General features: G+C 40.3%; 11 protein-coding genes, 2 long non-coding RNA genes, 2 other non-coding genes and 1 pseudogene across 30 annotated transcripts; 7 read left to right on the top strand and 9 right to left on the bottom strand.

Annotated features, from left to right (window-relative positions):
* Window positions 1-5742: 5742 nt before the first annotated feature.
* Window positions 5743-16015, top strand: Taf13 (TATA-box binding protein associated factor 13). The gene is made up of 4 exons (XM_090334325.1): window positions 5743-5827; window positions 6739-6817; window positions 12767-12864; window positions 14793-16015. The coding sequence occupies exons 1-4, from the start codon at window positions 5801-5803 to the stop codon at window positions 14961-14963; spliced, it is 375 nt and encodes a 124-aa protein (XP_090190451.1). The 5' UTR covers window positions 5743-5800; the 3' UTR covers window positions 14964-16015.
* Window positions 16016-24458: 8443 nt separating this feature from the next.
* On the top strand, window positions 24459-80909 carry Wdr47 (WD repeat domain 47). Of its 3 annotated transcripts, none has more exons than XM_090334329.1 (16): window positions 24459-24743; window positions 29452-29539; window positions 35001-35167; window positions 38774-38857; window positions 43243-43327; window positions 45193-45995; window positions 51645-51768; window positions 53527-53705; window positions 58361-58621; window positions 64415-64490; window positions 67994-68151; window positions 73299-73468; window positions 74351-74521; window positions 75022-75153; window positions 78764-78982; window positions 80038-80909. In XM_090334329.1, the coding sequence occupies exons 3-16, from the start codon at window positions 35010-35012 to the stop codon at window positions 80178-80180; spliced, it is 2763 nt and encodes a 920-aa protein (XP_090190455.1). In that variant the 5' UTR covers window positions 24459-24743; window positions 29452-29539; window positions 35001-35009; the 3' UTR covers window positions 80181-80909. The 3 variants fall into 3 exon arrangements, with proteins under 3 accessions (XP_090190455.1, XP_090190453.1, XP_090190454.1); XM_090334327.1 differs by having other exon boundaries at window positions 51642-51768; XM_090334328.1 differs by lacking the exon at window positions 29452-29539 and having other exon boundaries at window positions 51642-51768.
* A 9640-nt stretch (window positions 80910-90549) lies between these two features.
* Window positions 90550-115787, top strand: Clcc1 (chloride channel CLIC like 1). Its single transcript, XM_090334324.1, has 12 exons — window positions 90550-90775; window positions 96541-96678; window positions 97565-97666; window positions 98360-98467; window positions 100299-100520; window positions 100848-100988; window positions 102329-102422; window positions 105239-105336; window positions 106211-106357; window positions 111249-111590; window positions 113639-113909; window positions 115512-115787. Exons 2-11 carry the CDS (start codon window positions 96550-96552, stop codon window positions 113864-113866), a joined length of 1611 nt encoding a protein of 536 aa, XP_090190450.1. The 5' UTR covers window positions 90550-90775; window positions 96541-96549; the 3' UTR covers window positions 113867-113909; window positions 115512-115787.
* On the bottom strand, window positions 96964-97071 carry LOC150061438 (small nucleolar RNA U13). Its single transcript, XR_016536077.1, has one exon. It is a non-coding gene; the product is annotated as a small nucleolar RNA U13 (small nucleolar RNA).
* Window positions 115788-116724: 937 nt separating the features above from the next.
* On the bottom strand, window positions 116725-155144 carry Gpsm2 (G protein signaling modulator 2). Of its 4 annotated transcripts, none has more exons than XM_090334320.1 (15): window positions 154934-155019; window positions 141421-141722; window positions 135312-135533; window positions 134821-134956; window positions 133146-133288; window positions 132408-132531; window positions 132188-132303; window positions 130899-131054; window positions 129811-129919; window positions 128417-128546; window positions 126375-126445; window positions 123646-123822; window positions 121488-121644; window positions 120317-120534; window positions 116725-117391 (listed from the first exon to the last, which is right to left on the bottom strand). In XM_090334320.1, the coding sequence occupies exons 2-15, from the start codon at window positions 141474-141476 to the stop codon at window positions 117167-117169; spliced, it is 2040 nt and encodes a 679-aa protein (XP_090190446.1). In that variant the 5' UTR covers window positions 141477-141722; window positions 154934-155019; the 3' UTR covers window positions 116725-117166. The 4 variants fall into 4 exon arrangements, with proteins under 4 accessions (XP_090190446.1, XP_090190448.1, XP_090190447.1 ...); XM_090334322.1 differs by having other exon boundaries at window positions 120317-120501; XM_090334321.1 differs by lacking the exon at window positions 154934-155019 and adding an exon at window positions 154131-154220.
* On the top strand, window positions 140928-141035 carry LOC150061436 (U6 spliceosomal RNA). Its single transcript, XR_016536086.1, has one exon. It is a non-coding gene; the product is annotated as a U6 spliceosomal RNA (small nuclear RNA).
* A 10463-nt stretch (window positions 155145-165607) lies between the features above and the next one.
* Window positions 165608-167338, bottom strand: LOC150061434 (uncharacterized). Its single transcript, XR_016535916.1, has 3 exons — window positions 167046-167338; window positions 166632-166710; window positions 165608-165738 (listed from the first exon to the last, which is right to left on the bottom strand). It is a non-coding gene; the product is annotated as an uncharacterized LOC150061434 (long non-coding RNA).
* Window positions 167339-167401: 63 nt separating this feature from the next.
* Aknad1 (AKNA domain containing 1) lies at window positions 167402-204928 on the top strand. 7 transcript variants are annotated; one of them, XM_090334312.1, is made up of 9 exons: window positions 167402-167508; window positions 171722-172828; window positions 175856-175918; window positions 179983-180107; window positions 195502-195593; window positions 197984-198082; window positions 201562-201634; window positions 203590-203719; window positions 204428-204928. In XM_090334312.1, the coding sequence occupies exons 2-9, from the start codon at window positions 171806-171808 to the stop codon at window positions 204557-204559; spliced, it is 1737 nt and encodes a 578-aa protein (XP_090190438.1). In that variant the 5' UTR covers window positions 167402-167508; window positions 171722-171805; the 3' UTR covers window positions 204560-204928. The 7 variants fall into 7 exon arrangements, with proteins under 7 accessions (XP_090190438.1, XP_090190443.1, XP_090190442.1 ...); XM_090334317.1 differs by lacking the exon at window positions 204428-204928 and adding an exon at window positions 204165-204326; XM_090334313.1 differs by having other exon boundaries at window positions 167410-167508; window positions 171727-172828.
* On the bottom strand, window positions 172697-199222 carry LOC150061433 (uncharacterized). 2 transcript variants are annotated; one of them, XR_016535917.1, is made up of 6 exons: window positions 198841-199222; window positions 197577-197811; window positions 196170-196361; window positions 179126-179213; window positions 174976-175057; window positions 172697-172955 (listed from the first exon to the last, which is right to left on the bottom strand). It is a non-coding gene; the product is annotated as an uncharacterized LOC150061433 (long non-coding RNA). The 2 variants fall into 2 exon arrangements; XR_016535918.1 differs by lacking the exons at window positions 196170-196361; window positions 197577-197811; window positions 198841-199222 and adding an exon at window positions 192689-192997.
* Stxbp3 (syntaxin binding protein 3) lies at window positions 204227-273541 on the bottom strand. Of its 2 annotated transcripts, XM_090334311.1 has the most exons (20): window positions 273393-273541; window positions 262280-262329; window positions 260290-260371; window positions 254347-254423; window positions 251474-251552; window positions 250686-250786; window positions 247088-247242; window positions 244014-244104; window positions 240301-240425; window positions 237591-237686; window positions 237412-237469; window positions 227117-227182; window positions 226437-226517; window positions 222653-222791; window positions 222131-222237; window positions 219683-219775; window positions 214880-214965; window positions 212158-212309; window positions 210335-210447; window positions 204227-204291 (listed from the first exon to the last, which is right to left on the bottom strand). In XM_090334311.1, the coding sequence occupies exons 1-19, from the start codon at window positions 273439-273441 to the stop codon at window positions 210353-210355; spliced, it is 1782 nt and encodes a 593-aa protein (XP_090190437.1). In that variant the 5' UTR covers window positions 273442-273541; the 3' UTR covers window positions 204227-204291; window positions 210335-210352. The 2 variants fall into 2 exon arrangements, with proteins under 2 accessions (XP_090190437.1, XP_090190436.1); XM_090334310.1 differs by lacking the exon at window positions 204227-204291 and having other exon boundaries at window positions 209742-210447.
* A 3877-nt stretch (window positions 273542-277418) lies between these two features.
* On the bottom strand, window positions 277419-311110 carry Fndc7 (fibronectin type III domain containing 7). The gene is made up of 12 exons (XM_090334308.1): window positions 311048-311110; window positions 310276-310294; window positions 305380-305634; window positions 303137-303397; window positions 300079-300336; window positions 295939-296193; window positions 293964-294221; window positions 292503-292757; window positions 289154-289408; window positions 286160-286420; window positions 283327-283356; window positions 277419-277481 (listed from the first exon to the last, which is right to left on the bottom strand). The coding sequence occupies exons 1-12, from the start codon at window positions 311108-311110 to the stop codon at window positions 277450-277452; spliced, it is 2202 nt and encodes a 733-aa protein (XP_090190434.1). The 3' UTR covers window positions 277419-277449.
* A 6669-nt stretch (window positions 311111-317779) lies between these two features.
* Window positions 317780-327264, bottom strand: Prpf38b (pre-mRNA processing factor 38B). The gene is made up of 6 exons (XM_090334307.1): window positions 326934-327264; window positions 323751-323819; window positions 323128-323279; window positions 322985-323045; window positions 320481-320704; window positions 317780-319791 (listed from the first exon to the last, which is right to left on the bottom strand). Exons 1-6 carry the CDS (start codon window positions 327225-327227, stop codon window positions 318939-318941), a joined length of 1653 nt encoding a protein of 550 aa, XP_090190433.1. The 5' UTR covers window positions 327228-327264; the 3' UTR covers window positions 317780-318938.
* Window positions 327265-346292: 19028 nt separating this feature from the next.
* Henmt1 (HEN methyltransferase 1) lies at window positions 346293-361630 on the top strand. 3 transcript variants are annotated; one of them, XM_090334304.1, is made up of 8 exons: window positions 346293-346372; window positions 346855-346959; window positions 348510-348638; window positions 350646-350758; window positions 351582-351716; window positions 356054-356233; window positions 357439-357616; window positions 360908-361630. In XM_090334304.1, exons 2-8 carry the CDS (start codon window positions 346933-346935, stop codon window positions 361334-361336), a joined length of 1191 nt encoding a protein of 396 aa, XP_090190430.1. In that variant the 5' UTR covers window positions 346293-346372; window positions 346855-346932; the 3' UTR covers window positions 361337-361630. The 3 variants fall into 3 exon arrangements, with proteins under 3 accessions (XP_090190430.1, XP_090190432.1, XP_090190431.1); XM_090334305.1 differs by lacking the exon at window positions 346293-346372 and adding an exon at window positions 346390-346735; XM_090334306.1 differs by lacking the exon at window positions 356054-356233.
* Window positions 361631-372281: 10651 nt separating this feature from the next.
* On the bottom strand, window positions 372282-420527 carry Eeig2 (EEIG family member 2). The gene is made up of 11 exons (XM_090333957.1): window positions 420231-420527; window positions 398692-398812; window positions 396999-397028; window positions 389668-389784; window positions 387006-387052; window positions 383374-383477; window positions 377864-377959; window positions 377544-377733; window positions 377315-377442; window positions 375944-376013; window positions 372282-372360 (listed from the first exon to the last, which is right to left on the bottom strand). The coding sequence occupies exons 1-11, from the start codon at window positions 420365-420367 to the stop codon at window positions 372282-372284; spliced, it is 1119 nt and encodes a 372-aa protein (XP_090190083.1). The 5' UTR covers window positions 420368-420527.
* An 8450-nt stretch (window positions 420528-428977) lies between these two features.
* On the bottom strand, window positions 428978-429593 carry LOC150061426 (proteasome subunit alpha type-6 pseudogene; annotated as a pseudogene).
* A 14833-nt stretch (window positions 429594-444426) lies between these two features.
* Window positions 444427-484420, top strand: LOC150061425 (mitochondrial adenyl nucleotide antiporter SLC25A24-like). The gene is made up of 10 exons (XM_090333687.1): window positions 444427-444660; window positions 449540-449666; window positions 454349-454436; window positions 459415-459526; window positions 462108-462266; window positions 468889-469041; window positions 476493-476600; window positions 480952-481119; window positions 482721-482871; window positions 484248-484420. The coding sequence occupies exons 1-10, from the start codon at window positions 444478-444480 to the stop codon at window positions 484418-484420; spliced, it is 1422 nt and encodes a 473-aa protein (XP_090189813.1). The 5' UTR covers window positions 444427-444477.
* The last annotated feature ends 7812 nt before the right edge of the window (window positions 484421-492232 follow it).

Below are 492232 nucleotides of genomic sequence, written 5' to 3'. Positions count from 1 at the left end.
TTTCTTTTTTTTTTTTTTTTTGCCATTCCTGGGGCTTGAACTCAGGGCCTGGGCACTGTCCTTGAGCTGTCTCAAGACTAGCACTCTACCCTTTAACTACAGCACCACTTCTGGCTTTTTCTGTGTCTGAGGTATGGAGGAATTGAACTCAGGATTTTTGCATGCTAGGCAAGCACTCTTCCACTAGGCCATACTCTTGGCCCACACAATTTTGACAAGGTAACACAACATCAACCTAGGCTGGTCTCCAGTGGCTTATGCCTGTAATCTTAGCTACTCAAGAGACTGACGTCTGAGGATAACATTCAAAGCCAGCTGGGGCAGGAAAGTACAAGTGACTCATCTCCAGTGAACCAACAAAAATCTGGAAGTGAAGCTGTGGCTCAAGTGGTAGAGCAGTAACCTTCAGTGAAAAAGTTCAGGGACAGTGCCAGCCTCCCCCTTTCCTCCCCCTCCTCCCCCCAAAAAGACATCATCAACCTAATGATGAGAGTAGGGTGGAGGAGACACTGGTACAGATTCGACTCTGTAAACTGAAATCTTTAATTATATACATCTTGTTCTGTTTTATTAGGATTTGGCTGAAAGTGCTACACTGAGTCCTGGGAAATTGAAATTGCCAAATTACCAGTCTACAATGGTAAGGCAGGACGTTAGGAACTCAGCTCATATCTACTGCCCTCTGCTGACTGTGGACTGCTTGGTTACTTAGAAGTTGCCTGAGCTGCTTCTAGAGGATGAGTCAACCCAAAAGGTCTGATGCAGGACAGACTATGAAAAAATATACTTAAATGCAGAAGCAAACAAAATAGAAATAGATGTGTGAGGAAAAATCTAAGGTAGACCAGACAACCATTCAGATTATATATGCATGTACATTGACACAGACAAATCCCTCTCCTCTGAAAAGAATTATTTAGAAGCACTGAACACCAAAACAGCCATTCAGGAGCTAAGGCAAGAGTCTTGTGAGTTCAAGGCCAGAAGTTTAAGGCTAGCTTGGGCTACATAGCAGATTCTTTCTCAAAAAAAAGAAAGAAAGGATAAAGGATACAAATTCATGATGTCTAGGACTGTTGTAAACTATTATCTGTTTAATTTTTCTTCCCCTAATGCTAGGGATCAATCCCAGAGCCTTGCACATGCTAAATAAGCACTGTACCACCATCCCAAAACCAACTGTCATCAGGGACACAACAGTGTTTTCACCATTGCTGACAACCGAGTTTCCAGTTCTTTCAAATTCCAAATCATTCTAATAAGTTCCTAAACAAATTAATGCTTACCACTGAAACACAAAGGTGATCTCTATCTCAAGAAATTCTGAGAGAGAGAAAGAGAGACACTGGAGCTTGAGCGACATCTGTATGCTCACTCTGCTTTTTCAGCTTGCCATCAGTGCTCTACCACTTAAACCATGCCTCCAGACCAGCTTTTTTTTTGTTCAGTCCTGTGGCTTGAACTGAGGGCCAGGTTGGTGTCTCTGAGCTTTTTCACTCAGAGCTAGTGCTCTACTACTTCGAGCCACAGTGACACTTCTAGTTTTCCAATGGTTAACTGGAGATAAGAATCTCATGGACCTTCACATGTCTAGGCTGGTGCCCAACTGCCATCCTCAGATCTTGGCCTCTTGAGTAGTTAAGAGTACAGGTGTGAGCCATCAGTGAGCTTCCAGTCCAGCTTTCTTGCTGAGTAATTAGAGATGAAGTTTCCCATAATTTTCTATTTAGGTTGGCTTTCAACTGTGATTCTCAGATTTCAACCTCCTGAGTAGCTAGGATTATAAGCACAAGCCACTAACTCCCAGTTTCTTTTTCTTGAATATTGTATAAATAGTTCTCTTTATTCTCATTCTACTTAAATGCCAGTTTGGGCTTGAGCACAGGGCCTGAGCACTGTTCTTGGACTTTCTCAAGAGCTAGAGCTCTACCACTTGAGCCTCAGCACCACTTCTTTTTTCTATGTATGTGGTATTGACGAATCAAACCCGGGTCTTCATGCATGCTAGGCAAGCACTCTACCACTAGGCCAAACTCTTGGCCCAATTAAGGTGTTTCTTAAGACATACCATTTTTTCTCATTATTACTCTATTGGTGACTAATTCTCTGTGGTTTCATTTGTCATCTTAATGAAATTTATAATTTAATCTCCTACCCAAAGAAAAAACAAAATTCTATAACTTAAAAAAATGTTCAGGGGCCAGGAGTTTGGCCTAGTGGTAGAGTGCTTGCCTAGCATGCATGAAGACCCAGGTTCAATTCCTCGGTACCCCACATACATAGCAAAAAGCCGGAAGTGGTGCTAAGGCTCAAGTGGTAGACCTCTAGCCTTGAGAAAGCCCAAGGACAGTGCTCAAGCCCTGAGCCCAAGCCCAGGACTGGCAAAAAAAAATGTTCAGCCAGGTGGGGTGGCTCATGCCTGTAATCCTAGCTACTCAGGAGGCTGAGATCTGAGGATCAAGGTTCAAAGCCAGCCTGGCACAAAAGGACCTGAGACTCTTATCTCCAATTAACCTCTAGAAAATGGGAAGTGGGACTTGGATCAAGGGTAGGGCAGTAGCCTTGAGCTGAAGATCTCAGGGACAGTGCTCAGGCCGAGTTCAAGCCCCGAGACACACAAAACAAAACAAAACCAAAGTTCAGTGAGCTGGGCACGGTGGCTCACGCCTGTAATCCTAGCTACTCAGGAGGCTGAAATCTGAGGATAGCAGTTCAAAGCCAGTCTGGGTACTAAACACAGTGAGACTTGGAAGTGGTGCTGGGGCTCAAGTGGTAGAGTTCTAGCCTTGACCTGAAGACGTCAGGGACAGTGCCCAGGCCAGAGTTCAAGCCCCATGACTGACCAAAAAAAAAAAAAAAGACCATGAAACTCTTATCTCCAATTAACCACTAGATAACTGGTGCTGTGGTTCCAGGGGTAGGGTGGTAGCCTTGAGCTGAAGAGCTCAAGGACAGCACCCAGGCCCATAGTTCAAGCCCCACGACTGACCAAAAAAAAAAAAAGTTCATGGAATGAATTTTTTTTGTATGTATTTGGCTTTGAACCTAGCACCTAGGTACTCTCTGCTAGCTTTTACACTCAAGACTGACCCTCTACCACTTGAGCTCCACATCCTGCTTTTGCTGGTTAATTGGATGTCTTTCCTTTTGGGGCTGGCTATGAGCCATGATCCTCAGATCTCAGTCTCCTGAGTAGCTAGGATTATAGGCATAAGCCACTGGCACCTGGAAATAAAATTTAAAATACAGGTACTTAAAATATGTATACTTTTATTCTCTGTAAAATAGTAGCTTTTTTCTAGGAATTTTGTGTGTGTATATCGGTCATGGGTCTTGAACTCTGGGCCTGGCATTGTCTCTGAACCCCTCAGAGCTCAAAGCTATCACCCTACCTCTTGAGCTTTACTTCCAGTTTTCTGGTGGTTAATTGGATTTTAGTGCCCAGGCTGGCTTTGAACCATGATCCTCAGATCTCAGCCTCCTGAGTAGCTAGGATTACAGGAGTGAGCCAGCACATCCTGCTTGTAGAACTTTTTTTTTTTTTTTGGAATAAGTGGTATTGTTTACAATACCTAACACAAACTACTACTCCATCAATGTAAGCTATTGATGATGAGGGTTATTATTGACTTATCTCTTTTTTTTGGGGGGGAGGTAATTTATTGGAGATAAGTCTCATGACTTTCCTGCCCAGTCTGGCTTCACATCTCAATCCTCAGATCTCAGTCTCTTGAGTAGCTAAGATTACAGGACAGGCATAAGCCATCAGCTCCCTGATTAGAACCTTTTTTTTTTTTTTTTTTTTGAGGGAGGAGAGTTGAAGACTAGGAATTGGACTGGGTACCAGATGCTCTTGCTTATTGAGTAGTGCTCTAACAACTGTGCCACGTCTCTGACACCAGAACATTTCTTAAAATGAGGAAATAAAATGAGAGGCTCATAGAAAGATGGGTGAGATCCTGGATCCTGTCACTACATAGATTTCAAAGGTAAGTGTGCCTTACTACAAAACTTCCTTTGGCTTGTTATCACATTGCCTCAAATTTCTATGTTTTTCACTCTTTATTTGGTTATCAACACTTAATTTCTATCCCTGTGAATAGTCACAGAACCTCCCATCCCTCCATCCCCTGCAGGCATTTCTCACAGCAGGCCAAAACTTTTGGAGCCCAACTTTGTGGAACAGAGCCCCACTGAGCTAGGGGCTCACAATTCAGACAATCCTTCTAGAGTTCATTTCAGCCTACAGTGGCGATTTGGGAAATTTTGTTGCCAAACGCCTGTCAGTCAAGAACAGTGACTTATTTGTTAGGGTGGTTGCAGTCATTGTGGTGAACACTGATTAAGTCTCAAACCATGACTGGCATTCTGGTTGACCAAAGAATAAGTTCAGTCCTGAAGGCACAGCTATCAACAGTAGCCTCATTTGAATTACAATGTATTTGAAAAGGGATGTCAAACAGGCATTAATTTATGCTGCAAATATTTGTTCCAGGGACTTCTAAGCCTCAGGAATGTGCTAAACTTATTCTTTGAGAGCTCAAGTTGAATCGGAGACTATTTTAAGTTCAAGATTGAGTAGAAAAAGATAATGTATATAGGTACTATACACATGAGGAAACATGAATAGGCACATTAAATTGAAACACTCATTCAACTACTTAAGGAGAATACTATTAAAGGGAGAGAGAAATACTCAGAGAATAATGGTAGAAAGTGAGGTTTATCAAAGAAAAATGAAAAGGAAATGTTGGAACCCTTTCAGCCAGCTTAGAACTGCCATCCTCTGGCTGGGGGCCAGTGATTTATGCCTGTAATCTTATGCAGGAAGCTGAGATTGAAGCTAGCCAGGAAGGGAAAAATCTGTGAGGTGCTAATCTCTAACTAACCACAAAAAAGGTGCAACTGGGGCTGTGGCTTGTGCTAGCCTTGTCCAAAGAAGCTCAGGGACAGCACCCAGGCCCTGAGTTCAAGTCCCACAACAACAACAACCAAAAAAAAAAACAACAAAAACCCCCAAGAATTTAAAAAAAAAAAAGCAACTTTAAGGTGACAACCAAATACATGCCACCTATCCTATTATTTTTCTTTCTCATTTTAATTAAGGGAAAAAAAAGTTTGTGCTGGCATTGTGGCTTGAATTCAGGGCCTTGGGCACTTTCCCTGTTTATTCTTTCCTTTGTCTTTTTGTTTTGGCCTTGAGCAAAAAAGAAAAAAAAAATCACAGCTCCAGTTCCATCTCTGTTTTTTTTTTCTTTTTTTTTTTTTTTTTTTGCCAGTCCTGGGCTAAAGCTCAGGGCCTGAGCACTGTCCTTGGACTTTCTCAAGGCTAGAGCTCTACCACTTGAGCCTCAGCACCACTTCTGGCTTTTTTCTATGTATGTGGTACCGAGGAATCGAACCCGGGTCTTCGTGCATGCTAGGCAAGCACTTTAACCACTAGGCCAAACTCCTGGCCCCATCTCTGTTTTTTTGAAGGTTAAAAGAAAATGATAGTTTTCACAGACTTTTCTGCCGGGGCTAGCCTCCAACTTTGATCTTCAGATTTCAGCCTCCTGAGTAGGATTACAGGTGTGAGCCACCAGCTAGGAGATTCCTTCTTTCTCATTGCAGAGTTTTGGTTAGGAGAGAACGCAGCACATCTGCGCAGACGTCGGCACAACCCCGCCCGCTTTATGTCATTGGCTAGTAGGCTCTGACCGGACCCGCCCACCACCGGAAATGACGTAAAGGAAGTAGTAGGGCCAGCTGGGGCCGAGCCGGCGCGGTTCTGCATCTTGGCGCTCGGCTGGCTCCCGGAATGGCAGACGAGGAGGAGGACCCGACCGTGAGTGACAGCCTATATCCTCAGCCCTGTTTTCTTCGCTCACTTGGGACTAAGAATCCAGTCTCCACCGGGTTTCTTGGGTGAATTCAGGAGCGTTCGGGGGGGGGGGGGTTCCCCTTCCCGTCAGGTGTGTGGTGGTAGCTCCGCGGTCCTGCCGGGAGTGGAGAGCGGGAAGTTGGCTCCTCTGCCCTGGGATTTGGTCGGCACTAGTCACACCTCCTTTGAGATGCCCAAGTATTGACGCAACTAAACTCGCATTGAAGGGTGTGCAAAGCGATGGTAATTCAGAAACCGGGAATCAAAGTCTCATTTCTCTCTGAGGCAGTTACTGAACTTTGCAAACTCGGTGTTTTCGACATGAAATAGGATTCGTACTTGCTTAAAAGTTTTTAGTACTGTATAAGCAGGAGCCAAGTAAAGTAACTGCTTTACTTCCTGCAGGGAGTATACTTTCAGTATCATCTCTTTAAGAGTAATATTGTCCAAACCTTCAGTATCATCTCTTAAGAGTAAGATTGTCAAAATAGGACACCTTCGTTTGTTAATCTAAAATCATCTGGACTAACTACAGTCTCTTAAGACTCCTTCATTGCTAAGACTCATTATTTGCTGCTTGCCTTAGACTTTTTTTTTTGCCAGTTCTGGGGCTTGAACGCAGGCACTATTGCCCAAGGCTAGCACTCTGCCACTTAAGCCACAGCGCCACTTCTGGCTTTTTTGGTCTATGTGGTTCCCGGTAATAGAACCCAGGGCTTCATGCGTGCTAGGCGAGCGCTCTACAATTAGGCCAAACTCCCGGCCTTGACTTTAGACTTTCTAGACTGTTACCAGTGTTGAAATTGTGTGTGTGTGTGTTGGGGGGAGGTGCAATGAAATCATTTAATGTTTTTTATATATTTTTAAATTTCTAGTTTGAGGAGGAAAATGAAGAAATTGGAGGAGGTGCAGAAGGTGGACAGGGTAAAAGAAAGAGGCTTTTTTCAAAAGAATGTAAGTTGTATTTGACAGTGATTCATGGATGGTGAAAACTTTCGAGGTTATTCTTTCAGTGTTGCTTTATTGTTTGAATCTGTCTCCCTGTGGGAACAGTATTCTCAAAGCTTGCCTATAAAATTATTTAACTTTTGAATCGTATAGTAATAACTAAAAACTGTATATGTATGTATATTCATTTGTTAATGTTGAAATATGAGCAGTGTTTTACTTCAGGGTATTACAACATACTTAGTTTTCATGTTTTATCTTTGCAGAATAGAAGGAGAGGGCACTCCCTTTAGACTGCAAAGGACAGATAGTGATAGATCCTGGAAGGAGTGCTGAGGGTAGGAACTAAGTTGGGGGTTTGGACTAAGACAAAGGGCAGGAAAGAAATGCATTACAATCTCAATGCTATGGATTATTCTGTTATGGCACTGTAATGCATTTATTGGTCCTCTTCCTACTCCTTGATGTACAGATTAGATCCTTTCTGACATGAGCAAGAAGAGCTGCTGCTTTCAAACCCCTGAAATGGACTGTGAGAATTTACTTTTCTAAGTTCTGAGTCATTGAAATATAGCTACAACTGAGAGTTGAGAGAGATACAACAGCACAGATTTAAAAGCACCCAGTTCTTTTTACCGTAGATCAGACTTGAGCAGTTGTTCTCAAATACTTTTGAATCAGAGTATGTATGTATATTTTAATCACTCAAATCCTTTCATATATTTCCTATGTGTTTTTCTAGTGTCTTATGCTTGCTAGGCAAGCCCTCTATATGAGCTATACCCAAACCCTTTTTCCCATCTATCTCTGTATGTGTTTTTATTTCTTATTATGTAGACATATGAAGGAGTTTCCTACCTCAGAGGATCCCAGGGTGATAGTTGCATAGTTGGTTATTAGCAAAGATGTTTTATTCTGCTTTTATTAGTTCTTTGTGGTGGGAAGAATTTGAAACGTTTATCTTCTCAGTCCTATGAAAATATTCATATCTGTTTTTTTGTTTATTTTGTGTGTGGGGGGGGATCATGAGGCTTAAACTAGGCCTGGGCACTGTCCATGAACTCTTCAACTCAAGGCTACTGCCCTACCCTTGAGCCAAGCCCCACTTCAAGTTTTCTAGAGGTTAATTGTAGATAAGAGTCTCAAGTCCTTTTGTGCCTGGGCTGGCTTTGAACCTTTATCCTCAGGTCTCAGTCTCCTGAGTAGCTGGGATTACAGGCATGAGCCACTGCGCTGTCTCTATTTTTAAACAGGGTCTTATTGTGTAGCTCAGCTTGGTCTTGAGCGTTCATGTCTAGTCTCAGCCTCCCAAGTTCTGAGATTATAAACCTCAGCAATTATGTCTGTGCAATATGTAGAATCTTCATATATCTTATTGATCGGAATTTTTGTCCTAAACTGTCTTAAATGTTTTTTTTTTGTTGTTGTTGTTGTTAATGTAACACAGTTTCAGAGAATTCACTGGTATTATTTGTGCCTTTATTGACCTTTTAACCAAATATAGATTACTTCCAAATACTTTCTGTGTAAGTTTCTCTTTTTAAGTGAAATGTGTTTTTCTACTAGTGAATTCTTCCATCGAATGTTAATGACATACCTTCAAAACTTAGAATGGAAAATTCAAAGTCAGACTTATCAGTAATATATAGTGGTATTGTTATGCCCAAGTCTCGGGACGACCACCAAGAGACCACCGAGAGTCAGACGTTCTGAAATGCAAAAGCAAGGTTTATTGCAGGTTATGAGCCAGGCAAGGAACTTGTCCACTCATACCCCAAAGCAGTGACACAGTGAGGTGGAGGGGGGGGAGGGAGAAGTCAGGGTTTACACCCATCAGGTGGTCGAGTGAGATAAGATAGGAATTAGGGAGCTTCCCAGGCTGGTGGAAACTGAGGGGAAGGTCTCATGCCGGCTAGGTCTCATTCAACTGTCAAAGAGTAGTTTTATGGTTTGGGAAACAAATGCTATATGTGCAGTCTAATTTTGACACAAAATAGGTTGGTTCCTGGAGCTTATGGACACCTGTGTGAACAATGGCTGACTAGGGTTCAGAAGTTCCTGTTTGTGCAGCCTCTGGGCCCTTGGTGATTTTTCGAATCAGAGTTTTCTTTATATTCTGCTTACTAATGGGGAATAATTTTGGGTCTGGGGGTAGTTATTTTTCATCTCTACACCCTGAACAGCTTACATAAACAACAAGATGGTTGCAGCCTCAGAATGGGGGCCCTTTTTTAGCTCTTCAGTATCATATATCTTCAACATGTCACCTCTTGATGTAATAATCCGTAACCCCCATCTTACCACAAGAGTGTCAATCAAAACCAAATTAAGGAGATAATTAACCGTTATTCTTCAAAAATAAGAATTTGAGGGGCCGGGAGTTTGGCCTAGTGGTTAAAGTGCTTGCCTAGCATGCATGAAGACCCGGGTTCGATTCCTCGGTACCACATACATAGCAAAAAGCCGAAAGTGGTGCTGAGGCTCAAGTGGTAGAGCTCTAGCCTTGAGAAAGTCCAAGGACAGTGCTCAGGCCCTGAGCTCAAGCCCAGGACTGGCAAAAAAAAAAAAAAAAATAAGAATTTGAAAGACAGGAAAAAGCTGAGGAATTGTTACAGATTGACAGAGAAAACTAAAGAGGCATAACTAAGTGGAATAGAATTTGTTGGGTGTGCCACCAAGACTAACTTTACAATTTATCCTTTTTTTTTTTCTTTTTCCTGCCAGTCCTGGCACTTGAACTCCAGGCCTGAGCACCATTCTTGAGCACTCTGCCACTTGAGCCACACAGCTTCACCCAGGGCATCATGCATGCCAGGCAAGCACTCTACCACTAGGCTATCCTCCTGGCTTTTTTTGTGTGTGTGTGTGGGGGGGAGGAGTTGAATTCTGGGCCTGGGGGTTGTCGCTGAGCTCTTCAGCTCAAGACTACTGTATTGCCCTACCCCTTCAGCCACAGCCCCACTTCCCATTTTCTAGTGATTAATTGGAGGTAAGAGTGTTATGGGCTTTAGTGCCCAAGCTGGCTTTGAATTGAGATCCAAAGATGTCAGCCTCCTGAATACATAGGATTACAGGCGTGAGCCACTGCACTCATTGTTTTTTTTTTTATTGTAATTAATAAAAGGGTTACATGATATTTGCCAGATAGAAGGTGCATTAATTCACATACATTGATACCCTTTCACTGCACTCATTTTTTTTTATTTATTTTAATAAAAGGCAATTAGGGAGCTGGGAGTTTGGCCTAGTGGTAGAGCGCTTGCCTAGCATGCACAAAGACCTGGGTTCGATTCCTTGGTACTACATACATAGAAAAAAGCCGCAAATGGTGCTGAGGCTCATATGGTAGAGCTCTAGCCTTGAGAAAGTCCAAGGACAGTGCTCAGGCCCTGAGCTGAAGCCTAGGACTGGCAATAAATAAATAAATAAAAGGCAAATAGGGCTGGGAGTTTGGCCTAGTGGTAGAGTGCTTGCCTAGCATGCACGAAGACTCAGGTTCGATTCCTCGGTTCTACATACATAGAAAAAAGATGGAAATGGTGCCGAGGCTCAAGTGGTAGAACTGTAGCCTTGAGAAAGTCCAAGGACAGTGTTCAGGCCCTAAGCTTACGCCCAAGACAGGCAAAAAATAAATAAAATAATAAATGGCAAGTAAAGGCAGAATAAAGGCAGATGCAGTGTCTCACTGCCAACTACTCAGGAGGCAGAGATCAGAGATTCAGGTTTGAGGCTTGCCCTAGCCAAAGGTTAGCAAAAACCTCATTTCAACAAGTTGAGCATAGTGAATGTCCTGTGATCCCAGTCTTGGAGAAGCATAGGTTTGAGGTTTGTAGTCTGAGGCTGGTCTCCGTGCTAAAAACTAAAGATTCTGTCTAAAAGTATAAAGAACCATGGATAGTGGTGCTGTGGCTCAAAGTTGTAGAGTGCTATCCTTGAGCTGAAGAGCTCAGGGATAGTGCTCAGGTCGAGTTCAAGCTCCATGACCAAAAAAGTGGGGAAGGTCAAGAACTATGGGTATTATTCCTAGCGTGAGGTACAGAATTCAAACCTCAGTACTGCCTTTCCCACATACCAAAATGTCCCCCAAAATAAAAAGCTGATGACTGGCAGTGGTGGTTCACACCTGTAATCCTATCTTCTCAGGAACTGAGATCTGAGGATAGAGATTCCAGCCACGGTAGGAAAGTTTATGAGAGTCTTATCTCCAATTAATCGCCAGAAAATTGGAAGCAGAACTGTGTCTCAAAAGTGGTAGAGCACTAGCCTTGAGCAAAAACGCTAAGGCATAGCATCCTGGCCCTGAGTTCAAACCCCATAACTTCAAAACAAAACTGAGTACAGTGGTATCTGTAATCCCAGCAAATGAGAGGCTAAAGCACAAGGTTTACAGTTCAAGACCAGCTTGGTTTATATAGTGGGACACTGTCTCCCCTTCACACCTTTGGAAAAAAAAGAAGTTCTATCACTTACATACCCTTTTGAGAATCTAATAGTTGTAATTCTTCCCAGGAGAATGCACATATACATATATAATATCATTAATTTCAAGGGAGACTCAAGGACTTAGAAACTATAGACTAATGGGATATATAGTTCATATCCACATGGATCACATCTGGTCTAAACTAATTGTAATACTGTTGTGGTTTCCATCAGCTGGATTCAAATTAAGGTTTCATCTTACTAGCTTTGTGACCTTGGCTAACCACTTAGAACCTCAGTGTTCTCATCTGTAGGATGGGGATAGGAATCATATCTACTTCACTGGATTAAATGAGTTATATTTGGGGGCCCTTTAATCCCCAGCAATAGAGTCACCAGTACTCAATGACCTGAGCTAGGAGTCAGTTCAATAGCAGTGCAGCAGCTACTCTCCACCTTTGGTCTGATAGAGAGCGACCCCGACCTTCAGTGGTGCTGAGCTGTTAAAGGTAAACATCACACGCAGGCAGTAGTCACCTTACAGTCAATAACCACAAGGGTGAAACCGCATACAGGTGGTTGTAACCACTCACAGGTGGTCAAGCAGGTTAAACATTTTAACAAAACAAAAACAATTTGGCAGCTAAGCCTGCCAGGTTATTACAGCAAAGATTCTTTCTCTGTTCTGAGACTTTTTTTTTCTCTTTTGCCTGTTCTTTGGTTCCTTCAGCTAAAGCCTGAAAGTGCTTTTTTAGAAAATGAAATGGTGGGCTGGGAGCATGGCCTAGTAGTAGAGTGCTTGCCTAGCATGCATGAAGCCCCGGGTTCAATTCTTCGGTACCATATACACAGAAAAAGCCAGAAGTGGTGCTGTGACTCAAGTGATAGAATGCTAGTCTTGAGGAATGCCCAAGGACAGTGCTCAGCGCTTGAGTCCCAAGCCCCAGGACTGGCAAAAAAAAGGTGGAGAAAAGAAAATGAAATGTCCAGATTACTGTAAGTAAGCCCTCTATCTTTTGATTACTCTAATTCATCCTGAAAGGGGATAATTGGAACACTTTCTCCTCTCATAATGTCAGAGAAGACTCTTCCTGCATTTTATTTCCAGTATCCCATTATCATAGGCACACACTAGATTCAGTTGTTGAAAGGCAAAAATATTTGTAGGCTTGTTTCTGCCATATGTTTTCCGACTTAATGGTATCTGAGAGCTGCTAAGGTGTGGACAGTAGAGATTAGGAAAATAATATTCATGCTTGGGCTTATTAGCTGGGCCAGGGAATTTTGTTTTAGGTTAAGTGATATGATGGATCTTAAAACTGTTTTATTAAACCTTTTAACACCCAAATCCTTGCCGGGAGACACAAATACAATGTAAATGTGTGTAAACTAATATTGTAAGATCGGACCAGGAAGGTCCCTGTACAAGTCTGCAAATCAATATAAGTTACTTGATTGAGCTCTAGTTGACACAGAAAAAAGTATTGGTAAAATTGTTAAATCTTGTCCAGTAAACAAAGTGTTCTTTTATAGTACGTTGTATGATGTATGGATTTGGAGATGACCAGAATCCTTATACTGAATCAGTGGACATTCTTGAAGACCTTGTCATAGAATTCATCACTGAAATGGTAAGACAGTTTTGTAACTATTACAGTTATTATTACTGTTTCGGTTTTAATTTATATTTTGTTGGTGCTGGGGTTTGAACTGAGGGACTTATCTTGCTAGAAAAGCATTTTTTTTTTTACTAGTAAGCTAACTCCTCCAGCTCATTAGTGGTCTTTTGTTTATTCAAAGATTTTATTAACACTGATTTTTATATCATATTTCAAATGTCATATTTAACAAACATGTATTCAAGAAGGGAAATTATATTATTAGTGGCCTTTTTATTTTTGTTTGCTTGCTCACTCTGACACTCCCTTCCCCCTCCTCTCCTCCCTCCCCTCTCTCCCCTCCCCTCCTCTTCCCACCTCTCCCCCTTCCCTTTTTCTTTCTTTTTTTTTTTTGTCAGTCCTGGGCTTCACCTCAGGGCCTGAGCACTGTCCTTGGACTTTCTCAAGGCTAGAGCTCTACCACTTGAGCTTCAGCACCACTTCCAGCCTTTTTCTATGTATGTGGTACTGAGGAATCGAACCCAGGTCTTCGTGCATGTAAGGCAAGCACTCTACCACTAGGCCAAACTCCCAGCCTTCCCTTCCTTTTTTCTTTCCTTCCCTCCCTTTTTTTTCCCTCCCTCCCTCCCTCCCTCCCTCCCTTCCTTCCTTCCTTCCTTCCTTTCCTACTAAAAGAAAGCATAGTGTCTGGGCAGAATGGGGTATTATATATTTGTTATCTCAGAGACAAGGAAGCACAAATAGGATGTTCAGGCTGGCCCAGGCATAAGGAAATACCTTATAACTGGGCCAAGTGAAGACTATCTATCTCTTATATATAATGTATATTTGTTTGGGGTTATAGCTAGCTTAGAGCATATCTTTAAGCTGTGGGGGCTCTGGGTTTTATTCCCAGCACACATTTAAAAACAAATGTGGTACTTGCCTCTAGGCAAGGCAGCTCACACCTGTCAATACCAGCACTCCCAACACCGGACAGGTGGAGGCATAGCATCCTGAGTTTAAGGCCAACATTCTGCCTCACATATATTAAACAGTCTGGGTGTGGTGTCTTATGCCTGTAATCCCAGCCACTCAGAAGGATGAGGTGGGGGGATGGTGAATTGGGGGATTTCCCAGGCTGTACAACTGAGATTCTTAGAAACAATACAAAAAAAAAAAAAAAGAAAGGGAATGACCATTCAATTTTATTTTTTTTTATTTTTTATTTTATTTATTTATTTATTTTGGGGGGCCAGTTCTGGGCTTGAGCTCAGGGCCTGAGCACTGTCCTTGGACTTTCTCAAGGCTACAGCTCTACCACTTGAGCCTCAGCATCACTTCCGGCTTTTTTCTATGTATGTGGTACTGAGGAATTGAACCTGGGTCTTCATGCATGCTAGGCAAGCACTCTACCACTATGCCAAACTCCCAGCCCTATATTTACTTACTTACTTATTTATTGCCAGTCCTGGGCTTCAGCTCAGGGCCTGAGCACTGTCCTTGGATTTTCTCAAGGCTAGAGCTCTACCTCTTGAGCCACAGCACCACTTTCAGCTTTTTTCTATGTATGTGGTGCCAAGGAATCGAACCCAGGTCTTCATGCATGTTAGGCAAGCACTCTACCACTAACTAGGCCAAACTCCCAGCCCTCAATTATATTTTTTTAGTGTCCTTAATACTAAACATACTAAAGAGAAGTACTAATTACCTAGCAGAATGTGGACCTATAACACTAGTAAAAAGATATTTCACAAATTAATAGCTAAAATTAGGGAAGCTAAGCAGTATAGATTAAAACAGTACTTTTTTTTTTTTTATCTCATATCTCATGCTGGCCCTCTCAGAACTTCCTGCTTAGCCTCAGCCTCTTTGAATGAAGGAATTACAGGTGTGTACTATAGATCCAGTCAAAAAATACTTGATATTAACATTTTTAATTTAATTTTCTCTCATAATAGACCCACAAAGCAATGTCCATTGGAAGACAAGGTCGAGTTCAAGTTGAAGATATTGTCTTCTTGATTCGAAAAGATCCAAGAAAATTTGCTAGAGTTAAAGATTTACTTACTATGAATGAAGAACTGAAAAGAGCTAGAAAAGCATTTGATGAAGCAAACTATGGATCTTGACACCTTTTGTACTTTCTGAAATTTCACTGTCTTCTGTGGAAACCCCAAGTAATGACTGTATTTTCTGCAGTGATGTCCTGATATCTAAGCATGTAAGTGAAAGATGGACAAAATCAGCCTTTATTTTCATGTCCTCAATTTTAGAATAATATTTGAGTCTTTAATTTCTTGCCTTTATGTGAATGTACTTGAATTCCTTATTAGCTCTTATCGACTATTTGTAAGTTAAAAGTGTTGTAAATTATGTAAATATTTATGTGTTAGGCCACTATGAGCTATAGTTATAGCTTCTAATATGTGAAAATGAGATGTCCTTTTTTGACTCTTAAAGCTAAGACAGTGTTTCATGTTTTCTGAAGTTTTTAGACAACAGTGGTCTGAGGTTACTAAAAATAGTGAATTGGTTTTTTCTTTTATTAAAGATGATGACATGGGAAAACAACTCATTTGGGGAGGATGTTTATGTGTTTTAAAAGATAATTTGTTTTAATATTCTTTTCTAAAGATAATGAGTTTTTTTAAATTGCAGATCATGTTTTTGTTTTGAAAGGCTTTTTTAAATTTAAAATCTTTTTGAACTTACACCATTAACTTCTGGGAGATCTCATTTTCCCAGATCAGATTAAAGCTTCTAAAAATAAATGGTTTCAGCAGTAAGAATGTCAGGGCTTAAAAATCTGATGACAGGATAAGTATTTGGGGTAGTGTTTTATTAATTCTTGTAAGTACATGTTTGATGTGGAAATGTCTTCTTGATTAGAACCACATGTAGCTGCAAACCACTTTTATAGTTCTGGATATACATGCCTTTTGAATACAGCTTATTGGATTAAGTTATTGTATTTAGCTTAAAATAAGGATTAAAGTTGCATTTAAAGAGATCACTGAATGTTATTTTTTGTGTAGCAACTTTTGTGGCAATTGTAAACATTATTTAAAAGCCAGTACTTTGTGGGCCTTGGCTCAAGGGTAGGGTGGTAGCCTTGAGCTGAAGAGCTCAGGGACAGTGCCCAGGCCGAGTTTAAGTCCCATGACCCACAAAAAAAACAAAACAACAATACTTTGGAAAATTTTACTTTTTTTTATTGATGTAAGGAATAAAGTTTGAAAAATTAAATCAATGAATGCTTGAATTTTTTTTTTGCCAGTCCTGGGTCTTGAACTCAGAACCTGGGCGCTGTCTTTGGACACATTTTATTCAAGGCCAGCCAGCACCCTGCCACTTGAGCCACAGCACTACTTCCAGCTTTTTCTGAATAGGTGGTACCCAGGAATTGAACCCAGGACATCATGCATGCTAGGCAAGGACTCTACCACTAGGTCATGCTCCTGGCCCCGAATGTTTGAATTTGTGATCTTTTTTTGGGGGAAGGTGGGGGACGTGGGGGGCAGTCCTGGGGCTTGATCTCAGGGTTTGGGCACTGTCTTTGAGCTTTTCTTTTGCTAAAGGCTAGCACTCTACCACCTGAGCCACAGTGCCACTTCTGGCTTTTTCTGTTTATGTGATACTAAGGAATCAAACCCAAGGCTTCATGTATGCTAGGCAAGCATCTACCACTAAGTCACATTCCTAGCCCCTTGAATTTGTGATTTAAAACAACAGAGCTAGGCATGGTTGCTCATGTTTGTTATCCTAGCTGCTCAGAAGGCTGAGATCTTAGGAGTAAGGTTCAAAGCCAGCCCTGGCACAAAAGAACCTGAGACTTATCTCCAATTAATCTCTAGAAAAACAGGAAGTGGGGCTTGGCCCAAGGGTAGGGCAATAGCTTTGAGCTGAAGAGCTCAGGGACTAGCGCCCAGGCTGATTTCAAGCGCCATGATGCACCAAAAAAACAATTCCTGCTAAGATAGATATGTCCTTTACTGGTAATATGACAATTCTAGCTAATCCTGCTAAATTTTTTTTTCTGTCTTTTTCTTTGTGCTAATACAGTGCCTTGCATCTCATTTGGCTGTTTTGTTCATAACTGATTCTATCATCTCTAGTTGGCTGTTTGTCTCATTAACTGGAAATATAGTCTCAGAGTTTTTTTGCTTAGGCTGGCTTCAAACCATGTCAGTGCCACCCTACTCCCCCTTCCCAACCTCCCCTCCCCACCCAGGGTGTGTGTGGGGGAAGCTAAGATTCAGTGTTTAAGTTACCAGTGCCTGTTGTTTTCCATGTTTATATGAGATAGAAAACTGGAGTTGATAAATGAGATTTAATGTTTAGTGGGTTGATCTGTTTAGTACTAGGATGGGTGCCAGTAGCTCATGCCTGTAATACTATCTGCTCAGGAGGTTAAGATCTAAGGATAGTGGCTGGAATCCAGTCCAAGAAGGAAGACTTTTACTTCCAGTTAACCACCAAAGAGCTGTTAGTAGAGCTGTGGTTCAAGTAGTACAGCAAAAAAGCTAAGGGATAGCACCGAGGCCCTAAGTTCAAGGCCCGGTATAACACCCACCTCTTTCCAAAAAAGTGAAAACCTACACCCATCTAAGAATTAATAAAAATATCTGTATATTACTAATTTTGCTGTTCAGGTCCTCTATTCTAAAGAAGGAACAGGTAATAATCAGCATTAAGGGAAGTATCCAGGTTCTGTTATTTTACATTTGCCGTTTGCAGAGAGGCATTATATGTACAGTGGCTTGACTCAGTCATTTTGAGTATATTAATCTTTTTCTGCCCTGAAGTTTTTCACAGGATTGAATATTAAGGTTTTCTATTTTAGTTTGTAAGTGACAACATAAAATTTGCATGAGCAGGAAAGGAATTTATTGGTTCATCTAGCTGAAACATGAGAAAAAAGGGACAGAGCTGACTTTTAGAGTTGACTGGTTCTAAGTACTTAAGAAGAATGAAGGCTCCCATTTTTTTATCCTAATAGTTTAGTCTCAGGGTGGCCAGCAGTTTTAGAGTGCCACCCTTGAAACTCCAGATTAAGGGAGCTGTTGCACTTTCTACCCAGAAAATTCTAACCCAGGGTTAGTTTCTTGCCTTTAGTTATTTTAATTGGGCCAAGGAAGATATGTACTCTAGCCTGACATCAGGCCTCATCTCTAATAAGGGCTTAAGCTAGATCTTGGTTTTAACATAAAGGGGAAAGAAGCTGCACAAACAAAACTAGCATGCACTGGCAGGCTTTTTATTTATTTTATTTTAGCAGTAGTAGGCCTCACAGCTTGTTAGGCAGGTTCTATTGCTTGAGCCACACCTCTAGCCCCTTTTACTCTTGCTATTTTTGAGATAGGATCTTGCTATTTTGCTCTTGCCAGCCTAAGCTGTGATCCTATTTATACTTCCTGCCATAGCTGATATGATAGATGTGTCACACCATGCTTAGCTTTTTCTCTGTGTGTATGTATGAGTACTGGGGCTTGAACTCAGGGCCTTACACTCTTTCAGGACTTTTCTGCTTAAGGCTGGCACTCTGCGTTTCTGGTTTTTTGGTGGATGAATGGAGATAAACTTCACAGACTCCCCCCTGCTTGGGTTGATTTTGAACCTCAATCCTCACATTACAGCTTCCTGAGTAGCTAGGATTACAGGCATGAGCCACAGGAACATGACCATTTACTTGTTTTATTCTTCTCCTAAGGGCTTTGTTTCTTGGCTCATGGTTCCTTCTTCAGTCTTTAAAGCTAGCAGTGTTTGTCTCCCTGACCCTTCTTGTATTCCCCTTTCTGAAGTCAGCCTGTATGTATTTCTTTTATTTCATAATAGTTCCTTCTGCAGTTTGTTTGAAGTAAACCATTCTCTTTTAAGAATATTATACCTTCAAAGCTGGGTGCCTTGAGCCACAGCCCCATTTCCTGTTTTCTAGTGGTTAACTGGAGATAAGAGTTTCACTGACTTTAGTGCGGGGCTGGCTTTGAATTGAGATCCTCAGATCTCAGCCTCCTGAGTAGCTAGGATTATAGGCATGAGCCACTGTGTCTGGCTAAAATGGATTTTTTTTTTTTTTTTGTCAGTTCTGGGCTTGAGCTCAGGGCCTAAGCACTGTCCTTGGGCTTTCTCAAGGCTAATGGTCTGCCACTTGAGCCATAGCACCACTTCTGGCTTATGTAGTACCAAGGAACTAAACCTAGGTCTTTGTGCATGCTAGGCAAGCACTCTACCACTAGGTCAAACTCCCAGCCCTAAAATAGCATTTTTGCAAGTATTTTAAACGTGTAAATTATCCATTTTGAGTTCTGACATTCCTTTCATCGTATAGCAAGTCCTACTAAATGGTCTCAAACTTACTACTAGAAACTTACTAGCCTTACCCTAAAACATTTATGTGAAAGTATGATGCTTAATGTGTTTTACTTATTAAGAATTTATATTTAGTTTCTTTTTTGTGAGTTTAATTTCCATGATCTGTATAGCTGGGTGCCAGCAGCTCACAACAGTGAGCTAGCTACGCAGGAGGCTGGGATCCAAGTATAATAGTTAGAATCCAGACCAGAAATAAAAGTCCATGAGACTCTTATCTCCCATTTACCAGCAAATTTTTGGAAATGGACTTATTGCTCAAGTGGTAGAACCTTAGCCTTGAACAACAACAACAACTTCTGGGACAGTACCTAGGCCCTGAGTTCCAGCCCCAGAACTGGTGCTTGCATGCACATGCTTGTACATGCAAGCACGCACACACATATACCATACATAGACCAAAAATACTTCATTTCATCGACTCGATTAAAATAGGATAATTTCCTTTTTCTTTGTATATATGTGTGTGTGTGTGTGTGTGTGTGCGTGTGTGTGCGTGTGTGTGTGCGCGCGCGCGCGCGCGCTAGTACTAGAACTTGAACTTGGGTCTTTGTACTCTCATTTAGCTTTTTTGTTCAAAGCTAGTGTTTTACCACTTGAACCACACTTCTAGCTTTTTGCTGGTTAACTAGATATGAGTCAGATTTGTCTGCCCGGGTTGACTTCAAACCATAATCCTCCCCCCTCCCCCCCCAGTCCTGCTGTTTGAACTGAGGGCCTGGGCATTGTCCTTCGGGACTTTTTGCTTAAGACTAATGCTCTGCCACTTGAACTATAGCACTACTTCTGGCTTTTTCTGAGTATGTGGTACCGAGGAATTGAGCCCAGGGCTTTGTGCATGCTAGGCAAGCACTCTACCACTACACTACATTCCCAGCCCAACCATAATCCTCTTTTTCCAAAATATTTTATTTTTATCTTAAAAATACATGGGATATTTATTTTTATTTTATTTTTTTTATTAATCATGGGGCTTGAATTCAATGCTGTTAAGTCCACCTAGAAGACTCCTTCCCTTGGCTCTTTTCCCCTACACCCTGGAAATCCTGCCCCCCTCATCCCCCAGCACCTGTAACCCTGGCAACTGGCATGCCTGAGGGCAGTGGGAAGTCCCCCAGTCTGAGGTATTTCCCCATCCTCTGAGATCACATCCACTTCTGCTGTGGCCACACCCCTCCCCCTATATAATCTCTCACTTCCCAACATAAGTTCTCTTGCTCCACTAGACTCCATCTTGGGTGGCTTGAGGCCTGCTCTTTCCCTCACACAATAAACCCTCTTCTGGGACCAGGAGTTTGGCCTAGTTGTAGAGTGTTTCCCTAGCATGCACAAAGACCCAGCTTTGATTCCTCTGTACCACTTATATAGAAAGAGCCCGAAGTGGTGCTGTGGCTCAAGTGGTAGAGCTTTAGCCTTGAGAAGTCCAAAGACAGTGCTCAGGCTCTGAGTTCAAGCCAGGACTGGCAAAAAAAACAAACACCCTCTTCTGAACTGCATGTTGTTTCCTTTTGGCAGACCTAACAAGTACCTATACACTGTCTCTACACTTTTGCTTCAGGCTAGTGCTCTTCCATTTTGAGTCACAGCAACACTTCCAGTTTTCTAGTGGTTAATCAGAGATGAGTATTAAGGACTTTCCTGCCTGGGCTGGCTTTGAACTGTGAATCTCAGATCTCAGTCTCCTGAGTAGTTAAGATTACCAGCATGAGCCACCAGTGCCCTGCTGAGATATTCATTTACTATAAATAAAAATATTCCCTTAATGTTGAAAAATGTATATGTATTTTTTTTACCAGTCCTGGGCCTTGAACTCAGGGCCTGAGTACTGTCCTTGGGCTTTCACAAGGTTAGAGCTCTACCACTTGAGCCACAGCACCACTTCCATCTTTTTTCTATGTATGTAGTACGGCAGAATTGAACCCGGGTCTTCGTGCATACTAGGCAAGCACTCTACCACTAGGCCAAATTCACAGCCCATGTATATGTATTTTTATCAATATATAATTTAAGTTTCTGTATAAGAGCATTTGTAGATCCAGATAATTGCATCTCCATAGTCCTTGAATCTGTTTAAGTAGCAGCAGCATCGATACTTTATTCTCCCAAAGCTAGGACAGTACTGGCTCTGAAGCACAAAACTCTTTGATGTATGTATGTTTAAGAAATAAGAATGGGGACCCCTCTGGGGCTGGGAGTTTGTGCCTAGCATGCACAAAGACCCGGGTTCAATTCATCAGTACCACATACATAGAAAAAGTTGGAAGGGGTGCTGTGGCTCAAGTCCAGACCACTAGCTTTGAGAAAGCCCAAGGACAGTGCTCGCCCCAAGTTCAAGCAGAAAAGAAAAGCCAGAAGTGGTGCTGTGGCTCAAGTGGTAGAGCACTAGCCTTGAGGAAAAAGTCCAAGGACAGTGCTCAGGCCCTGAGTTCAAGCCGCAGGACTGGCAAAAAATAAGAATGGAGCTTTTAAAACAAATTCCTTTATCCCCACTGACATCTCCTGAACTCCTGAATTATGATTTCCTAGCTTGATTGATTTGAAGCCCCTTTGTACAGCGACAAAGATAATAAATATATTAAAAGAGTTTCCTCGCTTGAGTTTGGAAATACTTTCTAATACTTGGAGAATACCTAATTGTTGTATTCTCCTTTGTAAAAAATAAATTCTAGCAAGGTGCTGGTGACTTACGCCTTTAATCCTAGCTACTCAGGAGGCTGGTGTAAAGAAACTTGATGCAGTTCAGAAGAGGGTTTATTGTACAAAAACATAAGAAGGATATCAATGTGTGAAAAGTACTGTACTTACTATCTGCTGAATGTAACTGTAACCCCTTTATACATTACCTCAATCATAAAAAATAAAATTAAAAAAAAAAAGAAAGAAGAGAGTTTATTTTGTGAGGGAAAGAGTAGACCTGCCTCCCAAAATGGGGTTGGTCTGAGCAAGAGAGTTTATGGTGGGAAGTGAGAGATTATATAGGGAGAGGGGTACATCCACAGTGGAAGTGAATGTGATCTCAGCGGATGGGGAAATACCTCAGACTGGGAGACCTCCCATTGCCCCCAAGCATGCCAGTTGCCAGGGTTATGGGTGCTGGGGGGCGGGGGCTTTCCAGGGCGCCAGGGCAGAGAGCCAAGGGAAAAAGTCATTTCTTCCTGGCTACCTAACAGCTAACATCTGGGGATCACAATTTGAAGCCAGATAGAACACCAGGTCACTGTTATCTCTAACCAAGCATCCCAAAAGCAAGAAGTGAAGCTCTGGTGCAAATAGTGGAGTGCTACCCTTGAGCAAAAAAAGCTCAGCGATAACTCCCTGGCCCTGAGTTCAACCCCCCAGACCCACACAGACACACAAAATTACACCTGAGAGTCATTTTCAAAGTGGTCCACTGTGGAAGGGAAGCTGTGGCTCAATGGTTCTACCCTTGAACAAAAGAAGCACAGGGACATCTTCCCTGGCCCCAGGACTAGCATAAAAAAAAAAAAAAAAAAAAAACAAAAGGGGCCACTTAGCCCATAGGCATTTAAGTCAGAAGACAACATGAATCATTCTATATCCTGTTAGAACTTGCATTTGGAAGCGATACTCAGCCTGGTTTCTGACCCAGTGTAGGCATTCCGTAAGTGTTTGGCAAGTGATTGAGGCAGTGCCTCTGGATTTAAGGGCAGCTCTTCATCTAAGAAAGCCTTGTCTTTTTTGAACAATTCACTGCTATATTGCAGCAACTGGAATGTTTTCACTCTTCACAAGAAGAGCTAATCTTTATCAGTGTGGCTGAGTATAGCAGGAAAGGTAATACTTTGGGTTAACAGCTATTAAAGTTGTGATACTTTGGATTAACAGCTATTAAGGTTGTGGTATAAAATTTGATGTTATATAGACAGTGAAAAAGTGTAAAAGTGATTCCAGTGAAAAGTGATACAAAGTACCAGATATTTTGTGTGTATGTGTGCTAGTCCTGGGCTTGAACTCAGGGATCCTATCATATGTTTTTGTTTTCAGTTGTGGGCTTGAGCTCTGGGCCTGTGCACTGTCTCTGAGGTCTTTTGCTCCAGGCTAGTGCTCTACCACTTTGAGTCAGAGCTCCCCTTCTGGTGTTGACTCATGGACTTTTCCTGCTCTGGCTGCCTTCTAAGGACATCCTCAGATCTTAGCCTCCTGAGTAGTTAGGAGGACAGGCATTAACCATTGGCACCCAGCGCAGTTCAACTTTGGTGTGTTTCCTCTGAAATTAACAATTCTTTTTCTTAACACTTTTCCCTCGATTTATGGCTTTTTCTATTGGGTAGATTTGTTTCCAGAAATGGTTTATTCTTTTTACCAAGCTGTTACCATTTCTCACTTTTGGGAGGCTCAGCTGCCTGTGGACTTTTGTGTGGATGAGCTTCTTTCAGATTGAGGTATCTTATACTGTGGAAATGTTTAACTCCATTGAGCATCACATATATTGGTGGAATACATTCATCTTTGGGGGATGAAGAATGAGCTCACAACCAACAAGCAAAAAAAGGAAACATGTGAGCCAGACACTGGTGGCTCATGTCTGTGATTTAGCTCCTCAGGATGCTGAGATCTGAGGATCACGGTTCAAAGCCAGCCCGGGCAGGAAAGTTTATGAGACTCTAACCTCCAATGAACCACCAGAAAACTGGAAGTGGTGCTGTGGCTCAAAGTTGGTAGAGCAAAAGAGCTCAAGGACGGCACTCAGATTCTGAATTCAAGCCCTGTAAGGGGGAGTGGGGGGAGGAGGAACACGTGAGTCACTGAGTGGCTGCAAGCCTCCACAAAAGAGTAACCAGGAAAGGGGCAGACAAGCTACTGGAGTGTTCTAGCGCTTGGAAAGGTAAGAGAAGTGGAAGAAGGCAAGAGACTTCACTTGCCTTATTAATCCCCAGGAGCAGTACTGAGTCAATTCTGATGTGTAAACTATTTTTCCATTGGGCCAGATTAGAGCCCACATGCCTCCAGTCTGCCTTTCCCGGATGCCTGCCAGTCACACAATTGCCAAGCCCACTTTCCCCTCGGAATCTTATTTGCTTTCCAGGCTGGTTTAGCCCCGCCCTGCGTATGCCCCGCCCCTCTCAAGCCCCGCCTTCTCTCTCTTCCTCCCCTCCATCCCTGCCTCCGCCCTGAACCCAGGCTCGCCCAGCAGACTCTCCCTTCGGCGCAGGCACCTGCCTAGTCGCCCTGCACGGCGGGGTCCTGAGGCGCCTCGGAGAAGCACAGCGATTGGCTGCAGCTGGTGGCTGGAGCTCGGCCCCAGCGCGCTTGACAACCGCAGTGTGCCTAGAGGCTGAGCCGAGCAGTCGCCAGTCGCTGGCCGGGGCGGGGCGGGGCAGGGCGGGCCGGACGGAGAAGGACGGGCTGACGAACGGATGGACTGACGCGCGGGCGACTGGAAAAAGGACCTACACCAACCCAAGGCCGCAGCCCTCGCGCTCTCACCTCAGCCGGCTGCTTCCGGAGCCTGGCCGCTGGCCCACTGGGCCGCGTTCTCAGCCGCCGCCACCAGTCCGGGTTCGCCTCGGAGCCTTCAGGTGAGGGCGGCTCCGGGCAGCGGGGGCGGGCAGCCGCACACCGCGGGTTGCCATGGTCACCCGTCGCCACCTGTCACCTCCTGACAGGGCTGGGACCCGGCGGCCCTCGAGGGCGGCGTTCGCAGCCGGGGAGACCGACTTTGGGTGGTGATCGGGAGGCGGTGGGTGGGCGATGCCTGAGCTGCGTTGGACCTCACCTGTCCGCCGGAAGGACCGGAGGGGGCTCACTGCTCTGCGTCTTGGTTGCTGGCCTTCCTGCGGGACTGTGCACGGACAGGAGCGGACAGGGCTGCGCTCGCGTCTGTTTCTGGGCACGCCTTGGCTAGAAAGGAGGGAGCTGCCAGACCGAGGACTGGGGCGGGGGGGGGGGGGGAGGCGACAGCCCCGCGGGCCGGGTTTGTCCTTTCTGACGTCAGTGGTCAAGGGAGCTGGCCTTTGTGGGGGGGAGGGTAGGTGGGGTGGGAGACAGGCAGAAATTGGGTTTGGAATGCGAGGGGCGCCAGCGGCGTGAGACGCTGGAGGTTGTAGAGCTCCTAGGGTTAAGTCACTTCCCTACATTGGGGAGAAAAAGACTGGTGAAGCCTCTGGTAAAGGAGCAGGGTAGGGGGGGGTCAGGGTAGTCGGGAGCCACCTTTGATCAGATTGTTGTTATTCTCCACCCAGACAAGCAGTTTTTAAATGCGCAGGGTGTCTGAAGGGAGCTGGTTGTTTTTTTTTTTTTTTTTTTTTGGCAACTTGGTTCTGTGCGTAATGAAAGGAGAAGTCTTTGTTCCACCCAGATTCATAGGTTGTGATCTTAACACTTGATTTTCTTCCCTTCGTTGTAGAGTTCATAGAATGCTTCAAAAAGTTAAAACATGGAAATTAACATGTAGATTTTTAAAATGCTGTGATTTTTTTCATGATAAATCTAATATTTTTTTTCTCTAATGTTGGCATGGGTTGCATTGACATTTTACTAGAAAGGAGAAATGCCTAAGAGCACATTTTCCTTTATATGGCACATTCCCAGAGTCATAAGGTAGAAAGAAAATATAATGAATCATTTTATCTTACATTTTTGGGGGGAGTGTAGATTGCTTCCAACAGTAAAGAAAATTCACAGGGATGGGAAAGACAAGTAAGCAATGACCAGTTATTGTAAGATAAATAAAATCCTGAACCCTTGAATTTGAATGTCATATATGGTGTGTGTGTGTGTGTGTGGTGAGAATATTTTAATTTGAGTGTATCCACCATCCTTCGACTTCCTTGTTCTTTTCTCCCTTCTTACAAAAACTAGTACTATGAATGTATCATAAGAGAACAGGAATTAAAATTAACCTATATTTTTAGTTATACAATTGTATTCATTGTTCTTTTTCTATTGATGAATGACTTACTGAATGAACACTATATGATATGCCTAGTATGAACTGCAGTTTGAAAAATACTTCCAAATCATTATTAAAACACAATTTTTTAAGCAAATCACTAAACTGGAAATCAGATTACCTAGTTTAAACTTCTCTTTGCTATAGATTACAATCTTGGAAGAGCTACTTACCTAACCATTGACTCTGGTTTCTCATTCTGTATAATGGAGATAATGCCTGCTATTGTTTTTATCTGGGAATGAACTATAGAATTAAATAAAAGAATGCATTTCAAAGAACTTTGGAAAAATAGTAAGGCATGTATTGATTACCTTTTAATAGAGGATTGACAAGGATAACTAAATTTTCTGCATCATCTATTTAACATTTCTAGATCCTGGACTTACCTTACTTTTTTTTTTTTTTTTTTTTTTGCCAATCCCGGGCTGGAGCTTAGGGCCTGAACACTGTCCTTGGGACTTTCTCAAGGCTAGAGCTCTACCACTTGAGCCTCAGCGCCACTTCTGGCTTTTTTCTATGTATGTGGTACCCAGGAATTGAACCCCGGTCTTCGTGCATGCTAGGCAAACACTCTACCACTAGGCCAAACTCCTGCCCCTTACTTTATTTTTACTTTTCCCTCCCTCCCTCCCTCCCTCCCTCCCTCCCTCTCTCCCTCTCTTCCTTCCTTCCTTCCTTCCTTCTTTCCAGGCCTGGGCTTAAACTCAGTTCTTGGGTACTGTTCCTGAGCTTTCTTTTACTCAAGGCTTAGCACTCTACCACACAATTCCTCAGCACCACCTAGGCCTTTTCTGTTTATGTGGTACTGAGAAATTGAACCCAAGGCTTCATGCATGCTAGGCAAGCACTCTACTACTAAGCCACTTTCCCAGCACTTTAAAGGGCTAATGGGAACTTTGCGGTGCATCCTCACTTTTTGGCAGAGTTCTTTATTACTATGGTGAGGTGGACAAAAGTGTTTCCTTTCCATATGTGGGTCAGTACTGCTTTCTTGTAAATAAGGCCGTAGCCAATAACTGACTTGAACTATATTTGGTGTTAAATAATCCTCACTATGGGTCATGGCTTCCTGGCGAGTGAAGAAATAACTTTATCCTATCTGACTTACGCTTTTCAAGTTCACATATTTGTACCATTAGAAATATGCTGCAGTTATACTAAGATTAAGCCTGTGGTCACATAACATGGTACACGTTTATGGAGTTGTTATCAATTTTTTTATAATTTAAAAATTTATTATTATAGAGATGATACGCAGAAGGGTTACATTTACATGTAGTAGGTAATAAGTACATTTCCTTTCACATTCTCTCCATTGCTCTTCAGTATAGTTCTGTGGTTTTAAGGAATGTTTCCTCTATTCCTAGTTTCTCCAAAGCTTTTAACATGAATGGATATTGTATTATGTCAAAGGCTTTTTTTTGCATCTATCTAGATGATCATGTGGTTCTTGTCCCTGGTGAATTAATTAATTAATTAATTAATTTACTGGCCAGTCCTGGGCCTTGAACTCAGGGCCTGGGCACTGTCATTAGACTTTCTCAAGGCTAGAGCTCTACCACCTGAGCCACAGCACCATTTCTGGATTTTCTATATATGTGGTATGGAGGAATTGAACCCAGGTCTTCGTGCATGCTAGGCAAGCATTCTACCACTAGGCCAAACTCCCAGTCAATTTTATTTGGATAGAAAAATAGTATTTTCATATTAGAACACAAAAGGAAGATACAGAAAAGCCTTGGTGCTGGTGGTTTGTGCCTATAACTCTACTCCAGAGGCTGAAATTTGACGTCGTAGTTTGAAGCCAGCCTAGGCAGAAAACTCCTTTCTCATATCCAATTAATCATCAAAAGCTGGAAGTGGAGATGTGGTTCAAGTGGTAGAATGTCAGCCTTGAGTTACAATGCTCAAGGACAGTGCCCAGGCCCTGGGTTTAAGCCCCCCCAGTACTAGCACCCATACCATGCACATGTACATGTGCTGACACACACACAAGATATAAAAGGCAAAAATCACATTAATTTTGGAGGTAAAATTAAGATACTTCAGCTGGGAGCAGTGACTCATGCCTGTAATCCTAGCTACTCAGGAGGCTAAGATCTGAGGAACAAGGTTTAAAGCCAGCCTGAGTACTAATATGTCTGTGAGACTCATCTCCAATTAATCACCAGAAAACTGGAGGTGACACTGTGGCTCAAGTGGTAGGCTTCATATGCCTTCTTTTTTGCCTTTTCTTTTTCAGTTTAAAGTTTTTGGTTTTTGGAAGTGGATCTCTGATGTAAGTGGTAGAAGGGTTAACCTTGAGTGAAAAAGCTAAGTGATAGCACCCAGGCTCTGAGTTTAAACCCTAGCACCAGCACAAAAATAAAATGAAATAAAATTTTTTGTTGGTCATGGGACTTGAACTCTGGGCCTGGGCACTGTCCCTGAGCTCTTCAGCTCAAGGCTACGGCCCTACTCCTAGGTTTGGGTATTGTCCCTAAGCTCTTTAGCGCATGTCTACTGTCCTACCCCTTTAGCTTCAGCACGCCACTTTGGATTTTCTAGTGTTTAATAGGAGATAAGAGTCTCATGGAATTTAGTGCCTGGACTGGCTTTGAACCATGATCCTCAGATTTCATCCTCCTGAGTAGCTAGGATTACAGGCGTGAGCCACTATGTTGGGCCGTTATATTTTAAAATAATTGGACTAAGTAGTTTTCCAATATTTCTTTGACATAGGGGCTTGAACTCAGGGCCTTGCTTAGTTTGCTTGCTCATGGCTGGCACTTTACTACTTAGGCTATGCATGCTTCCAGTGTATCCTTTCAACACATTGTCTTTACCAAGACCTAGAGTCTGAAGGTAGGAAATTTATTGAGCACCAGTCACATGCTTGCCATTCAACTAGGAGCTCTATTTTATATGTCAACATTCTATTTTCCCACATTTTTAATTGACATGTCTAGCATGTACATGGTGTGCCTTGATCAGACTCACCTTTCTATTACTTTCATTTCCCCTTTCTCCTCCCAAATCAGTTTCAACAAGCTTTACTGTTCCACTTTTTCACATATGTACATGAAATATTTTGACCATATTCACCTTCGTTCCCCTCTACTTGTCCTTAATATCCTTTTTTATAGAAAGCTAGTTCTATATGATAAAAAGGACATATAACTTTGATACTACATATACATGACCCATTTAATTCAAATCATGTTAGTTTTTTGTGTAGTCAAGAAATGTTTTATGATTCTGTTGATTCATTGCAAAATTTCTGAGAAATTTTTAGAGCATCAAAGTGAACTTAGAGCCTTAATACTAATTTTCTGTTTAATTCTTTGAGACAGGACCTTAAACTATAGCTTAGCTGACCTGGATTCTATACAGTCCAAACTGGTCTCCAAATCGCTATCCTGCCTCAGGTTAGCAATATAGGTATGTACCACCATGTTCTGTTGGTTTAACATTTTTTTTTTACAATTGTGTTTGTTTATTTTTTCATTTATTTTTGTAATTAATAGAAGGTTTACATTATATTCACCAAATAGAAGATGCATTACTTCACATACATTGATACCCTTTCTCATGTCATGGTCCCCATTTCCCTCCCCCCACACCGCACATGTTCTTTTCCCCCCTTACCTATCCAATTTCAAATATCAAATCAAGCATATATATAATATATCGGATAACAAGGTGAAATACTGTAACAATATGAGATAACCAAGGGACAGCAAAAGAGATGAGAGATAACATAGTATATTAAGGACAACAATCACTCATTATATGGCTTTTGTTTCTATATCCTGGTAATCCTTTCATTTAACATCATACTATATGCGCTTATGTATCTAGGTTTTGTTCTATTGTAAACCTCTGCTAGAAGAGCCCAAGGTTTTTACTGATTATGACAAATGAGGGAAACCATTGAGCCTATGTTCCTTTGAGTCTGGCTTACTTCACTTAATATGATTTTTTTCTAAGTCTTTCCATTTGGTTACAAATGGGACGATGTTGTTCTTTCTGACAACAGCATAGAATTCCATTGTGTATAAATACCACATCTTGTTGATCCATTCATCAACTGAGGGGCACCTGGGTTGGTTCCATATCTTTACTATGGTAAATAGTGCTGCAATGAACATCGTTGTGCTAGTGGATTTAGTATAACTTGTTTATGAACGATTGGGTAAATGCCAAGTAGTGGAATTGATGGGTCATAGGGGAGTTCTATGTTTAGTCTTTTGAGGAACTGCCACACTGCTTTCCATAGTGGTTGAACGAGTTTGCACTCCCACCAACAGTGTAGTAATGATCCCTCCTGGCCACATCCCCCAGCATGGGTTGTTATTAGATTTCTTGATCCTGGCCATTCTAACTGGAGTGAGGCAGAATCTTAGAGTTGTTTTGATTTCTTTTATGGCCAGAAATGTTGGGCATTTCTTCATGTGTCTATAGTCCATTCTATTTCTTCTTCAGAGAAGACACTCTTTAAGTCTTTGGCCCATCTTTTAATGGGATGTTTGTTTCTTTATGTGGTCCTAGCCATAGATCACTGGGACTGGTTACTATATCTTTTTTTTCCCCCTCAAATCAGTTGCTTTCCCACATGAACCACAGTACTACTTCCAGTTTTTTCTGTTTATATAGTACTGAGAAATTAAATCCATAAATGCTATGCAAACAATCTACCACTAAGCCACAGTTCAGGACCTACTTCTGGCTTGGAGTTGGAGATTAGAGCTCATAGAATTTCCTGCCAAGGTGGATTTGGAATCACCATTCTCAGATTTCATGATTTGTAGGATTATACATCAGCCACCAATGCCTAGCTCATTTTACTAAATTTTTTTTTGGCAGTACTGGAGTTTGTACTCAGGGACTGAGCACTGTCCTTGGGCTTTTTACTCAAGGCTAGCAATCTAACACTTGACCCACACTGGTTTAACATTTTTAAAACAATATTTTGAAACTTGGAAGTAGAATTAGGTTGTTTTTCTTTTCCACATTGAGAAAAGTGCTGGGAAGTAAACAAAACAGAACACTATTTTATAAATAATGATGTAAAACAACTTTAGGTTTGTTCATTATAAATACTGTCATTATGGAAAGTACTAATTGTGAACCAAACCAGATTATACACACTTGGGAGTATTGTCTTCTATTTGATTCCTTTAAGAAAGAGAATCAAGCCGGGAGTTTGGCATAGTGGTAGAATGCTTGCCTAACATGCACAAAGACCGGGGTTCGATTCCTTGGTACCACATATACATAGAAAAAGCTAGAAATGGTGCTGTGGCTCAAGTGGTAGAGCTCTAGTCTTGAGAAAGCCCAAGGACAATGCTTAGCCTCTAAGTCTAAGGCCCAGGACTGGCCAAAAAAAAAAAAAAAGGATTCACAGGCTGGGCCCTGTTGGCTCACGCCTGTAATCTTAGCTACTCAGAAAGCTGAGATATAAGGATCTCAGAGCCAACCCAGGCAGGAAAGTCTGTAAGACACCTCCAATAAATTATTCAAAAGAAGCCGGAAGTGGAGCTGTGGCTTAGGTGTTAGAGCACTAGCCTTGAGCAAAAAGAACTTCAGGGACAGCGCCCAGGTCCTGAGTTTACCAGGTCCTGAGTTACAAATATTCAGAGGATGTCAAGGATGTAAGGGGATATGGAAGCTGCATTTTGTGAAGAGTGTTTTTTTTTGGGGGGGAGGCCCCCTTAAATAGTATTCATAATATCAAGAATATTCCTTTTTGGCCGGATGCAGTGGCTCATGCTTGTAATCCTAGCCACTCAAGATGTTGAGATCTGAGGATTATGGTTCAAAGCCAGCCTGGGTACTACAAGCCATGAGACTCTTTTCTCCAATTAATCTTTAGAAAACGGAGAAATGGGGTTGTGGCTCAAGGATAGGGCAGTAGCCTTGAGTTGAAGAGCTCAGAGACAATGCCTAGCCCCAAGGGTAGGGCAGTAGCCTTGAGCTGAAGAGGTCAGGGACAGTGCCCAGGCCCAGAGTTCAAGCCCCATGACCCACCAAAAAAACCAAAAAATGTTCTTTTTTTTCTTTTTAATTTTATTGTCATAGTGATGTACAAAGGGGTTGCATTTATATACGTAAGGTAATGAAGGAATATTCTTGTATGACAAAAATAACAGTTAATCTTGATGTTGAAATTCTGCTGTACTTGGAGTCTTGACACAACATAGAACCTTTGAGCTAAGGCTGGTGGCTCATGCTTACTATTTAGGATGCTGAAATCTAAGGATCAAGTTTCAAAGCGAGCCTGGGCAGGAAAGTTTTGTGAGACTCTTATCTCCAATTAACCAGCAGAAAGCCAGCAATGGAGCTGTGATTTAAATGATACAGTTCTAGCTTTAAACAGAAAAGGTAAGGTACATTGTCCTAGCTTAGGTTCAAGCCCTAGTTCCAGGATGAAGAATTGAACCCAGGTATTCGTGCATGCTAGGAAAGTACTCTACCATAGATCAAACTCCCGGCCCAGAGCTAGACAATTTTTTTTTTTTTTTGGCTCAGGGCCTGAGCACTGTCCCTGGATTTTCTCAAGGCTAGGGCTCTACCACTTGAGCCGCAGCACCACTTCTGGCTCTTTGCTACATATGTGGTACCGAAGACTAGAACCTGGGTCTTCATGCATGCTAGGCAAGCACTCTACCACTAGGCCAAACTCCTGGCCCGAGAGCTAGACATATTTTTTTTTGCCAGTCCTGGGCTTGAGCTCAGGGCCTGAGCACTGTCCTTGGACTTTCTCAAGGCTAGAGCTCTACCACTTGAGCCTCAGCACCACTTCCGGCTTTTTTCTATGTATATGGTACCGAGGAATCGAACCTGGGCCTTCGTGCCTGCTAGGCAAGCACTCTACCACTAGGCCAAACTCCCGGCCCCAAAGAGCTAGACATTTTTAAATAGATCTTTCACTTTAAAATTAACTGTATTTATACAAAAAGTATTTATTTAAACTTGTCCATTAAAGTCTACTTTCTGGCCAGGCATAGTGACATGCATCTGTAACTCTAGTACTCTGGAAGCTGAAGCAGGAAGGTGAAAAGTTCCAGGCCAGCTTGGGTTACAGTGAAATTCTGTCTCAAAGAAAAATAGAAAGTCTCCCTTTGTTCACCTTCCCTTCCTGGATCCATGTCCTTCATCACAATCCCATTCCTCTGTTCAGAGTTACCCACACTGAACTGTTCGATGTTCATCCGCCTAGATTTTGTGTATTTAATTTTTTTTTTGTACCAGTCTTGAGGCTTGAACTCAGGGCCTGAGTGTTGCCCTTGAGTTTTTTGTTTCCACCTCAAAGCTAACTCTCTACCACTTGAACCACACCTCTTTTGTTTTTTGTTTTTAGTGGCCAATTAAAGAGTCTCATAGATGTTTGTGCCCAGAATGGCTTTGACCTGGGTTCTTCAGATCTCAGCCTTCTGAGTAGCTAGGATTACAGGTGTAAAGGTGTGAATCACTGCAGCTGGCATTAAATAGCTGCATTATTATTATTATTATTATTTTATTGTTTGCTTCTGGGGCTTGAACAGTAGACCTGGGTGCTGTCCCTGAGCTTCAGCTTGGTTTTTTGGTGGTTAATTGGAGATGTGTTTCATGAACTTGTGTGGCGGGACTGGGTTTGAACCACGATCCTCAGATCTCAGCCTCTAGAGTAGCTAGGATTATAAGCATGAACCACTAGTGCCTGCCTATAGCTGCATTACTTTATGATGGCTTCCTCTTCTTAAGTTGTATAGCTTTGTATCACTGCATTTGTATATATTATTTGAGTTATCCATTTAACTGCTGTGAGTGGCAAGCTAGTTTATTTTGAGTATTTACTAAAAGCAAATCATTTGTTTCATTTTGTTTAGTTTTTATTTTTTGTTTTCTGAGACAATATCTCACTATGAAGCACAAGGGGCATAGAACTTACTATACAGTCTAGGTACCCTAGGTCTCCTTCAGCATTTTGAGAGCTAAGGTAACAGGTGTGTACCACCATGCCTAGCACAAATCCTCAAGGAACATTTTTGCCTACATATGTTATGTACATTTGCACATATTTTTCCAGACTTAGTTTTAGAAGTAAAATTGAACTTGATGAGTCAAAGGGGATAGTGTTCTATCACTATCACTTTGAGCTATAGCATCACTTTAGGTTTTCTAGTGGTTAATTGGAGATAAAACCTCTGAGGATTGAGGTTCAAAGCCAGCCTAGGCTGGAAAGTCCTGTGAAACTGTTATCTCCAATTAGTCAGCAGAAAACTGGAAGTGGTGCTAGCTTAGCTCAATAGAGCTCAGGGATGCGGCCTAGATCCTGAGTTCAAACTCCATGACCAACAATAAATTTTTATTTTTTATTTATTATTTATTTATTTATTTATTTTTGCCAGTCCTGGGCTTGAGCTCAGGGCCTGAGCACTGTCCTTGGACTTTCTCAAGGCTAGAGCTCTACCACTTGAGCCTCAGCACCACTTCCGGCTTTTTTCTATATATGTGGTACCGAGGAATCGAACCCGGGTCTTCATGCATGCTAGGCAAGCACTTTAACCACTAGGCCAAACTCCCAGCCCCAACAATAAATTTTTAAAAATTCTCTTTCTCTTTTTTCTTTATTTTATTTCTTTGTTTATTACAAAGCTATTAAGTGCTTACTGAATAAATGTTTTAGAGAATCCCTCTGACAATGTATGTATAACATTGCCAAATGACTTGAGTTCCCCCAGCACACTAGGACCCCACACATGCCAGGCAAGTATGACTTTGTTTTGATAAGTCAGTTTCACTTCATACTACCCTCATCAAACATTCCCAAGGAACCTGTGTAGTTTTTATGCAATAAAACTTAAATATAAAACAACAGGACTAACCTTTTTTTTTTTTCATTCTGTTTAATACTTAGGCCATCAATATGACCGCTGAAGAAACAGTGAACGTAAAAGAGGTTGAAATCATTAAGCTAATTTTGGATTTCTTGAATTCAAAGAAACTTCACATTAGTATGCTGGCTCTTGAGAAGGAAAGTGGAGTCATAAATGGTCTATTTTCAGATGATATGCTTTTCCTGAGGTATGATTTCATTATTACTCTGTTTATAGCTCTTTCAAAAATGTTGAGTATTAATATTACATATATATTTAAAATACAACTTTGTAATAATGAAAGACTATGTAGTATTTGTGTGTGTGTATGTGTGTGTGTGTGTGTGTGTGTGTGTGTGATGGGGCTTGTACTCAGCCTGGGCACTGTCCCTAAGCTCTTCAGCTCAAGACTATTGTCTTACCCCTGTTCCTGGGCATTGTCCCTGAGCTCCTCAACTCAAGGCTACCGCCCTACCCTTGAGCCAAGCCCCCTGAGTTTTCTAGAAGTTAATTGGAGATAAGAGTCTCAGGTCCTTTTGTGCCTGGGCTGGCTTTGAACCTTGATCCTCAGATCTCAGTCTTCTGAGTAGCTAGGATTACAGGCATGAGCCACCCCATCCAGCTTCTAAGTAGTATTTTTTTTAATGTTTTTTGTAATGGAACATTTTTTAAATACTGTGATATTGTCAGAGAATATTTTCAGTAGTAAAACCAGAGGTCTTAAACAAAAATCACAACTCTATTGTTCATGGTATCAACAAACAATATACTTAAGAAATTAGACACTCAACAAAGGTAAAGGAAATATTTCTAACATGTTATTTTGTGGGGCCATAGACATGAAACATTTAATCATTACTGAAAATATGGTAAAGGAAAAAAAATCATACCACTAATAAGAAACACTTGCAATTCCAGTACATATAGTAAAAAGTAATAGCAATTTTGTTGCATTTGTAACTTCAGAGTCGTGTTTTATCCATTAATATCATAAGGATCCTCTCTGATTACAAATTTAAAATTTCAACTTAATTTTTAATGGTTCTATTTTAGATAACTATTTGCAGTTTTCTTAAATGCTCACTGAGTAGCTTTTTTCACTGAGTAGCTTTTATACATGAGACTTTTTCTATATTTTGGGTTATTTCCTTAGGAAAGGAGTCTTAGAGTTGGAACTGCAAAGCAAAGGGAATTGAAATATTTGCCAAAATGGAAAAGTAAATATATCTCAATTTGAATTGGATGGAAAAAGAAACCCCAAGTTTTCAGGCAGAAATATATTCTATTTTTATGTAATAGCACACAGGCGTTCTTAGCAAAAAGTGCATATTCTTGGGCAAAATGAATTTTCTGTACAAAAAAATAAAGCCTTATCATTAGAGAGGTTTATTTACATTTTCATTTCTGTCTCTCATGCTGTGATCATGAGATCTTGGGGTCCTACTGTGTGATGTAACTAGTACAAGGCTGTGTTCTTTTGGCTCTGTTTCAAGTACTGATATTTCTGGAATTTTGTACTAGTTTTTAGTATCTGCAGGATTCTATAGGTTTGTAATGAAATTTAACTGATGTTGAAGGTGAAATGAACAGAATTAACAATGAATAGAATTACCCAGATAATAAGTATCTTAAAAGTCTGGTCTTTGAAATTGTGTCTTCCTGTTTTTTTTATTAAGGAATTTATTAAGATTGATTTTCATATTTCAAATGTCATGTCCTGTTGCTTTTTTAATAATTAAAAATATTCCTTTATAAGCAGAATCAAATGTCAATTTTATGTTAAGACTCCTGCCTATCCTTCTGTTTCTGTATTTTACTGTTACAAAGTATCCAAAAATAGGGAAATTGTTACTGTACAAGAAGAAAAGTTATTTGTAACTTTTGGAAACATTCTGTAATGTTTCCACTTAAAGTAAGTTGAAAATTGTTCCTATTTCTTGTTCTTTCCTCTGATTTCTGCTCCTTCTTGTTTTGACTTTGGTTTTGGTTTTAGGGTATTGTGTGTGAGTATGTGCAGGTGCTCGCACATGTCAGTACTGGGGCCTTGCATTGCACTCTAACTTAACTTTTTTGTTGTTGTTGGTCAGCCACAGGGCTTGAACTCAGGGTCTGGGTACTGTCCTGGTACTGGCACTCAAAATGCTTTGCCACTTTGAGCCACAGTTGCACTTCTGATTTTCTGGTGGTTAATTGGAGCTAAAAGTCTCATGGACTTTCCTACACTGGCTGGCTTTGAGCCATGATCCTCAGATCTCAGCTAGGATTATAGGCATGAGCCAACCAGCATCCTGTGTCACTTAACCTTTATACCTGTGAGCTATTATTTGAGCCACACTTCCAGTTCTGGCTTTTTTTTTTTTTGCTGGTAAATTGGAATAAATGTAACATGGCTCAGAACCGAGATCTTCTAATCTCAACTTCTTGAGTAGCTAGGATTATAGGCATGGGCCACCAATATTCTACTTTTGGTTTTATTTGAGGCAGCGTCTCACTGTGTATTCCAGACTGTCCGAACACAGTATCTAGCTTAGGCTGGCCTAGAACTCACAGTTCTTCTGCCTTAACCTCCAAGTGCTAGTATTATAGGCATATCTCTGGCTCTTTCCTCTTTTCCTTGTTTTGGCTGTATTTGTTCTTATTTATCTTTGCTCTATTTCTTAGCATATAAACTTTAATCTCAGATTCCTCAAACTGTTAGAATGCTTTTAGAGCAAGACTTCTGAGCATTGGCTTTTTTTTTTTTGGGGCCATGGGGCTTGAATTTGGTCTGGCTGTTGTCCCTGAGTTCTTCAGCCCAAGGCTACCACTCTATCCTTGAGGCAAGCCCCACTTCTCATTTTCTTGAGACAAGAGTCTCAGGTCCTTTTGTGCCCAGGCTGGCTTTGAACCTTTATCCTCAGATCTCAGCCTCCTGAGTAGCTAGGATTACAGGCATGAGCCACTGCGCCAAGCTAGCATTGGCAATTTTTGAGAATAAATATTTGCTGTCCATGTGAGTATCCTCTACATAGTGAGGGATTTATCAGAGTCCTTGCCTCTACTCACTAGGTGCCAGTAGTACCCCAACTTGTAACGATCAGAATTTACCAGAAAGGGTAGAATCACCTCTGCCTGGCGCTGGTGACTCATGCCTGTAATCCTGGCTACTCAGGAGGCTGAGATCTAAGGATCATGGTTCTAAGCCAGCCCGGGCACAAAAATCCATGAGACTCTTTATCTCCAATTAACCACCAGAAAACTGGAAGTGGCACTATGGCTGAACATGGTAGATTACTAGCCTTGAGCTGAAGAGCTCAGGGGCAGCACCGAGGCCCAGAGTTTAAGCCCCATGACCAACAAAACAAGAGAAAAAAACAAACAAACAAACAAACAAGAAAACAGATGCTGTTGGTAGTTCAGTAGTTCAGGCCTATAATCATAGCTATTCAGAAGACTGAGATTTGGAAGATCAAGGTTTGAGGCAGAAAAATCTAATTAATTAGCAAAAATATTGGGTAGGAGGTGTGCCCCAAATAGTAGCATATCAGCCATGAGTAAAAAGGCTGAACAAGAACTTAAGACGTGAGTTCAAGTTTTGGTATTGGCACCAAAAAGAAAGAGTACTAGCATTAAAGATGAATAGGGAAATGAAGAAACTTCTTTGTATAAAGTATAAAATTCTTATAGAGATCAAATTTATATCTGTGCTAACATGAGGAGTGACTTTAGAATCAAATTTTCATGAATATTTTGTCACTTGTATTATGAAAACAGTTTTGTTTTATTGTTTGTTAGAATATCCTAAATTTGATAAATATTGTGGATTTTTCTTTAGGCAACTAATCCTAGATGGTCAATGGGATGAAGTTCTTCAGTTCATTCAGCCTCTAGAATGTATGGAAAAGTTCGACAAAAAAAGGTAAGATTTTATTCAGTTTTATTGCTTTGTCATTGTTAGAAATATAGCAAAAAAAAAACCTAAAAATTTAAAACAATACTCATTTTTTCCTAAAACAGTATACCCTTTCTCATGGTTTTTGTACCCATTTCCCTCCCCCCCCCAGGTTTCATTTTATTGTATGTGTTTTATTAGCTATTTGCTGCTATAACAATAGTTAAGAAAGAATGACTGAAGATTCATTAAGTTTTCCTTTCAACCTTTCAGGAACACTTCTCAAATGTGCTTTTTTTTTCTTTGTGGGTTATGGGGCTTGAATTCTAGGCCTGGGTACTGTCCCTGAGTTCTTCAGCTGGCTTTGAACCCTGATGCTCAGATCTCAGCCTCCTGAATAGCTAGGATTACAGGCCATGAGCCACTTGATGTCCTTAAAAACCACATTAAAATCTAGGTGTGGTGGCTCAGGCCTGTAATCCCAGCTATTTAGGAGGCTGAGATCTGAGGATTGAGGTTCAAAGCCAGCACAGGCACTAAAGTCCCTAAAACTCTTATCTGCAGTTAACCACCAGAAAACTGGAAGTGGTGCTGTGCCTCAAGGAATAGGGTGATAGACTTGAGCTGAAGAGCCCAGACCCAGAGTTCAAGCCCCAGACTGATGACAAAAAAGAAAGTTTTTTATTCTTAGACAAATTAAGTAAGCCAGTTTCCCTTCCTTTCCCTTTCCCTGAAAAATCTCAGTTAAAAAGTTGTAAGACTAGTGGGACACTGGTAGCTCACATCTCCAATCCTAGCTACTCTGGAGGCTGGATCTAAGGATTGCAGTTCAAAGCCAGCTCAGGTATCAAAGTCCATGAGACTCTTATCTCCAATTAGCCACCAGAAAACTAGAAGTGGTGCTGTGGCTCAATGCGGTAGAGCACTAGCCTTGAGCTCAAGAGCTTGGGGACAGCACTCAGGCATTCAAGCCTGACCCCCAAAAAAGAAAGAAAAAAGTAACACTGAAACCAGGTGCTGGTGGCTTATGCCTGTAGTCTTAGGAGGCTGAGACCTAGAAGATCGTGATTTGAAGTTAGCCTACGCAGAAAAATCCATGAGGCTCTGTTTCCAATTTACCTGCAGAAAGCACGTTTGAAGGTGTGATTAAAGTGGTGGAGCCCCAGCCAAGCAGCAGGTCTAATGAACATAAGGCTGTGAGTTTAAGTCTGTAGTTATCTTGAGAACTTTTTGGAAGTATTTTTCATTTTCTTTACCTTTTCTGCTCTGTTTTTATCAGGTCATACTAAATGTTAAAGAGGGGAATGGGTTAGTTCAAATAGTGCTTGTATAATAAGTATAAGCCTCTGACTTTAGGGCTCAGTAGCATATTGAAAATAAAATATATAAAAACACATTAACTGGTTGTCAGTGGCTCATGCCTGTAATCCTTGGTATTCAGGAGGCTGAGATGTGAGACATTCAAAGCCAGCCTGGACAGAAAATTTTGTGAGACTTTTTATCTTCAATTAGTTACCAAAAAAGCTGGATTGGGAATTGTAGCTAAAGTGGTAGAACACTAGCCTTGAGCAAAAGATCGGGTGCTGGTGGCTCACATCTGTAATCCTAGCTACTCAGGAGGCTGAGATCTGAGGATTACAGCTCAGAGCTGGGGGACTGAAGTTCCTGAGACTCTTACCTCGAACTAACAGCCAAAAAACCAGAAGTGGCACTGTGGCTCAAGTGGTAGAGCACTAGGCTTGAGCTGAAGAGCTTAGGGACAGCACCCAGGCCAAGTTCAAGCCCTATAAAAAAAAAAAAAAAAAAAAAAAAAAAAAAAAAAAAAGAGCTCAGCCCCCAAACCTGGAACCAAAAAACAGAAAAAAAAACATTAAGAAACAAAAATCAAGTATGATTGTGCCTGCCTTCCTCTTTTGAGTAATTTGAATAGCTGAGATTTTAAGTGTGCATCACCATACCTGGCTAAACCCTGAATTTTTTTTTGCAGATTTAATATTGGATTTAAAATTTTTTCTTTGTGAGTGTTAAAATGGGATTGCTTTCAACTAAAATAATTTTGCCTATGACTTCAGTATGATAAGCTTAGGAAAATATTTCAAGAGTTCCCCCCCCCCCCTCTCTCTCTCTCTCTCTCTCTCTCTCTCTCGTCGGGATAATATATAGAGGGGTTACAGTGACATTCGCCAGGTAGTAGGTGCATTACTTCTCACACATTGATACCCCTTCTCTGGTTTTTGTCCCCATTTCCCTCCCCTACCCTCCCAATCATCTTATTTTCCCCCCTCCCTTTCCTATTTCAAACAAACAAATAAATGTACATACAATATACCAGGTAACAAAGTCAGATACAGTAACAATATGAGATTAACCATAAAGGCAAAAAAAGAGAAGAGAAATAACATAGTACATTAAGAACAACAATCACACAAGATAAAGCTCTTGTTTTCATATCCTAGAGATCCTTTCATTTAGTCTCATCCTGTATGACCTTATGTACCTAGGTTTTGAGATACTGTAATCCTCTGCTAGGAGAGTAGTAGATGTTTACTAATTATTACAGATGAGGAAAACCATGGAGCCTATGTTCCTTTGGGTCTGGCTTACTTAATACGATTTTTTTCCAAGTCTTTCCATTTCCTTACAAATGAGGAAATGTCATTCTTTCTGATGGCAGCATAGATTTCCATTGTGTATAAGTACTATATCTTCATAATCCAATCATCTACTGAGGAGAATTTGGGTTGGTTCCATATCTTTACTATGATAAATAATGCTGCAATGAACATCATTGTGCTAGTGGATTTAGTATGTTCTTGTTTCTGGACATTTGGGTAAATGTCAAGGAGTGGAATTGCTGGGTCATAGGAGAGATCTATGTTTAGTCTTTTGAGGAATTGTGATACTACTTTCCATAGTGGTTGAACAAGTTTACACTCCCACCAACAGTGTAGTAGTGATCCCTCCTGGCCACATTCCCATCAGCATCTGTTGTTATTAAATTTCTTGATAATGTCTATTCTAATGTCTAGAGTGAGGTGGAATCTCAAAGTTGTTTTATGGCCAGAGATGTCAAGCAATTCTTCATGTGTCTGTAGGCCATTCTTATTTCCTCTTCAGAGAAGTCTCTCTTTAAGTCTTTAGCCCACCTTTTAATGGGATGGTTGTTTCTTTGAAGATTTGTTTTGGAGAGATTCAATTTTTTTTTTACCTATACATATATTTTAGATATGTGGCCCTTGTCTGTTATATGGCTAGTGAAGATCTCCCACTCTGTGGGCTTTCTATTTAACTTTCTAGCTTTGTCCTTTGCCACACAGAAGCTTTGCAGTTTAATTCAGTCCCATTTGTCTAAACTTTGTTTAATTTGTTGTGTTTCTGGGTCTTTATTAAGAAAGTTTCAACCTGTGCCACAGAGACCTAGTGTATCTTTTTGTTGCTGGTCATGTATTTTTTTTTTGTCAGTAGTGAGGCTTGAACTCTGGGCTTGGGCACTGAGCTCTTCATCTCAAGGCTACCACCCTACCCCTTGAGCTACAGTGCACTTCTGGGTTTTGGTGGTTAATTAGAAATAAGAGTCTCACAGATTTTAGTGCCCAGGCTGGCCTTGAACCACAGATCTCAGCCCCCTGAGTAGCTAGGATCACAGTCATGAGCCACTGCACCCAGCTTGAAGAGTTTTCTGAAAGCAGTTTAATAGGAATTTACAAGTTGACTTATCAGTATTAAAAAATTATTATTTTTGCCAGTCCTGAGTCTCAAACTTAGGGCCTGAGTGCTTTCCTTGGGCTTTCTCAAGGCTAGCATTCTACCACTTAAGCATTCTACCACTTTATGGCTTTTTCTGTGTATGTGGTATTGAGCAGTCGAACCCAGGGCTTCATGCATGCTAGGCAAGCACTCTACCACTTGGCCATGCTCCTGGCCCCCAAAATTAATTTTTTAAAGTTTATTTTAAAAGAAAAAAGCCAGAGGTGGTGCTGTGGCTCAAGTGGCTAGCTCTAGCCTTGAACAAAAAGTGACTTAAGGACAGTGCCCCCGCCCTGAGATTAAGCTCCAGCACTGGCAAAGACAAAAAAAATTAGTTCTCTAAAACAAACCTGGCCAAATTGGTGATGTAGCTCAGTATTTGAATATTACCTAATATGTGTAAGTCCTAGATGTGATCCTTAGCTCTGGCCTGTCTTGCTTAGAAACTTAAGTTCTTTACTAGTTTTGGCATTGTTGTCATTTCAGCATTTCAATTTTATCTATACTTGGAGAGTAGGCCTCACTATAGCATAGATAGGCCATGCATTCATGATCCTCTTATTTCACCCTCCTAAGTTTTGTGTTCATTGTTATGCATGCTATGCCTGTCATTAGTTATTTAGTTCTTAATCCTTTTAATGATTCGTTTTTAATTTTTTGCACAGGTTTCGTTATATTATCCTGAAGCAGAAGTTTTTAGAAGCTTTATGTGTTAACAATGCAATGTCAGCAGAAGATGAGCCCCAGCATGTAAGATTTTTATTCCTGAAGGTTTGCGCCATAGTCTTGTTTTCAGTCATAAGTATTTGATTTGCTAACACAAAAGATTACTATGAGTTTTCCAATTTTTTATGCACCGGGATGGCACAAGATCTGCTGTTTTGCAGATGTACTCCTTTCAGTCTCTAGTGCTTCTAAACTTACTCTATGATTTAAGCCAAGATGATGTGTGGATAGTTAGCTAATTGAAGAAGTATATGCTCTCCGTTTAAGGTAAGTGAGGTGACGTGGTGAGTCATCACTGTTTCTTTTATTCTAGGAATGGGTTGGGTAGGTTTGCCTCCTTTTCTCTGTATTTTCAGTATTTTTTTGGTCTAGCGGTAGTTTTTGAGGAAATCATTGAATGTATGTTATTCTTGTTATTTTCTGGTGCCAGTTCTTGGGTTTGAATTCAGGGCATGGGGGCCATCCCTGAGTTTTTTTGCTCAGGACTAGCATTCTACAACTTAAGCCACAGCACCACTTTTGGCTTTTGGTGGTTAGTTAAAGGAAGAAGTCTTATGGACTTTCCTGCCTAAGTTGCCTTTGAACTATGATCCTCGAGCTCAGTCTCCTGAATAGCTAGGATTACTGGCTTTAAACACTGACATCTGGTTATACTGTTAAATCTGTTGTAAATGTTCCCTGTTCTTGATTTCCATGCAAATTTGTTCTAAGGCAAGTTGGGACTAAGAAAATGTCTTTTTTCCATTTCAATAAGCCAAATACTAACTTTTATTAGCAACCAAATATTGGTGTGGTTCAATTCTACTTTTAGAATACTTAATTTTTTCTATTCCTTAAAAAAAAAAAAATCGCGACTGGGAGTTTGGCCTAGTGGTAGAGTGTTTGCCTAGCGTTTATAAAGACCCGGGTTTGAATCCTTGGGTACATAGAAAAAAGCCAGAAGTGGTGCTGTGGCTCAAGTGGTAGAGTTCTAGCCTTGAGAAAGTCCAAGGATAGTGCTCAGGCCCTGAGCTTAAGGCCCAGGACTGGCAAAAAAAAAAAAAAGTTACTATTTAAGAATCATAAAAAATATTTTTTAAAAATCATACCTTTGAAGTCAGACACCTAAGTATGGACCCAGGAGCCAGAGGCCAGAGGAACAGGGTTTGAAGCCAGCCTGGGTAAAAAAAAAAGTCTATGCAATTCTGTTTCCAAATAACCAGTAAAATGCTGAACTGGAGGCATAGATCGAGTGATAGAGTGACCACCGAAAGCAAGAAAGCTAAAGAGGCTCTGACTTGGAAGGAAGGAAGAAAGGAAGGGACACAAAGAGAAAGAGAGAGAGAATTCATACATTTGAGCCAGCCATGGTAGTGCATGGCTATATTTCCAATATCCAGGAGGGTGAGATAGGAGGAGTTTGACTCCAGCCTGAGCTCCATAGTAAGATGCTGTATCAAAAAGTAAAATTATTGGGGCCGGGAGTTTGGCCTACTGGTAAGAGTGCTTGCCTAACATGCACGAAGATCTGGGTTCGATTCCTTGGTACCATATACATAGAAAAAGCTGAGGTGCTGTGGCTCCTTGAGAAAGCCCAAGGACAGTGTACGCTCTGAGTTCAAGCCCTAGAACTGGCAAAAATAAATATAAAATTATATATTTGAAACCTGAATTGTACACTATTTAGTAGATGAAAGTGTATTTTGTAATATAAAATCCTAATTAACCAAATATTCTATATGTGGAAATACTTTGATTCCTGACTTATAACTATTATATATTCTGTAAATTAGTGTATTCAGTAGTATCAGAATTGATCCTTTATACGGTCAGCTTCCACACTTACTTTTTATTGTGATCATTTACAATTTTTCTTATTATGGTCACCATTTATGGTTTTGTTTTTACAGTTGGAATTTACCATGCAAGAAGCTGTGCAGTGTTTACATGCTCTAGAAGAATACTGCCCTTCTAAAGATGACTACAGCAAGCTCTGTTTGCTCTTGACTTTACCTCGTCTGACCAATCATGCTGAATTTAAGGACTGGAATCCCAGCACTGCACGAGTTCACTGTTTTGAAGAGGCTTGTGTCATGGTTGCAGAATTTATCCCTGCTGACAGGAAACTAAGTGAGGCTGGTTTTAAAGCAAGTAACAATCGTTTATTTCAGCTTGTAATGAAGGGCCTGCTTTATGAATGCTGTGTTGAATTTTGTCAGAGCAAAGCAACTGGAGAAGAGATTACAGAAAGTGAAGTACTTCTTGGCATTGACCTTTTATGTGGAAATGGGTGTGATGATTTGGATCTGAGTTTATTATCATGGCTTCAGAACCTCCCTTCTTCTGTCTTCTCTTGTGCTTTTGAACAGAAAATGCTTAATATTCATGTTGACAAACTTCTGAAACCTACAAAAGCTGCATATGCTGATCTTTTGACTCCTCTGATCAGTAAACTCTCTCCCTATCCATCATCCCCCATGAGAAGGCCTCAATCAGCTGATGCCTATATGACCCGGTCTCTGAATCCTGCTTTAGATGGCCTCACTTGTGGACTAACCAGTCATGATAAGAGAATCTCAGACCTTGGAAACAAAACTTCTCCTATGTCACACTCCTTTGCCAACTTCCATTATCCAGGAGTACAGAACCTTAGTAGAAGTCTAATGCTTGAAAATACAGAATGTCACAGTATTTATGAAGAATCTCCTGAGCGGTAGGCATTTGCTCATAAAAATTGAGAAATCACTGTATGCGTGAGACAACCTGATTGTAACATATGTATGTGTATGTTTGTATGTGCATGCACTCATATATGTGTATATACACATATATGTGTATGTTCTCTGTTGAAGTTCCTTCAAGCTCCAGGAAGTATTTTAAAATTTAGATAATTAAAATTATGAAGACTATTTTTTCCAGTCCTGGGGTTTGAACTAAATTCCTCATGCTTCCTAGTCAGGCATTCTACCACTTGAACCATGTCCTCCCTCTCTGCAGGACTATTTCTTTTTTGGGGGGCGGGGGATAAGGGGTAAGGATATTTCTTCTTTTTTTTTTTTGTTGGCCGTGGGCCACAGCCCCACTTTGTAGTGCCTGGGCTGGCTTTGAACTGTTATCCTCAGATCTCAGCTTTCTGAGTAGCTAGGATTATAGGCATGAGCCACCACACCTGTCGAGAAAAAATTTTTTAGCCCCAGCCATTCCCCTCCCCCCATTTTTTAATCTATATTATTCTTTCTCTGTTATAAAGACAATAGATAATAAGGCCAGGAGTTTGACGTAGTGGTAAGAGTGCTTACCTAGCATGCACGAAGACCTGGGTTTGATTCCTTGGTACCACATACATAGAAAAAGCTGGGAGTGGTGAAGTGGCTCAAGTAGCAGAGTGCTAGCCTTGAGAAAAGTCCAAGGTCAGTGCTCAAGCCCTGAGTTCAAGCCCCATGACTAGCAAAATAAATGAATGAATGAATAAAAAAAAATAAAGACAATTGATGTGCTATGAAAAAAAATCTGGAAAAAAAAATATCCAGCAACAAATAGCTGGAAGTGTATGTAGTTCAAGTGGTAAAATGTGATTGGCAAGTGCAAGGCCCTGACTTCAAATCCTAGAACTAAAAACACAAACAGAAAACAGTACTACCAACAAAGAAAAAAAAAGACAATCATACTGATAAATTCATACATGTTTTTCTATAGTGATCAAGAAGTTTTGGGAATATTAATCCCCTTGATTCCAAATGTTTCCTCCATGTAATACGGTGTTCACTTGCAGAATGAAGTATTGTGCATATTGTGCAATTGGTACTTAGTAAATGCAGATTTCTTCCTTTTAGAGTTCCTATCCTTGGAAAGGGCAGTGTACCAAAAGCCCTAGACACATGCTTACCTAGAAACTTTCTATTTATCCTGCTCTGATGTTACCACCCAAACATGGAGACAGTAAGTCTCAAATAGTTTCACTCATTTTTCATGAGTTGACTATTTCATGTGGTCTTTTCCTGAGTATTCTTCCATCAGTAAGAATTTATCAAAGCAAGCCCTCTCTATTCATAGACTGAATTATTCATCTAGGTATGTTATACCTCATTTCATAACTAAGAGAGTAGTAGAAAGAATGTGATCATATAGATTCTTCAATTGTTGATTCAGTTCCTTGTTTTACAAGTGATTTTCTCAACCTTAGTTCCAGTTTCCTAATTCTCTACTCTTGACTTCTTTTCTAGCATTAAAACAAAAAACAAAACACCTTTTGTTTTAGCTGGGTGCTAGTGGCTTATGCTTGCACTCATGAGGCCAATATCTGAGGATTGAGGTTCAAAACCAACCTGGGCAGGAAAGTCTATGAGATTGTTATTTCCACCAGAAAACCAGAAGTGGAGCTGTGGCTCAAAGTAGTAGAGCACTAACCTGGAGCAAAAAAAGCTCAGGGACAATGCCCAGGCCTGGAGTTTCAGCCCCACAACTGACAAAAACAAAACAAAACAAAACAAAAACACACTTTTTTTTTTGCCAGTCCTGGGGCTTGAACTCAGGGCCTGGGAAGTCCCTGAGCTTCTTTTGCTCAAAGATGACACTCTTATCACTTGAGACGCAGCACCACTTCTGGCCTTTTCTGGTTTTTCTTTTTTGTGTTGTTGGGTTTTTTTTGGCTAGGTCATGGGGCTTAAACTTTGGACCTGGGCGCTGCCCCTGAGCTGTTTGGCTCAAGGCTACCACCCTACCCCTGGGCCTGGGCATTGTCCCTGAGCTCTTCAGCTGGAGGCTACTGCCCTACCCTTGAGCCAAGCCCCACTTCCTGTTTTTTCTGGAGATTAATTGGCTTGGCCTTTTCTGTTCATGTGGTACTGAAGAATGGAACACAGGGCCTCATGCATGCTATGCAAGCACTCTACCACCAAGCCACATTTCCAGCCCATTTTTTTTTTAATGGTCCCTGCCAAATGCCAGGCCCTATGCTTGGCACAAGGGCTGTGGTGATAAGTGAGGCAGATGAATTTCCTCTGTTTATGGAGCTTTGGTTTACTTGAGGAGACAGACTAAAAAGATAAACAGCTATATAAAATAATGGTAATTATGCTAAATGTATTGAAGGAAATCAAGAATTTGAAGCTGAGTAGAGAGGGTGGAGCTGGTGGAGAAGAAGCAGGTGTCCTGGAGCATCCTCTTGGAGGAAGTGCTCCTCTAGGTGTACCTTTGGGGATAGTGGCTCTGTAGCTGAAACAGAGTGGAGGGAGTGAAGAATGCAGATTTCATTGTAAGTATAGGAACTATTTTAAGTGGAGAATGGCATTAAATTTGTGTTTCAATAACTTTTACTAATATTTACATGATGTTCTCTGTGGCAGGTTCTGTTCTAAATACTTTTTTTTTTGGTCATGAGACTTGAACTCTGGGTCTAGGTGTTGTCTGTTCTACATACTTTAAAAAAAAAACAAAACTTTTTTTTTTTTGGCCAGTTCTGGGGTTTGAACTCAGAGTCCGAACACTGTGCTTGGGTATTCTCAAGGCTAGTGCTCTTAAGCCACACCACCACTTCTGGTTTTTTCTGTGTATGTAGTATCAAGGAATTGAACCTAGGGCTTCATGCTTGCCAGGCACTCTTACCACTAGTCAACACTCCCGGCCCCCTTTTAAAAACTTTTTAAAAAATGATTTTCATGCTGGGCACTGGTAGCTAGCTCATGCCTGTAAGCCTGTAATCATCAGGAACTACATAGCAAGACCTTGCCTCCAAAATGAACAACTAGCTGGGTGTCGGTGGCTCACGCCTATAATTCTAGCTGCTCAGGAGGCAGAGAACAGAGGATTACCATTTGAAGGCAGCCTGGGAAGAAAAGTCCCATGAGACTCTTACCAGCAATGAACCATCAGAAAACTGGAAGTGACACTGTGGTTCAAAGTGGTAGAGCACTAAGCTGTATTTGCTATGCAGTTTTAAGAGACTAGTTGCTTGTTTTTAGTTTGTCTTTTCTCCATGAAATGGTGATTGGAGCATATTTCACAGATAATGGTGCCAATTAAATGATATACTGAATATAAATTTTCTATAGATATCACAAAATTAAATGCTACTCTATGAAGGTCCATTTATTCTTTACCTTCATACAAATAATGTAACTTTTTTTTTTGGTTGATTGTAGGGCTGTGCCATACAACTTTGAGCCACAACTCAATTTCTTTTTTTTTTTTTCCTTCTGGTGGTTATTTGGAGATTATGGACTTTCATAGACAGGTTATCTTCAAATCACAATCCTGATTTTTAGTCTCTTGAGTAGCTATAATTACAGGTGTGCGCCACGGGCTCTTGGCTAATGTAACTTTTTGTTGTTGTTGCCCGTCCTGGGGCTTGAACTCAGGGCCTGAGCACTGTTCTTGAGCTTTATGAAGGCTAGCACTCTACCACTTGAACTATAGTACCACTTCTGGCTTTTTTTATGTATTTGTTACCAAGGAATCAAACCCAGAGCTTTGTGCATGGTAGGTAGGCAGTCTACCACTAGGACATGCTCCCAGCCCCTAATGTAACTCTTAATAATAAGAATTCTTGAGAGTTAATAACTCCTGGAAATTCTAATTTATTGTCATAAAAGGGGGTTTCCCAAGCTGACACTATGGCACATACCTGTAAGCACAGCTACGTGGGAAATGGAAGTAGAATTGTGAATTTGATGTCACTCAAGCAAACCTAAGATCCTACCCAATAAATAGCTAAAGCAAATAAGAGTATGACTCAGATGGTAAGGCATTTGTATAGGAAGTATGAAGCATAGGTCAAACTTTAGTACTGCCAAACCATTAAAAAAAAACTAGAGGGTTAAAGGCATGGCTCTTATGATCATTAGAAATTTACATCACAGTCTGATAGTAAAATCTCTTCAGAGAGTATCTAGATGTGTATGTATGCATTTTGCAGGTACTCGGGAATATAGTAGGTTATTCTTTCTCAGAGGTTTTGCTCTAGGCTATCACTCTACCATTTGAGCCACATCTACACGTCTGGCTTTTTTGGTTGTTAATTGGACATAAGAGTTTTAGGCTGACTTCAAATTGCAATCCTCAGACCCTCAGCCTCCTCAGTAGGAAGGGTTAGAGGCGTGGCCACCAGTGCCTACCAGAATGTAGTGTTTTTGAAGATGCCTGTCTATCTGTTTCCTGAACCTTAGACCTTTATCTTGATACGTCTTATATACTTTTGCCTAAAGAGGCCATTAAAAGGTCAATACATAATCAGTTTTTTTTTAACCAGTCCTCAGCTTGGACTCAGGGCCTGACCACTGTGCTTGGGCTTTCTCAAGGCTAGAGCTCTACCACTTGAGCCACAGCACCACTTCTGGCTTTTTTCTATGTGGTATTGAGGAATCAAACCCAGGTCTTCGTGCATACTAGGCAAGCACTCTACCACTAGGCCAAACTCCCAGCCATAATCAGTTTTTTGTTTTTTTTTTTTCTTTACTGGCTCTGTATAAACAATTCTTGCCTCCAGTTTGGTTCTGAAGCAACCTTCTAGAGAGTAGCAGCTCTAGCTGACAGTTCCTGTTGCAGCTGGTTCTACTGGCTGAGTACACCAGGTTTGGAGAGTGAACAAAAAAGAGAACTACTGTTAAAATCCTCGTTTAGCCAGGCACAGTGGCTCACACCTGTAATCCTACCTACTCAGGAGGCTGAGATCTGAGGATTGTAGTTCAAAGCCATCCCAGGCACTAAAGTCCATGAAACCCATATCTCTAGTTAACCACTAGAAAACAGGAAATGTTGATGTGGCCTTGAGCTGAAGAGCTCAGGGACAGCACCCAGGACCAGAGTTCAAGCCCCATGACCAGGAAAAAAAAATCCTTCTTTAGTTGTTGTTCACATCAATTAGTTATACAGACCAGTTTTATATATCTTGTCTCTTCTGTCATTTTACTCCCCTCCCTCCTTCCCAAATCAATCTCAGTAAGCTTATTGTTCCATATTTGTCCTCTTTTCATCCTCTCTGTTCAACTTTTTCACTCCTTTTAGCAACCCTGACAGGATCTGTTTTATATTCTTGTCATTTCCTCTGTGTGTGTGTGTGTGTGTGTGTGTGTGTGTGTGTGTGTGTGTGAGAGAGAGAGAGAGAGAGAGAGAGAGAGAGAGAGAACATGTGTGTATGTTCTAATTGTTCAAAGAGGTTTCACTGTCGAAATCCCCCAATTTAATGTGACCTTGTAAAGAAATACACACTACTAAAGATGATCTGGGCTTAAAAAAAAGTCAGTTGTGTTTACTTGGTAAGCACTTAGGATAAATACTTTTTTAGACTCAAAAATTCTCTGAGTAAAATATATTTTCCTTCATTCTCCCTGCTTTTTTTTTGGGGGGGGCCCCTGCTTGGAAGAAGTGATACACCTGTTGAGGTACAGCGGCCTATTAGCAGTGAAATCTCGAGCCAGAGTTCAGTTTCTGAAAAAGAGCCTGCAAATGGAGCACAGAATCCAGGACCACCTAAGCAAGAAAAAAATGAGGTATATTTACTACTGTTTGCTGTCTTTTAGAGTTCTTTCTTTTGGCAAAAAAATAGTAGTTGTGTGTATAGTGACATAGAGGAATTTTCTGTTATTTGGGAGTAGGAAAGAATATCTCCACCTTCTTGTTGTCTCATTTCTTCTCCCCAAAGATTATATGATATATAATGTATACACCATGTATATTGTGCTGTAAGTGTTTTAATACTTGGACTGGGAATGTAGTATGCCTAGCACACACAGGACTCTTGGCTGAAAAATAATTCTTTTTGAACCCTTCCAAAAAAGAGAGAAGTGGAAGCTGGGCACCAGTGGCTCATTCCTGTAATCTTAGTTACTCAGGAGTTGGAGATCTGAGGATCATGCTTTGAAACTAGCCCTGGCCAGGAGTGTCCATGGCTACCTCCAATTAACCACCAAAAAGCAGAAGTGGAACTGTATCTCAAGTAGTAGAGCACTAACATGCAGCAAAAAAGCTCAGGGACAGCCGGGAGTTTGGCCTAGAGGTTAAAGTGCTTGCCTAGCATGCATGAAGACCCGGGTTCGATTCCTCGGCACCACATACATAGAAAAACGCCGGAAGTGGTGCTGAGGCTCAAGTGGTAGAGCTCTAGCCTTGAGAAAGTCCAAGGACAGTGCTCAGGCCCTGAGCTCAAGCCCAGGACTGGCAAAAAAAAAAGCTCAAGGACAGTGCCTATTCTCTGAGTTCAAGACCCAGGACCAGAACCAAAAACAAACAAACAAAAAAACAGCAATACTTCTTAACTTATTCTATAAGGGTAAATATCATCATTTTAACAGTCAGATGAAGGAACATATCAGAAAACTATAGGGTAATAGCCTTATGAATATAGAAGCAAAAAATATCTCTTCAACAAAATATTAGCAACTATTATATAGTTGCTAATATATATTATATATTACAGGCTCATGCCTGTAATCCTAGCTACTCAAGAGGCTGAGATCTGAGGATCGAGGTTCAAAGCCAGCTCAAGCACTAAAGAAGGTGAAACTCTTATCACCACTAGAAAACTGGAAGTAGGGATGTGGGCTGTGGCTCAAGGGTAGAAAGAGCTCAGGGACAGTGTCCAGGCTGAGTTCAAGCCCTATGATCCACACACACAAAAATACATTAAATATATAGAATGGATCACTAGCTGGGCCCGGACCAAGGCCTAGTGGTAGAATGCTTGCCTAGCATGTACAAAGAATTCCTTGGTGCCACATATATAGAAAAAGCTAGAGCCAGGCGAGGTGGCTTATAGCTACTCAGGAGGTTGAGATTTTAGGATTAAGGTTCAAAGCCAGCCTGGCATAAAAGGACCTGAGACTCTTATCTGCAACTAACCTCTAGAAAAAAAATGGGAAGTGGGGCTTGGCTCAAAGATAGGGTGGTAGCCTTGAGCTGAAAAGCTCAGGACAATGACCAGGCCTAGAGATAGAGTGGTAGCCTTGACCTGAAGAGCTCAGGGACAGCACCCAGGCCGAGTTCAAGCCCCATGACCCACAAAGAAGATAAAGTAAAAGCCAGAAATGGTGCTGTGGCTCAAGTGGTAGAGCACTAGCCCTGAGAAAGCCCAAGCACAGTGCACAGGCCCTGAGCTCAAGCTCAGGACTGGCAAAAAAAAAAAAAAAAGTATATTGTTTGGTAGCTGTTAAGCGTATCTAGCTGTCATCTTTTATGTAGCATTTCTAGAAACTGCTGTTATGTATTCAATAATAGTTTTTTTCTCAAATATATTTTTCTAATATTTTTAGCTTCGAGATTCCACTGAGCAATTTCAGGAATATTACAGGCAGAGATTACGCTATCAGCAACACTTGGAACAGAAGGAGCAGCAGCGGCAAATCTACCAGCAGATGTTGCTTGAAGGAGGTGTGAATCAGGAGGATGGTCCTGACCAGCAGCAGAATCTTACTGAACAGTTCCTTAACAGGTTGGTCTTCTAGTCACTTTTTAAAATATAAGGACATTTATGAGTAAATGCATCTTGATCAATGTCACCCCTTCCTTCATTCTCCACTTTCCTCAAGTTATGCAATTTAATTTGTATAGAATGTATATTGAATATAATGACTGCATTTGCTCACCCCATGTCATTAAATAATCTGTGAAAATATTAGATAATAACACCACAATATTTTTGCTGGTTAAAAATCTTTGGGGCCTAGGAGTTTGGCCTAGTGGTAGAGTGTTTGCCTAGCATGCACAAAGACCCAGGTTTGATTCCTCGGTACCACATACATAAAAAAAGCTGGAAGTGGTGTGTGGCTCAAGTGGTAGAGCTCTAGCCTTGAGAAAGTCCAAGGATAGTGCTCAGGCCCTGAGCTCAAGCCCAGGACTGGCAAAAAAAAATATTGGCCTAACAGTAGAGTGCTTATGTGAAACCCTGGGTTCGCTGGGAATGGTAGAGCACTAGCCTTGAGAAAGCTTACAGACAGTGCCCAGGTTCTGAGTTTAAGCCTCAGGACTGGCAAAAAAAAAAAAAAAATCTTTGAGGTTAGCCAGGTGCTGATGTCTCACACCTGTAATCCTAGCTACTCAGGAGGCTGAGATCTGAGGATAACAGGGCAAAGCCAGCCTGGGCAGGAAAGTCCATGAGACTCTTATCTCCAGTTAACCACCAGAAAACTGGAAGTGATACTGTGGCTCAAAGTGGTTAAGCACTAGTGTTCAGCAAAAATGCTCAGGGACAGTGCCCATGCCCTGAGTTGAAGCCTCATGAGCAACAACAACAAAAAAAATTCTTGAAGTTTTGAAGATTTTTCTTCCTAGGCTGGCTTTGAACTACAGTCCTCAGATCTCAACCTCTTGAGTAGCTAGGATTATGGTTGTGAGCCACTGCCAGTTAGCAGAATATATGAATGTATCTAAATGAGCAAGGAGTGGTGGAAGATTAAGTGAGTTAATACCAGTAAAAACAATTAATTTCTGGCTCAAAAGAAGCCTCCATGGAGTTGGTTTCATGATGATGATTAGGCAACTTCAGTGACTCTTTCTCTTTACTTGGACCAGTAATACTGGAGACCATCTGCTTGACATTCTGAGTGTTGTGTAAGTCAGGGAGCCTGAAATTGATCCTATCTTCACACAAGGACTATTCTTAGTGATGATCTCAATCTAAGTAGGCCTCTGAACGTTCAATTTGGGGCTTGTTTTCTTACCACCTCTGATCAAGCCTGTAGCTTCTCAGTTGATTGTAATTGCCTCTTCTGGTTTTCAGATGCCTTCTTTGCACCTCTAAAAGGAATAGTTACAATTTGGCTTTCTCACAAATTTGTTTTTTATTGATAGAAGTGACCTAGCATTACGATAAAGTAGAAAGGTCTGGAAACTTTAACAATAAGTTAAATTATTCAAGAAGGTCTATTCTTATTTTTTTTATAAAGCGGAAGTTATCAAATAATTTAAGTTCAGTTTAGTGTATATTGTTAAACTATCCTATTCAATTTCTTTGACAATTAGTTTGAAATTACATTAAAGGGAAAGCATGTTATAGAAATCCATATAAGAATCAGACCTGTATTGTGAATGTGTGTTTATCCTATTTTTGTAAATTAGTTCCATATAAATCCTCTTAACCTTTCATTGTTTCTAATTCTTGAATGCAATATCTTTTTTCAGTGTTGTGAATTGATCCCAGAGTCAAGAACTGAATTACTAAGCTATTTCTTCAACCTCTAATCTATTAAAAAAATTTTTTTTGTCAATGCTGGAGGGCTTGACTCAGGGTCTGGGCACTTTCCTCAAGCTTTCTCAAGGCTAGCCCTCTACCACTTGAGCCACAGCACCACTTCTGGCTTTTTCTGTGTATGTGGTACCAAGGAATCAAACTCAGGGCTTTGTGAATGCTAGGCAAGCACTCTACTACTAATCCACATTTTTATTCAATTCTATGTGTGTGTGTGTGTACATGTGTACGTGTGTACACTAAGGTTTGAAATCAGGGTCTTGGTATTATACCGTAGATTTTTCACTCAAAGCTGGTGTTCTAACACCTGAGCCACCCCTCCACTTCTACCTTTTTTTGGTTAATTTGATGTGAGTCTCATGAACTTTCCTGCCTACATTGGCTTTTAAGTGTGATCCTCAGCTCTTAGCCTCCTGAGTAGCTAGGACTATAGGCATGAGCCATTAGGACCTAGCCACTTTCAACTTTTTGATGTTTGTTTGATTGATTGATTGATTGATTGATTTTTCCAGTCCTGGGCTTGAGCTCAGGGCCTGAGCACTGCCCTTGGGTTTTCTCAAGGCTAGAGCTCCATCACTTGAGCACCATTTCCAGCTTTTTCTGTTATGTGGTACCAATGAATCGAACCTGGGTCTTTGTGCATGCTAGGCAAGCCCTCTACCACGAGGCTAAACTCCCATCCCCCTTTTGCTGTTTAATTGAGATAATAATTTCTGAGATCCTTAGATCTCAACATCCTGAGTAGCTCTGATTACAGGCATGAGCCAGTGGTGCCCGGCATCTAGACTCTTAGTTTTGTGTGCTTGACTAAAATTAAGGAATGGAGATGGAATTTATAAATTAAAGAGAAATTAAAAATTATAAGTTAATAAAAGAGAAGGGAGATGGAATTTGTAAATTAAAATTACTTTTTCCCTTTAATGTTCTCCGATATCATCTTTGCAAATCATTATTTGCAATTTATCCTTTTTCTTTCTTCCTTCTAAGAGGTAATGTGCTATATAATAGATCTTTTTTTCATTTATTTTTTCATATATTTTTATTGTAATTAATAGAAGGGTTACATGATATTTGCCATATAGATGGTGCATTAATTCCCATTATATAATAGATCTTACTGAATAAAAAAACTATTGCATTATAGAACTGTTTTTTAAAGGCAAGGTTAGACTTCTGGGTTCAAACAATCCTTCAACTACCGAAGTGCTGGGACTACAGTTACATGCCACTCCATAGAGTACAAGATAGATAGAATATTTATTAATAGTGTTGTACCATAACTTTATACTTCCTGATTTTTCAAATTAATACTGTAATTGCTATTACTGACTTGGTACTTACTATAGGCATATTCTGCCCTTGCCCTATCTGATTTAAGAGGGGCTAATGGTGTATTTGTATTTTAAAGACATTCTACACTTAACATTTCCTGCATTTATTTGACCTCAGGTCCCCCTTTTTATTTTTTATTCTTATTTTTTGCTTTTAAATGATTGGCTTTGTTCTTAGAGCCAACTTGAACAGGTTATCACTATCTCCATCAATTCAAACTACCTTAGGGGTTTATATATTTTTTTATTAGATGCATCAAAACTCATATTGAAGAGTGAGGTCTAAGTTTCTGAAAGTATTTGTTCACAAGCTAAGCGAAAAGATAGAAAAGTGCTTCCCCGTTTTTAATGGATTAACTTCATTAGTTCTGCTGCTGTCTTAGCTTACAAATATTGCAATTTATTTTACTATTTCTCATTTTTTTACTTTTTTATTTTTGGTGGGTTGTGGGGCTTGAACTAGGCCTGGGTACTGTCCCTGGGCTCTTCCGCTCAAGGCTACCATCCTACCCTTGAGCCAAGCCCCACTTCCCTTTTTCTAGAGGTTAATTGGAGAGAAGAGTCTCAGGTCCTTTTGTGCCAGGCTGGCTTTGAACCTTGAGCCTCAGATCTCAACCTCCTGAGTAGCTAGGATTACAGGTGTGAGCCACTGCCCGGCTTATTTCTCATTTATTTACTTACTTTTATGTGCTAATCCTGGGGCTTGAACTCAGGGTATGGATGCTGTCCTTTTTGCTCAAGACAAGCATTTTACCTCTTGAACCAAGCTACAGCTACACTTCTGGCTTTTTTGGTGGTTGGTTAGAGATAAGAATATCACTGGCTTTCCTACTTGGGCTGGCTTTAAACCATGATCTTCATATCTCAGCCTCCTGAGTAGCTAGAATTACAGGCATGAGTTATCAGCACCTGGTTCAAATTAAGTTTTACATTGAAAATTAAGCCAAAGTTATAGTGGAGTTTTTCTGCCTTTGTGCATTTTTTTCTGCTTTTATGATAAACATTGCTTCTTTTTGTTTTGTTTTGTTTTTTGGACCAGTCCTGGGGCTTGAACTCAGGGTCTGGATACTGTCCCTGAGCTTCTTTTGCTCAAGGCTAGCACTCTAGCACTTGAGCCACAGCACTATTTCTGCCTTTCTGTTTATGTGGTACTGAGGAATTGGAGCCAGGGCTTCATGCATGCTAGGCAAGCACTCTGCCACTATGCCACGTTGCTTTTTTGTGGCAGAGTCTCATTATGTATCCCTCCTGGCCTTAAATTTACTATGCAGGCCAGGTTAGCCTCAAATTTATGGTTGTTTTAGCTTCCCAGTACTAGGATTACAGTCATGTGCCAGCATACTGGCAAAGGTGCTTTTATTCCTGTCTCCTTTACTGTGTTGTACTTGCTGGGGGATGGGGGTGGGGGATCTTCTTTTGGTATCTTGGTTGTATGTTCGGTTATATCTTGGTTTTTAACATTAGCTTTGCCAGATATTATATGTGCATATATGTATTAAACTTTAATCTTCAATGTATTATGAATGTAATAATTTTTTTATTTTCCACTATTTGTGTTTTATTTGGTAGGTCCATTCAGAAGCTTGGTGAACTAAATATTGGAATGGATAGCCTTGGTAATGAGGTGTCGGTGCCCAACCAGCAATGTAACGGGAACAAAAGCAATGGATCAAATAATTCTTCTGTGACTAGTTTTGCCACTCCACCCCAAGACTCCAGTCAGAGATTAGCACATGATGCTTCAAATATTCATACAAGTACTCCTCGTAATCCTGGATCAACAAATCACATACCCTTTCTTGAGGAATCGCCTCCTTGTGGAAGCCAAATGTAAGTGCTGGATTTTATAAAACCTGGAACTATTGCCAGGCTTGGTGACTTAAGCCTGTAATCCTAGCTGTTCAGGAGACTGAGATCCGAGAATCATGGTTCAAAGTCAGCCCAGGCACTAAAAAGTCTGTGAGACTCTTATCTCTAATTAATCACTAGAAAACCAGAAGTGGCACTGTGGCTCAAGGGGTAGGGCTGTAGCCTTAAGCTAAAGAGCTCAGGGACAACATCCAAGCCCAGAGTCCAAGTCCCATGACCCCACTCCCCCCCAAAAAACAAAAAACAATAACAAAAAAACCCTGTAACTATTAATTTACCACTGTGAATATTAACATAGGGAGTTAAACTTCTCAGATGGGTGCCAGTGGCTCATACCTGTATTCCTAGCTACTCAAGATCTGAAGATTCCTAGCTAATGAGATCTGAAGATTGTAGTTCAAAACAGGTGTAGTCAGGGTAGTCTGTGAGACTCTTATCTCCACTGAACTACTAAAAAAGCTGGAAGTGGAGCAAAGAAAAATGAACTTTTGTTTGGAGCACAGTATATCAAAGTTTTTATTGCTCATTACTTCAATTTTTTTCTAATTTTTCTTTTTTTTTTCTTTTTGCTCATCCCAGAGATTGAACTCAGGGCCTGAGTGCTGTCCTTGGGCTTTCTCAAGGCTAGAGCTCTACTACTTGAGCCACAGCACCATTTTCCACTTTTTCTATGTATGTGGTATAGAAGAATCTAATCTCAGTCTTTGTGCATGCTAGGCAAGCACTCTACCACTAGGTTAAACTCCCAGCCCTCTGTATTCTGTTCTATCAATTTCTGATTGTCTTTACAGTATTCATTTATTTGTTTATTTAGAGAAAGAGTCTTACTTAGCCTAAGTTGGCCTTAAACTTTCTATGTAGCCCAGACTGGCCTCAAACTTGTTTCTCCTGTCCCCACTATCCAAACACTGGGATTGCAAATAGTCTTTATTTTCCTTCTCCCCCTACCTCTCTTTCTTTTTGCTTATACACTACCAAGGCAGTTTTTGTGTGTATGTGTGTTGTTTTTAAACAAGTCATTGTGCAGATCTTCAGTTTTAGCATTTATCTTTTTTTTTTGTCCTTGACATCTTTTGGTAAATAATATTAAAACTCACACTCTTCAGGGCACCAATAGGTGGTATACATCATGCTAGAATGATTATTGGGAGATAACATTGGTAGCTCTTAAAACTCTAGCAAGTTGAGACTTTGCATATTTATGTTCTCACTGGTCAAAAATTTTATCTTGGTCTCAATAATAAACAAGTGTCAGTTTATTCAATCTGAATAATTAGGATTGAGCCGGGAGCGTGTCCTAGTGGTAAAGTGCTTGCCTAGCATGCATGAAGCTCTGGGTTTGATTCCTTGGTACCACATATATAGAAAAAAACTGGAAGTGGTGATGTGGATCAAGTGGTAGAGCTCTTTCCTTGAGAAAACTCAAGGATAGTGCTCAGACTCTGAGTTCAAGCCCAGGACTGGCAAAAATAAAAAAAGGAATAATTAAGGATTTTCTTTTCTAGTCTTAACATAACTTCAGAGTGGCTTCTAAAAATGTATAACTTTTGGCCCTTAGGTTTTTATAGAAATTAGTCTTGTAACTAATCCAGACTCTACTTTTACATCAGAACATAGCTACCTAATATTTATTTATTATTATTTTAATACTTGGTTTAATTACTCACCAAACTTGAACTGAAATTTTATATTTAAAGCTTGGTCTATGTAATATCCATACTTGAGTTTAGAAGACAAATGGTGGATGTACACTTGTAATCCCCGCGCTAAATCACAGGAAGGAGGATTGAGAGTCTGAAGTCAGCCTTAGATACAACTGAAACCTTGTCTCAAATTCTGCACCCCAAACTCAAAAGTTTCGAGATGTGGTCCAAGTGGTAGAGTACCTACCTAATAAGCAAATCCCAGTATTGCCAAATAAAGCGAGTTTTAAAAGGCAATAATTCTTTAAGGCTTAAAAGAAATGGAGGAAAAGTGGGATACAATGGCAGAGTAGAGGCTTTCTTCATCAGACCCTGTAAATGAGAAGAGCCCAAGGAACAAAGGAGAGACTGAATTTGTTTGGAAGAGCAAAATTTAGGAGAACTGCTGAGAACTGCCAATGAGGAATAAGAAGACTAAAAAATATGGCAAAACTGAAAGAGTACAGGATTAGGAAGGAGTTTGTTGCTCCAGCCCATCTCCCCTTTAGGGATGAGAAGCCAAAGCCTTTACCACAAGGTAAGCCAGGAGTCTACCAGGACAGAATGGACAGAATGGCAGGCCTAACTGTGGGACATATCCAGGCCTCCTGCAAGCCTTGAGCCCTGCAGGAACTTGATGGGTTACAACTGACCCAGTGGGACAGATCTGTATCAGATAAGACAGCCTTTAGGGAGGTGCCTGCCTGGTGGGGAGAGGGCTTCCTGTTTGAGACTGAATTGCTGGGAAATTAATATTAGCTATGGGCAAGTATCCAGTCAGGATGTAAGACTGAGCCACTTCCCACACTTGAAACTATTGCAGCCCAAAAAATTCAGAATCACCCACCCAGAGCATTCAGGTGGAAGAATCCTCCCAGAAGTAAACATAGAAGGGCAGAGGTTTGCCTTAGGGAAGAGTTCAAGCTCATATTCTGAGCCCCCTCCACTTGTAAAGAAGAACCAGCCTCTAGAGAGCTTTTGCCTTCGGGAAAATCCTGTTAGTGGATAGGGAAGCACAGGAAAAAATCACCCAAGAACGCTGTATAAAGAAGCTGCCAGAGAAATAGGAGCTGCTGGAAATAGCTAGTCAATCTAGCAGTGTGTTTGTTTGTGTGTGCACGTGCATGTGTGTGTGCGCCTGCATACGTGTGCATGTACACATGCATGTGCACGTACCCATATTGGTCTTGGAACTTGTACTAGGATCCTGGCACTGTCCCTGAACTTCTGTGCTAAAGGCTACTGCTCAACTGTTTGAGCCATAACTCTACTTCTGGCTTTTTGCTGGTTAACTGGAAGTAAGAGTATTATGGACTTCACTACCCAAGCTGGCTTTGAACTGGGATTCTCAGATTTCAGCTTTGTGAGTAGCTAGGATTGCAGGCATGAGCCACCAGGGCTGGCTTCTTGCTGTTTTTACTTGACTATAGTCAGACAGGCTTTAACAATAAGAGCTATACCAGGGAATTAAAACAATTGCAACCTAGGAAACTGAACCACCTCCTGACAGTATTTAAGTGGAGGAATTTTGTCAGAGGTGGGTAAGAGCAGTAGAGGTTTTGCATGGAGAGCTGAGAGCTTGAAGTACAAAGTTGGGGAGAAAAAACACCCAGCCTCCATCATAGTTCTCTATGTTGTCATTCTTGACAACAGTGGGAATTCCATCAGATCACTTTGTTTAGTTGTTTGTCCAGAGGTAGACATAAAATGGAGAGGTTCTGACATAGACAAGCTGAGAGCATATGATGGGAGTTCAGGAAACAGCGAGGGGCTCAGGGGTTGGTAGCCCCATCCTGTCTAATGCAGGTATCAGCAGTACCAGATGCTAAGGAACCTTAGCCTTCTCTGGCTTGAGCAAGACCTATGCCTAAAGATCGTTACAGAAACAGGACCAAGCTATGGCTGGTGGAGTACTCAGCAGCTTCCAAGAATTTCCTGATGGCTGCTAGCAGGGCTGAGAGTTCAGGCAGAAATCAGTTATTTGTCTCCCCTTCTATTAGTCACTTTAGAGAAACATCCTAACTATTTCCCAAGGAGGCAGAAATAGTGGGTCCTGGGCAGCAAGTGGGAGCTTAACTGGCCCACTGCTTCCAAGATGGAAACAGTACACATAGTGGATAACTGACCCTTCACTAGCCCCATGCCAATTCACATACAATATCAACCTAAACACAGGAAATACAAGAGATCTCAGCTCATTCTCCCCTGAGTGGTAGAGGGACCCATACCTGGTGCCTGAAGCAGGTAGGCAAAAGTATAGCCACTAGGCTGTACTCTAGTCCAACAGGAAGAAATATAGTGCAACTTTCCTACTATATAGCCCTAACTAGTGGTGTGACCACTTCCACTGCAAGACTACAAGTGATTAAATGTCCAACAATGAATTTACTTCAAATGCATAAACCTCAATGCAGGAACGCAGGAAAAAAGGAACTGTGACACTCCTAAATATCGACAATTCCACTGTAACAAACACTAAGGATAATGAAGAAGAAAGCCCAAGGCACTCGAAAGCATGATTATAAGATGATCAAAGAATAAAAGAGGGCATGTATAAGAAGCTGAACACACATACACACACACACTCACACCAAAACAAACAACCAAACCCCAAGAGAACAACCCTTGTGGAAAGCCTTCCCAGTAGAAGGGATCAAATTGAAAGCAGTTTCTGGAATTGAGGACAGTGCTAGAATAGTCAAATAGGAAACAAGAGTCTCGCCAGAAACCTTGAAGCCAAGAGGCGTGGAATGACATATTTGAAGCACTAAAAGTAAACATCTGCCAACCTAGATTAATCAAGGAGAAAACCAAGCACTGCAAAAACAACAGATGGTAGGAATATCTTCCAATATGTCTTTCAATCATAACTGAATGTTTATGGTGTCAGTGCTCCAATCAAAAGATATTGAAGCTGGTTACCAGTGGCTCACACCAACATCTGGCTACTGTGAATAGTGCTACAATGAATGTGGATGTGCTAGTGCCTCTACTGCATCCTGACATACATTCCTGTGGGTGTGACACCCAAGATTGTATGGTGGTTCTGTTTTGAGGTTTTGAGAAACCTCCATACTAAGTTCTATAGTGGTTACACTGGCTTAAATTCCCACCAAGACTGTATAAAGATTCTTTCCCTATAAAGTCCCCATAGCATTTGTTGGTGTTTGTATTATGTGTGTGCAATGTCCATAACATTATTTTAAAAAAACTCAGAGAAAAGCACTTGCTCTTATTTTCAGGATTCATTATTTCCTTTTATATCTCTAAAAATAATAATTACATTTGTATAGCTTTGTTCCTTGAATTACCTATCCTCTTCTGAGTTTCTTGTTTTAGCTTTTGTCTAGGCGGCCTTTTTAGTCTTTGGCTGTTTATAGTTAGAGAGGTATAAATCTATCAGTCATCTCTATTTTACCTATCTGCATTGATTTGTCTGTGTGTGATCTCATAAATAAGTGATTAAGTAGAAATAAGTTTTATTAAGGAACTCTAAACTGTTTCAGCTAGTTTGTTTCTCAGGCTGGATAATTTTCCTAAGGGCAGTTTCTAGGCTATTGCCTAGGACTTGGAAACTAAGCAAAGGAAGGGTACTTGACACGTGTGGACTACTGGGAAGCCTTTCCATTTTGGCTTTTCACCCCTTTACAATTCTTCATAGAATCACTGAATCTAAAACCACTTAATAAATGTCTCCACAAAGTATCTTGTATGTATGCATGTGTGTACCTGCCCAGTATTGGAGTTTGAATTCTTGGCTTTAAAAAAAAAAATCACAGCTTCCTCTCTACTACTTGATCCATACCTCCACTTATGGCCTTTTGCTGCTTAATTGGAGATATGTCTCACGGCTTGACTACCCAGGTTGGCTTTGATTTGTGATTCTCAGATCTCCGTTCTCACCTTCTGAATAGCTAGGAGTATAGGTGTGAGCTCCATCAGCATCAGGTTCAAAGTTAAAGGTTCTTTAAATGGGGGCCATTGAGGATCCATTGCTAAAGGAATAGTTAAAGACTGAAGGGTTATATTTTGATATTCAGAGTAAACTTTATTTGAATTTCTATTCTCACAGCTCCTCAGAACATTCAGTCATTAAGTCATCTCTTGGAGATTCTTCAGGGAGTCTATCAAGGTCAAGAGGGGAAGAGGTAATGTTTCAGAGAAAGATTTTTCATTTATATTTGCAATGAGTCTGTGGAATTCACAGTTCAAAGAAGCCATTTTTAGAAATGATCATTATCGTTAATGTTTATTTGGTAGTTGAATGCTCCATGGACTGAATAGAGATTAAGTAGAATTGTCTTAGAAAATACATTTGAGAGTTGGAATTCATACTAATGGCCCTGTAGTGACCTTGAATTGGGACTCCATGCTATCCTCGGAACAACTGATTAACCATAATCTATGGCTAGTTTGGTCAGATGATACTGCTGTCTCCATTGTGCCTCTTACCCATAGGCTTATTCTATGCTTTGAAATCAGATATCTTATCCTAACTCATTTCTTCTAGTTCAGAATTTATCTCCATTAAAAAAGTATATTGTGGGGCCAGGAGTTTGGCCTAGTGATAGAGTGTTTGCTTAGCATGCATGAAGACCCAGGTTCGATTCCTCAGTACCACATACCTAGAAAAAACTGGAAGTGGTGCTATGGCTCAAGTGGTAGAGCTCTAGCCTTGAGAAAGCCCAAGGACAATGTTTAGGCCTTGAGTTCAAGCCCTAGGCAAAAAAAAGAAAAGATATGTTGTGGGGCCAGGAGTTTGGCCTATTAGTAGAGTGCTTACCTAGCATGGACAAAGACCCAGGTTCAATTCCTCAGTACCACATACATAGAAAAGTTAGAAGTGGTGCTGTAGCTCAAGTGGTAGAGCACTAGCCTTGAGAAAAGCCCAAAGACAGTGCTCAGGCACTGAGTTCAGTCCCAAGACTGGCAAAAAAAAATGTTAGGGCTGAGTATGTGGCCTAATGGTAGAGTGCTTGCCTAAGCATGCATGAAGCCCTAGATGTGATTCCTCATTGCACCACATAAACAGAAAAGGCTGGAAGTGGCATTGTAGCTCAAGTGGTAGAGTGCTATTCTTGACCACAAGAAGCTCAAGGACAGTATCCAGGCTCTTGAGTTCAAGCCCCAGAACTGGCCAAAAAAAAAATGGAGCCGGAGTTTGGCCTAGTGGAACAGTGTTTGCCTAACATACATAAAGACCTGGGTTTGATTCCTCGGTACCACATACATAGAAAAAGCTGGAAGTGGTGCTGTGGCTCAGGTGGTAGAGCACTAGCCTTGAGAAAGCCCAAGGACACTGCTCAGCCCCTGAGTTCAAGCCCCCAGGACTTGCAGAAAAAAAAAGTGTTAGCTGGGCTCAGTGCTGATACTTACAATTCTCCTTACTCAGGAGGCTGAGATTTGAAGACTGAGATTCAAAGTGATCCTGGACAGTAAAGTCTCTGATACTCTTATCTCCAATTAACTTCCAGAAAGCTACAAGTAGAGCTGTAGATTAAGTGATAGAGCACTGTTGAGTGAAAAAGCTAAGGGACAGCACCCAGGCCCCGACTTCAAGTCTCAGTACTACCCTCCCCCCCACCGAATATTGTTTTCTGATGCATATAGCTATCACACAGGTAACGTAAGTTAATAACTTCATTTTCATAAGTATATAGGAATATTTATCTGTGTACAAAGAAATATAATTCCAGTATTTCTGATTCCTTTGATTTTTTTGACCTTTTAAAAAATCTTTTATATATTAATGGGAAATTAATATTGTATTTTTCTAGCCAAATGAATTTACATGCGTAACAACATTGTTATTCAAGCATAGTGTGATACAGGTTTTGCCCCTGACTAGTGATGATATATTGCCCGGGAACATAAAAGCTAAGGTGGCAAGAGTCATCATCATTGGTCCTAGAGCCCCCCCTTCTCTTTCTCTCTCTCTCTCTCTCTCTCTCTCTCTCTCTCTCTCTCTCTCTCTCTCTCTCTCTCTCTCTCTCTCTCTTCTCTCTCTCTCTCTATTTTTTTTGGTCAGGGTAATGTATATAGGGGTTATAGTTACATTTGTCAGGTAGTATTTGAACATTGATACTCCTTCTCATGTTTTTTTTTGTCACTTTCCCTCCCTGCTAGCCCCTCCTCTAGAGCTCTCTTTTACACTACAACCAGAGCTGATGTGATTTTTCTTGAAGTACATATTTGGAATTCATATATCCAGAAGATAGAATTTGGTTGTGTCTGTTGCTGACAATTTGTCTGAAGATCTTTGTTCTTAGATCTAGTCACTTCTGTGGCTCACATATCATGTTTGAATAATAGTGTGATTTCAGATGACACCAATATCAAGAGTTTCCAAAGTTTATATATAGAAGTACCTCAATTTGCCTCTTTAGAAGATTGATATGGACAAATAGACTGACAGATTAAAATGAACTTCAAACCAAAAAGTTCTAATTAAAACAGTTTTTATAGTTTTAAAAGGGCATTTACAATTTCATTTTGAAATACTGAAATATTCACTTCTGCAGATAATAGTGAGCTTTTAAAAAATGTTTAAATGAGCTGACGAGGTGGCTCATGCCTGAAATCCTAGCTACAGGGGACTTGAGATCTGAGGATCAAGGTTCAAAGCCAGCCTGGGCACAAAAGGACCTGAGACTCTTATCTCCAATTAACCTCTAGAAAAGGAGAAGTGGGTCTTGTCTCAAGGTAGGGCGGTATCCTTGAACTGAAGAGCTCTGGGACAGTGCCCAGGCTGAGTTCAAGCCCCATGACCCACCAAAAAAAAATTAATGAATTAAATAATAATCATTTGTACTTTCATCCATCCTTTCTCTCTTTCTTCCTCCCTTTCATTTATTTACTTACTTATTGTCACCCATGGGGCTTGAACTCAGGGCTTGGATACTGTCCCTGAATTCTTTTTGCTCAAAGCTAGTATTCTACCACTTTGAGCCACAGCATCACTTCTGTTTTCAGGTGGTTATTTGGAGATTAAAGTCTCATGGACTTTGCTGATCCAGCTGGTTTTGAACTGTGATAATCAGATCTCAGCCTCCTAAGTAGCTAGGATTACAGACATGACCCACTATTTCCCCAGCTTTTTAAAAAAATGTTAATAATTGTATTTTATTGTCAGGGTAATGTATAGAGGGGTTACAATTACATTTGTCAGATAGTGTTACTTCTTGAACATTGATACCCCTTCCTTTTTTTAAATTTATTTTTTTGAGAATGAGGCTTACTGTGTTCCCCAGGCTAGCCTAGTCTAGTATAGAGCTGATCTTCTGACTTAGCTTCCCAAATAATTACCCAGATACTTGCTTCTTTGAAAAACACAAATGATTGATCTATCATTTTTGCTGAAATTTCAGTACCCATGAGTTCCCCTTCCTTGATATTTAAAGATAACCTAGAAATACATGCTTAATCATGTGTTTTATTTTACTGTAAAAATTCCAGTGTTTATTAATTATTTGACTTTCATTTATCAATGCTTAAGCATAAAGTAGAAACATTGGGGTTAATTTGGATTTGTCATTTAGAAGATTATTGGTCGATCAAACAGGAATAATACATGAGTTGATCAAAGAGGAATAGTTCAGATGAATTTAAAATTAGATAAGGATGAATTCTTCTAATTTTATTCTTTCCATAGGATGACAAGTCAAAAAAGCAATTTGTTTGTATTAACACTCTGGAAGATACACAAGCAGTTAGAGCAGTGGCTTTTCATCCAAGTGGTAGTTTATATGCTGTTGGTTCCAATTCAAAAACTCTGAGAGTATGTGCCTATCCAGAAGTAATTGATGCAAGGTAAGAATATCTAGCTTGTATCGTCATATTTGCCTTATTCTTTTCTTTTTTTAATTTTTTTTGCCAGCCTTGGGCTTGAACTCAGGGCCTGAGCACTGTCCTTGGATACTTTTTGTTCAAGGCTCGCACTCTGCAACTTGAACCATAGTGCCACTTCCAGCTTTTCCTGTGGAAGTGGTTCCTGGGAATCAAACCCAGGGCTTCGTGCATGGTAGGTGAGCAGGCTACCACTAGACCACGCTCCCAGCCCTTGCCTTATTTTAAAATTGCCTTGGGCTGGGAGCATATAGCCCAGTGGTAGAGTTCTTGCCTAGCATGCATGAAGCCCTGGGCTCAATTCTTCCATACTACATACATAGAAAAAGCCAGAAATGGCGCTATGGCTCAAGTGGCAGAGCACTAGCTTTGAGCAAAAAGTGCCCAAGGACAGTGCCTAGGCCTTGAGTTCAAGCCCCAGAACTGCCCCCCCCCAAAAAAATTGCCTGTATTGGTGTCTTTTTTCAGAATTGCCAATGTTTCAGCTTTTTCTTAATTTTATTAAGCTTTATTTTTGAGAGAAAAATAATATACTTAAGTCTTCATTAATTTTGTGATTATTTCTCAGTGAATTATTTTTATTAGGAAATTGTACATCACTAGTGCAATCTTCCTTATTTTTACAAATTTTGTATTTTTTATCTGAAGTTATTACAATCCAATTAAATTATGCAAGATAAAAGCAGTGGTGGCCCAGGCCTGGTGGGTGCGGTGGCTCACTCCTGTAATCCTAGCTACTCAGGAGGCTGAGATTTGAGGACCAAGGTTCAAAACCAGCCAGGACAGAAAAGGACCTGAGACTCTTATCTCCAATTAACCTCTACAAAATGGGAAGTGGAGCTTGGCTCAAGGGTCGGTGGTGGTCTTGAGTTGAAGAGCTTAGGGACAACGCCCAGGCCCAGGGTAGGGTGGTACCCTTGAACTGAAGAGGTCAGGGACAGCACCCAGGCTGTTCAAGCCCCATGACCCACAGAACAAAAACAAAACAAAAAAAAAACAGTGGTAGTCCAGTGGTAGAGTGCTTGCCTAGCATGCACCACGACCTGGATTTGATTCCTCAGTACACATACATAGAAAAAGGCAGAAGTATTGCTGTGGCTCAAGTGGTAGAGCACTAGCCTTGAGAAAGCCCAAGGACTGTTCAGGCCCTGAGTTTATGCTCCAGGAGTGGCAAAAAACCCAAACAAACAAACAAAAATGACCACCACCACCACCAACAAAACAAGTGTGTAGCCTAGTAGTAGATTGCTTGCCTAGCATGCACAAAGCCCTAGGTTTGATTCTTTGGTATCACATATACAGAAAAAGCCAGCAGTGATGGTCTGGCTCAAGTGGTAGAGTGCTAACCTTAAGAAAGCTTAAGGACAGTACCCAGACGCTGAGTTCGAACCATAGGACTAGGGGAAAACAAACAAACAAACACAGGACTGGGATTGTAGCTTAGTGGTAGAGTGCTTGCCTAGCATGCAGGAAGAGCCAGGTTGGATTCCTCTATACCACATACACAGAAAAAGCCAGAAATAGTGTTGTGGCTCAAGTGCTAGAGTGCTAGCCTTGAGAGAAAAGAAGCTCAGGGACAGTGCTCAGGCCCTGAGTTCAAGTACTGTAACTGGCAAAAGGAAACAAAAAACAATAAGGCTGATTACAAGCTAAGGAAATATGCATTCTTAATAATAGGTTTAGAAGAGTTAAGGTTACAAAATTACTATTTGTCAGCTGGGCACTGGTGGCTCATGCCTGTAATCCTAGGTACTCAGGAGGCTGAGATCTGAGGATGGCAGTTCAATGCCAACCAAGGCATGGAAGTCCATGAAGCTCTTATCTCCAGTTAACCACCAGAAAACTGGAAGTGGAGCTGTGGCTCAAGTGGTTGAGCAGTATCCTTGATAAGAGCTCAGGGACAGTGCCCAGGCTCCAGAGTTCAAGCCCCACAAGCGACCAAAAAAAAAAATTACTATTTTTCCACCTAAACTGACAAAAAAATAAAAATTATTTGAGTAACCTAACAATGACTTTACTCTCTTGTTTGATCTGTAGTGGAATTTAAAATGAGGCATATGTATCTCAAGACATTAAAATTAATGTATTTGTAGCTCAATGGGGAAGCACTTCCTAGCGTGCACATGACACTGGATCACTGGTTTTGATCCCCAACCCAGCACGACAGAAAAAAATATAAAAAGGTGAATAGCCCAGATGTATCCTCACAGAAATCTGGATTCTGAATTAATTACAATAAAAATACATGAAAAAAAAGAAGAAATCTGGATTTTGATTAGGTAGACTTTCTGTCAATTTACTCAAATGTTTGCTGTCAAAATAAACTGACACAGCTAGGGATGTGACTCCAGTGGTGATGTCCTTGCCTAGCAAATACAAGGCCCCAAGTTCTAATTCCAATACTGAAAATTAAAAAACAAAAACAGCAAAAAAAATGCATTCTAGAAATTATGAACTATTTGTGATTAGGGAAATAATGGTCATGAAAGGAATAATTTTTGTACCAGTATACAAACTCCCACAAATAAAACAAGATATACCTTTAAAAGTTTTCATTATTAAAAGTATCACATGTAATTGCATTATTTTTCTCTGAGTCCAGGACACAAACTAAGTATCTAAGACTTGCTTTTAGTCATTGGCTAGCACTCTACCACGTGAGCCGCACTTCCAATACCATGTAATAGCATGTTTTAGACATTTAATTTTTTATTATTAAGTAGTTATAAGTACAGTGAATCTTAATCAGTGTCATCCCTTTCATCATTCTTCCCTCATTCCTACCCTCAAGTCACATAGTTCAGTCTTTACATAATGTACATTGAATATAAGACTGTGTTTGCTCACCCTTCCCCTCTCATTCATGTGTTCCCTTCCACATGGTCTTCCTCTAAAATGTGTCTCTGCTTCTTGGTATACATTTTGTTAAACAGTCATTAGTTGTTTTGATTCCTCCCCTACGTATACCATTCTTTAGTCAGTTTGTTTAGGTATATATGATAAAACCCTATATATGTTATTATGTAAGTTTGTATTTTAGATCTAGAATCCACATGAGAGAAAATATATGCTGTTTGTATTTTAGACTTTTTTTTTTTACAATTTTTAAGACGTATTATAACCCTAGTTTAAGAAGAGTATGCCTATCATTTATTTTATTTTTTGGCTGTGTCTCTGAATCAATAATTTGATAGTACTAAGGTTTGAACCTCAGGGCCTTGTGCTTGCTACATAGGCACTCCACTACTCAGACAAGGCCCTTGGACACCAGTAGTTTTGACTTGTGAATGTGGCTAACATCTAAAGAATAGGGAAATGAATAATATAGCCCATTTTAGGCTATAGTATTTTAATGTGTTGTTATATAGCTTATTGGTGCTCATTATATAATTAGAAATACATAAAAGACAGGATTCTAGATCATGGGGTAGAAAATAGTAGTCATTATAAAGGCAGAGCTAAAGATAAATTTATTTAGCAAATATATTGGGAAATCTATTTTATCATATTATGAATTTATTAAAGGATCCATTCATCCATTTGAAAATTTCTTCTAGTCATGAAAATTCCTAAGCACACAAAAGTAGAGAGACGAATATACTGAAAAGCATTGTCAAGATTTTTGTCACATTTGCTTCATTTATCCTTTTTGTTTGCTAAAAGAATTTTAAGATAAATCCTAGATATCATCTTTTACCTGTTTTCCTTCAGGATAAATCTCCAGAAATGACTAATTTTTATTTACTAAACCTAATTAAAATCTTTACTGTATGATAGTCTGCATTTTGAAATGCAGGTAAATGTTATTTTTATACTAAGCCAACATTTGACTGTTATTAAATGTCAAATTTATTGTAGTAAGCCTTAGAGGATAAATGTACAGGTGAGGGATCTAGCTCCTGATCTCTGGTTTTACCACCTCTTATCCATACTCCATATTCAGCCAGAACTATACCTACTGTCTCTCCTCTTGCTCGGAAAAATTCTCCCTAGCCAAAACGTTATACTGCACTGTAATGACCTTATATCTGCTTACTACACACGAGTGGTCCTGACAGTATCTAATCTATTAGATCTTAAACTCTGGAAAGAGATCATTGTCATTATTATTCATTTTTCACCTTCCCCTCATCTCTGGCACATTGCTCATATTGTTTGTTTAATGAATGGATTGAATTTTTCTAACTTGGAATCATTATTAGCTTTATTTTTCTGTTTTATTTCTGGGTTTCAAAAAAATTCAGAAATTAGAGAACTGAGTTTTTTAAAAGTCATATTCCTATGTAATATGAAATGAGAGAATAGTAGGAAAATGGCTTATAATTTTATACTTTCATTTATAAATATATTTTATATTTATTTTCTTTTATGATTTTTGAAAACTATTTTTTTCAAGCTTAATAGTGTTTTTTCCATTTATAAAAGGCCATTGTATGGGGCTGGGAATTTGGCCTAGTGATAGAGTGCTTGCCTAGCATGCAGGATACCCAGGTTCAATTCTTCCATACCACATACATAGGAAAAGCTGGAAATAGACCTGTGGCTCAAGTGCTAGCCTTGAGAAAGCCCAAAGATAGTGCCCAGGCACTGAGTTCTAGCCCTGGAACTGGCAACAAAAGAAAAAGAGAAAGGCCAATGTATCAACTGGGGCAAAGTTATGATTATCGTTATAGAAAAAGCAGCAGACAAATGGTATACAGTACAGAAAAACAAGTTCTTCAGAGGTAGTGGATTATGCTCTTGTCAAGTATTCTTGGCTTTTGTTATTACTTGCAGAACTATGAAATTCAGGGTTTAGTAAATTCTGGAAACATTCTTTCAGTGAGCTTGGTCATCATAAAGAATATCTGTAAATTTGATATCAAAAGAAGAGATGGAGTGAAGTGGAAGGTTGAAACAGAGACTCCTATTGAGTTGAGTTCAGCCTTACACTAGAAGTTCCTCCTGTGTGTTCAGCCTGGACATGGTCAAGACAGGACATGCTCTAATGAAAACTATTAATGACCTGCTGTCTGACATTTTCTTTTTGCTTACTCCCTTAAAGACAACCAAAATATAGAAACTGCATATTAACAAATGCTTAAAATGTCTATGTAATTTTGTTCTTTCAGTACACACGACGCTCCTAAACAGCCAGTGGTACGTTTTAAAAGGAATAAACATCACAAAGGATCCATTTACTGTGTGGCTTGGAGTCCTTGTGGACAGTTACTAGCAACAGGATCAAATGACAAATATGTCAAAGTGCTACCCTTCAATGCAGAGAACTGTAATGCAACAGGTAGGGCCCAAGTATGTAAGCAGTAGCCGTCTTGCCAGGATGTACTTTACATATACCCAGTGTTGTATCTGTCTGTTATGTTATCTTCAAAGAGATCTACAAATGTGATCTTAAAAAAATGTTTTATGTTCATCGAGGCATTACTCTTTTTGGTAAATTTTTACATGTGGCTAGATGATTTAGAAAATTATTAACAGAAAAATTGTTTGTTTGTATTTTTTGTGAGTCATGGGGCTTGAACTCTGGGCCTGGGCACTGTCCCTGAGCTCTTCAGCTCAAGGTTAATGCCCCCTTGAGCCACAGCCCTATTTCCCCTTTTCTGGTGATTAATTGGAGATAAGAGTCTCATGGTCTTTAGTGCCCAGGCTGACTTTGAACCATGATCCTCAGATCTCAGCCTTCTGAGTTGCTAGAATTATAGTTTTCAAGGATTGTGAGGGACATAACTAAGTGCTAGGGCTTTCTCTTCCTTAATTAATATACATAAGTCTCTGGGTTTAATCCCCAGCTCCATGAACATGCACACACAGACACATGCACACACACACATACACACACACGCATACGCACATATGCCCCTTTTATATAAGTGCCAGAATTAGATTAGCAGATATTTTTCTAGAGAGTATCTATCCTGTTTTTCTTGGTAATTTTTTTTTAGGGATGGTTATAACTGAATCAGCATTTTGATTTCTTGAAGTTCCATATTCAATAAAGATTCAAAAGATTAAATAAAAATTCAAAAAAATGATTATATAGTGTCAATCCTGAAGTGAATATACTACTGCTCTGTTATTGGCAGTTTTGAGACAGTTTACCAATCATGTCATCACAGTGAAGTTGAGCAGCATCTTTTTTTAAAAATTCTTATTGCTGTTTCAGGACCAGATCTGGAATTTAGTATGCACGATGGGACAATTAGAGACCTGGCATTTATGGAAGGTCCAGAAAGTGGTGGAGCTATTTTAATAAGTGCTGGAGCAGGGGACTGTAACATTTATACAACAGATTGTCAAAGAGGACAGGGCCTCCATGCTCTGAGTGGACATACTGGTGAGTGCCATCAGTCTCCAGCCCTGCTTTTGCCTCTTTGTTCAACTTGTGCTTGTTTTCCTCTCTTCATTCTCATTAATGAGATGTGTGTGTGTGTGTGTGTGTGTGTGTGTGTGTGTCTGTAAAATCAAAGTTGATGTTTTTTAATGTAGAGAATTTTTATTCCAAAGCCTTAAATTGCAAAGTATGGATATCAGCAGAGTAATAACATATATCAGTGTTAATTGATAAATATCTTCCTCAAAGGCTGTTATTATCATGTGATTCCTTAATTCTCATCACAAACGATGTTGGAGTTTTGAGCCCATATTATGCATGAAGGAAGTGAGGCTGAGAGACTAAAAGGACAAAGCATCATAGCCAATCTGTCCAATGCATGTAGGGAACCTCTGTCACCGAATATATCTGATTAACCTGACCACCACTTGCCCAGGAATACTTAGCTATGGAAATACTGTGCAAGGCCCTTTTCCCACAGCAATAACTCTGATCTTTTACAGGACACATTTTAGCACTTTACACCTGGAGTGGCTGGATGATTGCATCTGGTTCTCAAGATAAGACTGTTAGGTTCTGGGATCTGAGAGTTCCAAGCTGTGTTCGTGTTGTCGGCACAACATTTCATGGAACTGGTAGGTTCTCTCTTAATTGAAATCAAGTTATCTGAGAAAGAACTTTATAAATTACAGTAGCCTAATTTATTTTGTCTGCAGTGTAAAAAAAATAGAAGTCATGAATAAATGCTTTGTATTTTATTGATTACTTTTGTTTCTTTCAAAATGCTTTTGTTTGCTACTATAATTATAAAAATAATAATTGAGCTTAGGAAATAAAAGCTCATGGACAAGACTAAGTATTGTGTTCCAAATTATTTTGTTAGCAGGGTAACTTTAGAGCATAAACCTTTAAAAATACTCTTTTTAATGGGCCCATGCGCAGTGGCTTACAGTTTATTCTAGCTGCTCAGGAAATAGATTAGGAGGATCATGGTTGGAGGTCAGCCCAGACAAGAAGTTAGCCCCCATAATAGACAGATCGGGGTGTGGTGGTTCACACCTGCACAAGAGCGTGGGTAGGAAGAGCACCTGCATCTCAACTGCACAAGAGCATGGATAGGACGTTTCCAGTCCCAGACTTGTCCCAGGCAAAAGCATAAGACCAGGTCTGAATAATAGAAGGGGAAAAGGGCCAAGGGTGCTGATCACGGCATGCCTGTTTGGCAAGCATGAGTACTTCAGTTTAAACCCTGTTACCAACTAAAAATAAAAACAGAAGAAAACTGTAGGGGCCGGGAGTTTGGTCTAGTGGTAGAGTGCTTGCCTAGCATGCACGAAGACCCGGGTTCGATTCCTTGGTACCACATACATAGCAAAAAGCTGGAAGTGGTGCTGAGGCTCAAGTGGTAGAGTGCTAGCCTTGAGAAAGTTCAAGGACCAGTGCTCAAGCCCTGAGCCCAAGCCCAGGACTGGCAAAAAAAAAGAAACCTGTATTGTTCTTGGAATTAGGTCCTGTCCCTAAAATTCAATTTCACTTTTATTTCTCAGAGCAATTTTTAGCTTTGATAGTTGTTTTCATTTAATGTTTGTTTCCATATTTCTAAATAACAATTATATTTTCTATTATTTACTGACTTATTTACCATGTAGTAAGATTTTTGTCACTTTTCTGATTATTATTATTATTTTCCATAGGAGGGATTGAACTTTTGGGCCTTATGCTTTCTAGGCAGGTACTCTATTCAACCATCAACCCTTTTCCCCTACCCTACCTCCAGCCCAGCTTTCACTATAATTCAGGAATCATATCTATTTTATTTCCCTGAATCATTACAGTTCTTTCTATATAGTACCATACCAAGGGAGAAGTGACTTAATAATCACTTTCTGAAAAATTAATCTGGGTTTTTGTTGGCATTATCAACTTTGTATATTTTGGACTAAACTTCATATTTCTTCTATCAGTCAACTGTTATAATTTTCTTTAATTTTAATGATGTTCTATTTTCTTATATCAGTAGATAACTATTGTGCAATCAAGCAAGATTATTTGATATCTAGGACTCTTGAAAATTTTCTCCATGTCAGTGCTGGTGGCTCATTCCTATAATCCTAGCTACTCAGAAGGCTGAGAACTGAGGATTACAGTTTGAATCCAGCCCAGGCAGAAAAGTCCATGAGACTCTTATCTCCAATGAACTACTCAGATGGAAGTGGTACTAAGGCTCAAGTAGAAGAGGCTCAGAGTGATAGCACCTAGGCCCTGCACTCAAACCCCACAACCAGCACCACCACCACCACCACCCTGACAAAATCCCCCTTACTCAAGCATTTAGTTGCAATATTCTTGTTCTTCCCCTACCCTGAAATTAGTCCTTGTTCAAGCCTTTATTCTTTGATTATTCTATTTCATCCTCCAATGGTTTGTCTTATTTTACAATCTTTCTATTTTCAGTTAGTGTAGCTTACTGAAAATACTTTTTGTATCATGTAATTATCTCTTTCTCTCCGTTTTTTTTTGTTGTTGTTTGGTTTTTTTGCCAGTCCTGGGGCCTGAACTTAGGGCCTGAGCACTGTCCTTGGGCTTTCTCAAGGATAGAGCTCTACCACTTCAGCCACAGGATCACATCTGGCTTTTTCTATGTATGTAGTGCTGTGTAATTGAACCCGGGTCTTCATGCATGCTAGGAAGCACTTTACCACTAGGCCAAACTCCCAGCCCTGGGATCCTATAATTCTCTTGCTTAAAAGTCCACAATGATTTTTCACTATCTCCAGAAACAGTTTGAAGCCCTGTAGTGCTTAAGGTCTTGCTTTCCTTCCCCACGCCCCCCATACTGAGGATTAAACTCAGTCTTGAGTCTGCAGGGCAGGCCCTCTACTACTTAAGCCAGGACTTTTCCAGATAAGGTTTTGCTTTATGCCTCAGCCAGCCTGGGCTGCACTCCTCTTAGTTGGTGCTTATCCATGTCACTGGGAATGACAGGTGAGTGGTACTGCAACAAGCCATCAGTTGAGATGGAGTCTCTCAAACTTTTCTTATTGGGGCTGGACTCAAATCTCTGTCCTCTGATCTGTGCTTCCCAGTTCCTTAGGTTTTCTATATTTTTCTTCTAAACATACTCTCATGTATTCTGTTCATCGTAGTGCTCATGTGCGTTCTCTCTCTCTCTCTCTCTCTCTCTCTCTCTCTCTCTCTCTCTCTCTCTCTCTCTCTCTCTCTCTCTCTCTCTCTTTCTCTCTCTCTCTCTTTCCTCCCTCTTTCTCCCTCTTCTCTCCCTCTCCCCCCTGTGGCTCATGGGGCTTGGGACTTGAACTCTGGGCCTGGGCGCAGACTCTGAGCTACCACCCCACCCCTTGAGCCACAGCCCCACTTCCAGTTTTCTAGTAGTTAATTGGAGATAAGAGTCTCATGGTCTTTAGTACCTGGGCTAGCTTTGAACAGTGATTCTCAGATCTCAGCCTCCTGAGTAGCTAGAAAATGGGAAGTGGGGCTTAGTGTCTCTTCAGCTCAGAGACAATGCCCAGGTCTAGTTCAAGACCCATGACCCACCAAAAAAAATTATACTACGGGGCCAGGAGCGTAGCCTAGTAGTAGAGTGCTCGCCTAGCATCCACGAAGCCCTAGATTCAATTTCTTGGTTTCACATACTCAGAAAAAGCCAGAAGTGGAGCTGTGGCTTGAGTGGTAGAGTGCTAGCCTTGAGCAAAAGTGTCCAAGGACAGTGCCAGGCCTTGAGTTCAAGCCCCATGACTGGAAAAAAAAATTATAAAATTCAAGCTTTTTAAATTATAAAAGTTTTAAGAAATTATTAAATTTATTAAAATTTAAATTTTAAATGTCCTAAAATATAATTTGTTAGTGAATTTTCTTGTTCCTCCAACTAGCAGTGAAGATGGGGGTATTTCTAGATGTTCACCTGACAGTGAGCACCCTGGATTAGAGAAGACCCACTTTCTTAATGTGGCTTGTCAATTGTAACACTGATAATGCTGTTCTAATGGATTCTTTCAAATGACAAAATCAGAATTTCATTCCTTACAGAATCTTGCTTCAGCCCTTGTCCTCCCAAAAATACTAGTGTTTATTGCTTGGCTACTAATTTGGGATTTTTTTTTTCCCTTTAATACTGAAGAGTATTACTAAGCTATATTAAAGCAGTGGTGTGTGACTCAGTGAAATATAATTAGCCATGGTGCAGATGAGGTATATTGATTTTCTGTGTTTAAACTTTGGTTCCCACAGGCAGTGCAGTGGCATCAGTAGCTGTAGATCCCAGTGGCCGGCTTTTAGCTACTGGTCAAGAAGACTCTAGCTGCATGTTGTATGACATAAGAGGAGGAAGAATGGTTCAGAGTTACCACCCTCATTCCAGTGATGTCCGTTCTGTTCGCTTTTCCCCTGGAGCTCACTACTTGCTAACAGGCTCTTACGATATGAAAATAAAGGTGACAGACCTACAAGGTGATTGAGATTGACCTTTCTCTCTCTGGTTTTAGTCTCTCCTGTTTTGAGTTTTTCCCCCCTTTTTTGTGAATCTGCTGTAATTGACTCTCTGGCATTTTCAAATACTAATTTTATTAAACAGAACATTTAAACAGCATGAAGATTTCTTGTAGCAAATTATTAAGTAAGCAGTGAATTTTTATATTTATTGTTGAATAGTTTTATCCACTATGGTAAATTATTATGAGATAAATAATGTATTTATGCAAACTTACTATCTTTTAAAAGAATTCTAGGGTTTGGGGATTTAGCTCAGTGGAAGAGCTTGCCTGTCAAGTACAAGACCTTGAGTTAGGTCTTCAGCTCTTCCCTTCCCCCAAAAGAAATGGAAAGAAAGAAAGACAGAAAAAGGGTGGGGGGGAGGGAGGAAGGAAGGAAGAAAGAAAGAAAAAAAAATCTCATTTTACTATAGATTACTTTTAGTGCATGAGGGAGTGAAGAGATGGAATCAGTGACACTTCCTAGGTTTCTGGGCAACCAAATGGTGCCATAAGTTGAGAGAGGAAAATGGATAGGAGGAAGAATTCTTAGATGCCAACCAAGAAGTTAGCTTTAGCCAAGTTAAATTTAGAATGAAAAGTTCTTGGATACTAATCTGAAGTTTAGGTGAGAAGTCAAGGTTGGAAAATGGGTATGAGTCCTAAGTATGTAAATGACCAAGGAAATTTCGTAGGAAGTGAGGTAGTATAGGAACAGATAAAATCTGCTAGCTAACAGCTAGAATTCCACAAACTTTTACATTAGAAAGAGAAGAAAAGCCAGCAAAGGGGACCAGAGCAATCAAGTGGAGGAGCTTCCCAGAGAAAGTAGCAGCTATGTTAAATGTTAGTATGTAAGTCACCAAATTCTACTAGCATGATTTATCTCTATTTAAACCTTCTATTTAAAAAACAGCAGCAATTATTTAAAAACTTATATTTAAAAAGCAGCAGCAAGCCTATAAAATGTAGGTAAGTGATTATTTTGTCTTAAAAATGAACATCTTTTTTTTTTTTTTTTTTTTTTTAATTTAGGGGACCTCACTAAGCAGCTGCCTATCATGGTCGTGGGGGAGCACAAGGACAAAGTGATTCAGTGCAGGTGGCATACCCAGGACCTCTCCTTCCTGTCGTCCTCTGCAGACAGAACTGTAACCCTCTGGACTTACAGTGGCTAGTGTATCGTCTGCGTTAATCTGTGCACTGGAAGCTCAGAGACTTAAGACTACTGAATTGGAAAAACTCCATATCTGAAGAACTCAGCCTGTACCAGATTGGTTTAGCACGAGGAACCCCTTTATTCCCTCCCCTGTGTCCTGTTGATAGGAGGTATTGGGTGGTGGTGGTCCGCAGTGCTTTCTGTCTTGTGTGTGAGCTTGCGCTGCACTCACTGCTATGTGTAGTCTCCTTGCCAAAGTCTGCAGAAGAGTTCTTACATTGTTGTGCACGCCAAGTCAAGGTGGATAATGTGCTTACGGTTTTTTTGTTAAATGCATTCCTCAGTCTCAAATAAGTTTTATATACACATTGAAACTGAATTTTACTTTAAATGTATTATTACATATAATGCCACCACGTTCTACCTAGGGACTCAGAAGCTACTTTGCTCTTCTCACCATCCCATATTGTATTACTTTTCTTCTAGTGACCAGAATTTTGCATCTCCCAGAATTTACATGGTTATTTTCACTTAAGGATCATTATGGAGTTTAAAGATGAATGGGAAATCACTTCTTAGTTCATTATGTGGTATTGGTTTAAAAAAAATTCTCAAACCCAGGGTTATGGTTATTTATGCTGTCACATAATTTTGTTTCAGGCTAAAGGTTCATGTGTTTGCTTCAGAAACTTGTTCATTTCAATATCTTGAATGCAACAAGATACCTCCTTCAAAAACAGCACAGAGCAGCAGTATGTTATGTGATATTTGATGGAGCAATTATTTACTGGCTAGCATTTTCCTGTTAAAATTTAAAAACGTTGCCATAGACCATAGCGTGGCTTGAAATGCTTTGTCTGCATGATCATTTAAAATGGGAAATTTGAACTTTGCACTCCAAAAACTTACTTGGATTTTTTTCTGATACTGTTTTGTGTAATGCAAAATAATGATTTTATTTCTATGGCATTGTAGAGCCTAACATTTATGTATCTTTATTTTCATATTGTACAGTAATTTTAAGTTATTAAATAGGCTATTTTATTTATTTCAACTGCAGTTGTATTGGTACTAATTATTGAATTGTCTGTGCACTGTATGTAGCAAGCATTTTTAATCTATTGTACACATGTGGAAAGGGTACTAGAAGTGTAACTGTGCTTTTATTTCAATAAAGATCTCTTGACACCTCAACTTTATCTGTTTCTCAGAGTCTGTGGATTTCCAGTGCCACTTTCCAGTTTACTGGAAGTGGGACCAATGAAAGAACTCCATGATTATTTTTGTATATGTGTGCCAGTACTGGAGCTTGAACTCTGGGCCTAGGAACTATCCCTGAGCTACCACCCCACCCCTTGAGCCTCAGGGCCACTTCTGGTTTTCTAGTGGTTAATTAAAGGTAAGAGTTTCATGGACTTCAGTGCCTGGTCTGGCTTTGGACCTCGATTCTCAGATCTCAGCCTCCTGAATAGCTAGGATTACAGGATGAGCCACTGGCACTCAGCCATAATTGGTTTTTTAACCCTTGATAAAGTCATTACTTATATATCTTCTTTCTGTCTTTGCTTTTGTAGTGTTTGAGATTGAACCCAGAGTACCTGGCATATTCTAGACAAATGCTCTACTACTATGCAATATCCCCAGCCTTGTATTGTGATTTTGTTTTAATTAATAAAACACCTGGCAAGTGCTGGGGGTACAACTCAGTGGTAAAGTGCTTGGCTAGCATGTGGAAGGCCTTGGGTTTGATCCCTCCCACCCCTACTGTTGAAGGAATGCATAAATTCTAACTCAGATACCAAGTGTGTCAGATTAATACTTCCATATAAAATCTAGTTAAATCTTGGGTATTCATTAGGTACATAGTTTTTCCCTTTCAGGCAGCAGAAACAACTTCTGCTAAAAATAAAATAAAATAGGCCCCCGTCTTAAGTTTATTTCATACTTAATTTTATACATTTTAACTACTACTTCAGGTTTGTGTGAAATTTAAAACTAGGAAGATGGAATCAATTTTAAATTTCATTTTTGACAAAAGTAATGCAAGAATAATGATACTGCTCTGTTTTTTCCCAACTCAAATTTCTATTTTTTTTTCTTGAATTCGAAATGATTCTGTCTAAACCAAGTGAAATGACTTCTTTGTTTCCCTTTCAGGGAATCAAAACATTCAAAGAATCCAGAGCTCCATGGTATGTGTTTAGGATGGTATTTGAGACAGGTAGGTGAATTTGAGCACTAAAGTTAGTTGTTTCCTTTTACCTTGGATTTCTCCCAGTCTGATGGGAAGTCTGTGAGAGGAAGTTGTGAGTGATCCAGCACCCTACTGTGTTCAGTCTTCAGTACTGTGAAGCCTAAGAGGGGCCTCCAGTGTTAGCAAAGCCCAGAGTGTGTCAGGGCTTGCTCTTGTAGCAAATTCTCTTAGGGAGAGTGCCTCCTAGGTGGGGCCCTTCCATGGGTGCCACAACCCTTATCTTGTTCTCCACACATTCCAGGAACTGTTGCTTTATAGATCTTGTAAGCTGCTTTTCCTAAGGAGAATGTTCTCAGGATTATTGTAAAGAATATTACCAAGGATTCAGATAAAAGGGACTTAAATCTTCCCTGGGCATGCTATTTCCAGGAACTCTGCAGAAATTCCGGGAATTTCAGTTCCTCCTTTTTCTTCTCCAGATCCTTCCTTCAGCACATTAAGTCTATATTTGTTTTGTTTTGTTTTTGGGTTTGTGGGTCACAGGGCTTGAACTGAGATCCTTGGATCTCAGTCTCAAGTAGCTAGGATTACACATGTGAGCTACCAGAGCCTAGCGTCTTATTGTCATTTTCAATAAATCCATCTTTTTTTTTTCTTTGTGCAGGTCCTGGGGTTGAACTCAGTCTTAGTGCTGTCCCTGAGCTGCTTTTGCTCAAGGTTGGTGTTCTAGCACTTGAGCCGCAGCTCCGCTTGTGGCTTTTTGGTAACTAATTGATGCTAAGAATCTCACAGACTTTCAGGCCAGGGGTGGCTTTAAACTGCAGTCTTCGGATCTGTCTCTTTAGTAGTTAGGATTACAGGCATGAGCCACTGGTACCCAGCATCATGTACATGTACCCATGTACATTTCCTTTTAGTTTTACAAATATATACTACATTATCTATAGTCATCCTACTGTATAATAGAACATCAGAACTTCTCTCTCCTCTTCTCTCTTCTCTCTCTTTTCTCTTTTGTCTTATCCCTTCTCTCTTCTCTCGTGCAATACTAAGGTTTGAACTCAGGTCCTGGGCACTGTCCCTTAACTTATTTTTTGCTGTATGCCAGAACTCTACCATTTGAGCCACAGTTCCACTTCTGTTGGTTTTCTGGTTAATTGGAGATTAGTCTTATGTGCTTTCTCTCTGAGCTGGTCTTTGAACCAGGATCCTCAGATCTTGGCCTCCTGAGTAGCTAATGTGAGTTGCTGACACCTAGCTAGAACCTGGGGCAATTTGTTAATATATATACCAAATATACCAAATAATTTTTGAGTATGAAGTGATCATTGAGCTGAGGGTATGATTCAGTGGTAGAACTGGGTTTGATCCCTAGGATTGTTAAAACGTAAATGAATTTCCTTCCTTCCTTCTTTCCTTCTTTCCTTCCTTCCTTCCTTCCTTCCTTCCTTCCTTCCTTCCTTCCTTCCTTCCTTCCTTCCTTCCTTTCTTTTTGCTGGGTGGTTGTGGCTCAAGCCTATAATTCTAGCTACTCAGGAGGCTGAGATAAGAGAATTTTGATTTGAAGCCAATTTGGATTGGAAAGTCCAGGAGTCACTTACCTCTAGTTGAGCATACACAAACATACACACACACACACACACACACACACACACACACACAGAAGGTGTGTGTAGGGGTGGAGCCTGGAGTGGAGCAGAGCAGTGGTTTAAGTGATAGAGTGCTAGCTTTGAGCAAAAAAGAAATTGAAACTGTTCACTTTTACCACTACCAGGTAGAAAACACATAAGGTTTTCTGAGGTATGCAATAATGGGATTCATTTACTGCAGTGCATTAGATACAACTACCAGAAATTGCTTTATTTATTTCAATAAATTTTTTATACATAAGCATATTTTCTCTGCCTCTACTTCTTCTGAATGAGATTGAGTAGATTCTTTGAAGTTCACACAAAAGAGAAAATGATAGAACTAAAGTTAAACTGTAAATCTTCCTGGAATAGATTAAGGAGTTAATAGATTAACTCTTCCCATCTTTTCTCAGGTGCAAGCTTCATTATTTTCAATTTTTATTTTATTATTTATTTATTTATTTTTGTGGGTCATGGGGCTTGAACTCAGCCTGGGTGCTGTCCCTGAACTCTTCAGCTCAAGGCTACTGCCCTACCCCTGGCCCTGGGCATTGTCCTTGAGCTCTTCAGCTCAAGGCTACCGCTCTACCCTTGGGTCAAGCCTCACTTCCCGTTTTTTTTTTCCTAGGGGTTAATTGGAGATAAGACTCTCACATTCTCTTGTTCTCTTGTGTCCAGGCTGGCTTTGAACCTTGACCCTCAGATCTCAGCTTCCTGAGTAGCTAGGATTACAGGCCTGAGCCACCGCACCTAGCTTCAATTTTTATTTTTTTAAAAGATTTATTCAGGGGCCGGGAGCCTGGCCTAGTGCATGAAGCCCTGGGTTTGATTCCTTGGTACCACATACACAAAAAACCAGACGTGGTGCTGTGGCTTGAGTGGTAGAGCTCTAGCCTTGAAGAAAAAATTATTCAGAAGTGTCAGAAGTGGACCTATGGTTCAAGTGGTAGAGTGCTAATCTTTACCAAGAAAGCTCAGTGACAGCACTCAGGTCCTGAGTTCAACCACTAGGACTAGCACAAAGAAAAAAAAGAAAAAAGATGTATTTACTGAAAATGGCAATAAGAATCTAGGCCCTGGTAGCTCACACGTATTATCCTAGCTACTTGATACTGAGATCCAAGGATCTCAGTTCAAAGCCAGCTCTGGGAAAGAAAGCCCACAAGACTCTTATTGTCAATTAAGTATCAAAAAAAGAAAAAGCCAGAAGTGAATCTATGGTTTAAATGGTAGAGTGCTAGCCTTGAGCATAAAAGCTCAAGGACAGTGCCTAGACTGGGGGTTTAAGCTCCAAGACTGTCAAAAATGAAAAAGAAAAAAAATAAGTCAGAAAGACATAATCCATTGAGTGAAAAGGACACTCTTGACGTTGGAGAAAAAAATATTTACAAATTCTACTTGGTTAGGGGTTGATATTCAGAGTATATAGAGAAATCCTAAAATAACAGAAAAATAACAACCCTGACTTAAAATAAGGAAAGAACTTGGATAAATATTTTTCTAGTGAAGGTATATAAATGATTGTTAAGCATATGAAAAGATGCTCAGCTAGGCTTGGACACATACTTGTATTCCTAGCTATTGGGGGAAGCCCAGGAGTTTGAAGACAGTCTGGGCCACATTAGTAAGACCAAATCTTTGAAGGAAAAAAAATCCTAAACTTTGCTACTAGTAGATAATTTGCCATCTAAACCACTTCTACCAAAAAAAGTGAAAGAAATGTCAGACAGGATATGATGACATTGGACCCTCATTTCCAAGGATACACTTAGAAGAATTGAAAATGAAATGAACAGGTATCTGTGTTGTATACACTTGTGTTCATAGCAAAATCTTTTCTCTTCCACTAGCTGAAGGGAAAAAGAAATGCAAGTGTCTGGCTCTGTGAATGACATGGTAGCCTGTGATGGTTTATCTTAGCTGTCAACTTGAGTGAACTGAGGATGCTTATAAAACTGGTCTCATGCTTCTGGGTGTGTCTTGTGTTTCCAAAGATGATTGGTGAATAGACCAGTGATTAAATCTGAGTGGAGAAGCACTGCCACTGGATGAAGGATTAGGCTTTCCTAACACTTTCCAGGATTCCATACAAAATCCTAGAAAACTTAAGATCCATAGCAAAAAGAATGTCACAGTATCTTTAAAAAAGTGGATTCTCAAGGTCCAAGTATTCTGCAAGTATTTTAGTATAACAGGATAAAGTTAACAAAGAAAGGAAGGAAGGAAGGAAGGAAGAGATTGGGAATATGGCTTAGTGGTAGAATGCTTGCCTAGTATGCATGAAGTCCTGAATTCCATTCCTCAGTAGCACATAAATAGAATAAGCCAGAAGGGGAACTGTAGCAGTGAAGTGCTAGCCTTGAGCAAAAAGAGGCTCAAGGCCCAGGTTCGGAGTTCATTGAGCCCCAGGACCTCAAATGTGTGTGTGTGTGTGTGTGTGTGTGTGTGTGTGTGTGTGGAGAGAGAGAGAGAGAGAGAGAGAGAGAGAGAGAGAGAGAGAGAGAGAGAGAGAGAGAGAGAGAGAGAGAGAGAGAGAAAGAGAAAGATTTTCTACTTGGGGATGTTTGCAGTGACGTTTTTTTAGAGTAAAGGACTCAAAATGATGATTTTTTTTTTTGTTAGTTCATGGGGCTTGAACTCTGAGCCTGCATGCTGTCCCTGATATTTTCTGCTCAAGGCTAGTGCTTTACTACTTGAGCCACAACACCACTTCCAGGTTTTCTGGAGATAAGAATTTCATGGGCTGGCTTTGAACAGAGATTCTCAGATCTCAGCTTCCTGAGTAGCTAGGATTACATGCGTGAGCCACCAGTGCCTGGCTTCAAAATGATTAATTTTATCAGTGGTTTTTATACTTTTGGAACTGGGAGAATATACCTGTCATGTCATTGCCTAGCAAAAGATGCTGCTGCTTTATTATCTAAAAACATGGAGGTTGGGCTGGGAGTTTGACTTAGTGGTACAGTGCTTACCTAGTTTGCACAAAGACCAGGGTTCAATTCCTCAGTACCACATACATAGAAAGAAACAGAAATGGTCTGTGGCTCAAGTGGTAAAGTGGAAAGCCTGAGGATAGTGTTCAGGCCCTGAGTTCAAGCCCAGAACTGGCCAAAACAAAAAAAAAGTCAAAACAAAAAAACAGGGAGGGGAGGTGTGATATAGGCTTTCATGAGCAGGCAAAGTAATTCACCAATAGGCAGGTAATATTATGCAACATAATTTATTGATTTAACACAGCAGAGCTAACACAGTTACTATATTCTAGTCCTAGCTTGCCTAATTCTGTTCTGTCTATCCAGCACACCCACTGGACTCACCTCTCTGATATCTCTTAATTCCCAAGTTGATCAGTTATTGGGCGCAGCTCCTAGTCCTGTCACATGTGAGCTCCAGGGCCACATGAAGAGTCTTGGTCCTCTCCAGCAAGGAGCCGCTCCTGCAGGCCAAAGATCTTCCAATCACAGTCTTGGTTAAGGCCAGCAGAAGTGCTGCTCCTCATTTTGGGTCCTTTGCTGATATCAGTCCTTGGCTGCTCCTCTCTGGCCCAAACTCCTTCTCGCTTGATTCAGATTGGTTAGAGCCCAGAGAAGTCACTTTTGGATTGGTTGTGCCCAGGGGTGCGTTGGTGTCTTACTCTCTCTCCTATGGCCACATGTCTGGACTCAGCCATTTATGATTATTCTATCCTGTGTGCTTGGGTGCTCGACGGTTTCCTTTGTTACTGCCATATACCCTATTCTAGTGTCTTTATCTCTTTTTTTTTTCTTTTTTCTTTTTTTTTTTTTTGCCAGTTCTGGGCTTGAGCTCAGGGCCTGAGTGCTGTCCTTGGACTTTCTCAAGGCTAGAGCTCTACCACTTGAGCCTCAGCACCACTTTCGGCTTTTTTTGTATATATGAGGTACCAAGGAATCGAACCCGGGTCTTTGTGCATGCTAGGCAAGCACTTAAACCACTAGGCCAAACCCCCGGCCCGTGTCTTTATCTCTATGGCCACCTGCCTTTAGATATAAGTTGGTATTGACAATATACTTCTTTAAGCTGTACATGAATTCATCCCCCTGTTTTCCATTCTAATCATATTCATTCTAGTATTTTCACATCATGTTGTTTATGTTATTATTTTCACATAATTATCCCCTGTTTTACCCTCACATCTTTTTTTTTTTTTTTTTTTTTTTTTTGCCTGTCCTGGGCTTGAGCCTGAGCACAAGGCCTTGGACTTTCTCAAGGCTAGAGCTCTACCACTTGAGTCTCAGCACCACTTCCAGATTTTCTATGTAAGTGGTACCGAGGAATTGAACCCTTGTCTTTGTGCATGCTAGACAAGCACTCTACCACTAGGCCAAACCCCCAGCCCCTACTTTCACACATCTTTATGCTCATAACATAGGCCTACTGAAAACATAGAAGCAATAGGTGAGTTTTAGGCTTTTCTTTTTTCTTTTTAAATTATTGTTATTTTGCAGTCCTGATCTTGAACTCAGGGCCTGGCCACTGTCTTTGAGCTTTCTCAGGGCTAGCACTCTACCCTTATGTCACAGCACCGTTTCTGGCCTCTTCTATGAATGTGGTAACAAGAAATCTAACCCATGGATTTGTGCATGCTAGGCAAGCATTCTACCACTAGGCCACATTTGGGACCCCTTAGGCTTTTCTTTTACAACACAGGTACATGTATCTGTTTTCTCCCCCCCCCCTTCTCCCCTACTCCCCTCCTTTCAAACAGACTTGTAGCATTTTAACATCTTGGAGGAGAAAGATTCAGATAGTGCTCTTTGTGTCTCCTAATTTTGCTAACATCTAAAAGTAGGTGGTAGGAAGCTGATTGCTTTTTAAAAATGTTTTTATGTTTTCAGCTTCAGGGTTGTAATGTCTGAGTCTGGGCCTTTTAATATTTATTCATTTTAATTTTTCTGTCTCCACATCTGTCCTGCCTTAGAAAATCACTTGGAATGAGGGAGAGACAACACTTGATTTGGAGTCCAGATAGAAAAACAAACAAACAAAAAAACCCAGAAGTTTCTAGCCACAAATTGATTCTTCTTGAGAACGTTTTTCCATCCTAATGGACTGCGTACTCCAAAATGGTTCAGCATTTGAATTTGCTGACTTGTTGCAGTGACTTTCCAGGGGATTTTAGTGCCCTCAGTAAATCCCAAGGCCCAGTAAATCCCTTCTTAATTATCTATACATTGTTGGTTCTGTTCCTCTGAAGAGCTATGAATAATATTACCCAGCTGCTTAGGATACTAAGATCTGAGGATGGCCATTCGAAGCCAGCTGGGGCAGGAAAGTCCATGAGACTCCATCTCCAATTAACCAGCAAAAAGCCAGGAGTGATTCAAGCAGTAGAGCACCAGCTTTGAGTAAAAAAAGCTAAGAGACAACTCCTTGCTCAGAGGTAGACACACATACACACCATTTCCAAGAATTCTATGGTATATATTCTCATTTGCCCGCCCCAACACAGGACCATTATCCCTTATTTGAAAAATTACGCTCACAATAGATTTACGGATTTATTGCAAATGTTCTCTATCAGAACTTACAAAACAAATAATTAGAAAACACACTTTAAGGGCCGGGAGCCTAGTGGTAGATTGCTCGCCTAGCATGCACGAAGCCCTGGGTTTGATTCCTCAGTACCCACATACTCAAAAAAAAAAAAAAAAGCGAGACGTGGTCCTGTGGCTCAAGTGGAGAGCGCTAGCCTTGAGCAAAAAAAGTATCCTAGGACAAGAGTGCTCAGACCTGAGTTCGAGCCCCAGAACTGGCAAAAAAAAAAAAGAAAAAAAAACCTTTTTTTTGGTGGGTCATGAGGCTTGAACTTGGCCTGGGCGCTGTCCCCGAGCTCTTCAGCTCAAGGCCATCTCGCTGCCCTTGATCCAAGCCCCACTTCCCGTTTTCTAGCGGTTAATTGGAGATAAGTCTCAAGTCCTTTTCTGCCCTGGCTGGCTTTGAACCCTGGTCCTCAGATCTCAGCCTCCTGAGTAGTTAGGATTCCAGGCGTGAGCCACCGAGCCCGGCTGAAAACACGCTTGGGCTCTGCCCCCGAGCTGCTTTTGCTCAAGGATGGCACTCTTCCATTAACAGCGCCACTTCCGGTGTTTTCTGTGTATGTTGTACTGAGGAATCGAACCCAGGGCTCCACCACGACACCACAATCCTAGCGCCTTTCTATCCGTTCAATACGGTTGGGTTCCATAGATAAAGTGATCTGTAAAGTGGATTCGGGACTAGCCGAGCCCAGGCCTCAAACACGACCTGGGAGGTCGGCCCCCTCCCTGTAGCGTGGCCAATCAGCGGCGAGCGCGGGAAGGGCGCACAGCCGCAGACCGAGCGAGTCGATGGGAAGACGCGGCCGAGCTAAGGTAGCGCGCGCCCGCCACCTTCTGACGCCCGTGCGGCCGGTGTCTTCCGGTGGAGGCCGGCTGGACCCTCGCTCAAGACTGCGCGCCTGCTCCAGTGTCTGCGCAGCTGGAGGGGCTCCGGACTGGGTGGGGTGAGTCCGGGGAAAGCGGGGAGGCCGCAGGCGTTTCCGGGCGGGGCGGTCACTCGAGGCCGCGGCTGGCCCAGGCCTACGCCGGCCGATGCGGGACCGCGCTGGTCGGGGGAACGGCTGTGGCCGGCGCCGAGCGCGACCCCAGCGGATGAGGGAATTGGTTAAGTTTCGGTTATCTGGAATCCTTCAGGCTTTGCAGCCAGTTCTGCCTGTCACGTCTCTCGGGTCGGTTTTAATGAATCTCTCAAAACGCCCAACCGAATTGGACCGTGAAAAGTTAAGACACGGTACGCCTGCGCGCCGGGACTGGACTGCGTGGGGACACGGGGCGGCGGCCCTGGGCGGTCCCGGACTCGCTTGACCCTCGTCGGGGGCAGACGCGTGCACCGCAAGCTCGACAGTCAGGCCTCCCGGGGCCTGCGCGCGCACGCGGGAAGGGAATTGCAAGCCTCCAGCTTCTGGATGGACACAGAATTGGAGTCTGTTGGGCCTAATTCCCTCTGCTTTTTGCCATTGCACGTGTGCGTGCGTGTGGGTCGGGCCTCATTGTGCTTTTTGCCGTTGCACGTCCGTGCGTGTGAATGGGATGAAATCAAAACACTTTTTTGCGGATTTCCGCTCAGTGGCTGTATCTGGTAGTCCTTCAGTATCTCTTGCTCCGATCCACCGCCCCCTCCCCTCCCCCCCCGCCCCCCCCCCTGCCTTGTGGCTCTCCCCGCCGGCTCGGTAGAGGTGTAAGGTGTATCCAGCAGTTTCTTCCCCCTGCCCGACGTCCCTAAGGGCAAATTTTAGGGCCACTAGTACTTTGCCCTGACCACTTACAAGCCCGTGGCTTTGGCCATATTACTGCTTTTTTCTAATTTCCAAAGTGAAGACCTGTGTCTAGGAGTTTTTGTGTGGATTAAATGAACGTGTGTATCAAATAACAAAACATTAGTTACTAAAGTGTAAGGCAAATCAGGCACTGTTGGTTCAGAAGGCAGCTTAGGCTGGAAAGTATGTGAGACGTGTTTCCAAAAAAACACCCAAAAGCTAGAAGTAGAGCCTTGACTCAGGTTGTAGAGCACCATCTTTGAACAAACATCTAAGGGACAGCACCCAGGCCTAAGTTCAAGACTGATACTGAGGCAAGGTTTGCCATAGTTCCCTTGAACTATGATTTTCCTGTCTTCGCTTCTCCAGTGCTGGGATTACAGTGTGTGCCCATTACATCTGATTTATAATGGTTACACTAACCCCAAAGTGATCATTGCGTTATGGGTACATCTGTGGCCTTGTCATTAGGAGATTTAGTGGAAATACAGGATCTTAACATTTACCTTATTTTGATATTGGAATCAGCATTTTTGTTTTTCCTGAGATATGGTTTCACTGTACAGCACCTTATGGCCTCCGGCACTTCTGTCTCAGCTTCCCAAGTGCTGGGATTACAGGTGTGTTTTATCATGTTTGTTTTCTTTGTTGTTTTAATTAATTAAATTTTTTTTTTTTTTTGCCAGTCTTTGGGCATGAACTCAGGGCCTGAGCACTGTCCTTGGGCATTCTCAAGGCTAGAGCTCTACCACTGGAGCCATAGCACCATTTCCAGCTTTTTTCCATGTATGTGGTACCCAGGAATGGAACCCAAGTCTTTGTGCATGCTAGGCAAGCACTCTACCACTAGGCCAAACTCCCGGCCCCATGTTGTTTTAATTTTTTTTTAAATTACCTTTAGCTATACAAAAGGTTTCAACTGAACATGTCTGTTTATATGTATGATGCATCTTGAGTAGTGTTACCACTTCTGTTGTTCCATCTGTCCCAGCCCCACTAATTTCCCCAAGTTTCTTGGTTCCATTTTCATAGTATGTACATTGTACTGTGGCTGTATTTGCCCCTCCTATTTTTAATCTACCCTCATCCCCTAAAGCTACACTCCCCTTAGGCAAAGCATGTTTCAGCAGTATTTATTTGTGCCAGTACTTGAACGCAGGGCCCTGCATTCACTTGACTTGTTTTGCTCAAGGCTTTATGAGTTTTTGGTGGTTATTTGGAGATAAGAGTCTCACAGACTTCCTTGCCTGACCAAGAACCCAAGGTCTCAGATTCCTGAGTTGCTAGGATTACAGGTGTGAGCCAATGTCCCCTGAATTGGCTTTACATTTTTAAACACAAAACTTTAAAAACTCAGTAATTAGTTGAATTTATTAGTAATTTGATCAGTTCCGACTTTAATCTTTATTTTGTTTCATGGTTCCTTTTCTTGTTGCCGTCAGAGTTTATTTTCCCCCTGTTGTGGTTTTAGCTTAGGGTCTCATGCTTGCTTAAGGCTGGTAAGCCTCCAGCCCTGCTTTATGCTGGTTAGAGATGGGAGCTATCAAACTTTTTTGCCCAAGTTTTGATCATCAAAGCTTCCAGAGTTTCTAGAATTACAGGTTTAAGCCTGGCTTCAGACTTATAGAAGCATGGATTGGAGACACTTTTTGTCTTTCGAACCTGAAGAAATGGATCAGTTTCCTAGGGCTGTCATAAAGTACTAGGTAGCTTAAACAACATATTTTCTTACCATTCTGATGGCTAGAAGCTGGGGCATTATCCCTGAGCTCTTCAGCTCAAGGCTACTGCCCTACCCCTGGACCCCTGTCAGTGGTCTGTGACTTTGTATTGTCTATCTCTGACTGGCTGTTGTTCAGATTTCTTTATGCATCTTGTGATTTACTTCCTTAAAGATCCTAAGCCTGGGATGGTGGTTTATGCCCTGTAATCCCAGAACTTGGGAGGTTGTGGCGGAACAGTGAGTTTGAGACCTTCCTGGCTAAGTAGCCAGTCACATTCACAGACACCCCATCTCTAAATGTAGTCACATTCTAATGTACTAGGAATTAAGACTTCAGCACATGAATTTTGGGGTGGGAAGGAGGTAACATTTAGCCTACAACAATATAATAGTCTTGTGCTCATTAAAAAACTTCTTGTCAGGCTCTGATGGCTCACATATGTAATCATTCAGGAAGCTGAGATCTAATGATTCTAACTGCAAGCCAGCCTGACAGAAAAGTCTGACTTCTTTCTCCAAGAAAACCCAGAGAGGAGCTGTGGCTTAAGTGATAAAACAGCTAGCCTTGTATGAAAAGCCCAGTGAGATCTTTGGTGCCTTGAGTTAAAGCCCCAGTAAAAGAAAAACCGCTTGTTAATATATGAACTATAGGAGCCAGGAGTTTGGCTTAGTGGTAGAGTGCTTGTCTAGCATGCACGAAGACCCAGGTTCAATTCCTTGGTACCACATATATAGAAAAAAAGCCAGAAGTGGTGCTGTGACTCAAGTGGTAGAGCTCTGGCCTTGAGAAAGTCCAAGGACAGTGCTTAGGCCCTGAGTTCAAGCCCCAGGAATGGCAAAAAGAAAAAAGAAATATAGCAGATCTATAGAAAAATATATAAAATATAAATGTGTACACTTCGTAGTACATTGTTAAAAAGTGAAAATCCTTGTGTTCTAGAAATGAAACAATGCATTATCCTGGAGCCATATAGTACCTTTCCCTTTGTCCCATCCGTGATCTCAGAAGTTTTGCTTATTAAGTGTGATGCTTGCAGTAGAAATGTGGTCTGATAAAGTAGCTTCCATTACTCTTGTTTTTTGAGGGGGTTTGATGGGTTCTCAGTCCTGGGGTTTGAACTCAGGGCCTAGTCACTGTCCCTAAGCTTTTTTTAAATTGTGGGTCCTGGGTCTTGAACTCAGGACCTGAACACTGTCCTTGGGCTTTCTCAAGGCTAGAGCTCTACCACTTGAGCCCTAGCACCATTTCTAGCTTTTTTCTATGTATGTGGTAGCGAGGAATGGAAACCTGGTCCTCATGCACACTGAGCAAGCACTCAACCACTAGGCCAAACTCGAACCCCTCCCTAAGTTTTTTTTGCAGAAAGAACTCTATCACTTGAGCCCCATTGTTTTGTTTTTCATGGTTAATTGGAGATTGAGAGTCTCAAATACTTCCTGCCCTGACTGCCTTCAAGCCACAATCTTCAAATATGAACCTCCTGAGTAGCTAGGATGACAGGCATGAGCTACTGGCACCTGGCTGCTTTCATGCCTCTTAAGAGTACATTAGAGTTAAGCTTTGTCAGCTCAGCCTACCTCTTTATCTTTGTCCCTCACCATATGCACTCCTAAGTTTACAATTTCTTTTTGCCAGTACTGGGTTTGAACTTGGGGATTTGTACTTGAGTCTTCTTGCATGGCTGGTACTTTACCACTTGAGCCACGCCTTGCTGCTTACTATGTATGTGGTACTGAGGAACCGAACCCAGGTCTTCATGCATGCTAGGCAAACACTCTACCACTAGACCAAACTCCTGGCCCCCTGGACTGTTTTTTTTCTTGAAAATATTGAGGGTTGAACTCAAAGCCTTGTGCTTAGGCCTCTACAACTTGAGCCATATTCCCAGCCCTTTTTGCTTTAGTTATTTTTAGAATAGGGTCTTACCTTTATGCCTGGGTCAGTGTTCGTAAGTCCTCCAGCTTCCTTCATAGCTGGGTTGACAGGTGAGTGCCACCACACCCAGCTTTTACTGGCTGAGATAGTGTCTTATGAACTTTTTTGCTCCTGCTGGCCTTGACATGTGACCTACTTGATCTCTTTCTCCTGCTGTTTGGATTACAGACTTTAAGTCTGTCTAGGCATTTCATATAGCTAGAATCATTTAATAATGTGGTCTTATGTGATACATGGTACATAATGGTTTCATATATCATAACAATTTCAAGGTCCATTTATGTATGGCATGATACAGGCACTTTTGTTCTCTTTTTATGCTTGTCTATTGTATGGCTGTAGGATATTTACCTGTTCATCAGTAGATGGACTTCAAGCTATTTCTGCCTCTAGGCTTTTTTTTTTTTTGGTGGGTCTTGAATTTGGCCTGGGTGCTGTCCCTGAGCTCTTCAGCTCAAGGCTACCACCCTATCCTTGAGCCAAGCCTCACTTCCAGTTTTCTAGTGCCTCTAGGCTATTTTGTACAAGTTTTTTGTGGTGACATATATTTTGGTTTTTCTTGGGTATATAATTAGGAGTGGAATGATAGGGCCATATGGAAAACATTTATTTTCCTATCTCAATAAGAATATTGTGTTATATATGGGTGTGTGTGTGTGTGTTTGTGTGTATGTGTGTATGTGTATGAGCATGAGCACTGTCCTTGGGCTTTCTCAAGGCTAGAGCTCTACCACTTGAGACTCAGTACCATTTCCGCTTTTTTCTATGTATGTGGTACTGAGGAATTGAACCTGGGTCTTTGTGCATGCTAGGCAAGCATTCTACCACTAGGCCAAACTCTGGGCCCCTAAATGTATATTTTTGTACGTGAATACTGTTTTGCTCTTTGTCTTTCATGTACAGTTACTACTACTCAATGCTTTGTTTTGTTTTTTGCTTTTGTGTGTGAGTCATAGGGCTTGAATTCCACCTGGGCACTGTCCTTAGCTTTTTTGCTCAAGGCTAGTACTCTACCACTTTGAGCCACAGCATCACTTCTGGTTTTCAGGTTAATTGGAGGTGAGGGTCTCACCTCCAATTGGACTGGCTTCCAACGACTATCCTTAGATCTTAGCCTCCTGAATAGCTAGGTATGTTTGTATGTATGTATGTATGTATGTATGTATGTATGTATGTATGTATTGTGGATCATGGGGCTTGAACTCGGCCTGGGCGGTGGCCCTTAGTTCTTCAGCTCAAGGCTACTGTCCTATCCTTGGGCCTGCAAGTTGTCCAGTTGTCCATAAGCTCTTCAGCTCAAGGCTACGGACCCTGCCCTTGACACAAGCCCCACTTCACATTTTCTAGAGGTTAATTGGAGGTAAGCTTGTGCCCTGGCTGGCTTTGAACCTTGATCCTCAGATCTCAGCCTTCTGAGTAGTTAGGATTACAGGCTTGAGCCACCAGGCTTGAGTAGCTAGGTTTTTAGATGTGAGTCAGCAGTGTCTACCTAGAAGGTGTTATCTTAATGATCTAGAAGTAGTTTTATTATGAAACAATTTGTTTTAAACATTGTATTTGAATGTATCACTTATGTTTAGCTTCACAGGATGCTGTGTTTTTTGCTCCTTTGTGAATGTCTATTTCTGGTGGCTGGTTATGCTCATGATGATGAGTGGATTGACCCCACAGACATGCTTAATTATGATGCTGCTTCAGGAACAATGAGAAAATCTCAGGTATTTACTTACAGAATGTACCTAGTGTTTTTTGTGGGTATGTGTAAGATGTTTCAATCCTGTGAAGAAATGTTCTACCTTTGTTATTGTTTCCCAGAGTTTGTGGGTGTGTATAGAAATGATTAACAGTCATGCAGAATAACTTCCTGACATTCTCAAATGTAAAACGTTTCAAATCCAAATAATTATTTCTGTTTTATTTATTTAATTTTTTTGCTGACTGGGTAGTTTTATTATGTTTTAATTTAAATGTAAAGTCGGTCAGAGTAAGCTAATTTTTTTTCACATTATATGGTTAAAGTGCCCATGTTGTTGTAACAAGGTTTAGCGGGAGGCACATGTCATGTAAGCCTGTGAGAACCTAGTTGTCATGGTTATGAACCGGAAAAGGATAGTGCTAATTTGAGACCTGTGTGTGTACATTTGAGACCTGTGTGTGTGGTTCAATTCAAGTATGTAACAAGCGAAGCCTTATAAAATATAAAATTTAAAATTTTAGTCTATTCACCAAAGACAAACTATGAAGAAATGAGATCTTAAAAGAATCGGGTAATAAAATGTTTTTGGTCTGATTTCTTCTGCATTATATCTTTCAAAAATATGTTGTAACGTATCACTTTATCCCTGTTTATTGCTGATAATGTATCATTTGTTATTATATTTGATCCATTTGACAGATCTTTGTAGTTTTTGGTTGATATGGATAAGGCTGTGATAGATGTTTTTAAATTTTATTTTTACTATATCTGAGTAATTGTACAAAGTGGTTTTAGTTTAACAAATCAGTTTGTAAGTACAATCCATCTTGATCAGTGTTAACTCATCATTCTCCCCAAAATGTAATAACATTTACATTAAAAAGTAATAAAAATCTATTTTGTTTTAGGTGAAGTATGATATATCTGAAAGAAAGGATGTCAGTTCTGACTTATCAAATGCTGATGAATTGTCTAAATGTTATCTCAGACTCGATTCTTTAACTCACAAGGTTAGAGGGTTTTTAATTCCTAAATTGTAAATCCTTTTGTTTTACTACCATTGCTTTGTGAACTTTTTGCCCAGGTTGACCTTGAACCACAATCCTCCAAGACTCTGCTTTTTCAGTAGTTAGGTGTGAGAGCTACTGTATCCAGCCAGAAATGCCTTTTTTTTTTTTTTTTTTGGTTAGTTGCAGGGCTTAAACTCAGAGCTGAGATGCTGTCCCAGAGTCTTTTTGTGCTCCAGGCTCGCCCTCTACCACTTGAGCCACAGCACCACTTCTGGTTTTTGAGTGGTTAGTTGGAGATAAGAGTCTCCTGAACTTTCTTGGCTAGACTGGGTTTGAATCATGATCCTCACATTTCAGCTGCCTGAGTAGCTAGGATTATAGGTGTTAGCCACTGGCACTGAGTTCTTTTGTTTTTTCCATGCTGGCACTGGACTTGAACTCAAGTCTGGGGACTGTCTCTTAGCTTTTTCACTCAAGGCACTTTACCACCTGAACCACAGCTTTATGTCACATGGTTTTGGTGGTTAATTGAAGATAAAAAATTTCAAGGACTTTGTTACTGGCTGGTTTTGAACCATGGTCCTCAGATCTGAGCCTCCTGAGTAGCTAGGATTATAGATGTGAGCTCCAAGCTAGAATTCTTACATTAAATTTGGATGCTAACTAATGTTGGGAACTTATTGTATTTTACAGATTGATGAATGTGAAAAGAAAAAGAGGGAAGACTATGAAAGTCAAAGCAATCCTGTTTTTAGGAGATACTTAAATAAAATTTTAATTGAAGCTGGAAAGCTTGGACTTGTGAGTATTGATGTTATTAAATCCATAGTGAGTATTTTTTCTTTTTTTCCAGTCCTCGGACTTGAACTCAGGGCCTGAGTGTTATCTTTGGGCCTTCTCAAGGCTAGAGCTCTACCACTTGAGCCACAGCACCATTTCTGGCTTTTGCTATGTATGTGGTTGTAAGGAATCAAACCCATACATTCTACCACAAGGCCAGACTCTTGGCCTGAGTATTTCCATTGTTAATATCAGATAATAAAAAGATGTGATTAAGGATTGCTATGCTTTAGGAGAATACCTACATTGTTCTTTCCCAAAAGCAGTTTCTTCAAAAGGAAAGGTGCCAGCCTGCTTTGCTGTGGATTGTAGCAGACCACTCTTTCTTACTCCTTGAAGATTAGGTTAGTCATGCCTGTGGTACTGAGCCATCAACAGAGGTGAGAAGAAGTAGAGTGTTAATCCCGTCCTGACTTCTCTACCATTTCCATACTTTCTTTGTATGTAGCACTAGGTGTGTGTGTGTCATTGTGTCAGTCCTGGGGCTTGAACTCACAGAATGGAAGCTGTCCCTTAGATTTTTGAAGAGCATATGTTAAGCATACAGACTTTCCTCCATAGTACATATATTACCAGGAGTGGCTAGGGTTAGGAGCCAAATCTTAGGGAAGGAGTTAGATAAATGATAATACCACCAACAGGATTGCAGGATTACAAGCTTATGCCATCACATTTGGCTTGTAAACTTTCTGATTTAAGTCTTAGAGCTGTGTATGGAGTGGAACAGAACCTAGACACGGAAAAAAATGGTGGGTGCTAGCCCATACTTAGGGTAGAGATTGAGGCTGAGAATGCTGCTGAGAGGCACGCTGGAACTTTCAGTCCTCAGCACCATAAGCTGAGAGGAGCATTTGGAAATAATTCATCCCCAACTGAAAAATTTAAAAAAAGCCAATGATGACATTATTATGCTTTCTGATGATTTGTTATGTTTTTATATTGGTTCTTTAAATTTATAATAGCTATTCTTTATAATTTGAACTTCTTTTCATATTAGACTATCTGAAAATTTTGCAATGACAAATCACAAACTGAGTCATAAAATTTAGATTTGCAGTCATTATTTGCAGATTCCATATTGGTGAACTTACCTATTCACTAAATTTATTTTTTTACTTCAAAATTAATAGCCAAGGTAACTTTGTGGTTCATCCTGGGCATGTGCATAGCAGCAGGAAGTTGGAATGTGCCAATACCCTTTTCCTAGTGGAACAAGGCAGCGACACTCGGCTTTCTTGTTTCTGTATTAGTACTGCTCACCATTGTGTTTTTCTACTGGATTTAGTGTAGTCGATTTCCTGCTGTATTTAGTGTGCTTTGTTTGGAGGGGAGTATATAGTTGAAATGCTATCTAGTGTTCTAGATGTAAGAAGTCTGTTGGTATGCCTTAGAGAAGATAAATACATTAGCTAAGCTCCATCAGACATGTCTCGTGGCTATGGTTTAATGGTGATAAATCAACAGTATACGTTAAATAAGATGTTACATACATATGCACACAAAAAAGTATTAAGAGCAACATGTAGCAAGAATCAGATACATATTGGAAAAATTTACTATCTCTTTTGTACAGAGTGGTATAATTTTCTTTTTTTCTTTTTTGGTGCCTATTTTGGGGCTTGAACTCTGAAGTGTGTGAAATACTGAAATAGTACTTATTTCTTGTTTTAATTTTGCTATATTGGGGGATCAAACTATATACTTAGTTCCAAACTGGCTTTTAATCTTCATTGAGTATTACAATAATAAAATTCTCCTTTCTTTTGTTTGGCTTTTGGTAAATCTAATTCAGCCTGATGAAAACAATGGTGATATGCATTATGATGCTGAAATTATCCTTAGAAGACAAACTTTACTAGAAATACAGAAGTTTCTCAGTGGAGAGGAATGGAAATCAGGAGCCTTGGATGATGCACTGAGTGATATTTTAATAAATTTTAAGTTTCATGATTTTGAAGCATGGAAGTGGCGATTTGAAGATTACTTTGGAGTGGATCCATATGACGTGTTAATGGTAAGATGGGATGATTTTTTATAATGGTTTTTAGATATTTTTGGTTTTCACATAGGTCCATTAGATAGGTGTATATATTATTTTATTATGCATACATGTAAAGTATAATGATCTATACACAATTCACCTTCCTTGGTTTATTTTTTTTAAACACAATGCTTTCAAAACACTGCCATAAGAGCGCATGTCTAGTCATTTCAGTGATGAACAGACTGTGAAGTCATACAAGTGATTTTGTGTGTTTGAGTCCTGTTGTTGGGCTGGTAGCTGGGATTTTCTGGTGGGGAGGCTGGCTTGCCAGTGGCTTGACTCTGCTTCTGTTTTAAGGTCCTTCTGTGTCTGCTCTGCATCATTGTGTTGGTAACAACTGAGCTATGGACATACGTTCACTGGTATACCCAACTGAGCCGTTTGTTTTTCATGAGTGTTCTCTTCAGTTTTGGATGGAATTGGATATATTTATATAAGGTATTCCATAAGTGGACTTTAAAATGGATATAAGATTTAAAAAAATTAAAATTTCAAGTTTACAATAAACCCTGTAATCCATATAGAGTGATCTTGCCTTGTGGGTGGAATGGAAGGCAGCAGTTGGCATTTGTCAGCCATATGTGTGGTGAGGGGAAAATGTAGTCTTCATTTTTGCAGCTCAGTTACAGTGGAAAAGCATTTGGACAATTGAGTGTGCATAGGGTAAATGGAGACATTGAACACTTTGAGTCCTACAAAGACTTCAACGTCAGACCCACACTTTGAAACTACTGCAAGAGAGAGTAGGGGAAGCATTAGCACTTACAGATGTAGGTAGAAACTTCTAGAATAAAGTTCTAAGGGCACAATAGATAGGAGGGAGATTTGACAAGTGAGACTACATCCAAATAAAAAGTTTCTACACAGCTAAGGATGTAGTTACTAAACTGGAAAGACAGCCAACAAACTGGGAAAAGATCTTTATCAGCATTATGTCAGACAAAGACTTAATATCCAATGTATATACAAGGAGCTGAAAAAACTGCCCCCTTCCAAACCTAATAAAGAAATCACTAAATGGGCAAGTGCCAGAGGCTCACGAGCATCTGTAATCTTAGCTATTTAGGAGGCAACATCTGAGAATCATGATTTGAAGCCATGGAGCCCAGGCTGGCTTTTATCTCCAGGCAACTACCCAAAGCCAGAAGAGATGCTGTGGTTCAAGTTATAGAACCCTAGTTGTAAGCAAAAAAACTCAGGGACAGTGTCTAGCTCTGAATTTAAGCCCTAGGACCAACATACCAAAAAAATGTGTTTTAGTTTTTATTTTTTGTTTTTATCAGGCATGGGGCTTAAATTCGGGGCCCGGATCCTGTCCCTGAGCTCTTTTTTCTTTTTTTTTTTTTTTTAAGAATTTATTAACATTGATTTTTACATCATATTTCAAATAACGTATTTAATAAACAAGTAAACTGAGCTCTTTTTGCTTAGGGTTAGCTCTCTACCATTTTGAGCCATAGCTCGACTTCTGGTTTCTGAGTAGTTAATTGAAGATTAGAGCCTTTTTTTTTTTTAATTCAAAACTTTTTTTTAGTTGTAATTAATAAAAGGTTTACAGTGTATTCACCAGATGAAGATTGATTAGAGTCTTATAAGGACTTTTCTGCCTGGGCTAACTTTAGACTGTGATCCTTATATCTCAGGTGTAAGCCACTTGCACCTAGCCAAAGAGAAGTATTCTTTTCTGTTGAAAATCACTAAAAAACCTGATTTGGATGAATGAATGAAGGTTTTTTGGATGTAGCAGTCTTTCACAGTTCCCTTTTTATATTGATCAGGTAGCTTTTGCACAGCACCAGGCTGAAGTTGCCAAGATGGAGCCAGTGAACAATATGTGTGCTGAGAAGATAGATTGGATTGGAAATCTCTGGGGTAAGGTGTTTGTTTCATTTGTTCCTGTTTTGAATAGAATTTCTGAAAATGAGACAAAATAGTAGTCACAAAGAAAATGATGAAATGCCAGAGATTACATCTATGACTGAATCTTGAGAGAACATGTAGCCAGGAAGCTAGTAATCCTAGCTGCTTGTGAGGCTAAGGTGGAAGGACCACAAATTAGAGATTAGACTGGGGGACTTGATGTCTGCAAATAAAAGGGACTAGGGGTGAAGCTCAGTGATAGAACACTTGTCTCCCATATATGGGTCCCTGGGTTTGATCCCCTATGCTGCAAACCTTAGAAAAAAACAAACACACAAAAAAACTTTTAAGATCTAACAAAAGAAACTAAAATCATGCAGTAGGATATTTAGACTTTAAAACCAGTAACTTGGGGCTCACATAAAGTCACGAGAAGGAATAGCTATCATGCCTGTGCTGGCTCTTATGTCAAACCTCCATTGAATTGAAGGCCCTATGCTCCCTTCTGTTTACCTGGCTCTTAGCATTTTGTAGGTCTCTCCAAACAGAAGTTCACTAATTGAATGAATATGTAGCTACACTAATAGTCATCATCTCCTTATATTGACTTATGAAATCTTGCATTGTATCTTTAGGGTCTTTTTTTTTTTTTCTAGTCCTGGGCTTGAACCTGAGCCTCAGCACCACTTTCATCTTTTTTCTAAGTATGTGGTACTGAGGAATCGAACCCAGGTCTTCATGCATGCTAGGCAAGCACTCTACCACTAGGCCAAACTCCCAGCCCTTTGTCTTTAGGTTTTTTAATAAAGGAAAATACTTTTAAAAAATTCTAATGTTGGGGCCGGGAGTTTGGCCTAGTGGTTAAAGTGCTTGCCTGGCATGCATGAAGACCTGGGTTCGATTCCTCGGTACCACATACATAGAAAAAAGCCGGAAGTGGTGCTGAGGCTCAAGTGGTAGAGCTCTAGTCTTGAGAAAAGTCCAAGGACAGTGCTCAGGCCCTGAGCTCAAGCCCAGGACTGGCAAAAAAAAAATATTCTAATGTTGACCATGTAAGTTGTCTGTATTTATGTCTACTGACTGCACTGGAAATGACTTAATGTTCCAAAACACCTTATCAATACTAGTCCATAGTCACTGGCAAAAAAATGCCCAAGTAGCTCCTACAAGTAGATTCCAAGATTGATGTATTTTTAAGACTTGTGAGAATGAAACCAGTTCAGCTCCGCCTCTTGGCTATTTCTTGTACAGCTTAGCTTACATTAGACTGGCTTAGAAAAATTAGGGTGCGTGCTTTATTTCCTTTAAAAACTGCTCAAATTGATATTTTCTTGAGATAATAGTAGATTGCTAGGTAGTTGTTAGAACTAAGGTGGAGCCCTGAACCTTTTCCCCACATCCCCCTGGAAGTATCCGCAAAGCTACGGTAAAGTGCAGCATCAGCCCACACCCACCACCTCACTCACGCTCCCCCATTTTCACTTATGTCCGTTTGTGCATTAAAAAAAATGGCTTTCCAGGCACTGTGGCTCACGCCTGTAATCCTAGCTAGGCAGGAGGCTGAGATCTGAGATTCAAGGTTTAAAGCCAGCCCGGGCACAAAAAGACCTGAGACTCTTACCTCCAATTAACTTCTAGAAAATGTGAAGTGGGGCTTGGCTCAAGGATAGGGCTGTAGCCTTTAGCTGAAGAGTTCAGGGACAGTGCCAAGGCTGAGTTCAAGCCCCATGACCCACAAAAAAAATTAAAAAAAAAAACCAAAAACGGCTTGTGCCATGGCACTGCTGGCTCACACATATGATCCTACCAATAGGAGGCTGAGATCTAAGGATTATGGTTGGAAGCCAGTCTGGGCAAGAAACTCCAAGAGGCTCTTAGCTCCAATTAACTACAAGAAGAGCTACAAGTGGAGGTGTAGCTGTGGATGTGGTGGTAGAGTGTTAGCTTTAAGCAAAAAATAACAATACCCAGAGTCCAGGCCCTGAGTTCAAGCCCCAGGACTGACAGGTACCAAAACAACAACAAAAACCCACAAAACTGATCATTGGCTTTTTTATAAATCTTTATAAAGTATTCCATTTTTCATAAGAGTTGTAAGATTTGAATAGATTTTTTTTTTTTTTTTTTTTGCCAGTCCTGGGCTTGAGCTCAGGGCCTGAGCACTGTCCTTGGACTTTCTCAAGGCTAGAGCTCTACCACTTGAGCCTCAGCACCACTTCTGGCTTTTTTCTATGTATGTGGTACCGAGGAATCGAACCCGGGTCTTCATGCATGCTAGGCAAGCACTTTAACCACTAGGCCAAACTCCCGGCTGAATAGATTTTTTTAAATCATGAGTTTAGACATAAAATATTAAAAATCAATTTTTAAAACATCATTACAAGGGTCTATTTAAAATTTTAAAAAAGTGGGCCAGGAGTCTGGCTAGTGGTAGAGTACTTGCCTAGCATGCACAAAGACCTGCGTTCGATGCTGCAGTACCACACACATAGAAAAAGCTGGAAATGATGCTGTGGCTCAAATGGTAGATCTCTAGCCTTGAAAAAGCCCAAAGACAATGCTCAGGCCCTGAGTTCAAGCCCCAGGACTGGCAAAAAGAAAAAAAAAAGGGAAATGATACTGTGGCTCAAGTTAGCCTTGAGCTGAAGAGGTCAGGGACAGTGCCCAGGCCCAGAGTTCAAGCCCCATGACTGACAAAACACACACACAAATAAAACAAGTTAAAATTGACTAATGGGTGGGTAAGGAGGGTCAAAATGTTTTATTTAGAAATGACAACTTTTTAATTTTTAAAAATGATTCTGTGTCTTGTTTGTTTCTTTAAATAGAAATGCTTAGAAGTTCAGTGACCTTTAAGGATGACACATGCAAAAAATACTATGAGCTCCTAATAGTCAACCCCATTTGGTTGGTTCCACCAACAAAGGTATAGAATATATTTTCTAAATATTACACAAAGCATGTCAAGGGGCTGGGAGTGTGGTCTAGTGGTAGAGTGCTTATTTAGCATTCATGAAGCCCTGGGTTCGATTCCTTGGTACCACATACACAGCCAGAAGTGGTGTTGTGGCTCATGAGGTTGAGGGTTAGCCTTGAGAAAGTCCAAGGACAGTTCAAGCCTAGGACTAGCCAAAAAAAACCCAAAAAAACAAAAAAAAAAACAAAGCATGTCAGAAATCCCTTGCATTTAGCCAGCAGTGGCTCATGCCTGTAATCCTAACTATTCTGGAGGCTGAGATCTGAGGATCACTGTCCAACGCCAGCCTAGGCACAAAAGGACCTGAGAATCTTAACTCCAGTTAACCTCTGGAAAATGGGAAGTGAGGCTTGGCTCAAGGGTAGCCTTGAGCTGAAGAGCTTAGGGATAGCATCCAGGCCAAGTTCAAGCCTCATAACCCCCCCCCCCAAAAAAAAAATCCCTTTCATTTATAGAAGACTGTTTGAATTTTTGGAGTCTTGCTAATGATAAGCCTTTGCATCAAAGAAAGTACTTTCATCACTGATTTTCACACTTAATAGTGGGGGTTTGGTGGTATATGGCTGTCATCCCAGCATTTGGGAAGGCCTCAGGGGGAGCAGGATCTTGAGTTTGAGACTAGCCTCCACCCTGTTAAAATAACTTGGGATGTATCACAGTGTTCGTTTGCTTGGCCTAGCATCACTTTAAAGAAATTTTAATTTAAAGAAATGTTAATTGCTATAATATAACTTTAGCCTTAGTACACAGTGAATTTTGGCTTATTCTGTTTGTCTCAGTACTTCGAGGGAAAACCTAAGTTGCTTTTTATCTTTTGTTTTAGGCACTGGCAGTTACATTTACCAACTTTGTAACAGAGCCCTTAAAGCACATTGGAGAAGGAACTGGTGAATTTATTAAAGCACTCATGAAAGAGATACCAGTATTACTGCAAATTCCAGTGCTGATAATTTTAGCACTGGCTGTCCTGGTTAGTATCTAAGAATTATAATATTTAACAATAATACAGGAGTGAAGGCAAGTCTAGAATTTTTACGTTTTTTTATGTTTTTTTGATATTGTAAATCTGGTCAGGTCATGCTTGCTGTTCTGTTTAGTTAAGCCAGGATCTGGCTGTGCAGCCTAGGCTAGCCCTAAACCTGTTAACTGCCTGTCTCTACCTCCCAGGTGCAAGAATTAATTACAGGCATGTGTCACCACACCCAACTTGTCATGCTTAATGGTACAAGAAAGTGATTTTCTAAATGAAATTATCATAAAAGTGGTTCTAATCTAAAAGTGGTTCTAGATAATAGGAATTTTTCAGGGCCTGAGCACTGTCCTCGGGCTTTCTCAAGGCTATAGCCTTACCACTTGCCTCAGCACCACTTCCAGCTTTTTTCTCTGTATGTGGTACTGAGGAATTGAACCCAGGTCCTTGTGCATGCTAGGCAAGTGCTCTACCACTAGGCCAAACTCCTAGCCTGTAAGGTCTGCCGAAAGGAAACTCCATGCAGTTCAGAAGAAGAGGGTTTATTGCGTGAGGAAAGAGCAGACTCCTGCCACCCAAGATGGAGTAGGATGAGTAAGAGAGCAGGAAGTGAGAGATTATATAGGGGGAGGAGTATAGCCACAGCGGAAGTGGATGTGATCTCAGAGGATGGGGAAATACCTCAGACTGGGGGACTTCCCACTGCCCCCAGGCATGCCAGTTGCCAGGGTTACAGGTGCTGGACAGGGATTTCTAGGGTGCAGTGGGAGAGAGCCAAGGGAAGAAGTCATTTCTTCCAGTCGGACCTAACATTCCAGCCTTCTGATAGTTATAAAGGGGCGCCGACTCTTTCTGGCTACTTCCTGCTGACAAGGAGAAGGAGCAGTAACAGTTCCATGGTAGTGAACGTGCATATGTGTCCTTGGATGAAATTCAAAAGAAGTCTTAAGACGCAGGGGTCTCATCTTCTTCAGGGATGTGAGACACCTTGGAGTCATAGAAGGGGCAAGAGCAGGAACACTGTCACTCGTGACAGAAGAAACCACTGTGGCTGTCTATTGAGCTAAACTGCAGTGGGAGCGGTGAGCAGGACCTGATGAGGGCCTGTCCACTTAGGATGTAAACCAGGCAGATTAAGGGTCTTGAGAAAGACCCAGCTACCCATGTCCTCACTAACTCTTCCCCTACCTCCTCACTGACCACCCCCCATCCTCACAGACTTCTTATTACAATGGGGTCTTATCAGTCTCACCCAAGCCTTGACACCCACTTGGGGTGTCTTTTCTGCTCTTTAGATGTTCTTCTACTCAGGGACTCCATAAAGCCAAAACGGCCAGACACGATTGCAATAAAAGATGAGGATGGGGGGTGGTCTGTGAGGAGGCAGGGGAAGAGTTAGTGAGGACATGGGTGGGGAGGGCCCAGTTGGTGAGGACACCAGGGAGGGGTGGAGTCACTGAACATGGTGCAGAGTCAGGACGTCCTTGGGTAGAGTCAATAAGGATGTAGAGTGGGAAGTAGAGTGTGGGGAGGGGAGGGGGGAATCCAATCTCACCAGAACAGATTGGGGGGTGGGGGGTACAGGGTAGGGGGCTTTAAACTAGACACAAGGAAAGAACCCTAGGCAGGGGTGGGTTAAAGGAGACAAAAAGGCCTGCAGGCCAGGTATAGTCAGGAAACATTGTAGCGAATGCAAGCCAGCAATGGGAATGGCAGACAGGAGTGGAGTTTCCTTTCTCTGGTGGGAAGAGGGGGCGTGCAGAAGGTAGATTGACCCTGGAGAAACAGAGGGGATCCAGGGACTCCTGACCCTCTCCCCCATCCGAGTCATAGCACCAAATGTAAGGTCTGCTGAAAGGAAACTCCACATAGTTCAGAAGAAGAGGGTTTATTGCATGAAGAAAGAGCAACCTCCTGCCACCCAAGATGGAGTCTAGTGGAGCAAGAGGGCTTAGGGCGGAAGTGAGAGATTATATAGGGGGAGGGTTGTGGCCACAGTGGAAGTGGATGTGATCTCAGAGGATAGGGAAATACCTCAGTGGGGACCTCCCACTGCCCCCAGGCATGCCAGTTGCCACGGTTACAGGTGCTGGGTGGGGATTTCCAAGGTGTGGTAGGAGAGAGCCAAGGGAAGAAGTCATTTCTTCTAGGTGGACCTAACCCAGCCCAATATTTTTATTATTATTATTATTTTTTTTTTTTTTTGCCAGTCCTGGGCCTTGAAGTCAGGGTCTGGGCACTGTCCTTGGCCTTTCTCAAGGCTATGGCTCTACCACTTGAACCACAGTACCATTTCTGGTTTTTTTCTATGTATATGGTACCAAGGAATCAAACCCTGGACCCCCGTGCATGCTAGGCAAGCACTCTACCACTAGGCTAAACTCCCGGCCCCGATGATAGGAATGTTTTAGAAGAAACTTTTTTAATTTACATTTTAAAGTTGGTAAATTAGAACACAGGAAATGGGTTCATTACTTTCTCAAACACTTTGAAAAAAAAATAGGCCTTATTTCAGTTTGAGTTACAACATCACTGAGAAAGGAAGAGTATTGGGATAAACATAGAATGAGAATGTGGAAGGGAAGGGTACCCAGGACCGTATGGGGAAATCCAGAGGCATTCCTTAAAGTGTTCACTGCTGGGTGCCAGTGTTTCACACCTATCATCTTCGCCGTTCAGGAGATTGAGATCTGAGGATAGTGTTTCAAAGCCAGCCTAGGAAGGAAAATCTGAGACTATTTCTAATTAACCATCAGAAAGCTGGAAGTGGAGCTGTGACTCTAGTGGAAGAGCGCTAGTCTAGAGCACAAAAGCTCAAGGACAGTGTCCAGGCCCTGAGTTAAAGCCCCAAAACCTGCACAAAAAAAATATTGTGGGGGCCGGGAGTTTGGCCTAGTGGTTAAAGTGCTTGCCTAGCATGCATGAAGACCCGGGTTCGATTCCTCGGTACCACATACATAGAAAAAAGCCAGAAGTGGTGCTGAGGCTCAAGTGGTAGAGCTCTAGCCTTGAGAAAGTCCAAGGACAGTGCTCAGGCCCTGAGCTCAAGCCCAGGACTGGCAAAAAAAAAAAAAAAAAAAATATATATATATATATATATATATATATATATTGTTCATATTCATCCATGGTTTGTTCAGTGTTTTTGTTGTTGATTTTTACCTGTTAATCAAAATTAATTTGCCATATCAAGAACTCAGATATGCTATGGGAAATTTTCTTAAAGATATAAAATTTAAGCCAGGTGTGGTAGCTCACATCTGTAATCCTCACTACTCAGGAGGCTGAGATCTGAGGATCAAGGTTCAAAGCCAGCCCAGGCACAAAAGGACCTGAGACTTTTTTTTTTTGCCAGTCCTGCGCTTGAGCTCAGGGCCTGAGCACTGTCCTTGGACTTTCTCAAGGCTAGAGCTCTACCACTTGAGCTTTAGCACCACTCTGGCTTTTTTTTTTTTTTTTTTCCCGGTCTTTGTGCATGCGAGGCAAGCACTCTACCACTAGGCCAAACTTCCAGCCCTAGGACCTGAGACTTTTATCTCTAGTTAACCTGTACAAAAAAGGGAAGTGGGGCTTGGCTCAAGGGTAGGAAGGTAGCCTTGAGCTGAAGAGCTCAGAGACAGTGCCTAGGCCAAGTTCAAGCCTCATGACCTGCAAAACAGAGAAAAAAAAGGGAGAGAGAGATAAAATTTAGGGCCAGGAGCATAGCCTAGTAGTATTGTGCTTACCTAGCATGCATGAGCCCTGGGTTCAATTCCTCAGTACCACATACACAGAAAAAAGCCAGAAATGGTTCTGTGGTTCAAGTGGTAGAGCACTAGCTTTGAACAAAATGTGACCAAGGACACTGTCCAAGCCCTGAGTTCCAGCCCCAGGACTGGCCACCCCTCTCGCCCACACATACACACACATAACTCATAATGCTTTATTCATTTAGAGATTATACTTTTTTTTGCTTTTTGTGTTTTGGTGTGTGCTTTCAGGATTCAATGATTTATAAGTATGTGTTTCTTATATGATGTTAAATAATAGTTTACTCTCTAAATCTGAAACTTGGAACAAAATTTATTCCTATTTGTGTTTTGACATTAAGTCGTACTATGTTGTCTCAGTTAATCTTAAATTTTGAACTCAAGCCATCCTCAGTTTTGCCTCCCAAGGCACCATCCTGCCTATCTTCATTATTTCTTGTTGTTTCATTTGATCCCTGAGGAGAGTTAAAACTGATTTGTTGCTTCTGTCTTGAAGTAGTACTTACTATAGTTCTATTACATTTTTATTGTTTTAATCTTAGGATGCCTTTGCCACCTTAAAAATGGAAGACTACAGTGAGCTCTTATGAGATCCATGTATGCCTATTTATCACGTGAAGAATTTAAAGTGAGAAGCTGCTTGGTGGCTCACACCTGTAATCCTAGCTACTCAGGAGACTGAGATCTGAGGATCTCAGTACGAAGCCAGCTCAGGCACCAAGGACCTTGAGACTCTGATCTCCAATTAATCACTAGAAAAGGGGAAGTAGGGCTGTAGCTCACAGGCAGGGGCTGAAGAGCTCAGGGGACAGCGTCCAGGCTCAGAGTTCAAACTCCATGACCCACAAAAAAAAAAAGAGAAAGAAATAGGCAGTCTTTGTCAGATGAAGTTTCAACTTGAAGTCAGGCATCCTGGGTTACATTTGGAGTGCTGCTGCCAGTCTTTTCCCATAGAATGTGAAAATCTGTTGAATTTTAGGTGTAGCTTAAGCCAAGTTTATGTGTTGAAAAAATCTGTAGAATATTTGCATAATGACACACATGCACACATCCAAATAATTTGTCTATACTCATTAAAGATAGATTGTATGTGAATTAGAAGTCACCCATTAAGTCTTCCATCAAATGTATTTTCCTTTCAGAGTTTCTGTTATGGTGCCGGAAAATCTGTTGGCATGCTGCGGTATTTCAGGGGTCCTGAGCGAGAGTGGCCCCAGGCACTGCCACCAGCTGGCGGACAACGACAGAAGGAAATTGATTATAGAATCCGAGGTGGAGCAGGTGATGCAGATTTCTATTACAGGGGTCCACCTGGCTCCATTGAGCAAGGTCCTTATGACAGAATGCATGAGTATAGAGGAGATGCTTTGAGACAGAGAGATGGTGATTTGAGATTTCAGAGTGGCACCAAGAGCCCTGAAGTGCTCCGGGCATGTGATTTACCAGACACTGAGGCACGAGCGCACCCCGAGATAGTACCCAGTGTAAGTTGGCAACTGTTTATTTTACTGTCCATTTGTTGTAGGCCTAAATCCTTCTTAACTACCATGTTTATTCTTTTACCGTTCAGTGATATGCATGTCATAGCTATCCCTTTTTTGGTTTAGTACAGCTTCCTTAGAAGAAATAAAATTAGATTCAATTTATATGTTAGGTACTTTGTTACAACAGAGGGTGTTCCATATAAATTTCATAGTAAGCTAGAGAGCATGGTTGTCATTTCTGCGTTTGAAGAGCTCATCCCTCCCTCACACAGGAAGGAGCGACAATACAGCTCTAAAGACCCAGTATGGACAAAAAGGGGAAAAAGACTCAGAAACCCTGCTTTCCCTGTCTATTTATAGAATTCCTGTAATAGAAAAGCCTTTGCTAGGGCCGGGAGTTTGGCCTAGTGGTTAAAGTGCTTGCCTAGCATGCTCGAAGACCCGGGTTCGATTCCTTGGTACCACATACTTAGAAAAAGCCAGAAGTGGTGCTGAGGCTCAAGTGGTAGAGCTCTAGCCTTGAGAAAAGTCCAAGGACAGTGCTCAGGCCCTGAACTCAATCCCCAGGGCTGGCAAAAAAAAAAAAAAAAAAGAAAGAAAAGCCTTTGCTATTATAGGTGGGAGTTTTTCAGTACTACTTATTATTTAAAGGAATTACTATTGAGAAAGGAATTAGTATTGTCATTTGTCAAGTAAACCTCTTTTGGTGGGGTTGGGGTAGGGTTTTGAACTCAGAGCCCTCAGCTCCAAAGTAAATGTTGAGAAAATCATAGAAGGTTGAGAAATTATAAAATCTCTTGCCATGAAGTTTCTTATAGAAATCAATAGTAATAGATATGTAAATATACATTCATGTATGCAGTGTGTCCAGAAAATCTGAGTATGTTCCTTTCTTTCATAATTACTACCTCATTATTTCCTGACTCAGCTTGAGGGGAAAACCACTTGCTGCCATAGTGGTCCTTGACCTGCCCTGCCCTGCATCCATCCCTCTCCATGCTCTCTCTCATCTGCTCCCTCTCCACTCACCCTCCACCACCACAAGGCTCCCTTCAGTTAGAGCTATTGTACTTGTGTACTGGTTGGAAGGTTGGTGACTTGTCCACATTTCCTCAGGCCTTTCCTCGTGCTTCTCAGATAATAACCTTCATTTAGACTGCTAACTGACCCCACTACCCTACCTTACTCCAGCACTTAGCTTTTGCTTTTTTTTTTCCTTTGCCAGTCCTGGGCTTGAGCTCAGGGCATAAGCACTGTCCTTGGGCTTTCTCAAGGCTAGAGCTCTACCGCTTGAGCTTTAGCACCACTTCTGGCTTTTTTCTATGTATGTGGTACCAAGGAATCGAACCCGGGTCTTTGTGCATGCTAGGCAAGCACTCTACCACTAGGCCAAACTCCCAGCCCGCTTTCTGATTTTTGGCATAGCCTATTTTTTTAATTTAATTTTTTTTGCCAGTCATGGTGCTTGAACTCTGAGTTGGGCTCTGTCCCTCAGCTCTTCAGCTCAAGGCTACCACCCTACCCCTTGAGCCACAGCACCACTTCCTGTTTTCTGGTGGTTAATTGGAGATAAGTCTTATGGACTTTCATGCCCAAGCTGGCTTTGAACCACCAACCTCAGATCTCAGCCTCCTGAGTAGGTAGGATTACAGGCGTGAGCCACTAGCGCCTGGCTTCTGCATCGCTCTTAATTGAAATAATCTTTTATGTTCTAATGTATTTACTGATTCTCTTTCCAAATGAAGTTTAAATTCTAGTGAGGTTTGTGTTCATGTTGCATCTTCAGTACTTAGGCCTTGATACATTTTCAGTAAGTATTCATTGAGGAATTGTTCCCATCAGGCAAGAAGAGTTAGCAGCACTGCTAACCAGTGCACATGGCACTTAAGTGTCCTCAATCCTTCATATACAATTGGGTGAGGTTTAACATTTGTAATCCAGCACTGGAGCCAGGATGTAAATAAACATGGTAAGAACTGAATGGTTATGTTTCATTGCCAAACCTTTACATTATGTTAATAGTAAAAATATACTTCTATACTTTATAGCATGAATCACCTACTTTGGATACAAAACCTAAAGAGATTAGTGGAAGCACTCTGTCACAACATAGCCAGTCTGCTAAGACTGTCTCTGGCCAGGAGGCATTGAGGCCTTTGGAAGATATACCTGAAGAAAAGGAAAAGACACAGCTGAAGACTGAAGCTGAGGAGAGCCCACACAGCCCGGCAGGAACTATGTGTGGGAAGGATCCCACTGCCAACCCCTGTGGCTAGAGGAACAGACATGGGCCCATCTCTGAAGCCGCCTTTGAATTTTGTAAAGTATACTATATTCATGCTTCCCAGTGGCATTTTATATACTTCAAAGGTGCCAACTTAATCACTAATAATTTCACTGACAATCAGAAGTAACATACACACACGTTTACTTTTTTTTTTTTTTTTTTTATGGGTCATGGGGCTTGAACAAAGCCTGGGCACTATCCCTGAGCTCTTCAGCTCAAGGCTACCTTCCTACCCTGAGCCAAGCCTCACTTCCTGTTTTCTAGAGGTTAATCGGAGATAAGAGCCTCAGGTCCTTTTGTGCCCTGGGCTGGCTTTGAACCTTGATCTTCAGATTTCAACCTCCTGAGTAACTAGGATTACAGGTGTGAGCCACCGCACCTGGCGTAAAATTTACATTTTGAAATTGTTATGTCAGTATAATTTTAGATAAAGTCATGGAATTGGAGTTAATTGGAGAAACTTTACTGTTATAAGCATTGATAGGAACCAGCCAACTGTAATGGTATTGCTTGATGGAAATCCTGTAAGATACACTTTAATTAGAATAAGTTGTTCTACATTAAATTCAGAGTGCTTCCAATGGAATAGATAATCAGGAACCATTTTTAAAGGAGCTAAGTTCATCTCTGTGTGCAGTATAACTCTTAGCACAGATGCAGAGTACACATTACCAGCATCAGTCCAGCTGACAGCTGTTTGTCAGTTTGTATGTGGGCAGGCCTCCAGTACATGAATCTGACTGCCTCAGCGTATCTTTTACTCTATGCTGGAGGAGTTTATAGAACCTTAATTTTCTATCAGTTAACTTTGAGAACGACTTTACTCTTTCCCCACTACATGAAGTCATAGTCTTTATTAATATTGCTTAGAATTCTAGCAGTGGACACTGTTAGATATTATGATAGCTTGCAGTGAACCATATTGTCTTGGCTGTCTGAAGTTCTAATTATTAGAGGTTTTTTGTTTTGTTTTGTTTTGCCAGTCCTGGGCCTTGAACTCAGGGCCTGAGCACTATCCTTGTGCTTTTTCAAGGCTAGAGCTCTACTGCTTGAGCCACAGCATTACTTCCATCTTTTCTCTATGTATGTGGTACCAAGGAATCGAACCCAGGTATTTGTGCATGCGAGTCAAACACTCTACCACTAGGCCACACCCCTGGCCCCGAGATTTTCATGTGAAGGAAAACGCTGATATAAAAACAATATTTTCTTAACCACAGATTAAGGATTTTACAAAGCACTTTATTTTTCAAGTCTCTTTAAAAAAGCAATTTGTTAATTTGCACATGACCTTCAATATCAGAAAAGATTTTATCATTTGTAATACAGCAGGCATGTAATAAATTAATGAAAGGATGAATGCAGCTTAGCATAGATTTGTTAGCATTTCCACATATAAAGTAATTGTCTCTGCAGACTGGTGTCTCCTGTTCACCAATGATAGATTGTGTGTTCTCAAAGTGGGAATTGTGCTTTGAATTGTGATCTGATTCATAAAAGAAGTGAAGTTATAGACTATATAATACAGGAGTAATACTGCAATAGAGTGCTCCGAGTGCTCAGTTACAGTACTGCTTGTACTCCTGATTCTTTAAACACATTTTAAACTTCGTTTTTGTATTCTTTTATTACAGATACCATTTGGGAATCTACTTTGACAGCTAGCAAGGCAATATGCTACTGTTATTGAATGAGTACAACAATTAAGGGAAGACTTTAAGCAAATTGAACAAACATATCGAGACCAGTTTATTGCCCACAGAGATAAGACTTTTGACTAGCCAGTGTTTGTCACTCAAATTTAATGCTTATGTAACATAGCTGTTTCTAAGAAAATTTTTTCTGTTAAATGTTTACAGGGTGTAAGAACCACTGTATAAAAAAATAAACACTTATTTTTTACATAGCTACATGGTATATACTGTGTTTACTTATTTACCTTGCTATATAGTATATACTGTGTTGTCTTATATAGCTATCATTTGGTGTAATATTGTAGTTGCTTAGGGAGATTTTTGTTGTGGCTTGGTCTCAGAGCCTGGATGCTGTTCCTTGCACTGTTTATTCAAGGTTAGGACTCTACCACTTCCAGCCACAGTACTACTTCTGATTTTTCAGTCGTTAATTGGAGATAAGAGTCTCAGGGGCCTCGTTTGCCTGGCTGTCTTTGAGCCATGACTCTCAGATCTGTTTCCTGAGTAGCTAGGATGACAGGGTTGAGTTGCCCATGCACAGCTGTTTTTTGTTGTTGTTGTTGTAGTTTTGTGTTTTTTAATGTACTGGGAGTTGACTTAAACCCCAAGCTTTGACTTGCTAGGCAACTGCTATACTGCTTAAGCTATGCCCCTAGTCCTTGAAAACGAGTTTCTTATAAGACCCTTAGACCCTTACACCCATAGCATCATAAAAATGGTGGTATCTAGGGCACTGCATTTTATATACTTGAAACAGGTAATCAGAATTTAACCTGCTGCTTCTGACATTTCTATGTGATTTTAAAGCTAAGACATTTTCTTTCACCTCTTCATATAATTCTAGGCCTGTAACTTGACATTTTAGAGAAGTTAGTCCTCTGTAGCATTGGCAGTGTGGGTACTGGTGTTCTGCCATTTAGCCTTAAACCCATCCTCCACCACTTCTCCCAACTCAGTCACTTCTCTTGCTCACTCTGTTTTTTCCTCTTAGGAACCCTTGTAGACGTCCTTCAGTCTATAGGATGAGGACAAGCTGTAATGGTAGCCGAGGTCCTAAACCTGGAGCTTCCCATGCTTCATTTTTGTGAGTTTTCATTTTATATGGTTTGGGTTTTCTGGCGATTATGTAATGGAAGACACTAACAGGCAAAAATATGCTAAAACAAGAATAGTTTATTTTATACTGGCCTTGGCCTAAAAATATATTGAAAATAGATTTTCTTAGAGAAACATCTAGAACTTTTTTTTTTACATTGGCTAAATACATTATTTTCACTAAATTGTAATATCCATGGTTAAGTTTTAAAAATGCCATTTCAATAGAAATTTACAAAAACTACCTCAGCAAGAGGATTAAATTCTAGTCTAGGGTTAGATTCCTATTTTGCCAGAACTGGTAAAGAGTGATGGGTGGTGAAGAGCTGACTCAAGCAGGACCCCCTCCACCCTGAAACCTGCATGGAGGCCAAGCATTTCCATCCTAAACATACGGTGTGCTATATGGTCTCCTCTTCAGGAAAATTCAACCTACTTTTTCCTATAGTGTTCTGAAAGGAAAAAAAGTCTAAAATTATCCACAGCATCCAGGATGCTGCTTATTTTGCTGGATTTTTAAATTCCAACACAGCATTGCTTTGTAAAAGGCCCTTTAGTCCAAATTCAGTGTCCCCATTTCGATCTCTTTGTAGAAGAACTCTCTGTTCATCCATTCTTTTTGCCTGAGAGCGTAAAATGAGGCTAAAAAAGTCTTCGTCTGGTACCGTTGGCCCCTTTGTGGCAGTAGGGGGTGGTGCACATCTTTGATCGTCTAATCTGGAGCCCTAAAATTTTGAGAAAGATTAATGTGGCGTATAGAATCAAAATAAGGCATCATGAACTAATATAAACATAGTTTTTATATAGCTTAATAAGAAATAATCTTACAATATAATTGACCGAATCTTTATAAATCTGTTGTATACAAAAGCTTTGGTCGGCCCCCAGTGGTGGTGTACTTCTGTCCGCAATCTCAGTATTTGGGAGAATGAACTCAGCGTAACACCGCTAAGCCAGTTCTCCTGCCTTTGTGTATCTATGCGTTGCTCTTAGGGACAGTGCTCAGGCTGCAAGTTTGCTCAACGCTAACAGCTCCACTTCTGACTTTTGGGGTGGGGGGTGGGGAGCTGGCAGGGAAGGAATGGTAACTGGAAAGTCTCAGACTTTTCTCAGGCTGCCATTGAATCATGATCCTCAGATCTCAGGATTTACAGGTGTGAGCCACCAGTGCCTGGCTTCCAGCCTGTTTTCTACTTGCTTTCGAGATAGCAACTTGCTTCTCACCACAGCTTTCCTGCTGTTGCTGGGATCACAGGCTGGAGCCATGTCCTTGGAGATGGAGTCTTACAGGCTTTTCTAGCATCCAGAGCCTTCCTGTCTCAGCCTCACATGGAGAATGGTATGGTGTTAGGTGTGCACAGATGTTGGTAAGTTTTCTGCCTTGGGAGGTTAAGATCATGGTCGAGGCTAGCCTAGTAACTACCATGGCCACCAAGTGCCATCAGTGCCTGGCTTGTCAGTGTATGGTGTCCAGCAGGAGCAGCGCTGGCGCTGGCTGTTTTTTTTTTAAAGTTTTTGTCAGTCAGTCATTACTTGCAGTGTATGTTTTAAAGTGCCGTTATTGAGAGCTCAATGTCATGTGTCTTCAACTACTGGTTTCTTCCTACATCTCATTGTCTTGGCAAAATATCAATCATACGTGTGCATCTGTGCTCATTTTAAACCCAGGCCTTATATATGACAGGCAGACATTACCACTTGAGCCATAAGCCTTTTTTGCTCTGTTTCTAAGACAGGATCTCCTGTTTCTGTTTGGAACAGGCCTTGGATCATAATCATACTTTGTGTTTCTTGTAACTGGGATTACAGGTATGTGCTACCATATCTAGCTTATTTTCTGGGTATTAAGGCACAAGCCACTCCTTCCTGCCCAAAAGAGAACTGTACTGATCAATCTCTCTTCGACTTACCATGAACTTAAGGTAGCTTCCATTTTCCCCTTCACAATTTAGTTTTGGTTTTTCAGAGTCAATTTTTTTTCTATTTTCTTTTTCATCAAGCTTACAATGCCAATTTGGCTAATGACCCCAGTCTTTACTCATTGCTTCTGCCTCCAAGTCTGTTTTCACCTACCCCAAACTAACTCTCCAGCTGTGACACTGACCATATTCCTTAACCTATAGACAATACATGCTTATGTATTTTCACCTAAAGGAAGGTAAAATTCAACTTATCTTTCCCCATACTGGGGCTTGAACTCGGCTGTATATAGTCTCGCTTCGTTTTTTTGCTCAAGGTTCGTGTTCTGGTAGTTGAACCCCATCTCCAGTTAATCAACAGTGCTGGAGAGGGAGTACTTATTGGATTTGTCTGGAGGCTTCATGTTGGCTTCAAGCCATGACTCTCAGAATTCAGTAACTAGGATTACAGGTGTGAGCCACCAGTATGTGGCTAATGGGGCACAGGCAAGAAAGAGCAATTCTTTGACCCAACCTACAATCAAATACTGCTTTTAGAATTACTAATTTCCATGGTGCCAGATCCAGGATTTAGTCATACCTTTTGAGCACTCTTTAATACACTTCCTCACTTAGCTTAACCTTTGCATATACTGCTTTCTTCCAACTCTGGCTGTTGCTGGCTCATCTTCCCCTTCATCTTCCCCTACTTAACCTAGTAGGTTTTGGTTTAGTGTTAGACTTCTTATCTCTTGAGCAGGTAAAATTTCTTGCCAGGACCTTAATTACCAGCCATAAGCTGATTCCCACCAATTTTTTATCTGTCTACCTCAACTGTTCCATTTCACTATCTTCACTTCAAAACTATTTAACAAAAAGCTCTTTTCTCCTCTAGTATTCTCCATCACTGCTCATCCTCGGTCATTTAAACCAGAATGACTAAAATATGGCTTATCTTCCTTCTAGTTGAACAGATCTTATCAAAAGAGTTAAAACTCCAAAATAGACCCTACTTACCACAACTAGCACCATCTTAGTCCCTCTTGCTGGTTTCTGTACCCTCCTACTCTGTGTTCTTCCATCAATATCTAGGATAATCTTTCAGAACTCTCCATCCTCATTTGATACTACTGCCCTCTCCCCTATTTATTCTACACCTGTCAATTGGCCACCTTGACATTCCTTAATCCTCTAAACTATATCTGAGAGGGCAGACCTCCCATTTCTGCATGGAATGCTCTTTCCCTCCATACTCACGTGGCTGAAAACCTCATTCAAGTCTGTTCAAATGGCAATCTTGTCTAAAGCACATTTTTAGCTTTCTTCATAGTTAAAAAGACACCTATCTTTCAGCTTAATGCATGCTTGAAAATTACTCACCTAGTCACTGTTCCTCCCACTAAAAAGCAAGAACACCCTTGAGACCTATGACAGCATCTGGAACCCAACTGGTGTTCAACAATTCTTTGGATCACCAGCAAGGAATGGCTGCCTGAATTCTCTAAGAATTATAGGCCGGTGATTCACATTGTAATCAAGTTACTCAGGAGAGTGAGATCTAAGTATTGAGAAAGCCAGCCCAGGCAGAAGCCTCTGGCACTCTTTAACCAGCAAAAGGCCAGAAGGGGACATGTGACTCAAGTGGAAGAGCTCTAACTTGAGCCAAGCAAGAGTTCAAGCCCTAGTAACAATCAACATGAGGAAAAACCTAGAATTAAAGTCATACACAGAATGAAAAGAATAAAGGCATACTTGACACTTGATAAGGATGTCAAAGAAGTCTTCATCAGGTTCTTTGTTGTCATTAGTTACTAGGTGGTCCAGCACTGACTGGTTGTTATTTTTTGTCAGATGAAGCCCTGGCAGGTTACTGAAACTGGCCCTCTGGTCATCTAGACGGCGGCTCTGTGAGCTGGCAAGAAGATCCAAAAAGTCGTCTGTGTTGGGAGATACCACAGAAACAGATGGCACTGTGAATAGGACAACAAAATCCAAAATATTACTAAATGGTTAAGTTACCTGTCCCACCCTCCAGAGGAGCCCTGTCTGATGAATGCCTATGGCTTCTATGGACAAGGAGGGTGGAGTGAACTCACAGAACTTCAGATGGTCTATGGACAGTTACATAGACCCTTCCATATTCTCCTTTATCTTATACTCACCAACATGAAACTAAGGTACAATGCTGGATTTCAGAAGTAAACCATTTTAATTTTGAAAGCACTTAAGATTAGCTACGTGTTAGTCTATGGTAGAAGTCATCTATTAGTAGTTAAAATAGGAAAACTTAAGTAACCTAAGACTTAAGCAGACCTTAGCTTTAGCCACAGCTTCATGTGTCTAGGTTTTCCTTTTTATTCTAGATATAACAACATATCATATACAATGAACTCTTTAGACAAGGTCATACTATATAGTCCAGATAGGTCTCTAATTTGTGAGCCTCCTACTTCAGCCTCTGTAGTGTTAGGCTTATGATTATTGCCACTCTACCAAGTTTTTTTTTCTTTCTTTGGAGTTGGGCAAAGAAAGTATGAAAGAACTGGTGGAAGACACTGGGAAGAAAAACAATATACTGACGGGAAATGAAAAAGACGATGTTTAAACTGTACAAATACCACTATTTCAGCAGAACATGCATTCAGGGACAATTACTATATCTCCCGAGATGAAAATGAAATTCTCAGAAATAATCAGAATATTAAGCCAGAGCTGGTGGCTCATACTTGTAATCCTAGCCGAGCATCATGGTTCAAAGCATCATGGTTCAAAGCCAGCTTGGGCAGGAAACTTCAGGTGTCTAATTAGAGGTAAGAGGAACTCAAGTGGCAGAATGCTAGTTAGAGCCCAAGCTCTGAGCTCCAGTACACACACACATATTAAAGACAACTATGAAGTTACAGGAGAAGCAATGATGGCTTACTTTTCAACATTTTGGGGGGTGTGGAAGAAGCTGCGGTTGAAACCGGATGGCAGTTATTTTCCTGTAAGCAGCACCTCTGATCATCCATCCGATTGCTCTGAAATCTGCTTAACAGGTCAAAGAATCCTTCATCCCCAATAGTGTCTGCACTGATTTTCTAAAATATTAATGAGAAAATCTAGCACTTATTCTATTAAGTTAATAACATACAGTGCACTCAGAAATGAGTAATAGTCACAAAACTGATGTTTAATTTTCAAAAACAATACAAATGACAAATTGGTAACAAAATGTTATTTTAACCTAACCAACAAAATGCATTTCTTTTTTAGTCCTGGGGCTTGAAATCAGGGCCTTGGTGCTGTCCCTGAGCTTTCCTGCTCAAGGCTCACACTCTACCATTTACAGCTACAGCTTCCCCTCTGGTTTTCTGGTTGTTAATTGGAGATAAGAGTCCACAGACTTTTCTGCCCTGGCTGACTTTCTCAGATCTTTCTGAGAAGCTACGATTACAGGTATGGCCATTCCCCCGCCCCCCCCATACGTATTAGTACAAAGTGGTTTCCGTTCAACATGTCAGTTTATAAATATAAAGTAACTAGAAATCTCAAGATGCATTAACTAATTCTTGTATTTCTAAGGCTAAATGGGACTCAAGTCTCAAGAGAATTACAGATACTGAGCTGTGCAAATAAGATTAATGCATAATGATGGGCTATTCTGAGAAATGCACCACTGGACAGTCTCACTGTGTGCGTGTTAGTATACTTTCCCAAACCTGAGTGGTGCAGAGCCTACTACTATACTGGATATACTGTCATATGCAAGTCATCACATTACACTGTACAGGTCACTATACAACCAGTGGCTGCATTAACAATGCACACTGGACTCAGTTCAGTTCTAACATTCTACAAGAACTGAATTTAAGTAAACTAACTGTAAACTAAGCTAAATGGGAAAGAAAGTATATTTTCCTAGCATACTAATTTTCAACAGTGTGTGTTGAAAATCATATTTAGGATCATACTGAAGGAATCCTGTTCATTCTAGGGAGCTCCTCTGAGGCTTTAAAATTTTATTTAAATTTTTGTGGGTCGTGGGACTTGAACTCTGGATCTGGGCATTGTCTCTGAGCTCTTCAGCTCAAGGCTTGAGCCACAATGCCACTTCCAGTTTTCTGGAGATGAGTCTCACAGACTTTAGTGCCTAGGCTGGCTCTGAACTGTGATCCTCACATCTCAGCTTCCTGAGTAGCTAAGATTACAGGTGTGAGCCATCATGCTTGGCTTATCTCTGAGGTCCTTTTTATGAAAGGTTTGAAGATACTGGAAATAGAAGCTTCAAATGAGTGAAAGAAGACTAGTCAAAAAGGCTTATTTGGAACTAAATATATGCAGTTTACTACAAGTCATTTTTTAAACATTTATCAAGTATTAGAGGCAAATGTATATAAAATGTTGTGGATTTAAGAGTGGAATAACTAGAGAAAATTTCACAGCATGTACTTGTGTTGTTTTAGAAATAAGTAGGCATTTGCAGGTGAGAGATGTTTGATCCTGCCCAATGGGCAATTCCAAATATTTCTAGAATTCAGGGGAAAGTGAACTGTAGATACTACATAAAGAAGACCCAAGACTAGCACCAAAAAAGAAAAAAAAATATTTTTTTTGTCTTTTACGGTGAATTAGCTTAACTGGGAAACACTCTGGTAAAAGGGTGGCCTCTTCTGGAAAAAAAAATGGTGATTTGAAATACAAATAAATACCAAAATAATGAACTGAGCTGTGAAGAAGATAGAAAATACAGGGACGCTAGGTGCTAGTGACTCACGCCTGTGTAATCCTAGCTACTCAGGAGATCTGAGGATCACGGTTCAAAGCCAGCAGGAAAGTCTGTGAGACTCTTATCTCCAACAAACTACTCAGAAAAGGCTGGGTGCTATGTGTGCCTTAAGTGGTAGAATGCTAACCTTGAGCACAAAGAAACTCAAGGACAGTGCCCAGGCCCTGAGTACAAACCCCAGGACTGGCAAGCAAAGAAAATACAGGGAAATACAATCTTGAACAGCAGAGTTATAATTAGTGTCTAATTAAAATTATCAAAAATTTAATATAAAAATTGGATAGGTACTCAATATTCAAAAACATAGACATACCCTTTGAGAATTCAGAATTCGATGGTTGACAGAATTACTGGGATCTTGGAGAACTTTAGTGGATGAACTGGTTTTGTACTTTTTCCCCTTTAGTCTGTTGACAAAGAGTAGCTTTGCAGAAGGTTTGGCAATAAGAGGTTTTTGTTTAGCAAGAATCTCGCTGTTCCAGTTCGGTACCTACAAAATTATAAATAAAAATATCCCAAATCTTTCCGATTTCATATAATATTAACCTGACATTTATACATTGAATATTGGGATGGGAATAGAATTCTAGATCTCTTAATTTTTTTTGTTGGTCATGGAGCTTGAATTCTAGGCCTGGGCACTGTCTGAGCTCTTTAGCTGAAGGCTAGCACTTTACCACTTGAGCCACAGCGCCACTTCCACTTTTCTGATGGTTAATTGGAGATAAGAGTCGTACAGGCTTTCCTGCCCCACCTGGCTTTGAACTGTTATCCTCAGCCTCCTGAGGATACATTTTTCAATGTATTTCACGTCAAGATCTGTAGTGTAGATTTCTCATCAACATATGCCATCATAAAATAGAGGCTTTTTTCTTTTGTCAAATGTGTTTTAATAATAGATTTCTTGCTTATTCCTAAGCGTCCTGTTTTGAATTTCACTGTTTTTACCTTCACTATAAAACTTTACATGGACTTATTTTCCTGTTACATTGGAATTGTAGTATTCTCTGGTTTTCAGTGTTAACCCTGCCCAAAATGGTGGCTTTTATGAACCTAAGATTAAAAACAGTTGCCAAAACCCAATATGCAAAAACCATATGTATTCAGTAGTAAATCTCAGTGTAAAGTGCTTGCTTAGATTGCATGAGGCTGTGCATTCAATTCCTCACTACAGCAAGACAAAGCAAAAATAAAGACAGAAGAACCTACACTGTTTTCACTAATAGTTAAGTTCTCAATAGGCAAACTCCGTTTGTACAGGACCACATCTGACTTAGCTGGGGATCGTGGCAGGAAGACTGCAAATGCAAGACCACCAAGGGCAACAGAGCAAGCACCTGTCTCCACAACAACACAATTCAAATATAGAGGGCAGGGAGTTTGGCCTAGAGAGAGAGTGCTTGCCTAGCATGCACGAAGACCTGAGTTGGATTCCTTGGTACCACATACTTAGAAAAAGCCAGGAGTGGTGCTGAGGCTCAAGTGGTAGAGCTCTAGCCTTGAGAAAAATCCAAGGACAGTGCTCAGACCCCTGGGCTCAAGCCCAGGACTGGCAAAAAAAAAGAAACTAGGGCTGGGAGTTTGGCCTAGTGGTAGAGTGCTTGCCTAGCATGCACGAAGACCCGGGTTCAATTCCTCGGTACCAAATACATAGAAAAAAAAAAAGCTGGAAGTGGTGCTGTGGCTCAGGGTAGAGCTCTAGCCTTGAGGAAAGCCCAAGGACAGTCCTCAGACCCTGAGCTCAAGCCCAGAACTGGCAAAAAAAAAAAAAAAAAACCCAAACAAAACAAAACAAAAAAACCCCTAAAGAATAGACTTGGCTTTACCTACATGGCAGAGGAATGAATGCAGAGGAAAACTGTGCAGTATATATAATAGTTCTGCAGTTTAACAGTCTTAAGTGAAGCCTGAAGGTCTATGTGCTGCTATGTTAATCATCAAAAATTTTGGCAAGGCATATTTTTACATACATAAAATTCATACAGTCAAATACACAAAGAGATGGAGTTGGAAGTCACATGATAACGTGCCAATCAGATTGTAGAACATTTCTCTTTTTGTGTGGGTCACGTGGCTTGAACTTGGCCTGGCTACCACCCTACCCCTGGACTTGGGTGTTGCCCCTGAGCTCTTCAGCTCAAGGCTACCTCCCTACCTTTGAGCCAAGCCCCACTTCCCATTTTCTAGAGGTTAAATGGAGAGAAGAGTCTCAGATCCTTTTGTGTCTGGGCTGGCTTTGAACCTTGATCCTCAGATCTCAGCCTCCTGACTAATTAGGATTACAGGTGTGAGCCATTGAGCCTGGCCTAGTATAGAACATTTCTATCAAACCAAAAAAGTCCTTTCTGAGCTGTGCTCAGAGGTGTACATACAGATGTACATTTTTTGTTTTTGCCAGTCCTGGGCTTGAGCTCAGAGCCTGAGCGCTGTCCTTGGACTTTCTCAAGGCTAAGAGTTCTACCACTTGAGCCTCAGTACCACTTCTGGCTTTTTCTATGTATGTGGTACCGAGGATTCGAATCCTAGTCTTTGTGCATGCTAGGCAAGCACTTTATCACTGGGCCAAACTCCCGGCCCCAGTTCATGAAATTTAAAACACAAAAATAGCCAACCTTAGCTAATAAAAAAAATAGTGCCAGGTACCACATCAGTAACAGAACTTTGCATTTTTCTGTTTCTTTATCTTTTTCTTTTTATTAATGGAGTGTGCTGGATGTCTAATTTTGTTTAGATGGCTGCAGAACCTGGAAAAGCTGTTGCTGCTATCGATGCATAACATACTGCTATTATTGATCTTTTTATATAAATATATATACACATATAATTTGAATTTTTGGAAACTAGCTGGAAAAAAATATCCCAGTTTACCGTGTTGAATTGGCATTGTGCAGAAATTAATAAGCCATTTTGGTCTAGAAACGTTAAACTTAATTTTTTTTAAATTTGTACAGGGGAAAACACTGTATTAAATATGTTAAGTCTTATCTACGTGGGTTTGATTACAGAAACTAATATTCTCTAAATAATAAAAAAATAGCCAACCTTTTCTGGTGTTAATTTCATAAGTTCCATATTTTCCATGCTGTGTCGTCGTCCCAGCTTGGGGCGTGCACCTTTGTTTAAAAAAAATTTTCAGATAAACCACGGAGCCTCTTAGAACACCTCTAGCATCTCTACGCTATTTGTTCTAAACCTTTGTAAAAGGAAAATGTTCAAACATCCTTTTTTTTTTTTGGCCAGTCCTGGGCTTGAGATCAGGGACTGAGCTCTGTCCTTGGGATTTCTCAAGGCTAGAGCTCTACCACTCGAGCCTCAGCACCACTTTCCAGCTTTTTCCTATGTATGTGGTGCCGAGGAATTGAACCCAGGTCTTTGTGCATGCTAGGCAGGCACTCTACTACTAGGCCAAACTCCCGGCCCCCAAACATACTATTTTTTAAAGAACAATTAGTTTTCACACCAACTACACAAAAATACACATTCCCTGTAATATGCTTTGATGTGAGGAAGTTACATTTGGATTAGAAACTAACCATAGGTTACAAACATTACCCCTTAATTTAGAAAAGACGTTTTATAATAACTGGTTTTATACCATCTACATAAGCTCCAAAATCCCCCAAACTATAGAGTGGTTTAAGGAAAAAAATCTTAAAGCCTACAATTTTAAGAACAAAAATAAAATTCGTAGTACTGTTATTCCTTTCTAAGTTATACTTTTCCATTTTAAGAGTTCATAGCTATTTAAGAAAAAGGCTAGGAAGTGGTATTGTGGCTCAAGAGGTAGAGCAGTAGCCTTGAGCCGAAGAGCTTAGGGACAACACCCAGGCTGAGTTCAAGCCCCACTACTGACAAAAAAAACAACCAACCAACCAAAAACGCTCAGCTTTTTCAAGCATGCTTTTACACACTAATTACAAAGAATTCCTAAAACTATTCAGTCTTTGAAATTAAGTGGTATTTTTTTTAACATAGTGTACAACAGGGCACCTGTGGTTCGAGTATAATCCCAGCTATGCCAGAGGCTGAGATGGGCAGATCATGGAGCAAAGCCAGCCTGGACACAAAAGACTGAGATTCTTATCTCCAACTAAGTGGTAGAATGCTTGCCTTGAGCATAAAAAGGTCAGACAGGACTGGCATTTAGGCACAGGCACAATACAAGGGAATATCTGATACTTAACATCTAGTTTAAAAATAAGATGTCAGTGCAGACCTCCCTTTTGTAACTGCCTTTATAAATTCACTCTTACTCTGCTTTTTTTTTTTTTTTTTTTTTTTAGTGTTAACAGTGGAACCTTGGTCTGGCACATGCTATAGAGTTATCTACTGAGCTATAATCTCATGACGTGTATATTAATACAGCATTATTTGCAAATGTTTTGAAACATAGTGATATCAGATTATATTCTGCAGCTTGCTTTTTCTGGGGAACCTGATGTGTGTGAGATTCAGATAACTTGACACCTGTAGTTTAGGTTAATTCATCTGTGTTACCCATCCTAGTGACATTCAGACTTTTTTGGTGTACATGAATTAGCATTTCTTCTCATTTGGGCACCAGGAGTACATCACTGGGGTAGAAGTGCTAGTTATACAGGGGCCCATCTTTAACTTGCCCAGAATATTGCCAGACTCAGTTCTTCAGAGGATACAGCTGTCTTGCGCATACTGCACGTGTTTCTAATTGCTCCACATCATCTCAACTCTGGCATTTGCCCATCTTACAGTTTTCCATTAAAACCATTGTGGTTTATATTATATATTCTATTTGAATTTCTGAATATGGGAACAAAAAGCATTTTTTTTTTCCAGCCATGGGACTTGAGCTCTGGGCCTGGGCACTGTCCCAGAGCTCTTCAGCTCAAGGCTACCACCCTTTGAGCCACAGGGCCACTTCCAGTTTTCTGGTGGTTAATTGGAGATAAGAGTCTTTTGGACTTTAGTGCCCAACTGGCTTTGAACCACAATACTCAAATCTCATTCTCCTGAGTAGCTAGTATTACAGGCGTGAGCCATCACATCCAGCTTTAGTGTAAATCTTGAGATTAAAGAAATTGAGTTTTAAAAGACCAGTTACTTACCATGTAAACTGTTATCAACCTCGATATTTTCAGACATTATAGAATTATTTGTACTGTAGCTCAAGCCAAGAACCATCTGAAGATCCGAGAGATTCAGTCGAGCTGTTAGTTCACCACTCTTATCCCCCACCTACAACCACAAGTACTTATATTTACATTGTATTTAAGGATAAAGGTTCACTGAAAATGCTGTTATCCTAAAACTGGAAGAAAATGCAGAGAAATGAAAATAGGTATATTAAAATTACAAAACTATGAATGAATGAGATGGATTATTTCCTTAATAAGGCTTGTTTTTGTTTTTTATTTTTGAATTGAGGCATGACTCAAGTGGTAGAGCATTTACCTAGCAAAGCATGAGGCCCTGAGTTCAATTTCCCGTACCACAAAGTAAAATATGCTTATTTTTTCCTGCACAGTATAATTTAACTCTAAAGTTTTCCTGTTTTGTTTTGTTTTGGTTTTTTGCCAGTCCTGGCTTGAACTCAGGGCCTGAGCACTGTCCTTGGACTTGTTCAAGGCTAGAGCTCTACCACTTGAGCCTTAGCACCACTTCCGACTTTTTTCTATGTATGTGGTACCGAGGAATAGAACCCCGGCCTTTGTATATGCTAGGCAAGCACTCTACCACTAGGCCAAACTCCCGGCCCCTTCCTGCTGATTTTTTTGCCTGGGTAATCTACCTACTGGTAAAAGTTGAAGCCACTCACTATTACAAAAGAGTTATGAATACAGAAAAAAAATGTGTAGTTTCTAAAATATCACAATAACATAGCTATTTATATTTAATAAATTTTTTGGTTCTCTATTAGATTGCTTCTTTTCTCTGGGATTTAAAAATATGAACAAAATTTCCCTAAAATATATCTATATTATTAGTTAACATTTACTAAACCAGCACTAGACATTATGGCAGAAACATAAAACCTCTAATTACAGTAAAAAATTTTCAAGGCACGGAGTATTCTCATTTTATACATGAGAGAAATGAGACATGCTGGAAGCCCTGAGTCCAATCCCCAGTACTCCAAAAGAAAAAAAGTAGAGGGAAAAAGGAGAAAATTTCTGAGTTCAACTATCCAGCAAGTGGCAGAAATATAAGAGGAACAGTCTTTGCTCTGAATACCCGGCTATGTCTCTATAGACGAGAGCATAGTTTAGTAATGTCTTCCCATTCACTCATGCCTTGTCCTACCTTTCTGTCTTTATGTCAAGGCAACACCAGCATACTTTTGGCCCTGTATCACAAAACATGTTGTGAATGCCAAGAGAACGATATATAATCAAATTTAATACTCAGTCATATTGAACAACCTGGAGAAATAATAGCATTCTTCTCAATCAGTCACTGGTAAATGACAGTAGCACAGATAGTGAGCTTTTCTGTTTCTTACCTCTCTTGAAATTTCCAAGTGCTTTTCAGCAAAGTGCATTGCTTGGTCATGATTTCCCAGAGCTGTGTAAGCGTTTCCCAAGCTCCAACATGCTCTTCCTTCACCAATTCTAAAACATAGTTCAAAGCTAACATGTAGTTATCTGAAAAGAGGGTTGAGTATAGCATGAAAACAGTGTAGGAATAATTAACTGTATAAGCTGTACTTTGGATTTGCATAAAGCACTTATTATAATACGAGAGATATGAGAATACCTAGATAATCCTAAATTCAGAGTGCTTGCCTAGCATGCACTAAAACCAGGGTTTGATTCCTTGGTACAACATACATAGAAAAAAGCTGGAAGTGGTGCTGTGGCTCAAGTGGCAGAGCTCTAGCCTTGAGAAAGCCCAAGGACAGTGCTCAGGCCCTGAGTTCAAGCACCAGGGCTGGCAAAAAAAAAAAAAATGAAAAGGTTCTTTTAAATAGGCAACACATTATAAAGACAATAACAGGTCTATTTTGACTGCCTCAGTCTGTTTTCCTAATGGTTTCACCAAGTATCCACTTAGTGTATGTTTAAATACAGGGAGGGAATGCCATTCTACTGCCTTGAGGTTGGCACACTTCATTTTAAACAAGCCTACTGACTAAAAAGTTCTTCCAGAAGACCTGAAAAATTCTTTTGCTCTCCAAAGCAAAAGCCAGAGACCAAAAAGCCAGCACAGATTTTTTTGTGTGTGTGTGGATCATGGAACTTGAACTTGGCCTAGGCGCTGTCCCTGAGCTCTGCAGCTCAAGGCTACCACCCTACCTTTGAGCCAAGCCCCACTTCCTGTTTTCTAGGGGTTAATTGGAGATAAGAGTCTCAGGTCTTTTTGTGCCCAGGCTAGCTGTAAACCTGAACCTCAGATCTCAGCCTCCTAAGTAGCTAGGATTACAGGCATGAGCCACTGTTGACTAAAAAACTGATTGTTAACACTGTATAGCTTTTCTTAAACCAAAACAAAAGGATCTGCACATACCCTTAAGCCTCCAAAGAAAAAGTCCTTAAGGTAGAGGCATCTGTATTTTACCTGAACTGTATGGTAAAAGAATGTAGAACTTACCTATCTTTAAGCTCTTGAGCAATTGCTAAGTGCTTCAGATGATAATCGATGGCCTTCTCGTAATCCTGAAGTAAGGTGTATGTGTTTCCAAGGCTGTAACAAGCCTGTGCTTCCACAGCCCTGTCTTTAAGCTGCCGAGCTAATAGTAGCGTCTTCCTAAAAAAGGAAATTAATTCTCATATAACTATCACTTTTAGTTTTAGCTATAACTTACAGAAGTCTTTGCATTCAGTAACTTCAATAACCCTTTCCTATAAATTCTGCCAAACAGTAAAATTATTTCATATTACTTATAACAGAACTTACTATGTTAATATGATAGATCTTATCAAACTATCTTCCACTTTTTTTTTTCTTTTTTTTTGCCAGTCCTGGGGCTTGAACTTAGGACCTGGGAACCCCCCTTGAGTTTTCTTAAAGCTAGTGCTCTATCCTTGAGCCACAACATCACTTCTGGCTTTTGCTGTGTATGTGGTACCGAGGAATCAAACCCAGTGCTTTGTCCATGCTAGGCAAGCAGTCTACCACTAGGCCACATTCCTGTCCCTTCTCATTTGTTCTAACATTGTCCTCATAAACATTTCTGAGGCCTTTGGAACTGCCTCTTAGGTCCTGGGACATAATCCTTTCTGCACTCCACTGCTCTCTCATTGTACAGTTTATTTACAAATGGAACCAAATTCAGTTACTAAAATAGGTGTGCCAAGCTTCTGTTCTGTATCCTGAAGAGTACATGTCTCTTACATCTGCCATCTTGTGTAGCCTACAATTACCGCAATGAGCTCCAAATATTTCTACTATTTTTAGAACATATGCAGATCTCTCAGGTTCTAGCTGGCTTATTGGAGGAAAAGCTTTGTTACTTGTGTTTCTTTAGTCAAAAAGCTACCAATCACTTCTTTTTGTTTGTTTTTTTTTTTTTGCTAGTCATGGGGACTGAACTCAGAGCCTGAGCACTGTCCTTGGGCTTTCTCAAGACTAGAACTCTACCACCTGGGCCACAGCACCACTTCCAGCATTTTTTTATGTATGTGGTACTGAGGAATCAAACCCAGGTCTTCATGAATGCTAGGCAAGCAGTCTTACCACTAGGCCAAATTCCCGGCCCCCAATCACTTAATTCTTAATTCATTCTTTCACTTAATCCTAATATATAACCTTCAAATGAAGGTATTTAAATCTTCTGTTATAGATGCTTAGAATATGAGGGTCCCACTATTGGTACCCACAATTTAATAGAATTGCATAATTTCTTATTTTACATTTATCTATAAATATAAGGGACTAACTTGTAGTATTCAGAAGCAGTTTCAAATTCACCAAGAAATATATATGCATTTCCAAGGTTACTATATGCTCTTCTTTCAGCCGCCTTATCTCCAAATTCTTTTGCAATAAGCAGACGCTGAAACAGACAATTTTTAGATATAGCAATCATAAAAATGAATCATCTAATTACTGTGGAGAACTATGAAGAAGAAATGCTCTGGCTCCATGGGCTCTGCATACCTGCTCATGAGCTATCACTGCATCCCTGAAGTTGCCAAGGAGGTAATGTGTGTTACCAAGATTTCCAAAGGCTCGCCCCTGTGCTGCGCGGTCACCCAAAGCAGTTACTAATGATAGGTTCTCCCTAAATGATAACAAAGAGCAGTGAGTTAATGAAGTTCAGAAAGTATTCTTTTTTAAGTTGATTTTTTTAAACTTGTGCTAGGTATTAAACCTACTGTACCCTCTCTATACTAGGCAAGCACTCTACCACTGGGTCATGCCCCTCGCCCTAATCCAATTCTTGTTTATCAGAAAAATAATTGATAGCCATAATGTGCAACATTTTAAGGACACATCTGTGATGTATCTTTATAGAAACACTTTATAGAAATGTTCATGCAGGTTTTTGTTAGAGTCAAAGATAGTTGATCCTGAAACTCCTGTAACTGAGCTCTATGAAATTCTTGTTTATGCCACTAAGGGGCAGTGGTCTGCAGTTTAAATGAAAATAGGACTGTCAGTACAACACTGTAATAGACAGTATATAAGCAACTGATGGGTCCATATGAAAACTCAGGGCCTTGTACTTGTAAGGCTAGTGCCGAACCACCTGGAGCTAGACACCCCCCCCCCCAGGTAGGGCTTGTTAATTTGTCATTTTGTAAAAAAACCTTTGCCAAACTTAAAAACTTAGTGCTAGGTGAAGCATGTAGAATGGGGTACAGGTGGGTGTGGGGCTGCATCAGCTCTACTCACTCATAAAAATCCACTGCAGCCTGAAGAGCGTTTCTCACTTCTTCTGGAAATTCTCCCACATCTTGGGGACCAGGGTAGCCGAAACTTTTCCCTTTGGCATGATACACATTTCCAAGATTGTAAAGTGCTCTTGCTTCTCCTACCTAGATAAAAATAACCAGGTTTACATTTTGAAACCAGCAAAGCCAAATATTTATACTACTTCCCATGTGTACTTGTAATATTCTTGACATCAGGAAATTTTTTCAATATTTTTGTATTCAAATACACATAGATATAGCATAACAACCATAGTTTTTATATAATAAGCATAACAACAGGTAATTATGTAATAAGTATAACAACGCATTTTTATGTAATAAATATATCATTGGCTGGAAGTTTGGCCTAGTGGTAAAGTGCTTGCCTAGCATGCACAAAGACCCAGGTTCGATTTCTTGGTACCTCATACATAGAAAAAAGCTGGAAGTGATGCTGAGGCTCAGGTGGTAGAGCTCTAACCTTGAGAAAATCCAAGGACAGTGCTCAGGCCCTGGGCTCAAGCCCAGGACTGGCCTCCCAAAAAGAAAGGTATTTAATCATGGAGGAGATACAAGATATAGTAATTCTTAGGTAGTACATGATTTTTAAATACTGTCAACATCCTTGCCTGTATTTTTGCTGATTTGAGTTTCTTGTTCAGTAATGAAATAAAAGTTAATATACCAAGTAAAGACAGAGGTACTTCTGTATTATAGGCATATCTGATGGACACGTGGAAGGTGTGGCTTTTGGTTTCTAGCTAGGAAAGAAATTTAATGGCCATACAGAATCAAACACATGATTGCTCGCCTTTTATTTTTCTCTATCTTGTTAACTAAGCTTTCTCTTTTACTTTCTGTTTGTCTGTGAACATGTACCTGTTTATTTTTATTGTACAGGTCATGTATAAAGGGGTTACAGTTATATAAGTAATGAGTACATTTCTTGTCAACAGTGTTACCCACTACCTCGTTTCTACTTTCCTTCCCCCCACTCCCAAGTTGTGAAGTTCACTTCCAACACTGTGTCTAGTGAGTGTCCCTGTCACATTGGTTTACCCCTTGTCCCACTGTTTCTGTGGTTTTTCTCCATTTTCCAAATCAAATACCTTATATACAAGACAAAGGGTACTGAAATTACAAACCGTGAAACATATTCTTTTTTAACCTACAGAAAATGCACTTTTTTTTTTTTTTTTTTTGCCAGTCCTGGGCTTGAGCTCAGGGCCTAAGCACTGTCCTTGGACTTTCTCAAGGCTAGAGCTCTCCACTTGAGCCTCAGCACCACTTCTGGCTTTTTTTCTATGTATGTGGTACCAAGGAATTGAACCCGGGACTTTGTGCGTGCTAGGCAAGCACTCTTGCCACTAGGCCAAGCTCCCGGCCCCAGAAAATGCACTTTTTTTTTTTTTTGCCAGTCCTGGGCTTAAGCTCAGGCCTGAGCACTGTCCTTGGATTTTTTTCAAGGCTAGAGCTCTACCACTTGAGCCTCAGCACCACTTCTGGCTTTTTCTAAGTATGTGGTACCAAGGAATCGAACCCGGGTCTTCGTGCATGCTAGGCAAGCACTCTACCACTAGGCCAAACTCCCGGCCCCGAAAATGCACTTTTAAAAGGCAACTTCAACATTGAAGTCACTGAGCCTCCTTTATTACCTTGTCATTAAGCCCTCTGGAAATATCTAGATGTCGTTGACAGCAAACTATAGCTTCATCAAAATTCCCAAGAACTTTTAAGGTGTTTCCCAGATTCCCACTAGCTTTGGCTTCCCCCAACTGGTCTCCAATAGTCCTGGGGTAGGGGAGGGAAGAAAAGCAAGTGATGTTAAACCATAAATGACACTAAAACATAAAGCAGCCAGAATACGGAGTTACTAGAGGACATATTTAATACAGACTCATTTAGCCTTCAAGCTTACTTTAAAACTGTGAAACAAGATTCTGTCTTTGAATTAATTTTCATGCATTTAATTAAACTCAAGGGCATTTTACTACTTTTCAACTAAACTGTGTTTAGTGGAAAGATTAGTTTTTAAAAGCAGTACTACTAAATTAGAACTCATTAAATATGTTGTTTTTTTATATATAATTAAATGGATTTAAATAAGAGTTAGTTTAGGGAAAGAATATTAAAAGGCTTAAATTACCTTGCAAGGGTTAAATCATGATGGTGATATTCTAATGCTTTGGCATAATCATGCAAATAGAAATAAGCATTGCCTAGCTGGCTGTAAATAGCACTAAGCGTTTTTAGGTCTTCAGTTCCAACTTGAACTGCAGCTTCAAAAAATGACACACCGGCACGGCAGTCTCCGGATTTACACAGACGCTCCCCTTCCAAGGCCAGCTCTAGGCAAGAAGCTTCCATTCTACAAAATGACATAGGATACACACTTACAATATTATCTCTACATCAGTGCTTTATACATTATTTACGTGTGTGGCTACTGTTGCTCAGACCAATGCCGCTAATTGAAATATACATAAAGCAGTTCTTTGTAGTTAAGAGCTAATTTGCATATTGAAATCTCAGCATCAGAAATCTGCTGTGAGAGCTAAATACCTTCACGTGGAGCTCATTCACGGATCCATGTAGAACTTGCTTTAAACGAGTGAGGACTTAAAGCAATGCTTTTTAGATAAGTGAGTTGTGGCAGCTGTAAGGGCTTCCAAGACTGCCTGAGAAGGTGAGATCCTATGACCACAACAGTCTCTAAGCAAGTGACCTATTCAATAATTCTCCATCCCTGCCCTCTACCCAAGCATCTGGCATCTGCCTCTGTCACTCACACACAACATTCTCTCCTTCCTTTTCTAACTGCACACAACCATGTGTAGACTAAAAAATAGCTTGATTCAGAAAGCATACTTCATAGAAAACTAATGCCAAGAAACTTTGTTAGAAAGCAGCATCTTAAAGGTTCTAGAAAGCCAGGCACTGGTGGCTCATGTCTGTAATCCTAGCTAGCTACTCAGGAGGCTGGGCTCTTAATGATCATAGCTTGAAGCCAGCTGAGGCAGGAAAGTCTATGAGATTCTTATCACCAATAAACTACTCAGAAAAAAGTCAAAAGTGGTGCTGTGGCTCAAGTGGTAGAGCACTATTATTAAGTAAAAGAAGCACAGGGTAGTGCCCAGGCTCAGAGTTCAAGCCCCAGGATTAGCAAAAACAACAACAAACCTAGAAATTCTAATTCTTGAATTGAAAAACAAAAGTCACTGTAAAAATATCTGGAGAAGGCTAGGAATGTGACCTAGTGGTAGAAGGCTCGCCTACATGCACGAAGCCCTGGATTCAATTCCTAAGTACCATATACACAGAAAAAAAAAAAAAAGTTGAAAATGATGCTGTGGCTCAAGTGGTAGAGCGCTAACATTGAGAAAGCCAAAATACAGTGCTCACCATATCCTGAGTTCGAGCCCCAGGGGTAGCCAATATATATATGTATATATATTTATCTGGAGGAAAACCACTGAACTAATATATTCAGCCCCAATCCTAGACTTTAGAAGATGTCTTTCACCAAGGCAAAATGTTTCTTTAGCCTCTACATGGCTCTACCATGTCTATGTCCTACTTTGTGTATGTGTGTGTATGTTGCTGTCTCTGAGCTTTTTTTTTTTTGCTTAAGGTCCACTCTCTACCACTTAAGCCACAGTTCTACTAGCTGTTTGGTGACTAATTGGAGATAAGAATCTTACAGACCTCCCTGCTTGGGCTGGCTTCAAAATCATGATCCTCAGCTCTGAGTCTCCTGAGTAGCTACAATTACAAGTGTGAAACCACCGGTAATGGAGGGACTCTTGCTCCCTCCCCCATACCTACCCATCATGATCGTTAGAACTCTGCCTCCTGATTAGGATTATAGGTGTGAGCCCAACAGCACCCGGCTTATGAGCAAACTTAAATTTCTAGAATATCACTCAATTACTCTTAGTAGAATCAGCTTTGGGTTACAGTAATGGAGCAGTGGTTATTAATGCTGGCTACACAAGAGCAGAATGTGAAAGGATCACTTTTTAAAACTCCCAGAAGGCAGTCTAGCTATGTATAGTTTTGGGTTTGTTTTGTTTTGCCAGTCCTGGGCTTGGGCTCAGGGCCTCAAGGCTAGGGCTCTACCACTTGAGCCACAGCACCACTTCTGGCTTTTTGCTATGTATGTGGTACCGAGGAACCGAACCCGGGTCTTCGTGCATGCTAGGCAAGCACTCTACCACTGGGCCAAACTCCCGGCCCTAGCTATCTATAGTTTTAAAAAGCCTTTTAGAACATACAAGTCGGAGTTGAGTCACTACTTTAGGAGAAAATGTGAATTAAACTATCATATACTTACTATCATAATAAATTATGCTGTGTGTATCTAGTAGCATGTCACTTAGCAGGTGCCGTTTTTGTTGTTTAGAACAGATAAAGACTGGCTCACACCTGCAATCCTAGCTACTCAGGCTGAGATCTGAGAGTCATGATTTGAAGCCAGCCTGGGAAAGAAAATCTGTAAGACTCTTTAATCAGCAAAAATCCAGACATGGAGCTGTGACTCAAGTGGTAGATTGCCACCTTGATAACGCTAAAGAAAAATGAAGAGTGCCTAGGCTCTGTGTTCAAGCACCTGTACTCCAGCCCTTTCTTGCATCACATAGAGATAGGGCCTCGTTTTTTTTAGGACAGGCCCACACCTGAATCACAACCCACTATTTTATGCTTCCTAATAGATAATCCAGACTCATGCCAATCCACTGAGACCTTTTTTTGGGTGGGGGAGGGAGGCTGGGCTGACCTAGAACTGGAATCTTCCTGCTCTCAGCCTCTCACATAGCTGGGATGAAGGACATGTGCACCACTCTACCCAGAACTTGGTTGAGAAGGGATCTCATCATGTATGCCTGGATTGGCCTCAAATGGTGATCCTCTGGATCTCAGCCTCCCCAGTATCTAGGATTACAGGTATAAGCCACTGGTACCCTTATGTAATTGACAGCAAACTAAGAACCTTGCTAGCTAAACATGGTCCTCTGTGACCACGTGGGGGGGGGTGGGGAAAGGAACTACTATAGAAAAATTGTTTCTAAAAAGAAGTGACTATAAGCTGGACACGGTGGCTTACGCCTGTAATCTTAAGTACTCAGGAGGCTGAGATCTGAAGATCGCCGTTCAAAGCCAGCCTGGGCACTAAACTCTGTGACTCTTATCTCCAGTTAATCATTAGAAAATTGGAATGGCACTGTGGCTGCAGGGGTAGGGACAGCACCCAGGCCCTAGCTGATTGTAATAAAGCCCCAAACTCTTTAGGTCACTGTTAATTCTGAGAAATATTATGGTGACATTTTATTAGAAAAGTCAATACTCTGGCAAAATTCCCAACATCTCAGTCAAATGCATGTATTTGCAAAATAGGGCAAGTTAATTATTTAAAAGATCGGTAACAGAGAAAGTAATTTCATGTCCTTTCTACTGTGAAAGAATAAAATGACTTCATCTATTTATCAGTTAGGATAAAAACAAAGAACATACCCAGATGTAAAAAAAACAAACCAGGAAAACACCTCTACTGAAATACGTTCTTCGGTTTCTTCTATACTTCCAAATGGCTTACATAGTTTTATAACCAAATAAATTGTATTTTAAATAATGACAAACATTACTATCCTAGACTAAAATTTTTGTTTGGGGGTGGGTCCTGAAGCTTGAACCTGAGCTCAAGCCTGAGCAATGTCCCTTAGTTTCTTTGTTCAAGGTCTGCCACTTTACTTCCAGCTTTTTGGGGTTAGTTGGAGGTAAGAGTCTCGTGGACTCCCTGGCTGGTTCTAAACTAGTCTTTAGATCTGTCTTCTGAGTAGCTCAGATCACAGACAAGAATCATCGATGCCCAGCAAAATATTTTCATTTTTGCTCTAAACAGATCAAACATTTAAGGTATAATTTTCTGTGTGAATCTATTATTTCAATTTCCCAAAAACATTTTTTTCACTAGATTTTAACTTCAGTCTTTATCCCTTAAACTTTAGTTCTCTTAAACTTTTGTATTCACACTACATCAGTGAAAACAAAACAGGATTAAAGCCTTGGTGATAATAATACCAATTATGTCAAAATCTTCCTCCTCAAAAGGCTTACTTGCTGTTTCAAAATAAATGATGGCTTCACCCTATCTTCTCTCACCATTGTGGAAACTTCTCTCATAAACCCTAGGTCCACCTTCTGCATTGGGTGAAGATCTCTTATCACCAGGCCTACCTTCAATCAACTTTCATTCAACCTAACTTACCAGCTGACCTGTTTTTATTTTGTAAAAAGAAAAGTAGCACAAAGATGATCTAGATTTAAATTTTATATAGTACCTTAGTTTCTAAAGTGATTTTAACATGCACCAAATTTTAATTCTCAAAATAACTCTTTGAGACAAGTATTATAAAAGGGGAAATCAATGTTCAGAATAGCTTTAAGGTCAGGGGATTGTAAAGGAGAGGTAAATATTTACCTCTAAATCCAATACTCTACCACTCCATGTTACCTTGAACTACTCTTCAGGAAAGAATATTAACAATACTAGCAAAATGAAAAGGCCTCAATACTACAACTGTATCACTTTACAACTGAACTGCAGTAGTCTCATTTTTATGATACAAGAGTACTGAAATACCTAGTAATCATAGTAACAAGTATAAGCAAGGGCAGGTCCCAAAGAAATACAAAACCAGAAAAATTAGTATAAGGATTACAATGTATCCATCTTTCAATCTCAGCAACTACCAATGTATATGATACTATCTGCATTTTTTGGTCATGGGGCTTGAACTCTGCCAGGGTGCTGTCCCTGAGATCTTGAGTCAATCCCTACTTCCCATTTCTAGAGGTTAACTGGAGATAGGAATCTCAGGGGGCTGGCAATTTGGCCTAGTGGTAGAGTGCTTGCCTAGCATGCACAAAGCCCTGGGTTTGATTCCTCAGGACCACATACATAGGGAAAAAAAAAAAAAAAAGCAGGCTCATGCCTGTAATCCCAGCTACTCAGGAGCCTGAGATCTGAGGATCAAGACTCAAAGCCAGCCCGGGCACAAAAGAAACTGAGACTCTTATCTCCAATTAACCACTAGAAAATGGGAAGCAGGACTTGGCTCAAGGGTAGGGTGGTAGCCTTCAGCTGAAGAGCTCAGGAACAGCTCCCAGGCCAGAATTCAAGCCCCATGACCACCATTCCCCCACTCCATCCTCCCCAAAAGTCTCAGGTTCTTTTGTGCCCACGCTGGCTTTGAACCTTGATCCTCGGACCTCAGCCTCCTGAGTAGCTAGGATAACAGGCGTGAGCCACCACCTGGCTTATCTGCGTGTTTTATCTTTCCTCTAAGCCAGTCCCGGGGCTTGAACTCAGGGCCTGAGCATTGTCCTTGGACTTTGTCAAGGCTAGAGCTCTACCACTTGAACCATAATACCCTTTCCAGCTTTTTTTTCTATGTATGTGGTACCGAAGAATTTAACCTAGGTCTTCGTGCATGTTAGGCAAGCACTCTACCACTAGCCCAAACTCCTGGCCCAATTTGTGATTTTTTTAAAGAACCTATCCATTCAATCCCAACTTTATTTAATACTCATTTCTTTAAAAGTATATTCACAAAAGAATAACATTTACAACTGTAACATAACAATCAGGTCCTTCAACAACTAACAGCAACAGAAATCCATCTTTTACTTTTAAGGATCTGAGATATATTTCATTTTATACAAAGCATTGTATAAAAAGCTACAAAATATATAAAAAGCTACAATTCTCGCTTCGGCAGCACATATACTAAAATTTGGAACAATATAGAGAAGATTAGCATGGCCCCTGCGCAAGAATGACATGCAAATTCGTGAAGCATTCCATATTTTTTTATTTGAAGTCAGATAGGGAAGGGGGAAAAACAAGATGAGGGGCAGGGGTGGGAGAAGGGAAATGGGGACCAAGACATGAGAAAGGGTATCAGTGTTTGTGAAGTAATGCACCTTCTATCTGGTGAATATAATGTAAGCCTTCTATTAATTACAATAAAATATATGAAAAAAAAGCTACAAAGTATATAAAGTAACTATTCAAAAACTTTCAGAAAACATTAATATACCAAACAACATAATTGTTCTTTACTGCTTTCCTACAAAACCAGGAAAAAAAAATGCTTACAGAAAGTACTAAACTATACCTGGAATATTTTGAATGTTTTTCAAATTCATGTATATGTGAGGATTAAAAATCATCACTAGGAAAGCAATAGTCTTACCTGTAACGAACATGAAAAGAATGGTCTTCCCTCATGCTTATCAAATTTTCCTCCATGAAGTCATATTATAAGGTGAGTAAAATGTAAAATTATTTTGTGCCAATCCAGTTCTTTACAATGCAGAATTGTTTGCAGGGCACTGTCCGGTTAGTATATTAATGAGGTGGTGTTAATACAATCCTAAGCTCCTGCTTCTTCTTTATTAATAATGAAAGGAGGTCAATGTCAGACAGCTTAAAGGTTCAAAATGTGTTCCAAATCCTTGCATCTCTGGCCCTTTCAGCAGCACTTCGGCAACATTTCTGCAAAAGGAATACAAGATGCTTTGCTTCAAGTCCTTTTCAAAGAATAACCTACAGTAACCCTGTGCTGTACATAATCACACAGCTAAGTCCACAGATTGCTGGCCGGTCAGTCACTGCAGAAAACAGCAGAGGGCTTAACTGTCATGGTGCAGATTCTAAATGAGGACATGACTTTAAGAGACTGGTTAGACAACTGTCCTTTAATTTTTAAAATTGATATAAATGATCTTATGTAATATTTTCTAGTATAAGCAATCAAAATAGAAAAGTATGTATTACACCAGCATTTTAAAACAAAATTACAAGCTGAGTGCTGGTGGCTCATGCCTGTAATCCTAGCTCCTCAGGAGGCTGAGGACGGAGGACTGTGGTAGGGGGCCAGCCCACGCAGAAAAGCCTGGAGACTATCTCCAATAAACGACTCAGAAAATGTTGGAACTGGAGGTGTGGCTCAAGTCATCGAGTGCTAGCCTTGAACACAAGAGGCTCAGGGACAGCACCCAGGCCCTAAGTTCAAGCCCCAGAACTGCTCCCCCGCAAAAAAATTATAAGAAATTCAGAAAATACTATAGAGTACATTTGATTCAAAGTGCTTTATATGTATGTATGTACCAAAATGAAATCTTTTTTTATAACTAATCTACACTAGTAATTGATTAATCTACACTAGTAATTGATTAAAAACCCTATCATTTTGAACTCTTAAAAACTGCTATTAATAGGGTTTAGAAATGACTCAAGGTTTAGAGTGCTAGCTCAAGCACAAGGCCTTGAGTTCAAGCCCCAGTACCATCAGAAAAAATAATACTATTAGCAAATCACATGCAAATCCAGCAATATTTTATTTACATCTAAAAAGAATGACACAACAAATATTTAATACTACCCAGTATAAGATAAAGTGCGCTCCCACTGCCTCTGAACTCTCCTGAGCATCTCAACCTAGCCGTCACTTCCCTTTCATCTCTGGTGATTTCTGTTCATCGCTTCCTTGCTTTTCCTCGTAACTTTACCTATGTTACCTATGTAACATTAGTTTTGGATGGTTTTGTATAACATCATGTTTTTGAGATGAGTTAAGTAGTTAGAGAGGTTAATAAGAAACAGCAGTAATGAGGGAGAGAGAAGAAAAGACTGGTCTTGGGAACACTGACAAAGCTTACTAGAGGAAATGAAGATTTCCTGTTAATGACTAGTTGGCATGTAAGAAACAAAATATAATATGTGCTATTTCCTCTCCTGTCCAACATGGGAAACAATAACTGAAAGATGAAAGATGTAAGATAAGTCATATAGGTCACATCTGTCATTCCAACAAATCTCTCTTACTTTTGTTCAGAATATACCTCTCTTCCCTTTAAAAAAGATAGTAATACTAAAGAGAACTAGTGTAGCTATTCAGAACAATAGTTTCAAAGTACATGCAGATTAGACAGTCATAAACTGGTAACCAAACACATCCATTATCCACTATGAGGTTTAGCATGCTATTTATGAAATGGACACAAGAAAAGGCATTAGAATCTAAAATTAAACTACATTCAGTGTAACCATTTTCTTATCTATGAGATAACAAAATTCCAATTTTATTAATAGTTCCAGTGTGTCAATTTTTACCTATTAAAATGTAAACATTTAAAATATTTACATGTATTTCTTTACATGTTTAACAAATTAACAAATGTAGATAAGTAAAAGTCATAAAATACCTTACTTGATGAAAACTCCTTAGAGCAAGTGGTGCTGTGGCTCAAGTGGTAGAGCGTTAGTCTTGAGCTGAAGAACTCAGGGACAATATGCCTAGGACCAGAGTTCAAGCCTCACAACCAACCAACCCCCCCCCCCCAAAAAAAAAACCCAAAAAACTGCATACAGGGCTACTTTTAAAATAATTAAATCAAGGAAGGAAGCAGGGAGAACACTGCTTACTGTTTATTAAAGACAATTAAAATGATTTTATTCTCTAAAACATCCAAGACTCACTCTTTAATTATAATCCCTGTAATAAGTAGGGTTTTACACACCTACCCACCTGCCTCCACACACACATACACACCAAACCCAGAGCCTCACACATGCTAGACAAGCGTTCTGTCAGTGAGCTATTTCCCCAGCCCAGCAGCAGTTTGTATCTTATTCATGGAAAAAGCAAGCAATTCTTGACTCATGATTCATGTTGCTACATGATTTGTTGCATGAACTGTCGCAACACTTACGTTGTACATTAGTTAACAATACTGTATATTTATACTACATATTCAATACTACATGTGCATATGCATACATACATTTCAGTACATGTGCATATATAAACATTAATAAATTATATTCAGATACATATATCCAGATATCTAGTTTATAGATACCATAAATACAGGTATCTAGTTTATAGATATATTATAGATGTTTATATATATATATCAATAGTTAAGTATGCAAAAATTATAAATGTTAGGTAAGAAAATTTAATAACTGAACGAGGAATTGGAACTGGAAATTTTATGTTTAAAGAATATTGAGGGGCCGGGAGTTTGGCCTAGTGGTTAAAGTGCTTGCCTAGCATGCATGAAAACCCGGGTTCGATTCCTCGGTACCACATACGTAGAAAAAAGCCGGAAGTGGTGCTGAGGCTCAAGTGGTAGAGCTCAAGCCTTGAGAAAGTCCAAGGACAGTGCTCAGGCCCTGAGCTCAAGCCCAGGACTGGCAAAAAAAAAAAAAAGAAAAAGAAAAAGAATATTGAGGGGGCCAGGAACATAGCATAGTGGTAGAGTGCTCACCTAACATGCATGAAGCCCTGGGTTCAATTCCTCAGTACCACATATACAGAAAAACTAGTAGTGCTGTGGCTCAAGAAGTAGAGCTCTAACCTTGACCAAAATGAGTCCAAGGTCAGAGCTCAGGCCCTGAGCTCAAGCCCCAGGTCTGGAAAAAAAAAAAAAAAACTACACACACACACACATACACACAGAAAGAGAGGGAGAGAAAGAGGTATGAATCAGGCTTTAACCTTAAACCACTGTTAAAAACTAACAACTGGGGGCTTGGAGTTTGGCCTAGTGATAGAGTGCTTGCCTAGCATACACAAAGAACCAGGTTCGATTCCTTGGAATCAGAAGTGGTACTGAGGCTCAAGTGGTAGAGCTCTGGCCTGGAGAAAGTCCAAGGACAATGCTCAGGCCCTGAGCTCAAGCCCAGGACTGGAAAAAAAAACAAAACAACAACAAAAAAAACCGTACAATTAATACTTTGCATGCAGTATATTCACAGTACCACAGAAACAGAAAAAGCTGGAAATGGAGCTGTGGCTCAAGTAGTAGAGTGTTTACCTTGAGCAAAAAGAGACTCAGACAGTGCCTGGGCCCAGAGTTCAAATTTCTAGGCATGTAATAAAATTAATTAATTATTTATTTATGGCCCTGCTCTACTTCACTGACAGAAAGTTTGCAAACTATGTGATAGGGGAAATGGAACATAGTTATAGTCATTACCTTTCGTACTTCTTTGAACTTGTCTAAAGTACCTGATCCTAAATAATTTAAATGACATTTATTTTTTTTATTTGCTTCTTTTTCATCCACGGATCTACAGAAACTGATGACAGCCATCACAGTAAATATACTGTACTTCCCTTGGTTTCAAGTTAGGTCATCTGAAGTCTAGAAACTTTACATATGCTTAAATCATTTATTCAAATTCTCCAAATCCCTTTTAATTGTAATGTTTTGCATTAGATATAATAGCCCTTTACCAATATGAGCAAGGACAAATGAGGAAGAACAAAGGTAACATTTAAAACAAAGTTCTGTTGTGTTATAATTCAGAGTACAGGTAATAGTAACACGTGCATATCATAATAATTGTGGAGGAAATAAGGTAGGACACCAAAACATCTACTTCCCCAATAAATTCAACTCCCTCAGGTGATCTAAATGTGGATGATAACCTCAATGGAAACTTTTTTCTTTTAGTGGTGCTAGGATTGAACCAGGGCCTCACACATGCATAGTAAGCGCTCTGTTGAGCAATACCTCAGGTCCTTTTCTACCTAAAAGTTTATTTTGAAAAACAGCATGAAAACAAGATGGCACATCTAAAGACAACTACAGCAAAATTAAGAATAAAACTGTAAAGGGTAGGAAATTAGTACAGGGAAATGGAAAGAATATATGAAAACAAAAATAGGCACCAAGCCCTGGAGAGATAACCTGAGCTGGATTTTTACTGGATTAAGTGTTGAGAAAGCAAAAGGTTGGAGAAAGCAAAAGGTTAGAAAAATCATTCTGACAAGATGTCAGAATGTCCCCTAAACAAGGATAATCAAGACAAAGACCAGCTGGACACATGCTGTAATGAGGCCAAGAGTATTTGAAAGACAATAAAAAAAACTCTTTGCCCACTGCCACGTGGGCAAAGGACCAGAGACCTTGCAAAACTCCCACATTTATATATGGGTAAAACAGGAACAACAATATTTGCATTAGATTACAAATTATATTGTAGAGAAAAAAATATGAACCACTTATATCCAACTTGTTAAAAGTGTTCACAAAAATAGTTGAAAAATCAAGATAGCAATCTAGAGATATTTTTAAAAAACCCTAATAAATTGGGGAAATATTTGGAAGGCAAAAATATAATTTAATGACTGATGTTCCTGGGTTTTTATGTATCTTTAAAAGAAAAAAATTTAAAGTTATCAATGAAATCTAAATGTAAATGGAGGAAGTCATTGGCAAAATAAAGAGACATTCCATTCAAAGGAAAAATTTTAGGCAATACATAAAGTCCTAGAATCCTAATTCAACATAAATCTCTAAACCAGTGATATTATAAAACTGCTAAATAATACTATGAATTAAAGAGGAATTTAAGACTCCATGTATGTCTCTAATAATACTGACCATGATTTTAGAATTAACTAGTTTCATGTATGCTAAATATACATTTCTTAACACAATCGCAAATTAACAAAGTAAACCTGATCATATGCTGTTCTCCACCACTCATGGAGGAATGAGAATTTACTACAGATCAAGCTATAAAACTAGATTTGCCAGAGATTATGCTGTAAAAACTATCAATAAAGTTCCCCTAAAACAAAGACATAAAGTCTGTACTACAGCTAAGTTCACTTCCGAATGTAATGTACTCTTTAAAGTTTACCAACCATCAGTGCTTGTGAGATTTTTAGAACAAATTAGTGTAGAACATAAATGTAACAAGTACATTCTTTTGAACAGATAAAAACTTCATGGCTGTGGGCAAGATTCAGTGGCTAGAAAGTGAAAGGGTTCAGATTTGATCTTTAGCACTGAAAAACAAACCAATAAATAAAAAGTTTAAACTTCTATCAATGAGCTAAATAGGATGTTAAAAGGACATATTACGGAGGCTGGGAGTTTGGCCTAGTGGTAGAGTGCTTGCCTAGCATGCATGAAGACCCGGGTTCAATTCCTCGTACCACATACATAGAAAAAAAAGCCGGAAATGGTGCTGAGGCTCAAGTGGTAGAGCTCTAACCTTGAGAAAGTCCAAGGACAGTGCTCAGGCCCTGAGCTCAACCCCAGGACTGGCCAAAAAAAAAAAAAAGGACATATTACGTACAAGAGCCATGACTCAATATTTGTGTACCCAATGCTATGGACATGGTATTGGAAATATAAACACAACTATATAGACATAAAAATGTATGACTATAGACATGTTTTATTATATAGATTAACATGTATCTATGACATACAAACCCTCAGCCTAATTTTAATTATGTTCTAAAATCTAAGTGCCAGTGATTGTATATAGAGATTCCCTTCTTGAATACTTGTTAAACATGTCATTTGAAATGATGTAAAAATCAATGTTAATAAATTCTTTAATAAAAAAGGACAGATTACAATAAAACTTATAGATTCCAAATAAAACTAAAGGCATTCTGCCAGACAGAGCCCCCAGTTATATCTAAATTCTTTTTTTTTTTTTTTTTTTCAGTGAAGTTTGAGCTGAAGTCTTGGCACTTGCTGGGCAGGCACTCTTCTGCTGAGCCACACCTCCCACCCTCTTTTGTACCTTTTTTTTTTTTTTTTTTTTTTTTTCCAGTCCTGGGCTTGAGCTCAGGGCCTGAGCACTATCCTTGGACTTTCTCAAGGCTAGAGCTCTAGCACTTGAGTTTCAGGCACCACTTCTGGCTTTTTTTTCTGTTTGCGGTACCAAGGAATTGAACCTGGGTTTTTGTGCATGCTAGGCAAGCTCTCTACCACTAGGCCAAACTCCCGGCCCTGCACTGGCTATTTTGAGACAGGGTCTTTCTGCCTGTCCAAGTACACACCCCGAGCATGATCCTTTCTCACTTTTTCCCACAGATGAAATAACAGCTGTGTGCCACTGCACACACAGCTTCTGCTGTTTCACTGTTGTCTTGTAGAAATCTTCTGCGCAGGTTGAAACTATGATCTTCCCAATCTCAGCCTCTCATGTAGTCAGATGACACACATGTATGCTTGTGTCTAGCTGTTAGTTAAGAAGGCATAATTAATTTTCAAACTCTGACTTTGGGGAGGAAAATGCCCTAGAGCCAAGGCACTTTGAAGACCAAGGAATGACTAAAATTTCTTTCTTATTGAGAAACATTTATTGTGTGTGTGTAATTTTATCCCCAATCAGGTAAAGTTAAAAAGGTACTCTGCTCCCTGGATAGCCTAAATACTAATGAAACCTATACTGAAATTTCAAAGTAAATAAATATAGAAATAGATTTGGATATTGCAATACTTCATTTTAGCATTGCTATTAACTATGAGAAAAGGCCTATTTCCATAGGGATTTTGGAAATGTCTGCAGTCAGTGTGGTTTCCAGCAATCTCAATACAAGCACTGGGGATATGATTAGTACACAAATAGTTGTTAGTATCTTAAGAGTTTAGCAGCCCGTAACAAATCAGAAGTTGAATAAGAAAGGGCTGTCTGGGATGGATAAAACTGGAAGGGACACAATATTAAGTATTGCACAATTTAAGTCTGAATTATGACTGTGACTAATCATTAAAACTGCTGTCTTTGCTGGATTTTGCTGGATGTTGTTGGCTCATACCTATAATCCTAACTACTCAGGTGGCTGAAATCGGAGGGTCAAGGTTCAAAGCCAGCCCCAGGCTTGAAGGAACGTCCATGAGACTCATATCTCCAGTTAACTGCCAGAAATTCTAGAAGTAGAGCTGTGGCTTAAGAGCAAGAGCCTTGAGTGAAAAAGTTCCCCAGAACTGGCACAAACAAAAAATCCTCCATCTTCTGACTATACTTCTTAGTGATAATAATTTAACACAAGATGGAGTGGTTGCTTTAAATTTTCAAAGTGTTTGAATTTCTACATTGTCAAAGTACTGAATTAAATATTAGACATGGATAGGATTATGGAAGGAACACAAAGGTGTAATGCCTCTGTGCCTCTAACTATATAAGATTTGTTGGGCCGGGAGTTTGGCCTAGTGGTTAAAGTGTTTGCCTAGCATGCATGAAGACCCGGGTTCGATTCCTCGGTACCACATACATAGAAAAAAGCCAGAAGTGGTGCTGAGGCTCAAGTGGTAGAGCTCTAGCCTTGAGAAAGTCCAAGGATAGTGCTCAGGCCCTGAGCTCAAGCCCAGGACTGGCAAAAAAAAAAAAAAAAAAAAAAAAGATTTGTTGAACTCCAGGAGGAAGGAATCAGATTATTTAGTAGCTGGAGAATGTAGCACACGGATGGAGCACTTACCTAGTGTGCATAAGGCCCTGGGTTTGATCTTCACAATGGAGATAAAAAATAGTATAAATATGTTCAATTGAAGAAAAGTCTTATCTTAGCTACATACTAGGCTATCAAGGTAAGGTTCAGCAATAGAGTTCCTGCCAAGCTGGAGGCTTTGAGTTCAAACCTCAGTACCGTCAAAACAAAATGAAACAAAAAAATCCAATATTTTTCTCCTTATTACTTGGTATAATTTCTCATCAAACTTTACTCCAGAGTTTAAAAAATACTAATTTTTGGGTCGAGAGTTTGGCCTAGTGGTAGAGTGCTTGCTTAGCATGCACAAAGACCCAGGTTCAATTCCTTGGTACCACATACATAGAAAAAGCTGGAAATGGGAGCTGTGGCTCAAGTGGTAGAGCTCTAACCTTGAGAAAGCCCAAGGACAGTGCTCAGGCCCTGAGTTCAAGGCTCAAGACTGGCAAAAACAAAAACAAAAAAAACCTACTAATTTTCCCTCCTACAGAGCTACTTTAAATAGGTATTATCTTTTTAATCCATTAAATTACCCTTTGAAGGAGTTTTAGAAATATGCATATAAACTAGCCAAATTTGATTAGCACATAAAAATGAATAAATTAAAGTGAAAAAAATCCAGGTTACATAGATAAAGTAACTTTTTTTTGTTGTTCATGGGGCTTGAACTCTGAGCCTGGACACTGTCCCTGAGCTCTTTTGCTCTACGACGTTGAGCTACCACACCACTTCCAGTTATTTGGTGATAAGAGTCTTTCAGACTTTCGTGCCCAGGCTGGCTTTGAACTAGATCCTCAGATCTAGTTCCTCTTGAATAGCTGGGATTATAGGTGCGAGTCACTGGCGCCTAGCTAAAGTAACTTCCTTAAAAGATATTTTAGGTGGGCCGGGAGTTTGGGTTGGTGGTAGAGTGCTTGCCTAGCATGTACAAAGACTCAGGTTCGATTCCTCGGTACCATATATATAGAAAAAAGCTGGAAGTAGTGCTGTGGCTCAAGTGGTAGAGCTCTAGCTTTGAGAAAAAGTCCAAGGACAGTGCTCAGACTCTTCAGTTCAAGCCCCAGGACTGGCAAAAAAAAAAAAAAAAAATTCTAAGGCTAAAATGGTAGAATACTTGTCTAGCAAATGATAAGGCCCCGTGTTTAAAATCTGGTACTGCGATAAAAAATGTCTAACATTGACTGATTAACTAATTAAGTGTTGGTACTGGGGTTTGAACTCAGGATGTGGGCACTATCCCCAAGCTTTTTGCTCATGGCCAGCGCTCTACCACTTGAGCCACAGCACCAGTTTGGGGACCTCTGTTTTTGTTGGTTAACTGGAGATAAAGAGTTCACCTGCTCTAGCTGGCTTCAGACTGAGATTCTTAGATCTCAGCCTTCTGAGTAGCTACCAGTGCCCAACTGTATTCTAAGTTTTTTAATGAACCATAATTATTTATACATTTAGTTCTTTCCAAATCATTGTTCAGGTTACAAAGCACAAGAAAGAAGAAGAAAATGTTTGTAATCTGAAAGTACCAAAGGTTCAAACTATGCTAAATTTCTTTTAAAAAATTGTAAAACAATTTGTCATTGTCTTTCCCTATCTTAATCTTTGTGTGTATGTGTTGTTGTTGTTGTTGTTTGCCAGTCCTGGGCTTGGGCTCAGGGCTTGAGCACTGTTCTTGGACTTTCTCAAGGCTAGAGCTCTACCACTTGAGCCTTAGCACCACTTCCAGCTTTTTGCTATGTATGTGGTACCGAGGAATCGAACCCGGGTCTTTGTGCGTGCTAGGCAAGCACTCTACCACTAGGCCAAACTCCCGCCCCTGTTGTTGTTTTTTTAAAGAATTTATTAACATTGATTTTTACATCATATTTCAAATGACATGATTAACAAATGAGTGTTCAAGAAGGGAATCTCTATATACAATCGCTGGCACTTAGTTTTTAGAACATAATCAAAATTAGGCTAAGGGTTTATATATCATAGATACATATTTATGAAATAAAACATCTATAGAGTCATAGGTTTTTACGTCTATGTAGTTGTGTTTATATTTCCAATACCATGTCCATAGCATTGGGTATGCAAATATTGAGTCCTTGCTCTTGTACCGTTTGGATCTAATAGCCACATATTAAGGATACCATGCGCCTTTTGTTCTTTTGTTGTTGTTTTTTAAAGCCAGACTTGATGTTGTGGCTAGGTAAGGCACTAGCCTTGAGTACAAAAGCTCTGGGACAGTACCCAGGTCCTGATTTCAAGCCTCAGGACCTGCACAAAAATAAATACATGAGGCTGGGAATGTGGCTTACTGGTAAAGGTAGAGTGCTTGCCTAGCAAGCATGAAGAAGCCCTGGGTTCAATTTCTCAATACCACATAAACAGAAAAAGCTGGAAGTGGTGCTGTGGCTTAAGTGGTAGACTGCTAGCCTTTTGAGCAAAAGAAGCTCAGGGACAGTATCCAGGCCCTGAGTTCAAGACCCATGACTAGCTAACTAAATAAATTTTAAATATAACTTTAAAAAATCATTTATCTTTTTAGAGTCTATACAAGTTATTGGACACTTATATGTCCCAGTGCCAGAACAAAATAATATAATGAGATCAGGACCTAAAAAGACAGAAGCAAAGAAAGCTGTATCATATTTTGAAGGATGGCAGATCTTACTCGGCAAATGGAAGAAAAGCATTCTGTTTAAAATAACTGGCTCAAGCTGGAGTGAGATGAGAATGTGGTATCCCAGGATAAGCACCCAGTTAAGAGTGCAAGAGATGTGTGAGAAGGTAGAACAGTACCAAATGACTTGCAGTCATTGAAGTATGTATTTGACATAGCATTGATACAAAAAGGAACCTTGGGTTGTTTTTTGTTTGTTTGTTTTTTTAAACAAAGAAATGGCAAAGTTGGATCTGTGCTAGGAAGATAAATTGGTAGCATCATATAGGGCAGAAAGAGGAGACAAGAGAGAAAGATAGGGCAGAAAGAGGAGACAGGAGAGAAAGATACTGCTGAACTACTGAACAGGAAACCTTCCCTTATCACACAACACCAAATACATAATGGATGTCCAATCCAACAAATGTCTTTGTTATCTTACCTGGGAAGAAAATAGGAACCCCGTAGGAAGCAGAAAAGCACTCTGTAATACTAGATTAAGAGTGTACCTGGCCGGGAGTTTGGGCTAGTGGTAGAGTGCTTGCCTAGCATGCACAAAGACCCAGGTTCGATTCCTGGGTACCACATACATAGAAAAAAACTGGAAGTGGTGCTGTGAAGTTCTAGCCTTCAGAAAACCCAGGGACAGTGCTCAGGCCCTGAGTTCAAGTTCTGGAACTGGCAGAAAAAAAAATGTAGGTCAATGGTATGGAACAGCACTTGCTTGGTATGGGCAAGATGGGCATGACCCTATGTTGATCAAGGGGATTCTAAATCAATGGGAAAACCTGACTTCAATGTTCTCTGTCTCCATGAAAAGGAGCGCATCCATATTTATGCAAGAAACTCAGAAAAGTTTTATTCTTAATTTATAAATGTTTTTAGAAAGATGATTAAGAGGATACTGAAAATATGCAACTCAGATGGCAATGATGGCAAGACACTGGTTCTGAAAGGATAGAAATGTCTCTTCAAAGCTCACAACAGAACAGCATCTACAGCAATCTTAGAGTAGAATGCCCTACAAGTGTGATCCAGAGACAAGGGGCCTTTTAATAGCTAAACAGAAGCCCTCAGCATGTACTGTGGGATCAGACCACAGTTTGAATCCCAACAGTATGACTTACTCATAACATAACCTTAGCTAAAATCTCAAATTGGTGTGGGTGAAAGTTGTAATAAACATATAATTTATAAAGCACCTAACTCAGTGCTTGGCTTTGGTACATAACAACATGCTCAAAAAAAGAATTAAGTAACAATGTAAATGATTGCTATTTTTGTAAGTTGTTATAGAGTACCTATTAAGTATTCAATTTTTTTAGGATTCCAAAGAGCTATAAAAATTTAAGGTAAATCTTAGAAATACTTTGTGCTTAAAAAGGGCCATTTTAGGTGGGTGCCCAAGGCTCCTACATTTAATACTAGTTACTTGGGAGGCTGAGATCTCAGAATTGTGACCTGAAACCAGCCTGGGCAGACAAATCCACGGGATTCCTAACTCCAGTCAACTACAGCAAAAGGCCAGAAGTGGAAGAATGGTTCAAGGGGTAAAGCACCAATCAGCCTTGAGCAAAAAAACTAGGTGAGAACAGGAAACCCTAATCCCCAGCACTGGCACCCCCCCCCAAAAAAAAAATTAAGCCGTTTGTGCCTCATGCCTGCAATCTCAGCTACTCACTCAGGAGGTTAGGACAGAAGGATTTCGAGTTCAGGAGCACTTAGGGCCACTCAGGGAGACGTTGTCATAAAATAAAAATAGCCGAGGATGGAGCCGAGCAGTAAAGCTGTTGCCTACCTCTATGCATGGCCTTGGGTTCAATCCCCAGTTTTAAGGGGGAGGGAACCCCAAAACGTTTAAACCACTGTATGTTATCATTATCATTAGCCTTGTGCCAAGCCTTGGGGTTTACATGAAACTGTATTTGGAGCACCGCATGTCTGACTGAATCAAGGAAGGAAACAACCAGACTGCTCATCCTCGCAGGGGACTGTAGGGGCTGCGCACCTACAACTAAATCCTGCAACTTTTCACTTCCTCCGCCGCCAACACCGCCGTCCAGAGCTGCTCTCGCGTGGCGGCGACACCCACACGGAGGTGTGTGTGGGGGGGGTCTAAGCAGAAGCCGCACCGAGGGTCGCGCTGGCGGCCGGCCCGCCCCCCCCGCGGCCGGGCCCCGTCCCGCCCCCCGGCACCCCACGCGAGCCGGCCGGGGAAAGCCAAGCCGCCCGAGTTCCTTCCCGGCGCGGTTAAGTTATGCACGAGACACTCACGGCCTGCACCCCGGCCCGCGCTCTCGGGGGGTTAGAGAGGCGGCCCCCTCTCCCCGGGAAGGGCTACGGGGGGAGTCCAGGGAATGCGGGAAAGGACCTTGGCACTCGTCCCCGCTCGCTGTACACTTTATATGTGACAAGCGACTGCCGGTATCAGTTTGCCAATGGGAGAGCGACAGGTGGGTGACTCCAAAGGTCGCGAGTCCGAAAGCGACACGGGGCAAAGGCAGCGGCCGGCGGCCCGGCCTCGCAGGTGCAGGTGCGGGCGCCGCCCCGCTCCGCCCGCCTCCCGCGGGGGCCGCGCTCCCCGCCGGCCGGCGGCTACCCGGGACGTCGCCCAACTCCGAACCCTCACTCGCCCGTAACACTTCCCCGGCCCTCCACGGGACGACCCGCTCGCTCCCCACCCCGGCTGCGGGGCTCCGGGACCCCACGGTGCTCAGGCTCCCGCCGGAACAAAGGAGGTGTCCCGACACCTCGGACTCCGGAGCCGCGGGCGCCCCGCGGCGCCTCAGTCGGGCGTCGGGCCGAACTCACCTTCCGCCGGCCGGCGAGTGCGGGGTGCGCGGCGAGGCTCCAGGAGCAGCCGCCTTCGGCTGCAGACGCGGGGTCGAGTCGCCTCCTCCCCCGGGCGAGTCCGCTCTCTGCCGGCGCCGCGCCAAGCAGGGGCACCGCGGGAGGCCGAGGCGCGCCCCCTGCGCCCGCCTCTGGCTGGTCACGTGGGCCAGAGCGTTGAACTCCCCTCGCCTCTTCAGAGCGTCCGTCTGTCACTCAAGGGGTCCCTCAGCGCCGCCGGCCCTCGGGCGCCTGCGCTCTTTTGCGCGTGCGCTGGGCCCCCGGCGCTCCCATTCAAACTGACAACGCCCCGCGTCTTTCGGACCAGCCAATGGCGGGAGAGGGGCGGGGCGACGCTAGAAGAGCGGGGCGAAGGGGCGGAACGACTCTGGGCCCGAAGGGGTTGCTTGTTCCCTTGCCAGTTCCCCAACCCGCCCCCGCCTGGCTGCCCCTGGATCCAATAGGAGGCCAATAAAGCCTCTTCCTAGTAGGAAAGTTTATGAAATGAGTAACTCCTGTGGTGGTGGTTGTTTTTTTGACGGGGGTGAGGGGGAGGAAGGCTTGGTGAGCTTCTGCCCCTGGTTGTCCCCAACCACCAAATTGAAGGGGTGTGTGTGCGCGCGCGCGTTTTATCCTTGCACTGCAAAGCTCCACGGTAAACATCGTCCTGAGTTCAGACGGGGTCTAGCCTGCACCCCCCGGGGAAGGTGGGAACCCCTATCCTGTGCCTCCCTCTGGCAGATGTGGGATGTTGGAGAAAAAGAGGCCTCTGTGAAAGGAACAAGGGCCCGTGTGAAAGTCTGAACAAGGCAGCCTCAGTTCCTGGGGCTGTGTCACAATCCTGGCGTTTCCAGCTGTTGGAAAAGCAAACTGCTTTGATCGCGGGCTCGCTGGTTCCCAGGAAAATGGAGCTTTGGTTTTGGTCAGTTTCCACAGCCACATTCCAAAGAGAATAAACTTCGTTTCTCTTTGCTTCTGTACGTATGAAATTCACCAAAAATAGCTCTCGGTGTCTTCAATAACCGAGACTAGAGTATCCTTAGTAAAAAGAACTCGAACTTAGGTCACTTTTGAAATATTTCTGCAATGAAATGAAAAAGTGTGACTGAACTCGGGTTCATATCTCTCTGAATGATTGCCATAACCACTGATTCAAGCACCATTTCTCCTTAAGAACGTGGTTTGGCAAATTGTTTGAAGGAACAGTATTGGCACCGACTGGACCTTCCTGAGTTTCAAATCTGCCACTTAAAGGATTGACCTTGAATAACTACAGCATCCTCGTTAAACCTTCATTTCTTCACCTGTAAAACATAGATAATAACTAATAAGGTTTGTGATGATGCTACCGTGAGGGCAGGCTCATGAAATGGTTAACATAACTCCTGACACATAGAAACTACTGACTGACACATGGTACCTATTATCAACCACCTTTAATATCAGATTCTTATAAATAACTGAATTAGCTGGCTGTAGTATTTCAGAGGTTGGTATTACACTTCCTTCATACTAATAAATTCTTTGTAGGTATGGATATTATAAGCCACAAGAAAATTACAGTATATTATATTCAGCATATCCAAGTGTGATCATTATTTCCTTCTTGCATTTCTTCTTTTTTTTTTGCCAGTCTTGGGCTTGGGCTCAGGGCCTGAGCACTGTCCTTGGACTTTCTCAAGGCTAGAGCTCTAGCTCTTGAGCCTCAGCACCACTTCCAGCTTTTTTTCTATGTATGTGGTACCGAGGAATCCAACCCGGGTCTTCGTGCATGCCAGGCAAGCACTTTAACCACTAGGCCAAACTCCCAGCCCCGCATTTCTTCTCTTAAAATGCAACTTTGATATTACTTCTGTCATCCTAGTAGTTCAGGTTATCTTTTAAACTTAAGGTGTTTTCTATCACTTGAACCACACCTCTACCTTTAGCTTTTTGCCAGTTAAAAGTCAGATTTGTCTGTTCCAATTGGTTTCAAACCGGGATCCTCAGTAGATACTGGTCTCTCAAGTAGCTAGAGATTTGCTGGTGTGAGCCACTAGTACCTGGCTTAATTTTCAACAAACATAAATCAGAACATCACTTTTCCTACTTGAACATCTTTCATGGCTTCTCACTTGACCCAAAATACAATCTCAACCAGGTGCCAACAACTCACACCTGAAATCTTAGCTACCCAGAAGGCTGAGACCTGAAGGTCACAGTTCAAAGCCAGCCCAGGCAGGCAGGAAAGTTCATGAGACTCTTACCTGTGGTTAAGTGATAGAGCACTAGCCTCCAGAAAAAGAAAAAAAAAAAATGAAGCCCAAGGACAGTGCCCAGGACTGGCAAACAAACAAAAAGCCCTTACCCCCTTACCCTGCAAAGCAGGCAAAGCCCCTAAGCACAGCCCACCCCTCCTGCTGCCTATTGTTCCCCTCCCCTCAGAAAACCTGGAGCATTCTTCTGGCCCTAGGAGTAAATCAAACCTCAGGTTCTCTCAGGACCTCCTTCCTGGCAGTTGCTCTTCCTTGGGATTTCCTCCAAGCTTTTTGTAACTGGTTTCTTTCCATACCTCACTTTCCAGCTTATTCATTAATTTCAGCTGTGTTTACAGAATTTCTATTTTATGTCAGGAATTGTTTTAGGGATGGGGAACACACTTGTGAGCAAAACACAGACAGCCACTTTTCTCAATGAGCTTGGTAAAAATAAATAACTGTAATCAGTACTAGCAAAGAGATAAAAGGAAGGTAGTGTAAAAATGAGAACCATTTTAGATTGAGCATCAAGGTCTGAGAAAGTAAGTAGGGGAAGTTTTGATCCTTCTCACAAAACATACTGGGCAAAGGAAAAAGCTAAGGCAAATCCCCACAAAGATAAGCTTTTCTGCATGTGCCAGACCTAGGGTTTTAACTTAGGGTTTGGGCACTATCCATTAACTTTTATGCTCAAGGATACCACTTGAGCTACAGCTCCACTTCTGGGTTTTTGGTGGCTGATTAGAAGTGAGAGTCTTGCAAACTTTCTTGCCTGGGCTAGCTTGGAACTTTGATTTCCAGATCTCCGTCTTCTGAGTACCTAGGATTACATAAGATTTCTTCCCAGAAGTGTGCATAAGAAGAAAGCTCGGAGTTACCTTTAATGTACAATGGATATGAAAATGTGTTCTCTGAGAGTTGTTTTTAAACTAATGGGTGTGATCATACTGGAGCAAATAAGGTAGCTTGGTACTGGATTGGTGGTATCCCTAACCAAGGTAAAACCAAATCACCTCTCCAGAATCCTAACCTGGCCACAGAGAAATATTTACACAGAAGCAGTGCCAAAATACACGAACTCACAATCAAATCACTATTCATGCAAAGAAGGGTCAACTGAGAAAAAAGCAAAAACAGACCCATAAAGTCTCTTAAATGAATTATGTAAGAACAAAAGACTGAAAAAGAAAAGAATAATAAAAAGACCAACCAGGTTTTACAACAGAATCCAAGATCTAGTTGTGGTGGCTCAGTCTTCAGAAGGCAGGAGCAGCAAGCATTAGAAGCCAGCCTGGCTACACAGTGAGACCCTGGCTCCAAAACTATGAGGGGTTGAGGGGGGAGATAATTTAGTAAAACACCAAGACAAAGAAAGGCTTCACAAGTTCAAGTTAAAGGTCAAGCAACAGGTTTAACAGTAAAAGACATTGTTGAAGACTCTGAACTAAAAGGAGGAACTGAACTGACATTTTCATGTGAAAAACAAACTCATGGTTCACACTTGTCATCCCAAGTGACATGGGAAACCAAGACAGGAAAACTGAGATGCCAGTCCAACCTGGGGAAAAGATGTCTTCTCCATGAAGAGAAGCTGGACATGGTAGCTGGGATCATAGTCCCAGGAACCGCAAAAATTGAGAAGCAGGGGGAATCACAGCTTAGGTACACAACCCAGGAGGGGAAGCAAGACTCTCTCCTAAAAACAACCAGTGAAAAGCCGGGCTACAGGTGTGGCTCAGCAGTACACAGGTGTGCCAGCTTGGCAGTTAGAAAAGAGCTAAAAGAGCTGGGTATGGTGGCTGTAATCTTAGCTACTCAGAAGCTGAGATCTGAGGATGGAGGTTCAAAGCCAGCCTGGGCATGAAAGTCTGTAAGACTCTTATCTCCAATTAACCACCAGAAAACTGGAAGTGGCGCTGTGGCTCAAGGGGTAGGGCAGTAGCCTTGAGCTGAAGAGCTCAGGGACAACGCCCAGGCCCAGAGTTCAAGTCTTCCATGATCGACAGAAAGAAAGAGAGAGAGAGACAGAGAGAGAGACACAGACAGACAGACAGACAGACAGACAGACAGACAGACAGACAGAGAGAAGGATGGGGAGGGGAGGGAATGGGAGAGGGGAGGGAATGAGGCACGGCCTAGTGAAAGAAAGTTATGTCATTGGGATGTACCCTTTAAAAGTATATTAGAACACTGATCTTTGGCTGTCAGTTTCACTTCCAGATAGCCAGGAGGTAGATAGCCTGCCTCACGGTGTACTGCCCTCATGGTGTATGATACCTTCACAGGCTGAGACCATGGACTCAAACCTCTAAAACTGTGGGCCAAAATAAACCTTTCTTCGTCTAAGTTGATGATCTCAGGTACATTGTTACAATGATGGAAAGCTGACTAACCCAACCCCTAATACCTAAACGTCATCCACACAGCTAGTATATTTCAGAGCCAATCTGATTCACAGGTTTCTAACCTCTTGCAAAGGGAAATGATAAATGGAGACAAATATAACTTACAAAGAGTTAATACTAAATATTTGAATTTAAAAGAGCTGGTAAACAATGAGACCAATGGGAGTGGGAGGGATTGCTCTCTCACTCAAGAGAAAGACTAAGAACAAAGATAAGCACAGGACAGTAGAAGTTCAAGTGGTTGCAATGGGCCTGTGTAGGAACTTCAGCTTCACTAGTATTGAAATACTGAAAAACAAAACAGTGAGGCAGCAAGTGGGCTGGAGGCTTCCAGGCAGCAAGCAGCCAAGTGCTCTTAATTCACATGCTCTTAATTCCACTTGCAAGTTAAGTCATGCAGTGTAATTTCTTTACTACACCACCTATTGCTCAGATCACTTAGGATGCATTAGTAGCCAGGAAGCATGATACTCTTATGACTTACTCCCCCACCCCCGCCCCCTGCATCTAGCTTCTGAGAGTCAGTTTGCTTTTAGGATAACATGCTTGCTTACTCAGACTAAAGCTAATGCTTGGGTTTTATGATGCTATTATCATTCTTAATTATGGGATTGCAAATGTGCCCAGAGGTTCCTTTGGATGGGCATATGAATCTAAATTATGATCCTGTGGAATTCTTTCTACCTTAATGGCTAGACTCCACCTTAGAGTTGTCAGAGATGCTTCCCAAATGATTATCTTTTCAATCAATATGACCACAGTAGAACCCTGGTCTTAGAGACAAAAAGAATAAAATAACATTTTAGAGGTGTCTACCAAGAAACTAGATGTAATCCTAGAGATTTTTTTTTCCAGGTCCTGGGGCTTGAACTCTGGACCTGGATGCTGTCCTTGAACTTCTTTTGCTCAAGGCAAGAACTCTACCACTTGAGCCACAGCACCACTTCTGGATTTTTGAGCAGTTTTTTAGGGATAAGAGTCTGAGTTTCTTGCCTGGGCTGGCTTCAAATCACAACCCTCAGATATGAGCCTCCTGGGTATGTAAGATTACAAGTATGAGCCCCCAGTGCCCAGTTGATGCTGCCCTTTTTGTTTGTAGGTTCTATATCTTTGGGTTCATCAAATGTAGAAGTATCAGGGAGAAAAGTTATGCTTATACCATCCTAATCTCTAAGCAATACAGTATAACAAATACAGGTATATTACATTTACATTAGATAGTATAAGTAATCCAGAAATGATTTAAGTATAGGGAAAACTATATGTAGGTTATGTACAAGACTACAGTATTTTAGATAAGAGCTCAGTAGAGTTTGTTAAGTAGAGTTGGAGTTTAGGTTCTGGACTCTACCTCCTGTGGATATTGATTGAAGACTTTAATAGCATGCTAGAGGGATTGTGAAGAAAGGTAGATCTTTTAAGAATATTTTGGTAGCTAGGCATGGGTGGCATACACCTGTAATCTCAGCTACTCAAGAAATTGAGATCTGAAGGTCTCAGTTTGAAGCTAGCTGGGGCAGCCAAATTTGGGAGATTATTTCCAATTAACCAGTAAAAGCCAGAAATAGAGGCATGGTTCAAGTAGTAAAATGCCAGCCTTGAGTGAAAAAGTCGTGAGAACACAAGTCCTGGAGTTCAAGCTCCAATACTAGTACACACACACAAAATAAAATATTTAACAATACTATGAGAGTGCCTACCTTCATTCACTGCCTCTACTGACATCCCTTATCACAGGCAATAAAATGGTTTTGGTCCACTGATACTCTTTCAACTACTCAGAAGCCAGGTGTATTTGCTCATGCCTTTTGTCTTAGCTACTCAAAAGGCAAAGGCTAGGCAGATCACACAGTTCTAGGCCAACTGGGGTAAAAAAAAGTTTATGATACCTCTTCTGAACCAATACTTGGCCCCAATGGCACATGTCTGTCATCCAGGTATGCAGGTTGCTAAGATCAGGGGGATCTCAATTCTAGGTCAGTCCAGGCAAAAAGTTGAGACTCCATCTCAGTGGAAGAGGCTGGGTCATATGATACATACCTGTTATCCCAGCTGTGGCAAGAAGCTTAAAATAGGTAGATACAATCTGTGCATGGACCTGGACAGAAAGTAAAGTTCCCTTTCAAAATAACTAGTGCAGGAAGGGAGTAGAGGGATGACTCAGAAGTACAGCATCTGCCTACCAAGTGTGAGACACAGTTCAAATCCCACTATTGCAAAAACAAACCATCAACCCTAAAAGTGGTACAGGGTCTCCTATTATTCAGTTATATCTGAAGGCTTTCAGTCCAGCTTTCTCAAATTTCTCCCCTTTGATGCTCTGTCTTAAGGAAAATAAACAGATTTTTAATTTGTGGAGTACCTACCATATTAGACACCGAGCAAGAAACTTTCTCTGTCATGTAATGTGAACATCACACTGTCTCCACTGTGAATGAGGAAATTGAAGCTCACATTTCTAGATAATGTAGGTCCTCAATAAGACATATAAACAACTCAGTGTGTCTACCTTGCAAATTTCCATTTTTCTCAAGCATCCAAATGGATCTTGAGACTCTTATTGCCAATAAACTACTCAAAAGAGCTTGAAGTGGCACTGTGGGCTCAAGATATGCAAACCCAGTAATTTGTTTTCCTCCTACTAGTTCTGAAGCTTGAACCCAGGGGCCTGGGTGGTGCCCCTGAGCTTTTGTGCCCAAAGCTCTGCCACTTGAGCCACAGCTCCACATCAGCTTTTTTGGTAGTTGATTGGCATTAAGAGTCTCACAGGCTTTCCTGCCCAGTCTGGCTTTGACCTGCAATCCTCAGATTTCAGCCTTTGAGTAGCAATGATTACAGGCATGAGTAACTGGTGCTTGGCCCAGTTAATATTTTAAAAAAATTTTTGCCAGTCCTGGGCCTTGAACTCAGGGCCTGAGCACTGTCCTTGGGCTTTCTCAAGGCTAGCACTTTACCACTTGAGCCACAGCACCATTTCCAGCTTTTTTCTATGTATGTGGTACTGAGGAATTGAACCTGGGTCTTTGTGCTTGCTAGGCAAGCACTCTACCACCAGGCCAAACTCCCAGCCCCTTAGTTAATATTTAAATAGCATTTATCAGCTGTTACATGCCAGACACTGTTCTATACCTTATACATGCATTAGAGATGTTTATTAATATTTTTTCCTAGCACTGGTGCTTGGAGTCAGAGCCTTGTGCCCTCACTTGACTTTCTCTGCTCAAAGCAGATGCGCTACCACTTGAGTCACAGCTTCACTTGCCAGCATTTTGGTGGTTAATTGGAGAGAAGAGTCTCATGGGCTTTTCTGCCCAGACTGGCTTTAAACCAAAGCCTGATGAGTGGCTAGGATTACAGGGAGCCAAAGGGAACTTGGTTAAGCATCTGGATTTAAACTCAGGGCCTCCTGCTCACAGCTGGTTGTCTACCACCTGAACCACCACTGCAGCCCAGATTTTTGCTAGTTAATTGGAGATGAAGTGTCAGACTTTTCTGCCTGGGCTAGCTTCAAAAATTGTAATGTTGGGGCTGAGAATTTGGCCTAGCGGTACTTTCCTAACATACAGAAAGACCTGGGTTCAATTCCTTGGTTACCAGATACAGAGACAAAGCCAGAAGTGGTGCTGTGGCTCGAGTGGTAGAATTCTAGTGGCAGAGTTCTAGGACAGTGCTCAGGCCCTGAGTTCAAGCTAGGACTCGCAAAACAAAAACAAAAACAAAACAAAACAACAACAAAAACCAAACTGTAGTGTTCTAGATCTCAGCTTCCTGTGTAGCTAAGTTCCTTAACTATTTTTGTTATTTTCTTCTGATTACAGGATATCAGCTCCATCATATATATTTAAAATAATAAATGAGGGCCGGGAGTTTGGCTTAGTGGTAGAGTGCTTGCCTAGCATGCACGAAGACCCAGATTTGATTGAAAGACCCAGATTTGATTCCTCGGTACCACATACATAGAAAAAAGCCAGAAGTGGTGCTGAGGCCCATGTGGTAGAGCTCTAGCCTTGAGAAAGTCCAAAGACAGTGCTCAGACCCTGAGCTCAAGCCCAGGACTGGCAATAAATAAATAAATAAATAAATAATGAATGAAAATCCCATGAGGAAACAGAATTTACCTTAAACCTTGATAAAATTTACCTTATTTTAGGAATTCATCCTCTTGGTTTTGCTCTCTAATGAGAAGACAGACTTTTCTAATCAAAAGTATAATTTTGGGGTGGGAGGAGGGAAATGGGGACCAAGACATGAGAAAGGGTACCAATGTTTGTGAAGTAATGCACCTTTATCTGGTGAATATAATGTAACCCTTCTATTAATTACCTTAAAATATGAAAAAAGTATAATTTTAAAAGATTTTGAAGCCTATAATTGGGTATCAAAGTACTATGTAGCTGACATTTCATTCAATTTAAAAAAACATATTGCCATGTTCTTCCTTTAGACTGGAGGAGAAGGTAGGGGGAAAAGACATGTCTTTAAATAAAGGGCATGGGATTTTCCTAAAACTTTCTGGCTCTTTTTAGAATTTCTAGACTGCAATTAACAAACTAAACCTAGAAAATTTAGGGAAGGACAAAGAAATTTGAGTGGCACTATCTACCCAGCTAGCTAGCTAAGTGTACACATATATGTGCATATACATGTATCTTTAAACCAGTGTGTTTTGAATTCTATCAGGAGATTTATTTTCAGCAAACTGGCAAAGCCTCAATGTTTCCACAACACAACAAAGGTCCAGGGTTTATGCTACAAATTGGAAAATCTATGAAGACCATAGGTCCTCATCAATGAGAAAATTAGATAAAAAAGCTGGTGCCACAATAACTCAAGCCTGTAATCCTAGCTACTCAGGAGGTTGAGATCTGAGGATCAAGGTTCAAAGCCAGCCTGGGCACAAAAGGACCTTAGACTCTTACCTCCAATTAACCTCTAGAAAATGGGAAGTGGGGCTTGGCTCAAGGGTAAGGCGGTAGTCTTGAGCTGAGGAGCTCAGGAACAACACCCAGACCCAGGGGTAGAGCCGCAGCCTGGAACTAAAGAGTTCAGGGACAGTGCCCCAGTTCAAGCCCCATGATCCACAAAAAAATAGATAACAAGTCAGGCCTTGGGGGCTGGGAGTTTGGCCTAGTGGTAGAGTGCTTGCCTAGCAGGTACAAAGATCCAAATTTGATTTCTCAGTACCACATACATAGAAAAAGCCAGAAGTGTTGTTGTGGCTCAAGTGGTAGAGCTCTAGTCTTAAGTCAAAGGACAGTGCTCAGCTCAGGCCCTCAGTTCAAGCCCCAGGACTGGAAAAAAGAAAGTATGGCCTGGGCTGGAGGAATGGCTCAAGTGGTAGAACCCTGCTTAGCAAACATGAGGTTCAAATTTCAGCCATGAAATAAAATAAAGCTAAAACTAAAAAGGCAGAATTCACCAAAGAAAGACAGGTCTCTTCAAATTCTGGTTTGCTCAGTTTCAAAGACTGTTTTCCCTCTTGACTTTTAAAATAGTTTCAGGATAAACCACTCATAACAGCTGGTCATGAAACTCGTGGGCACTCTATGAGGGACCACATCTCTGAGCTGACTTTAAATAACAGATCCAGCTGGCTCTCCAGGGAGTACTGGGCTGATCATCACACCCTCACAGTCTCCCTTCTGTCACTCCACAATGACGAGATAAAGCCAGCCTGCCACACTGAATGGGATATGGTTACAATGAGAGACCTGCCATTCGTGGGCAGCCCACATTTCTGTGATGAAGTTAGCTGGTAGAATTACCAGAATGTAATCAAATACAGTGTGTGCTCGGGGCCAGCATCATGTTACCTTTAAAAATATTTTAATCTAGAAACACCACACATAAAATTCATAAACACCTAGGTGTGGTCTGGGATACACTATTCTAAGCCAGCTCTTATCTTTTGTAGTTTACAGAAATCCAGAACTAGAAATAGAAAGTAAAATTCAAGACTCACACCAAGTATTTTTTTGAATATTAAGACACACACACACACACAAAGGCAAAAATGGAGATCACATCAGAAGTTCTTTATGATTCTGTGATGGCATTTCTTACTTAAAAAGGACCCTGGAGATCACAGCATGGTTTTGAAGCTCTGGTTTTGGTCCATTATTCAATTATAGTCAACTTCCAGGTACTGAAAAAGAGAAAGAGAAAAAAGATGGTTTGAAGTGAAAGGGTTGGTTTACACATGTGTGTCTCAAGGCCCTTCACCTTGGTCATCCCGTGTTGTCAGGACTTCAAGATGTATCTGTTGTTCTTCCATTGTGTCACATCTAGGTGTTGACTGTCATATTGCATTAGCTGAAGACATAGAGCTCTGTACAGATCAAAGTTACAGTGGATCGTGTCCTGAAAGCTCACAGCAGCAAACTAGTCATATTCTAATATAGGGGACCAAGGGGAATTTGGATTATCAAATCCCTGCCTCTAATAGTCAGGACCTGAGCATCCTTTAGCTTTTATTTTGCTTTAAGGTTCATGCATGCCAGGGAAACACTCTACCATAAAGCCACATTCCCAGTGCCCCCTCCACCTTGCCTTTTTTGATAGTTAATTGGAGATAAGAGTCTATGGACTTTCCTGCCTGGACTGGCTTTGAATCATAATCCTCAGATTGCAGTCTCCTCAGTAACTAGGATTATAGGCATGAGCTTTATAGCAGTCAATTATTATTATTTTTTTTGCCAGTCCTGGGCTTGAGCTCAGGGCCTGAGCACTGTCCTTGGACTTTCTCAAGGCTAGAGCTCTACCACTTGAGCCTCAGCACCACTTCCAGCTTTTTTCTGTACGTGGTACCGAGGAATCGAACCCGGGTCTTCATGCATGCTAGGCAAGCACTTTAACCACTAGGCCAAACTCCCGGCCCTATAGCAGTCAATTATTATTGTGGCATTGCTCTCTTAAGTGGGGATTGAGGGCCACAAGGGGAAGGTAACAGCTACCTGAGGGGAAGGAGGCAGGGAAGAATAAGCAGAGACAAAATACTTGCTTCTTTTTTCACATCTGGGTCATAGATATCTTGTTTACCTGGCTAGTGAGGTCTAAAAGCAGAGGGTCCTGGGCATGGGTGTCTGATCTTCATTTTCGTACGATGTTACAAACAGTCCTTCAATGTGTAAAATGGTATGATCACTAAACAGGGTTAGCAGATAATGGAAATCTCACTTATCAGCTGAGCACTGGTGAGACTGAGATCTGAACATCACAGTTTAAAAAAGCCTGCGCAGGAAAGTCTCTGAGACTGTTGTCTCCAATTAATCACCAAAAAGTCAGAAATGGAGCTATGGCTCAAGTGGTAGAGCACTAGTCTTGAGGGGAAAAAACATTAAAGGACAGTGCCCAGGCTCTCAGTTCAAGCCTCAATACTGGTACAAAAAGACAAAGACAAAAAAAAAGAAAAGAAAAGAAAAAAGGAAAGGAAAGGAAAGAAACATCACCCACCAGACATAAAAATGAGTTGCTGACCATTTCTGGCCTCTAACCACTACACGGTTTGTTTCCCCATCTAAAGACAGCCTTAGTTGATTTCCATATGATTCTAGTGATCCTACACCATGGTTTTCTTATTTTAATCAAGCAAGTTAGTTAGCTTAGTTCAGCATCTCGTCACCAAATTTCAACTTCATAACCAAGTAAATCACACAGGGAAGAGCCGTCAGCATGGTGAACAGCTTGTTTCTCATGTCTGCCCAGGGTCTGGGCTGAGTGTTCTCACAGGCCCCAGGGATGTGCCATTCTCACCTCTCATTTGCTCAGTGCAGTGACTATGAGCTATGCTGAACACATAATGCTCAGCCCTGCTGTGTAAGCAGTCATGGCCCACACAGGTTCCAATTCCACAGAAAGGTTCTGTTGGGTTCTGACCAAAATCTCTTTGGAGGCACCTTTAGATTCTAAGACCCAGGTGAGTTGTTGAGCTAGGAAGATATTTTACTCTGTCCACCTTCCTGTAAGGGACACATTATGATGCTAAGGGTATAGATTGTCTTCTTCTAGAAAAGTCTTGGTTAATATACAAGAATATAGAGTTGGGCAGGTGTGTGTGTGGAGAGAGAGAGAGAGAGAGAGAGAGGGGGGGGGGAGGGAGGGAGAGAGGGAAGGAGGGAGGGAGAGAGAGAGAGGGAGGGAGGGAGAAAGAGAAAGGGAGAGAGAGAGAGAGAGAGAGAGAAAGAGAGGGAAAGAGGTGATAGCAATTAAAATAACAAGCTGGGGCTGTGCGCATAACAAGCTGGGGCTATGTGGGCACGCAGGCACACACACACACACACACACACACACACACACACACACACACACACACACACACAACAAGCTATTTTTCTGTGATGATGAAAGGATTCGTTAGGTTTCTAGCTTATCTTAGTGGAATCCCTATCGTGTATTTTTCATGTCATAGCAAAAAATCAACTTTATCAGTTTAAATGAGATGCTATTTTTAGGAAATTCCACTCCCTCTTCTCCTTAATGAGAAGGGCTTCGAGCTCAGCAATGAACTCTCTGAGGCACAGAGGGCATGAGAGTGACTTTGGGCTTAGCTGGAGTCCTTAATACTCGCCCAATACTGAGTTGTCTTCTTTTTACTATAGACATTTAAAATAGTTATTTTTGGCCACAAAAATCAGTCAAAAATTATTCAGTGGGCTGGGAGTTTGGCCTAGTAGTAGAGTGCTTGCCTAGCACTTGGTATCACATACATAGAAAAGGCAGGAAGTGGTGCTGTGGCTCAAGTGGTAGAGCTCTAGCCTTGAGAAAGTGCAAGGACAGTTCTCAGGCCCTGCGTTCAAGCCCCCGGACTGACAAAAAAGTTATTCAGTGATATTTTTCATCTTCAAATAACATTCATTTTAAAATCTGAGTTAAAAATAATTTTAAGGTGCCTTTCACAGAGTATGTCTTACAAACGTAATTGCTTTCCTTTCCCTTTAAATATCGTCACAGTTAAGGAATGCTCAGCCTTCTGTCTTTGGCCATTCTTCAATCTCTAACAGAGATTGTTGTTTGGTTGTTCTTGCTTTTAGTTTTCATTTGAAAACTATTTCAGGGCTAGGAGTTTGTCCTAGTGGTAGAGGGCTTGCCTAGCATGCATGAAGATCTGGGTTCAATTCCCTAGTACCACATACATAGAAAAAAGTCAGAAGTGGTGCTGGGCCTGAAATGGTAGAGCTCTAGCCTTGAGAAAACCCAAGGACAGTGCTCAGGCCCTGAGCCAAGCCTAGGACTAGCAAAAAAACAAAACAAAACAAGAAACACAAACTTCTATTTCAAGGGCTGGAAATGTGGTCTAGTGGTAAAGTGTTTGCCTAGCATGCATGAAGCCCTAGGTTCAATTTCTCAGTACCACATAAACAGAAAAAGCCAGAAGTGGTGCTGTGGCTGTGATGTGCTAGCTTTGAGAAAAAGAAGCTCAGAGACAGTGCCTAGGCCCTGAGTTCAAGCCCCAAGACTTGCAGAGAAAACCAACCAACCCCCCCCCCAAAAAAAAAGGCAAAACAAAACAACAATAAACACCCAAACTTCTATTTCTTGAGGCTAGGCACTGGTGGCATATTCTTGTAATTCTTAGCTACTCAAGAAACATATCTGAGGATTGCTGTTCAAAGCCAGTCCAGGCAGAAAAGTCTTTGAGACTCTTTAGTTAATTAGCAAAAAGTTGGAAGTGAAAATGTGGCCAAGTGAGACTATGAGGCTGTGAGTTCAAGGCCCAATTCCAACACACACACACACCCTGGGGAAAATCCTATTTATTGACTTCTCACTGTAGGCCAAACTAAGGGCCTTTACATACACTTTCCCATATCATCCTCTTGCAGTTGTGTAATTATTCCTCTTCAGCTCAAGGCTAGTGCTCTACTACTTGAGCCACAGGGCCATTTCTAGTTTTCTGTGGTTAAGTAGAGGTAAGAGTCTCATGGACTTTAGGGCCAGGGCTGGCTTTGAACCACAATTCTCAGATCTCAGCCTCCTGAGTAGCTAGGATTACAGGCATGATCCACCAGTGCCCAGCGTATAATTTTCTTTTAGAAAACTGGGACACAAAAAAAAGTTAAAATCAGGCAGAGTGTTGCTTGGAGTCCCATCTACTCCAGAGACTGGAGCAGATATCACTTGAGTTCAGGAGTTGAAGAGGCCAGACTGGGCTATTTAGTGAACCAAAAGGAAGGAAGGAAGGAAGGAAGAAAAGAAAGAAAGAAAGAAAGAAAGACCCTAAAGCCAAATAACATGCAGTTAAGAAGCAGAAAAGCTGGAATTGAAACTCTAGTCTCTCAGTGTTTACTTTCCCACAGTGCCTTTGGCTTTCCTGGAAATGAAACATTTTTCCCTTGATCTTTGACTTGGGTTGGAATAGCCTATAATTCTGTTTACAGAGATGTGCCTCTCTCATTTTATAGTAAACATTAACCTCTATATATGATTTCAAACAATTCTGTGGTGAAATCTTTCTCACCCACTCTCCAAGCAGTATTTTGGGTTTTCCAACACTGTCATAAATCTATAAACTAAGATTTTTGTGTAATGATCTCCCAGATGCCTTTAACACATTTAGTTTGCCCTCTTTTGTTTTCCTTGTACAATTCAGCTCCCTTATATCAAACACAGTATTTTAGCCTTTGAGATTAACTAATAAATCACAAGCTCACAGACTCCTTAAATTTTAGATAAAGAAGAACCTCAAAGATCTGTTTAGCCAACTCATCATCGGCTGGGCAGAAAGCCCTAGCCAGTGGTTGTGGTCACTCTGGGCTACTAAACCTCACATCTTGGGTCTGTGTTCCAGAGAGACAGACCTTAATCACCCCATCTAAAACTTGAGTTGCCCCGAAAGTTCACAAATCAAGAAGAGATATCCTTTAAATTGTTGCCACAAATTTTATTTTCCTTTTGTGTGTGTGTGTGTGTGTGTGTGTGTGTGTGTGTGTGTGTGTGTGTGTGTGTGTGTGTGGTGAGAGGGGGGTGAGGAGAGTAGGGTGAGTACTGGGGACTTGAACTGAGGGCCTTGTGTTTATTCAGCCTGCTTGTTCGTGGCATGTCTCCAGGCCAGTGTTTTGCTCCCCATACCCTAGATAAGAGTATCATGGACTTTTCTGTCCAGGCTTGACTTCAAATGTCAATCTTCCTGATCTTATAGCCTCCTGATTAGCTAGGATCACAGGTGTGTGCCACTGGTTCCTTGGCTTTAAATTTGCTTTAACCTAAAGAAAAGAGACTCATTCAAATGGCAGCTGGCTGTTCTCTGACCATTTTCAGGGGTGTCTAAAAGATACTGCTGCTGGACTGAGGCTGCTTAGGGAAGGAGGCCTTGGTGACCAGACTCCTGTCTGGACCCCAGTAGAACAGAGATGTTGGGCTGCAGGCTAGCTTTCACATGTTCAAAAGGTCTATTTATGTTCCCTGGTTCAGTACTTCTCTGTCCTCCTCATATCTACAAGGAAATCAGAGGTAGGGGCCAGGAATGTGGGGAAATACAGATGACAAATAGCACTGTGGGGGTGAGGGTAGCTGGTAATATGGAGTGAGAGGAAATTGAGGCAAGGTTAGTCAGGTATAAAGAGCATAAGGTCAATGACCACAAAGCTGACACCTGTAATCCTAGCTATTTAGGAGGCTGAGATCTGATGAGTTAGGTTCAAAACCAGCCCATGCAGGAAAGGCCATGAGACTCTTACCTCCAATTAGCCACTTAAAAACTGGAAGTGGAGGCTTGGCTCAAAGTGGTTTCCTTGACCCAAAAGAGATCAGGACAGTGCCCAGGCCCTGAATTCAAGCCCCATGACTGAAAAAAGGAAGGTAGAAGTGTACAAGGAATCCCTGGAGAGTTGAAGGTTTATTACACTAGCAGGCCCAGAGAAGCTCCGGCTCTAAAGTCTGAGCCCCAAATGACAAGAGTACCATCCTTTTATTGGGTAGAGCTCAGGTGTTTTGAATTTTGTTTTACCACAGCAGTTACTGTTTCTTGAAAATTACCTGCAAACTGGTTCTGACAACATCAGAATGTTCTAGTTCTGGTGATGGAAGTTTTTCTTATCAGTAGAGTACCAGATTTGGGCAAGAAAGAAAACAGGCCATTTTACACATTATTCTAACATGTTTAACAAGAAAGCTCTTCTCATTCTTCTCAGGACAGATCACACAATGAACACCATCAATAAAAACCAGAAGATCAGTTGTGACAATTAACAACCCCACAACCAGGTCACAGAAGAATGGAGACAATGAGCTTCACAATCATGGATGACACTGATTTTTCAGAAGATACAACTTGCCAGCAACAGGAGGATTTGCCCTATGACGGGGACCTGCCCCAAATGAAAATATGCAATGACTATCATTTTACCTTCAAGAATGACATCCTCGGAGCCTCAGGTCAGCTTATTCTGACAGGACCAGACCCTCAGGACAAGCCTACACAAAATAAGACCTTCCAAAATTCAGCTGTGGATATGGCTTGGGATAAAATCACAAAATATGCAATCTATAAAAATTATAATAAGGAGAAACCATCCACCATGGCTCTTTGTGTTCCAGCTAGTAAGGCTGATATTGCCAAGGCACACATTTCTAGTATTTTACATCATCGTCTTTCTAAAGAACTAATCTTAAGAGGCAAAGGTAATGATTGTGAAACTCTTCCCGAGACCACGAATACTAACAGTGTTGATGAAGCAGCTGTTGTTAAAAATATAATTTCACACTATGTTAAGAAATCTTGCCACAAAGAACAAACCTCAGAATTCACTGGCCCACCCAAGCCCGAAAAGGATGGTGCAAACAGCAAGAAGCCAAGTTCCTCTCTAACCATGACAACAGAAACGACGTCGGGTTTAGAGGAGCCAGGTGCTGTTCGAGGTGGTGCCTATCAAGAAAATCCACACTTCCTAACTAAAAACAAGGTGCCAAGTGACAAAGAAAAATATTCCCGATGGCAGGTACCCCGGAAACAGCTGACTGAAAAAGCAAATTCAAGCAATGGGTTTAAAGATAGCCAAGGTCAAATTCATCACCAACACTTGAATTTCTCTGCGATTGTTCCCAAAGTGAAAATCTCTAAAAGTAACACAATGGAGAAGCCATGTTCAATAGCTAAACAAGCTAGCTTTTCTCCTACATTGAGAATGAAACCAATGGCTTTCCAAGAAATTTTAGGAGACATGTCTAAGTCAAATTTTGATTCTAAACAACATCCAGAGAAGAAAAAGAAAAAAACGGAACCTTTCCAAGAACTGCAGGTAAATGAAAATAGTGTCCTTTAAATGTTTAGTTGGTGGGTTTGAGAGGGTAGTTCTTGTTTCTTGGTTTTCTTTTGGGAGCAACTCAGGCTGGTGACTCGAACTCTCAGAAACTCAGAAGCTGGATCTAGAAAAACACATGAAACAAAGTGCCATTTTCCCAAGCTGGAATTTGGGTCTCTCACTATTTTCTCAAATATCATCTATGTTTCAGCTTCTCCCTTGGAAGTCAGACTCAGCTACTTGGCTGGTCCTGAGAAGTTCAGGACCTGAACTCCTTCTTTGCCTGGAACTTTCCATCTCAATGTTCCTTTGGATTCTTCCATTTCCTTTGGGTCACCTAACTTCCGATGCATCAAGTCATCATCTTTCCCATCCTCACTTCTTCCCTACTTCTGTCTTAGTATTTCTTTCAGCCTCATGATCTGGGGGTGTCTGCTGTCTTTTTCCTTCTTCTAGACTGGCAGACACTGGGGAATGGCAAACTTGTTTACATTTTCCATTGTCTGGCATCCTCCTCCTGCCCCCAAGGACCTCAGTGTTGTGATAACATAATTCAAACTCACTGTATGAGGGATCATTTAGTATCAGATTTTCTACTCTCTCTTATCCCATATGCTCAATGCCACATGCAGAGGCAAAGAATCTCTTTGGCTGAGTTTCAATACTAAGGTAAATTCATCTTAATAATCAAAGTAAATGTCTTAATTCTTTGACACTTTGACAGGTCTATATGGTCTCCTTTTTTTTTAACTATTTTTTTTTACCAGTCCTGGGCTTGAGCTCAGAGCCTGAGCACTGCCCTTGGACTTTCTCAAGGCTAGATCTCTATCACTTGAGCCTCAGCATCACTTCTGGATTTTTTTCTATGTATGTGATACCGAGGAATTGAACCCCAGTCTTCGTGCATTCTAGGCAAGCACTCTACCACTAAGCTAAACTCCCGGCCCCTATATGGTTTCCTTTTACCTTTTTTGTGGTATTGGGGTTTGCATTCTGGATCTTAACACTTGTAGGCAGGTACAAAGGTACTCTACCATTTGAGCCATAATCCCAGCCTGTTTTGCTGTGTGTGTGTGTGTGTGTGTGTGTGTGTGTGTGTGTGTGTGTGTGTGTGTGTGGAGAGAGAGAGAGAGAGAGAGAGAGAGAGAGAGAGAGAGAGAGAGAGAGAGAGACAGACAGAGAGAGACAGAGAGAGAGACAGAGAGAGACAGAGACAGAGAGAGACAGAGGAGAGAGACAGAGAGAGAGAGGAGAGCCCTGTTTTGGTTCCCCTCTCTTTCTGGTGAATACTGGCGAATTCAAACATTAACCGTACTACCACCACATAAACACCTGAAAACAGCAGTTTATCTGGCCATAGCTTGGTTGTTTCTTCTCTGAGTCTTGGAGACATGTATGTTTCCTTGGTGTTGGGAAGCCTCTGGATTCACTGTTTTGTCTGCCTAAGAATACTGGTGGTCTGCCCAGTTGTTGGTACCCTGTGGATAGTGGAGCAGAATGGATTCCTAGCTCATCTTTCTCTGAAAATGGGTGTTTGAGTCAGGTATCTAAATGACTGTGTGTGTGTGTGTGTGTGTGTGTGTGTGTGTGTGTGTGTGTGTGTGTGTGTGTGTGTGTATGTGTGTGCATGTACTCACACTGGTGCTTAATTGGAGGTAAGGATCTTATAGACTTTCTTAGAAAGGATCCTCAGATCTCATCCTCCTGAGTAGTTAGAATTACAGGCATGAGCCACCAGTGCCTACCTTCAAAGCCAGCCCAGGCAGGAAAGTTCATGAGGCACTTATCCCTTGTTAACCAGGAAAAGGCCAGAAGTAGAGCTGTGGCTCAAGTGGTAGATCACCAGTCTTGGGTGACAAAAGTTAAGGGATAACACCCTGGCTCTAAGTTAACCCCCTGTATTGGCACAAAGCCAAAAAGAACAGTGGGGTTTTTTTTTCTCTCCTGGAATTGTGCTTGTAGACTAGTCTTAAGAGAATTGCTGAAGAGTATTCCACATGCTAGAGTCAAACACAATAAAAAATGGCAGCTAATATCTATCAGACTCATTACTTGCTAGATATTATGGTGAATCTTTAACATTTAATTCTCATACCAACCCTATTCTACTGCCAAAACATTTGAGACTTATATGATGGAGTTACCTTGGTTACTCAGCAAAAAAGCCTCAGAATGGAATTCAACCTCAGTCTCCTGGTCCAGGCTTTTGCGATAGTATTGAGTTGCCTGCATAAGGGTCAGAGCAAAAAAAAAAAGCCATTCTGAATACTAGTGTTGTCCATCTATCTCCACAGTAACATTTTCTTATTCTTTGTGCAGATGGAGTCTGCAAAGCACATCCAACAACAACACACAGGTATCAGTGCCTTAAAATTTCTGTATTTAAATAGGCCTTTTTTTTGTTTTCTGTGTGCTGATCCTAGAGCTTGAACTCAGGGCCTGGGCACTGTCCCAGAGTTTTCTTTTTTCCCCCTCAGGGCTATTTAGCATTCTATCACTTGAACCATAGCTCTATATCCAGCTTTTTGCTGGTTAATTAGAGCTGAGAGTCAAATGGACTTTCCTCCCTGGGCTGGCTTTGATTTGTGATCCTGAGATCTCAGCGTCCTGAGTAGTTAGGATCGCAGGCAAGAGTTACTAGCACCTGCCTTCAATAGGCATTTTAAAAACAACAACACTAAAAAACATGTAGCAAATGGTGGTGACTTCTGTGTCTAGTACTTAATAAAATTATGATACATTAAAATGAATCTTAGCCTAAGCTTACTCTCTCTTATATACAGGAATAGAAATGGAGACAAACCTTTTGAAGTTGGCATCAGCCTCTCAGAAAGGGCCTTCTTCAAATTCTCACATCTTTCTAAAGATATCCCAAGGGACACAGATGTGCCAGAGGTTAAAAGAACAGACTGAACAACTGACCACTAAGGCAATATTTTGAAAGCTTGTTATAAATATTGGAAGTAACCAAATTCAAACACAAATGACCAAATTGCTAATAAAATATTGCATTTTTTATGGCAGGTACAAGAATTTTCCAAAAGAATCAAACAGGAGTCTCTCTGTCATGTACAAGACAGGAGGATGGTAATGAATCCAATTCACTTTTTAAAAATACTATTTGGCAACTTGACATAGGCAAATATGAATTACTTTACAAAGCAATGTCATCTCTTCAATGGTGGGAATGAAAAGAGATGTTTGGCTAAAAGTTAAGCCATCTTCATTTCGAGATGTATGAATCTTTTTTTTCTCAAGGCATCTATTACATACGTCACCAGTAGTCAATAATAATAAACTAGTAATAAAAAATCTGGACTCATAGTATGTTCTAGAGTTGAACATGCATATAGGCAATTACAAAAGCAAAGCTAGGTGGCTCATACCTGTAATCCTAGCTACTTAGGAGGCTAAGCTCTAAGGAGTGTGGTTTGAAGCCAGCCTGGGCAGGAATATCTATATTACTCCTATCTTCAATAAACTACTAAAAAGCTGGAAGTGGAGGTGTGGCTCAAATGGTAGACCACTAACCTTAAGCACAAAAGCCCAGGGACAGCAGCTAGGCCCTGAGTTCAGGCCCCGGGACCAGCATACACACACACACACACACACACACACACACACACACACACACACACACACACACACACACACACACACACACACACACACAGAGCAAACCTATTGGTAACTGATCGGTTCTGTTGGACTTAGGTTATAAAAACTGGTAGTATCTGACATCTCAGTGTTGTAGACTTTGAGCCTTGGTAAAAGTTAAAGCAATGCTTTTCAGATTTAAAATATTTTACTTTCAATTCTTGCTTATTTACTGCATTTATTCAAATAAGTAATTTGTGTTTTGATGGCGGTCGTATTGTGAGTCCAGGGTGGTAGGCAATGGAGGTGGAGCATTGGGAAGGCCCACAAATGGGTTGAAGGTGGGAGATAGAGTTTGTACATGGTCTCAGCAATGAGGCCGCTGGCCAGAAGTTCTGCTGCAGGTCTGGTCCAGGTTCAGTCAGGCTATGCTACAAAATCCCAAAGTGTGAACAAAACTCAGAGGAACCCTTTCAGACATCAATGATTAAACCATGCATGCAGAAGACATGTTTTAAATCAGGCATGTTTTAAATGTTCAAGTTTTTCCCAAGGTCTAGCAATTTGGAGTTGGAAGAAACTTGGCCTATTCCAGTGTTTTTAGTCTATTAGAAACAACAGATTGATGAACTGATCAATAAATGACCACTTAAGTAACACTGGAGATGGCGCTCACAGTGGGCCATGAGAGGTGCACCCTCACCTTTCAGGGAAATGATTTCTCATGTGGACGTTACAATTGGAATGGGGTGAACTTGGCAGAGGAGGGGGCACAAGAGTCCTCTAAAAGAAAGGAAACAGATGCAATGACACACGGGAAAGAAAGTGCTGCAACATGAGGATCTATGTAGCCCTGTGAATTCTTGGGTGGAGCTCAGAGTACTTGTGGTAAAGTGGAAGAGCAGAAACTAGCTAGGAGTCAAAGACCACACCTGGAATGCCTCTAAGCCATGCTAAGGAGCTTGGATTTTTTTATTTGAGTTTGAACAATGGGATAAGAATGCAGTTACTGGGCTGGGAGTTTGGCCTAGTGGTAGAGTGCTTGCCTAGCATGCATGAAGACCCGGGTTCGATTCCTTGGTACCACATGCATAGAAAAAAGCTGGAAGTGGTGCTGAGGCTCAAGTGGTAGAGCTCTAGCCTTGAGAAAGTCCAAGGACAGTGCTCAGGCCCTGAGCTCAAGCCCAGGACCGACAAAAAAAAAAAAAGAATGCAGTTACCAGTTACTTAGGAATCTATAATTCAGGACAAGTTACAAGGGCCTGAACCAGGGCTGGCAGTAAGGATGGAGGGGAGGGAGCAACAGATTGAAAGGGAGGATGAATAATGGAAGAGGGGAAGCTTGGATAACCAAGACCAACTGAAATATCTAGCTCAAGAGGTGTGAAAAGCAGGCAGGAGACAAGGTGTCAAGTACAATTGGAGACTCTTGATTTCAAGGCTCCAGTGGGACATCCAAGTAGAAAAGTCCAGTGTGTAGTTAAAGCAATGGATCTAGACCTCATAGGGGTTTGGATCAATAATACAGATTTATCCAAGGATAAAGTCATAGGCAATAAATAATAACTAGAGAGCAGGCGGGGGGGGGGGAAGAGGCTCACAAGGGAGACTGAAGAGGAAAAACCTACAGGGTCAGGAGCAGACCTGAAGGAACCTAGCTGTTGACATCAAGAAAAAGGAAGGCTTCGGCTGGGAGTTTGGCCTAGTGGTTAAAGTGTTTGCCTAGCATGCATGAAGACCCGGGTTCGATTCTTCAGTACCACATACATAGAAAAAAGCCGGAAGTGGTGCTGAGGCTCAAGTGGTAGAGCTCTAGCCTTGAGAAAGTCCAAGGACAGTGCTCAGGCCCTGAGCCTAAGCCCAGGACTGGCAAAAAAAAAAAAAAAAAAAAAAAAGAAAAAGGAAGGCTTCAAGAAAGGGAGAAATGGGCTATGCTATCAAATGTTCAAGAAAGGAAAGTGCATAAGACACATATTTTCTTTGGCTACCAAGAGGGCATAACGCTCCTTGCTTGACAAACCTGGTGTCAGCATGTGAAAGCCAATTGTAGGAGATAAGGAATAAATGATAGGCATCAAAGGGTATCAGAAAATGATGACTTGGGGAACTGGCTGAACATAGAACGAAAAGGTCCAGAAAGCAGAACTGTTTCAAGGTCTTTAGGGGCCTCAGTTCCGGAGTTTCCTCCTTATGGTAGAGGGTAACCAGGGATTCCTACTGGGACTGAGATAGTAAATGGCCTGTGGTCTGAGAGTTCCAGACCCATTTGGTTCAGGGATCAGAGACAGGAGCTTAAAGGAAGTAGCTGCAGCTGGAGGGGTAGCTAGCCAGCTCAGTGGCTCTTGGCAGGAGGACATAACCAATCCATGATGGCATAGAAAGCAGGGAATTGAAGAAATAAAGACTTTTATCTTGTCCTTCTCCAACTCCTCTCTCCTGTCACTTCTTTTTTATTATTATTAATTTTATTGTCAAGGTGATACACAGAGGGGTTACAGTTATGTGCACATCTCTTGTCGAACACTGTTATTCCCTCCCTTGTTTTTTTCCACTTTCCCTCTCCCTAACCCCCCTCATTTCCAACATATTGCATTGATTCACCCTTTGTCCTTTGTCTCACCATTTTCTTGTTCCCCTTCCCTTCCCCAATTCAGATAAACATGTATATAAGACACATGGCACCAAAATCAAACATACCTATCACTGTCTTCTATTGGCTGCAAACAACTGAAGCCAGGACAGATGGAAGCCTGTTGATGTGTCTGAGTCACTGTTACCTTCCTGGCTGGGGTACAGAGAAACATAGAAGATGAATATGGGAAGAAAATGGAAAACATCTACCAGACTTACCATTTTTATATCCAGAAAGTTTCCAAACTTGAATTCATATTCTCTTTCTCTCTCTCTTTCTCTCTCTTTTTCTCTCTCTCCCTCTCTCTTTTTCTCTCTCTCCCTCTCTCTTTTTCTCTCTCTCCCTCTCTCTTTTTCTCCTCTCTCTCTCTCTTTTTCTCCTCTCTCTCTCTCTCTCTCTCCTCTCTCTCTCCTCTCCTCTCCTCTCCTCTCCTCTCCTCTCCTCTTCTTCTCTCTCTCTCTCTCTCTCTCTCTCTCTCTCTCTCTCTCTCTCTCTCTCTCTCTCTCTCTCTCTCTCTCCCTCCCTCCCTCCCTCCCAATACTGGGGCTTGAACTCAGGGCCTTGTACTCAAAATTTCCCTTTTTAGCCACAAGACTGTCACTCTACCACTTTATTCACACTTCCATTTTCTAGCCTTTTGCTGGATAGAGTTAAAAATTGCAGTTTTTCCTGCCAGGACTGGCTTTCAAATAGAAATCCTCAAATCTCAGCCTCCTGAATAGCTAAGATTACAGGCATGTGCTACCAGAGCTCAGTAAATACACAAGATTACAACAGGTCCATTTAGGAAGGTCAGGGAGGGGCCTCTAGAAACAGCACTGCAGGAGCTGGTGGGCATAGTGTTGAGAATTACCACATTTTGGGGACAGTGACTACACACGCAGGCTTACTTGTGAACGACTCCTCTTACTTTGTGCCACAGGACCTGCAGGGCCATCATGAAGTGCTGGATCAGGACTTCCTGGCTACCAAGAAGAAGCATCTGACCTTGCAGCAACAAATCCTTGAATGCGAATCCTCAGCTATGGGTGACTTCAATCCGGAAAGGTTAGCTTTAAACCACCTGTGCAAGGTGGTTGGGCCAAAGGCCACCTACATGTAGGGTGGAAGTAGCTTGCTGGCTTAGCTTTTGAAAACTTACTTTTGAGACTGTCACTAGTGACAAAGGTGTCACCTGATACCACAGTGGTATGGAATACTTGCTGGGTGGGTGGTTCCATGTTGGGAATAGTGCCTCGTGAGACAAGTGCTATGTCACCTTTTGTTAGGGGTGGGGAGTGAATGGCAGTATTGAGATTTGAACTCAGGGCCTCATGCTTGTCAGGTAGGCTCTTTACCATTGAGCAATACCTCCAGCTCTGGTTGTTGTTTTTTCCCGGTTATTTTGTAATAGAGTCTTGCTTTCTGCCTGAGTTGTCTGTGAACTGTAATCCTCCTGATGTCAGCCTCCCAGAAAGCTAAGCATAACAGATATAAGCTATGGGGACCCACCTTTGTGCTATTGTTTTGCATTTTCTTGCATGTTATTTTCATTGGTTCTGAGACCCAGATGAACACAAGAAAATCCTAGGAAAAGCTGGGTGTGGTGGCTCCTGCCTGTAATCCTAACTACTCAGGAGGCTGAGATCTGAGAATCAAGGTTCAAAACCAGTCTGGGCACAAAAGAACCTGAGACTCTTATCTCTAATTAACCTCTAGAAAATGGGAAGTGGGGCTTGGCTCAAGGGTAGGGTGGTAGCCTTGAGCTGAAGAACTCAAGTATGGTGCCCAGGCTGAGTTCAAGCCCCATGACTCATCAAAAAAATCCTAGGAAAGCTGGGAGACTTCTGTTTTTGTTTTTTGTTTTTCTAGTCCTGGGGCTTGAACTCAAGGTCTGGGCACTGTCTTTGGACACTTTTTGCTAAAGGCTAGTGCTCTGCCACTTGAGCCACAGCACCACTTCTGGCTTTTTCTATGTATGTGGTACTGAGGAACTGAACCCAGGGCTTCATGCATGCTAGGCAAGCACTCTACCACAAGGCTAGCCTCCTGATCTGGGACTTCTTTTCTCTCCTCCCCTCCGTTCTGTTTTTCCCAATAATGTTTTACTGTTTCTCTCTCTGCCTTGTGTTCTTTCCTGTTCCACCCCCCACTTGCCTTCTCATCCACTGACATTTTGGAAGGGCAGTAGGCAGAAATACATTGTAGAACTGATTGTGCCAGGGTAAGCGACCCACAAATCCCGATAAAGAAAAATGGTAAACAAAGCTTGAAGTTAATTGATTTCGGAGCCAGATGCTGCTGGTTCATACCTGTAATTCTAGCTATTCAGGAGGCTGAGATCTGAGGATTAAGGTTTGAAGCCTGCTCAGACAGGGAAGTCCAAGAGACTCTTATTTCCAATTAATCTACAAAAAAACCCCAAAACTAGAAGTATGTGACTCAACTGGTAGATCACTAGCCTTGAGAGGGAAAGCCAAGCAAAAGTGAAATCTAGAGTTAAGGTCCCAGTACAAAAAAATACATACAAAATAATTCATAAATTTATTTATATTAGAAATTTGGCTTCATTATCATTTTAATGGAATTTTATGAAATCATTCTCTTTTCTCTCCACTCCAAATAATTTTAAGAAACATTCCAGAACTCTAGGCTAAATTTTCACTTAATTTCCCAAATTAAACAAATCCATTCAGTAGGATTTATAAAATCCAACTCTTTCTATTCATAGCATTTTAACATAGACTCATTCCTGATGCCAAAGTATTTTAGTGACTTATATTTCAGGATTAGTATTCTGAGGCATTTTTTCCTGAGATACAAGTCTACTTATTGAAAATGAATAGAACTTCTGTGGACCTTTATTTCCATATTGAGTAATTAAACATCTGTGAAGGAATTTTACTGTTGATTTTTTCCCTAGAAGACTTATTTCTACCCCTGGGGGGAAAAGATGTCCATATGCTTCTGCTATTTTTCAAAATTAATGGAGTAAGTATTTTATCTTCCAAGGAACCTCTTGTTTTTAGCAGTCATGTTTAAGACAGGCGTCTGTGCACATGGAGACCAAAGTTATGCAGTGCTTATTTATATCCTAGTTACAACCACACTGGGCCTGGCATGAGTATAAATCAAAAGGGTTTTAACTGCCCTTATATCCCATATACGGGAGAAGCTTTCAACACTGGGAAAGGGAGGGGCCGGCATCTCCCACAGTTCACTGAAGGCCAACTCAGGACAAGGAGGCTGATAAGGTCAAGACGGACCCTCTTATTCTTCCTGCATTAATAAGTCAGTGGCTGTAATATCATAGACCCTACAAACCTTCAGGGTCTTAAAGTTTCAAGAAATGTCTAAGTGCTTAGTCCAAAGGTGAATGTAGATATTTTTCTATAAAGGCAAGAAGTCTGCATATTCTTAGAGCCATCATTTGCTTCCCTAAACTTCTCTGCTGGCTGCTGCTGGATTACACTTGTAATCCTAGCTCCTCTAGAAATTTGAGTGTCCTAGTTCTGAGGTTCAAAGTCAGCCCAGGCAGGAAAGTCTATGAGACACTTACCTACAATTAAGTACCAAAAAGCCAGAAGTGGATATACACATTCACTTCAAGTGGTAGAGTGTCAGCCTTGAGGGAAAAAAGCTAAAGTACAGTACACAGGCCCTGAGCTCAGCCCCAGTACATGAACATATACACATACATGTTATATATAAAATATTTGCTTAGAACTCATTCTCACTAGCATATCAGTCCTTGTCAGAATGAAATCCAAATGTGATTATTTTGGAAAGTAACCAGAAGCTGAATAATTTAGTCAAGGAAAGGAGTTCTATTTCCATCTATCCATTCTTCCTGATATCCTCAGTGTATTGTCAAAATGTCTTGGGCTGAGAATGTGGCTTATTGGCAAGGTGCTTGCCTAGACCTGAGTTCGATACCTCAGTACCACATAAACAGACAAGCCCAGAAGTGGTGCTATGGCTCAAGTGGTAGAGTGCTAGCTTTGAGCAAAAGCACCTCAGGGACAATGCCCAGGCCCCAAGTTCAAGCGCCAGGATAGGAAAAATAGTCTCAAAAATATTTTTTTCTTTTTTTGTCAGTCCTGGGCTTGAGCTCAGGCCTGAGCACTGCCCTTGGGCTTTCTCAAGGCTAGAGATCTACCACTTGAGCTTCAGCACCACTTCCAGCTTTTTTCTATGTATGTGGTACCAAGGAATCAACCCCAGGTTTCATACTTGCTAGGCAAGCTCTCTACCACTAGGCCAAACTCCTGGCCCCCAAAATGGTTTTCCTTTATCTCCCAATAGTCATGTTTGACCTCCTTTTTTCTTCCTTTACTCACCCCTTTTCTACCATGTCCTTGAATTTTCCTTTTGACTATCTGCAGATTATGCTCAATCATTTCAGTTTTTCTTTTTCATATCAACACCAGGGCTTGAACTTAGGGCTTTGAACTCTCACTTGGCTTGCTTATTCATTGCCTATGTTGTACTACTTGAGGCACTCCTTCAGTCCAGCCTTTTGCTTGCTAAATGGAGACAAAGTATTATAGATTTTTCTTTCTAGGATGGTCTCAAACCATGACCTTCTAGATCTTAGCCTCTTGAGTAGCAGAAAAATCTTCTTAAAGTGCTGGTAGAATTCATTTATGCCCCTAGTTGGGAGGGGGAGCGTAGATTTTTCAAATATCTTTTCCATTTTTTTGCTTGTATTTTCCCACTTTTTTATGAGAAAATGTTAATCATTTGGGAGAGGGCTAATGGAAGAGGGTAGATAAATGAAAAGGTAACATGAAACAATGATAGCAAGAATAGTCAATGTACATATGTAATAAAGGAAGAAGGAGATGCGAAACATGAAATGAGTCTGAGGGAGGGAGCACATGGGATATGGAAAATAGTTTTGAATTTTGATCTTCAGATTTAGCCTCTTGAATTGTTAAGATTATAGGTATAAAACATAGTTGCATCCAACACCTTTCTCATTCTTAATCACATTCTAAGTTCACAATTTCCAGTGCTTTATTTTATATATTTTGCCCCAAAATACATGATTTAATTTGTTAATTAAATTCTTTTCAATTTTCTGATTATTTTTTTTGGCCAATCCTGGGTTTTGAACTCAGGGCCTAAGCACTGTCCTTGGGCTTTCTCAAAGCTAGTGCTCTATCACTTGAGCCACAGCACCACTTCTGGCTTTTTCTATGTATGTGGTACTGAGGAATCGAATCCTATTTTCTAGTGGTTAATTGAAGATAAGAGTTTCATGATCTTTAGTGCCTCAATCTTCAGATCTCAGCCTCCTTTGTAGCTAGGATTACAGACGTGAGCCACCACACCCGGCATCACAAGTTTTCTTTAGAGTACTGCTTTAAGTGAATTATGTGGATTTTCATATACTGATTTCCATTTCCTACTTAACTCAAAGTTGTTTAGACAAGTGTTGGATAAACTGTACACACACACACACACACACACACACACACACACACACACCCCTTCATAAGAGGAATGTGGGCTTGGCTTAAGTGTTACAGCACCTGCTTAACAAGCATAAGATGATGTGTCCAAATACCAGTACCATCAAAAAGCAAACAATCCTCCTAAACCTAAACAGTTAATCATAACTAGCTTGTTAGTTTAAGTGTTAGTAGATTATTCACATATCCTATGTTCTCTGGGTTTTAAATATAACTAAAAATTATTTTCATGGAATTATGTCTCTTCAAATTATAAGGGGTCCCCTAATTACCAGAAAAGTATCCGATAAGCAAAGTATTATTATTCCCTGATATAGCAGAGACATTAGCTATTAAAAAAGAAAAAAGAAGTGATTTATCAAATGATATATAGTTAATTGGCAGCAAATGAAGATTGGAATCCAGGATTTAGGAATGAAACTATAAACAGGCTGCTAGTCAGGGCAGGTATACATTTCCCTTCCTGTCAGAAGGCAGACTACAGCAATAATAGCAATGTCGTGGCCAGCCTCTCTATATTTACTCAGAAGTAGAGGAAACTGATGGACACAAATACACTTTGACTGTTCCCTCTTGCTAGAGATTTTCCAAACACCCTCAATGCCTGGCTTCCATATCCTCTTCACTCTCCAATGGGGTAATAACCCAACCCCCAGCCTCATTTTGTGCCAGGAAAAATGGTCTGTGTGCATGCATATACTCCTAATTCGTGGATTCACGGAATTCTATTTTAATAGTTCATGGAATCTTTCCAAAGTCCTTGAATCATAATATTTAAAATTGAATCAGCTTTTAATAATTGAAAGGTATTTTGCATGTTGGCTTTTGAAACATCATATTAGTTTAGTCACAATGCAGCTGAAGTTTCAAGGAAGAGCTGCTACTGATGAATAATAAAACTGATGGATGGTGCTTAGAAAAAATGTTTTTCTTCTTCATAGTTTTGTAGTTCTTTTTTCTAAATAAAGAAGTGTGTGCTCAGTGATGTAATTATTTCCTCTGAGTCCACTTTCGAATTTTCCATCTTGGGTTAAATTCTTTAGATTGTCTACATATAAAGGAAGGATTGGAAATGCCAGTCAATTGCTATGGTCTTTCTATATTGCTTGTGTTTGTGGTCTGAACATTCAGAATATTTCAGACTAAATTAAAATTCTGAGAAATTAAGTCATTTAAACAACTGCCTTAAATTGACACTAGTTGTATACAGCATTTAAAGATGGAGCCTAGAGTTGATTTCCAAAAACATGTATAAGATTTTTGTAAGAGCTAAGTACAAGATATGATTAGCTAGCACCAATGGTTTAAGCCTGTAATCCTAGTTATTCTGAACTCTAAGGTCTGAGGATCATGATTCAAAGTCAGTCTGGGCACACATATCTGAGAGATGCATATCTACAACTAACCAGCAAATGCTTGAAGTAGGGTGTAGCTCAAATGGTAGAGCACCCATCTTGAGTGAGAAAGCATCCTGGCCCTGAGTTCAAGATCCACCACACACACACACACACACACACACACACACACACACACACACACACACACACACACAGATTATAAACATTAGTTCTTCCAAAGAAGCATGCTTGGTACCTAGCAAAAAAACATGTTGGTACCTGGCAAAATCTGAGTCAATAAGGCCCAACCTCAGAGGTAGGTCATTTCCCTGCCCATGATACCCAGTCCCCTCAACTGCAGCCTTGAGTTCCCTCAACACTGGGTTTCATTTATTTTATGCCTTGGAACTCATCTTTGCATGTGGAACAGTTGTCTGAATGCCAAGAATGAATGGAGTGTAGGCTCACTTCAGGAAACTTGGGGCTGCCCTGGGTTGGACAGCCAATCTCAGGGTGTGGCTCACAGTATGTAAGGTTTGCAGTGCTCAGCGCTGTGAAGCCTGAACCTGAATTACCTTCAAGGGGGTGTAGGGGGCCTGATGAGTCAGCCTGCCATCTGCCTAGTGGCTTCCTCAGGTCTGGATTTGTTCTTCATTTGTTCTCAAGTTCACAGCATCTGTTGGGAAATGCTTATGTGTAAGGCTTTGGCCAGTTCTCAGATAGGTGAAAGAATTCTTTATTCACCAAAAGGCAGAGTGGCAAAGGTATATTCACTTTTTACGAGAGGAAAGGGGAAGTGTCATCCTGGGTGGGGTTAGAGTTGTGTTTATGAACATTTAAGAAGAAGGAATGTACTGCTAATGTTTTGTAGTTTTAGTTCGGTAGCTGTTGTAGGAAGCTGCTGTGGAGGGGGAGTCAGTTTCTGATGTTTTTGCCAAGGTGGTTGTTAGTTGGCAATGTTAGTTTGGAATATGCTGTCAAGGTGGGAGATAGAAAAGCTTCTGAAATACAAAATGAAGTAGAAAAGCATGTGTAATACAAAATGAAGTAGTCTTCCAGACAGAATGGAATCTTGCAAAATGAAATGAAGCTAACTTGAGTTGGGGCCTTCCAAAAAAAAATTCTGTAACTTTGCAATGAATACACATGAAGAGAGAGTCTACAGCTAGTAACTCTCATTAGGTATTCATTTGCTCATTCATATAGAAATTACTGCTGTTTTGCTAGGCACCTTTCTGTTGTGTTGGAAATAAGAAATAAGCAAAGAAGACAAAGCATCTGCCTCATTTCTATAAGGGAGATACATTAATACAGTTGAAATATGAGTAGATTTGGTGGTAGATGCCTACAGGCATCTTGGAAGGCTGAAGCAAGTGGATTGAGTTTGAGAACAGTCTGTGCTGTCTCATTAAACAAAGAAGTAAAAACAAAAATATGATTGTGGCTGGGTGAGATGGCTCATGCCTGTAATCCTAGGTACTCAGTAGGCTGAGATCTGAGGATCGTGATTCAAAGCCAGCCTAGGTACTAAAGTCCCTGTGACTCTTATCTCCAATTAATAACTAGAAAACTGGAATTGGCACTGTGACTCAAGGGGTAGGGGAGTAGCCTTGAGCTGATGAGCTCTGGGACAGCACCCATGCCTAGAGTTCAAGCCCCAGGATCAGGAAAACACACACATGCGCGCGTGCACACGCATGCATGCACACACGTACACACACACACACACACACACACACACACACGATTGTAGAATGTTAAAAGTGCTATGCAAATCGGCCTCAGTGGTTCACGTCTGTGATCATGGCAGATAGAGAACTGTGGACAAAAATAAAAGGCCCTACTTGAAAAATAACTAAAGTAAAAAAGAGTTGGGAGCAAGGTTCAAGTGGCAGAGCACCTGTTTGGCAAGCTCAAGGCCTGAGATCAAAATTTAATATCACTAAAAAACAAAACAAAAAACAACAACTCCCTCCTCCCCACCCAACACAACTAGGTGGCAGGGCTCACACCTGTAATCCAAGTTATTCAGGAGGCTGAGAACTGGGGATCTCAGTCTGAAGCCCACTCAAGCAGGAAAGTCTATGAGACTCATATTCTCAACGAGTGGCTCAAGTGGCAGAATGTCACCCTTAAGTAAAAAAGCCAAGAGAAAGTACAAAGCCTTAAATTCAAGCCCCACTACTGGCACAAAATTTTTAAAAAAGGAAGTGCTATGCTGGAAGCACAAGCAGATTACCTGGATTCAAATGCTGGCCCTGTCACATACCAGCTCGGTGATCTTGGAAAAGCTATACAACCAATTTGTGCCTTTGCTCTCTCTATGTAAAATGGGGATACTCATGCCGCTAGCATGTTATTATGGCACTTAAAGGAGTTAGTATATGTAAAGGGGTTACTACAGGGCCTGGCTCACTGCAAGTATATTGTTAGATGTTACGCTAATTAAGTAATGAGACAGGACCAAAGTAGGTGTGGGAGGGCCACATTGCTAAGGGAGGGATAGTCAGAGGTGACATTTAACTTGTGTCCTGTGTGGCGACACTGAAGCTGCAGCTAAGAAAAGGGCCTGGGAAAGGGACTCCAGGCAGTGTCTTTGGGGAGACTAGGAGGGTGATCTGATCCTAAGTGATGGCCTCAGGCATCACTTAGTGACAACCAACTGTGTATTACCCCATATAATCAAGGGTGATCTCTCCAACCCGAGGCCGGCAAGAGGGCAGTGGGAGCCCTCTTCCCACCAGGTCTAGAGCTCACATGATATCCACTCACCGTCACACCTCAGGCTGTGCCCACCCATGCTCCCAGGAGGGCCCTATTCCTCAGGCTTCTTTATCAAATCATTGAGAAATCAGGCAATCTTTCCCAAATAACTTCCAGATAGGTCAAGATCCGATTCTAAAATGCAAAATGAAATAAAAATTTAATGCCACTTACCTAAGTAGACATGCATTTATCTAGTAGTAGCCAGGTCAAATGGCTACCAACCTGCATTCAGATTCCAGGGTACTATATCCTGTGATCCAGCCTGACTCCCCGTCTGTGTGTTCTGTTGGCTCTTTAATTATGGCCAGAGTTGATGCATGTGACTCTAGAATTCGCATCATCAAGATCATGTGGCTCTTTTTTTTAATGGTGCTGGGCCTCCTACATGCTGGGTAAGTTTCTACCACTGAACTACAGACCCAGCCTTAGGCTCTTAATACTAATTGGCAGCCTAGCATTAGTACCACCAATGGCTGCTCCTGTTTCTAAAACTTCTCACTGTTCAGGCTCTTAGACACTAGTTGGGGTGACTGAACACAGACCAAGGCCATTCTAACACACATCACATCAATCAGTCACCTATCTACCTATATATCTATAGCTTCAGGTAATGCCATCTGACATGCAAACTTTTGCCTTTTGCTGATTTTTCCTTAAAATAAAATCCCAGCATTATAGTTTGTAGTTTGTATGCACTGAACACCTGAAAGGAGAACCAGTTTGTTTACAAGCCTCTATGTAGAAATCTCAGGTCTTGAGCCAGGAGTATAGCCTAGTGGTAGAGTGTTCGCCTCGCATGCATAAAACCCTGGATTCGATTCCTTGGTACCATATACTCAGAAAAAGCCGGAAATGGTGCTATGGCCAAGTGGCAGAGCAACAGCCTTGAGCAAAAAGTGTCCTGAGTTCAAGCCCCAGGACTGGCAAAAAAAAAAATCTCAGGTCTTCATCTGGAGCTCAGGGCTGGATATTATCCACACTTCACTCCCCCATCATTGCTAAGTTGGCAAGTGAAACCTGAAATCTCATTGCTTTTAATTTGTGAAATTCAATTTAGTTTCATATGTTTCTGGGCCATGTGTACCTCATCTTTAACAACATCAACATTTTAACTTAGGTTTGCAAAAGTAAAACTTTAAGACAAATGGGAAAGTGGAAAGAGCAAATAATCTTCACTATTGAAATTATGATTTATCTAGCTTTCCAACAAATGCCCAAAGAAAAGGCAGAGCTGGAGAAAAGAATACAAGTATATGAGTCTCTGGCTAAAGGTTCAGCCACTTGCCCACTGTGAGATCTTGCCAAGTTGCTTACATTCTCTGAGCCTCAGTTTATAAAATGGAGACTCACCAGGATGCTTGGGAGTAATAGAAGAACATTGCCTGGTATGTAAAGATGGAGCTTACTGGAGTTGTTTCTACCAATAAAAAGCCCAGCACTAGTGACTTGAGTCTGTAATCTTATCTACTCTGAAGGCTGAGATCTGAGGATTGAAGTTTGAAGCCAGCCTAGGGAATGAAAACCCTCGAGACTCTTATCTCCAATTAACTACCCCAAAAGCCAGAAGAAGAGCTGTAGCTCAAGTGGTAGAGCACTAGCCATGAGTAAAAAAGCTCAGAAATAGTGAGCAGTCAAGCCCAGAGCTGACATGTATGTGTACTGCACACACACACACACACACACACACACACACACACACACACACACACACACACACACTCACTTTCTGAAACATGCTGGGTGCCAATAGCTAATCAGGATGCTGAGGTTTGGTGATCCTGGCTTGACACCAGCCTGGGCAGAAATATCTGAGAGACACCGCCCATTAACTAGCAAGAAGCTAAGTAGCAGAGCCAAAAAATGCTTAGCAAGCATTTAAGCTAAGTCCTGAATTCAAGCCCCAGTACTAATGTATGCATAACTGTGTGTGCTCATATCTGCATGCCCACTCCTATACACACACCATGGCCTACTAAAAGACCAATAGGCAAAGGAAATGAGCTAAAGTCTTGAGAAGGAAATAAGCTAAAGTCTTGAGAAGGAAATATACTCAGTAAAATAAGGGAAATAGTTATCACTTTGAAATAATAAAAGATTGTGACAACTTGCTAACCCCTATCCTGCTCGCAAATGAAAAAAAATTTTTTTCAGACTTTCATTTCTAATATCAAGAAAGGAACAGCCAAACCCAGACATCCACATTGATGGTGTAACCTGTGAAACTTTTGTGGAAAGCAATTTGACAAAATACATCATCATCACACAAACATGTGGGAAACCTTTAGCGCAGGCATTTCCTGGGGAAGTAATTCAGAATGTGGAAAAAGCTCGGTGTTGGATGATATTTAGCACTGAGCATTGTTTATAGTGGCAGGGAAGATACATTCATTTTCTATTTACATAAAAGCTAAGACTAGAGTGGAAATGTATGGTGGCTGCTGTCTTCCCTTTTGGGATTGTTTGATATTAAAAAATGGAACATATAATCAATTATCTAGGGCTCTATGCAGTCTCCAGACCCCTGTGTGTGTGTGTGTGTGTGTGTGTGTGTGTGTTTCTGCTCCTGGGGGGCTTGAACTCAGGGTTTGGGCTTTGTCCATACGCTTTTGTATATTCTTCCTCCCTTCCTCCTTTCTTCCTTCCCTCTTTCCACCCCTCTCTCCTCCACACACCCCCTCTCTTCTTTCTCTCCTTCCTTTCTGTCTTGTGGTACTTAATTGAAGGTAAGAGTCTCATAGGTTTTTCTGCCCAGGCTGGCTTCAGTTATCATCAGATCTTAGCCTCCTCAGTAGCTACAATTAGGGGCGTGAGCCACCATTGACCAACCTCCCAAACCCTGTTTCAATTCACCATTCAATACATTTCTTTCAAAAATTTTTAGGGCTCTACTAATCAGTGACATTTTGAAACAATTTAAAAAGGGTTGGGGCTGGAGCTTGGTGGAAAGGCCCTTGTCTAACTTGTTCAACACCCTGGGTTTATTTCCCCACCACTGTTCATCTTGTCTGAAACAAAGGAGGAAGGGGAAGGAAAGCTCTCTTATGTGTATCCCAGATTGTAAACTTTGGAGGAAGAAAGAAACCTGACCAGAAGCGATCTTTCAGTGGATCAGCCTATAAGAGACCCAGACACCTTCCCTGCCCACTGGGAGACATGAGAACTAAGCACAAGCTCTTTCTCTTCCTCTGTTCCACGCTGGGCTTCTACTTTCTCATCTATGAGACACAGGGTGAATGTCTGGATCCTGAAATAAGACATTGTCTGAGCTGGGCTGGACTTGGCTTGGCTGTGCATCTGAGCTGTTCACTCCAGCCACTTGCTCCTTGCATTGAGGGCTACTTGCAGCCACAGTCCCAGGACAGAAGGGAAGTCCTGGGATAGCTCAGCAAGATTAGGCAACAGCTAACTGGAGCCTCTGGTCAAATATAGAGGCAGGAAGCCCAGCCTCCCTCCCAGCATCCAAATCCCATGGCATGGTTCTTTACCTAGAGTGCACTGAGTTTTGAACTCAGAACCTTGAGCTCTCTACCACTCTACCACTTGAGCTCAGCTCCACTTCTGGCCTTTTGGTGGTTAACTGGAGAGGAGAGTGTCAAAAACTTCCCTGCATGGGTTGGCTTCAAGCTTCAATCCTCAGACCTTAGCCTGCTGAGTAGCTTGATTTACAGCATGAACCACCAGCTCCCTGCTCTTGAATCACATTTTAAATCTCCCCAGGTGATTCTCTGAGCACCTCTAGAAGACAATGACAGCACTCAAGGTGACCCTGCATGCCAGATGGACATCTGTCAGTTGGGGTTCCTCTGCACCACTATCTGCCTGCTACCACTGTCACTGTCACTGCTGTCTCTATGGCTCTATGGCAGCTTTCAGCCGCATCCTGAAAGTTCACTAAAAACAGGAGAAAGGGATGACTCCTCATTCCTAAGCAAGGCATCTTCCCAGCACTAACTTGCCGTAAAGCATGTAAAATCCCAAGGAGAAATCCTTAATGTTTTTGAAATACCCACTGGTACAACTTGTGGCCAGCGTGGCTTCAGTCCTCCATAGCAGAACTTAGCTAGTTTACCTTGAAAGGTCAAGAGTCAAGGAGGGAAGTCCTGCAACGCCTATTTAAGTAGATAATAAACTCTAATGGAGGCAGAGGACAAGGTCTTGAAAGACTGGTTTCCTGTGAGGAAGCACTCCACTGTGGGACTGGGCACTTAATCAGGGCTGTTTTATTGACCTTCCGCCCCCTAAAAAAAAAAAAAAGACACAGTGTGAAGCTTGTGCTAAAAATTACATGTGTCATTTGGAACTTCACTTCAAACTCTCATGTCTGTCTTCAGCTTCAAGCCTGCCTCTAAGTACAAGAACATTGGTGCTACTTACTCACCCAGCCAAGCTTACAATTTTTATTTGTTGAATTCAAGTATGCAGTTTAGATGTTTTAATAGGTCTTATTAAGTTGAATGAAATAATTTTGCCATTTCAAATAATATTTTTTTTCCAGTCCTGGGCTTGAGCTCAGGGCCTGAGCACTGTCCTTGGGCTCCCCTAGAGTTCTACCACTTGAGCCACAGCACCATTTTCAGCTTTTTCTGTGTATGTGGTGCCCAGGAATCGAACTCGGGTCTTTGTGAATGCTAGGCAAGCACTCTACCACCAGACCAAACTCCCAGCCACCTGAAATAATATTATTAAATACTCTTGGTTCTAATTGTTTTTCTTTCAAGATCCTTATGTAGGCTTTACAGAAGTCCAGAAGTACTAAGACTGTGTGTGTGGAGGCGGAAGGGGGGTGGTTCTGGGGTCTGAATAAAATGAGAATTTACATTCTCACCTGGCTGGCACTCTACCAATTAAGCCATGTCCTACAACAGCTTCTGGACTGTTAGTTTAGAGATGGAGTCTAGTGGACTTTTCTGCCCAGGCTGATGCTCAGATCTCAGTCTTCTGAGTAGCTGGATTATAGGCATGAACCACTAGTATCCATCTTAAATGAAACAAAAGCACATGTTTAAAATGAAACTTAATCTACTTCAGGGAAGTGGTTAGATTCGTTTATGACTTAGGAATTGAAATTTGGTAACCTACACAATCCAGAATAATTACTAATGTGATAAGAATAGATATATTTCTGAGTGGATAGGTTCTCTATAAAGTTTGCTGAAGTATAAACTGTAAATTATTTATGGAAATGTAAATGGGAAAAATGAAAAATATATATTCCTTTAAGTAACTTCTGAGGCAAAACTTTAAACTTAAGAGCATGCTTAAGTTATTTGTTGAAAATCTACCTTCCTCTAGTTTCCCTGGGCTGTTATGTCTGTCCAGAAGATTTGAGTGCACAGAGAAGATTAAGAGCAGCAGAAAAAACAATAGTCACATGTTGGACTGTATGAACTTGAGGGCAATCCAAGTTTTCTACTTTGGAGAGCAGATGTTCAAATACCCCAGAGGCTAAGGGTGGAGACAAGAGAATGAGGTGTGAGAAAATATGACTCAGGAGGGAAAAGGCTTGGCTTCCTAGCCCCATCCTCCCTGAAGAAGGATTCCTTTTCCACCAGCTGGCCACGCCTAGCAGGCCATGCACACATTTGTTCAGCCATGCAAGCTCCTGTCCAGCCCTGAGCAATCTCATTCATGCCCTGCTTGCCTGGACATACAACCATACACACTAAGAATGTTTATCTTTATAATATTAATGTATTTCAGGGGCTGACCAAGAGATTTATTAAGAGGACTTAATTCTTGAAGAATTCTTGATTAGAATTCTTTTGGAGGTACTAGAATCTCTGGAGTAGGAAGGTTGAAATCTGATAAATGGTCACTGTAGTTGCTTCTTTCTGATGCCCCCTGGTGGCCACAACTAAAATTAATTCCACATGTTCCCAACAGACTTGAGTCCCCATGGGGCCCTGACAAAACCCACTTTGCTGGAATTCTTGGGATATATTCAGCTGGTACCTACAGAGCCAAAACCATTGAACCCACTACATAGCAAACTTCTTTCCAGGATAAGAACTGATTTTAACAGCTGGACACTGTCATCCTCGCTACTCAGGAGGCTGAGATCTGAGGATGGCCATCTGAAGCCAGCCTGGGCAGAGAAGTCTTGTAAGACTCTTTTCTCCACTAAACTACCAAAAAAGTCAGAAGTAAAGCTGTGGCTCAAGTGGTAGGGTACTAGCCTTGAGCAAAAGAAGATCAGGGACAGAACCAGAGCCTTGAGTTCAAGCACTAGGACTGGCATACAAAAACAAAACAAAACAAAAAAATGGATTTTAAGATGGAATTGTGTGTGTGCATTTTATGTGTGCACATGATGATTATGGTGGAATCAAACATTTATTTTTAATAATCTGTAAACATAGTTTTATGTGTGGATCCATTTTCTTACAGGAAGTTCTCAAACAGGAGGACAGAGGTGCAGAGATGATGTCTGTGATAAGGATGTTAGACCATGCTTACATTGTTTCAGTACTGGATATAAGAATTTGATTACTGATACTTTCCCAATATTATGGGTTTTTTAGGGGGGAGTCCATAATGCAGTTTAAATTCAGGGCATCCCACTTGCTAGGCAGTCAGTACTCTGCCACTTGCGTCATATTCCCAGTCCTGTTTGGCTTCAATTATTTTTCAGATAGGTCCTGGTGTTTTGCCCGGGGCTGGCCTCAGACTATAATCCTCCTATCTATGCGCTCTACGTATCTGGATTGCACTTTGAAAATCACCATGCCAAGCTTGTTTTGTTGAGAATAGGAGCTTACTTTTTGTTTACTCTGTCATTGAGCTCTGATGTTCCCAATCTTTGTCTTCTGAATAAGTGGGATTACAGGAGTAAGCCACTGTACCTGGACTTAGAGGATCTTATTCATCTTTTTCTTTTTTTAGACAGCAAAACATGGAGAGAAAAAATGACAGAAAGAACTGTAGAAAGTGTTCAGTCATTCACAAAAAGGCACTGAACCAAGATGTGATTCCTGGTAAGTTATAGAGTTAAGGCTATGGGCACTCAAGTCTTCAAGGTTCCTTTCTGGGACCTATACCAGGGTGTGGAATGTTTTATTTATTTTTCCAAAATATAAGGAATAATAAACTAGATTTAAATAGGATGCGGGTAAGTAGTGCCACTATCTGTCGCTGGAACCTCAAACTCATGGACTCAGTTATGAGGCATCCTTAATCGATCCAGCAAGAGCAGTGATCCCCAGGTGTGGTTAGAGCCATGTGAGGGTTGGTGCTGGCTTGTCTATATACATTTCTTAGAAGCAAAGGAAGTTAGAACTGGGATGACACCCAGAGGGCATGGAATTCAGTGATGTCTCTCATAAGATCTTTCCTCCAAAGCCAGTTAAAATCAAAAGTATGAAGACTGTTGACATAATAAGTATCACTTAATTCCTATTTATATCCCCCTGTTAGGTAGAAATCATCATCTGCATTATATAGTCCAGGAAATGAAGCTCAGGAGACATTACTCAGTTTACAAAGGTCAAAGAGCTAGCTGCTTGTTCATTTATTACTTCAGAAAAAGTATTCCCAAACATTTCTTATCTCACCATTTCTGTGGGCCAGGAATTTCAGAGCAATGTAGCTAGGTGGTGCAGGTGAGTCTCTCCTGGGGCTGCACTCACCAGGGCTGGCTCATCTGAGGTCTTGAACTGCTTCTAAGGTGGGTTGCTCACATGGCCATTGGCAGAAGACTCAGCCCCTTGTCATGTAAGCTTCTCCATTAGGTTGCTTGCCTGTCCCTATGATAGGCCAGCCAAAGCAAGTGAGCCACAAACAGAAGAAATACCAAGATGGGAGTTTTATGGTATTTATGGCCCAGTTTGGGATGTTTCACTCAAAACTACTTCTTTCTTAGGAGCAATTCCACACTGAAAGGATTTTTTTCTTTGTTTCTGTGGCGCTGTGGATGGAACCTATGGCATTGTCTTTGCTATGTTGGTATATTAAAATATATCCCTTTCTCAGGCTCCTTTATTGTGTTTTGTTTATTCGTGCATGTACTGGGCTTGAAGTCAGGGCCTAGATGCTGGCTGTTAGCTTTTTAACTCAAAGCTGGCACTCTACTATCTAAGCAACAGCATTTCATGGGTTCGGCAGTTGTGGCTCATATTTGTAATCCTAGATACTCAGAAGACTAGAAATCTGGGGGGCGGGAGTGTAGCCTTAGAGTGCTTGCTTAGCAGGCACGAAGCACTAGATTCAGTACCACAAACAAAGAAAAAGCTGGAAGGAGTGCTGTGGCTCAAGTGGTAGAGCACTGTTCTTGAGCTTTCTCAGGCCCAGGCCCTGAGCTGAAGCCCAAAGATTGGCAAAAAAAAAAAAAAAGGCTTGAAGCCAACCCAGGCAGGAAGGTCTATGAGGCTCTTATCTGCAATTAACCACCAAAGATTGGAAAATCCTTGAACACAAATGCTCAGGGACATCACCCAGGCCCTGAGTTTAATCCTCCAGGACTGGCACATACACAAAAATGTCTCATGAGCTTTTCTGCTTGGGCTGGCTTTGAACTGCAGTCTTCAGATCTCAGCTTCCTGAGTAGCTAGGATTATAGGCATGGGCCACCAGTGCCTGGCATTTCTCAGATTCTCATATGAGCTTATGAATGTCTATAAAGAAGAAAACTATCCAGTTTCCTGGACAACAAATCATAGCTGTTGGTCTTAGCAAGGTCTGAGATAAAGAATATGGAGGCTAGGAGGGGATAACAATGTTTGACAAGAAATGTACTCATTACCTTACTATAACTCCTCTGACATAACCCTTACAATAAAATTAAATTTAAAAAATTAAATAAAATTTTAAAATGGAGGCTATCAGGACAACTCTGGAAAAGCAACTACAGATGGAAGAATTTCTGATAATTCAATGGGCAAATTCCCACAGAGCCCCCATTTACTTGGCAATCTTTACCATGCATCAATATGTGCCAGGTACATATCAGAGCTGTTACTTACCAAGATACCTCAGTTGTCAGAAAGGGATTCCAGATGGCAGCTATGCTTGCAAGCTTCCTTTGGTAACACAGTTAACACTTTGATGCTTAATGTATACATTTGCATGTTAGAATGATAGCTCTCCACTCCAGGCTTTATGACTCAACTCTGGAGACTCATTCTTCCTTTGTATAACTTGGACTCTTCAGTTTCTGGTACAAGACCACCCAGCTTCTGTTCTGGTTCTGGCACTAGACTGCAGAGTAACAAATGTGAGGACTGTGGGACTAAGATTTTTAGTTCCCCAAGAATCTGCAGTAAAGAATTACCAAAAAGTGAGACTGACTTGGCGGCTCCAGAAGGTGTAAGTGGAGAAATCTATAGTGCCCAGCCAAGAAACTACATTCTTATTCGTTTTTTATATTTAGAATTTCATTATAGATATAACACTCTAAGACAGAATCAGAATGGAAGAGGCGCCTTTATCCAGTCCTGCTCTTTGGATCAAGATAAAATTTCTTCACCTCGTAAGTACATCTACATAATCAACACCATGGAGAGACCATGACATTTGCTCTCCTGTCTGCTGCTTAGGTCTCTGCTGCACTCACCTGATACCTCCAAATCCATGTAACACATGGATGGCAAGAGGCTGAGTGGAGGCTGGGAAACGGGGAATACCAGTGGTAAAGGACTATGAAAGTTATTAAGTGCTATACCAGTGTCAAGTCGTAACAAATCATAAGTACTTACTAAACAAATGACTGACTGGATAATCACCACTACTACTATAATATGCTGAGTAGCCTGGCTAAAGCCTAAAGTAGATGTCTACACAGGCACACAGGCACACACACAGGCACAGCCTGTAGTGAAGTTGATTATGTTTATATTCCTTAGACATCATATTGTTAATTTCCAAAGCACACTTGTGCTGTCTTTGAAAAAAGTTAAAAATATGACATTTATTTATGAAGATGATTTGACTCCTTCCTCCTCAGGAGTTGCCAATTGAAAGAAACTTACACCCAGGTAAGTAGAGTTTGAGGCCCAATGTAGTAAGTACTAAAGCAAGATCCAACTATGCTACAGGAATATGGAGGAGGGACAGGAATACAGATTCTCCCAGGCACTCTTAGCTAGGCTACATAGTTTTCATCCCTTTAGAACTCTTCTCTTCCCTTCCTCCCTCCAGCCCTCCCTTTCTCCCTCCCTCTTCCTTCCCCCCCTCATATTACTTGTCTTTTGCAACTGCCAATGACCAAGACTAAGGAATGTCACTTACCTTCCTGGGCCTCAGGTGTGTCTCTCCTACTTATGCCAGCAGCCAAATCCTCCAATCAGATCACTTCTCAAATGACAGCCACTGGATCTGGAAGCTGCAGGGCAGATTTCAATCCTATCTTGTTGTCTTTTGACCTGTTCTTCCAACATATTCCAGTATATTGGAGATTTACAACCCAATCACTCAGATGTCACCTTGAACTTCCTTAGTTGACACAGTGACTAGGAGGGCAGAGGTCACAGGGAGACAGCATTTCTTCAATGTTGAATAAGAAACTTCGGCAGTTGGAGCTGACAGGAAATTGAGGAGCCCCACCCGGAATCATAGTTTGTTTGATGCTAACCATCTGCAGACAGAATTGGAATGGAATCCCATGATTCTGTGCTCCCTTTTGAGTTTCCAAAGAAAGAAGACTGAGCTCATTATTCATCCTGAACCATGGTTAGGTGGTCAGGATATCTAAATCTGGACATTCTAGCTTCCATTCCACTGTCCATACCTGTTTTGTCCAGTGAGACCCTGTAAGGCAAGTGACCCCTGGCCACTAGACCACTAGTTAAGACATAGACCTGGGGTGGAGAAATGATGGGAAAGAATGAAAAGGAAGGGAAAAGGGGGTCTTTCCTTTCCTTTGGCCATTGACTTGTCCTCTCCCTTCCTTTCCTTGGCTTTCATTTTCTGGTCTTTCCCACTATATTTTCATACTTTGTTTAGTTTCTTTTCTGAAATTGTCTTAACACAAGTATTGGTATCTGACTTCTAGAGTCCTTGCTACTAAAGTTGGAGAGAATATTAGAAATCCACTTGGGTCCAATCTCTTAGAAGTTATTCTTCCATTTGTCAGATGCATTAGTTGAACCCACAGAAGTTAGGCAACATGCCAAGTCACAGTGGACATGCAGAGAATCTAAATTCCTAGTTTCTTTTTTTCTTTTCTTAGGTCTGTTGTGGGGCTTGAACTCTGGGCCTGGGTGCTGTCCCTGAGCACCTCAGCTCAAGGTTAGTACTCTACCACTTAAGTCACAGCACCATGTCCTTTTTTTTTTTTTGGCCAGTTCTGAGGCTTGAACTCAGGGTTTGGTCAATGTCTTCGGACACTTTTTTGCTCAAGGTTAACACTCTGTCACTTGAGCCACAGCACCACTTCTGGCTTTTTTCTGTGTGTGGTACTGAGGAATAGAACCAAGGGCTTCATGCATGTGAGGCAAGCACTTTACCACTAGGCTGTGCTCCTGGCCCCCACATCCAGTTTTCTGATTGTTAATTGGAGATAAGAGTTTCATACTTCTGGGGCCGGAAGTTTGGCCTAGTGGTTAAAGTGCTTGCCTAGCATGCATGAAGACCCGGGTTCGATTCCTTGGTACCACATACATAGAAAAAAGCCAGAAGTGGTGCTGAGGCTCAAGTGGTAGAGCTCTAGCCTTGAGAAAATCCAAGGACAGTGCTCAGGCCCTGAGCTCAAGCCCAGGACTGGCAAAAAAAAAAAAAAAAAAAGAGTTTCATACTTCTGTGCTGGGGCTGGCTTTTGCACTGTGATCCTCAGATCTCAGCTTCCTGAGTAGCTAGGGTTATATGCGTGAGCCACTGGCACTCAATCTTAGTAGCTAATAAAACTCCTCTTAAAGATTGAGTTTTCAACCAGGCACCACTGGCCACACGTATAATTGTAGTTACTCAGAAGGATGAGATCTGAGGTTTAAAGTTTGTGAGATTCTTACCTCCAAAAAGCTGGAAGAGGCTCAGTGGCAAGGTAAAGTACTAGTTTTGAACGTAAAAAGCTAAGGGAGAGAATCTAAGCTCTGAGTTCAAGCCCTAGGAATGGCACACGTATGTGTACACACATGCAAGTTGAATTTTGTTGAGTCCTCGTGGCTTATGAGTGAAACTCAAGCTACTCAGGAGGATGATATTTGGAAGATCTCACTTCAAAGCCAGTCTAGGCATCTCAAATTAACCAGCAAAATGCTGGCCTGGAAATGTGGCTCAAATGGTAGTGTTCCCAGAAACTGGTGGTTTATGCCTTCAATCCTAGCTGCTCAGAAGGAGGAGATCAGTCCAGGCAAGGAATGCCATGAGATTCTTATCGCCAAGTAACCATCAGAAAACAGAAAGTAGAGCTGTGGCTCAAAGTGGTACAGTGCTAGCCTTGAGCATAAAAGCTTAGAGACAGTGCCCAGGCCCCAAGTTCAAGCTCAAAGACCTACAACAACAACAAACCCACATGGTAGAGAGCTAGTTACAAGCAAGAAAGCTGAGAGAATGAATCCCCAAGTTCAAGCCACTTTATCAATGAAAGCATAAATAGGGGCTAGGAGTTTGGCTTAGTGGTAGAGTGCTTGTCTAAGCATGCATGAAGGCCAGGGTTCGATTCCTCGGTACCACATACATGTAAAAAGCCAGAAATGGTGCTGTGACTCAAGTTGTAGAGTGCTAGCCTTGAGGAAAAAGCTAAAGGACAGTACTCAGGCCCTGAATTCAAGCCCCAGGACTGGCAAAAAAAAAGCATAAATAAAAGTTAAATTGTTTTCCATAAATTTAGACTTGAAAAAAATTCCTTAATTTCTATCTTCCCTAACTTTCCTATTTACATATTTACTAAAGATATTTTCAAAATCTTTCATTCTTGCTGAAGTCAAAATGACACATTACTTACCATTAAGAGATGATTTTTTTGATAGTCTTGAATTTAATCATAGCTGACATTTTTTTCATCTTGTTCAGAACCGAAATGGATCCGTTCTCAGAGAGTGGATTCAAAATTCATTCAAAATGAATGTGAGGTCACACCAGGAAAGTAAGTATCATTTTATGATGACCAATAATAAAATCCACTATGACTGGTCAGATACATACATTATTATAAATATGTAACCAACATTTCTTGGTCATCTTATGATTATAAATAGTAGGGCCAGGATTCACATGTAAGCCTGTTTAGTGCTGAAGACAGAATATTGTGTTGAGGATACAAGGACAAAGTCAACTACTGTCTTCATGTTTACTGCTTTGAAAAAGGATCTGGATCATCTTTTTAGCAGTTGTGGGGCTTGAACTCAGGGCTTGGCACTGTCCCTGAGCTCTTTAGCTCAAAGTAATCTGCCACTTTGAACCACAGCACTACTTCTGGTTTTCTGGTGGTTAACTGGAGGTAAGTCTCAGAGAATTTCTTACTTTGAACTGCAGTCATCAGCTCAGCCTTCTGAGTAGCTAGGATTATGGGCATGAGACACCAGTGCCTAGCTGGTTCATCTTTTAAGTGCCAAGAAGGGCTTCTAATTTAGGGGTTCATGTAAGCTGAGCTCCGAAGGGTAAGTATGAATGGATTAGCAGGTATGGATAGGAGTGAAGAACACAACACATCTGAGGCTCTCTGAAGGGGGAAGGCTCTTGGAAGTCCAGAAATAGTGTGAAGCTGGACAAGATGAGGGAAGTCCAGATGGGCAGAGCCATCAGAGTTTGTCAGATACAGGGAGGACTTCAGACTTGAGAACAAGGAACTTTTAAAATAAAGGTGTATGTGTGTATGTTGTGTGTTAAAATATCACTGTACATACTGACAGAGCAGAACTGAATGAAGAGCCAAAGTTGAAGATCAGTTAAGAGACTAAAAAAATAACAGATGGGATAAAGGCTTCTTATCCAAGAGTGGTAGAGATAGAAGTCTGTGTATTTAAGAGCTATTGAAGGTAAGAGGCAGTAGAGTAAGCTAACTGTATTCCCTACCATAGGGTGGAGACTTCCTGAGTTTATATCTTGGCTATGTCTTTGGAAGGCGTGTCTGTTTTCTCATAGGTAAAATGAGAATAATAATTCATTGAGGTCTGAATCAATACATAAATAGCCCTGAGAATAGTATCTGGCTCATAAAAGGTACTCACCTAGGGATGGCTGTTATTAATACTGTTCAATATGGTGGCTGATAGGCTGCAAGGAAAAAGGACCCTGAAGCCCTTTGCACCACACTGCCATCCCCTGCCTAAGATGTTCATTAGGGATGCAGATGGCCTCTCACTTGGAGGATAGACAGCACATTACCTCAGCTACAGAAGCAACTCAGGTTACTGTGGAAGGGACAACAGGATGACAGGAGGTGGAGGCCACAAAGTATTTGATATGAGAGATTCTAGAGATGATACTGCTCACAAGCAGATGCATCAAAGTAAGTTAGCAGGGGGATGATATGAGGGCCCCGTCATGGGACCATGTACCACACAGGGTTATGAAGTACGATTCCTAGCAGGGTCCTTTACCCATACTTAGAGCAATACTGTGAACCTCGCCTCAAAACCGTGATGGTCGGGTACCTCATTGATGCCATGCAGACCATGCCTTAGAGGCAGTCATAATGACAGCATAGCATTCTGGGCAGGTATGTGCTGCTGACATAAACATGTACTTCTTTTATTCTTCTGGTCTCCTTGCTACATAAGATCACTGGCGCTAGGATGAAATCAACCCAAGGTGCTTGCAAGTGGTAGTTTTGTTTGTTTGTTTTGTAAGTAGTAGAATAGAAAGTTGGCTGAGAAAAGAATAAAAAGTGAATTAAAAACTCTTTGGAGTTTTGCCATCCAATTCCAAAATTAAAAAAAGAGATCCGTTCTGTGGGGCTCATTTTCTGAGGCTCAGCTGTGGTCTCTGAGAGCTATGAAAGGCAGGGACATGGGGCTTCCTCCATCCCCACAGCCTGGTCTGTTCCAAACAGATATGTGTGACACTTTATACAAGTACCAATGTGCTTTTGCCTTTCAGAAAAGATCTGAAGACCTTTACGGCCTACAGCTCAGACCCTGTACCACCCTCCATTCATCTCCACTCCTGCAGAGCCTCTAGAAGCCAAGCCTTATGTGACCTTAAAAATACTGAAGAAACAAATCCTAAGGTGAGGACTTAAGAGAAACAAAAAAATCCTAGAATCCTTGTAGTTTAAAAGTTTGGTCTTAAGAGAAAACTGGGTTTCAGAAACTACTCTGCTAAAACAATGTGTTCAGCACTAACCCAAAGCACATGGTCTTAGCCGCCACATGGTTTGTATTATTCCTCAACTTGGCTCCAAAGGAAATTTCTGGGAGAAAGTATTTTGTGGGTGGTACGATAGCTACAGGATTCCCTTGGCCTGGGTTTGTGGTTTGGATTCTGTTCTACTGACACTATGGTTAGGGCTGCCATCTGGTTTCTATTTCCAAACCAGAAAAAGCAATTCCCTGGTTACTTTCAAGTATTCCCAAACCCACACACGCACTGTATCCCTTGGTGTCCTCTCAGTGGTTATAGCCTCCAAGTCCCTTTGAAGCTCCCTAAGAACATCTTTTTTTCTTTCTCTGCAGCAGGGAAACAGTTCAACAGGTTGATGACCTCACCCTCTGATTCACGCTCAGCAGTCACGTGTTGATCTTTTCTCCTTTCCCCTGACAAATATATTCCATCTCAGACTGGTTTCCTAGGAAACAAACACTGAAAAACAGAAATAAACTGTGTGGAAAACAGAATGCTTCAAAAATTCCCTCTTGCAATGTTTAATAATGACAGAATCCAATTATCAGAAACATTAAGTTTAGATAACTAAAATATGTGGACTTTTCTTCTGTAGATGTTAAACTCGGCTTTGGATCATGCCCTAAAGACAGCCACCAGTTTGAAAAAAACTACTGATCAAATGATTAAAGATATTGCAGAAGATCTTGTCAAAGCACAGACATGGAGGAATCGATTGAAATTCTAGTTCAAGATAATCAAAAGGACAAAACCCCTAAAAAGCAGCACAGAAAACTTTATCTCCTTTCCCAAAGAATTTGACTTATTACTTACAGAAAAAATTTTTTTTCTAAAAATCTCACAACACTCATAATGGGTAACAAAGTACTTATGAAAAGGGGCCTTTGATTTTAAAATTAAAAGCAACTACATATTTATATTAAATCTGTGTTATTCCCTAACTCATGGCTTTCAAGTACCCTTCAAAGCCCCAGAGGGCTTTTCCTTCTTTTTTCTTTTCTTCCTAAGACCTCTTTTTTAAAAATTTTCTGCAGCATAGAATAGTTCATAATAAAATGAACTAAAACAAACTATCATTTAAAGTTTGAAAAAACTGTTGTCAGTGAAGATGGGGTGAAACAAATACTATTCCTTCACAATACCCTGTTTCTGCAGCAGAGAATAGTTCATAATAAAATGAACTAAAACTATCATTTAAAGTTTGAAAAAACTGTTGTCAGTGAAGATGGGGTGAAACAAATACTATTCCTTCACAATACCCTGTTTTTTGGAAGGTAATATGATTAACATGGATGTTTCTTGACTTATTGATCAGTACATACTGATAAATCCAGAGTAACCTGAAAATAACTCAAGTTTTAAAAAAAAGCATATGAAGACATCTAATCCACTGAACATCACTGCTTAGCAACACACCCCCCCCCTAAATACTATAGAGTATCTGTTTTACTTTGTGATTGTGTAGCTGACTGGGAGATGCCACCAACCAGAATCTAGGGAGTATACTGTTTTGCATCTCACTAGTACAGGAAAACGTAAGTTAAATTTGAAATACAGACTCTACTGAATGTATACTGATTCAAAGTCTAACCACTGCTAAGGGACTGTTTTGCCAAATTCTAAAAATTCCAAAAGCACTAATCATCTGGCCTGCAATGCCACTGCTAAGAACTTACAGACAATTCACACAATATGCCAACACTGGATCCCTGACAGAAGCATCTTCAGTGCTGGTGGCTCATGACTGTAATCCTAGCTACCCAGGAGGCTGAGATCTGAGGATCAAGGTTCAAAGCCAGCCTGAGCACAAAAGTCCTTTAGACTTTTATCTCCAATTAACCACCAGAAAACCAGAAGTGGTGCTGCGTGACTGAAGTGGTAGGTGCTAGCCTTGAGCTGAAGAGCTCAGGCCCAGAGTTCAAGCCCTATGACACCCTCCCCACCCCTCCCCCCCCACAATCTGCAGACGTTTAGTAAAAAAAAGCTATAACTCTAGCCACTGAAAAGAAGCAGTGAAAAAAATCAAGATGCCTGACAACATTTCTAGCATGATCTAATTTGTGCATGCTTTTACAGGTTTACATATTCTCCAGAAAAATTCACAACCACCTTAAGCAACCTCTAAAAAATGGAGTTCTGAGAGGAATAATTTTTTACTTTTGTTTATTGTACTGTGTGAAATTCCTGTCGTATGCTTATTACATTATTTGTTTAAAGATCTTTGTTGGTCAAGTTTAGCGCGGTGGCTCATGCCTGTAATCCTACCTACTCAGGAGGCTGAGATTTGAGTATTGCAGTTCAAAGCCAGCCCAGGCACTAAAGTCTGTGGCTCATCTCCAATTAACCACTAGAAAACTGGAAGTGGGGTGCTGTGGCTCCAGGGCTAGGGTGGTGGTCTTGCACTGAAGAGCTCAGGGACAATGCCCAGGCCCAGAGATAGGGCAGTAGTAGCCTTGAGCTGAAGAGCTCAGGGACAACACCCATGCTCAGAGTTCAAGCCCCATGACTTATCCCTTCCCCTCCCCGCCAAAAAAAGATTGGTCAAGAATACACAAATCTATCAGTTGTAGATTAATAAAATCTTAGAAAATAATTGCTGGAAACTGCATACCAGATATCAAGTTCTAATATTCTCCATAGAATTGCCAGAGCAAACTCTTGATTTGGTTCTTTAGAGAAAGAATATAGACTTTCCCCTCTTGAGGACTTCTAACTCCACATACTCTAAACATTCAAAAAGGTTTCTCAACCCCCAGAGTTTAGCCTGGAGGAGACTCTCCTGCCAACCAAGACAGCTGCTGTTTGTCTAGCTGGCTGGGGAATGTGCTATATTTAACTTTGGGGCTTAGAAAGTGGTTTAGGGCACATTGGAAGAGATAATGCAAAGACCAACATTAAGGTAATCCTAATTTTGTGGCTGAATTTGCTTTTTAGATTGTGGCACTAAAGGAAGCCAGGGAAGACATATGACAAGATTCTAAGAACAGGATCTCAAATTGTGTGTTCTGTTGAATAAAATTCTGGGGAAGTCTTTTTTTTTTTTTTTAAACTGAACTCTGGCACTAGACTCCAACAGACAAATACAAACCAGAGCGGAACCTCTCTTGCCAAGTGCTATGTAGTTTAAATGACCTTTAAATGTCTCCCCTACTCCAATCCAGAAGATTCAGTACCCTGTCAGAAGAGGCCTGTCAACCTGAGCTATCATAAGGAAGTCCCTTCTGCTTTGACCTTTGTAAGGAAAGTAACTTTGAAATAACTTACAGGGTTTCAGATAATTAACTATGTACGCTTAGCATTTATGCTCTATAATTCAACCATCTTTTTCTTTACTAAAATGATAAAAAATAATTTGAGATTTTCAGAATAAATTGTAATACAATCTGATTAAAAAGTAGAATACATTAAAAATGACTTACAGGGTTTTTATGTTGGTTTTTGTTATTGTTTTTATTATTTTATTTCTAAAAGTTTTTCTTGTGATAGGAAGCAAACCAAAACTTTATATGCTTTCTTTAGTAATATTTAGATGTTGCTGCTCTTAGAAAACTGCACAGCAAGTTACTTCCTATGAAGTTTATGGTAGCTGTCAAATAAGCTCCATATAGCCAAATATATCTGTTCTTTAATTTCTATCTTTATATACCATGTTTACCTTTAATTTATATGGGTATCTTACATAATAGAATAGTCTAATTTCCATAAAGTTATAATCCTCATGTAAATTCTGGACTTACTACAGGAACAGGCACATGATTACAGGTCACAGAAAGATAGTTGGACACATCTTTTATAAAAATGTTAAATGGGCTGGGTGCAGTGTCTCACACCTGTAATCCTAGCTACTCAGAAGGCTGAGATCTGAGGATCAAGGTTCAAAGCCAGCCCAGGCACAAAAGGACCTGAAACTCTTATCTCTAATCTCTCAAAAATGGGACTTGGCTCAAGGGTAGGGTTGTAGCCTTGAGCTAAAGAGCTGAAGGACAGTGCCAAGGCCTATAAGCCCCACGGCCCACCAAAAAAAAAAAGAGTCAAATGGGCTGAGAATGTGGCTTAGTGGTAGAGTGCTTGTTTAGCATGCATGAAGCTCTGGGTTCCATTCCTCAGTACTACATACACAGAAAAAGCTGGAAGTGGCGCTGTTGCTCAGGTGGTAGAGTGCTAGCCTTGAGCAAAAGAAACAATGTCCAGGCCCTTGAGATCAAGCCCCTGGACTGGCAAAAACCAAAAACCAAACCAAACAAAACAAAAAACAAGCAAAGGAGCAGAAACTAGATACCTAAGGTTATCATAATCTGTGATGCAAAAGACAGGAGCTAGTGCTGCTGTGGCCACAGAATTGTTTCACAGGGAGAAACAAGATGATGAGACATTAAAACCTCGAGTATGATCGCTACAAACAATTCCTTCCTGTCTCTATTGGCAAAGCTAGAGAAGATGGCCTCTGCCAGCTTTTTACTTTCCAAATCTTAGCCAATTGCATAAGGGATTCTAAAGGGCTCAGAACCTTACTCTTTTCTAGTTTTTAATCTCCTGTGGTATGCAGGAGTGGAGGCATGGTACACAATACTAAGTGAAAATATGTAACATGTATTCTTTTTCTTTTTTTTTTTTTTTTTGGCCAATCTTGGGCTTCAGCTTAGGACCTGAGCACTGTCCTTGGGCTTTCTTAAAGCTAGAGCTCTACCACTTGAGCCACAGCACCACTTCTGGCTTTTCTGTTTATGTGGTACCAAGGAATCGAACTTAGGGCTTTGTGCATGCTAGGCAAGTTCTGTACTACTATACTAGGCCAACTCCCAGCCTCTGTCCTTGGGCTTTCTCAAGGCTAGAGCTCTAACACCTGAGCCACAGCACCACATCTGGCTTTTTTATGTGTATGGTAACTGAGGAATCGAACCCAGGTCTTTGTGCAAACATTCTACCACTAGGCCAAACTCCTGGCCCTTAATATATATTCTTACTATAAAATTGGTGTAGATAGGTAAGTTATTCAAAAAAAAAACTGTTCTAGAAGAAACCCAAATCTTCTGCATACACAGAAGATATTTCTAAATATAAAATAAAATTCTGAAACCAAATAAAAATGATACCTCTTTTGACATAAGTAACAGGGCAACAGATGTGGCTCAGTTATTAGCATGCATGAGGCCCTGGGTTCAATTCACACACACACACACACACACGGCAAAACATTTAGATGGAATCATGGCTCAAGCGGTAGAGCATGAGCCAAGCAAATGTGAGACCTTGAGTTAATACCTCCAAAATCAACAAAAAATTATTTAGGCATGGCTTATGCCAATGATCCTAGCTACTCAGGAGATAAAATCTGGAGCATCACAGTTTAAAACCAGCCTGGGCAGAAAAGTCCAAGAGATTCCATTTTCAAAATAAGCAGCAAAATGTTGTGCTGTAGATGAGAGTCAAGGAGTAGAGAGCCATCTAAGAGAGCAAGTCAATCAAATGTGAGACCCCTCCCTCCTGAAAAAAAAAGCAATGATATTTTCCAAGATTTTAATTACACAAATCCTTAGATAAGCTGATATTACTAGGAAACTGCATTATAGAATGAGTATAAGTCTACCAAGGTATATAATCAAATATTACAACATTACTTGTAAAAGCAAAATGGAGTGATATATAAAATTATGGTCCATGAAATGACAGAATGAGGACAAGTCAAGTAAAAAAAGATATGAAATAGGAGGTTACTTTGGTATAACATGAACATACTTGCAGACATATTCTTATTGTCTTAATTTTATACAAATATATTCTTTTTGAAAAAGTAATCAGAGTTACCTTGGTGAAAGTACTGGGATATTTTTTTCTTCTTTGCAATTCTAATTTAGAACTTTAAAATTTCCCAACTTTCCCCTCCCACAAGGAAAAAAAAAACTCAGACAAATTTTCCATGTGTTTATTTTCTCTTAGAATGCTCACGATTTTGTTTTGTAATTTAAATATACATAATTTCAAAATCACATAAAATTGTGTTCTAAACCTTAGAAGCATCTGGTAAAGTGGTATACACTGTGAAATCATCTTATTAATAATTGGAATTACTTTACACATAAAAGAAATTATATATTTGAGTTAAAAGAAAAAACTACTTATAGGAAATAATTCTATCATACATATTTACAGTTTTTACTTTTATAACCTATTCATTTAATATTGTTCTTTAAAAAAACTATTTACTTTGACAACTAAGTATATAATGGGTAATTAGTACACATAGGCATAGTTGTGAAAAATTACCCATAATTCTAATACATTCTGCCTCAAAGAAGAAAACCTTTAGAAATTGTTTAGAAAGCATCTTAATATGTCTTATCATCTATAAAGCAGCAATATTTAAATTATTAGAAATGATAAATCCAATGAAACAATCTCTTAAGAAATATACTTGAAAAGCTATTTCATAAAATATTTACATTGTTTAAATTACATGATAGCAGTATTTCATATTCTATTTTAGTTGAGCATTAATAAACACCTCTAAAGTAGAAAAACGCTACTCATCCTTAATAAAAGAGACTTTATCCTTGGGTTTATTCAGCATCTTTATGTCATCCAACAGCTTTTTGGGTGTTAAAATATGTGTTGAACCTGGTAGGAAAAAAAGACAGCTTTTCAGAGCCAGCAATTATTTTTTATTGGCTCAATCTACTATTTTGTCCTTTATATATACAAAATGTTTACACCATTTTAACAAAGTTTCTATAAGATACCTTGCCTATACAATTTCGATCTTCCCTTGTCACTGAACAGGCTCAGTAACTTTTCAGAAACACTTCCCATTTCTCATGTTTCATCTACTTTGGGTTATATACTAAAGGACAAAATGGAATGTTCTCTATTTTCAAATCAGAACTATACTGGTTTTTCATCCAATAACAAAACTTCTAAGCAACGCTGTGAATCAAGGCTTCTCATGTAAATCCTGCGCTTCCCTGGGTCAGTAGAATTTACCTATCAGTGGTTTTGAAACTGAAATTTGTTTTGTGGTACCAGAATTTAAACTCAGGACTTCACACTTGCTTGGACTGCTTGCTAGGCAGGTGCTCAATCACTTGAACTCCAACATTGCTTTTTGGTAATTATTTTGGGATAGAATGTAGCAAATTTTCTGCCTTGGGTGGTCTTGAACTACTCTCCTGAGTAGTTAGGCTTTACAGGCAAGAGTCACTGGCACCTGGCAGACTGCAATTCTTAAACTCAGTTCTACATGGCTCTCACCAATGTAAGATCCATGCCCATAAAAATTTAAAATATTTAAACAGGAATGTATTTATGAGTCTAAAATTACTTAATGATTACTGCAAACAAAATTAAATAAGGTTATTTTCCCCAAATCAAATAGTATTTAAAACAAAAATGCATCAAAAGACTAATAAAGGAAATTAACTTCAGCGAATCAGATAAAACTTTTTTTTTTTTAAGGTAGTGTGGGTTTTAACTGAGGTATTTACACTTGCAAAGCAAGGATTCTACCAGTTGAGACATGTCCATGCCCCTTCTGCCTCTTTTATTTTTGAGTTGCTTTACACATTGGGTTTAGCTTTTTCTCTCAGGTCGGCCTAGGACATGCTCTTTCTATCTACAGTTTCCCATGTGTGTGGGACCACAAATGTGTACCACTCAGTTTTTTCTGCTGAGGCTGCCTTTTAAACCAAAATCATCCCAATCTCTGCCCCTTGAATATCTGGGATTATACTGAACAGAGCAGATAAAACACATTATGGTTAAAATAATTCTTTTTGCATTTAGTTTTAGCTATATGACACAAGATGAAATTTTACATGGAAGTTTTTGCACTTAGAATTTTTTTGCATGTGCCAGTACTCTTGTTTAGCTCTCTTGTTTACTAGCACAAGGCTGGTACTTGACCATTAAAGCCATACCTAATTCTAGCTTTTTGCTGATAAATTGGAGGTATAAGCCTCATGGTTTTGTTTATCCTAGATAGCTGCAAAGTTAATTACATGTCAGCATCCTGAACGGCCACGATTACAAGTGTGAACAACCAGTACCCAGTTTAGAATTCATTTTTAAAAAAATAGAAAAAGAATCCTAGCTACTCAGGAGGCTGAGATTTGAGGATTGCAGTTCAAAGCCTGCCCAGGCATGAAAGTTCATGAGACTTTTACCTCCAATTAACTAACAGAATACTGGAAGTGGTGCGGTGGCTCAAGTGGTAGCGCAACAGCCCAGTGAGCTAAAGAGTTCAGTGACAGTGCCCAGGCCCAGAGTTAAAGCCCCATGACCAACCAAAAAAAAAAAAAAAAGGGAAAATGAATGGATGGATGGATGGATTACCAATAATAACTTCACAGGATTTATGTGCCTGAGAAACTTCATAAGCACAACGCATTTCAGAGTATGTAATTCCTCCAATTACAAAAATAATAAGTTTTGACCCATTTTTCCGGTCTAGTTCTAGATAATTAGTTCTGGGTTTCTGGCGAGCACTAAAAAGAAAGAAAACAAACATGTTAAAAACATTTCCATCAAGACTTAGAAAAAATAATATTAAGTGAAGTAAGCCAGACTCAAAGGAATATATGCCCAATAGTCTCCCTCATTTGTCATAATCAGCAGAAACCTTGGGCTCTCCTAGCAGAGATTTACAATAGAACAAAATCTAGAGACATTAGACCAAACAGTATGACACTAAATGTAAGGACCTCCAGGATAAGGAAACAAAAGCCATATAATGAATGACTGTTGTTCTTAATGTACTATGCCATCTCTTTTGCCATCCCTTGGTTATCTCATATTGTTACAATATCTCATCTTGTTATCTGATATATTTTATATGTGCTTAATTGGTTATTTGAAATTGGATAGGGAAGGGGGAAATCAAGATAAGCGGGGGGAGGGTGGGAGGGAAATGGGGACCATGTCATGAGAAAGAATATCAATGTTTGTGAAGATATGCACCTTTTATCTGGTGAATATATGTAACCCTTCTATTCATCACAATAAAAAAAACATTTCCATCATGTTTACAAGATCTTTGTGAAGAAATTTTTATTTTGTTTTGTAATCTTGGGATCTGAACTCAGGGACTCATACTTGCTAGACAGGTGTGAGTCCTCCACTACTTCTCTAGCCCCCCTTGTGTGTGTGTGTGTGTGTGTGTGTGTGTGTGTGTGTGTGTGTGTGTGTGTGTGTGTGTGTGTGTGTGTGTGTGTGTGTGTGTGTGTGTGTGTGTGTGTGTGTGTGTTTGAGATAAGGTCTTACTTACTTTATCCCCAGATCAGCATGCCCTATGATTCTATTTGTGCTTCCCCACATTCTTCGTTTGACAAGTTTGTGCTACTGTGTCCAACTAATATGATTGAAATAAGTCTTAAGAACTTTTTTCTGTCAGTTGTGAACACTCAAGCTTGAACTCTTGGCCTGGGTATTGTCCTTGAGCTCTTTAGCTCAAGGCTTCTGCTTTACCACTTCAGCCATAACACCACTTTCTTTCTTTTTAATTTGCCTGGGAAGGTCTCAGACCATAATCTTTCCCATAGCAACTCTTTTATAAAGCCTAATTCAACCAAACTTAATTAGTTATGTTTAGTTTCAAAAATGATTTGAACATATAGACTTAGGTAGGACAGCCTCATTTTAAGTTTATAATTTTAATGAATCACTCATATTAAAAGATTTATCTTAAAAAACAAAAGTCACTTATAGTCTACCTCAGCATTTTCACCTATAAAGTAGAGCTAACATTCTTATTCATTTTACATGAAGACAATATACCTAAAAAGTCTGATTCACTGAAAAACAATTTTTTTTTCTGGATCCGGGTGGCTCATGCCTATAATCGAAGCTACTCTGGAGGCTGTGATTTGAAGAATGCAGTTTGAAGCTAGCCCAGGCAGGAAAGTCCATGAGACTCTTATCTCCAATTTACCACCAGAAAATCAGAAGTAGTGCTGTGGTTCACAGTGGTACAGTGTTAGCCTTGAGTTAGAAAACTCAGAAACAGTGCCCAGGCCCTGAGTTCAAGACCTAGAACTGACAAAAAACAAAAACAAAACCAAAGTCTCCAAAGATTTCATTATGAATTGTGTGTGTGTGTGTGTGTGTGTGTGTGTGTATGTGCTAGTATTGGGGGTTGAGCTCAAGGCCTAGGCATGTCTCTGAGCTTCTTTTGCTCAAGGCTGGCACTCTGCCTCTTGAGCCACAGTGCCACTTTCAGCCTTTTCTGTTTAGGTGGCACTGAAGAATGGAACCTAGGGCTTCATGCATGCTAGGCAAGGACTCTACCACCAAGCCACGTTCCCTGCCCCCCGCCCCTTTTATGTTGTTTTTTAATCAGACAGTGAAGTGATAGTGGCTCAGTAATCCTAGCTACTCAGGAGATCTGAGGACTAGGGTTTGAAGCCAGACCAGACAGAAAAGCCCATGAGACTCTTATTTCCAATTAACTACCAAAAAAGCTAGAAGTGGAATTTTGGCTCAAGTGGTAGAGCATTTGAGCAAAAAAGCTCAGGCACAGTGCCCAGGCCTTGAGTTTAAGCCCCAATACTGATACATACACACACAAAAATTCCATAATGAAATCTTTGGTATTAGAGGCATGGCTCAGTTGGTAGAGTACTAGCCAATAAGGGCAAATTTCAGTGTCAGGTACTGAATTTGAGTCCATGTCTTGGACATTAAAAAAAAAAAAAAGAATGGCACTGAGACTGTAAGCATTTGAAGATATAAAGGGGATGAGAACAGATACTAATCTGGAGCTGATAAATATTGGGATACCCCTTGCAGAAAATTATGATGGTAGCTTGGCTGGATCTGGTTCTAAGTAAGGACACATGCATATTTGATAGCCTAACGTTTTCATCCCAACTAATGTGGGCATTGCATCATTCTGAAATTTAATAGGGAAATCTTGGGTGTAAGGATATGCTTGACTGTGCTAAATGAACTGCTAGACTACTTGCATGCGAGAACATGTGCAGTACCTGTGTACCATTTCTAGTTATTAGTTTGTAGTGTCATACTGAAAATTTCACTGACTTTCATGTATAGGTTTTACCTTACAGCTCCAGAACCATTCCATACTGCTGGATACTGGGAACAATATGGCCATTCTTTTAAATCTAACCTATTATCAATGGCATCCTAGGGAAGAAAGAGAGTTAACACCATCAAGAAAATGCTGTAAGATCAGGACTTGGTTTTTTGCCTTGCATGAAGGCCAAACTTGTATTTACAACTAATAAATATTAAGGGCATATACTTAACATAAGAAGATCTCTTTGCTTATCCTGGGGCTTGAACTCAGGGCCTGAGCACTGTCCTTGGGCTTTCTCAAGGCTAGAGGTCTGCCACTTGAGCCACAACACCACTTCCAGCTTTTCCTATGTGCTACCGAGGAATTAAACCTGGATCTTTGTGCATTGCTAGGTAAGCACTCTACCACTAGGCCAAACTCCTGGCCCCTGATCTCTTTCTTTGAGCTCTACATACTCTGCTTTAAAAAATAATATCATCATTTATGTATTAAACTAATATTGTTTTTGCAGATGAAACTTTTTATTTGGAAGGTCCTGCATTGGTAGGAGGACCTTTTAGCCCTAGAGTATTAGGAGTTCCTGACTATCATTCCAATCCTTATACACCTTGAAGGCTTTTTCCTTCATAGTAGTGGCTCTAAAATCTGAGGTACATACCTGGCCTAGAGATTCTCAAGCCAATCCATGAATGTGGGCATTTTGATTTTTAAAAAAAGCTTTATAGGCGGTGGCTCACGCCTGTAATCCTAGTTGCTCAGGAGGCTGAGATTTGAGGATCAAGGTTCAAAGCCAGCCGGGCACAAACCCAGGCCAAGATCAAGCCCCATGACCCACAAAACAAACAAACAAAAAAACCTTTTCCTGGCCGGGAGTTTGGCCTAGTGGTTAAAGTGCTTGCCTGGCATGCACGAAGACCCGGGTTCGATTCCTCGGTACCACATACATAGCAAAAAGCCGGAAGTGGTGCTGAGGCTCAAGTGGTAGAGCTCTAGCCTTGAGAAAGTCCAAGGACAGCGCTCAGGCCCTGAGCTCAAGCCCAGGACTGGCAAAAAACAAAAAACAAAAAACCTTTTCCTATCTGAGTGCTACATTTTATGATATACTTGGTGTACAAATATACCACATAATATTTTATTAGTGTGGTAATCTATAATATGTCAACATAGGTTTATGATGTATTTTTCATAATTCGATGATTGCCACAGCTTAGAGATCTCTACATGACAAAATAAATAGTACTGAAAACTGGCCACAAATCTGAGCATGGTGGCTGTAGTTCTAGCACTGAAGAGGCTGACGGTAGATTTTGAGTTCTAGGACTTTATAGCAAGACTCTATCAAAATTAAATCAAAACCCAAAACATAAAACACAAAAATAGTGGGTACAATGAGTGAGCACAAAGTAACGAAAGAAGGCCAGGAGTTTGGCCTACTTGTAGAGTGCTTGCCTACCATGCATGAAGACCCAGGTTTGATTCCTCGGTACCATATACATAGAAAAAAGCCAGATGTGGTGCTGAAGCTCAAGTGTAGAGCTCTGGCCTTGAGAAAGTCCAAGGACAGTGCTCAGGGCCTGAGCTCAAGCCCAGGACTGGCAAAAAAAAAAAAAAAAAAAAAGGAATGAAAGAATATTTCAATAAGACTGTAAGAAAGGAACAAACCAGGATGGGAATGTGATGTGGCTTAGTGGTAGAGTGCTTGCTTAGCATATATGAAGCCCTGCGTTTGGTTCCTCAGTACCACATAAACAGAAAAGGCCAGAAGTGGCTCTAGGGATCAAGTGGTAGAGTGCTATCCTTGAGCAAAAAGAAGCTCAAGAACAGTGGTTAAGCCTTGAGGTAAAGTACCTGGACTGGCAAAAAAAAAAAAAGAAAAAAAAGAAAAAATCTAAACACCTAAGATAGTTGATCGCCTGAATTTAACATATAAATTATTGTTAAAAGACAAGAATGTTGCCAGGAACTGGTGGCTCATGACCATAATCTTAGCTACTCAGGAGGCTGAGATCTGAGGATTGTGGTTCAAAGCCAGCCCAGGCATGAAAGTTGAAAGTCTGTGAGACTCTTATTTCCTATTAACCACCAGAAAGCCTGAAAGTGGGAAGTGGCGCTGTGGGTCAAGGGGTAGGGCAGTATCCTTGAGCTGAAGAGCTCAGGGACAGAGGCCAGGGCCAGTTTATGTCCCATGATGGATAGACAAAAAAAAAAAAGTTAACTAAAAAAAGGTTAAACTAAAAAAAAGTTTTTTGGTTTTTTTTTTTTTAGTTTAAAGGAATTACTTAGCTCTGCATAATCACTGCAGGAAAGGGGGAAAACTGTTACATGAAATAAAATGTAAATTCTTTAGATTTCATTTTTTGTATGTGTACCAGTACTGGGACTTGAACTCAGGTCTTGAGCTCTTGCTTGACTTTTTTCACTTAAGGCTGACATTCTACTACTTGAGCCACACTTCCAATTCTGAAATTCTTTAAATTATTCATAAACATTTACGTATGTGCAAATGACATTAACTAAGCAAAACAGGAAAATCATAACAACACATTGGATTAAATTAGCATCCAAAGGAAAGTAGAAATTGGGTTTAAAACAGGAATAAACAAGGGTATGAGCAACTTTTAAATTAGCTTATTTCATAATTTCATATAAATACTACTTTTTTTTTTTTTTTTTTGCCAGTCCTGGGCTTGAGCTCAGGACCTGAGCACTGTCCTTGGACTTTCTCAAGGCTAGAGCTCTACCACTTGAGCTTCAGCACCACTTCCGGCTTTTTTTTTTTCTTCTATGTATGTGGTACCGAGGAATCGAACCTAGGTATTCATGCATGCTAGGCAAGCACTTTAACCACTAGGCCAAACTCCCGGCCTGAATACTACTTTCTTAAATTCTTTATGGCATAGAATTTAATCCAGAATCACATGATTACATGTTATATTTTGTTTTGTTTTAATTTTGGCAGTATATAGGAGTTTGAACTCAAGGCACTGAACTTGTTAGGGAGGTACATTATCACTTAAGCCAGGTTTCCATACTATTTTAAAAAGCAAACAGTACTAAAGCATCATTTATCAATTGTATCTAATAGCCAACTCTAGTGAAATTTACACTTTAATCACAATACTTATCTCAGAAAATGAGTATTTCTAATAGTGGCATATGTATGAATGTTATTTTGTTAAACTTTCATTCAAATAATCTAACATTCTATGTAGTTAAAACAATAGCAAAGTCTTTATGTAAACTAATTCACACTATATAGTTATTTGAAACAATAGCACATTTTCTTAATAAGCTCATACCTGTAACCCTATCTACCAAGGAAGCTATAATATTAGGATCACTGTTCAAAGACAGCCTGGGCAGTAAAGTCTATGAAAGTCATCTCCCATTAACCAGGAAAAAGACAGAAGTTGAGCAGTGGTCCAAGTTGTAGAGCACTAGCTTTGTACAAAAAAATTCAAAGAACTGCCTAGAGGAAAAGCTCCAGGACTGGTACCACCCTGCCCCCTTGCAAAAAAAGTGTATGTGTACTTGTATTTGATTAATTAGCTTATTTATGTAAAGAGAGCCTATGGTGAATAAAGATTAATAGAATATATAAAGAGCTCAGAAAATTAAATACAAAAAACCAACTAATAAATCAACAAATGAATAAAACAGTTTTCAAAAATTCCAAATGTCAGCTGGGAGTTTGGCCTAGGGGTAGAGTGCCTGCCTAGCATGCACGAAGACCCAGGTTCAATTCCTCAGTACTACATATATAGAAAAAAGCTGGAAATGATGCTGAGGCTCAAGTGGTAGAGCTCTAGCTTTGAGAAAATCCAAGGACAGTGCTCAGGCCCTGAGCTCATGCCCAGGACTGGCAAAAAAAAAAATACAAATGTCTAACAAACACATGATAGAAAAGAAAGTCAAAACAACATTGAGATTCTACTTCATCCGTGTCAGAATGGCTATCAGAAAACAGACAACAAATGTTAGTGAGAATGCAACAGATGTGAAGCTGTTAGTAGGAATGAAAAATAGTATAGTATGGAAAACAACACTAGGAAAGATTTTAAAAAAAGAACCAAATTGTATAAAAAAATAACAAACCCCTAGCATATGATTTTGCCATACCACAATGCTAGCTATACCTGAAGGAACTTGAGGTCAGCAAATGAATGAAACTGTAACTCATTAGGCTAGGTGGAATAAGCCAGACTCAGAAAGAAAAATAGTGCATATTATTTTTCATTTGTGGAATCTAGATCCAAAAATACAAGGAATATATGACCTTAAGTGGAGGACTATTTGAGGAAAACAGGTAAGTGGAAGAAAGGAAGGAGATAAGGTGGAGACAGGTAAGAGTGAAAGTCCATTATATGTTATGTATGAAAAAGTCATATTGAAACTCTCTCTCTCTCTTTTTTTTTTGCTAGTCCTGGGGATTGAACTCAGGACAGGAGCACTGTCCTTGGGCTTTCTCAAGGCTTGAGCTCTACCACTTGAGCCACAGTACCACTTCTGGCTTTTTCCATCTATCTGGTACCGAGGAATCAAACCCAGGTCTTTGTGCATGCTAGGCAAGCACTCCACCAGTAGGTCAAACTCCCAGCCCTGAAACTCTCAATTTTGAGCAATAAAAAATTGTATATTTTTCAAAAGACTGTACCATAAGTCTCCTCTCTTCCTCTGATCCTTGATAGAGTCTTTTCTGAGAATCCTCTAGCACTGCAGAAAATACCTGCCCATTAGACATGTTCAGAATGACAAGGAAATATATAAAGAGAAAGAAATACTGTAGTAAGGACATCCATATATAAAGAGAAAGATGATTTTTACCTCCATAATATCTTTGATAAAAGGTGTCCATCGAGAAAGCTGAAAAGTTTCTTCTGCAGATCGATCTTTTCTTAATGGTTTGCCTTGTTGAGACTAATATAAAGGAACAAATTAAAAAACAATAATATAGGACTGCCCTGGGCTTGAGCTCAGGGCCTGAGCACTGTCCTTGGACTTTCTCAAGGCTAGAGCTCTACCACTTGAGCCTCAGCACCACTTCCGGCTTTTTTCTATGTATTTGGTACCAAGGATTCGAACCCGGGTCCTGATGCATGCTAGGCAAGCACTTTAACCACTAGGCCAAACTCCCGGCCCAACATTCTGTTTCTTAACAAAAATATTCAATTTACCATCAAATATTATATTTGACTTAAAATAGTATGGCAGTGCCTGCTTAAAAACAACTAAACTAGCCATGTTTAGACAAATAAAAATATAATGTTTAGTGAGAAGGAGTGAGATTCTGAATAGAATTCTTTTAATTTTGACTTTGAGATTTTCTGGTTCTTTTTTTAGTGTTAGAAATTAAAACAAAGTGTTACACTTACCAAACAAGTGCTTTACCACTAAGCTCTACTCCTAGCTTTGAGTCTACCTTTTTTTAAAAAAAATTTATACCATTTATTTAGTTAATTCTGTTTTTCATTGTTTTTTAAATTTAATTTTATTGACAGGGTGATATACAGAGGGATTACAGTTACACATATAAGGTAGTGAGTATGCTTTTTACAAGTAACTAAAATCAAGTGATGCTTACATGCTAATTTAGATTAACACTTTGTGACTTTTTTTGCTTTTTTTAATTATTTATTAACATTGATTTTTACATCATATTTCAAATGACGTGTTTAACAAACAAGTATTCAAGAAGGGAATCTATATAATCATTGGCACTTAGTTTTTAGAACATAATCAAAATTAGGCTAAGGGTTTGTATATCATAGATACATATTAATCTATGTAATAAAACATTATGTCTATAGAGTCACAGGTTTTTTTTTTTTTTTTTTTTTTTTTTTTTTGCCAGTCCTGGGCTTGAGCTCAGGGCCTGAGCACTGTCCTTGAACTTTCTCAAGGCTAGAGCTCTACCACTTGAGCCTCAGCACCACTTCCGGCTTTTTTCTATATATGTGGTATCAAGGAATCGAACCCGGGTCTTCGTGCATGCTAGGCAAGCACTTTAACCACTAGGCCAAACTCCCAGCCCAGTCACAGGTTTTTATGTCTATGTAGTTGTGTTTATATTTCCCATACCATGTCCATAGCATTAGGTATGCAAATACTGAGTCCTCGTTCTTGTACTGTTGGGATCTAATGGCCATATATTAAGGATACCATGTGTGAGAGAATATAATTATTTTTCTGCACTATATTAAATGTTAAAATGTTTAATTAAAATATGACAAATTATTACTATAAACAAATCATAAATAAAAAGGCGTAAATAACAAACTGGGACAATAAACACAAATTCACTAGAAAAATACACTCATCCAAATTGTATATGGAAAAGCGAAGAAACTATTTTAATTTTCTTAATAAAATCTACCAAGAAATGCAAACAAGAGTTTTTTTCTTAAAAAAAAAATAAAATCTACAGTGTAAAAAAAAAAAAAGGAAAAAGAACTGGATACCAGTAGCTCATTCCTATAATCCTAGCTACTTAAGAGGCTGATATCTGAGGATGACAGTTCAAAGCCAGCCCAGGCAAGAAAGTCTGTGAGACTCTTATCTCTCCAATTAACAACCTAAAAGCTAGAAGTAAAGCTGTGATGCTGTGGCTGGAGTGGCAAAAGCTTAGGGGTAGCACCAAGGCTCTGGGTTCAAACCCCAGTACTGGCATGTCCATACAAAATCCGTGGTGTGAATGTGCACAAGGATTCCTTGTGGCATTGGTGGCTTACACCTATAATCCTAGTTACACAAGAGGCTGAGATTTGAAGATTACAGTTTGAAGCCAGCCCCGGGAGGAAAGTCTGTGAGACTTTTTTTTTTGGCCAGTCCTAGGGTAGAACTCAGGGCCTATGCATTGTTCCTGAGCATCTCTGTGTTCAAGGCCAGTAATCTACCACTTGAGCCACTTCTGGCTGTTTCTGTGTATGTGGAACTAAGAAATTGAACTCAGAGCTTTGTGCATGCTAGGCAAGCACTCTACCATTAGGCCACACTCTGGGCCCTGCATGAGACTTTTACCTCCAATTAACCACCAGCAAAGAGAAAAAAAAGCCAGAAATGAGTGTGGCTTAAATGGTAGAGTTAACACTGAGCAAAAACCCGAGGGACAGTACTCTGGTCCAAGTTTAAGCTCCAGACTTCCCCCCCTTTCTTCCCCCAACTATGCACACACTCACATGTGCGCATGCACGCACGCGTGCGCGCGCACACATACACACACACACACGCACACACGCACACACAAGAACATGTAATTCAGTGTAACATTCTTACCTGGGGAACGATGGGAACACCAAGATAACTCCAGTTACGAATCATGTCACTATCACTTTCTATCTTTACATGCTGGATCAGTCTGTCCAAATTTTCTTCTGTAGTTCCTTATATAAGTAAAAATTTAAATGCACAGTCACATAATTGCTACTGCAACTAATTCTACTTATGTGAAAAACGAATTTTGCTTTTAAAAAAGTGAACAGTCAAATTATATCCCCTTTGGTTCTCTCTTAATTTCGTGTTTTCCACATATTTACTTTAGCCAATTTTAGCCACTATCCTTTGAGTTTTCTAGGATTGTCTAATGATCAGTAGTAGACTACTTGTTAAAACGTGATTTTAGCTGGGCACTGATAGAGCTCAAGCCTGTAATCCTAGATACACAGGAGACTGAGATCTGAGAAATGAAGTTTGAAGCCAGCCTAGGGGTAGTGCCCAGGCACTGAGTTCAAGCTCCAAAACTGTCAAAAAAAAAAGTCATTTTAGAGCACACATTCTTGAAAACAAAATCTTCATTACCATTAATACTGAAGATATAAAGTAGGATTGCTCTTATTTTATCACAATTATCATGATTTTTGTTGAGGAGAACTGGAAGGAGTACTCGCATAGCATCTTTCACCTTCTGTCCTTCTGCATCAGTTCCAAGTGCCAAATCCTTAATAAAAATAAAAATAAAATACAACCAGTGGGTTACAATAAAAACTCATTGTTTTGTTAGATGTAGCAATTAACTCATCAATTTTTGTTGTTATTGTTGTTGGTTGTGGGGCCTGGCCTCTGGACCTGGGTGCTGTCCCTGACCTCTTCAGCTCAAGACTAGCCCTCTACCACTTGAGCCACAGCACCACTTCTGTTTTCTGGTGGTTAATTGGAGATAACCAGCCTCCTGAGTAGCTAGATTACAGGGACGAGCCACTGTGGAGACTCCTAGCTAGTGGTGCAGGAGCCCTGCCTCTTGCCACCTCTTGCCACACACTCAGTGTTGCATTCAATCAGGAGCCAGAGGGCGCCTGGCCCCTCCCACCTGTAGTAGGAGTTCCCGGATACTCCAGGCAGTGGGGCGTGTCTCAGGACACCATTGGCTAATGGTCGCATTCAGGGAGGTCCCTATTTGCTGACGTGTCAGCCACCACTCCATCTGTATTTCGCGAGTGCGTTTTCTAAAATAAAGTTAGATCTGCACCGAGAGTCTGGTCTCTGGAGTCTGTGTTCTTGGGATTATTCGTGGGCTCCATCACCATCTTACCCCCTCCTAGATATCGGAGAAGGACCCCAACAAGCCACAAGCACCTAGCTAACTCATCAAATTTTAATGTAATATTGATAACATTTCACTGAAAAATGTAACTATTCCTTATAAGCAATTCATAGAACAAAATGCTAAAGGTCAAAAAGTAAAGCAGATAAGGAAGTCATTAATCTAAACTTAGCAATCCAGCATAAATAGTATAGCTACTGAAATGGAATTAGGGGCCAAGAGTTTAGCCTACTTGTAGAGTGCCTGTTTAGCAAGTACAAAGACATGGGTTTGATTCCTAAGTACCACATACATAGAAAAAGCCAGAAATGGTGCTGTGGCTCAACTGGTAGAGCTCTCTCTTTGAGAATGCCCAAGGACAGTGCTCAGGCCCTGAGCTCAAGCCCCAGAACTGGCAAAAAAAAAAAAAAGAAATGGGGTCAACCTGAATTAAGAGGCATTGTGATGCAAAATATCAGATTTGAAATACATACTGTGAAAAAAGACAAATGTAAATATCTCACTAAAAATTTTCATGTTGAGTATGCAGTAAAATGTTTTTTAACATATCTGGTTAAGTCAAATATGTTATTAAATTGCAGTTTTTACTTTTGTAACATGGCTGCCAGAATACTTAACACATACAACTTGCCTTTTTCCCTCTGTGTTGGTCTTGGGGCTTGGATGCAAGGCCTGGGTAGTGTAGTTGAGTTTCTTGTACTCAAGCCTAGCACTCTACCACTTGAGCCATAGCTATACCTCTGGCTTTCTTTTTTCTTCTCTTCTCCTCTCCTCTCCTCTCTTCTCTTCTCCTCTCCTCTCCTCTTCCTCTCTCTCCTCTCTCTCTCTCTCTCTCTCTCTCTCTCTCTCTCTCTCTCTCTCTCTCTCTCCCTCCCTCCCTCCCTCCCTCCCTCCCTCCCTCTCTTCCCCCCCCCTCTCTCTTTCTCTCTCTCCACCCCCACCCCCCCTTTGGCAGTTTAGTGGAGATAAGAGTTTCACAGAATTTCCTGCCTGCACTGACTATGAACCATGATCTCAGCCTTCTGAGTACCTAGGATTACAGGCATAAGGGACCAGCACCTGGCTGCTTCCTATTTCTGTTAGGATGAAGCATAATACAAGAAGCTATTTTTTTGCATGATGGTACCAAGTTTGAATTCAGGGCTTCTCAGACCTTTTGCTTCAATTATTTTTTTGGATAGAGCATGGTATTTTTGTGAGGCTGGTCTGGGATGGATCTTCCAACAGCACAGGAGGTAATAAGGGACCATGGATGTGAAAGAAGCGTGGGGAGGGTCTCACTAACTTTTGCCCAGGCCAGCCTCAAACCACTGTCCTTCTTTTTCTTCCAGCTTACACTCAGGGAATACACTCTTGCTTGGCTTTTTCTTTACTCACATTATATGTATATGCCACCACACCAAATACTACAAAAAGGTTCATAAAAGTAAGTAACATGTACCCTTAGCAGGATGTAACAGTCAATGATGTATCCCCTAACGAAGTCCTGTCAACAATGCTCCAAAACTTAATTCACTCCATTAAACAAATAATGGGTAACCATATGATTAGGAAAGACTGCTTACTAGATACCATATACTTACTTATCATTGTTTCTTATTATTCCTTTTTATTAATTATTATTTTTCTACTTATTATTTATTTATTTAGTTAGTTTTTGTGGATCATGGGGCTTGAACTCAGCCTGGGCACTGTACCCGAGCTCTTCAGCTCAAGGCTACAGTTCTACCCTTGAGCCAAGCCCCACTTCCCATTTTTTTAGAGGTCAATTGGAGATTAAGAGTCTCAGGTCCTTTTGTGCCCAAGCTGGCTTCCCACCGTGATCCTCAGATCACAGCCTCCTGAGTAGCTAGGATTACAGGCATGAGCCACTGCACGGCAAACTTATTACTCTTGATGGGCTAGAGTTTAGAACTAGAGTGTTTCCAAAGACATAAAGGCTTTGCCCCAAACAGTGCTATTGGGAAGTGGTAGAAACTTAAAAGTGGAGACTACGGGTAGGTCTTAAGGTCATCCAGGGTGTGCTCTTACAGAGGACAGTAGTACTCTGCTTGTTATTTCTCTACCCTTTTGTTTGTGGAGTTAAGCAGCTTTGTCTGTAAGACAACCTCACCATGATGCACAGCCTCACCACTGGCCTTAAAAAAAGCTATAAGGGGGCCAGGAGTTTGGCCTAGTGGTAGAGTGCTTGCCTAGCATGCATGAAGACCGGGGTTTGATTCCTCAGTACCACATACATAGAAAAAAGCCAGAAGTGGTGCTGAGGCTCAAGTGGTAGAGCTCTAGCCTTGAGAAAGTCCAAGTACAGTGCTCAGACCCTAAGCTCAAGCCAAGGACTGGCCAAAAAAAAAAAAAAAAGTTATGAGGACAGGTACAGTGGCTCAGTGGCTCCCACCTGTTCATGCCTATAATCCTAGCTACTCAGGAGGCTGAGATCTGAGAATCAAGGTTCACAGCCAGCCCAGGCACAAAAGGACCTGATATTCTTATCTCCAATTAACCTCTAGAAAATGAGAAGTGGGGCTTCGCTCAAGGGTACGGTGGTAGCCTTGAGCTGAAGAGCTCAGGGACAGTTCCCAGGCCTAGGGGTAAGGTGGTAACCTTAAGGTAAAGAGCTCTGGGACAGCACTCAGGCCAAGTTCAAGCCCCATGACGACCCCCCCCCCCCGAAAAAAAGAAATGAGGGCAGCTGACCACACCTGAACCCTCAACATCTGTGAGCCTCTAATGTACTTAGCATGCATAATGTCCTGGATTTTATTCACAGCACCCAAACCCAAAACAACAAAACTGTGAGTCAAAAATAACCTTTTTGTCTTTATAAGCTGATAATCTCACATATTTGTTATAGCAACAGAAAGCTGACTAACATAGTAGGAACTTGCATCTTAAATACTTCCTAGGTGGGACCCCTTTTAATTGGCATTTTCTTTCTTTCTTAATTTATTCATTTGTGAAATTAGTACTAAATTTAGCAAATAAAACTTACATTTTAAGTCGCAAAGTTCATACAAACATAGGCATTTCTGACTCTACACATACCTGTTCAGTTTTACAGAGTTTTTCAATATTAAGCTTGAACTTATTCATGCAATCTTCTGCTAAGTTAAGGTGGACAACTTGCTGGAAAACAGAAGAGTGGATTATTCACAGCATTTCCATTATTTTTGAGATAGGCCTGAAGGAATGTGTGGGTGTAAGTGAAAAAGAATAACATGTAAGTAAAAAAAATCAAGGAAGTCAGAAGTATGACAGTGGATAATCAACAGATAGCAAGTGCTAAATTGTGTTGTTTGTGAGTAGTGGAAATGAAGTAAAGAAAATAAATGAAATCTTGATAGCCAATAGCAACTAGGGTACAACATTACAAAAATATGAAGACTACTATGATAATGATTCATAAGAAGGCCTATGAGTAAAAAATACATACATATACTATATATACACAATCCTACCATTTACATGCTGTTAATCTATTACTAATATATTATTAAATCTACTAATATGTTTTAATTGTAAGAACCATGAGAATAATAACCACTGACTAGTCGGTCAATCTTAAGCTGAATTTTCCTATTTAGTTAGTAAATACTTAAACTATTCAAAGCTGTTCAAAACAAAGATTAAATAGTTTAAGATGGAATAAGTATAAATGATAAATATAGAACTAGAGAGATCAACTGACTAAAAAGAATAAGGTATCAATATATACAATAGTTTACCTTAGTAATTTGCTTACGAAAATGGGGCATCTTTTTCATCAGTTGGGTAAGAGCACTAAGTGATGTCTAGAGAAAAAGAAAAATATTCTTAAGCAAATCTCTGATTTAATTATTCTATATTACAACTTTTCCATCATGGGGTTTTAAATATTGTCAAAGCTATTTATTTATGAAACATTTAGAAAAATTTTAAAGAAAATTTCAGATGCTTCTAATTTCAATCAGAGTAAAGTAGATGATATTAAAATGACTCTGTCTCAGAAAAAAAGGTAGACAAATAAAACAACAGCTTTCAGAAAATGGATTAAAAAAAATGGAGTGAAAGAAAGCATGAAAGTGATCCTTGAATTCACCCTCCCTTCTCTATGGGAATGTTTTCCATACTGCAAGTAAGCACAGTTAAAATAGAAAACAATTACCTCTGTGCAAAGTAAAAGAAGAAGGAGGAGGAGAAGGAGGAAAAACAAAAACCAAAGTTTGAGGCTGCTGAAGTAGGGTTTGGTAAACAAAGGAGCTAGAGAGAAAGTCACCAGCTAGACATAACCCAAACATGCATTGGGTGGTTGCCATTAGACCTCTATTTTGAATGTGTATAGGGTACAGCTCTCAAACATCTACTTGAAAACAACTACCAGACATAACTACAGAAATGCTACCAGTCTTGAAGTAGAGCATTAATACCCAGATAGTCAATCTCAGTAGGCCTTAGGACTAAACAAGTAAAAACTTTCACCATAACATTTCCTCCTAACAGGAAGTTTTAAAAGAATCAAGGCCAAGTGTGGTGGTTCATGCCTGTAATCCTAGCTACTCAGGAGGCTGAGATCTGAGGATTAAGGTTCAAAGCCAGCATAGGCACAAACGGAACTGAGACTCTTATCTCCAATTAACTTCTAGAAAAATGGAAGTGGGGTTTAGCTCAAGGATAGGGTGGTAGCCTTGAGCTGAAGAGCTCAGAGACAGCACCCAAGCCAACTCCAAGTTCACGCCCCAAGACCCACACACATACACACAAAAATTAACAGAAAGGTTTTAAATAAGACAGTGGTTAATACTCTGATAAAATATTTAGTAAGTTCCTGAGCCGGGAGTTTGGCCTAGTGGTAAAGTGCTTGTCTAGCATGCACGAAGACCTGGGTTCGATTCCTTGGTACCACATACTTAGAAAAAGCCAGAAGTGGTGCTCTGGCTCACGTGGTAGAGTTCTAGCCTTGAGCAAAATCCAAGGACAGTCTTCAGGCCCTGAGCTTAAGCCTAGGACTGGAAAAAAAAAATATTTAGTAAGTTTCTGAGGATCATGTTTGCCAGCCAGGATTTCTAAATGATGAGATAAAGGAATGGACCCTGAAGCATCATAGAGAATTACTTTGATCATAAGGCCGTTAACATGATGATAAACTAATATACGAGGACTCTGGCATAATGAAAACTTCTAAGAACTTCTGAGAAAGGATGTCCTGGTACCCATTCCTAGCCAGGGTGCAGTCCTAAGAGGGCAGCTGATGAAGGGCAGGAGGGCCGGGCACTGGTGGCTCACATCTGTAATCCTAGCTATTATACAGGAGTCTGAGATCTGAGGGCTGCAGTTCAAAGCCAGCCCAGGCAGAGACTTCTATCTCTGATTAACCAGCAAAAAGCTAAAAGTGGAAGTGTTGCTCAAATGGTAGAGAGCCAGCCATAAGTGAGAGTGAGAGGTACCAAAAAAAATTTAAAAAATTGAGCTGTTTAAAAAAAAAACAAGGAGGGACAATTGGGTAAATGCCAAGTAATGGATTGCTGGGTCACAGGGGAGTTCTAATGTCTTTGTTTTTTTTTTTTTTTTTTTTTTTTTTTTGCCAGTCCTGGGCTTGAGCTCAGGGCCTGAGCACTGTCCTTGGACTTTCTCAAGGCTAGAGCTCTACCACTTGAGCCTCAGCACCACTTCCGGCTTTTTTCTATGTATGTGGTACCGAGGAATCAAACCCGGGTCTTCATGCATGCTAGGCAAGCACTTTAACCACTAGGCCAAACTCCCGGCCTCTAATGTCTTTTGAGGAACTGCCATACTGCTTTCCATAGTGGTTGAACGAGTTTGCACTCCCACCAATAGTGTGGTAGTGATCCCTCCTGGCCACATCCCCACCAGCATCTGTTATTAAATTTCTTGATAATGGCTATTCTAACTAGAGTTAAGTGGAATCTCAAAGTTGTTTTATGGCCAGGGATGTAGAGCATTTCTTCATGTGTCTAAGGCCATTCTTAATTCTTCTTCAGAGAAGACTCTCTTAAGTCTTTGGCCCATCTTTTAATGGGATGGTTGTTTCTTTGGAAATTAGTTGTGGAGTGATTCAATTTTTGAGCTGTTGATATATTTTAGAAATGAGGCCTTTGTCTGTTGTATGGTTAGTGAAGATCTTCTCCTACTCTGTAGGCTTTCTAGTTAATTTGCTAGCTATGTCCTCTACCATACAGAAGCTCTGCAGTTTAATGCAGTTCCACTTATCCAGATTTGCTCTGATTTGTTGTGTTTCTGGGTCCTTATTAAGAAAATTTTGACCTGTGCCAAGGAGACATACTGTATCTCCTATTCCTTCTTTTTTTTCTTTTTTTTAATATTTATTTATTTTTTTATTGTAATTAGTAAAAGGGTTACATGATATTTGCCAGATAGAAGGTGCATTAATTCACATACATTGATACCCTTTCACATGTCTTGGTACCCTCCTATTCCTTCTTGTAAAGTTTTCAGTGTATCTGCTTTTACCTCCGTGTCTTTGATTCATTTGGAGTTAATCCTGGTACAGGGTGACAAAGAAGTATCCAACTTTAGTTTTCTGCAGGTGCTTAACCAGTTCTGCCAGCACCACTTGTTGAAGAGGCTGTCTTTCTTCCATTCTATTTTTTGCTCCCTTATCAAAGATTAGGTGGCCATAGGTCTGTGGGTTAATATCTGGGTCCTCAGTTCTGTTTCATTGGTCTTCAGGCCTGCTCTTGTGCCAGTACCAAGCTGTTTTGGCCACTATAGCTCTGTATTAGAGTCTAAAGTTTGGTATTGAAATTGCTCCTGTGCTGTTCTTTCTGCTAAGAATTGTTTTTGCTATATGGGGTCTTTTATTATTCCATATGAAATTTTGAATTGCCTCTAAATCCACTAGCACAACGATGCTCATTGCAGCACTATTTACCATTGCAAAGATATGGAACCAACCCAGATATCCCTCAGTTGATGAGTGGATCAAGATGTGGTATTTATACACAATGCAATTCTATGCTGCTGTCAGAAAGAATAACATTGCCCCATTTGTAAGGAAATGGAAAGACTTAGAAAAAAATCATATTAAGTGAAGTAAGCCAGACTCCAGAAACATAGGCTCAATGGTTTCCCTCATTTGTCATAATCAGTAGAAAACTCAGGCTCTCCTAGCATACATTTACAATAGAACAAACCTAGATACATAAGTCCTATAGTATGATGCTAAATGAAAGGACCTCCAGGATATAGAAACAAAAGCCATATAATGAGTGATTGTTGTCCTTAATGGACTATGTTATCTCTTATCTATTTTGCTGTCCTTTGGTTATCTCATATTGTTACAGTATTTCACCTTGTTATCTGATATATTGTATATATGCATATTTGGTTATTTGAAATTGGATAGGGAAGGGGGAAAAACAAGATGAGGGGTCGGGGTAGGGAAAGGGGCACTAAGACATGAGAAAGGGTATCAATGTTTGTAAAGTGATACACCTATCTGGTGAATATAATGTAACCCTTCTATTAATTACAATAAAAATATATGAAAAAAAGAGGGGAAAACAAAAACAGAATGTAAAAGATGTAGAATAAGGCAAAAATGTAAAATACATGTGAGAGTCTCAGAGAGAAAGGAAAAAAATGGGACAAAGTCAACATATGAAAAACTAATGGCTACAATTTTAACAAATATGATGAAACTTAGTAACACAATGATTCAAGCAGCTAGCAAACCCCAAGGAGGATAAATACCAAGAAACCTACATCACAGTATGGTATATCATGCCCAATAATTAAAAGTCAAAAAGAAAATATTCAGTGAATGGTTGTATGCATGTGTGGGTATGTGCATTCATGTGTACACATGCACAGGCACCAGTACCAGGACTTGAATTTAAGGCTGTTCCTTCTGGGTCAGTTTTCTTACTCATGTCTTGTATTCTATCACCTGAGCCACATCCCCAGCCCAGGTTTTTGCTAATGAATTGTTGAAATGGAGTCTTGTAGAGTTTGAACCACGATCCTCCAGTTCTTATCGTTTTCTCAGTAGTTAAAGGATTGGAATAAGTATGAGCCAGCAGTCAGTACCCAGCCTAATTCTTAATCAGGAATTATGTCAGAAGGTATATATCAAAACCTTTAAATTGATGGAAAAGAAAAAAACTTTGCCAGTCCACGATTCTAAATTGAAAAAAAAAAACAACTTGTAAAACAAGATGTCCCACAAAATAAATAAATAAATAAAGTTGAAATAATTCGGTCTGGCCTAGATGGAAAAACTAAAGAGCAATAGGAATAATAAACATCACCAGACAGGATAAATATTTGAGTAATAAAAGTCCACTGAGTGCTTAAGGCAAAAAACAAGTGAGCTGGATGCTGATGGCTCATGAACATAATCCTAGCAGGAGGCTAAAATCTTAAGATTGGGCAAGAAAGCCATGAGACTCTGTTTTTGTTTTGTTTTGTTAGTCATGGGGCTTAAACTACTTCTGTCCCTGAGCTCTTTTGCTCAAATCTAGCATTCTACCACTTTGTGCCATAAATCTACTTCCAGAGCCACAGCTCCACTTCCAAACCATAGCTCCACTTCCAGCTTATGAGTAGCTAATTGGAAACAAGAGTCTCATAGGGACTTTTCTGCTCAGGCTGGCTTTGAACTGTGATCCTCAGATGTCAGTCTCCTAAGTAGTTAGGATTATAGGTGTGAGCCACCTGTGCCAGGTTACCATGAGACTCTTACCTACAATTACCAAAAAGCCAGAAGTGGAGCTGTAGCTCAAGGGATAGATAACCCTGAGGTGGGGGCAGGGAGGGGAACCTTCAGGGACAGTGCCAGGTCCTGAGTTCAAGTGTTAGCTAACACCAAAAACTCCAAAAAACAAAACCAAATCCCCAAAGAAACCAAAACAACAGTAAGCTTATAACATATATAAAGAATACGTAAAGTACAAGAAATAACACAAAAAAGAAAAGAGAGATAAATGGAGTTCAATTTGTATAAGGTTTCTGTCATTCAGAACATGACAGAAAGTATACTATAAGGTAGGTAATAAGCCTATATTATTACTATCTTTTAATGGTTACTGAAGTTTGAATTAAGGACCTGACATTTGTTAAAGAAGGCCTGGGCTTTATCTCTCAGCTTTTTCACTCAAGGCTAGTGTTCTACCACTTGAACCACAGCTGGCTTCACTTTGGGCTTTTTAGTGGTTAATTGGAGAAAAGAGTCTTACAGACTTTCCTGCTTGACCTGGCTTTGGATTGTGATTCTGAGTTGTCAATGTCCTGAATAGCCAGAACTACAGATGTGAACCACTGGTGCCTAGCTTTTGGGTGTATTTTTAAATAAGTATATTTTAAATAAGTATATTTTATAAGACACATTTAAATTATAGCAGTTCTACAATTTGACCATATAGCCATCTCAAAGACTCCCATTATCTTTTCTCACCACCTTATCCAGTACATACTGTTACTTTTAATATTCTAAACTGACTGAAATTTACTTGTCTGGAAATTGACGGACAGTAGTATTTAATGTTAGTCTGAGGATTAAATGGGATGATACACCAAGTTTGCTTGGATTAGGCAGTGGCCCACAAAAAGTTAGTGCAGATATTACCTATTAACAGTTTAATAGCAATACACAGAGATTTACTTATATGTAACTGCACTTAGGTAAGTTACATAATTTCCAATATTTCAGAAAAATAATTTTTAAACTAACTTTCAGGGAAAGTTTCGTATTAACAGAATACTGAAGGACTTCCAAGTGTGCAGTATATATTCTGTGAAGAAAAAAGAAAAGATACACACCTTAGAAGTCTAACATACCCAAGCTTTAGGCATGTGGTAATTTTATGTTTTCTTTCTTATTACAAAGCAAAGATAGGCTGGAGGTGTGATTCAAGCAGTGCAGCACTGTTTAGTAAGCACAAGGTCCTAAGTTCAAAGCCTAGTACTGGTTTAAAAAAAAAAAAAGGAGCTGGAGCAGGAGTTTGGCCTAGAGGTACAGTGCTTGCCTACCATGGAGGAAGACCTGGGTTCGATTCCTCCATACCACAAACAGGAAAAACTGGAAATGGTGCTGTGGCTCACGTGGTAGAGCTCTAGACTTGAGAAAGCCCAAGGACAGCACTCAGGCCCTGAGTTCAAGCCCCAGGACGGGCAAAAAATAAAATAAAATAAAAAAGAAGCTGAGCATGGTGTGGTACACCTTGTAATCTCTGCACTCCAAGGCAGAAGAGAGAGCTGGAGGCCAGCCAGCATGGGCTAGAATGAAACCCTACCTCAAAAGACCAAAGAGAACAGTGACTATAGCTCAAGTGACAGAGTATTGTCCAGCAATCACAAGGCCCTGGGTTCAATGTTCAGCATTGTTCCCTATCCCTCAAATATAAACAGAAAGAAAAAGATATGTATTTTTTTCCAAGCACACACAGGGATTTAACATTCTAGATCATAAATTAAATCTTTACAAACTTCAAAGCACTAAAATCATACAATAATTTTTCTACGACTGCTATCTAAGTTAGAAGTCAGTAGTATAACAATAATTAGAAAATTCCCAAGTGCCTTGAAATTTAAAAACACATTCTTGAATAACACATAGCCAAAATAAATCAGAATAAAGGTTAGAAAATGTACTAACTTGAATGGACTCAAGTTATTTCAAATCACCTGGGATGCATCTAATGTAAATCTAAATATAAACAGTAGGAATGAAGAAAGGTAAACAAAAATAATTCTGTACACATCCAACTCAAGAAGCTAGAAAAAAATCTAAACCAAAGAAAGTTGAAACTTAAGACTAAAAAATAATCAATATAAAACTAACCTATAACAAAGAAAATCAAGTCAAAAGAAGTTTGCTTAAATATTAAATACTATCAATATAAATACAAGTATTAACAATGACATAAGGAAATAAACTAAGATGAGTAAATATACCACAAAGATTAGAGAACAGAATAATAATATATTCTACTCACACTGAAAAGAAAAAACTATTTAAATTTAAATGTACTAAAAATTTAATTTAAAATTTAAATGTGCTAAATTTCGTGAAATTTAATATTCTACAATTGACAAAATAAAAATTCGGAATAGCAATATATGGTAAGAAGCATGCATATAAATATATAAATCATTATATATGTATTTATTTATTTTGTTCTGGCCCTAGGGCTTGAACTCAGGGCCTGGGCAGTTTCTGAGCTTCTTTGTTCAAGATTTAGTGCTCTACCAATGAGCCACAGACTCATTCTGGTTTTTTGGTGGGTAATTGGAGATAGAGTCTCACAGACTTTCCTGCTGGGGTTGGATTCAACCTGTGATCTTCAAATCTCAATCTCCTGAGTAGCTAGGAGTGAGCAAGTGGTTCCTGCCCTGTTAAGGAACTTATAACTAAAGATTTTTCCATAATGAAGACTCCATGCCCAAATGGTGCATTCTTTCAAGCAAGAAGACACATAATGGGCTTATTATATAAATACTTCTAGATAATAAAAGGAAAGAGAACATCATAATTCATTTCATCAGACCATGAATGTATCAAGTCTAAGCACAGTTTATTCTAGAAAGACACAATTAGTTTAATATAAGAAAACCAATATTACACTAACAGGATAAGGGAGAAAAAAATAAAATTCTGAAGAAGTATTTGATAAAATACAACAATTTTTCCCAGTTAAAAGAAATGAGTATAGCTCAGAGGTAAAGCACTTGCCTAGCATGCATGAGACACCAGGTTTGATTCCTAGTACCATAAAGGGGGAAAAAAGGGGGGGGGGATAAGCCAACTTGTTGGCCATGTATGGTGGCATCTAGCAGTCATGAGGCTAAGAAAGGGAAAAAAGCATTGCTAATTAAATGCCAATCTGTCCTCTCACTGCAAGTTCTAGGCCAGCCTGGATCTCATCTAGTGAGATTCTATCTAAAAAACAAACAAGTTTTTTTTGCTTGTTTTTGGTTTTTGGTTTTTGCCATTCTTGGGGCTTGAGCTCGGACCAGGGCACTCTTGTAATTTCTCAAGGATAGTGCTCTGCCACTTGAGCTACAGCACCACTTCTAGCTTTTTTCTATGTATGTAGTACCGAGGAATTGAACCCTGGTGTCTTTGTGGCATGCTAGACAAGCACTCTACCAAATTCCTGGCTCCAGCAAAGAAGTTTTAAAAGAACAAACAAACAGGACTTGAGATGTGATTCAAGTGGCACAGCACCTGTTTAAAAAGTACAGGATGCTGGGCGCTGGTGGCTCTCGTGGTGTAATTCTAGTTACTCAGGAGGCTGAGATCTGAGAAGCATGGTTCAAAGTCAGCCAGGCACTAGAAATCTATGAGATTCTTATCTCCAATTAACCACCAGAAAATCAGAAATGATGCTGTGGCTCAAGTGGTTGAGCATTGGCCTTCAGCGGAAAAGCTCAGGGACAGTGCACAGGCCCAGAGTTCAAGCCCTAGGAGTAACCAAAAAAATAAATAAAGAAAGAAAGAAGTACAGGGCCCTGAATTTAAACCCCAAAATCATTAAGAACAAAAAGAAACATAATGGCTAATAAAGAAAAAAACTTTGAGGAGCCAGGAGTTTTGCCTACTGCTTGCCTCGCATGCACGAAGACCTGGGTTCGATTCCTCAGAAATGATGCTGTGGCTCAAGTGGTAGAGCTCTAGCCTTGAGAAAGTCCAAGGACAGTGCTCAGGCCCTGAGTTCAAGCCCAAGACTGGCAAAAAAACAAAACAAATCAAAACAAAACACTTTGTTAATTTCATTAAGGATATAACTAAAATAACGATCATAATACTGATGATGGAATACTAAGCATGTTTTCCCTAAGAATAAGAATAAGGATATTCATTATCAACAGTTCTACTTCACATAATGAAAGTGCTATATGAGCCAGAATCTGGAGATGCAAAACAAAATAGAACTTAAAAAAATACCATATACTAGTACAGCACCCCAAAAGAACTAGAAATAACAAAAAATATTCAACAATTCTAGAATAAAAATTATACGGCAATTTTCCCCTCAGTCCTGGGCCTGAACACAAGGCCTGGGCATTTACTATCCCTGAACTTTTTCGGTTCAAGGCTAGTGCTCTAACACTTGGGCCACAGCCCCACCTCCAGCTTTTGGGTGGTTAGTTGAAAATAAAGAGTGTCAGACTTTCCTGCAAAAGACTATCTTTGAATCATAATCTTCAGATCTCAGCCTCCTGAGTAGCTAGGATCATAGGAGTAAACCACCAACACCTGGCTCATGGTAATATTTTATAACTTGAGCTATGTGATAGCTCTATGTATGTATATATAAGTAAAAAGTTATCCAGCATACATTTAAAATGTTTGCACTATAAATTATACCTGAATATAAAAATTCTAATAATGCACTGATGAAATGGACTAGTCAATTACATATTAACCTTATCAATAGCTTGCACCTATAATCCCTGATACTCAGGAGACGGATTAGGAGGATTACCATCGAGGCCAGCTCTAGCAGCAAAGGTTATGAGACCCAGTTTTCCCATGGCTGGACCCTGTGGTACAAGCCTATATCCTAAGATACATGGGAAGTTAAGATTGGCAGGATTTTGGCTTCAGGCCAGCCCATTAGACAAGTCCATCTCTTCAGAGACAAGCTGGATATGGTGGCATCACTTGGAATCCCAGCAAAAGTGGGAAGCCTAAAGAAGGTGGGTCAGTTCAAGTGTACACCCAGCTGAGAAGCAAGATCCTATTTAAAACATACCCACCAAAAAACAGGGCTGGAGGGGTGCCTCAAGTATACAGTGCCAATCTATTAAAAGTGTGAGGATCTGGATTCAAACTCTGCAACTACACACATATGCATATATATGTATATATATATATATGTATGTATGTGTGTATAAAATAAAAATAAACTTAGTGAAGCGACCCAGACAAAGTACTGTTAATTTTTGAAATAATATAATGGGTACTTAAGAGTTTGTTTTCTCTATTTCTCTTTAATGTACCAAGCATAGAAACTTAGTTCATCTTTGCTATTATTTTGAAAGTTAGTAAGGCTCTTACCTTTCCTTCTGTTGCTTTCTTTGTTGATGAAATTTCCTTCATAAGCTTTGGAATTTCCCTGTCAAATTGAGAATTCTTTAAATTAGGTATACTTAGAACAATTTTAAGATTACAAAATGAACTATGACTCATTTAGTACCTAAAAACATGGAATTAAAATTTAAAATGGATTGACATACTCTAATACAACTGCAATATGCCGATGTCGAATTCTGACCCAGAGGTCATCTTCTTCTTCAAGGATTGCTTCCTTTTCTTTCCCATCGGTTTTATATCTACAAGGAGATAGAGGCAGAAAATTTTTGGCATTTTTCTCCCAAAAGTGGAAAAAAATTTTTTACAAACAATGATTTAGAAAAAAATTCAAAAATACATATTCTTGATTCATTATTTAGGATAATACCTATCAAAACTAAGGAATGTTATCATTATACTAAAAATCAAAGTGTTATCTATACCTTGTATTTTTTTCTCATATTGTAAGACACTTTTAATCTCAAATGTTTACATTTCGATTCTTGGCAAAATGTTATCTTACAAAGCAAAAATTTAATGTCTTGTAATCAACTTTCAGAACAACATTTAATATACTAGCTAGGTATGGGTGTACATGCTTGTAATTCTAGCCCTCAAAAGGCTAAGGCAGGAGAATCATGAGTACTAGGCCTGATTGGATTATACAACAAAATCCTCTTTCAAAAACAAAACACAGAAACCTAAATATTAAAAAAATTAACAATGAAAGCCGGGCATGGTGGCTCACACCTGTAATCCTAGCTACTCTGGAGGCTGAGATCTGAGGAACAAGGTTCAAAGCCAGCCCAGGCACAAAAGGACCTGAAACTCTTATCTCCAATTAATCCACTAGAAAATGAGAAGTGAGGCTTCCCTCAAGGGTAGGGTGGTAGTCTTAAGCTGAAGAGCTCAGGGACAATGCCCAAGCCCAGGAGTAGGGCCTCTACCACTTGAGCCCACACCTCTACTTTCATCTTTTTACTAGTTAATTAGAGATAAGAGTCTCAGGTTTGTCTGCTTAGGCTTGCATTAAAACTATGATCCTCAGATGTCAGCCTCCTGAGTATAGGATTATAGGTCGGAGCCACTGGTGCCTAACTTCATACAAAGTCTTAATTAAACACTCAGATATAAAAATGCCTGTATATTTAATTATAAGTCTGCATTAAGGATAAAATAAGTCCCTTTTGTCATTTAGAGCACCTACTTTGTACTTGCATGTTACTTTTGACTTTCAAGTGCTTCATAACTTATTAATCAGTAACAAGCTTGGAAATGCTCTAAAGATAATGACAATCCTTTAGGAGTAAATTTAAATAAATCACTGAGATGGAAATGAATACTTAGAATTTCCTGCTTTATTTTTGTTTCCATTAAAAATTGTGATGGGGCCTAGTGGTAAAGGGCTTTCCCTGGGTTGGATTCCTCAGTATTACACAGAGAAAAAGCCAAAAGTGGTGCTATGGCTCGAGTGGTAGAGCTCTAGCCTTGTGAAAGCTCAAGGACAGTTGCCCTGGCTATGAGCTCAAGCCCCAGGACTGACTGGCTCCCCAAAAAAGTGATGGGGGCCTGGTGCCAGTGGCTCACAACTAAAGTTCTAGTAGTTCTAGTTACTTGGGAGGCTGAGACTGGGAGCATCCAGTTCAAGACCAGCTCTGGCAAAAAAAAGTTCATGAGACACTATTTTTTTTTTCTTTGTCATGGGTCTGGGCACTGTCCTTGAGCTCTTCAGCTCAAGGCTATCACCCTATCCCTTGAACCACAGCGCCACTTCCAGTTTTCTAGTGGTTAATTGGAGATAAGAGTCTCATGGACTTTAGTGCCTAGGCTGGCTTTGAACCACAACCCTCAAATCTCAGCCTTCTCTGAGTAGCTAGGATTACAGGCATGAGCCACTGCACCTGGCATGAGACACCTTTTCAACCAATAGCTATTATCCTACCTCTGTATTAGGCTTTAACTCTCCAAGGAATATAAGCATGTGTTAACATGTCTGGCTTAAAGCAGCAAATCTTGGCTGAAAAATGCCAATTTAGGTTTATATTGTGATAACTAAGACTGTATAATTAATGTGTTCAGGGGGCAGGGATGTGTCCATAGGCATGCTCATAATAAAAATACAGTAAGAAAAATGGTTACTTGATAGAAAAATAATTTTATTTTGTTTTGATATTTTTTAAAATAAATAGTTTTATATAAATATTAAGACACAGACTAAGTACCAAAATGGTAAAACTGTGCCTGTTCTAAAATATTCATACTGCTTCTTTTTCTACTATCTTAAAAAATACATTACACTATTCTATATGACACATTCTATTATATGACTATATGATTCAGAATATAATCACAGCCTAATCATTTTTTTTTTTTTTTGCCAGTCCTGGGCTTGAGCTCAGGGCCTGAGCACTGTCCTTGGACTTTCTCAAGGCTAGAGCTCTACCACTTGAGCCTCAGCACCACTTCCGGCTTTTTGCTATGTATGTGGTACCGAGGAATCGAACCCGGGTCTTCATGCATGCTAGGCAAGCACTTTAACCACTAGGCCAAACTCCCGGCCCCAACAGCCTAATCATTTTGAATAGGGTTTCTATTTAAAAAATAAAAATATGGGCCTGGTGTTTACTCATAATTTAGGTGAAAGATCCAAACTCTCTCTATTTAAATGTAGATCCACTAGTTAAGGAGGCAAACAAACACTCAAAAAGCTCCAAAGCAGTCAAATTGCCCATTAGCTTATAAAGTTTTAAAAGATTGTTAAGACTGAAAGAATAAGGTCTCTGTATAAAAGATTATGGACTTTTCAGATGCCTCTATAAGTTAAGTCTATTCTGTTTGTATATGCCCTTTATATGCCATTCAATTTATACTTGCTTGTATGTATCATTCTCAATTGGTAGTAGATCATATGCCATTGCCTGAAAGGTCAGTTCATGCAGGACAGTGGACACAGGATCAAAGCCACGATCAATGATTAAGAGCTGGGAATGAGTTTTACCCTAGAATAACAAAATAAAATAATCTTATGCAATTTCTATTTTTTATAGGAACACATTTTTAATATCTTAGAAAAATAGTAACAGACTTTTAAGTCCTGATTCTTTTGCCACCAAAAACATACAATGAAAGAAAAATGATTAATTTCCTTAAGAATGTGAAATTGCACATAGAAAAATCTGAGCGGCACACTACGAAGAAATATTATGACAAAATTTAAAGCTTTCATAACTGGATGAAAAGGCTATACTGAGTAACCTTCTAAAAAATTTTGTTAAAACAGTAACACTTTGCTTGTATTGTTTCTCTTCCTCTCTCCTTTCCTCCCCTCCCTTCCTTTTTTTCTTCCTCATCCCCTTCTCCCCCCTCATCTTTCTCTCTCTTCCTTTTGGATATAGGGTCTTGCTAGGTATGTAGTCCAGACTGGCCTTGAATGCAAGATCTTCTAGCTTCAATCTTCCAAGGGTTGGGATAACCATGTCTGGCATAAATCATTTTCTTATGAATTCAGCTACACAAACACTAAAACTGACATGCTAGACATTTTGCTAAGCAAGAAATACAAGTATTATTTCATCTAATTTAGGTATTATTTAATGGTTCTTACAGCAAACTTGTGAGACAGGTTTTATTACTTCCACTGACAAACAAGAGATTTAAACATGAAATTAAGTAATTTGTTTGAGCCATATAGTTAATACATGGTAGAATGGAGTTTCTAACTCATGTCAGATTCACTGCAATGTTAAACTTTTAGCCATTAGGCTATTTTATTTATTTTTGTGTAGACCCTGGGGCTTGAACTCAAGGCCTGGGCATTGTCCCTTAGCTTTTTTGCTCAAGGCTAGAACTCTACCACTTGAGCCATGGCTCTGCTTCTAGCATAAAAGTTTCATGTACTTTTCTGCTCAAACCATAATCCTCAAATCTCAGACTTCTGAGTAGACAGGATTACAGGCATGAGCTGCTGTAGTACCTAGCAAGAGTAATATATTCTTCAGCTTGTTATTCAAAGCAATAAGATGTTAACTACAACTCATTTGTTTATATATAGGAAATAGGGAAATTATACAGGATAGATTTTTTTTTTTTTGCCAGTCCTGGGCTTGAGCTCAGGGCTTGAGTATTGTCCTTGGACTTTCTCAAGGCTAGCACTGTACCACTTGAGCCTCAGCACCACTTCCGGCTTTTTGCTATGTATGTGGGGTACCGAGGAATCGAACCCGGATCTTCGTGCATGCTAGGCAAGCACTCTACCACTAGGCCAAACTCCCGGCCCAAGGATAGATTTTTTTTTTTTGCCAGTCCTGGGCTTGAGCTCAGGGCCTGAGCACTGTCCTTGGACTTTCTCAAGGCTAGATCTCTACCACTTGAACCTCAGCACCACTTCTGGCTTTTTTTCTATGTATGTGGTACCCAGAATTCGAACCTGGGTCTTCATGCATGCTAGGCAAGCACTTTAACCACTAGGCCAAACTCCCGGCCCCCCAAGGATAGATTTTTTAAAGTATGTTTAAGTGTTCACTTTTCTAATGAAGTTCACAACAGTATGGTGCAGTGGTTAGGTGCATAGGCTTTGGAATTAGATTTTTATTTGAGTTCATCTTTGATTTCATTCTTTTTTTATTTCACACTTGTACAATTTTGAATCAATATTTCAACCTGTTATATGTGAGTATTCTCTTTGAAAAATAATCTAACCATATAACCTTAGTCTTATAAGATTGTTATAAAGATTAAATACAGTAATATCATGAAACAATTAGCATAGTGCTTGACAATTAGTATGCTCACAATATACATGAGCTATAAGCTGTATTTTCAGAAATATCCTAAGAAAAAGTGAACCTAAATTCTTTATCAGGGATTGCTTAGGATAGTAAAAATAGGGGAAGTGTGAAACTACTTCAGAAAGGAGTTGAGACTTTAAGAACAAAAAGGTATAAAGAATTTGCAGGATGTACAATTTCTAAATAAGAAAAAAGTAAAAATTTCTTTTGTGCATTTTTCTCTTTGCCAACTGAAATGAAGAGATATGTATTAATACGTTTATTGTATAGCTTTTCCTTCATTCAATACTCTATTTACTATCTACTGTATCAAGCTATTCTATCTTCATAAGTAGAATAAGTTTTTATTACACCTGTAAACAAGAATTAACTTTTTTTCTTTCTTTTTTCTTTTCTCCTTTTTTTTTTTTTTTTTTAAATGTGCCAGTGCTGGGCTTGAACTTAGTAATTAAGCACAGTCCCTTAGCTTTTTCTGCTCAAGGTTAGCATTCTACCACTTGAGACACAGCTAGCCTTTGGGGATTAATCAAAGACAGATCATCATTATCATGGACCTAACTGCCCCAGCTAGCTTCGAATCTCCGATCTCAGCCTCCTGAGCAGCTGGGATTACTGGTGTGAACCACCAGCACTGGACGTGATTAACTTACAAAGTAATTAACCTAAGATCTAAACTTATGTCTTCCATTCTTATTAGACAGCTTAATTATGAATTTTGCCTTTTGTTATATGCCTGTACCCCCAAAATACTAGTATCTATGCAATAAATTCCTTCTTTTACTATATCATACTCATCCTTAAAGTGCAAGAGCCTTTTCCTCTGGGATGCCTTCTAAGACTTCAGTTTATTTATTGGAACTTCCCTTTGTTATCTTCCCATTGTATTGTACATATTCTTCTTTCATTCTACTTATTATATAAACCAGCAAGTGGTTGTTTCTGGACTATGTCCCAAGCAATGAGTAGTTTCGTCCTTTAATTGTTTATCTTCCCAGAACTTTGACTTCATCTCTGTCAGTTTCAACCACACCGACATACTGATATTACCCAGGTTCCAATCTTAGGCTCTAACTACATTAATTTTGGTAAGATGATAAATTGCCATTTATTAAACTCCTATGTGTTCCATACTAACTCAGTCTTCATACTATGTAAGGAAGGTACTTACTATCTCATCTATTCTGCAAATAAAAAACAACTCAACGTCATAGTAAAAACAGTAATTCCTATGTTTATTAAATATTAACTCGGTGGTAAGCATTATTCTACATACTATCCATATTAATTTAACTAACCCACTAACTTAAAAGAGGTATTTTCTTAGCCGAATTTGTTTTGTTTTGTTTTACCAGTCCTGGGACATGAACTCAGAGCCTTGGCACTGTCCCTGTGCCTCTCTGTGCTCAAGGCTAGTGCTCTATTACTTAAGCCACAGCACCACTTCTGGCGTTTTCTATGTACATGGTACTGAGGAATTGAAACCAGGGCTTCATGCATGCTAGGCAAGCACTCTGCCACTAGGCCAAGCTTCCAGCCTCTTCGCTGAATTTTACAGAAATAATAATTTAAGTATAGAAAATTTTATAATTATCCCTAATTAACATAACCATGAGATATATGGAAGAGTCAGGATGTGGACACAGTGCTGATTTCAAAGTCTGTATCTTCCTCTCTAAACCACTCTGCCTATTAACATTTACACTACTGTCTATGGTCATGATTCCCAAATCAATATTAGAAAAGAAACAAAAAAGTTATTTAGAAAGAAATAATACAGACTTTATGTCTTTTACTCATTACCTTTATCAGGCTCTTTTCATCAATTTTGTAATAGTCTTCAAGCTTTTTCTCAACCAGCTGTGCAAGTTTATAGGCATTATCTAGAGGTTTACTAGAAATTTTAAAAATGTTCAATTAACTTTCTTTCAGGAGACATTTTATAATATCATGAAATTTATTTATAAAATACTCATAAAATGATAAAGTTGTAAACATGGAAAAATTCAAACAATACCAAATATAAATGTTAATATACCAAGCATTACAAATGTAAATTTTTTGCCAGTTTTGGGGCTTGAATTTGAATTCAGGGCCTGAGCACTGTCCTTAGACTTTTCTCAAGGCTAGAGCTCTACCACTTGAGCCACAGCATTATTTCAGCTTTTTTCTATATATGCTGTACCAAGGAATTGAATCCGGGTCTTTGTGCATGCTAGGCAAGCACTCTACCACTAGGCTGAATTCCCGGCCCTACAAATGCAAACTTTATTACATGTATGTTACATTCTTTTTAAATAAAGGAAATAAAATATTACATATTTAAGAGAGTTATCCCTCCTTCCCTCCATCAAATCCTGGTCCTCTCCCCAGCCCTCCTCCAAGGCAATCATTATCATGAATTTCAAATTTATTATTTCAATAACTTCTGCATTTATGTGTATGCATATACATGTGTGCGAATGTAATCCATCTCTGTTGATACATTTATCTTCTACATAGTATTCTATTGTATAATTTACACTGGATTCTGTACATTCAGTCCCCTAAACACTAGGTTTTTCTCCTTTTTATGCTATTTACATCATTCTCAATGTTACATTTTTACAAACAACATTGAAACAAAAATGCTTGCACTTATGTGTTTAGGGACACTTTTCTAGGTAGAGGCTATACAGAAAAGTACAACTGAGCTGGGCGCCAGTGACTCACACCTATAATCCTAGCTACTCAGAAGGCTAAGATCTGAGGATCATAGTTGAAAGCCAGTCCCAGCACTGAAGTCCATGAGACTCTTAATCTCCAATTAACCACCAGAAAACCAGAAGTGGCACAGTGGCTCAAGTGGTAGAGCACTAGCCTTGAGCTAAACGGCTCAGGAATGGTGTCATGGCCCAGAGTTCAAGCTGCATGACCAACAAAAATAAAAAAAGGTCAATTCATGGGTCATAGGGCATGTACATTTTCAACTTTTCTAAATAACAGCAAATTATTCTTCAAATTAATAGACTATCTCTCCCACTAGCAGCAGGATATTTTTCTCATATGTTCTCTAACATTTGCTTAAAATCTTGTATGTCTGTCTTCTAATATGTAACATCAAATTTTAAATTAACTTCATGACCACTAGCATTAATATATTTTCCAAACCTACGGGAAAAACAATGTTAGAAAAGACTGTTCAACTAGTACACTGCCTTAAAATGGGAGTGGGGGTGGAATGGGTTTCAGTGTGATGGCTGTAAAGTATTAGTTTCTAACTTTTAAAATAAAACAGTGCCAAGCTCTGGTGGTTCATGCCTATAGTCCTAGCTACTCCGAAGGCTGAGATACAAGGAATGGAGTTTAAAACCAATCTGGGCACCACCAAATCTCTAATTAATCGCCAAAAAGCCAGAAATGGAGCTTTGGCTCAAGTGGCATAGCTCTAGCCTTGAGCAGAAAAAGCTGAGGGATAGCACATAAGCTCTTGATATCAGGCCACAGGACTTGGGGGCAGAGGGAGAGGAGAATAGAACCTCTAATGAGTGATTTACTCTACAGAATTTATTTTCTAAAATCGCATGTTCAAAAGGAAGTAACTTTATTATACTTTAAAAATCTATAAAACACAAACACAAAGAATGTGGGGTTTTTGTTTGTTTTGTCAGTCCTGGGGCTTGAGCTCAGGGCCTGAGTGCTGTCCTTGGACTTTCTCAAGGTTAGAGCTCTATCATTTGAGCTACAGCACCATTTCTGACTTTTTCTATGTATGTGGTACCAAGGAATAGAACCTGAATCTTCATGCATGCTAGGCAAGCACTCTACCACTAGGCCAAACTCTGGGCCCCAAGAACTTTTTCTTTTTTAATGCCAATTCTGGGATTTGACCCTGCGTGCAGTCTTTTAAGTTCTTTACAGCTCTGCTATGGATTTTTTTTCATTTTTGTAGTTTAGTGGACTTCAGAGTCTCATAGACTTTCCAGTCTAGGTGGCTTCAAACTTCGATCCTCAGATCTCAACATCCTGAGTAGCTAGGATTACAGTAGTGAGCAACCGGTGCCCAGCTTTCAAAGAACTATTTTGCTTAAGAAAATGCAGTAGTTTTTAGCCAAGATTATTATTATTTGAGTGACTGATAGTATATCCCTAGGTGAACTAAATTTAAACAAATATATCAATTGGCTTTTATTTATTACTCTTTCTGAGCATAATCATCTACTAACCATCAAAACTTTTGTAGGAGACAAACCACTTAGCTTGGCTCCACTTAGTTCAGATAATTAGCACAATGTTTTATAAAAAGAATGTTTCTTTCTTTTTTTTTTTTTTAAATGGGTCATGGGGCTTGAACTCTTGGGCCTGGGTCCTGTCCCTGAGCTCTTCAGCTCAAGGCTACCACCCTACCCGGGGCCTGGGCATTGTCCATGAACTCTTCAGCTCAAGGCTCCTGCCCTACCCCCAAAGCCACAGCCCTACTTCCTGTTTTCTAGTGATTAATTGGAGATGAGTCTCTTGTCTTTACCAGTCTTTAGTGTCTGGCTGGCTTTGGCTGGCTCTCAGCCTTCTGAGTAGCTAGGATTACATGCATGAGCCACCACGCCCAGCAAGAAGAATGTTCCTAATTCCCAAGGTAAAGAGATTATTTAGTAATATTTAACTAAATTGAGGAGATTGACTATGTTTTTTCTAAGTAATTAATAGTGGATTTAAATTTTTTTACATTACGAGTAATAAAAATTAAATAATCCAGCCAATTTTACAATTCATAACTTGACAAATGCTATCGTTCAGATTAAAGAATTTTCTCAAAGAAAAAACAGAAAACAGAGACATTGCTTGCCTTTGATGAGACTTCAATAGAAAGCATAATATCTATAGATAATACTGTGCCTTACCTTTTATATCTTACTCCAGGATTTTCATCCAATGTGGCACATACGGTAACAATGCGCTCAGCCATTGCTTCCATAATGTCATTTTTCCCACTGGCATTACCGGGGTCTGGACTATAACAGTAATAGAATGCATCGGGTACATCAAGAGTATAAACCTAAGTTAGGCCAAAAAAGTTAAGACTGTCATTCAAGAAACTTCATTTCAAATATACATCAAGAAAATGGTATTACAAGACATTAAAAGAAAAAAAATACTTCTACTAACTGTGCTGTTTCTTGAAACAACTGCATCTTTACCTTAATTAAATCCTGTTTTCTCTGTCATCTTAATTTCATTCTTTTTCTCTTTTCTTTCTTGTCTTCCCAGTTAGTCTACCTGTCTCCCTTCAATTTGTGCTTCAAATACAGATTATACTATTAACTTTTCACTACCAATGCATAGATAAAGGAATCTGACAAGAATCAAAGTAAAATAAAAACCTTATACTTTGCAAAAAAAATTACAAAAAAGCCAAGTTGGTCTGTATGTCCAAGATTAAAAAGTGGTGTATGACTATCATCGTAACCTATGTGAAGGCTGAAATTGGGAGGATCATGGTTTCTGGTCAGCCCTTGGTAGAAAGTCTATGACATCTATCATCCCAGCAACTAAGGAAACTCAGTCTCCCCTTCCTCCCCACCTGGCCAAATAACTAGTGAAAAACAGGGCTGGAGGCATGACTCTGCAGTAGAGTACTTGTCTAGTATACACAAGACCCTGTACCTACCTCCACCCCAAAATCTTAATCCAGGATAGAACAGTCTAAATAGTTAATATACATTTTAATTCCTGCCAGGAACCAGTGGCTCAAATCTATAATCCTAGTTACTCAGGAGGTTGAGATGAGAGGACTGTGGTTCAAACACAGCCCATGAAGATAAATCTTAGAATCTTATCTCCAATTAACCAGCAAAAAGCTGAAAATAGAGGTATGGCTCAAGTGGTAAAGTACCAGCTGAGTAAAGCCAAGTGAGAAGTTTGAGGTCCTGAGTTCAAGCCACACTTAACAGCGCTACACACACACACACACACACACACACACACACACAAATGTATATCTTTAATTATTTAGACTCACATCCTTAAAATATGTTTCTGAAAATGATAAGACTCTATGCTATACCAGACGCAGTCTTATTACTAATATCATAAACCAATATCAGAGATCCAATCACCCACTTATTCATCTAACAAAACCTTCACTTATTTATTTATTTACAAAAGACTGGGTTAGAGAGTTACCATTATTTGGAGATACAGATCAGTTTCTTAATTGATATTAAGTTCTCCATCAAACCAAGTTTTAGATTTTACAAATTGTGATAGTAGCTGGGTGCTGGTGGCGCATACCTGTAATCCTAGCTGCTCAAGAGGTTGATTACTGAAGCTGGAAGCCAAGTGGGTAGGAAAGTTCCTGACTCTTATCTCCAATTAACCATTAGAAAATTGGAAGTGAGGGTCTCGAGTATGGCCTGGTGGTAGAGTGCTTGCTTAGCATGTATTAAGCCCTGGTTCAACACCTTGGTACCACATACACAGAAAAAGCCAGAAATGGTGCTGTGGCTCAAGTGATAGAGTGCTACCCTTAAGAAATCTCAGGAACAGTGCTCAGGCCCTGAGTTCAAGTCCCAAGACTGGCAAAAAAAATTGGAAGTAGTACTGCAGAACTAACCTTGAATAAAAGAGCATGGACAGCATCCAGGCCTTGAGTCAACCCTCACAACCAACAACAATAAAAAAGTAATAGTAAGCCCTCTCACCTAGGATAATATATTGGATGTAAAAGTAAACAAGTAATAAATACTATAAATTAAATAATAAATCATGAATAAACTTCCTCGCATTTCCTTTTACTCAAAGTTATTTATTTGATCATAACCCAACAGGGGCAGCCTTAACACAGATTATAATTTAGCTGTGGTCAATTTAGTTATCTCTGCTACTAAAAGAATTTGTTGCTTGCTGTATTACTGGCACTCTATACCTGACCTGTGTCCTTACCATAGTTTACTATGCCTACAAATAATACAATCTATTAAAAAATACTTATCACTCTTATTGTCCCTATGGGAGTATATTTTCCTGCCACTGATGTTATACTGTACTTAACTATGGAATTTAAGTAGAATTACACAAGCTTTAAAAACCTTTATGTAAGGTGTGGTACAGCACATGAATGAAAAATAAACCTTTGTTGGTGTAATGCAATCAGATTTGAGAGGCTTCCTACACCATGTTAAAGGATTACCTTTACAGGAACTTCTGGGAAACAGTTAAGCGGACAGCTTAAAATTTTATAATTTGGATTATAGTCTTTGTCAAAAACAGCAAAGCTTAAAAGAGAAAGCCCTAATCTAGGATTTTTCTATCCCCTAAATAGTTTTAGTATCAAATAACACCAAATTATTTTGATTCTATAAAATGCTACACGCCATACCCAATGTTATGGACATGGTATTGGAAATATACACATAACTACATAGACATAAAAACTTATGACCCTATAGACATAGTTTTATTTCATAAATTAATATGTATCTATGATATACGAACCCTTAGCCTAATTTTGATTATGTTCAAAAAACTAAGTGCCAGTAATTGTATAAAGAGATTCCCTTCTTGAACACCTGTTTGTTAAACATGTCATTTGAAATATGATGTAAAAATCAATGTTAATAAATTCTTTAATAAAAAAAAAGTGATGCTCTAAAAAAAAAAATGCTACACTCCAAGCACAGACAACAGAGCATCACAAACCTGAAAGCTACACTAGCTATGGGATTTGGGGTAAATTATCTAACCAGTGTGTTTTCTTTTATATTGGGAACGGAGATGATATAATGACTAAACTACTAAATTATGTTAAATATCTAATAAAGTGTCTAACATAAAGTACTATTATTATTATTATTAGTCAGTCATGGGGCTTGAACTCTGGGCTTTGGCACTTTCCCTGAACTCTTCATCTCAAGGCTATCACCCCACCACAGTGCCACTTCTGGCTTTCTAGTGGTTAACTGATGATAAAGAATCTCCTGGACTTTCGTGCCCAGGCTAGCTTTAAACCACAATCTTCAGATCTCAGCCTCCCAAGTAGCTAGGATTCTAGGTGTGAGCCACCAGGGCCCAGCTAAAGTACTATTATTAATCAAAAGCTCATTAACTGTTAGAAAAAACAGTTTCATAAATTATGACTTAAATAATATTAAGTTTATTATATCCCTACAAAAGCTAAATGAACTATTTTTTTGCCTTACCTAACAAAGTTGATAATAAAACATTTCTTGATTCCACACTCTAGTAATGCTGAAATCTTATATACCTAGAACTTGGTGGCAGATAAGAAATTTAAGCCCTTCTTTTCATAATTAATAATGCCGTCCAATTTTATTGCTCATGTTTCTCTCTTCACCATGGGAAATATTTATTTGTAGGCAAGGGAAAATATTTACCAAATAAATAACAAAACTTCTTTAAAATAGCTTTATTAACAAACTCATAAAAATCAAATGTGAAAAACCACTGAGAACTAAAATTAAAAATAAAAATAAAAAGTACCTGAGATTCATGTGGAATGAAGGAAATATTTATTTCTTTACATCTTCTTATTGACTTGGAGCAAGATGCTTTGATTTTGCTAAAGAGCTTATCAGGACAAACTAAAAGAAAAAAAATCAAAGCATATAACTGCATTTCAATCTTTATTCCAGTATTCAAAACTATTTTTATATTTAACCACTGCCTTTCACCAAGTAGTACTCTATAAGACTAAAGATGATATAAATTGCTCTTACTTTACAGATATTGAGGTCAAATGGGCTATGATAAAAATTTCTCCATTCACATCTTCTGTAAAGCTAGTTTATTAGAAATCTGCTGAAACTAAATATTCAAAAGGAAACTTTTCTAATTCAATTTCGCTCTCTCGTGCTCCCCCACACCTCGCTTTTTGTCAGTCATAGGGCTTGAGCTCTGGGCCTGGATGCTGTCCCTGAGCAGTTCGGCTCAAGGCTAGCACTCTACCACTTGAGTCACTGTGCCACTTCTGATTTTTCTGGTGGTTAATTGGAGATTAAGAGTCTCACAGACTTTAATGCTGAAGCTGGTTTTGAACCATGATCCTCAGATCTAAGATTGCAGGCGTGGGCCACCAGCACCTGGCTTAAATTTTTTTTGTTACCATAACATGAACGAAAATAAGAAATTTGTATTTTTTAAGTTCTAGCCTAATAATAATAAATGATATAGAGAAAACTACTAATACTCAAAACAGTATTATAAAAAGCAGACACTTTAAAATGAATAGGACTTTAAACAATATAATAATTTATAAAAAAGATACTTACAGTCAGTGAAGTATATGTATGCTGCTTTATATTTGTTCTCTGACTTACTTGCAAAATCATGTAAGAAGCAATCTACAGACTTAAAAAGGGTTAGATGTTAACAAACACTTCATAAATACTAATTTAATTATATTCTCTTTTACAGTAAGATTATTTTATCTGAATGAGAAAATAAAACCTCACTTTAAAAGTTAAGCTTATAAACTGACTTTTAAAGATGCTTAGCCAGTGATAGCTCATAAAATAACATGTAGCAAGCAGTAAGGTAACACAGATAAACAAAAGCAAGGAAGTGAAGTCTTCTTAGACTGAAAGCACAGAGGACAAGATTATCAGAAGATAAAAGATCAAGGGACTGAGAAGCCAAGATGCTAGAAGTATCATCTATATGAAAAATAAAACCACCAAGACACATGGCTAGAGAAGTGTAAACAAAGTGACAGTGAACTCAGAGTGAAAACTATCAAAGGATAATAATAAAACATCCAGAGCTTGGTAGATGACTTCTAGGAGAAACAGCAAGTAATACTGTTAGTAATATATACTTCTATGGAGTAGTTTAAAAATAACTGTTTCAGTGCAAAAATGTAGATGGCAATTATCTTTCTGCTATTTTTTCCGGGGAATCCTAAAACTATTGCTGTTAGCTCACGTGGATTGATCTCAAAAGTCTATCTTTTCCCCCACAATTTCCATAACTTTTGGCCTTTTCCCCTGGAGTTCACAAGATCTCTTTTAGCAAACTCCTCCTAAAAACTGTTGCTTTATAGTCTTCATGTGGAAATTCTGGATTTTGGTCTCTTAATCCAATTAGGATGCAAGTCTCACACCATGTTTCTTCTCCAGAGTTCTCAAGGACCTGAGGCTTCACCTGCACACAGAGGCCTGTTCCAGCAGTCAACTGGCTAAGAACAGGAAAAGAAACTGAAGATGGTTGTAGGAAGGAAAGAATCACATCTAGGTGCCATCTTCTTATTTGAATCTGTGCTTCATCTCTGAAATTTTTATATTCTATTTTTGTTATTTAACATTAAAAGTGAATTCCTAGGTCACAAAATATCTATACATCTTATTTTTTAATGGTCACTAACATTTTTCTAAGAACTTAACTGGTTTTATTTATTCCTAGGAAGCTAATTTGAGTCATTTGATTATTTCCTTTGACAAACTAAAAAACATAGATCATTTTTAAAGATTCTTAAGAAAGGACCTCTAATTATTTTCCAAAAAGGCTATATTCCAACCAGCAATATAGAATAGTTTCTGCTAAACTGATAGCTAAAACAACTAAAATGTGACATGTATATATGTATGTATATATATAGTTATATATCTATGTATCTGTGTGTATGTATGTCTATACTTACATAGTATATATATGTATATATACTATATACATATATATACTAATAGGTATATGTATATATGTAGTATATATATATATCTGTGTGTATGTATATCTATACTTATACACAGATATATAATCCCTCTGACAAACTACTAGGTGAAGAATGATGCTTTCAACTTGCATTTTTTCCAGTCATGAATTTTCTCTAATAGAATAATATCGTAAGTTATGTCATTAAAACTTCTTTGCACCAGCAGCCAATAGGGAATATCTACCTTTCCCCTACCATTTGCTGAAGTTAAAAATGAAATGAAAATAGGATCACTTAATATTCTAAGGAAGGAAGGAATAAAAGGTGGTGTTAGAAAACATGCTCTTAGATATTACATAGATTAAAGGAACATGATACATTTTTGGTTCTAAGTTTGGCTTCATGTAAGATAATTCACAAGGATTACAAACTTAAGAAAATACTGACACAAATTAATACACACACACACACACACACACACACACATAGTTCCATATGCACACACAAACACATGAGTGTATTCAATAAGGAAGTCTTTAAGATAAATGATTAATCAGACTATTTCTTTAATCTCTATTTCAAGTTTTTCCAAAATTATGGTTTAATAAGAGTAGCATGAGCAAAGTTTGCAAAGAAACAATCATTTTTATATAATAAACTTCTGTTTCCATACATGATAAAGAAAGGGAAATTTTTCACTTATATACTGCCACTAGGAAGAGTGGCAGTATAATCTGGGCTGGGAACATAGCTGAAGTGGTGGAGCACCTGCCTACCAAGTGCAAGAACCAGAGTTCAAACCCCAATATTGCAAAAAACAGTAACAACAACAACAAAAACAACAAAAAACCCACCAAAACTACCAAAAAAGTTAACACACACATGATCTTTTATGCCTGTGCTGGCCTTGAATCTCAGTCCTTCCAATCTCAGCTTCCTAAATAGACAGGATTACAGATAAGTGTCCAGGAAGATGTGTACATGAGTGTACTTATATGTATATATGTATATTTTTGGTGGTATTGGGCTTTGAATTCAGGGTCTCACAATTGCCTGATAGGTGCTTTTTGTTTTTGTTGCTGCCAGTTGTGGTGCTTGAACTCAGGGCCTGAGCATTGTCCTTCTACTTTTTCTCAAGGCTAAAGCTCTACCACTTGAGCCACAGCACCATTTCCAGCTTTTTTCTATGTATGTGGTACGGAGGAATCGAACTGGGGTCTTCGTGAATGCTAGGCAAGCACCAGTGGCCAAACTCCTGGCCCCAAGAACTAACTTTTTTTTTTTGCCAGTCCTGGCCTTGATCTCAGGCACTGTCCTTGGGTTTTTTCAAGGCTAGAGTTTTACCACTTGAGCCACAGCACCACTTCCAGTTTTTTCTATGTATGCGGTACCGAGGAATCAAAGTCAGGTCTTCTTGCATGCTAGGCAAGCACTCTACCATAAGACCAAGTCCCGCCCCCAAGAACTAACTTCTGAAAGACTCAAAATACTCACTTTTTCTGTTGGAGAGATAAAATAAAGAGCTTTCATCTGTCTGACAGGTTCTCGATTCTTATAAATATTCTCCACAACTAACAAAAAAAAAAGACATTTTATACAATCAAATGTAAAAACTTGAAACCTTTTTGTGTGTGTGCCTGTGCTGGTACTGGTGCTAAATGCTGTCTTATGGCTTTCCACTCAAGGCTGGCACTCTACCATTTGAGTCACAACTCCACTTCTGGCCTTTGGTAATTACCCATAAGAACCTCTTGGAATTGTATGCCTCGGTGGCTTTGGACTTAGGTCCTCAGATCTCAGCCTCCTGAGTATCTATGATTATAGGCATGAGTCACCAGCACCCAGTCTTGAGTCCAACTTTAAACAAACTCTACAGTACTTTAATGAAAAAACACTAAATTAACAAATTTTGAAAATGTGTATTTCTTGAGGCTATACTATATGCTTAATTGTTTTATTATAAGGAAAAAATACTTATATCATAGGTAGGTCTATCAGCATAACAGCATAAACAATCAGTATGTCATAAAGAAACTGAGAAAATGCATAAAAATAAAAATTAGTATTTCTTTCAAAAATACTGTACTATAATATTAGCTAATATGACACCAATTATGTCAAGCTAAGCACTTTACATGGCTATGAACCTCTGTAACAATGAGATGACTGTTTAATATGAGGAAAGTGAGGCTTACAGAAATAGAATAACTTGCCTAAATAGACAAAATAAAAGTACAACAGGCATGCTTCCAACTTTTATCTGACATCTATGTTTTACGTAACATAATATTCTTTAAGTAAATTGCCAATTAAAATCTGTCATTTTAAAGCAAACATAAGTATATCTTTCAACAATACTAGTCAATTTACTAAAATTAAGAAAATACCTACTATAAAGTAAACATAAAGCTAGTAAACTCTGTCAAATTAACTATTTAAAGATAGTTATTCACTTACTTATTTGTAGATACTGGGGTATAACTCAGGGCCTCAAGCTCAACAGGCAGGCACTTTAACTACTCAGCCATGCATCTAACTCAGTGGGTTTGTTTAAAGTGCTATTTAAGTTGTATCCTTAATTTTCCTTTTTTTTTGGGGGGGGTCATTCATGGGGCTTAAATTCTGGGTCTGAGAGCTGTCCCTGAGTTCTTCAGCTTAAGGCTATTGCTCTACCACTTGAGCCACAGCACCATTTCCAGTATTCTGGTGGTTAATTGAAGATAAGAGTCTCACAGACTTTAGTGCCCGGGCTGGCTTTGAACCATGATCCTCAGATCTATGCCACCTGAGTAGCTATGCTTACAGGCGTGAACCACTGGTGTCTGGCTACTCTTTTTTTGTTATCATGAAAGTGATGTACAAAGTGGTAACATAAGGTAACAAGTACATTTCTTTTTAGACAATGTCACTTTTTCCCTTGCTCTCTCCTAGTTTTTGCCACCCATCTCCACCCACAAGTTGTACAGTTCATTTTCCATATAGTGCTAACTCTGTGCTTTACTGGTTATTTTTGAGATAAGGTCTCACTTTCTGGCTCAATATGCTTATGTTAGGTTTGCTTATTGTGGTTAGGATGATAGGCACAGATCACAATGCCTAGGTTCTCCATTAAGAAGGGGATCGCATGATCTTTTTTGCCTATGATGGCCTTGAACCTCAGTCCTTCCAATCTCAGCCTCCTAAATAGACAGGATTACAGATAAGTGTTCAGGGAGATGTGTACATGAGTGTACTTATATGTATATACGAATATTTTTGGTGGTATTGGGCTTTGAATTCAGGGTCTCACAATTGCCTGATAGGTGCTTTTTGTTTTTGTTGAACTCAGGGCCTGAGCACTGTCCTTCGACTTTTTCTCAGACTAAAGCTCTACCACTTGAGCCATAGCACCACTTCCAGCTTTTTTCTATGTATGTGGTAAGGAGAAATCGAACTAGGGTCTTCGTGCATGCTAGGCAAGACTCTACCACTAGGCCAAACTCCTGGCCCCCTGATAGGTGCTTTATAGCTGAGTCACATATCCAACCTTAAAGCGCGCGCGCTCTCTCTCTCTCTCTCTCTCTCTCTCTCTCTCTCTCTCTCTCTCTCTCTCTCTCTCTCTCTCTCTCTCTCTCTCTCTCTCCCCTCTCCCCTCTCCCCTCTCCCCTTCCCCCCTCTCTCCCCCTCCCCCCTCCTTCCCTCCCTCCCCTTCCCAGCTTGGGCTTGAATTGTCCTTGAACTTTTGTTATCAAGTCTAATGCTTTACATCTTAGAGCCACAGATCAATTTCTGGCTTTTGGGTAGACTTTCTTGTCCTGTTGGCTTTGATCCTCACTCAGTCTTCAGAATTAGGGATTATAGGTATGAGCCACTGACTTCAGGCTCTATTTTAACTTAAAGTATCCTTCTACAAATAAAAGGAACCATCTTTCAAAATTCCTGTTTGTTAAAAAGATCCAGAAAAAAAAATCATTAATCACATTAACTAGCATTATGACATGCATAGTAAGCCACTGTTAAACTTCTCTTTTAAATAAGGTAATCTCATCATGGCTACTATTAGCAAATAAAAATTTCAAAGAAAGCTGGGTTTTGGTGGCTTACTCATCATGGCTACTATTAGCAAATAAAAATTTCAAAGAAAGCTGGGTTTTGGTGGCTTATGTCTGCAATATTAGGAATCCAGGAGGCTGAGATCTGGGAATCACCTTTTGAAGCCACCCTAGGCAGGAAAGTCCATGGGACTCCTATCTTTGATTAACTACCTGAAAATCAGAAGTGGTGCTGTGGCTCAAAGTGGTAGAATGCTAGTTTTGAGTGAAAAAGCTCAAGAACAGAGCCCAGGCCCCAAGTTCAAGCTCCAGGACCAACCAAAATTTTTTTCAAGGAAAAAAATGAATTATTTTATGCAAAAAATGAGGATTTTATAATTCCTTCAATTATAATTTTATCTGCCAAGGACTAAGATTCATGAGCTTAGGGAAGCAGTTTAGTGACAGAAGATATTCTTTGCATATGCAAGGTCCCTAAAAAAATTAAACATAAAAAAATAATTAAAGTTCAGTATGTGTTAAATTCCTTCCACTGATCACCTTTATTAATGACTGCCATAACAACACAGAATCTGATCACAGAATCTGCTAATGCCAATTCTAACAGAGATTCTCAGAAAAACTTGGAATTATGGAAAACAATTATAACTAAGCCAGAGAAAACATAGGTGACCCTGGAAAATATCAAGAACATTCCACAGCTATGTGCCTATGAATTGCAGTCCAAGAAAATACTTTTCAAAAAAAATGGGGAATCTGCATGTGCACTGTTAAACATTAAACTCTTTAAGCGGTCCCATGATACTTGTTTGCCCTCGATACTATTTTCCAAGCTTATTGGCAACAAAATCCTTTCCTTGAAGAACATGGTATCAACACTGGACACACAGTAAGAAATAACGGTCTCTAAAGGGCAAATAAAAGCTTCTAGAATAGCTCTGTTACTTCACAGTGTGTTCACACATTTATCAAATGGTATTCACACAAGTTTTCATATCAGAATGACTTATGGCAATGTAAATTTAAAAAACCAAAAAACTACAGTGGCTGGGAGTTTGGCCTAGTGGTAGAGAGTGCTTGCCTAGCATACACGAAAACCTGAGTTTGATTCCACAGTACCACACATATAGAAAAAGCTGGAAGTGGTACAGTGGCTCAAGTGTAGAATACTAGCCTTGAGAAAGCACAAGGACAGTGCTCAGGCCCTGACTTCAAGCCTCAGGACTAGCAAAAAAAAAAACAAAAAACAAAACCTAATATTAATCTATTTCACTTATTTAACAGAAACGTTGGGGCTTTAATCTTCTAATTTCTAATTTTGGAGTTTTTATCTTTTTTTTTCCCCTGAGCTGTACCTATAGTCTAGCTTTGTGCTAGAAAACTGAAGATAAGACCCTCTCAGATTTGTCTGCCTGAGCTTTGAATTTAAATCCTCAGATCTCAGCCTCCTGAATAGCCAGGATCAGCAGAAGTTACCAGAGCCTAGCCTCCTTGTTTTTGATTTTCTCCAACTCTACATGTAGACAAAGATATTTACCCATACATACATATACATTTGATTCATAATTGTATACAAATATAAATTTTGCACATAGAGTTAAAAACTTGAGAAACCATATAATAAATATTTGTCTCTTAATAATATGTATAGGGATCAGAAAGGAAAACACGAATTAAGCATTTCCAGAGTCAATACCTTTAAGGAAAACCCTTTAAGACTGACACATCTAACCATCAGTAAATGTCTGTTATTAGTAATATTTCAGTCATCCACCTAACTACCCATGACTTCATTCTATTTTCATAATAATCTTATGAGATAGGCATAGTTTTCTGTATCCTATTGGGGGGATGTGGGGCTCACAGAGAGGTAGCCTCAACTGATATATGGACAAACCATGTTTCAAAACAAGGTCTCTACAGCTGCTGAAGCCAGACTGTTAACCATGCTATACTTCCTCTCCCACATTTCCTCACTAGTCATGTGCTCAGTAAGCCTGCCTCCATGTTTTCAAATGACTTCTGTTTTTCTACAAAGGGCCATAAAATACACAGTATTTAATATGCAATATGCAACAAAGATTATTTTATGTATAAATTTCAAAATGAATATAAAGCCAGAGAATACTTTCATGTTTTCTTCTGAGCCACAGAAGTTAGGAATGACTAATCCAGTGTGGTGGCTCATGCCTGTAATCCTACCCACTCAAAAAGGTGGGACTGGAAGGGTCATGAATTGAGGCCAGCTCAGGCAAAATGTTTGTGAAACCACATCTCCATCAATATAAAGCTGGGTATATACCTGGCACCTATTATCCCTGTGACTCAGAAAACACAACTAGGGAGATCAAAGATCAGGCCAGTGTAGACAAAAAACAAAACCCTATTTGAAAAGGAGTGAAAACAAAAAGGATTGGAAGCATGGCTTAAATGATAAGCACCTAGCAAGCAAGTGTAAGACTCAAAGTTCAAACTCCCAGAAAACATAGCACATTACCAAAACATAAAAAAATCTATTTCTGACTTTGAGTGCTTTCCTATTGCAAATAGGGAAATGGGTATATTTACGTCTTTACAGTGCTGTTATAAAGATCAAATTTAAATAACTGAGTTAAAGAACAATGAGTTAAAGATAACATCATCATAAATACTGCCGGGCATTGGTGTTTTCCCTAGATGGTAATATAGATTAATATTTCACTAACATAAGCCTGGACAGTTGTGGTATTACTTTTTTTTTTCAAGTCTTTATTTTGTTTTTTCCTAGAATTAATCCAAATTTATAATTATCTTATTTCTAGGTAATAAAAATAAATTTACAAAATCAGCATCATATATTTTCAAATGTGTATTAATATTGATTCTTATATCATCAATTTAGAATCAAAGAAAAACACAAGAACTGGGAGTATAGCCCAGTGGTGGAGCACTTTGCTTATATACATCAAGTTCTAGGTTTGGTTACTAAAACCAAAAAAGAAAACCACAAGCAAAGTTAACTGAATGTATCAATACACAAAACTGTTGTTTTAAAAAAAAAACTCCACTAAGCAACGGATTTAATCTTAATAACGCTTAGTATGTCTCAGTAGGCAGAAAAAATGACTCTGAAGATTCACAAAGAAAAAGGGCCAGGAATTTGGCTAGTGGTAGAGTGCTTGCCTAGCATGCACAAAGACCTGAATTCAATTCCTCAGCACCACATACATAGAAAACAGTTGGAAGTGGTGCTGCAGCTTAAGTGGTAGAGCTCTAGCCTTGAGAAAGCGCAAGGACAGTGTTCAGGCCCTGAGTTCCTGCCCTCCCCAGGATTGGGGGAAAAAAAGATTACTAACTAAAATTTCTTAATTCTTCAACCTTCCAAATGAAAATTTTTTAAATATTCATGAGAATTAATAACACTTACCAGTTATTCCCTCTTCTAGAAGATCTGCCATTTTGCAACATGATGCCAAAAGCTTAGTGGTAAATTCATCTAAAAGCATTATCTTAAATAGAAATTAAGAAATAAGTATAAGCATTCAATTGCTAAGAATTCACAAGACAGAATTTTAGATCTTAAATCTATTCAAACTTACCAATCTTTTACAACATAAAATTAATGTTAGTACAGTATATGAAATGACCTCAATTCATGTTTGGCTTATGATCTAGAGATTTTTTCTCAATAGACATTCATATAGAATATGTGTATGGAGGAAGTGGGGAGGTGGCTCAAGTGGTAGAGTGATAGCCTTGAGCTGGAGAACTAGGGACAGGGTCCAGGCCCAGAGTTCAAGCCCCACAACTGACAAAAAAATGTGTATGTGTGTGTATTTATAATTTGAAGGGTTTGTTTATTTTAATGCATTCAATGTGCTGTTGTTTTAGTGTGTGTGTGTGTGTATGTGTTGTTTGTTTGTTTTTTTTTGCCAGTCCTGGGTCTTGAACTCAGGACCTGAGCACTGTCCTTGGACTTTCTCAAGGCTAGAGCTCTACCACTAGAGCCATAGCACCACTTTCAGCTTTTTTCTATGTATGTGGTACCAAGGAATTGAGCCTGGGTCTTTCTGCATGCTAGGCAAGCACTCTACCACTAGACCAAACTTCTGGCCCCATGTGTGTGTTTTTATTGTTGTGGGGTTTCTTTGTCAGTACTGGGGCTTTAACTCAAGGCCTGAGAATTGTCCCTGAACTTTAGGCTAGCACTAGACCAGTTGAGTCACAATGCCACTTCTGGCTTTTTCTGTTTATGTGCCACTTCACGCATGCTAGGCAAGCACTCTACAGCTAAGCCACATTCCCAGCCCAACACATTCAATGTTTATCATCAAATTTTTTTTTCTTTTTGCTAGTCCTGGGATTTGAACTTAAGGTCCTGGGTTCTATCCCTGAGCCTCTCTGTGCTAAAGGTAGCACCCTACCACTTGAACCAGTGCCACTTCTGGCTTTTTCTGTTTGTGGTACAAACCCAGGGCTTCATGGATGCCAGGTAAGCACTCTACCACTAAGCTAGATTCCCAGCCTCAAATTTTCTTAAAACTATAAACTCACGCATTATTGCTTAAAGCACTGTTCACTTATTTTTTTTCCAGCTATCATATGAGTTACCATCCCCATTTCATTTCTTATTTAATTTTTCTTTAAATGGGAAGAGTTTGATTAAAATAAGGACACTTTGGAGTCCCTTAAGGAATAATTTAGTCTTGTGTCAATAACTGTATCATCATCCAGAAATGTTTGTCTTTCTTTAAAGAGTGCCTAAACAAGGGCTGGGAGTTGAGCCTAGTGGTAGAGTGCTTGCCTAGCATGCATGAAGATCTGGGTTTGGTTCCATAGTACCACATACATAGAAAAAGCCAGAAGTGGTGCTGTGGCTCAAGTGGTAGAACTCTAGCCTTGGGAAAGCCCACAGACAGTGTTCAGCCCTAGGACTGACAAAAATAAAAATAAGAGTGCCTAAGCACTATACTATGTGTTAAGAACACTTACCAGAGAGTCACAAGCAATTATAATGCAGCAATTTATTTTATGTACTAGATTAGAGACAATACTAGTCTTTTGTGGATGGGGTCAGGGAATGATATAAAGAGCTAGGTGAGTAAGACTAGGTGGTTGATCAGAATTGCTAAAGCCCTTGAATTAAGAGAAAGTTGAGCCATTTATTGATCATTTTTGGTGCTGCAGTTTAAATCTACATTATGCTAAGCAACATGCCAGACCACTAACATCCCCATCTTAAAGATGAGGAAACAGAGGCAGACAAAGGTTGTATTACTTGCCCAAGCAGCCATACCCACTAAATGCTGAAGTTAGGATTTGAAAGCAAATAGTGCAAGTCCAAGTCCTATGCTCTAACAGAAATTTCTTAGTATTCAGAAAGTCCTCAATATAAGAGAAAAATATTCAAATTCTACCTTCCATTCTCCTTCTTTCTTGCAGTCATCAAAAACAGCTGATTTTATCTCTGTTAAAAAAAGAATTTAGTGATTTAAATCAACTTAGGTAAAAGATCTCACTATTCAAAAGATTCGAAATATCTGAGAAAAATCCAATTTGAAAACTACTTAAAACTATATAAAAAATATACATAGTGGCTGGGAGTATGGTCTTGTGGTAGATTACTTGCTTAGCATGCTTGAAGCCCTGGGTTAGATTCCTCCATACCATATACACAGAAAAAGCCCAAAGTGGTGCTGTGGCTCAAGTGGTAGAGCACTAGCCTTGAGAAAACCCAAGAACAGTGCCCAGGCCCTGAGTCTAAGCCCCAGGACTGGCAAACAAACAAACAAAAACATCTACACAGATTAGATCCTTGCTATCAAAGGATATATAGTTCTAAGGACACTGCAGAGGACAAACCATGAATGTTCATGATACAGTTTCAGTACTCTAAAATTAGTCCAATTTACCACACCATAAGACAGTAGGGCTGAGTATCAATAACTGGAAATCTCATACAGTAGGCTACATTACAATCTCAAAAATTATTCCTATATTCACTAATACTGCTCATCAAAAGGTCTTGCTGGGCACTGGTGGCTCATGCCTATAATCCTAGATACTTAGGAGGCTAAGATCTGAGGATTGCAGTTCAAAGCCAGCCTTGGCAGCAAAGTCCCTGTGAGTCTCTTATCACCAATTAACCACTCAAAAACTGGAAGTGTCTCTGAGGTCCACTGTGGTAGAGTGCTAGCCTTAGGGAAAGAACTTAGGCACAGTGCCCAGGTTCTGACTTCAAGCCCTACAGCTGGCCAAAAAAAGAAATTAGATCTTTTATGCTCTTTATTTCTAATAACTGCAGATGTTGTATTCATTTCTCCTGTAATGTTACCTTTCAATAAATCTAAAACTTTTACCTAAATCAAGCATATGTATATGTCCTTGGGAAATTGTAAAGGATTACCAAACTTATACTTTGCTTTTTGGAAAGCTATTTTTACAAAATTAAGGGCAGGGAAACACTCAGCAGATCACACAGTGATTTAAACACAACTAATACCTTAGACAAACATGAAGAATCTCAAACAGAACTAAACTGGAATTTTACTCATCCATCGGCAAGACTGATGTTGTCATTTTCAGGGAAATGTATAGATCTGGAAAAATTATGTTAAGTCGAGTAAGTCAGGCTAAGATAAAAGATGCCTGTTTTTTCTCATGTATGGATATTAACCTAAATTATAAATATATCTGTAAGCATATAAAAAGGTCATATGCATATACACATATTAACTAAAGTATAATAGATACAGGGGAGGATTCCATTGGTGGTTTCCTTGAACAATGAAGTAATAATATTCAATGTACACAAGTGAAAATGGAACCAGGTAAATTGGGGAATGTATGACGTTAGGAGAGATGAGGAAGAGTGATGAAAAAGGTGTCACTTATCAAGATGCATTATACTCAAACTGACATGTTGAATTGAAACTACTGTGTATAATACTTAAAGGTAATAAAATCTAAAGAATAAAAGAAAAACTTTATACATGCACTGTCTTAGAAGACAGAATCTAGGCACAGTGGCTCTTGAGCATATGATATGTGATTAGTCTGAACTACAATAACCTGTAAGCATAGGGGTAGGGTGGTAGCCTTGAGCTGAAAAGCTCAGGGACAGTGCCCAGGCCCAGAGTTCAAGCCCCATGACAGACAAACAGACAAACAGACAAATACACACACACCAGAGAACAACAAAACCCACAAGACTTTGAAATGAAAAAAAGGACAAGAGCAAATTAACTTTCAAATTACACATTTAGAAAGTACTTTGCATAAATCAAGTTTTAGAGAATATTTTGTTAAAATTAGTTTCACTCCTTTCTCTTTACTTTGTTCAATGTGTCCACAAGAAAAATTTAAACTTCATGTGGTTTAATGTTTTTTAATGGTACTGGGGATTAAACTCAGGGTCGTGCTCTACATTTGAGCAACATTTCTGATCCTCACATTTCTAATGAATAATACTCCCTAAGAATCTAATAATTCCTATATAGTCATAGCGTTAGCATCTTTAAAATAAAGAACTAATTAGATGAACAGAGATTGGAACATTCATGAAAAGTGATAAGGTTACATATAACACATACTTAGAGTAGAGAGAAGAGCAATCACATCAACTAAACAAACAGAAGTGAAAAGATATTTCTTCTAAATATTAATGAAAATTACTGAACTCTATAGTCATTTTTCTGGGGGATTCTAAACATGAATACATCTCAAGATTATTGTTTTGCCTTTGTTCTCCTATTCTACATCCTTCTTTACACATGGTTCTTTGCTGAACTTTCATTTATCAAGATCAGCCATTCAGGATTTAACAATATTAAAGCTCATCTCTCCTTTATTTCATTCAATCATACAGTACAGATTTAAACACTTACATGCCTCAAATTGAGATTATAGTTCTCTAAAAACTGCTCTAGGCTTCATTTCTGTAAACTGTGGGTCATTTTCTTAATCACAGCCTCTGGATATTTCCTTTCCTCCATTAGGCAGTACTGATTGTTCTTCTGATATCTGGCCATTATTTTTTTACTGGAGCAACTACCACACCTCCTCCTCCTCCTCCTCCTCCTCCTCCTCCTCCTCCTCCTCCTCCTTCTTCTTCTTTTTTAGAACAATGCCAAATGTCAAGATTTAGAACAATCCATAATAATAATATTATAGCCATGAAAGAGGACAATTACAACAGTGAAATTAAAAAGAATTCTGAAGAGTCACTTACACATGGTGATTTGATTTACAAAAGAACTTGGCAGAGTACTGCATAAAAACATGATAAATTTTAGTAAATAATGTTGGGCTATTGCATAGTATACCAGTCAAGTTCTTCCTTTTTTTAAATTCCAGCACATTTTTAAAATTTTTATTTTTATTATAAAGGTCATGTACAGAGGAGTTACAGTTATATAAGTCAGGTAATAACTACAATTCTTTTTTGGACAATGTCACCCTTCCCTCACTCTCTCCCAGTTTTTCCCTTGCCAGGTCATTTTCAGTTAAAATTCCTTGATTCTTATTTCCAATAACACGTAGCAACAGTAGGCACTCTGTTTGGCGGCCAGCTTCTTGTCACTCTATTCAGCAATGGTAAGTCAGATCCCTTTTCCTCACGGAAGAGAAATCCAAGGTTTACCACCCTTGCCAATAACAAAAATGTTGGAAAAACCTGGTAGCAAAGCTGTTACCACTGGCATCTTTCACAGGATCCACACGGAGAGCCCACGTGTCTCCCTCTGTTCACACCATTAGTTCAACAGGTAAATTGAAACAGGGGATGTGATAAACAACTGTTAGGGAACCTCAGCCACAAATAAGAGCCCAAGTAGGTAATAGAAATTATATGCAGGAAACAGCTACTATTGCTAGGATGTCCAAGTCCAGCGGGAGAAGTTGGTGATTATGAGCATCTCTTGGTATCTATGATAGGGGATTGGTTCTAAGAACCTTGGTGGTACCAAAATCCACACCAAAAACAACGAGTATTGTTTACATCTCACCTATGCACATCTTCTCGTGTACTTCATTTGTTAAAATATCTCCCACAATGCAAATGTTATAAAAAATGACCACTTGGATTCTTTTTTTTTTTTTCTTTGTGAGTCATGGGGCTTGAACTCGGCCTGGGTGCTGTCCCAGAACTCTTCAACTCAAGGCTACCACCCTACCCTTGAGCCAAGCCCCACTTCCCCATTTTCAAGAGGTGAACTGGAGATAAGAGTCGTAGTTTCTTTTAGTGCCCGGGCTGGCTTTGAACATTGATCTTCAGATCTCAGCCTCCAAGTAGCTAGGATTATAGGCATTAGCCACCGCACCTGGCTTCTTATTATCTCTTAATGAAGTACTGCAAGAGACTCTTATTTGGATGTCTATGTTTTACACTTTCAACGTTTTGCCTTAATTTTTCACATTGGTGTAGGTCAGCTTCCTAATATACAATTCTTCTGTTTATATCAGTATCTACCCCCAAAGTCCCTCAAATGTTCACTCTTGCCTACAAAATAACCCAAACTCTACCTTTCAATGTTCACCTCTAACTAGCTTCTGCCTCATTTCTTTTTTTTTCTTTTTCTTTCTTTTTTTTTTTGGCCAGTCCTGGGCTTGGGCTCAGGACCTGAGGACTGTCCTTGGATTTTTGTCAAGGTTAGAACTCTACCACTTGAGCTTCAGCACCACTTCTGGCTTTTTCTAAGTATGTGGTACCAAGGAATCGAACCCGGTCTTCGTGTATGCTAGGCAAGCATTCTACCACTAGGCCAAACTCCCAGCCCCTTCTGCCTCATTTCTAAACTGATCTTTCACAAGTTCAAATGTTACTCAAACAATGACCTATTAATACCAACTCTTCTATCTGCTCACTTTGTTTCTTTGAAGTATAAAATGAAATACACTTAATACTGTAATGTCAATGAAGTGAGAATACTGGAAGGAAGAATAAGGGATTATGTGTACAATAACATGAGCAATGTTAATGATATGCTCAGAAAAACTGTGAATAAACCAATAATAACAGTGCAAGAGAAACTGGTTTGCCTGGAAATAGGAAACAATATATGAATAATGGAGTTTTAAAGGAAATAAAACAAATAAAAAAGGCAAACTGTCTGCCAATGAGTAAAAGCATCTGATCTGGAGTTTAAGGCTCTCCCTTGCTTGCTCGCGCGCGCGCGCGCGCTCTCGCTCTCTCTCTCTCTCTCTCTCTCTCTCTCTCTCTCTCTCTCTCTCTCTCTCTCTCTCTCTCTCTCTCTCTCATTTACCACAGCATTCAGAATCCTTTGACCTATATCTTCCTATCCTTTGCAACTAAAACAAAGTGTTCTTTTTCTGTTGTTCCGCTTTTATAAATAATAAGGCACATCCCAGATTTCCCCTTGCCTGGCACAATATCAGCATCTTGCATGAATCATCTTAAATGGGCAACCCCTGCTTCTGAGTATCCCTGACCCACTCCCAGAGGAAACCACCTCCTTTTCCTCTCTTCTACAAGAAAATGTCTTCATATTTGCTAATCCCACACCTACTTCTTGTGCACCAGTCTCTTCCACTTTAATGTGAATTTCAAGAGGTCAGAGAATAAGGCAGTGCCAAGTGAGATGGCTCACACCTATAATCCTAGCTACTCTGGAAGCTGAGATCTGAGGATCAGTTCAAAACCAGCCCAAATACTAGACCAGCCTAAATTCTAAAGACCAGACCATGAGACTCTTATCTCCAATTAATCACTAGAAAAACAGGAAGTGAGGCTGTGGCTATAGGAGTAGGGCAGTATCCTTGAGATGAAGAGCTCAGGGACAGTGCCCAGGCCCAGAGTTCAAGCCCTATGACTGATTTAAAAAAAAAAAAAATAGGGCAGGGACTCAGTAAACATTAATTTAAATGAATGACTGTATAAAAGTCTAAAGAAATTTAACTGCTTCAACAAAATGATCTTAAAAGAGGAAGTGATGAGAACAAAAAAACCCCATAAAGATAGTTGATTACAACAAAAACAACAGTATGTTTCTCTATACAAGCTTTCATTTTCAGAAAACTTTAAAGGATTTATTAAAAAACAAACAAAACTCCCTAAAAGTAGCCATTTCTGGACAGAGAGACTCAGGGTTTGGTTTGGGAGAATGTTTATTTTATTGTATACATTGCAATATTTTTCTATTTCAATGTTAATTAATTCTAACTAGCATTTAAATTTTAAAATGATCTTTACTTAATAGTTACTTATTATCATTTTCCAAAATGGTTCTTAAAAAAAACAAAAAAAACTTCATAAACCTTTCACTTAAAACCCTGTACTTGTGATATTTTTGTTCACTTCCCTAAAGCAAAAATAGCAAATAAGCATAGCAATCTTCATCAGTTTTTAAATATAAGAATTCACTTTATAAAAACATAAAATTTTACCTTGGAATATTAAAGTTTGTCTGTTTTGTTTTGTTATGCTTGTTTTCCTTGAAGGAGTTTGAAGATAGTTTTTTTTGTTTGTTTGTTTGGGGCTTGAACTCAGCATGGGTGCTGTCCCTGAGCTCTTCCTCTCAAGGCTACTACCCTAACCTTGGAGCCACAGTCTCACTTCTGGTTTTCTAGCAGTTAATTGGAGATAAGAGTCTCATAGACTTAAGTGCCTAGTCTGGCTTTCAATCTTCAGATCTTAGCCTCCTGAGTAGCTCGGATTACAGGTGAGAGTCACAGTGCCAGGCTGAAGATAGCTTTTAAGCCTGAATCCCTATCAAGTTTTAGGTCTCAGCTCAAATGTTACCTAATCAGATAAACTTCTGATTTACCTACCTAGAGTCTCCCCCTATATAATAAACTGAAACAATCACATTTATTCTTTACTTTGTTTTCTATTATCTACTTAAAAGTACGCATAAAAAAACGGTGCTATATTCCCATAGGAATTTAGTACTTAATAAATGGGAACGGGATAAGGGGAGGGAAAATGGGGACAAAAACATGAGAAGAGGTATCAATGTGTGAGAAGTGATGCACTTACTACCTGACAAATGTAACTGTAACCTCTCTATACATTATTCCAACAACAACAAAGAAAAACAAATGAGATATTTCAGGTAGTAAAACCATAATTTACTTTTTAAAAAGTACTGTCCCTGGGTGTGGGTGGTCATCCCAGCCATTCAGAAGGCTGATATCCAAGTATTGAAGCTTGAAGCCAGCCTGGGCAGGAAGGTCTGTGAGACTCTTCTTTCCAATTAAGCCACAAAATATTGAAAGTAGAGTTGTGGTTCAAATGGTGTTGGGCAAAAGAGCTCAGAGGCAGGAACCCAGGCAGTAAGATCAAGCTACTTGCTCTGCTGTTAAGCTCCCAAGGCCTGCTAAAGAGTTAAAGCCCTAAAGGGAACAACGGTGTACCTACCTTATCAAGATATCAGAGTGTCATACAAAGGAAAATTAAATACTAAATAAACATAAGAAGCTGAGGGAAAATGAGGAGCCATTATGGAGATAGCAGTCCTTTGGGGGGCCAGTAGAAATTAGGGAAAGGACAGCATTTTAGACAGAAGAATAAGCCATCAAGATAAGATATGGAGTTAAAAGATTTCATGAGTAATCAGTAAGGGCTATGGAAAAAAAATCAGGATAATACAAGTGAAAGTAGGTAAGAATAGCAAGGTAGCTTGGAGCTAGGTTATAGGTCTTCCAAAGAGACCCTCTGAGCCGAGTACCAGTGGCACACACCTGTAATCCTAGCCACTCAGGAGGCTGAAATGTGAGGATCACAGTTGGAAGCCAGCCTGGACAGGAAAGTCCTCATGAATCCTATTTTTTTTTGTCAGTCATAGGGTTTGAACTCAGTGCCTTGGCCCTGTCCTTGAACTCTTTTGCTCAAATCTAGTGCTCTACTACATAGAGCCACAGCATCTCTTCTGGTTTTTGAGTAGCTAATTAGAGATGTGTCTCATGAGAACTTTTCTGCTTAAACCACGATCCTCAAGTCTCCACTTCCTGAGTAGCCAGATTGCAGGGGTGAGCCACCAGTGCCCAGCTTCCCAAAGACTCTTACTTCCAAAAAGCTACTCAAAAAAGCCAGAAGTGTGGGGCCGGGAGTTTGGCCTAGTGGTAGAGTGCTTGCCTAGTATGCATGAAGACCCGGGTTCAATTCCTTGGTACCACATACATAGAAAAAAATGACAGAAATGGTGCTGAAGCTCAAATGGTAGAACTCTAGCCTTGAGAAAGTCCAAGGACAGTGCTCAGGCCCTGAGCTCAAGCCCAGGATTGGCAAAAAAAAAAAAAAAAAAAAAAAGAAAGAAAAAAGAAAATTTTTATGACAGTTATTGTGTATGTAGACTGAAATGAGAAAAGTCAGCTTTAAGGCTGTTAGGGAAACAGTTAAGAATCTAATGTATAGGGGCCAGGAGTTTGGCCTAATGGTAGAGTGCTTGTCTAGCATGCACAAAGACCAGGGTTCGATTCCTCGGTATCATATACATAGAAAAATGCTGGAAGTGGTGCTGTGGCTCAAGTGGTAGACTTTTAGCCTTGAGAAAGCCCATGGACCGTGCTCAGGCCCTAAGTTCAAGGTCCAGGACTGGAAAAATAAAACCCTGAACTAACATTTACATATTACAGATCAATCATTACCACTGTAGTCAAAAGGACCTATGTGTAAACCCTAGATTTAATAGATATGGACAGGATTTACTTTAAAAGCCTTTTACGATATAATTTACATTCTATACAAGTTACCTAAAGCATATAATCATTTTTTTTCACTACATTCATGAAACCATACATCCAAAGTATGTTACCATACTGGTTTTTTTTATTAAAGAATTTATTAACATTGATTTTTACAACATATTTTAAATGACAAGTATAACAAGTGTTAAAAAAGGGAATCTCTATTTACAATCACTGGGACTTAGTATTTAGAACTTAATCAAAATTAGGCTAAGGGTTTGTATGTCATAGAAACATTAATTTATGAAATAAAACATTATGTCTATAGTCATAGGTTTTTATGTCTATATAGTTATGTTTATATTTCCATTACCATGTCCATAGAATTGGGTTTGCAGTTATTGAGTCCTTGCTCTTGTAGTACCATACTGGTTTTGAGAACCTCTTCACTACCCATAAAAAAGAGACCCCATTCTTCCCATCTCCTTCTCCAGATAGGCATCCACTTAATTCACTTTCTGTCTCTACATATTTGCTTACTCTGGACATTTCACACAATATAATTGGGTTCTTACTTTGCATAATGTTTTCAAGACTCAGGGATGCTCATCTCTTTTTATTGCCTTATCCACACATCCTTGTGTGGATCTCTTGTTCCTAATTTTGGCTATATAAATAATGCAGTCATTCTAACAGCTATGTCAATTTCAGTATCAGTGAAATACTGATATTCTCATAAAGTTTAATATATATACAGAACAGTGCCTGGCATAGAGAAAACGTTTAAGAAATAGTAGTAGTCCTGTTCTATCTACCATAGTTTCTGGATAAGTTAAAGGTTCTTACGTTTAGCTTTCTATCCTCACCTAATTATATTTCTTTTTTTTTTTAAATGTAGCCAAGTGGTAGAGTGCTTGTCTAGTATGCATGAAGCCCTGTAGTAGTGATTTCTCACTACCACCTACACATGGAAAGCCAGAAGTGGTGCTGTGGCTCAAGTGGCATAGGCCTTGACCAAAAAGTGTTCAAGAACAGTGACCAAGCCCTGAGTTCAAGCCCCAGGACTGGCAAAAAAAAAAAAAAAAGGACTCTTTAAAAAAAATTGTACTTTATTATTGGCGTGATGTATAGAGGGGTTACAGTTACAGATGTCAGGTGCCCAATTATATTTCTAACGCAACAAAACCTTTTTCTCCAATTTTTTATTTTTCTACCTCTCATCTTGAATATTTTTTTCAGATTCACTTTTTGCTAAATGAATTGAAAGGCTCTTTATCAATATGTTTCATTCAACAAATGTCAAATGGCACTTATTTTGTCTTTTGTTTCTAGTTGCACATAATTTTTTTTTTTTTTTTGCCAGTCCTGGGCTTGGGCTCAGGGCCTGAGCACTGTCCTTGGGCTTTCTCAAGGCTAGAGCTCTATCACTTGAGCCATAGCACCACTTCTGGCTTTTTTTTCCCTATGTATGTGGTACTGAGGAATCGAACTCGGGTCTTCATGCATGCTAGGCAAATACTCTACCACTAGGCTAAACTCCTAGCCCTATAATTTTTGAAAACTACTTATCAGCATCCATCTTTTTCTTCCAGTTCAGTTTCTGTCTTTATCTTACACTCTCCCTGGATAGCCTGTTGTTACCTCAAATTAACAGCACAGGACAGAAACTTTATCTCTACACTCACTCTCTCGCCTACTTTCCGAGCTACCAAGACTGTCATTACTATCATTAATAGCCTTTTCTCATAAATGCTGATTGTAAAACACCAGGCATAACTTGAAAGTTATGTATACAACATGATTTGCTACCTATTTTCTTATCAGTGTGTCGCTGATATTTAAAACATAAGACCTTAAAAGTCTACCATGCAAATCGTGAATTACAAGATGCCAACCTTAAAAATGAACTAATTTTCAAGACTTTCTGTGGGTTTTTTTTTTCATCTATTTCTACTGTTAAAGTGCCTCCGGTTGTTGAGCGCCACCTCAGTTACTGATCTGGATTTTTAAATCTTAGAGAAGGAATTGTGGAACACCCCAAATGCTGTTAACAAAACAACAACAAAAAAAAACTTCCTTGCTCAACAAGTTGGAGTAACGAACGTTAATTAGATGTTACTAGACTATCATTACTCTGAACTGGACGATGCCAACCAGGGATGGTTCGTCCTGTCGGGTGATTTCATTTCTTCCCGGACCTGCCATGATATGGGTTTGGAGAGATTTTTCAGGAAAGACATAAATGATAGGGAAAAAACACCAGTAACCAACAAGGAATAAGGAAGATCCTAAGAACAGGGAGTGGCCCGGCCTAAGGGAAGGAACAGCACAGCCCAACTAAGCGGGAGCGCTGACCCGGCTAGAGATTCGATCTGTCCAGTGGTCCCGGCTCTACAACTTCACAGCAAGCAGCAGAGGCTGGGGACCCGTTCAACGCCGTGGGTCTGTGGTTAAAAGGACGGCAATAAAAATCCTCCGGGGTAATACGAGCTCGCAGGATAAGGGGAACACGCAAGCGTGGGGAAGAGGGCGGGAAAGGGCGACACGGAGCCCAGCCGGTGTGTGGTGGAGACGTCCCCGGGCGGCGGCGCCGGGCGCCGAGGCCGAGGCAGGGAGAGGCGGCCCCGTGGAGCTCACTCAGGCCCGGGACTTGGGAGCCGGAGCCCCCGCGGGGAGGAGGGGGGAAGCGGGTGCCCGCCGCGCACAAGCAGGCCGCGTCGCGTCGCGCCCCGAGCGTCCCCAGCGCAGGAAGAAGTCCTCGCGAGGACGCCGGACCCCAAGCAACAAGTGCGCACCGCGGCTCCCCGAGGCCGCCGCGGGGCGGGAGCGGGAAAGCCAGCGCGCCGGCTCACCGGCCTTCTCAGTCCCTACCCCCAGCGCACTCACTCTGCCACACGACGCTCTTCAGCCCCCGCTCTGTCACCGGCGGCGCCATCTTCCCCAAGCTGAGAAGCAGCGGCCTCGGCCTCCGGCTCACAACCTACTTTGGCCTTGGAAGCGGGCGCTTCCGATGGCCACGCCCCTCGCAGCGAGGAAGGCCCCGCCCCCGCCGGGGACCGCGCCCTCTGGTGACGTCACGCGCGTCCGTACGGAGGCGGGACCCGAGAGTGAGTGGAATGCAGTGTGTGGGTCTGCTGCCCCCTGGCGGGAGGTTGCTGTAGCTGAAGGTTCCAAGTCCTGAAGCCACGGAAAGCAAACATGGGAACAAGTACCGATTGTGAACTAGGTATCACTAGATATCTAGATATAGATTTAGTCTATATCTATACCTAGATAAAAATATCTGTTTCTCTAGATAGAGATCTAGATAGATAGTTATAGACAGGGCTATATCTACATAACATACGGATACATGGATATAGATACATATATCTCTAGATAACATATCAGTATCTATCTAAATAGATATATAGAAAAAATGGGATCCATATGCTTCACAAAAGAAAGTTTGCATCGACAACGATGGTAGATTTCACCCAGAAGCCAGCTCGACTGACAAATGGAAAATTTACTTTCTCCAAATGCTTATTTACGTGTGTGGGTGGTCTATCCTGGGGGGCTTGAAACTGGGGCCTGGGCACTCTCCTCCAGCTTTTGTACTCAAGGCTAGTGTTTTGCCACTGGGCCATAGCTTATTTGGGGGGATAAGAGTCTCACAGACTTTTCTGCCTGGACTTCAACACGTGATCCTCAGATCGCATCCTCCTGATTACAGACACAAACCACTGGTACTCAGCTCAGAGCTAATAGCTTTAATAAAATTTATCATAAAAAGTAATGGTAGCCAGGTACTGGTAGCTCACAACTGTAATTCTAGCTACTTTGGAGGCTGAGTTCTGAGAATTACAGTTTGAATCCTGTCTGGGAATTAAAGTCCAAGGGATTCTTATCCCCAATGAATCAGCAAGAATCTGTAAGTAAAGATGTGGATCGAGTAGTATAGCATCAGCTTTGAGCACAAAAAAGCCAAGTGAGAATGAGAAGCCCTGAATTCAAGCCCTAGTACTGGCACAGAACAAAACAAAACATGTAAAAATGCTAATTATGTTCAGTATTTTCAGGTTGCTTAGTATATGCTATGCATCAAGTAAAGCGAGTGATCTGATTCATTTCCAAGGCACTTTTACAGATAAGGAAATAGGTTTAATGCAGTTAAACTAATGCCAAGGATGCACAGCTAGTGCGGCATTAACCTGCACAGAAAGCAATAGAACCGTTATTGTAAGACAACTCGCAACTTTTAGGAGAGAAAAGCATAGTGAAGAATAGAAAAAGAAAACAGCTACAGTGAGTTCTGGCACTATATATGGCATGATTTATTTTAAAAACAACTTCTGGGGTCGGGAGTTTGGCCCAGTGCTTTGCCTAGCATGCACAAAGACCCAGATTTGATTCCTCGGTACCACATACATAGAAAAAAGACAGAAGTGTTGCTGAGGCTCAAGTGGTAGAGCTCTAGCCTTGAGAAAGTCCAAGGACAATGCTCAGGCCCTGAGTCAAGCCCAGGACTGGCAAAAAATTAAAAATCAGCTTCTGAAAATAGAAGCTGGAGAGCTGGAGCCCTCATGTCCTTTCAACCTACATTAAATTGACTCAGCTAGTCATAATTTAATTTGAAAAGAAAAGAAAGAGGGCCGGGAGTTTGGCCTAGTGGTAGAGTGCTTGCCTAGCATACATGAAGACCTGAGTTCGATTCCTTGGTACCACATACTTAGAAAAAGCCAGAAGTGGTGCTGAGGCTCAAGTGGTAGAGCTCTAGCCTTGAGAAAGTCCAGGGACAGTGCTCAGGCCCTGAGCTTAAGCCCAGGACTGGCAAAAAAGACAAAGAAAAAGAAAGAAAAGGCAGACAAAAATTTAAAAAATGAAGTGACTATATGGAAAGCACTTTGTATATAACACATGCTGTATAGTTTAGTTTTATTTTCATCCAATGTGAAGTACATTGTCTCCTATGAAATTCTGATCTCAGCTTTAGCTGCATAGCTAGGAAGATGGCAATTTCATTTTTGTGCTCTTTAAATATTCATTGGTTTATAGATGGGCTGGTCCCATTCCCCTGGAGTGTCTGTTTGGCATTTGTCTGGGTTCTTGGGCTAACCCAATCAGCTAGACACAACTCCCTTTATAAGGTACACTTTGCCAGCAACTGGGCTTAACACACTGTCTCACACAGATTCTAGGCCACACGCTCAGAGTATAGCCTCAGTTCATTGTCTTCCCAGGATCTGGACCTTATCTCCTAGGCCACAGGCCTCCATCTTCTCAGCCTCTCACCACAGACATTATGCTTCAAGGAAGAACTTACCAAAGCAAGCCCATAAAGTTTTCCAAACCAGAGCTGAGGATGCAGCATAGGAGTAAAGGGCTTGCCTAGCATACACAAGGCCCTGGGCTCAATGCCCCCAGCAACACATGCAAGCATGTGCTACTAAATTTGAAACTACAGGGGTGATACTTGGGAATGTGTGGATAATGTGTCTCTGAGTGATGCTGCTGTTCTTCGCTCTGCTCAGCAAGATGCACTGGTGCTTAGGAGCAACAATGAGGCACACTCAGCCCTCCTTGGTGTGCTGCCTGAACAAATGCAGCAGTGGGATTCACAGGACACTATGTTGAAATTGAACTATACAACTCATGGGTGGGGACAGGAGGGGAAACCTGGGAGAGAGCCAGGGAAAGGGTGACATTGTTCCCAGCCACATTCTTGGATCCATAATCATTCTATTGGGGGCTAAACATTCTCATTCCCCCCCCCCTTTCACACACACACACACACACACACACACACACACACACACACAAACAGGCTTTCCTGCCTGAGCTGTCTTCTAACTGAAATCCTTTAATCTCAGTCTCTTGAGTAGCTAAGATTACGGGCATGAGGTACCAGCGCCTGGCACTCACACTGCTTTTAATTAGGCTCCTGGCATTCGAAGGACAAGCATTTTTCTGGGTACAACAGCTTTATGTTATGTATTATTGTCTTTCCTCTCCAAAGATGAGCAAAGCAAGCAAGACTGATGATCTTCACCTGAAAAGATCCATCTGTGCCATCCTGTCCAATGTGGAGGCCCTACCTTTGTATCCCTTCCATGTGACACTTTTGTTCATGCAGAAAGTAGGCCAGCAATCTTCAGAGCAACAGCACCGCAGCTTTGCTTTTCCAGATGTGAGGTCATGTGACAGAGACTGGCTCTGAGAACTCTGCAGGCAGGCACAGCTTCCTCCATAATTTGCAGTGCGAGTTTATTATCGCTGGCAGCTGCTGTTATTTAACCTAATATAAAGCCCTGGTGGATGCTGATCTGAGAGGATGAGGGCTGTTCTTGGGTGGCTTGACTTCTCTGGGAGCGGACATTTTTTAATCTCCGGAATGGCTAGAAAGAATTGCTGGTATTAATGGAGCACTCATGAAGTAGATGTGTGAAGTCTGTAGTGTAGAGCTGGAGACAATAGAATGCGCTTGTAATCCCAGCAAGAGATGGAAAAGGGCTGTTTCAAAAAACAAAAACAAAACAAAACAAAAAAAACCTGTGCTGTGTCTGAATGTGAAATCTCAGAAAAAGTCGGTTAAGCACAGCTTTTATGCTTTCAGGGCTCTTAAGAGTATTCTGCTCATTCTGGCTGCTTTCCAGAGGGACTTTTCTGGAACCATTTTTCTAGAGTCCTCTGGGTAAACTCATCATGAACTTGCCTGCAGCTCATGACACACTTGACCTTGTCTTCTAGAAGCAGAGTTATTCTCCTAGTAAGCCAAAAATTAGCTTTTTCTATCCTAGAGGCATTTTGGATCTTTTCCATCTGTAGCTAGTAAAAATGGAGACAATTCTGCAAAAGAAATAAGAAAAGTTGAAAAAAAAGACCTTTTATGATTCTACAAAAAAAAGATCAATTTCTATTACTTACTCAGTCACCTCTCTGTTTTTATGCAGGGTTCCCAATGTCATTCTGCATTTCTCTTCCCTCTGTAAATCACTGAAAAGGACAAGGAAAGGTCAAAGAAATATGCAAGTGTTTTCTTAAAACTGTAAGTGCAAATGTCCCTGAGAATTTTGATTTGCAATGTGAGGGTATTTTTTCCCCCAGCACCTTAGAATAAGTAAGGAGGAAATGGAACAATCTGAGCTGTTCAAAGAACAAACTATTTAACTGTCAGCTGTCTCTGATTAACCAGGGTGAGTGTCTCCAGTTTCATGAAATTTTCCCTGTCTCTTTGAGCCTGGTGTAGTGGTACATACTTGTGATTCAGGCTGCTCAGACAGCAGTGGTAGGATGATCATGGTTTAAGGCTGGACTGACCAAAAGCTCCAGACCCTATCCGATAAAAGTAAACTAAAAGCAAAAAGACTGAGGGTGTGGCTCAAGTAGTAAAGAGCTTGCTTAGAAAATGCAACACCCTGAGTCCAGTTGTCAGATTTAAAAACAGAATAAAAGTCTCTTTAGAGCTTCTTAGACTTAGGACAAATAGCATTCCCTTTCATCCTGAGGCTCCACTTGCCATTCAAGCCTTTGTAGCTACACACCTAAAACCTGTTCAACCACCACAGAAGCTGAGGAGAGAAAATGTTATAAAAGTTCCCTGTATATTCAGGTGGCACTGAAACAGACAGGTTGACAAAGGTGAGGAATGTCCCACAGAGATGTCAGGCACCAGAGATTCTTATCTCTCTTCTAACCTGCATCAACTTTCAAGCATCACAACAGCTTTCCTGAGTTAGAGCCAAGGTTTTCAAGCTTTAGGGTACATCAGCATCACTTGGAGGGCTTGTTTGAACAAAGATGGCTGGGCCCAGCTCCAGAATTGCATTGGTAGGTGTTTGCCAGAACTTCTGAAATTGCATTTCTAAAAGGGTCCCAGAGCTGCTGCTGCTGCTGCTTCTCAGTGTAAAAAAGCAAACAACAACAACAAAAACCCTAACCGTGAAGCCAGCTGCGAAGGCTCACGCCTGTAATCCTAGCTACTCAGGAGGCTGATGTCTGAGGATCTCAGTTCAAAGCCAGTCTGGGCACAAAAAAGTACATCAGACTCTTATCTCTAATTAACCACCAGAAAACCGGAAGTGGCATTGTGGCTCAAGGGGTAGAAGGGTAGAGCTGAAGAGATCAGGGACAGCTCCCAGGCCCAGAGTTCAAGTCCCATGACCCACAAAAATCAACAAAAACAAAAACCAGTGAGTTCAAGTACCCTGAGGGGTGAGTAGGAAACCTTAGATGACCAGGTTTATTCTTAGCTTTGAGGGCTCTTGCAGGATGGTATTGGACTCATGGTCCTCTTGCCATGTGTTTGTGTGAACTGGAACTTGAATTCAAGGCCTCACTCTCTTGCATTATTTTCTACTCAAGGCTAGCATCTACAACTTGAGCCACACTTCTGGTTAATTCAAGATAAGAGTCTCTTGGATTTGCTGCTTGGGCTGGCTTTAAGCCATGATCCTCAGATCTCAGACTCCCTGAATATCTAGAATTACAGGTATGAGCCACCAGCATCTGGCTCCCAGATCATACATTTCTAACACACTCTCCAGTGGCACTGATGATCAGTTAGAAATAGCACATTAAAATGCCAATTAGCCAGGTACAGTGGCTCACACCTGTAATCCTAGCTACTTAGGAAACTGAGATCTGAGGATTGGGGTTCATAGCCAGCCCCGGCACTAAAAAGTCCATAAAACTCTTATCTCCAATTAACCACCAGAAAATCAGAAGTGGCTCAAGGGGTAGGGCAGTAGCCTTGAACCGAAGAGCTCAGGGACAACACCCAGGCCCAGAGTTTAAGTCCCATGATGAACAACAACAAAAATTAGCTGGAGTAGGTAGGGGAGGGATAAGTGAGAATGTTGAAAAGGGTGACATTGCTCAAGATGTATTATATTCATAAACTGCTTTGTTAAATGGCAACTCCTTTGTACAACTGTACATATACATACATATAGACATATATATCTATCTATCTGTATAGATAGATATATATGTATATACATGTAGATTGTAGGACTCAAACTCAGGCCTAGGCACTGTCCCTGGGCTCTGTTTTACTCAAGGTTCACACTCAACCACTTTGAGCTACAGAGCCTCTTTGTTTCTGGTGGTTAATTGGAGATAAGGGTCTCACAGACTTTCCTGCCTAGGCTGGCTTTGAATGGCAATCCTCAGATATCAGCCTCCTGAGTAGCTAGAATTACAGGTATGAGTCACCAGTACCCAGCTATAATTTTTTAAAAATTAATAACTGTTTCATAATATAATATAGTATGATATGACTTTAAATGGATACCTGCTGAATTAATAACTGCAGCTTATTAGCTACTTATTATGGGCATGTCATTGAATACAGAAATTTACATTTCATTTAATCATCATTATACTTTATGAAGTAATTATTATTCATATCAATTTTTCCATAAAGAAATCTAAATATAGGTTAGAGAGAATTTAGGTAACCTATGGAAAAATAATAACAAGTTCTGAATCCAGGATGTGGAGGTATGGCACAAGTAGAGCACTAACCTTTTAGTGAAAAAGCTAAGCAAGAATATGAGGCCCTGAGTTCAAACCCCATTAGCAGCATACACGTGCATGCATGCACATGTACATGCACACAGTGAATCTAGATCTATTGCTTAGAAAGTCAATTCATGCAGCGACATGCTTCAAGATAATCTAAGAGGCAAGTAAGACTAAAAGTCTTAAATCAACAAGATTCCCACAGCTTCCCTGAGCATGTTCTTCCTTTTTGTGTCAGCCTGGATTCTGATTTGACTTATCTTGTGTTCAGGGTGGAGGCTGCAACTGGAGACAGGAAGTTCCTCCCAGATAGAATGATTTCCGTACTACTATAGAGGCACCTCAATGACCTGGCTTACTCTTGGCTTTTGAGGATCTTGCAAGATTTCTACACAAAAAAAATCTATCTCAAGAATTGGTTTGATTTTAGCCTAAAAGCTGTTTTCCCTGCCACGGCTGGCTCAGAATAGACAGATTATACTTTTTTTTTTTTTTTGCCAGTCCTGGGGCCTGAACTCAGGGCATGAGCACTGTCAAGGCTAGAGTTCTACCACTTGAGTGACAGCACCACTTCTGGTTTTTTCTATGTATGCGGTACTTAGGAATTGAACCCGGGTCTTCATGCATGCTAGGCAAGCACTCTACAACTAGGCCAAACTCCCTGCTCCAGATTATACATTTTTTCTTTTTCTTTTATTTTTTTCAATATATAGAGGGGTTACAGTTATATTTGCCAGATAGAGGGTGCATTACTTCTCACACACTGATATCCCTTCTTATGTTTTTGTCCCCACATCCCTTTTCCCACCCCCTCCCCTCATTATCCCCTCCTATTTCAAATAAACAGGTAAACATCTATATAATATACCAAGTAACAAAGTGGGATACTGTAACAATATGAGATTGACCAAAGAACAACACAAGAGAAGGGAGAACAACATAGCAGATTATACTGTTTTGTTTTGTTTTTTTGCCAGTCTCAGGGCTTGCAGATTGTACATTTTTAAACAAGCTTTCTGGTGCTGCTGAGTAGCAAGATCTGCAAGTAATGGTTTTCAAGGGTTTATTTAAACTCTTGTATCACTGATACAACTCTGTGTGTGTGTGTGTGTGTGTGTGTGTGTGTGTGTGTGTGTGTGTGTGTGCGCACGCGCGCGCCAATACTGGACTTAAACTGTGATTCTGAGATCTCAGCCTCCTGAGTAGCTATGATTATAGGCATGAGCCACCAATACCCCCACTACAATGCCACTCTTATTTTAACAAAATCTTAGGGATAATAGATAATACACCATCCCTCACCTCTTCTAGGCTCCCAAGGCACTTCTGCTGTCCTCCTATTGCTCAGAGGAAGATTCATTTACAACTAGATTACATTTTAAGAATGTAGTCATAGGTCCATATGTCCTTCACCGAAGATCAGGCCTTTTTTTTAAAGCTCCTTTTTTGTTCTTTTTTTTTTTTGGTGCTAGGATTACAGATCAAACCCAGGGGTTTTCAAATACTAAGCACATGTAGTACTTTGAAGCTATAGTTCCCAAATACATTTTTATCATACATTTTAATTTTCTTCCTCAGTTTGTTTTCTTTAAGCACAATCTGTTTTTCCTGTAGTCACAAGAAACAACAACCAAAATGCTTGCAAAATTAATATGCACGGTGCTTATTATAGACCTGCAGGTGGAACAGGAAAGCATGTCCCACTGGGCTCTCAGAAGCAATAGTCAACAGGCAGTGGAGAAGCTCCAAATTCATGTCTTGCTGTGGAAGGAGGTACCTCACTGCCTAGCCTATGCCTTGGGCTTGCTGGCAGGAAGGCTTCATTTCCACTGGCACTTGCTGAAACCAGCCATGTGTTTCTGGTAGTGGAGGGTGAGTTCTGGAGTGTGATCATATTCCAGGGAGGTTTCCCCACCCCAAACCAAGCCATCCCCTAGAGGAGTGTAATAAGGGTTCTCAGGAAACATAAGGTACTAATTGGGTCACCCCACCTGGCTCCATGGGGTCATCTCCACTACTCTCTCTGTTAACCCTTTGAGGTGAATGGGATCTGCTTGAGCAAAATGAAAGAGACACGAGACACTCAGGCTCTCTTTTCTCCTACTTCCTTCTGTAGCCCTCTTCTCCACGAGGCATATCCCTCCATACTCACCAGAAACAAATATACCATCTTTCTGCAGATTGAAAAAATTCCTTTTAACAGCTGCATATCATAGCTCATGTCTGTAATCCTCATAAATTGAGATACTGAAATCTGGAAGATTATGTCCAACTTGGGCAAATAGTTCAAGAGACCACCAGATCTCAGAAGTGGATAGTGGTAGAGACCCAGCCTTGAACAAAGAAGCCAAGCAAAAGCATGAGGCTCTGAATTCAAGCCTCAGTACCAGCACGAAGTGGGGTGGGGGGTTGAAAGGGAGAGAGAGAGAGAGCCTATATCAATATATCAATCAACAAAATGTTGGTGTATATCATCCCTGCTAAGCTAGAAAGGTAAATAGGCCGGCCCAGGCATAAATATGAGACTCTATTTGAAAAATAACAAAAGTAAAAAGGTCTAAAGGCTTAGTTCAAGTGGGAGAACTGCCTAGCAAGCATAAGATTTTGAGTGCAAACCCTAGTACTAACAATAGAAAGAAAGAGAAAGGGAAAAGGGGAGGAAGGAGAGAGGAAGGTAGGGAGGGGAAGAAGGAAAGAAGAAATTCCCTCTAATTGTTCACTATATGGTCAGATCAGTAATATACTGGCATTGGACAGACCTCAAGTACTAAGTTTCAGACCCTACCATACCTAACCAATTAAAATTCAGCTTTAACAAGATACTGGTGGTTTGCATGCACAGTTGGAGAAGCCCTGTTTTATTGTAGCATTTAGAATCTCCTGAGGAGCTTTAAAAAAAAATCCCAGTGCCCAGGCTTCATTTTGTTGGGGTCGGTGGCTCACGCCTGTAATCCTACTACTCAGGAGGATGACATCTGAGGATTAAGGTTCAAAGCCAGCCAGGGCACAAAAGGACCAGAGACTCTTATCTTCAATTAACCTCTAGAAAATGGGAAGTGGGGCTTGGCTCAAGGGTAGCCTTGAGCTGAAGAGCTCAGGGACAGCACGCAGGCCAGTTCAAACCCCATGACCCACAAAAAAAAGAAAGAAAAAGAAAAAAGAGAGAATTCTCTTGTATCAAAGAAAGAACTGGTATTTCTGACTAATGTACCTTCAGTTTCAATCCTAACTTCACCAAATAACTCCAAAATGCACCAATAAGTATTTGTTTCTAGTTAATTGTTTCTTCTAATTATTTATGAAAAAAATGACTTACCCATTCCAAGTGTACTTCCAGAGCAGGTTACTACAATAACAAAAAAAACAAGCACTGAAAAATGCATTTATTGCTGTATTTAAGACTATGAAGCAATAACCTAAAAGGACCAGATGTGCAGTCACACACCTGTAATCCTACCTTCTTGAGAAACAGAGTCAAAGAGAGTCATAAGTTTGAAGCCAGCTTGGCAACTTGCTTGGATTCTGTCTCAAAATAAAATGAAAAAGGGCTGGGGGTGTTACCTCAGTTATAGAGACACAAAACCCTAAGTCAGATCCTCAGTGTCACAGAAGGAAGATGGAAAAAAGGAAGGAAGGAAGGAAGGAAGGAAGGAAGGAAGGAAGGAAGGAAGGAAGAAAGAAAGGGGAAGGAGGGTGTTGGTAAACGTTAAGGTTATACTTGTAACCTTACTATTTAGGAGGCTGAGACCTGGAAGACTGTGATTTGAAGCCAGTCCAGGAAGAAAAGTCTAGAGACTTCATCTTCAATTAATTGCACTTGAGGTGAAGGCAGACTCAGAAAAAAATATCCAGGCTGGATGAATGTCAGAGCAAGAGTATGAGGCCTGAGTCCAAGCTCTTCTACCAGGGCACACACAAAAGAAAAGGAGTAAAGTAACTCAATGATGAATAAGAACAAATTTGGATGATAAACAAAGATGATACCTTGGACAAGTCATTTCATTATGCCTCAGTTTATCTATAAAGTGGTAGGATAAAAATATCAACCTGAAGCTAGTTTTGCAATAAGGACAAAATTTGTATGTGCAAAGCTCTAGCACACAACACTCAATAAATAGTATTTCCTAATTATTATGTACAAAATTGTCCTGATGGTCAAAATAAGGCACTGCTGATATTGTCTCCATCAGGCAGACATCTAAGCTTCTCATCATGAAAGTCATTTGTGTTTTATACCAAGGAGACAGAACAGAAGAATCTGGGTGAGATTTTATAACGATCTCCACTTCTGGATTTTTGATGTTTTATTGGAGCTGGCTTCAAACCACAATTCTGAGACCTCATCTTCCTGAGAAGCTAGGATTACAGGCATAATCTACCACCATTAGGCTAGATGTACTCAGCCTTGTGGCTGGGGTTTACAATGGCGTACTTCCTCTAAAGCTGGGATGACAGGCATGTGGCACCACGTTCGACCATAGGTTGAAATGGAATCTCATAAACTTCTTTTTGCCCGGGCTGTCTTTGAACCACAATCCCCCAGTCAAGTCTGAATAAAGACTTGGCACCTGAAAGCATGCACATGTATAGTTCCAGCGACTCCAGAAGATGAAGCAGGAGATTACTTGAGCCCAGGAGTTTGAGGACCAGTGTAGATAACATTGTCAAAGTCAGAAACAAATAAAAACAGATGAATATGCATTTAGAGATTAGGAGACCAGAAAGATTTCAGAGAGACACCATGGGGACCATTAGTAAATTGGAGATAATAAAGTCTGCAGAACCTACCTTTTAGTGTTATTGTGAACATTTAACAAAATATACAGCAGAAAGACTTCATAAATTGCACAACATTAGGCAAATGCAATGAAATATGGTTACTGAGCTGTAGGCTCTTCAACCTAAGGGCTAGTTCCCACACCAAGAGTCTATTTTTGTCTCTTTCCATAGAGCTTTGCTCTGGGCCTGCTGCCTTTGGGGACAAGGTAATGAAAAGACAAGGAATCAGAGCATGACACTCAAGGGCATTGAGGACAGGCTTTCAGGAGGAGCTGACCTGGTTCCATCACCAAGTGCCATCTTCAACCTCTTGTCCCCTACATTTAATGTGAAAATTTGAATTCTGTTTATTAATAAAGGTTTCTGAGCCATTGATTCATTTTTCTGAATTCATTCGCATCTCTTTTTTTTCCTTCTGAAATATATGAAAAATAGATAACTATGCCCTGGGCAAGGTGGCAGAAGATGCTTAAACAGCGGGAGACTTGTGAATGTTTTCCTCTCAGCTCAGCCGTGATGGCACAGCTGGCCAGGCAGCCCATGTATATTTTCAAACCAAACCTAATTTATGATTTATAACTCTCTTTTTCTCTGACCTTCTTTCAGTTTCTTTGAAGCCTGTAATCCTAGCTACTCAGGAAGCTAAGATCTAAGGATTCCAGTTTGAAGCCATCCCAGGAAGAAAAGTTCATAAGACTTTTATCTCCATTTAGTCACCAAAAATCCAGAAGTAGAGTTGAGGCTCAAGTGGTAGAGCACCAAGCCTGAGTGGAAAAACTTTTAGAGACAGCACGCAGGATCTGAGTTCAAGCCCCAATACTGGCACAAACAAAAACAAATCAAGTTCAAGTCTCTAATTTTCCAACATTCTAGAGTGTCTAACATAATATCTCTGCCAAATGCTAAAAAAAATTATTCTCAAATCAGTTAAAATTTTCTTTACTATTTAAGTGCAATCTTCTAGTCCTTCTTCTGAAGAAGAGAGGGACGGCACCAGAAGAAAATCTCCAAATTTAATAATAAGAAAGCATCACAGTTCCAGAGAATATGAGGGTCTCTTATAGCCATAGGGAGTTCATATTTATCAGTTAAGTGTGATTGCTTTGAATTGAGCTTTTTTTTTTATTTTTGCTGGTACTGGGGTTTGAACGCAGGACCCGAGCACTGCCTCTGAAGCCACAACTCCATTTCCAGTTTTTCTTTTTGTTTGCATTGGGTGATTAATTGGAGATAAGAATCTCACAAAGTTTCCTGCCAGGGCTGGCTTCAGACTTCAGTCCTCATATCTCAGCCTCTTGAGTGGCTAGGCTGACAGGTGAGAGCCCAGGGGCTAAAGCTGATTTTAAAGAAAGGGTCTTAACATTCTTTACCTGAATATATTTTTTTGGGACAGAAAGTAAGCTTCAGTCCTGTTTCAGCAACCGGTGAGACCATCACGGTGTATATATCTCCACAGGGAATTTCGGTGATGTCACAGAAACTGAGGCCAGCACTTGGGGCACACGTGAAGATGCCTTTGGAGCCATAGAGGTCAGCGCTATAGTTGGCAGAGCCCCTGGAGGCTTGCCAGTAGATCCGAATGCCATTAGAGCCCAACCTATACACTTTTACCCCCAAAGGACAGCAGGCACCTGCAGGATAAAAGGATCAAATGCAGCCTTTATTACTATAGAAATACACACACACACTCACACACACACACACACACACACACACACACACACACACACACAGTTTTAAATGATATGCTTGATTACTGAACTTTAATGAACTTGAGGGAAATGTTCAAGTCCTTTCTTTACTGAGCCATATGATCAGAGATCCAGGTTAAGGGTGATGTGGGGTGTGAATGTGTGTGTGTGTGTGTGTGTGTGTGAGAGAGAGAGAGAGAGAGAGAGAGAGAGAGAGAGAGAGAGAGAGAGAGAGAGAGAGACAGACAGACAGAGAGAGAGACAGAGAGAGAGACAGAGAGAGAGACAGAGAGAGACGGGGGGTGGGGGGAGAAAAATGAGCCACAGCTCCACTTCTAGCTTTTTGGTAGTTAGAGAAGAGTCTCACAGACATTCTGCATTCTGACCAGGCTAGCTTTTGAACTGTGATCCTCAGATCTCAGCTTCTTGAGTAGCTAGGATTGCAGGCATGTGCCACCAATGCTGGCTGTGACATTTTAGTATAGAATAAAGATGAGTCAAAACATCCACAGGGCTAGGAATGTGGCTTAGTGGTAGAGTGCTTGCCTAGCATGATTGAAGCCCTGGGTTTCATTCCTCAGTACTACATGCACAGAAAAAGCCAGAAGTATTGCTGTGGTTCAAGTGGTAGAGTGCTAGCCTTGAACAAAAGAAACTCAGGAACAGTGCCCAGGCTCTGAGTTCAAGCCCCACGACTGATAAAAAATAGAAAAGAAAAAGAAACAAAACAAAAAAGGCCCACAATTGGCAGAAATTGAATTGTACATGTCTTAATCTATATTGAGTCTATTGCAAAGAATTCTTTCCAGATTTCTCATGATGTCTTAGTTTTATTTGCCCTCAGTGGGATTAAGCTTAAATATAACTCATTCCAGGAATAGAGGTGGCAGTAAATGGTAGAGTGTTTTCCTAGCAAGCAGAAGGTCCCAAGTTCAAACCCCAATACTGGCAAAACCCCAATACTCATTGAGAAGCAAGGCACCAGTGATTCATACTATAATCCTAACTACTCAGGTTGTTAAAATTTGAGGATCTTAGTTCAAAGCTGGGGCAGAGACATTTGTGAGACTCTTGACTCCAATTAAAAAGCAAAAGGCCAGAAATGTTAAGAGTGGCTCAACTGGTCTAGTCCCATCAGCCTTGAGCAAATAAGCTAAGCAATTACGTGAGGCCCTGAGTTCAAGTTCCAGGACAAGTATTTAAAATGTATTATTTTCAGCTCTAATTGAAAACAAACATTTTGCTGAGTTGAGGAGTGTGTCACCTTGAGAGCAGCCACTTCCACAACAGGCTGAGGTCCAAGTTCACTGCTTCCTAGCTCACCAGTGCTAGCTTAGTAGGTCTACTTTGGGCCTCTTACAAACACCCGAAAAGGGCTACATATTGTCAGTCAGGATACCAGGTGCAGCATTCTCAATAACTAAAATAAAAATGTGTAACAGTAGCCAACTGTCGGTGTAGTTTCAGCTACTCAGAACACTGAGGTTTCCTGATTACCTACAGAGGCCTAACCTTTGTGACTCTAAGTCAAGGGGGAAACGGCAAACATTTAAGAATCAGAATTATAGGGACCAGGAGTTTGGCCTAATGGTAAAGTGCTTGTCTACCATGCACAAAGACCCAGGTTCAATTCCTCGGTACCACATACATAGAAAAAAGCCAGAAGTGGTGCTGAGGCTCAAGGGTAGTGTTCTAGCCTTGAGAAAGTCCAAGGACAGCACTCAGACCCTGAGCCCAAGCCCAGGAATGGCAAAAAAAAATAAATAAACATATATATATATATATATATGAATTATAGTGCAAAGCTCAGTGGAAATGCAGCTTTTTTGGGTTTGTCTGTTTTGTTTTTCTTTTTTCCAGCCAGTCCTGGGGCTTGAACTCAGGGCGTGAGCGCTTTCCTTGTGCTTTCCTCAAGGCTAGAGCTCTAACACATGAGCCACAGCACCACTTCCGGCTTTTCTATGTATGTGGTACTAAGGAATTGAACCCGGGTCTCTGTGCATGCTAGGCAAGCACTCTACCACTAGGCCAAACTCCTGACCCCTGCAGCTTTTGGTGGTGGTGGTGGTGGTGGTGGTGGTGGTAGTGGGGTTTGAACTCAGGGCATTGTGTTTGTTAGACAAACATCCCCATTGTGACTTGTCCAGCACCTCTGCTCTGGTGATTTTTGAGATAGGGTCTTGCTTTTTGCCTGAGTGGATTCTGCTATTTATACTTCTCCCCCGAGCTGGGATGACACACACGTCACACCATTCCCAGCTTTTTCTGTTGAGATGAAGGCCCAGGCTGGCCTTCAACTGAAATCCTCTTGATCTCTGTCTCCTGGGCACCTGGGATGGTAGGTATGAGTTGTGAGGGCCCAGCTTGCAGCACTTTTTTTTTTTTTGCCAATCCTGGGGCTTGAACTCAGGGCTTGAGCTCTATCCTTGGGCTTTCTCAAGGCTAGCACTCTACCACATGAATCATACGCCACTTCTGGCTTTTTCTGTGTGTGTAGTATTGAGGAATCAAACCCAAGGCTTCATGCATGCTAGGCAAGCACCCTGCCGTTAAGCCACATTCCCAGCTCTGCAGTATCTTTTTAAAGATGGAGAGGAGGAAAGATTGTGCTTGGACTTGGAATAGTCAAGTTCTTACCGATTATCCAGGGCTAGAGTTTTAGAATTCACTTACTGGAAGAATAACTTTGGTAGGCACACTCTGAAGTCAGTCCTGTAGCACTGACTGCCTTCAGTGCCACCGTGTAGTTGATACCACATGTAATGCATCCCAGCAGACAATGGTTCTGATACGTGTGGCACATGGATTGTCCAGTATGAGATTCCAGAACTGTCACATATGTTTGGGTCACTGTCCCAATACTCCAGCTCACATTGATTATTGATTGGGTGACCTGAGTTATGATCAGACCAGCTGGGCAGCACGGCACTTAAGTGAAGTGGGGGAAAGGTAAAAAAATTGAGAAAAAAGGTAAAATAATTGGGATTTTATTTCCACTGAAGATTATTTGGGTAAAACAGCCAAGAATGGCCCTCTGCCTTTCACTCAATACCCTAAATTTCTCAAACTTTCTAATGTTAATAAAGTTTTCCTTCTGTCTATGTCCTCTAATACATTTTGTAACATTAACTGTGTATAAGTTTGTTGCACAAAGAAGTAGTAGATTAACAAGCTATGGGAATATGAGGCTTCCCTCTCCCCATAAATTTTTTTTGCCAGTCCTAGGGACTTGAACTCAGGGCCTGAGCACTGGCCTTGGGCTTTCTTCAAGGCTACAAGCTCTACCACTTGAGCCACAGCACCACTTCTGGCTTTTCTATTTATGTGGTACTGAGGAATAGAAGCTAGGTCTTTGTGCATGTTAGGCAAGCACTCTACCACTAGGCCAAATTCCCAGCCCCCACAAAAATTTTTTTAAGAAAAGAAACAATTGATCAGGGTGCTGGTGGCTCATGCTTATAATCCTAGCTACTCAGAAGGTTGAGTTCTGAGGATCATGGTTTGAAGCCAGCTAAGGCAGTTAAGTGTGTGAGATTCTTATCTCCAATGTCCAAAAGTCTGGTAATGGAGCTGTGGTAGAATGCTATCCTGAGCTCAAAAGGTCAGGGATAGTACCCAGACCCAGGGTTCAAGCTCCAGGACTGGCAAACAAATGGACTGGAAATAGAGCTAACGCAGTAGAGAACCTGCAGTGAGCAAGAACATAATTTGCTGTGGTCCCACTAGTTTGAACAGTTCTAGTAGCAAGGCAATAGTTGCCTTCACTTTTTCTTCAGTGTGCCATTTAATTCTTTTGCCTTTCCTATGCCCTTTGAAATGTATATTTCATGCACACATGCACACACATGTGTGCGCACACACATGTGTTTGTGTGTATGCTCAGACTTTGTCTTTTCTAAGTCTAGTTTTTGCTTTGTAGTTCAGGTTGGTCTTAAACTACAGGCACTGTTTCCTGAGTGCTAGGGTTATAGGTGTGTACCACCATTCCTAGCTCAAAGCTTGATTTCTAAGCCACTTAAGATAACACAATTTTCTCAGTTTTTCAGGAAGTCCTTATAGCTCCCCTATGACCCAGAAATTCCACTACTTGGCATTTACCCACTAGTCCAGAAACAAGGACATACTAAATCCACTAGCACAATGATGTTCATTGCAGCATTATTTACCATACCAAAGATATGGAACCAACCCAGATGCCCCTCGGTTGATGAGTGGATCAACAAGATGTGGTATTTATACACAATGCAATTCTATGCTGCTGTCAGAAAGAACGACATTGCCCCCTTTGTAAGGAAATGGAAAGACTTAGGAAAAATCATATTAAGTGAGGTAAGCCGGACTCAAAGGAACACAGGCTCAACGGTTTCCCTCATTTGTCATAATCATTGGAAACCTTGGGCTTTCCTAGCAGAGATTTATAATAGAGCAAAACCTATATACATAAGGCCCTATAGGATGAGGCTAAATGAAAGGACCTCCAGGATATAGAAACAAAAGCCATATAATGAGTGATTGTTGTCCTTAATGGACTATGTTATCTCCCATCTCTTTTGCTGTCTTTGGTTATCTCATATTGTTACTGTATTTTACCTTGTTATCTGATATATTGTATATATGTGTATTTTGTTATTTGAAATAGGATAGGGAAGGAGGGAAAACAAGATGAGGGGCGGGGTGGGGGAAGGAGGGAAATGGAGACCAAAACATGAGAAAGGGTATCAATGTTTGTGAAGTAATGCATCTTCTGTCTGGCAAATATAATGTAACCCCTCTATTAATTACAATGAAAATATATTAAAAAAACATATAGATATACCAAACCTTCATGTATATTTGGATTTTCTTTATTTTAAAATACTTAAAAATAAATTTTGCTACTTTTGGGGGGTTGTTGGCTCAACTATTGCAGTTCAAAATGCCATCTATCATTGACTATAGTAAGAAAAATGCCCAGAGGCTTTAAGCAATTTCCTACAATTCTTTTTTATGCTGGTAATAGGGCTTGGACTCAAGCCCTCACACAATTATTTGGCTTTTGTGTTCAAGGCTGAGGCTGTACCACATGAGCCATAGCTCTGCTTTCAGCTTTTTCTTGGCTGATTAGAGGTAAGAGTTTCATGGACTTTCCTTTCTGGGCTGACTTTAGACTGTAATTCTCAGATCTCATCCTCCTGAGTAGCTAGGATTACAGGCATGAGCCAGCAGTGCCCAGTATTTTGCCTCATTCCACTCATACAGTGCTATGAAGAAATGTCTTCTTTTATGGAGCTCTTCATATGCATCAGTCTCTGTGTTGAGTGGAGTGTTTTGTGATATTAACTCAATACTTGCCAACACCCTATATGATTATTATCTGCCTGACATTAGGAAACTTGAACTCAGAAAGCATTGTTTCAAAGAACAGTTTGGAAGAGCTAAGCCAAGGAGTTGGCTAATAAATCAGCTCACTAGTTTGCTTTTTAGCTGTTTTGATTGGTTTGTATCAAGGGAGGATATAAATTCTAATAAATGAATCAATACATTGCTCCTTCGATGCCAATATAAGCTATTTTTTCCAGAATATGTAAAATGTTGGAAGTTCTAGCCAGTGGCTCCTGCCTCGGAAAGCTGAGATCTGAAGATCAAGGTTCAAAGTCAGTCTGGGTAGGAAATCCATGAAATGCTCATCAATTAACCACCATAAAGCCATAAGTGGAAATATGACTCAAGTGTAGAGCACCAGGCTTGAGCAGAAAAAGCCAAGGGAGAGCACGCAGGCCCTAAGTTCAAGCCCCAGTACTAGTGTATACACATGCACACACACACACACACACACACACACACACACACACACACACACGAGGTTGAAAGTTCTATTTCCTAGCACTAGGGTTCTTTGAAAAGCTTCTTTGAAAGACTAGAGTTCTTTGAAAGGTTTACCCACTTTCTATCATGGGTAAGGTTGATTAAATCAAGTCCATGCCTTCAAACAATTCCTAGACCCCCACCAAAGTGAACATTTAGGCTGGTGGCCATTACATACCTGTTTCCAGGGAGACGCTGTAGCTGGGTGGGCTTTTTCCTGCCTGTGTTTCAGCCACAGCCGTGACAGAGAACACTGAGCCACAGGGCAGGCCCCCCATGGCACAGGCCCGTCCTGTGCTGCTGCACTGGTATAGCCCCTTCTCCCCCTGGGCAGTCACTGTGTACATGGCATCATCATTAGTGGCTTGCCATTGCACATGAATTGTAGAGAGGTCATCCTTGGAAATACTTTTTATTTCAGGACTACAAGGAGCTGAGAGATTTTACATTATTCATTAGAACAGCTGGAGTCAAGAACATCACATATACCATTTGATCTAAAATGAACCCCTCCCCAATGGAAATGACCATAGCTTTCAAGCATACCTATCCCCTATAGGTAAAATTCATTGAGATGTAGTGTGAAAACTTGATGACACTGACATAGTAGATGGGGTTTTTATATTGCTGGGTCAACTAGAATATGTTACAAGCATTTTGATCGCCAAAAGCAAAACAAAACAAAACAAATATGCACACTTGCATGGTCATCCACACAGTCATATCACCCACAAGCAGAAAAAACTGAATGACCACCAGAGCAAGGGACTCCTGCCTGTAATCTAAGCTGCTCAGGAGGTTGAGATCTGAGGATCATGATTTGAACCTAGCCTGGACAGGAAAGTCTGTAAGAGTCTTAATTTTACTTAAGCACCACAGAGCTGAAAAGGGAGCTGTGCCTCAATGGTAGAGTGCCAGATTTGAGTGAAAAAAAAAAAATCAAGTAGGAAGCCAGGTGCCAGTGGCTCACAGCTGTACTCCTAGCTACTCAGGAGGTTGAGATCTGAGGATCTCGATTCAAAGCCAGCCTGGCATGAAAATTGTGAGATTCTTATCTCTAGGACCACCTGAAAATCAGAAATGATGTTGTAGCTCAAAGTAGCAGAGTTATTAGCTTTGAGTTGACGAGCTCAGGGACAGAGCTCAGGTCCACAGGTCAAGCCCTACGACTGACAAGAAGACAAGGAAGAAGAAGAAAAAGAAGGAGGAGGAGGAGGAGGGAGCACAAGGCCCAAAGTTTAAACCCTTAGTACTAGAACAAAGAGAGACAAGACAAGAGAGACACAGAGACATAGAATCATAGAGAGAGGCATAGAAGAACTGAAAAACTGAACGGCTAAGGCAATCATCACTAAAGCCTTTCCCTCTCCCTGGTCTCTCTCTCTCTCTCTCTCTCTCTCTCTCTCTCTCTCTCTCTCTCTCTCTCTCTCTCTCTCTCTCTCTCTCTCTCTCTCTTTATGTCTGTCTTTTCTCTTCCCACTCTCCTCCTCCACCTTCTCCTCTACCTTTTCTCAATTCAACAGAGACTCAATTGGTCCCCACAAAGTGGTTAAGGGGATTTCATCTCATAGATGTTACTGAATGCCCATGTTAAGCTGCATAGCTCAAATGAATCATTCAGACACCAGCCTCCCCTCACCTGTGGTGATAACTTGGGGTGAGCAGGACATATTGCTGCCCCGGATCTCGCTGAAGGAATACACCGTGACATCATACTTGGTGTCACACTGTAGAGCCGAGAGCGTGCAGGCAGGGGCAGTGTCACTGCATTCCACCATGCTGGACCCAGCTCTGGCCTTGGTTTCATAGAGTTCCGCACCACGGACAGGAGACCAGACCATCTCTACTCTGTCACTGGACACTAACACGGGGTTAATGTCACTAGGACAACAGGGAGCTGAAAGAGGGAACAAAGGTCAGTACAGGCGCAATAATAGGAGCCATGACCACTGACTGGCCTCCTGCACTACTGTAGTAACCTACAGGTCTGGTTAGTTCCAACCTTGGCCTCACTCCCACCACACAAAGGGGAAGTCTTGATAGACATCCGGGTCATCACAAGCTGCCATGGTCAGCTGTCCCTACCCCAGCAGACTGCCCCCAGCCACAGTAGACTTCCCAATCCCCACTCCACACCTGCTCTCCCCTCTCTGTCTTTGAAAACTTCCTCCCTATACCACCATATTGAGTTCAACTCCTCAAATCCTCTCGGTTTTTTTTTTAGAGGGGTTGGGAGAAACATAATTGTCCTAGTTGATCTTAGAAGAAAGAACCCCACTGACAAACATCTAACTTACCTTGGAGTTCCTCTAAGATGAGTTCTTGCCCACTTATAGTCCATCTACATTTCAACTACTCTTGAGCTCCTCCCTTTAGAAAGCCACCTGTGCTGGAGACTTTATAAACAGCCTCTTACTCCAAATTCCAAAAGTACCCGTTATCTGGATCCCTCATTCTGATAAAACTTATTATCATCCAGCTCTATTACTTTTATATGATTGTAGTAGTCTTACTTATGAATAGAGTTAATGCCAAAGCATCCAGTTATTCCAATCATTCTTTAAAACTGGAGAGCTGCAGATGGGCCTTAGTGGCTCATTCCTGCAATCCTAGCTCTTCAGGAAGCTGAGATCTAAGGATCAAGGTTCAAATTAAGTTTGGAAAGAAAATATCTATGACACTTATCTCTAGTTAACCAGCAAAAAAAGTGGCTGGACACAGTGGCTCATGCCTATAAGTCCTAGCTACTCAGGAGGCTGAGATCTGAGGATTGTACTTCAAAGCCAGCTCAGACACTAAAGTCCGAGAGACTCTTATCTTCAATTAATTACCAGAAAACTGGAAGTGGCGCTGTAGCTCAGGGGTAGGGCAGAAGCCTTGATCTGAAGAGCTCAGGGACAGCACCCAGGCCCAGAGTTCAATCCCTACAACTGACAAAAAAAAGTCTGAAGTGGGAGCATGGCTCAAGGAGTAGAGTGCCAGCCTTGAGCTAGAAAGTCAAGTGAGACGAGAGGCCTGAGAGAAACAATAAAATCCTGAAATGAAAGGGGTGTGTCCTTGTTGGGCTTTAGCACAGGACCAAATACTGAGCACATCTTTGTGGAGGTTTTAAATTTCCCTCCTTCCTTCCCTCCATCTCTCCTCTCCCTTCCTCCCACCTCCCTCTCTCGCTTCCTCTCTTTCTTGTACTGATCCTGGGACTTGAACTCAGGGCCTGAGCACTGTCCCTGGGCTTCCTTTGCTCAAGGCTAGTGCTCTACCACTTGAGCCACAGTTCTATTTCTAGCTTTCTTGGTAGTTTAGTGGAGGTTAGAGTCTCATAAATGTTCCTGTCTAGGCTAACTTCAACATGGGCCTCAGATCTCAGCCTCCTTTGTAGTGAGAATTTCTTTCTTCCCTTTTAAGTCCTCAATCTTGCATTCTTAGTATGTTGGGTCTCTGAAACCAAACTTACCCATTCTATAAAGATTATGACAGGAGAGAGACATTTTCTGTTCTTAGCCTAGTATGACTCCCACCCAATTGGTTAAGAGGATGAGTGTAATAGGTTATTTATTCAGTTGCTGAGGCTGATGGACTCAAAACCACCTTCATAAGCATTAAATGTGACTTACCTGTGGTATAATTGAAGACATCACCCAAAGGACTTTGCCCTGCCTTGTTATAAGCAAAAACACTAATAAAGTAAGTAAAGCCACACTCAGATAAGAAATTGCACTGTGTGAGGGACGTATTACAATGTACTTCCAAGCCATCGTCACTCTTCACAAAAGCCACATAGTAATCACCCAGCTCTGCATTGGACCAAGCCACAGACAGGTGGCCAGGGACATCTTCTTTGATGGTCACTCTTGCAGGTGCACAAGCAACTAGGAAAGGAGCAATCATAAGCATTGGTAAGACCATTGCAGATTTTCTTTGGAATTATGCAAAACTTCAAAACAACTCAAGTCAGCGATTCTTAAGTTTTATAACAGATTGAATTTTGTGCACAAGCAAAACTATATTTCAGAAACATTAGATAATTTTTTTTCTTTGCAGAACCACAGTGTACACTATGGGAGCCAAAGGCTTGTTAATAGAATTCTCTTGTTCTATGAAATATTATTTGAAATAATAATCATCAGTGTGTGTGTGTGTGTGTGTGTGTGTGTGTGTGTGTGTTACTAGTGTTAGGGCTTAAATTCAGGGCCTAGTGTTCTTGTTTTAGTTTTTGTTTTTTCTCAAAGCTGGCACTGTATCACTTGAGCCACGCTCCAGTTCTGACTTTTTACTGGTTAAGTAGAAGTAAGAGCCTCACAGGTCTGCTTGGGCTGGTTTCAAAAATGATTCTCAAATCTCTGCCTCCTGATTTGCTATGATTATAGGTGTCAGTCACCAGTGTCTAGCTTTGTACCTAGTAACTAGTACCGAGTTCTTTTAAGATCTGAGGATATACATTGTTCAAGTATTTGTTGAAACAGTTGGCCTCATTCAGATTTTGTATAGCCTGAGTGATATGGTAAACACCCTAGAGTTATCTGTTTGATATTTTTCCTTTATTTGTCTATTTTGGATTTAAAATACAACGATGAGTCATTGTTTATCTCATTAATATTTTCTGTAAATATTCCAACAAAGATAATGCCTTTACAATTGAGAAAAATGTGGTTCATAGAAATTGGGTGAGTTGCTCAGGATTGCAGAGTTAGAAAGGGTCTTCCTGGGCAAAGTCTTCATAGCACAGGACATTCTCCTAGCCACATCCTCCCATGCACCAAATGACAGAAGCCAATTTCATGCTGGGAATTAAGGTGCTAAGTGTTATTGACAAGGAACAAATCAAATAGAAGCACAATGTGGTGCAAACTAAGTAGGCATTCTCAGATGTCCTAAATTTTATCTTTCCCAATAGATGCTAGATTATGTCAGAAATAGGCATGGATTGTTTTGATTGAAGTTGCCTGTTTTCTGTGTTAGGCAACATCTTTAGTATTTTTTTGTGCCAGTATTGGGGTTCTCACTTGGCTTTTTCTGTTCAAGGCCGGTGCTCTACCACTTGAGCTTTACCTCCACTTGCAGCGTTTTGCTAGTTAATTGGAGAGCAGAGTCTCTAGGATTTGTTTGTCCAGGCTGACTTCCAACCTTCATCCCCCAACCTCCCATGTGGCTAAGATTACTAAGGTGAGCCACAAGCATCTTGCAAGGCAATCTTACTTAGTCAAGATCAACATTGCATGAAGTCTTTGAAGGAACAAATTCTAATGAGAATTACTTATTCAAACCCTTTGCTTCCAAAACTTTGATCATGATCTCTAAACAGATTCTTCCTAAAATATACCAAATATTCTGGGGCCTCAGGGAAGCATACTACTTTACAAACGTAATTCCTCTATTGATCAATCAAATTTGTTTCCATGATAATGACTGATACTGTTATATAAAAACTACAGTGGTACTTTCTAGACTGGTAAGGGCAGGAAGTAAAAGCATCACAAACCATTTCAGCAGCACTTAACCTTGTCTGTGCACTAGCATTAACTGAAGAGCTCTTAAAATCGATTCTTCTTTTTTTAATGTAATTTTTTTATTGTCGGGGTAGTGTATAGAGGGGTTACAGTTACATTTGCCAGGTAGTAGGTGCATTACTTCTTACACATTGATACCCCTTCTCATGTTTTTATTCCCATTTCCCTCCCGTCACCCCTCCCAATCATCTTGTTTTTCCCCTTCCCTTTCCTATTTTAAATAAGCAAATGCATGTGTATACAATATACCATGTAACAAAGTCAGATACAGTAACAATATGAGATTAACCAAAGGGCAAAAAAAGAGAAGAGAAATAACATACACATTAAGAACAACAACACATCCTAGAGTTCCTAAAATTGATTCTTATGTGGACTCTAGTCCCAGGAATGCCAACTTAATTGACCTTAGGTCTGAGGATTAAGAGTTTATGAAAAGCTGCCCAAGTGCTCTTGTGTGTTAGTGAATATTAATTATGCTTAAGAATTTCACACTAGTATCTCACTCGTGTATGCATATGTGGTACATTGACCTATCTCCCATTCCTCCATTTTCAACAGCTTTCAGTGGGAGCCTTATGCCATCTATACCCATAGATAATGTATTTCAGTATTGTTCATCCTTTGGATATGTGTGGAAGATTGAATAAATACATGATGGTTCTTTCCTGCATTAAATGAGTAACTCGCAACCACTGTGTCTCTTATCTTTTCTCCTCACCATTCATTATCCCTTTCTTACAACCATACCTAATGTCCCATCCACATTAAATTAGACATATTGAAAGAGATTCCCAACCACTGTGTTTATTAGTGATAACTTTAACATAACTCTAAGAATCTGTGTCTGAGATTAAATGTATTGTGTTCCTCCCCCCCAATAAAATAGAGTTTATTGGCTTGATGAGAACTCTCTCTTCCTCTGCTCAGATGCCTTTTCAACTTACAGTGACATAATTCTGTTTGTTGGATAAAGTGGCGATTGTTACATTTTCTTTGGCATAGAGAACTGAAGTTAGGCAAGCTTGAACTTGAACCTCAACTATTCATTATCAGTGTGTCCTTGGAAAAATAATTGTTCAATCTCTCTGACTTTCAATATTCTTATCTAGATAATGGAACCTTTCACATAAAACTTTCTATGTGTTTGAGATAAATTATGATCCACTAAATGTTAGTTTCAATTACAAAAACAAGTAAATGTGTCTTAATAGAGGAGTAAACTTCCACATTTGTGCTTACATCTCTGATAGGAATGAAAATGGGAAATTATCTAAACACATGCAGAACTAGAAATGTACACGACAGGCTTTATCTTTTAAAAATAGCTTATTTAGGTAGAGTGCTAGCCTTGAGCTGAAGAGCTCAGGGACAATGTCTAGGTCCAGAGTTCAAACCACATGACCAACCAAAAAAAAAAAATCACTTGCAGAGCCTTGATCATGAAGTATGATGTCAAGAGGAGGTGGTTTATCTGTACTGTACAAAGCTGTAGATAACTCAGACTGGACTAGAGAATTTTCAAAATTTGTGGCTCATGCCAGTTAACCTAGTTAATCAGGAGTTGGAGATCTGAGGATCAAGATTTAAAGCCAGCCTGAGCACGTAGATCTGCCAATTAACTAGCAACAAACAAACAAAAAAATAAAACAATAAAACTAAAGTTGAGTTGTGGCTCAGGTGGTAGATCACTAGTGAAAAAGAAGCCAAGTGACAATACAAGGCCCTGGGTTCAAGCCTCAGTACCAGCAAAACTCAAACAAAATAAAAACAAGTAGCCAGGCATGGTGGTACACATCTGTAATGGAAGCACTTGGAAGGCTAAGATTGGAGCATTGTGAATTCCAGGCCAGCCTGGAAAACATAGTGAGGCTCTGTATTGACATTTCCAATCAGCCACCCCATATCGCAGTCAAAGAGAAAGAAATCCAGATCCAGAATGTTCTAGTCACAGGGGAAGCTTGTCATAAAAAAATATAAAGCTGAGAGAAGAAAAAGTATAAAAGATCTAGAATAGAAACCAGCCTTTGAATATCCAAAGGGGCAAGGTTACAAAGCATAATATGTGCTTTCCAAATCTGTACTATTCAGACTTGTAAGGCTATCTCACCCAGTACTTTCATTGAGAAAAAGCTTTGGTTTCCATGGTTTTTCAGAGTATTTTGGAATTCTGCCTGAGATTTCTGCCTCCCATATGGCTGTCCCTGTGCCTTGCCAGACCTGAAGGTTCTTCATGCATTTACATACCAGTCTGCAAGGTCACCACTGAAGAGGACTTACTGGATCCCGCATCGTTACTTGCCAACACGGAAATCAGGTATTCAGTACCACACTGCAGGGAAGAGATGCTGCAGGAGCTGAAAGTTGTGCTGCAGCTCTGCTCAGAAGAGTCACTCAATGCCTTCACAGTGTAATTGAAAGCTCCTTCTGTCTGGGTCCAGGAAATTGAGGCCTTTGAAGCCCCACTGTCAAAAGACACTTGGATGTTGGTAGGGGCATGAGGACCTACGTGTTTGAGAAACAATTAAGATTTTGTAATAGCTTCAAGAACTTTGGTAAGATTCAGCTTAGTAATGCTGAGTTCACAGAATACGGTACCCCAATTGTTGGATATAGCTGGTGGCTCATGCTCATAATGCTAGCTACTCAGGAGGCTGAGATTTGAGGATCAAGGTTTGAAGTTTAGCTTAGGCAGTTAAGTCCATTACATTCTTGACTCCAATTAAGCACCAAAAAGCCAGAAGTGGAGCTGTGGCTCTAGAGCATTGAGAGAACCCCCAACTTGGAAACCCAACCTCCTATCTTTAGATTTATCTCACAGGTCAAGGAGGAAGGCCTGCACAGATCCTTCCCCACAACCCTTAGAAGGAACCAACCCTGCCATGCCAACACCTTGATTTCAGACTTAGTTTCCACTGATGTGAAACAATATTTTTTAAGCCACCCAGTCTAGTATACTTTGTATAGCTTTCCTATAAAATCTAATACAGAGTTTAAATCTAAACTCTCTATAAACATTTAAAACATGGGAGAACAAATGAGAGGGAAAGCATCAAGAAACCAAATGGCAAGTCCCTCAGCCCCCAGCTTGAGGGAGATGATCCTTCCTGGGCATACCTTCCATTGGAATACTGTTACACAGCACTGTGATCGCCGAGTAATGCATCCTTGGATACAATCAGTTACTTGAGGGTAGGAATCACATTCTATTTCATTTTGTATTCTATCAGCTAAGCTGTCTTAGCACATAGTGGGTCCTCAATAAATGGAGAAAGGGAAATAGAAGGGGGAGAGGGGTTCAAAGAGAGAAAAGAGGATGGCACCAGAGCAGAGCAGAAGGAAGGAAGAGGAGGAGGAAGGGGAGAGAAGATAGAAGAGGGGAACAGAAGGAAGGGGAGGGGAAGGGAATAGGAAGGGAAGAGAGGAAAAGAGGGGGGAAAGAAGAGAAAGGAGAGAGGAAGGAATAAAAGAATGGAGATAAGAAGGAATGAAGATAGGAAATAAGGAAGGAAGGAAGGAAGTTGGGGAGGAGGGACGGAGAAAGGTAAAGGTCCAGGAAGTCTGGTTTGTCACAATGTGCTGACTCATCAGTTCCTTCACCAACCACCTTGCTGTGGTTTCTTCCAGTGCAAGCCTCTCCCTTCTCCCTACATTTCTGCTTTGGCTTGTAGACAATGAGTCTTTCATTCCTTTTGAAAACTAAGGGAACATTGAAGAAAATATTTTCGGTTTCTTCCTATCTTTTCCTAGATCATTTCCCAAGTAGCAAAATAGCTAATCTGGTTAAGCTAGTTTGGTGAAAGCCTATTACTTACTTAGGTCACATTGCCTGTGGTCTTAAGGAGAAGAACCAAACCTCACTCTGCCTGTCTCTGCCTCTCCCTCCTCCCTTGCTCTCTCATTCTTTGGTTCGCTGTAGCAGCTCACTTTAGTCTCCTAGTCATCGTGCTGTAGGAATCCTCCTTAGGGCTTTCTCAGCATGGAGATGGCAAGAAAGCATGCCAGAGTCCAGCGTGTCAGCCCACAGTGGGGGAGAGGTGACAAACTACACTGGCCTCATGTAAAACACTGACTCCTAGCACAGCATAATTCACCAGGCATGGGGCCAGGAGTTTAGCCTAGTGGTAAAGTGCTAGCCTAGCATGCACAAAGACCCGGGTTTGATTCTTTGGTACCACATACATACAAAAAAAATGCCAGAAATTGGTGCTGTGGCTCAGTGGTAGAGCTCTAGCCTTGAGAAAAACCCAAGGACAGTGTTCAGGCCCTGAGCCCAAGCCAGGACTGGCAAAAAAAAAAAAAAAGCACCAGGCAGCAGGAAATTGGCCAGGTTTGCTGGTGTTATTTCTGGAGCAATGCTAGTGTCAAGGTGGCAGCACTCACTCACTAAATGTTTGTTAAGTAAGCAAATCCCTGTTTGGCCCTGTTCTTTTTATTATAGGCCTGGATCCAGGAAAGGACAAGAGACATCTAGTAAACCTAATAAAAATAAAAAAAGGGCTGGGTGCTATTAATTCACACCTGTAATCCTAGCTACTCAGGAGGCTGAGATCTGAGGACTGAGGTTCAAAGTCAGCCCAAGCAGGAAAGTCAATGAGGCTCTATCTCCAATGAACCACCAAAAAGCCAAAAGTGGAGCTGTGGCTTGAGTGGTAGAGCACTAGTCTAGGTGGCAAAAGCTAAGGGACAGAGCTCAGGCTCTGAATTCAAGCCCTAGTACTTGCACTTTTGGAAATAAAAAATGAGAAAGGAGAGTAAAAGCAGAAAAACAGGAGGGACAGGGAGTGATTGGTAAACCTGATAAGAATTATGTCCTATGTGACATGGAATGCGGGTGCTACAACTGAACACAGGATGAGGACCCCCAATGCTGTGTATTCCCTGCAGCATTTGCTTTTCTTTTTTTCTTTTTCTTGTGCTGGTACTGGGTTTGAACTCGGGGACTAAGTGCTGTCCTTCAGCTTTTTCCACTTAAGAATGGCACTCTACTATTTGGGCCACACCATCAGTTTTCCAAAGTCTCATTGGTTAGAGGATAAGAGTCTCTCAGATTTGTCTGACTGACCTGGCTTCAAACCACAATCCTCAGATCTCAGCCTCTTGAGTAGCTAGGTGTGAGCCACCAAATGCTTGGCTCCCCTAGCCATTTCTTTACCCATCTAGCAAGTGTTTAAAGTGCTGAGGAGGAATAGCACTATAAATAACTTTGTAATAAATTTAAACTGCCAGCTGCTCTCTACTTATCACTGAACATTACTCTCTGGAGCTGCAGTGCATGGCCCTGGTTATTAATCAGAGTCCTTACTTGTTCTCTGATTGCAGGTGGAGTCATCCCCTGGGATTCCGTTGGCATTCCAGGCATAGGCCTTTATAGTGTACAGCGTCCCCGCATCTAAACTGCTGAAGGTCAAGGAGGTGTTTGTAGTATTCTCTTTCCAAATCCTACCCAAGCCATTGGCTCGCATAATGGACACAGAGAATCCAATGGCCATATATACAGCTTCCCACTGCACAAGGATGGAGTCTGGACTCGGAGAGCTTACTTCTAGAACTGGTGCGGCCAACACTAGAAAGACAAACAACACCAGGCCATGTAACTGTGTTATAGGAATCCAGTGGAGGATAATTCACATTACTGAGGAATGAGTAAACAGAGTTTGATTATCTATATCATTAAAAACAACTATTTGCTTTGCAAAAGAAAAAAGGGGGTTTCTGGGGCCGGGAGTTTGGCCTAATGGTAGAGTGCTTGCCTAGCATGCATGAAGATCCAGGTTCGATTCCTAGGTACCACATTCATAGAAAAAAGCTGGAAAGTGGTGCTGAGACGCAAGTGGTAGAGCTCTAGCCTTGAGAAAGTCCAAGGGCAGTGCTCAGGCCCTGAAATCAAGCCCAGGACTGGCAAAAAAAAAAAAAGCGGGGGGGGGTGTTCATGGCAGAGCTCTATTAAATAATTGCTATTTGAGGGCTAGGGATATAATTCCCTGGCCAGTGGTAGAGCACTGGCCTAGCATGTAGGAGGAATTGGATTCAATTCCCAGCATGATAAAATTGAGCAAACAAACAAAGCTGGGTGCCAATGGCTCATGCCTATAATCTCAGCTTCTCAGGAGGCTGAGTTATTCAAAGCAGAAAAGTCCTTAGACTCTTAACCAGCAAAAAGCTGGACCTGAAAATGTGGCTCAAGTTGATTGAGCACTAGCCTTGAGGGAAAAAAAGTTAAGGGATAATATAAGGGCTTGAGTTAAAGCCCAAGTACTGAAGAAAGAAAGAGAAAGAGAGAGAGAAAGAAAGAAAAAAAGAAAGAAAGAAAGAAAGAAAGAAAGAAAGAAAGAAAGAAGGAAAGAGATAGAGAAAGAAAGAAAAAGAGAAAGGGAGAGAGAAAGGGAGGAAGGGAAGGAGTGAGGGAGAGACAAAGAGAGAGGGGAGGGAAGGGGAAGGAAAGAAAGGAAGAAAGAAAAAGAAAGGAAAGAAGGCATTTAAAAATAGTCCAGTTTGTACAAATCATAAATAATGTTTCAAAGATATTGAGAAATTAAAAACATGAGACATTTTCAACAGAAGTTAGTCAGCAGTTAGATAAAATATCCTTGTGATCCTAACATATATCAAGGGGGAAATGACAGTTTATACTATTTTAATATGCACATAACATTTTTTGCAGTATTGAGTGAATCTAAGCCCTTGTACACACTAGACAAGTGAACGACTGTGAGCTACACACCCAGTCCTGCATTTATTCCCTCAGATATAATGGTTTTGTTAACCTACATTCCACACATCTATGGCATATTCAACAAAATCATTTTTATGTTTTGCTTATTTGGCCTGGATAAAAAATGGAAATTTCTTTTTCAGAGATGTAAAGAATGCTTTTAAAGATGCCCAGAAATAGGCCTTAATTTCTGAAGCAGAAAGCATCTGGCATTTAAATGCTACCCCCATCACAGAAAGCTGAGTTGCTTCGCTTAGAAAAAAAAAATCAAGGGGCTGGGAGTGTGGCCATGTGTAGAGTGCTTGCCTAGCATGCACAAAAACCTGGGTTTGCTTCCTCAGTACCACATACACAGAAAAAGCCGAAAGTGGTGATGTGCTCAAGTGGTAAAGTGCTAAGATAGTGCTCAGGCCCTGAATAAAAGCCCCAGGACTGGCCAAAAAAAAGAGAAAAAATCAAACAAACCATTATTAGTGGATCAAACTTTTTTTTTTGTCATGGGCCTTGAACTTGGGTCCTGGCCACTTTCCCTGAGCTTATTGTTGTTTTTGCTATTGTACAAGGCTAATACGCTATCACTTTGAGCCCCAGATCTACTTCTGGTTTTTAGATGGTTAACTGGAGATGAGAGTCTCAAGGTCTTTCCTCAGATCTCAGCTGCCTGAGTTGCCAGGATTATAGGCCAGAACCATTGGAGACCACCTGGCTTTCACTTCTGCAACATAAATTGTAGCACTCAAGTATCAAACTACATTGTATGTTTATGTTTACATTGTAACTGATACAAGTTATGGGCAAATGCTGAACTTCGGAGGTGCAATTCAGCTACCTACCTGTCTTTGCCTGTTTTGGAGGTGATGCCTGGCTTCTCCCAGTAGCACTGATGGATCTGATGGTGATTTGATACAAGGTGGCAGCCTTCAGGCCTGTGACGGTGCCTGGGGAATTGGCCACCACAGTCTCAGTGACTGTGTCTTCATCTTCAGCTGTGAGCAGGTAACTGGTAGCCCCTGGCACAGTGGCCCATTCTACTGTGATGCTATTGCTGAGTTTTGAATATGCCTGGTCAATAGTGGGTATTTCAGGAGCTGAAAGAGATTTGGAAGTTGCACATTAGCCAGGATATCCTATAGAGATAGCCTTGTACCAATGTCATCACTGTGGATCCTTCTCCCTCCCATTCCAATCAAGAAAAGATAAGACTATGTGGAAAATGAACTATGCAATTTGTCAGGAAGGGGAGGGGGGGCAGTGGAGAAAAGTGAAGGAAGGAGTGACATTGTCCAAAAAGAAATGTACTCATTACCTGAGTAATCACTCATCTATACCACCTAAACGATAATAATAAAATTACATAAAAGAAAAAGCTAAGGGGACAAAGAAGAAAAAGACAGGAAACCAGGTGCCAGTGGCTAATGCCTGAAATCTTACCTACTTAGAAGGCTGAGATCTGAAGATCTTAAAGGCAGCCCAGGCAGATAATTGTGAGAAAATCTGGGCAGGGAATGTTGTTTATTGGTAGAGTGCTTGCCTAGCATGCAGGAAGCCTGGGATTTCTCAGTACGTGTAAACATAAAAAGCCAGAAGTAAGCCCAGAGCAGTAGCTCTTACCTGTAATCCTAGCTACTTAGGAGGCTGAGATCTGAGGATCAAGGTTCAAAGCCAGCCCGGACACAAAAGGATCTGAGAATCTTATCTCCAATTAACTTCTAGAAAATGGGAAGTGGGGCTTGGCTCAAGGGTAGAGTAGATCTTATCTGTAATTAATCAGCTGGAAGTGGTAGTGTGGCTCAAGTGGTAGGGTGCCAGCTTGGATTACAGTGATTTTTCTTAGTTGCTTGTGGAGTCATTTGGTATTTTCTGTGCTGTGAAGAATTTCAGAGTGGAAAGTGATCATGGGGAAGAACGTTGAGAGAAAGGACAGCACCATGTCCCCAAACTGGCTGCATGCTTCCAGCTTGGACCCCTCCATCTTTACCTCCCAGGTTACTCTCTCAGGCACTTAGCATGTTTCCCAATGGAATTTACTCTAATGGAAGAAGAAGGAGAGTTGAACCCTTTGTTATAATAATTCCTTTCATGGTACCTTTTTACTATTAAAGTAAAATGATTTCTAGGTGTTTTTTTTTTTAATGTAAGACAATAGTTGACTTTATTCTCCCTTTTCCTACCCAGTAAGAATGGGCTGTGATCATCCTTCTGGCCTCAGCTATTGTTGGCCATGGGGATATGAACACTCTCCATGAACTTACAAGGCTTTCATTTCTGTGCTTTGGGAATGGGCTGGAAGATGATGGCATTGTAACCCAATTTACCACTTTAAAATAGCCACAGACACAAAAAAAAGATCCCGAATGTAGGAGATTCAAATTCAAGAAAAGGTCAAATGAACATAGCTAGGTTTTATATTTGAAACTAGAGATCTTGGCCTTTTATATTTAATCTACTATATTTGCTAGGCCAAATCGCTACCTGCCAATTTCAAAACTAAAGTGCAAGCTGGGCCTGTTGGTGCACTTCTATAATCCTAGCTCTCAGGAGGCAGAGGTGGGAGAATCTCCAGAGGGAGGCCATCCTGAGCTACCTAGCAAGTTTCCAGATAGCCTAGGAAGCAAGACCCTAATGTAAAACTAACTAAACTGAAATGCAAAAGGAATAGAGCAAGGCGGTTTGAAGGAACAAACATAGAAGAGTGATTTGCCCAGGATCCACGCTTCTCAACTTCCCTCTCCCCAGCCAAATCCCTATACATGATACAGATAACTTTCTATTTCTCTACCAATAACCCAGAGTTGACTTTGACATTATCTCAGAAATAACCACTCTGCAAGAAATGAACAATGTCTCCTCTGTGCATTGGCCAGACATTCCTGGAACATCACTCACAACTGTCTCTTTAACTATTGAAAGAAAACCATGTTGATAATGTATGCTAGAGGAAGGTACAGGCTGGAGAGCCATTTGTTGGGGTAAGTTGATTCTGCAGGCAGCCTCTACAGAACAGAAAGCCTACAAAGCCCCAAGTGAAGCTTCCTCCCCTGCCCCCCAAATCCCTCTTCTCCGCTTAGTCATTTTTCCTGTATTCTGTGCTTTGTTTCCTCTCAGTTTTCTGATCTCTCTTAACTCATTCTTTTTCCTACACCTCCTACCTCCCGTGACAACCACTCTTGCTCACTGGAATGGACTAACCTCCTAGGGAAATGACATGAGACCTGACAGTGGATCCATAGAAATAATTTAAAGGATTGGCAACCTGGCCAGGCCTGGTAGCTCATGCCTATAATCCTAACTACTCAGAGGACTAAAATCTGAGGAATGTGATTTAAAATCAGCTTGGACAATTAACCACACACAAAAAAAGCCCTAAGTGGAGGTGTGTCTCAAGAGGTTGAGTACTAGCCATGAGCAAAAAAAAAAAAGGCAAGCAAGAGTGTCGGTCCTTAATTCAGGCCCTTGTACCAGAACAAAATTATTATTGTTGTTATGAATAATCATAATACATAGGTTGGCATGTTAGATCAGCTACATACTGCCTATCATAAGGCCCCAAAACGTGGCTTGTTGAATTGAGCTAGGAACGGATCTTCCTCCAGTGAGAAGACAGCCAGAGCCCGTGTTAGCCAAGGGAAATTCAGAAGCATGTGTTGGAGAAACACAAAAAGATGCGGATTCATAAACTCTAGGTTTCAGTCCTGGTTCTACCTATTTTTAAACCGTTGTGTAGGAAAAAGGACAAGTCATTTCATCTTTTTTTGTCTCAGGTTTCTCTTCTGACAAATGTGGAGTAGTAACAAGAGCATTACCATGGAGGACGCCCAGTGAGAGTGAGATTCTGGGAAGTGGAGGCTGAGTTCAGGCTGGAGAGAAACAGCATGCTGTTTTACAGTTGGCCCTCAGCAGGCTTTGACTAGTGCCAGCCATAACAGAAAGTCAACACCTCTGAGCTCATCTCCAGCTTGAGATTACAATGTTACCAGGCGTAGCTGGGGTGGTGGGAAAGTCAAGGAGGGGGCAGAACAGTGTGAGTGGGAGAATTCAAGTGTGGCTGCAGCCAGTGGACTTTGTGTAGGAAGCAACTGGTGTCATCATAGGAGAATACTCATATGCCCAGTGCCAGTCATGGTGTAGCAGGAGAAAAGGTGGGATCAGACTTTGAGGACATTTGTTTGGTGGGAGGAATGGATGAGTAGGTACTCTATTTGCTATGACAGGCCTCAACGGCCCTCAGAGAACAGAACAACAAAGCAGAACCATGGAAAGAGGAGGAGGAGGATGAGAATGAAACAGAAATGAAAATGATAGTTCTGAGCAAACTGACAAACCTATTGGCACTATGTCATTTGAAACATAAAGTAACAGGTATACATTTATAGAAAGGGACTTGAGTGACATTTTGTTGTGTGTGATTGTTTTGTTTTGTTGCTGAAGACCAAACCCAGGGCCTCAAGTGGTAGAACACTAGCCTTGAGGAAAAAAGCCTAAGGACAGTGCCCAGGCCCTGAGTTCAAGCCCCAAGACTGGCCAAAATATAAAGAAAAAATAAAGAAAAAACAAATAACTTGAAATTGTATGCTATAGTACATATCTATCTCAGGTATTAGGTAGGCTAAAGCAGGGTTTCTTGAGGCCAGGAGTTTAAGATTAGCGTGGACAACATAGAGGGATCCTAACTCAAATAAAATAAATAAAACCAATAGAAAAAAAATTAAAATCACTTCTTAATTATATTTCCTATTCCGGGATATAGACAAAAAAGTGAAATTTGGAAGAAGGGAAAGGGGGACAAAAACATGAGAAGGGTTATCAAGTTTCGAGAAGTAATATATCCACTACCTGACGAATGTAACCGTAATCCCTCTATACATTATCCTGACAATAAAATACAATAAAAAAGTGAAATTTGTTCTAATTTATATTGAGACTTTATCATGAAGTATTTAGTATTAGATGGTTCCTACAGATAATCTGAATTCCATTGAACATTACTTTTCAGCCTGAGGGCTTCGATTTCTGAATGAATAAGTAAGGAGAACCTAGAAAAATTATTTTGTCTTCAGTCACTAATTTAAGAAAAATCATAATCAAATCTTTATAAAAGATAGTTTCCAAGTGGATACTTAGTTAGCCACATTAAACTGTAATACCCTTTTACAACATTTTGAAGTTCAACATAAGATAATTCATGAAGAAATAAAATACAGTCCTCAACAAATACATGTTTAAAAAAGAAGAGCAAGTTCCTTTCTAGTTGTGAGTTACTGCTGTCTGTATCTTAAACATGTAGTTTTGAAAGTGTAAGCTTTCTTTTGTTTAGAGAATCTTAATAAAATACAATGTTTCTAATTTTCTCTATTTTTCCAGAAGATGAATAAGAAAAGTTCTGTAAGGTAGACTATTGTATGTAGCTAAGACTTTATTTGCTTGGCTAGAATAATTATTTCTGTCACTGTCATTTTGTTCATGATCAACTTCATACAAGGAAATTCATTGCTATGTAACTCTACACATTATGATACACAATAAGAACTTATTTTCAAACATGATTAAATTGTCTTACCAGTTCTGACTTTCCCAATACCTGCTATAGTTAGTACACCATGTAAGTACTCAGAAAATGTCCATAATATTTTCTTGGTATTTTCGTAAGATTTGAGGGTCATCCATGAATTGACAATAGAAATTAAAATCAAAATACAAGGAAGGAAAACCTACAAGTTAGAAAATGTTACCTGTCTTAGCTGAAGCAACCTGAAAAAGAAAAGTTCAGAAAATTAGAACCATAGGGAAAAACATCATTTGGGGAAATATAAAACTAATAACAAGAGAACAGTAATAGGTGAATCACATTTCTGTACATAATGTGAGCAATGTTTCAATCCACACAAGTATTCTTCTGTACAGCTCATTTCCAGTTCACTGGTGTACCACAAAGGAATCCAAACAGAATTCAGAGGCCGGAGGCAGTTCACATTACTGTTTCATTCTTTTCCTCCTTTGAATCTACCTATTGAACTAAGTCAGAAGCTGCTGACAGAATTCTTTTTCTAAACGTCTTTGTTCTTAAAATATAATGATAATCTTGTTTTCTTTTTCTACTATGTTGCATTAAATTTTAAACATATGCTCTTGGTATGATCCTGAAGTATTTGAGTTCTATCTACTCTACCTCTTAGCCCTCAGAGAGAGAGAGAGAAACAGAGAGAGAGAGAGAGAGAGAGAGAGAGAGAGAGAGAGAGAGAGAGAGAGACAGAGAGAGAGACAGAGAGAGAGACAGAGAGAGAGAGACAGAGACAGAGAGAGAGAGACAGAGAGAGACAGAGAGAGAGAGAGAGAGAGACAGAGAGAGAGAGAGACAGAGACAGAGACAGAGAGATAGAGAGAGACAGAGTGAAAGAGAGAGACAGAGACACAGAGACAGAGAGAGACAGAGTGAAAGAGAGAGACAGAGACAGACACAGAGACACAGAGACACAGAGATTTTAAATGTGAAGGTGAACTCACCATTTTAAGACAGATGAGGCTGAATCCAATCAGAGAGAGACATTTTTCCAGTCTTTCAACCATCCTGTAGATAACAAAACTCATGGGCACAAAAGAATAGAGTTAGGGTCCTCTTTGTTGCCCAGGTGGGCAGCACAGAGGTCATGGGATGTGGGGCTGTGATGCAGGCAGAAAACAGATGCTGGAAATCACTTTTCCCCTTCAATGAGAGCTTACCTGTACTAGGGGCATTTAGAGACTGGCAGAGATTGATATCACAAAGACTGAAAAGAAAGGTGAAGAAAAGCCATGCTAAGCCGGCCAAAAGAGTGACTGTAATCTTGGCTTCAGGAGATGTTGCAGATTGTGCTTCTTTTCTTTTGTAAAATATATCTCCCTAGAGAAAAAAAAAGTTGACAAAACTGTACAGAAAATGATTAGTGCCATGGAATTTAAAACTCAGGTATCCTGATGGGTTTTGCTTATTTTTCATTCTTATCAGAGTTGTTTACTGAGTGTAGTTATTTTTGTCTAATTGGATCAGTTTTGCTTTTGGCAGCAATTTGTTGCTGAGCTTTAGGACCTAAGAGGAAAGAACTGGGGAAAGATGGTGAGATGTTCCTGTCAAACACTGAACATTCTTAGCTCCCAGCACCACCCTGCAGTTCCAACACCTTTTCCAAAGCCATTCTAGTTTAGCTAAACAAAAATTAGAATTTAATAATTTGATCTAACACTTCAACATCTTTTTTTCTCCTTCCTTCCTTCCTTCCTTCCTTCCTTCCTTCCTTCCTTCCTTCCTTCCTTCCTTCGTGTGTGTGTGTGTGTGTGTGTGTGTGTGTGTGTGTGTGTGTGTGTGTGTGTGTGTGTGTGTGCTGGTACTGGGGCTTGAACTTAGGGCCTGGAATTTCTTTTGATTAAAGCTAGCACTCTACCAGCTGAGCCACAGATCCACTTTCTTTTGGTGATTTACTGGAAACATGCGGTCTTGCAGACTTTCCTTCCTAGGCTGGCTTTGAAGTACAATCTTAGCTTCCTAAGTAGATTATAGGTATGCACCACAGTGTCTGGCCCAATTTGTTTTAAAATTGATAAATTAGTGGCTTCCTGAAATTCTTTTATTTTCCTTTTTCTGATCCTGTGTCTAAATCTCTCTGTGCTCAAGGCTAGCACTCTACCACTTGAGCCATAACATCACTTCTGGATTTTTCTATGTATGTGGTACTGAGGAATCGAACCCAGGGCTTCATACATGCTAGGCAAGCATTCTGCTACTAAGCCACATTCCCAGCCCCTGAAATTCTTTCAGAAATGTAAAAAAAAAAACGGTTAAATATATGTCTGTTTCAACATTATTAGTGTGCTAACAAGGTGACACTAAGAACATTAAGATTAACCAGCAAAGGAGGAAAATAGGGAAGAACCAAGGAAGGAATGACCTTGACCAAGTAACGTCTGTAACTTGTCTTATGGAATTGTAACTCCTTTGTACAACTACTTAATAACAATTTTTAAAAGAGGGAGGATAAAAAGATTAAGCAGCAATATAGGAGTTGGGGATTTAGTTCAATGGTAGAGCGAGCAGTTGTTCAGTGTGAGAACCTGAGTTTGATACCTCTCTCCTCAAAAACAAAACAAAAAACAATCCGTGATATAAAGGCCCAGAGAAGATTGGAGATTTTAATCCTAGCTACTCGGGAAGCTGAGATTTGAGGATTGCAGTTCAAAGCCAACCCAGACATGAGATTCTTATCTCCAACAAACTACTCAGAAAACACTGGAAGTGGAGCTGTGGTTCAAGTGGTTGAGTGCTAGCCTTGAGCACAAGGCTCAAAGACAGCGCTCATGCCATGAGTTTAAGGACTAGCAAAGAAGAGAAAAAACAAGCAAGCAAGCAAGAAAGGAGTAGGAAGAGGAGGAGGAGGAGAAAAATTGGAGATTAAAAATATATAAAAGATAATGAAAGGGTCTGGAATGAAAGATAAAAGTTTTAGGATACTATATAGATTGTTAGTTTTTGTACAACTCTAAACATCAAATCTGTAATTAGCTATGACTAAGTTTTGCTGATCGTGTCAGAAACTTTATAACAACTGTAAATTCTTCTTTTATTCTTTTTATTTTTTTTCTTTTCTGCTGATCCTGGAGCTTGAACTCTGGGTTTGGATGCTGTCCCCGAGCTCCTTATTTCTCAAGGCTAGCACTTTACCGCTTGAACCATAGTGCCATTTCTGGCTTTTTCTGTGATTAATTGGAAAGAAGACACTCACTTTCTTACCTGGGCTGGCTTGAAATTACAGCCCTCAGATCTCAGCCTCCTAAGTAGCTAGGATTACAGGTGTGAGCCACTGGTGCCAGGTTCTTATGATAATCCTTTAAACCTTACATGATGAGAATGTAAGTCTAGCAGTCTTTTAAGGACTAGGCAATTCTTTATTATTTTTAGTGTAGCTTGAACTTTTGCTTGCTAGGCAAATCTGCTCTACCACTTGATCCACACCTGTAGCTTAGCTTTTAGCTGGCTATTTTGAAGATGGACTCTCCCAGTCTTATAAGACTGGCTTCAAATGGCAGTACTCTGGATCAGCCTCTTGGGTAGCTAAGATTATAGGTGTGTACTATCAATACCCAGCAAAACAGTTTGACACTTGTTTTTGTTTGTTTGTTTTTGAAGTACTGGGATTTGAACTCAAGGCTTCATGCTTGCCAGGCAGGCAAGGCTTTACCACTTGAGCCACATTTCCATGATTCTTATTTCTCAATTAAAACTCTGAAGGAAGTCAGTCTAATTCTTAATTATCAGTATTATCAATAATTATCAGTAAACATATTGAGCTAAGCCCTTTACATCAGAAGTCATCAGCTTAATGAGGTGGTACCTAGATTATGAGCATCGATACATACTATTCATAACCTAGGAAAGACATAGAACACAGAATTTTAACAGGAAAGTTGATATGATCAGTAATAGGGTGCTAATTAATAACAGAACAAATATATTAATGAGTACTCAAGACAAATTTGGAGGAGGTTCTCTTGAAAAACTGACTTTGAGAAAGTTTGGACAAATGGGACTGCATTGAATTGCAGAGCTTGTGTATGGCAAAAGACACAGCCAGCAAAATAAATAGGAAGCCCACAGAGTAGGGAAAGATTTTTCACTTGCCATACAACAGACAAGTGCCTTATATCTAAAATATATTGACAGCTCAAGAAATTAAATCTTCCAAAAACCCTCAAAGAAACAATCATCCCAGGGGCCAGTTTAGCTTAGTGGTAGAGTGCTTGCCTAGCATACATGAAGACCCAGGTTCGATTCCTCAGTACCACATACACAGAAAAAAAAAAGCCAGAAATGGTGCTGTGGCTCAAGTGGAAGAGTTCTAGCCTTGAGAAAGCTCAAGGACAGTGCTCAGGCCCCGAGCTCAAGGCCCAGGACTAGCAGAGAGAGAAAGAGAGAGAGAGAGAGAGAGAGAGAGAGAGAGAGAGAGAGAGAGAGAGAGAGAGAGAGAGAGAGAGAGAGGGAGGGAGGGAGGGAGGGAGGGAGGGAGGGAGGGAGGGAGGGAGGGAGAGGGAGAGGGAGAGGGAGAGGGAGAGGGAGAGGGAGAGAGAGAGGGAGAGAACCTGAAGAGGAAATAAAAATGGCCTATAGTCTAGAGTATAGAAGAAATGCTCAATATCTCTGCCACAAGATAAATGCAAATTAAAAGAACTTTGAGATTTCACGTCACCCCAAGTAGAATGGGCATAATCAAGAAATCTAATAACAGATGCTGGTGGGGATGTGGCCACAAGGGAGCACTACTACCCTGTTAGTGGGAGTGCAAATTTGTCCAACCACTTTGGAAAGCAGTATGGCGGTTACTCAAAACTAAGCATGGACTCCCCTATGACCCAGTTATCCCACTTCTGGGCATTACCCAAATATCCAGAAACAAAGCCATAGTAAACCTACCAGCACTACTGTGTTCATCGCAGCATTATTCACCAGTTAAGATATGGAACCAACCCAGATGCCCCTCAGTAGATGAATGGATCTCGAAGATGTGTATTTACACCATGGAATTCTATCCTGCCATCAGAATGACATTGCTTCATTTGTAAGGAAATTGAAAGATTGAAAAAAAAATTTAAGTAACCCAGATCCAAAGAAACAGGCTACATGGTTTCTCTCATTTGTAATAATTAGTACACATCTATGATTTTCCTCCTAGCAGAGGATCACAACAGCTCAAAAGCTATGTATGTGTATATGGCCATATAGGATGAGATTAAGCTAAATGAACTCCAGGCTATTTATTTTTTTTTCCCCTTAAGGTTTATCTGACTTTGGTACTTGGTATATTGTATATATGTTTACTTGTAAAAGGGACGGTAAGGAAAAATGAGTGGGAAGGATGGGGGGGGGAAGTGGGAGAAATACATGGAAAGGGTAACTGTTCAAAAAGTAATGTATCCATTACCTGATGAATGTAACTATAACCCCTCTGTATATCAGCCCAACAATAAAATTTTTTTTAATAGAAAACTGACTTTGATGGAAAGAACACAGCTATGATCTAGGTGCTGAGATCCTGAAGGGGGCTAAAGAATTGGGTTGGGGTAGGGGGGAGTTGTCAACAGAACAAATTAGGCAACTCCTGAGTGAAGTATTGCTAAGATTTCCTAGGAAGTTGCCTGCTAGACCACAGCAAGGCTTTCTGGAAAGCTGGCAGGGAGAATTTACAGGGAACTTCCATCAGTGAGATGCCACTGATATTTGCTGAATGACCTGGGTTGTCCTACTGGCTTCTACACCTGCAGAAGCAAGACAAGAGTCAGAAGCTCATGCCCTCACAGACTCTTGTATTGAAAAGCTTTCCTCTCAGATGGCAAAGCAAAGTTGAGAACCTCCTAAGTCCCAGAATCATGTGGGGTCATGAAGAGTGGTTTGGAACCCTTACCACCCACCCACTTCCTCCCATAAAAACTTATAAACAAATTGGTATGTTCACAAATAGCTGTGTTGAACAATGTTTGGTATGACTCCTTTTCCTACCTAAGGATCAGATATTCCATTCAGGAAAATCTTTTGCTGGCTATCTAGGACTCTGGTGACTTGAAAATGTGCCTAAGGGAGAAGAGAACAAGAGGACTTTGTAGCTGCTCACCAAGTTCCACTGTCTTCAGTTAATTTCAGCTATTAGGGGATTAGAACTGATAGAATTTCTATCTCTGTGTATGTTAGCTAACCTCATGGCTTATCTGCAGTATGGAATTCATTAGGTCAGCTGCTCAACTTCAATAAGCACAATTCCTTTGTTCAGTGAGCTGAAATATTACTCTCCTACACACCTCATTATACCTGCATGTTACAGCACAGATCACGATTGTGTAATAGATATTCTTATGACGGAGAACAAAAAGTACATGAAAGAGCTAGGAACAACTTAGTGGAAAGCCTGCCTAGCAAGTGCAAGCTAAATTCAAACCACAAGACCACCCAAATCAAAATTTTAACTTATTGTGATGGCACTTTCACCTCAATTTATTTTGTGCCAGTACTGAGGCTTGAACTCCAAGCCTGGGTTTTTTCCACTCACAGCTGGTGCTGTTCCAGTTTTTTGCTGGTTAACTGAAGATGTCTTGTAGATTTCCCTGCCTGGGCTGGCTTTGATACTCAAACCTAAGATCTCAGGATTGGTATAGTGAGGATTACAGGTGTGAACCACTGGAGTCCAGCTTCAACCTAAAGTACCTTAAATCTACTCGCAATAATTTAAATACCCAATCCACTATTTCAAGCTGGACTACATTCAAAGGAATAGCATAATTTAGGTATGCTAAAAGCATTCTTCAGGGGCAAGGACAGAGCTCAGAGAAGCTCTTGCTTCAATAATCAGCACGGCAAAAACAACAAAAAATAAACTAGGAACCCCTTTTAAGGTTTGCATTACATTGGGTATGCTGGTACATGTCTGTAACCTCAGCAGTTATGAAATGAAGTCAGGATTGAGGCCTTTCTGGACTATAGTAAGACTGTACTGAAGAAAAAATCCAAGTACAGACTCACCCCGCGCCCAGCCCCTGGTCCTCTTTAGTGGCTCTATCAATTTTTAAAAAAAAACCATTTCTATCTATATAGTGGTCACTGGATGGTCTATTTAAACATGACTGAATCTTCTTCAAAAAAAAAAACAAACAGCATTTTATGGAGGTATTTGTTCATTTAATGAGATCTCTTTTTAGATTTAACTAGACACAAATGTTAAGCCCATGTTTTGGAGGACTCCTTGGCTCCAGGTAGCAGTTTTGCAAGGTGGCTTCTGAGGGCCACTGGCAAATGTGATCACTGGGTTAAATACATGTTGGTACAGAAACACCACTTTACTGTCAGCAACACTCACTCAGTCCTACCACTGGTGAAACCTATCACTTCAGGTTTATTTTTTTCTGCTTTAAAAATAACTGGTTATAAAAATGTCTTTCAAATCCAGATTGTAAATACTAACATACAGTCTAAGAGAAATAACATCAGTAAGCACCTTTAACATGGAACTAATGAATCAGATCAACCACCCCAGTGACTGACAGAACATCTCTGACAAAGTTATCTGCTACTAAGAGTATCCAATCTGAATCCAGAAGTTTAAAGTTCACTTTTATCTATAGTCAAGGTTCTCTCCACACATGTGACTTTACTAATATTTTCTCCATTTACAGGGACTTAAAAAAAAAAGGTAACAGATGGGGTAAAAGCCAACACCCAGAATAAAGGATTTAATCCAGTATTTATTCCATACTCATGATAGTTCTCAGAATACAAGTCATAAGAACAATCCATTTGCTGATAGTCTGAAATAATGCAGCACAGCATTTCTTTTAATATTCTAGATTATGTTTAAAAACTCAAAACAACAATCTTCATTATCAATAAAAAATGTTGAATTTTAAAAAAGGATGCTATATCAAGCTGTTTCATAATTTAAGTATTTTCCACTTATAAAAAAATGCTTTGGAAGCTTGAGGCTTGAATCTGTTTCTCTACTTATCTGCCCCACCCTCTCGCAATTACATATTAGTATAGGGTTGCTCCAAGAATGCTAGGCTTTAGACATTAATTTTTTTAATATAGTACTTTAAAAATCTGAGAAAGAATTCAAGGAGAAAAGGTTACATGTCATGTTGTTCAAATAAAAAAGGAAAACTAAGTGAATAAGTTTTAGGCATACTAAATGTCCCTTTGAGGTAGAATGCTAAAAGGACTTGATCCAATCACAGCCTAACTTAAACTTCTGCATCAGAAACTAACTTCTTATACATTCTCTCTAAAGTTAACTGTGGAGAATATTAAGTACAACATATTAACAAGAGCCTTTCAAGATAATATACAGTGGACAAGAATGTTAAGCCTACAACTGTTGCCTTCTTCATTTACACTGAAAGCACAACTCTCCTATAAGATCCATTCCCAAAGTCTTCAGCATTCTATTATGAAAGCACAGCCATGCTAACTTTTAGTACACAACCATAATCCCACACCTACCCAAAAAAAAAAAAATATGAAAGTAGCGGCAGTTTATTGCCTTATACAAATTTAACCAACATGGCAACCATGCCTAAAGGAATTAAAACATTTTCAGGACATATGTACAGACTGTACATCTTAAAAAACAAAAAAAAACCCCAACCAAACAATAAAAATGCAAGAACATTCTGTGCATCATGTATCATCAACAAAACAACTGGGTAAAAATGTCAATGCACTGAATGGGATTACAAAGGCACTTCCCTACACGAAATGAAGAAATGAAAATGCAGCCTACAGGGAGCTTGAAGAGTTTAACTACTGCACAATTTCAACTCAGGGGAAAAAAAGCAGATTTAATCAAATGTTGGTAGGATTCAATGTGATCCACTTTTACAAAAATTTTCACACAGTCTCATCTTTGTTTTTCTGTGGCTTTTCTTGGCTCTCTTGTTCTACACTTTGGCTCCTCCGATGATCACGCTTGTCCGGCTGGTCCTTACTATCATGATCTCGTTTGTAGGAGGAACGTTCTTTGCTTCTGCTACGCTTTCTAGATTTTTCTTTGCTGGGACTATGTTGTTTTTTTTTCTCAACACTGTCAGTTCTTCCTTGACTGCCACTTCTACTTCGTTTATTTGATTTTTCTTTGCTTTCATTTTTGTGCTTACTTGATCTCTCTTTGCTCCTGCTTCTGCTTCGTTTCCCTGCATTTCTACTTCGACTCCGACTTCGGTGTTTCCTCTCTCTGCTTCTACTTCTACTGTGTTTTTTTTCCTTCTTGGAATCTTTTTTGTCCTCTCTGTGCCGCCTATCATCTTTGTCTTCTTTATGTTTCTTCTCTTCTACCTCCCCCCTACTCCTCCGTTCCTTGGAGCGTTCTCTGGACCGGTCCCTCTCCTTTTCTCGATCATTACCTCTTTCCTTATCATAATCTCGATCTCGTCTCCTCCCTCTCTCATTTTCCTTCTCTCTTTCCCGATCCCTGTCTCTTCTGTCTCCTTTCCTATCACGGCTCCGACTGCGGCTCCTATGCCTTTCCCTACTCCTGCTGTGCCTGCGATCTAACCCCCGATCAGTACTTCGGGATCTTCGCCTTTCTTTCTCTCTCTCTTTGGCTTCTCGCTCTAGCCGCTGGCGTTCCTTCTCTCTTTCTAATTCTCTGTCAAAACTAGAAGAGCCATGACCCTCCCGATGATGACTTCTACTTCTTGATCTTCTTGGGGACCTCCGCGGACTCAGTGATCTCCTTGGAGATCTAAAGAAGGGGAAATAAGGAATTGTCAATAAATAAAAACATTTAAAGATCTGGGATATATAGCTCAATGTACTGGGTTGAATTCCTAACACCATGCAATGGCCCCTAAGACCCTTCCTCCAAAACCCACCCAAACATATTACAATAATTTCATTAGCATTGTTCAAGGTCTAGCTTACATACAAGCAGGAACAAGTAAACCCTCAGCTGGAAATGTAGCTCAGCAGTGGTATGCTTCATACATAAATCCTCAGGCTTGATTCTCCACATAAGAAAATGAGTCCTGTGATAGTGGGCTCATAATCGAGCCTATATTCCTAACTATTCAGAAGGCCAAAATCTGTGGATCATACGTGGAAGCCGGCTCAGGCAAGAAAGTCTGTGAAATTCTTATCTCCAATTAACTGCCCCCAAAAGCCAGTAGTGGAGCTGTGACTCAAATGATAAAATACTAATCCTGAGCAAAAAAGCTAAGGGATAAGCCTAGGTTAGTGGCTCACACCTGTAATCCTAGCTACTTAGAAGGCTGATATTTGAAGGTCAGTGGCTTGAAGCCAGCCCAAGCAGAAAAGTCCCCATGGGGCTCTTATATCCAATAAACTACTAAAAGGTTGAAAGTGGTATTGTGGCAAGCCCCAAGACTGGCAAAAACAACAACAAAAAACCCCCACATAATTTTGCTACATTACCTTGAACGTCTTCGCTCAACATGCCTGTCTATTTCCTCAGCACCTTCTTTTCCATCTTTCTTGATTTTCCTAGGTCGAGTTTTAATCTGCTGATCAATGTTCTTCTGAACTGGAACAGGAATTCTTGGAAACAAAGTAGAAAACCACTCCAGCTTTGTGAGAAAAGACCGTAGCATTTCTCCAATGGTCATTACACAGCCTCCACCAGCCTTCACATCTAGGTCCTATGAAACACAAAAGATACCCTAACCGTCAAAAAGAGGTGATTTCACTGTATAGGTGAATATTAAAAAATTTACCATCTTTGGACTCTCAAGTATAAAAAAATTCTAACAGAAAGGTTTAAATTTCTGCATCCTAATCTGGTAATGAATGGTAAGAGAAATATTTGGGCTTAGTGTGTACATGCAGGTGAGAACAAACCCTGCAGTCTCATGGGCATAAAGGGAACTGACGTTACTCTGTTAAGAATATGAAAAACTCCTTACATAACTAACTGTGGAGCAACTAACTTAAATTTCCATTCCACATACTTACTAAGACTATCTTTCTGTGGACATATTTGTATATATTATACCTGGTAATATAACCTAGATACATATGAGCTACTTCAGATAACTCTTAGCTAAAGGTTATCTTGTAAGCGCTGCAATACAAAATGAAGCCCTAAGAAAACTGGAAGCAATAGCAAACCAACTGCCATGAAGCAGTGAGGTTTCTAATTTAAAGTTATGTAGAAAATAAATAAATGAACAAATAATTGGAAACGCATAATCCATGATGACCATTGTCTCTGAAAAGGGTCATTACCGCATGAAGGCCTTCTTGCTATGCCCTCTCACAGCTCAGGACATGTTAGTCAGCTATTGTCAGTCCCAAACCTATAGTGCAAGCACACAAGGAAAGTGAGATTTGTTATCTAAACAGGAAAACAAGAGCTAGAGGTAAAACTGCTTGCACTCACACACATTTAAGTGTTCAGATATACAGTATTTCCAAATATAATCGCTGCAGATATCTAAAGAAGAAAACATGAGTTAGCTTAAATAAAGGACCTCAGGTTTGTAAACAACAGATTAATTAGAAGCATTCACAAGCCTAATGTAACAATTATAAAGGACGTGTTTTTGTGAAGACAGAAAGAAGTGCTTTGTAAAAATACTCAGCTAAAGAGGAAAAAAGCTTTAATGATTATGGTTATAACCAAGAACACTTTTTGGATCCTTTGAGATATTAAACTGATCAGTAAATAGTCCAAAAAAAGGAGAAAAAAGGGTAGAAAAAATTTGAATGTCTAAAAAGTGAAAATACTTGGGTGTGTAATAATGAAAGACCTTTCCATTGGAACATTTTATATTTCACCAAGTCCTTTTTGAGTTTTTAAGGGCTAGAAAAACAGCCTACAAAAATCTGTTTTATGAACTTTAAAATAAGGAAGCAGAGAGCCAACGGTTCATCCTGTAATAGCTATTTAGGGAGCTAAGACATGGACAATCAGGGTTTGATGCCTGATAGGGCAGAAAAAGTCAGAGAGACTCTCATCTCCAATGGACCAGCAAAAGTGCCAAACTGGAGGCATGGCTCAAGTGGTAGAGCACCAGCTGTGAGCAAGGAAGCTGAACAGGAGCAGGGAGTCCTAAGTTAAGCCCTGGAACCAGTACTAGCACCAAAAAAAAAAAAAAAAAAAAAAAAAGTGGAAATTAGGACGTATAGAGTTCATAATTGAGTATATTAACATATTTTATATTTAACTATGTAAACAAATTAACATAAGTATGCTTTAAATCTGACAGGAAATAGAACTTTCTGAAGTAATATTTCCTTTCTGAACATATGTAAATATAAGTGTGGTAAAACCCACACCTTTGCCAACATGTTAAATAAGCATTCTTCTAAAATCAAGTGTGATATACTAGGAATCCAAAAGCTTTAATTAGCCAGGTGTGGTGATGTATGTAATCCCAGATATTTAAGAGAGTCTGAAGGAAAAGACTGCAAGTTGGAGGCCAGCCTGAGTAACACAATGAGACCCTCATTTCAAAATTTAAAAAATAAAAATAAAAAAACTAGAATTTAAAACTACTTTATCATCCTGACTAACTCATCTAAACTCTCAGCCCAAGTCACAACAATCTCCTTATGTGTGTACTTCTATGCAAATGTATATGAGCATTTGAACTGACAGACAATATTCTGTGTATAGGTCTCTTATTACCTCAGTCTGCAGCATGGCCCTCTTTAAAAACTCACCATCAACTGTACAAGTTAGGACCAGTAGAATACACAGAACATAATTGGAGAGAAAAATTTTGGTAATTAGCAACACTCATTTAAATAACAGAAACACTTAAAAATTTAATCTAAGATATAAAAATGCCATCAAGTCTTAGCAAAATGATAATAACCCCAAAAGTATTAAGTTTATAGAAAATTCTAGAAAACACTAATAAATGAAAATATGAAAGTAATCAGAAAAAAACTAATTATTACCCTTGCTGACATACCTCTTCATCATCAAGGAAAGACTCAAACCAGTCCCACAGGTCTGTAGGGGGCTGTGTATACCTAGAAGATAAAACATGTATTATGTGCTTACATGAATCAAAATGAGATTATTAATTTAAAGTGTAGATAAATACATGCATACCTTATATACATAAATCCAAGGGCTCTAATATATGGAGAGTCGGTGTGTGTTATAAGACCCATCACTTGCTTCCGAGTCAACTTCAAAGTAAACAATTTGTATAATAGGCAAAAAGCTGTCGAAACAATTCCTCCTGTTCCAACACCTCGGACCTTTAGGGGAAAGTTAAAAAGGAAAACAATGAACAGATATATAACACTCACAGCCTGATCAATCCTATTAGGTAATGAGAATACATGATCTGTAGAGTGAAGCAAAAACAAAACAGTTCTTGGAGCATAGCCTAGAGGTAGAGTGCTTGACTAGGATGCACGAACCCTGGGTTAGATTCCTCAGTACTGCATACATAGCAAAAGCTGAAAGTGGTTCTGTGGCTCAAGTGGCAGAGTGATATCCTTGAGCAAAATGTGTCCAAGGACAGTGCCCAGGCCCTGAGTTCAAGCCCCAGGACTGGCAAAACAACAAGTTCTCCTGACTATTCACTGGAAAACTGAATTTACATTTTTTAAAAGGGTCTAAAATCTGCTAATAAATTCTCACCCAACTGTGAAATGAGACTTAGTTTTCCAATAAACTTAGTTATCAGACAGAAGAACTGAAAAAATGCACGTACTTCTACTTACCCCTCCGCACATCCCCGTCTGGCCAGCAGTTTTTCTGCTTCCTTTCTCCCATGGCTCAACATGTGTGACCTGAAAATAGAAAAGAGAAACACAACAAACACTTACACTTTGAACATTTTAAATGCCTGATTAAAGAAATCTCAAATTCATAATAGGGCAGTTTCCCCAAAACTATTTTTGGCATTTTTGCATATATTATTGTTCACTTACATTTAGTGTGTAAATCATCTTCGGGAAAAATTGCATAAACATTGAAAGAAAACCTATTAGCACTTAAAACTTTCAAAAGTTTGCAGAGCAAAATTTCCACAAAACTGGCTTTAAAAACAGCTCCTTCCTATCTACACATGTGAGAATCAGGAAATCTGCACTTCTTATGAATCACTTGCAGATTTACATTTTAAAACCAACTTAGAGTTTCCTACTGGAAGCAAAATGTATTACTAAAGCTTAAGCATTAACTCAAAAAGGATCTTCAAAACAACCTCAATGATGGATTTTAGTAAGAAATAAAAGAAGGTTTCTAAGACAGAGAATGTAACTTAGTGGTAGTGTGCTTGCTTTAGCATGCTCAAAACCCTGGATTTGGTCCCCAAAATCCTTCAAAAGTTTGCTAGACTTGGAACAGGTTACTTTGTTACAAAATTATAGACATTTCTGATTTTGTAATTTTAAATAGAACCAAGTCCCCCCCACACACACCTTTTTTTCTTTTTTCTTTTTTTCTTTTTGGTGACAGTCCTCTGGCTTGAACTCATGTTCAGACACTATCCCTAAACTTTTTTGTTCACCATTAGCATTCTACCACTTGAGCCACAGCTCCACAGCAAGACTTACTTGCTTGGGCTGGCTTACATCGATGATCCTCAGATCTCAGCTGCCAGAGTAGCTAGGATGAGAGGTGTGAGCTACCAGTGCCCAGCTTCAAATCATCTGAGTTTTAGTTCATTTTTAGACTAATTATGCAAACCAATCTGATTTTCACAGAATATAAACTACCAAATGCTAAATGTGAATAGGCATTAATATACAATGAAAACCATACCAAACATCTTTAAAATAAACTCATCAGAAATTTTTTGTTTCTTAAATCCAGCTCTTTCAAAACATATTCCTAAAAGTATATTTCCATCTATACATGAAAACATTTTGTAGTCCTCAATGCTTTAGACAGAAAAGTTTACATTTAAATTTAAGCATTCCACTGTTTCGTTCAACTTCTGTGCTTTACTGCTTACTTCCTGGAATATGCTGTGCAAAGATGTTTCAATTCCTTAAAAATTAAACAAAGAGTAGGAACCATAGGAAGATAAAAAATTAAGATGGACAAAAAATTTTACAAGCCGACATATGTCAATGATTATTTGATGCAAACACCTTAAGAAAACCTGGGTCTTTCTTTTTTGTGCCAGTCCTGGGGCTTGAACTCAGCGCTTGGGCACCTGAGCTTCTTTTTGCTCAAGGCTACCACAGCACTACTTTTGGCTTTTCTGTGTATGTGGCACTGAGGAATCGAACCCAGGGCTTCATGAGCAACCATTCTACCACTAAGCCACCTTCCCAGCCCCTGGGTCTTTCTTAACTTGTTTAAAAACCACATTCGAAACTATACTGAAAACAAGAATCTTCTACTATATCAACATTTACCTAGTTTTTAAGATAGCCTATGAAAGAGGTGCAGGAACCCAATTCTCACCTATACAAAGTTAGGTACATGACCAATTATTATGTATCACACTGTATCCATGTTGAAAGATCTTACCTTTAAAAAGTTAAAACTAGTACATACTGTTACAGTCAAACCTACTGCACTCTTGATGTAATGTGTTACTTTACATACCCAAAGTTAAACCTCCAGATGTTCTATAAAAAGTAACTATTATCTTAAAACTTTTCAATAGCCTAAACAATTACTTGGGAAAAATGGCAGGCAAAATCTATTAATGTCCTTTTATGAACACCTCCACGCACATATTCAGATGACAGAAAAATAAATGGTCTGTCTCGAGAAAGCGTCAATACAAACAAAATAGACTGTATACTTGATGTTCTCGTTAAAAATGCTTAAGAACCCTGGGCTATTATTATTAATATCCGTTAAAAATGTAAACTGACTTTGGAGGCCTGGAAGTTATTTTTAAGCTTACATAATTTGCAAGGAAGTGGAGAAAGCTTATTTACTCAGTGGAGACCAAAACCAATGGCCCCCAAAAAACCTAATTACCGTTCATTTAACCAGGGAAATATGCATTTATGGCGATTGAGCATGATTAATAGTGCATACCTCTACCTGCGACCCTGGGCTGCTCCGAGCCTCGCTGCAAGACTGAGTCAATCCTGCTAACGAAACAAGAACTGAGACAAGAGTGCAGTGAGGAGGCGCCAGGTGAGCTCCCCAGCACAGCCAAGCCAGCACCGACCCTGCCGCAGAAGCCCAGGGCCCAGATAATTCGAAATATGCCCAATGCACAGGTGGCTGGGACCTCTTACTCCTGACTTCCTGCTGGGAAAATTTCCAGGCCTTCTGTACACCTCTTGCACTGGCACCTCTCCACCCTCATACCTCCCAGCTATACACACACACACACACACACACACACGCACACACACGCACGCACCCGCACTGACGGCCAACACAGAAGTCACTACTCGCCCTGGCCCAGGAGGGAGGGAGGAGGGGGGGGAGAGAGAGGGAAGAGAGGGGGAGAGAAAGAGAGGGGGGAAAGAGAGGGAGAGAGGGGGTGGGGTCACCAAGTTGGCGCTTAGAAGATCCGCATCAAAAGGAATTTAACTTTAAGACCGTGAAGTGGACGGAGAGGCTTCGAGTTACTCCGTTCTCCTTTCCCCTAAATCCCCTCCCCACCCAACCAAATCCCCCAGGGGCAGGCGGGAGGCTGGGGGAGGAAGGAGGAAAGCTCGGGAGTGTGGCCAAGTGGCGCGCTCTCCTGGCTCTGTAAAGCAAACGAGAAGGCTGCCCCAGCCCGACCCGGACCCTCCTCGACCCGCCACAGTCCTCGGCTCCCCTTCCTCCCAACCGACCCCTACACACCACACCACAAACCCTCAGATCTCGGGGCGGGAGGGGGGAGGGGGAGGAAGGAGGCCGCCGCCGATTTCCTCCAGACCCGCTCTGCGCCCCAACTCGTCCCCCGCCAGGCCTCAGGCCCCGTCGCCGCGACGTACCTTGAAGTAGATCTCGTCCACCACCTCGTGGTAGGTCTTGAGCTCGTACAGCTGCACTTTGAAGTAGGGCGACGACAGGATGTTGGTCAGGATCATGGGGTTGAGGTTCATCGTCTTCTCGTTGCCCCACAGCGGCAGCACGTTGCCCTGCTTGCCCGAGACGGCGGGCTTGGGGGCCCCGCCGCCACCGCCGCCGCACTGCTGCTGCTGCTGCTGCTGTTGCTGGGCCGCGGCCGCCGCCGCCTGGTGCTGCGGCTGCGAGTTGCCCGTCAGCGCCGGGCTGTTGTTGGCCATGTCGCGGCTGAGGAGGGAGGGAGAGGGCGGGGGAGGGGGCCGCGCTCGGTCGCGCTCGCTCGCTCGCTCGCTCGTCGGGACAACGGTCCGGGACCCTACTCCATGGATGCCGTCCGCGGAGCGGGCCCGCTGTGGCTAATGCCCCAGCCAGGCGAGGTGAGGCGACGGGGACGTCGAAGAACGGGTCCCGGGGAAGGGGGAGTCGACAGCAGACCGCCCCGCCACCCCGAGACGCGGGGCTGCGAGTACTCGCGGACAGAAGGGAAGCCGGCGACCCCGGAGCGCGGTCTCTTCCGCCAACTGCCCCTGGGAACAAGATGGCGGGCCCGGCGGATGTGACGTCACGCCGCCCCAGCGTTCCAAGCTACGCCGGCGGCCAATCGGAGACGCCCGAGCGGGCTGGCGCGTCCTCTTCCCGGTTCCGCGCGTTCTCTGCGTGCCGGGGTCCGGCGGTGCGTCCCGACCTCCCGTCACACGCCCTAGAATGTGGGGCGGGGAGCGGGGCGGGCTTTCTACGCCATCCGAGTACTTGAAGAGCTTGCCCTTGTTGACCGTCGGAAAGGTGCTCGCACGGCCGCGGTGGACGGGGAAGTGGTGACTCGACCAGAGTTCACCCAGAAAGGACCGCGGGCGCGGATCTCTCCTCCCGAGGGGGCGGCTCGGATGGGCGGTGCGTCGGCCCCTCCCGGGCCTGGACTGTCCAGGCCCTCCAAGATTCTCAATTCCGGTGTAATCCTGTAGTAAGCATCTTGTGATCCCTCCGACGACGCTACCTCTACCGCCTGGTAGAATGTTCCAGGCACGGAGGTGGTTTTGTTGTTGTTGACTTTGGTGGGTTTTTTTAAGTTTTTTTTTTTTAACGTACCCACTCAGGATCTTTCAATTCTGCCAATATATTGGGTTTGGTACTCGGGCCGGGGCTGTGTGAAGAGAGGAAAGTAACGGTGTAAAAAATAAGTCAGCTCTCAAGAGACAGAAAAGACGAATGGAGCGTTAAGGTTGCAGAGCGCACCCAGGTTTCTACCGATGGAATCGGAGTGCCAGTTTTGTTGGCGGAGAAAACCACCTGAGCGTAGGGCAAGGAAGGAAGGGCTCTGATTAAAGAATATGTAGTCCAGTTGAGGAGAGCCAGGGCATATACGGGGTTATATAGGGGCACAGTGGCTGTGGAGTGCCACTGTTCAGTAGAAAGATGAAACATTAGGAATTTAATGAAAATTAAAAAAAATTTTTTGGTCGGTTGTGGGGCTTGAACTCTGTCCCTGAGCTCTTCAGCTTAAGGCTACTACCCTACCCCTTGAGTCACAGCCCCACTTCCAGTTTTCTAGTGGTTAATTGGAGATAAAAGTCTCACAGACTTTAATGCCCGAGCTGGCTTTGACCCGGGTGCCTCAGGTCTCAGCCTCCTGAGTAGCTAGGATTACAGGCATGCGCCACAGCGCCCGGCTAAAACATATTTCTTGATAAAAAGATTTTTAAAAATATGTCACCTATTCCAAACACCTTCAATAAGTAATACTCAAATTATTTCCACAAGGAAGATTTTCGTTTAAATATAGCTTTTTATTCCTCCTCACAAAGTGGGGAATAAATTACTTGATCAGAAGCCAGTTGCCACACAAGAACATACACAGATGAGGGATTCCATGCCTCTAGTGAGGTCTTGCATGGAACAATGGATGGTGCTTCAGAGCTTGCCAGGCTGATGTTTATTTCATTTCTGTGCTTCAGCATTATAAACTCCATTGGCACTGCAAAGTCTTATCCTCTGTTAAAGTATAAATGCCTAAAAAAAAAAATAGAAAGCCTAACTCAGGTATTGGTTATTATCTCAGCACTTTGATCTCTCATCCTGCTTTTCTTAAATTTCAATTTTAAAGTTAATTTAAATTATAAATTATTATTCAAGTGATATATAGATGATGACAGTTACATAAGTCAGGTAATAAGTATGTTTCTTTTTAGACAATGTCACTTCTCTCATTCCTAGTTTTTCCCTCTTGTTCCCACCCACAAGTTGTATAGTTCATTTTCAACATAGTTGTAGTGTATTTGACATGCATGAGGTTAGGGGTTCAGATCCAAGAACCTTCAAGGGGTGTGGGGAGTATGACTCATATAAGTACTAAATGAATACATGTGAAAACCATATTCAACTTTGTAATAGAAAAAGTAATACAATTAAGCTAACTCAGCAGGTATAGAAATAATGGAGACATAAAGGATTTGGAAGTGCAGATGCTAAAAGAAACAAAAGTTATGTGCGACCTAACAACTAATCACTAGGATAATGTTTCTTGCTGACAGAAAATTTCATGTAGACATTTATCATCACAGTGTCTAGACCACAGTCAAACAGTAAGTAGAGTGGATGTCATAAATACCACAATGGAGGTAACTTGTTTCAATCTCCCCCAAAAGGAGCTAGGAGGGCAGGAAGTCCTGTCTGTCATGGTTGTTATGATAAGAACTATGGCCAGAGCTCCCTGAAAACCACAAAACTTCACAAATTCCAGATAAACTGCTCCTGTGAGGCTATCTTCCCAGAAATAGCCAGAATAATCAGGGAGTAATTGTCAATGCTTGCCAGGAGATTGCTGTAGCTAATGAAATTTGATTCAAAACATCTCATATGAACTGATCTTTGCCCTTCAGAATCTTTCCTTTGCCCCAAGCCCCTTGAAAGTGCCTGTAGCCAATAAGCATGAATATCCTCCACCATAAGCCTTTGCTATTCTCAAATAAACATTTTGTTTTTAAGTTTGTCTGTGCCACTCAAAGTGGTAAGCAAGCATATTTTACTACTTAAAGTTGTTTGTAAGCTTGTTAAACAATGACATGGAAAGACTGTGACTGTAGCCCAGTGGTAAAGCTCATGTGTGATACAGTGGCTTCAACCAGAAATGACATTGAAAGGACATGAATTCATCCTCATTCTTTGTCCTGAGCTTTAATAACTTACCTTAACACATCCCACCCATCTGTGTCTCTTATTAAAGTGACTAATTAATTAATGATGATGTCACCAGCACCTTTTACCAGTAACAGCATAATGTTTTAAATTTCATTTTTTCAGGGCCTGGGAGTATAGATCAGTAATGGAGTTCCTAATTAGGCTACTCAAGCCCTGGGGTTTAATCCATGCTTTCCACCACATAAACAGCATTTTCTGGAGTTAACCTACCAATTGACTGGGAACGCTTCCTTAAATATCCAGTATCTATTATGCCCACAACAGACATTGTTGGGAGGGAGCCTTCCTTCTCCTAGGTCAGAAAGCCATCCATGTAAGCCTGATAGCAATGGGCAATATCAGGCCAAAGCATCCTAGTTAAAACCCACTGATGACTGATGAAGTAGATGACTGATAAAGTAGATTTTTGAGAGTCCAGGAACACATTTAAATGTATTTATAAACGGGCTAGGAATGTGGCTTAGTGATACAATGCTTGCCTAACATGCATGAAGCCTTGGGTTCAATCCCTCAGTACCACATAAATAGAAAATACTGGAAGTGGTGCTGTGGCTCAAGTAGTAGAGTGTTAGCTCTGAGCAAAAAAAGCTTAGGGACAATGCCCAGGCCCTGGGTTCAAGCCCCAGAACTGGCAAACAACAACAACAAAAACTCTAAATAAATGTATTTATTCTGTAACTTAACACAATGAATTTGCCCTTTGGTAGGTACCAAGCCAGTAAGTATAACTAAGAGGTAATGGATTTATGAAAGCCTCATAACTTGTAACAAGTAAGAAGAACATGGAATAATTCCAAACTAGTGTGTTTTCCCCTAAGAAAGCAAACTTATCTTGGGGAAACACATGGACACTACATTAGAAAGATTCATATGACATATAGACAGGCCCATTCTTAGCGTTGTCAGTTGTACAGAGCATGCTTCTGCACACAGTAAATGTTCAGAAATTGAGAAAGGGGCAAGTGCTAATTGGCTCATGACTATAAAACTAGGTATTCAAGAGGTAGAGATCTAAGGATCACGGTTCAAACAGCCCAAGCAGACATATATAGGAGACACTTACCTCCAATTAGCCAGCAAAAAGCTGGAGCTGGAAGTATGGCTCAAGTGATAAGAGTCTCAGATGTGAGTGGAAAAAGCCAAATGAGAGTTTCAGACACACAGGAAAGCCTCCTGGGTAGAGAATTTACTATTAGGATGTGTGTGTGTGTGTGTCTGTCTGTGTGTGCACACGCGTGTGTGTGCATGTAGTACTAAAGATTTAACCCAAGACCACTCACATGTTAATCAAGCTGAGCTATATTGTGAATCCTTTCAGTATTTTGATACAAGGTCTCTACTAAGTTGTTTAGCCTGGCTTTGAGTGAAAGAAAGGGGAACTATTCCATAGATAGTGATAAAGTTGCAGACAACTGTGTGGCAGAAAACATGGCCCAACATAGTGTTTCTTTCTGGTTCCCATAGTGCCTCAGGTTCCTACTCAAAATTTTTTTTCCCCACAATGCTCTGGGTGTTTTACTCAGTCAATGAAAAGAGCTGGGGTTGTGCATGTGCCAGCCATCAAGTGAAGAGCACAAAGCCTAGGGGAAGTGGTATGGGAGAAGCCAATAACATGATAATTGCCCTCCAAGAGGACTCCAGTGGACTCCTCTTTGGAGCCAATGTCCAAATGGCTTGCTACTTTCCTTTCATAGATTTCCTTTCATATTCACATAAATTTATTCTGTTTACCTTAAACATTCTCTTGTCTTTTAATTGTTTAATGAGTGGAGAAAATGAATCTAGGACTTAATCAGTCTCAAACTTGTGATCTCTCAGTTTGTCAAGTCTCTGGGATTACATGTGTGCAGTATGCCTGGACTATAGTGAGATTAAAATGAGCAAACCGTAGACTAGGTCGCCAGGTAGAGTTGGAATGACTCAGTAATTATGGTGATGTCCTTGTGATTTTCTCCAGAGGCCTTTATCTGAAACAAATAAACAGACTGCTGGATGATTAACAGTAATTGTAAGGGGCTGCAGTTTCTCCTCTTCACTGAAAGCTCAGGTGATGGTTACTGAAAGTCCCTGCCTAAGCCAACCAGTGGTAACTCACATTTATAATCCTAGCCATTCAGGAGGCTGAGATCTGAGAATCTCAGTTCAAAGCCAGCCTGGGCAGACAAGTCTATGAGACGCTTAACCACTAAAATAGCTGAAAGTGGAGCTGTAGCTTAAGTGGTAGAGCACTAGTGGGATAGCACCCAGGCTCCAAGTTCAAGTCCCAGGATGGACACACATACACATTCTCTCTCTCTCCCCCGCTCTCTCTCTGTCTGTCTGTCTGTCTGTCTCTCTCTCTCTCTCTCTCTCTCTCTCTCTCTCTCTCTCTCTCTGCCTAACAATTCTATACATTCCATGTTCAAAAGTTTTTTTGAGAAAGGGAGAATTGGGCCAGGAGTTTGGCCTAGTGGTAGAGTGCTTGCCTCGCATGCATGAAGACCGGGGTTCGATTCCTCAGTACCACATACATAGAGAAAAAAGTCAGAAGTGGTGCTGAGGCTCAAGTGGTAGAGCTCTAGCCTTGAGAAAGTCCAAGCAAGGACAGTGCTGAGGCCTTGATTTCAAGCCCAGGACTGGCAAAAAAAAAAAAAAAAGAAAAAGAAAAGAAAGAGAGATTATAGGTAAAAGGTAGAAGTGTTTAGAAGACTCAGATTAAAGTTCCTCCAAGATCCAGCTCTCCTGCCCCCCCCTCATCTTCTAATCCATTTTACATTAATTAGAGTTCCTTTTTCTCCTTGCCTAAGGTAAAACAACCTTAGCCTCAACTTCAATCAGAGCATGATGCATGCTAAACAAATCTGGGCTTTCAGTCTACGATACTTATGGGACTGTGGACTTGCATGAGTATAATTCAGTTTCTCATATGTAAAATGAAATTACTAATACTCAGTTGAAAGATTATTCAGGAAAGAAAATGAATAATGTATGGGAGATGAACCATAAAAGTTGGTGTAATAATTACTATGTGTAAATAGCAGACAGTATTCGTTTCCTAAATGGTTATCATTAAGTGACTAACTGTTGTTTTATTGCTATGTAATAATTATCAACTTCTCTTATTGTCTCTTACTGCGGCTTTTGTGGCCTGAGACTTAAAGGCATAGTTTTCTTCCCTTTTTTCTGTAGTGTGTGTGGTTTGCTGGGTTGGAATTTAGGGTCTCTTGCATGTTACACTACTTTTCTAAGGTAAAAATTGAATACTGTCCCTATGTATCCATAACTTCCTATAACATCCCTCTTCCACAAATAGGAGACCCATTTTTATCTCAAGAAACAATTATATTCCAAACTGTTTCCCAACTGGAAACAAGCCAAACTTGACCTATTAGACACAGAATATGAGAGGTTAGATTTAGAAGTGAGTAATTTCTGTAGGTGGCTCTGAAATGGCAGTAGGCAAGTAGAAAGAAGCAATATATTAAAAGGTGCCAAAGAAAGGTGAATGTGGGAAAAACATCTTTTTTTTTTTTTTTCCAGTCCTGGGCTTGGGCTCAGGGCTTGAGCACTGTCCCTGGATTTTCTCAAGGCTAAGGCTCTACCACTTGAGCCACAGCACCACTTCTGGGTTTTTGCTACGTATGTGGTACCAAGGAATCGAACCCGGGTCTTCGTGCATGCTAGGCAAGCACTCTACAACTAGGCCAAACTCCCGGCCCCATCTTTTTTTTTTTTTTTAATCAAAGTAGTTCACTTACTTTCTGCTAATCTTGAGAGAAATGTTTTTCTAAAAACTTTCTGCTTTGGGATATAGAAACAAAAGCCATATAATGAGTGATTGTTGTTCTTAATGTACTATGTTATCTCTCATCTCTTTTGTTGTCCCTTGGTTATCTCATATTGTTACAATATTTCACCTTGTTATCTGATATATTTTATATATGCTTAATTGGTTATTTGAAATTGGATAGGGAAGGGGAGAAATCAAGAGGAGTGGGGGGGAGGGAAATGGGGACCATGACATGAAAAAGGGTATCAATGTTTGTGAAGTTATGCACCCTCTATCTGGTAAATATAATGTAACCCTTCTATTAATTACAATAAAAATATATGGAAAAAAAAAAACTTCCTGCTTTGGCCAGGTGGCTTGGTCTTTGTTAATTACATCTTAATTACATCCATCCTTTTCCTAGGCATTTTAATTAAACTCATTGAATTTTAGTTATGTTCTGTTAATTAAGCCACATCCTTTTGCAGAAGAACCTGAGCTCAACCAATCTGAACACAGCTGGGGGAGGGAGGAACCTGCTGGGTTGGGGATAAAAAAGGAGGTTGCTTTTAGGTGTGCTTGCTTGCCAGATTTTTAGCTGATAGTATACCCTTCTGAAGAAGTAAACTTTGCCTTGCCAAGTTGGTTTTGAGTTGTTCTCCTAATTCTTGCGTGGCACCCCAAATCCTGAGCTACTTCTCACACACAGTGCTACATCGAGGTAAATTTTGCCAAGCATCTTCCTCCACCATGGTTATGGCTGCCCATTACAGAGACTTTTTGGTATAGTGGTCAGCAGGTCCCAAGAGGAACTCTTCCAATTGTAAAGGTTGGCAAGACGTCTCATGTATATCTCATTATAGCTGGAGATTTCTCCCCTCTACTTACCACCTCAGCTCGGAGGGCACCTTTTAATGAAAAGGACTCCTGTTTCGGTTATTGGAAATGCCTTTCCATTCCTTAGAAATTCCCACAATGTATACATACTTAGGATATTTCTTAAGTCTTAGCTTTCAAACTACCAGAGACCCAAGAGCCTGACTCACTTCACTGCTTAGTTAAGCTAAATTCACTTTCACACTTGCCACTTTAATAAATCCTATTTATTTTGCTACTGGAGGTTGAATTCGGGTTTCACACTTGCTAAGCAGGTCCTCAATCACCTTTATAATCATCCTTTATAATCATTCTTTATAATCTGCTATTCGTCTCCAGTGACCACTCAGGAAGTAGTCTTTTTGTGTGGGTGTGCCAATACTGGGGCTTGAACTCTGAGCCAAGGCATTTTCTTTTTTATGCTCAAGGCTGGTGCTATATCATTTGACCTCTACTTTCAGACTTTTGGTGGTTAATTGGAGATAAATGTATCACATATGCCAGACAGTAGTGGCTCACACCTGTAATCTTAGCTATGTCGGAGGCTGAGATACGGGAATCACAGTTCAAAGCCAGCCTGGGTAGGAAAGTCTGGGAATCACAGTTCAAAGCCAGCCTGGGTAGGAAAGTCTGAAAGAATCTTTTTTTTCTTTTTTAAATATATTTTTATTGTAATTATATTCACCAGATAGAAGGTGCATTACTTCACAAACATTGCTAGCCTTTCTCATGTTTTTGTACCCATTTCCCTCCCCTTACCCCCTGAAAGAATCTTCATCTCCAATTAATCACAGTAAAAGCTGGAGCTGTGGTTTAGTGGTAGAGTGCCAGTTTTGAACCAAAGGATAGTGCCTGGGGTTGGTCCTCAGCTCTGGAGGAAAAAAAAGCTCCATGACTGACAAAAAAAAAAAAAGTCTCACATGTTTTCCTGCCCAGGATGGACTCTGCTTGCTGCCAGAGGCTCTCCCTGGCAGACAATCCATGTTTCTGGTATGTCTGGCTTCCTGGGTTCTCCAGTGCAGATTCAGCTTTGCTCTCATAGTCTTTTTATGGGTGGCTGCCTATAGAGACTGACTGCTATCTGCACGCTGCCTGACTTTGTAGGCCGTTATCTGAAATCTGATTGTAAGCCTTCAAAACCCATATAAGCCTTACATTTTACAGTCATGCAAAACTAGCATAGCATTCTTCTCTCAAAGTTTGGGAACATGGACACAATGTATCCAAACTCTTTACCAACATACAACATGAATGACCTCAGAGTCAATTCCCAGTAGAGACTTTGGGAACATTATTTACATTCTAAGTCATTCTCCTGAGTCCCCACCAGAAATCATCCATTAAGCCCCATGCACGATATGGTTTGTCTTACTGGCATCTCCAAACTTTTCCAAATTCCTCCTGCAAACCAGTTCAACAGGCTTTTGAACCACATTACTGGGTAGAGCAACAATCTTATTTCTCAGTGTCAACTTTCTGTTAGTCAGACTTCACTGCTATACCACATACCTGAGAGAAAGAGTCCAAAAAAACAGGTCTTACAGAAGTTTCAGACCATGGTCAACTGATTTAGTTGTTTCTGGGTTGTCATGAGATACAATGGCCTGGAAGGTGGGTATGATGGCGAGGAAATTTTTCACATCTGATGGCCAGAAAGGAAAGAGTGAGGTGACTGCCTATAAGATGACTCAGCAATGTGCTTATGACCTAGTGGTAGAGGAGGGGCCTCAGCAGAAATAGAGGAACCAGTCCTGATGCTCTCCACAGCACATGTCCATGCCTCAATCAGACCAGGAGCACATCTTAAGAGTTGAAGAGACAAGAAGCAAGGGGCACTATTTAGAGAGGCCTTTGGAGAGAAAGTATAGCTATCCATCTCAGGGTCTCTCCTTGTATAAGAGTCCATTTTGTTGTTTCTTTCGCTTCTCTATTCTGTGCACATTTCCTTCTACCTATCCCTGGGCCTGGCTCCTTACTCAGACACCTGAGAACCATCTCTCTGCCTCTCACTCCAGGCTGGAGCCTCTAACATGAGAGATTTTTGACTGACCCTTTACTGTCAGGCACCTACACCCCTGGGAACACCTGATTACCCTGTGCCTTCAGGCACTTACACCCCTGGGAACGTCCAGTGAGGTGGGCAGTCCGGAACCTGAGGACACTTCTGCTGCAAGCAGGAGCTCCTGGAAACTCCTGGTAAGGGCGCATGTCTCAGGACACCATTGGCTGATGGTTGCAAGAGAAAGGCTCAATTTAATGCTGGTGGTATGAAGTGGCTGCCATTGGATGATGTGCAACCACATTTTTTTAATAACATTAGATCTGTACCTTGAGTCTGGTCTCTGGAGTCTGCGTTCCCGGGATTATTTGTGGGCCCCATTGTCACTTCACCCCCCTCCCAAACGTCCGAGAAGGACCTCCACGATGACAGAGAAACTTCATGCAAAACCAAACTATCCACACCCATTGGTTTTGTGGTTTGGATATGACATGCTTTACCCTAGAAGGTTCATGTATTTATTGAAGGCTTGGTCCCCAGCTGGCGGAGCTGTTTGGGAAGGAGCTGGAAACTTTAGGGGATGGGGCATAGCTAGAAACAGTAGGTCAGTGAGGGCATGTGTAGCTGTGTCTTGCCTTGGCCTGTATGTCCCTCTTTGCTTCCTGACTATAATGAGGGATAAGTTTTACTTTTCCATGTCCTTTTTTTTTTTTTTTTTTTTTTGCCAGTCCCTGGCTTGAGCCACTTCTGGCTTTTTGCTATGTATGTGGGGTACTGAGGAATCGAACCCGGGTCTTCATGCATGCTAGGCAAGCACTTTAACCACTAGGCCAAACTCCCGGCCCCTCCATGTCCTTTTATGATGCTCTCTCTCCTTATGGCCCAGAAACAATGGAGTTGGTTGACCATCCACTGAAAAATCAGGAGCAATAAATCAAAATAAATGTTGTATCCTTTAAGTTGTTCTGACAAATATTTTGTCAGTAACAAAATGTTCAGTGCAATTGCTTAGTACACCTGCAGGGCAGAGAAACAAACAATATAGCCCTGAGTGGCTCTGAAATTAATCTTTTTAAAGGAAACCCCAACGCTACCAAATCTCACAATGGATTTCTCGGAGTCCTGTCATTATAGGACTGGAGAACAAACCCTTTCTGCAACTCCACAAGACACTGGGATAATTTAAAATGGACAGTCTTACACCAAGCATTTAGGGACACGAGGAAATCGGTGATTCTAGCAATGATACATAACCATACAGGTGATTATGCAGTACCAGTTATAAATGAGGGTAAGAAAACTTTACTAAAAGGGACCTACTTTTCCCAGTAAGTCCTCACTTCCTAATAGCTCATTGTGTTCTGAATTTATCCATGTGTTAATCCATGGATCAAGAAAATTAGTACCTTCTTACCCCTTTCATATTTCAATAGGCTGCCATCTGAGGACCAAGCCTTCAACACATGAGCCTTTTGGTTGGATATTTCACATCTAACCCATAATATATTCTTGATACATTTATTAATAAAACCAATGACCATCACATTTAACCCTATAACACACAACAGACCAAATACATCTAGGACAGAGTATACACTGAATTAAATTACAGAGCACACCAGACACAAAGAACACACAACAGACCTAGGAACAAATGGAAACAGAGACCATCCCATGCATACAAACTACAAAATAGAAACAAATTTTAGAAAAGTAACCATTTCTCTCTAAAAAGTCTTCAAAGCAACATATGAAGTGATATAGGAAGTTCAGATTTTTTTATTCTTAGCACCCAGACTAAATCCCAGGGGCCTTAAGAATACTAGGCAATCACTCTACTACTGAGTCATGCTTCCAAAATCTTGGGAGCATGCTCTATCTTCATAGGACGTAGGGATAATAGAATTAGTAATAAAAATTCAGGATATGATGAAAACACATACAGACTTTTTTTTCTTTTGATGGTACTTGGGGTTGAACTCAGGACTTTGTACTTGGCAGGCAGGCAGGCACTCTATCACTTGAGCCATGTCTCCAGACCCACTCACATTTTTATTTTTTTATTTTTTGCCAGTCCTGGGCCTTGAACTCAGGAGTCACAGCACCATCCATTTCTGGCTTTTTCTATGTATGCATGGTACTGAAAAATTGAACCCAGGTCTTCGTGCATGCTAGGCAAGCACTCTACCACTAGGCCAAATTCCCAGTCCCCCACTCACATTTTTAAATCATCTTTTTTTTTCTTGCCAGTCCTGGGACTTGAACTCAGGGCTTGGGCACTCCTTGAGCTTTCTCAAGACTAGAGCTCTACCACTTGCGCCACAGCACCACTTCAGGCTTTTTCTGTGTTTATGGCACCAAGGAATGGAACCTAGGGCTTTGTGCATGGTAGGCAAGTACTCTACCAGTAGGCCACACTACTGGTAGTGTTACCTTATTAAAGAAACTAAGAAATATAACAACCCCACAGTACAAGAAAGATCAAACAGCAAAATAATTGAAGGCAGTTCAACCATTGGAAACATTTTACATTATAATAATAACCTAATAGAAGCTGCTCATCTGAGGCAGAAGGCATTTTAGAAATGGACATGATAATATATATAATATTGTCATGTTAATATATAAACATTTGTGTCTAATAAAAGACATAAAATTATGAAATGCGCATTAGCAAAAACACAGATGAAAGCTACCATACTACTTACACCCATGGTGACAATATATACCAAACAATACCCATTCAAAAGAAAGACAATGAATTAATCCAGAAGGAGTTGCAGTCAGACAGCTATTACTGTATATAGACAGTCCTGGATCCCCTGTGAGCCCAGCCAGCTCCTAAACCCTACCTATGGTTGAGGAAGAAAAGGAGACATGATCAAGGTTGGCCAACCAGATTCTCTTTCTTCTAAAAGTGTAACTTGGACATAGAGTGTATTTGTGTTTATTTCTATTAGTTGATTGATTGAAGTGTTGGGCTTGAATCCAGGGCCTTGCTCACATCTGTGGCAAGTGTTTTACCATTGAGTTAATACTTCAGCCACACAGGGCACCTGTTGAGTGGAAGAGTCTTGTAGATTTTAGAGCTGAGGCCCACCATCCTCCAAAGATCTTAACACACTATATTGGGAGATGATGCTAATCTGGACCACGGTGTTCAGACTTTTTTTTTTGAAATATTTATTTAAAGGTGCTGTGTGTGTGTGTGTGTGTGTGTGTGTGTGTGTGTGTGTGTGTGTGAGAGAGAGAGAGAGAGAGAGAGAGAGAGAGAGAGAGAGAGAGAGAGAGACAGACAGACAGACAGACAGACAGACAGTCAGAGATTAACACATTAAACCAGTAGATTTTGAGTTAAGCAGATTATCCCTCATAGTATACCTAGGTCTAATCTAATCAGTTGAAATTCTTTGTAGATCAAAGACTAATTCCCCTGCCTTAATCTTCCCTCTCTCACTCCCACCCCCCACTCAGCTAGAGAGAATTTTTCAGCTGGGGGACTTTCCACTTATGTTGCAACTCTTCCCTGAGTGTCTATGCTTCTTATACTATGTATTTTGGACTTGTGCCTCCATAATGGCATAAGCCAATTCTTAAATAGATGCACCTTTCCTATCCACACACATACATTCTGTTGCTTCTGTTTGTGCAGGCAACACTGTGTAATAAAGGTTGCCCAATGTAATTGTGCTATCGTAGAAACACTTTCCTCTATACTCTCTTCTTGGTGCAAATCAGTGTTTATGGGGACTAAAGTTTACATAGTATGATAGTCTATCTAAGAAAAAAATCATTAAAAGTTGTGGGTATGAACTAAGTTTTGTATGGCTGACCACTGGAAGAATTTTCCAGGCTTAATTGGGACTCCTGCATTTCAAACCTTAGTTCTTCACCAACTACTGCTCCAAGCTGGCTTGCATTTATATTATGATTCAATTTCTACCCTGCCCCTTATTGTCAGGAGGCAAGATGCTTCACTGGCCATTATTAAACCAAGACAGTCAGCAATAATTTTGCTACTGTGCAGAAAGAAAATATCCAACCCCTGGAAACTGATTATTTTGTTACATTTTAATATGCTACAGCAGTAAGCTCATGGGATTGCAGCTTTACCAGTGAGAGGGACCGAATATTTTACAACATTAAAAAGTAAGATTTTTTTCAGCTGGAGCAAATTGAGACAATGGGATATTGTGTGTGTGTGTGTGTGTGTGTGTGTGTGTGTGTGTGTGTGTGTGTGTGTGAGAGAGAGGGGGGGGAGGGAGGGCGAACGCAAAACATGAGAACATGCACAATGCACCAGGGCCTAAGAGCTAAGAGTCTCTTAGTTTAATCTGCCTGTGCTGGCTTTGAACCTTAATTCTCAGATCGGTCTCTTGAGTAGCTAGGATTATGAGCCACTGATGCCTGGCTAAAATGGAGCTTTTTATTTATTTGTGTCTTCTCCACTAGAGAAAATATTTCAAGGTTATCCTTATGTTGTTTGGTAGAATATTATTTAGGTTTCTATGCAATGTAGTACATTGGTTTGCTTGGGTAGCCAGGACAAAATGCCAAAAGCTAGATGACTTAGCCAACAAGTTATTTCTTATGGTTTTGAATGCTGAGGTCAGGAATACAAACTCTTCTCTATGCACACCACTTGTTGTCACTGGTCAAATACTAGCCTAGGAAAATGGAGATTGTCGGGCAGTTTCTGCATATACCCATGCCTACGGGTAAAGCTGCTCTATTAGGAATTAGGCAAAGTGGCACAACTGAAGATTCATGTCTGTGCTGATTCACTCACATGGCTGGCAAAGCTGCTATGGGTAAAGCTGCTCTATTAGGAATTAGGCAAAGTGGCACAACTGAAGATTCATATCTGTGCTGATTCATTCACATGGCTGGCAAGCTAAGCTGGTGCTTCTAAGTGTGGCTGTGAGGGGAAGAAAGGTTCAGTTTTCTCCACAAGAGTCTTGCCATGGGTTTCTTCATAGAACTTCATATGAATTTCAGGCCAGGAGCGGAGTGTAGCCTAGTGGTGGAGTGCTTGCCTTTCATGCTCTAAGCCCTGGGTTCGATTCCTCAGTACCTCATACATAGAAAAAGCTGGAAGTGATGCTGTGGCTCAAGTGGCAGAGCGCTAGCCTTGAGCAAAAAGTATCCAAGGACAGTGCTCAGGTCATGAGTTCAAGCCCCGCAACTGGCAATAAAAAAGGACATCATATGGATTTCAAGAGGGAGTGTTCCAGCCAGGTGCCAGTGTCTCACACCTGTAATTCTAGCTACTCACAGGAGGCTGAGATCTAAGCATCAAAGTTCAAAACCAGCCCAGGAAGACAAGTCTGAGAGCCTCAAGCTCCACTGGAGGCATGACTCAAGTGGTAGAATGCCAGCCATGAACAAAAAGCTGAGCAAGCCCCCAACACTGGGGGCTCACGCCTGTAATCCTAGCTAACCAGTAGGATGAGATCTAAGGATTGTGGTTTAAAGCCAGCCTGGGTAGGAAAGTCTGTGAGACTCTTATTTCCACCTAAAACTCCAAAAGCCAGATGTAGAGCTGTGACTGAAGTGATAGAATATCAAGTTTAAGTGAAAAGCTAAAAGTGTTAAGGCTCTGAGTTCAAATACTAGTACCAGCACACACACACACACACACACACACACACACACACACACACACACACACACAAGTGAGTGTTCTAAGAAGCAGGAAGTATATATAACTGCTTTCTTAAGTTCTAGGCCTAAAATAAGTCACATTGTGGTATCTGGACATTGGCAAAACCACAAAACCAGGCCTGGCACTGCAGTGTGAGCCTATAGTCCCAGCTACTCAGGAGGTGGAGGCAGAATGATTGGGAATTGGAGGCTAGTATGGGCAACATAAACAACAAAGTATGATTATGTCTCAAAAGGAAGGAAGGGAGGGAAGGAAGGAAGAAGGGAGGAAGGGAGGGAGGGAACTTAAGCAAACACCACAAAACCCATATAGATTCAAAAAGACAGGAGTGTCATGGATTTGTGGAAAATAGCCTGTCACAATCTTTGCTCTGTGAGCTATTTATACTTTTCCTATTTATACTTTTTGTATACAAAAATACAATTACAATTACACTTTCTTTAAAACTCCTGAACATCTCTTTCTATCATGAACATAAGTTTCAAGCCGCATGCAGGATAGTTTGCCTTTTTAATTAAAAATTTAAGACAAGATTACCCAGACTAGCCTCAACTCCTGGCCTCTACTGATCCTGTTGACCCAGACTCCCAAGTAACTGACACTAACATCCTCTCTCCCCATTGCACACCAGACCCTTACATCTCCTGGACTGTGAGAGCCACAAGAGAACCTTTTCCTTTTTCATTGAAACCAGTGTCGATCTATATCTGGTGCACTACAGACAACCATTTACAAAACAGCCCAGCTCATCTCATTCTTTATTTTTAACTGAGAAAGAAAACCTAATACTCTGAGAGGATAAATTTTTGAGAGGTTAAGGAGTATAAAAAAAAGTCAGGGCTCTATTTAACCTGAAACTCATGAAAAGAGGTCTGGATCTCAGTGAGACTTACAATCTGCTGGAGGGAAGTAGGATGAGTTATGAGGGCAACAATGAGATGATAAAAACTGAGCTAAGCTAAGCCCATGGGAAGGAACAGATGCAGCTGACAGCTTGAAGAGGTCAGGATCTGGCAGTGGTCCAGGTGGGCATAAATGAAAAGAACTGAGGATGCTTTTTAAGCTCTGGGACCTTGCTCAGAGCCTGGAAGGAAACCAGAATGATGCAATAAGTATGTTGGGAGAGCTAGTATAAATGGGTCAACTAGCTAATGAGGCAAAAATTCTCCATTCATTGCATTAATTGGGTTTCTCTTGCTGTGGCACAATGTCTTTTTTATTGGCCAGTCCTGGGTCTTGAGCTCAGGGTCTGAGCACTGTCCTTAGACTTTTCCAAGACTAGAGCTCTACCACTGGAGCCACAGCACCACTTCTGGCTTTTTTTTTTTTCTATGTATGTGTTACCGAGGAATTGAACCTGGGTCTTCCTGAATGCTAAGCAAGCACTGTACCACTAGGTGAATTCCCAGCCCTAGTCTTTCAAAGTTCTAAAATAATTTGGGTTCTGAGCTTTCGTCAGGAGATTCTTTATTACTGCTTCACTATCATTGGTTATTCTAGATCTATTTAGGTGGCATATTTCTGCTTGGGTCAGTTTTGGTAGGTCAAAAACATCCAGAAAATTACCCACTTCTTATAGATTTTTCTGTTTATTTTAATAACGTTTTTCAAAGTATTCCCAGGGATTTCAAATATACTACATAAACTCAGGGCATCCTTCATGTTATGAAATCTCACTACGATCAGCTTTCATCCTAGCTCTTTTCATTTTATCTTAAAGTTTAAGTTGCTCGGGCTCCTACTTCTGCCTCTGAAGGAGCAGTTAGTGTTACAAACATGTGCCACCATGCCCATCTTTTTGTCCTTTTATAAACTGATTTATTCATTGTAGGTCTAATGGTTTTATTCATCATGCACTCACTGATAGGCATTTGGGTTGTTTCGATTATTTGGCTAATGTGAATTACCCTGCTGTACAAACGTTTATGTCCCTGTTTTCAGGTCTTTAAAATAGAAACCCATAAGTAAATTTGCTATTTAAAAGTTCCATTTAAATTACATCTTGTAGTAAGCAATGTGCTCCTTTAGTGAAGAAAGTGTTTTTAAAATTGCAGATTCAGCAGCCGTGGCTCATGACTGCTCCAGCTGCTCAAGAGGCTGAGATCTGAGAATCATGGTTCAAAGCCAGCTACAGTGGGCAAGGCATTTGGCACTCTTCAAAGTTGGAAGTGGAGCTGTGGCTCAAGTGGTAAAGAACCAGATTTGAGCAAACTAGCTAAGGGGCAGTTAACTGGGTGCTGGTGGCTCACACCTGTCATCCTACTCAGGTGGCTCAAATCCGAAGCTCACCCATTAGAAGTCAGAGGCAGGAAAATGTGAGAATCTTTTTTTTTTTTTTTTTTTTTTGGTGGGTGATGGTACTTGAACTTGGCCTGGGCAGAATTCCTGAGCTCCAAGCTACCCCCTACCCTTGGGCCTGGGTGTTATCCTTGAGCTCTTCAGCTAAAAGCTACCACCCTAGTCTTGAACCAAGCCCCACTTCCCGTTTTCTAGGGGTTAATTGGAAATAAGAGTCTCAGGTTCTTTTGTGCCTGGGCTGGCTTTGAATCTTGATCCTCAGATCTCAGCCTCCTGAGTAGCTAGGGGTTATAGGCATGAGCCACTGTGCCCCGCTTCTGTGAGACTCTTATGTCCAATAAGCGACTCAAAAAAGCGGCCCTGTGGCCCTGTGGCTCAAGTGTTAGAGCACCTAGTTTTGAGCAAAAGTTCAAGGCTCCCTACTAACAACCTCCCCCCCCCAAAAAAAAAGAACACCCAAACAACATCCTTGCAGATTCCCTAGGCCAACAAAAACCTCTTTGGGTTGCTGTTAGCATCACATCTGTGGAGCAAGACTTATTTTCCCCTTTATAAGGCTAGGCTCCAAAATACCAAAATGAGGAGTTGCACATGGTTGCGCTACCTTAAACCTGTTAACACTATATGCAGAAGCATTGTGCTAGGTGTTAGAAACAGGTCAAACGATCATTTATGGTGTATTACTAGCCAATGAAACCTAATGGTAGACACATGTCTGACTTTTCAAACAGGAATACATATGGCAGACCAGCACCTTCCTTGGCTCTTCCCATCCAGCTCTTCCCAAACACCCACAATAGCCCGGGACTGTGAATTAAACACTGGCTGGGGCTGGAGAGGTGAAAGAACGCCGTTCTTGGCACGCAGGTGTTGGGGATCAAGTGCCCCCAGCTCGGAGTCCCCAAGGCCTCCGTAGGTGACAGCCCCGGGGTCAGAGGTCGGCTGCCAGCGGGCGGTGGGCGCGCGCCTGGCCGGCCCCAGCCCCTTGTCACCTACTATTGGCCAGGACCGTTTCTAGATCTCTTCGGCAGACGCCCGAGCCTCGAGCGGGGGGGGGGGGGGGGGGGGGGGGGGTGGAGAAGCGCCACGAACCCAACAGCCCCTCGGACCCGCGGAGGCGGCGCCGCGCCGGGGCGGAAGGGCGCAGCGCGAGGCCGGGTGCGGGGGTGGGGGGCGAAGGGGGGGGTCGTGGCGGGGGCGTGGGGGGGGCCGTGGTCCCACCAAGGTTCGGATGAAGACCTCGAAAATGGTCTCGGGGCATGCGCCACCGCGGCCGTTGAGACCCAAAACCGACGCGTTTCGAGTCCAGAGCCTGGAGGGATGGGGCCGGCGCAGGGCGGCGTCGGGCCGGCCAGGGCTGGAGACTGAGCGCACAGCGCGGGAGGCGCCCCAGGGTGGAGGCGGCGGCGGCGGCGGCGGCGGGCGGGTAACGTCACGTGACCGGGCCGCACGGGCGCGGGCGGGCGCCGGGGGCGGGGCCTGGAGTTCAAGTGGGGCGGCGGCCGCGGCCTGGGCGCTTTCCCCGCCGCCGCCTCCCCTCCCGCTGCTGGGCTTCGCACCTCGGACCCGGGCCTCCCACCGGAAGGTAAGACTTGCCACCCGCCACGCTCCCCGAAGGTGGCCCGTGGGCCCTCCGGTGCAGGGCCTCGTCATCGCCAGGAGGGGGTTGTCTAAAGAGCTGGCAGCTGGAGCTGGGGCTCAGTTGGAGTGGCAGGTGGATGGATGGAGACCTTGTGCATTCGAGGATTCACCACGTCAAGGCCCTGCGGGGACTGGATCCGTGTTGCAGCATCCTTAGTTTGGGAAAGGCTCCGCCCCCTCCCACCTTCCCCTCCCAAGTTTCCATCTTGAAAGAGTTGCTGGGAGCCATGTGGATGAGGTGGATTGAGGACCTGAGCACTGCTCTTAGTTGATTGAGGAGACCAACCTCCCTGCTTAAACAGCTCCTGTGAGTTTCATGGTTAACACTTGAGGAAGGGCAAAGAGCCCAGTCTCTCTCTTCCATCTGTCTGGCTGCTGCCTTCTCTAGACATCTCTTTATAAAAAATGGACATTTGATATTTACAGCTGAGTGGCTGCTGATTGTCTGATACAGAGATTGAAGGATCTATCTGCGTTTTTGTCTCAACCCAACTTGGAAACAAAATGGAAATGGAAGAAAAGAACATGCTGGTAAATGCTACCCATTATATCCACCTGTAATGAGTGAGGCGTTATTAAGGCAGTGCACTGAGGAGATGACAAGTAAAATCTACCTCATTTAGTTCCTAGTATTTCCCAGGCGCATGAAATAGCCACATTGGATGTATCCAAAGGTATAGAGTAGCTTCTTCATCCCTCCTCCTCCTCTTTTTTCTTTTTTTCAAAACACTGAGGTGAATTTGCAAATATGTATGTTGGTACTGGGCCTTGAACACAGAGCCTCAGGTTTTTGCTTAGCTTTTCCCACTCTACTGCAGCTCTGTTTCCTGCTTTTTGGTGGTTAATTAGAGATCAGAGTCTTTCAGATTTGTTTACCAGGATGGGCTTTGAAACAAGAACCTTTCCAGTAGATGGGATTACAGGTGTGAGCAGAATGTATTTAAGGAGGTCTTGAGTGACACCCAAGGATTTTCATTTGTATGAAGTTTCCAGGTGAAGATGCCACTGTTTTGTGGTCCACACTGGAGATCCTGAGGCTGCAGATGCTTGTTCTTCATTAGGCGCGTGTAAGCACTTTTAGCACTTGATGTCACTGAATGTCAGTGTCATCAGTTTTGTTTAAAAATAGGTCATCGGGCTGGAGGTATAGCTAGCATGCACGAGGCTCTGTGTTGGATTGCACCGACAAAGGGTTGCGTGTGTGGAACATGTGTGTGCTGCTGTAGAGTACCTGCAAGGCAGGAGCTCTACCATGAAGCTACATCCCCAGCCCTGCTTATGTCTTATTTTTATTAAACAGTGTTACTCCAGATATCAAGGACCTTTTACTCTCCTCCTTTACTATAATATGGGTTATAGAGCCAGCAAAAGGAACTTTATAGCTTAACCTCATAAACCCTCCTTTTTGGAAGAGTGTCTATTAAAGGTTACCCTGACTTAATTGAGGACTATTCTAAGAGAATGGAAATAGGGCTTGGCAACTTGGATGTATACAGCAAAGGCAGCTAAGCTCTTGAATCCAAGGGGTAAAATGTGGAGCATAGTGTGAGTGGCTGGATGGTTAAGAGGAAGCATCATGGACAGGGAGGTTCTTGCTGACGGCAAGCTGTGGGCTTGGACATCAGAGTAGGGGATGAAGAGTTGTATTAGATGGACTTCTCCATTGCTTTCTTTCATACTTTCCAATAAACTCACTGTTTATCTTAAAAGAAAAATTTTGATTAGATCATGAAGATGATCATAAATCAAATGATACTAAGATTTGCTGTAAGCTGCTTAGCCCAATTCTTGCTAAACTGTGCTATGCAGGACAGAGATTTGACTTGAGGTCACTGACATGCCTGGTAGAGGTTTAGAGGAGTTTGGTGGAGTCTTAATTGTAAAATATTTTTAGCTCCCTATCTATCCAGACCGGGCTTCCGAGGCTCACTCTATAAAAGCCCACCTTGGTAGTGGCTTCTCCTTGTTAGTTTTCAATAGGTTTACGGATGATGTTCCCTTCAGTGAAAACAAGGCATGGGAAGCATGAAGCCTGTGGAGGAAGTGCACTGCTCTCTAATGATTTCTCTCTATACTTTCAGTGCAGTAGTGTGGTAGCTCCTAATTTTGAAGAAGTGTGCCCAGAGAAGGTCATTAAGTTTAAGCCTCCACTATACAAGCAGCGATACCAGTTTGTTAGAGATTTAGTGGATCGTCATGGACCCAAGAAGGTAAGAGTCTCGAGTTCCAAACATTTAAATACTCAGTCAATCCTATCACATGCTTTATCAACACTAGTAAGGAGTGAAAAGAGATTCTCCTTTTTTTCCCCTTTCTCCTTTCCTTTCTTGTGCTGGAGATTCTGCTCATGGCTTTGATGTGCTAGGCAGGTGCTGAACCACTGAGTCACAACTCCAGTCCAAAGAGGGACTTTTGGTCTGGCTCTGTTGCCTTAGGCTAGTCCCAAAATCCTGGGCTCAAGTGATTCATTTGCTTCAGCTTCCTAAGCTCAGGCAGGAATGCCCAACAGGAAAGCAAGCCTTGAGTAAGGTCTTCAGGTGTCTTGAGCTCAGCTTAATTATGGGGAGGTGCATGTATACATATGTGTCTGGTGTGTGTTTGTGTGCTCGCATGTGCGTGCACGTGCACACATGTACATGTGTACGTGCAAGCTAGTCTACTTGAACCCAGGGCCTAGCCATTATCCATGAACATTTTTGCTCAGGGGTAGCTCTCTACCACTTGAACCACAGACTTGCATGCCCAGGCTCAGATCTGCCTCCTTAGATCTCAGCCTCCTGAGTAGCTAGGTTTACAGATGTGAGCCACTCACACTGTGATTTTTTTTTTTTTTTGAGATTAGGTCTGTCTTGAACTCCTGGGCTCAAAGGACTATGCAGCTTCATCCTCCTGAGGCACTAGGACTACAAGCATGTGCCACTGGGAGGGATTCTTATGGAGAAACCATGTTGGTTCCTGTTCAGGATAATGTCATAGCTGAGAGGCATAGAACAAGGAAGAAAGCATCATTAAGGGAAAGTATGGTTAAGGGAATTTTGTTTTCATTCTTCAGAAGCAACAGATAGCTTTCTCATACTCTAGAGGCAGAAGAGTGGAAACAAGAGCAGTCTTATTTGGCTTATGGAGGCCGGTATTCCTTGGCAAGTATCCCTTCTCAGAACATAAAGCCTAGTAGATCCATTAGTCACTTACCAGGAGTGTAGGATCAGGGAGAGGTCAACATTGCCATGATTAAATGGGAAGAGAATCTTGATTTTTGCAATTGGATGTAATTGATCTTGCAGAGTCCACATTTCTGGAGTTTAATCAGAGCATCAGACAGAGTGGTATCGTGGCCACTGGTGTTGTGATTCTTTGTAAATTAGATAAGTGAGCCAAGATGGCCCTCACATGTAGTTATAGTCACTTAGGGGGCTGAGACAAGTGGATTGTTTAAACTAGCCTGGAGAACACATGAAAAAGAATAAAAGGAACAGACTTTGATAATGGCTTAGTAGGTCTGCTCATCGACTTCAGAGGAAAGTTGTGATTGATGACATAGATGAACATGTAAACCTGGTTAGTATCCTCCATGGATTTGCTATTCTGGCCGTAAACTAGATGTTGGTAAGATGAACTAGGTTCCCTTTCTTCTGAAGGTGTGGGCTTCCTTTTTTTTCCACTGTACTGTGCCTGTCTCTGCACCTGTGCACAAAGATGCAGATATTGAAGTTTGTGTTACTATGCACATTTGTACTCAAAGCACTCAAGTGGCCTTTTTGGCTGCCCAGGTTATTTGAGAATGTCATGTGATTTTCTGTTATTATTTTATCAAATAAAAAATGTAATGAGGCTCTGAAAAATATGTGAAAGCAATGAAGTGAGAGCATTGTTTGCTGAAACATAGTATCAAGAATGTTTAAGACTCCAAATTCTGATTCTTTGTGAACATGTACCTATACGTCTCCCTTTCTCTTTCATCCAATAGACAATACCAACCATTTGAGAACAGGAGCAGCTCCTTTTATTTTGACTGTTGTCACTTACATACACTCAGGCTTATAAAGGCTCAGATTAACTTGCTTTTTGTGTATACTATACTACCCCCAAAGACTGTTCCATCGAATAGTTCTATTGTGGTTTACTATCGCTACACAGTCTCTCACCTCCTTAGTGTTTTTGTCCATACTTCTGTGGCTACACATGTCTTTTGAAATGACATTCTGTCTCATCTACAGGTTGCAGACCTGGGATGTGGTGATACTGAGCTCCTAAGGCTGCTAAAAATCTACCCATGCATTCAACTGCTTGTTGGGGTAGATATCGATGTGGAAAAATTACAGTCTAATGGGTAATGCCTAGTGATGTGAATGTGGTCTGTTCTCTAGAAGTGTATTGGTTTAAGTGTGATCCCCAGAATGGTGGTGGCGGTATGGTGGTGTGGCGGCAGTGGGGTTTATAGAGCAAGGCTACTCCATGTGTGTTTGGCTCCTTTATTCCACTATTTCCCTTCTCTGATATAACACATTTCCACAGATTATTTTGAGAATACCTTTTTCCCCTAAAAAACACAAAGCTGAAAATCATAGATGCAAAAGGAACTGCAAGACCAAATATTCAAATGAGAACAATAGCTAATAATCAGAATCTTCTTCTCATTGGCCAGTAACTCCCTACTGTGAGGGGAAGTTGCCCTAGGACCTGGTGTTCAGTTTATAAAGAGGAGGTAAACAGCCAAGGCAGATTTACATCATTGTAGGTAGAAAGTGATTATCAGAAGTTCTGAGTTCTGTAGCTAATGAGACTTTTTTCTTTTCTTTTTTTTTGGCCACTAGTCCCAGGGCTTTTTTTAAAAAGCTCAAGGCTAACCACTTGAGCCCCAGTTCCATTTCCAGCATTTTGGGTGTGTAAATGGGGATTAAAGTCTCACAGACTTTTCTGCCAGGGCTGGCTTCGAACTTTGATCCTCATATCTCAGCCTCCTGAATAGCTGGGATTATAGACATGAGCCACTGATGCTCGACTTCTTTTCATTTTTTATAGTGCTGGGGCTCAAGCCCAGGGTTCTATATGCTAGGCAAACACTGTTCCATGGAGCCGTACCTCCAGCCTGAGAACTTCCAGTTAGCTTGTGTTGAGAATGTTTCTGACTTTTTCAATCATTTCTTTTTCAGACATCATTTATCTCCCTATTTGGGAGAATTTGTAAAACCCCGGGATCTAGATCTGACTGTTACCTTGTATCATGGATCTGTTGTGGAGAGAGACTCTCGTTTGCTTGGATTTGACTTGATAACATGCATTGAATTGTAAGTTTTAAACTCCAGTAACAACAAGGAAGAATTAGCTTCAACAGTGTTAGTATCCTAAATATTGGGGTCACTGCAAAGGGTATTCAGGTTCTTCTCAGGACATCCCCTTGGGGTCATATAATGCTTACATTGTCTCTTAGTGATGCTAATTTTGGCCTTCCAAGTCATGGTGTTTGTTTGCTCCTATGTGTTACTGCTGGTTTGATTTTGCTTTTTTCTCCCACAATGAGCAGGCAGTCTGGGGAGAAGCTCACTGAGCCCACGTAGACATCTTGTTCCTTCTCCGTATTTAGTTGGCATCACCAATGTTTCTTGGCTAATTTTATTGTTCTTAAAGTGGTGGTAAATGTCTTTCATAATTCCAGTTCTCCTCCATTTATATATTATCCTTTGGCATTTTACCATGAGTGAGTCCTCCCATAAGTGGAACTCATGAATTCCTTTATTTTTTGAGTGGCAGGAAAGGGTCCTGCTTTGTATCCTCAGTTAGCCTTAAACTCATTGTTATCTCCTACCCCAAATGCTGGAATTAAAGATGTGTGCTATTATAACTTGCTAGGCAAGTGTCCTACAACTGACCTATGTCCCCAGAAAACATACACACACACACACACACACACACACACAATACACACACACACACACTTGAATGTCTTGTGATTCATTACTGCAGTTATTTTCTTGTTCATTTTCTCAGACTTTCTTGCCAAGGAGGCCTATCAAATTGATGTCTTTACGATATGTTTTATTTGTAAGCACATACTTTCTGACATAGATGGAATGTTCTAGCTTTTTCTCCTATTCTTTCCCCAGTCCTGGAATCAATTATTCCACAAAAGAATTGTATACTTTATGTGGGACTAGGGTTTACAAACAAGATTTGTGCTACATAATCATCATTTGTATTTGTGTGTGTGTGTGCATGCCAGTCCTTGGGTATGATTTAAGGGCCTGGACACTGTTCCAAAGGTTTTTTTTTATGGTTAATTGGAGACAGAGACTCATAGGACTTTCTGCTCAGGCTGGCTTTGAACTGTGATCCTCAGATCTCAGCCTCCTGAATAGCTAGAATTACAGGTCTGAGCCACTGACACCTGGCTCAATACCATTTTTTAGTATTAATAGCCTTGCTTTGAGATTAGTTTGCTTAATGGGGTATTCAAGTTATTCTCTAATGTTTAGTAATGTGAACAATTCCTCCTAAGTAGAGAGTTCATCATACACACAGATATACAAACACACACTCATTTTTGGTTGCCTGGCACATCTTAGGCACCTAATTAATGTTGGATGTTAGTTATAGGAAACTTATGATGATCAAAAGAACAGTGAATAAATTTAGAAGGCACTGGGCTTGTGGTGTGGCTCAAGTAGAAGAGTGCCTGTTTAAAAAAATGTGAGGACCTCAGTTCGAATTTCAGTACTGTCTCCTCCCCCCCCCAAAAGGCAACTAGCAGTTTGTTTTCATCATTTATCCTTAAGTATCCTTAAGTGTATCCAGTTTGTTTCCAAAATCAGTGCTGGAGATTGAAACTATGGCTTGTATGTGCTAAGTGAACGCTCTTTCCTGAGCACAATACTAACCCTAGCTCCTCCTGTTTTTTTGCCAGCCCTGGGGCTTAAACTGAAAGCCTGAGCACTGACCTTGGGCTTTCTCAAGGCTGGAGCTCTACCACTTGAGCCACAGCACCATTTCTGGCTTTTTTCCTGTGTATGTGGTACCGAGGAATCAAACTTTGGTCTTTGTGCATGCTAGGCAAGCACTCTACCACTAGGTCAAACTCCTGGCCCTCCTCCTACTTTTTAATATATCATGAAACAGCCACATATTAAAGCAGAATTACGTTACACTCTAACCACATGTATTAGGGAGACTTTCCCTTGCTGTGACAAACTCCGAGTCAATTTAAAGGAGGAAAGATTTATTTTAGCTCTCAGATTCAGGGATTTCAGTTCATGGCCAGCTTGTTGTATTGTGGGCTGGTGACAAGGCAGGACTTCATGTAGAGAGAATCACTTCATGGTAGCCAGAAAGCAGGGAGAGGGACAAGAAGAGCCAGGGCCAATCTGCTCTGCCTTCAGGAACACAACTTCTACTGCCCTACTTCCTCTAAGTAGGCCTCACCATGTGAAGCTGGGGACTTGTATCTCTACATAATGAGTCTGTGTGTGTGTGTGTGTACGTGAACATTGCACAGGAAACTCTAATGCCGTAAGTTTCAGTAGATGGCATTAGCATTGAGAACACAAGAAGCCAAGCTGGGCAAGAGGACTCTACAGTATCAGAGATAAGGCTGCTGGGTGACGGTTGGGCTGAAGAGAATAACAACTCCTCAGTTAATCTTTAGTGCTGCTTCCTGTGTCTAGTTGAAAGGTTGAGACACATCTGCTCATCATAGTCCTGAGAATCAGGGCCCCCTGTGCTGATAAGCGTGCCTTTGTAGTCAAGGAAGGAGATCGGTACCTTCTACCTTATTCTACACAGCTCTTGGTTAGCTTGGAAATTAATCTGAAGCTCAAGCTCTTTGGAGCAATTTTGTCAGTAGTTTTTTTTGTTGTTGTTGTTGTTTGTTTTCTTGTTTGCTTTGCTTTTGTTTTGGGGCACATTGACTAGATAGAATATCAGCAATATTGTTCAGATCCTTTTTCTGCTAATGTTTATAATAACAAATTTATAGCAGTTGCAGAATTGGTACAAGGAATTTTCCTGCCCATCAACCAGACTCACCAGTTGCCTATCTTTGATCACATTTACTTAAGTCTTATCTTCATTTCCTAGATGTATTTTTCTTTTGAATAATTTGAAAGTAAGTTGGAGATACTGTTGTTTTTTTTTTTTTTTTTTTGCCAGTCCCGGTGCTTAAGCTCAGGGCCTGTTCACTGCCGTTGGGCTTTCTCAAGGCCTAATGATCAACCACTTGATCCACAGCATCTTTTCTAGCTTTTTCTGTGTATGTGGTACCAAGGAATTGAACCCGGTCTTCATGCTTTCTAGGCAAGCACTCTACCAGTAGGCCCAACTCTCGGCCTGATACTGTGCTCTTTTTATCTCAACCTACTTATATACCTATATATGTATTGAACACATTTTCTAATAACATGCCTTCCCTTCCATAACTATAATATGCTATATTAAAGAATTTAACAATGATACGCTTACTATATTACTAGCTAATATACTAAAAATTCATGGCTTGTTCCAGTAATGTCTTTTTATGGTTATTTTTTAAATTTAAGGACAAATTAGACCAGTCCAGGATCACACAGTGTTCTTTGTTACTATGTCTGTTGGGTATCTGTTCTCTAATCTGAACAGGTTTGCTCAGTCTTTCTGCTTCATTTAACCTTTAATCCTTTTTTCCCCCTAGTATTGTAGCCTCTAGTTTGACCTTTATTTCTTTTTTAAAAACATTTTTGTAAAGGTGGTGTGCAGAAGGGCTACAGAGAGATGAACAATGTTGCCCCTCCCTCATTCTTTTCCTGTTTTTGCCTTCCCTCCCCCCCAAGTTGTACAGTTCATTTCCAACATAGTGTCTAGTAGTATCACTGCTGAATTAGTTCACCATTTGTCCCACCATTTCTGTGCTTCCCCTTCCCCCATCCATTATTTGAAGAGTACAGGCTAGTTATTTTGTAGGAGATCTCTCCATCTGGGTCTGACTGTTACTTCATCATTAAATTGATGCTATGTGCATGTAATGGTACTGCGGCTTGAACTCAGGACCTTGGTGCTGTCCCATAGCTCATTTGTTCAAGGCTGGTGCTCAACCAATTGAGCCACAGGTCTACTCTGGCTTTTTGGTAGTTAATTGGAGATAAGAATCTCATAGAACTATAGAACTTTGCTACTTGGGCTGGTTTCCATGATTGTCAAGTCTCAGCCTCCTGAGTAGTTAGGTGCCCAAATTATTTACTTGGGGGGGCTGAGGATTGAACACATGCTTTGGCCTGGTGTAGCACATGTTCTTCTACCTTGTACCCTAGGGAGTATTGTTTCATTCTTGGTGCATATTTTTCAGGGAGGTTCAAGCTCAGATAACCTTTTTAAGGAGTTTTGACAATGAATCTTTAGAGTACAACAAACGACCTTTGTGTTGGTTAAGAGAGCACCAAAGGCAGAGTTGGGGGTGTGTGGGCAAGGATTAGAATACGTGAATGTATGTATAATTACTGTGGGTCATGGCAGGAGGTTATTCAAAGAAGGGAGAAATCAACATAAGATAGGAATTGTTTTTACTAAATGAAGTAGGAATTGATTAAATTAGTGATTTGCTAAATCATTTACTTTCAAGCGAAGCTACACTAATTATATCTTCCCCTATTAATCATTTTAGAATAGAACATTTGGATTCAAATGACCTGGCCAGATTTCCTGAAGTGGTATTTGGGTACCTGTCTCCAGCCATGATTGTCATCAGCACACCAAACTCTGAATTCAACCCCCTGTTTCCCACAGTGACCCTGAGAGATGCAGATCATAAATTTGAGTGGAGCAGAGTGGAGTTTCAGACCTGGTTTGTTCCCAAGGGGTTTTGTTTATTGGGAATCTTTCTGGAGTTTAAAGCTTAAGCAGTAAACCTTAATATATATATATATATAGGTATAGATATGTCTATCTATATCTATATCTTACCTCAGTTATTTCTTCCTTGAATAGAATCCCAGTGTATAACTGACCATGTAAAGAGATCATAAGGGAATCAGCAGATTTGGGCAGCTGTGGAAAGGGTATGGGGGTGCTGTTTAGGTTGAAGGTACCTGTAGAATTGGGATGGGAATGAGATGCAAAATGAGGGGCTTTGAGGTGAGCCTCAGGCTGTGCCTGCGTGGCTCCTTGGGTTGGCTCCCGTTTTCTGGTTGTAGGACTGTAAGCTTTGTGAGCTCCTTGTCTACTCCTCCACCCTGCCTGCTTTGTGAGCTCCTTGTGTACTCCTCTACCCTGCCTGCCCCTTAACTTTGCTTTTCCATACTCTTAGGATAACTTGGAAACTGGTACTGTTTCTCACTCTGCTTCCCACAGAAGCCAAGCAATCCTTGCTGCTGCTGCTGCATTATGTGTTGGTCTAAGAATATGTAACTTAGTCTAAAATTTATGTGATTTATGTGCCAGTGATTGTATATTGAGATTCCCTTCTTGAAAACTTGTTTGTTAAACGTGGCATTTGAAATATGATGTAAAAATTAGCGTTAATCTCTTAATTGAAAAAAGAATGTATAACTTAGAAGATTTTTGTTATGTTTTTTGAAACATTTATGTAGTTTTTATGTGTGGATATTGGGGCTTAAAGCAGGACCTGAGTGCTATCCCTTAGCTCTCTTACTCAAGACTGGCATTCTCCCACTTGGAATCGCAGCTCCACTTCTGGATATTTACTGGCTAATTGGAGATAAGAGTTTTATGGACTTTCTGGCCTAGGCCGACTTTGCACCAAGATCCTTAGATCTTAGCCGGGGTAGCTAGGATGACAGGTGTGAGCTACCAGAGCTTTTGTTTTCTTAAGACAACAGCTTGCTGTGTGGCCCAGGTTGTCTTTGAACCCAATTCCTAATCCTTCTGCCTAATGCTCCTCATGCTTGGATTACAGAAGTGCGCTACCACTGTTACCTTTTCTATGTTTTCTACTGTACTACTGACTGGATTTTATTTAATCCTTGTTTAATTAGTTACTTAAAAATAGCTCTGTGTTGAGACTCTTTTTCCCTGTCATTTTGTTTTCAGGGCTTTACAAGTGGCGAATCGCTATAATTACTGTGTGGAGTTCACTGGGGTAGGGGAGCCTCCAGTGGGAGCTGAGCATGTTGGGTACTGCACCCAGATAGGCGTCTTCCAGAAATCTAGTGGGAAGGCTCCGGAATCCTGTGCTGCAGAGCAGCACGACCAGCATGTTTATAAAGCTGTAAGTATTATCACTTTGTACGGGGAACTTCCTGGGCAAGTACATTGATTGGGATGAATTTTTAAAATTTGGTAAGAATCTCCGAGATGAATGTCAGTGATTGTATTCTTAGTGTTAGTGACTGTATTCTTACTTTCTTACTGTAGAAGATCCTGAAGGTCTGTGACTATTGGTAGAGTTGATCTGCTGCATCCTTAGAGACTTCCTGGCATCTTGGCTTTTGTTTTTGTTTTTTTTTGGTCAGTTGTGGAGCTTGAACTCAGTGCCTGAGTACTGTCCCTGAGCTCATTTGCTCAAGGCTAATGTTCTACCACTTTGAGCCACAGCTCCACTTCTGGTTTTTGAGTCATTAATTAGAAATAAGAGTCTCATGGGGACTTTTATGCTTGAGCTGGCTTTGAACTGTAATCCTTAGATTTTAGCCTCCTGAGTAGCAAGGATTACAGACATGAGCCACTGGCACCTAACTTCATTTTTTAAAAATGGTACTAGGATTTGAATGCTAGGATTCGAATGCTGGTTCTCAGACTTATTAGGCAGATACTCTATCACTTGAGCCATGCCTCCAATCCTTTTTGCTCTGGTAGTTTTGAGATACGGTCTTGCTTTTCTCTCAGGCCATCCTGGACCACAATCTTCCTACCATTGTTCTCTCAACTATGTCATTTGACTGACCTGTGCCCAGGTTTTTGTGTTGTGATGGCATTTTGTGAACTTTTTGCCTGAGCTGACCTGAATTGCAGTCTTTCTAATCTCCACCTTCACAATTATAGGTGTAAGCCTCTTGCCTTCTTGGCATTTCTCAATTAGTGTCAGCTAGAGGTATTCTTTTTTTTTTTTTTTTGAAGTTAAACAGAGTTTTATTCCGCACCTAGCATCGAGAATCATACTGACCGGTCAGGGGAGTCTCTAAGATGTGAGTGAGAGAGCAACCCCGCCTGATCTTACAGGCTACCTTTATAGACTGCCAGCCATATGGCTGGGTTGGCCATACACAGGTGGCCAATGGAATTCAACATAGTTGATTGATGGTGGGGCAACCACTGACACCTTTGCTGTTTGAAGGGGCCTATCATCTCGGTGGGCTTCTGGCACACTGCTCTGATGACAAAGGAAAGGGAGGGAGTTTCCTGGCAGGCCAAGGGGGGTAAGGTGAGGAGGAATTGGGCAAGTCCCTTTCATTCCCCCCTCATTTTGGAAAATGAGTCAAATCTTTGACTCTTCCTCCCACCCTATATCCTCCTGTCATAAGGGCCATATTGAGTCCTCAGCACTGGCCTTTTAACCATTCCACTTCTCCTTTGTACAAATGATCATTATGCTGTTTACAATGCAGGGGTCCAAGAGCAACATTAGTAAAGCTTAAAGCTAAGGATTCTGCAATTGCAGATATTCGGGATGTCATCATGGAGGCCAGCTGGATAAGCTTTTATACACCATCCTTCGGACCCCTGCTTCTCTCTTGCTCAAGTCTCCTTTTTATATCTGCCAGGTTATCTTTCATCACTCTATCATGGTTTGTCCAAAGTGACATTCTCATGCTGTTTCCATCTGGGAGTGATGAATCCAGTAGCTCTTTCCCATCCTTTCACAGTGGTTGGAGTCCTGGGTATCACAGTGCAGGTACACTTGAGTGCCAGGATGTTAGAAACCAGACGATGAACATGTCCCCCAATCACCCTGTAAGGCCTGTGAGAACTGGATTGAATCATGGTTAACACTATCAGCTAGTTCAACTTCCCCGAGTTTTAGGGGAAGGTCTCCCTCCAATGGGGAGAACTTTACATGTGGGGAGTTCCCATTATTAGGACATGCTTCATGCCATCTGCTACATACTCATACTCTCTGGGCTCTGTCGTCCTCCCTTTTTAGAACATTTAAGACAATTCCTTTCAGATCCTTTCTTTTCTAGAATAAACCATTTCTTTAAAATTCCTTTCCCAAGGTCTCTTTACTGTCCTTTCTCTCTTTTCATTTGACCATAGCCCTCATTCACATTTAACACCTCTCGCCCCTAGACTTCTCATTACAGGGTGGAGAATTCCCTTCATGAAGCCATAGGCACCAAGATGGCTATGGCTGCAAAAGGCTAGGTGCAGCCTCACTTTATTTTCTCTCCTATGACTTAGGGGACTTTGAACTTAGCACAGATACAGTGTCCCACCACCAAGGGTTTAGTTCCAGTCAGGAAGCAGTTGTAGAGTTGTAGAGTCAGGCTGGACAGGATGTATAGCAGCAGCCTTGTCTCTCGCAGCAGCTCCAATGGAACGTCACACCTCCTAAGTTGCCTCCAGTTACTGCATTCAGCTAGAGGTATTCTTAAGAGTGTTTCAAAGCAATACTTAATCAGCCCCATTTGTAAAGAGAAAACCAGCAACGGCTTCTCTCCAGCTGGACTAAGGAATGACTATTAAAACTGAGCCTCTGGGCTGGGGGCATAGTATTGGGGTACAACCCTTGCCTACCATGCACAATAACCTAGTTTCCATGTCTAGTATTACACAAAACTATTGGATCCTCCAAAAGGATCACATTCGTCCTTCAGCTTAGCTATTACTTTTGGGTGTGTCAGTCCTGGATCTTGAACTTGGGGCCTACGCACTGTCCCTTAGCTCTTTTTTTTTGCCCAAGGCTATAGTGTTCTACCACTTGAGCCATAGCTCCACTTAGAGCCTTTTAGGGGGCATTTAATGGGAGATATCATGGCCTTTTCTGCTTGAGCTGGCTTTGAACCTTGATCCTCGGATCTGAGAGTCTTGAGTTGCTAGGATTACAGGCATGAATACCAGGCTGTATTCTTTTTTTTTTTCTTTCTTTGGTTCAGGGTCTTATTCCATTGGGCAGAGTTTCCCTGGACTCCTGGATTAGGTGGTCTTCCTGTCTTAGCCTCCGCAGCAGTCTCGACTGTGTGCCATCACTTCCAATTTGAACCAATTTTCTGTTGCTGTTGTTGTTTTACTCTTTTCCAAGTAGAAATGCTGAGTTGGTGTGAATTGGTGGCAATGTGTCTGGGCATTAGGCATTAGAATCAGAAAACAAAGAGGCAGCAAATTACTCATATTAGTGACGTAACTTCTGCAACTGAGGCAGCAGAGTTTTTTGGGGGGGGGAGGGGAGTAGAGGGGCCACCGGGATTTGAACTAGGTGCTTGATGATGACTGAAGCATTTACAAGGAGCAGGGCATACAGCCCACATACACATAGAGTTGATTCTTACGTGGCAGAGAGTTACTGATGGTCTTGACCTTTCCCTGTCTTCTGCGTGTTTTGTTTTGTTTTTTTTTTTTTCAGGTTTATACAACCACCTACCCGAGTTTACAGCAGGAAAAGATGCTGAAGTTCGTGCTGGTCGGGGAAGTGCTGATCCAAGTGGACCGTCTGAGATTGCGCCACGGGCGAATGCTGAGAGAACGGAAGAAGGAAGAGAGCCCCAAGCCACCCACCACAGACCCCTCCCGGAACCCCCACTTAGTGCTGGGCACAGTCTTCACAGAGGCTGAGAAAACTAGGATAGAGGGTTCACCCCAACCCTTCTGTGAAGGCGACAAGTTTTTTGTACCTCTCCAGAGACTCCTGGCTTATCCCAAATTACACCGCTTTCATGTGGGCGAGGAGAGGCTCAGGGCCCTCATTGCCGACTCGGTGTGTTTGAGCAGCGATGGTTCTGCGGTCGTGGTGGATCTGCACAATTCTTGGGATTATCGGCCTGAAGAGAACTGAGCCGGCCATTCACGAAACATTAACAAATGTAACACGAGTCAGGTCCTGCGCGGGGGACTGATACCTGACCGCCAGTTAGACTCTGCCTGAGAAGAAGGTTGTGAGGGTTTAACTGAAAGTGTGGCACTTCCCCTTTGGGGAATTTTCCTTTGCTTTTTTTTTTCCTTAAGAATGAAGATATTGGATGTGGCAGCATGTTAATTTTGAATTTACCTGTATTTTGATGTTGCAGCTGTGTATCGCATGTGACATTAAAAAACCTTAAAAGTGATCAAATACACTGTTGAAAACCTTTTCCCAGGAGTTCTGAGTAACTTAAATTTTCTAGGATTTTCCTGAGACACATTCTTTCCTATCGTATTTTGCCTCAACACCATACAAAAAATGAATGTGGGAATGGAATGTTTGAAAAGTACAGAAGCCTGTTCCTGTTAGAACCATCTGTTTTGCCTTCTTGCAGTGCTGGGGATTGAGTCCAGGGCTTGAGTACGTTTGACAACATTGCTATTGAGCAATGGTCACAGATACGCTGTTGCATTTTGTTGAGTCATTTTTTTTTTCTTTTTGTGGCCAGTCCTGGGGCTTTAACTCAGGGTCTAGGGGCTGTCCCTGATTGTGCTCTCTCTCCCTTCCTCCACCCTGTCCTTCCTTCCCTCCCTTCCTTCCTTTCTTTTTAATGTAATTAAGGAGATGAGAGTCTCCTGGACTTTCCTGCCTAGGGTGGCTTCGAACCTCAGTCCTCAAATCTTAGCCTCCTAAGTAGCTAGGATTACAGGCATGAAGCATGGACATCTAGCTTACAACTAATTAGCTATCCTCCTGCCTCAGCCTCCGTAGTGCTGGCATTACAGGTGAACACAGCCATTCTGGCCCTGTTTTTGTGTTTTGAGCACCAACTTTTCTAGAAGCTTGGTATTTGAGTTGGAGTGGTTAAGCCATGGGAAAGAAAAGTCCAGTTTTGTCTCATGAGGGAGAAGCAGTGGATGAAATGACAAAATGACTATAGCTAGCAGGCATTGGAGCCTGGCTGGCTTAGAGACGCACATGTGCTTTGCTTACTGTGGCAAATGTAGCTTGCTGCATTAGGGCCAGATGGAGGAATGGCCTTCAGCTACCACTTGCTTATTCATAGCAACAAAAAGAGAAAGGAAAAAAGAGAAGGCTGGCGTGATATGTAGCAAGTCCTTATGCAACACCAGCAACACCACTTCCTCTTGACCAGAATGCAGTCTTCAGCCACACCTCCCATCAGGGGAAGCAGGGAAGTATAGAATGATTTCTAGGAACCCATGTGCCTACTTGGTGGAAAAGTCTTAATTACTGTTAGCCAGGCTCATTCTTTCTTTTTTTTTTTTTTTTTTGCCAGTCCTGGGCTTGAGCTCAGGACCTGAGCACTGTCCTTGGACTTTCTCAAAGCTAGAGTTCTACCACTTGAGCCTCAGAACCACTTCCAGCTTTTTTTTTTTCTATTTATGTCGTACTGTGGAAATGAACCCGGGTCTTTGTGCATACTAGGCAAACACTCTACCACTAGGCCAAACCTCCAGCCCTGTCTCATTTCTTCTTAAGCCATAGACCTTAACCATAATCCTCCCTTAGGTGCTGGCTTTTCCGATTGTTCCATCAGAACAATCTCTTGTCTCTCTGTCCTGGGGCTTGAACTCAGGGCCTGGGCACTGCTCTTGGATGCTTTTAGCTCAAGGCTATCGCTGCCACTTTAGCCACAGCGACACTTCGTGTTTTCGGTGTATGTGACTCTGGAGACTCAAACCCAGGGCTTTGTGCATGCTAGGTGAGCACTCTACCACTAGGCCATGCTCCTGGTCCATGTGTCCTTTTCTTTTGAGGCCTGTAGGCCATGGCAGCTTTAATCTTAAGGCTCGCTTTTCTTCATTGCTCTGTCACAGCCAGTTTCAAGTCAAGGTCAGCCCTTTTCATCTTTCTTCAGAGATCACCATTAATTTTGTTGGAGTTGCTTGATTTCTCTCACACAGAAGCTTTCAAATGTACTTGATTGTCTTGGGGGGGGGCGGGTACAAGTTGCTCTTGGGGATCCCTTCTCTGCATCTTTTGTGCCTACAAGTGAGGTACACCGAACTTGATGCAGCTAGAAGTTTTTACCTGGATGTTGAATTTTCTTGCTTGTGCTTTCTTGTTGGGGAATTTCTACTGGGGATATGTTGTATCTTACATGCCCACAGAGCACTCTTGTTGCTGTCAAAAATCCCAAGGCTAAGCACTAGAGGATTCTGGTTGCAGAGCTATTGAAAAGGAAACATCATCCCACCTTTCTTTTTTCCTTTTCTTTTGCACTAGCGTGTATCTGGCTATGTAGTCAATTTGGCCTCCAACTTGAACCTTTTCTCCTTCAGACTCCCAAGTCCTGTAGCCACAGGTGTGCATCGCAGTGCTCACCAGAAGCATTATGTTTGGACTGGATGTTTGAGATCTTAATGGGGAAGATGGTTGCTGCCTTTGCCTCTAGTCCCCACCTCGGCCTACCCTCCCAAAATAAGTGAGTAGAAACAGCAATCAAATTCTAAATGCACTATTTTTATTGCTGGTGGTCAAATCCAGGATCTTGTGTGTGGAAGGCAAGTGTTCTACCACTGAGTTATATCCACAGCCTTCGAAACTCTCAACAAAAACTACAAATTAGGATTGAGTGTGTAGCTCATAGTAGAATGCTTAACTTAGCATAGTCAAGGCCCTGGGTTCAGTTGTCAGCACTCCAAAGACTCTAAATTGTTTCTCCTATAAAAAAAAAAACAACCCTCAATTAAATCACCTCATCAAATTAGTGACGTCAAATTAGGAAAGGAAAGCCATGCACTGGTGGCTCAGTGGCTGTATACCCTCAAGAGGTGGAACTCTGAGGACTGTGGTCTAAAGCCAACCCAGGAAGACAAATTGGGAGATGGGAAAAAAAGCCAGAAGTGGAGCTGTGGTTCAAGTGGCAGAGCACTAGCCTTGAATGAAAAAGCTAAGGCCCTGTGTGTAAGCCCTAGTACTGGTGTGCATGTATATGTATGCGTGCATGTGTGCACACACATAGTTACAAAAGGTTTTATACATTTTTAAGTCCTTTATTTTAAAATAATAGTTTATTTTGTGCTGGTGGTAGGGGTTGCACTCATGATCTCACACTCTCATTTAGCTTTTTCACTCAGCTGGGACTCTACTACTTGAGCCACAGCTCCACTTCCAGCCTTTTGCTGATTAGTTGAAGGTAAGACTTTCTTGCCTGGGCTGGCTCTGTACCACAATCCCTCAGATCATAGCTTCAATGAGTAGGAATACAGGAATGAGCCACTAGTGTCTGGCTTCTTCTCCATACCAACTCTTGCTTATACCCTTTGTGGGGAACCCTAACCCTTTCTAGAGTCTGGCTTCTGGGGATGAGAAGCCCTGTCCGCCATTTCTCATAGAAGTCAAATTGATCCAGCGTCCATTTTGCTACCATCAATACATAATAGTATTAACTAGGATTTTTGATGCAATTTTATCATTATAGCAATACATGTTGATAAATGCATCTGTATGTACTCCATCCTTTATTGATAACGTCTTTATAAAATAATACTAATCCATAGCAGTTCATGTTAAAATCCTAAATCCTCATAAGGATGTATAGATAGTGTACAGATAATTGTCTTACATTTCTTCCCAATTCACTGCATGTGAATTCCAGTTTTTCAAGAATTAGTAACCTCCTTTGGATAGGTTGTTCCTTTTTATTCTTCATCTTCTAGAAAATCACTTGAGTCGGTCCCATAGTTTATAAGCCCCCAAATGCAGCATTTGAAGATGACTTTCCTTGAAAGAATTAAACAGATTGTAGTATGGCAATGTAGAAGATTTTCCCATAGTGAAGATTTCTCTGAGAGGATATTTTTTCATTGTACTCACCATTGTCCATATTCTCGGACTCAATGTGAGCTATGTTAACTCAATTTCTGCTTCCATAGTCCAAGTAACTCTAAAACTCAACGTCTGCTACTATGGTCAAATAGACAAGGCAATTCTAAAGAGAAAAGAGTTCTTTTGAAAAGAATTGAGATTTGGTGGTCCTGGTCCAAGATGGGTTGATCCTTCTTTAGGCTTATAGTGGGCAGCACATCAATGCCACGAGTGGGAGCTCATAGTGGAGCTTGAGTTTTTGACAAGAAGCTGGGATCCCAACATGTTCTTCAAAGGACACCCAATGACCTAAAGATCTCCCATTAGGCTCCATTACCTATAGGTTCCACTATATCCTAATACTGCCACCCTAGAGGCCTTTTACACGTAGTCCTCGAGGAAACATTCAAGACCAAAATGACTGAAAAATGTACTTTTCTTTTTTCTTTTTCTCTTTTGGTACTACTCCTGGGGCTTGAATTCAAGGCACTGTCCCTGAGCCTTTTCACTCAAGGCTAGTGCTCTACCACTTGCGCCACAGCTCCTCTTCTGCCTCTTTCCTAGGTGACTGGAGATAAGTCTCACAGACCTTGCTGCCTTGGGCTGACTTCCAACCATAATCCTTCTATCTTAGTCTCCTGAGTAGCAAGGATCACAGGCAGGAGCCACTGGCACCTGGCCTTGATTTTCCTGATTTTTAAATTTGTATATATTGATTTTATGGGAGGGGGGCTTACTGTGACATTTTCATATGTGCATATGATGTTACTTCAGATTTATCCCCGCACCAACTCTTAAAGGTTTTAGACATACAGAAGCCTTAAGTCTGCTTTCAAGTTGTTTCCCTATCACTGAGATGTGACCCTGGTTCCACAAATCTTCCTGAACACCTCCCCCATTTCCTCACCCAGTAGCCAGCTCACATCCTTCTCTGCTCTTCCCACTCTTCCCCATCTTTTTTCTTCCTTTTCCTTTACAGCATACACAGCAGGCAAATGAGCTCCCACACAACCTTTCTAGCCCTCAATTCTCAGTGGTTTCCAAGGGCTAATCCCAATTAAGGCAAATCTGTCCACTGATTGTGTGACAGGAAGTCAGGAACTGAGCTCCATCAGTGGTGGCAACACAGAATCTTCTGAAGATACAGAAAAATGGACTTTTGCCTGTGGAAATTGCTAGGCCGGAACTATAGCAAAAAATGTGGTTAATTATTACATGAGATGTACATTTTTGGGGGCATAGTTGTAGGAAAGAAATATCTTGAAATCACAAACAAGCTGGCATGAACTGGAAGTTATGAAAGGAATTTGCACAGTTAATGATAAAACGCTAGTTTTTGAGGCAAATATGGGTGTTCTCACCTGCAATCCCAGCACTCAAGAGGAAGGAGGATTCAAATTTCAAACTTGGGTTACACAGGAAGACCTCCTTGAAGATTAAAATAAAAAGCTTCTTTGCAAAGCCTCATTATGCCAGTTATATACTGTGTATCCCCTTAAATGAGCACTTCCTGCCCTCCAATACCTGTTGCCTTGGTTCTAAAGGTTCTGCTAAGTCCTGCATACACTCCACCTGCATCCATTTTTGCTGCCAATGGTGTGTAATTACCTTTTACTTTCTACCTATTTTTTCTCACTGTAGGCTGTGACTCATCTGTAATTAATCCAATTAAGCAGTGGTCTTTTCTTCATTCTCACCAACATCCCATTAGACCTATGGCTTTCCTTGATAAGCCTGTGTTTTCCCATCAATGTCTGTATCCAGACTCGTGTCTGTCTCTGTGCACTTGCTTAGATCACTTTCCAGTAGATATTCTCATAATGTAACTTTACTTTCAGGATTTTTTTGGCCAGTCGTAGGGCTTGAACTCAGAGCCCTGACACACCCTGAACATTTTTTTTGCTGGTCTAGTGCTCTACCACTTGAGCCACAGTTCTATTTTCTGCCCCATCCCCCTTTTTTGAGTGCTTAATTGGAGATAAGAGTCTCATGGACTTTCAAGCCCAGGCTGGTTTTGAACTTGGATCCTCAGCTTCTTGAGTAGCTAGGATTTACAGGCATGAGCCACCAGCACCCAGCTGTTTTTACAATCCAAGGAAATACTTTCACCTTGTCTGCACAGTGCATGCAAGACTTCAAAATCCTTTTTGCAAGTATTTTCAAATTATCTAAAATGACTGAAAAACACCAAATGTATTTTCCCTTTGGTCTTAATTCCATGGGGTATCCAATGAAAAGGGAGCAGCAACCTCAGGATTACTTGGGAAAGGGAGATTTGTTTGAATCCTGGAGGTTCAATGTCAGAAGGTGGCAAACTTGCCTTAAATCACCTGCATACACTTGCTTTGACTTCCCAACATAACTAAGATGAAAGAAGAAAAAGAATCTCAGGCATGCCAACTTGAGAAACCACGTGAACCTAGCTGAGCTGTAACTGAATAGGAACAATTCATACAGGAAGTTATCCCACATCACCTGGATGCATGGAGTCACATGGGATAGAGATAGATCTTGGATCTAGGAAACCTCTGAATTTATCCTGCCCTGTTTCTTTTCTGTTTTGGGTTACATTTTGCATAACATGGGCTCAATTAAGACTCCCAGTGGTTTCATATACATTGTACACATGGAAAGAAACACTGTCTTATGTGCTACTAATGGGAATTGACACATAGGTACAGAAAGGAAAGAGAAAGAGAAACCCACAGGGCTCATTCTAAACTTACTAGCCTCAAGTGTCTATTACATTGAAAACACTGGCAAAGGGAAGGTGCTGGCATGCTCTCCTGTATGCCCAACATGAAATAATGTATATAGATGTTACACAAAGGCAAATTGTAATTTGACAGAACACTTGAGGGCCTATACTTGAGTACATGCTCTTTGTGCTTTTCATTTTTAAAAAGTTTCATTAGCTGGGCACGGTGGCTCACATCTGCAATCCTAGATACTCAGGAGTCTGAGATCTGAGGATCAAGGTTCAAAACCAGCTCGGGCACAACAAGACCTGAGATTCTTATCTCCACTTAACCTCTAGTGAGTTTTGGCTCAAGGGTAGGATGGTAGCCTTGAGCTGAAGAGCTCAGGGACAGCACCCAGGCCCAGAGTTCAAGCCTCATGACTCAAAAAAGCTTTACTCTGTTTTTCCCCCATTTCTTGAATAGTTCAGGCTGATCCTGAAACCAGACTACTAAATGCTGGGATTACAGGTATGCACTATCATGCTTGTTTTTTTTTTTTTGGCAAACTCCTGACATTAATTTCTGTGGTATCTGTATCAATCATAGAGAGTTTGTGTTCTCTTTCTCTTAGATTAGGGGATTAGCTCTGGAGCACTTTGAATTCACTCAGATTCGTCTCACTCCAAAGCCTGCGCTCACACTGCAGCTTGCACAGGCTTCTGGAAAATTCAAGAGCTGTCTGTCCCTGGAGGCATTCCATTGGTGATACTGCCTGCTTACGAAAAGAAGACCCTTAGGGAAAAAGTATATGGGATTTTTCACTTCTATTTTCTTACCTTGGCATCATTTTTGGACAGAATCTTAATATTTTAAAACAAAGAGCATCAAAATTTTAAGATATGATTTTTATTGAACATATATAAGATTCACCTTTACATGATTACAAACACTTTACAAATAAAAAATTGCTCATTAAAAATGAAACGTTTTCTGGATTTATCATTGTACAGTTGAAACAAAACTATAATATATAAATATGAAGGTCATTTTCCAAGTATTACAACAGAATACTGATGGAATCACTTCAATAATACTGTTTTTGGTGGGGATGGGGCTCATACGTGGGCTCTACCACTGAGTTATTACCCCAGCTATCAGGAATATTTTTTAAAAACACTCATGTGATTACTCACACATATATTAACTTCTCAAGGATCACACAAACATACAAAGGAGGAAGGTGATTCACTAAATAAGGTATTTCTAAATGAGAGAGAAAACAATAAAAATTTGTATACATTCTAAATTATTTTCTTTGCATGGAATTTGTTCAATATACATCAGCAAGGTCTTTATGATTTCCTTTATAAACATAAATATTTGAAAAATGCAGAGTACACTGTGTGTAAATTAAGTTTTATTAGCTTTGTTGTATGGGGAGTAGCTACCTAAACCCACATGACTACTTAAAACATATTGTGTGTACATTATCTTAGGAAAATCTCATTTATAAGGAAATAAGGCCTTTATTTTCAGGATAATCTTAAATAGGATCAATACAGGAATAATGCCTTATGTCTCAGCTATTAACATTATGCAGAGTACCTAAGCCAACATAAGGGTAGTAGCCTAACTACCAACTTGATTATATTCACATGGCGTACCATCTAATAGGAGACTTGACCAAGCATAATTTCTGAAGTACCCAAATTAAAGACATGTTAAGAAATGCTTATGAGACTAGTCTGTCATAAATACTGGAAGCCAAACACTTCAATGAGAGATTTAATAATACTGTTAGTGTGTTTTAGTTTGCCTGGATACTGAGAAGTCTAAACTTCTAGATGCTTTAATTTATTAACACTCATTGCTGCTTTAGAATGAGTGTGGTTTAAATGGAAGCTAGATGGAGCTTTTTTTTTTTTTTTTGCTCTTGTAACAACAAAGGAGCAAGTGGCTCAGTTTTGTATCAAAAATCCAAAAAAACAGAAAACAAAAAAAAATCATCTATAGATGTTTGGGTATTATTCAAATAGTTTTATGTTGGAATGGGATGGTGAAATGTAGGATTCTTTGTTAAATTTCTTTTTGTCTTTTTTTTGGGTACTGGTGACTGAACCCAGGGCTTTGCCTCTTGCAAGTACTTTGACACTGAGCCACATCTCAGCCCTGAGTGTAGGATTCTTAAGTGTCAGACTTTTTCAGATCCTCAGTGCTGATCCACCCCAGTTGTTTGTTTACAAAAAGCTTCCAAATACCACAAGGGGAAGCCAATTAGCTAAAGTATGGCTAAAGATTCAGGGGCCTTTGTGTCCTTACTACCCAACAAATCTTGCCAGCTGAAGTCACAAGGGTCTCCTGGTTTAGCTGTACATTCTTCTCGGTGAGACATTTAAGACTCTTATCTTAGACAAACATCAACTTTAAACTGCATTGGTTTTGTTTGCTAGGATCGAATTAGAAAATGTTACCTATCTGCGAACTCTCCAAGATTAGGTCATTTGAATGTTGATTTGATATTTGAAAAGAAGCTATTTTTGCTTAAGAATTTACTTTTTCAAGTCTATTTTTTTGAAATCCCAAACAGAATCAAAAGTAGATGTGGCCTTTAATAAACAGTTGTTAAGAGATTGACAATACATACTCTAAGGACAGACTAAAGAGACAAGTAAAGCAGACACTCAGACAACCCTTAGCAAATGTTCAGATAGGCAGTTCCTGAAACTTGTACAGGAACACTGAAAAGAATCCAGACTTACACCTACTACCTAGGACACAGCTATTTGTTCTTTTCCTTTCTAACTAGGTTTTCCTTATGAGATGACTGATACTACCACTTTGTAAATGGGGATGCATATTGTGGCTGCTAAAAATCATAAAGCCATGAATTTTATACTTTTCAAAAATCTCTTCACATTTTTGTTTTTAAAGAAGGATTCTGTATCATTTTAAATAACAAGAACTAATCTCATATAAAGATACAGACCAAGGCAGCAGAGATATGACCAGGGCCTGCCCCAGTCTAGTGCCTTTTATGTGTCTGATGAGTGTTCTTATGAACCAGGTTTACAGTCTGGTTTTATTTCATCTTATTTTTTTTTTTTTGCCAGTCCTGGGGCTTGAACTCAGGGCCTGAGTACTGTTCTCGGGCTTTCTCAAAGGTAGAGCTCTACCACTTGAGCACAGCACCACTTCTGTTTTTTTTTTTTTTTTATGTATGTGGTACCAAGGAATAGAACCCGGGTCTTCGTGCATGCCAGGCAAGGACTCTCCCACTAGGGCAAACTCCCAGCCCCTGGTTTTATCATTTTAAAAACAGAAAAATTACTTGCACCAGTGCCAAGAAAAATGTAGACTAGAAATAATACTTTGCAAATAGAAAAATAGGTTAAAAATGCCATAATAAACATCTTTTTAAACCATGTCTTCATATCTAAAATTTTTAAAAAATTCTTTCTGTAATGAACAATAAGTGCCTCACTTGAAGACACATAGCATGTCTTTATCTTTTAAGGTAACGTTTTTCTTGGTTAGAATAAAAATGATCAGGCGAGTTTTTTCCTCAAAAACATCTTTTAAAAATAAACATAACTAATGCCACAGAAAACTTTCTGTAACCATTCAAAATATTCTAGAACAGGGTAATATTTTTTAAAACATTTCAGAATCTACTTGTAAAAATAGCATTGGATTAATGTAGGATACCCAATTCTTTTTTGGGGGGGGTGGGGGAAGGTAGTCCTGGGGCTTGAACTCAGGGCCCATGTGCTATTCTTGAGCTTTTTCTACTCATGGCTGCCGTTATCACTTGAGTTACAGTTCTCCCCCAGGTGTGTGTGTTTAACTGGAGGTAAGAGCCTTCAGGGGCTTTCCTGCAGGCTGGTTTGCACAGCAACCCTCAGATTTCAGCTTTCTTAGCAGCTAGAACTGCATGTATAAGCTACTAATGGCTGGCTAGGACACCCAATTCTTAAACTATTAAAAATGAAGTCTTAACATGAACGATTTCAATTTTCCAAACCTCTAAATTTGGATATTAAATCTGTTTCCCTCTCATTTTGTGAACATAAAAATACATAGTCCAAAATAATTCTCTTTTGACCCAATTCTGTCCTAGACAGGATTGAGAAAGTGAGGACTGGGATATCATTCACTCTACAGAATCTACATTTTTTCTTCTGTGGCTGAGTGATTCCGAGAGAACTTAGATCATCCCCCACGGGAACACTCATGCTAGACACCAGAAAAACTCTGAGGGCTTATCTGCTCTGCTGATAAACTGGATCCAGACAAAATAAGTCACAGTCCACAGTCTTGCCTCAAAACAACTTCTGACACAGTAAAGACGAAAGCACAGCCTGTGATCACAGGGAGTCACAGAGGAAATGCAGCAGACCTGTGTCAGCCATGCCAGCCAGCTGTTCTCCTGTCGTCCAGCCACCACTGGGGCAGAAGGTGAATTTTCAGATCATTCTGAATTTGTACAGAAAAGGATGCTACTTCTTGACCAGATCATTATTTTCCTCTTGTTCTAAATTTAGGTTGCTAAACCAGCAGATCTTAATATCCAGTAGCTTAAACCGCTCCTCTGGGAGGGTGACCGAGGGTAGCCTACTATAGTAAATCTTAGGCTAACTGCAGACCTCTTATATAGTGCTAGTCTGGGTTCTACAATGCATTTAATGTGGGCAAGTGACACAGATACTGCATAGAAACAGCATTATGTATATCCACTGCCTCAGACTTGAACATACTGGTCACTTGATTGATGTCTGGTAAAGCTGAGAATTCTTATTAAGCATCTTACATGTTAAAATTCTAGATCATTTTCCCAATGTGCAAACAGCAACACTAGATATCAATTACCACATCAACAAGGAGTCAACAAACTCAATATAACAATGGAGGTAATATAACACAGAAGATTTGCTTAACAGGAATTAATTACATTAATCTTGATAGAAGTTACAGGACTTAAATTCCATTCACATACTGTCTTTTAAATGTAAAATTAAGAATGAAACAAAACAAAAACTACAGCCCAAATCTATTGAGAACCTCTACCATTGGAATATTAAGAGCTCAGCTAAGTGTCCAATACTGGCTTCCTCATCAGGGTAGGGAGAGGGTTTGAAAGCCACACAGGGGTTTCATCACCACAGCAGCAGTGTCTAAGGCACAGGGACACTGCCTTGGATTAACATTTGGATGCCCCTTCTCACTGGTAGGAAGGATGGTGATTGGGGCCTACAGAAGACAGGACTAGCATTGGCTTTCCTTTTGATACGTGGACTTCCTTTTCTAAATAGGGTCATTTTCCTTGTAAAGTGCTTTGCACGTGGATCACTCACTGCTCAAGTCCACAGAGAAGTGTTGGCTGATGGGCTTGACTTCTAACGCTTGATCACAACCTGTTCATAAGCTCCAGAGCCAACCCTAAAAAAGCAGGAGGAAGAAAGCCTTCAGAATGCTGAGCTGTAACAACTGAAACAGTTCTAAAAAATCTTGTTGCTTAAGGTTGTTTTCTCCTAAACTTCATTTTTTTCAAACAAGGCTTCAAGGCTTGCACAGACAGGAAGGACTTGGAATATTAAGTATTTATAATTAACACATCAGATTATTCTGTCTTTAATCTACTTCATTAGCCCCATAGTCATCTAGTAATATTTCCAAACTTAACCTGTCAACGAACTCCAGCAAGGATTATTCTCATCATATATGTTTCTATTTAAATTCTAAGATTGGTTTCATGTAAATGACTGTTAGTGCATCAGATGCTGTACTGAGTTAATAAGTCTTTATTGTAATAGTAGTGTGGTGACTAAATATAGCTTCCTAGAAAGCTCATGCTTTAGGGTCTCACTATGGATTAGCAATCCTCTTGCTTCAGCATCCGAAGTTAGGCAGGAATACAGGCATATACTATTGTGTGCAAGTGTCCATTTTTATATGCAATGCCTTTTTAGTTGCCAGTGTGTACCTTGTAATGTCAATTAAAGGGAAAATGGTTTTGAAGAGGAGTTTATGATAATAATAACTTTTTATTATTATCATTGATGCCTATATTGGGCCTTGAACTCAGGACTTCAAGCTCTTGCTCAGCTTTTTCCGTTAAGGCTTGTATTCTACTACTTGAGCTATGCCTCTACATCTGGCTTTTTGCTGGATAACTAGGGATAGAATTATCTAGATTTCTGGATTTGTCTGCCAGGGTTGGCTTTGAACCATGATCTTCAGATCTCAGCCTCCTGAGTAGCTAGGATTACAGGCATGAACCATTGAAGCCCTGCTAGAATTTATTTCATTACTAGTTTGGCATGGAAGACTGTTGGCGGTTCCCCCAAAATTTAGTTTAGCTACATAAAAGGGCTACCTGGTTAGAAAACACAGATCCTAGATTTCCCTTTGGGTAGGTATGGCCACATAACTAAGCTTTCTCCTATGGAGCAAATGTGTCCGCTTGTGGTGTACTTGCTTAAAAGGAAATTTCTTGCCCTGGACTAGTTAGTAGCTATCTCATTTTGACAATCAAGTTAGGAAGATGGTGATGGGAAAAAAATGGGTCAATGAATCACCTTTCAATTGGTCTCAATGAAATGTGGGAATACTAACAGACTTACAACTTGCAAGCTTTCTGCATAAAGTAACTCTGAAGTAGCTATTTAAGGATGGTCTCAGCAACAGATCATTTTTGTTACTATTATGGACTTCTGTTCTATAATGGATTGAGTGAGCATCTTCCCTCCATTGGTTCTTGGCTTTCTAATGCCCATCTTTTTAAACAGTATCTCTCAGATGGCAGATATATTTCTGGATTTCTACTCTTCCAATGAAGCATTTTAGTTATCAGGAGTAGAGTTACTTTTGATTCTCCGGAATTTTAAGAACCTTGGTGAGCAGCCCTCACACAGACTTCTAGTACATTCTGCTTTGGTCATGATGGAATAACAGAAGCCAATCTCCCCTCCTATCTTAAAGAATTAGAACCTGTACACACACTGGACAAGACAATGTTAGGAAACAGAAGTCAAAGAAGTCCAATTACAGCTCTAGTTTGTCAGCTGAAACAATCTTCCCAGCTAGCAGGGATGATAGTCTCTGAAAGGAAAAGTCAAGAAGACAGAGGGAAAACCTGCCTGGGGATAGAATTTGAGGGTAGGAATGCTGGAGGGAAGAAGAGGGGAAAGTAGTAGTTGGAGAATTTCTAAATTTCATTGAAGTTATAAAGGAAATCTTAAAAATAGCTAGATATAAAAGACCAATCACATATAGAAAAATAAAAATAGAAAGAGAAGCAGATTTTTTTTTTCAGTACTGGGGTTAAATACAGGGTCTCCAGCTTACTTGATAGGTGCTCTACCACTTGACCCATGCCTTCAGCCCTGTTTTTCCTTGGTTAATGATATGGAGTCTTGTTAACTATGAGATGGAGTTCAATAGACTTTTCTGGCCAGGCTGGCTTTTGATCATGACTTTTTTTTTTTATCTCACTCTCCTCAGTAGCTAGGATTACAGTTGTGAGCTATAGGTTATGTGGTTAGTCTACTAATGGTGCTTGAATTCAGGGCCTTGTGTCCTCATTTGTTTGGCTTTTGGCTTTTTCTACTCAAGGCTGAGCCACACGTCTTCTGGCTTTTTTTTTTTTTTTCTGATTAGTTGTAGATAAAGAGTCTCATCCACTGTTTTGGGCTGGTGAACCCCCTCAGATCTCAGCCTCCTTGGTAGCTAGGATTGAAGGCATGAACCACCTACACCTGGCTCAAAATAATCATCTGGATGTCACCAAGTTCTGACATACTAGTATTTTACCAATTATTAATTCTAAAACGATATCTAGGAAATAAGGACATTAGAAAATTAACAAAGTAGCTCATAAAACAGAGTATCAACAAACCCAGAACAAGGAGGTGTGAGAGCCACAGTAGTTCTCCTGTAACTACGATGTGTGTGCTTTCTGCCTCAATATAAAAAAAACTTACTTGGGAATTTAAGTCAGTCCATACTAAGGTACTCTTTGTACACATACCTATTGGGAAGATGATGGCTGCCAAAAGTTGTACTTCCACCAGGTCCCACGAATAACCTCAGTCCTTCTTCTGCAATACACAGTTAAAGTTCTCGTTAGATGAGCAATTATTAAACCACTGACAAATAACATGCATATTGCCATAATTCTTATTTTGCATTTTGGTTTTAAAAGTGATTTAAAAAATTTAAATTCCAAATGCCCAAATGGCTATTGTAAGCAGACAATTTAAGGGAGATCCTAAGTCATTTCTCATCAGCTTGGCTAATCTTTTTCTTTTTGTCGGGAAGACAGCCCTTTCTACAAGTTTTCATGAGGTTTAATTATTCCTCTTTACAGCTGATTACATGTTGAAACAGAGTCCATTGTTAAGTGTCCTCTATCCACCCAGCCATGGCTAATTGCACCTTTCAAGATGGTGGCATATAAATGTTCAGCTGAAAGAAAAATGCTGAGGGTTGAAAGATTCTATTATTTCAACCCTCTAAACAGTGGCAGTGATGAGGAGCACTGCTGTAGACACAGACCCTACAGATCTGTTGTAAAGTATAAGACTGTGGTAGGCATCGAAGCATAATTAAAGAAATAATGGAAGCTTTCTTTAAAATATTTTCTTTTTTGGTCTCTTCTGGGTGCTAGGATTAAACCCAGGCCTCATACATGCTGAACAATTGCTCTACCATGAAAACGTATCCCTTTAAACTGATCTCAGTTTGTCTGTCTGTCTGTCTGTCTGTCTGTCTGTCTGTCTGTCTGTCTCTTTCTTGGTTATGGGGCTTGGACTCTGGGCCTGGGCTCTATCACTTGACCCACAGAGCCACTTCTGGTTTTCTGGTGGTTAATTGGAGATAAGAGTCTCATGGACTTTTGTGCCCGGGCTGGCTTTAAACCATGATCCTCAGACATCAGCCTCCTGAGCAGCTAAGAGTACAGTGTGAGCCACCCAGCCTCTTTCTCTCTCTCATTTATTTTTTTTGGGTGAAGGTACTGGAGTCTGAACTCTGGGCCTGGGTGTTGTCCTTTGGCTTTATCACTCAAAGCTACCACGTTTAGTTTTTCCCTGATCAACTGGAAATTGAGTGGAGTTTCATTGACTTTCCTGCCCACAGTTTGAACAGTGATCCTCAGGTCTTAGCTTTCTGAACAGCTAGGATTATAGGTGTGAGCCACTAGCCCCAGCACAATCTCTTTTAATTAAAGTTTATTCCTGTTCCATATTCAGTATTCACTCTCAGAAAACAAATGAGCTGCAGACACTTTTACAGACATACAGTTTATTTCACTAACATGCAGCTGCATCCTGCGTAATGTCCTGTCCCTTGCCTGCTCTCCCCATGAGCCTCACCGAACCGTACTGCAGCATCTACACACCTTCTGCACTGGAGTCCAGGCTGAAGTCCTGGCTTTGCAGTATTTTCTCCACAATGTCATCTGCGTCCACTCTGGTGTCATCCACTCGCTTCAGCTGAGATTCTACTGAGTCTTGTTTCACGGGACATCTGGGGAAACAATCACAATTTTCCCTCCTTTTTTGAACTGTTATGAAAACAATCCCCCCCTACACCCACAATTAAATTTATCCTCTAAGCTAAAAAGATACCTATTGAGCTTTTCAGAGGCTGTATCTTCTTTATCAGCTGTATCAAGATTAGATTCAGTTGGTGTTTGCTCAATTTCATCACAGGGCTCAAGAATACTTTCAATTCCTGTTGAGGTACTTCCCACAGAAGTGTTCCTCCGGTGGCAGAACTCAGAGAAACTAGATGATCGGGAGTGACACGAACTGTATCCTGTTAGAGAAAAGCCATCTTGCATATAATACCAATAGCGGACACACTGTGGTCTAATGTCTGCCCATACCATAGCAGTTTCAAGACCCCTCAGGACGACAGGGATTTCAGTTGCACTGTGAACCTCTACCTGATACTTTGGACTGCTGGCTTGCATAGCTCGATGTTCTGGAATGTCCACAGGCACCAAGTTCATCAGGAACAGAGGCACTCTTTGCTGAGAGATCTGCAATAGGCCATAACATGATGTTGCTATTACTGCTAACAGCTAGTTAAAGGCTGATTCGCCTTCTATAACTTCTGCCACGATCCCTTTAAATTAGTGTAACAAAAAAAAAAACTGTAAGAAATGAAAGATATTTAAGTATCTTAATTTCTTTGAAGAATTCTAACACTTTTTGTAGCACTTAACAACACTGTTTTACAACCATTACAATTTTGTGTTCAGCCAGCCCCTCCCTGGTGACTGTAAGGATTTGTTTATTTGCTTTTTGTTTCTCCTCTTCTCTTCCCCTTTCTTCCCCCTTCTCCCCAGTCCTGGGGCTTGTACTCAGGGCCTGGGCACTGTCTTTGAGCTTTCTCAAGGTTAGTGCTCTAGTGTTCTACCATTTGAGCCAAAGCATCACTTCTGACTTTTGTATGTGTATTTGGTACTGAGGAATCAGTACCTAGGGCTTCATGTATGCTAGGTGAGCACTCTATTCCAAGGCCATGTTCCTGGTCTCCCCCTACCATTTTTGTTCAAGTGAAATAAACTGTTTATTGAATCTGTTTGGATGTTTAAATATCTAGATGGAAATTACTTAATTTGTTAGTAATCAAAAAACAGAAGGCTCTGAGATTTCCTCTGGGGTTGGGGGAGGTAGTTATCAAGAAAGAATAACTCTGCTCCTGTTCACATCTTTCCAATCCACCCTATCCAAAAGCAGTTAAGAGTCTGCTGAGTATTATGTTGCATAGTAGACACAGTTTACAGAAATAGACATTGAACTCTTGGCAGAGGGCTGTAGTATAGAAGCTGGAGAAATGTTGGCCTAGCGAGGGCTGAAGGGGAAGCTTCAGGCATAGGTTTAGAGAATCCATCATACACTTCCCTCCCCTTCTCCAGTGTCAAATAAGGAAGCTCACATTTGGAGAGGCTAAGTGACAAGACATGTCATTTAGAAAGTGGCAGAGCCTGGCATTGGTGACTCATGCATGTAATCCTAGCTGCCCAGGAGGCTGAGATCTAAGGGTCATGGTTTGAAGCCAGTCCAGGCAACAAAGTCCATGATACTCTAGTTCCAATTAACCAACAAAAACAAAACAAAACAAAACAAAAACCTGCCAAAAGAAAACTCCAAGAAAGAGTGCCAGGCCATGAGTTCAAGCCCTAGCACTGGCACAAAAAAAAAAAAAAAATAAAAGAAAGAAGAAAAAGAAAAGAAGCAAGTGGCAGAGAAAAAAAGGACCCAAGATTCTTTGGCTTCAAATCATAGGACACAGTGTTGCTTTCATTATTACCAAATATAAGCCCTCATATGTGCTAGGCAAGCACTTCACCACAGAAGCATCCCTTTCCCCCAAATCTCATCTCCTTAGTGTTGTTTTTTTTTTAAGGAAATCTTGCTTCCTTAAAAATCTGTCACGCTCCGTAAACAAAAGAACACTTTATTACTGTAATGTTCGTGTTGCTGTGCTAAGTTATAATTTGGACAATGTCTGATTTAACAGAGCATGGAAGGTAACCCTGAGGATAAAAGTTCTCTGGAGGGTGATTATAGTACTCTGTTTCCAAGTGGATGTACAGAACAGCATTGCCAAAGCTGCTTGCTTCTAGTAGTTCCCGGATCATGTGCTATTCCAGACACTGTGTATTTCCAGTTCTGGGTTTCCACAGACTACAGAACTGTGATCTTTTCATTAGGCTGAAACATTTGGAAATTAGAACTGTTTTTAACTTAGAAGCAGAGGAAAGCAATTGAGTTATACAGCCATTATAGCAGCAGATCTGTAAATGATGCTGAACACAGACCAACACACACTACCAGCCAAACAAGCTCTGCCACTGCCTCTGCAAATGTTTCCTGCTTCTGGACAGCCTGCAAGTATCATCCCAGATATCTCCCTCTCTACAAGGCCCAAGTCTAAAAGTTAGCTCCAACAAAACCCACTCCACAAAGTGGAGGTGTGTGGGAGCCAAGAGGGTAGTGCACCAAGCTTGAGCTGAAAAACTAAGTGAGAATGTGAAACTCTGAGTTCAAGCTCCAATACTGGCATGAGCAAAACCAAAAACCAAACATACTCAAAGAGCTGGTTTATGATATGATGTATACTGAGGCAAATTCTTACTCCTGCATTTGGCTCAGACCTAACTCATCTATTTATTCCAAAAATTTATTCATTTAATAAATAATAAATGAATTTATTCATTAGGCTCTTACTAAAGTCATATCCCCCAGGTTAGAGAGGAAATGAAGGTATAAGGGGCATATAATAAAGAAGACAAAACACACTTAAACTTTAGAAGTGCAATCAAACAGGTTATAATGTGGCAAGCACCAAGCAACAAAAAAGAATCTACAAAGAGATCCAAAAAGCAGTGGAAGAACAGGCAAAGTGCCACAAGCTAGCAAGCTCAGAACTTGGGAGGCAGAAGCAGGAGAATATGAAGTTGGAGGCCAGCCTGTATTGAGACTCTTTGAAAAAGTAAAATAAACAAACAACAACAACAACAACAACAAAACAGGGGCAGTGTATGTAATACAACATGGTTATGACTAATCCAGAACTTTAAACATGAGCTAAAGCTAGCTGAGGAGGGAAAGGCATACAGCAGAGCATGCTTCTGCTTGTAGAAGAGCAAATGGTTTGGTAAAGTTGGCCTACTGGGTAGTGGCATAGATGACCAAAGGAACTGAGGTTGGAGAGATGAGCACAGCCTGCTGATGACAATCAATCTGCCTGCCTGCCTGCGTTCCTCCCTTTTTTTTTTCCTTCCTTCCTTCCTTCCTTGCTTGCTTGCTTCTTAGGGTTTGAGCTCAAGGTCCTATACTTGCTAGGCAGGTATTCTACATTTGAGCAATGTCTTCCAACTCCTATGCAGTTTAAGGAAATAATTCAATGGCTTTAAGCAAGGTTGTGACAAGAATGTGTATATCTCGAAAACACTGGCAAAAGCATGAACAGGGAGTGAAGTGTTGAAGGCTGAGCAAGACAGATGTTGAGCAAGCACAAATGTTGGAAAATGATGCACAGTATTTGGGAGCAAGTGTGAGAGGAAGAATTAGGAAGACTTGTGCTAGATATATGAAATATGAGTCACCTGGGGAGGCCTAGTCCCCAATACTTTTTCCTGCATCTCCACTTTCAGCTTTTTGCTAGTAATTGGACAGAAGAATCTTATAGACTTTCCTACTTGGGCTGGCTTTGAACCACAATCCTTAGGTCTCAGCTTCCTGAGTAGCTAGGATTACAGGTATGAGCCACTGGCATTCAGCTTTTCCTTACATTTTGACCATCACCTTGGCCTTATGTTGGGACACATAAGACGTGATCATGAAGAACATGGAGTCTGACTGGTGAAGAAGACAGATGGAGTTCAATAATGGACACAGAACAATCCTTTCCAAAAGACATTTATATATCATGTCATATCTCTGGAGTTCAAAAGGGAGGCCCAGAATGAATGGGAATGTACTTAACTCACATCTGCATGATGACATTCACATCATGCATGTGACAGTTTACTCATGTGACAGTTAAATCTAAGGGCACTGGTTACATTGCCTAGGAAACTAAACCCTGGGCTCCTTTAAAAGCCAGCAAAGGAAAGGTCAGAGATGTGGGAGGCCAAGGGAAGAGAAAGCTCCAAGAAAGATTAAATTAAAAGTAGATGTATGGGGGCTGGGAATTTGGCCTAGTGGTAAAAGTGCTTGCCTAGCATGCACAAAGTCCTGGATTCTATTCCTTGGTACCACATACATAGAAAAAATCTGGGAGTGTTGCTGTGGCTCAAGTGGTAGGGCTCTAACATTGAGAAAGCCCAAGGACAGTGCTCAGGCCCTGAGTTTAGTCCCCCTGACTGGCAAAACAAACAAACAAAAACAAACAAAAAAACCTAGATGTAGTAGCATACATCTGTAGTTTCAGCTACTTAGGAAGCAAAGGGGGAGGACTGAAGTTGAGGCCAGCCCTGGTAGTGAGTGGGAGATCATACCCGAAAAACAAACTAAACACAGCAGGGCTAGGGGTATGGTGGAAGCAGTAGAACATTTGCCTAGCAAGTGAATCCTAACAGAAGAAAAATAAATAGCCAACTCGGATGATAGGGAAAAACAATGCTTTCAGGATTTGAAAATCATGTAAATGAAAACATCACGAGCACAGAAAAAGCAGCCCATAAATATATTTCACAATGAATGGATAGCATATTATTTCTGTAAATGAATACTTACTATAAACCAACACACAATATGTATTCCATATATACGTCCACTGATTATCTGAGAGCAAGTGTGAGAGGAAGTTAGGAAGACTTGTGCTAGATATATGGAATATGAGCTAGCTGGCGAGGCCCAGTCCCGACACACAATATGTATTCCATGTACACTTCCAGTGATTATAACAAATGCACATTGTGAAATGTATGTATGTATGTATGTATGTATGTATGTATGTATGTATGTATGTATGTACGTATGTATGTACCTATCCATCTATCCATCCTGTCAAGACGTGAGCAGCCGGTAGGTGTCTACATGAGGGCAGTAAGTAGATAGAAAGGGGTGTAGGGCTAACAGGGTTTTGTTTGTACTTATTTTCTCAGTATAAGAAAAGACCTCAAGGGCCCCAGTCACTGAGCCACTGTGGAGGACTCAGCTGCCTCCCTCCTGAGCCCCCTCGCTTCCCGATGCTCCACTGCAAGGTGACCAGTGCAAGAAAATATGCCAGTTCCTGGTAGAGACTGGATTGGCTAAGGATGATCAGCTGAAGGTTCATGGGTTTTAAGTAGCTCACTGAAGCTTAAGTGAGGATTTCCTGGCAATGAGTAGAATTTCCCTTCTGTCCCTTATCACAAGTTTAAAAACCTCACAGCTTGTATAATGTAACCTTTTGGACTAGTGTAACTCTTTCATGCAATAAGCTGAAAAGAGCCATTAAAAAAAAGACTTCAAAATATTTAAATACTGAAGGGAAGAAGCTAATGAGATTAGTAAGGAGATGCCAACCCACCGTCTCCATCGTATCTGAATGCTAGTCCGGTTGTGTCACCTCTTTCCGATCCTTCAACAGTGCACCCTGCTCCCACGACTTGGTAAGGAAGTTTCCAAGCCCTTCCTCTCTATCCAGCCCAGCATCTTGCTCACACTGGTTTGAACAACTAGAGCAGACTGATTTGTCTGGATGTGTGGTGTGGCATCTGCAAGGTGCTGTGGCAACCAGCAGCAGCAACATCACCAGGGAGGTGGAAGGGGAACTTGCTGGCAGTACAAAATTTCAGAAACCAAGCTGGGTGGAGTAAGTCAAAAACTGGCTGCAGGTAACAGCAGTCTGGTTTAAGAAGCCCAAGCCCTCAGTGCCCACATCCTGAGTTCAAGCCCCATGATTGACCAAAAAAAAAAAAAGTCATCAAGTGCCACATTTGACACCGTACTGTACCTGCTATTCCAAGATGGACTTTGAGAGTCTCTCCACCTTTTCTATCTTCTTCCAGAGACTCAGATTCACCAGCAACTGGTATAGACATTGATGTAGAAGGAGGCCTGCATTTTTAAGAAGCAGAACTTGAATTATGGCTGAGCATGAAAGTCTGAAATTTTGTGAAGATGAAAGCAATAAAACAAAAACAACCAGCAAATCATGTTAACTATTAACAAATTCAAGAGTCTTGAGATCTGAGAATCACAGCTCTTAACCAGATAGGGCAGGAAAGTCCAGGACACCTATCTCCAAAAATCTGGAAGTGGAGCTGTGGCTCAAGTGATAGAGAGTGCTGACCTTGAACACAGAAGCCCAGGCAGGCCCTGAGATCAAGTCTAAAGACTGGCACTGGCACACAGGTGCATACCCAAACACACACACACACACACTCACTCTCTCTCTCTCTCTCTTCATGATACTTCATTGGGAAAGGATGGTTTCTTTTCCACAACAAAATAATGAAAACAGGACATTCCTCCCTTCCTCCGTGGAGCCCTGGGAGGGCTGATGGAAGGTATGATGGTGCACACTTGTAATCTCCAGAACTTGGGAAGGGGAGGCAGAAGGCTGAGTTTAAGGCTAGCTTGAGTTACAAAGTGGATGAACAGTTATATTTTTGTAATATTAAAGAACTGGTTACAAAAAAACCCTGTATTTGTTTTTCCCACGAAATACAAAAGAAGCCCATGAAAAATGGTTTCTCCTAGCATAGTCATTATTCATTGCTGGCTGATTCATGCCTGTGTGACCAAACTCTTCTCTCCCTCCTCTTTTTTATTTTTAAACTTTGTTTTCTTTTGAGCCACACCCCTAGCACTGTGAACTTCAGTTATTTTTCAGGTGGTCTCACATTTTTGCCCAGGGGCTCCTACTTAGACCACAATCCTCCTAGTTAAACCTTCCATGCAGCTCTAAGCAGAGGTGTGAACCAGCATGCCTGGCTTATTTATTAAGATGGGCTCTGGCTAACTTTTTTGCTTAAACTATGGTCCTCTGCGTCTGTTTCCAGAGGGAGTAGTATAGGCCTCTGTGCCCCGTTTGTTTTCCCCAGTCCTTTTTTTTTTTTTCAAAATAATGATACGTTTATTTCTCAGGTTTTTTTTTAATAATTTTTTTATTTCAATATATAGAGGAGTAACAGTTATATGCGTCAGATAGAGGGTGAATTACTTCTCACACACTGATATCCCTTCTTTTGTTTTTGTCCCCATTTTCCTCCCCCCACCTTTCCCCAGTTTTTTTTTAGATGGGGGCAGGGACAACAGGATCTCATTATGTAGCCTCGTTGATATTGATCTTGAAATCCTCTGGCCTCAGTTACATGAATACTGGGATTCCAAGTGTTAACTGCCCCACCTGGGGGATTCTGCCCTCTAAGTCACAGCAAGGGCTATTAAGTACACAATACTGATAGGTGTAGTATTCACTTTTTTAAAAGATATTTTCCTCTGATGTTTCTTTAAGACCTAATGGACCTTCATTAAGAAGGCTGACAGGACATCCTACTGCATTTCCCCATTCAGTTTACTCCCCCAATCTCTGAGGCTTTTACCCTCACTCACCCCTTCCTTAAAAGCCCCACTTTTAGCCACCTGTTCTCAAGGGTCACTCTGTCTCCTGTTTCACTAAGAAATGTGGCAGAGCAAGTAAGAAACTTCCAGGTGCTCCCACGCTCACTGTCTGCCTTGGTAGCCATGTTCTCTACCCTCCTTCCTATGGCCCAGCAAGGACACCGTCTTCCTTCTTGATAGCGCCATGGCATCAGTACAAACATGCTGTGCTAGCTCTCACCTGAAGAAACACCACCTGTCCCCCTTGGTAGCCACTCCCTTATGACCTCATTTTTGTTCCTTTTAATAGCAATTTCCTCACAAATGTTAATACGCCCTATGTCCAATTTGTCTCCTAACCTCTTTAACTTGTTTTAAAAAGGCCAAGGGTATTCTAGCAAATTGCTTGCCAAAGTTATCAATAACCTCTATGCTGCCAAGTTCCAAGGACAACTCTCAGCTTGCATTTTCAGCGGGACACAGGCCATGATTTATATCTTTTGCTTTTTATAGTGGTGGGAACTGCACCCTGGCCTTGGGCATGCTGGATAAGTGTTCTATTGCTAAGCTGATACCTAGCCAGACTACTCTTTTCCCCACACCTTCTGCACTTGTCCTTGCTTCCTCCCTATCTCACTGCTTGTCTCTTCTCCAGCCTCCAGCTTGCTCTGTCCCACCACTCCATTGGTGGTCCTTCCTTTTCTTCCTATATACTCTCTTTAGATCATTCTAACAAGTCCCACACCTCTAACTGCTCTCTGTATGCTGACAGTATAATTATTTCCAAATTCCCACCCCAGCCTGGATCCCTCCATAGACACCTGTCTGTGGCTGCTGTCCATGTTGTCCCATGGGGTATTAACAGGACTTTCAAATTCAGCAGATCCAACACCTGAACTCTCAACGGCTCCTCATGCAGTTTCTTAGTAAATGAAAACACTTGTCCTGTTAAAATCTACATACTAAGTTACTCAAGAGAGTCACAGAATCTACCTACTTCTGTCCTTGTTCCCACAAACTCTCTGTTCTTCATCTAGCAGTCCCAAGTCAGGTGATTTTACTGCTCCCTTGAATGTTCCTTTGTCTTTAATATCACTCATGAGTCTAAGTGAGATGGTTGTAGGGCCATCTGGACACACTGGATTTCTGGCAGTTGCCTGAACCTAGCAGCTCCTCTCTCAGCCTTCGTGTAGGCTCCCTCTGCCTTGAAGGTTCTTTCCCAGATATCTGCATAGCCTGCTTCCCACATCCTGAAGGTCTCTACTTCAGTACTCTCTTAACTAGAGTCTTCCCTGACAACTCCACGTAAAAGAGCATCTCTCCACCAAGCTTGTTGCCTTTCTATATTTTCACCAAATCATGCATCTCCTCCATGCTGATCTGCTATGTGGACTTGTTTCCTCTTGGAGTACAAACTCCAGGACCTTATTCTATTTTGTTCACTGCTGCGTCTGTAGACTCCAGAATATACTCTCACATGCAGCCGGCATTTAACAGCTACCTGTTGAAGAAATGATTAGTTTAGGTACATAAAAGCCAATTGAAAAATTGCAGTTTGACAGGCACCACAGCTATTATCCTAGCTACTTAGGTGGCTGCAATTTGGAAGATTTTCATTTGTAGCTAACCGAAGAAGAAAAGTCCCAGAGACTCCATCTCCAATTAACCAGCAAAATTCTCGATTGCGGGCATAGCTCAAGTGGTAGAGTTGTGGACAAGAAAGTGGAGGGAGAGGATGAGGTCTTGAGTTCAACAATTATTACTGGCACATACACATACATGTGTGCGCGCACATGTACACACACAATCCAGTTTGTATAATTTCACCCCAAACCTCACAACCTGAAGATGACAAAGACCTATAACTTAAATAACTCAGATGGTGAGGCAACAGTAACTTCTGTGAAGGTCAGGTCAGTTTGCCAGGAAACGAACTATTTGCCTACAAAATTGGCAAATAAGATAGTTCACTACAACATATTACTGAAAACAATTAAGCAAAATTCAGACAAACAATCCATTTACGGGACATAAACTTACGTTTTAAAACATGGGTCACCAGACATTAGCTGCATACTGATCAGAACCTAGATGTACAAACAAGAAATGCCATGATTACACAGGATGTCTGGAGAGCAGAAGCTACAGCTGTTCACTCGTCTCCCTGACAGCACTTAGTCTAATAGCTTCTAGCTAGAAAGCATTAAATGGCTGTTAAACACCATGGAGGGACTGTGTCCGGCATTAAATTACTGCTTTATATAAGCACAGACTAAAAATCATTCCTAATATCCCAAACCTTGTAATTGTAAAAAATGAAGGTTAAAACCCAGTGTTTTTCCAGCAACAGCCCCTCCTGTTGTATGTGTGATGCTGGTTGGTTTATTGGTCTTTGCTCCTAGGGTCCTGTGCTGCTGCTGTGTTGGGTGGCAGTAATGCCTGCAAGTTCTGTCTGGTTCTCTTCCAGCAATGTTCAGCAGGGGGGAGAATTCAATCAGCTACAGTTGGCTATTATTTGGGGATGTTACATCAGTAAGAATAAGATAATCATATCCCTCTGGATATCACCTCTATAACAATAATGTAAAAAACAAAAAAAAGATAATCATGGGCTGTGGAATGTAAGCTAGATAAGGGGGATATGGAAGTTGGCAGACTGTGAGGAAGTGGTAAACTGTGGGAAGGTGGAAGACAGCAAAAGCTGGAGACAGAGGACTGGGAGCTGAGGAATCAAAGCTGGAGAAGGGAAAACTTTAAACTGAAATGCTGCAAGTGGTGAATTTGCCAGTGACCAAGAAAGCTAACATAAGATTGTGAGAGTGAAAATGTAGATGAAGAAAATATCAGTTGCCAAGAAAGAATATACTACTGGCTGAAAATGTGCACTCTGGTCTCAGCTGTTCCAGCTATAAAAGGCAGGTAACAATCTTTGCCTTCCCTCCAGTCTTGCAATTTCATAGGTGTATGTGCAAGTGTCTTGAGACACAAGATTATAAAACAAACCAACTTTTTAGAAAGATACTTTTCTAGTTTTGCTGTCTTTTCCCTCCTCCCCTCACTTCTCCTTTACTCCCTCTCCTCTTCTGCCTTCAATTATCGTTGAAGTAGTTGTACAAATGGATTTCAAGTAACATGTCAGTCTCCATTCACTTTTTTTTATAGCTGCTGAATTTGTACAAATATAATTTCAAGTATTTCCATATCTTTAAGGCTATGTTTTGTGTATGTTCTGTACATGTGTGTGCATGTGTCGCCAGTAACAGGGCTTGATCTCAGGGTCTTCACCTTCTTTTAGCCTTTTGCTTAAGTGGTAGGCTGGTGCTCTACCCTTGAACCACATTTCCACTTCAGGTTTTTAGCTGGTTAAGTGGAGGCAACAGTCTCATGGATGGCTTGGGCTGGCTTTGAACCTCAGTCCTCAGATCTTAGCCTCCAGAGCAGCTGGGATTACGGGTGTGAGCAACCAGCACCCAGCCAAAGTATGCATTTACTGAAATAATGTTTGAAAAACTGTAGAGTCCTTTTGTGGTATTGGGGATCAACCTCAGGGTTTTGATACGTCCTACTACTTACACCACATTCCTTATCTTTCAAGTAGATTCTCTCTTTTGTTTAGGGTTGGGGCCTGGGATCATGATCCTCCTAAAATCTTCTATGGAGCTGGAATTACTGATAAGGATTTCTATACCTAGCTTATTTGTTGAAATGAAGGTCATATTAATTGCAGTTCCAGGTTGGCCTGGAATTGCAATTCTACTGATCTTTGCTTCCCAAGTATTTACTAGGGTTTTAGGTAGGAACCATTATTGCCAAGCTTTGGTGGTGCCGGGATTGAACTCAAGAGCCTTTCTGAGTCATACCACAAGTTTACTAAATCCAGCCCATTTCTACTTAGAATTATGATCCTTTTTCTTCTTAGGTAATTTATGTCATGCGGTAATGAATGGGAATACAGTAAAAGGCTATTCTAGCGAGCTTTACTGGCACAAGATACTTTGTAAATATGGATCTTATTGAATATTTTAATCAACTCTATATAGTCTCTCTGTGATTGCTTAAACACAAGACTCCTGGTGGTACTTGGAAAAAGAAATAGGCCACATTCCTAGATGTGGGTCGGACTCATTACTTCAATGGTCAAAAGAGAGCCCCAGTGACTTCTTATTTTTTATTTATTTTTATTTATTTATTTATTTTTGTTTGCCAGTCCTGGGCTTGGACTTTCTTAAGGCTAGAGCTCTACCACTTGAGCCTCAGCACCACTTCTGGCTTTTTTTTTTTTTATGCATGTGGTACTGAGGAATCGAACCCGGGTCTTCGTGCATGCTAGGCAAGCACTCTACCACTAGGCCAGACTCCTGCCCCCCCCCCCCAACTGCATGACTTCTATAAACCCCCTATAGCTGTTTTGGAAATGATCTTAGGTAACTACACACATTTTAAGGTGCTTATTCACTCATGACTCCCCTTCTCCCAGTGTGGGCTTATCATGTTCACAAACTCATTTGAAACACCTCTGACCATGAAGATGGCTGCCTATCAGTTTCCACTGCTCCTGTGAATTGGGCAGGATTTTTTGTAGGTGGTGTGTATTTCAGAGGCGTGGCAGGCTTGCAGCCTTGGCATTCACTCACATCTTGTACTCGAAGGCATGTACCCATGTGTTTTTACCAGCACAGACTGGCAAAGCTTGTATGCTTACTTTAAGAATGGAATTATCTTGTCTTGTATTTTTGGTATCATAGCCTTCCAGTAAACAGCGACGAGTAGTATTTCCTGATCCAGCAAACTCTGCCAGGTTTAGATCTGCAAAGCCCAGCTAGGAAAAGAAAGAGAATTATATTAATAGAGTATCTCATAGGCTTCTATCATAGTCTGCTTAAAAATAGACATTCAGCCCATGTCTAGTCAAGTTTCCTCAAACAACAGTCCTTTCTAGTTTTTGCCATTTGGACAATACTTTCTTTCTTTTTTGTGTTTTAGAGACTTAACCTGTGTCTTAAGTGGGTTTACTTTTTTTTTTTTAAATGTGCTACTTATTCTATTTTTGTGTTAAGCAGTAAGACCTTTGATATCACAGATTCATGTATGAAATGTAAATATTAGTGCAAATACATTACCATTACAGTTAGACCAATACATATCACACAACTAAAATCATTCCAAGTAGCAGTGGTACTCACATCACACTGTGGAACTGCTGGCAGCTAGGCACTGGGACTGCCTATACACTCTCCCTCTCCATGCCCTTCCCAGCTCTGCGCCTGGTTACCTTTGGAGCTGCAGGTTCTCATGTTCTCAATTTCCATTGAGAACTAGTACAGTCGGAACTGTTTCTACTCTGAAATGCAGTGTGGACTGCTCCTCTTCTGTATTATTCACCCTTCCCCTCCTGCCCTGGGTCTGGCTCCCATTTTCTACAGTTACCAAAGCTTCCTTTATAGCCTCCCCTTGGATGTTATTCAGTGCTATTGCTTATTTTCAAGAGGTCCAGGTCACTCTTGCTATAGCATACATATTTTTGTGAATGTGCTGTTACTGGGGCTTGAACTCATGGCCTGGGTATTCTCTCTGATCAATTTTTGCTCAGGGCTAGTGCTTTACCGCTTAAGTTACTGTTCCACTTTTGACATTTTGTGGTTAACTGGAGGTATGAGCCTCACTGACTTCTCCTGCCTTTGAGCTGTGATCCTCAGATCTTAGCCTGGGCATTGTCCTTGGACACTTTTGCTCAAGGCTAGTGCTCTGCCACTTGAGCCACAGCACCACTTCCGGCTTTTTCTGAGCATATGGTATTTAGGAATCAAACCTAGGGCTTCCTGAATGCCAGGCAAGCACTCTATAGCAAGGCTACACTGTCAGCCCCTAAAAACATATTTTTTAAAGACTTTTTTTTTTCTGGTCATGGGGCTTGAACTCTTGGCCCAGGTGCTGTCCCTGAGCTCTTCACCTCAAAACTACCAAACTGCCCCTGGGTCTAGGTGTTGTCCCTGAGCAATTCAGCTTAAGGCTACCACCCTACCCCTTGAGCCACAGTACCTCTTGTTTTTTTTTTTTTTTCTAGTGGATAATTGGAGATAAGAGTCACATGGTCAAAACTAGCCTGGGCTGGCTTTGAACTGTAATCCTCAGATCTCAGCCTCCAGAGTAAGTAGGATTACAGGCATGAGCCACTGCGCTGGGCTAAGATGAAGATTCTTTTTTTTTTTTTTTTTTTTTTTGCCAGTCCTGGGCTTGAGCTCAGGGCCTGAGCACTGTCCTTGGACTTTCTCAAGCCTCGAACTCTACCACTTGAACCTCAGCACCACTTCTGGCTTTTTTCTATATGTGGTACCGAGGAATCGAACCCGGGTCTTCATGCATGCTAGGCAACCACTTTAACCACTAGGCCAAACTCCCGGCCCCTAAGATGAAGATTCTTAAACTGCATATGAGAACATTCTTTTTACGCTATAAACTGGTACACAAAAAAAAAAGAGTGAAGTCTTAAATGCTGTGAGTCAGGCCTACAGCAAGGTAACATCTACCTATCTTTCCCATGGCTGCTTTGGTCTTACTTTCTTTTGTGGGAACAAAAGCATGCAAGTGAGTATGAAAAAAAATCACAAAACTTATCTGATCACACAGTATCAACACACCATATTTCCTACATTTCCCTTTCACTCTGAACCTCCAACATCTCTTTCCTTAATCTTTGCTAATGACCTTGCCTCCTATATACTCAAAAAATAAAACCAAAAGCAATCACAAAAGCACTTAGCTCCCATAAACCCATACCACAAGCCACATCCACTTGCCTACCTGCACTGGCAACCCTCTATTTCCTTCGTACTTTGATCTTGGCTGTGTTCCTGAGGACAAATTTCTCACTTCCTGCCTACTCAAATCCATTACTTCAGCAGTTCTTCCTGCTGGTCATTCTAAAATCTTTCCTTCACATTGGACCATTCCCATCAGTGCATAGCTATACTGGGTGTTCTCCTATTTGGTTTGTAAGGAACAAAACAAAACCCCAACTCATATTTATTTTACTACTGGAGTATTTTTCTGCCTTCCCATTCTATTCCCCCGCCAAAAAAAAAGTCCTTGAGTTATCTATTTTGCCTCTGACTCCTCTTTCCCTGGCCATGTAGCCAACCTCCCATTCCTCACTTTCTATCATTTATCCTGCTAGCCTCAAAGCTCTGTTCTTTGAAAATGTCAAGATCACTTCCAAGCCTTTAAACTCTTGTTCTTCACCTGAAATATTCTCTTAAACAGTACTGTATCTTTATTATTCACTCTACACATGTAAATGAAGGAGCCTTCATTGAACCAAACTTAGATCACGACTTACCATACAATGCTGTCATTATATTGCTCCTAAGTTAAAAAATTATGTTTCTGTTATGGATCACATACTTTACTTCTCCCAAAGTTATATACTGAAGCAGTAACTGCAAATGGGAGGGTATATGGTGCTTGGGCCTGTGGGAGGTTATTAGGACACAATAATAAATAATTTAATAGCTCATACCCTCTATTACTGGGGTGTGATCTAAAGGCCTTATATATGTTAAGCATGTATTCCTACCACTGCTACCATGGAGCTACATCTATAAGCTTACATTAGTGATTTATTTCTTTATTTTTTAGGGTACTGGGATTTGAACTCAGATCTTTGTGCTTGCAAGTCAGATGAGTATCACTTGAGCTATACCCCCAGCCTGATGAATGTTCCTTAATCAGAAAAGAGCTTTTCTAACTCTTACTGCTCTCTGCTATGTGAAGATATAAAGAGAAGCTGGTCATCTGCAAAGCAGGAAGTACTCTCACCAGAAACGGAGAAATTTATGTCTGCTGTTTAAGCCATTTGGCTACAGAAGCTCAAACAACTCAGTTTATGTTAAGAAAGCATATTAAAGGGAAGTAAATTGCAATGTGATGTCTACACTGAAATTACCAATGCATAAGGTCAAATTTTATTGAGCATTGTGTAAGGCATTGTTCTAAACGTAGGAAAACAGTGAAAAACAGGACAAATACTCTTCCTTCAAAGAGAGGTACTTTGTTTCCTTATGGCTTTTTCTTTGGCTTTACTAAGATAACTGTTCCATCAAAATGACATGTATGTCACACACATACTATATCTATAGTGAGATGTGAATTAACTCAGAAAGTAATTTTTAGTATTATTTTGTCAGATGATATTTGGCACTAGAAATATAGGAACAGACTAACATTTTTCATTCTTTCCCCCTTCCCTACTGTTGTGTTGGGGGTTGAATCCATGGCCTCATGCATGAAGCTAGGCAGGTGCTCTGTCCTTGAGCAGAGCAGATCATACAGAGTGATTCTTACTCTCGTGGTTTAATACAGGAAAACAGAAAACAAACTCATGTGATAAAGTCTGCTAAGTGGATAACAGAGCAAGATACAAGTTTAAGGGAGGAAAAGTTCTCAGTGGCAAGGCATGACTCAGTTTGTCTTTAAGGAGCCATGAGTTGACAAGATATGAGAAGAGAGAAGTACACCCATGGAATGGTGAGAAAATGTCCAGTCATAAGGCAAAGGAGCAAAAATATCAGGAGCTACTACTCACTCCAGGAATCCAACAATGACAGAATGCTGCAAAACGATGAGAGAAGGAGGGAGGCAGACAGAATACAGGTTTCAAGCAGAAGACGTGAAGGAACAGAAATTATTTAGAATACAAAAGAGGTTCTATGTATTAGTTTATAGAATTTTCAAACGCCTTTCTAAGCAATAACTTCTGTGGAGGGACTGGAAGAGGAGTAGGGTCACGTTTCAATTTTACAAAGACCGTTCTGGCAATGCTAGGAAGGCAACAACAGAAGGCAGATAAGAGGAGGCCAACATGGGCTGCTAGTGAGAAATAATGAATCCATTACCTAAGGGAGCTGCCTTGGGAGTAGATAGGATTTCAAGAGCTCTTCAAAGAGAAAAGTCAAGGGCATTTTTTTTTTTTTTTTGGTTGTAGCAAGCCATGCATGTACCTCTTGGCTCAACACTTAGTGATCTGCATTTTTTTTTTTTTGCTAGCAGCCTGTTTTTATTGAGTTATTTACTTTCCTTATTCATTAATGTGCACCATCCTAGCTCACTGTTAAATTATGGTACATCTAAGACAATCGCAACAACCCAGTCCTTTATTCACAAATGGCTTGAGGGTGAGCATATGCTCCTCCTGTTCTGGCCAAAAAAGGATATGGAGTACCCTCTAGGAAGCTATCTAGGAAAAAGCTTTCTTATTCAGTGAGCTATGATGCAAAGAAAGACAACTGCACTTTATCACTTTATCATGCAAATGTGCTAAAACTTAAACCACCCAAAATCCAGTGGAGGCGTGGCTCAAGTACCAGACCTCCAGGAGCACTAGCCATGAGCAGAAAAGCTGAGAAAGAGTGCGAAGCCCTGGGTTTAAGTCCCACTACTGACATCCACACATAAAAAAAGAACCAAGCTATCAAATACAGAATATAAGGTAAATATAACCAGTCCTGGAGCATCTCAATTTTACAGTTGTGTGTGTATGTGTGTGTGTGTATGAGGTTAAGAAAATATCTCTAGCTGAGAAGGGTTTTCTGATACTTATAGCAAAAGAACATCCTGGCTGAAAATGCAAATCACTAGATTTAGGAATTAGGTAGGCTTGCTGGTTAAAATTTTCCATGTCCTTCCTTAGCTCAGATGCCTGGCTGGCTAGAGATATTCACAGGGATTAGGAATAAAAGACAAGTGTCTGGATTTTTGGTAGTATGATCTTACCAATCACTCATTCATTGTATCATGCAAAAAAGCACATATTCTTAATTCCATATATCTAGCAACTAGAACAATGGTGATATACAGTTGGTGCTCTTTATCTGTGGGTTACATATTCATGGATTTAACCAATCATGGATTAAAAAAAAAGTATTTTTAAAAATGTCATCAAGGGCATACCTAATGCTATGGACATGGTACTGGAAATATAAACACAACTACACAGACATAAAAACTTACAACTCTATAGACATAATGTTTTATTACATAGATTAATATATATCTATAACATATAAACCCTCAGCCTAATTTTAATTATGTTCTAAAATCTAAGTGCCAGTGATTGTATATAGAGATTCCTTTCTTCTTTTTTTTTTTTGCCAGTCTTGGGCTTGAGCCCAGGGCCTGAGCACTGTCCTTGGACTTTCTCAAGGCTAGAGCTCTACCACTTGAGCCTCAGCACCACTTCTGGCTTTTTTCTATGTATGTGGTGCCGAAGAATTGAACCCGGGTCTTCATGCATGCTAGGCAAGCACTTTAACCACTAGGCCAAACTCCCAGCCCCGAGATTCCTTTCTTGAATACTTGTTTGTTAAATACGTCATTTGAAATATGATGTAAAAATCAATGTTAATAAATTCTTTAATTTAAAAAAATGTCATCAAGGGGCCTGGGAGTTTGGCCTAAAGGTAGAGTGCTTGCCTTGCATACATGAAGCCCTGGACTGGATTCCTTGGTGCCACAGACACAGAAAAAGCCAGAAGTGGTGCTGTGGCTGTAGTGATAAAGGGATAGCCTTGAGAAAGCTCAAGGACAGTGCCCAGGCTCTGAGTTCAAGCCCTAGGACTGGCAAAAAAAAAATGTCATCAAGCGTCAAGGGTCTGGGGGTATAACTCAGTGCTTACTTAGTTTACACAAGGCCCTCAGTTTGATCTCAGAGCCACATAAACACAAATGGTGCTTGTACTAAACATATACAAACTTTTTTTCTTGTAATTACTCTCTATAGTATTGTATTTATATAGTATTTACTTTGCATTAGAGCACTTCAGAGGTGTTTAAAAATATATGGGAGGATATCTATAGGTTATGTAAAATATGATGCCAATTTACTCAAGGACTAGAGCACCAAGGCAAAGGGAGAGCCATGGAAGCAATCCTTTGCAGATACCACAGGACAGATATGTTGAGTGCGAGGACAGCACAGAGGCCCAATGGGGAGAGGAGGTACTGGTTATACTTTTCAGGTGAGGAAAAGTATAATAATTTCTGAATTATTAAGGCAGCTAAAGCACCAAGAAAACCAGATAGCTGGGAGCTAGTGGCTTATGTCTGTAACCCTAGTTACATAGAATGCTGAGACCTGCGCAAGCAAGTCCGTAAGACTATTGTCTCTATTTAACTACCCAAAATCCAGAAATAAAGCTGCAGTTCAAGTGGTAGACGCTAGCCTTGAGCACAAAAGCTCAGGGACAGTGCCAAATTCAAAGAAAGAAAAAAAGAAAGAAAGAGAGAGAGAGAGAGAGGGAGAGATGGAGGAAGGGAGGGAGGGAAAGAAGAAGAGAGACAGGGAGGGAGGGAAGGAGGAAATGAGAGAAGAGGGAAGGAATGAGGGAGAGGTGGGAAGGGAAAGAAAGCTAGCCAGAATAATTTTTCTAGTAGGCAAGCTAAAAAATAAGGACAACATTCCATAATAAGCATTTAGAAAGAATACACTTGCCAGGCATGGTAGCTCTTATCTATAATCCTAGCTATTCAAGGGTCTGAGATCTGCGGGTCCCAGTTCAAAGGCAGTCTGATCAGACAAATCAAGAGACTCCATTCTCCAATTAACTAGCAAAAAGGCAGAAGTAGAAGTTTGGCTCAAGTAGAAGTATGGGTCAAGTGGTAGAATGTTAGCCTTGAGCAGAAAAAGCTAAGACAAGGATGTGGAGCTTTTAGTTCAAGCCCCATTATTGGCACAAGAAAGAGAAAGAAATAGAAACAGGGACAGAGACGAAGACAAAGAAAAGAAAGAAAAGAAAGAAGGAAGGCAGGAAGGCAGGAAGGAAGGGAGGGAGGGAGGAAGGAAGGAAGAAAGGAAAAATAGATGAAAGAAAGGAAGAAAGAGGGAGGGAGAGAGAAAAGAAAAAGGGGATTTCTGGATCCAATCTCTAAGTTGCTTTCTAAAGGTCAAGCTTGAATAATAATTGTAAGAGTAAACCATTTAATTCTTAAGCCAGCAATGAATGATATCACAAAATCCACAGGAGTTGAAGATTTACTTACCTTTGCGTAAGCTTTTCCACCTTTTAATTCCTGTCAAAGATAGAAAACAGTTTAAGGATATCATGTGAGCAAGGACTTAAAATTAAATGTCTGTTAAATAATTCTGAAGTAGACATTTATGACTGTAAATATTATACAGAGGCTGGGTGCTGGTGGCTCACACCTGTAATTCTAGCTACTCAGGAAGCTGAGATCTGAGAATCACAGTTTGAAGCCAGCCCCAGCAGAAAACTCTGTGAGATTTTTATCCACAATTAACCACCAGAAAAGCAGAAGTGGTGCTGTGGGTCATAGTAGAAGAGTGCTAACCTTGAGCTCAGGAACAGTACCCTGGGACAGTGCTCAGGGACAGTGCCCAGGTTCTAAGGTCAAGCCTCATGACTGACACCCCCCCATACCTATATCTATATGCAGTAGAATATATATTTACTGCATACATATGCATATGCAGTAAATCACTAACTTTCCCAAACTCCAGTCAATCTAGATTTGTCAGACATGAGACATCTGTTGTTGGTGCCAGACAGTCTTCATAGCACTTATTGAACTTGTGGTTCTTCATCTTTTATCAGTTTTGGAAGATATTTAGCCAGTCTCTATTCTCTTCTTCCAGGGCTCCAATGACATAGATGGTGTATCTGAAATCTGTTTTCCAGATTTTTTTTTTTGGTGCTATTCCTTGGCCTTGAACTCAGGGCTTTCTCAAGGATAGAGCTCTATTACTTGAGACACAGCATCACTTCTGGCTTTTTGTCTGTGTATGTGGTACCAAGGAATTGAATGTGTCTTCATGCATTCTAGGCAAGCACTCTTACCACTAGACCAAACTCCTGTCCCCTCCTAGACGGTTTTATGAATAATCTATCCTTTTTAATCTCTGTGATTGAGTGTGAATATTCCCTTAGTTTCAAAAATTAATGCTCTTTTCAGTTGTGGTAAACCCACTATTAAGTTCAGCTGTAAACCCACTATTAGGCTCAGTTGTTGAGTTTTTTTTTTAAGTTTATTAGTATTAACTTTCAGTTTAAGTAGTTTTCACCTTTAAAATACAATTTCCTTTGCCCCTACTTTTTAGTCCTCTGGTGAAATTTCCTAACTTGCTCACAATTTATTATAAAAGCATATCTTTGATCTTTCCAAAGCTTATATTTTACAGAGGCTTGTTTTTATCATCTATTTTTTGGTAGATTAGTGGGACTATGCCTCAACGTAATGTGAAAAGAAAATTTATTTTAGAAAAATGGGACCTATAATCAGAAGTGTGTCTAAGCCTTATTTCTTTGCCACTTTCTGTAATAATATAAATTTGTGGAAGTATCTACTTTTCTGAGCCACCTTACGCTTGAAAATAAGCCTGATTTCAAGAGTGTTGTTAGACATAATATAAACAGAGGACCCCAAACAATGCCTATCAAAGAACAGGAATTTAATAAATGTCAGAAAATAGATATAAGCAGTTCCCAAATCGATACAAATTAATATACTTATGTACAGTGAGAGGGAGATGAATTTTCTTGAATATTTTAAATTATAACTTCAGGTTCTTCAGCATATTTGTCACAGGAATTAAAATAATTGTTCTATGTGTGAACTGAAATTACATGTAACAGTTCTAATTATGGAGCAGAGTTAAATAAATGTGGAGCTAATTATGGTTTTAAGGAAGAAGAGAAATAATAGGCTATTTTTATACCTTCCTTACAGATACTCTGTAGATACAAGGATCCAGGATGCCTGTGGCAGCACTTGCACTCATTTTGCACATAAATGAGAACTTCTTCCTCCAGCGGACACAGTTTGCTTGCACTACCTCCCTGAATGAAGGGAGAAAAGACCAATTAATTATTATTAATGACATGAGTTCAGCACATACTCTCCTGTTTGCTCAAGGCTATATGCCAAAATGATATACTAAAAGCAACTGTAAACAGTGGAACAGGAAGAAATTTATTTCCTAATAATGACCTGTACATTTCTAAAACAATAAAGGGGAAATTTACTTATCAATTTGATCAGTATAACTGGAGACTTCGCTATTCATGTATTTGATATGTAATGCACATTTGTTTATGTGTGGATAGGTATGTGATAGGCACTTAAGACATAAAGATGGCAAGCATAAGCTGGGCACTAGTAGGTCATATCTATAATCCTGAGGATGAGATGTGAAGATCATGGTTTGAAGCTAGTTCAGGCAGAAAATTCTACGATAGTTTTATCTCCAATTAATTAGCCAAAAGCTAGAAGGGGAGGTGTGACTCATGTGGGAGAGTGCCACCCTAGGCAAAATGTTAGTGAGACCCCATCTCAATCAATAGCTGGGTATAGTGGCTAATGTTTTTAATCTCAGCTATGTCAGAAACATAAGTAGGAAGATCATAGTCCAGGGTTGCCCCAGCAAAAGCACAAGACCTGCTGGAAAAATAAGTAAAAGGGACTGACCTGTGGCTCAAGTAGTACAGTACCCATGTGGCACATACAAGGCCCTGAGTTAAAACTTGGTTCTATACACACACACACACACACACACACACACACACACACACACACATTCTCTTATACACAGATGTTAAAATCCCTCAGGATATACTAAGCTTCAAGGCATGTGATTATTCCTGTCATTGGGACCCACAGGCATATGATTGGGTATCAACAAACATTAAAACAAAGATTAAGTATGAAAAATAAAATTAAGCCAGATAACAGTGATTCATGTCTGTAATCTTGGCTACTTAGAGGATGAGCTCTGAAAACAGAAGTTCAAAGCCAGGCAGATAAATCAGAGATACTCTAATCTCCAATTAACAAGCAAAAAGTCAGAAACGGAGCTATGGCTCTAGAGTGCCAGACTTGAGTAAGAAAGCAGATTAAGAGCACCACACCTGGGGTTCAAGCACCAGAATGGCACCAAGAAAAATAATAAAATAAAATTATATGCAAAATTCTAGCTAATGATGACAGGTTGACATGTACTGGCCTCTATTCACGTCCTTAAACTCACTAAGTTAAAAAACAAAAAAGGGAAGGCATTATCTCACAAGGACAGAGACAGCCAGAGAGAAGACAAAAATAAGTAGTCAGAGACAGACAGGTGATATCTAATTTAGCATACTGAAGAAATCTGAACCTTCTGCTGTTAAAGTTCAAAGCCAAGAGTGGCATCTTAAATTGGTCCTGAAATAGAAAGGAGAAGGAACAAAAGATAGAAGGATTGATTGAAAACTATTTTGGAAAAAAGTCAGACTCTGACTTCTGCAGAAAACTGACCTATTCCACTGACAGGTAGATCAGGCAAATATCTGGCCCGCCTGAGTTTGGCAGGTATTCAGAATGGCATATTGGTGGGAGCAATGAGAGGAGATGGTACTGAGCCTCGTCCTCTCCCCTGGCTTCCATAATGCTGGAAATTATATATGTAAAAAATCTCAATAGGAAAATGTGGGAGGAATATATTCTGGGCAATGGAACCACCTCAAAAAAAAATAAAAAAAGCTTTAGTACTTGCACAACGATGTTCACTGCAGCATCATTTACCATAGCTAAGATGCCCCTCAGTAGATGAATGGATCGAGAAGATGTGGTACTTATACACAATGGAATTCTATGCTGCCATCAGAAAGAATGGCATCGCCCTATTTGTAAGGAAATGGAAAGACTTGGAAAAAATCATTATTAAGTGAAGTAAGCCAGACCCAAAGGAACACAGGCTCCACTGTTTCCCTCATTTGTAATAATTAGTACACATCCAGGATTCTCCTAGCAGAGGATCACAATATCTCAAAAGCTAAGTACATATGGCCATATAGGATGAGACTAAATGAAATGAACTCCAGGATAGGGAAACAAGAGGTTTATCTTTGTGATTGTTGTTCTTAATGTACTATATAAACTTTTCTTTTCTCTTTTTTCCCCTTTATGGTTAATCTCATGTGGTTACTGTATCTGACTTTGTTACCTGGTACACTGTATATCTGAAAGAGAGAAGGGAAGTGTGAAAACAAGATGATTGGGGGGAGGGAAATGGGGACAAAAACATGAGAAGGGGTATCAAGGTTCAAGAAGTAATCTACCCATTACCTGAAGAATATAACTGTAACCCCTCTATACATTATCCCGACAATAAAATACAATTTTAAAAAAAGCTTTAATGACGTAAGACATTGAGGGGTTATAGCTCAGCCTCCCTGCCCCCAATAAACACCTGTGCCAACAAACGCCCTCCATGTGCACAAAGCTTCTGACCAACCTTTAGCGCCCCAGTGAAATAGAAGCAAACATAAAGGTAAGTCTTTTATTAGGGGAGGCAGAGAACAGAATGAATAGGAAAAAAGCAAATTGAACAATGTTCAAGAGCTGACGCTAGAAAACAAATTTTCAGAGAAATGAAAACAAAGAAAGTGCACCTGCCATACAGGAATAAGGAGAGGGGACTAAAACATGCTCATAGAAATCAAAACTACTGGCTTGGTATTCTGTTTGGCTCTCTAACCCATCCACCCTTCTTCTCAGCCCATGAGGTTGGCCTAATGAGTCACATCAGCCAGCGCTGAGCATGTATAGGAGTCCCAGTAGAAGGATGGAAGGAAGGCAGAGAGAGGACAGCACACTTGTCCTCCTGGCTCCTCTCCTGTTAGAGGAAATGGTTAAGTGCTGGAGACATCAGCTTGATACACTCTAAACCTGTAATATGCACACTCTAAACGATGTGCCTTTATGACTTTGCTGAAATAAAAACTATGCTAATTAAAAACTTGTTATATACTGTATATTCTGAAAAAGGGAACGAAAGTACATAGCAAAAGCTGGACACATCTTTAATTCTAGTACATGGGAGGCTGAAGTAGATAGACTACAGTTTAAGGCCAACTTGGGCTATACAGTGAAATCCTGCCTAGAAAAAAAACTTAACATTATTGGGTATATTTTCTAATTGCTTAATCTATCTTTGTTATCTAGCACATGATTGAGATGATACCTATGTTCGTAAATAACCTGTCACTAGCACTAATACCTAAGATAAATCACCTTATCAAGGGAAAAGGTTTATTTTAGTTCACAGTTTTAGAGATTTCAGTCACTGATTGACTAGCCTGTTGATTTGGGCCTGTGGAAGGCAGCGTATCATATAGTCAATACTTGTAGTAGAGCAAGCTGTTTAGTTCATGACGAGGGACCAAGAGAAGAGGAAAAGGATAGGCTCACATTGTACATTTGAGGACAGTGCCCTAATGACCTAAAGACTTCCCATTTGGCCCTACCTCTTAAAGGCCCCGCTACCTCTCAATAGTGTCATGCTAGGGACCACACCTTCACACATGAACCTCTGGATTCAAGTTTAAGAGCCAAACTACAGTAGCATCTTATAATGTTACTACGCCAAGTTGTCTAGGGATTACATAATAAATAGAAAAAAATTACTAATATCCCAAACACTAAATCTTACCTAATAATTCGTTTTGAAAATGTACTTTGGCTGATACTTGGGTATGAATTCCGAACCTTACACCTACTTCATTTGCCTGCTATTGACTGGCACTCTACCACTTGAGCCATGCCTTTAGTCCAGCTTTTCAATGGGTAACTGGAGGTGGAGTCTGGCTTTTCTGCCCAAGCTGACTTTGAACGATGCTTCTCCAGATAGATCTTTGCCTTCTGAGTATCTACAGTTATAAGTGTGAGCCACTGGCACATGACCTGTTTTCTGCTTCGTCACTTTGAGTAATATTAGTAACTACAGAAATACATCATGTTTTTATCTAGCTTTAAAAATGCATATAAATGAAGTAGTTGTTACATGTCAATCGTATGTATTCCCATTTGTCCAAATAGAGGGCAGCTTTGGTCTGAGTAATAAAAATGAATGCAAGCAAATGAACTCTGTATGTGGGTATATCTCTTTAAAAGTAAATAAGCAGGACAGAGGTATTTACAGACTATCCCATTTACTTAAGAAGAAACTAAGTCTGGTAGGCTTAAAAAAACAAGAGATGAAGAAACTTCAGCATGGCATTAGAAATATGGGTAGATAACCAAAAATACAGGGTAGAACAGAGATAAAGAAGGAGTTTTAATACAGAACATGACATGAAATGTTCTGAAGAGAAAAATCATATTGTTTGCTACTATTCTGGTCTTCAGGTCCAAGCTGACAGTAACATAAGGACAATAATGACAATCTTCACTGAGTACTTTTTTTGCAGGGGGTGGGGGGGAAGGTCAGTTGTGGGACTTGAACTCTGGGCATGGGCGCTGTCTCTGAACTCTTCAGCTCAAGGCTACTGCCCCACCCCTTGAGCAACAGCGCCACTTCCAGTTTTCTGGTGGTTAATTAGAGATAAGAGTCTCACAGACCTTGGTGCCTGAGCTGGCTCTGAACTGCGATTCTCAGATCTCAGCCTCCCGAGTAACTGAGTGTTTATTATATGCACTAAACACTGTTTAAATGTTTTATGTAATAAAATACTCAATCCTCCAAGAAACTCTGGCAGAGTTATTTATTTTATAAAAGAACTAAGATACAGAGAAAACAAGTAGCTTGGCCGAGGTCACTTAGCTAAAAAAAGTTACAAGTAGAATTCTTATTTCTTATTTCTTCACATCTCAGTTACTTTTTTCAATAACCCATGGTAGGCTTCTACCCAATTTCCTCCACTGAAAACTGCCATCCATGAGCAACCAAGTGCAAAATCTGACTAACTCCTTTTAAAGTATGCTTCACCTGTTTTACCCAATTTGTATGTGTGTATGTGTGTGTGTGTGTCTGTGTATTAGTGCTTGCCAGTAATGGGGGTTGAATTCAGGGCCTGGGCACTGTCCCTGAGCGCTTTTGCTCAAGCCTAGTACTCTACCACTATGAGCCATATCTCTGTTTCTGGTTTTCTGGTGATTAACTTGTGACAAAAGTCTCACAAACTTTTCTGCTAGAGCTGGCTTCAAACTGTGATCCTCAGATCTCGGCCTCCAGAGAAGCTAGGATTATAGATATGAGCCACTGGCTCCCATCCCTTTTTACACACTTTAACAACAGTCCTATCTCTATTTGGGTGACTATTTCTTCTCAGTTTCATTTTTCCCCTTAAAATTGTGACGTTCAGCTGGGCGCGGTGGCTCACGCCTGTAATCCTAGGTACTCAGAAGGGTGAGGTCTGAGGATGGAGGTTCAAAGCCAACCTAGGCAATGAAGACCGTGAGACTCTTATCTCCAACTAAGCAGAAGTGGCTCTGTGGCTGAAGGGGTAGGGTGGTAGCCTTGAGCTGAAGCGCTTACAGTGCCCAGGCCCAGAGTTCAAGCCTCACGACCAAAAAAAAATAAAAAAAATTGTTATATCCAACCAATCTTCTATTCTTGGATTATAATTAACTCTGATGGCTTTTACTATGATGCATATATTGAGAATTTCTCAATTTCTTGGCCTCTACTTAATGCTTTTGGCCTCTGAGATCTGCCAAATATGGTCCTCACCAGCAGGCTTGCTACTTACCACACTAAGTTAAGCTAGTCACATGGTTTGCCCAGGAGCATATGTGACAGAGACTCCCATCCCAGCTGCCTGTAAATCAATACTCAGCTTCTCTTTCTCTTTAATATATCCTGATTCTATTCTAACTGGCTAAGCATCCACTTAAGACCATATATTACAAGTCTCCCTAATAGCTAGCTAGAAGTATGGGATGAAGTGTAAACTAATGAGGTATAAATGGAGGTTGCTGGATCTGACTCTGGAAAGGCACAGTAAAAGAGGGTAGTGGAGATGCATTTCTCTACTTTCTTCCCCTGCCTGGACAATAGTTAAGGATCTCTAAAGCAGATAGGTGCCAGTAGATCACACCTAGCATCTAAGGCTGACATCCAGAGGGTCAGTGCCAGTTCAGGCAGAAAAATTCCAGACTGAAGCAAAAATTTGGGCTGGACACATGGCTCTGAGTTCAAATCCAAGTTCATCTAAAAACAAACAAATGAATGTTAACAAGCCATCTTGAGCCATTAGGCTACCTTCAAAAAAACATGTTTGGGCCAGGAGTTTGGCCTAGTGGTAGAGTGCCTGCCTAGCATGCACGAAGACCCTGGTTTGATTCCTCAGTACCACATACATAGAAAAAACAAACAAAAACATGTTTGACTATTATTTACTTCATGAATTTGAACCCAAGGCTTTGGGCTTTTCTAGGGAGGTACTCTACTACTTGAGCCATGCCTTTAGTCTACACATAATCTTTACTGAAGAACAGTCCAGCATAATTATTATTGTGGACACAGAAAATATTGCGGACTGGGCCATGGGCATGGCCTAGTAGTAGAGTGCCTGCCTAGCATGCACAAAGCCCTAAGTTTAATAACTTTGTACCACATACACAGAAAAAAGCCAGAAGTGGTGCTGTGGCTTAAGTACTAGAGTGCTGCTAGCCTTGAGAAGGCTCATGGACAGTGCCCAGGCCCTGAGTTCTAGCTCCAGGACCGGCAAAAAAAAAAAAAAAAAAGAAATATATATATACACAGATATATATATATATATATATATATATATATATATATATATATATATTGTGGCCATAGTCCATAGTCTGCAAAGCACAATATCTGTTAATAGTGCTACTGCCTAACTCTTCAGAAGACATGGCCTTGCCTATATCCAGCATAACTACTCTCATTCAGCCTTTCACATTTCTTCTGTCAACTGAAGAGCTTCATTACTGGTTCCGGCTCAAATCTACCTTCCTCAATCCCACCAAAGAGCTTTCACAACACAACTGTGTTCATGACATCCCTCTGTCTAAGGTCCTTCATTGCTGCCCCATATTTTATAGGATTAAGACCAACTTTCTTACCCTGGCATCTCCCTGAATAAGCCCCCAGCAATCTTTTAGTCTTAGTCTCCACCTGCTCTCTCCTCTTCCCTGCTGTTTCCTTTCTCTCCATCCTGGTTCTGAACTATAGGCTGTGTTCACCATGTCTGTGTACCTTCTTAAGTGTTTTTTCAAAAGTCATTTCAGGCTGACACTATAGAACATGGAGGCCACAGTCTCCAGGAGTAATTCTGAGCTGGGGGTTAACTTCTGAATACCATCTTTCCTCTCTTGCAGGGTAGGAAGCGGGACTGGGGCTTAAAGGGTCAAGGTCTTTGAGAGTGGAACTATGGCACCCAGGATAAAGTCTTCAATTTCCTTTCTGTGCCTTGTTTCTGATAGATTCTCCTATGGCACATCTATTTCAAACAAACATTGTAAATTAACGTTAAAACTCTGTAAGGTTAAAAAAAAATCGCTCAAACCCTCTCCCTCCCCCCAGTGCTGAATGAGCACTGAACCCAGGACTTTGTACATGCTTTGCAATCACTGTAGCTCTCAGCTACATCCCTACCTCTTGAGGTCCTTTCTTAGTAGGAACTCAAGTAGAAACATGTGTTAAATTATGCTTTGTAAGATTTGTAATATCAAAATAATAGTTCTAGATTATTAAACAATCTCTAAAATAAAGAGGTTTTATTTGCATGTCTAAGGCAGTTACTCATAAATTTTTAGTCTTTAGTGTATACACACTAGCATACCCCCACACATACACACAACTGTACAGACAGCTGGCCAAACCAAACAAACTGAAAAAGTGACAAAGTTAGTCCATGACAGTTTGTTATACTGATGGGTTACTATGGAAACACATGCAGATTACTTGGCAACCGAGACAAAAGTGATATTAGTAAGTACTTTCCGTTAGGTGAGTCATTTGTTTCCTATGAGTTTTATATGGTTGCTTAACCACTTTCAAGAAACAAAGCAACGGAATATGATGTATGTAGACACTGTGAAAAGCCAAGTATTTCGAAGATAAAAAAGACAAAGCTGCTGAATGTGGTTTAAAATAAGCAGAGGATCCAGATGATAATGTTGCTATGGGCATTGTTCAGGTTTCAAAATAGTGGAGGGAAAGTTTGAAAGTTGTTTAAAAAATAAAAGTAATATTAAAAATAATGGATCTAGTGTTTGTGACCACTTATTGTGCAAGTAAATTACATTATCATTCTCCGAATAACTGGATACATCTTTAAAACAATGTCATGTTTGGTAATTCAAAATAATTTAAACTTTGTAAAAACAAGTGATTTTTAAAAAATAACAGAAACCAGCCTTACTGTGAGGAATGCAAGCTGTGTGCCAGATAGTATTACAGAGGTTAAAAGCCTTACCTGGTGGGGGGTGAGGGAGCAGTGGGGGTGGGGTTGTTTCCCCCCTCCCCTACCCCACTGCAGCCATAGTCCATATCACAGCTAACACTTCTCTTTCCCTCCACTTTTCCAGTTCCTCCTATGAGAAACAGATGTGAGTAGACTTCAGAGCAGACCCAGTGATTATTCTAGCATTCAGAACACTCTCTGGCTTCTAATAATTGTTAGAAGTTATGATCAAAGATGTCTGTAGCCCAGAAGGATGAAACAGTGGTCAAACTTACAAGGAGAGAATTTTCTGCTTCAAGAGCAATAAAGATTTATGATTAAAATGGCAAGTAGATTGTTCAGAATAAAGGAAACCTTTGGCAACTAAACCAAAACAAAAAAAGCACCCCAGATAGTTCAAAACTCTGGAGACGAAATTAGATCTATAAAACTATGGTGTGTGTGTGTGTGTGTGTGTGTGTGTGTGTAAAGAGTTCCTCAGATTTGTCTGCCCTAGTTGGTTTCAAACCTGAATCCTCAGATCTTAGCCTCCTAAACAGCTGTACAGACATGTGCCACCAGTGCCTGGCTACAATCTGTCTTTTAATTACAACACTACAAATCAAGAAATCTGTCAGCTCCAGAGGAATCTTTTTGTTTAAGCAAAAGCAATGAGAAAAACTGAATACGAGAAGCCTATCTGCATATCTATCTATCCATCTCAATTTAAATAAGGTAAAAATCCTGCAAGCATATAGGAAACTAAAGTCATGACAATCTGAAAAAGGCAAAACCACACAGACAGTAAGAGGATCAGAGTTTGGGGGATAAACATAATACAGAGAAAGAACATACATCAGGGTTGTTATTACATGGATACAAGTATTCCTTAAAATTCAAAGGCCACCAAGATGTGCCTTGAAGATACAGATAAGGAGAAGACTGTAGCATGCCTACATTCTTCAGGTCAAGAGGCAAACATGGTAGTTCATTTCTATCATCCCAGCTACTTAAGAGATACTGGATCTGGTGGAGCAGGTCTGTTACCTCAGCTAAGCAGGAAGCATTAGTACCATATTTGACTACTGGAGATCTAGCTAAAAAGTTAACTAAAAAGGACTTGAGGGCCTGGCTAAAGTGGTCAAGTGTTTGCCTAGCAAAACAAGTTTAAACAGCAGTACTGAAAAAAGAAAATAAAAGGGTACAATGGGATAGTAACACAGCTGGAGTATGACACAGACACACGAAGCACTTGAATTACAAACTTGAGTGGCAAAGACTATTAGCTGGCTGTCTTGTTCTTGTCACCATGATATCACAATGAGGCACTCCTGCAGATAAGGTCAATCGGAGGCGCAGCAGCTCGGTCTAGGTAGAAGGCTGTATTTGGAAGGGGGCTGGGGAGCTAGAAGGGATCTTTGCGTGACTGCAAGGGTGACAATGGGGAGGATGTATAGTAAAGGACTTTACTGAGCACACTTGTTGGGATGTTTCTGGTGTGGCACAGGCCTGCTCTGCTATTTCCTGCTGATTTGATCACAGCACAGGAAGCTTCATTCATGTGCATAATGTGACCTGTGGGGACCCTGCAGCCCTGTGGGAGCTATGGCTGGGTGCAGGAAAGAAGAATGGATAGCATGCGCAAGAAGACCTGATGCCAGTGGAAAACTGCTGGTTTTTATGTATGTTTGCTTTTTCCTGTGTACACAGGATTCAGACTGCTTGACATTACACAGGGATCCTGTCCAGAGACACAGTGAGTGGCTGTTCTTTAAGGGTGCTTAATCTTTACTACCTACTGATGCTTTGTAATCTGCCCATCTCTCTTGACAATGGGTGACTATATCTCTAGAGAAGTACTAGCTGAACAGAAGGCATCTGATACTATTCCTCACACAGAATGGAAAAAGGTAGGTAAATTAGAGAACCGGCAACAGTATGTTTAAAACAACATCTTAGTTATTTTGAATGCTGAACTGAGGTGGTGCATGTGTGTGAGGCAATACAGCACCAGCAGAGACTTACACTACAGGTGAGTGTTGCCTAAGTTAAATTAGCTAAGATACTTCTCAAATCCATTTTGCCTAATGATCAGTGGTACTGATTTAGTTTCTCAAATGAGGAAATGGTTAGTGCTGATAGCACAATTGTTACCCAGTTCCTGATTACTCACATGAGAGTTGACAGTGTTCAGCTATATGTAACTACAAATGCATGTTGTCTAGAGTACTAGCTTGACGATTAAGTATTTTCCTTCATTAATAAACAGTGTAAAGGTAATACAGTTGTTTATGAAAGAGCTTTTATTAATTTAGCCTAAAGCAAAATTTTAGAAACAAATATCTTCTTTTGCAAGGACCTTTTCTAACTACTTTTCAGGGGCAGTTATTCTAAAACTGTTTCTGTCTTGTGTATATAAGCCACCAGCCGGATGCTGGTGGCTCCTATCTATAATCCTAGCTACACAGGAGACAAGATCTGAGATTCATGGTTTGAAGTTAGCCTGGGCAGAAAAGTCTGTGAGACTCTTATTTCCAATTTACCAGAAGAAAAAATTTAAAAAGCCCCAAGTATAGCTTCTGTAGTAGCCAAATTGGGTTCAAATGGTTAAGCAAAAGAATCAAGCAAAATGGCAGGGCCTTGTGTTCAAGCTTAAACCCAACTCCCCCCTCCTTCCCCCGACAAAAACAAATAGTAAAGTCCACAGGACAGTCTAAGCATGTCTAAGCTTGCTGGAAGCCATTCCTTCACACACACACACACACACACACACACACACACACACACACACACACACACACACACACACACACACACACACACACACACACACACACACACACACACACACACACAGAGTTTTACTGTTGTAGTTTTGAAGACAGGGTCTCACTAGCCTGGGACTCACAATCCTCTTGTCTTAGCCTCATGACCTCTGGATTAAAGGTGTATGCCACTACTCCAGGCTCACAGAGGTGATAATTTCAAATTACAAAATTTTATAGAACTCTGAGCTGGCAAAAAAAAAAAGATTAATGAGAGATGATAAATTATAGTAATCTTATAACCCTCACACTTAAGAATTCCTAGACACTGCTATTCAGAAAGAGTTGCAGTCTGTGGACAGGAAATGTATAAAATGGTAACTAGGAAGAAAATGTCAGTAAATGACTATATTCTGTGGCTAGGCTGTGATGAATAAAGCAAGCACACAAAATTCAAGTCAATACTAAGTCCCTTCCTCATTTCACACAAGATAAGTCATGGGTGTAGGCCACATTCTAAGCCACAATGCTTGGAAATAGCATCTGATTAGGAAAGGTCTGCTGAAACCAGTAATTGGAATTTCAGACAGAAAAACAAACAAAAAAGAAAAACCTGTATTTTTTTCTTTTAGTATAGTAGACTTCCAATATTCAGTTTGCTTTTAAAATATTTATATCATTATTTTCTTTTTCAGGATTCCTTTGCCCAAACCTACGATCATATTCTGGCTCCTCTCTAAAAACAAATACATAAGGGCTGGAGAGGGGGTTGAATGTTTGCTAGCAAGCAAGAGATCCTGAGTTCAATTTCCAGTATTGTCAAAAGAGAAAATTTAGAGTTCATGCCATTTCAGTCACACCCACGCCTTTGGCCTGGGCAGATGCACACTGCTCTACTGAAGTAATTCCAAACTCAGTATTCCACTCTCTGAACAGCCCAGCCTTCCTCCAGCTTTACAGCACTACATAATCATTCCTTCCACTCATGACTTTGGACATCCCCTAAAGTCTCACTTTCCATCTTTGTTTCCCTACCTCATTTTCATAAGGCCTGCTGCCTTATACAATCTAGACCCACCTCTCAAAAGATTCCTTACATTCTTTTCTTACCAATGATCTCAAATTACCTCACCTCTCTGGCCTTTCCATCTACAGTTACCTGTATGCTTCTAAAGTAGTGTTGATCTTACCATCCATTTTCTCCTAACCTTACCAGCATTGCTAAAGACAACTGATAAATATTCTGTCACTGAACTCTTCTGTTTTAACATTTCACCTGGGCCAGAGGATTGCAGGTGAGGCCTCTACCTCTAGTGCTGAGATTATAGGCATGTGCCATCACACTCAACTACTAATTTTAATTGTTGAAGCTCAAGTGACCTGTCACTTGAGAATTGTCTCAATTTTGAGAATTGTTGGCCAAAGGCCAATCTACGGATCTTCACAGGTCTTTTGTGCCAGAATGGGCACAAATCTAGACACTTTGAAATGTTGACTTCCTCTCCCTCTCTTTATGTGGCAACAGTTAACAAAACTACTATTCCTACCATGTCTTTAACACACCCTAGGTCGCTGCCTAATTTTCTTCTGTCATTCTTCTCTTGATTCCAGCTACACTTTTTGGCTCCAGCAGACTTTGCTAAGGAATTATCTTCCATAATACTCCACCCTCCTACCCTGCACACTCCAAAAGGAAAAATGTTTCAAATAACTTTTTCTCTCCACCTTTTCTTGTGCTTACTTACATAATTTTTGCACACATAGCAATTTTTCAGAAAGGTAGTTAAAAAGAACAAATATGGTGTAAAATGACTGGTACAAATAAGAATTGAAGAGAAAAATCAGAGCTGGATAGTGAGGTAAGTTTTCATCTACCCACAACTAGCCATAGGGTATTCAGGAAGCAATGGAGAGAAATGAATGGGTGGGTCCTAGGTTGCCAGGCGGTGATGAGCCATTATGTTTACCTAGATCCTGGGAAGAATGGATAGAATCTGTATTAACTAAAGGGAGAAGAGGAGGAGGGGGAAGAACAGCACTCCAAGGAAATGAACATGCACATATAACATTTGGCTAATCGGAGCTGAATAGTGCTGGCTAAATAAAGGATGAAGTCTCAATCACACAAACAGGGAGTTTGTATGAAAGGGCCTAGGAATCGCCCAGTGACACTGGGTGACAAATAATGACACTGCTGACAAATAGTAGTGAGTTAGCTTATTCACTACTATACTCTTCTCAGGGTTTTATGGGCAAGGGAGGGACTGAGCAGAGGAAACATGCCTTTCCCTTTCCCCTATCCTCAAGCCTCAAGGCTTGAAGAAATTCCAATATGGGGTGAGCTGAGCTATGCCCTGAGAGCAAGATAAAAAAAAATTCCAGGAGCCAAGCACCAGTGACTCATGCTTACAATCCTAGCTACAGAAGAGGTAGAGACACTGGAGGATCATGGTCCAAAGCCAACCTGGGCCAGAAAGTCTATGAGACTTGTCCACCAAATAATCAGCAAAAAGCTGGGCTGGGGACATGACTCAATTGGAAGAATGCCAGCCCAACAAGTACAATGAGCAAACATGAGAACCTTAAGTTCAAACTCCAGTACCCTCCTCTTAAAAGCATATTTCTGAGAATTATGTGTATTTTGCATACACAATCATCTTGAGGCAAACAGAAACTGGTATATGGTAAATCTATTTAGTGATGTCATATTATTGGAGTCAATTCCCATGCCTGGCATTCAGAAAAGGTCATCCTACATAGATGTGTCTACTGGCCTTTTCTAAAGCACAGAATTGAGAAGCAAATAACATAAAAAGTGCGAGGCAGCCGTTTCATGGGTCTCTGGAACCAGCTTGCATCCATGCTTTGCACTTCCAGCTGACCAATTTCTAACACATGTCTTTTCGAAATGCTGAAAATGTTTTTATTTTTTTTTCTTTTTTTTTTTTTTTTTTTTGCCAGTCCTGGGCTTGAGCTCAGGGCCTGAACACTGTCCTTGGACTTTCTCAAGGCTAGAGCTCTACCACTTGAGCCTCAGCACCACTTCTGGCTTTTTTCTATGTATGTGGTACCGAGGAATCGAACCCGGGTCTTCATGCATGCTAGGCAAGCACTTTAACCACTAGGCCAAACTCCCGGCCCCTGAGAATGTTTTTAATAACAAAAAAATTTTTTGTCTTTACCTCTTCAGATGCAGAATGAGAGTAATAACAGCAGTAAAGATGGTGATGAGTCCCACAGATAAAGACGTGTTGTACTCATACATTAATATGTTGTTGAATTGGATCTCCTTTATGCAACTTAAGGTATTAGAAAAATAATAAATGCCATTTTTAATAAAAAAAATTATGGCAATGGTTGTGGTAACACTAGGGATATGGCAGCAGCAGCTGCCATATTATTTTGTAGAGTAAGGTCAAGGCTTAGAAAGTACATTGGGAAAGTGCTCAAATAAATGTCAGCTGCTAGTCTGACAGAGATCACAATGTGAATTGATCTTGGCAGGACAGCTTGCATGTGTAATCCCAGCTAGTCATAAGACAAGAGATTGGAAGGATCACAGTTTCAGGTCAGCCTAAATGAAAAAAAAGTTCATGAGACCACAGGAAAAAACCTGGTGTGGTGATATGTCAGTCATCCAGCTATGTGGGTAAATAGAAGGATTGAGGTACAGGCCAGATCAAGCAAACACCAAGACCCTATCTCAAACAATAGAGTAACTTGCCTAGCATATACAAAGCCCTGAGTTCAAACCCCAAGACCATCAAAAAAAGTGAACTGGTAAACTGAACTTCATATCCACCTAGAGCAAAAAGAACTCATTTTACAATATTTTTAATTAGTTATTTACTTTAATGTAGAGTTGACAAATGGCAATTGTATATACTCAGACCAACCCAAGCTTTGATATATGTATACATGGTAAAATAGATCCAGATATCCTTGGTTAAATTTCCATACTTTGTTGTTGGTAGAACATTTCCAGCCTACTGTCCTAAGGTAGTTTGTGCAAGGGATGAACTACAGTCATTATGGCACATAATGGAACACTGAAATGCATTCATCTAGTCTAACAGAAAGAAACTATTTCCCTTGACCAAACAGCTTCTTACATCTCTACCTCCTGCCCCTGGCACCCACCATACATTCTCTATTTCTACGTTGCCTTTTTCATAGTCCACATAGAAATGACATTCCTCAGTATTTGTCTTTCTGCATCTGTTTTTTTTTTTTTTTTTTTTGGTCGGTGGTGGGACTTGAATCCTTGGGCTTGGGTGCTGCCCATGAGTTCTTCAGTTCAAGGCTACTGCCCTACCCCTTGAGCCACAGCGCCACTTGTTTTCCTGGTGGTTAATTGGAGGTAAGAGCCTTATGGTGTTTAGTGCCTGGGCTGGCTTTGAACTAACATCCTCAGATCTCAACCTCCTTGGGTTTCCTTCTTTTTAAGGACTGAACAATATTCCATTGAATATGCCACATTAAAAATAAAAATCCATTCAAGCCAGGTGTGGAAATGTCATACCCCCTTTGTATAGCTAATCTACGCTAGTAAAAATACATACTATCAATACACATACATGAAGTTTATATATATATATATATAAACATATATATACCAAAATGTTAATAAAAAGTGTTAGCTGTGTTTTACTTATGGGCAATTTTTGTTCTTTTATTTTTGCATTTCAAAGTTTTCCCACATAAACCTCTACTTTGTTTTTTGTAATAAGGAAAAAAATGACTAAAATGGACTACACAATGTGCAGTGAATTAAAATCTTGAAAACATCAAAATGATCTTTGGCCAAAAAAAAAAAGTCCTTTGTCTTGTTTACAAAGTAAAAGATCCAATACACAGATGTGCTCATCAGCTTCCCAGACACGCTCTGAATTCACGTGCGTCTTACCACAAATCCACGTGACACTTAGAAAATTCTTTAGCTATTAATACACACAATGATAAGCAATGTAAGTCAGGCTCATGCCTGTAATTCTACTACTCGGGAGGCTGAGATCTAATGATCGCAGTTCAAAGCTAGCATAGTCAAGAAAGTCTGGGAGACTCTTATCTCCAAGAAGCTCCTAAAACAAAAGGCAGAAGTGGAGTTGTGGCTCAAGTGAGAGAGAGGCAAACCTTGAGCAAAAAGAAGCTCGGGAGCAGTGTCCAGACTCTAGGTTCAAGCCCTAGGTCTAGCACACACAAAAAAATAACAAAAATGGGCAAAATAAGACAAACGAGACTATCCAAAAACATATTTAAAAAATGTTTTTGCTTCCAACCAAGTGTGAGGCCCTAAGTTCAAACCCCAGTACTATCAAAAAAGAAAAGAAAAAGATACACTGTAGATTTCCTCCTTCTATTGTTTATTCAAACATGTCCTAACAGTCTTAATAAGCCTCAAAAATGATTTAAAAGCTTTATAAAGAAAGGATTCTGGAATGATTCAAATAAATAATACAACATTCTGTTGCTCGAAAAGGGCTTCAGAAACATTTAGTAGGCAGTGATTTGGTTTTAGTTGAGTGGATCACTAGAATTGTACAACATATTTTCCAAATGTTTTATAAACATTTACATAAGATCTCACCATTTTACTTTGATCATTTTTTTAGTAACATTTACTACAGATAAATATCTTTTAGTCTCTTTTTCTAACCTCTTCACTGAACAAACTTTCCTGGGAGAAACTAGATCCTTTTAAAACCATTTCTCCTTAATAATATGGTTTAAGAAAATTCTAAATGAGGAATCAGCAGGCTTGCAAGGCTCCAGCAGACCAGAATGTAAGAAATCCACATACCAAAATAAACGTGTCTCCAGCTGCTTAGCAGCTTCACTGTCAGCTCCAAGGTAACAGCTAAGCACAATCCCACTGTCAGGTAAAGTTCTTGTCTCAAAAATAAATAAATAAATAAAAGCACCATCCTGACTTCTTTTTCCAGGAGAAATGTGGACTTAAGATTCTCTTTGGCCCCATCCTAACTAAATTCTCACAGCCTCCTCATTTGTTACCCCCACAGCTAGGCTAATTTATTATCATATTATCATTTGAATCCAAATAGCAGCAGATTGCCAGTCAACTTAAACACTTTTCTTACATGGTAAATCTGTTCAATACTTTTTTTTTTTTGAGCTGAGTACAGGGTGATGATGATCACAAACTGTAATCTTAGCTACTCAGGACCCTGAGATGTGAGGATTATGGTTCAAAGCTAGCTCAGGTAGGAAAGTTTAAGATTCTTACACACTTACACTCACACACACACACACACACACACACACACACCGAATCCTGAATTAAATATCCTAGGAGCAGTGGAATATAAACTCTTCATATTATCATTCAAAGCTTTATCCCCCTCTAGTCTTGCCTTCTGCTTCTGTTTAAAGTGAATTCTGCCATGAGATGGATCTAACACTCAATACCATTATGATTTTGCTCAAGCTGTCTTCTTAATACTCCTTCTGGTCTGCACCCATTATCCCAGCATGTTCAATTAAAGCCCTAAAAGGGATTTTAGCAGATAGTATGTCACAAATCAAGGTTTTCTTTGGGATTTCAGCAACACTCACACACTGATTAGGCAGTAAGTCATGTGGGCTCCCACTGCCAAGCAACTGTACATCTGTGATGTAATTTTCTCTAAGTAAGGGCAATCCCCCTGTGAACCCTTCTATTGGCTGTGGGTCTCATAGCTCCTGAAAGAAAGCTAGAAGTCAATAAATGCTTAATTAACTTTCAGTCAACAATCAATCATGTGCATGTTTAGTTTTTGCATAAAGTCAAACAGACATATGTGCAACTGTTTGTGTATCTTTAAGACTACTCTAACAAAATGAAAATTATTTTGTATAGGTTTATGCACGGTATCTCCAACACTATTCCATTCCTTTTGAGACCTAAGAAGTCTTTGCATATGATTGCATCATGGCAAAGATTTACTACAGTCAAAGAATACAAGGAAGAATCAATACATTACTTCATTTCTCTAGCATTAAATTGTGACTTGTGCTGTCTGCAAGAGAAATTCATTCGAGACTCAGGGCCCATGGTTTTTGTTAGGGGTAGGCACTTAGTCACTCTCGGCTTAGCAAAAACAAAGATTCCAGACTCCTAGAAGATGTTCACCATGAACCTCACTGCAAGCCACTGTCATCATGTATGAATGTACTTAGACCATGTACAGAACTATTTACCATTCGGGGTTCCTGATGCAAGCCAAAGGCACACTATGAAGAAAACCATGTTGAGTTGGGGGCATGGCTTAAGTAGTAGAGTGCCTGCCAAGCAAGGTGCAACCCAGAATTCAACCCATATTCAACAGAAATAAAATTTAAATCTAAGTACAGCAGTCTTAGGCCTGCTTTGTCAATTTTTTCTCATATAATTACTTTCATATTCTTTTATGAGAGAAATGTTGCTGTTAAAACTGTTGTTTTTTTTTTTAACTGACAAGGGATCTGATTTTTCTCCCCTCCCCCTTTATTTTTCTGCCAGGACTGGGGCTTCAACTCAAGGCCTGGCATTGTCCCTGAGCTTCTTTTGCACTATACCACTTGAGCCATAGCACTACTTCTGGTTTTTTCTATTTATGTGGTACTGAGGAATCGAACCCAGAGCTTCATGCATGCTAGGCAAGCACTTTACCACTAAGCTACATTACCAACCCCAAGGGATCTTATTTAAAAAAAAATTAAAACCTAGTACTTATAATTAGATGTAGGGCCTAGGCCTACAGTCACTAAAAGTTAAGGAATTTTGAGATAATTCATTTCCTTTTGGATTTTTTTTCCTTTTTCTGATAAAATGAAGTATTTTTTCTTAAATTAACATTTTGTGGTTTGCAGAGTAAAGGAATTAAGCAGAACTAAGGAATTAAGCAAACAGCCCTTCTTTTGAGTAAGTTCCTGGTCTCTTTAAATGCAAATAGGCTGCCAAAGCCCTGTTTTAAATATATCATCCTAGTGAAACAGGATAACTTAAGGAAACTGAGGCCTAGTGATGACAACTCAGAAATATGGTATTTAGAAACATAGATGTGCTGTCTTTGCTTCAAAGAGAGATAACAATGCATTTCCTCCTGAGGAATGCCTTTCTACCCAACTTAACAGATGATATAATGTGCACTATCCTGAGAAAACTTAAGCTACCAGCCTAAAATACAGATAACAGGGCTCATCCTTGTCTTTTGTTTTATGGCAGGATGGAGTCTAACCTGGAGGCTAATTAGAGCAAAGACAAAGTACCTATCTTTGCATAACATAACATTGAAGCAAGACCCCCTGGGCCTTTACCACATAAATAACCCAACAGCCCAAAGAGCTGTGTGCTTCTCGATTTCTGTTAAGAGTCTGTCCCTGCCCTTTTGTGTGTTTGTTAGCCTGTTTGCCTACTTGTTTATTTACTCAATAGAGCTCTGACAAATTTCCTTACCACTGTGACTTGTCCAGAAATTCTTATTCTGTGATCAAAGTCAAGGATCCTAAGTGAAGAGTTCTTATATTTAAAGAGAAGCTTCACTAAACCTCACCTCGGTCTAGTGACACTATTAAATAATCCTTCAAACTGACCATGACTGTTTTGGGGGCTTTGAAAGACTAAACAACCATATTTCCCATGAACAAAGCCAGATTTTTGTTGGGAGAGTAAATTTAACACAGATACTCAACTTTTTAAAATTATCAAGTCTTATAGAGCACAAATCAAATTATACACATAGACCACTTCACTTACATGACATTTACGCCTTTTAAAAATTTCAAGGGCTGGTGTACAATATTTTTCTGTACTATTTAGTGTTCTATTACAGGAGTGTTAAAAATTATGGTAGTATAATTGATTAGCTAAGTAGCTACAACTACATCATCAGTTAATTGTGAAAGTTATTCTCAGTGGGCTATTTTTTAAATATTTAGAATCAATAGTGCTTCATATTTCCTTTGGTTTGGCCAAACAGACCTTATCTGGCTCCTATAAGCTTCATTATTGCTACAGTCAACAATTTTTTCTAAATTCCACAATCCACTGACATTATTTCTTGCATATTAATAGATGATGTATTAAAAAGTTTTCAGTAAAACCAAAATGACCAGTGTACTTAGCAAAACAAACAAACCCAACTTTTACTCAGGAGGCTGAGATATGAGGATGACAAAAGTTTATAAAGACGGCGGCCTAGGTAGAGAAATCTAAAAGACTCTCAGCAATTAGCCAGAAAAAATAAATGGAGGTATGGCTCAGGTGGAAGAGAACCAGCCATGAAAACTAAAAAGAACCCCAAGCCTGAAGTTCAAGCCCCAGTACCAACACACACACACACACACACACACACACACACACACACACACACGCCTTTCAAGTATTTTATTAAAAACAAAAACACACTAAGGATAAATCTGTCAATCAGTAAAGAGCACTGAAATTACCCAGGAGCTTGGCCACAGGTGGTATTCCTGGAACCTGTTAAGCACCTCTCAGAGTGGGGGGGGAAGAGGTTCCTCTGAAAAGGAGGGCAGGGCCTAGGTTCTCTTTCTGGTTCTCAGTCCTCCTCCCTGCGCCCCACTAGTGGCCACTTGGAGACTCGGGTAATTTAACGAACATCATAACTGCAGCCACAGCTCTGTGATGAGACATAGGCTGCTGTCTGTCCGCCAGGAACACTGGATGCAATTCAAGACCCAGCCCGGCCTTCCGCAAACCCCATCCAGGGCGACCCAGTTGGGGTGCGGGGGGTGGGGAGGGGCGTCAGGGACCCTGAAGTCGGATCCACCACAGGCCAGTTCCGAGTGGGCCTTCTTGGAACTGGAATCCTTTGGGTCCTTTACGGTATTTCTTTTTTTTTTTCACAACAGCCCAAGTTCCACTTAGCATTTTTACAACTATGGAACCGTCTTTAAGAGAACCCGCAAGCATCCTCTCCCTCTGGCATCCTCTCCCTCTCACCACCACTGCCATTCCTAGAGATCCGGAGGAGACAGGCACCAAAGCCAGCCCGGAGGCGCCCATCTGCAAGCATTTTGTGAGGGATCCATGCGGGGCTCCCCTGCTGGGGCAAAGAGGGCCCCCAGGAGCCGGCGCTGCGCACCCAAACCACACCCTGATGGGGGGAGCCAAGGAGGGGAGCGGCCGTCCACCCGGCCGGCCCGGTGGGAGGACCCAAGAGGGGGCGCGATTCACCTGGCCAGCCTCAAGGGGGACCGAGGCGGGGGCGCGGCCCGCCCAGCCAGCCCTGCCGGGGGCGGGGGGCGGCGAGGAGGGGGCGCCCCCCCCCCCGGTCAGCCCCGCGGGGAACCGAGGCGGGGTGGTTTGGGCGCCTCACCTGGAGGACTCGGCGGAGAAGCTGCCGCCGTCCAGCAGCCGCATCTTGCAGAAGAGCACGCCGTTGACGAAGGGCACGGAGGAGAGCTCCTCCAGCTCGAAGTCCACCTTGAACTTGAACTTCTTCTTCTTCATCATCGTGAACGCGGGGCGCGGGAGGGCGGGCGGGGGTCGCCGCCGCCGCCGCCGCCTCAGCTCGCTGCAGCCCCGGATCCGCCCGGCCCCATCCTCGGGGCCGCGAGGTGTTGGCGGGGGCGCGGCCGGAGCCGGAGCCGCTACCGCCGCCTCCGCTGCCGCCACCGCCTACTCGCCGCAGTCCGGGCCGGAGCGCGGCGGCGGTTGGGCGCGAACCCCAGCGGCCCGCGCTGCGGCTTACTCCGGGGGGCGGACGTCCCCGCGCGGTGCCGCCGCCGCCGCGTCTGAAAGCAACCAGGGGCGAACTCCGGGAACCGCCGCCGCCGTGGGGGACTGGGGGCGCCCCTAGTGGTCGCTGCCCGCAGCGCAGCGCCGGGCGGAAGCGGGGGGCGGGAGCGGGGGCGGGGGCGGGGAAATTCGGAGCGAGCGGGCGCTTTGCCAAGGAAACTCACGGGCTGAAACGTTTAGCGTGTCACGCCTGGGTGGGGGTGGAGAGGGGGTGAAAAGGCAAAACAAGAAACAAAACAGTAGAAAACAGCCCCCCAGGCTTCCTTCTGCAGCTTCCTCTGCGCCCTGCCTTCCTTTCCTTTTTTCCTTTTGTGCAGCCTGGCCCCACCCCGCCCCCACCTCCCAGGGCTTTCTTACCCTTGAGTCTTGAGGGGTATGGGGACTTAGGGGCAAACAGAATCCAAGACGTTGTTTTGGCTAAACTGAAATGCGAAGACTCACATTTCCTTTAGAGATTCTAAATCCATGAGCTTTCACATATAAGCTGAATGTGAGGTAAGGGGGAAAAAAAAAAAAGGCAGAGGCTAAAATGTGTTGCAGGGCTACTGAGTGTGCCTAGGCACTGTGCTGCTGCCCACATTTCTTCTTGTTGTACCTCTGATTTCTGACACGCTGGATACAGGAGTTAAAATAACATCTCCAGGGCTGGGAGTTTGGCCTAGTGGTTAAAGTGCTTTCCTAGCATGCATGAAGACCCGGGTTCGAGTCCTCAGTACCACATACATAGAAAAATACAGGAGGTGGTGCTGTGGCTCAAGTGGTAGAGATCTAGCCTTGAGAAAGTCCAAGGACAGTGCTCAGGCTCTAAACTCAAGCCCAGGACTGGCAAAAAAAAAAAAAAAAAAAAATTCCAGCCGTCCTTTAAGAAAATCTCTGTAAATGAATAGCAATTGCTTGCCTTCTGTAAGCCTATAACTAAAGTATGTTAAAAGACCTGGGTGACAAAACTACCATAGGAAGGAGTAGCAGAATCTTCAGGACCTCTCTGTCGGCAGGCAGAAACTGAGTTCGATGCCTCATTTTATTTAAGGGACTTGAGCAACTGTACATATTGGTGTCTTTTGGGATCCTAAAACCAGACCCTTTGGTTATTGTTGAATAACTGTTTTCAACCACCCTTTCTTGTCATATTTTTATTATTTTGAAATGGGAGTGTAAAGGAGTTACTATTTAACAAATCATTTTATGAGTAGGATGCATCTTGTTCATTGTCACCACTTCTCTTTCAATACCTCTCCTAAATTGTCTCAATTTCATAGGTTAGGTATTGATTACTAGAATCCCATCCCCCCCTTGTTTTCGTTTGTCTACCTCTTCTCTTAACCTTTCAAGTGCCAGTTTCCTGTCATTCATTTTGTTGGGTTGTGAGTTTTCTAAAGAATTACAATGTTTGAGTTTTCCCTACAAATAGCATACTCATGTTAATACTTTCTAATGGGGCAGTAAAATTTCATTGTGTATACAAATCAGATTTTCTTGATCCATTTGTCCACTGAGGGGCAGATGGGCTGATTCCATACCTTGCTATTGTGAATAATGCAGCAATGACCATGGTTGTGCAAGTGGCTTTACTGTATCTTGATTTGTGAGTGGTATTGCTGGATCAGAGTAGCTCTGAGTTGGTTGTTTTTTTTTAAGACTCTCTAAACTGTTTTTTCCAAAGTAGTTGAAGAAATGTACATTTCTACCAACAGTATATTAAGAATTCCTTTACCCACATCCATGTCAGCATCTGTTGTTCATATTCTTGATGAAAGGCATTCTAACTGGGGTGAGATCGAATCTCATTGTTTTGACTCGCATTTCCTTTATGGCCAGAGACATTGGGCATTTCTTCATGTATCTGTTGACCATTTTTATTTCATCTGAAAAGTCTCTATTTAGCTTGTTGGCCCACCTATTAATTAGGTTGTTGATTCTTTGGGGGTTTAGTTTCTTTAGCTCTGTATATTCTGAATATTAGGCCATTGTCTGATGTGTAGCTGGCAAAGATCCCCCCCCCCCCAATTCGGTAGGCTGTCTTTTTAGTGTGTTAACTGTGTCCTTTGCCAGGCACAATCCCCTTTGTGCACATTTATAAATTAGTTCTAGCTTACACATATGAGAGAAAATAAGTGTCCTTTGGCTCTCTGAGCCTGGCTTGCTTCACTTAACATAAAGATCCAGAGGCAGAGTTTGAGCGTTTGTGGATGGGATTTGGTGGTGGGATGAGGCCTTCCAGGACCAAGGGAAAGATAGCTGGAAGACACACAGAGAGAAAGCTTAGAGATAGCTAACTTGGACCACTGAAGGGACTGAGTACTGGAAGCAAGACTGTGAGTTGGGAATAGAGGAGATGATGAATCTTTATCTGAACTGCTTGTAGGGAGAAAAGCTTTTGTGACAGGTTAAGATTGAAAATAGGCATTTGGGAATTGTGATATTTGCTGATGGCTAAAGCTCAAAAGGCGGGTAAGAATATTTAACGGGTAGCTGGAGAAGGTGATTGTGAAGGCTCTGAAGAACAATCAGAAAAAGATTAAGAGAGATAGCCTGGAAATCATGAAAGTGGTACCATCTAAGAGGTACTGTGAACTCTGCAGGAGTGTCAGGAGAAGGGCAACAGGTAAGTATGGAGGGGCATGAAAAATGGAGGAATTTTAAGAAAGCACTTCAAAGCAATCCAGGAAGATCTGAACAATATGAAAGCTACAGAATTGAAGATCAAGTAGGTAATTAGTAACCTTTATAGGAAAAAATTTCATAAAAGACAGAGGCAAAGGAGATTCAATTGGTCTAAGAGTTGGAAATAGCACTATGAGATAAAGGACAAAGTGGTTTTCTGACTTTTATCAGTGAATGAAAAGTAATGCTAGTAGTCGAAGGAGAGGGCCTAAGCATTTTCCAATCATAGTTAAGGGACAGCCAGTATTTATTGAGTTCCTGTAATGTGCCACGTAGGGCCTAAAGATTAGAGATACAGTCCCTGTCTCAGATCTTGCAGTCTACTGAAGGACACAAATAAGCAAGCAGTTTGGGGGCGATGAATCATTGAGCACCATTCATAAATAATGATGAATCAAGACTGCTGTGGGAGAGTGCATTTGCATCTAATCAAGTTACATAGGTTTATGGAAGGCTTAACCAAGTTAAGTGAGTGACATATGAGCGGGGGCCTGTAGGATGAGAGAGAGGGTGGGAAGCACATTCACCTACTCAGGTGTAGAGGCTCAGAGGAAGGGAAGCCACACTGAAGAAAGGATTTGATTTAGTTCTGTCTGGCCCACGGTTTAGAGTAGGGTGTGGTGACAGGAGTATAATTGGGAGTCCTTGATGTTTCAAAGCAAAGGATGAATATTCAGATTTGCGCAAGATAATGGACATGATAGTAACCTGTAGCTACTCAGGAGGCTGAGATCTGAGGATCATAAAAGCTAACCAGGCAGAAAAGTCTATGAGATTATTATCTCCAGTTAACCACTAAATAAGTCAGAAATGGAACTAGACATGGGTAATAAAACTAAGGGATAGTGCTCAGACCATAAGCTCAAGCTCCAGTGGCCAAAATAAAATAACATTGCATTTTATAAAGACCTTCAGCTGAAGAAAAACTAGAGGATGAGGACAGTCTGATGTCCTTTTTCAGACTCATGATTTTATTGTTAAACACCTGGTATGAGTCAGGGTCAAGGCAGGAAACAGATGTCATACTCCAAATGTTTAAATGAGGAAAGTATAACAAAAGAACTCTGTACAGAGTTGAACGCAGGGTCAAGGACCCACAATCTGTTGGGAAGTTGAAAGGAGGCAGGGATAAATATACTGAAAATATCATAATGTTACTCATCTACTTTCTGATCTCCTGCTGACACATCCTCTGTCCCAAACAAATGAAAGCCAGAGAGCAAATGAGCCTGGAAGAGGCATTTTACAGAAGAAAACCTTATGGGACACAGAGGGGAGAACAGTGGAGGTAAGGGGACAGAAAGCTATCTGCACATAGCTGATTCAGCCAGGGTTCTCTGTTGCAATTCAAAAGCACTCTATTTACAAATATATCTTGTATTGTAAGGCTTCTAAAGTTCTTGGAAGGGCTCAAAGAATGGAAATCTGCAACGAATTGGATTCTGGGTTATATCACTTGTGAGAAACATTGGGACTTCTTTCCTCCTTTACTTCCTGGCATATGGAAGTTGCATTTCCCAGGCTATTTGTAGGTGGATAGGGCCATATGACCATTTCTAGCCAATAATAGATGAGAAGAAATAATATGCCAGGCAGAATGCCAATGGCTCATGCCTGTACTACTAACTTCTCAGGAGTCTAAGATCTGAGGCTTGTGGTTCAAAGCCAGCCTGAGAAGAAAAATCTTCAAGACTAGTATCTCCAGTTAACCAGCAAAAAACCTGAAGTGGAACTGTGGCTCAAAGGGTGGAACATGAGTTTTCAGGGAAAAAACAAAGGAATAGTGTTCAGGTCCTCAGTTCAAGCCCTAGTAATATCACAAAGGAAGAAAGAGGGAGAGAAAGAAAAAAAGAAAGTACTTTTAGGATAAGAAAATAATGATCTTTTGAGCACTATCTAGCTCATGTCTTCCAAGCCACAATAGTCACACAAAAGGCTTTTAAGATTTAATGGCTAAACTGCCTCGGTGGCTCATGCCTGTAATCCAAGCTACTCAGGAGGCTGAGATCTGAGGATCATGGTTCAAAGCCAGCCTGGGCACTAAAGTCTGTGAGACTCTTATCTCCAATTAATCACCAGAAAACCAGAAGTGACGCTGTGGCTCAAGGGATAGGGCGGTAGCCTTGAGCTGAAGAGCTCAGAGGCAATGACCAGGCCCAGATTTCAAATCCCACAACTTATAAAAAAAGAAAATTTATGACTGAGGAAAACTGGAAGCAGCCTAAATCTCTGAGTAAGAACATGAAAAGCAACTGCCAACACTTATCGTAAACATTTTTCTCAGTGAGAGACTTGCTTTAGGCCACTCACACTTGAGGGCATGCTTGTTACTACAGCGTAGCAGTAGCTTATCCAAACTAGAATACAGCTCAGCTGCAAGCTAACAACCTGACATTGCTACTTCAATTGTTACTGATTCTCCCACCATGAAGGCCATAAGAGTACTCTGAGATGGCTGCTGGTGGCTCACTCATATAATACTAGCTACCAAGGGAGCTGAGATAAAGAGGATCATAGTTTGAGACCCACCTGGGCAGAAAAGTTCATTGGACCCTATCTTCAAAGTAACTGTCAAAAAAGCAGGCCTGGAAGCATAGCTCAAGAGGTAGAACACTAGCTGAGCATGGGCAAAGTCCTCAGCTCCAAGCACAATGCCACCAAAAAGAAAGATAAAAAAAAAAATGAGCCTGAATACCACATGTACCATCATACATTGCTTACAAATGGCCACAAAAGCAAGATGGCTACCATTTACTTGTACTTACTTTTTCTGTACATTTTCTCTATGGAGGACCTTATTTGAACCTAGAACTCAAATAGGATGCTGAAGTAGATGTAGCAGATCTAAAGAATCTACCTGGATGCCTGTAAATAAGTTCCTCAAAGGCAAGTGTGGTCTGTTTATCATCTTTCTATCTTTTGTACTAATGTGGCACCTGAAATTAGGGGGTATCCAATAAATGCTTTTCTTTCTGTGTATGTGTTGGTAGTAGAGCTTGAACTCAAGACCTGATGTTCTCCCTTGGCTTTTTATTTGCTAAAGTAGGATTACTTTATTTAAGCCATACCACCATGGCTCCATTTTTGGCTTTTTCCTGGAGGTGAAACAATGGAGCTGCAAGACATGTGCTAGGATTATTTGCTGCCAAAGATCTGACAGTTCCTATAGTGTCCTCTACCACAAAAAGGGGGCAGCAGGGGTCAGCAGAGCAGTAGAAGGGTTGTGTGACAAATCACTGTGACAAATACCTGAGAAAAGTCATTTAAAAGGAAATATTTAATTGAGGTCTTATTTCAAAGGTTTCAAGCTATAGTTGGATGGATTCATTGCCTTGAATTTTGTTTGTTTCTGTGTCTGGACTGGGGCTTGAACCCAGGGCCTTGTACTCTCAGTTTTGTTGTTTGCTCAAGACTGGTGCTTTACCATTTAAGTCACATCTACAGCTCCTTGAATCTATTGCTTTGGGTCTGAAGTGAGGCAGAACATCATGGTGGAGGGGACAGGAAGAGATGCAAGATGTCATTGAAAGATATGATACCCACTCCCCAAGTGTTCTACTTCCTCCCCCTAAGCCCCACTTCCTCCTGCAAGGCCCCACTTCCTCAAGCCCTCTAGTACCTCCCAAAATAACACCAAGTCTGGAACTCAGTCTTCATCACATGAACCTGAATGGGACATTTTATATGCGATAAAGCATGAAAAAAAGGAAAACTATTCATGCAAAACAATTATGTACATTACAATTAGCTTCATGGCAAATAGATGAGAACTTAAGGAAGGAGAGATGTGGTTCAAGTGATAAACTCCAGCCTTGAATGAAAAAGTCAAGTGAAAGTGCAAGGCCCTGAGTTCAAGCCCTAGTATTGGCACCAAGATAGAAAGCAAACGCCAAATGAGAGTGGCTTAAATATATAGGAGTTTCTTTCTTTCAGGAGTTCAAGAAAGCTGGAAGTAGAACTATATGGCTCATGTGGTAGAGCACTAGCCTTAAGCATAAAGGCTCAGGGATAGCACCTAGGTCCTGAGTTTAAGCCCTTAGGACTGTCTGTCCATCTGTCTGTCTGTCTGTCTGCCTCTCTCTCTCTCTCTCTCTCTCTCTCTCTCTCTCTCTCTCTCTCTCTCTCTCACACACACACACACACACACACACACACACACACACACCACAGAGGAGAGCAACAGTATTGTGGACTGGTATGGAATCTGCTGCTCCTTCATTCATTTTTATTTATTTACTCATTTATTTTTGTGCCAGTTCTAGAGCTTGAACTCAGGGCCCTCGTCCCTGAGTTTTGTTTTGTTTTTTCCAGTCCTGGGGCTTGGACTCAGGACCTGAGCACTGTCCTTGGGCATTCTTCAAGGCTAGTGCTCTACCACTTGAGCCACAACACCACTTCTGGCTCTTTTTTCTGTGTATGTGGTACCGAGGAATTGAACCCAGGTATTCGTGCATGCTAGGCAACCACTAGGCCATGCTCCCAGCCCCTGTCCTTGGGTTTTTGTTCAAGGCTAGTGCTCTACCACCGGGGCTCATAGTTCCACTTTCAGCTTTTTTGGTGGTTAATTGAAGACAGGAGTCCCATAGACTTTCCTGTCCTGACTGGCTTCAGCCCCAAGATCTTCAGATTTCAGCCTCCTTAATAGCTAGGATTACACACCTAGGCCACTGGCTCCCAACTTCCTCCTTCATGCTGAATGTGTGATCTTCATCAGATCCTCCAAGATGGCTACTGGAACTCTAGCCACTTTCTTACTCATCAAGGAGATAGGAAGGAAGGAAGGATATATCCTTTTCTTTTAAGAACCCTTTCTGGAAGATGAATATTCCACTTTTATTTAAATCCTATTGCAATGTTAACAGAAGCCATGGCACCAATTCTAGGCCTAGCCCACAGAAACTTCCCACACATGATCCTTCTTCACTTCTGGCATCTGCTGGCTAGATTTTTATGTTAAGAGAAAGTTTGCAAGTGATATGTTGATGATAAGAGAGCCTCCAGAAGCATGGGCCCCTAAATAATTGTGTAGCAAAGGATTATCCCCTTCCATCTCCACTCCTGGCCAGACACACTTACACTGAACTCTTGTGCAAGAAACAAGCTTTTACTATTCCTTTTAAGGTATTCTTGTGACAATAGCTAGCACTGACTTAATGCAAAAAAAAAAAAAAAGGATGCTATTGTAAAAAGTCTCAAACCAGTCAGTTGAACAATGCAAGCAAAGATTAGAGAATGGAAACTCATGGCAAGGTGTCTTAATCTATTTTTTGTTGCTATAACCATAGTTCTACAGATTGGCTAAGACAAAAAAAAAGCTTATTTTGACTTCTGGTTCTGGTCCAAGAGCATCTGGTGATGTTATGTTTGTTGGTAGAGGATCAAAATGGTGCAGAGCATCACACGTTGAGAGCTAGAACACTTCAAAGAAATAGAGCCCAACTTGACTTTTATGTAAGACCTAACCTAAATATAACCCATAAATAAAATAAACAGATTGATCCATTTATGAAGGTAGGATTCTAATCACATCTTAACAGTCCTACCTCTTAATATTGCATAACAAATGAAAGGAAGAAGGATTTGGGTTTTTTTTTCAAATGCACTGGGTTTATTTATACGGAGTCCTAACCACATTAAGTGGTAGGAGTGGGAGAGGATCCTTTTTCAATCCAGGGGCCTCTATAATGGTGGTCTGCTGTTACCAAACTCATAGGCAAGTGGCATCCTGGATATGGTAAATTAATGACAAGTTTAGTCTCTCTCTGCTAGAGCAAAAAGGTGAGCATCGATTTCTGCTTCTGTAAGAATCTTGGATTTAGGATTTTCAACTGTAACTACTCCAATCTTTCTCTCAAAGGTTTGAAGTCAATTGATAGAACAGTAGACAAGCATGTAATAGCAGTTTCAACAGTCTGTTCAAATGTCCAGTCAAATTTCTTCCTTCACTCTTTTTTTCAAGGAAGCTGGTTGACTCAGTTTGTTTAACTCCTGCTGCAGTAGCTTTAAACCCACTGTAGTAACCTGCAGGGTTACACTTGTACAGCTGGGGGCCTTGTTCTTCATTTATACCAATTAAAATCATAGAACAACCAACTGGCCTCATTTCAGCATTTTGTGTGTAGACTTGAGAAATATCAGCAATAGCATGCCCACGGGAATCTCATAGCCATACTTGTATTTCCAATTAGCTGCCTCATAGCATGCCCTCTGTACCTGGGATCTGCTGTCAGCTGGCATCCCAGTCATTACACAACCAATGTTTTCAGTTATCTTGAACAAAGGAAGGATTTGTTCTGGTTCCTGGTTTTCAGAGGAATCAATGTATAGTCACTTGGCCTCGTGTGTGGAGCATCATGTGGCAGCGCTGTGTGACACAGGAAGCTTCTGCACTTTATGGTGGATGAGGGAAACAGAGAGAAAGAAAGAAAGAGGGAGAGAGAGGAGGGAAGAAAGGGAGTTAGAGAGGGAGAGAGAGAGATTATTATAGGAAGGAGTCAGGACAAAACAGAGCTCTAAGAACAAGCCCCTATTTAGGTTCCACCTCCTTTTTTTTACCACCTCCCAATAATCCAATTATGCCATTATATTATGAATTTACCAGGGAATTAAACTACACTGATTAGGTCAGTGCTAATGGGACCTGATCACTTCCCCCAAATTTGTGAGCTGGCAACTAAGTCCCAGTGTCTAAGCCTATAGAAGGTATTTCAAATCAAAAGAATACAAAAGCAAATAGAGTTGAGAGGACTTGAGCTTCTCAAAAAACAGAGCAGGGAAATAAGAAACAGAAGGAAGTTGAGAAAGAAGCATTATAGAACGGTATCCAGAGGACTTCAGAGGAGGAGAAAGCAATTACTTTCGGGTGACAGTACAGAACACTTTCTGGAGGATGTGGTAGTGATCTAGACCTTGAGCCCTGAAGGATATGAAAGATCCACAAAGGCAGAGAAGGAAGGAAAGGGCATTTCCCAAACAGGAAAGCAAGGAGTCAGGGACAAGAAGAATCCCAGTTAAAGGAAACAAACTATGGGGGAAAAGGGAGGAAAATCAGGTTTTGAATATAAATTGTGGTCATTTCCTGGTTAGACTAGGGAGTTCAGAGTTTATTTTGTAATTTGTAAGGTATTTAAACAAAGGAATGAAGGCAAAACCAAACAGTTGCTTTTGAAGTGGGGTGTTAGCGGCTCACACCTGTAATCTTAGCTACTCAAGAGACTGAGATCTGAGGATTAAGGTTCAAAGCTAGCCAGGTCAGGTAATTCTATGAGATGCTCATTTCCAAATGGACAAGCTAAAAACCAGATGTGGAGCAGTGGCCCAAATGGTAGAGTGTTGGCCTTGAGCAAAAAAAGCTACAGACAGTGCCCAAGCACTAAAATCAAGAGCCAGTACTAACACACACACACACACACACACACACACACACACAGCGGCATAGTTATTTATTAAGATAATATATCTAGCAGAAATATTTAACTGCATTGGAACAGAGAGAAACTAGATGCTTCTAGCTATAATATGAATTGTCACAACAGAGCAGGCAACACATCTAAATTAGAGTATCAACAGGGATTTGCAGAGGGGAGAATTGTAAGAAGTTATTATAGGGGTAGAATCAACAGGACCTAGCAATATATTTGTATACTTGGAGATAGAGTAAAGGGAAGAAGCTCAGTATTAAAAATCTCCATGACAGAGAACATGATAGAACTTAAAGCAAGGAATATAATCTATTGACTTGGACTGAAATGGAAAATATACTCTTGTGTAAGAGATTTACACTACAGTCTGGCATATCTGTATCTATTTATGTACACACGCACATATACATGTAACATGTACTGGGGGAATCTGGAATTTCTGTATCATCATCATCATCATCGTCATCAGCCAGGTGCTGATGGCTCACACTTGTAATCCTAGCTACTCAGGAAGCTGAAATCTGAGAATTGTGGTTCAGAGCCAGCCAGGTCAAGAAAGTCTTTGAGGCTCTTCAATTAACCACCAGAAAACTGGAAGTGGAGCTGTGACTCAAAGTGGCAGAGTGCTAGTCTTCAGCAGAAAAGCTCAAGGACAATATCCAGGTGCTGAATTCAAACCCCATGATCGATAAAAAAAGATGACAGACAAAAGAATGACATCGCCCCATTTGTAAGAAAATGGAAAGCCTTAGAAAAAATCATATTAAACGAAGTAAGCCAGCCTCAAGGGAAACATAGGCTCAATGGTTTCCCTCATTTGTCATAATCAGTAGAAACCTTGGGCTCTCCTAGCAGAGATTTGCAATAGAGCAAAACCTAGATACATAAGGCCATACAGCATGACGCTAAATGAAAGGACTTCAGGATATAGAAACAAAAGCCATATAATGAGTGATTGTTGTCTTTAATGTACTATGTTATCTCTTTTGCTGTCCTTTGGTTATCTAATATTGTTACAGTATTTTACCTGGTTATCTGATATATTGTATATATGCTTATTTGGTTATTTGAAATAGAATAGGGAAGGGGAAAAAACAAGATGAGGGGCGGGGCGGGGGGGGGGGAGGGAAATGGGGACCAAGACATGAGAAAGGGTATCAATGTTTGTGAAGTAATGCACCTTCTATCTGCTGAATATAATGTAACCCTTCTATTAATTACAATAAAAATATATGAGAAAAGGTGACTGACAAAGAGAAAGGGCAGGGGTGGGGTCCTTGTATTTAATGTTTCTTTTATTACTTAAGTATATTTATTTGTGCTCCCAGATTGATGAATTGGACAAATACATCTATACCTTTAACCTGACCTTTCTGGTTAGCCAAGTCTGAGGTTTGTTGATGTGTGGTTAGCTAAGGTCTGAGGTATATTGATGTGTGTGTGTGTGTGTGTGTGTGTGTGTGTGTGTGTGTGTGTCCTTATCCTGGGGCTTAAAGCTTAGGTGCTTTCTTAGCTTTTTTTTCTTTCTTTCTCAAGACTGGTGCTTTACTACTTGGGCCACAGCTCCACATTTGGCTTTTTGCAGGCTAATTTGGAGATACACATTTCATAGACTTATCTGCCAGGGCTAGCTTTGAACCTTGATCTAAGGATCTCAGCCTCTTAAGTAACTAGGATTACAAGCATGACCCATTGGCCCCCAGCTAAAATATCTAGATATTTTAGCATTCAAAATTTTTAGTCATGAGATTCTTTTTTTCATATATTTTTATTGTAATTAATAGAAGGATAACATGATATTTGCCAGATAGAAGGTGCAAATAGCACAAAATATCTTTCCCTTCCTTTTTTCCTCCCTCCCTCCCTCTCTCCTTCCTTCCTTCCTTCCTTCCTTCCTTCCTTCCTTCCTTCCTTCCTTCCTTCCTTCCTTCCTTCCCTCTTTCTCTCTCTTTTGGCCCATTCTGGGGTTTGAAGGCTTGGGCCCTGAGCTTCCTTGTGCTCAAGGCTAGTGCTCTACCGCTTGAGCAATAGGGTCATTTCCAGCTCTTTCAAAGTAGTTTATTGGAGATAAGAGCCCCACAGATTTTTGTGGGATCTGCAGAGCTCAGCCTCCTGAGTAGCTGGGCAGGAGTCACAGGCATGGGCACAAGGTATCTTTATTTGTTTTTAGTTACACTATTTTTATTTATTTCCATGTGTTTATTAGCCCCCATTAGTTGTACAGAAAGGCTGGTTTTGATATATGGGTATATCCATACAGTGTACTACCTTGTACCTTGATCAGATTTACCCCTCTGTCATTCTCTAGCATCGCCCTCTCCTCATCTTTAACAGAAGGTACCCATCCATGACCAGATTTGATAGAAGCTTCTAGCTCACATGCTCTTTGAATACTTAAACTGAAGAAATTTCTAGATTAAATCAAATATGGTCCATAGACAACTGTTATTTCTCAGTTGGAAATCTTTCTAAGAATTGGCTTCAGAATTGGTTCAGAGCTGTTCAGTGAAAACAATAATTTACTTAATTTACTTTGTAGGTTATTATTAATTTATTTCTTCTTAAATTACAAACCATAGTTTTGAAAATTATACTACTGAAGCTGGGAGCTGGTGGCTCAGACCTGTAATCCTAGCTACTCTGGAGACTGAGATCTGAGGATCTTGGTTTGAAGCCAGCTGAGCCGGTAAGTCTGTGAGTCTCTTATTTTTCAATTGGCTCAAGTAGCAGAGTGCCAATCTTAAGCATAAATACCAAGTGAGTGTGGTAAGTCCAAGTTCAAGTCCCAATACTTAGAAATAAGAAAAAATTGCCTGGGAATGTGGTTTCGTGATAGAATGCTTGCCCAGTAGGTATGAAGCTCTAGGTTCAATTCCCTAGTATCACATACACAGAAAAAGCCGGAAGTGGTGCTGTGGTGCAAGTGGCATAGAGTGCTGAGTTCAAACCCCAGAACTTGCCAAAAAAAAGTAGGGGGGGGGTACAGAGAAACTATTGAAAACTTAAAAAAATATAATTATGATGAATAGTCTGTATGCCAGTAGACCCAGATAAGCTCAGAGTTGAAATTCTGAGCCCCAAGTAAAGAAGTACAAGCCTTTTCTCAGGTAGACAAGGTGTGTTTTAGGTTTTGTTTTATTCCAGCAGTTAAAAAGTTCCTGGGGGGAAAGTACCCTTTTGTTAGTCTTGGGGCTTAAACTAAGGCCTGAGCACTGTCCTTGGGCTTTCTCAAGGCTAGAGCTGTACCATTTGAGCCACAGCATCACTTTCAGCCTTTTCTGTGTATGTGGTACCAAGGAATGGAACCCGGGTCTTTGTGCATGCTAGTCTAGTACTCTACCAGTAAGCCAATTTCCCGGCCCCAATATATATATATATATTTTGCCAGTTCTGGGCTTGAGCTCAGGGCCTGAGCACTGTCCTTGGACTTTCTCAAGGCTAGAGCTCTATCACTTGAACCTCAGCACCATTCTGGCTTTTTTTGTATGTATGTGGTACGGAGGAATAGAACCCGGGCCTTTGTGCATGCTAGGCAAGCACTCTACCACTAAGCCAACCTCCAGGCCCCAATGTATTTTTTTTTTCTATTTAGCAAATAGAAAAGCTCCCTGTGAGGCACAGGGAGCTTAAAAAGGTGTCAAGGTTATCTACCAGGGGCTGGAAACCTGCAATCCTGGGGTTTCTTACAAGAGCTTTCTAACTATAATATCTGCAAGTTTTGTGCTCACTTGTCAGAATGTTCTTGTTCTTTCAAAAGTATAGCTTGAGCCAGAGGTCTGTTTGCACATGCCTGTAATCCTAGATACTCAGGAGGCTAAGATCTAAGGATTGTGGTTTAAAAGACAGACTGGGTAGAAAAGCCTGTAAGACATCTTCAGTTAGCCTGACAAACAAACAAACAAACAAGCCAGAAATGGAACTGTGGCTCAAGTGGTATAGTAGCAGACTTCAGCAGAAAAAGCCAAGTGAGAGCTCAAGGATCTGAGTACAGGCATCAGTACGCACACGCGCGTGCACACACACACACACGGTTGAGTTCTCACTCATTGATAGCCCCTCTTCTATGCACTGAAGAAATAGCAGTGGGCAAAAGAAAGAAAATCCCTGCCCTCAGGAAGCTTCCATTCTGGTAGTGAGATAGGCAAGCAAATGTCTGTTATAAAGAACTGACAGGCATGCACAATGAAGAAACAAAGAGTGGGAGAAGGTGAAAGCCACAGTGGACAGGACAGCAAGGAAAGGCTGATCCAGAAAGACCTCGCCAGGGTATCTGAGGAAAGAGAAACAAGACCATGAACAGACGTGACAGAGGAGGATTTCAGGTAAAGGAAGAGTAAGTGCCCAGGAGAAGGCACACTTACATGCAATGCATGCTTGCACTTGCGGTGGGAATGAGCTCAGTGATTTCAAGGAACAGGAAGAACCTCTCAATTTATCTGCCTAGGCTGTCTTTGAACTTCTGTTCTCAGACCTCTGCCTCCTGGGTAACTAGGATGACAGATGTGGGCCACTGGCACCTGTCTTCTTAGAGGTTTGTTAGAGGAATAAAATAATATATTCATCAAAGTGCTTAGAGGGTGCCTAATCCATACTCAGAATGAAAAGGTTTGGGTTGTTATTTTAAAAATTAAGGTAGTAGCCCCGAGTGAGGTAGAGTGAGTTTGGACCACCATGAACCAGAGAATATGAGAATTCTAACCCATGGGACTGCACCAGGAAAGAGCTGATGTCGGGAGAGGACAGCACAGACTTGCTCCCAGGTTTCTGGCTTGCACATCCACACAGAATCATGACTGAGAAGGATAGGGGTTGAATATTCATGTCATGGGATTCTAGTTACTGATTTCTTTAAGTGGTCTATGTTGGAAGAATTGAGCAGTTCAGGGATACTTCTTTTCTTAACATTTAAAACAAAATTAATCTTTTCTGCCAGTCCTGGGGTTTGAACTCATGGCTAGTGCTCTACCACTGGAGGCATAGCACCACTTTTAGCTTTTCTATGTATGTGGTATCAAGGAGTCGAACCCAGGTCTTCGTGCATGTGAGGCATGCATTCTACCACTAGGCCAAACTTCCAGCCCCCAAAATTTAATTTTTTGACCCTTTTCTCCATATAGAGAATTGGAGGCCTGAGTGGTAAGATAGGATTTTCCATATATATATATATGCACACACACATATATACACATATATTTATTTACTGAGTGTTATAAGGCCTCCTTATATAGCCCCAGCTAGCCTTAAGTGCCCTGCCATTTGCCTGCCTCACACTCACCCTTTCCCCCCCACCTAGGGCTAGAACTACCGCACAGTATGACTCAATAGGGTTTTTCATTCAAGAACCAAGAATGATCTCAATCAATCAAACCAATAATTAGCATTGTTAGGCAAAAGGTGGCATAGTATTAACAATTTGCAAACCAATGTCATCTTTAATATATGCTGTACAAGCTTTGCTTTCTTTTACTTTCTCCCTCCCTCCCTTCTTTTCTCTATTTGCCTCTTCCCTTCCTCTCTTTCTCTTTCTCTTTCCCTTTTCCCCCTCTCTCTTTCCCTCTCTCTCTTTCTCTTTCTCTCTTTCTTTCTGTCTCTGTCTCTCTCTTTTTATTTCTCTGCTAGAGATTAAACCCAAGGTCTCACACATTCTAGTACTCTACCACCGCATCCAAAATGTTATTGCTAAATACTAACAAACTTAAACTTCTGTATATGATCAATTAACCCAGTGGGATCTGCTTTATAGTCTTCAGACCCTTTAACACACACACACACACACACACACACACACACACACACACACACACACACACGTTTGGTCATCATAGACCTAAGTACTTTGAATGGCTTGTCATTTACCTTTGTTGTAGTAAGTTGATCTTTGTTACCAGGACAACGGCCTCATTCCCGTTCTAAAGATAAGGCTGAGGAGTTGCAGGAACCTTTTTGTTCAGGGGTATTAAATCCTCCTTTCCTTCTCTCTCCCTGGGGATAAAAATCAGTGTTGAGAACCAGAATTTCTCTTTCTCTGATGTCTTGACAAAAGCTGTCTTTATTCCCTTGCCTGGCTTATGAGGAGTTGGAAGAGTTTTTATAGCAGATGCCAAGGCTCCCAGATGGATACATGGCCGAGGGCCATTTTTAGTCTCAGCACTCAAGATTTATAGAAACTACAATAGCCTCAAAGAACGTTTTGTAGGTCTGCATGTTTGCTCATCAGAAATTCCCTCCCAGTTCTCTTTCTTGACAACACTCCACAAGGAGAGAGCTCAGGTCCTGCAGGGATGGGTGGGGGGACAGGATGAACAAGATGCTGGGAGGGGGTGGGGATGGGGGTCCTTCCTGATGTCCCAAGCTGACTGTAGGTGAGAACAATGCATCTCCTTCTTAGTGACAGATGTTTCATTCGGCACATGACACTTGGTTTTTGCAATCTTCATGAGAAGTAGAACCAACCACAAGATCCAGGAAGGAGAAAGCAAGATCAAATGCTAAATCGCTGGACGATTTCCCCAGCAGCTGACAGGTGGGTAGAAGAGAGGGCCCTCACAATCAAAATAATGACTACTTTGGCTAGCCAAGGAATATTTTTTGAAATTCAAGAAATTAAATTCTGAAAGTCAAGCTGCCTTTTTTTTGTCATGGGAGGACCTGGGTACCAAACTCCCGCCCCCCCAGTTTGCTTTTTTTTTTTTTTTTTTGCCAGTCCTGGGCTTGGGTTCAGGGCCTGAGCATTGTCCTTGGACTTTCTCAAGGCTTAGCACTCTACCACTTGAGCCTCAGCACCACTTCCAGCTTTTTTTTCTATGTATGTGGTACCGAGGAATGGAACCTGGGTCTTCGTGCATGCTAGGCAAGCACTCTACCACTAGGCCAAACTCCCCCCACCCCCAATTTGCTTTTTAAAACCAAATGTTTATTGTTATTGCAGCTTACTTTATTTTCAACCTATGATGGGGGCTGGGACTTTGGCCTAGTGGTAGAGTGCTTACCTAGCATGCATGAAGACCGGGGTTCAATTCCTCGGTACCACATATACTAGAAAAGGCTAAAAATTGTGCTGTGGCTCAAGTGGTAGAGCTCTAGCCTTGAGAAAGCTCAAGGGCAGTGCTCAGGCCCTGAGTTCAAGGCCCAGGACAGGCAAAAACAAAACAAAAAGAAACAACCTATGATGATTTGTAATATCCCAGTCATTTTGGGGCCCCTGAGTCATCCCCCCCTCCAAGATAGTCACTAGCACTCAGTGAATGGAGCTAGGAACCATTTAATAGCAGCTCAGTAGCCACTCTCCGCCTTTGGGCAGATAGATGGCAGCCCTGACCTTTCATAGGGCTGAGCTTTTCAAGGAGTGCGCCACACACAGGTGGTCCTGGTCATCAGAAAACACCACACGCAGGTGATCAAGCAGTTTAAGTAGTTTTACAAGAAACAAAAACAGAATTAGACAGCTAATCCTGACAGGGTGCTACAGATGAACTTGCATTCACTTAAAAAGTATCCAAGGCCATTATCATTTTAGTAGCAGTGGGGCCTCTACCACTGGAGCCCAGCCTCCATCCCTGCTTTATTTATGTATCTTTATTTTTTTAACTGATTATTTTTGGAGATCATCTTGAGGACTTTTCATAACATTCTGTTCTTAAACTGATTCTCCAGATTTCAGCTACCTGGATAGCTAGGAATATAAAAATGTGAGCCACCAGCCCCTAGTTTCTAAGTTCATTCTTTATTCATTTATTGATTACAGGTTGATCCTGAGAGTTAAAAATCTAGCTTTCCCTCAGGTTATATTATTATGTCATTCTCCTATTGTTTCCTGCAAGATTATATATTCCTTTTTTATAGGTTCAAGATCATGATCTTTAGACTCTTTGGGAGAATAATATTTTAGTGTCTACACTGAATAATTTTGTATCATTTCAAAAATTGCTTAAAATGATGCCATCTTTTGAACTGACCTTGTATTTGTATCACAACCTTTTTTTATCTTTCTTTTTTTTTGCCAGTCCTGGGCTTGAGCTCAGGGCCTGAGCACTGTCCTTGGACTTTCTCAAGGCTAGAGCTCTACCACTTGAGCCTCAGCACCATTTCCGGCTTTTTTTCTATGTATGTGGTACGGAGGAATGGAACCCGGGTCTTCAGTCTTCATGCATGCTAGGCAAGCACTTTAACCACTAGGCCAAACTCCCCGCTCCTGTATCACAACCTTTTTACACTGATTTTGTCTTTCCTAGGATTTCTATTTGAAAGAAGAAAGCCACTTTCTCCCTCTCATATACACAAACTGATTCAATATGATGTTTTGCTAGGATTGCATTTTGAAAATCGGCAATTACATAGACTGAATTTTCATGATATTAAAACATCAGGCTGGATTATATCACAGGCTGAATTTTCATATTATAACACAGAAGAAAAATTGCACAGAAAGGCAAAACAGGAAGAAATAAAAATTAATAGAGGGAGATTAGGTAAAGGGTAGGGGAGTAGGTAAATTAAAAGGAAAAGGGTGGGAAATGCAGCCATGACATTAAATGTATATATGTGAAAATGGAATTAGAGAAATTGAAGGGATGGGTGGGGCAGGGAGAGATGGGAAAAATGGTGAAAGGGATGACATTGATCAAGATGCATTACTCATAAATGGATACATTGAACTTAAACTCCTTTGTATAATTACTTAAAGGTAATTTAAAAATTGTTCTTTTAACAACATTTTTGTCAAATTATGAATGTGTTTTACTCAGGCTTGATTTAGATGTTTTGTATGTTCATAGCTAGGCATGCCCTGAAGTCTGAAGCAAAATGGTCCTGAAATAAATTATCATTATAGAAAAATGATTGATATGCTTTATACAATGTGACAAATATTCTTATACACACATGCTTATTTTTTGTTTTTTGAGACAGGGGTCACTATGTAGCCAGAATGGTTGGCTTCAAACTTATGAACTTTGTATCTCTACCTTCTGAGTGCCAGAATTACCAAGATTAGTAATAGCTTTATGTGTGTATGTTCAAAAGTAAATTATTTATTTAACCATGTGATCAGGTCTTAGAACACAGAAGTTATTTGAGATTCTTCATTCAAATTCCTGTTGCCTGTATATAATAATTAACTTAGCTAATTAATTATTATGCTTGTGACATAGTGTTATGGTTATACCAAATCATTAACTAATACCACCCGTATTTATTGACAAACAGGTAATTACAGATAGATCATTAATAACATAAGACAATTCAATGAGGTTACATGTTAAATTAAATAATCAAATAAAGTGACATTGAACAAAAAAAAAAAGAAAAATGCTTGTTACCTGTGTCCATAAAGCATTAAGTGGTTCTGATGTTCTATCGCCCTCTATTGCTTAGAGAGTCAAATTACAGCTAATCTTTTTCCTTTCCAAAGTTGATTTTCTAAAGGCTAATAAATTTTTGCCGTTTGCTAAATCTAAAAAATACGTTATGTAAAATAATGTGAAAATAATCAAATATAAAATCATATGTTTATTTCTGTAAATTCCTCAATTGAAGTTAGACTCCCTCCTTTTTAAAGATTTCTATCAGCATATGTTAGTTCTGAAGGGGGAATTTATCATGGATTTCCATACATATATACTATGTACCTGATCAAACTCATCCTCTCCATCTCTTTCTTTCATCCAACCTCCTTTATTTTTAGTATTTTCTTATCTACCTTTCCCCCCACTCAGCCACTTTTTAAAAACAATTTTTATTTGCACACATGAGTTGTATCAGTAGGGTTTTATTGTACCATTTCCATACATGCATGCAATATATCCCCATCAGTCTCATTTCTCTCCTGCTCCACTATTCTCCCATTCTTCTTTTTTGTTTTGTGCCGGTTCTGGCACTTGAATTTAGGACCTAGCCACTGTCCTTGAGCTTTTTTACTCAAGGCTGGGATTTTATCATTTAGCCACAAATCCACTTCCAGGTTTTTAGTGGTTAATTGGAGCTAGGAGTCTCAGGGACTTTCCTGTCCCTTTAGCTTTGCAAAAGCCCTGGGTTTGTCCCATTAAAAAAATGGGCCAAAGACTTAGAGTCTTCTCTGAAGAAGAAACAAAAATGGCCTATAGACACATGAAGAAATGCTCAACATCTCTGGTCATAAAAGAAATGCAAATCAAAACAACTCTAAGATTCCACCTCACTCCAGTTAGAATGGCCAGGATCAGGAAAACGAATGACAACAGATGCTGGAGGGGATGTGGCCAGGAGGGATCACTACTACACTGTTGGTGGGAGTGCAAACTCGTTCAACCACTATGGAAAGCAGTATGGCAGTGCCTCAAAAGGCTAAACATAGAACTCCCCTATGACCCAGCAATTCCACTACTTGGCATTTACCCAACCATCCAGAAACAAGGGCATACTAAATCCACTAGCACAACAATGTTCATTGCAGCACTATTCACCATAGCAAAGATATGGAACCAACCCAGATGTCCCTCAGTTGATGAGTGGATCAACAAGTTGTGGTATTTGTACACAATGGAATTCTATGCTGCTGTCAGAAAGAATGACATCGCCCCATTTGTTAGGAAATGGAAAGACTTAGAAAAGATCATATTAAGTGAAGCAAGCCAGACTCAAAGGAACTTAGGCTCAATGGTTTCCCTCATTCGTCATAATCAGTAGAAACCTTGGGCTCTACTAGCAGAGATTCGCAATAGAGCAAAATCTTGATACATAAGGACATATAATGTGAAGCTAATTGAAAGGACCTCCAGGATATTAAAACAAAAGCCATATAATGAATGATTGTTGTCCTTAATGTACTATGTTGTCTCTCATCTCCTTTGCTGTTCCTTGGTTATCTCATATTGGTATAGTATCTCACTTTGTTATCTGATATATTGAATTTATTTGTATTTGGCTATTTGAAATTTGATAGGGAAGGGGGGAAAACCAAGACGGGTGGGGAGTGTGGGGGGGGGGAGGGAAATGGGTACCAAGACATGTGAAAGGGTATCAATGCATGTGAATTAATGCACCTTGTATCTGGCAAATATCATGTAACCCTTTTACTAATTACAATAAAAATAATTTAAAAAAATACAAAAAAAAGGAAAAAAAAAAGCCCTGGGTTTGATTCCTCATTACCACATACATAGAAAAAGCCAACAGTGGCACTTCAATCACGTCTTCTTCCTCCATTCCCAGTTCTTCTGGAGTATGGTTATCAGCAATTCTTTGACCTTCAAGGAGAAACCTGAGTGAATTCACTGGAACTCTCTGTCTTTGACAGTATGATTCTTTGAGTTTCTTAAGATGTGCTGTCATTTTCACTTTAAAGTGAATCTCACTCCTATCCTCTCCAATGACTTTGAGTCTTTCATTATTATGATTGTTAAGACTTGGATTTTAAATACATAGCCATTTAATTACTTTTAAAAAGTCTTTCTTTTTTATTGTCTGGGTAATGTATAGAGGGTTTACAGTTACATTCATAAGCATTACTTCTCAAACATTGATAACGCTTCTTGTGTTTTATAAAGTCTCTCTAATGCCTTTCAAGGAATGTCTGTATTACATCTAAGGAGTGTAATTTATGAACATATAATATTGGTTTATGATATACATGGTTACAGTTTGTAGTGATGTCTCCTTATCATTGTTTATTTATATTCTTTATGCTTCTCCAATTGTTTGCAGTTGTTGTCAGCATCATAGTCATATTCAATGAAGTCCAGTAAATTCTTTGCAAGAAATAAATACAATAAGGTTCATGCAAGAACTCCTATCTGAAGTCCTCCAAAATTATCCATTATTTCATGCAAGTGGATGTCCAGCTCTGCCCCACAACATATTCCGTTCTTCAAGTAGTCTTATATACTCAGGATCTTAGGGAGGCATGGGAAGTTTTCTCTCAACTATAATGTAGAACTGTCATTTAAAGTAGGACCCTCACATATATAGACACACAACCTTGTGCAGTTCACTTTCACACACTCAGGACTGGATCAGATAATGGGATGATGATAATGGCATATATGTATGTTAGCTCATTCCAGAGCAATATAGCTGAGACTACTTCAGATACAGCTTCAGTGTTCACTGGATGTAGTGTCTCTGAAGCCATATTTAAGACAACCATTGTTAAAGACATGGTATAGGCTATAAAGCCACAAACTAGTTTTGAAGTAAATAATCTTCCTCTGGCTTGTATATGAGAAAAGCTGTAAATATTGATGTGAGTACAAGTGCTACTTTTTTCTGGAATTCAACAGAACTCTCTCATCTGAAGCAAAGTGACACCAAAATTTCCAGTGAAGATATGAATTAGTCTGTTGATATTAATAATGAGGTACATCTTCATTAAAAACAGCTGCTATTTCTTGGCTTGAAGAGAGCAACACTGCTGTGGAAGAATTTAATTAGCTACTTCATGAATTCAATAGCTCTTCTCAGAGGTGAGTTATTTTTTGCCATCCCTGACGAACTCAGGACCTGAGCACTATCCTTGGGCCTTCTCAAGGCAAGAGCTCTACCACTTGAGCTACAGCATCACTTCGGACTTTTTCTATGTATGTGGTACTGAGGAATTGAACCAGGGTCTAGGTAAGCACTCTACTAGGCAAAACTCCCTGCTGCATATCTGTGTTCTTTATGAATAACATACTGGCAGAGTATAAACATGAGTACATAGACTAGAATAACAGAAAGTACTAATATCAACACTGAACTATCAGAGGAACCAAAAAATATAATGTACTCCTTGCTTCACCAACCAACAGATAACTATAAAATTAGTGAGATTCATCGGATCAAATAAATCAACTATTAAGTAAACTCTTCCAACCAAAGCAATAGTTTTCAGATATATATATATATATATATATATATATATATATATATATACACACACACACACACACACCACAGAATATAAAAAATGCTTACAAGGGGAAAAAAAAGCCCAAAATTCAGAATTAGTTACCAAAGTTTGTGCTTATAATGCATCTTTGTATTTTACTTTTTATTTTTGATTATCTTTTTTATTAAACTATTTATTAACATTGATTTTTACATCATATTTCAAATGACGTGTTTCACAAACAAGTATTCAAGAAGGGATTTTTTTTTTTAAATTGTGTGTGGGGTTATCTGGGTTGAACTCAGGACCTTACACTTGCTAAACAGTCTATTACTGGAGCCATCCATGTTCCTAGCTCTTAACACACTCTCATACAACTAAGACAAAAATGAAGCCAACTACTAAGGTGAAGCTAATGCACATAAAAAGTGCTCTCTGGATTCAAGTACATGGTCATGAGATGAATGATTTTAGGTGATGTAGTTCATCTAAATCCATCTATTACAACTGTAACTTAAGCCAACAATGAGGGGAGGCCTTCTGGGGAAACGCCTCCAACTTCCGGGGAAACTCCTCCAACTTCCGGGGAGAGTCTCCTATGGACTCGTCGACTTGCACTCCCACGGGGTGATGTTGGAAGGTTCCGCTGAGGCCATCTCTGCTGCCCCTGAGAGCACCCCCGCCCCCTCAGCGCCGGGCCGGTCACTCGAGGCTCTCTGAACCCCGTTGCTCAGGCTAGGCAGTTGCCATCTGCGGGAACTCGCGGGCCCCGCTGCCCTGTGCGGCGACGGCAGCCGCAGGAGCCGGACGCCCTGGCCAGGTTGCCCCAGGAGAGAGTGCCCGGTGGGGCCCTGCTGCCACTGGGCCAAGCCAGACCACCGGGCCGCAGGGGACCGGCCATGCTGCGCTGGCTGCGGGCCTTCGTGCTGCCCGAGGCGGCCTGTGTGAGCGAAGAAGACCGCTTCGCCTATCAGGTCCTCTTCAGAGATTTGGACCACAATGGGGACGGCGTGGTGGACATCGTTGAGCTGAAGGAAGGGCTGACGCACTGGAGCTCTTCGTTTGGCATGAGCTCAGAGAAGGTGAGCCACCCGGTGAATGCGGCCCTGGGGTCCGGGTGCTCAGGGTGGAACCCAATTTTGCGACCTTTTCCATAAGGCCCAGGAAGTCATGGGAGATCTTCCTCTGGTGGTTTCTTTCTTATTTTCACAGAATAATTCAGCTCAGTGAGTTATGACTTCAGAATGAAGCGGATCACACATCTTCTTAGAATAGTCACTGTCTGGGGTGACTGCATTTGGGACATTCAGAATTGGCCGAGCCTGGACAGTGTCGGAGGCTGTCTGAAAACTTTGGGATCACAGATAGATGATTCTTTGTTTTAGGAGGCTTTCACCCTAAGGGAAGGTACTCAAAGGTTTCCCCCACCCCCCACCCGTTGGTTTCCCAGCGTTATTCTCTTTCTGACACATTGTACAGACATTCATACTGTTCCTTGATTTTTTTTTTTTGAGGTGGGGGGACTGAGTTTGGACTCAGGGCCTTGAGCTTCTTAGGAAGGCACTGCAACCACTTAAGCCGTGCCCCCAGCCCTTGAGTATTTTTTAAACTTCGTAGACGGAAGTTTTTACGCTAGCAAGAGAAAAAATTATTTACTTTGGTCTCCATCATTGCCTGGCCCATTTTAGCTCTGTTAGAGTGAGGTTGGTCCTAAGGTAGCAGGATTGGGAGGTACTGTGAACGATTTATTTATTTATTTATTTTTGGTGGGTTGTGGGACTTGAACTTAGGCCCTGGGTGCTGTCCCTGAGCTCTTTTGCTCAAGGCTAGTGCTCTACCACTTTGAGCCACAGCACCACTTTTGGTTTTTGGCCACTTAATTGGAGATAAGAGTCCTATGGACTTTCCTCCTTGTGCTGGTTATGAACCATGATCCTCAGATCTCAGTCTTCTGGGTAGATAGGATTACAGGTTTGAGCCACCGATGCCTAGCCTAAGTTTTTTTTTTTTTTTTGACAATATTTGAGATTCAACTTAAATCCTCACACTTGCTAGACAAGGTTCTCTAGCACTTGAGTCATGTCTCCTTGCATTGGTTATTTTCATGGGGATCTTACTTTATGCCCAGGTCAGCCTGGCTGCTGTTTTTCTACTTGTGCTTTCCTACCATTGATGATGAGAAGCACATTGTACCATGTCTAACTGGGATAAACAAGCCTGTGTCACTGTGCTCAACTATTAGTTGAGATGGAGTCTTTCCAACTTTCATTTGTCTGGATTGGCCTCTTAACTACAATCATTGTATCTCTCCTCCATGTTAGTTGTGATTACAGGCTTGAGCTACCATACCCAAACAACTACTGTGAACTTTTAAGATACAGATCTTTGTAGGAGGTCCTGAAGTCATTACAGAATGCCCTCAGAAAGAAGGGTGGGACCTTTGTACTTTGTTCTTCATGGTCTAGTTCAAGATATGGCTACTTGCTTCTATACACATTCCTGCAGTGATATGCCAATATATCTGACAAGCCTCACAGAGGCCAGACAAATGGGACTGCCCAGTCTTGGTTCTTGAATCTTCTAAATGTTGAGCTCAATCTTTTTATGTTAACTGTTTTAGATATTTTGTTGCAGTGAAGCTGACTAAGGTAGTCTTTGATCTCTTCTTAGGGTCCATCATTAGAGCCAGCCATGTCCCTATCTTTTGGAGATGTGATTCTCTGATTCTCTGTAATTCTCATGTTCTTCTTTGCATTTCTGTCTGTATAATGGAGTACACAACACTCTTTTATACAGGTGTTCTATGTCAGGAACAGATACTCACTATTTCATTCAGCTTGTCATTCTAGAAGGACCAGAAGGTGATAATTACCTCAGACAGACTGAGTATGTTGCATGTTTTAGTTGGTTGAGCTGTTGCCTTTGCTCTAATGTTGGGTGATATTATGGCTGGGTACTACAGTGGCTTCAGATAAGGCCAATGTTTTCATGTTTTTCATGGCATGGAAATTCCACTTTTTGGGATATTGATTTGTAGGCCCAGGACTATGATTCTTAGAAATTATACCACTGGCTATTGCCTTCCTGCCAGAATGGTATCATGGTTGGGCTTTTGGCTGAATTAGTGTCTATCTGACCTCTCAGGTCAGTTAATTCTAGTCTGTGCTTCTCCAAAATACATGGAGTGGGGAAATCCCTTCTGGAGCAGTGTCACTGAACAGGTATTTTGACTTAATAGAGCCAGTGCTTGACTTTCTCAGGTCAGTGAATCTTTTGTTTCTTTGAAATGGGTGGAGGCAAGCATCTCACTGCCTGAATGGATTGCTGGAGGACACTTTTAGGCTTAGTGGTGAGGACTAAAGGCCAATAGACTCAAACTTAGGTTGAATCTCACAATGTTTCTGAAGGCAATGAGGTCAATTTTACAAGTGGACCATTGAAGTTGAGTAGTGTCTTTGCTTGGGAAACAGAGCTTGAAAGAACACAGAGATAACATGAAGATTTATGTACTGGTCTCTAAGGATCTTTTGCCTCACTTTGTGTTTCTAAGCATATGAGGTCTGGCTGTGCTGTAACCACCAATGTTCTTTGGGAAGTGAGACTTGAGCTGCCTTTCTGGGAAGCATGTTGGAATGCTGGGGTAGCTAGATGAAACTGAGGGGAAATGCTCGGTTGTAGGAGTGGAAGAGCAGTGTAGTTGAAGTAAAACTGTACTTTTAAAATTCAGTGTTCATCCAGTTCTGGTGACCATGTAGATATCTTGGGCTTACATTTAAATATTAGAGATTTCTAAAAGGCATTCATTCTAATGTGTGGGTAAGTTGGTAGCTGAACTTTCCAGAGTAGGAAAGTTTCCAGAGGGGAAGGGTGGCCCATACTTTATTTCATCATTTTGCTGACATCAATCTCAAGAAATGTATTGTGAAACAAATTGTTACATCACTGCCCTAAGAGGAAAACTAGTAGATTAAAAGTAAGTATACAATAAATTAAAACAAAATATCATCTTACATTTGTGTCTGTGTACATGTATGTTGAGGCTTCTACTTTGACATTTTTTTCCCCATAAGATTTTTGCAGATTTTGAAACAGAACAAAACTGAAATATTTTCCTTGATATAATCAGGGTTGAAAATATTTTTTGTATTTGAAAATGCGAAGGTAAGGGAAAAACAAGATAAGTGGGAGGGGGTTGGGGAGGGAAAGTGGGAGAAAAACAGGGGAAGGGGCAACAATGTTCAAGAAGTAATGTACCTACTACCTGATGAATGAAACTGTAACCCCTCTGTACATCAACCCAACAGTAAAGTAAAATTTAAAAATATGAATTTTAAATATAAATTTATTGAAAAAATAACTGGAAGAGAAATAATTTTCTCACATTCAATATATTTGGTATTATTCTCCTGTAATATCCCACTTGAAATCACAATACCATATACATCTCTTTATAGAGAAATGCTAAGCAGAATAATTAATTTGACATCCTCTTTTGGAATATGTCATCTCATGATTTCTCCCCTGCCCATCTTTTTATTTCATATATTTTTTATTACAATTAATAGAAGGGTTACATTATATTCACCAGATAGAAGGTGCATTACTTCACATACTTTTTCGCTTTTTTCCCCTGCCCATCTTTGACATTTTTCACTCATGTATTCTCTCCTTACCAAATTGGAACTATTTAGGACTGATATGAAGATTAAATGAATTTATCCATATAAAGTGCTTAGAAGTAAGTGCTCAGTGAATGTTACTTGCTACTATCTGCATTTTGATGATTATGATGTTCTTCTAATTCATCTATATTCTGCCTCTATGCAAATATGGTCACATAGTTTTAGAATATCCACATCTATTTTTTTTACCTAATACCTATTTTTCTTTGTGAATTTTATTAGAAGCAATAACTAATACCTGTTTTTCTTTGTGAATTTTTTCAGAAGCAATACCTAAATACCTGTTTTTCTTTGAGAATTTTATCAGAAGCAATATTCTATGAAGGTTTTCCAGAATCTCCCCAAGTGTTATTAAACCTTGAATGTATTCTTAATAAATCACTTAATATATTATTTTTGGTTATGTGAGTTATCTATGGTAGTCAATAATTTGATTTAGAGGACAGATGAAATCTTTGTGTTTTTAAAATTCCTAACATCTAGACCAGTTCTCAGCTCATAGTATTTATTTTTCAACTCAATAAATATTAAGTATGAGTCATCTAATTTATTTATTAAGGGCCTGTGTATGGCATTCTTTATGTTAGCTGTTACTGATACAAAGATGAACAAAACAGTTCCAATGAGACAGGGGTCTGCTGAAAATTTATGTGATATACATTTTAACATTACTATAAAATATTTTAATTAAAAAAGACCTTTCAAACCAGATGCCAGTACTCAGGCCTGTAATCCTAGCTATTCAGGAAGCTGAGATCTGAGGATCACAATTCAAAACCAACCCAGGCAGGTTAAGTCTATGAGATTCTAATCTCCAATGAACTACTCAGAAAAAGCTGTAAATGGGGTTGTGGCGCAAGTAGTAGAGCATTGGGCTTAAGCCAAAGAAATTCAGGGACAACACCTGAGTTCAAGCCCTAGGACTGCTAAAAAACCCAAAACCCAAACCCAAAACCAAACAACAACCACAAAACCCCTAACAAAACAAAACAAAAACCTGGTGATTTTACCTCTGATTTCAAAGCTGTGTATCTCTTAGTGTCTTTATTTCCTGAGGTCATTGACAGTCTTTGTTTAAGTAAATATTTACCTAATGGGAAGGTTCATAATTATTGCAAAAAATTTTAGAAGTCACTTAATAGACTTGCAACAATTAATGAAAATCTGGGTAATAGATAAGGCAATCATAATGATTAGTATGAGTAAAAATGTCCCGTGCAAATGTTAGTTGGTATAGTAGTTTTGCTTATAACATGCAATGATTTCTTCTCTTTTATAGAAAATTCTTGGAGCTGCAGATACCAATGCTGACTCAAAATTGAACTTTGAAGAATTTGTGCAGTACCTTCAAGACCATGAAATAAAAATGAAATTGGCATTTCAAAGTTTGGACAAAAATCATAATGGTGTGTGTTTGTTTTATCTGAATCCAGCTTCATGTGACCAAGTATCAGTACTGAAGCTTTTACCAGCTTTTAATTTACTCTTGCTGTGAAAAAGTCAATTATTTCTACTAGCTAAAGCAGTAGAATAATGCAAAAAAACATACAGCAGTTCCCATGAAGTTTTTTTGTTTTTGGCCAGTTCTGGGTCTTGAGCGTAGGGCCTGAGCACTGTCCTTGGGTTTTCTCAAGACTAGAGCTCTACCACTTGAGCCACAGCACCATTTCCAGCTTTTTTCTATGTATGTGGTACTGAGGAATCAAACCCAGGTCTTAGTGCACGCTAGGCAAGCACTCTACCACTAGGCCAAACTCCCGGCCTCTCCCATGAAGTTTTTTATCTTCTCAAATAAGATGTATATATATATTTTTTGGTAGAAGGCATTGTCATTCTGAATTGAAAGCTTCTTGGCTTTTTTATATGAAGCAAAAGTATTATGCTGATTTAAAAAATGACATTTTCTTGCTACTTATGAATATTGGTTTCAGAAAAAGCACAGATGAGCTTGTAAAAGGTAGTAAAATGTACTATTTAGAGATCAGTTTTAACATTTTGAATGTTTACATTTTTTCCTATACTTTCTGGTTCTTAATTTCTTTTCTGATTCCCTCTCTTTAAATGAAATGAGAGTTGCAGTATATGTATAGTTTGGTGGTGACACTGGGGTTTCACATTGGCTGACCAGGTGCCTCTTTGAGCTCTACCCTCAGTCCTTTTTGAGAGGTATTTTTCAGAAAGAGCTTTTGTTTGGAGCCAGTTGTAGATTGTAATCTCCTACATATATTTCCTGCATAGTTAGGGTCACAGGAGTCTATCACAGTGCCTATCTTATTTTGAGGTGGGCTCTCACATTTTTCCTGGGATGGCCTTGAACTATGATCCTCCTGATTTGCACCACCTCCTGAGTAGCTAGAATAGCAACCATGAGCCACTGGCTCCCTTTACTTTTTTTTTTTTTTTTTTTTGTGACAGTCCTGGGCTTGAGCTCAGGGCCTAAGCATTGTCCTTGGACTTTCTCAAGGCTAGAGCTCTACCACTTGAGCCTCAGCACCACTTCTGGCTTTTTTTTTCTATGTATGTGGTACCGAGGAATTGAACCTGGGTCTTCGTGCATGCTAGGCAAGCACTCAACCATTAGGCCAAACTCCCGGCCCATCTTTTTAAAATGTTAAAGGCATTTTCACTTCATTTAATACCTTTGTAAATATGATTTTTAATGTTGGTGAAATATTCCAGCTGTAGAATGAGTTATTTAAGCATTCACACTTATTTTAGACATTTTAGAGTGTTTCTAGTTTTTCGCATGTATAAATAACAGAACAGCCAACGTCTATACTGATTTATGGACATGGTTATTTGTAGATTAGTTAGACATGGTCATCTGCCAAACTAAAACTGATGGCTGTACTCTGGCTCAGTTTTTGAATTTTGCTCTGTTATTGGTATCACCATGAACATCTTTTGTGAAGCTGATAATTCTCTCGGATAATTGTGAAATTAGAATTTCATTAGGAAATGCAGTAGTACTTTTTTTTTTTTTGCCAGTCTTGGGGCTTGAATTCAGGGCCTAGACACTGTTTTTAGACAGTTTTTGCTCAAGGCTGGGGCTTTGCCACTTGAGCCACAGTGTCAATACTGGCTTTTTCTGTGTATGTGGTACTGAGGAATCGAACCCAGGGCTTCGTGCATGCTAGGCTCCAGGCCCCGCAGTAGTACTATGGTCTTTGGTAAAACTACATGTCTATGATTGTAGATCTTGATAGGGAGTACCCTTTTTGGGGCTTATAAGTTCTACAGCAAGAAGAAATCACAGAGTGATGTAGTGATTGTAAAATATTTCAGCTCCCAAAGGCATGCAGAGATGCAGTTTTGGAAGTGTTACCTTTTCTAGCCTAGTGACATTACTGTTTTGAGCATCTGAACTGTAGCAGTATATAAATCTCCACTGTTGCTACTTAAGACCGGAGAGCTTATGCTCTAACAGTCCTGCAGAGGTACTGCTTTGAGTTGACGACTCCTCATTGCTGTCTGAATTGCTGGTATTGCTGATCCCTTAGTCCCTGCCTTTTTGTTGAGTCCAACCAATTTGCATTGGTTAAGATGTTTCTTAAGGATGATAAACAAAAACATGAGAAGGGGTGTCAGTGTATAAGAAGTCATGCACTTATTACCTGATGAATGTAACTGTAACCTCTCTATACATTATTCCCACAGTATTTTTTTTAAAAAAAGGACGATAAAGAGAATACCTCATTTGTTTTTGGATTGAATTATGTTCCTTCAGAGAGCTACATTGAAGTCTTAACTTCTGAGTGCCTCAGAATGGGACTTTATTTAAAAATAGGATCTTTGTAGAGATAATGAAGTTAATATGAGATCATTAGGAAAGACCCTTTTCTGTTTTGACTGGTGCTTATATAAAGGGAAAATTTTGGCACAAAAACCAGATACTGATGATGATTATGATGATGGTGGTGGCGATGATGATGATGATGATGATGTGAAGGTCACCATTTGATGGTAGAGACATAATTGGAGTGATGTATCTTCACCATGTACCAAGGAATTTCTGAGGCTACCAGAAGTGAAGAGACAAGTACAGAACAGCAGCATTTTCCCTGGCATCTTTAGTGGATGCAGGGCCTCTTTAAGCTAGTCAGTTAGTGGTATTTCTTTTTATAGAAGCCTTAGGAAGCTAATATATAATTCTGCTCCATTTTATGCTTAATTTGGCAGGGTTGATGTCAGGAAACTTAGGGACCCCAACTTCAGCCTGTTCAATTTGTATATACTTAAATCTCTATTGTGCAGGTGCTTTCAGGATGGCTCACAAAAGGTAATTTCTGGTCAATAGCCATCCTTGCTCATAATGAAAATGCAAATCAAAATGTCATTGAGGTTTGACCTCACCAGGGTAGTGTGCTTTTCATCAAGGAAACAATGAATACTAGCAAGGATTTGGGGGAGCTGTAAACACTTTATGATAATGTAAATTAGTACACTAATTTTCAGTAATCAGTGTGGAGGTTCCTTAGAAAACTAACAATAGAAGTACCATATTATCCTACTATTCAGCTCTTCTGGGCCTATATTTGAAGGAAGGAAGATAACATGCAATCAAGATACCTGCATATTTGTGTTTATAGTAGCACTATTCACAATAGTCAAACTATGGAAGTAGGCCTCAGTGTTTATCAACTGGTGAATGGATAAATAGTATATGGCATATATACACAATGTAATACTATTCAGCCACAAAGAAGAACAAAATTATGGTATCTGCAGAACAATTAATACAACTGGAAGATTATCATATTATCTAAGCAAGACTGAACAAGACAAATATTGCATATATTCTGTCTTTACTTGCTATCTGTTCCCCCAAATCAGCACTATATGAAACAGATTCCATTTGGAGGTGTGTCCCAGCTCGAGTGGGAGATGGTAAAATGAGAGGATGAAGAGAAAGTATGGAGTAGTTTCTATAGACATGCATGAAATCTATTGAAATTCTTTTAAGAAGTAAGGAGGGGGATGAAGGGAGGATGGGGGTAAATTTGACTAGGATACATTACATGCATGTTTAGAAACATAGTGAAACCCTTTTGTACAACTAATATATGAATATAAACATGTGAAAAATAAAATGTTATTTTGGTGGTAATGGGGTTTGAATTTAGGGTCTGTCGGCTTGCTAGGAAGAGGCTCTCTATATTTGAGTTACCCTCTTTTGTGCTCAGAGTAGCCTGGATTCCAGTTGTCCAATTTGTGCTTCTGGATGTATTGCTAGGGTGACAGGAGTGTAACAATGTGCCTTGCCATTGTGCTTTCCCAGAAGTTTTGGGTGACAGGTAGATGTCACTGCATTCAGCCATTGGAACTGGGGAATAATATGATTAGATTTTTATTTCAAGGTTTGAGGAAAATATGGAATATCTTATTTTTCTTTCACAAAAGTGAACTTTGTAATAGTTTTATATTAAGTATTATTTGTTGACTCACATTAATTCATGTGATATAGTTGGTTAAAAGAGTTTGGTGTTGTATTTTGGCTATGGTGTCTTTAAAGCTTACTTTATAAAGCATTGGAACATTTTATTTTCATGCATCTCCTGTAAGACTTTGGCATTAACTGCTTCGGTTGTTTCTAATAGTTATAACAATCAAAAATCCATAACCTTTGGGACTTGATGTGTGTTAAATTTAGTATTTATATTTGAGAAAATAATAGGTTGCAAATATGATACATTATTTGGAACTCGAAAAAGTGTCTGGGTCACTCCTGTGAATTACATACATTAATATTTCTATAGGGAAATAAGAATAATCAGTCTGAAGTAGAAATAAATGAGTAAGGAAGTGGCATTATGGCTCAAGGGGTATGGCGGAAACCTTGAGCTGAAGAGCTCAGGGGCAGCACCCAGGCCTAGAGTTCAAGTCTCACAACCGACAAAAAAATGAATGATTAAAAGTTAACCTCAAGTGAGATTTAGGCAACTTTTGACACCAAAATAATTTTGACACCATATATGCAGAGTCTTTTTTATTCTAGAATTTTAGACTAAGAGTTGTGAATTTGTAGTTATAGATTTGCTGCTTCATCTTTTTGGATATTCTAATTTGGTATTTTTTTCACTTTTTAAAGGATTAATAGAAGCTTCAGAAGTAGTTCTTGCTGTGAAGGCATTGGGTATAGATATTTCTGAAGCTCAGGCAAAAGCCATTGTGAAAAGGTCAGCTTTTGTCTTCATTTTAATAGTATTCCTTTGTCTTATGTCCTATCTCGGAAACAAATTGCTATATATATGTGTGGCATTTTCCCTTGTATTCTACAGCTTTGTGAATAAATCTGCTCATATTTGTATGACATTTTGTGACACTTTATATCTACTCTTCTGACAGCAACTTGCAAAGACTTTCCATGTAAAATTGTACATACTCACAGTATGGTGATTTCTCAGACTGTACTGCCTATATGAGCGAAGAGGGAGGGAGAGACAGAGCAGAATGAGCTCTAGCTTTCCAGTAGTGTTTGAGTTAAATAGTTGCACATTCATTTGTTTTGTTTATTAAGCTTTCAGAAATATTTCTTTTGAAGAAAAAAATGATGGAAATGGTTGAAATGGCTGTATCTTACTTTAGTGCTAAAACTACTAAATTGCTATTTTCTTTTTCATATCAAATATTCTAATTTTTCAGTTAAAATTTTAAGCATATTTTGTGTGTGAAGTAATGCTCTTTCTATCTGGCTAATATAACTGTAACCCCTCTATTAGTTACAATAAAAGTATATGAAAAAAATTTAAAAAATTTTAAGCACATTTTAAATTTCAAAGTGTATCTAAAATTTCTAAATATACTTAAGAGATTTTTTTTCCCAGTCCTGGGCTTGAGCTCAGGGCCTGAACACTGTCCTTGGACTTTCTCAAGGCTAGAACTCTACCACTTGAGCCTCAGCACCACTTCCGGCTTTTTCTATATATGTGATACCAAGGAATCGAACCCGGGTCTTCGTGCATGCTAGGCAAGCACTTTAACCACTAGGCCAAATTCCCAGCCCCTTAAGAGATTTTTAATTATCAGTTTCCAACATGATTGCCCAGGATGTGAAGAATATGGTCTACATGATGGTATTTCTTTGATTTTTTTTTTTCTGTCAGTTGTGGGACTTGGACTCTGGGCCTGGGCATTGTCCCTGAGCACTTCACCTAAAGGCTACCACCCTACCCAGAGAGCCACAACGCCACTTCCACTGCTCTGGTGGTTAATTCTAGATTAGAGTCTCACAGACTTTTTAGTGCCTGGGCTGGCTTTGAATTGCCATCCTCAGATCTCAGCCTCTTGAGTAGCTAAGATTACAGGCGTGAGCCACTGCGTTCAGCTTCTTTGATCTTTTTGAGTTTTGCTACAGTGAGAGTTTTTTTTAAATATTTTTTTATTGTGATTAATAGAAGGGTTACATTAGAGTCACCGGATAGAAGGTGCATAACTTCACAAATATTGATACCCTTTCTCATGGCATGGTCCCCATTTCCATTCCCCCCCCCCCGCTTATCTTGATTTTCTCCCCTTCCCTATCCAATTTCGAATAACCAATTAAGCACATATAAAATATATCAGATAACAAGGTGAAAAATTGTAACAATATGAGATAACCAAGGGATGGCAAAAGAGATGAGAGATAACATAGTACATTAAGGACAACAGTCACTCATTATATGGCTTTTGTTTCCTTCTCCTGGAGGTCCTTACATTTAGTGATTTAGTGTTGTACTATTTGGCCTAATGTCTCTATATTTTGTTCTATTGTAAATGTCTGCTAGGAGAGCCCAAGGTTTCTACTGATTATGACAGATGAGGGAGACTATTGGGCCTATGTTCCTTTGAGTCAGGCTTACTTCTACAGTGAGAGTTTTTATATATGTTCCTAATGTCCTTAAAGAATATGTCATTCTTTGATGCAGGAAATAGTTGTTTAACTGTGTTCTTGACTTACAGATAACTGATAAGTTGATATCTATCATATGATGAGGAAATTTTCTTTTTTCTTTCTTTTTTTTGGTCAATCATGGGGCTTGAACTCTTCTTATAGTCATACTATTTTTAGCTTTATGTGTTTGAAGGATCTTTTCGGGTTCAACCAATTTCAAAATTATTAAGTCTTTATGACACTAGCATTTGCTATCATTCACTAAGTGTTTTTATATACCTTTATGTTTGTTAGCTTTCTAACACTGGCAAAATACCATAGATAGTTAATTTTATAAAAAAGAAAAGTTTGTTTTGGCTCCTAGTTTCTCCAGTTTTGGTTCATGTTCATTTAGTCCTGTTGCTTTAGTCCTGTAGTGGCATGATACATCTTGGCAGGAACACATGGCAGAGGAGGCTTGTTTACTTCCTGGTGGCAAGATAAGGAAGGGGCCAAGGTTCAAAGATCCTCTTCAAGGTCAAGACTCCAATGACACAATGTTCATCCACTAGCCTCAACCTCCTCCTAATAGATACATGAGTTGGGGATCAAAGTTTCAACACATGGGCCTTTGGAGGACATTCAGAATCCAAGCTAAATAGGCTTCTGTTTGAATAAACAGTTTACATCTGAATTTTTTATTTTTTAGTTAATGTTGACAATTCATTTTATGCTTGATGACTCTAATGACTCCCTGTCATGTGTATGCACAAGTGCATATGTTGCACTTGTATAATATATAATCTAATATGTACATATACATATATAAGTATTATTAACAGTATTTGAATTTGATTTTAGTAATACATGTGCTTTCTTTTCATCTCACTTTTATTTTTTTATTTTTTGCCAGTCCTGAGCTTGAGCTCAGGGCCTGAGCACTGTCCTTGGACTTTCTCAAGGCTAGAGCTCTACCACTTGAGCCTCATCACCACTTCCAGCTTTTTTCTATGTATGTGGTACCGAGGAATCGAACCCGGGTCTTCATGCATGCTAGGCAAGCACTTTAACCACTAGGCCAAACTCCCGGCCCTCATCTCACTTTTAAAATTCTCTTTATTTCTTTCTTTGCCATAATTTTTTCTCATCTTCATTCCTAATTCATTTTGTACTTATTGGAAACATTTATTTTGTTTCTTGTATGTAGTTGGTCTTAAGATTTTACCATACAAGTTTAAAGACCAAAGTTAAGTACAATCTTTACCTTCACTTTAAATAACAGACTTAAAAAATACCTTTAAATCCATTTCTTTCCTAAACTCTTTTGTTCTTTTTCTTTTAGCAAATAGATGCTGTAATTGTTTATATGTAATGTTTGTTTAGATGTACTTATTTAATCACTAGTGTGTCTAGCCTGTGAGATTTTTTTTTTCTTTTTTCTTTTTGGTCAGTCCTGGGGTTTGGACTCAGGACCTGGGTACTGTCCTTGAGCACATTTTTGCTCTAGGCTAGCTCTCTGCCACTTGAGCCACAGTACTACTTCTGGCTTTTTCTGTGTTTGTGGTCCCAGGGACTCGAACCCAGGGCTTAATGCAGGCTAGGTGAGCACTCTATCACTAGGCTATGCTCCCGGCCCTGTCAGACTATTTTTTTTTTTTTACAGATATTTACCATTGTTTTGAATTATATTCCTCAGAAATTCCTTTAGTGGCCATATATCGGTACTTAAAGTTTTTGAGTGCCTGAATGCATGTTTATTTCACTTTTGTTTTGAAAATATAGTCTGTTAGATATACATTTTTATTGTAACAATAGCCCTTTCTCAGAACTTTGAGATACTGTTTAGTATTTTCCAGCCTCTAATATTAGGTGAAATTGTGGATCATTGTGATTGGTGTTAGGGGTTGTCTTCTGTTTCTATCTCTTAATGATCATTTTTGTTGTTTGTGTTATATAGCTTTTTTAACTTGTTTGTTTAAGACAAAGTCTCTATAGCCCAGATTAGACTTGAACTTGCTGTATAGCCCTGCTGGTCTCATATATTCATGCTCCTTCTGCCCTAGTCTCTTAAGGTGCTGGGAATTATAGAAGTGCACCATCATACTTGGCATTCTGTAGCTTGAATTTCATTTGATTCATTCTGCTGGGGTCATGTACTTTCTGAAAAGGTGTGTTCATGTTTTTTACACAATCTTAGAAAATTTTCAGTCTTCAAATATTGTCTCCTGTTCACCCCTCCACCCCCGCATTTTCTGTTTCTGTCTTTTGGTGTGTCACTCTGGCAAAGTCTTTCAGATGTTTTCAAATTTACCAGTTATTCATCTTTGTCTTTCCCTTTATTGAGTTATTTTTAAAAAATTATCATTATTATTATTGTTATTGTTGTTGGTCCTGGGGCTTGAACTCAGGGCCTAGGCACTCTCTTTTGCTTCTTTTTCTGAAACCACAGCTCCACTTGCAGTCTTTTCTGTTTATGTGGTATTGAGGGCTTCATGCATGTTAGTTAAGCACTCTACTAGTAAGCCACTTTCCCAGACCCCTCCCTAAGCTTCTTTTGCTTAAGGTGATCACTTTTCCACTTGAGCCACAGTACCATTTCTGGCTTTTTCTGAATAGTTTGTTGAAGATAAGAGGCTCACAGACTTTCATGCCTGGGCTGGCTTTAAACTGTGATCCTCAGATAATTAGCCTCCTGAGTAGCTAGGATTGTAGGTGTGAGCCATTGGTGCCCAGCCTGTTGAGTTTGTTTTTAAAATCATTTTTGTTACTTGTATAGAAGTTACATTTGGTTTATTTCCAAATATATTTGAAAATTCATGAAAAGATAAACAATTATACATGTGAATAGATAACAAATTGTCTCAAATTTACAAGTCAAGAATTGATTGTAGTTTCTTATTCCTTATTTGTTTTTCTGAATTTTTTAAAAGCATCGTAGTTTATCTAATTTATTTATATCTTTCATTTAATAGACTATTTAAGTCCTTGAAAGCATAAACCTGTTTTTGACTGCTGCTCTAGTCAAGATATAATTATATAATACTATAAAATATATGTCTCTCAATAAGTAGAAATGTTGAAAGGGAATATATTGTTAACCCTTTCTATCATTGAAATGTTCTAAAATTTAAGAACTTCTAAAAAATAAAGTCCATTTAAAAATTGTGAAAATATTTAAAAAAGTGCGAAAATACAGATGATGCTCATGAAATCCAGCAGTGAGAGGCCTCAGAATGAATATTTAGGAAGTATTGATTAGCTTGTATGTGTGTTGTAAGCACTGATTTTAAATTTTATTTCAGCATGGACAGTGATGATTCAATGACATTAGACTGGGATGAATGGAAATACTACTTTTTACTTCATCCTGCAACAAACATCAGTCAAATTATTCATTTCTGGAAGCGTTCTACAGTGAGACTATTTTGTATTTCACCATTTTAATTTTTTCATATCATAGATATTGTTGTCATTTAATTCCTATTATACTTGCAAGTCAGCGACTAAACTGACAGTATGCCCTCTTAATAATATTATACTAATTTAGCATTGTTAATATTCAGTGTATAAACTTAGCAACCATAAGTTCTTAGTCTGCCAAAGCCAACCTGTTAAAATAGATAGTTCCCTAATAAGGCGTACATTTTGTTAAGAATTGTATTAATCACGATGATGGAGCTAAATTGCCCTACAAAAGTGAGTGTTTTTCTTCTTCATAGATATTGTATTCCAGACTGTGTCTTCTATCATAGGAAATTTCAAATATTAACAGTTTTGAATTTTAGAGTAAGAAAAGATAAAATATACAATCTATGTGGTCATTTTTTATTTGACTTGAAGTTATAAGGAATAAATATGATCTTATAAGTCAAAAAATTTTAATACATTTTTAGTTCTTAGGTGTGAGGGATGAAGTTAATAACTTGCTCATTTACTTTGTTGAGATTATCCTTCTCTCTGCTGAAAAGAGAGGGGAAGAAAAAGAGCATAAGCTTTGGAGTCAGAATGCCTAGGGTTGTATAGCGACTCACTAATTATATAAACCCCCTTGTGATTTAGTTTCACAAAGTATATAGTGGAGATAATGATACAACTTTTTAGGGGGAGATCATTCTATTAAAATTTAAAGTAAGCAGGACATATGTTCAATAAATACTAATTAGGATAGGTAGTTATTCTAATATGTATCATATGTACTTGAATATTTATATGCCTTTAGGAAACTCAGTATTATTTCATATGTGAAACTTTTGGTTTATACAGATAGTATTGTGTTAGAGGTCACATGTAATTTCTTACATAACGATTCGTCCTACTTAGAAGTTTATCTAATCTGTAGCTTCTATTATATAGTATGAATTTATCACATCTTAATTCCCATAGTAATAAGCATCTATGTTTTTTCTAACTCTCTAGCCATGAAAAATACTTATCTCCTATGGATCTTAAAGAATTAAGTATTGCTGGGGCCAGGAATTTGGCCTAGTGGTAGAATGCTTGCCCAGCATGCATGGAGCCCTGGGTTCATTTCCTTGATGCCACACGCACAGAAAAAGTTAGACGTGGTGCTGTGGTTCAAGTGCTAGAGAGCTAACCTTGAAAAAGCTCAAGGATAGTGCTCAGGTCCAGAGTTTAAGCACCAAGACTGGCAAAAAAAAATAATGAATGTTGCTTTCTGAGTCATAGGGGATATGCATTTGTACTTTTTTTTTTTTGCTGAGACATTCTGTCCTTTTTATACTTAATGTTTTTGGCAATTTGAACTCAGGATTTTGTGATTGCTTAGAGACAATCAACCACAAATCGTGTCCTTGTGCTTTTGTGAACTATTATATTGTTTTCCAGAATGGCTTGTTAGGCGCACTACTCCCAGAAATAACATGTGAAGGTTCTTTCTGTTTATTTTTCTCCTTGTCCTTGTCATTGTCTTCGTCATCAGGACCTCTTCCCTTCCCCTTTCTTCTCCCCCCTCCCCTCCCCCTCTTCCTTCTCCTCCTCCTCCCTTTTATAGGTGATACTGAAGTAAAAGTTCTTGTTTCCTTTATATTTGTGGCTGGCATAAACCAACTTTTTATTTTTTTTATTTCTACCTTTTTTATTGTAATTAGTAAAAGGGTTACATGATATTTGCCAGATAGAAGATGCATTAATTCACATACATTGATACCCTTTCACATGTCTTGGTACCCATTACCCTCCCCCCAATAAACCAACTTTTTAATATGCTTCTTTGGGACATGAAGTCATATCTCATAGTTCTAATGTTTTAATTCTTAATGCATTTTAAAGATCTTGTCAGAGAAATGTTGATTGGTATTTTATGTATTATTTGTACCCTTTGTTTATTTTTTAATTGCATTGTCTGGATAGTGTATAGAGGGGTTACAGTTACATAATCAGGTAATGGGTACATTGCTTCTCAAACCTTGATACCCCTTCCCATGTTTTTGTCCCTTCTCCCCCAAACCTTTCCCAGTCATCTTGTTTTTCCCCTTCCTTCCTTCCTTATTTCAAATAAACAAATAAATATATATACAATATACCAGGTCACAAAGTCAGATACAGTACCACATGAGATTAACCATAAGTGGGCCCTTTGTCTATTTTTGATGAGTATTTATTTTGTCTTTGTTGTTTCACAGGAGTTATGTATTTATCCTAAGTATTAATACCCTGACAAACTTAAGACTTGCACTTTTTTCTAATGTATTATTTGTCTATATTTGATTTTCTTGGCCATGAATATTCTTATTTGAACAGAAACATTTAAGTTTTTGTAATTAATCCATAGAAATATAGTAGTTTATAACTTTGAATTTTGTTTAAGAACTATTTCTCTATCTCTTTCTGCATTTAATTCATTCGGTTTTCTAGTTTTATGGAAATACTGAAGCTTTTAGTCCTTGTGTAAAGTTATACTTGGTCTCTGTAGAAAGTTACCCTTTTACTTTATTACGTTATACTTTATTGCCTCATTACTTTTTTCCCTTTTGAGATGGTTGATATAGGAGAGAGTCTGTCTATTCCAGATGAATTTACCAAACAAGAAAAGCAGACTGGGATTTGGTGGAAACGTTTGGTAGCAGCAGGAATTGCTAGCGCAGTGGCACGCACCTTCACAGCACCCTTTGACCGCTTGAAAGTCATGATGCAGGTACTTTGAATGATTTTAAGTGACTTGAGTCCTTGATAACTCTTAAAAGAAATGTTTTGGCAGATTTGAAAAAACAACTTTAATAGGAGAAGATGTTTAAGTTTTCTTAAACTCCTGTGATTTCTGGGATAATAATTTTATCAACTTGATTGAATTGAGGAATGTCAAAGATGTGCCTGTGATGATATTTCCAGAGAGGATTAATGAAAGATTTATATGGGTGGCACTATGTTGTAAGCTAGGATCCCAGAAAGAATAAAAAGAAAAGTCAATAAGCACAGGCATTCTTTCTCCCCCCCCCCCCCCCCCATTTGCTTGCCACCATGAAATGAACTGCTCTGCTCTGCCATACCCACCACCTACCCCAACCAAAATAGACTGAAACCTTTAAAACTGAGCCAAAATAAATCTTCCTTCCTTTTAAGTTGTCCTGTCAGATATTTGTCACTGGAATGAAAAAGTGTGACTAGCACAGAAAATTGATACCAGAGGGCCACAGCAAAGTCAGCCCAGTAACTATAGCCCTTATATTTTATAAGGAGAGAATTGAAGCAAGATGTGAGTTAAAGTTACAGAACAGGTTTATTGAAAGTACACCCTAGAAGAGTGTGAAGGCAGACTGAGCAGTAAGTGAGCAAGAGTACTATCTGCAAAAGTACCCGAGCCTAAGTTTCTCTTAGTCATCTTTAGGGTTTGGACAGGATTTTGATTTCAGATCCCTTGCTTTCGCAGGAAAGAAGCAGGATATAGTTGGTAATAGTGAAGGACAGAACTCTGGGTCTGGGTGCTGTCCCTCCTCTCCTTTTGCTCAAGGCCAGAGCTCTACCACTTGAGCCATAGCATCACTTCTGGATTTTTCTGTAATTAATTAGAGATAAGTCTCATGGACTTTCCTGCCTAGGCTGTCTTTGAGCCATAATCCTCACATCTCAGCCTCCTGAGTAGGTAGGATTACAGGCGACAGCCACTGGTGCTTGGCTTGGTAGAGGAAGTTTTAAGGAAGGTGAATCTCAGGTTGTAGCATGATTATTTCTCATTGTTTTTAGCCAAGTTTGCACTGAGGATTAGCGGTAACAAAACAACAACAAAAGTCTCAGAGGGAGGAGGCTTGAAAAACTTGTGGTTTCCTCAGAAAAGGAAGTCTGCCTAAAGCTGGAGCTAAGAAAATTATGGCTGTTGAAGTGGTTAGGGCCATTGATTAGCTAAGTACTGTGTAACAGGAAAATGGGAAAGGTATGTTAGTGGTATCTCAGGAACTGGTCAGACTACACCCATGGCAGGCTTAAGGGTATATATTTTTTAATTCATTTGGACAATTGTTCTGAGAAGAGAGCATGGGGAGTACTGCTTGTTACTGCTTGCCCAATAAATCTAGAAACTTACCGAGTGAACTGGGAATCCAAGGGAAGTATTTCCTGACATTCAGCTATGCAGGCACTCAGAAGCCCCTGCCACCGTGGTCTGAGGAGCCCCAGCTACTGATTGAGCTGGTGGTAGACCCGGTTGGGATTAACAGACCTTGGCACCATTCATGTGGTGATTTCTTTACAGGGTATATGAATTTTGTTGTCATGGAAACTTCCACCCAGAAAGACCTGAAAAGGCTTTCCTTTTGAGGGACTGTCTGAGAGGTCGGTGGTGCATGAAGTTAAGAGAGTGAACTCTAAGCTACAATGGAACCCCAGGAATTTAAAGATGTTATGAATGTGGAGAATCTGCCAAGGAAAGCTGTGACAATGAGCAGAATATCACCCCAAGAGAAAAGCCAGGGGGTCAGTTGTTGAAACTCTTTGGCACTCTCATTGCACTAATTATACCTGGAGTTTGGGCCTGGAGGTACAAATGAATTGGTCCTGTTGGGTGTTTGTCTTGCTTTGGTCCCATTTACCCATTCTATACCCCCATTCTCCATTTTGGAATGGGAATGTTTACCCTATGTCATGGTATCTTGGAAGTATGCAACTTGCTTTTTATTTTATAGGAGCAACCTGCTAAGTGTTTGCCTGAATCTTACTAGAGACTTTTTAGGGTTTTTAAGTTGTTGCTGTTATTGTTGTTGTTGTTGGTGGTTATGGGGCTTGAACTCTGGGCCTGGATGCTGTCCCTGAGCTCTTCAGTTCAAAGCTAGTACTCTACCACTTTGAGCCACATGCCATTTCTGGCTTCCTGATGGTTAATTGGAGATAGGAGTCTTACAGACTCAAAGCCAGGCTGGCTTTGAAGGGAGATCCTCAGATCTCAGCTTCCTGATTAGCTAGGATTACAAGTGGGAGCCACTGATGCCTAGCTGATTTTAGGTTTTTGAACTATGTTGGAACTACTGAGAATGTGTTGATTGGAGATTAGTTGAATATATTTTACATTATAAGATCAGTGGGAGCCTTTTGAGGGTCAGAGATGGAATGATATACTTTCAGGAGATGTACTTGAGTTGATAAGGGGTAACTTGTGGTGGTTAGTCTTGATTAGACTGAGAAGTGCCTAAGAGATTAGTAAAGCATACCTCTGTGTGTGTCTGTAAGAACCTTTCAAAAGAGGATTAACAAAGTAGGAGAAATATACCCTGAATATGGCCAGCATATCCAGTAGGCAAGGGGCCTAGGTAGAATTAAAAAAGTTGTACTTGTGGGCTGGGAGTTTGGCCTAGTGGTAGAGTGCTTGCCTAGCACACATGAAGACCTGGATTCGATTCCTCGGTACCCCACATAAATAGCCAAAAGCCGGAAGTGGTGCTGAGGCTCAAGTGGTAGTGCCGGCCTTGAGAAAGTCCAAGGACAGTGCTCAAGCCCTGAGCCCAAGCTCAGGACTGGCAAAAAAATAAATAAATAAAAGTTGTACTTGTGTATGTGTATGTAGCTAAAGTATTTCCAGACACTTTCTTTGTTTTATCATTACGAGTCTCTTTGTTCTACTATTATGGTTCTCTTAGCTTGCAGAAAGGAGGGTACTTCATTAAAAACGTTTTAACTTTTGCATTCTTAAAAATATTTTACATAGAGGCTGGGAGTTTGGCTTAGTGGTAAGAGTGTTTGCCTAGCATGCACAAAGACTCAGGTTCGATTCCTTGGTACCACATACATAGAAAAGCTGGAAGTAGTGTTGTGGTTCAAGTGGTAGAACTCTAGCCTTGAGAAAAAACCCCAAGGACAGTGCTCAGGCTATGAGTTTAAGCCCCACCCCAGGACTGGCAATTTTTTTTATTGGTCATAAAATAATACATTAGGAAAATGGGAAAACACAGAAAGATATAAAGGTGGCAGATACTAAAATGTTCAGTTTGGGTATGTTAATATTGGCTGGAAATTAATCCATTTCTTCTAGTTTCTCAAATTTGTTGGCATAAAGATTTGAAAAGTATTCCCTTATGATGTTCTGTATCTTGGCAATTTCTGTCGTGATATTTCCATTCTCATCCACGATTTTGTTTATTTGGGTGCGCTCCCTTCTCTTTTTGGTCAGGTTTGCTAAGGGTCTGTCAATTTTGTTAATTTTTTCAAAGAACCGACTCCTTGTTTGTTGATTCTTTCTATGGTTTTTTTGGACTCCAATTCATTTAATTCTGCCTTGATTTGAATAATTTGCTTCCTTCTACTGGAGTTGGAATTGTGGTCTGTTGTTTTTTTCTAAGAGCTTAAGGTATACCATTAAATTGTTTGTGATTTTTCCAATTTCTTGATGTCTATTCATTTTCCTCTGAGTACTGCCCTTGCTATGTCCGAAAGGAGGTGGTATTTTGTGTGCTCCTTTTTGTTAAATTCCATAAACTGTTGAATTTCTGTTCTGATCTCCTCGATGATCCACTGGTGATTCAACAATGTGTTGTTCAATCTCCATGAGTTATAGGGTTTTCCTTGGTGGAGATTGGTATTCAGTTCCAATTTGATGCCCTTGTGGTCTGAGAGAATGCAGGGAATAATTTCAGTGTTTCTGAATCTGCACAGGTTTGCTTTATGCCCTAATATGTGATCCATTTTAGAAAATGTTCCATGTGCTGCTGAAAAAAATGTATATTCTGGTATTGCTGGGTGGAATAATCTGTAGATGTTTGTTAGGTCTAGTTGGTCTATATAGTTGTTCAATTCTGAGGTTTCTCTGTTGAGTTTTTGCCTGTTTGATCTATCCATAGGTGACGGTGGTATGTTAAAGTCACCAACAATCACTGTGTTTGGACCTATGTGTAGTGTTAATGTAAACAAAGTTTGCTTGATGAAGTTGGGTGCTCTAGCATTAGGTGTGTAGATATTTAGGATGGTTATGTTCTCCTGGATGAGAGAGATCCCTTTAGTAGAGATCCCTTTGTCTCTTTTTGCTAATTTTAGTTTAAAGTCTATTTTATCTGATATGAGGATGGCAACTCCAGCCTGTTTATAGGGGCTGTTAACTTGATAAATTTTATTCCAGCCTCTCACTCTCAAAATATGTTTTTTTGGGGGGCAAGATGTGTCTCTTGAAGATAGCAGAACGATGGATCTTGCTTTTTGATCCAATTAGACAGTCTATGCCATTTAATTGGAGAGTTAAGTCCATTGATATTGCTAGGAATTCTATAACCAAGTATCACAAACTGGCTTAAATAATGGAAACTTGCTATTTTATAACTTTGAAGTTAGATGTCCAAAATTAAGGTATCAGTAGGATTGCTTCCTTCTAAAGACTGTTAAGGGAATCTTCTACATTTTCCTCCTTGACTTAAGTGTGATCATGATCTTTCTATATATTTACATTTTCCCTCTATATTATGCCTATGATGTCTATGTTCCAATTTTAGGGGTGTGTGTGTGTGTGTGTGTGTGTGTGTGTGTGTGTGTGTGTGTGTTATCACAAGGCTTGAACTCAGGGCCTGGGTGCTGTCCCTGATTTTATGTTCAAGAGTGCTCTACCACCTTGAGCCACAGCTCCACTTCTCATTTTCTGGTGGTTAGTTGGAGATAAAAGTCTCCTAGGCTTTCCTCCTTGGCTTCAAACTGCAATCCTCGGATTTCAGCCTCCTGAATAGCTAGAATTACAAGAGTGGGCCACTACTGCCCAACTTCTCTCCCTCCCTCCCTCCCTCCCTCCCTCCCTTCTTCCTTCCTTCCTTCCTTCCTTCCTTCCTTCCTTCCTTCCTTCCTTCCTTCCTTCCTTCCTTCCTCTCTCTTTCTTTCTACCCTTTTTCTTACTTTCTTTTTGTGGGTCATGAGGCTTAAATTTGGCCTGGGTGCAGTCCCTGGGCTCTTTAACTCAAGGCTACCACCCTACCCTTGAGCCAGACTCCACTTCCCATTCTCTAGAGGTTAATTGGAGATAAGAGTCTCAGGTTCTTTTGTGCCCAGACTGGCTTTGAACCTTGATTCTCAAGATCTCAGCCTCCTGAGTAACTAGGATTACAGGTGTGAGGCTTCTGCTTCCGGCTCTTTTTTTTTTTTAAGTATGTAAACTAGATTAGATTAGGGTCCACTCTAATTACTTCATTATAACTTGATTTCATCTACAAAGATCTTATCTGCAAATGAAGTTCTGAGAGAATAAGAGTTAAGGCTCTAACATCTGAATTTTGAAGGATACAATTTAATCCATAATACTTTGGTAGCTAAAGTGTTCTCTAGTGAAAGTTTATTTTTGGAAGTGTTGCTGTGGCTCAAGTGGTAGAGCACTAGCCTTGAGCTGAATAGTTCAGGGACAGTGCCCAGGCCTAGAGTTCAAGCCTTGAGACCGACCAAAAAAAAAGTTTATTTTTATTCATTTTCAGTGCATACCTGAAAAGTTCTTCATTGGTATTGTAATATTTTAGTAGCAACATGTGAGATTCTTTGGTAATTAAGTTATTCATGTCTTCCTTAATTTATTCTTTCCTTTGATGTCTTCGGTTAACAATAATAATTTCATCTTATTTGAAATGTTCTCAGTGTATTCTTAAAATGTCAAATACTACCAAACTGTATATATACTATATTTTACTCTGTACAACATGCCTGTAATAAAGTTTTACTTGTGATTTAGATACAGTGAGAACTTAACAACACTAGTAATACAGTTGAGCAATTAGAACTATATTGCAGCAAACATTGTGACTTTGTTTCATGTAAAAGAAGCACTTTTCATGTCTCTTTGATTATATATGGCATCACCAACATCACTGTTTTTGCACTCTGGGATTATTCTAACATAAAATAAGAGGTGCTTGAACATAAGCAGTGTGATGATACTGTGACCACAGATCTGATTACTGAGATGTGTTCTGATGAATGGGTGAGTAGTACGTACAGCATGGATATACTGGACCAAGCTGTGGCTCATGACCCTGGAGGGTAAGATAGAGACTGACATTATATGATGTTATTATTCTGCATAATATAGCCAGCATGCAATTTAAATGGGTGAGTGGCTTATTTATGTAATTTCACTTTAGTATAGGTGGATCTTGGTAACCATGGAGTGCAAATCCATGTGTGGGGGTGACTACTGTTATTAATATATGTCCTTGGAGACAAGAAAATATTAATATACCAATTTTATGTGAGACCAAAGAAAAATAAATTGGTGTTGAAAATCATGAGTTTATATATGTATTATAATACTTTTCTAGTAATGAAAAATTATATCAGCAACATAAATTGAAAATAGAGTTGATATTCATTTCTAGGTTCACAGTCTACAGACAAGGAGAATGAGACTGATTAGTGTGTTTCAGCAGCTGGTAAAAGAAGGAGGAATTCTTTCTCTCTGGAGAGGAAATGGTATGAATATTTTTAAAATAGCACCAGAGACAGCAGTCAAGATAGGGTCCTATGAGCAGGTAAAATCTACTGGCTGTTAAATTTTAAATGAGGATCACATTTTAGATTTAATTTAGAAATTTTAGACTTTCATGAAAGACCAAATGAATGCATAAAAATAGTTGCTTGTAAGGTGATGTACAGAGGGGTTACAGTTATGTAACTTGGGTAATGAGGACATTTTATTCATTGGTTCTTATTTGGGGTGCCAGAGAAGCTTTCTTGTAGAGAGGATACAGTAACCTAGTAAAACATAGCAATAATGTATCACACAGAGACAGTCACTAGATTGTTTATTAAAGATTCAAGGATTAGTATGCCTGCTAACACATGAAGAATGAAAATTACTGACAAATTTGGAAAAAGGCTTTGAAGCACTATTTTTTCCCCAAATCATAGCTAGAATTTTTGACATGTTAACACGTAAACAATTTCTCAATGACCTAATTAGCATATCTTGTTAAAACTAAAAACTTCATTTTTCAAACACTAATAACTCTAATGTACTTAAATCTAGGATGTTGCATTATACCTTTTTTTTGTAATGTGATGCATAGCAAATACTCTGAAAAATCTTTCAAACTGGATAATCTGCTCCACTGATAAGCATGCCCATAGCAATGAATGGATGCACTTAAAGTTGTCATTTCAAAACTATATTTTCTTAAAGCTCACTATTAGCCAAGGTGTTATAAGACTCACAGCTTTTTTTTCCACTCCAGGTTACCTTTCCAGGATAAATTCTCAATGGAGAGAGTTGAATCAACATATTTCTTTTACCTAAACCCAATTATGTATTAGAAATCAATGTTGGAATTCATGGTGACCATTGAGTTACTATTGTAATTACTTTGGCACTTGACTCCTGTTTTGGGTTTCTCTGATGATAAATAAACATGAAAAACTGGTCAAAAAATAGTTGCTCATTTAAATATTATTGACTTTATTGTCACTTGATTACTTGTGCTTTTATATTGCTATTGTTTAAGAGGAAGAGGACCCATGGGTTATGTTATTATGAATGATGTGTAATAGTAATTCTTTTAATTTCATTGTCACATGTAGGGCATTCTCATTAAACATTTGAATACTTGGAATGCTTTATAGAGGTTCCAGTTCATTTTTTGATGAATCAAGGATTAATGACAATTCAGTGAAGTAGTGAACATCAGAAATGTTCATTGAATTTTAAAATGTTAGTTGGTTTACTATATTAGTTTTGCTGAAATAATTTATCTTGAGATGAGGTGGGGTCTATTTTAAAATACATTATTTGTTCCATGTAAGAATCTAAGAGTGGTCTGTAGGCTTCTTGATACTTCTTTACTGTATGTCTTGTGATATATATATATATATATATTTTTTTTTTACCATGAGCAGAAGGTTAATTTATTTTCTCATATCTTACTTGGTAAGGGAGAAATGTGAACATACACATTTTAAAAAGGGTTTTTGTGAAAGAATTTGGTAAAAAAAAGGGTTTTTAATTAACTTTCATTAGTGGCAATATTCAACAAATTAAAACATTTTATGCAGGGAGCATTCAAATTATCAAGAATTTTCACTATTTTAATGCTTCTAGTTTTCAATCTTCTAGATTAATATATGAAAACTGCATAGAGCATGCCACTCTCTTTATAATGTTGGCACAGATGATATTTAGTAAAATGTATCTTTATTACTACATTATCTGAATCAGAAAAATCTATATCAAGACAATGGCATGAATCACTATTGAGGTGGCTATATGAGATTAATGATGAGAAGCTATTTTAAATTAACTCTTAAACCTAGGTGATAATTCTTTTAAATAATTTTTAGCATATGGTTTTCAACTGCTTCTTTTGTAGAACCTTGTTCATATAGTCATAGAACCTCAAAATTTTAAGAAAATATAAAACACTTATGATAGCCTTTCTCAATTCAAGCAGTTGAAAAACAACTAGATAGATGAATAGAACACTAGGCTATTGTAGTGTACATGTTTAAAACACGTATGTCTTACTGAAAAATGGATCAACTTGCTCATTCCACAAATATTGCTTTCATCAGCAAGTATTTCTTGAACACCTGATGTGTTCACATAGAAAAGTAATGGATGTATAGCAGCAAATCAGACAGAAACAATTAGAAAGAAAATTTGCCTGCCTTAATGGAATTTATATTACAGTATATGTTAGAGGAAATAATAAAATATATGACATAGGAAGTGGTAACAGTGGTGATGGGTAACACAGACAACAGAGATTGATAGTTTTTTTTTTTTGCCAGTCCTGGGCTTGAGCTCAGGGCCTGAGCACTGTCCTTGGACTTTCTCAAGGCTAGAGCTCTACCACTTGAGCCTCAGCACCACTTCCGGCTTTTTTCTATGTATGTGGTACCGAGGAATCGAACCCAGGTCTTCATGCATGCTAGGCAAGCACTTTAACCACTAGGCCAAACTCCCGGTCCGAGATTGATAGTTTTTAAGATGAGTTATACTGTGAAAGGGAAAGTGAGTGGTAAATGGAGGGGGAAATGGAACCAAGAAAGTGTATTTTCTAGAAGAAGGAATGTGTGCCTACTTAGGGGACTAATCAAGCAAAGGGGCCATTGATTAAAAACAAAAGAGAATAGCATTGTTAACAGCTTACCTTTCAGTGGCAGAGTAGCGATGTGGGTGAGAGGAGATGAGAACTAGTTTCAGGCAAGGGTTTAATCTTGGCTAGGCACTTCATTGATAGTCACAGGAGAAAGTACCTCAAGGTATGTACAGTTGTAGATAGTCTCCTAGACTTTTCTGTCTAGGCTGGCTTTGAATCATATTTCTTAGATCTCAGCCTTCTTGAGTATAGGACTGAACCACCAGTGCTACTGAAAATGGTAGGATTTCCTTCTTTCTCTCCCTCCCTCCCTTTCTCCCTTCCCCTTTTTCTTTCCTTTCTCCCCTCCCTCCCTCCTTCCTGCCCTCCCTCCCTCCCTTCCTCCCTCGATCCTTCCTTTCTTCCTTCCTTCCTTCCTTCCTTCCTTCCTTCCTTCCTTCCTTCCTTCCTTCCTTCCTTCTTCCTTCCTTCCTTCTCTCTCTTTCTTTCTTTAAATAGTTACTACAAAGATGATATAAAGTGATGTAGCTAGTAAAAACCTTCTCCCATTCTGTGGGCTTTCTATCTATCTTGCTAGCTGTGCCATTTGTGGTGCAGAAAATCTTCAGTTTGATGTAATACCATTTACTTAGTCTTTCTTTGATTTTTGGTGATTCTGGATCTGTATTTAGAAAAGAAACCCTATATTTAGAAAGGAGTCTATTGTCTCCTCTATTCCTTCCTGTAATATTTTCATGGTATCTCGCCTTACATCAAGATTTTTGGTCTGTTTAGAATTGATTCTAGTGCAGGGTGATACACAAGGATCTAGGTTCAGTTGTCTGCACATATATAGCCACTTGCTAGAAAGATTTTATTCCAGATTTTCACTTTAAGAATATGTTTGATTTTGTTGGTAAGATGCGTCTCTTATAGATAGTAGACAGTGTCTTGCTTTTTGATCCAACTAGTCAGTCATGTTGTTTAATTGGAGAGTTAAGTTCATTACCAGAGTTAGGACTGAGAAGTGTTTGATGACTCTTACCATGTTATCAACTTTCTAAGATGAGGCATATGCTTGTTTTATTTATCTGGTAAGGTTCTTTCTGTCTACCAATATTCTTATTGGTTTTGTACATGCAAGATGTCTTTAAGTGTCTTCTGTAGTGCTGGTTTGGTGGAGATAAATTGTTTCCATTTTTCTTTGTTATGAAAAGTTTTTATTTGTTCTTCAGTTATGAAAATGAGCTTTGCTGGCACAGTGTTTTCAGTTGATAGTTGTGTACCTTTAAGATGTGGTATGCACCATTCTGTGCTCTCTTCACTTTCATAGTCTCAGCTGAGGAATCAGTAGTAATAATTCTTACTGGTTTTCCTTTTAAGTTGTCATTTTTTTTCTCTTTGACAGCTTTAAGGATATTTTCTTTGGTTTCCATTGATCCTGTCAATGGGATGTTTCTTTGCTGATCTGGTCTATTTGGTGTTCAAAAAGCTTCTTGCATCTGACTAGGCCTATCTTTTTGGATGTTCTAAAAGTTCTCTGTTAGAACTCTGTTAAATACGTTATCTAATCCCTTTAGTTGCTTGCTTTTCTCCTTCCTCAGTACTTAACAGTCTGACGTTAGGTCTTTTGACAGAGACTTGAAGTTCTTGCAAATATTTCTTGTTTTCTGGATTTGTTCTGAATAATTGTCTCCTCTTTATCTTTTACATCTATTCTGTTTTCTATCTCTGAGACTCTATTTTATCTATTCTGCTGTCAAGATTTTATACTTTGTTTTTTTTTTTTTAAATTTCTCTGCCTAATATGTGGCATTTTCGATGGCTTCTATCTACTGAAATTTTCATTTTGATCTTGATCTTTTATGGATTTCTTCCTTGATTTATCTCTGTGTCTTCTCCTATATCCTTTAGCTGGGTGACTTTTTAAAAATTGGACTTCCTTTCCTTCTCTTGGAATTAATTTAACTTTCTGTTGGAAGATTCCATAAATTCTTTTACTAATCTTTCGTTAGTCTTATCATGCTCTCAAATTGCCTTGTATGTTTTCTGTCTTCTCATTAATTGTATTTATCAGCAATGTGTGTGTTTTTTAAAGCGTTTTGAAACTGTCTTCTACGTCTGTGATTGTCTGCTCTATTACCTGGTTATTGTTGGTGGGAATTTCTTGAATTACCTTCTTTTTTTTTTGTATTTATATGGTTTGCTCTTCCCATCTAGAAATGCTTTTGCTTTTATTTAATTTTTTTTTTGGGAATTGTGGCTTGGTTAGTCAGTCGATGGCCAGATGATATTCTGTTGGGATTTGTTTATTTGAGTTCAGATTTTTTTGAGAATGTCAAGTATAGGATTAGAGTTTAGTTATATTGAGATGCTATGATGTTACATTATCTTATCTGTTGAAAAAAATGAGGTTGCTAGGCAGGGGAAGTTAGGAGAGGAATAGTTTTTTAGAGAGAACTGAGGGTGAGAGAAGTCTAATATTACAGAAGATATAGCTGAAGAAGGATGAAAAAGAAGCTGCAAAGGAGGAACCAAATGAGGGAGAGATCTTTGAGTGTATGCATCAGATTTTTTAAACACTAGAACTGACCAAGATTTTCAGTTGTAGGTAATACCTCTATCTAAATACAAGTTTATTTTGGGGTGGAGAAGGGTATTATAGTGAAGAATAGGAGATTAGGTGTATTTGTAACTGATAAGTAATTCAATTGTAAGAGTCAATATAAACCAATGCAAAATAAAACCAAAGGAAACAATAGCACACCCCAAACTGAAACTACAACAGGATACAATATGAAGTAAAAAAACAAACACAGAACACTGCAATTGCATAGACTTTAAATTGGAAGTTTTAAACCAGATAGATATTTCTCTATCTAAATATGTCTTCTCTTTTGGTTGGGAAGGGTATCAGATAGTTTTGCCCTTTTCAAAAACTGTGCCCCTTCTCTGGCAAATATTTCTGGCCATGGGTTCTGAAGACCTCTTTGCCACTTTCAAAGATGGTGTGCTTCTCAGGTGGGGAATGGTTCCTGGCCAGATACTGTTTTTCCAGGAGAAGATGTCCTTGGTGGAACAGTCACAATTCCCAGTGATGATTCAGATTGTCCTGTGGTGTGGAAAATGTCTCTGTGTATGATTGTGGCTGGTTGGGCAGTGTAGCAGTGTGTTCCTATTCTACTTTTCCCCTTGCAAGCTCTTTACATTTTTCACCAAAGACGAGTGTTAAGCTGGTGGCTCTGCCACTGTGGCAGGAGCCACCTCACTGGTTTCTGTGTTCTTATGCATGCACATATAATCTTTTATAGTGTCTATCTCTCGATACTTAATTATAGCTAATTTAGTGGGTTTCTCTAGGCATGGATTACCTGCTGGGACTCTAAACCTCTGCTTGGTTGGAAAGAACTTAGGTTGTTACTTGTTCTCACTCTGTCATCTGTGAGCGACTCCTGGATTTGTTTGTTTTAAGAGACTAATATTTCATGTATTATATAATTGTATTACAATTATGCATGTCTTATATTTTCCTTAGCCAATCATCCATTGGTGGACATTTAGGCTGCTTTCATATCTTGGCTATAGTGAATAATGGTAAGATAGAGAGTGGAGATAGAGTTTGGAGATAGAGTTTTATCTCCTTTGGCTATCTAATCAGAAGTGGTATTGGGATACACACACACACACACACACCATTACCACCAATAGTGTATAAGAGGTTTTGATGCTCTGATATTCAACATTTTCAGTTATGTGATCTGTGATCTTAGTTTGGATTTCCCTGATTAGTGATGTCATCTTATACAACTATTGGTCATTTGTATATCTTCTTTGAGGATATGTCAATTCAGGCCCTTTGTCCATTTTAAAATCAGATGATATGTACTTTAAGTGAATTATATGAATTCTATATAAATTGATTATTAACTCATGTCAGATATATGATTTGCAATTATTTTCTCCCATTCTGTGGATAACTTGTTTCAACCTTCTCTGTTAATTGTCTTTATAGTTTGAAAGTTTGAAGTCTTACTTTTTTTTTTTTTTTTTTGGTGGATTTGAACTCAGCCTAGGCACTGTCCCTGAGCTCTTCAGCTAAAGGCTACCACCCTACCCGTGAGCCAAGCCCATCTTCCTGTTTTCTAGAAGTTAATTGGGGATAAGAGTCTCAGGTCCTTTTGTGCCCTGGCTGGCGTTGAACCTTGATTCTCAGATCTCAGCCCCTTGAGTAGCTAGGATTACAGGCATGAGCCACCGAACCCACCTAAGTCTTACTTATTTTTTATTTTCGCTTTGTTCTCTTGCAAATTTAGCTTAAATTTGCCAACCCATCCTACAGCATAAATGAATTGCTTCTGTGAAATGTCCTCTTCTATGTAAACTAGTTCATTAACTTTAAGCTTGACTTCCTGGGGGTATGGACAAAATATATCTAAATTCTTTTCCATATTGGGGCCTTTAGTCTTCATTTCCATTTGAAAACTCATCACCATAGCCTTTATTGTCCCATTTCTTGTTATTATATCCCTTGTAACAAGAAAAGTCTCATGTCTAGTTACTATTTTTGGTTGCCCAGTAACCAAACAATATTGTTTTCCATGTGTAAACATGATGCAGAAAAGAGATAAAAGATGAAATTTCTGCCCTGTGCATTATTTGTATGCCCCCTTTGAAATTGCTTGAACAGGTTTAAGTAATTTTATATTGTTAGTGTCTTACTCTGCAAGGAAAAGGAGGCCCAAGATGCAACTTCTATTTTGAATTTAAAATCAGATGTTCAATATTAGGACAACCTATAAGAATATCTGGTTATGTTTCAATATAACTCTATACCATTAATATTTTAAATTTAGAAGAGCATATATTGCATATTACTAACAGTATACATTTCTATATTTTTATTTTTGCAGTATAAGAAATGGCTTAGTTTTGATGATGCTCATGTAGGAATTATGGAAAGATTTATAGCTGGCTCATTGGCTGGTGCAACTGCCCAGACAGTTATTTACCCCATGGAGGTATGTGTCATTATTAAATTTTAACTGAAATTGTACTTTATTTTTGTCAGTTATGGGACTTGAACTTGGAGCCTGGGTGCTGACTCTGAGCTCTTTTTGATTAAGGCACAGGTGCTCTACTACTTTAAGCCATCTCTCCACATCTAGTTTTTGTTGAGTAGTTAATTAGAGGTAAGACACTCAGGGGACTTTTCTGCCCTGGCTGGTTTTGAACTGCTATCCTCAGATCTCAGCCTCTTGAGTAGCTAGGATTACAGGCATGAGCCACTGGCACCTGGCTTGAAAAATTGTTCTTTCTTTCTTTCTTTTTTTCTTTCTTTCTTTTTTGCCAGTCCTGGGGCTTGAACTCAGGGCCTAAGCACTGCCCCTGAGTTTTGTTTTTTTTTTGCTCAAGGCTAGCATTCTACCACTTGAGCCCTAGCTCCATTTACAGTTTTGTCTGTTTATGTGGCTCTGAGGAAATGAACCTGGGACTTCATGCATGCTACACAATCACTCTACCACCAAGTCACATTCCTAGCCTGAAATTGTACTTTTAACTTAAATTATAACTTTTTAAAGCTTGGAATTAGGATGTGCAAGGATTATGATGAAGGACCTTTTAGGTAGAAATAAAAGCTGTAGTTTTTAAGAACTGTTTATATTTCGACTGGACAATGGCATAGGCAAACTGTTGGAGCAATGAGGAAGACTTTTGAATTTATTTAAAATTCTTAAAAAATTAGTAGCTTTTGGCCATAAAAGAAATGCAAATCAAAACAACTCTGAGATTCTATCTCATCCGGGTTAAATTGAGCATTGCTCAGAATTCAAACAACAATAAATACTGGTGGTGATGTGGGGGAAAAAGGAACCTTACTGCACTGCTGGTGGGAATGTAAACCGGTATAACCACTCTGGAAGGCAATCTGGAAGTGCCTCACAAAACTAAACACAGACCTGTCCTACAACCCAGCCAAACCACTCATAGGCATTTACTGTGAGCATCATGAACTAGAATGTGGTGAGGACATCCATGTTCCTTGCTACATTTTTCACAATAGTCAAGATATGGAAACAGCCCAGATGCCTCAAAATAGACGAGTAGATATGAAAAATGTTGTACCTGTATACAGTGGAATTTTACAAAACCTTAGAAAGAATAAAGTAATGTCATTTGCAGGGAAATGAATGAAACTAGAACAAATCATGTTAAATGAGGTAAGCCAAGCTCAAAGAGATAAATGGTGCAGGTTCCCTGATATGCAGAAGTTAGATCTAGAATGCACTGGGATATGACAAATTACACAAAATTCTAGTTACATACAGTGAGACCAAAAGAGAATGTTCTTAGGAGGAATCACAAAGGTTCAATGCTTAAGTAATCGCTTCATTTTTATATAAAATAGAAAACATACTGAAATGAACTCCAAAGATATGGAAATAAAATACTTTTTTCATTTTTTTTGTTTTTCTAATGATTCTGTAATCTTTACTTTAAACATGGTAAATTCACATGCATCTCTGTTGGAAGGTGGGAGAGGGTGCAGAATTGGAGGAAAAGGGTGAAGAATGCAGTAGTGGAGTGCACTGGACCCTGACGAAAGTGAACTATACGACTCGTGGGTAGAGATGGAAGGGCGGGAATGGGAGAGAACAAGGGACAGATGATACTGTATGGAAGGAAATGTATTCATTTCCTGTATATCACCTCTGCAATAACTATAAAGCACATTCTAAAAGCTTTGGTCTGGGACATAGCTCAGTGGCAAATCATTTGCCTTGCAAGTGCAATATCCCCAGTACCAAAAAGAACAGAGAGAGAAAAAAATAAAGCTGAAAAAATAAGCTTAGTAGCTCAAAAGCTATATACATATGGCCATGTAGGCTGAGATTAAGTGAAATGAACTCCAGGATAGGGAAGCAAGAGGTTTATCCTTGTGATTGTTGGTTTTAATGCACTATGTGAAGTTATTTCTTTTGTCTTTTTTTCTCCCTATGGTTTATCTCATGTTGTTACTATATGTGACTTTGATACCTGATATATTGCATATATGCTTATTTGTTTAGTTGAAATAGGGAAAGGAAGGGGGAAAACAAGATAATTGGGAGGGAGTGGGGGAAGAGAGAAAGTGGGGGAAAAATATGGGATGGGGTATCAAGGTTCAAGAAGTAATATACCCACTACTTGATGAATGTAACCCCAATATATGTTACCCCAACACAAAATACAATTTAAAAAACATAAGATTTTGAAAGTGGTGCTGTGCCTCAAAGGGTAGAGTGGTAACCTTGAGCTAAAGAGCACAGGGACAGCATCGAGGCCCAGAGTCCAAGACCCACAACCAACAGGGATCATCAGATCTCAGCCTCCTGAGTAGCTAGGATTACAGGTGTGAGTCACTGGTGCCTGGCTGATCTTAGTAATTCTTTTATAATAATGAAGACCAGAAAGATAGGGAGTGACTAGTGAGAGAAGTAATTCTATGATCTTTAAATATGATAGTGACAAATTGAAACTGACTCCTATTGGAGCTGTATGGGGACAGCTTGAAAAATGAAAAGAAGGGAAATGAAAAAGAAAAAAAGCAAAGCTCTTTCTGAGTTCTTTGGCTCAAGAGATAAGAGAATTACATGTGAATTAGTTAATTAACAGAGGAAGAGTATGGAGAAAGGGGGAAAGACTTTGGGTGATGTAGGGTTCAGATTTGCTAATATTTAATTTCAACTATTGTGGGACAATCAACTTAAGATTTTTATTTAATAAGTGCAAAGATGAGTCCTAAGATCTCAAGTCTTGGCATGTCACCTACAGAGAGGTTGAAATCATGAGATTTCCTAAGGAAAATTAGTATTTCATGTAGGTTTTTTAAAAAAAACATTTTTATCAGCATATATTTACTATACAGATGTTAGCATATATTTACTGTACATTTATGAATATTTTTATTTAAATAACTGTATAAAGGAGATGCTATTCATGAAAGCACTTTACTAATACAATGCATCTCGATCAGTGTTACCTTTTCATCATTCTCACCTACCCCTCCTAAGTCACCTCGTCCCTCATCTTAATTCTAGGGCATGTAATGACTTTTTTTTTGGCTATTTAACCTAACAGTTTATGTATCTTGATCTGTGTCATCAGTTCAACATCTTCACTCCTTTTCAATCTACCCCTTCCTTAACCTTTCTCAAGTACAGTGAAGTCTTGCCTAAATTCTCTCCCTTTTCCTCTTCATTCTTCTATCTCTTCTTTTGGCCTCACTATCTCCTCTTGCAAGTGCTCATTTTCTGGTGCTTACTTTGTTGGGCTTTGACTTAGTTTTTAAAGGAATTATAGTATTTGCATTCTCCATGGAGCCTACTACACTTCAATTATAATCTTCATTTGTAACCTCTTGTTTACCACCCAGTGTAATCACTTGTAGATTTATGGGCACACTCTAGCTATCACAAATTAGGGAAACCAGGCAACCTGTGTTTCTCTCATTCAGGCTTATAACAAAGGCAGTGCTCAGAGGAAAATACAGCTTTTAGGGCCCAAATCATCAAATTAGAGAAATCTCAAATCAGTACTCAAGCACTTGAAAACCCGGAACAAGCCTAACCCCAAACAACTAGACAGAAAGAAACAATAAAAACTAGATTAGAAATAAACACATTAGAAACTAAAAACCATACAAAGAATTAAAAGTCAGGTGGCTCTTGCTTGTAATCCTAGCTTTTCAGAAGGCTGAGATCTGAGGATCACATTTCAAAGCCAGCCCAGGCGGGGAAACTCTATGAGACTCTTTAACCATCAACCAGAGTTGGTGCTATGGATCAAAGCAGTAGAGTGCTAGCCTTGGGCAAAAAAAGAGTTTAGGGACAGTTCCTAGACATTGAGTTCAAGCTTCAGGAATGACAAAAAAATCGACAAAAAGGTTTTTTTTTTTAATAAACAAAATTGACAAACCCTTAGCAAATCTTACTAAGAAAATAAATCACTCAAATAAGACCAAAAAAGGAATATCACAACAAGTAAAATTCAGAATAAGTGAATAATTCTTTTTAAGAAACCATCCTCAGTACTTTATCATTTGTTGATAATTGAGAAACTACAATTAGTGTTCATGTTTGCTTTCTTTTTTGATTTCTATATTTTTTTGTTAGCCCTAATTTTCCTTTTTACTTTTTTATTAAAGAATCTATTAACATTGATTTTTACATCATATTTCATATGACATGTTTAACAAACAAGTGTTCAAGAAGGGAATCTCTATAGATTTCTATATTTTTTTTAAACAATCTGATTTACTAATGCTTACGAGACTAACAGAAGAGTTGGGTGAATTTTTATATGTATTTCCTTATTATCTGTCACATATAGGTAGTAAAGACCAGACTGACTATAGGCAAAACTGGAGAATATTCTGGAGTTATTGATTGTTGCAAGAAGCTTTTTATAAAAGAAGGTGTCCAAACCTTTTTCAAAGGGTACGTTCCTAACATGCTGGGCATTGTACCTTATGTAGGCTTAGATCTTGCTGTTTATGAGGTGAGTTCATTCTCAAAATATGACATTATGTGTTAGCTTTGAAATATTGCACAATAGTTTTTTATTCTAACAATGTGGTTATAAAGCTTTGCCTAAAGTTGCTCTGGACCATGTGTTTTGGGTGTTAGACATTTGGCATCCTAGTAATTTTATGTTTAGCCATTTGTTTTTTTAATATATTTTTATTGTAATTAATGGAAGGGTTACATATATTCACCAGATAGAAGGTGCATTACTTCACAAACATTGAGATACCCTTTCTCATTTCTTGATCCCCATTTCCCTCCCCTCACCCCCGCCCCTCATCTTGTTTCCCCCCTTTCCCTATCCTATTTAAAATAACCAAATACATATATATGCAGTATATCAGATAACAAGGTAAAATACTTGTTTGTTTTTTATGAAAAAATTTATTAACATTGATTTTTACATCGTATTTTAAATGTCATGTTTAACAAACAAGTATTCAAGAAGGGAACTCTGTATACAATCACTGGCACTTACATTTTAGAACAAATTAAAATTAATCTGAGGGTTTGTATGTAATATATACATATTAATCTATGTAATAAAACATTATGTCTGTAGAGTATATAGCCCATCATAGATTTTTATGTTGTTTTTTTTTTTTGGAAATGAGTTTTTGGCAACAGTAGTTATAGAAATAGAATCTGATAGTATCGTGGCTTTCAACCCTGGTGCATCTTCTAATCACTTACATGTAGGTATTTAAAAACAAAACAAAACAAAACAAGAGTTCCCTAGCTAGACCCTGAGAAAATCTGATTTAATTATCCCAGGAGAGCCCTGAGAGTCATGCTTTTAACTTACTGTCCAGAAGAATCTTATGTGCATGTAAGGCTGATAGAACAAATATTCTTGCACAGTTTTGAGTTTCAGAATTGAAGGAGATATGACAAGAGGTTGGGAATGACAGCCACCATGAAGATAGGGCAAAAGCTCCTTCAGCCAGGATTCAAGGGTCACTCTGCATTCTGCTAGTCATTTCATTTTTATGACAATATATCTGTTCAGAAAGTACCTTCACAATAGTTACCATTTAATCATAACAATCAGGTAAGAGCATGTGCTTAGAATAAGTCACTTGCAGTGTAGAAGAACAACTCTCTGAGCACAGGACCAGTGAAAGGTAGCCATATTTCCTCAGGACTTTTAACAAATAGTTACAATTTTTTATATTTTTCTTATAGTGTTATATCATGCATTTCCAGCCTTTTTGTTTTTTTACTTCTGTGATATTTTTAAAACAAAATTGTTAACATTAGTATATTAGGATTTCTCTGTTCTTTCATTTCTATAGTCCAGTATTTTTTGCTTCGATGCCAAAGTGCCATTACATATTTTTCTTTTTTTGTTAGAGGATTTCATAAATATACACAGGAAAGAAATTTTGGAATTTGATTTTTCAAAGCATCAAATTATACATTTGGATGACTGTCCCAATACATAAACTTTCTGCAATCCTTTATGGAACAAGGAGTTCTAAAACGAGTGTTTTTCCCCAGTCACTTTTATTTAAAAAAGGAATTAGGAAAGAGGTTGTATTGTAGTTAAAGGACAAATATCGTTCTCTTTATCAGCTTTTGAAGAATTATTGGCTAGAACGTTATGCACAAACGTCTGTAAACCCTGGGATAATGATTTTGCTGGTCTGTAGTACGTTGTCTCATACCTGTGGCCAGTTAGCAAGCTTCCCTCTACACCTCCTTAGAACCCGTATGCAGGCTGAAGGTGAGTTTGGGTTTTTAAATGAATTAATAGCTAAGTTAAAGTATATGCTTTAAATAAATACGAGTTAATGATTTCAAAAGCAGAAAAACTAGACTGATCAATCAAAAACAAGAGTCAAATTTATTATTTTATTGACTGGACACTTAAAAGAGTTTCAGATTTTATTCTCAAAAGTTACATTGATTCAAGATGCATCAGATTCATAAAATGCTTTTCAAATGGCAGCTCCTTTGTACAGATACTTAAAGATAATAAAAAAATAAAAACACATAAGAAAAGAAAAAAAGTTATGTTTGGCACTCTCCACATTTCCTGTAATTACTGATGATCTCATTAAATTTCTAAATGGCTAGGGAATGAACAATAATAGAAAGGGCTTTGCTCTCTTCATAGTGAGTCAAGACTCCATGGGAGCAAATAGTTTTGCCTTTGGATTTGTTATCCCTATCATATTCTGCATCAAGAATTCAACACAGCTGTGGAAGTGAACTCAGTTATTTTCTTTTAGACTACGTAGAGAGGCAATAACAACAAGGGAAGGAATCTGCCTTATCTCAGAGTGTAATGTTAGAGATTAAGATTTTAAGAAGGTAGCCTTCACCATTTTTCAAGAAGAAAACTCCTTATATAAATCTGTTGTTATCTTCTTGAGTAAATGATTTGAAGGGGGTAATGTGGTAAGTGTCTAAAATCCCTTTCTCCCTCTCTTTCTTAAATGTTTTGGGTTTGATCCATGTTGCATTTGAGGTTTAGAATTTATCTGTCCACTCTTTTATTTTATTTTTCTTGTCAGTGTGGGGCTTAAACTTTGGACCTGGGTGTTGTTCCTGAGCTTTTCAGCTCAAGGCTAGCACTCTGCCACTTGAGCCACAGCGCCACTTCCAGTTTTCTGGTGGTTAATTGGAGATAAGAATCTCATGGACATTAGTGCCTGGGCTGGCTTTGAACCACGATCCTCAGATCTCAGCTTCCTGAGTAGCTAGGATTACAGGCATGAGCCGGGCTCTGTCCACTCTTATCCCACCTGTCTATTCTTTCAATAGTGTCATTCCCAATTCCAAATGCTTCTCTGTGGTTCCTCATGAAATACTTGCAAGTTGTTCCATAGCACTTCCTGTAGTGATAGAAATACTTTATGTGTGGTATTTTTCAGTAAGCAGTTCTTAGTCCTGGAAATGTTACTGATGTTAATGAGAAGCTAAATTTGTAGTTTAGACGTGCACAGGACCATTGTATACTGGATGGTGGTGGTAGTGGTAGTGTTGCGTCAGTTTCTTTTTACTCTGAAGTAATGCCAGTTTCTTCTCATTAACACTGGTCTATCCCAATGTTTAAAGATTAAATACTGAATTTTATTATTCTCTTTTAATTTATAGCTCTGGTTGACAAAGAAACAATACCAATGACTGAGCTCATTTACAAAATATATAACAAAGAAGGAAAAGCGGGATTTTTCAGGGGCTTTACCCCTAACATCTTAAAGGTGATTCCTGCAATAGGCATTGGCTGTGTTGCTCATGAAATAGTGAAACTACTTTTTGGAATCTAGAATATCAGATTGTTGTCTTTGTTATAGTTGCTAAATCACAAGGTAATATCTGTGTTATAAGGACATCCTAACTTTTCCTATTAATTGTAATATATTTGTTAAAACATTTTCTTTATTATAAATTATATAAATTAAATAATGTTGGAAAAGTTATTTAATGATTTTAAATCCATAATGTCCATAGGCTACTTTTCTTCCTCCTTCTGTTCTTCCTCTTCCTTCATTTAACACTTCTTACTCTACATTTAATTCTAATGTGAAACTTTGTTTGTTTTTGGTGATACTGGGTTTGAACTCAGGGCTTTGGGCCAAATGCTCTACCACGGGAGTTCAAACTTTGTCAATTTGGACAAGGTAGCATTAGTTGGTTATAGGAGTTTGAATTAGCTTTTCCTTTTTCTTTGTATTTCAAAACTTTTTCTTAAAACTGAGCTTGAGAGCATTTTACATACTAAAGGGAAAAAGACAGTATATTTAATGATGTTACTTCTCTCCTTCAGAAAGTTTCCATGTTTCAACCTTAAGTCACTAAACTGTCCACATTCCTTTCTTGTTGTAGTTACCTGTGATCCCTCCTGTTCTCCTTCAATTCCTTGAGGATCTTGGCTCTTACCTCAGGGACACACCCTGGGTCATTGCACCATTATAATCTAGTGGTGTCAGTACCTATACAGGTCGTGCTTCCAATGCTTTAGTGTCTCATTTCCTTGATTTTCTCTCTTCCACTGACCTATCTCAGGCCCTCACTCCCAGTCATATCCATAATTACTAACACCACTCCACAGTCCCCCCTTTTTTAATTTCAGTCTCCTACTACCATCTATGTCTTTCTGATGTTACTTTTGTATGTGAAGTCTAAGTCCTTTTGCCCAGTGGAAAGTTGAGTCCATTGATCCTGCTTCTTCACTGTCCCTCACTCCACTCATGTCCTTAATGATAGTTCAGGTCCTCATTCCTCAGATGTATATACCTGGACAGTGAATACACCCCCCCAACACCTGATTCTACATTTATTATTATTCCCTTACATGTTCAGCAACTTGTACCTCTCTTCTTTATTATGTCCCTTTGGCTAAACTACCACCCTCTTCGTCTCTACCACCACTGTGTAGGCTCTTTTATATAGCTGAATGTGGCTGAAGAAGATAATACAATCATGTCACTAATATCACGACCACAGATCTCAGTGTGCCATTAATGTGCCCCAGAAGTCAGACTTCATGTCTTCAGCCTTCCATGATCGTTAAACAGATTCTGTATTTTCTTTTGTCCCCTGAAACTCCCAATAGTTCCTATCCAGCTTCCCCTTTATTGATATCATGTGTTGTGTGTCTGCACGTGTGCACACGCATATGGCAGTGCGTGCATGCATGTCCACACATCCATACTCAGGGCTTAAACTCAGTGCCTTGCACTTGGCTTAGCCTTTTCCTCTCAAAGCTGGTATTCTAACACTTGAGCTTGTCCCACTTGTATTTTTCTGATTTTTTTGCTGGTTAATTGGAGATAAGGGTTTCTTGGATATTTCTGCCCAGGCTGGCTTTTAACTATGAGCCTTAGATCTCAGCCAGTATTACAGGTATGCAAAACCGGTACCCAGCAATTAGTATTGCTTATTTCCCCCCAAAGGAAAGTATTGAAGGCAGATTCATGAGCTCCTTACATCTACCTACTTACACCTTTGTCCACATATTATACTTGCCTTCCTATCACGTGATGAATTGTTCATGATAAGTCAAAGCTACTATGTCGATGGATGCTATCAATCTTGTCACTTCTAGTGTACTTATAGACATTGCTTTAACAATCCTTCTTTTCCTTCACAATCACTTTTTTGTTTCTACTAGATATTAACATACAAATGTGTTCTTACTGCTTTCATCTTATAGATTTTATAAGTCCATTTCCAGTTTTTACCCCATTTCACTGTATCTTTTGATAGCAAAAGTTTCCAAGCATTATTACAGGATTTTTTTTTCAGTTTATTTCTGGGGTCAGAAATCAGGATTTTGCATGGTGGAATTAACCTGAATGATGTGACCACTGACATATATTGATAAGGCAAATAGCCAATTCTCAGAAAAATCAGAGAAACATCACCATAATTAAGAGAAGCCCCTGTATATAAATAGGCTTACAAGTAATCTAAATGTTGAAATTAGCAGATAAGGGCATTAAGCTATCATAAATTGGTTAAAGGGTTTAAGAGAAAAATGATGATATGGGTCAAAAGATGGGGACTCTTGGTAGAGAACTGAAATTATAAAAAATTGCATAGAAATTTTAGAATTTAGAAAACAATATCTGACAAAAACAACCACCACCAAAAAGTGAAAACCAAAACCAACACCCTGAATGCACTTAACAGCAACTAGAGATGAGTTCTCTTCCTCCTGAAAGGGATGGGGTTGGAGATGGTACTCAGAGGAGCTGTCGTCTCAAAGTTCCTCTTTTAATTCACTTGCAGTGTGGGTGAGGAATTCAATAGTCACAGAATTGAGTTATTTGTGGAAATTCTGAATAATGTCTCATTTTTAATAGAATACCAATTGTCTGAATTTTTGTTAGAAGTCTGTTAGTTCTGCATTACTTTTTATAAAATTTATGCTGTTACAAAGGTGTTTGTGAATTTAGTTTTCATTAATTGAATCCCATTTTCCCATTGTCATTTTTTAAATCTATCTCAACTTAATGAAAATATTCTACTATACACATACATAATAAAAACCATTAGAAATATAATACAGAAAATGCCTTTTTATATTATTATTAAGAATAGTTCAAGAGGTGATTTGTTCTTTTTTCTGAATTTTCTTTATTGGTGTACATACTCATGTATAAGGGCTTTAAACTTTATTAATTATTAATTTATTAACTAATTGTGATATTTCATACAATTTCTGATATTTATATACATGCATATAATGTACTTTGATTAAATTTACCCCTCTGTGTTACCTTTTCTTAATCCTTCCTCTTTTCTTTTTATAGAGATCTTAGTGAGTTTCATTATGCCATTTTCCATGTATATATATTAAACACTTATATAATATTCACCAAGTCCCATCATCTTTCCTTTCCTCCTCCTTTTACTTGATTTTTAAGGAAGTCAAACTGACTTTTAAGCATTTGACAAATTAAATATCTGGCACACTATAATGGAAGTCAATTAAACTCAATAAGCAAAGCATATCCCCTCTTCTCTTTGGTTACAATGGAAATTATAATGCTTTGCCATAAGCCTTGACTTACAGATATTGTGGTACGCACTAAACTGAAGACAATAAATCTCTTGCAAAGGTTTGAGGAGGTTGGTGCCTCTTGAAGCACTTTCTCTTTATATCTTACTAAAATTGTTTATGAGGTTTATATGAAACTCTAAACTATATTAAAAATTAGAAAGTATATATGATCATAAATATAATGTTCATATATGCATAATATAATGATATTTACAGCATCATCATCTAGAAGATGTTTGAAACTGCATAGAAAAACCAATACTGTAACAAGTTTCAAAATGGCGCATTTTGACAACAGAATGGTTCAAGGATTATAAAACTATCTGTAGGCTAGGCACCTCCTAACTACTCAGGAGGCTGAGATCTGAGGATTATGATTTAAAGCCAGTCTGGGCACAAAAGTCCGTGAGACTCTATCTCCAATTAACCACCAGAAAACTGGAAATGTCGCTGTGGCTCAAGTGGTAGAGTATGAGCCTTGAGCTGAAGAGCTCAGGGATAGTGCCCAGGCTGAGAGTTTAAGTACTGTGACTGACAAAACAAACCAACAAACAAAAACTAACTGTAGGCAACCAAAAGGAAAAAAAAATAAGATAAATTAGGTTATGTGAGTAAAATCCTCGTGCATTATGGGACACAAAATAATGAAAAGGCAGCCATAGAATGGAGGAAAATACTGACAAATAATTCATCCAATAAGATGTTCATTTCTAGAATATATAATTACAACTAAAAAACAAGTTATGACTTTAAAATGAGCAGAAGGCTGGAGACCTGGGTCAAGTGTTAGACCACCTGCCTAACAAGTATAAGGTCCTGAGTTCAAATTTCAGTACCATCTCTAATAAACAGAAATAGGAAAGGGACTCAAATGGACATTTCTCCAAAGAAGATATTCAGATAGCTAATAAACACATTTAAAATAGCTCAACATCATTAGGGACATTAGAACAATTAAGACATTAATAAGGTTGTACTTTATACACGCTATGCTAAGTATTGTTGTTGTTATTGTTGTACTGTATTATCAATCACAGTACAATAGCAACAACCACAAATCCCAGAACACTAGCAAATGTTGGTGAGGTGGTAGAAAAATTAGAGCCCTTGTGAACACCAGGTTACAGGTGTTTTGGAAAACAGCAGACCCTCAGAAAATTAATAATAGAATTAGCCTATGATCTAGTAGTTCTACTTTTGGATATACTAAAAAAAGACCAAAAACCCTCAAAGGAGATACCTATTTATTCATGTTTGTATCAGCAGCCGATGTAAAAGCAACACAAATGTTCATGACCATCTGTTATACATGTGGGCATGGAATTGTACTCACCCTCAAAGGAAGGTAGTTGTGATACATGTTCCAATATAGAGTGAACCTTGAGGATAAGCTAGTTACATGCATTATATGTATGATTCATATATATGAAGTAATGAGAGTAATCAACAGAGAGTAGAATGGTAGTTAGTCACCAGAGGCTGGCAGAGAAGAAGAATCCCCAGTTAATATTTAATGGGCATAGAGTTTTATTTTTTGCAAGTTGAAGACATTTGGAGATGAGTTGCACACTAGTGTAAATGCACTTCATGTGACTGAACTGTACACTTAAAATGGGTAAAGTGGTGAATTTTAGAGTATGTTCATTTTACCATAATGTAAAAAAGTTAAACTATCTTAGGGTCATTTTGCAGCATAAAGTTGTATTATTAACTTGAGGACTAAGTCACTGAAAAAAATCATTTATACAAGTCCAGTACAAATTTTTCTGGGAAAGGATACTGATATTATATATTTTGAAATATATAAACAATTAAAAAATAAATGTATTATATTTCTCCCTTTGATTTGTTTTTATTACATTGGAGTGCCCAGTGAATGAATATGGACAGATATATCTTAAATGAAAAATTGTATAACACCAGGGTTTAAATCATATCTTATTTCTTTGTTTTTTGTTAGTGTGTTTTAAGGACCCATAATTATATAGATGGAATTTTTAAAAATGGAGATCTGTCTTCCATCTATGCCCTTAACTTGTTCTGTTCTTATCCAAGTGCCTGGCTTAGGAAAATTTTATTGCTATTGTAATTGGGATAGTGTTTCTCAGTACATTGCATACATATTTTTTCTTTTCTTTCTTTCTTTAATTTTTTTTTTTTGCCAGTCCTGGGATTGAGCTCAGGGCCTGAGCACTGTCCTTGGGCTTTTCTCAAGTCTAGTGTTCTACCTTGAGTCACAGCACCACTTCAGGCTTTTTCTATGTATGTGATACTGAGGAATTGAACCTGGGTCTTCGTGCATGCTAGGCAGGTACTCTACCACTAGGCCAAACTCCTGACCTTTTATTTTATTTTTTTAAAGGAAATTAGCTGGGTGCCAATGGTTTGTGTCTGGAATCTTTGCTGCTCAGGAGGCTGCAATCTGAGGATTATACAGGAAAGTGTGTGTGGGAGTCTTATCTCCAATTAACCACTAGAAAACTAAGAAGTAAAGCTGTGGCTTAAAGTGGTAGGATGCTATCCTTAAGTGAAAGAGCTCAGGGACAGTGCCCAGGCTCTGAGTTCAAGCTCCATAACTAGCACACACACACAAAAAGTAAATTACTAACCAGTTAAAGGATACCCCTTGTTTTTATTATTAGGTTCAACAAATATAAAACTGCTATGAAGTTTCTAAATCTCTCCCACTGTCTTACCTTGTTCACACAGGTAACAGTTTACAGACAGGTCCTAGTCAGTAAGCCTGGAGCAGGTTTGAGAAGTTAATTTCTAAGTGACATCAATGCTGCTAGTCTGAGGTCCACATTGTAAACAATAAGACTTAGTTTAAATTATCTATCTGTCTGTTTATCTATCTATCTATCTATCTATCTATCTATCTATATGTCAGCAGTGATTTTTTTTTTTGCCAGTCCTGGGGCTTGAACTCAGGGCTTTAGCACTGTCCCTGAGCTTCTTTTGCGCAAGGCTAGCATTCTTAACACTTGACCCACACTGCCACTTATGGCCTTTTCTATTTATGTGGTATTGAGGAATTGAACCCAGGGCTTCCTGCATGCTAGGCAAACACTCTACCACTAAGCCACATTCCCATTTGCCCACATTTAATGTTGGATTATTTTGAGATTCTTTACATAGAATAAGGTTAGCTCATCTTCATTCAATTATTTAAAGATAATACAAATAATGAATAAAAGATTAACCCATTCTATTTTTCTTTCTTTTTCTTTTCTTTTTTTACTGTATTTTATTGTTGGAGTAATGTTTAGAGGAGTTACAGTTACATTCATCAGGTAGTAAATACATTACTTCTTGAACATTAATACCCCTTCCCATGTTTTTTTCCCTCTTTCCCTCCTCCACTCCTCCCAATCTTCTTGTTTTCCCCTTCCCTTCTCTATTTCAAATAAACAAATAAATGTATATATAATATACCAAGTATCAAAGTCAGATAAGTAACAACATGAAATAAACCATCAAGATCAATAATCACGAAGATAAACCTCTTGTTTCCTTATCCTGGGGTTCATTTAGCTTAGTCCCATCCTACATGGCCTATATAGCTTTTGAGCTGTTGTGGTCCTCTGCTATGAGGAGAATCCTAGATGTGTACTAATAATTACAAATGAGAGACACCATGGAGCCTGTTTCTTTGGGTCTGGCTTCATTTAATAGAATTTTTTTCCAATCTTTCCATTTCCTTACAAATGAGGCAATGGCATTCTTTCTGATAGCAGCATAGAATTCCATTGTGTATAAATACCACATCTTCTTGATTCATTCATCTACTGAGGGGCATCTGGGTTGGTTCCATGTCTTCTCTATGGTAAATAATGCTACCGTAAATGTGGTTGTGCTGGTAGGTTTAGTATGGCTTTGTTTCTGGACATTTGGATGAATGCCAAGGAGTGGGCTTGCTGGGTCATAGGGGAGCCCTATGTTTAGTCTTTTAAGGAATTTCCATACTGCTTTCTAGAGTGGTTGAACGAGTTTACACTCCTATCAACAGTTGCATTCCCTTCTGGCCACATCCCCACCAGCATCTGTTATTAGATTTCTTGATAGTGGCCATTCTAACTGAAGTAAGGTGGAATCTCAAAATTGTTTTGATTTGCATTTTTTTTATGGCCAGAGATGTCTATTGACCATTTTTATTTCCTTTTCAGAGAAGTCTTTCTTTAAGAGATGGTTGGGAAGGTTTTTCTTTGAGTATTTGTTTTTGAGAGATTCATTTTTTTGAGTTGTAGGTATATTTTAGATATGAGGCCCTTGTCTGTTGGATGGCTAGTGAAAATCTTCTCCCACTCTGTGGGCTTCTATTTAACTTGCTAGCTATTCCTTTGCTATACAGAAGCTCTCCAGTTTAATGCAGTTCCATTTGTCCCAACTTTCCTTAATTTGTTGTTTCTGGGCCTTTATTAAGAAAGTTTCAACCTGTGCCAAGGAGCCCTAATGTATCTCGCCTTTTCCTTCTTGTAAAGTTTTGAGGGTATCTTTTTTTCATATATTTTTTATTGTAATTAATAGAAGAGTTACATGATATTTGCCAGATAGAAGGTGCATTAATTCA

The sequence above is a fragment of the Megascapheus bottae genome, chromosome 6 (genome assembly GCF_031878675.1).
Source record: "Megascapheus bottae isolate mThoBot1 chromosome 6, mThoBot2.hap1, whole genome shotgun sequence".
NCBI lineage: Eukaryota > Metazoa > Chordata > Mammalia > Rodentia > Geomyidae > Megascapheus > Megascapheus bottae.
The sequence above is the reverse complement of the archived record's forward strand: the minus strand, read 5'-3'. Positions and strand labels throughout refer to the sequence as shown.

Excerpts from the sequence above, each read along its gene's own strand:
- Taf13 (XM_090334325.1), top strand. The coding sequence starts at position 5,801 with ATGGCAGACGAGGAGGAGGACCCGACC. Across the intron at positions 6,818-12,766 it reads GAGGCTTTTTTCAAAAGAAT|TACGTTGTATGATGTATGGA; the intron begins GTAAGTTGTATT and ends GTTCTTTTATAG. Across the intron at positions 12,865-14,792 it reads TAGAATTCATCACTGAAATG|ACCCACAAAGCAATGTCCAT; the intron begins GTAAGACAGTTT and ends CTCTCATAATAG.
- Wdr47 (XM_090334328.1), top strand. The coding sequence starts at position 35,010 with ATGACCGCTGAAGAAACAGTGAACGTAAAAGAGGTTGAAATCATTAAG. Across the intron at positions 74,522-75,021 it reads TGCTCTGAGTGGACATACTG|GACACATTTTAGCACTTTAC; the intron begins GTGAGTGCCATC and ends GATCTTTTACAG. Across the intron at positions 78,983-80,037 it reads AAAGGTGACAGACCTACAAG|GGGACCTCACTAAGCAGCTG; the intron begins GTGATTGAGATT and ends TTTTTAATTTAG.
- Clcc1 (XM_090334324.1), top strand. The coding sequence starts at position 96,550 with ATGCTGTGTTTTTTGCTCCTTTGTGAATGTCTATTTCTGGTGGCTGGT. Across the intron at positions 98,468-100,298 it reads AAGCTGGAAAGCTTGGACTT|CCTGATGAAAACAATGGTGA; the intron begins GTGAGTATTGAT and ends AATCTAATTCAG. Across the intron at positions 106,358-111,248 it reads TTTTAGCACTGGCTGTCCTG|AGTTTCTGTTATGGTGCCGG; the intron begins GTTAGTATCTAA and ends TTTTCCTTTCAG.
- Gpsm2 (XM_090334320.1), bottom strand. The coding sequence starts at position 141,476 with ATGGAGGAAAATTTGATAAGCATGAGGGAAGACCATTCTTTTCATGTT. Across the intron at positions 135,534-141,420 it reads TCTTTTCATGTTCGTTACAG|AATGGAAGCTTCTTGCCTAG; the intron begins GTAAGACTATTG and ends GTCATTTTGTAG. Across the intron at positions 133,289-134,820 it reads CCAGAGGGCTTAATGACAAG|GTAGGAGAAGCAAGAGCACT; the intron begins GTAATAAAGGAG and ends ATTTTTATCTAG.
- Aknad1 (XM_090334312.1), top strand. The coding sequence starts at position 171,806 with ATGGAGACAATGAGCTTCACAATCATGGATGACACTGATTTTTCAGAA. Across the intron at positions 172,829-175,855 it reads AACCTTTCCAAGAACTGCAG|GTACAAGAATTTTCCAAAAG; the intron begins GTAAATGAAAAT and ends TTTTTATGGCAG. Across the intron at positions 175,919-179,982 it reads ATGTACAAGACAGGAGGATG|GACCTGCAGGGCCATCATGA; the intron begins GTAATGAATCCA and ends TTTGTGCCACAG.
- Stxbp3 (XM_090334311.1), bottom strand. The coding sequence starts at position 273,441 with ATGGCGCCGCCGGTGACAGAGCGGGGGCTGAAGAGCGTCGTGTGGCAG. Across the intron at positions 222,792-226,436 it reads AACTCTGTAAAACTGAACAG|GATTTGGCACTTGGAACTGA; the intron begins GTATGTGTAGAG and ends ATTTTTATTAAG. Across the intron at positions 222,238-222,652 it reads TTATATCTTCAGTATTAATG|GAACTACAGAAGAAAATTTG; the intron begins GTAATGAAGATT and ends TACTTATATAAG.
- Fndc7 (XM_090334308.1), bottom strand. The coding sequence starts at position 311,110 with ATGGTTGAAAGACTGGAAAAATGTCTCTCTCTGATTGGATTCAGCCTC. Across the intron at positions 292,758-293,963 it reads ACCCCAAGTTATCACCACAG|CTCCTTGTAGTCCTGAAATA; the intron begins GTGAGGGGAGGC and ends AAAATCTCTCAG. Across the intron at positions 283,357-286,159 it reads TCCCAAAAAAATATATTCAG|TAACCTGCTCTGGAAGTACA; the intron begins GTAAAGAATGTT and ends TTGTTATTGTAG.
- Prpf38b (XM_090334307.1), bottom strand. The coding sequence starts at position 327,227 with ATGGCCAACAACAGCCCGGCGCTGACGGGCAACTCGCAGCCGCAGCAC. Across the intron at positions 323,820-326,933 it reads TGGACGAGATCTACTTCAAG|GTCACACATGTTGAGCCATG; the intron begins GTACGTCGCGGC and ends TTCTATTTTCAG. Across the intron at positions 323,280-323,750 it reads AGACGGGGATGTGCGGAGGG|GTCCGAGGTGTTGGAACAGG; the intron begins GTAAGTAGAAGT and ends TTTCCCCTAAAG.
- Henmt1 (XM_090334304.1), top strand. The coding sequence starts at position 346,933 with ATGGAAATGGAAGAAAAGAACATGCTG. Across the intron at positions 346,960-348,509 it reads TGGAAGAAAAGAACATGCTG|TGCAGTAGTGTGGTAGCTCC; the intron begins GTAAATGCTACC and ends CTATACTTTCAG. Across the intron at positions 356,234-357,438 it reads AGAGTGGAGTTTCAGACCTG|GGCTTTACAAGTGGCGAATC; the intron begins GTTTGTTCCCAA and ends TTTTGTTTTCAG.
- Eeig2 (XM_090333957.1), bottom strand. The coding sequence starts at position 420,367 with ATGATGAAGAAGAAGAAGTTCAAGTTCAAGGTGGACTTCGAGCTGGAG. Across the intron at positions 397,029-398,691 it reads ACAGAGTATCTGTAAGGAAG|GAATTAAAAGGTGGAAAAGC; the intron begins GTATAAAAATAG and ends TATCTTTGACAG. Across the intron at positions 383,478-387,005 it reads GGTGACCCATGTTTTAAAAC|GCCTCCTTCTACATCAATGT; the intron begins GTAAGTTTATGT and ends TTAAAAATGCAG.
- LOC150061425 (XM_090333687.1), top strand. The coding sequence starts at position 444,478 with ATGCTGCGCTGGCTGCGGGCCTTCGTGCTGCCCGAGGCGGCCTGTGTG. Across the intron at positions 449,667-454,348 it reads TTTGGACAAAAATCATAATG|GATTAATAGAAGCTTCAGAA; the intron begins GTGTGTGTTTGT and ends CACTTTTTAAAG. Across the intron at positions 454,437-459,414 it reads GCAAAAGCCATTGTGAAAAG|CATGGACAGTGATGATTCAA; the intron begins GTCAGCTTTTGT and ends ATTTTATTTCAG.